At 37.2% G+C, this 576,716-nt stretch overlaps 10 protein-coding genes and 3 long non-coding RNA genes across 34 annotated transcripts; 6 read left to right on the top strand and 7 right to left on the bottom strand.

Annotated features, from left to right (window-relative positions):
- Nucleotides 1-32,226: 32,226 nt before the first annotated feature.
- LOC137248168 (uncharacterized) lies at nucleotides 32,227-33,446 on the bottom strand. Its single transcript, XM_067779032.1, has 3 exons — nucleotides 33,289-33,446; nucleotides 32,897-33,040; nucleotides 32,227-32,783 (listed from the first exon to the last, which is right to left on the bottom strand). Exons 1-3 carry the CDS (start codon nucleotides 33,398-33,400, stop codon nucleotides 32,614-32,616), a joined length of 426 nt encoding a protein of 141 aa, XP_067635133.1. The 5' UTR covers nucleotides 33,401-33,446; the 3' UTR covers nucleotides 32,227-32,613.
- Nucleotides 33,447-63,462: 30,016 nt separating this feature from the next.
- LOC137248167 (26S proteasome non-ATPase regulatory subunit 5) lies at nucleotides 63,463-65,363 on the bottom strand. 2 transcript variants are annotated; one of them, XM_067779031.1, is made up of 4 exons: nucleotides 64,837-65,363; nucleotides 64,237-64,731; nucleotides 63,967-64,150; nucleotides 63,463-63,902 (listed from the first exon to the last, which is right to left on the bottom strand). In XM_067779031.1, exons 1-4 carry the CDS (start codon nucleotides 65,195-65,197, stop codon nucleotides 63,542-63,544), a joined length of 1,401 nt encoding a protein of 466 aa, XP_067635132.1. In that variant the 5' UTR covers nucleotides 65,198-65,363; the 3' UTR covers nucleotides 63,463-63,541. The 2 variants fall into 2 exon arrangements, with proteins under 2 accessions (XP_067635132.1, XP_067635131.1); XM_067779030.1 differs by having other exon boundaries at nucleotides 64,237-65,362.
- A 17,579-nt stretch (nucleotides 65,364-82,942) lies between these two features.
- Nucleotides 82,943-85,024, top strand: Bap60 (Brahma-associated protein 60). Of its 3 annotated transcripts, XM_067782765.1 has the most exons (4): nucleotides 82,943-82,961; nucleotides 83,244-83,435; nucleotides 83,503-84,729; nucleotides 84,785-85,024. In XM_067782765.1, exons 2-4 carry the CDS (start codon nucleotides 83,313-83,315, stop codon nucleotides 84,938-84,940), a joined length of 1,506 nt encoding a protein of 501 aa, XP_067638866.1. In that variant the 5' UTR covers nucleotides 82,943-82,961; nucleotides 83,244-83,312; the 3' UTR covers nucleotides 84,941-85,024. The 3 variants fall into 3 exon arrangements, with proteins under 3 accessions (XP_067638866.1, XP_067638867.1, XP_067638864.1); XM_067782766.1 differs by lacking the exon at nucleotides 82,943-82,961 and having other exon boundaries at nucleotides 83,201-83,435; nucleotides 83,506-84,729; XM_067782763.1 differs by lacking the exon at nucleotides 82,943-82,961 and having other exon boundaries at nucleotides 83,202-83,435.
- Nucleotides 85,025-96,916: 11,892 nt separating this feature from the next.
- On the top strand, nucleotides 96,917-105,090 carry LOC137250265 (uncharacterized). Of its 7 annotated transcripts, none has more exons than XM_067782751.1 (10): nucleotides 96,917-97,871; nucleotides 97,928-98,368; nucleotides 98,437-98,814; nucleotides 98,885-99,053; nucleotides 99,240-99,352; nucleotides 100,084-100,487; nucleotides 100,557-101,272; nucleotides 101,334-101,433; nucleotides 103,899-104,249; nucleotides 104,309-105,090. In XM_067782751.1, exons 4-7 carry the CDS (start codon nucleotides 98,895-98,897, stop codon nucleotides 100,904-100,906), a joined length of 1,026 nt encoding a protein of 341 aa, XP_067638852.1. In that variant the 5' UTR covers nucleotides 96,917-97,871; nucleotides 97,928-98,368; nucleotides 98,437-98,814; nucleotides 98,885-98,894; the 3' UTR covers nucleotides 100,907-101,272; nucleotides 101,334-101,433; nucleotides 103,899-104,249; nucleotides 104,309-105,090. The 7 variants fall into 7 exon arrangements, with proteins under 7 accessions (XP_067638852.1, XP_067638853.1, XP_067638857.1 ...); XM_067782752.1 differs by having other exon boundaries at nucleotides 101,334-101,498; XM_067782756.1 differs by lacking the exon at nucleotides 101,334-101,433 and having other exon boundaries at nucleotides 100,557-100,759.
- Nucleotides 105,091-105,650: 560 nt separating this feature from the next.
- On the top strand, nucleotides 105,651-112,498 carry LOC137250266 (protein transport protein Sec24C-like). Of its 4 annotated transcripts, none has more exons than XM_067782762.1 (10): nucleotides 105,651-106,489; nucleotides 106,551-107,028; nucleotides 107,093-107,319; nucleotides 107,380-107,609; nucleotides 107,667-107,965; nucleotides 108,019-108,304; nucleotides 108,374-108,542; nucleotides 108,598-108,731; nucleotides 111,335-111,719; nucleotides 111,779-112,498. In XM_067782762.1, exons 3-4 carry the CDS (start codon nucleotides 107,174-107,176, stop codon nucleotides 107,549-107,551), a joined length of 318 nt encoding a protein of 105 aa, XP_067638863.1. In that variant the 5' UTR covers nucleotides 105,651-106,489; nucleotides 106,551-107,028; nucleotides 107,093-107,173; the 3' UTR covers nucleotides 107,552-107,609; nucleotides 107,667-107,965; nucleotides 108,019-108,304; nucleotides 108,374-108,542; nucleotides 108,598-108,731; nucleotides 111,335-111,719; nucleotides 111,779-112,498. The 4 variants fall into 4 exon arrangements, with proteins under 4 accessions (XP_067638863.1, XP_067638861.1, XP_067638860.1 ...); XM_067782760.1 differs by having other exon boundaries at nucleotides 108,364-108,542; nucleotides 111,399-111,719; XM_067782759.1 differs by having other exon boundaries at nucleotides 108,364-108,542.
- A 904-nt stretch (nucleotides 112,499-113,402) lies between these two features.
- LOC137250264 (protein transport protein Sec24C-like) lies at nucleotides 113,403-120,342 on the bottom strand. Of its 4 annotated transcripts, none has more exons than XM_067782747.1 (11): nucleotides 119,557-120,342; nucleotides 119,018-119,495; nucleotides 118,729-118,953; nucleotides 118,439-118,668; nucleotides 118,083-118,381; nucleotides 117,744-118,029; nucleotides 117,506-117,684; nucleotides 117,317-117,450; nucleotides 114,329-114,713; nucleotides 114,040-114,269; nucleotides 113,403-113,969 (listed from the first exon to the last, which is right to left on the bottom strand). In XM_067782747.1, exons 3-4 carry the CDS (start codon nucleotides 118,872-118,874, stop codon nucleotides 118,497-118,499), a joined length of 318 nt encoding a protein of 105 aa, XP_067638848.1. In that variant the 5' UTR covers nucleotides 118,875-118,953; nucleotides 119,018-119,495; nucleotides 119,557-120,342; the 3' UTR covers nucleotides 113,403-113,969; nucleotides 114,040-114,269; nucleotides 114,329-114,713; nucleotides 117,317-117,450; nucleotides 117,506-117,684; nucleotides 117,744-118,029; nucleotides 118,083-118,381; nucleotides 118,439-118,496. The 4 variants fall into 4 exon arrangements, with proteins under 4 accessions (XP_067638848.1, XP_067638849.1, XP_067638850.1 ...); XM_067782748.1 differs by having other exon boundaries at nucleotides 114,329-114,649; XM_067782749.1 differs by having other exon boundaries at nucleotides 114,329-114,480.
- A 65,269-nt stretch (nucleotides 120,343-185,611) lies between these two features.
- On the top strand, nucleotides 185,612-187,954 carry LOC137248166 (lipid scramblase CLPTM1L). 2 transcript variants are annotated; one of them, XM_067779029.1, is made up of 5 exons: nucleotides 185,612-185,941; nucleotides 186,064-186,157; nucleotides 186,395-186,529; nucleotides 186,587-187,051; nucleotides 187,120-187,954. In XM_067779029.1, the coding sequence occupies exons 2-5, from the start codon at nucleotides 186,083-186,085 to the stop codon at nucleotides 187,882-187,884; spliced, it is 1,440 nt and encodes a 479-aa protein (XP_067635130.1). In that variant the 5' UTR covers nucleotides 185,612-185,941; nucleotides 186,064-186,082; the 3' UTR covers nucleotides 187,885-187,954. The 2 variants fall into 2 exon arrangements, with proteins under 2 accessions (XP_067635130.1, XP_067635129.1); XM_067779028.1 differs by having other exon boundaries at nucleotides 185,612-186,157.
- Nucleotides 187,955-198,088: 10,134 nt separating this feature from the next.
- Nucleotides 198,089-198,891, bottom strand: LOC137248165 (uncharacterized). The gene is made up of 2 exons (XR_010952109.1): nucleotides 198,800-198,891; nucleotides 198,089-198,736 (listed from the first exon to the last, which is right to left on the bottom strand). It is a non-coding gene; the product is annotated as an uncharacterized lncRNA (long non-coding RNA).
- Nucleotides 198,892-215,070: 16,179 nt separating this feature from the next.
- LOC137250263 (uncharacterized) lies at nucleotides 215,071-382,580 on the top strand. Of its 2 annotated transcripts, none has more exons than XR_010952884.1 (3): nucleotides 215,071-215,682; nucleotides 381,012-381,169; nucleotides 381,233-382,579. It is a non-coding gene; the product is annotated as an uncharacterized lncRNA (long non-coding RNA). The 2 variants fall into 2 exon arrangements; XR_010952885.1 differs by lacking the exon at nucleotides 215,071-215,682 and adding an exon at nucleotides 352,905-354,965 and having other exon boundaries at nucleotides 381,233-382,580.
- On the bottom strand, nucleotides 221,246-347,854 carry LOC137250260 (nose resistant to fluoxetine protein 6-like). 3 transcript variants are annotated; one of them, XM_067782743.1, is made up of 7 exons: nucleotides 347,662-347,854; nucleotides 247,365-247,624; nucleotides 231,744-231,922; nucleotides 227,400-228,119; nucleotides 227,160-227,325; nucleotides 222,761-223,384; nucleotides 221,246-222,689 (listed from the first exon to the last, which is right to left on the bottom strand). In XM_067782743.1, coding segments are annotated over exons 1-7 (2,079 nt in total). In that variant the 5' UTR covers nucleotides 347,663-347,854; the 3' UTR covers nucleotides 221,246-222,560. The 3 variants fall into 3 exon arrangements, with proteins under 3 accessions (XP_067638844.1, XP_067638842.1, XP_067638843.1); XM_067782741.1 differs by lacking the exon at nucleotides 347,662-347,854 and adding an exon at nucleotides 325,415-326,988; XM_067782742.1 differs by lacking the exon at nucleotides 347,662-347,854 and adding an exon at nucleotides 252,610-252,743.
- Nucleotides 380,811-406,237, bottom strand: LOC137250262 (nose resistant to fluoxetine protein 6-like). 2 transcript variants are annotated; one of them, XM_067782744.1, is made up of 12 exons: nucleotides 405,828-406,237; nucleotides 402,736-402,792; nucleotides 402,449-402,669; nucleotides 402,201-402,382; nucleotides 399,107-399,318; nucleotides 398,757-399,039; nucleotides 394,556-394,663; nucleotides 390,664-390,826; nucleotides 381,968-382,158; nucleotides 381,738-381,889; nucleotides 381,219-381,547; nucleotides 380,811-381,151 (listed from the first exon to the last, which is right to left on the bottom strand). In XM_067782744.1, the coding sequence occupies exons 1-12, from the start codon at nucleotides 406,009-406,011 to the stop codon at nucleotides 381,041-381,043; spliced, it is 2,193 nt and encodes a 730-aa protein (XP_067638845.1). In that variant the 5' UTR covers nucleotides 406,012-406,237; the 3' UTR covers nucleotides 380,811-381,040. The 2 variants fall into 2 exon arrangements, with proteins under 2 accessions (XP_067638845.1, XP_067638846.1); XM_067782745.1 differs by lacking the exons at nucleotides 398,757-399,039; nucleotides 399,107-399,318.
- A 17,086-nt stretch (nucleotides 406,238-423,323) lies between these two features.
- Nucleotides 423,324-427,677, top strand: LOC137250259 (uncharacterized). The gene is made up of 2 exons (XR_010952883.1): nucleotides 423,324-423,530; nucleotides 423,617-427,677. It is a non-coding gene; the product is annotated as an uncharacterized lncRNA (long non-coding RNA).
- Nucleotides 427,678-430,910: 3,233 nt separating this feature from the next.
- Nucleotides 430,911-541,004, bottom strand: slgA (proline dehydrogenase slgA). 2 transcript variants are annotated; one of them, XM_067782739.1, is made up of 12 exons: nucleotides 540,872-541,004; nucleotides 505,575-506,319; nucleotides 471,615-471,736; nucleotides 468,033-468,119; nucleotides 467,773-467,954; nucleotides 439,231-439,295; nucleotides 438,976-439,154; nucleotides 436,394-436,568; nucleotides 436,141-436,302; nucleotides 435,891-436,082; nucleotides 435,627-435,804; nucleotides 430,911-433,741 (listed from the first exon to the last, which is right to left on the bottom strand). In XM_067782739.1, the coding sequence occupies exons 2-12, from the start codon at nucleotides 506,130-506,132 to the stop codon at nucleotides 433,536-433,538; spliced, it is 2,106 nt and encodes a 701-aa protein (XP_067638840.1). In that variant the 5' UTR covers nucleotides 506,133-506,319; nucleotides 540,872-541,004; the 3' UTR covers nucleotides 430,911-433,535. The 2 variants fall into 2 exon arrangements, with proteins under 2 accessions (XP_067638840.1, XP_067638841.1); XM_067782740.1 differs by lacking the exon at nucleotides 471,615-471,736 and adding an exon at nucleotides 471,290-471,411.
- Nucleotides 541,005-576,716: the final 35,712 nt, after the last annotated feature.

The following is a 576,716-nucleotide window of genomic DNA, read 5'->3' as shown; positions in this document are numbered from 1 at the left end:
GGGATTTATCACCCGAAAATGTATACATTATTACAAAGCGTTACAACTTGTTTGAAGAACGCTCCTCCGAAGTGTCGTTATGGGAGTCTCTTTTTACTACGATTTTAGAGTTCTCAGCATTTAGCGGTCTGGGATGTGCATAGGCATTTATATATATATATATTGATAGATGTTAGCTAAAATCATTAAATAGATATAAGCATATCTATTGCACAAACATTCATCCTTACGCCGTAGAAAGTACCCAGCAATAAGTGTTAACATTATATAAGGCTTATTTCATATGGTCAAAAGGCTTACGGCATCAGGGCTCACTTCTAAAAGAAATATTAGTTGTATGGCGTGTTCCTTATAATACTCCTTATTTTTCTGTACGTTTGTCATCAGGCATAAGGTTTATCTGAAAGATAACGTTATGTATACGGCTTATAGCTCATATTAAAGGTAATTCTATAGAATTACCATATTAAATAAGGCTTACATAAGGAATTATTATAAGGCACTAGGTAGAATATAATCTCCCTGTTATAAGCCTTATGGACCACATTACATAAGGCTTACATAAGGCCCTATTATTAAGTACTACTTGCTGCATTAGACTTTTTTATATAAGATTTATAACCAACTCAAAATCAGGCATATACAAGGAAATCCAGTCTCCTTTACAATATTTAGGTTTTATGTATCATAAATAAAGGATACGTTTCGGTTTAGGCAACATTTACTTTTAATTTTTATATAAGGATAAGGGTTATTTGTAGCGTAAATACGCCCAAAATAAGGCGTTATTATAAGGCTTATAGTGCACTATATTTACCTTATTCTAAGATTTATTAGACAATAGTAAAACCAGTGTTCGATGCCGAGATGGTAGGGCTAGTACCTTAATGGTGCTTACAACCGGAACTTACAGGATATCTATCCGGAAAAGGTCCATCGACATCGATAATACTCCCCAAAACTTCAGGGAGTGCCCTTATCGCTACAACTACAACAACAACCTGTCAGTTTTTGCTAGGGGGTATGTAAGAGCACTTGTCTATGTATATCTATAGCAAAGTATGTAGCAACTCGATCAAGTGGTGGTTGAGCACGCGCAGTCCAATATTAAATGTCCAGAAATGAAGTTGTCTTCTGACGAGCTTTACAAATTGCTGGCCTTTTAGCGCAACACTTGCATGCAGACAGACGACACCTTAAAGGCTGTATGTATGTACATTTGTAAAATCGTAAAGCGAGTATAAAAGATGGGCGCAACTTCACCATTTGTTTCAACTGTATTTTGGATTGCCTTAACTGGTTTTCAATAGCTGTAAGACCAATGTAAAAGGTAGCTTGTAGCATTAGTTAGTAAGCCTGTTCCTGTAAGCGGGAGGAATGTACTGCCGCGTGCAGTATCTCAATTCGCTCTTCAGTTCAATCAAGTGCTGCTCTGGTGTACGACGAACAGCGTAGCGACCGATTGACCGCCCGCCCGTTTGCTGAGCAGCATAAGATGGAATAACTACAACAATAACTATAACACTCTGACTCAGTCGCTGTAGGATCAGATAACTCAATTATCCGCGGCGTAAACAAATGCAGCGAGCTCCGAATGGGTTATTATCCTAGCATAAATGGATTGTAAACGTGATTTTTATAGTCATTTAGCATAATAATGCATTTTATGGATAGGTTGAGCCGATTGGATGGTATAGAAATGGATAGGCTGGCCACAACCGATGGCACTAAATAAAGCAATGCAATACAGATTCAAACAATAGTCATAACTGTGGCCGAGAGACAACGTGTCGTGCGTCTGGGACGTCTAAACCACAGAAGCCAATCTACGCCGTTTTTTCATTTAAACTTTTGGTACTTTCTTGGTTGTTCAGAGTTTGTGTCTTAGTTTGTTGGTCAGTCTGCCTACTGGTCTGCCAGTTCGCAACAAAGTGTTGTCATATACACCCATGGAGTTTTACTCATTGTAGGACTGCATGGCACATTAGCGATCGACTTCTTGCTTGTCCGACTGACTGTTACTGCTTTTATTAACGCTTCTCACCTGTAACGCGTCCAGGTCGTCAATAATTTGGACTGAAACAACTTGCTTTAGTGTCGGTCGATAGAAAAGAGGTTGCCGAAGCAGAGGAAAGTTGTCCGCAGTATAGTCAGTGGCAGACAACATGGTGTTAACTTATTCCCTTGTCTGACCTGGCACAACTTAATCTTCTGCCAAAAGTATGTGCGTGTGAGTATTTTGTTACGTTGTTATGCATGTTCGCATGTTCACTCTTCGTTATAGTCATATTAGCCATTTGGGCGTTTAACCGACCGACGACTATTCTGGTTATTTGACGTGCGTTGCATGTTGTCTTTGGTAGTGTTTTAACGGATCCGCTTTGAACTGGGCAATACACATACTTATGTATATACGTGGTGGCAATTTGCACGTCGGGCCTCCTCCAACTAAATACCTTAGCAATGCCTTGCCTTGGGTATTGGTCGTTTACAAAACTTTCGTACAAGCATGAAGGTGTCATAAACCCATTTATTTGTTCGTATAAATCTGTACATACATACATATGTATGTATGAACATTTTATTTTTGTATTTGTGTGCCTGTGCCTTCACATTCAACCCCAGTCCGACATCAAATCACAGCGAGGGGCGCTTGAGCCTTATTTTATTGTTTATCTTTTTATTGCATGTTAACCGTAATTGCTGCACAACAACAACAGCAACAGCGGGCGATAATTTTAGAGGTGCAAAAGTAATTTGTTGCATTCGTATTAAAATCAATAATCGAATTTTAGAGCTTTTATATGAGCAGGTAAGAATGTACATTTGTAGCATGAACATGCATATGTATGTATGTACGTACATGGATGTATGAATCTATCTTATTATTAAAAAAAAAAAAACAAGTAAGGACGGAACTGGTTCGGCTGTGCCGAAGACCTCATACTTTTCAGGAATGCAGTTTAACAATGATCTGATAAAATTTTAAAAATTCATAAAATCTGAACAATCAGCTTTATGAAAACCTTTTATATGGCCAATACGACTGCTAAGTGGAATATTACACAATCTCGGTTGCCGTTTCGAAAACGCACTATCTCAGAAAACTTTTGAAAACGCCCAATTTCAGAATATATTTCAAAAATGCCCTATCTGAGCGCAAATTGAAAACATTTTGGCATTCGTTTTTGAAAGAAATTCTGAAATAGGGCGTTATTCAACCTTTCTCTGAGATAGAGTGATATTCCACAGGGCAGTCGAATGTTTCACCTATTAATGCCCGATTTTGACAACAATACAATTTTTTCTCTTGGCACTTTTCCTAATTTTTTTAGAAATGGTTTCCTCATTTTACATATGTACGTTTCTTTTTCTCATTTTCATCCTGGTGCGGATTCGAAACTGGTAAATCTACTATCGACCATATTTTACGACACCCAGCGAGTTAGGGGCTTGGAATATACCCACGGCAGGTATGCCTGTCGTAAGAGGCGACTAAGATACCAAATTGATTCAAGGCGTTGTATAGCGCAACGCTTTCACGTGGTTGCCAGCGCAATATATATCTTCTCCAACCTAATTATCAACCTCACCCACCCATGGCGAATCCTTTTCTTTAACAGCCAAGGCTTTGGCGACCCCAAGTCCTTATGGATCTAGGGGGTGGGAGGGCGTGATGGCCTAGAAGGTTTCATGTGGTCGTACCAAAACGTTCCCGAGATGGTCGGGCTAGTACCTTAATGGTGCTTGTTACCGGAACGTAACGGATCTGCATCCGGCAAAGTACCATCAACAGCGATAACACTCCCCAAGGCCTTCGGGGAGTGTCCTTGTCGCTACAACAATAACAACAACCATATCTTACGATGAGTGAATCGACAATCATCATCTTCAAACCAGCCTTTGACAGCGTGGAAAGATGTTGATTGTATGCTGTTGAGTCTTATTTTATTTTCCCTTCAAAGTTAAATTTAGGAAAACCAAACCGTGATGGCCCAATATATTATTGTAGCATACAATTACTGGCGTATGATGACTTAACAAACGCGCCGTGAGGTCTGTTTCTCTGCATTAGCAAGAATGAATCGGTGCGTTCAGGCTTTTGTGGCCGCGTCATTGTTGACGAATAAATTCGAGACTATGGAATACTTCGCTTATCTAGAAATCAGCATTAACAGGGAAAACAATGCCAGCTTAGAAATGAAACGGAGAATAACCTTTGCCAACAGGAGTTACTTTTGACTGCGTGCACTCAGAAAAAACACCAAAAATGAGTAAAACATTCCGTACAAGTTTTTCCTTAAATTGAGGAATATTTCAATGTAAAGAGTGAGAATTTCGCTATCGTTTCCTACGCCGATGATTGCACAATGGCTACAGGCCCAGGCCCATACATCGATGAGATTTGTAGTAAAATAAACAGATATCTCCCTGATCTCTCCAGTTTTATCGCCGCGCGAAACCTGACATTATCACCGACCAAATCATCGGCGACCTTAGTTACAATATGGACGTGCTAAATGTCGATGGTGAACATCCAAGTCGATGGCATAACGCTACCGTCTGTCTACACCCCAAAATCTTGGGTGTGACGGTCGATCAGGATCTAGGTTTTGGAGAGCATGCACACACAATTGTATCTAAAATCTATAGCCGTAATAAAATCCTTATATCTCTTGCCGGCAGCAATTATGGTAAAGATAAAGAAACGTCCATTATAACTTACAAAGCAATTGGCCGGACGATTGCATGCTTCGCGTCCCAGATATGGTTACCAAGCCTAAGAAAATTCAAGCCTGCCAAAACACTGCCCTCAGAACCGCTACGGGCGGCCTTCTTATGTCCCCAGAACACCAGCTACACAATGAGGCGAAATTACTCCCCATCAGGGAGAGAAATGAAAAACTGAACAAACAGTTTTTGTTGAAAACCAACAGGGTATCCCAACAGACATCTGATTAATGAGACCATACCTCCCAGGGGCTTTAGGGGTCATCTTCGTAAGCATAATGAGGAAATGCGGCACCTGAGAACACAGATGTATGAAGCAAAAAAGCACAAGTGATATCCAAGCGTCGGGCCTCTATGTCAGGAATTGCCCGGCGAATCAAGTTCTTAACGAAAAATACCCAGAACTCGCAGAAGAGGAACTCTTACCTATCCAGAATCTACCCCAACATACAAAATGTATATCCTGCTTGGAATCTGTCCCCACATTACACCAACCATCTCTTCAATTGTAGTGTGGAACCAACACCTCTAACACTCCTCTCACTATGGTCCACCCCTGTTGAAACTGCAGGGTTTACTTGGACTACCGTTAGAGGATATTGATGAAAATTTGTGATCGGTCGCGCCTATTGGAGGGGGCGAAGCACTGCTACAACAACAACAACAAAATCAGAACCAGTTAGGAAGACATTCTTAATGTCTGCAAAGGGGAGTAATTGCCATTTCGAGGAACATCACAGTGTTAAAAATATTATTTGAAAGCAATCCGAGGGGCTGAATTAAAGCTAGTACCGTCCCTTAAAGCTAAAGTTTTGCGCTTGTTCAGAACGAGTGCCAGGGTTGGTTTGTTTGTTGGAATTTCATCAGGAACCAATGGAAGTTTCTCACACACGCAGCTCATTCAAATCTTTGTGTGTTTGTTGTTATATTTTGATAGGAACATTAAAGTTTACTCAAGTGTATAATTGGTGTGGGAAACGCAACTTTGTTTGATGAGATGCCCTAATGTAACTTCAAAGGTAATGATTCTAGCTGAAAATGATCACGAGCATCACAAATCCTCTCCCGCGTACCGTCTAGCAGAATCGGTGAATAGGTATCGTTTTTCGGATGGCTAGTGCGTGTCACGGATTTAGTTTGTTTTACAAATTCAATGGGATTTTGGTGGTTGCTATGAGTAATATTTTATTATTCTTCAAAATTGTATACTACAAATGTGTAAAAGCTGCTCGCATAAAATTAGCCAATCCGTTACCTCTTGCAATGCAATTGTCAAGCCTAACTGATAAGTCCCACCAAAAGTACTTACAAACATATTTTAAAAGAACTTTGGTTACATAAATTTAACACGCTGTCTGGATTTGAAGATGCAAACGGCGCGATATTGGTGGAATGCAAAGTTCATGATTTTTATCAAATAACTGAGGGTGTGTGAAGCAATTTTTTCGGGTGCACAGTGTTTTATTTTAAGGTTGACCAGTACAGCAAAGCGCGTTATCCACTTCAATTACTTCCATAGGTGGATTCCGATAAGAATTCATCATTTTCATTGATTCACAACCCAACACGACTATTCTCAGCTGTCAAATCAAGTTGTCCCTAATTATAACCCAACTAATATGAATCCCAATCCCATTAATTAGCATTCTGAGCTCGATTTGCCTGCCACCACGCCCGAAAATTTCACCAAACAAATTCTGCGACATACGGAAGGTTTTAATTCTAATCCCGGGGCAAACTCTAGTAAAAACGTCCAGAGGGTGTTTGGATTATGGAGGGAGCACTTACATATATATTCTCCTTAATAGAGAGACCTAGGAAACGGCCGGATCGATCGCCCGCAATAGATGATATTGGAATAAATGTTCCCCCACTCGACTATGACGAAGTCCAGACCAGAATAAAAAAAACAGCAAGTCCGCGGCGCTGATGGATTGGCTGTGGAGTTATTTAAATGCGGCAGAGAGGAGTTGAAAAGTCGCATGTGTCGGAGTTAATAAGGAATTAATTTCACAAACAAAAAAATATTTTAGCGTACTTGTTTCCTCCCAGAAGATATTGAGGCGATTAATAGCTGTAATGTTTCTAATTTCTTTTTGTTTCAATAACACTGGTCAACAACATTTTTGTACATGGGTCGTGCGTATATTTTTTTTATTGCTTTTGTACCCAGAAATAAAAATATGAACATAAAAAAGTTTTTGATTTGGTTTTGTTCGAAAAAATGAGAAAAACGAAAAACGTGAAAATTCATCAAAATTTGACATAGATTTGATTTACTCTAGTATAGTAAAAATCAATTTAAAATTTATTCTTATAAATTCAGTTTTAGAATACAGTTTAAATGTTTAAAAATTCTTTTTCCTGCTTTTCCTGCCATATTCGGTAACATTTTCTCTTATTAACGTCCAAATATAGTCCCCCATCATGCTTTCCGTATACTGGCCTTGGTAGCGTTTCTCAAACTCCATTATATCTTGATGGAATCGCTCCCCGTGTTCTTCTGAATAAGCTCCCATATTATCTTTGAATTTATCCAGATGTGAATGTAACATGTGCATCTTTAACGACATTCTACATCCGATGGCGGAAAAATTCGTAATCATGCCAGTTATCAGCTCATCATAATTTTCATCCCTATGATTTCCAAGAAAGCCATGAACTACTGCCTTATCTGTTCGCTAGTTTCTCCTCATTGCTAAGTAGGTCCGGGCAAATATCGCAGTTCATAATTTTTTTATTTGAGGGCCAACAAAGACTCCAGCTTTAATTTTCGCCTCTGGCAGCTTTGTAAAAAAGTCTGCAAATATTTGAAAGCTTTAGACTCAATATTAAGAGCCTTCACAAATTGTTTAATAAGGCCCAATTTAATATGCAATGGCGGCATCAATATATTTTTAGGATCGACAATTGCTTCATGTTTAATATTCAATTTTCCCACTCCATACTCAGTACGTTCAGGCCAATGTTTTTGGCGATAGTGGGCGGGATAACAGGAGTGTTTGGTATATCCACCTTGCATTCCAGTAAAAAACCAAACCATCTTGAAGTCTCCAATAACTTCCCACTTGTATTCCGTATATTTGATTGCAGTTAATAGCATTTTAATACTGTCATAATTTGCTTTGAGATGTATGGAATGTGCCAGTGGAATACATGGAAATTTGTTCCCATTGTGTAGTAAAACTGCTTTTAGACTTTTTGTTGAGATGTCGATAAAGAGGTGCCATTCATTTGTATTACAAGGAATACCAATTGCTTCAAATAAACCTTTCACGTCATAGCAAAAACAGAGTCCATCTTCCTTACTGTAGAAACAAGAAAATTCTTCATGACGCTTTCTTTGCCGAGATATTCGAACATCAAAAGTAAGTATATTTCGTTGTTTAAGCAGCGATGCTAATAACTCTGCTTTGTCTCTTGATAGATTTAAGTCTCTTATTAAGTCATTGAGATCATCAGAGTTGATGAGATGTGGTATTCCTGGTTCAAATTGACGAACAAATTCGGAATGTACGGATGCAGATGAACTCGGTGTTTGAAAGCTGCCTTGAGGGAATAGTTGCTTTTCCAACACAGGTGGATCAGGTACAAGATTTTGTTCCGAATGTGGTACTGGAGCGGATGTCGATGGTAGTTCCGGATATATTGTTTTCCTTAAACGTTGCCCTTTCAGTGGTTTCACTACACAAAAATAGCAATCAGTGTCATGATTATCGGTTCCCTCCAAATCCTCGGCATTGCGAACTTCATGGCTCTTTTCTCACCCCTGGTACCAAACTATAATAAAACGTAAAGCATTTCATAAGAATTTCATTTATTATGCAATTATATACATGTAGATATATGTTTATAATATATGAAACAGTTAGTACAATAAAAAAGGGAAAATAAACTTACGCTCCATAATGCTTCTGCAAGAGTTACATGGAACATGTGGAGCACATTTTTTGTCCTGGTTTTTAATAGGTAGACCGAAGTAGGCTAGGTAGGTCTCGCAAATCCTTGTGTTTTTAGTTAAATCAAACTTTTTTTGTCTTCTTTCAATACATTCGCCACATATATAGCAAAACGAATTAGCCGCTCGTTTACAACTTCTCGAAGACATCATTCCTCTGTGATATGCAAAAACATAGTGTCGCCCACAACGAGTGACCCAAAAAACTACAGCTTCTTAAAAAAAATTTTACTTACAAAAACGCTATCAGGTAGCTGGCATGCTCTATTGCTAGGCCTGGCAATCCGTCAGTAAAAGTTTCGATGAGTTTCTTAATATGTACTTAACGAATTGCCAAATCTACCTAAAATCATGTGTATCTGGGATCTCTTATCTCCTTTTTACTGTTTCTCAGCCACATTTTTTTGGTTTTTTTTAAGATGAGTATGTTGTGCTTTAAGTAGATCTTTTTTCGATGCATCGCTGCATCAGGTAGCTACCCGCCGCCCTCTATCGACCGAAATAGCGCGAAAGGACCTACATTAGCCTGGTGCAAAAATGCAAAATTTTCAAATCGCTATAACTTCTACAAAACCAAATATTTTTGATTCGTAATTGCTTTTTTTTATAGAATTGAACATAGAATCCGAATATATAGGGCAAAACCCATGTACAAAAAAAAATTTTGTTTGTTGACCTGTGTAATTTAATGTTATTTCAATAAGCTTTTCATTAGCTGAACTTGAGATTTCCTTGTAAATATAAACAAACTGGAGCAAAAATCACTATTCTTCTGCACTCTATAATCCCGCAAGAGCATACTTTCGCACTGTAATTTATGGGAAATAATTCGCTTTAAGGGAACACTTGACTATCCTATGGCTCCTCCTGTTAATCCATATTCGGTAAGATGTTGGCGATGGTTTCACTATGTGGTGTTGTTGTGGTAGCAGTATCATTTCACTATCTACCTCACAAATGGCTTTCTTGGTTTCGGTCCACTTCTCTCGAAAGATTTCCTCACTTATGTATCTTCTTTGCCAATTTTAAGATTTTTAAAATATCCCATCGAAATGTAATGAAGTCTAGACTTAATTGTAATCTCATTGCTAACTTTATAAATATTCATTCATCGTGCCTAAAGTTAAGAACTATTTATTCATTGTACACTTTCATGCAACTAATTATGGTTTTAATGAGCCACTCACAAGACGCGTTCGCATATGTAATACTTATGCTAAATACTAATAGTTACTTTCTCGAATTAGCTACTTTCTCGAAAATATTATCTTCCTCGACACTTTTCGTCATAGCGATTTACTTATTTCGAGTCCTATAGAAATAGTTCCTAAATACTGAATCGCTTTCGTATCTAAATGACTTTCTTACCGAAAGCTGATATGAATTAAGAATAACGGCGATATCACCGCCGATCATTTCTTCAGAAATTTCGTATCGAATAAGTGCTGGCAGGGGAAGAGGGAACTATATTGTGGGAATGATTGAAGCCAACCGTGAATCGGCTGATTGGACATTGGCAATGCGGCATCGGACCTAGTAAATCTACCACCGACCAGATTTTCCCTATGCGCGAAGTTTCGGAAGAAACCCGCGGGAAAAATTGACACACATCGCCTTTTCGTCGATTTTAAAGGCGCCTTTGACAGCACGAAAATGAGCTGCCTATATGCCGCTATGTCTGAATTTGGTTTCCTCGCAAAACTTATACGGCTGTGCCAAATGACGTTGGGCAACACCATCAGCTCAGTCAGAATTGGGAAGGACCTCTCCGAGTAGTTCGCAACTAAACGAGGTATGTGAGGGATGATCCCTGATCATGAGATTTTTTTGATTTGATGCTGCGGAAAATTTTACTTGGTGCCGAACTTAATCGCTCTAGAATAATATTATATAAAAGCGTGGAATTACTGGCGTTTGCTGACGACATTGACATCATCGGCCTCAACACCCATGCCGCATTAACACCAACAACAACGTTAGTCTAGAAATCCAGCGAAACACGTCCTGCTATATGGTGCAGTTGCATGGACATTGACAATATCAGATGAGGTGGATTTGTGAGTGTTCGAGAGAAAAGTTCTGCGGCGACGGCTTTATGTAGACACTAACATATTCCAGCGAATTGAAACGCAGCGGTTATGCTGGCTAGATCATGTCATGCGCATGGCGGAACGATACAAGGTGGCAGCATGGTGACATACCTACATACATAAATAAGAATTCCATGTACTTTGTTTTTGTAAATTCGATGGGCAAATATCAAAATCGTACTATGCCGGAAGTTGATGTATCAAATCATATAAAAAAAGGTTATAATCAGCTGTTCGATGCGGCCACCTTATATCGTTCCGCCATGGTTATGCGAAAGGTCAAAAAAGTATTCTTACCGCAACCCGTTTATCAAAGCAGAGAAAGAGGGTGGCCACCATTCCGCTGAACGACCCCGTGGAACACTATTTAAATTCTCTTGGTGTTACCAATTGGCGTCAATTAGCCCAACGAAGAAGCGACTGGCGCGCCTGATTGGACGGCAATAATCGTTTAAACGGTTAAGCGCAAATTAAGTAAGTACGAGATGTCAATAATCCGATTTCGGACAGAAATAAGCATATCTAAAACTAATTTGACCAAAAAAAATTATTGCACTACTATAGTAAATTAAAAGAATGGAAAAGGATCATGGCATCAAACAATAAAATTAAAATGAAATTTTTTTACCGAAATGTTGAATTTTTTTGGAAAAAGTTTGGTCTGTTTGATTGCTTTCGTTTTTCACTGCATAACTAATTTGAATACATATCTATTCGTCCGTTTAATGTTCTCCACTACTTACATAAATAAATTGTATGCAGGTAGTCAAGTTGAAACACTGTAAAAGAGAAATATTCGAAGTGAGAGCGATTTCATTTTGCCAAATATACTCATTGGTGGCCAACGAAGCCCACAGCGAATAAACGGAATTAGATGCGCACTTTAATCAATCGAAACCGATTTGTCGGCTTAACATGTTTTACTCAACTATTTGCGGCATTATGATCCTCATTTATCAAAGCGGCGCGTGTATTGCTTTATTGAGGTTGCAGAGAGCTGTCACCCTACTGAGGCGGTAGATCTTTGATAAAAGCAATAAGCACAACAAACACAACAACTTAAGCCTTGTGGAAAAAGGCAATTCATTCATGTAACCACTGGTTTACATGGCTGTGGGGTTGAAACCACTGTGTAAGCAAAATTGACTTGTGTTGGGATTATTTTTGTAAAAGAATTATCATTGACATAAGAGGCAATTTTCAATCCCGCTTTCTACTTTGTGTAGAATCATGAAAGTGGTTGCGAATTTGCTGGTGTTGTTGTTATGATTGCCTTGTGTATCTTCCGGAAAACAAAATATTTAAGTATCACACCCTCAGTTACTGGGATGAAACATTCATATTTAGTTGCAGCAATCCCTTAGCGCGGACCATCGGCGTTACGACAAGGCGATTTGTTGTGGCGTTAATCCCGTTGAGTTACAAATGCATTTGCCAAAATAAAAGCTATTTATAAGATTTTGACGAGCTGATAACAGTAAGCATCTTAACCATTTTATATTTTCATAAATATATGTATGCTAGTAAGCCTATACAAACATACATACATAACATACAACCTTGTAGAAGTAGATGTGAACTTATTCAAGCGTTAATAAAGTTGGTGGAAATAATTTGAAAATTGTTATCAAATTTTATGAAGGTCGCGTGCGGTTTCATCTTTGATAATACGAAAAGAATATACAGAAATATTATTTTTGTCTAATTAAAATGAAATTATTTATGAACTGAGTGTTTGGTTTGTAGAGAGAACTGGACTACATAGATCAACTTTTTATACCTTTCATTAAAATAAACGGTACATTAAGTTTGGCACGAATCTCAGAATTATATGTCGTTAAAGGAAAAGAGATAGACGCACGGAAGTGATTAGGGTGACGATCTGAATTAATTTAACCATGTCCGTGTGTTCGTCTGTGCGTTTGAACGCAAACTAGTCACTAAATTTTTGAGATATCTTGGTGAAATTCGGCGAGTGGGTTTATTTTAGTGCCGATTAGATTTATGGATCGGACCATTATATCATATATCGCCCAAAACCGGGGTTGTTTTCAGGGCTCCCAAAATGTAAGCATTGATAGCTTTTTTTGAGGTGAGTTCCTTTTTGTGTGGCTTTACACCAAACAAGAACTCCATAGTATAAGATGGGGTTTACAATCGCCGTAAATAGCCAATGACACAGAGAGGGTGATAAACCTCACGTACACACCAGCATTATTTTACATGCATAAAGTGCTGTCGAGGCTTTCTTCACCCTCTGCCCCACGTTGAGCTTCCACAACAGCTTACTGTCTGGGATGATTCCTGGATATTTTGTGCAAAGTTTCTCCTGTAGGGCCACCCTTGCTAACCTGGTCCAATTTGGGACCTTGTACCTCTTTCAGGCAAATTGAACCGTGAATAGAATTTGGTCGAGTAGATCGGTCTCTGGTCTACTTCCCGGAAAGAAACTCATAGGAACGCTATCCTATCTTCCAAGTTAGATCAAACTGCATACGGTATGCAAATTTCATTGAAATCGGTTGAGTAGCTTGGGAGTCCATTACGGACAAACAATGTGACACGAAATTTTATATAATATATATATATATTATATTAAGTTTACAACTGGGAAACAATTATTTTGGTATTCTCAAAGCGTTTTGGTCCGTTTTCTGGTACGAAGACAAATGTGAACAGCAGCACTAGAATATACTCGCGGTAGGTATGCCTGTCGTAAGAGGCGACTAAAATACCAAGGGGTTGTGTAGTTCAACCCTCTCAAGGGGTTGCCAGCGCTACATATAGCTTCTCCAACCCAATTGTCAACCTCACCTACCCGTGGCGAATCATGTTTCATTAACAGCCGAGGATCTGGCGATCCCAAGTTCCTCTTAGAATAGGAGGTGTGGAGGGCGAGATAGCCTAGCAGGTTTAATGTGGTCATATAAATCGTTCCTGAGATAGTCGGGCTAGTACCTTAATGGTGATATGTTACCGGAACGTACCGGTTCTACTATATCCGGCAAAGGACCATCAACATCGATAATACTCCCCAAAGCCTTCGGGTAGTGTCTTTATCGTTAATACAACAACAACAACAAAAGCAGGAGCACTGGTTGCATATGAAAAATTTCAATTTATATCACTTCTCAGCATATACGAATGGGGTATAACAGCAGGTATAAAAACAGCCAAAGCAGCAGGAATTATAACAGTCAAATTAGTTCTATTAGCTAAAATATTAATAAGTTAATGATATTCAAAAGAAACCGAAAAAGAGGGTTTACTATCCTGGGTTAACCACGGGCAAACGTACCACCAGAAAAAAATTTTTTCCAAGATTTGGCTAACGAAAAAAGTGTAGGCAGTCCTGAGCTAAACATCCTTGACATCCTAACAAGGCTCACCGATGTGGATTCGACAACAGATTACCTCTAAAAAACACTGATTTTCGACAAAAATTACAAGGTGGAGATATCCTCTAGAACGGATTGGGCGGACGACAGAGTTGGCAGGGAGGAGGCCACCTCAATCTACACTGACGGGTCCAAAATGGACTGCGGCGTCGGTGCAGGTGTCTACTCCAACCAACTAAAAGTCGCAATCCCCATCCGTCTTCCAAATACAGCCAGCATCTTCCAAGCAGAGCTGCAAGGAATAGAGAGGGCCTGCATCTTCCTTTTGCAGAACCGGATAGACGGTGAGGTAGTTATATACCCCGACAACCAAGCGACACTCAAAGCGCTAGAATTACCGTACACATCCTCTAAAGCCGTCGATAACTGTAAGAGGGTGCTACGTGAAGCAGCAAATCAAGCAGCTGTCACTCTCAGCTGGGTACCCGGCCACAGGAACATTGACGACATCGAAAAATCGGATGAAATAGCAAAGGAAGGAGCATCGTTAAACATCACGGAAGCAGTTGCGGTGCATCGACCACTCACATCAGTTCAAAGAGACATTCTCACCTATCTAAGGAAAATAGCAATCCGCGATTGGTACTCTATAGACAACTGTAGAATTACCAAATTAATATGGCCAGACTACAACCAGAAAAGAACCGATGACCTACTAAATAGGTCTAGGAAGGAAATATACAGAATCACGGCCACTATTACAGGGCACTGGCCGTTTGGCACACACGCGAATAGAATGAGTATCCCCTACAATGAGAGGTGTAGGAGCTGTAGACAGGAGGGTTCCGAGGAATCGGTTACTCGCTTTATCTGCGAGTGGCCAGCCCTCGCGAATTTTCGGCGCCGAACCTCTAGGCCGTTATGTGTTTCCGGATTTAAGGGCGGTGTCAAACTGCCGAATCAAGGACATAAGTAGCTTTATTGATCTAACCAAGTGGTTTGAGTAAAACTATACGCAGGGTACATCAATCCAAAACGTAACTGGTTCCAGGAGGAAGTGCATCAAAATGGCGCCTAGAGCGCTACTTGGGCCCGGCTCCATAGCCGGGCAGCACAGCAACCATTAGAATACATGCAAAGAATATTTTGCCTAGTATAGTGCCAAGAAAATTTCAATGTAATGCGTAAGAATTATGTTTTTTTTTTTTTTGTGTAAAACTTTTCATTAATTTCAGTAAAAAGTCTTCTTAATATTTTTTCAATCATGAATACTTGATTCTCACACTATTTACAAGTACAAGATAGTTCAGTGGTTAAGCAGTCGACTGTGAAGTTGAGGACCCCGATTCGCAATCCACTGCCATGACAGTTACACATACAAATTTATCCATTCTTAAGAAAATTATTCCTATAAGCAAAGGAAACAAAAATCTTACTGTTTAAAAAAATTAGTTGTCTACATTGAGAGAAGGATTTCTATGGCTCAAAATCAATCCCATTTTTTCTTCGTTTTCAGGAATTTTTAGGCGTTTTGTTTGGATGTGTCATTAGCTTAACCTTGGGCAAAGGAACCTCATATTTGTTATTCAAAAATTCGCATCAGCACGTTGTACTTGGCCTGCCTTCTTTTACAAAAACAAGTCCGGCGTACTTCTATTTTCATTAAAAATGGTTTCTGTTATAGTTTTAAAAAATAAAATGATTTCTGACTAGGTTTAGTTTTTTAAAAAAAGACTAACATTAACCCATGAACAGGATTTTAAGAAAACTCATATAATTTTCCACTTACTCGAGATTTCTTTCTGATGCCCTGATTTCAACTGTGCCTTCATACCTCTCATGAAATTGCTAAAAAAAAATGCAAATATGCATAATATTTGTACATTTGCAAATGAACACAGATAAATTATAAAATGTTAGTCCCTGCTGCATTTGAATAGTTTAAACAGTAGCCAACATCTTCTGAGATTTCCGGTCATAATTAACTTCTTCGATTTGTCTTTTTATTTCAGACAAGCTACCGCGTATTTTGAATGATTTCAATAGCTGGGTAATTAACACTTTTTCATTACTCTGAGTTGGCCCATAGCAAAACAATCTGAATGCGTTTATCCACAGGTTGATCGATGTACATATGTATATGTATATACATACAGTAAGAATGCATACATACATATAGAAACGTGTATGCTCTGCTTTTGAGCAGGCTGGACATTAAATAATTCATGCACTCTTGCAAAACTTTGTAGGGAGCGTTTTCGCGACCAGTAGGCGTGAAAGCTAGGGGCACTTTAAATTTAATATAAAGCAGAATGCGCAATCAATATTAAAAGATTGTGAAAAAATGAGACAAATTATTCCGAATACATACTTAATTTGTTGTGCAACTGCTCAGATATAATGGAAAAACTTTAATAGGAGAAGCTTTCAAAAGTGTTGAACTTTTTTTTTTAATTTCGTACAGATCTGTTGAAGGGTTGTATTGTGAAATGTGTTGCTGTTTAATGATGGGAAAAATCGCTCCGTATGCAAGCGCTTCTTACCCGCGTCGACTGTACACAAATGTAAATAATAAAGTGGATGGATCTTTGCTCGCATAATTACAAATGTAATTAGGACAAATGCATCTTAGCAGAAATACACTGGTCGTGCCCCTATTGAGTAGGTTCTATCTAGAAATTACTTCGCCCTAAGATTTTTTCTGTAGTATTATTTCATTCGTACACGGTTAAAAGAGTCGGCTTAAAGTTCAAACTTTTTTGTACTTCATATGGCAGTTTCCACTAAATCAAGTCCCTCTGAGCTAAAAAACAAACTCCATCTTGCGTGATCAAAAAACGTTTACATACTGTATGTATGTACGTTCACCTAAGGCTACTCCATTATAATTTAACATTTTTTGGAAGTGGATATTGTGATGAAGTCGTAAGCTCAATGAAAAATTAATAACAAAATAATTTAAAAAATCTTTAAAATCTTTATCGTAGTTGCAAAAGTTTTTCATGAATTTGACCCATTTTCACAAACATCAAATTGAGCTGCTACGAATTCAACATCCTTGAAGGAAGTACGGTCGAATACTATGGTTAACATCGGCTCCCAAGTAACGCAATTAATGAGTCCTGCGCTGAAGATGGAAATGTCTGAAGAGCTATGAAAGCTTCCTTCCACACAAGTGAGGACTTCTGTTCACCGTGCAGATCGTCGTGTCGTCCGCTAATATTTCTCCCCTGCCTTCGATCGCAAGTGGGAATGTCACAGTGGGCGGCAGGCATTGTATCGCCCCGTTGTACTGCTGACGCCGGAAAGGGCAGTTTTCTATTGCACCAATATGGCAGGGTTAGTCGTAATGTATTGAAATAATTGGATAAGACAAGTATGATATCTTCGGCATAGACGTCACAATAACAAATAGAACCAAGCGCCTGATTTTTTAAGTAATTATCGAGGTTTCATCCTGTATATCTTTCCCATCAACCGTTGCAAATAGCCGACCGTATGAGTCGCCGTATTGAACATCCTGTCAAAACGCTGCCAAAACGCTAAAAACTATCCGTCTTGAACATCTTGTCAAGCAGTTGACGAATAAGATATAAAACTTGTGTTATTCACATTGAATAACACTTCAAAAGTTTCCTACTTCCGTCAAAAATTCCAAATGAATTTACTTTAAAATTCTCATACCATGTTTCTTACATTGTTAATATTCTGCGTGTGAATAATAAAAGCAAATGCTCAAATAAATTGCGAATTGAACCAATAACCCCACCCGAGACCAATACTCACGCCTAGACCTGTCCAAAGCTTTTAAAGTGGTCAAACACGGCACGTTAATGCAAGGTTTTGAAGGTTATACCCTCCCACTTTGTGTAAAAGATGGACCGCAAACTATTTGAATGGTCTGCAGACTTCGGTTCAGTTTAGGAACGCAACATCAAACCCCAGAAAAATTAAACAAGGTGTACCTTAGGATGATGTTCTATCCCCACTATTGTTTAACTCCTACATATTGAAACTTCCTTCCTCACCAGAAGAAGCCATCATTGTTTCCTACGCCGATGACTGCCGAACTTATCTTCCAATTTGCATCGTGCTCCTTTTTAATTTTTTCTTCGAACTGGCGGGATGGGAGCTACATGTTTTGCACCAACTTTGAACGGCATCTGGGCTTTCACTGAGAAGCTTGTCATGGCAGAAATACACTCGGACTGTTTTCCAAATCACTGCCGAGGGGCGAACCCGCTTAGAAAAAATGTTTTCTAATTGAGAAAACGTGTTTCTAAATTTTCGATGTTGCTTTGCTCGGGACGTGAACCCAGTATCTTCGGTATTGCGGCCGCCACCTCTCCAACTTAAGCCTAATAAAATTGTGGACCTTATATTTCCTAGTAAACAATTCATGTAGCCATACAGTGGTGGCTATCAACAAATTTACGCAATTTTTTCATAGGACGGAGCGTAGGAGATAATGTTTTTAAAACTTTTGGTTATGCAGATCATACCATAATGCTAGCGCACGATAAATCCACAGCCTTGGAAGGTTCAATATTTTTCATTACATACTTCATATCAACTCGTTCCAGAGAAGGTCGGCTAGAAATCCTTCGGAGGTGCCTTTATCGCTGCAAGAAAAGGAATAAGAACGGCTCTTTTCTTTTCATTTCTATTGGCTTCACATTTACAAAAAGCCAACTCACTAGATAGCGGCACGCTTTCATTTAGTGTCAAATATTCCATGTAAAATAAAAAGTACAAGTCGTGTTATACCTCCAATTTGCTTAGCACTCCTTTTTTATTTTTCCTAAAAATTGGCAGGTTATGCCGACTCCAAACGATGTTTTTTCGCTGAGAAGCTTTGGCAGAAAAATACTCGGAGTATTTGCAAACTATACGGAAGGGCGCCTCCGCTTAGAAAAATTATATCTGATAGTAAAAAGTTCTTTTCGAACGTTAGTCGGCCGCCGTACTCGCTTAGAATCACAGTTCTCAAAATGCGTGACATAATTGTCATCCAAAGCTTTTGCATGTGTTTTTTACGTGAAGATTACAGCATGCAACGAGGTTACGGAATCGCCGCTTGCTGCAACATATACAACGCTTCCTTTGGTTGAACAAATGCTGCAGACCTTAATGAGACGCCAAGCCAAGTATGCTGGTGTAACGTACCAGCAGCTGGGCTGCTAAGAAAGCTCAACTACACTGGCTTACAATGGCTATTCTAAAACCCAATTATCATTTTCTTAGATACAGTTGACACTTTCTAAAATCCATCTTGGAATGGTGCAGAAAGCAAACATCGTGAAGGAGCGAGGCCGCGCAACTAATGGCGTTTTCTTTTCTGAAAAGATTGTCCCCCTGTTGGTTTTTCTCAGCTCTCTCTTGAATTTTTGTGTTCCTTTCACAAAATGTTTTCCACTAAATGAGAAAGGATGTCCCATTGCCTAAAAAAAAGCCAATTTGCATAGCGCCAGGTGACTCAGTTCGAAAGATAGAATTTAAGAGTGCAATATGAGGGTAACACTTTTTTCAGGAAAGAAAAAGCCATGAGATTGAAAAATCTCGCGGTAGCCTGTTTGACTATCAGTGGGCAAAATTGTTTTCTCTACTACTTACACCCATATTTAATATTTCATATTTTTTTGTCTCCGATGGCGAAATCGGTTTCTAGCAAATTAAACAGCTCTTTGTTTAGTAAATATTTGTAGAAAAGGTCATTTGTCTTACTTCATTATTTGCATACAAATTGCTTTTATGGTGGATATTTTTCAAATTTTCCACATCAGCATTGGTAACTTCTTACCCGAGATGTGGGTTGTCGAATTATTACGAAGCCATTTGCACTTATTTATGGCATTCGAATACCTGTGTAATCTCATCTTATTTAAAGTATTACACCATATTTATTACACAAAGTACCGGTCACACATAAATACTTAAAAATAATTCCCTCGTGATGGGTACCCCAAATGATCCCGAAATGACCTCATCTCTGTCAAAAATATTTACTTAACGTTGGCACACACTGCTATATCGACTTTATGCCAGTTTTTAATATGTAATGAAAACATATTTGACACCAAATCGCCATGGTGAGAGTTATGTCAGTATTTGATGTCAGTGATTTTGACATAGTGAAAACAAAGCATTACATATACATATGTTTATTTCACAACCCGTTTCTCTTTCTTTCACGCGCTGTATCATTATTTATTGATGGGACGTCAGTTTACATACGGAAATAAATTGTGAACATGTTAGAAAATGAAATGTGAATGTCAAATTTGCCATGCCGTTCGGCAATTGTCGTTTTCACTTATTAGTCAGTTTTACTGTCACTTTACAGTCAAAAAAATGGCAAACACATGTGTCGCTAATGACAAGTCGTTTTCTTTGATATGGCCCAGCTTGTGGTCAAATTTTACCTAGTGAAAACGAAGCATAAGTAAGCTGAAGTCAACATAATTGTTGAGAGACAGTTTCGTATCAAAAATAACTCCTAGGTATTTTACAAGAACAGCATTATGAAGAAACGTATTAGAAATGTTCTAGGACGTATTACGAAAATTGAAAATTCTAGCAAACGTCATCTTGAAGCATTCGAGGCCCGGTTTTTCAGTGCGAGTTCAAACTTCGGTTACTACATTTTTCTTTCTTATCGCAGTTTAAGCGTTCAAATGGACAAGGTTGAATTCTAGTCAAATGTAACTCTAGTTTAAACTTGCACTGAAAACTCTGTGTTTAACAAGTAAGAAAATCTAAGTTCGGATGAAACCGAACAGTACATACTCAGCTGTGCACTTGAAACGCTGTTGTTGTTTGCTTTGTGTGGTTAATAGGGTTATAATACATATATGTCAAGAAGCAAAAAGAGTACCGCTAATTAGCGAGAGTTTAGACACCACCAATGAACTGCGTCGATATGGCGATGAAGTGTAACTTCATCAGACGCAACTTTTACTATGGCAGGTACTTCGTTTTGTCCACATTGGTGTTACATTTTACTTGCGTTAATGAGTGAATCGATTTTTGTGTGTTAGACACGAGTTTGGTGCAGAATTGTAATACTATGCGATCATTTGAAACTTGAAATCATTGATTTAAGAATGCTGTTTATTCATTAATTCATTCCTTGTTATGGAATTAGGCTTAAAAGTTAATCCATTCTTCATTCAGTATTGGAAGTAAAGACTGCACTTCTGAACTCATTAAAAGAAAGAATGAGGCAATTGAATGAAACACAAAACTTTTTCAACACAGAATAAGCATTCAAAAGAATGCAGCCTTTGCTGAGTGTGAACACACTTTTCTAGTACCAATCAATTATGAAAAATGTCGCACATGCACAAAACCCGCTCAAATATCGCACGGTTGCAGTTAATTAAAGCCACTTCAAAATATCAACACCAAAATTTAATTATTGACCGTTATGACCGCTTTTTCCCTCATTTAAATGGTAATAAAGTACAAGGAAGTTAACTGGAAAATATTTTTTTTTAATTGTCCTAAAAATTTAATAATAAGAAAAAGCAAATGAAAAATATTTTAATTAAAATTGTCCTAAAAATTTAATAATAAAAAAAGCAAATGAAAAATATTTCAACATCCCCGTTCCGAAAATTTTCATCGTTCTGAATAAGTGTGGCCAATGTGCCATATAAAAGTTTCATGCATGAGAAAGTACTAACCTACATTTGTACGTACTAAATTGGGGATTAAATAATTGAAGAAAAGGCAATTCATTGTAAAAGCAAAGAGGATAAATATTGTAAGGGATACTATCACCTCTAAGGTGATACTAAGCAGTCACTTGCATCTACATAAACAAATCAATCATTATGTCTGTACATATGTACATGCAGCAGCGGAGAGATACTCACAAAAGTATGCAATCATCAGCAAAGTAGTTCTCACACATGCACATGCATATTTCTGAGATACTCAAAAAAGTATGCAATCTTCAGCGAACTAGTAAATTCTAGAAGGAGAAACGCCTAGAAATATGCGAACGAGAAACCGAAGAGTATAAAAGCAGCATCAGCTGTGGCATGAGCAATCAGTTTGACTTAAGCACGCTATCAGTTGCGAAGAATAAGTGTTATTGTGAAGTATTTTCAAAGTAGTCTAATAAAGACCATTTTACATTTCACTAAATTCGTTACAATAGGTGTCATAAGAGAAATTGCTGAGTAAATTCCGAAGATTTCGAGTACAACAAGGACATGGCAAAGTGGAGTGAATTGAAGACCCAGCAATTGAAGAAGGAGTTGGAAAGCCGTGGATTGAATACAACCGGCAATAAACTCGAACTTCAGGCAAGACTACGAAAGGCAATGGAAGCAGAGGAATTAACGTGGAAGAGTATGTCTTTCATCTTGATGGCGACGAGACAACAACAAAAATCTAAGAGAAAAACGAAATATCGCAGACAGTTACGAGCACGGACTTGAACACGATTTTGGCTGCAATATCTGCACAAACATCGACAGTAACATCCAAGATTGAAGCCCAGGAAAAACAAATGTCATCCCAACTGGAATAGCAGGAGACACGCATAACATCGAAGATTGAAGCACAATTAGAGGAACAGAAGACATATATGGCATCTCAACTGGAAGCGCAAGAGGCACGTATATCTGAAATGTCGGCACAAATTTCGGAACAGGTATCATCGCAGCTCTTTGCGAAACTGGAAGAGCAGGATGCAAGAGTTTTACAACTCGAGGACAAAATTGATGCCGAAATAGAAGCGTTGAAAGGTCGTATGGAGCAGTTGCAACTAAATCGCCCAGCTGTTCTAGCATAATCCCAAGGTAAAAACACCATCCTTTGACGGTTCTGTTCCTTTCCAGGTATTTAAGATTCAGTTTGAGAAGACCGCAGCAGTGAACAACTGGAGTGCTGAAGATAAAGTTGCTGCACTATTCGTGGCATTGAAAGGATCTGCTGCTGAAATCCTACAGACTATTCCCGAGGGAGAGCGGAAGAACTACGAAACATTGATGAGCGCTCTAGAGAAGCGATACGGAAGCGAACACAGAAAGCAGATATACCAATTAGAGTTGCAAAGCCGCTACCAAAAAGCGAATGAAACTATACAGGAGTTTGCGTCGGATGTCGAAAGGCTGGCCCATCTAGGAAATGCGGACGCACCCGTGGAATATACCGAGAGGGTAATAATCCAGAGCTTCATAAATGGCATACGGGACGTGGAAACGAAGCGAGCTACATACGCAAACCCAAAGCTGACATTTGCTGAAACGGTATCCCATGCATTAACTCAGGAAACTGCCTCCCTATTGAGTAAACCAGCATACAAGGCTCATGTGTGGAAGTAGAAAGACCAGAGTGGGTAGACACAATTTTGGAAGCAATGAAGGGTACGCAGCAGAAGAATAATGATGCATTCAAATGATTTAAGTGTGGAAAGCCAGGTCACATTGCGCGGTATTGCAACACCAACCCTAACAGTTCCAACAATGTGGGTGGTCGTAAACGCAGAGCAGAAGGAGATGAGCAAATCTCCAAGACCACTCAATCGTTAAACTAAAGCGAGTCAGCCGCAAGGGGCGATAGCTGGCTCCCGCAATTGAAGGCCCCATAATCTCTATCTCGCAGATTGGAAGAAGGTCGAGCTATCTTACTGTCGGAGGACATGTGGATGGAAAGGAACGTTTACTGACTGTAGATACGGGTGCATCTCATTCCATCATTCGAGAGGATTTAGTCAACAAGAAGATAAGACCATTGCATGAAGCAAGATTGCGTACAGCCACTGGAGAAGACACCACGGTTCTAGGAGAAGTAGCATGTGAAGTCGCAATTGGGAACGTCACGGTAGTATACAATTTTATAGTGGCAGAGATTGTTTATGAAATGATAATTGGAGTGGACTTCGTAATAGACCAGGGCATGAAGATCGACATGCAAAGCAAGACGATGCGATATAAGAACATGGATGTACCACTTAATTTCGGCTACGAGAGAGGCTACAGCAGTAAATGAGTGCTGGTGGAAGAGAGTCAGCAAATACCACCAAAATCAGAAGCAGTCATCTGGGCAAAGGTTGATGGAGATAGTGGGGCAAACCAATTGTGGATTGTCGAAGCAGCAAACAAAACAGCATCGAACATACTTGTAGGAAAACCCCTGGCTATGACAAACCAAGATGGACGTATTCCGGTAAGAGTACGCAATGAGTTCAAGTCACCACTAAAACTGACCAAAGGAGCTATTTTGGGAAGATTCTAAGAGGCTGAAGTAGTTATTAACTGTGAACAGCTCCAAGAACACGTTTCATCTAGTAATACTGATCTTTCAAAGGACATCACGGCATGGACGGAGGGGCTAGAGGAAGCCTATCAGAGTAAGGCAAAACAACTGCTCCTAAAGTTCGCGAACATATTTGACCAGGATGGTTCCAAACCAGGCCCCACCAATGTTGTGAAACATCAAATTGACACTGGATACGCGAGGCCGATACGTCAAGCTCTTCGTAGTGTTCCACTGGCGAAGCGGGAAGTTGTGAGTCAAATCGTACAAGAAATGAGCGACAACGGCATCATCGAACCATCAGCTAATCCATGGAGCTCACCGGTGGTACTTGTGAAGAAGAAGGATGGAAAATTAGGTTTTGCGTGGACCACCGCAAGTTGAACGACGTCACGAAAAAGAATAGCTACCCATTGCCAAGAATTGACGACACTCTGGACTCGCTCTCTGGTACGAAATGGTTTTCCACACTGGACTTGAAAGTGGTTACTGGCAAGTGGCGCTGAAGGAGGAAGACAAAGAGAAAACAGCCTTCAGCGTCGGAGATGGTCTTTGGCAATTTACAGTAATGCCTTTTGGACTTTGTAATGCACCAGCTACTTTTGAGAGACTCATGTGTACTGGCGTACCTGGCAAAGTTACAATTCATCCATTTAATATAATTTTATATCTAAAATCATATCGGGTATGTGTTTGAGTACTTTTCACTTCCGGTGTATACATTCCAGTGCAAGAAAGTAACTCACCACACCACGATCAGAACACTTCCTTTTATATCATTTGATAACACTTCAAAAACAGCTGACTGCTAGTTGTCACAAAATATCCTAGCTAGACTTCTGGAAGGAAACATGTCTTTCTTTTTTCCTGAACGAGATATCGAGGAGGTAAGATCAGTGGAGATTTGGCGAATTTTTCCAGATACATATGCACACACAAGTGTGCTTCCTAATTAATTCTATCTGCCCGCGTACGCAAAGTTTATTTAAGACCGCTAGTAAAGGTAAAAAAGTATACCTACGCGTAATTTACCATCAGTTTCGCTACATAGAGTTATCTCCACTGATCCTACGCTAAAGCCGACACACCAATATCAAGAGACCCATCCAAGATGCATGCCACGAGGCCAGTTATCGCCGCTTGACCACCAGGAGCCGTATCCAAGCTGTGTGGTTTCGCCGATATTAAATTAAGTATAGATATCTATATATTTAAAGTATTTGGGCAGGATTTTTTTATATGGGTTGTAAACCTTGGCTCGCATATGTTCGGTTCCAATAACCCAACGAAATAATAAGGAAGTCTTTTTGATAGAGTATGTCTGAAAGTAATGTATATGCATATATATATATGAGGGCGGGTCGATTTAAAAATCGCTCATTGCTCTGTGAAAATCGTATTCTAGGGATCAAAATAAGAAACTTTGCCGAAGGAACCATACCTCTAAAACGAATTCTGATGCCCCCCCCCCCCCCCTTTGGGCGGCCACCGTGGTGTGATGGTAGCGTGCTCCGCCTACCACACCGTATGCCCTGGGTTCACACCCCGGGCAAGGCAACATCAAAATTTTAGAAATAAGGTTTTTCAATTAGAAGCAAATTTTCTAAGCGGGGTCGCCCCTCGGCAGTGTTTGGCAAGCGCTCCGGGTGTATTTCTGCCATGAAAAGCTCTCAGTGAAAACTCATCTGCCTTGCAGATGCCGTTCGGAGTCGGCATAATTGTAGGGAAAATCAAGAGGAGCACGACACAAATTGGAAGAGAAGCTCGGCCTTAGATCTCTTCGGAGGTTATCGCGCCTTACATTTTTTATTTATTATATATATGTATATATATATTATTGTAAATTCTAAACTTAAATTAAAAGTTAAACTTAGTGAAGCACCCTTTGTGCCAAAACATAGGAACTAATTAAGTTAGCGATATTAAAATCATGAAGAATTCTTCTTCTTTTTCAACTTTAATTCTTTTTGACTTCTTTTGGTATAAATGTACTCACTAGCCTCCCTCACACAATATCTCTATTGTTTTTGTTGGTTTTTTTGTCTCTTCTCTGGGTTGGCGGAATTCCGATAGGTTACATACCCATGTACATACATATTTATTATTAAAGTCTGAGAAATCGAAGTTTTTTTGCTTCTTTCTCATATACATAGATATTTCGGTTTTAAACTTTGATTTGTTTAGCGATTCGAGATTTTTTTCACTCACTCGCCGCTCACTCAAATAAGTATTAACAGTGGCGTAAATAAAAATAGCCACGAAACGATTCGAAGTTTCCCTAGGATAAATATTGTTTTTACACTCAGTTGAGCAGAGCTCACAGAGTATATTAACTTTGATTGGATAACGGTTGGTTGTACAGGTATAAAGGAATCGAGATAGATATAGACTTCCATATATCAAAATCATCAGTATCGAAAAAAAATTTGATTGAGCCATTTCCGTCCGTCCGTCCGTCCGTCCGTCTGTCCGTTAACACGATAACTTGAGTAAATTTTGAGGTATCTTGATGAAATTTGGTATGTAGATTCCTGGGCACTCATCTCAGATCGCTATTTAAAATGAACGATATCGGACTATAACCACCTCCACTTTTTCGATATCGAAAATTTCGAAAAACCGAAAAAATGCGATAATTCATTGCCAAAGGCGGTTAGAGCGATGAAACTTGGTAGATGGGTTGACGTTATGACGCAGAATAGAAAATTAGTAAGATTTTGGACAATGGGCGTGGCACCGCCCACTTTTACAAGAAGGCAATTTAAAAGTTTTGTAAGCTGTAATTTGGCAGTCGTTGAAGATATCATGATGAAATTTGGCAGGAAAGTTACTACTATTACTATATATGTGCTAAATAAAAATTTGCAAAATTGGATGAAGAACACGCCCACTTTTAAAAAAAAAATGTTTTTTAATTCAAATTTTAACAAAAAATTTAATATCTTTACTGTATATAAGTAAATTAAGTCAAAATTTAACTCCAGTAATGATATGATGCAACAAAATACAAAAATAAAAGAAAATTTCAAAATGGGCGTGGCTCCGCCCATTTTCATTTAGTTTGTCTAGAATACTTTTAATGCCATAAGTCGAACAAAAATTTACCAATCCTTCTTGGTAGGGGCATAGATTCTATGACAGTAACTGTTCTCTGTGAAAATGGGCGAAATCGGTGGAAGCCACGCCCAGTTTTTATACACAGCCCACCGTCTGTCCTTCCGCTCGGCCGTTAACACAATAACTTGAGCAAAAACCGATATATCTTTACTAAACTTAGCCCACGTACTTATCTGAACTCACTTTATCTTGGTAAAAAAATGGCCGAAATCCGACCATAACCACGCTCACTTTATCGATATCGAAAATTACGAAAAATGAAAAAAATGTCATAATTCTATACCAAATACGAAAAAAGGGATGAAACATGGTAACTGGATTGGTTTATTGACGCAAAATATAACTTTGGAAAAAACTTTGTAAAATGGGTGTGACGCCTTCGCTTTGATTTATGTACATATTTATGCATATATATAAGTGCGGTTATACACCTGACGATAGTGTGCCTAGCTTTGGTTATTTTATCTAATACATACTCTCATTTGACTGGAATGATTTGAGTAAGAACCTTATATGCATATGTACATATGGATGAGTTTTTTCTCTAGTTGCGATTGCCAAAGTTAGTGATCAGCAAGTGCGTTTTTTTCTCGTTTTCCACCCATTTTCTTTTGGGGACAAAGTCATCAATCCCAGCTACATACATATTAGATCCTTTTCTTCATGTTTTCGCTCTCCGCAAGCATATGTATGTGTACGAATATGTAACCTGTAGATATGATTTTCGTTCCTCTTGAAAAAGATAGTTCAATGACCATATAAAGATACAGATCAACTGTTGAGGTAGGTTAGGGATTTGCATTTAAGTACCCCAAACAAAAATTGTTAGAAGTTAAGTAATGTAATTTTTTTTTTCTAAATTTGGAATTCGTAGTTTGTACAACTTATAAGATAGTTTTTGGCTTCTTATCTTTACTTCAAATGTTAAGATTAATCCTGCTTTGAATTGTAATAAAAATATTGTTAACATGAGTACTTAAACCTATTAGTTTGGTCTGATCAAGGATAGTGAGAGTGGTTTATTGGGGCCTTTTTAACCAACTTAAAGGCCATGGCTGGGTGGGTCTAGAGCAGCAAAAACATCTACATGTGCTGCAAGGTGATGGGCGTCGAAGTTCTTGAGGAGTAAGTATGGATGTCAATGGGTAAGTCGATGGGTGGGTATGTCTGCTTAGGGCTAAGGATTACGGATAAGGTGTCTGGGTCCTGCAGCTGTTCAAATACCCTGCCCTAGACTGAAGCTCCGGGAACGAGCCAGTGCACACGCGGCAGTCGTAGGACAATACTTAACAGGCCTTTCTAGACGACCCTCAATCGTTTCATTTTTCCACCCTGTCCGATAGTTAATAACAAATGGATCAGGTATTGAAAGGACTACATTGGAAAACATGCTTGGTGTACCTGGACAACATCATCGTATTGGGTAAGAACTTTGATGAACATCTTAAAAACGTGGAGGAAGTTTTCCAGAGAATAGCTGACGCTGATTTGAGACTAAGTCCCAAAAAGTGTGCGCTGTTTAAAAAGGAAGTAAATTATTTGGGTCACAAGGTAACGACAGAGGGCATCTGCACTGCGAACGAAAAGATACAGGCTGTAAAGGATTGGCCAAGACCACAGAACCTATATGAATTGAGAAGTTTCCGTGGGATGTGCACATATTACCGCCGATTTGTACCAAATTTTGCCAGCGTAGCCCATAGCCTCCACGAGCTTACAAAGAAAACTTAAGCTTTTGAATGGAAGAAGGAGCAATAAGTGGCTTTCCAAACATTGAAGGAGCGTTTTTACACTGCCCCAATGTTAGAATATCCGATTCCAAGAGCTGCATTTATTCTAGATACAGATGCGAGTGGATATGCTATAGGAGGCGTTTTATCACAACTGGTCGATGGGCAGGTGAAGGTAGTTGCATATTTCAGCCGATCAATTGGAACCCCAGAGAGTAACTATTTCGTTACACGGAGGGAGCTGTTGGCATTGGTAGAGTGCACTAAACATTTTCACAAGTACCACGGTAAGCGATTCCGCGTCAGGATCTGTCGTTGAAATGGCTCTTGCAGTTCCGTAATCGAGAAGGACAATTGGCACGATGGATGGAGCGACTACAAAGCTATGACTTTTCCATTGAGCATCGAAAAAGTAGTACCCATGGAAATGCTGATGCAATGTCACGAAGACCATGCAGTTTGGAATGCAAGCACTGTTCAAAGGCCGAGGCTAAAGAGGACATTATAGATGTCCGGCTAATGACTATAACATGTACGGATGAATGGGACAAGGAACAGCTAAGGAAGTGTCAGCTAGAAGATACAGATCTGTCACATGTTATGCAAGGGCTCGAATGAAACGAAAGACCAAACAGAGAGTCCCATTTCGAAGTCATATTGGGCATAGTGGAACAGTTTAGAATTGATATCCGGTTGTTTGCATCGAGTATGGGAGAGTGAGGATGGTCAATGCAAGAAGAAACTGATATTTGTTAACAGAAAGAGGATTCCTGACGTGCTTAGCGAGCTGCATAATGGTCCAAGCGGAGGTCATCTTGGAATCACGAAAACGCTAGAGAAAATTAAGAAGAGATTCTATTAGGTTGGTTGCCGTCAATCGGTCACCGAGTGGATTGCCAACTGCGAGGTTTGCAGCAGTGCCAAAGGGCCCAAAATACGAAGTCATGGCCAAATGAAGCAGTATATTTCAGGTGCACCATTTCCTACCAGCAACCTCGGAAACAAATACGTACTGGTGGTTATGGATTATTTCAGTAAATGGCAAGAGGTATACCCAATCCCAAACCAAGAAGCGGAAAGAGTAGCAGAGGTGGTTACAAACGATTGGATTGCAAGGTATGGTGTACCAATGGAGTTACTTTCTGACCAAGGCAGGAATTTCGAATCAGCGGTGTTTCAAGAAATGTGTAAGAAGTTGGGCATTGGCAACACGGACAACTGCATTGCATCCTCAGTCCGATGGTATGGTGGAACGTTTCAATAGAACCTTGGAGGAACACTTAAGGAAAGTAGTCGACAAGTACTATAGAGAGTGGGATACACACATATCATTATTCTTGATGGTTACCGATCGGCAGTGCATGAGACAACGGGCCAAACTCCCGCAAAGGTAATTTTTGGCAATGACCTTCGACTGCCAGCTGATTTGATGTTTGGGATAGATGCCGATGTAGAGAGAAATACCAAGAAATCCACTAGTATCTTGGAAGAAGAGATGAGAGAAATACACGATGTTGTAAGGCAACGAACGAAGATTATGAGTGACAAGATGAAAGCCATATACGATAAAGCAATTAATTCGGAAGGTTTTCGGGAAGGAGATTTGGTGCTGTTATACAACCCACAACGGAAAAAAGGCTTGTCCCCGAAATTGCAGTGTAATTGGGAAGGGCCATACAAAGTTGTAATGCGGATCAATGATGTAGTTTACCGCATACAAACCATTGGTAAATCACAAACCAAAATGAAAGTGGTTCATCTGGAAAGGCTGGCGGCGTTTAAATCAGGAAATTTGTCTGATCGGAACGATCAAACTTAGGTGGAGGGCAGTGTAACGAATATTAGCAACACTAAGGGATACTATTATTACGAATATTATGATGTTTTCTTTTCTACACGAAAATTTCGCCTTCAACCCAACCCTTCAAAAAGTTGTGTTCTGTTGTAAAATCAGCTTAGCCTCAATAGAGGGCATCATTATCTTTTCTCAACAACCTACCCCCAAAAATGGTGAAAAATGCAACATTACTTGCCCTCACTGCCATTGATGGTGCAGAAAACAGCCCTGTCAATTAGCTGATAAATCACACGAAGCTGAATCGAATGCTATGGATCAAACGAAGCTGAAGCGAATGCTATATATGTATGTACATATGTGTCTCATCATGCCTCACTCAAAAGCAATTTGCGATCACAGTTGACACCGAACAAACACACGAACTGCATTTTTTTGTAAAAATGGTTACAATTTTTGTTCTTTTCAAGTCATGCAGGGTGGCACTGAATATTTTAAGTGGCTATAATTTCACAGGGCGAAGTGAGAATCTTAAAAATTTTTGCCGCTGAAAGTGGCGACATTTTGGTGTAGAAAAGAAATCACCATTAGCAAAACTAAGGGGTGCTGCTATCTCTAAGCCGATGCTAAACACACTGTTAACAATTTTGGACTAAAATTTTAACTTTCTTGGTATATATGACTCGACCGAAAAAATACTAAAGTTTAAACTTTGAAAAGTTCAAACAATTTTTAGCCTTTCTGGGTTTGGATTTTAATCAGGAGTCGTTCCATTTTTTAGACCTCGAGTGGTTTAATTTTAAGGCCTGTTTTTAGTTAAATATAGTAAATAATAATTCTAAATATTATAACTGAAAATATTGTATTCTAGACCTTACATGTATAAAAACAAAATCGATGAAGTTTAACGCTGATCCTGAGATTGGTGTAAAAACAGTATTTTACTTCGCTAAAATTAACACCAGCGAGGTTTACCATTCAGTCTAAACTTACCTCAAAATTAGACTTCGATTGGCTAAAATTTAAGCCAAAGAAGTTTACGTTTTAGTCCAATGTTGGTATAAAAACAGAAACTTGATTTTCATTCAAATTCATTTTTATTCAATTATTTATTAAAATTATTACAATTCTTCAGGTAACAGTAGAGGTATCATTACATATAACTTATCATTATGTTCATAAGCTTCATAAGGCCGATTAAATTTTAATGAATTAAATTTGAGCATACATGAATTTCCGGTAGAAAATATTTCATACGCACTTAAAAGGGGATTGAAAATTGTACACAAATAAATCAATAAATGGAAATGTATTTCAGCATTGACTACATATATTTTTTTTATAAGGCCAAATTTTTTTACATCAGTATTTTCTTTTCCCATATATACATAAAAGTTACATCTCTACACGATTTGTTGTATACATTTTGATATTGATTTATTGATCTTCACTAAAGTAGTTTTTAATTTCCGGTTCTAAAATTGAAGTTGCTTTTATTTTTAATTTTCCAAAAGAAGCTGTTTTTTCTGTCGTCATCTGCTCAAGAAAATAACTAAAGTTTTTTTGGTACCTAGAAGCTAACGTTTTACAAACATAGCTTTCTAATCACTGAGGGATAATGGGTTAGCATATGGTATTTTGGCAAAAGGCTTAAGTTATATTGTTCTACAATGCAAGATAAATGTGCCTCTAATGCAGCGCTGTAGATTTGAAATACTGTCGTTTTTTCCAAAGATTTGGAAATACTTTCTTCATCTAAAAACATGAAAATCAAAGTAGCCATAAATGTACATACCTGCATATATTAACAATGCAATATCATGAATTAAATAACAAATTCACAATTATTGCATAAAAAAATGTCTTACCGCCAGTTAAAACTTCAAGTAAAAAACAACTGCATTTGCCGTATTGCTGCACAATTTGGTGGAGGTGGTCGTTTTCGATATTTGCTCCATCTCGATCGTGAAATTTAAGCACCGCGTTCTCGTGAAAATCAAACGCCAATCCAACTGCAAGAAATGGTTCACGAAAAGAGAAAAGTACATACATACAGTGGGCCATTTAGTTTAGGTACCTACAAAGGTATTCCCCCCCAATGAAGCTCTACTATTGAATGTTTCAATTACAAGTGAAAAATTATTACTTTTTACTAATTTTAATGAAGAAAATAAAGCTCAATTCGGGGAAAGCCGTTGTACCTAAACTTAATTGACTCACTCTATGTATTTTTTTACTTTGTTGTACTATTTTAACTTACCCGAATATATTATATCATCAGTTGTAATTTCCTCCGTATTATCATCGATAACTTTTCTAATTTCTATAAATTTGATTATATTATCACTTTTTACTTTGACAAATAAAGCCATTTTATGATCTTCCGTACATATGTTGCGCGAGTGCTTCAGAAATATAACATTTCAATTACGAAGAAAAGAAAACAAAGCAGCTGACGGCTGTCGACATCAGAGACCAGCATGTGTACGTTATTTCGTGCAAGCCGAAAAGCGAGCGAACCCAATAAGGTGTGTGTAAATCATTCCAGTAGCGATGCCACTTTTATTAATTGAGTAACAAACTGGTACTTTGAAAATGTCTCGGTACATTGCCTTAGATTTTGGTATTTTTCTCTCAATTTCGGTATAATTTTACAAAAAAAAGTTGAATAATTTAAATAAAAGCGTCCAACGTAAAGGAAACGAAAGTAAAAATTTCTTAATTAAGTTCCATAAAAATTTGTAAGCGCGAAGCTAGCTCGAATAACGGAGTTTTTAAATATACTATTTTTTGCTTATCCTTGCGTCACGTTAGTGACAAAAAAACTATATAAATAGTTACTATGACTAAGAAAGCGTTGAAATAAAAAAATATTCCACTTCAAAACTATAATAAATCGTAGCCGAAAGTTTCGCTTTAATATTAGTCTTTGTTCTAAATTAACCGCGTCCGCAATATAAGTTCTATTTTAACCGAGAGATAAATTACGTTATCGGAAATATCTTGCATAAAAGGACTTGAAATGAAAATTTTTTTCCTCGGAGTTGTATAGTAGAATTTTTATAGCAGACCTTAAACCTCTAAAGTACTTAATATTTGTGTGTATATTAGTCCTTAACTTAGTACTTAAGCGTATCAAACAAAATGATCATATTGACCGCCGTCGCTAACCCGTGGCCAGTTGTGACCTACTCGCAAAGCGGGTTTTGTTCAATGCTAGAATGTACCCAAAATAAAGTACTAACTGCAGATCTCTGATTGGCACGATGAAAGACGCCAGCGTAGCAAAATATCAGAGCCTACTGCCTACGGCACAAACAAAGTAATTCAAATCCAACTGTCAGCAGCAACTAATTTAAAGAGCAGAATATCACTTTTAGACCAAGAAAGTCTAAGAACTAATACTTGAAAGAGTCAAATCTGATTTTTAATCCAAAATTATTTTAATTTTAAAACTTTAAAATGTTATACTTGCTAGTTAGATTGAAGTAGGTATAAAAAGTACACCTGTGAAGAATAAATTTCGATTTAGTACAAGGAAGGCTTAAAATTTGTACTGTAAAAATATACTTTTTGCAGTGAGCTTTATGAAATTTAATATTAAAACCTTAAATGTTTAAAATTTGCTTTAAACCGAAGCAGGGTTTAAAATATATTCCAATATTTTTAACTGTGCAGTGATATCATGCACATCCATAGATCAATCATTATGTATCTATATAAACGAAACAATAATTGCGTCTACACATATGTACCATGTACGTATACGAGCAGCGGAGAATCAATGCACAAACACATGCATATATCTGAGATACTCCTGAAAGTATGCAATGAGAGAAGCTATAAAATCGTGCAATTGTAGTTACAGCTGAGAAGTTTGAGAGCTGATGGCAACTAGTAGACTCTGGAAATGGAAGCGCCTAGAAGATGCGAACGTTGAAATCAGAGTGTATAAAAGGCAGCAAATGTAGAGGCGCTGGAATTCAGTTTGATTTGAGCTATCAAGCAGTTTCGATTAAGACGCTATCTAGCGAGCCAGAGCAGTATTATTTTGAAAGTCAGTTTCATTTAAGCTATCAGTTTGGTTATTAAGCCAGCTAGTTGCAAAGTATAAGTGTTATTGTGAAGTACTTTAATAAAAGCCATTTTCCATTATTCAATATTGGAGTTATTTATTCAACAGTTTAGTGATACGAACTTAGCAAAAGGGCAAATAAGAAGATTTGCAAGTAAATTCGTTACAATATCATCTCTAAGCCGATACTAAGCAGTCACTTGCATCTACATAAACAAATCAATCATTATGTCTACACATATGTACATACAGCAGCGGAGAGATACTCACAAAAGTATGCAATCATCAGCAAAGTAGTTCTCACACACACATGCATATTTCTGAGATACTCACAAAAGTATGCAATCTTCAGCGAACTAGAAAATTCTAGAAGGAGAAACGCCTACAAATATGCGATCGAGAAACCGAAGAGTATAAAAGCAGCAATCAGTTTGATTTAAGCACCCCATCAGTTGCGAAGTATAAGTGTTATTTTGAAGTATTTACAAAGTAGTCTAATAAAGACCATTTTACATTATTGAATATTGGAGTTATTTATTCAACAGTTATATAAGTATATAAAAATTAAATTCTATGTGTGTGTGTATGTGTTCCCTATGGAAACGTATTTCCCACACTTCGATAGGTTCCTTCGATCAAGACGAAGGTTTCTCATATTTCAGAAATAAGAATTTTAAATAAAAATTTTTTTATTTCAATTTCACGTGCGCCACTGGGTGTCAGCAAAAGTTACTCATACGCCATGTACGTATTTAACTACAGAACTTCTGTTTCTAAAAATGTGAGGCGTAGCTTAACTTATTAAGGTTCAGTTGGTCTTGCTTATGACTACCAATAGAAATTTTACGCGTCCCACGCTTTTATTGAATAGTCTGATCAACGCCCTAGATTGATGAGGAGTGTAATGACTAGTACCTAGGACCTGCCTAATTATTTTCTAGCTTTTAATACTATTATTACTTCATGAAAGTATTGTTTTCAAAAAAACGGTTAACTCAAATTTTTTTTTTTTTTTTCAAGCTTTTAGTCTTTATTTAACTGCATTTTATTTCTCATTCTATTTAGTTCATTTAGTGACCCATTATTACAAGGACTCTTTCCTGACAATTTGTTACAATTTAAGTCAGGGATCGCACCCCATAAGCGCTTTCACGCAGTTGTTTTTGTAAAACACTCAGGCAAGCGCACCACACTTCCCCGCGCGCACGCATTCTATCCTCTCCCCAGCATCCGAATGTATTCTGCTGTACCCATTAGGAACTACACTGCTATAATTTCATTCAAAATGACTTTTGAAGGAATATTTTTGGGTATATTTTTGTTTCACCTGTACGAAAACAATGAAGCTTTGTTTGATGTATTTAACAATTAAAATTTAAATTAAAATAAATTTGAATTGAACGCATCTAGAAGTATTTAATATTTAGTATTAAATGCATCACAATGCGATATGTGAATTTTGAAAGCTACCAAGTCCGACTGGGCTTGTGTACGTACCAGCGCCATTTCTGCTCGCTGAATGGTTGTAGCTATTTTTTTAGAAAATAAAATGAAGAATAGACGTGCGCACTGACAAAAATTTATTTCGTCTCACTTGAACTTAAAAATTGAATATGGAATATACATATTAGTGATAAGTTTGAAGTACATGCATGCTTTTTTTCACCATTATTAACCGGAGAAAATAATTTAAGATTATCCCTCATTTATCTATAATATAATATATATAATAAATAATACCAGTGTTTTTTTAAACGGGTTTATTTAGCTTGACTCTGTGTACAGAATTTTGTAATCGAAATTTAAGTAACTTCCCGATAAGCTACAAGCTTGAAACATTGAATATAGTTCAGAACCCGATGACAATGCAATAATAAGAAAAAAATTCCGATAGGTGGCGCATGGATTCAAATATTTCAAAAAATCGTATTTGAGGTACGATTTGGCTCATATTTGGAACACATATTACATACGGGAATAGAAATCGCTTTGTGAAAAAAACTCCTTAAATTATCAACCACAAACATCAAAATAGATATAGACAAATTAGTTGCGGACAATTTAAAGTAGGTTCATATCTCCAGTTTCCCGTTTTTTTTTTTACTTTATTATTATTAGTCTTTTTATTATTCTTCATCCTAACTTTAATCCTTCTTTCTTAAATACTATTAAATAAAAAAAATTTAAAAACAAAACAAAAAATATACAAAAAACAAGTAAGGAAGGTTAAGTTCGGGTGTAACCGAACATTACATACTCAGTTGAGAGCTATGGAGACAAAATAAGGAAAATCACCATGTAGGAAAATGAACCTAGGGTAACCCTGGAATGTGGTTGTATGACATGTGTATCAAATGGAAGGTATTAAAGAGTGTTTTAAGAGAGAGTAGGCCATAGTTCTATGGATGGACGCCATTTAGGGATATCGCCATAAAGGTGGACCAGGGCTGACTCTAGAATTTGTTTGTACGATATGGGTATCAAATGAAAGCTGTTAATGAGTATTTTGAAAAGGAGTGATCCTTAGTTCCATAGGTGGACGACGTTTCGAGATATCGCCATAAAGGTGGACCAGGGGTGTCTCTAGAATGTGTTTGTACGATATGGGAATCAAATGAAAGGTGTTACTGAGCATTTTAAGAGGGAGTGGGCATTAGGTCTATAGGTGGACGCCTTTTCGAGATATCGCCATTAGGGTGGGCCAGGGGTGACTCTAGAATGTGTTTGTAAGATATGGGTATCAAATGAAAGGTGGTAATGAGTATTTCAAAAGGGAATGGGCTTTAGTTCTATAGGTGAACGCCTTTTCGATAAATCGCCATAAAGGTGGACCAGGGGTGACTCTAGAATATGTTTGTACGATATGGGTATCAAATGAAAGCTGTTAATGAGTATTTTGAAAAGGAGTGATCCTTAGTTCCATAGGTGGACGACGTTTCGAGATATCGCCATAAAGGTGGACCAGGGGTGTCTCTAGAATGTGTTTGTACGATATGGGAATCAAATGAAAGGTGTTACTGAGCATTTTAAGAGGGAGTGGGCCTTAGGTCTATCGGTGGACGCCTTTTCGAGATATCGCCATTAAGGTGGACCAGGGGTGACTCTAGAATGTGTTTGTACGATATGGGTATCAAATGAAAGGTGGTAATGAGTATTTCAAAAGAGAATGGGCTTTAGTTCTATAGGTGAACGCCTTTTCGAGAAATCGCCATAAAGGTGGACCAGGGGTGACTCTAGAATATGTTTGTACGATATGGGTATCAAATGAAAGCTGTTAATGAGTATTTTGAAAAGGAGTGATCCTTAGTTCCATAGGTGGACGACGTTTCGAGATATCGCCATAAAGGTGGACCAGGGGTGTCTCTAGAATGTGTTTGTACGATATGGGAATCAAATGAAAGGTGTTACTGAGCATTTTAAGAGGGAGTGGGCCTTAGGTCTATCGGTGGACGCCCTTTCGAGATATCGCCATTAAGGTGGACCAGGGGTGACTCTAGAATGTGTTTGTACGATATGGGTATCAAATGAAAGGTGGTAATGAGTATTTCAAAAGGGAATGGGCTTTAGTTCTATAGGTGAACGCCTTTTCGAGAAATCGCCATAAAGGTGGACCAGGGGTGACTCTAGAATATGTTTGTACGATATGGGTATCAAATGAAAGCTGTTAATGAGTATTTTGAAAAGGAGTGATCCTTAGTTCCATAGGTGGACGACGTTTCGAGATATCGCCATAAAGGTGGACCAGGGGTGTCTCTAGAATGTGTTTGTACGATATGGGAATCAAATGAAAGGTGTTACTGCGCATTTTAAGAGGGAGTGGGCATTAGGTCTATAGGTGGACGCCTTTTCGAGATATCGCCATTAGGGTGGGCCAGGGGTGACTCTAGAATGTGTTTGTACGATATGGGTATCAAATGAAAGGTGGTAATGAGTATTTCAAAAGGGAATGGGCTTTAGTTCTATAGGTGAACGCCTTTCGAGAAATCGCCATAAAGGTGGACCAGGGGTGACTCTAGAATATGTTTGTACGATATGGGTATCAAATGAGAAAGCTGTTAATGAGTATTTTGAGAAGGAGTGATCCTTAGTTCCATAGATGGACGACGTTTCGAGATATCGCCATAAAGGTGGACCAGGGGTGTCTCTAGAATGTGTTTGTACGATATGGGAATCAAATGAAAGGTGTTACTGAGCATTTTAAGAGGGAGTGGGCATTAGGTCTATAGGTGGACGCCTTTTCGAGATATCTCCATTAGGGTGGGCCAGGGGTGACTCTAGAATGTTTGTACGATATGGGTATCAAACGAAAAGTGTTACTGGGCATTTTAAGAGGGAGTGGGCATTAGGTCTATAGGTGGACGCCTTTTCGAGATATCGCCATTAGGGTGGGCCAGGGGTGACACTAGAATGTTTGTACGATATGGGTATCAAACGAAAAGTGTTACTGAGCATTTTAAGAGGGAGTGGGCATTAGGTCTATAGGTGGACGCCTTTTCGAGATATCGCCATAAAGGTGGACTAAGGGTGACTCTAGAATGTTTGTACGATATGGGTATCAAACGAAAGGTGTTACTGAGCATTTTAAGAGGGAGTGGGCATGAGGTCTATAGGTGGACGCCTTTTCGAGATATCGTCATTAGGGTGGGCCAGGGGTGACTCTAGAATGTGTTTGTACGATATGGGTATCAAATGAAAGGTGTTACTGAGCATTTTAAGAGGGAGTGGGCATTAGGTCTATAGGTGGACGCCTTTTCGAGATATCGCCATTAGGGTGGGCCAGGGGTGACTCTAGAATGTTTGTACGATATGGGTATCAAACGAAAGGTGTTACTGAGCATTTTAAGAGGGAGTGGGCATTAGGTCTATAGGTGGACGCCTTTTCGAGATATCGCCATTAGGGTGGGCCAGGGGTGGCTCTAGAATGTGTTTGTACGATATGGGTATCAAATGAAAGGTGTTGCTGAGCATTTTAAGAGGGAGTGGGCATTAGGTCTATAGGTGGACGCCTTTTCGAGATATCGCCATAAAGGTGGACCAAGGGTGACTCTAGAATGTTTGTACGATATGGGTATCAAACGAAAGGTGTTACTGAGCATTTTAATAGGGAGTGGGCATGAGGTCTATAGGTGGACGCCTTTTCGAGATATCGTCATTAGGGTGGGCCAGGGGTGACTCAAGAATGTGTTTGTACGATATGGGTATCAAACGAATAGTGTTACTGAGCATTTTAAGAGGGAGTGGGCATTAGGTCTATAGGTGGACGCCTTTTCGAGATATCGCCATTAGGGTGGGCCAGGGGTGACTCTAGAATGTTTGTACGATATGGGTATCAAACGAAAGGTGTTACTGAGCATTTTAAGAGGGAGTGGGCATTAGGTCTATAGGTGGACGCCTTTTCGAGATATCGCCATTAGGGTGGGCCAGGGGTGACTCTAGAATGTGTTTGTACGATATGGGTATCAAATGAAAGGTGTTACTGAGCATTTTAAGAGGGAGTGGGCATTAGGTCTATAGGTGAACGCCTTTTCGAGAAATCGCCATAAAGGTGGACCAGGGGTGACTCTAGAATATGTTTGTACGATATGGGTATCAAATGAAAGCTGTTAATGAGTATTTTGAAAAGGAGTGATCCTTAGTTCCATAGGTGGACGAAGTTTCGAGATATCGCCATAAAGGTGGACTAGGGGTGACTCTAGAATGTGTTTGTACGATATGCATATCAAATTAAAGGTATTAATGAGGGTTTTAAAAGCGAGTGGCCCTTAGATGTATATGTGAAGGCGTTCTCGCGATATCGACCAGGTGATCCAGAAAATCATCTGTCGGGTACTGCTAATTTATTTATACCACTAACAGTATTCCTGCCAAGATTCCAAGGGCTGTTGATTTCGCCTTGTAGAACTTTTTCATTTTCTTCTACTTAATATGGTAGGTGTCACACCCATTTTACAAAGTTTTGCCAAAGTTATATTTTGCGTCAATAAACCAATCCAGTTACCATGTTTCATCCCTTTTTTCGTATTTGGTATAGAATTATGGCACTTTTTTCATTTTTCGTAATTTTCGATATCGAGTGGGCGTGGTTATAGTCGGATTTCGGCCATTTTTTATACCAAGATAAAGTGAGTTCAGATAAGTACGTGGGCTAAGTTTAGTAAAGATATATCGGTTTTTGCTCAAGTTATTGTGTTAACGGCCGAGCGGAAGGACAGACGGTGGGCTGTGTATAAAAACTGGGCGTGGCTTCCACCGATTTCGCCCATTTTCCGTCATAGAATCTATGCCCCTACCAAATTTGAGAAGGATTGGTAAATTTTTGTTCGACTTATGGCATTAAAAGTATTCTAGACAAACTAAATGGAAATGGGCGGAGCCACTCCCATTTTGAAATTTTCTTTTATTTTTGTATTTTGTTGCATCATATCATTACTGGAGTTAAATTTTGACTTAATTTACTTATATACAGTAAAGATATTAAATTTTTTGTTAAAATTTGAATTTATAAAAATTTTTTTTTAAAAAGTGGCCGTGTTCTTCATCCAATTTTGCTAATTTTTATTTAGCACATATATAGTAATAGTAGTAACGTTCCTGCCAAATTTCATCATGATATCTTCAACGACTGCCAAATTACAGCTTGCAAAACTTTTAAATTTCCTTCTTGTAAAAGTGGGCGGTGCCACGCCCATTGTCCAAAATCTTACTAATTTTCTATTCTGCGTCATAACGTCAACCCATCTACCAAGTTTCATCGCTTTAACCGCCTTTGGCAATGAATTATCGAATTTTTTCGGTTTTTCGAAATTTTCGATATCGAAAAAGTGGGCGTGGTTATAGTCCGATATCGTTTATTTTAAATAGCGATCTGAGATGAGTGCCCAGAAATCTACATACCAAATTTCATCAAGATACCTCAAAATTTACTCAAGTTATGGTGTTAACGGACAGACGGATGTACGGACGGACGGACATGGCTCAATCAAATTTTTTTCGATACTGATGATTTTGATATATGGAAGTCGATATCTATCTCGATTCCTTTATACCTGTACAACCAACCGTTATCCAATCAAAGTTAATATACTCTGTGAGCTCTGCTCAACTGAGTATAATAAAAACAAAAAAATATAAAAGATCAAATGAAATGAATGAATGAATTTTTATTTAATCAGAATTACAAAATATATTATTTTGTTTCTAAAAAACAAAACAAAAAAAAAATAATAAAAAGCCTAAAAATATAAAAAAAAAATTTAAATATAAACAAAAAAAAACTATAAACAATTAAATATAAAAAAAATCGAATGAATTTTTATTTTATCAGGATTATAAAATATATAATATTATTTCTAAATAAAATAATATCATTTTATGAATTTTCGAAGTTTTTACAGTGTACTGTTTGGATTTCAAAGTAGGTGTGGTCACGCTTCCATAAGAAGCTTTTGACTATCCCTGATCTAAGTCCTCAATACATACTCCTTCCAAAGACTTTACTCGACTCTGCGCCACGTATTCTTGTCCCTCCTCGAACGCCAAAATATTTTGATGTCACTTCTATCGGACTGTATGTAATATTTGTTCCAAATATGAGCCAAATCGGACATCGATCTTTGCGCACCTAGCGTTGATTTTTTTCACAGGCCGTTTTCTATTCATGTATGTATTATGTGCTGCAAATATGAGCCAAATCGGACCACAAATACAATATTTTAGAATATCTCGATCCTTGCGCAACCTAGCGGCGATTTTTTTCATGGGTCTCTTTCTATTCTTGTATGTATTATGTGTTCTAAATATGAGCCAAATCGGACCACAAATACGATTTTTTTGAATATTTCGATCCATGCGCCACCTATCGGAGTTTTTTCCATATTATTGCATTGTCATTGGGTTCCGAACTATATTCCAAGTTTCAAGCTGGTAGCTTATCGGGAAGTTACTTAAATTTCAATTACAAAATTCGTGCCGGCCAGCCAGCCAGTCTGTCAAGTCAGGCTAAATAAAACCGTTTAAAAATAGCAGTCTATATGAGATGATAGACAAAAATTGTCCAGCTAGAATATTTTGATGAGATTTTGAGTATAAATTGTGTGTGACATAATAAAATTTGAAAAATAAAGCAAAAAATGATAAATTCTTGGAATGAGGTATCTAAGAAAAAAGATGGAGAGAGATAGAGGGTGTAAAAAAAGAAGAGGGAGAGATAAGAAAGTTATAAAGGGCAAGAACGAGAAAAATTGGGATATACATTTTGAAGAAGATCAATAAAATCTTAGTACCTGAGCGACCGAGCTTTGCTCGGCAATCTTCGAGTATGTCGAATATGTTATACTTTGTTCTACATGTCATCATTAATCAAACTCTACTTTTTTATATGCACATATTGTGACGAATATTAGCAACACCAAGGGATACTATCCTCTCTAAGGCGATGATAAGCAGTGACTTGTATGCACATCAATAGATCAGTCATTATGTCAACACATATGTACGTACACGCAGCGGAGAAGAGACGCACAAACACATGCAGATATCTTATCTGAGATGCTCCCAAAAGTATGCAATTATAATTGTGGAAGTGACGCTCACAAATACACGCGCATATGAGAAACTATACACGTGCATCTGGGGCCCTATTCGCTAACTGTGAGTTTTAAAATCTACACGAGAAATTGTGTAAACTTTGAAATTCTGATTCTGTAAAGCAAAACTGTGAACAAAAAAACTCACTGATAAAAACTGCGTGAGTTTTCTTGGCAGCCAGTGTACACTATTCTGACATTCAAAATTCATACGCACTGTTGCAGAATGACTTCTACATTCAGCGCTCATTCAGCAAAACAATGCACACAATAATTTACAGAATCGCATGAAAATTTAAAGTGTACATTGTGTGTGCAAATGAGTTTTCAATGAGGGTATATTTCTCAGTTTTTCACAGTTACGGAATTGACCCCCAGTAGTTATAATTTTATAGCAGTAAATTCTGGAAGCGCCTAGAAGATGCAATGAGGAAATCACAGAGTATAAAAGGCAGCAACAGTAGAGGCGCGACAATCAGTTTGATGTAAAACGGTATCTGGCGAGCAATTGTAGTGTTATTTTGGAAGTACTTTAATAAAGGCCATTTTGCATTATTGAATAGTGGAGTTATTTATTCAACAGTTTAGTGATTCGAACGTTAGCAGAAGATTACAAATAAAGAGAATTGCAGTAAATTCGTTACAATTGGTGTCAGAAGAGGAATTGTTGAATAAATTCCAGAGTTGCAGAGCACAACAAGGACATGGCGAAGTTAAGTGAATTAAGGATCCAGCAACTGAAAAAGGAGTTGGAAGCCCGTGGATTGAATAAAACCGGGAATAAAATTGAACTTTAAGCACGGCTACGAGACGCTATGGAGTTGGAAGGAATTAATGTGGACGATGATGTCTTTCATCCTGAAGGGGACGAGACAACAACAAAAATAGAAGAGAAAAACCATCGCAGGCAGTTACCAGCACAGACTTGAACGTAATATTAGCTGCAATATCTGCACAAACGTCGACAGTAACATCCAAGATGGGAACTCAACTGGAAGAACAGAAAACATATATGGCATCTCAACTGGAATCACAGGAGTCACGTATAGCATCTCAACTGGAATCGCAGGAGAACCGTATAACACCGAAGATTGAAGCACAAGAGGCACGGATATCCGAAATGTCGGGACAAATTTCAGAGCAGATCTCTGCACAACTGTAAGAGCAAGAAGGACGTATTTCTTCGAAGTTGGAGGCACAGGACACAAAAATTTTGCAACTCGAGAACAAGATCGATGCCGAGATTGAAACATTGCGAGGTCATATACAGGAGTTGCAACTAAATCGCCCAGCTGTTTCAGCAAGCAATCCGAAGGTAAAAACTCCACTTTTTTTACGGATCTGTTCCTTTACAGGTCTTTAAGCTACAGTTTGAGAAGACCGCAGCAGTGAACAACAGGAATTTTGAAGATAAAGTTGTTGCACTGTTCATGGCGTTGAAAGGGCCTGCAGCTGAGATTTTACAAACCATTCCAGAGGGCGAACGGAACTGTTATGAAGCATTGATGGGCGCTCTAGAGAGACGATACGGAACTGAGCATAGGAGACAGATATACCAAATAGAGTTACTGAAAAACTTCCAGAAACATTTCAAGAGTTTGCGTCGGATGTTGAAAGGCTGGCACATTTAGCGAATGCGGACGCACTCGTGGAATACACTGAAAGGGTAAAGATTCAGGGCTTTATAAATGGCATACGGGACGTCGAAACAGAGCGAGCTACATACGCAAACCCAAAGCCAACATTCGCAGAGACGGTATCACATGCTCTGATTCAGGAAACAGAGTCGCTTCTGTGTAAGCCAGTTTTCAAAGCACGCCGTGGGGAAGTAGAAAGGCCAGAGTGGGTAGACGCAATTTTAGAAGCTTTACAAGGAACGCGACAGAAGAATAATGGTGCAATCAAATGTTTCAAGTGCGGTAACCCAGGTCATATTGCTCGTCATTGCAGCACCGGTCCTGGTAGTTCCAACTTGGATGGCCGTAAACGCAAAGCTGGAGGAGATGAGCAAGAGCGAGTCAGATGTAAAGATCGAAAACTTGCCCCAGCTTTTGAATGTCCTGTGATATCTGTGTCGCAAATTGGAAGAAAATCAAGCAGTCTTACCGTCAGAGGGAATGTGGATGGCAAAGAACGTGTACTGACTGTAGATACGGGCGCATTTCAATCCCTAATTCGATCTGACTTGGTCAACAGGAGAGTAAAACCGTTACCTGGAGCAAGGTTGCGTACGGTCACTGCCGAGTATAACCAAGTCCAAGGAGAAGTGATATGTGAAGTCTTAATTGGAAAGGTCACAGTTCTACACAAATTCGTTGTGGCGAAGATCGTTGATGAAGTCATATTGGGAATGGACTTCTTGGGTGACCATGACATCAGGATCGACATGCAGAGAAGGATTATGCGTTATAAGAACCAGGATGTGCCACTTAACTTCAGTTTGGAAAAAGGGTTGAGCAGTAATAGAGTACTGGTGGAGAAGAGTCGACAAAGACCACAAAAGTCAAAGGTAAAGGTTGATGGAACGAATTGGCCAAACAAAGCAAAATCAAAGATACCTGTGAGAGAAACACTGGCATTGACAAACCCTAATGGACGCACTAAAACGACTGAAAGAATTTTCCAGAAAGGATGCAATTGTGGTTTCGAGCCAGCGCGCACTACTGTTGTGAAACATCAAGACGATACTGATGATGCAAAGTCAATTCGTTAAGATCAAGCTCTGCGAAGTAGTTCTTCATTGATCAAACAACAGAGTGCGAGGGAACGATCCAGGATAATGAGTAGTAAGATGAAACGCAGGTACGATGAGAACAATAATTCGGAAGCTTTCTTGGAGGGAGATTTGGTACTGTTATACAACCCTCACCGGCGGAAATTCGGTGCAGTTGGGAAGGCCCGTACAAAGTTGTGAAGAAGATCAGTGATACAATTTACCGCATACAAACCATTGGGAAACCACGAAGTAGAAGAGTGGTACATTTGGAGATGCTAGCGGCGTTTAGATCGAGAGATTTGTCTGATCGGGACGATCAGACTTAAGTGGAGGGCAGTGTGACGAATATTAGCAACACTAAGGGATACTATCATATCTAAGGCGATGATAAGCAGTGACTTGTATGCACATCAATAGATCAATCATTATGTCTACACATATGTACGTACACGCAGTGGAGAAGAGACGCACAAACACATGCAGATATCTTATCTGAGTTGCTCCCAAAAGTATGCAATTATAATTGTGGAAATGTCTCTCACAAATACACGCGCATATGACAAGCCATACACGTGCATCTTTAGTTATAATTTTATAGCAGTAACTAAGTAAATTCCGGAAGCGCCTAGAAGATGCAATGAGGAAATCACAGAGTATAAAAGGCAGCAACAGTAGAGACGCGACAATCAGTTTTATGTAAGTAGAAGTACTTTAATAAAGGCCATTTTGCATTGTTGAATAGTGGAGTTATTTATTCAACAGTTTAGTGATTCGAACGTTATCAGAAGATTGCAAATAAGGGGAATTGCAGTAAATTCGTTACAATATCATTGCGGAACGGTACAAGGTGGCAGCATGGTGACATACCTAAAAGCATAAATAAAAATTTGATGTACTTTGTTTTTGTAAATTCGATGGACAAATCTCAAAATCGTACTGCACCGGATGTTGATGTATCAAATCAAATAAAAAAAGTTTATAATGCTGCCACCTTGTATCATTGCGCCATGGTACATATATTATATATTTTTACTTACCAATATTTGATTTCCTTATAAATATAGATTTCGAAAACATATCAAACACTAACGGCAAAATAAACTGGAATAAAAAATTTGTAATTGAGTATAAGGGATTGTTATGACAATTAATGGAATCGAATCGTAATAGTGAGAAATCCCTTGAGGTGCTTCTCGATACACATTTCCCATCGGGAGACGGTTTAGAAGAGCCAGCAGACATCACTCACACTTCGATCACGGAGCTAGTAGTGCCGGACTTGGCGACCGATACCAGGATCAGTGGGCAGTGAAGACGTTTTCTAAGTTTAAATCGCCGGGCCCATATGGTATATTCCCGGCCATGCTACAAGTTTCAAGTAGGGCGGTCGTGGAATGGCTTAATGGCTTAATATTCGATGGGTGCATAAGACTGAATCATGTACCGCACTCTTGGAGAACTGCTCGTGTAGCTTTTCTACCAAAGGCGGGGAAGATCGGTCACGTGTATCCCAAAGACTATAGACCCATTACCTTAACATCATTTCTGCCCAAAACCTTTGAGAGACTGATAGATGTGTACATAAAGTCCAACGTGGATGAAAAGCTGCTCTCCACAACACAGCATGCGTACACCAAAGGCAAGTCGGTAGACACCACATTGCATAGGGTGGTAATAAGCATAGAGAAATCCCCGGAATATAAAGAGTATTCTCTAGGAGTCTTCTTGGACATTACCGGGGCTTTCAATAATGTTGCAAAATGGGCGATTATGGATGGTCTTAATTACATTAAAGTACATCCTGCCTTAATCAGATGGATCGGCTGCATGTTAAATTGCAGAAAGATTACATCATAATGGGGATTGTACGAGGCCACGCAATCAGTGGACAGGGGCACGCTGCAGGGAGGGGTGCTATCACCTCTGCTGTGGACGCTGGTCATCAACCAACTGCTCTGGCAATTCGTTGAGGGACCCGTAAAACTTACGGTTTACGCAGATGACGTTGCAATTTCATAAGTGGAAAGTGCCTTCCAACGATTAAAGGTAATGAAATTGTCTTCAACACGGTAGTATTAAAACATTTTGTCAATAACACATTTTTTCGACTTATTATTCGATTTACGTAAGTTAGCAATCATTTTCCCATTAAAACATAATTTTATTATAGAAATTTCTTCTAAATATAGATGCTTTATATATCAAACAAAACCTTGTTTTATCACCTATCTAAAGACATTACAATTTTCAAGATTGACTCAATAGTTTAAAAGATATTTTGTTTTAAAAAAAATGTAAAATTTACCTTTTGACGTGGAATTACCCCTATAGTTATTATTTGCATCAAAAAAAATTATACGGTTGAACTCACCATAAACACCACTACCGATACTCATATAAATTTTTTTAATTTGACAAATGTATGTATTCTGCACTTAAGCCGAAATACCTTTCGTTTGATACCCATATCGGCATATCTCATGCATTTTTTTTTATTTCGAATAGGTGGCAACCTTGTGAAACATTCTGAGTGGCAAGCCCTAGGTAGAAAGTCTTAGAAGGTGATACATTAGCTGTGTTTTTTTTCTCATCTATATACGTTTACGCTTAAACTTTATATGGACTGCTAAGCGACAAACTTTAAATACACCTGTGAAATTGCTACGCATAAAATTAGTACTACTAAATTACAATACTAGTACTACAATTTTCAAGTAAGTAAGTAAGTAAATTTTAATACGCATTATACTCAGATGTAACTGAAATATGTGTCTTTGTTTCACCCTCTGCACTAATTCTATATATTCTATGCGCGTCCACTATTTATCACAACTGATTCAGCTATATGTTATACACAGAAATACAACAGAGGGTTGTGTCTCCGCTTTTCGGTACACCCTGTTGTTGTAGCTAGTTGTTTAACCACAGCCGCTAGATGGGTCTCCTAATCATTATCTAAGCGAGGATAGGCGTTTTTTTTTTTCACGCGCAAGCGAACGTATACGCGTGTAAAAAAAATACTGCTATTATATCCGTGCCAAATTTCATTTAAATCGGTTGAGCCGTTCCCGAGATCGTTCGGCTATACAAACAAACAAGAATTGCTCGTTTAAAGTTATAAGATATGTGACCTGGAATCATGAAACGACCCCATTGTGCGAAAACAAGTTTTCGAGAAAAACGCGTTTAAAGTTTTTGTTTAGCTTGACTCTGTGTAGCGGCTGGCCGTTGCGAACGAATTTTGTATTTAAAATTTAATTAACTTCCCGATAAGCTGCAAGCTTGAAACTTGGAATATAGTTCAGAACTTGATGACAATGCAATAATAAGAAAAAAAGCTCCGATAGGTGGCGCATAGATGGAAATATTTCAAAAAATCGCATTTAGGGTCCGATTTAGCTTTAAATGCACTAAGAAAGATAGAAAACTGCGGTTTGTTTCATTGGAAAGAGCGTTTTACTATAATAATCACTCAAAAAGAGAAGAACGGTATTTTCGCACAATAGGGTCGTTTCATGATTCCAGGTCACATATACTGATTGCTTTACTTTGAGTAACGGAAAGGAATGCGTTAAAATACACCTTCTTATTTAGATTAGTATCTGCCCAACCCGAGCAACGCCGGGTACCCTGCTAGTACTTTATATAATCAAGAGCCCTGAACTTTTATATAAGTAAGTTATGCCCGAGATATACCTAAAAACGAAACAAACAAACCCACAAGAGCCTCAAATTTTTTTATCTTACAAGATTAACGAAAGAAAAATCAACACAATTGCGAGGTGCTATTCCTTTTTTTTAGAAACCATGAAGGCAGTTTGAGACTCTCTGGTTTTATAATAAACTACATGAATAATTAGAAGGGTTGTTGCTGTTGTAGCGATAAGGACAATCCCCGAAGTCCTTGGGGAGTGTTATCAATGCTGATGGTCCTTTGCCGGATGCAGACCCGGTAACAAGCACCATTAAGGTACTAGCCGGACCATCTAGGGCACGATTTGGTACGACCACATGAAATTTTCTAGGCCATACCGCCCTCCCACCCAATAGATCCATAACGAACTTGGGTTCGCCAGGGCCTCGGCTGTTAATGAAATAGGTAGATGTGAGCTAAAGTAAATAATTACCCTGAAGAGGCAATTGTAAAGTATAAGTAAAGTTTCTGTAGAAGATCAAAAATCTCACTCTACATGTTCAACATACCTATCTTGACTGCTTGGAATAGGGCATCATATACTTATAACCTGATGTTGTTGTTTTTGTAGCAGTGCTTCGCCCCATCAAATAGGTGCGACCAATCACAAATTGTCATCAATGTCCTCTAACGGGAGTCCAAGGAAACTTGCCGTTTCAACAGGGGTGGATCTTAAGGAGAGGGGTTTTAGAGGCTTTGGTTCCACAATACAATTGAAGAGATGGTTATTGTCATGTGGAGACACATTGCAAGCAGGGCATACATTTTGAATATCGGAGTTGATTCTGGATAGGTAAGAGTTAAACATGTTACAGTACCCAGATCGAAGTTGAGCTAGAGTGACGCGCGTTTCCCTATGGAGGGTGCGTTCCTCCTCTGCTAGTTTTGGATATTATTCTTTAAGTACTAGATTCACCGGGAAATTCCTGACATAAAGGTCCGGCGCCTGTTTGTGTGGTGTTATGGAAACGCATTTACAGTGGAAGCAGTAAGGAAGGCGGTCGGCATGATGTTGTGGTGCACAGCGGCTAGTCATTGTCGGCTGTAGACCCTACGTGCCTTCTAAATAAATGGCGACGCCAGCATTCCCATTTTAAATACTAATTTATTTATAATTTATTTATATTAACGTATGTAAGCAAGAAAAAAAAATAAGATAATGCAGGTTTCTTAACCGGGGCTACAGCATTGTTGAAATACGAATAGCTAATTACGCTATGAAAATCTAGGTAAGTGTGTGTGGTGTATAAAGTGAGAGAAAAAAAATGATCCAACAGATCACACTTTATTGGGCCGAAATCGAAACGAAATCTAATATGAATACTTAAGTCTGACTAAGCTCGTTCTGTTGGGGGTTCTTTTCTTTTCTCTTACTTTTGCTCGTAATATTTTAAATTATACAATTATTCATGTCTCCTCTTTTTTTTTAATCGTTATAAACGCTATGTGTGAGAAAAATATGTAATTAAATGTACTTATGTATTGTAAATATACTACCTACAAAGTAAGAATTTGGTTGAATTTTTTTCTTTTTCATTCACATTCACAAAACATATTTTAGGACTATAAAGTTTGGATACAAATTTCGATATTTGGGGGCTCTCTTACAAAATTATTATGTGGTTGTGGTAGAACTTACTTTTGAGTGTCACAAAATATCAATTTGGTATAATGGCATAGTATAATGAGAATAATATGTAATATGTACTAAGAAAATGTGTTATAAAAGCAATAAAGATCAAATTGTGATAGTACTATGTATTATATGCACGTATATTATTTTCTTCTGGTTGTTCGAACGATATTGCTAGCAATATTGATTCATATGTATATATATATATATATATATATATATATATATATATATATATATCGTATTTGTATGATATAAGAAAAAAAGTTTAAATCTTTTAGCCAATTCGTGCATAATCGACCAATGGCTGCGGTCGCAAAGTTTTTTTTCTAACAATTTATGGTTGAGCTCCAAAAATGGATCGCTAAAACGTTTCACGTGATGAAGACGGCTTATTATGAATAAAATTTATAGAGCTAACTTCAATCATTTTAAAGCAACAAAATATATTATTAAAATGATATAAAAAATGTTTCAAGTATTCAATAATAAAATTTGACGGGAAAAATCGACCCTTGTTAAATGGTTCAACCGGACTGTATAAAACCCTCTAAGTACCACTTAGAAGTTTCTTTAACTACCCTGCAAAAACGCTCTCGTAATTCCACGTCATTTGACTAGCTATTATACAGTCATAGGTTATATTCCTAGTCACATTTGCATGGGTGTGGGTAAGTTTTATGACCAAAATTTTTTTGTAGGGTAATTATTTTGAAGTTCTGGCTGGTACTTACATGGCCGCCAGAGTACGTACCGTGGGCCTCTGCCGGCGTCGTTACTGGTGATGTTGATTTTGCTGGTGAAATTGACGCTGTTGTTGGTTGTGGTGCGCGGTCTTGGGCGCGCTGTGTTGGTACTGTTGGTTGTTGCGCTCTGGTCCGAGGTGATCGAGTAAACCTGGTGGCAATAAAACTTCGTGTTGGCTTTTACGACCTGTATGATTTGGTGCTAATTGGGCGTTCGTTGTATTACGCTGCAGCGTACTGCTGGCCCTGGAGGCGGAGATGGTGCCGGACCCTGTTCCAAAGGTGGTAGTGTACTTCGTAGACGTAGAGAAAGGGGTTTATTTGCGGATAACAAGGGTTCTCATCACAATTAGTTTAGTGCCGTCTGAATCCGAATCGGAATCACGAGTACTTTCCTCACTATGTGTGACTGAAACGCCGACCTACTTCAACTGGATACTCTATACGTTGAGTTTGTGCCAACACAACACAACCGTTGTAATGTTTATTACCACCCAAAATAGACGAGTAGAAAAGAGGTTTGTCGGAATGGACTTTGCGCTATCGACTCTTCCTAGTTTCTGGGCATTTACTTGAATACGTGCACAGCCGGCGAGGGTGTTTTGCGATTAGTTGAGTATAGTTGGGGATGCGCAGTTGATGTGAGACATAAAGTTACTGAAGCAGTATTGGTGCTGGACACCTTTGCTGTAGACGTTGTGCCAATAGATGTTACACGATCCTTTTGTATAATCGCAGGGCCGCCAAAAATTAGGCTTTTTGTTTTATAAAATTTTTCCGATTAACTGGGCAAAACTCTTGCTTTTTTTCCCGGCCGGAAAAACGTGGCTATCGTTTTTGCTGCTTTTTTTTCTAAATTTTTCCACGTCTTCGTTTTACTTGCGGCCGGAAACTCATGGCTTTTTTTCGCTAGTGATCGCCGAATTTTTCTTTTCTTTGTTTCGATACTTTTGTATCGCAACTTTCGCCCCATCACCAGTCACTAGGTGTGTTCGCACGAAAACGCTCCCAAGTGGACCGTAACCGTAGACCATAACAGCAGACCGTAACAGTGGATTTCACTGAGGACCTGCTTGTGCCTGTTAGCTTCATACGACTGTGTTCTCAGATGCCGTATTTCCTCATAATGCTTACGGAGATGACCTTTTAAGCCCCGCTTCCCAAGGCCGACGGTTCTATGTACCGGAGCGACTCGGGATTTTTCCCACCCAAGGACTGCCATTTCAATGTAACCCCATTTAATTTGTTGCGTCCCTCCCACAAATTGTCATCCTCACAGCAGCTCCTTGCAGCGCGACTGCTCCATATTCTCTTACTCCGGGAAGGTATCGAAGCCAATCCGAGTCCGTCTCCTGACCCCTGTCCTGAGAAATGGTTTTGCTGCATCTGCCGGAAAAGAATCTTTTTAGGACGGTCATACTCTTGTCAGTGTGTCTCGTGTAAGGGATGGTTGCATCGGACAGGTTGTTCTGGGCTAGACCGGGTACCCCAATGCTTACTCAAAAACGTCTAGTCCCAGGGCCACAACAGCAATCGCGTTCTGGCCTTCCACAACCCAGGCGTAGTCACCCGTCACTTACTCCCAGAGTGACGACGTCTCCCCCTATGCACTTCAGAAACGAAGTGAAGTTTCACGAAGCGATTTCTATTCCCGTATGAAATATGTGTTCCAAATATGAGCCAAATCGGACCCCAAATACGATTTTTTTGAATATCTCGATCTTTGCGCAACCTAGCGGCGTTTTTTCATAGGTCTCTTTCTATTCTTGTATGTATTATGTGTTCTAAATATGAGCCAAATCGGACCACAAATACGATTTTTTTTAATACTTCCATCCATGCGCCACCTACCGGAGTTTTTTTCTTATTATTGCGTTGTCATTGGGTTCTCAACTATATTCCAAGTTTCAAGCTTGTAGCCTGGGCCGCAGAGAGCCGAGCCAGGCCCCTGGGACGGAACGCGTTTACGGGCCCCCTAAAAAATAAACTCAATCCAGTAAAAAAAATAACAAACATACATAAATTTTTCAATTTACATTGCCAGTTTCATTTCATATAAAATAAGATTTACTGGAGCACTTACATAAATGAAATGTTAGATTTCATTGTTTGATTTGCTGACATTAACTTTTTCTAAATATGTACATTTTAAGAGTTTGAATCAGCCAAGGAACACCTTCCGTGCTATTTGGTCTGCGAATATGGAAATTACCGATTCAAAACTTATGCTGCGAGCAAGACTAAAAGAACGCTCTCCTTCAGCCACACTGACTGGAAGTGTGCAAAATATTCTTAATGTTATGCAGATGTTAGGAAATAATACTTCCATCTTCAAGTCATGAAATTTGTTCAGAAGTTGAAATGTGGCAGCGAAACACATCCCAAATTTGCTAAGTGGATGGCTTTGAGATGAATGATTATTGATCCTGTCAAATCTGCTTTGCATTGCCGGGCCCCCAAAAACCTTCCTGGCCCAGGTCAATTGTCCGCCCCCTCTCTCCACGGCCCTGCTTGTAGCTTATAGGGAAGTTACTTAAATTTCAATTACAAAATTCGTGCCGGCCAGCCAGCAAGCCTGTAAAGTCAGGATAAATAAAACCGTTAGCAGTCTGTATGAGATGATAGACAAAAATTGTGCAGCTAAAATATTTTGTTGAGATTTTCAGTATGAATTGTGTGTGACATAATAAAATTTGAAAAATAAAGCAAAGAATGATATATTAGAGGAATGAGGTATCAAAGAAAAAAGAAGGAGAGAGATAGAGGGTGTAAAAGAAGAAGAGGGAGAGATAAGAAAATTATAAAGGGTAAGAATGAGAAAGATTGGGAGATACATTTTGAAGAAGATCAATAAAATCTTAGTACCTGGGCGACCGAGCTTTGCTCGGAAATCTTCGAGTATGTCGCATATGTTATACTTTGTTCTACATGTCATCATTAATGAAACTCTTACTTTTTTATATGTACATATTTTTACTTACAAATATTTGATTTCCTTAAAAATAGATTTCAAAAACATATCAAACACTAACGGCAAAATGAACTGAATGAAAAATGTGTGAATGTATTGTGACGAATATGAGTGACACTAAGTGATACTCACATCCCTAGTCTGATGCTAAGTAAATGAAGTCACAACAACAATAAAGCAGATAGTCACTTGTATCTACATAAAATAATTAAAAGCTATATACGTGCATCTGTAGTTATAATTATATAGCGGCAACTAAGTAAATTCTGGAAGCGCCTAGAAGATGCCACGAGGAAATCACAGAGTATAAAAGCACCAGCGGTAGAGGCGCTATAATCATTTTTTGATTAAGACGCTATCTAGCGAGCAATAGCAGTATTATTTGAAAATAGTAGAGTTATTTATTGTGAAGTACTTTAATAAAGGCCATATTGCATTATTAAATATTGGAGTTATTTATTCAACAGTTTAGTGATTCGAACTTATCAGAAGGGCAAATAAGAGGATTTGCAGTAAATTCGTTACAGTATGTATGCATGGAAAGTATTTTCCCTTGTGAAAGCGTGAATGTCTATATAGATAGCTTGTAGGTGTCGGTGTTAATGGCTGTGTAGGCATGTATGTAACTGTGAATAAAGTTTAGGGGCAAGAAAGGAGAACATTAAAGTTAGAAATCTTCGTAAAAAACTCTTACACATGATTCGACTTAATTTTCTTAATTTCACACACGCTAATAAAATTGAAATGCAATATCAAGGCACCGTGGCAAATTCTAGCAAAATATATTTAAATGCATATTTTTGGCAAATATGAAATGAATAATTGCAATTTCTCACAGTTTACTATTAGAAAGATTTCTCACCATAGCAAAAAGATATCTCACCATGGTAATTTGATACCGTCGAACACTAGAGGCATATGTTCAATTTGAAACGACATCTAACCATTTAACTACTTACCAACAGATAGTGCTTAGGGAAGTAAGTTGACATTTAATTAAACTAACTGATAGTTGTCATTCGTGAAATTTACAATTTTTTGGAATGTAATAAAATTGTGAGACTTTCATAGTGTATAACTAAAAAAATGTTTGAAATTAATTATTCGGCGCATGAAGATACTGTTAAGGTACTGTCTCCTTTTGTGGTAAGGAACGGTGGCAAGCAGACATGCTTGCGAGCCCTGGCTAGCTCGTCGGTTGGGGGGGGGGGGGGGGGGGGGGTCTTTTTCACCGCCCTCGCCTACAGGTCCCGTAAACAAAAATAGAGGGATTCATTCCTGTGTTTTCATATAGAGATATGGTGAGAAATAGGCAAGGTGATAGGAAAGAGAAGGCCCGTCCAGGTCAGGTGGAGTCTACCCTCCCTCTTCTACATATAGAATGTAGCCTTGGGCTTCGCTATGACTCCTTATCCCGAGCGAAGCCCCCTTAGCCTGGCACTAGTCGGTCCGTCAATAGTCTAAGAAGTCCCTAGTTACCCTCACATTTGTCCATGTCAGTCGACATACCCACGTCCCCTCTTCCACACCTGCGCAACGCCAACACCAAACAAAAAGGGAATCCTTTCTATTCATAGTGGCTTTTCAACCCATTAACCCAAAAAAAATTCCGAAAAATAAAAAAAATTTTTTTTTCTTAAACGTTATAAACGTATTTCGTAATGTATATTTCCGTTAATAAACAAATCAAAAAAAGAAAAAACAAATTAATGGTTCTTACGCCTATGTGCCTTAACCTCTTAAAATTATATAATGAAAAATTCAACTCAAATTTCAAGTTTATGCTTAAAAATGGCTCAAAGGTATTTTTCTAATTTTACCTCAATTGTTACAAAAAAAAATCTATCTGAAAATGTGCCTTAATTCAAAGAAAAACTGCTACGTTAACATTAAATTTCAATATAGAAATATAAAAATGACCGCAAAAAAATGTGTAAATAGAATTATATAAAGGAATATTAATATTCGCGATTCCTATCGCCCGTTCATTTACGTGGTTCTATAGCCACGGCCGCTGCTGTAGGCTTCTCCCAATCCAACCTCATTCCTCTCCCTTTCCCAAACAGTTGCAGAACAAATAGCAAACAAATCAAAAGAATATACAAAGGCACGCAAAAAAAACTGCGTGTACTAAATTGGTAAACGTGGTGTATTATTGCCTTGCACTTACCGCTTTATCCCTCGATGAGGCGCCGCATCTCGGAGAGCCGTGCTGAAAAGTTACAATAAAACACCTATGTATTTACCTAACGATGGATAAGGACAGACAGTAAAGTGATCTGCCTTCCAATGCCTAGCGAGATATATTATAGAGAGGAGCTACTTTGGATGAGTTTACGCTTTTAGTCACGCGGTCATGGGCTGAAACGCCGTAGCCAAATTAATACGGGGACAAAAAACATGTATTTAACTTGGTTCCGGAACCATTTAAATAATAATTGTAAGTGATTAACGAAGTAAATAGTAGTGAAGTAGATCGTGATAACAAATTATAAATATTTGCCCAGTGGAATGAGCCTTCTGGCTTAAAAAAGTGCTTTACAAAATGCATATATATATATTAACTTATATATATATATATATATATCTATTTATGTATCGATATGTGTACATGTATATTTATATAAAACTGTGATTTAAAAGCTACTTTTAATTATGTTGTTGGTTTGTTCCTTAACGCTTATTTTATTTTTTTTTGAGCTGTGGTAAGCTACAAGGCCTAGAAGTTGGTGCAACTAAGAAGTAGAAATCTAAATTCAAAATTCCCCAAAAGTAAGGGAAAGGCTATCTCAAAACTCAAATTTATCGGGTTGAGTTCACAAACGATTTGTGTAAAAAAAATGTATGAAGAAAAAATCAAAAGAACAAACATGCACCAAAGTTTAGTGCAAAAATAAAATCAGACCCCAAACGTGGAATTACCCCCCACACTAAATTCTCCTCGCAAAAAACAATAAATTCGCTCGCGCATATAACAAAAATTATACACATATAAATAAAATATATAGAAGTTATTAAAAAAGCAAAGCGCTGCCAGTCTGCCCTCTCTGTGGATGTTGTGGTTTTCGCTGCCTTTGTGTTTTTCCTTTTTTGGCTTATTAGTGGTTGCTTTTCCATCCGACTGCTCAAAATAACATTGCGCTAGGTTTTTTTTTGTTTAATATCTACGATGTTTCCTCTATGCGGATTTGCCGTCGGCTTTAACGCAATTAAATCAACATCAAACTTCTTGGGTGGATGCGGTCCAGGGATAACACCGCCGGGTGGGGACCTGTGATAGAAATATAATAAGACCTTATTAAGAATTCTATTTATTTGTATTTGAATGTGTAAGTATGTATATGTGGCTACGTAAATGTGTGTCTTATTTACTCGCATTAATTATTTTATATTTTTATTATTTAATTAATTAATTTATTGATTTAATTTTTAGTATGACAGTTGTTTTAAATTTAATTTATTTAGAAAATGAACAATACTATTTTTTTTATTTTTTTAGTTTAATTTATTTTATAAAATAGTAGTATTTTTATAACGCTTGATTTACTTAGGGTTTTATTTGTCTAATGTTTTCTTTGGTTTTACATTTTATTTAATTTTAGGTTTTATTACATTTTATATTTTATTAAATTGTAGATTTTATTAAATTTTAGATTTTATTACATTTTAGGATAATTTAATTAGAGATTTTATTAAATTTTGGGTTTTATAAAATTTTAGGTTTAATTAAATTTTATATTCCATCGAATTTTTGGTTTTTATTAAATTTTTAATTTAATTTAATTTTAGGTTATATTAAATTTTAGGTTTAATTTAATTTTAGGATTTATTTATTTTAAGCTTTTATTAAATTTAGAATTTTATTAAATTTTTTGATTTTATTCAATGTTAGGTTTTACTTAATTTTAGCTTTTATAACATTTTCGCTTTTTACTGAATTTTGGGTTTTATTGAAATTTTAAGTTAAAGTAAATTTTAGATTTAATTTAATTTTATATTTTATTAAATTCAGGGTTTTATTAAGTTTTATGATTTTCATAAATTTTAGTTTTTAGAAAAAAGTTTAGGTTTAATTAATTTTTAGATTTTATTTAACTTTATAACTTTATTAAATTTTAGGGTAATTTAATTGTAGATTTTATTAACTTTTAGGTTTTATAAAATTTTAGGTATAATTAAATTTTATATTTTATCAAATTTTAGGTATAATTAAATTTTAGATTTTATACAATTTTTATATTTTATATTTTATTTTATTTAAACAAACTGTACTTTTCACTTACCTTAAAGCTTGTTGCAGGTCAGTTTTGAGTGTACCGGTGGCCAGTTCCGTAAACTTGCGGTCACTTGCAGTACGACTATTTTTACAAGTCCACTTTATAAAAAAAATTTTTAGTATTTTTTTTTTTCACGCACTAGTTATAAGTAAGACGTTCTTTTCGGTCTTGGACACTTCGATCATTAATTTATATTTTATTTCGGCTATTAAGCGCAGCCATCGCCAAAGTGGAACGGCAGGTTTCCCTCGCCCGTTTTTCACTCAACCCCCGAAGGAATTACCTTTAAAGCTTTAATAGAATATGAGTAAGTAGAGTACTATTTCATCTAACTACCCCAACTCTAAATGGCAACCCTACTCAAAAATGTCCCTATTGTAATGCGGGGTGAAATACCTTTCGTTTGATACCCATATCGGCTTATCTCATGCAATTTTTTTTTTATTTCGAATAGGTGGCAACCCTACTCAAAAATCTCCCTATTGTAATGCGGAGGGAAATACCTTTCGTTTGATACCCATATCGGCATATCTCATGAATTTTTTTTATTTCGAATAGGTGGCAACCTTGTGAAACATTCTGAGTGGCAACACCTAGGTAGGAAGTCTTAAAAGGTGATAGATACATTAGCTGTGTTTTTTTTTCTCATCTATATACGTTTACGCTTAAACTTTATATGGACTGCTAAGCGACAAACTTTAAATACACCTGGGAAATTGCTACGCATAAAATTAGTACTACTAAATTTCAATACGCATTATCTCAGATGTAACTGAAATATGTGTCTATGTTTCACCCTCTGCACTAATTCTATATATTCTATGCGCGTCCACTATTTATCACAACTGATTCAGCTATATGTTATACACAGAAATACAACAGAGGGTTGTGTCTCCGCTTTTCGGTACACCCTGTTGTTGTAGCTAGTTGTTTAACCACAGCCGCTAGATGGGTCTCCTAAGCATTATCTAAGCGAGGATAGGCGTTTTTTTGTTCACGCGCAAACGAACGTATACGCGTGTAAAAAAAATACTGCTATTATATCCGTGCCAAATTTCATTTAAATCGGTTGAGCCGTTCCCGAGATCTTTCGGCTATACAAACAAACAAGAATTGCTCGTTTAAAGTTATAAGATATGTGACCTGGAATCATGAAACGACCCCATTGTGCGAAAACAAGTTTTCGAGAAAAACGCGTTTAAAGTTTTTGTTTAGCTTGACTCTGTGTAGCGGCTGGCCGTTGCGAACGAATTTTGTATTTAAAATTTAATTAACTTCCCGATAAGCTGCAAGCTTGAAACTTGGAATATAGTTCAGAACTTGATGACAATGCAATAATAAGAAAAAAAGCTCCGATAGGTGGCGCATAGATGGAAATATTTCAAAAAATCGCGTTTAGGGTCCGATTTAGCTTTAAATGCACTAAGAAAGATAGAAAACTGCGGTTTGTTTCATTGGAAAGAGCGTTTTACTATAATAATCACTCAAAAAGTGAAGAACGGTATTTTCGCACAATAGGGTCGTTTCATGATTCCAGGTCACATATACTGATTGCTTTACTTTGAGTAACGGAAAGGAATGCGTTAAAATACACCTTCTTATTTAGATTAGTATCTGCCCAACCCGAGCAACGCCGGGTACCCTGCTAGTACTTTATATAATCAAGAGCCCTGAACTTTCATATAAGTAAGTTATGCCCGAGATATACCTAAAAACGAAACAAACAAACCCACAAGAGCCTCAAATTTTTTGATCTTACAAGATTAACGAAAGAAAAATCAACACAATTGCGAGGTGCTATTCCTTTTTTTTAGAAACCATGAAGGCAGTTTGAGACTCTCTGGTTTTATAATAAACTACATGAATAATTAGAAGGGTTGTTGCTGTTGTAGCGATAAGGACAATCCCCGAAGGCCTTGGGGAGTGTTATCAATGCTGATGGTCCTTTGCCGGATGCAGATCCGGTAACAAGCACCATTAAGGTACTAGCCGGACCATCTAGGGCACGATTTGGTACGACCACATGAAATTTTCTAGGCCATACCGCCCTCCCACCCAATAGATCCATAACGAACTTGGGTTCGCCAGGGCCTCGGCTGTTAATGAAATAGGTTTCGCCACGGGTAGGTGAAGTTCTCAATTGTGTTTTGGCACCTCTCCCAATATTTTTGGACGAGTTTTAGCAGATGTGAGCTAAAGTAAATAATTACCCTGAAGAGGCAATTGTAAAGTATAAGTAAAGTTTCTGTAGAAGATCAAAAATCTCACTCTAAATGTTCAACATACCTATCTTGACGGCTTGGAATAGGGCATCATATATTTATAACCTGATGTTGTTGTTTTTGTAGCAGTGCTTCGCCCCATCAAATAGGTGCGACCAATCACAAATTGTCATCAATGTCCTCTAACGGGAGTCCAAGGAAACTTGCCGTTTCAACAGGGGTGGACCATAATGAAAGGGGTGTTAGAGGCGTTGGTTCCACATTACAATTAAAGAGATAGTTGGTGTCATGTGGGGACACATTGCAAGCGGGGCATAACATTTTGTATGTCGGGGTTGATTCTGGATAGGTAAGAGTTAAACATGTTACAGTACCCAGATCGAAGTTGAACTAGAGTGACGCGCGTTTCCCTAGGGAGAGTGCGTTCCTCCTCTGCTAGCTTTGTATATTATTCTTTAAGTACTGGATTCACCGGGCAATTCCTGACATAAAGGTCCGACGCCTGTTTGTGGATTTCACTGAGGACCTGCTTGTGCCTTTTAGCTTCATACGACTGTGTTCCCAGACGCCGTATTTCCCCATAATGCTTACGGAAATGACCTCTTAAGACCCTAGGCGGGCGATGTAGTCTCATCTATCAGATGTCTGTTGGGATGCCCAGGTTTCTTGGTATTCAACAGAAACTGATTGGTTACCATTTGATTTCTCTCCCTAATGGAGAGTATTCTCGCCTCATTATATAGATGGTGTTCTGGGGACATGAGAAGACAGCCCGTAGCGATTATGAGGGCGGTATTTTGGCAGGACTGTATAGCCTTTAGGCTTGGCGATCATATCGGGGACGCGTAGCATGCAATACCCTGGCCAATTGCTTTGTAAGTGGTAATGAGCGTTTCTTTATCTTTACCCCAAGTACTGCCGGCAAGAGATTTGAGGATTTTTATACGGCTCTGGATTTTCGGTACAATTGCGGCTGCATGCTCTCCAAAACGTAGATCCTGATCGACCGTCACACCCAAGATTTATCGACGTCGACATTTGGCGCGTCCATGTTCTAAATAAGGTCGCTGATGATTTAATCGGTGACAATGTAAGGTTTCCTTAGGCGAAGAAACTGGAGAGATCAGGGAGACAGCTGTTTATTTTGTCATCGATCTGTGGGCCTGTGGTCAGACAGATAATTTGCGGTCCCCCTTTTAAACCTATGTAACCCTACATTTATAACCTGTTCAGCATCTTTAAAATTGTTTAAGTTTAAGGGCTTGCGTAGGTTATGAAACAATTATTCAGAAATAATGTTGGATTCAGCACCCAAATCCATCATTCGCTAACGCTTAAACTCCATCGCCAAAAATTTCTAAAACAGTATCAAGGCGCAGAAAAGTATGCAACAGTTAGTACCATATGGTTTCAAGGAATAACATCAGGTAAGGGGGCTTAGAATATACCCGCGGTAGGTATGTCTGTCGTAAGAGGCGACTAAAATACCAGTTGACGTATAAAACCCATTAAAAATTTTTTTTATCCGTTGGTATACATATAAAAGTTATACTCATGTATTTTATTTATTACAACTAAAAAATGCATAACTTGATTAACTGCCTTCTGTTGCTATGTCCAGTATACTTTGAACAAAGTATGGCCCTTCATTGACATATGTGCGCAATTGCAAGTTTGTTTGTACGTCAAAATCATCGCTATCTGCCAACAAACGTATAAGTTCAAATTTCTGGTATTTCGCTTCTTTATCAAACTCAATTTTTCGATCAAGTAGATACTCTACAAATCCGGCTGTGTTTCTTAGCGCCACTACGCCCCAACTATGCATACAAACTGACTTGATGAAACTCAGGCATGCAACTTTAATATCAGGAAAAGGGTTGCGGCAGAAATCCATTAAAAATTGCATGGTGTTGCCATCCGCTAAATATTTAAACCATTTGTGAAGTAACTCCCTGAAATTCATAGTGCAGCAGATGATAACTAATATATCAAATGATTTTCAATGTTGCTACATACTCTATTTTAGGTTGACTGATTTCTTCAGTCCTGAATATCAGTTCCAATGTATTAAAAGCACGGTTTTTCAAATCTGATGACAGGTTTTTCAAATATGAAGCAATTTCTTCAAATGTTGATTTAATCAGTTCTGGGTAGCCTTTTTCTAAAAGCAATTTTCCTTTATTGGTTTGTGCAAGGTTTGCTATAGAAATTTTTTTTGTTTAGGAATGGAGAAATTACATATTTTAATTATTTCTTATCTCTACTTAATTAAGATAAATTTATTACCAAACGTATCCAACGCTGCTGGTAATATTGATACATCTCCAGAAAGAATGCTCATAAAAAATGTATTTAACATAGCCGGATATCCAACAATTACTTTTTGAGGCTGAACAGAAGCCACTTTGCCGAAGAATCTCATAATGCCTGGTATAAGTAAGCGATCTAGAGGATTCTGATCTACGTACTCAACACGTCGACTTATTATTTCGAAAACTTGTCTATTTTCCAAGTACAATAATCCGTGGTTCTGTCCAGAAAGTGGGACAAGTATTTCCAAAATATTTACTTGAAAAAGCACATCATCATTATCGAGTTCTGAAAGTGCACAATCGAGCAGGAACTCAACTTGATGGAGCAAAGAAGGTGATTGCTTCGCAAGGTTTACTGCGAGTTCATATACCCGACATTTAATAGTTTCATTACTGGACAACATATTAAGCAATTTTAGTTTAATAGCTTCTTGACCGAGACGTTCCTTCAGAAGAATTGATAATATACCTATAGCAGGAACAGCGACTTCAGTACTCTCATTGCATAGGCCATTCAAAAAGTGATCTACAAGTTTATCTGATACGCCAGAATAATTTGAACTATTTTCCTCACTTTGAAGCTCCCTCAGTATAGCGTTGAATACCATTGCTTGTATATGCGAGCGCGGATGTGTTATTGCTCTTTCCAGAATTGCTGGCATGTCATTATTAATGCGTAGGTTTGACATGCAAATTGATAAAATATCTGTAGCAAGTTCGCATTGTTGTTTTGATTCACTATTACTATCATCCTCTACGCAACTATAAATTTCAGGACAGCTAAGCAAGTAGTTCATAATAAATAATTCTAATTCAGAATTGGTTGAGCCATTGATTTCATTCAATCGAACCCGAATTTCCGAAAGAGTTGTTAGACGATTCTCTTCAATTCTCAGATTTTCAATTTTTTCTCGTATCCAACTTTCACTCATCATTGGTCCTCACTTAACAAAACAGGCAATCATTCACAATGCAGACAATTTTTAGACAAGGTTAATATTAAACAAACGTAGACTACTTGTCCACTTCGTTGATTGTTTTTTTATTAAATATGAAAACTCATTCATTTTGACATCCGGTCAGCGTGCTCCCGGATGGTTCGACTCATTGTAAATCTTAAAGCTGGAGACATCGGCGCTTTATCGGTAACCGTATCGGTAACCTTATCGGTAACCTTTTAACAGCTGATTCGACCAACCTTATGAGAATCAATGGAATCGATTATTGGTGCCGCTAAAGCGCCAAATACACGACACGAACATTTCCGCGAACATTCCCGTTATGTCATGTTTCTGCGACCTTTTCTGTCGTGTATGGTGGTGTTTGCCAGTTCGCGCAAATGTTCGCCAAAAATCAAAATATTTTAATTTTTGGCGAACATTTGCGCGAACTGTTCGTGCGTGTATGGCGAAATAGCTCATAATCGTAGTAATTTCTGAACGGAACAGACGTGCGCGGAAAAGTAAAATGGACAATAAAAAATTTCTGAGTGAATTTATTGAATCTTCTCTTTTTTTTACGCTTAATTGCCACAGCTAGCAATATTGCTGCAGCACAATTGCTGTCCGTATTCCTCGCTGTCTGAAAGAGAACTAATGTTCGGCCACCATACGAACGGTGTATGGCCAAAGCTGCGAACAAGATTGCGGAATGTTCGCGGAAATGTTCGTGTCGTGTATTTGGCGCTTAAGGTCGTAACCGTATCGTAGCCAACCAATTGGGTTTTGGTTTACCGTCGTAACGATAAACAGCTGATTACGTTAGGGTTACGGATACAGCGATACGACATACGGCACCAATGACTCCGGCTTTGCCACTAACAGCTGATCTGTGAAAATTCGCACATTCACACGTACAGTAAAGGCCCCGGCACCATGATATTTTTCATATAGGTGCGTTTAGCATAAGCTTATGCTTTCCAATTAACCAAGATGTTGCGTTTGTAAATATGAAAGAACTTCAGACTTGGCAATTGAAGTTTATTACGCCTAGCCCATTCACATACAAAATTTCTCGAAGCACTATTATAAACATTCTCCCTATACAACAAAAATACTTGCTAACATATTTTGTGTCGTAATCGATTGCTATATTGCAGTTTTTAATTGCGAAAAATGTTAGAAAATTTACCAACCAGTGTGAAAAATAATTTCACTTGCAAAGCGTGCCAACACCCTTAGCCCAAGCAAATGTCAAATTCTTCTTCTTATGATTTGCTTGGAACAGAATTTGGGAGATGGCTAGTTTTCAATATCAGATGGCGCCAGTGTCGCTCATTCTACCGTTCTCCATAACAATTCGTGCAATCTATTAATAATGCATAAGCTTGTGTTAAGCTAATCTATATGAAAAACTGCTTATGTGTCGCAGCTATAAACAATGGTTCGACTACTGCCTACCCAACAAACGAATGACTTGTAGGCTTAGCACGACATGCATTGATTTGACGTTTGCGCAGCGCTTCCCAACGCCGTGGGTTCTATGTACCAGAGCGACTCGGGATTTCTCCCGACCGAGGACTGCCATTTCAGTGTAACCCCATTTAATTTGTTGCGTCCCTCCCACAAATTGTCATCCTCCCAGCAGCTTCTTGCATCGGGACTGCTCCATATTATCTTGCTCCGGGAAGGTATCGAACCCGGTCCTGAGAAATGGTTTTGCTGCATCTGCCGGAAAAGAATATTTTTAGGACGGTCATACTCTTCTCAGACCTCAAAACCAGACGTCCACGTATCTTCTATAAATCTTTTGTGGCTCCTTGCTGATCACGTCCTAGGACGTCCTGTAGTCTGCGCCTTAGCGCCCCCCCCCCCCCCCTCGTAACTGCGTCAACTGGCAGCCGATGGTAACATTGGCCTCCTACCACCTGCCTATACTTATTTCGCTCGAGCGTTCCGCCGACTTCATCGTCTCAGAAAAACGCACTTTCATTAACTTTAAAAAAGGAAAGTGAGACGAACACAAATCCTTTACAGACAATCGCTTTGCTGCCCTCCCTATCCCAACTGATGCCCGCCAAGGGGAGCGTGCTTTCCGCAAGGTCATTGAATCCGCCTCGGCTCGTTTCATTCCCGAAATTCGGCCCCACTTCCCGGCAAAGGCCGCAAGTTTAGCGAGAGAACGTGACCTTATAAGACAGCTCCCTGTCATCAGCATGCCTTTAGAAAACTCCATAGCACCACCACCGCGCTAAATGCCATTAGCACCCAGATAAATTGTGGTTTATATCAGAAGCTCCACCATAGAATAGTACTCGTAGCGCTAGACCTATCAAAAGCTTTTGATACGGTCAACCATGGCACGTTACTGCAAGACTTGGAAGGGTCTACACTTCCCCCATGTCTTAAAAGGTGGACCGCAAATTATCTGGGTGGTCGGCAGGCATCGGTGCAATTCAGAAACGAAATATCAAAGCCGAGAAGAATTAAACAAGGGGTGCCACAGGGTGGTGTCCTATCCCCACTTTTGTTAAATTTTTACATATCAAAACTACCTTCGCCACCGGAAGGAGTCACTATCGTTTCTTACGCCGATGCCTGCACAATAATGGCCACAGGCCCGGGTTCACAGATCGATGAGCTTTGCAACAGAATAAACGGCTACCTCCCTGATCTCTCCAGTTTTTTCGCTTCGCCAAACCTGGCATTATCACCGACTAAATCATCCGCGACCTTATTTACAACTTGGACGTCCCAAATGTCGACCATTTTGAACTTCGACGTAGATGACACTACGCTACCGACTGTCCTACATCCCAAAATCTTGGGTGCGACGTTTGATCAGGATCTACATTTTAGTGAGCACACAGCCGCAATTGTTCCGAAGTACCTGGGGAAAAGATAAAGAAACGCTCATTACTACATACAAAGCAATTGGCCAGCCGTTTACGTGCTACGCGTCACCCATATGGTCGCCAAGCCTAAAAATTACCCAATGGAAGAAGTTACAGGCCTGCCAAAATACTGTTCTCAGAATCGCCACGGGCTGTCTTCTTATGTCCCCAGAACAACATCTACATAATGAGGCGAGAATACTCCCCATCAGGGAGAGAAATGAGATGCTAACCAAACAGTTCCTGTTGAATACCCAGAAACCTGGGCATACCAACAGACATTTGATTGATGAGCCAACACCGACTAGGGACTTAAGGAGTCATCTCCGTAAGCATTTTGAGGAAACACGGCACCTGAGAACTCAGCTGTATGAAGCAAAAAAATACAAGCATGTCCTTGGTGAACTCCACAAACAGGCATCGGACCTTTATGCAGGGAATTGCCCGGTGAATCCAGTACTCAGGGAACAGTACCCAAAACTTGCGGAAGAGGAACGCATACTCCCCAGGGAAACGCGAGTCACTCTGGCTCAACTTCGTTCTGGATACTGTAACAGGTTAAACTCTTACATATCCAGAATCAACCCCGATATACAAAATGTATGCCCCGCTTGCAATGTGTCCCACATGACACCAACTATCTCTTTAATTGTAATGTGGAACCAACGCCTCTAACACCCCTTTCATTATGGTCCACCCTTGTCAAAACAGCAAGTTTCCTTGGACTCCCGTTAGTGGATATTGATGACAATCTGTGATCGGTCGCAGCTATTAGGTGGGGCGAAACATTGCTACAACAACAACGTTTGCGCAGCGTTGACATTGTTGTGAATGAAACTAAGTGTGATATCTTATTTGTCAACTGCCTGACAGGATGTTCAATATGGCTACTTTTTAGCGTTTTGACAGGGTGTTCAATATGGCGGCGCCTATCTTCAGCGGGTGATAGAAAGAGATACAGAATGAGACAGCGATAGTCAATTACAAATCAGGTGATCCAATTACTTTGGAATTTTGACGTATATGCAGAAGATATCACACTTACGGCTGAATTCTGTAATTCAGTCTCATCTCAAGTCTCTAAATTTGAGATTTTCCTTTAGAGACAATCTTTGTGACTTGAGATGATTTCGGTATTCAGTAAACGAAAGTCACAAAAACAATTCACCATATCGACGAAATTCACCAAAATGATAATTTACTCATACATTGAACAAATAATATAGCATTGCATTTTGTCAACGTAACGTTGGGTGGTATTGTGGGTGAGCTTGCTAAGCGCCGATCACAATTTTTATAGAAAATCCCAAAGTGTGTAGGTTCGAATCTCAGCGGCGCCACATAGAGTTCGATGTTTTTTTTAAATATTTTCTGTTTTTTAATTTTTTCTATGCTTATTTTAATTTTAGGAATAAAAAAAAATATATTTAAAGCGTTTTTCGCAAATAATTTTCATACTTTTTCTGAAATTTTCACGTTTGTGATCTGCCCCGGCCCAGCTCACAAATTAGTGATTGCTTTTGTGAGGCTGGAGACGCGAGACAGCTTACAGAATGGCAAATTGTCTCAAAAGTGATTTTCACCCCAATTAGTCTCTAATAGTGACTAGAGACGGCTTACTGAATTCAGCTGTTAGTTTCATTCACAATAGTTGACATAACGCAAGTATAAAAGTCCCGTCACATAAGCGGCTTTTCATATAGATGGGTTAAAGTCAGTCTAATCTTATGAGTAGATTGTACGTATTTTTATGGAGAGCGGCAGATTGAGCGACACTGGCGCCATCTGACATAGAAAAGTAGCCAACTTCCAGAAGAATTTTACATTTGCTTTAGCTAAGTGTGCTTTCACATTTTGCAAGTGAAATATTTTTCCCACTCGGTAACTCTTTTCACAGTTAAAAACTTCAATTTAACAGATGAATAGGACACAAAATATCTTAGTCAATTATTAAATCTGAAATCCTTCATATTAACAAACGCAACATATTGCATGATTGAGGCCATGTTACTGGAATGCATACGATTGCGTTGAACGCATATATATGAAAAACTTCATTGCGTCTCGGCCATAAGTTTGTTTGGATAGAATTTATACCAATATGACACTACTTTATTTTGTCCTGGGGCCCTATTCAGTAACTGTGAGTTTTAAAATGTACACTTTTTCTTCATATAATTTGTATGAAAGAAAAATGTACATTTCAAAACTCATAGTTACTGAAGAAGGCCTCTCGATTCCAAGCTAGAAAAACTGACGAAACTTTATCGGAACTTCAAAACACAAAAACAATTTCTACCATGAGAAAACAATACCCTATTCCCCCCAAAATTAGTGAGTTTGAAATGTTTTGTTTATGTTTTAAATTTTATTTTTTATTAACATTTCCGACAGTAAAAACAATGCAAATAACACGGAAAACGATTTCGGTCTCTGATGGTTCACTTTTTTCACAAGAAAGTTGAATTTAGTTGTGTTTTTATGCACAAAATTTTCTAACTAAAAACAAAATTTTCATTTGTCAGAAATAATAAAGGAAAAAGTGCCGAAGGTCAAAAAACCTATCGGAATAAAAACTGGCTCGTTTATTTTCAATAAACTAGGTTGTATTTTTCTTGTATTTCGTTATTTTTTTGAAATATAGCTTACATATTACACCAGTACTGAAAACGTAGTGTGAGGGAGGGCGACAAAAAATATAAGAGAATATGCAAGAAAAATACAGAGAAAATAAAGTAGTGTCATATAGCATATATGTATTACAACAGGAGTCGAGCGCTAGTACACGATTCCCACGGCAGCCGGTTCAATGTATCATTTCACTGTAACCCAATTTAATTTGTTGCGTCCGTCCCAATTGTCATCCTCCCAACAGATCCTTGCAGCGGTACTGCTCCATATTTTCCGGCACCGGGGAGATATTGAAGCCAATCCCGGTCCAGATAAATGGTTTTGCTGCGTGTGTCAAAAAATAATATTTTTAGGACGGTCACGCTCATGCCAACTTTCATAGACCCATTCATTTTTTTTTTTCAAAAATTGTGTGGCTTCTTCATGACAGCAACCATCTTTTCATTTGCAATGTGGAACTAACGCCTCTAGCACCCCTATCTCTCTGGACCGGTCCTATTGAATCAGCAAGTTTCCTCGGACTCCCGTTAGAGCACATTGATGACAATTATTGAGTGGCCGCACCTATTTGATGGATCAAATCACTGTTAAAACAACAGCAACAAGATTCATCTTCGCCGGGTATTAATGATTCGAAGGGGGAAATAAACAATTTTTATTCTATCGAAAGATATTCACAAAAACCCGAAAGATGACACTGGGCCGCTCCTAAACCGAGGGTGGAATCCCTTATATTTGTGTCCAAAACAACTTTCTACAATGGCGGCCTTTGTTCGCGCTTATTAAAAATTACAGCGGATAGGGGTCCAATGCCGGTTTGGAGCTCAAAATTATGTTGTCGCAAAACACCTTTTTAGACCTAGTTTACATACACGAGATTTCTTCATTTTCGTACTTAGCTCCTAATCCTAAATTATATAATTAGATTTTCCATAAAAATATTTCCCCTCGATACTCGATAGTTATGAAAAAAAAAATGTGTCAAATATAACCACATGAAAACTTTTAAATTTTCTTGGTAGAGTTCCGCCTTCGGATTATTAGAATCGAGTTCAAGATTCCTTTTTTGGCACCACTCCCGACATTCGTGGACGTGTTTTAGCAGTCGACCCCTATTTTAAATTTGCTTGCTACCATGAAAAAAATTAACGCTCAAAAAAAACTTAAAATTCTATACGATAGCATGCCATTCTTAATACACGTCCAGTGCAAAGAAGCAAAATTTAAAATTTTCGATTTCACATTAACGGTCTTGGGTCCAAAACGGGTCTTTGGACACCACTCCTGATTGTGAACGTATGTCAAGAATGTCATACTGTCGTATAGAAATACCAGAAAAGTAAACAATTTGATTTTTTGTCATGATAAAAAGCTTAAGATAACAAAATTAAATTAAATAAGTAGTGATTAATTAAATAAGTAGTGATTAAAATTGAAAAATATCATTGTGGGTAAGACAAGTGTGATGTCTTCGGCATAGACGTCGAAATTACAAATACAACCGATCACCTGATTTTTAAAGTTACTATCGTGGACTCATCCTGTATTTCTTTCTATCACCCGCTGAAGATAGCAGGCCGTATGCGCCACCACTTTGAATATCCGGTCAAAATGGGAAAAAGTTGTCAGCTTAAACACCTTTTCAGGAAGTTGACGGATAAGATATCACACTTGCTTTGTCCTCAATGAAAGTTATTTTATGGATTTCAAGAAATTGCAAGTATTGGCGCACAACCCCAGCAAGAAGTAAAAGCTGAGTAGAATGCACTTATTTCCAAGGACAGTTAAAAATAGCGTATCACCAGAGCGGAGACTCACGTAGGCCGTTGTGGCCCGTTGTGCTATCTGATATACTAAAGTAGCCAATTTTCAAAATACAAAGAAGATATTGACATTTGTTTTGGCTAAAGGGCCCATTACTGATACTTAGCATAGACTTGACTTGACTTGAGAACTGTCACTTTCAGTTCTGTTAAATGAACATTGCATGTTACTAATTAAGGCTCCATTACTGATACTTAGCATAGACTTGACTTGGCTTGCGAACTGTCACTTACAGTTCTGTTAAATGAACATTGCATGTTACTGATTACTCAAAACTTAACTTGACTTAGAAGTCTGTTGAATTTTGATTTTCTATGTAAGTTCTAAGTGACGTTTACATTTTGAGATGCCATTTGTTTGTTTCCATTTCATTTTGACATTTTGTCATACAAATTGACATTTATTTAAAAATAAATTTCAACGCTGATTATGATGCCAGATTTTATGCGCCAAGTGGAGTATAATCGTGGCTAAGGTGCCAAGTTTACGCCAAGTCAAGTCAAGTCTATGCTAAGTATCAGTAACGGGGGCTTAAGAGTGCTCTCAGCTTTGCGAGTTCAATTGCTTTTTCCTTTCCTTTACCTTTCCAACATTTTACACAATAAAAAATAAAAATGAATAGGAGACGAAATATGCTAGCAGGTACTTTTCTTGTGTATTGAAAATGTTTATAATCGTCAGGGCCGTAGAGAGAAAATCCGGGCCCGGGACTAAACAATTTACAGGCCCCCTATAAAAAATCTACTAATACATTTGATTAATTTGAATTAATGACGTCTCATTCATGAAACATTATTGATGGATTACATCAAAAAAAATGTTTGCCACATTAGCAAAATGATTTTTGGACTAAGAGCTGAAAATAAAATTAACACAGGTTATTTACTATTTACAGTGGATTTTTGTAATACCTATGTGGCACTACTTTATTTTTTCTGTATTTTTCTTGTATTTTCTCTTATTTCCCTCCTAATACAGTTTCAGTACTGGTGTAATTGTGTAAACTATATTTCAGAAAACTAACGAAATACAAGAAAAATGCAATCTAGTTCATTAAAAATAAACGAGCCAGTTTGTATTTTGATAGGTTTTTTTTTTTCATTTTCGGCCGCTTTTTCTTTATTTTTTATGACAAATGAAAATTTCGTTTTTAATTTGGAGATTTCGTGCACAACTAAAATCAACTTTTTATATGTTGATTGGACCAAATTCTTTATGAAAATGTTTGCTGGGTTGGAGCTGTTTTGGTCGATATGTATAAAGAAAAAAACCCAAGAGTTTTTACTTTTCTCTTCTATGCATTTCGACGCATCCGCGTCATCATCAGGAAGTCTATTTATTTTCAAACAAACAACATGAAAATACAAAAGTAATCATTATTTTCAATAAACATTACAAATTCAACATTAAAACAATAACTCACAATAATTTAATTAGTTGTACAAACACAATAATATCACAGGACAATCGACACATTCATTTTTCTTATTTTCTATTTTTGTTTTTATCATTTTTTATTATTGCTGTATAAGCGCTATTTGTATTGTCGATGTCTTCTTTAAAATTCATGACATTCGTCATATGTTGTTGGATGCGGAGACTTTCCAGTGTCATCCTCCTTTTGCATCTTCTCTCAACATCTAAAATTTTTGCGTTCCCAAAATCAGCTGTATGGTCATTGTCAGTCAGGTGTTGAGAAAGCGCGGTATTTGTTTTTCTGTTTTTTGCGTCCATTTCATGTTCGTGTATTCTCGTTCTCAATGCTCTTTTCGTTGTGCCAATGTAACATTTATTGCAGGCATTGTTGTTGTTACCGTTGCATTGAATTTTATACACTACATTGCATTGTTGTCCCTTGTCTATTTTGTCTTTTGTTTTTGTAAAGAAACGATTAAGTGTATTGTGTGGTTTGTGAGCAAATGTTATGTTGTCTTTTTTCATAATTCTCCTGAGCGATTGATTACTTGTTAGTCCGGGTATATAGGTAACTCCAATATAAGTTTTGTTTGTGTTTGCTTCTGTTTGTCCATTTGATGAATTAGGGTGGTCCATTTCTTGTGTCGTATTAATTATAAGCTTTTCTATTAGAGTATTCGGGTAGCTATTTTTGAAGAGAATATTTTTTATTTTCTTCTTGTTTTCTTCTATGAAATCACCGTCACTTAGAAGATGTAATTTCCTTATTAGACTTGTTGCTGTGTTAATTTTCTGCTTCCATGGATGATTGGAGTGATAATTGATAATTCTTCCTGATGCCATCGACTTTGCATACCAGTTGAACGTTAAGTTTTGGTTTTTTCGGTGTATTTCTACGTCTAGGAAGGCAATTTTGTTGTTCTGCTCTAATTCTTTAGTAAATTGTATCCTGGTATGCTGTGCATTAAATACTGTTAGTATGTCTTCCACGTCTTTAGCTTTAACAATTGCGAATATGTCATCTACATATTTGGTTATGTATTTGACATATATGTCTTTGCTTTTTAATTCAGCGAGGCTGTCGTCCAATATTTTGTCCAGAACGATATTTGCAATGGTTGGAGATAGCGGGTTGCCCATTGGCATTCCGTAGATTTGTTGGTATATGGTGTTGTTATATGAAAAATAATTGTTGTCACGTAAGCAGAAATCTAGTATCGTCTGGAACTGTTTTTTGTCTATTTGTGTATGTGTCTCCAATTTTTCCCATTTTCGCATAATAGTGCGTATTGCTAAATGTATGGGTATATTCGTAAAAAGAGATACGACGTCGAATGAAATGAGAATTTCGTCGTCTTGAATTGTGAAATTATTAATTTTTTCTTTAAGTTGAAGTGAACTTTTTATATTAAGATCATCGGATATAATATTTTCTAAAATGCTTCCAACAAATTTTGATAATTTGTAACATGGTACATTAATAGATGAGCAAATCGGTCTAAGTGGTGCGTGTGGTTTGTGAATTTTCGGAAGTCCGTAAAGTCTTGGAGCATTAGCAGACGCGGATGTCAGCTGAAATTTTTGTTTTGCATCGAGTCTCCTTTGTTTGTAAAGATTATTTATAATTGTGTTATTCTTCCTCATCAGTTTTTGTGTGGGATAATTCCTAATTGTTTTTTATGTGTTTTTGTCGTTTAGCAACTCTTTCATTTTTAGTTCGTATTCATTTTTGTACATCATAACTGTCTTGTTGCCTTTGTCTGCATTTGTTATTATGATCTCGTTTCTGTGTTGGTTAAGGAATCTTTTGGTGTCTGTCGATGTTTTCAGTATAAACTTGTCCTTAGTGCAACTTTCTTAAGAAAAAAGTGAACCATCAGAGGCCGAAATCATTTTCCCGTGTTATTTGCATTGTTTTTATACTCAGTTGAGCAGAGCTCACAGAGTATATTAAGTTTGATTGGATAACGGTTGGTTGTACATATATAAAGGAATCGAGATAGATATAGACTTCCATATATCAAAATTATCAGGATCGAAAAAAAATTTGATTGAGCCATGTCCGTCCGTTAACACGATAACTTGAGTAAATTTTGAGGTATCTTGATGAAATTTGGTATGTAGGTTTCTGAGCACTCATCTCAGATCGCTATTTAAAATGAACGATATCGGACTATAACCACGCCCACTTTTTCGATATCGAAAATTTCGAAAAACCGAAAAAGTGCGATAATTCATTACAAAAGACCGATAAAGCGACGAAACTTGGCAGATGAGTTGAACTTATGACGCAAAATAGAAAATTAGTAAAATTTTGGACAATGGGCGTGGCACCGCCCACTTTTAAAAGAAGGTAATTTAAAACTTTTGCAAGCTGTAATTTGGCAGTCGTTGAAGATATCATGATGAAATTTGGCAGGAACGTTACTCTTATTACTATATGTACGCTTAATAAAAATTAGCAAAATCAGAGAAGGACCACGCCCACTTTTAAAAAAAATTTTTTTTAAAAGTAAAATTTTAACAAAAAATTTAATATCTTTACAGTATATAAGTAAATTATGTCAAGATTCAACTCATTACTGAAGTTATGGTGCAACAAAATACAAAAATAAAAGAAAATTTAAAAATGGGCGTGGCTCCGCCCTTTTTCATTTAATTTGTCTAGGATACTTTTAACCAATCCTTTTGAAATTTGGTAGGGACATAGATTTTATGGCGATAACTGTTTTCTATGAAAATGGGCGAAATCGGTTGATGCCACGCCCAGTTTTTATACACAGTCGTCCGTCTGTCCTTCCGCATGGCCGTTAACACGATAACTTGAGCAAAAATCGATACATCTTTACTAAACTCAGTTCACGTACTTATCTGAACTCACTTTATCTTGGTATGAAAAATGAACGAAATCCGACTATGACCACGCCCACTTTTTCCATATCGAAAATTACGAAAAATGAAAAAAATGCCATAATTCTATACCAAATACGAAAAAAGGGATGAAATATGGTAAGGTAATTGGATTGTTTTATTGACGCGAAATATAACTTTAGAAAAAACTTTATAAAATGATTGTGACACCTACCATATTAAGTAGAAGAAAATGAAAATGTTCTGCAGGGCGAAATAAAAAACCCTTAAAATCTTGGCAGGTATTACATATATAAATAAATTAGCGGTATCCAACAGATGATGTTCTGGGTCACCCTGGTCCACATTTTGGTCGACATCTGGAAAACGCCTTCACATATACAACTACCACCACTCCCTTTTAAAACTCTCATTAATACCTTTAATTTGATACCCATATCGTACAAACTCATTCTAGAGTCACCCCTGGTCCACCTTTATGGCGATATTTCGAAAAGGCGAACACCTATGGAACGAAGGCCCACTCCCTTTTAAAAATACTCATTAACACTTTTCATTTGATACCCATATCGTACAAACAAAGTCTAGAGTCACCCCTGGTCCAGAAAGGCCCACTCCCTCTTAAAATACTCATTAACTCCTTTCGTTTGATACCCATATTGCACAAACGAATTCTAGGGTCACCCCTGGTCCACCTTTATGGCGATATCTCGAAACGGCGTCCACCTATGGAACTAAGGATTACTCCCTTTTAAAATACTCATTAACACCTTTCATTTGATACCCATATCGTACAAACGCATTCTAGAGTCACACCTGGTCCATCTTTATGGCGATATCTCGAAAAGGCGTCCACCTATAGAACTAAGGCCCACTCCCTCTTAAAATACTCATTAACTCCTTTCGTTTGATACCCATATTGCACAAACGAATTCTAGAGTCACCCCTGGTCCACCTTTATGGCGATATCTCGAAAAGGGGTCCACCTATAGAACTAAGCCCCACGCCCTTTTAAAATAATCATTAACACCTTTCATTTGATACCCATATCATACAAACAAATTCTAAAGTCACCCCTGGTCCACCTTTATGGCGATATCTCGAAAAGGCAAACACCTATAAAACGAAGGCCCACTCCCTTTTAAAAATACTCATTAACACCTTTCATTTGGATACCCATATCGTACAAACAAAGTCTAGAGTCACCCCTGGTCCACCTTTATTGCGATACCTCGAAAATGCGTCCACCTATAGAACTAAGGCCCACTCCCTCTTAAAATACTCATTAACTCCTTTCGTTTGATACCCATATTGCACAAACGAATTCTAGAGTCACCCCTGGCCCACCTTTATGGCGATATCTCGAAAAGGCGTCCACCTATAGAACTAAGGCCCACTCCCTTTTAAAATAATCATTAACACCTTTCGTTTGATGCCCAGATTGTGCAAACAAATTCTAGGGTCACCCCTGGTCCACCTTTAAGGCGATATCTCGAAACGGCGTCCACCTATGGAACTAAGGATTACTCCCTTTTAAAATGCTCATTAACACCTTTCATTTGATACCCATATCGTACAAACGCATTCTAGAGTTACCCCTGGTCCATCTTTACGGCGATATCTCGAAAAGGCGTCCATCTATAGTACTTAGGTCCACGCCCTTTTAAAATACTCATTAATACCTTTCATTTGATACCCATATCGTACAAACGCATTCTAGAGTCAACCCTGATCCACCTTTATGGCTATATCCCTAAATGGCGTCCACCTATAGAACTATGGCCCACTCCCTCATAAAATACTCTTTAATACCTTTCATTTGATACACATGTCATACAAACACATTCCAGGGTTTCCCTCGGTTCATTTTCCTACATGGTTATTTTCCCTTATGTTGTCACCATAGCTCTCAACTGAGTATGTAATGTTCGGTTACACCCGAACTTAACCTTCCTTACTTGTTATTTTTAAAAATGTTAATAAAAAATAAAATTAAAAACATAAACGAAAACATGCCAAACTCACTAATTTTGGGGGGAATAGTGGTCTCGTTTTCTCATGGTAGAAATTGTTTTTGTATTTTGAAGTTCCGTTAAAGGTTCGTCAGTTTTTCGTGTTTGGAATCCAGGACAAAATAAAGTAGTGCCATATAGGCATAACGTAGAAATAAATTCTCTTTTAACAGCCACATATTGTTTCAAATAATCTTTTCTAGTTATTTGGTAACTTTTTGGTACATTTCTGATAAATATAATGATGATTATAAATTTTAATTATTAAATATAGAAGTAAAGCAACACAAATGTTGGGGAATATTGTATACAGATTTTGAACATATGTAGATGGCATTTAGCTATTTCAATGGTGAAAGCCCTTTATAAAAATTTGCTTCGTAAATGTGTTTCATCCATGTCTTCAAATTACCACAAAAAGGAAAACGTCACGTTCAAATTTCTCATAGCTTCAAATCGTTCTGTAATGCCAGTGATTACCGAATCACGACAACCCAGAATTTATTGTTTTTAAAATCAGACTCTGGATCATCCGTAATCATCTCATTTCCATTATCTTCAAAACGTCTTTTGGGTTTTCTCTTTCGAATGTCCGGAAACTTTGGCGTTATGTTCGATTGAATAGAAAGTGTTTTGCATTCGTTTAAAATTGTATCCCATTGGCTCCTGATCATCTTCAAATCAGCTAATAAGGCATCTAGATGTCGGACCTCAACATCTATGGTGGCGTCTCTAGCTTGGAGCACGACGTATCTTTCATTAATGGTAGTCAGTATTTTAAACCAAATTGAGGACAGCAAGATACATTCGAACTTGTTGATGTACTTGAGAATGCCGATAACATCGCCGTATGCTTGCGCAGTAAAATTTGGCTTTTGACTGAAAGACTATGAAGAGAGCTCGGTGCATTTTTGTTGAGGATGTCCCATCGTTATGGAAATGCCAAAAACCATTCTTGAATTGTAAAATGTTGCCTTCGAATTGAAATGGAGTTAGCGCAAAAAGAACGTAGTCAACGTGACTATTATCAGGCATAGCATCAGCGATATTAGCAAAATACTTGGCTTTCTTGCCTTGATCTAATATAGTTTCCCTCACGTGCTTTGCACAAATTTTTATAAACTCATTCTGAATGTCTGGGGAAAGATAGTGAACTTGTAAACGTTTGTGCTGCTGTTGTGAAATCCTAACTTTCTCCAAATGATCTCTAAGTATCGGATCATATTGGCTTATGAGATCTTAGATGCCCAAAAAATTTCCATCGTTTCGTTCATCAATATATATACTTTTGCCTTTGAAAGCTAGGCCTCTTACACCCAAAAATTAAATAGTGTCCACAATTCTATATAAAATTTCTTTCCACTTTTGAGTTTCAGTGATTAGCTGTTTATTGATAAGTTTATCAATTGTAACCTCCTTTTGAATTAGATTTTGTAAAGATCGCCTTGAATATAACATTTAATGTGATCTTGAGTATTTTCGTGTGATGGCAGTCTATCGTATAGCTTCTTTCATACCTGGAATTTCGAATATCCGCCAGGACAACGTATTTTAGGTCGATTTAAAGTATTGGTGCTTAACAGACGACATGGTAGGCAATAAAAAGCATTGCTACTGGCACTCCACACTAACCAGTCACGCTCCACTTTCTCTCCATTTGGCAAGATACAACGAGATAGGAAATGCCTCGTCATGACAATCACGTGGAAAAATAACAGGGCATTTTAGATGGCCTCGATGAAATATTTCGTTGACTTCTTCAGATCGCAAAAACTCATTATTCACGGTACCGATATCGAACTCGTTTAAATAATCTGGACTTTGATACAGAGTTGGTGGTATTGTTGGAAGACTTTTTGAAGATGAACATTCATTAGTATCATCACGAAAACTTTACGATTTCGGATTCATGTAAACATATATTTTTGTTTGATGTTTTTATTTTCTCCTCTGGCCCAGGCAAAAAATTTTTATCAATATTAGTTGCTTTTGAAATTCTGTTTAAAATTTGCAAATGGAACAACTAAAGACTCCTAAATTAAAAAAAAATGCCTTAGTACCTCTAAATCGCGGGCCCCTGAGAAACACATTTTTGTTTGACGTTTTTATTGTCTCATCAGGCCCAGGCAAAAAAATATTATCAATATTCGTTGCTTTTGAAATTTACTGAGAAACACATTTTTGTTTGATGTTTTTATTGTCTCCTCAGGCCCAGGCAAAAAATTATTATCAATATTCGTTGCTTTTGAAATTCGGCTTAAAATTTGCACATGGAACAACTAAAGACTCTCCTGAATTTAAAAAAAATGTCTTAGTACCTCTAGATCGTGTGCCCCCCGAGAAACATATTTTTGTTTGATGTTTTTATTGTCTCATCAGGCCCAGGCAAAAAATCATTATCAATATTCGTTGCTTTTTAAATTGGGCTTAAAATTCGCACATGGAAGAACTAAAGACTCTCCTGAACTAAAATAAATGTCTTAGTACCTCTAAATTGCGGGCCCCCTGAGAAATCCCAGGCCCGGGGCAATCCCCCATCCCGCCCCCTCTCGCCGGGCCTGACAATATTGCTCCATGTAAAACATGTATGAAAACATCAAACCGAAGTGTCACGCAGTACAAAAAATAGAAATCGAGTTAGCTTTTTACGCAATAAATTCAATTTCGAATGCTTCATATAATTTGTATGTGCATGAAACATTTTTGACAGAAAACTGTCGCAATGCATTTTGACTGTAAAGGCTCCATTTCCGATACTTAGCATAGACTTGACTTGGCTTGCGAACTGTCACTTACAGTTCTGTTAAATAAACATTGCATGTTACTGATTACTCAAAACTTAACTTGACTTAGAAGTCTGTTGAATTTTGATTTTCTATGTAAGTTCTAAGTGACGTTTACATTTTGAGATGCCATTTGTTTGTTTCCATTTCATTTTGACATTTTGTCATACAAATTGACATTTATTTAAAAATAAATTTGAACGCTGATTATGATGCCAGATTTTATGCGCCAAGTGGAGTATAATCGTGGCTAAGTTGCCAAGTTTACGCCAAGTCAAGTCAAGTCTATGCTAAGTATCAGTAATGGGGGCTTAAGCCTTGGTACTATGATAGCACAATGGGACGCATTGTCCTCACTTGGTGGACTATGAAGAAAATGGCAGCAGAGTTGGCTGTATTTATTTGATTGGTAAGCGCCAAATAAGCAATTAAACAATGCGATTAGTTGAAAGGCTATTATTACTGTGATCATGAAATCTACAATTTTTTTGCTAAATAAAAGCATTTACGCCAGTCGTTATATATCTCACTTTAGTCAATTCACGTGCTGTCAGTGGAAAATGGCTCACGGCGATGTATTGATCTGTTTAAAGCCGTAGTTACCCACGAACGTACGTAGAATAAACGTGTCAGCTGACACGACCTAACTTATGAGTGTGCAATGTAAACGAAAACTCATCGACGTTCAACGCACGTACGTACGTAGCCCGGAACGTAGAAACCAAAACAATTTTGATTTTTTCCGTAAGAACGTGTCAGCTGATCGCACTCTCACTAGACAGAGTTGCCTAGTAAACGTTTGTGCGCTAATTTTTGACCGTTTGCAGTTATTATACAAAAAGGCCTAAAGATTGTATAAAATTTTGTTGAAATATCCTAAAATTATTATATAAAATTGTAGGTTACAAATAAATGAACTAGAAATTCGTATTCAGTATTTGTTTCTGCCATTTGCACCATGAAAATTTGTAATTCCAAAATTTGATGTTTCCATAAGCATGCATGCAAAATGGTCAATGGCAACTGTGCTTTGCTGTAAACAAGACGCACACAAATATGTTATGTACATGTACACAGACGCACACATTGATTCCTACGGGCTTGAGGGTTCGGTCAAACGTGTTTCGTACGACAAACGTCCGTACGTACGACACACGTTGGTGGGTAACTACCGCATAAGCCGTTTCTTCGCTATGAAGCAAGAAAGCATTTATGTATGTAAATACGCCTTTTCAGTCAAAACAAACTGATATGGTAGCATTGTTTTGCAATGGTGAGTAATGTTGTCAGTTGAGTTGAGACTGAAACGCCATTTTTAATCAACTTTTGCATAGTGTACAAGTACAAGTGTGTTGACTTATCTGTCAAGCATTCTGACAGGCACTCGCTGGATTCGGAATGACAGCGAATTCAAAATGGATACCATTACCGAATGCTCCGAATGATTGAAAAATTGAAAAAGTCCATACGATTGGTAGTCAAAAATGTTGTCGTTGAGACTAAAAATGCGACTCTAGACCTGAGATTTCCATCAGGTGAGCGAGGCTGTTTGTAGTTTTGACGTTTATCGCTTAGTGAACACACTTGGTATAGGTACACTATGAACTTTTGCTTTTTGTGATCTTTGGCTTTGTGCAGAAAAATAGAGTTTTGAAGTTGTTTTGATTGAAATTTGTGTTAAATGTCTCAAAGGTTTGCGCCAGGCCAACCTGGGCCATCTGCAGTGCCTGGGCAGCCGCGGTACCAGCCACCGCCTCCACAAGCGGCAGGTATGCGTCCGTTCGCAAGCGGGGGCAGTTTTCCGGTGAGTAAAAAGTTTATTAAATGTATTAGCATTATATTCAGAAAGTTAAAAAATACTACTTTTTTAGCAGCGTGGGTTTCCTCTGCACCAGAATTCAGCACAACCAGGACAAACTAATGCGAATCCACCGACTGGACCACCATTACACCAGCGAGCTTCCCAACCAGGCTTCCAGAGTGGTTTAAGGGGAAGTGGTTCTGGGGGTGGTAACAAGCGTTCTGCTGAAGCTCGTAATATAAGCAACAACCAAAATAAGGGAGACTTTGTAGCAGCAAAGAAAAAGAAAAAACTTGCTGATAAAATTCTGCCTCAAAAGGTTAGAGATTTGGTACCGGAATCTCAAGCATACATGGATTTGCTCACATTCGAAAGAAAACTTGATGCAACAATTATGCGTAAGCGCCTAGATATTCAAGAAGCTTTAAAAAGGCCTATGAAACAAAAACGGAAACTTCGTATTTTCATTTCAAACACGTTTTATCCAAGTAAAGAGCCTAGCAATGAAAGCGACGAAGGTTCCGTTGCATCCTGGGAGCTTCGAGTGGAAGGACGTTTACTAGAGGATGGGAAAGGTGACCCCACTACCAAGATAAAGAGGAAATTCTCTTCATTTTTCAAGTCGTTAGTTATTGAGCTAGACAAAGAGTTATATGGCCCAGATAATCATTTAGTAGAGTGGCACCGTACTCATACTACTCAAGAAACAGACGGATTCCAAGTAAAACGTCCAGGTGATAGGAACGTTCGCTGTACCATTTTACTCCTATTAGATTATCAGCCGCTACAATTTAAATTGGATCCCAGGCTTGCACGTCTTCTTGGTGTCCATACCCAAACACGCCCGGTTATAATTTCAGCATTATGGCAGTATATTAAAACACACAAATTGCAAGACGCACATGAACGCGAGTATATAAATTGTGACAAATATTTGGAGCAGATATTTGGTTGTCAGCGTATGAAGTTTGCTGAGATTCCTCAACGTCTCAATCCTCTACTTCATCCACCAGATCCTATTGTCATCAATCATTTCATTGAAAGTGGTGCTGAGAATAAACAAACGGCATGCTATGACATTGACGTTGAAGTTGATGATACGCTCAAAAATCAGATGAATAATTTTTTGATGAGCACAGCTAGCCAACAGGAAATCCAGGGTTTAGATACAAAAATACATGAGACGGTCGATACTATAAATCAGATGAAAACTAATCGTGAATTCTTCTTGAGTTTTGCTAAGGATCCTCAGAAATTTATACATCGCTGGATAGTTAGCCAAACTCGCGATTTAAAGGTTAGTATACCAGCTGTTCTTCCAAATAGAGTCTAACGTTTGTAAATTTTAATAGGCAATGACCGATGTTGTTGGTAACCCTGAAGAAGAACGCCGTGCCGAATTCTATTACCAACCTTGGACACATGAAGCAGTGTCACGTTATTTCTTTACTAAAGTAAATCAGAAGCGTGCTGAATTAGAGCAAGCTTTGGGTATCCGTAATGCTTAACTTATATTTTGTATGCTCAATACTTATACTATATCCATTTAACTTCGGTTCAATAAATACCTATTCATGAAAATATCGCGTAAATATATATTTTTAAATCGTAGGCATGTTAGATCTAATCTCGAAATATGAGAAAAGCTGGAAAATTATATGTACCTATATTTTGGACTTTGTTTACTACTGTAGTATATTACATTTACTTACTTATTTTAAAATGTTTGCTTGACTGTCTTTCACTGTTAACTAGATTTTTTTTACGAATATTAATTAGTAATTAGCTTTTCTGTAGCATTGTGGATAAGGATAAGTGCATTGATATAAGTGCATTACTATACAGTTTGGCAGCTTAAATTGAGGTTATGTGACGAATAGAGTGGAAGAACGGCAGGAAGTGCAGAGTTCAATTGCATCAATATACCTTCAATCTTTCTATTAATATTAAAGATAAAAGTAAAAAAATTAACTAAATACAAAAATATAAGCAAATATTTTCTCTTAATTGCTACAAATAAGATGTCCTAAATGCTAAATATTCCAAAACTATCACAGATTATATCTGTTTAAAAATTTAACTTGAATTTCATTCAGCCTTCAAGATTTTCGTAATATGGCCATTAGTGATGTCGGTGTGTGCCAATTTTTGGCGATCAGCTGTTAGTTGCGCTACTTGTTATGGTTTACAGCCGGAGTCATTGGTGCCGTATGTCGTATCGCTGTATCCGTATCCCTAACGTAATCAGCTGTTTATCGTTACGACGATAACCAAAACCTAATTGGTTGGCTACGATACGGTTACGACCTTAGCGGCACCAATAATCGATTGCATTAATTCTCATAAGATTGGTCGAATCAGCTGTTATAAGGTTACCGATGCGGTTACCGATAAAGCACCAATGTCTCCAGCAGGCATGCTTAACCAACGAAACGATATCATTTCGTTACGATAATCAACGTTAATAAACGAAACGAAGTCATTTCGTTTCGTTTATTAACGTTAAGATCGTCAAATTAACGAAATGATTTCGTTTCGTTTTCTGCCATATCAAAACGAAATCAAATCGTTTATGTTGATTATTAATTTCAAACTATGCTGGCAAAGCTGATTGATGGCGGAGTCATTAAAGGTGAAAGCATTATCCAAGCTGATTGCAACTTTTCTCATGAATTTTGACAGTACGAACATTTCTCAGAGTATTTTTGACATTACCACCAACGAATTACACAAACAAATTACATAGAGTTTGTGTGTGTATGTGCGCTCGTTGTTGCCACCTTACGGCTTCACCATGGCTATAGCATTGCCAGCACAATTCAAACATAAAGTATCACGTTTTCGTTAACGTTTTTAACGTTAACGAAAGCTTTTCGTTTCGGTTAAAAACGAGATACAATTTATCTTGATAATTTCTTTATCGATAATATTTCGAAGTGTTTCAACGGAAACGGTGGAAATTTTTTGATAAACGATTAGCTTAACGTTAAGGTGCATCCCTGGTCTCCAGCTTACAACATAGTGTACCTATACAAGTGTGTCAGCTAATCGATAAACGTCAAAACTACAAACAGCCTCGCTCACCTGATGCAAATCTCAGGTCTAGAGTTGCATTTTTGGTACGCACGAGTACTTCAAGCTGAGTTGCATTTGATAGTTTAATAAACCCTATTATTATTTACAGATGAAATAGTTGCATATATTTCCGCGGAGATAAGAATACTAGAAGATTTGTAGCCTGCAACAATGCGGAAACATACGGAAAACAAAATTTATATAAATTAGAGTCAAAATATAAAGCGCCACACGTGCAACATGGAAAAATTTCACTTCTAAGGCTTTTTACACAAATGCATAATGGCAAAATTATATAAACACTTTGGTCGCTTCAAAGCAAAGATAACGTACGGCGTTCCATTGTTTTTCGTCTGGCGCTGTCAAATCGTAGGCACGCATCCAAAGGATTTATGTAAATTTTTCGATACTTCGCCGGACAGATGCATTAATGAATGCAACACAACCAAAGCGTCTCTGTAAATCCGCCTTAAAGCCGGAGTCATTGTTGCCGTATGTCGTATCGCTGTATCCGTATCCCTAACGTATCAGCTGTTTATCGTTACGACGGTAAACCAAAACCCAATTGGTTGGCTACGATACGATTACGACCTTAGCGGCACCAATAATCGATTGCATTGATTCTCATACGGTTGGTCGAATCAGCTGTTAAAAGCCCTACAAGAAACGCTGATAGTTTTACTAATACACTCACACTTGTAATTGACAATGCTGATCCTGCGATGACGTAAACATTGATACTTAAATTTATGTATGTTCCTTTGATCGCTCACGCATGTCCGCATGTTCCCAACAACAGCCTATAATCATGAAAAAGGACTCAAACTGGGAAAGCTTCGGACACCTGGTACAGAACAAAAGAACATACAGCAGATATCATTATGCATGTGAGACAGATACATAATTCTCAACGGAATTTTATGTATGCGAGAACAGTTTATCCGATTTAATCATGTTGTCACTACTGACTGTCATATGACAATCAAATGATTATCACGGTTGTTTTGTTATTTTTTAAATTCCGCCATTTTCAACCGACGAAAACCATATAAAAATAAGTTTAAAAAATAAAAAAGAGAGCATTTCAAAGCTCCATGCTAAAAGAAAAAAAATCGAAAATAATATTAGAAAATACCAAAAGCTGTCGGAATGTATGGGGCTCACTCAAAAAATTGATACGCGAAAAATAATAGTGGTTAGTGGTGATTCATTTTTAAATGTGTTTCCGCTTAAGGAAAGCGCTATTCTGTTGTTTTGTTATTTTCTAAATTTAAATTGAACATTCTGAAGTCGAATTCTTATAAAACTATTTATTTTAAACAAATAAGAAACGCGTATGCCTTTATCACGTACAAAATTAAAAACGTAATGAAATAAAGTAAATAAAAAGCAAAAAGCATTGTTTCATTTTTGGCGGAATATAACAATTGTCATTTATGATAGTATAACAGTCAAACCTGATATCTACAGTAAACTATCATTTATGGCACTTTTTGATAGTTAGAGTGTCAGCACTGATCGAGGAAAAGGAATGAGAGTGAGCAGTACGGCTATATACTTAATCAGTAGGCCATGTTGGTGTATAAGAAAGAGACAAAAACTCACACGTACACAGTTGTTTACATCACATTTGCGCAAGTCCCCTTAAGTTTGTGATAGAAAGTTTGTATGAGGCGCTGAACGTTAGGTTGACATTGCTGACAATCAGATGATAGTCATATGATAGTCAGTATTCTTGTAGGGAGGTTACCGATACGGTTACCGATAAAGCACCAATGTCTCCAGCTTAAAATTTGTAGCTGTAAAAGTCTCCTGCAAAAAAATGGTGCTGTAAGTGTGTTATGTCCTATAAAGGAATAAATGCACGCGCTTGATTTTAGGTTATACTATATAATAGAAACTTCAATTTATTTGTATGAGGAATGTTACATCATAGCCCCTACAAGAAACGCTGATAGTTTTACTAATACACTCACACTTGTAATTGACAATGCTGATCCTGCGATGACGTAAACATTGATACTCAAATTTATGTATGTTCATTTGTTCGCTCACGCATGTCCACATGTACCCAACGACAGCCTATAATCATGAAAAAGGACTCAAACAGGGAAAGCTTCGGACACCTAGTACAGAACAAAAGAACATACAGCAGATACCATTATGCATGTGAGACAGATACATAATTCTCAACGGAATTTTATGTATGCGAGAACAGTTTATCCGATTTAATCATGTTTTCACTACTGACTGTGATATGACAATCAAATGATTATCACGGTTGTTTTGTTATTTTTTAAATACCGCCATTTTCAACCGACGAAAACCATATAAAAAATAAGTTTAAAAAATGAAAAAGAGAAAAGAAAAAATCGAAAATAATATTAAAAAATACCAAAAGCTGTCGGAATGTGTGGGGCGCACTCACAAAATTTATACGCGAAAAATAATAGTGGTTAGTGGTGATTCATTTTTAAATGTGTTTCCGCATGAGGAAAGCGCTCTTCTATTGTTTTGTTATTTTCTGAATTTAAATTGAACATTCTGAACTCGAATTCTTATAAAACTATTTATTTTAAACAAATAAGAAACGCGTATGCCTTTATCACGTACAAAATTAAAAACGTAATGAAATAAAGTAAATAAAAAGCAAAAAGCATTGTTTCATTTTTGGCGGAATATAACAATTGTCATTTATGATAGTATAACAGTCAAACCTGATATCTACAGTAAACTATCATTTATGGCACTTTTTGATAGTTATAGTGTCAGCACTGATCCAGGAAAAGTAATGAGAGTGAGCAGTACGGCTATATACTTAATCAGTAGGCCATGTTGGTGTATAAGAAGGAGACAAAAACTCACACGTACACAGTTGTTTACATCACATTTGCGCAAGTCCCCTTAAGTTTGTGATAGAAAGTTTGTATGAGGCGCTGATCGTTAGGTTGACATTGCTGGCAATCAGATGATAGTCAGTATTCTTGTAGGGGCTATCCCTGCAAAAATCGAGTGACCAAAAACGCACACAGCCACACGAATTTTTGACAGGGGTGACGATTTGGAATGAAAAATTGTGCAAATGAAATAGCATGCTGATAAATTTTGCTTTCCCACAATGTATCGTGCTCTCTCGCACCTATTATTTTCAAAGGGATAGCAAAATACGTCATTTTTGCGTGCGAAAAATCCGCCATTTCTAATTCTGCAGAAAAGTGGAAAATTTTTTCAATTTGTGTGATTTACATTTTGCAGAAATTAATATACGCATTCATTCGGACTTTAATCGTGGAGTAAAGTGGATCGTCCCGCGTTTTTCTTTAAGTGTTGCGTGTTAGTGACTGACAAGTTTTGTGTGTGACAAATATATTTAGAACTGTTCTCAAGTTGAATTTATTGTGTACGATACATATATTAAATTGGTGAGTATTTTGGTTGTGTGACAAAAAATATATAGTATACTTTTGGATAAATTAATAACAAAAAAAAAGAAAGAAGCAATTTATTACAGTGCCCAAAGAAAAAAAGGCAAAGGTGTCTTACAAGGCACCTAGAAATCTTAAAGACACTATGACGTCGCCGACCCGACGGTCGGTGACGTCCACGGATGCAAAGGATGTACCTAGTGCAACCGGAGCTAACAAAAAACCTAAAATAGAAAAAAATGAAAATGTAACTGGTTTCTTTGAGCTTAGTAGTGAGGGTTTGGTGAAATATAAAGGTGAGGATTCCATGTGCAAGGCAATGTCCAAAATCAATGAAAAATCGAGTGTTGCATCCATCAAAGCAAATGAAAATTCTAATGTTAATTTCAACATGGCTCAAGCCATGGATATAGAATTGAAGTTTGGGGATGATGAAAGCAAAAAAGGCGCCAAAAACGCCAAAAATGGCGGGAAAGAAGAAAGCAACAATAGTAGTGTGACATTAGGCAATGCTAGTGGTAGTGTAGAAATGGAAGGAAATGAAACAGACACAGCTAAGGGCACGAACCCAAACATAAGTACAGTTACAACCACAAATATAGGTAATGCACAAAACAGTGCAAGACAAAAATATGAGGACAGACCATTAATACAATACCCTCAAAATTTCCAAGGTGAAATTTTTGTGCTAGTAGACTCTTCGTCACATGCCACATTGAAAAATGAAAAAAATGACAAATGGTCTCACACTATTCAGTCAAATAAGAGACTTGCGTATAAAAGACATTGACCACATCCAAGCCATTGGAAGAACGTTATATAAAATTATCTTCAAAAGTACATATCATGCTAATAACTTTGTTATAGACCAACGTGTCATCCAAAGAGACTTGAAACCATTCATTCCAAGAACTGCCTTGGAAATATACGGAATTGTAAAAGGAGTCCCACTCTGCTTCTCAGATGATGATGTTGCCAAAGAAGCAATCACGACTATACCTATAGTGTCGGTGAAACGCTTTACACGAAAAGACCCCAACACTGACAAGTATATTGCGACTATGACTTTAAAAATTGGGTTTTCAGGAAATAACATTCCTACCCACATTATATACAACTACACAAAGCTAAATGTTGAGTTTTTCATCCCTCCCCTCAGACAATGTGAAAATTGTGGCGGAATTGGTCACACAAAGATGTCGTGTAAAACGAAGACACGTTGCTTAACATGTGGTAAAGCTGAATGTCAAAATCCAAAATGTGTATCTAACACCTGCATTCTATGCAACAATCAGGGCCACTCTGCCAGAGATAGGAATATATGCCCACAGTGGGAAAAAGAAGCAAAGATTGCCCGTGTCAGGGCTGTCAAGAAGCTAACAAGAAAGGAGGCACTGGATTTGTACTACCCTCGTGGTGGTAACAGATTTGAAATTCTTGAAGTTGAGGAAACAGACTTCCCTGCGTTGGAAAATGAATATTCAAATATTGTTGATAAAGACACTGAAATAAATAGAAATTTCACCAAAAAACAATATAGCCATGTGGCCAAAAAGGGCAATGAAAGATACAAAACCCCACCTCCCAGAGAATCTCCTCCCAAAATAGTTAGACAAAAAAATCCAATTAATCCTGTATTCAACTCTCCTGAATACCAAAAAGGATTAGTATCCCAATTTGAAAAGTTCATAAATCAATTAATTAAAATCTCCCAAAAAATATCTCTAGAACATAACAATTCCAACGCTCTTGAAGAAATTCAAGGCCTCAAAGGCCAATTTGAAGCAATAATTGCTCAAAAAGATACCCTCCATATTCAACAATCAAATCCCTTCAAAAATCATGAAAATAATGCAATATAATTGTCAATCATTAAAAGCTAATATAAACACAATAGAATTTTACCTAAACAAATACAATTTTGACTTCGCTTGCTTAAGCGAAGTATTTTTATCCAGAAACACATCTCATAGAAAAATACTCAATTTTAATTTATGTAAAAAACATAGGAATGATGGCTATGGTGGCGTAGCCATAGCTGTCAAAAGAGAAATCAAATTCCGCAAAATTAATTTCAATAGTGAATATGATGTTTTAATTATACAAACAAAAAACTTAAGTCCAAACATAATAATTTGCAGCGTATACTTCCCTCCAAATATAAATACCAGTAACTTCACTGGTGAAATTTCCAGAATTTTAAATTTTTTAGAACGATACAACAATGTTTTTTTAATTGGTGATTTTAATGCAAGATCCACTGCTTGGGGTGACACATGTGAGTCAAATAAGGGAAAGCACTTAAATCATCTCATACAACAATCCAACTTTACCAATATAAATGATGGCACCTACAGATTTAAAAGTGACATCCGTACAAACAACGGATCAGTACTCGACTTATGTTTCGTCAATAACAATTTCATATACAAATTTTCTGTAGATCAAACCAGAATTGGAGGAAGCCATCACTTTCCTATTACAATAGAAACTAACAACATTAGTACATACATCACTAAATTCATTTCCAAAAAAAAACTTATCAAGTCACTAAGTGAACTCGAATGCGACTCGTCTCTAGGTGTTTTTGAAGAAAAAATCAAAGATGAAATCAAAGATGCTACATATGTTGTTAAGAATAACAGAATCCCCAAATCTTGGTGGAATGAGGAAATAAACAAGTCATACAGACTTCTTATTGTGGCATTCAAGAAGGCCAAACTCATCCCCAATCCCGAAAATTTTGAAAATTTAATCACAACCAAAAAACAATGGAAAAAAGATGTGAAAAGGGCAAAAAAAAACAATTTCAATAATAAAATTGAAGAATTAGATCTGAGTAAAGGCAAAGGTGCGTGGAAATTTGTAAAGGCCCTTAGAGGTGACTTCAGTCAAAATATCTCTCAAACATGGTGTGATAACTACAATAAAGATTTCTTGAATATGTTAAATGACCAAGTACCAAGTAACTCTGTAAGACTTGCAATAAACACCGAAGTGGAACCAAACCTTGACTTAGCTTTCACATTTGAAGAAATCCAACTAGTTTTGGCCAATAAAAAAAAGGACTCTGCTGCGGGTATTGACGGCATCTCATACAATATGATCAAAGCGTTACCAGAGCTGACACTAAACAATTTAAAAACAATACTAAATGACCTTTTCTTATCAAATCAAATTCCTGACCATTGGAGAGCAATTAAAGTAGTTCCGATTCCAAAAAAAGATGCTGATCTCAGTCAATATCAAAATTTCAGACCGATTTCCTTAATACCTGTACTCTTAAAAATTATTAATTCATGTATAAAAAACAGATTATACAACTTTCTAGAAACCAACAATTGCCTTCCCAAAAATTCCTTTGCTTACAGGAAAAACAAATCATGCTCTGTATGTCTAAATTACATCCTACACAATATCAGTGTATCAAAAAATGATAAAAAAACATTTAATTCTCTGCTCCACCGACATATCCAACGCATACAACTGCGTCAACATAAGCGCTCTTAAAGATATGCTTTCTGAACTACAAATTGATCAGCTATACATTGAATGGATAACAAACTTCCTAGCCCTCAGAACTCTTAACATAGGCAAGGAGGTCATTAATATTTACAATGGAATTCCCCAAGGTAGCTGTCTATCTCCCATACTGTTCAACATTTATACATCCAAACTTCATGATACTACTAATACCAACACTCAAATATATCAATTCGCAGACGATTTTTTCTTTGTTGCTTCTGGTGAAACCATAGATGCCGCCAAGATAAATCTACAATATACCTTAAACCGGTTTGCAGACAAGTGCTCTGAACTGAACCTAAGCTTCAATTCAAGTAAAACAAAAATTATGCACCTAAATAGAGGCCCGATAAAAGATATTCAAATTAGTGTTCACAACCAAACACTCCCACAAGTTCAAAACTTAAAAATATTGGGAAGAATCATAAACAGTTCCCTCACAATCAAAGATCATTACGGTTCTGTAATTAAAAAAACAGACAACAACATTAACTTTTTCAAATATCTCACCAATATTAAATCAGGGCTACATCCACAAAAAGCTTTAAATATTTATAAAACGTTAATTAGATCAAAAATAGAATACTGTGGTACCACGGCATCCAATAGCCCTAACTCAAGTACCAAGAAAATAATTACTTTGCAAAATAAATTTCTAAGAAGGTGTTTAGGAGTCACCCCTTCCACACCCATTCCCTTGCTTTATGCAATTGCAAATGAACTTCCTGCCTCTGAACGTGCAACGTGGCTGACTGCTAAAGAGTTGGTAAAAATTTTTGCATATGAGGATCCTATAAAGGATTCCATTTGCAATAATGCTAGTCTCAATTCTAGCTACTCCAAAACCTACAATCATTTCTCTGCGATTCTTGACAGCCTTGACGTGGTGAATCCCCATGTACTGTGTCCTATTTCTGACCTGGTGGTACTAGATAAATTGTTTTCTGGAAAGAAAGCAAATATGACAAGTGAAAGTGTTCAGGCCAATTTCTCAAGCATTCTAAACGACTACAAAGCCAATCTTTTTCACATAATGTTCACCGATACATCTCTTTCACACAACACGACTGGATGTGGCATATATAACTATTCCTCGAATCTAGAACATAGCTTTAATGTTAATTTTAAATCCTCATCTATTTTTGGCGAATTGATGGCTATACAAGAAGCCATCAACATAGCCATAAATAACAAATGTGATAAACTGGTGATATTTACGGACAGTTTGGGTTCGTGCCAAGCACTCCTAAACCCAAAAGCAACCAATAGCATTGTATATAATATTCATCAAGACATCATGAATTATAGTTTTAGACAGATCCACATTGTCTGGATACCTAGCCATAAAGGTATCCCAGGCAACGAAAAAGCTGATGAAATAGCCAAAAAAGCAACGATTAATAGTCCGAATAAAAATTTTAAACTTACAATTGACGAAGCTCTCAAGCTAATAAAGACTAATATTCATGATGACTGGTATGAAGAATTTTTAAATTATGCGAGTGATAAACTCAACTTATTCGCAACAACATACCCCATTAGAAAAAAACAAAACTTGGTTCAAAAACATAGATATACCTACTACAGAAATTAAAACAATAAATAGAATCCTCACCGGTCATACCTATGACAAGCAATACTTACAAAAAATAAAGGCAATCAACTCGACACGGTGTAGCTGTGGTCAAACAGACAGCTACTATCACCAAACCTTCCTATGCAGAAACCTAAATGATATAAGATCTGAATTCAATTTATTTAACAACAACTTCAGTTTTGAAGATATTTTTAGTGGTAACAACACAACCAAAATTACTCAACTTGCCTCATTTTTAAAAAAGGCACAAGTTAAATTCTAAAATCTGTGATCAAAAATTACAAGAGCAATATACACTTTTGTATACTTTTCTCATTTTTAATTATATTATTGTAATATAAAACTTCAAGATACCAATATCGATAATTATATGTATATGTACATACAAAACTTTCATTTAAACGAACATGCCAAAATGGGCATTCATACGTATCCACTGATCTCATTCGCGATACAGTATAAATTCAAAGCACTTAAAAGTCAACATATGTGATTTCGCTTTAAGACAAAAACCAAATCAATAAAACAGATATAAAAAATGCAACCCTACTTAGTACATGAAAGCCATCGTTCAACACAGGCATGCATAACCAACGAACCGATAACATTTCGTTACGATAATTAACGTTAATAAACGAAACAAAGTCATTACGTTTCGTTTATTAAAGTTAAGGACGTCAAATTAACGATATGATTTTGTTTCGTTTTCTGCCATATCAAAACGAAATCAAATCGTTTATGTTGATTATTAATTTCAAACTATGCTGGCAAGGCTGATTGATGGCGGAGTCATTAAAGGTGAAAGCATTAGCCAAGCTGATTGCAACTTTTCTCATAAATTTTGACAGTACGAACAATTATCAAAGTATTTTTGACATTACCAATTACCAAAGAGTATATATTTGTTAAGAGGCGTCACTCGATACTTTTGCTGTTGCCAAAGCAAATTACTCGATGTTTTCTCAAGGTAGTCGTTGGTTTTTTTTGTCAGATGTATTTATAAAAACGACTTCTACACATCTTCGTGGGTATTAGTGTTTATTTTAATGATTGTATTAAATTAATTAATTAATTCTCTTTCCAAAAATCGTAATTATGCAAAGTCACTTTACCGCATAAATATATAGGATTCAGTTAAAAAAACTGAACAAAACTTCCTTGAGAATCACATTCGACATGACAGGGTTGCTTTGGCAACAACAAAGTATGGAGTGACGCCTCTTAACAAATATATGCCGTTTTTCAGTGAGCTTAACAGCTCCGGCTCACGCTCAATTCTCACGGGAATGCTCTGGATCATTGAGAGACTTGAGAAGCAGATGTCGTGAAATTTTCGCACACGTGAAATGTGATAGGCAGATGTCGCCGCTGTTTTTGATTTAACTCATACGGCGAAAGGCTAAGCAGCGACATCTACTTTTGAAAAAGTAGGTACATATATTAAAGGCCGCGTTGCCAACATAAAAAGAAGTAATTAACAAATTATCTGGCTCACAAATTGAACCAGACTTCTATCTGGATTTATCTGGCTCAAATCGTTGTTGTTGTATTTACATGCAAACTTATTTATCTGGCTCAGGATTTTGCCACCGGATGATAGCTATATACTCTCTGCAATTACACAAACAAATTACATGGAGTTTGTGTGTGTATGTCCGCTCGCTGTTACCACCACGGCTATAGCATTGCCAGCACAATTCAAACATAAAGTATCACGTTTTTGTCAACGTTTTTAACGTTAACGAAAGCGCTTCGTTTCGGTTAAAAACGAGGTACAATTCATCTTGATAATTTCTTTATCGATAATATTTCGAAGTGTTTCAACGGAAACGGGGGAAATTTTTTGATAAACTATTACCTTAACGTTAAGGTGCATCCCTGGTTCAACATACAATCTTTGTAATTTCGTTACAAAGGCAAAGCAATCATTGTAAAGATTCATCCTGGCAAAACTAAACCAACCTCTACAAAGAAAACAACAAACGGAAAACAGGAACAATCTGAAGACAACAACAAGCTGAAGAAAAAACAATCTGATATATAACCTGGCGTTATGGACTAACGTCCGTGCCATTCAACCAAACCCCAAAAAAAAAAAAAAAAATATACGCATTCTTTAATATTTTTTGGTCTACTAAAGTGTGTTTTAGCAAAAAAAACTCATATCAATGTGTGCATGTTTATAAAGAAAGAAAGTGAAATATGTAATAGCATAGTATAAATAATCGTGAGCAATTCTAATGCAGAATAGTAAATTTTGATTTCCACATACATACAAGAAAAAAATTCTTGTTACCATTAAGATTTATTATCCCAAAATTGAAAAAAAAAAAAGATTAGAAAATTCGGTGTAAAAAAACGGCTATGTGTGCAATAAAATCGCCTCTCTTGTTGAGATACCCCTCCATGGTCTCCATTAATTATTGTGACGGAGGTGTGTTTGCAGCAGCAAAGTGAATCCAAACAGTGTAGGTCGTGGTGGTTGTTGTTCGTGGTCCGCATCAACTGGACCAGGTGTGGCAATGAAGCCACATCCAGTTATACCAAGGTATATACCACAACAGCAACCGGGTAATGCAAGGCCACGATAGCAGCAGCAACAACCTCCCAAGGCTGGCTATCATCGTTGATTTATAAAAAAACAGTGTTGTGCATCTTTAATGCTTAAATATTTCCTCTGTTGAAACAGTTTCCACGATTCACTGTTCAACGAAAGCAGCAGACAGCGTATGCCACCACCGAACAGCTGATAACAAAAACTTGGATGCACAGTAGTTTAAAGCCAAAATGGAAGTTGAGGAAATATCTGAAAATAAGGTAAATATATGTTTCGCGTTATTAACAAAATCGCCCTAAATTTTATGAATTAACAGATCGCTACGAACGACAAAGCACCCGAACGTGTGATCAAAGAAAGCACTACAGAAATTATTGCCGGCGGGGCCGTATTCTACAATCCAGTACAAGAATTTAATCGTGATTTAAGTATTTAAGTACTTAATGTATACTCAAAGCGGTTGATAAGAGAGCGGGAAGCGGCGGCGCATAAAAATCCGCAAAATACAAAGGAAAGAAAGCAATGCTAATGACAAGAAACCATACACGGCTGGTGGTGTAAAATACGATGATGGACTGCGAATATTGGAAGCGCTTGCTGCAACAGGTTTACGTAGCATAAGTTATGCAAAAGAAGTAGCAGGCGTGCGTGAAATTGTTGCAAATGATCTATCTAAGGTGGCAGTAGATTCCATTAGCGTAAATATGCGACACAATGGAGTGGAACATTTAATTGTGCCAAGCGAAGGGGATGCAATGTAGGTTTGATATACGAATCAATAGCTAGTGATTTAACTGTAATAATCAATAATAAAATTCGCAATAGGACTCTCATGTACCTTTCAACTTCATATGAGAAGCGTTTCGATGTTATAGACCTAGATCCTTAATGTTGTCCGAATCGCTTTCTGGATGGCGCTATACAATCACTGACGAGTGGGGGTTCATTACTTGTAACTGCGAATGATATGGCTGTGCTGGCAGGCAATACGCCTGAAGCCTGCAATGCCAAATATAGTTCTGTGCCTTTGCGTATGAAATGCTGCCATGAGATGGGATTGCGTATACTATTGCATTGTATTGAAACGCACTCTAATCGTTATGGAAAATATATTGAGCCACTTTTGAGCATTTCTGCCAATTTTTATATACGCGTATTTGTGCGTATGCATAGTAGTCAAGCGAAGTGTAAATATAGCATGAGGTTGGTATACAGCATTTTGGCCTTTTACCACAATCCAATTACTTACCATATCTTTATATTATGAACACAGCAAACAATGAATGGTATTTCAATGCACTGGTTGTGATACCTATACGCTACAGCCTATGGGTATTGTAAAAAGCAAGATCTCAGATAAAGGCAATGCGGATGAAAAATTCGGTATACCAACTGGACCAAATGTTAATACAAATTGTGCGCATTGCGGTGATAAACATCATGTAAGTTTCAGTTATCCCACTTAAGTATTTAAACTCGAATAAATCAAATTTTTTCGTTCTTACTTAATTGGTGCTTAACCGTTTAAACGGTTATGTCCGTTCAAAAAGGCGCGTCAGTCGCTTTTTCAGAGGGTTAACTGGCACCAATTGTTCACACCAAATTGTTTCTTATATTCCCAAATATAGATGGGCGGTCCACTTTGGTCGCATCCCATACATGATCCAACGTTTGTTGAAGAATTGCTACAAATCATAGAAGAAAAACCGCTAAGTGATTTGGACACAACGTCGTTTAAAAGGTGTGTTATCGGCGGTATGCCTGAACTTGTATTGGGTACATGAGTTTTTATGTAAAAAATATTCATCATATCCAACATCAATACCTCGCATTCAATTGTGGACGCTGTACGCACTACATTGGGTTCACGTAATATGGACAAGCATATTGTTGATTCCAGTGGTAAGGCCACAATTTCAAATGATGGGGCAACCATTAAGAAACTATTGGATAAAATAATAACACAACGTAGCGTGCTCAAGTGGTATAAGCTTATCTGGAAAAGATATTTCGTAACGAAAACCCTGGAAGATTACCGCGCCTTGTCTGATGTGGTTCAACAAAATATAACTTGGATGTTTGTTGCTCTTTTTCAATTTTCCTGAATACAAATGTCTGGATTGGAAAAATTTCAAGCAAATAAAGCTTGGCGTGCAAAAGTCAAGAAATTACTTGTCATGCAACTGTAAATGCTTATAAATATATCATTAAAATTGCATGCTTGTTTATGATGAGCCATTCGAGTGAGCATGGAGATGGATGTTTTAAATACTGTAGAGTAAATTGGCTTACTATATAAGAATTCGAAATTTTTCCAAATCTTTGACTAAAAAGTAGCTACTAGCTTGTATAACTTTATTACTTTACTTTTAAAAAGATAAATCACTTTAGCATGGTAATATATACCTATTATTAAAAATTAATACAAACAATATCTTCAACATTTTTTTCTCGATTCACGAACACATTTAGAAAGGCTACAACGCCTGCTAAAGAGCCGGTATCTTGCCAACGCTTTAGCTTGGATGTAGAGGATGTGGATCAACACGAAAGTAACGTTGCTGTTAGCGGAAATGCAATGAACAAACTATTTGAAATGGAGGATGAAAATAAATCCAACAATGCAAACACTATAAAGAGGATTCCTTATAATTTTTCAACTAAGGCATCTTGTGACGAAACTATATTTGAATGCCAACAGCAACGTACGTCTGATGAAAGTTTTATGGCTTTGGAAAAAATGTATGATAAAACAGCATCCGATCCTAACAGCACACTATTTAAGTACATACATAGCGAGAACAAGGATATGGTTAAAGAAGTTGCTAAAAAGCGCAGCGCCGATGGAAACTATTTTAAAATCCCTTGTAAACAAGGTAAGTGAATATACAACATATTGAAAGTTGATAAGATTGCGTGGTATAAATTTAATAATATAATCTTAGAACTACAAGAAATAGATGAAGAAGCACAATCACTGCAACGTCTATTGCATGACTTATGCGTACAGGAGCAGCATCAATTGGATAATGAAACTCCTTTAAAAAGTATTGATGTAACACTACTAGAAGATATTGAAGCGCCATCTAAAATGTGGGACTCCACAATAGTGGGCGATACCACTTTACAAACTTCACCTTTGAAAATGGTGAAACTTCTCAGACCATCTACTATACTAGAGGAAAATTGCGAAGATCAGTCTAATAGTTCTTTGGGTGGTGATGATGCATCATCACACATAAGCTTTCAGAGCGCTCAAAAAGGCAGTGAAACTTCAGCGACAACAAGCTTTTAAAAAAAAAGGCTTTACCTACACTCTAAATCTACGCCGTCATATACGTACTCATACCGGTGGAAAACCATACAAATGCGAATACTGCGAATGCACCTTTGCTGTAAGCGATCCAGTGCTGTCGCATTTACTTACGTACACATCTGGGCAAAAATATTCATAGATGTGAGTTTTGCCCATCAACTTTTCCTCACTTTACGAAGTTACGTACGCATTTAACTACGCACAAAGACGAAGATCCAGAAACGCGGGAGCGAAATATGACAGCCTTAAAGGAGGAGGAGGCTAAATTAAAGCAAAATTTGGCCACTAAAATTCAGCAGCCGCCAAAACCCAAACGAAAATATACGTGCAATTTCTGCAACAAGGGTAAAGGTTTATAAGACTGTGATTGTAAATGATATTCATTTTACTGATCGTTAATTCACAGATTTTACAACTTCATCTAAGCTAAAGCGACATATACGTATGCATACCGGCGAGCGACCATACTCGTGCTCAGAGTGTGCGAAATCATTCTCATTGAAATCGTAAGAATATACAATAGGGTTCAGAGTTTGAACGGGCGGCAGTTAAAAATGGATTTATTTTAAAAGTTAATAAAAAAACTTATATCTAAACATATCCGTAAAACGAAAGGCACAAAAACAAAAGCTCAGTAAAAATGGGACAACTAAATGAAAGCTTATATCCATATCGCCTGCTGATTGGATTATCACCCGGTTGTTGTTGTAGCAGTTAGGTGGGGCGAAACACTGCTCAACAATATCACCCGGTCTCGGGTGCCGTTTCGAAAAGCACCTTTCTCAGAAAATATTTGAATAACCCCGTATATTAGAAAAGCCCTATCACAGAATTCGGTTGAAGAATGCCCTAACTCAGATTTGGCTTCAAAAATGACCGATCTGAGCTCAAATACAACACATTTTGACAATAGCTAGAGTGTTTATGAAACAAATTCTAAGATAGGGCGTTCTTCAAACGAATTCTGAGAAAGGAAGTTTTTGGAACGGCAGCCGAGATTTGGTGATATTCCACTCAGCAGCCGATATGAATATATGGTAAGTCTCATTTTTACCGACCTTTCCTTTCCTTTTTAAAAATGTGCTTAACAAAACTTTTTTCTTTTAATGCACTCTTAAAATGAATCCATAAGCACTGTAACGTTAACAACTTTTTCATACTTGTTTTTTGATTTTTATTGAGAGTGGCGATTTTAATATTAGAACGGCTAATTTAGACAATTAAAATAACAAAAATTACTACAAATCCAAATTTTAGTGAGGACCTCTAGTTTACCATAAAAATATTAAAATTAAAAGTCCCCATCTATCCTATTCGAGCTAAAAAAAATTACTCGAGGTCAAAGGTCATTGCCTTAATAGCACCGCAGAAAAATTTCTCCAATTCTTTTCTCCTAGAGAGAACAATAATTGGGGAATAGGAATTTCGAATCTTCGAAGTCAGCTGATTTGCCAATTGAAATTTTGTTGCGCATTTCTATTTTTGTTAACAAATTAAAAGTTTAGTTATTGTTGCGAATTTGTTTAAAATTGAGAAAAAAAATATAAGCAAAGCAACAGGGAGCAACAAACGAATGATGCAACCATCTTTCACACGTTGTTATTGTAGCAGTGCTTCGCCCCATCCAATAGGTGCGACCGATCAGAAATTATCATCAATATCCTCTAACAGGAGTCCAAGGAAACTTACTGTTTCGACAGGGGGGACCATAATGAAAGGGGTGTTAGAGGCGTTGGTTCCACATTACAATTAAAGAGATGGTTGGTGCCATGTGGGGACACATTGCAAGCGGGCATACATTTTGTATGCCGGGGTTGATTCTGGATAGGTAAGAGTTTAACCTGTTACAGTATCCAGAACGAAGTTGAGCTAGAGTGACTCGCTTTTCTCTGGGGAGTATGCGTTCCTCTACCGCGAGGTTTGCATACTTTTCTTTGAGTACTGGATTCACCGGGCAATTCCTAGCATAAAGGTCCGACGCTTGTTTATGGAGTTCACCAAGGACCTGCTTGTGTTTTTTCGCTTCATACGGCTGGGTTCTCAGGAGCCGTATTTCCTCAAAATGCTTACGGAGATAACTCCTTAGGCCCCTAGGCGGTGCGGGTTGACCAATCAGATGTCTGTTGGGATGCTCAGGTTTCTGGGTATTCAACAGGAACTGTTTGGTCAGCATCTCATTTCTCTCCCTGATGGGGAGTATTCTCGCCTCATTATGCAGATGGTGTTCTGGGGACATAAGAAGACAGCCCGTGGCAATTCTGAGAGCAGTATTTTGGCAGGCCTGTAGCTTCTTCCAGTGGGTAATTTTTAGGCTTGGCGACCATATGGGTGACGCATATCACTTAATCGGCTGGCTAATTGCTTTGTGTGTAGTCATGAGCGTTTCTTTATCCTTTCCCCAGGTACTGCCAGCGAGGGATGTGAGGATTTTGGTACGGCTCTGAATTCTCGGAACAATTGCGGCTGCGTGCTCACCAAAATGTAGATCCTGATGAAAGTCACACCCAAAATTTTAAGGTGTAAGACAGTCGGTAGGGTAATGTCATATGGTCGACATTTGGCGCGGCCATGTTTTAAATAAGATCACCGATGATTGGTTGGTTACAATATCAGGTTTCGCAAGGCGACAAAACTGGAGAGATAGCTGTTTATTTTATTACAAAGCTCATCGGTGTAGGAAACAATAGCATAGGTGTAGAAGCAATAGTGACTCCTTCTGGTGGTAAAGATAGCTATTGATATGTAGAAGTAAAACAGAAATTTGATGAATATGAGTTTTTTTTAAGTTATTGCAAAAAAGCGTTGAGGATTTTTAATATCTTACGAGGTACCTTCGTACATGTTTCTAAGAATGAAGAATGAGACCTATTCAAACTTCGCTATACTTTAAAATACGATACTTTACCCCATTTTAACACAACTAACATTTATTGATTTTATTAAATTTTATAAACTGTTTCTTCCTCCACAGTTCCATTTCCGTATTGGATGGTAAATATGGCTTTCGCATTTTCTCCATCAATAACTGACAAGGTGGAAAAAATCTATGCGTGTAAATCGCAACATATCTTGGTCGAGCGTTTCTTCAATAGCTCTCTAGTGGTGATGGTGACAGCAGAGAAACCCAATTGTTTACAAATTTTACAATATATCAATTGCGTCTACGGCTCAAATACCCACAGTATATGAATGAATCGAACGCACCTAACGGATAGTATACATATTCATCAATTCGAAAATATTGCATCAAACGAACTGGGTCTGAATACTGAAACAGTACACATATTCAAAATCGATGAGGAGGCTGTGATGATAGTATAGGGTGAGTTGTTGAATAACATACGAGAACCACTTTAACCCATCTATATATTTGCATTACAGCTAAAGCTTTACAAACAGCAAAAATTGCTGGCGCCAGGCAATTGGAAAAGGCAGTGAAGCATTCATCACACTGTACGGATGGTGTAAAGTTAGAAACTGCTGTTGTAACAGCTGCCACCGACACAACGGTCATATCTACTTCGCCGAGTAACGGCTCGTCCGACTATCTATCGAAGACAGTATAATCATATCTTTTGCCAACGCAGGTTAGCGATGTGCTTGCACAGGAAAAGATTTCAATTGGAAAACAAAAACCAATTAAGAGAGTTTATTTATTATTAAAGTATTTACTTTTCTTTATATCAACAGTATTAATTTAAGTTGCAATATCACGTACATATATAATAAGGGATGTGATACGATTGCTGTCGGAATTAGATTTGAAACCAATCAATACTCCTGCTAAGGGTTGTAGAATTATTGCATGAATAATTAGATTTAGAACAATAATAAGTCTGACTTAATTACAAGTCGTACATTTTTAAATTCATCAATTACGACAGCAATCGGATTCTACGACACCTTTGAATATTCTTGATCTGAAAAAAGAGTAAACCTAATCTGAATTTCTACTAAGCTTTCAGTTGTAGATTATTCAAATAATTGGAGTTTTTTCTAAAGCTTAAAATTATTTTCTGCTCGCTTAGAAAAGATTTCAATTGGAAAACAAAAACCAATTAAGAGAGTTTATGTTATTATTAAAGTACTTACTTTTCTTTATATGAACTGTATTAATTTAAGTTACAATTTCATGTGCATATATAATAAAGTATGTCGTGGTACGATTGCTGTTGGAATTAGATTTGAAACCAATCAATACTCCTGCTATGGGTTGCAGAATTATTGCTTGAATGATTAGATTTAGAACAATAATAAGTCTGACTCAATTACTAGTCGTACATTTTTAAGTTCATCAATTACGACAGCAATCGGATCCACGACACCTTTGAATATTCTTGATCTGAATTTCTACTAAGCTTTAAGTTGTAGATTATTCAAATAATTGGAGTTTTGTCTAAAGCTTAATATTATTTTTTTGCTCGCTTAGAAGAGATTGGAAAACAAAAACCAATTAAGCGAGTTTATTTATTATTAAAGTTCTTCTGTTTTATATGAACTGGATTAATATAAGTTCCCATTTCATGTACATATATAATAATATTGAAAATAATAAATATTGAAAATTCAATTTTTTGGTTCATATTTTATTCATATGGCTCCCTGCAAAAATCGTGTGACCAAAAACGCACACAAACACACGAATTTTTGACAGGGGTGACGATTTGGAATGAAAAATTCTTCAAATAAAATAGCATGTTGACAAATTTAGCTTTCCCACAATGTATCGTGCTCTCTCGCACCTAATATTTTTATAGGGATAGCAAAATACGTAATTTTTGCGTGCAAAAAAATTCGCCATTTCTAATTCAGCAGAGACAGCAAAACATTTGGTGGTCGAAAATTTTTTCAATTTTGAGAGTTTTAAATGGAATATCTCCGGAAATATTTAAAATTAACAGGGAGTTCTTCAGATCACATATATATATATTTTAAAGCTCGCAAACTTATAATTTAAAAGTAATTAGGTGTTAAAGTTTGCAAATTTCTATACAAATTTTATATGTGTATACGTATATATATGTGGCAGCACAGCTTTGTAATGTCATCAATAAAATATATCTATATATACATATATATATGTGCATGTTGCTACAAAAGCGCGATTGATTTAATAAAAACATTTATAATAAGTGAAAACAATGCAAAAATGAAATGTGAAATATACTAAAATGCAAATTAAGTTTATCGTTGCCAATTTATATAGATATGTATGTGGATTAAGGTTTTGAAAGATGTGTAAATTGTAATTTAAAGTTCTATAGAAATTTGTTAAATTTGCAAACTTTAACAACAAATAACTTTTAAATTATAAGTTTGCGCACTTTAAAATATATATATTTGTGATCGGGAGAACTCCCTCTTTCATTTGATACCAAGTTTTACCCCGAACTCGGGGGTGTTATTCTAAAATTTTCCCAAAGTCTTTAATATACAATGATTTTTGCTGTTTATTTCGACAAAAATTTTTGATTTGATTTTTGTGCTCATCGAAAGAATTCACAATTATATAGCACCATGCCGCGAATAATGATAAAAGGTGGTGTGTGGAGAAACACTGAGGTAAGCATTTGACGCGACTGGTTACTCTTGGCCGTTTATTAACTAAATTGATAACTTTCAGGATGAAATCCTCAAAGTAGCTGTAATGAAATATGGCAAAAACCAGTGGTCACGTATTGTATCACTGCTGCACCGCAAATCTGCCAAGCAATGTAAGGCACGCTGGTACGAATGGCTTGATCCTAGCTTAAAGAAGACAGAATGGTCACGCGAGGAGGATGAAAAGTTTTTGCATTTTGCCTAATTAATGCCAACACAATGGCGTACAATTGCGCCGATTATTTCAGAGGGTTAACTGGCACCAATTGTTCACACCAAATTGTTAGGTACAGGATTCGCCACGGGTAGGTGAGGTTGGCAATCACAACCCCTTGAATCATTTTGGTCGGCAGGTATGCCGCGGATATATTCTTGGCACTTGTTATTGATGGCTTTTATGATGCCACCAACACAACCTGGACAGACGCCAATGCTCAGTCAACCACCCAAGCCGTGTCAACCCCCAATACCCGGACACGTCCGGACGTCCTGGTTATAATGTATGCTAATACAACTAATAATTTACAAATTTGCTGATGATTATTTTTGTGTTATTTTCTTTAGCAACCACCTGCACCTGTTACTGGTAAATATCAACAGCCGGAACAGTATGATCAAGCCCAACGCCGTTTAGATCCCGATCAGATGCCAAATCCGATAAGCGTTATCATTGAAAATCAAAATAGCGCTGGTGGTGCTTTTATTACTAATGAACAGGGTTTATTACCACCATTGGTGACCACAAAATATGTGGTAGAAGATCAGGGTAACACCTCGCCACGTTACGTTAGGTATCGATAATCGAAATTAATGTTTTGTTTGGCAATTACATTGATCTTTCTTCTTTGCAGGTCGTCTTTGTATTGCATACCTGCAACAGCTGATTTATTAAAAACAACAGATTTGTCCATTACACTTACCGCCTCACCAATGGCACGAACGGATGAGGGTGAATATGAGCCACCCATTGTAAATTTTGGTGAATTGGGTGCAATTAGATCTAATCGTTGCAAGGCTCAATAGCAACTTTTAGATGCTGGTCGTCGTTTCCAATGTCTAATGTGTAAAGTAACAAGAGATGGTAAAAAAATTCTTTCACTTTTACTTGTGTTCATTGATCCATATTTTTTGTCAACAGTGCCAACTGCATATTTCCAACATTTGGGCCATACCGGACAGCGTGTCGATAAATATGAACGTCCATGAGTATTTGTGTAAAAAATGCTTGGGTACCGATAGCTCTCATGGTAAACCTCAACGCATATCCACATCAATGCCTCGCATTCAATTGGGTTCACGTAGTATGGACAAGCATATTGTTGATTCCAGTGGTAAGGCCACAATTTCAAATGATGGGGCAACCATTATGAAACTATTGGATATTGTGAATCCAGCCATATAACTCTAGTAGATATCGCCAAATTTCAAAATGCTGAGGTAAGTTTTTTGTTATATTAGAATGTGTAGAATAAAAATGTTTCTCTTATCAGGTCGGCGATGGCACCTCTTCAGTAGTACTTTAAGCAGGTGAAATCTTAAAACAAGTTAAACCATATGTTGAGGAAGGTGTGCATGCACGTATTATCATTAAAGCTATACGTAAAGCATTATAATTATGCATGACCAAAATATGAAATGTGGACATGTGGAAGCGCCAATCAAAGGAACAACGAAGTGCTTTATTGGAAAAATGCTCTGCCACAGCAATGGTCTCCAATGTCCAAGAGTATCAGAAAATTGTTAATGCTGAATGGCGTCTCCTGTACAATAAAATAGGTAAGTAAGGCGCCAATGTTGTGTTTTCTAAACTACCAATTGGTGATGTTGGTACACAGTATTTTGCAGATCGTGAAATGTTCTGTTAGTGTACCAGAAGAAGATTTGAAACGTACAATGAAAGCTTGTGGTGGAGCTGTTATGACTACAGCTAATGATATTAATTCAAGTGTTTTGGGTCAATGTGATTACTTTGAAGAACGTCAAGTTGGTGGTGAACATTTCAACATTTTCCAAGGTTTGATAGTGGGTTTGACATTAACTTGATTTTTATAGTTTATAATTATTTAAAGGTTGCGTTAATGCTAGAACATATACATTGATTTTACGTGGCGGTGCCGAACAATTTTTGAAAGAAACTGAGCTTCGTTACATGATGCTATAATGATTGTGCGGCGTACAATTAAACATGATTCTGTTGTTGCTGGTAAGTCAAAATACAAATTGAAAAAAATTTCTAATCTTAAATTGTTAAGTAAAATTATGAAAAGATTGTGTCCAACTCCGGAAGAAAAAACTATAAAATTTGTGTCAGTGAAATGATAATTATTGCTCTTGGTTGTTAGTTTTGAGGCATCGTCATCGAGTTCCTTCTGATCGTATATGCCGGTTCTTTTGCATTCTTTTACATGCATAAAGTGCCGTTTAAGCCTTCCTCACCCTCTCCTCCACGTTGAGCTTCCATGACAGCTTACTGTCTAGGATCATTCCTAGATATTTTGTGCAAGGTTTCCCCGTAGGGTCGCCCCTCCTAACTTAGGCCTGGTCCAATTAGGGACCTTGTACCTCTTTGTAAACAAGACCATATGCAACGTCATCTGCGTAAACCGTAAGTTTTTCTGGTCCCTCGTAGAATCCCCTAAGCAGTTGGTTTATGACCAGCGTCCACAGCAGAGGTGATAGCACCCGGAGTGCCCCTGTCCACTAATTTCGTGGCCGCGTACAATCCCCATTGCGATGTAATCTTACTGCAGTTTAACATGCAGTCGATCCATCTGGGTAAGGCTGGATGTACTTTAACGTAATTAAGACCATCAATAATCGCCCATTTAGAAAGCCCCGGCAATGCTTAAGAAGACTTCTAGAGCATATTCCTTATATTCCAGGGCTTTTTCTATGCTTATTACCACCCTATGCAATGCGGTGTCTACTGACTTGCCTTTGGTGTACGCCTGTTGTGTTGTGGAGAGCAGCTTTTCATCCACGTTGGACTTTATGTACACATCTATCAGCCTCTCAAAGGTTTTGAGCAGAAATTATGGGTCTATAATCTTTGGGATACACGTGACCGATCTTCCCCGCCTTTGGTAGGAAAGCTACACGAGCAGTTCTCCAAGAGTGCGGTACATGATTCAGTTTATGCACCCATCGAATATTATTTTAAGCCATCCCACGACCGCCCTACTTGAAACTTGTAGCATGGCCGGACATGTACCATCTGAGCCCGGCGATTTCACCACCACTACGAGGTCCTCAGTAGTGTAATTAGGTAGCATATATGAATGCAGCTGTTTCCTTACCATTACTACAGCTCGCACCCGTCCTTCCGTTTGCGCATAGTAAACGCCAAATCCGCGCGCGCTAAGTCCAGAAACCTTTCCTCCCGATGGAAGCCACGACTCCTGGATCAGCGCGTTAGGAGGAGGAGTTCGCTCGACGCCACTTTACTGTGTTGGAGGTTTATCTGTATGACTCGCAGTACCAATGGGCTGATTGTCCCCCTCCAGCACCTTCATCGTGACGTCGTCGTCCTCCTCTAGCCCTTTTGGTTTAGAGTGTTCGAAGCCCCCTTCAGCCTCTTGTACCTGTTGTGCCGGGTGTTCCTCTGTGCGACTCACAGCACCATCTGGCTGTTGGTCCCCTTCTAACACATTCGGGGTGACGTGGGCTACCTCCACCTGTCTTTTTTCCCTTAGGCTTTTGAGGTCCTTTTCGACGTCCACCGTGTTAGGACTTTAATACCCGCGACTTCTTTTCCTGAGTCGCATATACATTTTGCCTGTACCTAAGGACATTTTTCCAAGCTGCGCGTACAATATATCCTCCGCCTGCTTGTTTATTTGGAAGATGTATAACTAACCTTCGCCCGTAGGCCGAGATACAGTAAGGACCTTCGAATCCTGTGTCGATATGTTCGGATTCTGATTCTGCAAAAGTCGCAGTGTATCCTCCGACTTCATCACGCATGGTATCCATACCTTAACTTTTGTTACCTTGGGGATTTGCGCTTTATCCACCATCTCAAAACGAGCGTTCGTGCCCTGCATTTGGAGGTTTGGAACCCCTTCCTCCAGCCATCGCAAGCTCGCGATGTTGTCGCACGCTATCATCTTCATACCATTATACCATCCCCCGAATCAAAGGTTGGAAGGAGCTTACTTGGTTATTCCCGCATCATCTTAAGCATTAAGCTAATAAGCTCCTTTTCTACAGATCTGGAGATCGGCTAAGACCTCACACCAACGACGATTTTCGTTACAATTGCTAGTGCATGCTCTCCAAGATGTAGATCCTGATCGAAAGTCACACCCAACATTTTAGGGTGTAAGACAGTCGGTAGGGTAATGCCATATGGTCGGCATTTGGCGCGGTCATGTTTTAAATAAGGTCACCGATGATTTGGTTGGTGACAATATCAGGTTTCGCGAGGCGACAAAACTGGAGAGATTGGGGAGATAGCTGTTTATTTTATTACAAAGCCCATCGATGTAGGAAACAATAGCATAGGCGTAGAAGCAATAGTGACTCCTGGTGGTAAAGGTAGCTATTGATATGTAGAAGTTAAGCAGAAGTTTGAATATGAGTTTTTTAAGTTATAGCAAAAAAAGCGTTGAGGATTTTTAATATCTTACCAGGTACCTTCGTACATGTTTCTAAGAATGAAGAATAAAACCTATTCAAACTCAATTTTCAGCAGGACAAAGCCGCTGAGACTTCGCTATACTTTAACATACAATACGTTACCCCATTTTAGCACAACTATCATTTTTTGATTTTATTAAATTTTATAAAATGTTTCTTCCTCTACAGTTCTATTTCGGTATTGGATGGTGAATATGGCTTTCGCATTTTCTCCATCAATAACTGTGATAAGGTGGAAGAAATCTATGCGTGTAAATCTCACATATTATCTTGGTCGAGCGTTTCTTCAATAGCTCTCTAGTGGTGATGGTGACAGCAGAGAAACCCAACTGTTCACAAATGTTACACTTCAAAAAGAATCAAAATATCTGCCATTGCGTCTACGGCTCAAATACCCACAGTATATGAATGAATCGATTGCACCTAATTGTCTGCCTAACGGATAGTATACATATTCATCAAATCGAAAATATTGCACCAAACGAACTGGGTCTGAATACTGAAACAGTACACATATTCAAAATCGATGAGGAGGCTGTGATGATGGTATAGGGTGAGTTGTTGAATAACATACGAAAACCACTTTAACCCATCTATATATTTGCATTACAGCTAAAGCTTTCATCACACCGTACGGATGGTGTAAAGTTAGAAACTGCTGTTGTAACAGCTGCCACCGACACAACGGTCATCTCTACTTCGCCGAGTAGTGGCTCGTCCGACTATCTATCGAAGACAGTATAATCATATCTTTTGCCAACACAGGTTAGCGATGTCCATGCACAGGAAATGATTTCAATTGGAAAACAAAAATCAATTAAGAGAGTTGATTTATTATTAAAGTATTTACTTTTCTTTATATCAACAGTATTAATTTAAGTTGCAATATCACGTACATATATAATAAGGGATGTGATACGATTGCTGTCGGAATTAGATTTGAAACCAATCAATACTCCTGCTAAGGGTTGCAGAATTATTGCTTGAATGATTAGATTTAGAACAATAATAAGTCTGACTCAATTAATAGTCGTACATTTTTAAGTTCTTCAATTACGAGAGCAATCGGATTCCACGACACCTTTGAATATTTTTGATCTGAATTTATACTAAGCTTTAAGTTGTAGATCATTCAAATAATTGGAGTTTTTTCTAAAGCTTAATATTATTTTTTTGCTCGCTTAGAAGAGATTTCAATTGGAAAACAAAAACCAATTAAGCGAGTTTATTTATTATTAAAGTTCTTCTGTTTTATATGAACTGGATTAATATAAGTTCCAATTTCATGTACATATATAATAATATTGAAAATAATAAATATTGAAAATTCAATTTTTTTGGTTCATATTTTATTCATATGGCTGCTCCAGGTAGAGTAAATCTGCAGGTAAAATTCACGTTATATGGCGGTTATATAAATGGTAAAACCGCAGTAAAATTGATTGTCAAATGACTCGAAAATGTAGAGTGAAATGACGGAAAAATGACCGCCATTTGACGAGCATTGTGACGTGTGTGAGCAGCACAGTACTATGCTCACATCCTATAGGTGGGAGCGGAATGCACTATCACATTAATAGGAACGAAACGGAAAATTTGGTCACAAAACCTAATCCGCCCATGCAAAAATTACTATGAATATAACCGCTGCAGAAAGTCACAATGACCGTAAAATGACTAGTAAAATGACGTGGAGCGTTTTTGCAGGGCTGCTCCAGGTAAAGTAAATCTGCAAGTAAAATTCACGTTATATGGCGGTTATATAAATGGTAAAACCGCAGTAAAATTGATTGTCAAATGGCTCGAAAATGTAGAGTGAAATGACGGAAAAATGACCGCCAATTGACGAGCATTGTGACGTGTGTGAGCAGCACAGTGCTATGCTCACATCCTATAAGTGGGAGCGGAATGCACGATCACATTAATAGGAACGAAACGGAAAATTTGGTCACAAAAGTTCATTTGTGACCAAATTTTCCGTTTCGTTCCTATTAATGTGATAGTGCATTCCGCTCCCACCTATAGGATGTGAGCATAGTACTGTGCTGCTCACACACGTCACAATGCTCGTCAAATGGCGGTCATTTTTCCGTCATTTCACTCTACATTTTCGAGTCATTTGACAATCAATTTTACTGCGGTTTTACCATTTATATAACCGCCATATAACGTGAATTTTACCTGCAGATTTACTCTACCTGGAGCAGCCATATGAATAAAATATGAACCAAAAAAATTGAATTTTCAATATTTATTATTTTCAATATTATTATATATGTACATGAAATTGGAACTTATATTAATCCAGTTCATATAAAACAGAAGAACTTTAATAATAAATAAACTCGCTTAATTGGTTTTTGTTTTCCAATTGAAATCTCTTCTAAGCGAGCAAAAAAATAATATTAAGCTTTAGAAAAAACTCCAATTATTTGAATGATCTACAACTTAAAGCTTAGTATAAATTCAGATCAAAAATATTCAAAGGTGTCGTGGAATCCGATTGCTCTCGTAATTGAAGAACTTAAAAATGTACGACTATTAATTGAGTCAGACTTATTATTGTTCTAAATCTAATCATTCAAGCAATAATTCTGCAACCCTTAGCAGGAGTATTGATTGGTTTCAAATCTAATTCTGACAGCAATCGTATCACATCCCTTATTATATATGTACGTGATATTGCAACTTAAATTAATACTGTTGATATAAAGAAAAGTAAATACTTTAATAATAAATCAACTCTCTTAATTGATTTTTGTTTTCCAATTGAAATCATTTCCTGTGCATGGACATCGCTAACCTGTGTTGGCAAAAGATATGATTATACTGTATATATTATTAATACTGTTGATATAAAGAAAAGTAAATACTTTAATAATAAATCAACTCTCTTAATTGATTTTTGTTTTCCAATTGAAATCATTTCCTGTGCATGCACATCGCTAACCTGTGTTGGCAAAAGATATGATTATACTGTCTTCGATAGATAGTCGGACGAGCCGCTACTCGGCGAAGTAGAGATGACCGTTGTGTCGGTGGCAGCTTTTACAACAGCAGTTTCTAACTTTACACCATCCGTACGGTGTGATGAAAGCTTTAGCTGTAATGCAAATATATAGATGGGTTAAAGTGGTTTTCGTATGTTATTCAACAACTCACCCTATACCATCATCACAGCCTCCTCATCGATTTTGAATATGTGTACTGTTTCAGTATTCAGACCCAGTTCGTTTGGTGCAATATTTTCGATTTGATGAATATGTATACTATCCGTTAGGCAGACAATTAGGTGCAATCGATTCATTCATATACTGTGGGTATTTGAGCCGTAGACGCAATGGCAGATATTTTGATTCTTTTTGAAGTGTAACATTTGTGAACAGTTGGGTTTTTCTGCTGTCACCATCACCACTAGAGAGCTATTGAAGAAACGCTCGACCAAGATAATATGTGAGATTTACACGCATAGATTTCTTCCACCTTTTCACAGTTATTGATGGAGAAAATGCGAAAGCCATATTCACCATCCAATACCGAAATAGAACTGTAGAGGAAGAAACATTTTATAAAATTTAATAAAATCAAAAAATGATAGTTGTGCTAAAATGGGGTAACGTATTGTATGTTAAAGTATAGCGAAGTCTCAGCGGCTTTGTCCTGCTGAAAATTGAGTTTGAATAGGTTTTATTCTTCATTCTTAGAAACATGTACGAAGGTACCTGGTAAGATATTAAAAATCCTCAACGCTTTTTTTGCTATAACTTAAAAAACTCATATTCAAACTTCTGCTTAACTTCTACATATCAATAGCTACCTTTACCACCAGGAGTCACTATTGCTTCTACGCCTATGCTATTGTTTCCTACATCGATGGGCTTTGTAATAAAATAAACAGCTATCTCCCCAATCTCTCCAGTTTTGTCGCCCTGCGAAACCTGATATTGTCACCAACCAAATCATCGGTGACCTTATTTAAAACATGACCGCGCCAAATGCCGACCATATGGCATTACCCTACCGACTGTCTTACACCCTAAAATGTTGGGTGTGACTTTCGATCAGGATCTACATCTTGGAGAGCATGCACTAGCAATTGTAACGAAAATCGTCGTTGGTGTGAGGTCTTAGCCGATCTCCAGATCTGTAGAAAAGGAGCTTATTAGCTTAATGCTTAAGATGATGCGGGAATAACCAAGTAAGCTCCTTCCAACCTTTGATTCGGGGGATGGTATAATGGTATGAAGATGATAGCGTGCGACAACATCGCGAGCTTGCGATGGCTGGAGGAAGGGGTTCCAAACCTCCAAATGCAGGGCACGAACGCTCGTTTTGAGATGGTGGATAAAGCGCAAATCCCCAAGGTAACAAAAGTTAAGGTATGGATACCATGCGTGATGAAGTCGGAGGATACACTGCGACTTTTGCAGAATCAGAATCCGAACATATCGACACAGGATTCGAAGGTCCTTACTGTATCTCGGCCTACGGGCGAAGGTTAGTTATACATCTTCCAAATAAACAAGCAGGCGGAGGATATATTGTACGCGCAGCTTGGAAAAATGTCCTTAGGTACAGGCAAAATGTATATGCGACTCAGGAAAAGAAGTCGCGGGTATTAAAGTCCTAACACGGTGGACGTCGAAAAGGACCTCAAAAGCCTAAGGGAAAAAAGACAGGTGGAGGTAGCCCACGTCACCCCGAATGTGTTAGAAGGGGACCAACAGCCAGATGGTGCTGTGAGTCGCACAGAGGAACACCCGGCACAACAGGTACAAGAGGCTGAAGGGGGCTTCGAACACTATAAACCAAAAGGGCTAGAGGAGGACGACGACGTCACGATGAAGGTGCTGGAGGGGGACAATCAGCCCATTGGTACTGCGAGTCATACAGATAAACCTCCAACACAGTAAAGTGGCGTCGAGCGAACTCCTCCTCCTAACGCGCTGATCCAGGAGCCGTGGCTTCCATCGGGAGGAAAGGTTTCTGGACTTAGCGCGCGCGGATTTGGCGTTTACTATGCGCAAACGGAAGGACGGGTGCGAGCTGTAGTAATGGTAAGGAAACAGCTGCATTCATATATGCTACCTAATTACACTACTGAGGACCTCGTAGTGGTGGTGAAATCGCCGGGCTCAGATGGTACATGTCCGGCCATGCTACAAGTTTCAAGTAGGGCGGTCGTGGGATGGCTTAAAATAATATTCGATGGGTGCATAAACTGAATCATGTACCGCACTCTTGGAGAACTGCTCGTGTAGCTTTCCTACCAAAGGCGGGGAAGATCGGTCACGTGTATCCCAAAGATTATAGACCCATAATTTCTGCTCAAAACCTTTGAGAGGCTGATAGATGTGTACATAAAGTCCAACGTGGATGAAAAGCTGCTCTCCACAACACAACAGGCGTACACCAAAGGCAAGTCAGTAGACACCGCATTGCATAGGGTGGTAATAAGCATAGAAAAAGCCCTGGAATATAAGGAATATGCTCTAGAAGTCTTCTTAAGCATTGCCGGGGCTTTCTAAATGGGCGATTATTGATGGTCTTAATTACGTTAAAGTACATCCAGCCTTACCCAGATGGATCGACTGCATGTTAAACTGCAGTAAGATTACATCGCAATGGGGATTGTACGCGGCCACGAAATTAGTGGACAGGGGCACTCCGGGTGCTATCACCTCTGCTGTGGACGCTGGTCATTAACCAACTGCTTAGGGGATTCTACGAGGGACCAGAAAAACTTACGGTTTACGCAGATGACGTTGCATATGGTCTTGTTTACAAAGAGGTACAAGGTCCCTAATTGGACCAGGCCTAAGTTAGGAGGGGCGACCCTACGGGGAAACCTTGCACAAAATATCTAGGAATGATCCTAGACAGTAAGCTGTCATGGAAGCTCAACGTGGAGGAGAGGGTGAGGAAGGCTTAAACGGCACTTTATGCATGTAAAAGAATGCAAAAGAACCGGCATATACGATCAGAAGGAACTCGATGACGATGCCTCAAAACTAACAACCAAGAGCAATAATTATCATTTCACTGACACAAATTTTATAGTTTTTTCTTCCGGAGTTGGACACAATCTTTTCATAATTTTACTTAACAATTTAAGATTAGAAATTTTTTTCAATTTGTATTTTGACTTACCAGCAACAACAGAATCATGTTTAATTGTACGCCGCACAATCATTATAGCATCATGTAACGAAGCTCAGTTTCTTTCAAAAATTGTTCGGCACCGCCACGTAAAATCAATGTATATGTTCTAGCATTAACGCAACCTTTAAATAATTATAAACTATAAAAATTAAGTTAATGTCAAACCCACTATCAAACCTTGGAAAATGTTGAAATGTTCACCACCAACTTGACGTTCTTCAAAGTAATCACATTGACCCAAAACACTTGAATTAATATCATTAGCTGTAGTCATAACAGCTCCACCACAAGCTTTCATTGTACGTTTCAAATCTTCTTCTGGTACACTAACAGAACATTTCACGATCTGCAAAATACTGTGTACCAACATCACCAATTGGTAGTTTAGAAAACACAACATTGGCGCCTTACTTACCTATTTTATTGTACAGGAGACGCCATTCAGCATTAACAATTTTCTGATACTCTTGGACATTGGAGACCATTGCTGTGGCAGAGCATTTTTCCAATAAAGCACTTCGTTGTTCCTTTGATTGGCGCTTCCACATGTCCACATTTCATATTTTGGTCATGCATAATTATAATGCTTTACGTATAGCTTTAATGATGATACGTGCATGCACACCTTCCTCAACATATGGTTTAACTTGTTTTAAGATTTCACCTGCTTAAAGTACTACTGAAGAGGTGCCATCGCCGACCTGATAAGAGAAACATTTTTATTCTACACATTCTAATATAACAAAAAACTTACCTCAGCATTTTGAAATTTGGCGATATCTACTAGAGTTATATGGCTGGATTCACAATATCCAATAGTTTCATAATGGTTGCCCCATCATTTGAAATTGTGGCCTTACCACTGGAATCAACAATATGCTTGTCCATACTACGTGAACCCAATTGAATGCGAGGCATTGATGTGGATATGCGTTGAGGTTTACCATGAGAGCTATCGGTACCCAAGCATTTTTTACACAAATACTCATGGACGTTCATATTTATCGACACGCTGTCCGGTATGGCCCAAATGTTGGAAATATGCAGTTGGCACTGTTGACAAAAAATATGGATCAATGAACACAAGTAAAAGTGAAAGAATTTTTTTACCATCTCTTGTTACTTTACACATTAGACATTGGAAACGACGACCAGCATCTAAAAGTTGCTATTGAGCCTTGCAACGATTAGATCTAATTGCACCCAATTCACCAAAATTTACAATGGGTGGCTCATATTCACCCTCATCCGTTCGTGCCATTGGTGAGGCGGTAAGTGTAATGGACAAATCTGTTGTTTTTAATAAATCAGCTGTTGCAGGTATGCAATACAAAGACGACCTGCAAAGAAGAAAGATCAATGTAATTGCCAAACAAAACATTAATTTCGATTATCGATACCTAACGTAACGTGGCGAGGAGTTACCCTGATCTTCTACCACATATTTTGTGGTCACCAATGGTGGTAATAAACCCTGTTCATTAGTAATAAAAGCACCACCAGCGCTATTTTGATTTTCAATGATAACGCTTATCGGATTTGGCATCTGATCGGGATCTAAACGGCGTTGGGCTTGATCACTGTTCCGGCTGTTGATATTTACCAGTAACAGGTGCAGGTGGTTGCTAAAGAAAATAACACAAAAATAATCATCAGCAAATTTGTAAATTATTAGTTGTATTAGCATACATTATAACCAGGACGTCCGGACGTGTCCGGGTATTGGGGGTTGACACGGCTTGGGTGGTTGACTGAGCATTGGCGTCTGTCCAGGTTGTGTTGGTGGCATCATAAAAGCCATCAATAACAAGTGCCAAGAATATATCCGCGGCATACCTGCCGACCAAAATGATTCAAGGGGTTGTGATTGCCAACCTCACCTACCCGTGGCGAATCCTGTACCTAACAATTTGGTGTGAACAATTGGTGCCAGTTAACCCTCTGAAATAATCGGCGCAATTGTACGCCATTGTGTTGGCATTAATTAGGCAAAATGCAAAAACTTTTCATCCTCCTCGCGTGACCATTCTGTCTTCTTTAAGCTAGGATCAAGCCATTCGTACCAGCGTGCCTTACATTGCTTGGCAGATTTGCGGTGCAGCAGTGATACAATACGTGACCACTGGTTTTTGCCATATTTCATTACAGCTACTTTGAGGATTTCATCCTGAAAGTTATCAATTTAGTTAATAAACGGCCAAGAGTAACCAGTCGCGTCAAATGCTTACCTCAGTGTTTCTCCACACACCACCTTTTATCATTATTCGCGGCATGGTGCTATATAATTGTGAATTCTTTCGATGAGCACAAAAATCAAATCAAAAATTTTTGTCGAAATAAACAGCAAAAATCATTGTATATTAAAGACTTTGGGAAAATTTTAGAATAACACCCCCGAGTTCGGGGTAAAACTTGGTATCAAATGAAAGAGGGAGTTCTCCCGATCACAAATATATATATTTTAAAGTGCGCAAACTTATAATTTAAAAGTTATTTGTTGTTAAAGTTTGCAAATTTAACAAATTTCTATAGAACTTTAAATTACAATTTACACATCTTTCAAAACCTTAATCCACATACATATCTATATAAATTGGCAACGATAAACTTAATTTGCATTTTAGTATATTTCACATTTCATTTTTGCATTGTTTTCACTTATTATAAATGTTTTTATTAAATCAATCGCGCTTTTGTAGCAACATGCACATATATATATGTATATATAGATATATTTTATTGATGACATTACAAAGCTGTGCTGCCACATATATATACGTATACACATATAAAATTTGTATAGAAATTTGCAAACTTTAACACCTAATTACTTTTAAATTATAAGTTTGCGAGCTTTAAAATATATATATATGTGATCTGAAGAACTCCCTGTTAATTTTAAATATTTCCGGAGATATTCCATTTAAAACTCTCAAAATTGAAAAAATTTTCGACCACCAAATGTTTTGCTGTCTCTGCTGAATTAGAAATGGCGAATTTTTTTGCACGCAAAAATTACGTATTTTGCTATCCCTATAAAAATATTAGGTGCGAAAGAGCACGATACATTGTGGGAAAGCTAAATTTGTCAACATGCTATTTCATTTGAAGAATTTTTCATTCCAAATCGTCACCCCTGTCAAAAATTCGTGTGTTTGTGTGCGTTTTTGGTCACACGATTTTTGCAGGGTAATAATAATGACAGTAGGAAAAAGAGGGCTGCCAACTTTTGGTAAATACATAACAGTCTCCCACGCTTAATAGAGAACATGGTCATCTAAGCGTGCAGGAGGTCTTCGGACCCTACTCGATCTTCTTACAGTTTCGTCAGGAGTTGATACTGGATTGGGTTGTACCATTGGTATTTGTTGTGTAGTCAGAGTGGTAACGGTACGCTCAATGTAGATTTCCTCCTTTTTTGAATTTTCTTGCACGGGAGGTTCAGCAAACGTTACATGCTTTTTAGGTTGATCAATACCAGACTTGTACAATTGGTTTATATGTCGTTTCAACTCATAACCGTCATCCAGCTTAACTTGATAGTGGAGATGTCCGAATTTGCGTTTCACAACACCAAATTTCCAGCTAGGTTTATTCCTGTGAAACCACCGCACTTGAACTCTATCGCCTACACTTAGATGACGCACTTTTGGATTATGTGTTGCTGATTTCAATTGTTCGACTGGTCGCATAGCATCCAATTTAATTCTTAATTCACGTCCTAAATACATTTGGGCTGGGGTTTGACCATTTACCAAAGGCGTTGCCCTGAATCGAAACAGGATTTCTCGTAGTTTGGTATTCAATGGTAATTTTTCATCATCCATCGCTGTTAGCTTCCTTTTCAGAATTTTGACGTATCTTTCAGCCAATCAGTTTGTTGCTGGGTGTCCAGGGGCTATAAACTTCTGAATAATTCCATTTTCGCAACAAAATTCTCTAAACATTGCACTTTGGAATGTCGTTGCATTTTCTGATACAATGGCTTGTGGTAATCCGTGTGTCGCACAAATATCTTGTATTAAATCTATAGTCTTTTCAGAGGTTGGGGCATCCCTTATTATTCGAATTTCCGGCCATTTCGATTTCGCATCTACTAGTATGAAAAAATAGTGATTTCGAAATGGTCCTGCGTAATCAATGTGCACTCTTTGAAAATTTTCGGTTGGTTGTTCCCAATGCTGCGTTACAATTTTTGGAGGACTTTTTTCACATCCGCACAACTAGGACACGATTTTACCAGTCGCTCTATATCCGCGTCGATGCCCTTCCAAAAACAGTACTTCCTAGCGAGCTGTTTCATTTTTACTATGCCCACATGTGTGTAATGTAGCTCTTTTAAAATTTCTGCACGTAATCTTGCTGGTATAACAACACGGTCACCTTTAAATATGACGCCATCTTGCAACGAATAATTGGGATCACAATTCTTGCCATCCAGTAAGTCCTTCTTTAATTTTGCTAGTTCCACATCACGCTCTGTTTCGTTTGAAATAGTAGTGGCGTTGATTGAAAATGTCGATATTTGATTGATCGTCCCGTCCTGAATATTCCGTACTTCTTCATCCAAAAAATGTTTAAACGTCGATATTTCGTTGTTAGGTGCTCTCGATAAACAATCTGCGTTCACATTATCTTCAGCTTTACGATGTTGTATTTTGTAGTTGAATCCCTGCAAGATTGAAGCATAACGAAGTAGTCTTGCTGAGGTCATGGCTGGTGTTTTTGCACTCTGATGAAATATTCTTGTTAGAGGACGATTATCTGACAGTAATGTAAATTCTCTTCCATATAAATACATAAAAAACTTATCAACGGCAAAAATAATTGCTAACGCTTCTCTGTCAAGATGGCTGTAATTTTGTTCTGCTTTTGTTAATGCTCTTGAAATAAATGCGACGGGGCGTTCCTTTCCTTCAACAATATGAGATAGTACTGGGTCATTCTTAAAAAACATGACCAATTGGTGTCCCCAGACTTTACTATTTTATATTTTGTTTCTCCAAAAAGAAAATAGAAAAATATCTGCATTTTTATAAATTATTATCGATTCTAAGTAACTATATTATAAAAAAAAATAATTAATTATCTGAAAATAACTTAAAAAATATTTTCAATGTCAAAGGTTTAGCAAAAACCTGTGTCCCGAGCCAATTTATAAAAATTTAATAGTTATTTTCAGTTGAAATAAAATTGAAAAAAAAAAATAATATTTACAATTTTTGTTATTCAGTTTATGTATATTAATACCATATATAGAAAAGATTTACGAAAAATAATTTTTTTTGTATAATTTTTATGAAGAAAATTTTTGTCCCCAGGTTTTGGTCCCCTCTGTTACGTCCACTCATTTTATTGAAAAATTTTTGTTAAACGTTATGACGCGTATATTTCTCTTATGCTTCTCCATCACAACTTAGCTAAAATCAACAAAATGTGTTTTGAACTGTTCAGTCTTGTTTAGTGCGTTGTTGAGTAAGGAACCCAATTGTATGCCGGGTACGTACCCTTATTCAGTGTCAACTCTGTTACTGTTGAAAAACGGTGAGTAAAGTGATTTTTTTTTTATTTTATAATTTTTTTATAAATATTTTATGTACATTAATTAAGTGGACAAATGAATTGTCCAAAATTCGAATAAAAAGCTAAAATATGGTATTTTTGAGTTAATTTGTCCCCTCTGTTACCGGTCCACTCTGTGACTTAATAAAAGGTAACAGAAGGGACTCAAAAGTAACAGAGTGTACAATTATGCTATAATTTGCTATTTGTTTCTCAGAAAATGGGCAAAAATAAACCATTATCTGCAGCGGAAAAACAACGCCGATATAGGGAAAAAGGAAGCTTAATAAGGAGAAAGTTGAAGAAAATAAGAAGAAAGATTTGGAAAGGTATCATAATAAAAAAAGACTTATAAGTGATATGAAAATTAGAGAGGCTAGGTTAGCAAGAAGAAAATGGCGCACAAATAAAAAAAACTATCGTGAACGTGTAAAAAAATTGAAAGCCGTCATCGATATTACACGACCATCGTCGCCTTCTACAGAGCAGGTTCGAAATGTCGTCTGTGGCCGTAAAAAAATGCGTATGGAAAAAGCAAAAGTACATAGGAAGAATATCAAATTGCAAGTCGAAGTTAATAAGTTAAAAAAAAAGTTGAGAAATTGAAGAAGCAGAGACAGCGATCCAAAAAAGTTAATATTATCAGTTCAGCGTTAAGCCCACTTTCAAAAACCAACGAGCTAATGTTTGCCAAATGTACGAGGTGCTGGAGTTGAAACTGTTAAAAAAATTTTACTGAAATACGCCACACTAACTGAAGGGTTAAAAAATATGTGTGCGGAATTGCGAACAAAGAGCCAAAAAGAAGGATTTAAATCAATTTTGAGCAATAAACTTATTCGGAAGCTAAAAATGCAATTTCATCGCGATGTGTTCAATTTAACAAGAGTACGTAAGAGTTTTTCAAAAACAAAACCAAACGACGACATCTTAAGTCTGCAACGTTTTTACGAAAGAGATGACATAAGTCGTGCCACTGCTGGCAAGAAAGAAACTAGGTCGGTATTCTTATTCATATTTTGCTGCTCATCGTCCATTTTGTGTGGTTTCACCAACAGTTGCATCAAGAGATACATGTGCATGCAAACTCCATGTAAACTTTGAATTCAAATTATCCGCTTTGAAACAAATTAATGCAATTCATGTCAGCAATTTAAATGAATTATTAATGTCTGTAGTTTGCGATATGAACAGCAAAAGATGCATGTACAATGAATGCACCTCATGCAAAAATAAAACTTGCACTTTCAGTATTCAAAATGAATCTGAAGTAGCCTGGAAAGAATGGATTCGAAAAGAAAATGATACGACTAGAGCATACCACAACAACATCGTTATTAGCAGAGAAATTTAGTTCTCAATTACAAGTTTTTAAAAAACATATATTTAATATTCGCACTCAACATAAAGCATATCGCAGCTGTATCGATCAATTGAAAACCAATGAGGCTGTATTACACGTCGACTTCAGTGAGAACTATAGTTGTAAAATGGGTCAGGAAATCCAAAGCCATCATTTTGGATCTTCGCGTAACCAGATCACACTACATACAGGGGTATTATATTTCTCAGGTAAGGTGAACTTACCCCATTCTTTTTGTACACCTATCAACATTATATTATATTTTTCAGGTGAAAATAATCCTTTTTCTTTTTGTACCATATCGGCCTGTAACGAACACAGCCCCAGCGCAATATGGGCTCATTTGCAGCCAATATTTGATTTGATAAGAAATTCAAAAAAGGATGTTAACACAATTCATATTTTCTCAGACGGGCCCTGCACTCAGTATAGACAAAAACAAAATTTTTACCTTTTCGGAACAAAACTTTTTGAAAATGGATTTCAGCTAGCAACGTGGAATTTTTTTGAAGCAGCTCATGGTAAAGGAGCAGCCGATGGGATTGGTGGAGTGCTAAAAAGAGTTGCTGATAGAATGGTCGCACACGGAGCAGACATCATGAACAGCCAGCAGTTTTTTGAACAGGTACAAAAAGAAACAACAATAAAATTATTTCTAATTGATAAAGCGGCAATTGATTGCATCAGGAAACACTTCCGTCCAATATACCATTACTGAAAGGTACCATGCGTCTCCACCAACTTATGACTAAAATTCAGGGTACTGTTTTATATCGTGATGTTATTTGCTTTTGTAGCAACATTCCACGAGGATTTTGTAGCTGTTTTGAAAGCAAAGTATATAAAACTAATTTAATCAGAATAGAAGAAGGAAAAACTACTCAAAAAAAAATTATTTTATAAAGAAGTCTATGCTCCGTCGTCGTCAGAAGATGAAAGTGAAAAAGAAAATACGGATATTGAAAATAAGAATGGAATTATGAATGGGACATTTTTACTAATTCAAGTGTTAGGAAAAAGTATAACTTATAGATACGTTTGTATAGCACAAACGTGTATTGATGAAGATGGTTATATCAAGGTAATTTTTCTACGTTCGAATGACAGCACAAATGCAAAATTCAGGATTCAAGAAAATGACATTTCGTATATAAAAAAAGAAGCAGTAATTAAAATCCTGGAAAATGCGAACATAAAATTGAAAAGTGGTCGAATTTACTACAATTTCAACCATCCAATAGATATATTAGAAGCACAAAATTAATAATCTACTTTGTAAAAAAAGTGATGGTAATAGCGGATACTTAAATAGTACAGTGCCTCAGTAACAGTGTCTCCTCTGTTACGTTACGTCTCCTCTGTTCTTTAATTAAGAAATAAGGCTAAGTCATTAGATTTATTATATGAGTGTAATTTAATAAGGTACACTGGCCTAAATTCATTTAAAATAATTAACCAGTATTAAATTTAATATTTTATTTATCATTAACTTAGTTCACCAAAATGAAATTTGAATTAATATGGGTGACATTATGTGTTACTTTTTGTTATTTTTATATTACTTTTAAAATCTTTTATATAATAAATTAAAATGAATTATCTTTCCTGGGGAAAAACAATAAAAAGAATTTAATTTTCAATTGTTGATGTGTTTTTATTTCGTATTTAATTTAGGTAACAGAGTGGACGAAAGTGCATTGGTTTCTTCATGTTTTTATCTGTAAAAACTCCAAAAATTAAAAAAAATACTGCTGGTTATGGATTCCTATTGTTGATACCATCCGTAACCACATGAGGCCAATTATAAACATATTTGGCCAACTTAATTTTTAAAAATTACAAAATTCAGAATGGTTATGTTTTTTAAGAACGACCCTACTGCAGCTATGCCCGTTGGGCTTGCGTCGCACGCTAATGTTATCGGCAAAGCTTCGTTGAATGGTACTAAAACCCTGTCTCTAAGAATTTCCTCTTTAAGCTTTTTAAATGATTCTTCGCATTGTGTTGGCCAATTAAACTTTTTATTTTTTTCTAAAAGCTTGCGTAAAGGGAATGTAATTGTCGAAATATCCGGTAGAAATTTTGAATAATATGTAATCATTCCAAGGAATCTTCTTAATTGCTCTACATTTTGAGGTTTTGGCATGTCTATAATCGCCTTTACTTTATCTGGACATTTTGCTATTTTGTTATGACTTACTATATATCCAAGGTATTTAATTTTTTCTTTAAAATATTCACATTTTCTTTTGTTGACGTGCAGTTGATATTTATTCAATCTTTCAAAGCATTTGATCAGATGTTCTTCACATTCTTTCAAAGTTGCACCATGTATAATTATATCGTCAAAATAAGAGACTGTACCTTCGAGGCCTTGTAATATTTGATCTAAAATACGGTTAAACTCACTCGGAGCAGTTTTAATTCCAAAAGATAATCGATTCATTTGGTACGTACCTCGGTGCGTTGAAATAGTTTGCACTTCTTTGCTATCATCATCAACTCGTACATGCAGATATGCTTTGTATAAGTCTAACTTGCAAAAATATTTAGAATTCTTTAAACTGTTAAAAATTTCATCAACTCTTTTGATTGGATAATGAGCGGTTTCCAACTGAGGGTTAACAGCTATTTTATAGTCGACGCATAGTCGTACATTACCATCAGATTTTGGAATTACCATCAAAGGTGAACCCCAATTGCTAGTATTAATTTTTGTAATTATGCCGTCTCGTTCTAAATTATCCAGTTCACGTTCTACTTTTTCGCGTATGGCAAAAGGCACTGGCCTTTCTGTTAAGAACACTGGCTTTGCACCCTGGCGTAGTTTTAAACTACAAACCAAATCTGGAATGCATCCAACACGTTCTTAGAAAATTTCTGAAAATTGCTGTTCAATTTATGATATAGAATTTACGTTGTTGTGGCTAATGTCGTTTTTAGAACTGTCTTCGTCAATTTCATGTAGATTAATTTTCAAATGGCGTATCCATACACGTCCCAGTAATGCGATACGTTTCGAAGATACAATGTACAAATCTTCTTTTGATTTCCTATTTTTGTACTTTACGTCCACAGTAACGACTCCTATTGGCACAAAAACATCATCTGTATAAACGCGGAAGGCAATATTTGTTTTGCTTAGCGGTGTTTTGATATTTAATTTCATAAATTGATTTTCCGGCAGTAACGTGTAGCCGCCACCTGAGTCGACTTCGAAGTTTTGTTTTCTTCCATTAATTAACACATATGTATAAAATTTTTCTGCGTCCATACGTGATATTTTTGCAGTGCTGTTGTGAACGATTCAATAGCATTTGATGTAGTGGTGTTATTGGTTGCAATTTTCGATTTCTTTTGCTTTATTCTATCTTGAATGCAGACCTTTTTGACATGACCAGTTTTGCCACATGAATTACATTTTAACTTGCCTCTCTCTACATTTCATTCTTTTGATAAATGATATTCTATGCCTAATTCGCTGTAATTAACTCTTGTCGATGACTTTGAATTTCTATTTCTAGAGAAACTTCCATTACGATTTCTACTACGACGATAGTTATGATTACTAACATGTTGACGGATTTGCTGAACATCGCTTGTTGAACCGGTTGCCTTGTTTGCGATCACGTTATTATTTATTTTAGCAGCTTCCAAAGTTGTTGCTTTTTCAACTATTTGCTTGAATGTTGCTTTCGGATTCTGTAGCAGCTGTTCTCGAATATGCCCATCGCGTATACCTCTGATTAGTTGGGCTCTTAGAAAAATATCTGAGATAGACTTCCCACATTCACATATAAATCCACACTCCATTGCTCTTTTCTGTAGGGCAATTAAAAATTCTGCCAACGACTGTTCGCTATTTTGGATTTCACAAAGAAATTTGTGTTGCTCTACTAAAATGTTCTTTTCGGGACAAAAGTGTTTTTCCAGTAATGCCACTATTTCATCATATTTCAGTAAATTTATATTTTTGGGTGTTGGCTTCACGGGAATAACGGGAATAACCAATGGTCCGATGTATTGTAATAGTAGTTTTGTACACATCTCTTTGTCCTCAACAACTTTCTGAATATGGAAATGATTATCCAGACGCTCTTTATATGTTTTAAATGATTCTATTTTTGGATCGAATGCTTCGAAACTTGACATGATGTTTACGTAGGTACTGCTCGTTTGATGATTTGCCGCAATTTGCCGTTGCTGCTGCTGCATCGTTGTCGTCATGGCGGTTATTGCCTGTAGCAATTGTTGAATTTGAGCATCCATTTTATTTTGAGGTTATGTTGGTGCACGTTTAGTAAAATTTTTGGATCGTCTATCTAAATAATTATTTTCCGATTTTACTACTCGTCGCCATTTCTATTGTTATGTCCTCTAAAGGAATATGTAGAAAAATAATAATTTCCAATGCGACTCTGTATTGATAAAAATCAATTTTTCTTATATTGATACTTTGCGGATATGAATACTTGGAATTTACTCATGTATCCCTACAAGAATACTGACTATCATATGACTATCATCTGATTGTCAGCAATGTCAACCTAACGTTCAGCGCCTCATACAAACTTTCTATCACAAACTTAAGGGGACTTGCGCAAATGTGATGTAAACAACTGTGTACGTGTGAGTTTTTGTCTCTTTCTTATACACCAACATGGCCTACTGATTAAGTATATAGCCGTACTGCTCACTCTCATTCATTTTCCTGGATCAGTGCTGACACTCTAACTATCAAAAAGTGTCATAAATGATAGTTTACTGTAGATATCAGGTTTGACTGTTATACTATCATAAATGACCATTATTATATTCCGCCAAAAATGAAACAATGCTTTTTGCTTTTTATTTACTTTATTTCATTACGTTTTTAATTTTGTACGTGATAAAAGCATACGTGTTTCTTATTTGTTTAAAATAAATAGTTTTATAAGAATTCGAGTTCAGAATGTTCAATTTAAATTCAGAAAATAACAAAACAACAGAAGAGCGCTTTCCTCAAGCGGAAACACATTTAAAAATGAATCACCACTAACCACTATTATTTTTCGCGTATCAATTTTTTGAGTGCGCCCCACACATTCCGACAGCTTTTGGTATTTTTTAATATTATTTTCGATTTTTTTTTTCTTTTAGCATGGAGCTTTGAAATGATCTCTTTTTAATTTTTTAAACTTATTTTTTATATGGTTTTCGTCGGTTGAAAATGGCGGAATTTAAAAAATAACAACACAACCGTGATAATCATTTGATGGTCATATGACAGTCAGTAGTGACAACATGATTAAATCGGATAAACTGTTCTCGCATACGTAAAATTCCGTTGAGAATTATGTATCTGTCTCACATGCATAATGGTATCTGCTGTATGTTCTTTTGTTCTGTACCAGGTGTCCGAAGCTTTCCCAGTTTGAGTCCTTTTTCATGATTATAGGCTGTCGTTGGGTACATGCGGACATGCGTGAGCGAACAAAGGAACATACATAAATTTGAGTATCAATGTTTACGTCATCGCAGGATCAGCATTGTCAATTACAACTGTGAGTGTATTAGTAAAACTATCAGCGTTTCTTGTAGGGTATATTAATACTATGCAGATATCAATACTGGGAATTTAAAATTCTAGGAAATATTAATATTCAAATTATTTTTATGTTTGATGTTGTCAAGTATGTATTGTAAGAGTTAGTTGAAATAAAGAAATCAATTCAATAGGTTATGGGCCCAGGCACGGAGGCTCTGCAGTTTTAAAGTATTATTTATCGTTCACGAGTAACACATACATTTGCATACAGTCGTATCAGATAGATAAATTGGATGAAGGTAATTATGATACCTGGAGCATCCAAATGCGTAGTGTGCTGGTGCATGAAGAAACATGGAAGGTAATGGAGGAACAACGGCCAGAAACAGAACCAGCTTCTTGGGATGCAATGGATAAAAAAGCTTTAGCAATGATTACGCTGAGCGTGAAGCCGTCACAACTATGCTATTTGAAGAATTCCACGAATGCAGCGGATGCTTGGCGGAAGCTGAAAGATGTACATCAACCCAGCGGACCAGTAAGGAAGGTATCCCTATATAAGCAGTTGCTCGGTTTGCGAACGATAGATAGTGTCGGTATGTGTGAATATATAAATAAATTTTGTTCAGTCATAGATAAGCTCTCGGAGGTCGACATTAAGCTTGGCGAGGAGCTGGCAGTAATCATATTGCTTTCTAGTCTGTCGAAGCAATATGAAAATTTCGTCATAGCTATGGAAACACGCGATAGTTTGCCTTCCCTAGAAGTCTTAAAAATTAAATTACTAGAAGAAGGGGAGCGCAGGGGGGCGGAACCTAAACCAATACAATGCAGCGAGCAACAGGCGTTTCATGCGAATACCAAGCCTTTACAGAAAAAGCGTCGAGAGAAGAAAGACATCGAATGTTATAAGTGCGGTCAGCGTGGGCATTACAAAAATCAATGTAAAAATTCAGCCAAGGCGGAATCGATCAGTACGCAGAAGCAACCAAATCGTTCATTTACAGTTTCGGCAGCAACGGAAACGGGTAATATAGATGTTTCGACCTGGTGTGTGGACAGTGGAGCAACAGCGCACATGTGCTGCGTTCGCAATTTGTTTACGAATTACTGCTCTCAGGAGGAAGACGTAGTGTTGGCTGATAATAAGGTAATACCTGCAGTAGGCAGAGGTGATGTCGTACTTCAAACCGATTCATGTGAACTTAAGTTAGAGAACGTTCTGCATGACCCGCAAATGAGGGGGAATTTTATTTCGGTAAGTCGAGCAGTTGAGCGTGGTTGTACAGTGAGTTTCAACAACAAATACGCTATTATAAGCCATCAAGGCGAAAAAATTTTGAGTGCTAAAAAAATAGGAAAGTTATTTATCTTTGAAAGCAAAAATAATGTATGCTATGGTTTAACGCATGGCAGTGGAGTAGTATGGCATAACAGGTATGGCCATTTGAATTATGGTAGTTTGAAAAATCTCATAAAAAATAAGATGGTGCTCGGCATAGAAACTGCTGATTTTCCTGACAGTTCGCAGTGCAGAACGTGTATGAAGTGTAAGATACATACACAGCCATTTCCAGCTGCGTCAGAAAATCGCTCAAAGGTATTGCTCGAGTTAATACATACTGATGTATGTGGCCCTTTTGAGAAGCGTTCCCTTGGTGGGTCAGCTTATTTTTTAACTTTCATTGATGACATGTCTAGGCGCATATTTGCATATTTTCTGAAGTCAAAGGATGAGGTTTTCGAAAAATTTATAGAATTTAAGAATATGGCAGAGCGTCAGACTAGGCGAAAAATCAAAGCAATCCGTAGTGATAACGGACGACAGTACATCAATAAACGTTTCGATGATTTCCTAAAACAGCATGGTATAGTGCGGCAATTGTCTGTTCCATATAGTCCACAGCAGAAAGGTGTTGCAGAAAGGGCGAACCGCACTCTCGTTGAAATGGCAAGAAGTTTACTTGTACATTCGAATATGCCAGAGTTTCTCTGGGCGGAGGCAGTACAGACAGCGTGTTATATACGGAACAGATCGCCAACATCAGCGCTAACTGGTATGACTCCATTTGAGGCGTGGAGCGGAAGAAAACCCAATGTAAAAAATATGCGTACATTTGGGTCCGTAGCTGTAGGTTTAGATAAGACACGTCATAGCAAATTTCAGCCGAAAGGGAAGGAGTATCGCCTGGTAGGATACTCATTAGTGTCAAAAGCATACAGACTTTACGATAAGGAAAAACATCAAATTGTGGAAAAATGTGATGTTTTGTTTGATGAACCTTCACATTTTGATCGGAGTGATGACCAAATATTGTTTAATCTACCAATAAAAAGTTCGCCAGATAACGTGTCAAGTCATGATTCAGTCAAGCAGTCTCCATGTAAAGTTGACGCCATCCAGCTTCAAGAAATGAGCAGTGGAGACGATATGGAAAGTGACGATTTCGCGAGTGCAGAGGAACCAGATTTTGAACATACACAAGATTTAAAAATCGGGCCAGGCAGGCCGAGACTGATTCGTACAGGCATCAGAGGACGTCCGAAGAAGAGTTATAATATCATAAATTCAGTACAAGCCGAGGATATTCCGCTGTCACTTACATTTAAGGAAGCAACTACCAGTAAGCACTCATCTTTTTGGAAGGCAGCCATGGACAAGGAATATGAGGCACTGATTGCGAAGGGTACGTGGACGCTGACAGACTTACCCAAGGGTCAGCAAGTAATTGGATGCAGGTGGGTATATACAACAAAAAAAGATGAAAATGGTGTAATGGTGCGTTATAAAGCTCGTTTGGTAGCCAAAGGGTGCTCACAAAAGTTTGGCGTTAACTACTGTGAGACGTTTTCACCAGTGTGCCGGTATGAAACGATACGTTTATTGCTTGCTTTGTCTGTTGAGCTGAAGCTATACTTACACCAAATGGACGTTTGTACCGCCTATCTCAATAGCGAGTTGAATGATGTTGTCTATATGAGGCAGCCAGAGGGGTATGAAGACAGTAGCGAAAAAGTTTTGAGGCTCAACAAAGCTATTTATGGTTTAAAACAAGCGGGGATAGAGTGGAACTTAAAATTAAACGCAGCGCTATGTGAAATGGGATTTACTCAGTGCAAGAATGAGCCATGCTTGTATAACAGGATATAAAAGGTAGTCTTTGTTTAGTATTAATCTATGTAGATGATTTACTAATAGCATGCCAGAGCAAAACAAATTTGATGAAAATAAAATCGATGATTTCGACCAAGTTTGAAAGCGTTGATAAAGGTCAATTGAAGATGTTTTTGGGTATACAGATTCAACGGGACGGTGAACTAGGTGACATATCGATGAATCAGTCACTTTATATCAATAATATGTTACAAACTCACAGTATGCAACAGTGTAGAGTTGCAGCTACGCCATTAGATACAGGTTTTCAAGTAGCGTGTGATAACGAAGAATGCGTAATTGAAGATTTAACGACATATCAGTCAACAATTGGTGAGCTAATGTGGCTAGCTTTGACTTCGAGACCAGATATCTATCATTCGGTTGTAAAATTGGCACATTGTGAACATGTCACAGGCGTAAAACATGTAATACGCTACCTACCTGCAGATATCAATACTGGGAATTTAAAATTCTAGGAAATATTAATATTCAAACTATTTTTATGTTTGATGTTGTCAAGTATGTATTGTAAGAGTTAGTTGAAATAAAGAAATCAATTCAATAGAATAAATGCACGCGCTTGATTTTAGGTTATACTATATAATAAAAACTTCAATTTATTTGTATGAGGAATGTTACATCATAGCTATAGCAGTAGTAATTATATCAGTATATGAAAAAACGAAAGAGTATATATATATATATATAATAATAATGACAGTAGGAAAAAGAGGGCTGCCAACTGTTGGTAAATACATAACAAAGTGCAAACAAATCAAACTCCTATATGACACTACTTTATTTTCTATGTATTTTTCTTGTATTTTCTCTTATATTTTTTGTTGAGGGAGCCAATAAGTTAAACAAGCAAGTTTGTATTTCGATAGGGTTTTTTGACATTAGGCTGTTTTTATTTATCTTTTCTGACAAATAAAAATTTTGTTTTTAGTTTCAAAATTTTGTGCATTAAAATATAACTAAATTCAAAGTGTAAATTGTGTGTGCAAAAGAGTTTTCAATAAGTGTAGATTTTTCAGTTTTTCATAGTTAAGGAATTTACCTCCAGATTCTTGTGTTACACAAATATAGTGAACTTGGGTACAGAAATTCAAATTAAAAAGTTTTTCACAATAATTTGAAAAACTACGTTTTCTCTGCTTTTTACACTTAGAGGAGTAAACCTCCATAATAAACTAAACTTTTAATTAAAATCAATAACTCTGAACTGAACACTTTTCGCCATGATATAAAATTAAAATGCTGTGGAACAGGAGCAACTCTTTTGTGACTACACAAACCCTGTTTCAATCTTTTACGTCCCTGCACAGAACCCTAATTGACCGTTTTCAACCGAAACAACAATGGCAACCCAGATTTTCCCGTTATGATCACTTATGCGGCAGTTACCCACCGACGTGTGCCGTACGTACAAACGTTTGTCGTACGAAGCACGTTTGACCGAACTCTCAAGCCCGTAAAAATCAATTTGTGCGTCTGTGTACATGTAAGTTAACACGAGCTTTGTTAATTTTCACCCAACAATAGCTGACTTGACACTTGTACCGATTTTTGACTAAAGTCAATAATCGCCACATCAACAATAGCTAAAACTAATAAACAGGAAATCGCGTTCCAATTAGTTAACACGAGCTTTATTAATTTTTACGCAATAATTGCTGATTTAACACATGCACCGATTTTGACCAAAGTCAATAATCGTCGCATCAACAGTAATAGCCAAAACCTGGTAAACAGGAAATGATTGCAAAGCACTTTAACTATTGCGTCTGCTACATGAAATAAAAAAACATTCTTAAATGAACAATTTAATATTAAGTATTTTTGTTGAGTGAGCAATTTATAACTATAAAAACCAATTACTTGTAATCACTAGTTTTAAGTTTATACTGGACTTCAATAAATGCAGACATGCTGTCCCACTAAAAATATATTTTTTTTGTTCCCTTAATCCGAAGGAACGTAACTGGCGCCCGAGCCAAAAATCGTGAAAAAAAATCCTGAAAACGAACAAGTAAGGATTCGCGTCGAAAAAAAGGAAAAAAGTCCCATAAAAATAAGGACTCGCGGTAGTGATACTCGCGATTATAGTGACGGCCCCCCAGTAGTGCAACACGAACCGGTGGTACCACGTACCAGCCCGAGCTATATAAAAATAAAAAAAAAAACAAAATATTAAAAAGTGTCAGTGATAGTGATCGATTTAGTAAAGAAATAATAAATACCTCCCTAAAACAAGGGAAGCAAAAGCTGTGGAATATTCACGATAGCACCGCTAGTGAACGGCCAAACGCAAAGTAACATACCCAGAGCGGCATAAAAGAAGTTCATACCTTACGATAGCACCGCTAGTGAACGGCCAAACGCAAAGTAACATACCCAGAGCGGCATTAAAGAAGTTCATACCTTACGATAGCACCGCTAGTGAACGGCCAACCGCAAAGCAACATATCCAGAGCGGCATAGGAGACGTGGAATAAAATCCGTGCGCAGGACAGCAACACATTTGGGATTGCTAAAATTATTCGCAACAACCACAACATCTTAATAACCTCATCAGTTTCGGCATTTGCAACATTTACGAGCAAAGGTGAGCAAGGAACATTTGAGATTGCTAAAATTATTCGCAACAACAACAACATCTTAATAACCTCATCGGTTTCGACATCTGCAACACTTACGAGCAAAGGTGAGCAAGGAACATTTGAGATTGCTAAAATTATTCGCAACAACAACAACATCTTCATACCCTCATCAGTTTCGACATTTGCAACATTTACGAGCAAAGGTGAGCAAGGAAAGCATACTTTTTTTTTAGATTAAGCTTATACAGCCAGTTTTATATAATAATAGGGAAGAAAAGCATATTTAAGTAGAAAGAAAGATTAATAAATAAAAAGTAGTGGTAATCATTAATATCGAAATGGCAAACCCTAATAACTTAATCCGTCCTCAAGTCCTTTCCCAAAATCCTACCGCCCCTCAGGCATCAAATGATAGACAACAATTAAGCATAGAAGACCTAAGGGTCCTAATAACTAATATTGCAACAGATGTTTTGCAACAACAAGGACCAAGTGTAGTACAGGCCACTCTCAATCCCAACGCATTTCTCAGTTCGGCAATAGACCGAACAATTGAAGATAGGCATCGGGGTAACTTAGGAGATTTAGATAAAATTCCGGACGTGGTTAAGTGCCTAAAAGATTTTTCCGGTCGTCCTGGTGAGTTCAATTCATGGAAAAAAAGTGTAGATCGGATATTAAGTATTTACGAACCACTAAAGGGAAACCCGAAGTATTACGGAATCCTTAGCGTGATTAGGAATAAAATAACGGGAAATGCTGATACGGCACTGGAATCGTATAATACGCCATTGGATTGGTCGGCAATTACAAAATGCCTAACAATGCATTACGCAGACAAGAGAGATATCTCCACTTTGGAATATCAATTAACCACTCTAGTGCAGGGTAACAGGAGCATTGCCGACTTCTACCAACAGGTTTACAAATACCTTTCGTTAATTCTCAATAAATTAGGATGTATGGAAATGAGTGGCGAATCTCTGCGCATGATGACGCAATCATATAGGGATAAGGCACTCGACACTTTCATTAGGGGTCTAAACGGGGACTTACCACGGTTACTGGGCATCCGAGAACCCGCTGACCTTCCACAGGCCCTTCACCTATGTATGAAATTAGACAATCAAAACTACAGAACAAATCATGCAGAAAATGTTAAAAAAGGATATCCAAATTCGGGAAAGTATCCCACCCAACAGCAGTCTTTCTATCCACAATTAGCTCACGAGCCACAAACCAATCAACCAAGATGGAAGGACAAACCACAGTTCTCCAACCAAATTCAGGCTACGAGTACTCCTCCAAGGCCACCGAAACCTCAACCAAAACCGGAGCCAATGGAAGTAGACCAGAGCATACATTCACGGCGCATTAATTATATGAACAAACCACCTCAGAATCAGTTTCAGGGTAAAAGACCTCCACAATCGGTCAACAACCAGCCACCCACCAAAAACCAAAGGACGTTTCATATAGATACGGCAAGTGAAAATAGCCAATACAAAGACGAGGTCGAAGATGAAGACGCTGAATACAATAATGTCCATTTTTTAGGATAATTAGCTCTTCGCTTCCATACATTGAAGTAAAGACGGAGAGCGGAAGTATCCTAAAATTCCTGCTGGACACAGGCTCCAGCAAAAATTACGTAAAACCAAATTTAGCAAAGAAGCGAATTCAAAACAAAAAACCTTTCCATGCAAAATCAATTGCAGGAGATGTTAAGATAACGGAACACACTTATGTGAACCTCTTTAACACAGAGGAAAAAATTAAATTCTACCTATTGCCCTTATTAAAATCATTCGATGCCATTTTGGGAAACGACACACTTAGGGCACTAGGAGCAGTAATATATACCGCAGAAAACAAAATGGTTTTAAAAAATGGCCGTATGGTCAGACTTAAGCAGCAGGCTTCGCACAACGTCAACGCAATAAATATAAAAGAGGAGGGCTTATCTCCCAAACAAATAAATAGTATGAAGGATATTGTGAATACGTATCCCAATCTTTTCTCCGAACCGGACGAAAAGCTTACTTACACTACGAAGGTTATGGGACAGATCAGAACACAAACTGACTCCCCTGTATATTCAAAATTCTATCCGTACCCAGCATCGCTAAAAGGCGAGATAGAATCACAAGTAAAGAAATTACTGAATGATGGTATCATAAGGCCATCCCGATCCCCGTATAATTCACCCGTATGGATCGTACCAAAAAAACCAGACTCAGAAGGTAATAAACAGTATCGCATGGTCATAGACTATAGAAAATTGAATTCAGTTACAATGGCTGATAAATACCCTATACCCGAAATATCGGAAGTAATTTCAAACCTTGGAGAAAGTAAATTTTTCTCCGTTTTAGACTTGAAAAGCGGATTTCACCAGATTCCTCTAAAGGAATCTGACATCGAAAAAACCGCATTCTCAATAAAAGGTGGCAAATACGAATTTACTCGTTTGCCGTTCGGGCTTAAAAACGCTCCCGCTATTTTCCAACGAGCCTTAGACGACATACTTCGCGAGCATATAGCAAAGTACTGCTACGTCTATATCGATGACATAATCATTTTCAGTAAAACTGAGGATGAACACCTCAATCACATTAGGAAAATATTTGCAACCCTAGAAGAGGCCAATATGAAAGTCCAGTTGGACAAGTGTAATTTTTTTAAGAAAGAAGTTGAGTTCCTGGGATATGTTATATCTCCAAACGGTATTAGAACAAATCCCGCGAAGGTCGAGGCAATTGCAAATTTTCCGCAACCCACAACTTTAAAAGAGCTTCGAAGTTTCCTTGGCATGTCAGGATATTATCGTAGATTCATAAAAGACTACGCAAAGTTAGCAAAACCCCTAACATCTCTTCTAAGAGGGGAAGAAGGCAGAATATCCAAAAATAAATCTTCGAAAGTAAATATAAGTTTGAATGAAGATGCCATAAGAGCCTTCAACAATATAAAACTCTCGCTTACCTCCGAGGATATCGTACTTGCATATCCCGATTACAATAAAAGCTTTCAGCTAGTAACAGACGCCTCCAAATTTGCTCTTGGAGCCGTTCTATCCCAAGATTCTAAGCCATTGGCTTTCATTTCAAGAACCTTAAGTAAGGCGGAGGAACATTACGCAGCTAACGAGAAAGAAATGTTAGCCATAATCTGGGCCTTAAACTCATTTAGAAATTTTTTGTATGGATCGGCCAAGGTGGAAATTTTTACCGACCACCAGCCGCTCACATATACACTTAGCAATAAAAATAACAACTCAAAAATGAAAAGGTGGAAGGCAGCTCTCGAGGAATACTCTTACGAGCTATTTTATAAGCCAGGCAAACAAAATGTAGTGGCCGACGCCCTATCAAGAATACCCCATAACGAAACACAGGTTAACACTTTGTCTATGGCAACAAATTCAGATGACAGTTCATCTCATAATCTGATATATAGTGTCGAAGTACCTATTAACGCTTTCAAAAATCAAATATTTCTTAAAAACGACGAAGTTTCCTCTTACCAATTTAAAATAATATTCCCAACATACCATCAGCATATAATTAAAGAACCAGAATTCTCCCATCAAACGCTTATCTCAATCCTCAAGAGATACCTCAACCCATCAGTAATAAACTGCATTAAAACGGAGGAACCCATAATGGGAAAAATACAGGAATTATACCCAGTTCATTTCAGCAAATATCGCATCAGGTTTACACAGGTAGAGGTTCAGAACGTAACAGATGAAAAAGAGCAGGAGGAAATTATTATTAGAACACATAATAGAGCCCACAGGAATAGTAAAGAAAATAAAACACAAATTCTGGAAAGGTATTACTTTCCTGGAATGACAAATAAAATTAAAAAAATTATCAAATCGTGCGTTACATGCAAAGAAAATAAATACGAGCGTAATCCACCAAGAACTCAAATACAAGCTACACCTATTCCACAATTTCCAGGCCAAATAGTCCATATGGACATACTAATAATGGGTAAACAACTAATTCTAACAGCTGTGGATAAATTTTCCAAATATGCAGTAGCAAAGGTTATTCGATCCAAAGCAGCCGAAGACATAAGGCACCCAATAAGGGATATCCTCTTTGCCTTAGTACCAGAAACAATAGTAATGGACAATGAGAGATCCTTCAACTCAGAGTCTATAAACTTCATGATTAACAACGAATTCGGTACAGAAATATATCGAACACCTCCATATACTAGTTGCTCGAACGGGCAAGTCGAACGCTTTCACTCCACCCTACAGGAAATAATGCGCTGTCTACAAGTGGAGAAAAGCCACCGATCCTTCAGTGAATTATTAGAAAAATCCGTTAAAGAGTATAATTACTCGGTGCATTCTACGACAGGAAAAAAACCAATTGAAATATTTTTTGGGAGAAGAATTAGTAGCGACCCCGACCTCCTAGAGAAAGATAGGCAGGAAATCAAAGAGAAACTACAGAAAAAACAACAGCAGGATCTTTGCTATCACAATAAAGATAAACAAACCCCGAAAACCTTTTCAGAAGGAGACGTTATATTCGTAAAAATAAATAGGAGATTAGGAAATAAGTTATCAGCTAGGTATAAGAAAGAAATTGTAGCAGAGAACCATAACACAACCATTAAAACAAAGTCAGGCAGGATAGTTCACAAGAAAAACATTAGACAATGCTAAACCAATTACCCTAACTTCCACAGAAAAATGCTACTAACGACAGTCTTCCTCTGGACACTCGTGCTTGGTGTCAAAAGCCAACAAATTAGTGTGCAGGACTTAACGAACAACAACGGATATGTACCAATCAAGACAGGAGAACTAAAGACGATTAACCCTTACGACAAGGTACTACATTTTATCAACTTAACCACATACGAGGACACGATGTTACGTATCACGGACAACATAAAAATTCTAAAGACAACTTCCTTTGAAGACACGCAAGTTTTGGAGTCCATCAACGAAAATTTTCTCCTACTAAGAGCAAAAATAGATAGGTTGCGCCCACACATAAAAACCAAGCGAGGACTAATTAACGTACTGGGTAAAGGCTTGAAATTCATAGCAGGTTCTATGGACAGTGACGACGAACGAGAGATCAAAAACGCGCTAGATCAGGTACACAATAATGAACGGACAATCACGGACAATGCAATCAATCTAACGCGGTTTAACAGTTTCTTGACACAACAGATAGACAATATTACAACCCATTAAATAGGCAACAAGCTCTTATAAGCGACTACATAGGTACATTTCTGCATTCCACGTTAAACAAAATACAAACATTAGAAGACGAAGTTCAGTTCATCGAACATACGTACAGGATTAACAATGACATAACACTCTTAAGAAATCACATAAACGATATAGAACAGATCATATTTTCTAGTAAACTAGGTATAGTCCCTACCGACATAGTGACTCAAACCGAACTAGACCTAATCAAGGACTACGACAGTTATAGGAATATCAAGGTCGCTGTCATCTTTCAAGAGAATATTATTATACTCACCCTACTCATCCCGCAATTTTCCACAAACATCCTATCCAAAATAAGATTCGAACCCCTTCCCAACGCCTCAAACAAGTCAATTGTACTAAATGAGTATGAAGTACTCGTGGATGATAAAAATTACATATACAGTTCAGATGTAAAAAATAACTTTGAGAAAAATTTGACCAAAAAAAATGACGAATGTCTTATTAACATTTTAGAATTCAGGGAAGCTCAATGTAAATTGAAATATTTAACGAAACCCGCAGTTGTAGAAATTGAACCAGGAATACTAATACTAAAACACTTTAATGGAAATATATCTCACGATTGCAATAAACTAAAATTCATGCAAAAAGGCACATTCCTAATAAAATTTGAAAACTGTAAAATTGTAATATACAACATAACCTACAGCAATCTAAACCTAAGAAGTTACGATACATTTGTTCTACCGAACTTAATAACCAATATCAAAGATAGTAACGAAACAAATCTAAATCTAAAACTTGAGACTTTATATGTAAGCCATCTAGAGCATAAAAGCGATATTCAGTTGCTAGTAAAAGATAATATAACAAAACATGTAATTAGCATAAGTACCAACATAATAATTATTACCATTATCGTTATGGCCACTCTAATTTTCTACAATAAAAATAAAAAAAAGTACCACGTAACTACGGAACGTGTAGCAGACGTACCTAAAAACACATATTTGCAAGTTACTATATGATTTTTATTTTATTTTTTTTTCTCTTTGTAAAATTTGTGCCGATTGAGGGCAATCGACTTAAGAGGGGAAGAGTTAACACGAGCTTTGTTAATTTTCACCCAACAATAGCTGACTTGACACTTGTACCGATTTTTGACTAAAGTCAATAATCGCCGCATCAACAATAGCTAAAACTAATAAACAGGAAATCGCGTTCCAATTAGTTAACACGAGCTTTATTAATTTTTACGCAATAATTGCTGATTTAACACATGCACCGATTTTGACCAAAGTCAATAATCGTCGCATCAACAGTAATAGCCAAAACCTGGTAAACAGGAAATGATTGCAAAGCACTTTAACTATTGCGTCTGCTACATGAAATAAAAAACATTCTTAAATGAACAATTTAATATTAAGTATTTTTGTTGAGTGAGCAATTTATAACTATAAAAACCAATTACTTGTAATCACTAGTTTTAAGTTTATACTGGACTTCAATAAATGCGGACATGCTGTCCCACTAAAAATATATTTTTTTTGTTCCCTTAATCCGAAGGAACGTAACTTGTACATAATATATTTGTGTGTGTATTGTTTACAGATAAGCATTGTTGCCATTGACTATTTTGCATGTATGCTTATGGAAACATCAACTTTTTCCAATTTAATTTTTGATATTGTAAAAGGCCGGAATACATATTAAATAAGTATAAATAGATTACATATTTATAATCAGCACTTTTACATAATTATTTCGAATTATTTTCACAATTTTTCAAACTTTAATTAGGTGTTTTTGCATAAAACTGCAAACGGTCAAAAATTAGCGCACAAAAGTTTTGTTGTTTTGATTTCACGTTCCGGGCTACGTACGTACGGGCGTTGCACGTCGGTGAGTTTTCGTTTACATTGCACACTCATAAGATAGGTCGTGTCAGCTGACACGTTTTTGGTACGTACGTTCGTGAGTAACTGCCGCATTAAAAGAGTGCCTGTCAGAAAGAACTCAACACACTTGTACTTGTACACTATGGTTTACAATGGATAAGTGCATGAACCAATATACAGATCTCGCATTAAGAAATGAGAGCAAAAAATCATAGTTGGCTGTGAAATAAATTTTCTCGGCGTGACGACACGTTTTTGACAACTTGTTTCGTTGCTGACGCAGTGTTCAGACTTCATTCCAATCGGAGTATTTTGTTCCACTCTTAATTCCTACTACATTTTTTTATCTCAAAGGTTTATTTGGGTCAGGGATGCACCTTAACGTTAAGCTAATCGTTTATCAAAAAATTTCCACCGTTTCCGTTGAAACACTTCGAAATATTATCGATAAAGAAATTATCAAGATCGTTAATTTGACGATCTTAACGTTAATAAACGAAACGAAATGACTTCGTTTCGTTTATTAACGTTGATTATCGTAACGAAATGATATCGTTTCGTTGGTTAAGCATGCCTGATTTGGGTCGAGTTGAAAACTATTACTACCTAATATCTTTTGGTTGAAGTTTTTATTGTATACGTATGAAAAGCTGATTGTATACGAGTGACGATTGGATGAAATGACGTGAATTCATTGTTTGTGTCTTAAGTCATGTTTGTTCACATTTTACTCACAGTTTTTGTACTTTTTTTCGTACGGAGTAAAATGTAAGCAAAAAATTTGTCCGGGTGCGATCTGTAAATCCTGCCAAAATTCAACATAAGCACTTCTTAAATCTATATATATATAAAAAGTAGTGTACATTTTGATTGTCACTCCATAACTCGAGAACGGCTCGACAGATTGCCATGAAATTTTTAGGAAAGATACAGGAAGGAGAGATGATGGTTAGTTGATTTTGAAATCCCAAATCGGTTTAGCCTTATATATAAGTTACACGCATAGGTACCATAATACGGCACACCCTACGATCACGTTGCTAAGCATGTGACTTATTTAGTTCAATAAGATAAAGTCGCTGACGCGGCACACGCGCAACCATCGATCAGGGGACCTATTCAGTAACTGTGAGTTTTAAAATGTACACTTTTTCTTCATATAATTTGTATGAAAGAAAAATGTACATTTCAAAACTCATAGTTACTGAATAGGGCCTCAGGTCACCTTACATTAGTTATGGGAATCGCACGCTAAGCAATTCATGTCTACACGCGCGAGCAGTTCTGGGTATAGCATGGGAACTGCAATGTAAGCATTTTAGTTAAGCTAAGAAGTTATTTAAGTAAGTTGCAACGTATATTTAGGGCAGTAGTTAATTAGCGTGCAAGTGGCACGAATAAAGAAGTTGTGACATTAATCTGAAATCGTTCCTTGTTCCATTTCACAAGTATCGGAGGACAGTGAGTTCCTCCGCACCTTTAATTTTTTTACATCTCCCACGAGACGGGAGATAACTGGCGCCCGAGATTCGGAGTACAGGGTTCGCGTCGCGTGTGTTAAGTGAAAAGTGCACGAAAAGAGAGAAAATTGAAAATTCTCCAATCTAACAGTGAAAAGTGCAAGAAAGATAGAGAAAATTGAAAATTCCCTGATCTAACAGGGAAAAGTGAAAGAGAAAGAGAAAAAATTGAAGATTCTCCAATCTAAACGCGAAAAGAATCCTCAAATGAGACATTGGATTGTGTAGGTCACACGTATATTTTCTTACAGTTCTTATCTTTTCAGCGTACCTAATCATGAACGCCGACGAAATGAAGAAGTCGCTGACTGAAATGAATGGCGCCGTGAACGCCATCCTCGCTCAGCTGAGGAAATTCGAGGAACGCCTCAAAAGCGTAGAATCGACACACGCTGACGAGTCCATACAAGACTTAGCCAAACCCTAGAGAGACTAGAAAGTAGGGTAGAAGAGGTTCGTCGGCAATCTGTCGATAGCGAGGCAACACCAGTAGAAGAGCCTCTTGTGACTCCTCAGGCGGAGGAGGATCTCAAAGAAATAGCAAGGTTACCAGATTGCGTGAAAGAACTTCAAGTGTTTGATGGATCTCGGGAGCACTATACCTCCTGGCTCCATAGTGTAGAACAAGTTTTAAGTGATTATAAGCCCGTTCGGCAAAACCCAATATATAGGGCAATTTTAAGGCACATAAGATGCAAGATTAGGGGAGCGGCAGATGCCGCCTTGGTGTCTCCAATATTCTATATTCGGATTGGAAGAAAATCAAGGAGGGTTTCTCCTTGCATTATGCGGACGTTAGGGATATCGAAACCCTTGATCAGCAACATGACCCAGGGGCGGCAAAAGTTGTCCGAATTCTATGCCCAAATAAACGAGCAATTGTCACTCATGATAAATACGATAAGTACTGATAAATATGTGCACACAGAAACGGTGAAGGCATTGGCCGAGGCACATAGACGAAGAGCCTTGGATGTCTTCATCAGGTGGCTAAACGGCGGCTTGCCGACCTTGCTTCTTATGCAGAAGCCAAAATCCTTACTTGAGGCATATTCGTCATGCCTCACGTTCATGAACGTGGATCGGCGAAACGATATTTGCCGCCCCCCCCCCCCCCCCCCCCCCCCCACAGGCATTAAACAGAAGTGGGCGAATGTTCGGCGATTCGTTCCAAACTCCATTACAGCGATATTTCCCCCGCGGTAGCACAGACTACTCTGGCAAACCGCAGAATCCAGCCCGAACTATTCAAGGTACAATAATGCAACCCACTCCAATGGGAGCTTTGTAGACCGACATCAAAATCAGAGGGGATTCAGCTCCCCATACGCCATGTCAGGGCAAACCAGGAATAGCCACCAATCTGCGCAAAGCTGGTGAAACGACAGTGACCCCCCACGGCTTTAAGACCAACTAAATTTTACAATAGGAGCCTCGTGTCCGGCGTACCATATTTAGAGTACGTCACTCAGGGTCAAGGTGTATTAGAGTTCTTAGTTGACACCAGCGCAAACAAGAATTACATTAGCGAGCGCGTAGCTTTAAACACTACCCAGTGTAAAAACCATTCCGGGTAATCTCGGCGGGGGGGAAGAATCAAAATCGACAAGAAAGTCTGCGGAAACTTTTTTCAGTTTGTTGGTAGGGATCTGCCGACTACATTCTTGGTCCTTCCCGGTCTAGAATCATTTGACGGGATAATAGGGGATGATACTCTCTCAGAAATTAAAGCGGTGTTAGATAGGGAGCTCAACACCCTAATCCTTAAACCAGACATCCTTCTGCCTCTTAAGCGAAAGACTGCGCAACAGGTTAACTCCATTAATATAGACATCCCCCTTGACAACTATGTCACCGAACGTACGAAAAGCAAGCTATATGGGATACTAGAAAAGTACGAAACCTTATTCGGTCCAGTCGACCAATCCACGGAAATTCAAACCAACCTCCAGGCTGAGATAAAAACAGTAACCGAAAACCCCATTTACACCAAAAGCTATCCCTACCCTGTCAATATGCGTGGAGAGGCCGAAAGACAAATTCAGGAACTGCTTTCACAAGGCATCATCCGCCCGTCAAAGTGTCCCTAAAACTCACCCCTATGGATTGTTCCAAAGAAATCTGGCTCGGATGATATAACCCTAGATTTAAAAGGGTTAAACGCCGTAACGATTCCCGATACATATCCCATCCCGGACATCAACGGGACTATTGCCAGCCTTGGAGAAGCCAAATATTTTACCACACTGGACTTAACGTCAGGATTCCATCAAATCCCAATGAAAAAGTGTGACATCCCTAAAACGGCATTTTCCACCATGAATGGAAAATATGAATTCCTGCGACTTCCTTTCGGGCTAAAGAATGCGCCCTCTATCTTCCAAAGAATGATAGACGATGTCCTCAAAGAATTTATAGGTTGAATTTGTTTTGTATATATCGACGAAATAATTATCTTCAGCAAGGACGAGGCCACCCATTTGGAGGACATCGAAACAATTCTTTTTAGACTACTAGACGCGAGACTCAAAGTTAACCTCAAAAAACACAGTTTTTAAAAAGAAGCGTTGAATTTCTGGGTTATATTATAACCTCCGAAGGAATCCTGTCAGATCCTAAGAAAATAAATTCGATAAGAAATCTGTTGCCACCCTCAAATCTAAAAGAGCTCAAAAGTTTTTTAGGTTTAACTTCTTACTATAGGAAATTTATTCGGGACTACGCCAAAATTGCGAAACCGCTCACCAGCCTCACAAGGAGCGAACACGCACAAGTTAAGGCTACGCAGTCCAAAAAAGTGCCAATATCACTAAATCGGGATGCCCTTAGGGCATTTGATGATCTCAAGGAAATGTTGACAACCTCAGAAGTCTTAACACTTCCCAACTTCGAAAAACCTTTAACTTAACAACAGACGCCTCAGACTACGCTATTGGCGCGGTATTGTCGTAGGACTATGATGGTAAAGACAAGCCAATTGCGTTTTTATCAAGAAGCTTAACAACCACAGAGGAAGGGTACGCTACAAACGAAAAAGATATGTTCGCCATCGTTTGGGCGTTAGACAATATGCGAAATTACTTGTATGGTGCCAAGAAAATACGTATATTCACCGACCACCAACCACTAACTTTCCCCCTCAGCAATCGCAACTACAATGCTAAGCTGAAGCGATGGAAAGCCCGGATCGAAGAGTACAATTATGAACTCATCTACAAACCCGGAAAATCTAACGTCGTGGCTGATGCCCTTTCTCGTCTAAAACCCCAAGTAAACCAACTGACGGATTCAATGCCGCCCACATCCGAGGTCGGTAGTCAAATTGCAACCATGGGATCAGATCCCGATACAGTCCATAGCGCAGAACAGGATAACACAGACCTGATCCCCTTCGTGGAAGTACCACTAAATGTTTTCAGAAACCAAATTGTGTTCGGGGATAGACTTCAAATCTACGAAGAACCGCACCCTGGACACTCACGCCACTACGTAGGGATAGAAAACATTAGTGAAAACGAACTAATTAGCATTTTGAAAGAAAAACTGAACCCAAATGTCATCAATGGTATCAAAATACCAGTTAGGCCTACTACAGAGAGTTTATTTACACCATTTTACCAACTATAAGGTACGAATAGCGCAAACCCTTGTGGAGGACTTAAGAAATCCAGATAGTGTGTGTGAGGCATTAACAAAGCAGCACAGGAGGGCTGACCGTATGCCACGGAGAATAGGAAACAACTTCTTGAGCGTTGCTATTTTCCCAAGATGAGCAGTCAAATTAGGAAATATGTACTGGCTTGTGAGACGTGTAAACTCAGTAAGTACGACAGGCACTCCCATAGGGCAGAATTATAGGCTACACCAATCCCATCGCGACCATGCGAGATCCTTCACTTAGATATATTCGAAATTCAGGGGGAAAAATTTTTGAGTTGCATCGGTAAATTTTCTAAATTCGCAAAGCTGTTTCACATCAGAAACAAAGGAACCCTGCACCTTAGGCAAAAAATAGTGAAACTTCTGTACTGTTTTACCACCCCTAGAATTTTAGTCACTGATAACGAACGCGGATTGATTAGCCCTGTTATACAAAGCTTGTTAGAATCTCTAGGAATTCAGTTTTACCGCAACCCAACTCAGAGGAGTGAGGTGAACGGCCAAATCGAGAGATTTCACTCTACGTTACTTGGAATTTTTAGATGCCTAAAGGCGGAGAATGAAGCCCTCAGGAGCAAGGAACTTGTTATCATAGCTGTAGATCGCTATAATAATTCAGTCCACTCGGTAACGAACAAAAGACCAACAGACATTTTTTTAATCGCTCACAAGCCTCCAACTTCCAAGAACTCCTTGACCAGAGCAGAAAAATTAATATCCAAATTAAAGCATTATTGAGGGAAAAACAAATGGCTCAGATAAAAAGACACAATAAAAAAAGGATGCTACGTTATGAAAATGACGTCATATACGTGAAGGATAAGCAAATAAAGGGCAAGCAGAAACCTCTATACAAGAAATAAATCGTTTCAAAAGACAATAAAGTTTCAGTCACCACACTTAGTGGGAAAAAAATTAATAAACTCCACATTAAAAATATAAAAAGAAGGGGACAAACTACCCCCACACAATAAAACAAACAAACATACAAAATACATGACAAGAAATTATAAAAGATCTGGCACCAAGAGGGAGTTTATCTAACAAGAGCGGGCTTGTAAGTGGGACAAATCGTGCCTTAGTAGGCTTGTAGTACCATCGAATTTGACAAATGGTACACTACTTCCAAACGGGATTCTGTCGATCTCCCCATAACTGGTTCGAGAAATGTTAACACCTCTGGTCCAGGAGAAAAAAGGAAAATTTGAGCTTATGCGCCTAGTCCGCTAAGCAAATATTTATTTAATTCTCTGCGCCTAATCCGTAGATGAAAAAGAAAAAAAAAGAAAAATTTGAGCTTATGCGCCTAATCCGCTAAGCAAATATTTATTTAATTCTCTGCGCCTAATCCGTAGATGAAAAAGAAAAAAAAGAAAAATTCGAGCTTATGCGCCTAATTCGCTAAGCAAATATTTATTTAATTCTCTGCGCCTAATCCGTAGATGAAAAAGAAAAAAAAAATAAAAACTTGAGCTTATGCGCCTAATCCGCTAAGCAAATGCATATTGAACTCTCTGCGCCTAATCCGTAGATGAAAGAAAAAAAAAAAAAGAAAAACAAACTTAAACTTATGCGCCTAATCCGCTAAGCAAAAATAAAACAAACATTTTTTTTAACAAAAACAAATAAACAAATAAAAATTAAAATATTAATCCAAAGAAAAGAAGAAAAACGAAAAAATTGTTAACAATGAAAAAGAAAAAAAAAGAAAACCAAAAATTTTCACCTTTTTAATTTTCCTAATTTTTTGTTCCTTTTTTATTTTTGAAACCCTTTGTAATAACAGTATAAAGTAAAATTTTTAAATTTTATTTTAATCTTCCCACTAATCATAATTTGTAAACCACTGACATATTAACAAATTAACATCGCTAGAAAGGCGAAAATCCTAAACTAAATCAGTAACGCTAGTTTAATGATAACCAATCTAATTTTAAGAATTCCGCTTACTAATAATACCTTCCTACTATCAATAATATTTTTCCTCTTTATTAAATAGATAACCGTAACTTACTTAGAACATAACAACTACTAACTACATTAAATTAGAATTACCATCTTGCGTTGCAGATTCCCACTGCTGGCATCAGCCATCAGCGCACTACACATATTTAACTACAAGGCCCCAATAATAACCATCCAGAGCGGAGATGGGTGGATCATAGGGGGCTCATTCAAACTCATACACGTCATCAACCTACAAAAATATACCAAGATGGTGACTCAAATGGATAAATTAGCAAGTCATCTAATCAAACGAACCGACGAGCAGCTCTTAGCACAGCACTACATCAACCAAACACTCGAATGACTCGGAGAGTTGATGGGAAGCACAAGCAAGACTAGAGTCACCCGATCCATTGACTGGATTGGGTCGGCATGGAAATGGCTGGCAGGATCGCCTGACGCAACAGATTGGAACAACATCCTCAACAGCCAAAACCAGATAATAGCGCACAACAACCATCAATATAAGGTCAATAGAAAGCTATTCACAACCACCGAAGAAGTATTGAAATGAATTGAAGAAGTGGTGAACCGCACCAACTACGTAGTAAAGGAAACAGAAGGAATCGAATTCGAGCAAAGCGCACTTCGCAACATCGTCCTCGTTCGCGAAGAGGTCAATCAATTTGTGCGAGCATGTCATTGGCAAAGCGAGGAATTGTTAATACCAACTTGTTAGACATAGACGAGGTGAACCAAATCCTATCCGAAAAAGAAACCCTCCCACACCAGAATGTAATTGAGGCAATCGAATATGGCCAACCATCGGTCCTCACAAACGGGACACTTCTACTCTACGTCCTATCGATGCCGAAAGTGACGGCTAGTAAATACAATTTCTGATTACCCGCGCTGGAATCTACGCTGGTAAACAAGTGGACCTACCGTTCGACAGAATGCTGGTCAATCAAGAGGAGACATACGGGTTGACGAAGGATTGCATGGTTATCGGCTCATCCACAGTATGCAGCTCCGAGTCCTTGATTGCGCTGGAAGAAAACAGCTGCCTGCCACGACTTTTAAAAGGTGGGGCTGCTAGTTGTCAATTTATTAGACGAAACGGATCCCATATAGAGCTGGTAAACGAAAACACCATTTCCATTTCAAACTACCAGTGAATAATAAGGAGCAACAATGCCACAAATACTATTAATGGCATATACGTAATTCAATTCAACAACGAGACAATCAAGATTGGCGATCAGGAATTTTCCAGCAATGAAGCTGTTACCGCACAAGATTCGTTGCTTACGTCGCGGCGGGACTTTTTAAAAAGGAATATATAAACCAAAGGCAGAATGCGCTTAAGAAAATCAACACGACTGACTAGGGTGTAACTCTGAATCAAACTGAACTTTCACTTTATTACCATCAATAATGAAACTTACAATTTGCTGATAATAATATTAATACTTATTGCTAACTGAATGATATTATTGCTTACTAAGTAGAATTAACTAGCTGTGTACTTAATACTTTGTTAAATAGCAGAATTCCCAGAATTGCCAGTTTGCAACTTTAATTTAGACCGGATATTAATACTTTTGTTTATTTGTGATTTTTAAAATGAATTGGTCAATATCGTCTGTTGCTGACTCTGCACTTATATAACTTGGCGAGCTATTGACCTTATTTGGTAGAGTAGCGGAATTATACGTAACTACCCTCCCTTTTAGATTGGAATTCTCCTGAATTCCACTATTTAATTTTATAATTACTTTATTATGTTTAAAAATTGAAAATATTACAACCATTATTATTATAATAATTATGCTTACGATGCATACATATGAAACTTTGCTATGGTTATACAAGCTTGCAATACTCTGTAAATTTATTTTATTAAGTTTAATGACATCCGTTAAAGTTATTTTTTCTGTAAAATTGCGTATCATTTCATTTTGAATGTATATCGTTTTTTCTTCAATATTTTCTTTTGAATTTGAAAAATAATAATCATTTATTTTTAGTGAACAGTTCGTATATTGTAACAAATTATTTTCTACTAGAATAACCTTGTTTTCTGTACAAGTTTGATTTATTAATAAGTTTCGGGCATTCTTAATAAGAATTGTATCTATATCAATTTCTATTATTTCTAGCTCTTTGTTTTTAGTAAATTGGCAATTTGAGTTTAAAATACAATGTGTGCTTGGTTTTAATTTTCCTAGCTGTTTATTTTCTTCAATTTTATACGTTTTGTTGTTGTATTCAAAAATTTCTTCGATTTCGTAGTCAATCTCATGATAGGAATCGTTTGGTATTGGTATAATGTATCTAACTTGAACATTTACAAAAGTTACAGGTATTTTTATACTAAGTATTAGAAATGTATTATTAAAAAATGCTGTTCCAGATTGTAGGTATTTTAGCTTATCGTAGTCAATATCATACTTCATTATTTCATTACTTGTTAAGATATTAGGGTGTATTATCTTGTACTTGGCTGCCACTACGCTATCAAGTATCTGTTCTATTCTAGTTTTCAGCAGTTGAATTTTTGTTAATTGCTCTAAATATAAACTTCTTTCATATTCCTCATCAAGTGATTTTTGTATAAGGTTGAGTCCTTTTTCTATTTTAATTTTATCGTTATTTATAATCTCGTTAATCTGTTCTAGGGTGCTGCTAAAATAATCGTTTATAAGGATCTGTTTATTAATTTTTTCTCCTGTTTGTAAGAGGTGATTTTTTATATCCTGTCTATCCTCGTCGTCCATCGTACCAAATATTCATTTTGATAAGGTACCGCCTACATTTATCAGCCCTCGTTTGTGTCGTTTGTTTTTCGGTCTTAGCGTTAGTAATTTGCTCCTTGTGTCTGCTATTTCGAGTAATAAGAGGTCTTTGTATTTTGCTTTCGTTAATACTACGTTGTCCGTCATTTTGTTTAAAATGTCTTCTATCCTGGTTATGTTAATCATATGTAAGATAATTTCAGTGTCTTTCACGATTTCTTGCGTCTTAAATTGAATGTCTGTAAATCCTGACTGATCCTTAATTTTAGTCACGACGATCTCACAATAGGATTTAGACGCCCATTGTGTCATTAATATTATCATCATTATTATCTGTAAATTTAAGAGGTTTTTTAATATTACATGGATGAATACCCTTGAGACTTTTCTTCTTATATTTTGGTTGTTCCTTGTGCCTTAATGCTTTATAATTTTTTATAAAGCCTCTTCTCCTAGTTTCTACGTAGCTTTCTCGTTTCTTGTTAAGTTTATGTATAAATTTTCCCTTAGATAACTCCATATTTTGTCTAACTTTTTCTTTACTAATCTTGCCATTTTGTACTTCTACTGGGATACCTTTTATTGTTGAATGATATCTTTCATTATAAGTTCTTATTGCTTTTTGCATAATTTGATTGATTGGTAATTTCTTGTTCAAATAATATATTATCCTAAATATCTCAGCCACAGAGTTGTGCATTCTTTCAATATCTGCATTTCCTGTGTGGCTATTAGGTTTCGTCAGGTGTAGTTCGATTCCTTCTTGATCTAAAAATTCCTTCAAACGTACTGTTTTGAATTAATTATCCGCGATTATTTTCTCTGGTTTGCCTATTTTCGCAAAATGATTTTCTAACTGTTCAATTATTGTAATGTGATTTCTATCTGTTAAGGCATATACTGCTCCAAATTTGGAGAATTTGTCTATTATTGTTAGAAAATGAAACCGCTTTATAACGTAAGTGTCTATATGTATTACTTGATTTATATCCGATGGTGTTTCAGTGTAAAAAAATTTAGGTTTGATGGGATTTCGATCATACTTAACTTCTTTACAAATGTCACATTGGTTAATGACTATTTGTACCAATTCCATTAACTTTGGAAAATAAATTTTTTCTTTAATTTTATTATATGTCTCCTGGATGCCTGAATGCATACTCTCTTTTACATGGTACAGTGATATCTGTTTCACTGCCTCTACCTCCGTTTCAATGTCCCTCGCCCTCATTGTACATTTATAGAATTTTAATTGATTGTCATCTGAAAACATTTCCCTTAACTTCTGTTGGACAGTGTTATATTTCGTATCGGTAAGCTCTGAGTATATTCCAACTGATCCTTTGGTGATATACTTTCTAAAGATTTCTCCCATTGTATTAAAATCGCTTTCCGCTATAAAAATTATTCTTTTTCCATGTAACTGTTTCATTTCTTCGATCTTGTTATTAGTTAAAATAATTTGTGTTTTATATTTGTTTACAATTTCTTCTTTGATAACAAAATGATCTTGAAGATTTTCTTCGGCTGAATGCATTGTAGCCATCGTCTCATCTTCTAGGTTATTTATCGTTTCCGAATCAATTTTCATATCCTTGACTATTGGTAAATCCCTACATTTATCAATTTCTTTCACACTTTCCATTTTATCAACTTCATTATCTATTCTACTCAAAAAGTCTGCTACTTGATTTTCCTTCCCTTTTAAGTATTCTATGTTGAACTGATACTCTCCTAATTTTAGAAGCCATCGTTGATGTCTAGGTGACATGTCCTTTCCTTTATATTTAGCATGCAGGTATTTTATTGGCTGATGGTCTGTAAAAATTGTAAACTTTCTTCCGTAAAGGTATGGTCGTAAATAATTAACACTCCATAAAATCGCTAGAAATTCTTTATCTGTAGCAGAGTAATTTTTTTCGTGATCATTTAGTGTTCTGAAAATATAGCATATCGGATGCCCTTCTTGGGACAAAACAGCACCGATTGCATAGTTCGACGCATCAGTAGTTAGAGTAAATGGTTTATCAAAATTAGGATATCTCAAAATTGGGTGAGAACTAATCAGTATTTTCAATTTTTCGAATGCTTCTATATAAGTTGGATCCTTAGTATTGATCTTTACGTTTTTCTTTAAGTATTTTGTTATAGGATGTGCTACTCGTGCGTAGTCTTTTATAAATTTCCGGTAGTAACCTATCACTCCTAGGAAACTTTTTATTTGTTTCTCCGTTTTAGGTAACTGTAACGCTTCTATTACCCTTATTTTATCCGGATTTGGTTTTAAGCCATTTTCTGTTAAAATGTGCCCCAAAAATTCAGTTTCTTTTTTCATGAAATTACATTTGTCCATTTGAACCTTTAAATTTGCTTTTCTAGCACCTTAAAAATTTCTGTTATTGTCCTTACATGCTCCTGAAGGGATATACTAAATATCAAAATGTCATCTAAGTACACCACACATGTTTTATTGATGAAGTCTCTTAGAGTTTCATTCATTAGACGTTGAAATGTTGCCGGGGCATTTTTCAATCCAAATGGCATTCTAATAAATTCATACAACCCGTGAGGTGTTGCAAACGCCGTTTTCTCTCTATCTTGTTCCCTTATTAAGATTTGGTGATAACCTTTGGCTAGATCTAATGTTGTAAAGTATTGTGCTTTACCCAGTTTGTCCAAAATTGAATTAATATTAGGAAGAGGAAATTTGTCATCTATTGTTACTTCGTTCAGTTTTCTGTAATCTATCACAATTCTATATTTCCTTTCTCCCGACTTGTCGATTTTTTTTGGTACTACAATTAAAGGACTGGAATATCGGGAGCGACTTTTCCTAATAATCCCTTGGTCTTCCATTTCCTTTATTTGCCTTCGTACTTCTACTTCATGTTGCGGAGGGTATCTATATAACTTACTGTTTATTTGCTCATTTGTCGTTTTCCTGATTTCGTGTACTACCTTCGTAGTGCTGGTTAATTGATCTCCTTCTTTAAAAAATAAATTTTTAAATCTTTTTACGATTTTTACTACTTCTTCTTTTTCTTCCTTGTTAAGATGATTCATATTAATTCTACCCCAATCGAATTCTTTTGCTTCTAATGCATGAATTTCTAAATTGGTATACGGATTACTCTCAAAATAGGTGGTTCTTTTATTTAGCATTATACAACCATCCACCAAATTTATTGTTGTGTTGAAACAGTTAAGTAAGTCAATGCCTATAATGAAACTATACTTTCGACCTCTTAGCTGAGTCATTTCCATCTTATTTCTGCATAATGTGGAAGATTGAATTCTTTAGGTGCATCTGCAAGCACCTCATATTTAATAACATCGCTTTTAGTTATTGTGCTAAATGTAATAGCTTTTTTTAATAAAATTCTTTTGAAATCATTTATACTACTGTCAATTAAGCTTATGCTTGCTCCAGTATCTATGAGAGCTTTAAATTTTTTCTTTTTAAACGTTAAAGTTATGGTGGGAAGACAGTCCGAGCTGGTCCCTCGAAAAAATTTTGCTCTTCATCATTAACTAGGCTTTTATTTTCCTGATTTCTGCAACATTCGCATGAATTTAATTCAACAAAATCTTCTTGTTTTTCTTTATTTATATTGTCAACTTCCATCGGTTCCTCTCGGTCTTGCCTAGGTTGATTCCAGCGATTTTGGCCGGAATTTGGCCTAGGGTTTCCTACCTTTGGGAACCTGTGAAGTTGTCCTGAATTTCCCGAGATTTGGGGATTATTTGAAGGTCCCTGCCTTCTTTCGTAAGACATATTGTCTTTATTTTGGTTTGAATATTGGTGGGGTGGCCTGTTTTGCCCTGAGCTAGCTTGCCTGTGATAAGTATTTTGATTAAAATTCTGTCTTACTTGTCCTGAAGTTTTGTCGTGATATCCTGTATTTTTATCAGTAGTATATTGAGGTTTTTGGTAGTCGTATCGGTCTGTATTTAGATTCTTCCTTGTCCATTCCCTGTAGCTTGACCTTTCATCTCTTCTATTTATTTTCCTGTATTCTGGTCTTATGCATGTATCCTCAAATCTTCTATGGTTCATAATTTTTATTATCTCCCCTAATTGTGTACACTCGTATATTTTATCTAACAAGGTACCCTGTGTCATCTCTTTTGACGTATTTACTAACAAACTTTCGATATTGGTGAGGTCGATACCTTGTCCTCCTCTATAATACACAATCAATTCATCTGCCTTATATTTTATATTTTGTAATTCTACCGCTAGTTCACTCACCGTATTTACCCGCAGGTTAGTTACTTTCCGGTATATTTCATGCGGCTCCGTGTCAGGTTTGAATCTCATTTTTAATGTGTCCTTTATCATCCCCCAGTTGTCCGGTTGAGGTATGTTAATGATGACATTTTTTGCTTCGCCTTGAACAGTTTTATAAAAAATTGTCCTTACTGCCTCCTTCTTCAGTTCTTCATCGTTGATTGTTGATAGTAAATATTCCGTAATGCAGAAGAATGAATTCACTGTTACATCGCCTTGGCCGGTGAATATAGGAAGTTCGTTGATGCTTTTAAATAGTCTATCAATTCGGTGTTGGTCCGCTGTCTGTCTTTGAGGTTGCCGTTGTTGTTGGTGTTGTTGTTGCAACTCGATATAGGCATTTCTAAGCTGCTCTATTTGCTGTTCTCGCCTGGCCAGCTCTTCCACCAGGTTTACATCTATTAGTTGAGCTGGATCCTGAGCCATTACCCTTCTAAGTCGTATTCTCGTTGCCTTGCTGTGCCTATTTTTTTTTTTTTTATTGCACTATCACTTTTTATTTATGTCCGCTATTTGTGGGTGGTGCACTGTAATCCTGTTGCGTTCACTTCACTGCCACTTATTTCAATATTTTGTGGGTGGTGTTCTACAAGTTTATTGCGATCACTGCACTGCCACTTATTTCAATCTTTTGTGGGTGGTGTTCTACAAGTTTATTGTGATCACTGCACTGCCACTTATTTCAATCTTTTGTGGGTGGTGTTCTACAAGTTTATTGTGATCACTGCACTACCACTTTTTGTTGCTGATAGCAAGTTTTATTTTGTTTTTATTTATTTTATATCCTAGAGGGTCCGGCCAACTCCTGAGTTGACTACGGAATCGCAGGATTGTATACGGGTGTTAATTAGTATTATATATTTTAAGGGGAACGTTTTCCGTAACCGATCCTTTTTATTTTAAAAGGACTTTCGACTGCGCCAGATTCGTTGCTTACGTCGCGGCGGGACTTTTTAAAAAGGAATATATAAACCAAAGGCAGAATACGTTTAAGAAAATCAACACGACTGACTAGGGTGTAACTCTGAATCAAACTGAACTTTCACTTTATTACCATCAATAATGAAACTTACAATTTGCTGATAATAATATTAATACTTATTGCTAACTGAATGATATTATTGCTTACTAAGTAGAATTAACTAGCTGTGTACTTAATACTTTGTTAAATAGCAGAATTCCCAGAATTGCCAGTTTGCAACTTTAATTTAGACCGGATATTAATACTTTTGTTTATTTGTGATTTTTAAAATGAATTGGTCAATATCGTCTGTTGCTGACTCTGCACTTATATAACTTGGCGAGCTATTGACCTTATTTGGTAGAGTAGCGGAATTACACGTAACTCACACGCCCTCCCAGCCGTACTTTCTAACATAAAAAACCATACCATGAAAATTAAGTTGGAGTACATCCACGACATCACAATGGAGAATGTTAAGTATCTAGGCTATGTCAATGAAAAAATCAATTTTTCTATCGTTACAGAGGCTATCTCGATTTGCGCAATAGCCCTTATTGCCGGAATGCTGTGGAGATGTTACACAAAGAAACTAGACCTTCCACCGGTTCAAATTCCTACGCATTGGACGGGAAACATTAGCATAAATAGGATCCCCAAAGGCAAATCTGCACCTGGATTTTATCGCTCAGATCCTAGCCTGCCAGTCACAAGCGTCAGTACTAAATCATCACCAATTAAAATTAGGAATTGTAATACCGATTTTCAAAAAAGGTAATAAAAAAGATATAGCTAACTATAGGCCGATTTCACTTTTGTCATCAATTACTAAAATTTTTGAAAAAATTGTAAAAGCAAGGATGTTATGCTACTTTAAAAAAATAAATTTTCTTAGTCCTTTGCAATTTGGTTTCAGGGATGGTCTTTCTACGGAAGATGCTGATTTGGACTTCTGCTCAACCATATACAAGGGTACGGATTCAAAAAAGATTGTGCTGGGCTTTCTGTGGACATTACAAAAGCATTCGATATGGTTGATCATGGCCGTCTTTTAAATAAGCTTTATAATTTGGGAATTCGTGGCTTGTTATACAATTGCTTTGTTTCTTATTTAGGAAATCGAACCCAAAGAGTGAAAATAGGCAACACTCTTAGTGAGACCAAAGTCATAAACTCTGGTGTACCACATAGATCGGTTCTTGGTAATTTGCGTGCAAGTGGCACGAATAAAGAAGTTGTGACGTTAATCTGAAATCGTTCCTTGTTTCATTTCACAAGTATCGGAGGACAGTGAGTTCCTCCGCACCTTTAATTTTCTTACATCTCCCACGAGACGGGAGATAACTTATATAAAAATCAAATTCTGTGTGTGTGTGTTCGCTATGGGAACGTATTTCCCACACATCAATCATCACCAAATTTTCGTTATGGGTTCCTTCGATCAACGGGAAGGTTTTAGGCTAAAAATAATTTCGATATATAAAAGGGGCGTGGCACCTCCCATACAAATGGAATCTTTGGCACTGCATACCTTTGAAGGTATACACGCCAGAACATTGAAATTCAATGAGGAGTTATATGAGGTCAATCCCTAATACCACCAAGAAAATGCGGAATTTGAAGAAAGTGGGCGTGGCACCTCCCATACAAATGGAATCTTTAGTAATGCATAACTTTGAAGGTATACATGCCAGAACATTGAAATTCAGTTAGGAGTTATATGATCAATCCCTAACACCACCAAGAAAAGGCGGAATTGGGAAAAAGGGGGCGTGGAACCTCCCATTCAAATGGAATCTTTGGTACTGCATAACTTTGAAGGTATACATGCCAGAACATTGAAATTCAGTAAGGAGTTATTTGAGGTCAATCCTTAACACCACCAAGAAAATATGGAATTAGGAAAAAGGGGGCGTGGCACCTTCCATTCAAATGGAATATATTATACTGCATATATCTGAATGTCGTAATGGTAGGATAATTAAAATTGGTATGGAGATATGTGACGTTAAGTCCTAAAACCTCCAGTAAAATGTGGAATGGTGAAAAACTATGGCTGCCGTACAAACTTAAGTTATTTTAACACCTAAAGTTTGACTGCATTGTTGAGTTTAGCTGTTATGCCTTTTGGACGTTTAGTAATCTGCCGCTGTTAAAAAAATTGTTTAGCTTCAGTCTATCTACATCTTCTATAAAAATCAAATTCTGTGTGTGTGTTCTCTATGAAAACGAGTTTGCTATACTTCGATCATCACCAAATTTTGGCTCGAGGTTCCTTCGATCAAGACGAAAGTTTTTCATATTTTAGAATTAAGAATTTTAAATTTAAATGTTTTTATTTTTTGGCTATGCGAAAGAACTATCTTAGCTCCCAAAAATGATCATGTTAACAAAATCAATGATCGCTTTCAAAATTAATTTCCTGGTGAAGTGACGAAATATAAATCGATCGACACAGTTACAGATGAAGATAAAATTGTGAATTATCCAAATGAATTTCTATACTCCTTAGAACCAGAAGGAATGCCTTCGCATATTTCAACTTTGAAAATTTGCTCACCAGTCATGCTTCTTCGGAATGTAATCAAAGCAACAATCATCAGCGGTAAAAGCAATACAATAATATAAAATAAGATACACGAATAAAATGTTTTAACAGAAAATTTCACGAAATATGCGTACAAAATTCAATTCAATTTACAGAAAAATAAATTAAATTATCAACAAACAAAACAGAAAAAATAACGCAACATCCATTCGATCTCGGGCGTTACAACGTGCGCATGGTAAAGCTAGTTTTTATATAAAAATTAAGTACGTTGAGTCAGTGAGGTCAGCTAACCCTGTTTTGCGATAACTGTCGCCAATTGGGGGTACCAAGCGAGGTCAAATCTTCCTCCAACGGTCTCTCCCAACTCAGTGAAAGTTTTCTCTTTCCTCTGTTTACAAACTGCCGGAGCGCATTCGTTCAGCCGCATAACATGCCCTAGCTAGCGAAGCCTTTGGATTTTCAATCGCTGCACTATCGTCATGTCTGCGTAAAGTTCATATAGCTCATCATTATACCTCCTTCTATACTCGCCGTCGACATCACGGATAGGACACCTTCCATGATTCCGAGCCATACATCAGGACAGGTATGATGAGTGACTTGTAGAGCGAGAATTTTGTTCGTCCTTATAGGACTTTACTTTTCAATTGCCTAAAGAAGCACTTAGTGGCAAGAGTTATTCTCCGTTTGATTTCTAGGCCGACATTGTATTTACTTTTAATGCTGCTTGCCAAATGAACGAAATCCTTCACAGTCTCGAATTTATATCCGTCAACAGTGACGTGGCTAAAAAGGCCACGATGACAGCAAGTATTTCGTCTTGTCCAAATTTACTGCAAGACCCACTTTTTTTTACTTCTTGATCTTATATAAACGAGCATTGAGTGTCGTGAGGTGAGCACGTATTTTTCTTTGCTCCGTATTAAAATAAAAAATAATTTAAATATGAAGTGCTCGGTTTGTGTACAAAAAATCGATAGAAACAATCTTTCAAAGGTAACTTGTGCTGATTGCGCTAGCTCTTTTCATTATTCTTGTGCGAATGTTAAAAAGACGACATTGAAGATATGAATGCTGAAAACAAAATTCAGATGCGACAAGTGCAATGCTCTTCGGCGCAAATCATTTCAAAATCAGCCTTTGCCATTGCCAACAGCAAAAGATGCGCAGCAGCAGCAGAATGCAGAACTTTGCTTACGAAACCAAATGCAGCAAAAACAAATGCAACAACAACAGCATGTAACAAAACCACAACAACAAAAAGAACAACAAAGCAATGAAGAGCCGAACGAAGCGACTGCAAGCAAAGCACAATTTTGCCCCAAAACAATTACACTTCAGCTCATTTATGAAGAAATAATTGCTTTAAAAAAAATAAACACCGATTACCTGTCAACCATAAATGAAATGAAAGAAGAAAATGCAAAGCTAAAAATTAAAGTAAACAATCTGGAAAGTAGACTCAACTGGAGAGAGCAAAAACAACTGGAGAACGACATTGAGTTAAGGCTCCATTACTGATACTTAGCATAGACTTGACTTGACTTGGCGTAAACTTGGCAACTTAGCCACGATTATACTCCACTTGGCGCATAAAATCTGGCATCATAATCAGCGTTGAAATTTATTTTTAAATAAATGTCAATTTGTATGACAAAATGTCAAAATGAAATGGAAACAAACAAATGGCATCTCAAAATGTAAACGTCACTTAGAACTTACATAGAAAATCAAAATTCAACAGATTTCTAAGTCAAGTTAAGTCTTGAGTAATCAGAAACATGCAATGTTAATTTAACAGAACTGTAAGTGACAGTTCGCAAGCCAAGTCAAGTCTATGCTAAGTATCAGTAATGGAGCCTTTAGTTGGTGTACCTAACGTGGATAATGCAAATGTAGGAGAGTGTGTGCAAAGAATATTTAGAGAAGCTCTTACAAGCCAACTTAATAAAACCGCCTTGCGTTTTTTTAGCGCACGCAAACAACCGGCGTTTTTGCCCTAACCCAAATAAGCATGCGTTGCGACAATGTAAAGCATGTGTGCAAACGTCAAATCTAAATGTCACGCAGAACAAAAATTGGAAATCGAGTTAGGTTTTCACGCAGCAAATTCAATTTGAGTTTCTCTCATACAAGTTGTATGTGCATGAGACATTTTTGACAGAAAATGACTTGCGTGCGTTTATATTAGGTTGGCTTGTTAATCTCACTGTCTCAGCAGAAGATATTAGTAAGTGTTATGTAAAGCGCATTAAAAAGTCAAACACTGTTGACAATATTATTTGTGCCAAACTCTTTTCGTTTGATGTTAAGAAGAAGATCATGCAGAGTAAAAAAACATGTAAAGGGAAGTTAAATGCGTCTGTTTCTGGTGGCGATAAAAACAAAACATCTACATAAATGATCGCCTTACAAAATATACTAGGGATTTGTTTATGTCAGCAAAAAAAGTAAAAACAGAGAAAAGATTCAAGTACCTATGGTTTCGAAATTCCACTATACTTCTAAAAAATGTTGATAATGGTGATGTCTGTGTTATAAGGTCTTTTGAGGATCTCAACAAAATAAAAAAACTAAATATAATAGTTGCCTATTAGCCTTATGTTTACTAACTTAAATAATAATAATATATTGATCTTATAGCTGAAGAGCCCCCCATAACAACCATTAGAAGTATTTCTGATTTGAATACTCATTCGAATTCTTATCAATTTAAATCTGTTTATGCTGTACATCAAAATATACGTAGTTTGTGTCGTAATTTCGATCTATTGGCAACAAATCTTGATGCTTTCCTGAACCTACCTAGCCTTATTTTTGTATCAGAAATCTGGATATATTCTTTTGAGATTGATGAATATAATTTACCTAATTATAAATTCTATGCAAGTGCTAATGATTCGTATCCAGCTGGCGGTGTAGGGGTTTTTGTTCATGATTCGTTTGACTGTAGCAAAATTAAACGACTTAGTCTCACTAGTGCTGACGCTATAAAGGTTTCGTGCTGCATTTGCAAATTAAACTTTGTATTTGTCTGTATTTATAGACTTCACTCGCAACCTGCTCAATTATTTATCGATGAGTTCAATTCACAATTAAGTAGTGTATCAACGACTAATCTTGTCATTTTGGGCGATTTTAATTTGGATCTATTAAGTACAAGCCATGTACTTAATAATTATAACATGGTATTATCAGATCATGGATTATATTCCCTTATAAACGAAGCTACTAGACCAGTGGCAGGTACGTGTCTTGATCACGTACTGTGCCGCTTCTTTGGTTCTTCTTGGTCTGCCTGTTCCGCTATTAACTCGGACCTGGGTAGAAAGACGTTAGAAAAAGAAATAGGCATGTTGTGGAAAAAATTAATTTTGATCAACTAAATATTGAACTTCGCTTAAATATTTGGAGCCATATATACGCCGAAGAAAATGTATCAAGGGCATACGGCTTGTTTTTAGATAATTTAATGCAATGCATTAACTCCTCAACATTCTGCGTTAATAAAAAAGCATCAGAAATCAGACTCAAACCGTGGATAAATAAATGCCTTTTGAATAGAATTAGGTTGAAAAATAAATTAGGGAAAAAGTGCAACAAACATCCATATGACACCAATTTGAATACTCGTTTTCAGCAAATATGCAAACGAATCAATGGAGAAATTCGCAAATGTCGGGTCGATTATTATAATAACTTAGTCAATAAATCCAAAGGTAATCCAAAAGAAGAGTGGAATGTAATAAATAGCATTATTGATAAAAACACAAAAAGTCAAAATTCTCATTTTGTTTTACAAAAAGAAGGCGTTGATATTTCTGTTCCCTTAGAAATAGCTAATGATTTTAATGAATACTTTACTTCAATTGTGAAGTCATCCTTTCCGCCAAATGTGACACCCCCTTGCGATTGTTGCTCTGATTTTGGAGTAGCTAAATATTCTTTCAGAAGCAACAGCTTCTTTTTTGAGCCAATCTCAGAATCGGAAATTTTAATTGCAATCAAATCTTTGAAAATTAGTAATTCTTCCGGTCATGATGGAATCCCTAACGTTATGTTAAAGAAAATCTCATACAATATTGTTGATGTTTTAAAACATATCTTTAACTTGAGTGTTAAAACTGGGGTTTTCCCAGAACAATTAAAATTAGGAATTGTAATACCGATTTTCAAAAAAGGTAATAAAAAAGATATAGCTAACTATAGGCCGATTTCACTTTTGTCATCAATTACTAAAATTTTTGAAAAAATTGTAAAAGCAAGGATGTTATGCTACTTTAAAAAAATAAATTTTCTTAGTCCTCTGCAATTTGGTTTCAGGGATGGTCTTTCTACGGAAGATGCTGTTTTGGACTTCTGCTCAACTATATACAAGGGTACGGATTCAAAAAAAGATTGTGCTGGGCTTTCTGTGGACATTACAAAAGCATTCGATATGGTTGATCATGGCCGTCTTTTAAATAAGCTTTATAATTTGGGAATTCGTGGCTTGTTATACAATTGCTTTGTTTCTTATTTAGGAAATCGAACCCAAAGAGTGAAAATAGGCAACACTCTTAGTGAGACCAAAGTCATAAACTCTGGTGTACCACAAGGATCGGTTCTTGGTCCCATATTATTCCTTATCTATGTGAACTCACTATTTATTCAACCTTTTAAGAGCAAAGTCGAAGCATTTGCGGATGACCTAGGAATTGCATATAACTCAACGGATCCTTTAAATTTGATAGCGGATCTTAACCACGATATACACATACTTCGGTCATGGTTTACGGAACATAAACTGGTTGTCAGCAATAAAACCAAATTAATGTGCTTTAGTCCAAAACTTCAAGAAGCACAAGATCTTAATATAACTTTTCACAGTGCAATATGCAAACGTAATATCCTAATAACCATCGTTATGAGTGTTCTTTTCATAATAATACAGTATGTGACTCTAACTGCTTTGAAATTGAAAAAATGAATAGTTTCAAATACCTAGGAGTCACAATTGACTGTAATCTAAACTGGAATGAGCAAATCGCATCTCTAAGAAAATACTTACTTTCAACCAATCGTATACTTTACCATCTCAGAAAATACGTTCCAAACCATACGCTGAAAACAGTATATTATGGTATATTTCATTCAAAATTAGAATATGGAATAAGTTGCTGGGGTGGTGCTCACTCCAATAAAATAAATCAATTAACTGTATTGCAAAAATGTGCGGTAAGAAAAATTTTTAATTGTCCACGTCGGACTCACTCCTTTGACTTATTTAGAAGATCAAATATATTCCCAGTTCGGCATTTGTTCTATTACAAAGTTTTAAAAATTTTTTACATGACAGGTGGCTATTTGCAAAATCCACCACGAGGTATGTACAGCCTGCGTAGTAACCATAGCGCAGTTGTTTCTTTGCCAGTTTTTCGAACAACATTTTTTAGAAATTCCTATACTGTCTTATCCTGCAAACTTTTTAATTCCCTTCCAGAAAACATACGAGACATTAGATCCAGATCTGTGTTTTAAAAAAAATAAAAATTCGGCTTCCTGAGTTTGATACTAACCAGATAGAAATGTTGATGCACTACGTTGTATAATATAGTCTTTACTTTTATATAAGCATTGTATAGTTTTGAATTTTCTTTTTTCTGTTTTATTATGAGGAATTATGAAAACTTAGCTTTTATCTTCTTTCTTCAAATTGTTTCATGACTTAATTTGGTCAATTTATTTTTGAAATATTTTATTCTCATTTAAAAAATTTTTTTTTATATATATCTTGTATTTTTTTTGTTCACCCCACTACTACTATTTATACAATTGAATTTGTTAAAACATGATGTGACATACAACACTATTTTTATTATATAAAATAAAGATGTCACTAACTATTCTCTAAGTAATGATAAATGATTATACCAACTCTTTGCCTACATGTTTGAACAGCCCGGCGCGTATCCCGTCATTACTTGGCACCTTGTGATTTTTTAGCCATGATATTGGATGCCGGGGAGTGCTTTTCATCATCGGCGATCGGAAGACGTTATCGTTCCTACAGGAATCTGCACCGGTGTTTAAACCTACTGTCATTAAAAGAGCATGAAATATGTATGGTAAACCGAAAATAACAATAATAATATTTTTTCGCGTTAAATATCCGGGGAGATAGAATGTGGTGTGTTAATGGGAGCATTACACGTTTTAGGCCGACTCCATGTGCATCTGACAAGGCAGATAACTTTTTTGCTGAGAAACATTTCATGGCAAAAACACAATCGAAAGGTTTGCCAACCCACCAAATCATTTTGATGTTAGTTGTTCGTCCACTTTCAAAAAGGGAGCAAAAATTTACAAGGAAATTTAATTATTACTCCGGCGTAGTCGTTTACTCAGTAACAGTTTTAAATACTCCGAACACTTGTAGTGAAACATGAGAAAAATGTAATAAATCGAAAAATTTCAAAAGCGCTACGTCATCAAACTTTTTTTTCAAATTCGATTACAAATACAACAATTCCGGAATGCGGGATCTTGGCTCATTCGATTATGGGACAAGTGCATTGTAAAACTTAAAAAGTGGCGCAACTCACAGCTTCTCGCTCAAAATTTCCCTGCAGGAATTGAGTGATAGGTACTAAAGCAGCAGTTTCCCACCGACGTGTGTAACGTACGTATACGTATGCCGTACGTACACACATTTGAGCGAAATTTATGCCCGTAGTGGCAACGAAAAAATTGTTGCCAATGACCTATTTGAATTCATGCTTATGGAAACATCAACTTTTTCTATTTTAATTTTTGATGTTGTAAAAGGCTGGGGTTTAGTATGAAATAAGTATAAATAGATAACATATTTATAATCTGCACTTTCACAATTTTTTAAACTTTAATTAGGTGTTTTTGCATAAAACTGCAAACGATCAAAAACTAGCGCACAAGAGTTTACTAGGCAACAGTGTCTAGTGAGAGAGCGATCAGCTGACACCTTCTTACGGGAAAAATCAAAATTGTTTTGATTTCTACGTTCCGGGCTACGTACGTACGTGCGTTCAACGTCGGTGAGTTTTCATTTACGTTGCACATTCATAAGATGGGTCGAATCAGCCGACACGTTTTTTGTACGTACGTTCGTAGGTAATTGCAACTTAATACACTAACATTTTTCTTACTAAAGCTGCAGTTACCCACGAACGTACGTACAAACAACGCGTCAGCTGACAAGATCTATCTTATGAATGTGCAACGTAAATGAAAACTCACCGACGTTGAACGCACGTACGTACGTAGCCCGAAACGAAGAAATCAAAACAATTTAGATTTTTCCCATAAGAACTTGTCAGCTGATCGCTCTCTCACTAGACAGAGTTGCCTAGTAAACTTTTGTGCGCTAATTTTTGATCGTTTGCAGTTTTATGCAAAAACACCTAATTAAAGTTTGAAAAATTGTAAAAATAAATCGAAATAATTATGTAAAAGTGCTGATCGGAGGGTGGAGCCGTGTGTAGGAGTCCACCAAAGTGGGGAAAGCTTCTGACCGCCATTCAGCTGGGCATGGCCAGAGCGATTCTTTTGCATGCGGTTCAAGCAGCTCACTACTGCCGGTCGCTTGCGGCCAAGTATCCTCTGGGTAGCCGCTTAACATCCGTTTAGCGGTGAGCTAATGTGAGGTGGCGACAACCTGACTAGGCCACTCTGACATAATCGGTTTAAGGGCTAGCCGGGGGATGTCTCATCGGCAGCGTCTGTACACCTCTAGGTGCGGCTGCAAGCGGGCGTCTGTCTTGGAGCAAGCGGCTCGCTATATAAACGTGCAAGTAATATTTTCACCCCCGCTGAGCAGGTTGTGCGCTGGGTTTGGGACCCGCTACATAAAACCATACTCCAAAGAAATATAACAACAAACCTCGGATAAATACACTCTCTATAGATGACGACCATTGAGGGCATGCACCTGGAACGTCCGCTCCCTGAATGGGATTGGTGCAGATGCCCGGCTGGTTGATGTCCTCGTCAAAGCAAAATCTGACATCACCGCCATCCAAGAAATGCGTTGGACGAAGCAAGGAAGAAAGAAGATCAAAAATTGTGACATATATTGGAGTGGTCATACGAATAAGCGCAGTTTCGGCGTCGGATTCGTGGTGGGAGAGAGACTTTGTCGCCAAGTTCTGGCGTTCACGCCTGTGAACGAGCGTCTCGCCGCTATCCGAATAAAAGCAAAATTTTTTAATATATCATTAATCTGCGCCCATGCGCCGACAGAGGAGAAAGACGATGAGGGGAAAGACACTTTTTATGAACAATTAGAACGCACATACAAGCGCCGCCCCCGTCATGATATAAAAGTCGTGATTGGCGATTTTAACGCCAGGGTGGGCAAAGAAGGTGTTTTTGGCCTTACAGTCGGAAAGTTCAGCCTACACAATGAAATTTCTCCTAACGGACTGAGGCTGATTGACTTTGCCGGTGCTCGAAACATGGTCAAATCAAGCACGAGGTTCATGCATAAAATGATACATCAAGCTACATGGCTGTCTCCTTATCGAAATACTCGCAATCAGATCGGTCACGTTGTGATAGACGGACGGCACGCCTCCAGTGTTTTAGATGTGCGCACGATCCGAGGACCTAACATCGACTCGGACCATTATCTCATTGCAGCCAAAATACGCCTGGCGAATTTGATGTGAAGTTTCGTAGTTCAAACCCAGCACCACGGTGAATGTCTCTTACCCTTCGTGACACGGAAATGGCTTCTTCTACGTTGCCGAAGCTGTCGACAAAGTCGTCTATGTAATGGTACTCCAGGATTGCCTTCACAGCTCGAGCGGAATTGTTGGAGTGCTCCAGAGCGTTCAGCGTTTTGATGTACTGTGCAGCGCAAGGCGAACATGCTGCTCCAAATGTCATCGCTTTCATCTCATAGACGTCTGGATTTCTTGAGGCATCGCCATCGCGCCATAAAAACCTTTGGGCGCATCTGTCCTCCTCTCGATTCATAATGTGATGGAACATTTCCTTGATGTCCCCACACAATGCTAAGGCTCCTTCACGGAAATGAAATAGAACGGTTGGTAGCGCTTGATAACATTGAGGCCCCTTCAGAAGCTGCGAGTTAAGGGACATGCCTTGTATTTCTGCGGCGGCGTCGAAGACGAGACGAAGTTTAGCTGGTCTATTTGGATTGACCACTCCAAAGTGTGGCAAGTACCACGTCTTATTATTTGTTCTTGTGGCTTCGTCGGACGTCAACTTTCGCGCGTAATCTTTCGCAACAAGGCAATAATATTTTTGTATGCGTCGGCGAAAGTTTCATCACGCTGCATTTTTTTTCTACGCTCATCAATCGTTTGTTGGCCAAATCGTAGATATCCGGCATTTTAATGAGGTCTTGCTTCCAAAACAAACCCGTTTCAAACCGCCCATTCACTCGGCGCGTTGTTGCATCTAGAATAGTTCTAGCGCACAAGTCAGCTGCACTTTCAATTACTGGTGCTGCCTTCACTCCAAAGTTCTCTGTTTCAAAGTATTCTGCAATCATGTCGCCGTTTGATCTGATATAGGTGTCGTAAGTAAACATATCTGCGCTCTCGCAGTAATCTCCACGCTTGGTCCAAAGACTGTCCAACCAAGTTCAGTATTAGCGGCATACGGCCCAGTGCAATTTACTTTTATTATTTCGGAAGGTAAACCCAAGTGGCAGTGGTCAAGTCCTATCAAGAGCTTTGGCACTGCTCCATTATATGGTTCCAGTGGTAATTTCCTCGTACCACTAGCAGATTACAATAAGTCGGCCTCCTTCAGAGTTTGCGCAGGAAGGTTTAAATTTAACACGCTGTAAACCTTAGACAATTTGTGTTTCTTTTTCTTACCAATTCCACTGACGAAAAGGTCTACCACTACACTTGGCTCCTGAGCCATCTTCCCACCGAACCATTGTACGTTTAGGTTGTGCTTCTCACCTTGCAAACCTAGTTCCTTACAGAGGTCGTTATCAATTAGCGTGACGGCTGATCCTTCATCCAACAATGCGAAGGTATCGATGGACTTTCTTTGACCATGCAATGTTACGGGTAATGTGCGAAACAATAGCTTTCGTTCACCTTTAGTGTCCGAACAGCTCAAAATAGGTTTGTTTTGAGTAACCGCTTGCTCCCCGGTTTGTACAGTGGAGGGGTTCTTCGGTGACGTTTGAGTTTGATCGTTGTCGTGCAGCATTCTATGGTGCATCCTTTGGCATCCATCAATATGACATGGTTTACGTCGATGACACTTCCGAGTTGTGTGCCCTTGACTAAGGCACGAGAAACACAGCCGACAACGCTTGACTTCTTTCCATCTATCGGTCGTAGTTGACTCACGAAGACGTTGACATTCCGCTGTTTTATGCGCATTATAGCATACAGCGCATTTCAGTTGTAGCGATTGTGACTCATCCGGTACATGAGCCTGCTGCTGCTCGTTAAAGCTTTCGTTTTGCTTTCCTGAAACATGTAAGACTGGTCGACGTTTTGATGGCTCATATTTTTCATAGTCCTGCACTGCACGGATCAAGTTCGCTACCATTCACTAAAGTGTACCACGGGTGCATACGGTTGGATTGCTAGTGAATATTTGGCCCACTCAATCTTTTTTATCATTGGCAACTTGCCAACCAGTTCCTCTATCAGTGTCGGATTGGAAAGGTGAAGTTGCCCGTTCGCTGACTGCAAAAATGCCACGAGGTTCTTAACTTTTGTAGCGAATGGCACCAGCTTTACAATACTGATTTCTGATATAGGTGGTATTTCTCTAATTTGGTAGAGCTGACTTCGAATCAGTTGCTCGGGGCGTCCAAATTGAAAACGCAGCTGTTCGATAATCGCTACAACATTATCTGGGTGTATTAATAGTGATTTGACGGATTCTCGAGCTTCTCCCTTTAAAGATTTTTGCAATCGCTGGTTGTTCTCGAGGTTACAGTAGCCATATGCTGCGGTCGTTTGTTGAAATGCTGCGAAAAACACTGGCCAGCCCTCCGCGTGACTACTAAACTCAGGTAGGTCTTGTAACTTACGTAGAACCATTAATCCCCCTATCTGGTGGCCATAGGGGTTTGCATGTGAAGGGCTGACTGCACCCAAAGGATTGTGAACTGACGAATATGCTAGTGGTGTTGCTGCTACGTTCGCTGGTGGTACTTCAGGAATTCCCATGGACGACTGAGGACCATTAATTCCTTGACCAGTTGAGACGTTCGTAGGATAACCTGGTGACTGTGTGAGGACGGCACTCATAGAAACGGCGGCATTATGGCTGGCTCCACCATTATACACTGTATAAGTTGTAGCAGCGGTTGATTTATTATTTTGATGCCCAAATGTGGCATACTGGCATGAGGTGTTAGGTGAGGCGCCGGCAAAGCTAGAATGGGTTATGGCAGTAATAGGAGCAGGCGATACTATGACAGGGCCAGTTGTAGGCTGGAGGGCTGTGAACGGATGACGAACGGCTTTAGGCGAGATAGCCGGTGGCATGTAACTCATCCCGACTGGCGTTTGGGTGAGATATGCATCAGGTGCAATGCCTGTACTAGTGGGATCTAAGCCAACGGCTGATGTGTTGGTATAAATTACGGCAGAACTTGAATGCATATCCGTAGTAACAGCAGGGGCGGCAGATGCCGTCACTATATTTCTTGCGGCTGAGGCGTACTGAAGCGCTACTTTGAGTGCTTCTTGTTGAAATTCGATTTCGATATATCTTAGCTGAACATTTTCGAGTTTATTCTCCAATGCAATAATTTGTTCCTGGAAGGCTTTAATTGTACGCTCTTCGTCATTATCTGTGTCTACGATGCAAGCTGAACTTGCTGTGCCGGCGCTAGCTGCGCCGTTCACTGCAACATTTTCTTGGTATTTTTCTGCTTCAGCGCTGGCTGCGCTGTTAGAATTTGAGGTATCGTGGAAATTTCCAGAATTCATCTGTAAATCATAACACGAATATAAATGGCTGATGCGATATTATGTTGCATACAAATGGACGCGAAATAAAATTGTTGATTCCCTGGAGACTACGAATTATAACTGCTACAATGTATTTGTATTTTGATTGTATCGACGTTTATTTCTATGAAATGAATACATTGTACATTTTAAATGAGAATTAAATTAAATTTCACGAATTTTATTTACAGCGGTTCCGTCTCCATCGGCTTTGAATCAACGAATGCCGATGGAAAGAGAACCGAGGTTTATGGAGTTGCCACTCTAAGAAGTGTGTACAATATTTGAAACTCAACCGTCGAAATATGATTGACGCCGTGCTGTATTTAAGAGTAATTCCCCGACAGACACACATCACCTCTTCGTCGACTTTAAAGCCGCCTTCGACAGCACGAAAAGGAGCTGCGCCTATATGCCGCTATGTCTGAATATGATTTCCCCGCAAAACTTATACGGCTGTGCAAAATGACGTTGAGCAACACCATCAGCTCAGTCAGAATTGTGAAGGACCTCTCCGAGGCGTTCGAAACTGAACGAGGTTTCAGACAGGGTGACCCGCTATCGTGCGATTTCTTTAATTTGATGCTGGAGAAAATTATACTAGCTGCAGAACTTAACCGCACTGGAACAATATACTATAAAAGCGTGCAATTACTGGCATATGCTGATGACATTGATATCATCGGCCTAAACACCCGCGCAGTTAGTTCTGCTTACTCCAAACTGGAAAAAGAAGCGGTAAAAATGGGTTTGATGGTGAATGAGGAACTGTTGGTACCCATAATTTCGAAATAGTAAAAGACTTCGTTTATTTGGGAACCAGCATCAACACTAGCAACAACATCAGCACTGAAATCCAGCGAAGAATCAATCTTGCCAATAAATCCTACTTTGGACTAGGTAGGCAATTGAAAAGTAAAGACATCTCTAAGCGAACGAAAATCATACTCTACAAGTCACTTATCTTAGGTTAGGTTAGGTTGGGTGGTAGCTTCCCTGATAGAGGAAGCTCACTTGGACAACATGACGGTCCGTTGTGATACCACATATAATAAACTAAAATAACGGTGACGTAGATATAACTACTTAGAGAATCGTTGGGTAGCAACGATAAAGGTCCGAATGATCCCGATCTCAACCTTGGATAGCTCCTCGGGAGATCCAAGTGAGTCACGACCGAAATACTTTCGCCTAGTTCTGGCAAAAGCTGGGCAGTCAAGCATAAAGTGATTTGGTGATTCCACCTCATCATCCTCCATACAGCTGCAGCAGGATGGAGTTTCCAATATATTGAGACGTACCGCATGGATACCCATGGGACAGTGCCCTGTCAAAACCCCAATGACCATTGATAGGTGAGCCTTAGTGAACCCAATTATTTCAGCAGACCTCCTGCCATCCACTTTCGGCCAGAAAGATCTTGATATCCTACAAGACGTAGTGTCCGCCCAACGTTTGCTGAGCTGACTCGAGGCCCAGCTATGGAAGAGCAATCCACAGGTGGCTAGCGGAATCCCGAAATCCCTACAGCCATCTTCATCCGGTTCAGTTGTACCGATTCGGGCTAAGAGATCCGCTTGACAGTTACCCGGAATATCACTATGGCCCGGGACCCAGATAATCTTAATTGTAAAATAATTCGATGCAATCGCAAGTGTGGTCAGGCACTCCCAGACCACCCTCGATCGCACTGTAGTTGAGCTCAAGGCCTTTATAGCCGCTTGGCTATCAGAGTAGATGTTAAATTCCCTAACCGTAGTAGCGCTGGATAGCATTTCATCCACCGCATCCTTAATCGCAGCAACTTCCGCTTGGAATACACTGCAGTGATCAGCGAACTTAAACTTGCGGCTTACATTTAGCTCTTGACAAGAGACCCCCCCGCCAACCTTTCCGTCCAACTTCGACCCATCCGTGAACAAGTTAGCCGGTCCCATGCCCCAGATAATTCCTCTTCTCCACTCCTCCCTCGGGGGAATGACTGGGGTGAAGGTTGTATAGGGAGCGGCCACCGGCATGCAATAGTCCGTCCTGTCCGGGATAAAGACGAAACTAGTAAGAAGGCTAGAGTGTCCGAAATCAGAAAGCATATAACCCATATCACGAAGCCTGACCATCGACCGGGCCGCGGCTGCCTTTCCCGCAATATCTACTGGATGTATATTCAGCATGACATTCAGTGCCAAGGTAGGTGTTGTTCTCATAGCGCCACTGATACCGATAAGCGCCGTCCGTTGCACTGACACTAGCATTTTGGAGGTGCTCGCCGTGTCCAGTGCTTTCCACCAGACCAGCACCCCATATAGCAGAATCGGTTTGACCACCATCTCATAAAGCCAGTGTACTACTGCTGGCGAGAGCCCCCATCTCTTTCCGATAGCCCCCCTGCAGCAGTACAAGGGAACCGCGGCGTTCCTGGCCCTATCTTCCACATTGGGCCTCCAGGACAGCTTCTTGTCCAGAACAATTCCCAAATATTTAACCCTGTCAGTAAGTACCAACGGTACCCCTCCAATCGAAGGAGTTCTGAAGTCGGGTATCTTATATCTCCTTGTAAAAAGAACCAATTCTGTTTTCCCGGGTTGACCGCCACTCCACATGATTCAGCCCACCTAGCCACAGTATCCAGGTATCCCTGCAGAACATCGCGCAGGGTGCCCAGAAATTTGCCCCTGACTAGGATAGCGAGGTCATCTGCATAGGCAACCACCCGACAGCCATTGGCTTCCAGCTCCACAAGAAGCTCGTTGACTACCACAACCCAGAGCAGAGGAGATAGGACACCTCCCTGTGGCGTGCCCCTGCACACCTTCCTCCTTATTATGGCTCCTCCCCACTCCGCTGCGACAATTCTGCCGCATAGAAGTTTGCTAATAAATTCAACCAGAGCCGCTTCGACTCCTAAACCCACCAGAGCTCTTTCGATTGCCCCCGGTAGAACATTGTTAAAAGCCCCCTCGATGTCTAGAAAGGCACCCAGAGCATACTCTTTATGTTCTAGAGACCCCTCTATTTGCTTTACAATCGAATGGAGAGCCGTTTCCGTCGATCTGCCTTTGCAGTACGCATGCTGTGAAGCCGACAGTAACCCCCCAGGTATCCTTTCTCGTAGGTACAGGTCAATCAGCCGCTCAAACGTCTTAAGAAGAAACGACGAGAGACTGATTGGCCTGAAATCCTTAGGTGACACATGAGAGCCCCTGCCGGCCTTCGGAATGAAGATGACCCTAACCGTGTGCCACGACTTAGGGATATAGTTAAGTCTGAGGCAGTTAGTGTAGATGATGGCCAACCAGCGGCAGGAAATCCCTAAAGACCTTTGAAGTTGCGCAGGAATGATGCCATCCGGACCGGGTGACTTATAGGGCTTATCTTACTTGTCCTGCTATATGGGGCAGAAGCATGGATCATGACAACAACAGACGAAGCGGCTTTGGGAGTGTTCGAGAGAAAAGTTCTTCGAAAGATTTATGGACATCTACGCGTTGGCGATGGCGAGTACCGAAGAAGATTTAATGATGAGCTGTACGAGCTATACGCAGACATCAACCTAGTCCAGCGAACTAAAACGCTGCGGCTGCGCTGGCTAGACCATGTTATGCGAATGAAAGATGATAATCTGGCCAAGAAAGTGTTTCTATCGGAACCCGCCTATGGAAGCAGAGGTAGAGGGTGGTCCCCACTCCGTTGGAGGGACCAGGTGGAAAACGATTCAAACTCTCTTGGTGTGACCAATTGGCGCCGGTTGGCGGAGCGAAGGAGCAACTGGCGCGCCTTCTTGGACGGCCATAACCGTTTAGACGGTTAAGCGCCAATTAAGTAAGTAACTTGTAATAATAAATTCCCAATTTAAAAAAAATTGCGTAATAAATTGTTTCAAACTGCAAATGCAACCTTGTTAAATGTGTTTATTGAGTAGATTTAAACGTCAGCTACGCATGGCTCAACTATATGGTTGGCTCATCTCATCAGCTGATATTATTTTTTTTCATTTCACTGGAGTAGGGATTGTCAAAAGAGGATGGCAAACTCAAAATTAAACCAAAACATTGAACACATTTTCTTACAACACACAAAACTTTCACATTTTGTAAACCTCATACTAGTTTTGTAGATATTTGGATTTAAAAAAAAAAACTCTTTGACCTTTTGTCGTGTAATAACCCCCAAAATTTGTATTTGCATTAAGCAAAACTATATACCGTTCGAATCAGCACAAAATTTTTTATAGCCCCTTGGTCGGTCGCGGCCATTGTGAACTAAAACAAGTTGGAAAGAACGTTCAAAAGGGCCCCTATTATGAGACAAATTCGATCTTCGACTGTGGTCGAAAGAGCTGATCGAACGAATTATCATTCGGTACATTGTGGATAAGTACAAGTGTGTTTACTTCTTTCTGACAGGCACTCGCTTCAGTTAGCATAACGGGAAAATCTGGGTTGCCATTGTTGCTTAGGTTAAAAACGGTCAATGAGGGTTCTGTGCAGGGACGTAAAAGATTGAAACAGGGTTTATGCAGTCACAAAAGGGTTGCTCCTGTTACACAGCATTTTAATTTTATATCATGGCGAAAACTGTTCAGTTCAGAGTTATTCATTAAAAATTTAGTTTATTACATGAAGTTACTCTTCTAGGTGTAAAAAGCATAGAAAATATATAGTTTTTAAAATTATTGGGAAAAACTTTTAAAACACAACAACAAAGTATGTCGGTAAAATATTTTCTAGGATTTCTGAATTTCAGTACCCAAGTTCATTATATTTGTGTAATACAAGAATCTGGTAACAATATTTTTAAATGAAAAAAACAGCAATGTTACACGTATGGCGCTTTATATTTTGTTAAGTTTCTCTAAACTTTTTTGACTTTAATTTAAATAAATTTTTATTTCCGTATATTTCCGCATTGTTGGAGGCTACAAGTCATTGTGAATGAAACTAAGTGATATCTTCTGCATAGACGTCAAAATTCCAAAGTGGTTGGATCACCTGATTTGTAATTTACTATCGCTGTCTCATTCTGCATCTTTTTCTATCACCCGCTGAAGATTGGCGCCGCCATATTGAACACCCTGTCAAAACGCTAAAAAGTAGCCATATTGAACATCCTGTCAGGCAGTTTGCAGATAAGATATCACACTTAGTTTCATTCACAATTCTACAAGTCTTCTATTATTTATATTTCCGTGAAAATATATGCAACTATTTCATCTGCAAATACTACAAAGTTTTATTAAACTATCAAATGCAACTGAGTTTAAAGTACTCTTAAGTACCAAAAATGCAACTCTAGACCTGAGATTTGCGTCAGGTGAGCGAGGTTGTTTGTAATTTTGACATTTATAAGTCTATTCCAACAATTTTGAAATTGGCAACAATTCTCAGACTTTGCTCTAGGGATTGTCTCAACTGAGCAAGAATGCGCTCGGAATTTGTTTCCACTGATCCTTTGTGCTTTTGTTTTAAACGGATTTTTCAAACCAGTCTTGCAAGCTGTTGTTTTGTATTTACGATGTTGGACCTATATAAGATTAATACAAATAGTTTGAAATTACTATTAGGTAGCAAAAAGTAGAAGATAAACACAAACACCTTAGGTTTCAAACAATTTTCTTCTAATTCGATACAGCGTCGATATAAAATTTCTATTCGCTTCAAAAGTAGATAGACAACGAAAATTTCGACAGTTTGAAATTACTATTAGGTAGCAAAAAAGTAGAAGATAAACACGAACAACTTACGTTTCAAACAATTTTCTTCTAATTCGATACAGCGTCGAAATAAAATTTTTATTCGCTTCAAAATTAAGGCGGTGACACAATGACATTTTTCATGTAGATGCGTTTAACACAAGCTTATGCATTCCAATAACATCGACCACAATCAACCAAGATGTTGCGTTTGTAAATATGAAGGAACTTCAGACTTGACAATTGAAGTTTATTACGCCTTGCCCGTTCACAAACAAAATTTCGCGAAGCACTGTTATAAACATTCTCCCTATACAACAAAAATACTTGCTAACATATTTTGTGTCGTTTTCGGTTGTTATATTGCAGTTTTTAATTGTGAAAAATGTTAGAAAATTTACCAACCAGTGGGAAAAATAATTTCACTTGCAAAGTGTGCCAACACCCTTAGCCAAAGCAAATGTCAAATTCTTCTTCTTATGATTTGCTTGGGACAAAATTGGGGAGTTGGCTACTTTTCAATATCAGATAGCGCCAGTGTCGCTCATTCTACCATTCTCCATAAAAATACATGCAATCTACTCATAATGCATAAGCATGTGAAAAACTGCTTATGTGTCGGAGCTGTTAGATAGACAACGAAAATTTCGACAGAGATTAGATGTCATAACAAAGAGGATAAATACAATAAGAGCCGTCACTCGTTATTTTGTGGCGAGTATCTCGCTGGAAATTGAAAAAATTGATGCCGAATGTTTTCTGAGAGGGACATTTTTAATTGTCTCGCATTTATCCATGCCGTGTAGGCCCCTTGTGCAACTGTGATTTTTGGAAAAAGAATTAAATAAATTAATTAAATACAGTCGGAAAATTAACACAAATACCCCACGAAAATGTATAGAAGACATTTATAAACATCTCGCCCAAAAAAAAGTAGCGACTACCTCTCAGTATACATCGAGTAAATGCCAAAAAAATTACGAGTGACGGCTCTTAATGTATTTATCCTCTTTGGTCATAACAAAGAGGATGAATACAATAAGAGCCGTCACTCGTTATTTTGTGGCGAGTATCTCGCTGGAAATTGAAAAAGATGATGCCGAATATTTTCTGAGAGGGACATTTTTAATTGTCTCGCATTTATCCATGCCGTGTAGGCCCCTTGTGCAACTGTGATTTTTGGAAAGAGAATTAAATAAATTAATTAAATACAGTTGAAAAATAAACACAAATACCCCACGAAAATGTATAGAAGACATTTATAAACATCTCGCCCAAAAAAAAAGTAGCGACTACCTCTCAGTATACATCGAGTAAATGCCAAAAATATAACGAGTGACGCCTCTTATTGTATTTATCCTCTTTGGTCAAAGAGTATATATTTGTCAAGAGGCGTCACTCGATACTTTTGTTGTTGCCAATTTGTGAAGTACTATTACCAAAGAGTATATATTTGTTAAGAGGCGTCACTAGATACTTTGTTGTTGCCAAAGCAACCCTGTCATGTCGAATGTGATTCTCAAGGAAGTTTTGTTTAGTTTTTTTAAATTTAATCCTATATAGTTATGCGGTAAAGTGACTTTGCATAATTACGATTTTTGGAAAGAGAATTAATTAATTAATTTAATACAATCAATAAAATAAACACAAATTTTTTTAAATTTTATAAATACATCTGATAATAAAAACCAACGACTACCTTGAGAAAACATCGAGTAATTTGCTTTGGCAACAACAAAAGTATCGAGTGACGCCTCCTGACAAATATATACTATTTGCTATTACAGTAGAGTTGTAAATAAAGAACATTTGGCTATACTGAATATTTGAACGTTCCCATAATTCGTTACAGTATTAAATCATTTGCTCAATAGTGTATTTCAAACATTTATTTAAAAGATTGGTATATATAACCTATGTACTTTGAAATGTTTTTCAAACGAATATTAATATGTACTCTGATTTTCTATGACGCATTAAAAAGAAAAAGTTGGTTTAAAACACAATTGGGTAAGACTGTTTTCACATACACGGCTTATTGAATAATAAAGGCAGTTTTCTACATTAAGACGCTTATTGAGCTCAATCTTCCCTACAAAATTCGAATCTATAATTATTTCATTAGTAGCTAATCGAATGCCTAATGAAGTCAAAAGCACAATGCAACTCTGTTGGGAGCGTTCAGTTTCTTAGTTTTTGGTGTGTTCAGTGCTTAAAAATGTCATTTGTCAAAGTAAATGTCATTGTCTGCATGGCGGAACGATACAAGGTGGCCGCATCGAACAGCTGATTATAACCTTTTTTTATTTGATTTGATACATCAACTTCCGACGCAGTACGATTTTGACATTTGTCCATCGAATTTACAAAAACAAAGTACATGGAATTCTTATTTATGTATGTAGGTATGTCACCATGCTGTAACCTTGTATCGTTCCGCCATGATTGTCTGTCATATAGCATTGTCATTTTATTCGCTTGACATTTCATCCTTCATACTAATCGAGCAGTTACTTCTGTGTGAAAGCAATAAATTTACGATTTCATTAGAAGGTGAAATGAGATCATTAAGTTTCTGTGTGAAAACAGTATAACTCATGGAAATTCATTAATATACCGCAAAATTTTTTTCTTTTCTGCCATTGCCATTGTGAATTCATACAAGTGGCGATTGTTTGATAAAAACGTTCACAATAGTAAACAGCATCGATCACCTGTTCAATCGCTGTCCGATTACTTAAATTATGTGCTCAATAGTGTTTTCAAAAATTTTTATAGACAACTGTTTTATTGCATTATTTACATATTTTAAAATGTTTGCTTAATTGGCTGCTCAGATTTCATCTATTAACTAGATCTTAGAAATGAATATAAATATGTAGTCTGATTTTTAGTATACACATTTAAAAGAAAATCTGATTTGATACACAATGGGCAATTCATGGTAGTTCAATTTAGTAACGGCGAACAAAAAACAAACTTATCTTTCATTCTCTGGCCATTCGCGGCAGCCATTCTCCCTGCCAGCTTTTCTTTTACAGGTACATAGGTATCGAAAAAGCACTGGAGGACCCCAAGAGAGAAACAAAATCATCAAGGAATGACCCCAAGACGACCACGAATGTCCCTATGTGACCCTGAAAGAGTCCCTAAAGTCATTCCGAAAAGACCCGAGAGCAACACAATAGAATCCCAAAAATCATCACGAAATGACCCCCGAGTGACTGCGAAGGGATCCCCAAATGACCCCATTAGGACCCCAAGATAGTTGCCGAAATAACCCCAAACGGTTCTACTATGTTCAAATCTGTATTATGGACAATTTGTTGACTCTTATCAAAAAAAAAAAAAAAAAAACATTGATTAACCTAGTATATTTGCTTAACCTTTGGGGCGATCGATTGACATCTATACAATTTTCTTAGACAAACGTTTACTATTTCTGCTTTTGGCTGATTTCACATCAAAAATTGAGTAACGTAGTAAATTTGATTAACCTTTATCACCGTCTACATTAGCCAAATATTTGTATCAATATTTTGTGTCGTAGAGGCAAAAGTTTATTTTTTTGCTCTTTTCTGACACTCCTTCGGAAACACCAATATATGTACACATTTAGCATCATGCGGCACGCGTCGCCACGCCAGAAATCGGGTTTACAAGTGGCTTTAAATATTTCACATCAATAAACCAGTAATGGCGCTGCAGAATGAACTTTTTCATACATACGCATGACAGTAACATCGCCACAATTCCACAACATGTTGCGTTTTTAAATACAAAGGAACTTCAGATTTAGCAGCTGAAACTTACTTCGCCTTGTTCATTCACATAAAATATCTCGCGACGCACTGTTATAAACATTCTCAGTATACAAAAAAAATACTTACTAACATATTTTGTCTTCTATACTTATATTAAAATGCAGTTCTTAATTGTGAAAATCGTTGGAAAAGTACCAAAGAGTGGGAAAAATAACTTCACTTGCAAAGTGTGGAAACAGTGATAGCCAAACCAAGTGTCAGATGAGGAATAAGTTAATCAGTTTTGATTGGTTGTGAAGTATAATTGTGAAGTACTGCTCCCAAACTAATCTAAATAAAGTTCAGTTTGTAATACTGAATATTGGAGTTATTTATTCGACAGTTTAGCGAATCGAACGTTAGCAGAAGGTACAAAATAATCGGAAGTCCCTAGAATTCGTTACATTATTATGATTTACTGATAGCAAAAGTTAAAGATCGCCAACTTTTGTATGTCAGATGGCACTTGTGTCGCTCTATCTGTTGTTCACCATAAAAATAAATGCTTACTTCCAAATGAGCAATTTGAAAGCCTTTCTATTGGACTCATGCACATTTCGCTTAACCTTCCTTGCAAGACCCCGCTGCGAGGACGCTAATCTATGGCAATAAAATGCACTGACGTAATTGATTAAATAATAGTAGCATAAACAAAAAAAAAAATATCACGAATACAATGCAGTGTCTGGTAGAATTGTATGTTTGGAATTTAAATACTAGTGAAAACAGCCGTTCCAACTCTAGAAGAGCACAAAGATACGGCTTTTAACTATTCATGTTCTCGCCAGGTTTCTTTTAGTAAGAAAATGCGTGTGTTGGATACCCAATTTGTATAAGGAAATGCGCCGCATCAAAGAGAGTAGATTAATTTTTCAAATCTTTGCTCTCTTTGCATTAAGTGGCTGTGTAAAGCTGGAGTCATTGGTGCCGTATGTCGTAGCGCTGTATCCGTATCCCTAACGTAATCAGCTGTTTATCGTTACGACGGTAAACCAAAACCCAATTGGTTGGCTACGATACGGTTACGACCTTAGCGGCACCAATAATCGATTGCATTGATTCTCATAAGATTGGTCGAATCAGCTGTTATAAGGTTACCGATACGGTTACCGATAAAGCACCAATGTCTCCAGCTTAAATATCCTATCAGATGCCCTACAAGAAACGCTGATAGTTTTACTAATACACTCACACTTGTAATTGACAATGCTGATCCTGCGTTGACGTAAACATTGATACTCAAATTTGTGTATGTTCCTTTGTTCGCACACGCATATCCGCGTGTACCCAACGACAGCCTATAATCATGAAAAAGGACTCAAACTGGGAAAGATTCGGACAGCTGGTACAGAACAAAAGAACATACAGCAGATACCATTATGCATGTGAGACAGATACATAATTCTCAACGGAATTTTATGTATGCGAGAACAGTTTATCCGATTTAATCATATTGTCACTACTGACTGTCGCATGACAATCAAATGATTATCACGGTTGTTTTGTTATTTTTTAAATTGCGCAATTTTCAACCGACGAATACCAAATAAAAAATAAGTTAAAAAAATTAAAAAGAGAGCATTTCAAAGATCCATGCTAAAAGAAAGAAAAACAATCGAAAATAATATTAAAAAATACAAAAAGCTGTCGGAATGTGTGGGGCGCACTCAAAAAATTGATGCGGGAAAAATAATAGTGGTTAGTGGTGATTCATTTTTAAATGTGTTTCCGCATGAGGAAAGCGCTATTCTGTTGTTTTGGTATTTTCTGAATTTAAATTGAACATTCTGAACTCGAATTCTTATAAAACTATTTATTTTAAACAAATAAGAAACACGTATGCTTTTATCACGTACAAAATTAAAAACGTAATGAAATAAAGTAAATAAAAAGCAAAAAGCATTGTTTCATTTTTGGCGGAATATAACAATGGTCATTTATGATAGTATAATAATCTGGAAATAAGAGCGAGGTAGCAAACTACAGGCCAATCTCTAAACTATCAACCTGTTCAAAACTGTTTGAGAAAGTAGTAAAGGAGAAGTTGGCTTTTGCTATTAAAGGAATAATCGATCCATGTCAGCATGGGTTTGTTGCGTGTCGTTCAACAGTGACAAACTTAGCTGTTTTTTCGCAATACTGTGTTTCTGCTTTTAAGGATGGGTATCAAGTTGATACTATATATACAGATTTCTCTAAGGCGTTTGATTCAGTGTCCCACAAGATACTTCTTCAGAAACTTGAGTACATTGGTTTCCATCTGAGACTTAACAGTAGCAAATGTTGGCATATAACGTTTTCTAGAACTACAAGTGCGCTTACGTCAACATACTATATCGCTAATACATATCTTGCCTCGGTCAAAGAATTTCGTGATCTTGGTGTCATTTTCGACTCTTCGTTCACTTTCGTTAACCATGTTAACTATCTTATACCAAAAGCGTATGCTAATTTAGCGTTTTTACGGCGTTATGCGAAGGATTTTAAGGACCCATACACTAGGAGTATATTGTATAATTCATTAGTGCGATCTAAATTAGAGTACGCCTCTATCATATGGAATCCCATTTACAGCACTTACTCTGCTAGAATTGAAAGGGTTCAACGTAAATTCATTCGATTCGCCCTCCTACCCCTTCATTTTGTTAATCCCCTACCACCTTATATAAACAGGTGCATGCTTATAAATGTTATGCCACTGCATGTCAGACGCTCAGTACAACATTTAATGTTTATTTACGATATTATCTCTGGTACTATTGATTGGTCAGCTCTGTTGGAGCAGTTAAATTTTCTAGTTCCTAGTAGATCTCTACGCTCTTATAATATATTCTACGGTGAAGTTCTGAGAACCAATTACCTTAGCTTTGCCCCTCTCACAAGAGGTCTCGAAGAGTGTAATAAAATTTCCAGAATGCTAAATCTTGACTTTGCAATGCCCAGGCCTTTGTTTAAGTTGCGGATTGAGTTTTACTATCGAGAAAATTTATCTCATCCTTGAATTAATTAATTTTAGTTGCTTAGTTTTAATTTAATTTGCAAACTTGTAAATCTAGTCAGTAAGGTTTCTGCCATTGACTCAATAAATATGAATATGAATATGAATATGAATAGTCAAACCTGATATCTACAGTAAACTATCATTTATGACACTTTTTGATAGTTAGAGTGTCAGCACTGATCCAGGAAAAGGAATGAGAGTGAGCAGTACGGCTATATACTTAATCAGTAGGCCATGTTGGTGTATAAGAAGGAGACAAAAACTCACACGTACACAGTTGTTTACATCACATTTGCGCAAGCCCCCTTAAGTTTGTGATAGAAAGTTTGTATGAGGCGCTGATCGTTAGGTTGACATTGCTGATCAGATGATAGTCATATGATAGTCAGTGTTCTTGTAGGGTAAGTGGCTGTGTAAATCTCCAACAGATGGCGTTGTACGCATCTACATGAAAATTTTGATTGTGGCGTGGCTATTAGTGCGCCAGCGCCACCGAGGAAATGCGCAGTGTTACACAGTCTAGAAAGTGAGGTGAATTTTCTCTGGTTACACTTGACCGATTGATTTGGATAGTGCATGGCGGAACGACACAAGGTGGCAGCATGGGACAGCTGATTATAAACTTTTTTTATTTGATTTGATACATCAACTTCCGTCGAAGTACTATTTTGACATTTGTCCATCGAATTTACAAAAACAAAGTACATGGGATTTTTATTTATGTTTGTAGGTATGTCACCATGCTGTCACCTTGTATTATTCTGCCATGGGATAGTGGGTTTTTAAAAATACAAAACAATTTGGTAGTAGTGCAGTTTATGGTACCCACCGAAATTTGGGCCAAAATTTTCGAGTGACGCGTATTAATCTCGAGAACAATAATCCGAAGGCGGAAAAGAAAAATTTTATCTCTAAAAAACCAAGTTATTATTTAGATTTTATATATGTATACATAATACGAATTTTAATACAAATGCTGTAATATTGAACAAAATGTACATTCCATCTATCTCAACTATTCTGGGTGTTGCCTTTATGGCTTACATTGGTCATTCCATGTGGGTGATGGCACAATTGTTTACCACTGTACGTTGTTCTGGTCGGCCCTGCTTTTCATCATTCCTTAGTGAAACGCCACGCATGCAATTGGCATTGTTCACTTCGGCAAATCCTAATCCATTAACCACTGAAGTGTCTAATATTTACAGCTCGAGTAACTTTGACTACATGACCTCATTTCAAAAAGAGTTTCAAATCGATGTGCCACTGAGGACGCGGCGAAATGGGAGCCTTTATCTGCAGGTAAGATACAATTAGCTATAATGTCTGACGAACTCCGTATTTCAAAGTTTAATTTGCTGTTGATTATGCCGAATGATTATCAAGATCTAAATATCTGCGCCACAGCCAGTTACAAGTACCGGAATGGCACGGATATTACCGAGGCTAAAATTATTACTTTCTTATGACCCTGATGTTCTGCTTCAACAACAATCTAATCATAAGCTTCATATTAGTATATAATACAACTTATTATAGGTCGTATTGGCGTTAAAAGGTGAACCTTTAGAATGGAAAACATTACGACGTGACGGGCCCACAGTAATTCACACAACGAGGTTAACAGAGTATATTGAACCACGAATTGAAGCATTCAACTTACTTGGCGATAAGGTAATTGTATTCACAAACTCAAGCTCATTAGGATTTGCTCCAATTTACTACTTTTAGAAAGAAACAAATGCCAACGTAAATAATAATAAAGGACAATTCAAATCGTCTGCTAAAATTAATGTAAAGTCAGTTAGACCAGTTACACATATTTTGTCTCAAGTGCACGTGAACCTGCTTACAGATAACATTTCCTTATCACAATCAGATGTTCCTCCAGAGATGGCTAGACTTATACAGATCAATCGCAATCATCAAATAATGCCTATTCTTAAGACTGATTTTTTTAATACACGTCAGAGAAATCTTGTACAAGTAACGAAAAATACCACCGAATTCAATATAACATTTAATTATAAACCAATAGGTATTGGAAAATTGCGTTTAATGCTAATGGTTGAACATGCAATGGAAATGATGCAAACTATAGGATTTTCTAAGAAAGATATAGATGAAGTAAAGGGCATGTTTTCGGATACAAATGTTTACCTCCTATGTGGAACTATATTTGCTGTTAGTGTACATGTAAGTGATAAACTGCCCATTAAAATTTTCTTATCATTTAACCATCTATTTTTGTTGTTTATTTATAGCTACTATTCGATTTCCTTTCGTTTAAAAACGACGTTTCGTTTTGGCGTCGAAAGAAATCCTATGCGGGACTATCTACACGTACGACTCTGTGGCGCGCATTTTCGCAAATAGTGATATTTCTTTATTTAATGGATGAAAACACTTCCATGTTGGTTTTAGTACCAGCTGGCTTAGGCGTGTTTATAGAATTATGGAAGTGCAAAAAAATATTAAAACTTGAATTAGGATTCAGAGGCTTACAAAAAAAAGAACAATCAAAAGAAAATGGAAGCTATGAAAATGCGGAAAAGAAAACCGAAGAATTTGACAAACAAGGAATGAAATATCTAAGTTATTTGTTATATCCATTGTGCTTGGCGGGAGCGGTTTATTCTCTTTTATATCAACCACACAAAAGCTGGTATTCCTGGACTCTGAACTCACTTGTAAATGGCGTTTATGCTTTTGGTTTCTTATTTATGCTGCCACAGCTGTTTGTAAATTATAAAATGAAATCGGTTGCAGCATTACCATGGAGAGCTTTTATGTACAAAGCTTTTAATACCTTTATAGATGATTTCTTTGCTTTCATTATAACGATGCCCACAGCACACAGAGTTGCTTGTTTACGTGATGATGTGGTCTTCCTAATATACTTATATCAACGTTGGCTTTATCCAGTCGATAAAAATAGGTTGGATACAGGACTTGCAATCGAGGAATATACTGAGACTGATGTGAACAAAATGACCTCACGAAACTCGTTTGATAAGAAGAAAAACTAGATTAAGCTAATTTTTTGTACAATAACGTAAAAATAAAATATGTAGCATTCCTGGATGTTGATCGAGTCAACGAGTTGTACTTTTGTAAGCAATTGCATGCATCTAGAAAACTAAATGCATAGATCACTAAAAAAAGTGCGGTTTGAAAGATAAGTGCGTATGGATGAAAATGATAGCAAGAATAATTTGAACAAGTTATTTTGTTTATTTATACCTCTTTTTCGTTTTAACGCAAATGCATTTCTATATATATATATGTATTTGAAATGAAACAAGTAAGGAAGGCTAAGCTCGGGTCTAACCGAACATTACATGCTCGGCTGAGAGCTTTAGAGACAAAATAAGGGAAAATCACCATTTAGGAAAATGAACCTAGGGTAACCCTGGAATGTGTTTGTATGACATGCGTATAAAATGGAAGGTATTAAAGAGTATTTTAATAGGGAGTGGGCCATAGTTCTATAGGTGGACGCCATTTCGGGATATCGCCATAAAAGTGGACCAAAGGTGACTAGAATGCGTTTGTACGATACGGGTATCAAATGAAAGGTGTTAATGAGTATTTTAAAAGGGAGTGGGCCTTAGTTCTCTAGGTGGACGCCATAAAGGTGGATCAGGGGTGATTATAGAATGCGTTTGTACGATATAGGTATCAAATGAGGGGTGTTAATGAGTATTTTAAAAGGGAGTGGGCCTTAGTTCTATAGGTGGACGCCTTTTCGGTATATCGCATAAAGATGGGCCAGGGGTGACTCTAGAATGTGTTTGTACGATATGGGTATCAAATGAAAGGTGTTAATGAGTATTTTAAAAGGGGGTGGGACATAGTTCTATAGGTGGACGCCATTTCGAGATAACGCCATAAAGGTGGACCTGTGGTGGCTCTAGAATGAGTTTGTACGATATGGGTATCAAATGAAAGGTGTTAATGAGTATTTTAAAAGGGAGTGGACCATAGTTCCTTAGGTGGAAGCCATTTCGGGATATCGCCATAAAATTGGACCAGGGGTGACCCTAGAATGTGTTTGTACGATATGGGTATCAAATTAGAGGTATTAATGAGGGTTTTAAAAGGGAGTAGCCCTTAGTTGTATATGCGAAGACCTTTTCGAGATATCGACCTAAATGTGGACCAGGGTGACCCAGAACATCATCTGTTGGGTACAGCTAATTTATTTATATATGTAATACCAAGAACAGTATTCGTGCCATGATTCCATGGGCTTTTGATTTCGCCCTGCATAACTTTTTCATTTTCTTCTACTTAATATGATAGGTGTCACACCCATTTTACAAAGTTTTTTCTAAAGTTATATTTTGCGTCAATAAACCAATCCAATTACCATGTTTCACCCCTTTTTTCATATTTGATATAGAATTATGGCATTTTTTCATTTTTCTTAATTTACGATATCGAAAAAGTGGGCGTGGTCATAGTCCGATTTCGGCAATTTTTTACACCAAGATCAAGTGAGTTCAGATAAGTTCGTGAACTAAGTTTAGTAAATATATATCGATTTTTTATCAAGTTATCATGTTAACGGCCAAGCGGAAGGACAGGCGGGCGACTGTGTATAAAAACTGGGCGTGGCTTCAACCGATTTCGCCAATTTTCACCGAAAACAGTTATCATCATAGAATCTATGCCCCTACAAGGATTGGTAAATTTTTGTTCGACTTATGGCATTAAAAGTATTCTAGACGAATTAAATGAAAAAGGTTGCAGCCACGCCCATTTTGAAATTTTCTTTTATTTTTGTGTTTTGTTGCACCATGTCATTACTGGAGTTGAATGTTGGCATAATTTACTTATATACGGTAAAGATATCCATTTTTTTTTTAAATTTGACTTAAAAAATTTTGTTTTTTAAAAGTGGGCGTGTTCGTCATCCGATTTTGCTAATATTTATTTGGCAGCAAATAGTAATACGAGTAACGTTTCTGCAAATTTCATCATGATACCTTCAACGACTGCCAAATAACAGCTTGCAAAACTTTTAAATTACCTTGTTTTAAAAGTGGGTGGTGCCACGCCCATTGTCCAAAATTTTACTAATTTTCTATTCTGCGTCATAAGGTCAACCCACCCATCAAGTTTAATCGCTTTATCCATCTTTGGTAATGAATTATCGCACTTTTTCTGATTTTCGAAATTTTCGATATCGAAAAAGTGGGTGTAGTTATAGTCCGATTTTGTTCATTTTAAATAGGGATTTGAGAAGAGCGCTCAGGAACCCACATACCAAATTTCATCAAGATACCTCAAAATTTACTCAAGTTATCGTGTTTACGGACGGACGGACGGACATGGCTAAATGAATTTCTTTTTTCGCCCAGATCATATTGATATATAGAAGTCTATATCTATCTCGATTAGTTTATGCCGTTACGGATTGCCGTTATGCGAACAAAGTTAATATACTCTGTGAGCTCTGCTCAGCTGAGTATAAAAAAACTTAAATTATTTTATCGGAACTACAAAATGTATTTTACTTTAATACCTATGCCAATGTTTAAAAAAATGTTCGTGTGTACAGAACATCTTCATACCATGTTTTTTGATAAACAAATCTTTTGATTTTAATAAAATTTGTATCAAATTAATTGTTTGCTTAACGGCATAGACCCTCTTCGATGATTTGATGGAGTACTTCCGATACCATGATTCAATTACTAGAGGTTTGTTCTCCAATGATGACAGAGCTTTGACACTCCCAAATCTTTCGCTTCCCAAGGCAGGCGGTCGTATGTACTCGAGCGATTCGGGATTTTTCCCGACCAAAGGTTGTCATTTAATTTGTTGTGTCCTACATATTCACCCCTATTTGCATTTCGATTACGTTCCCGTTCTACGCTCCGCTTCTTTTTTTTTTTGCGTTTTGATGCTGTCGCACATACAGCTAAAATGGTGAGAGTTATATCTGTTCCTCTATACACCAGGTTGATAATGTAATGGTTTTTATTTATATGACTTTCTTTGACAATTTTTGGCGATGTGGAAATGTGAACCTCAGATGACAGCTGTGCGTTCTGTCATTTGCTCCCATGTTCACAGAGTTGTACTAATTATCTCAATTTTATATTGTTTTTACTTTTTACTTCAAAAAAAAAAAAAAAGGTGGTAGGCTTACAAATTTATTACATTTTGATAAGTTGTGTACATATTAGCATATAATAAGTATCTCATCCCTTTATCCTACTTATTATAATTTTAATAACAAGTTAAGTATACATTGATTGATATATATATTTTTTTAAAAGTTCATTACTACTGTTTAACATTTCTTACTTAAAATTAAGATTTGTACATATCTATATGTATATATACATATAGATTTACTCCTTTTTGTCTTTTTAATACAAAAGTTTTTATTTATATTAGGGCAAATATTCTACTACCTAGGAATCTTACATCTAATGTTTATTATTATTGTTTTTTTTTTAAGCTTTAAAGTGAATTAGCAAGACCAGCATTATGCAGAAAATTAATTAATTCTTCATAATACGAAAAATTTTTTGTCATAAAGAGATCTTTTAAATTATTGAATTTTTTAAAAATGGTACTGGTTCTGAAGGCACTGTATTTGTTGCATTCAAATATCATGTGCTGCGTCGTTTCTGCCACATAGCATACTTGGCAGTGGTCAGAGATGTTTGCTTTAAATTTTTTTAAGTATATCTTTCCATACGTATATCCTAAAATCAGTCTATTCAATAACTTCGTGTCATATGCATTTAATGTGTTTTTTTTGTTTTTAAACCAAGGTTTCTTTTCCTTTAATGCTATTAGTTCTATAATATCTGCATCCAGTTCTGGACACTTGTCTTTTATTTCTCCTAACGTTCTGTCCCATAGTTCCCTGCCAATTCTCAGAAGGGCTTCTCTGGGTGTTAAATCTGGATTTAGATGTTGTCCTACTTCAGTTGCTTTTTTTGCCGCTTCATCAGCTTTTTCATTGAATTTTATACCCATATGACTGGGTACCCAAATTATTTGGATTGTCTCAATTTTTGATGCCTGCAATTGATTATGAATTTCCGCTACTAAAAAATTTGTTGTGCTATCACAATCAAGATTACTTATTGCTCCTAGGCTGTCCGTAAAAATAGCTAATTTGTTTCGTTTAAACCTTATTGCTAGCTTCACCGCTTCATATATTGCCACCAATTCTCCAAAAGTTGAAGTAAAAACCTGGTCTATTTTGAAAAGATAGGATACCTTACTTTCAATGTCATATACAGCAAATCCCGTACTATCTCCTTCAACTGAGGCATCTGTGGCCAGTGTATAGAATTCCTCATTTACAAGCTCGTCCAATTTGGCATAGTACAAGGCTTTTAAATTTTCTCTTGAATATTCCCTTTTGGATTTACTTAATTTCGAATATGTAAATTTTATATTATTATATTTTTGAAAGCTTGTCTTTGTATTTATCTTATCCAAAACATGTCTAAACTGATTATATGCATAGCTGTAACTCGATCTAGCTGTGCTATTTTTTTGTATACTGTTCTTCATTTCCGGGTTCAATAGCCATTGTTTCGTCAATTCTTTGGAAGTTAACCAAAGCGCTCTGGAGAGTGGAGGAAGTTCACAGGCCAGAGCATATCTTGCATACGTTGGTGTGTTTGGTGGGACACCCAGGCATCTTCTCAGAGTTTCATTTACATCGTGTTTGCATATTCCGCTTTCGATCTAACATAAGTTTTGAATAAATTTACAGCATTTTTGGGAGCCAGACCTGCCCTAATTGTTGTCAATTTACTTATGAGGTTTTTTGCATTTATGATGGAGTTTTTAATTCCCTGCACATGTTCTTTGGAAGTCAAATTGGCACTGACTATTCTGCCTAGCCATTTTACTTTTTCTACTTGTTGTATGCTATCTCCATTTAGTTGTAAATTAAACCTTCTTTTTGTAGTGCTTATGTACATGAAACACGTTTTTCCTGTATTGAATTCTAAGTTAATTTCCTCACAAAGCTGTTTAAAATTTGATATATTAGTTTTTAATCTCAACAGTGCCTCCTCGTCTGTTTTGCCATGGCAAATTATTGCCACATCATCCGCATATTGAAATATTTGTGTATTTTCGTCATTAACCTCATGCAATCTTCCAGTGTACACATTGAACAGTATGGGCGAAAGACAACTACCCTGCGGTATACCATTTTTAATTTGTATTGTGTGTTTCCCTAAAGTCAACTTTCTGTATGAAAATAAGTTAAATATCCACTTAGCAATGTTTGGATGAACTTCTTTCTGTATTAGAATATTGTAGAGAATTTTTAAATCAACACAGTTGTATGCATTTGAAATATCTAGGATGCATATGAAAACCTTGTTTTTTTTGCTTTTTACCTCTGCAATGTAGTGCAAGGCTTCATTTAGACACATCGTGGCAGATCGATTTTCCCTATATGCAAAGCTTCTGTTAGGAATTACTTTCTTATTTTCTATAAATTCAGTTAATTTATCTTTTATCATCATATTGAGACTTTTTACGACTACAGATAACAGTGATATGGGTCTATAGTTTCTGAAATCATCCAAGTCTTTCCCAGCCTTAGGGATAGGGATAATTTTTATTTCCCTCCATTCTGCCTTTACTGTATTGTTCTTAAAGTGTTCTACTAGCGCATAAAACAGACCCTCTTTTGTCTTAATTGAAAGGTCTTTTAGCATATCAAACGTGATCCTATCCAAACCCCCCGCAGTAGATTTTTTCTTGTTTAATAACTCAAGGAACTTTTCAAAACTAAAACATATTTCCTCCCTTAATTGTTGCCCACTTACCATATCCTACTCAGATATGTTTGTGCTACTTTGTTTTACTTGCTGTTCAAGTTCTTTAAGATAGTTCGCATTATCTTCCTCTGCCCATAAATTTTTTTCGCCGTGATTCATGTTGTGAACATTGTTCACAAACCGCCACGCCTCCTTAGCATTTGGGTTCATGTTTATTTCTTCAATTTTTTCCAAATAATTTTTCCTTTTCGCTTCCTTAACTGCTTTCTTCCATCTTTCCGATTCAATTACTGCCGCTTCAAGGTCCACTACATTGCCTGTTTGCCGAGCTTTTTTCCTTTTGGCTGTCAGGACTCTATAATGTTTTTCCAGTTCTTTATCCCACCACGCTTTTGGTGTGTATCCCGTATTGTTCAAATCAATAGTTGCTTTTTTCCTCGCATGTCTTAATTTTCTTTCAAAGTCTTCCAAATCTATGAAATCTACCGTATTTAAATTATCTTGGAGCTTTTTTTCTAGCTACCAAAAAGGTTTGGTTCATCATTTCTATGACTATCGGCTTGTGATGGCTGCCACCCAGGTACCCATCATGACATTTGAAAACTGGTAGTCTTCCCATGTTGGTAAAGGCTAAATCTAAAACCGAGTTCGTATTATAATTAGCACAGTGATATATCGCCGACCCATCATTCAGACATATCTAATTAATATTGCTTACAGCATTATGTAAAAATTTACCTTTTGCAGTATCCACTACATCGCCCCAGGTGCACATCCGTGCATTAAAGTCCCCAAGGAATAGAACGTTTTCAAATTTTTCCAGATGAGCTAAAATTCTACTTACTTCCAATTCAAACATTTGTGTACCTAGGTTTGGCGGAAAGTATGCCGTGCAAATAGTTAAATTCGTTTTTAAATTAGTTGTTTTTGCTATTAAAATATCCTGATCAGTATGAAATTTGATTTTTGTAAATTTTATTTGTTTTCTAAAACCAATGGCTACTCCTCCATACCCATCGGTCCTAGTTTTTTTTAATAAATTAAATCCAATTAATTTGTGATTACATTTTTTTATGTCATGAGAAAATATCTCCTGAAGGCACACTATATCAATTTTATTTTTTTGATTAAAAAAATCTATATGACTTTTGTTTGATTTTAAGCTTTGCACATTATATTGTAGTATTTTTATTGTGTCCATATTCATTATTTCGACTTTGTTTAACTGTTAGCCTCTCACTAACCTGATTCTGACATAAGTTTTCTATGAGCTGCACTATTGCATCATTGGTGTCTATATTAAATTTTTTCACTAGTAAAGTTAGCAATCTTTCTATTTCTCCTACTTTCGTCCAGTTCTGCTTTTGATAGCAGGGTTCTTCCAACTTGTTTTCTTTCCTAGTATAACTTTTCTCTGGTTTGGCTGTTCGCACGTTCCTTGCTACATCACTATATCTATTTCTTGTAAGACGTTTGTTTATCACTTTGTCATTGTTAATGCATTCCGCATTTGTTTTATTCAATATCGGAAAACTTTCATCCATTTCTTCTAAAAGACTAAGTCTGTTGTTGTAATTAATGGCGCTATGATACGTTTCAAACGCCTCAACTTTTGAAACTTTCTTAACCGTCATTATTTCTATTACCTGTTTTTCCTTTTCCCATTTAGGGCAGTTGTTTCTATTCAGAGCAAAATGCTCACCACTACCACAAAGAACACACCGATTTGGTTCTTTACAATTTTTTTTTTCGCAGCCTTCATCTTTTCCACACATAATACATCTGGGCTTAGCTCTACACCCCAGTCGCGTGTGTCCTAGCCGACCACAGTTATAGCATTGCCTAATTCTTGGAATGTAATGTGTCACCTTGAATTTGACCCAGTAAATATCTATAGCCTCAGGTATCTCATGCCCTTCAAAACCTATTTTTACCGTGTAGGTCGGAACGAATTTTTCTTTTTCTTCCGGATCCCTTTTGGTTATCCTAGTGACAGATGTTACTTTTAAATCCGTGTTTATATTACTCAATATTTCATCATCAGTGAATTCTAAAGGAATATTCCTTACTACTCCTACAGTTTCTACAAATTTTTGGGTATGAAAGGTCTGAGCCCTAGTTCTTTCACCTTTTCATTGTTTACACATTCGTTTGCATACTTATGACTTAAAAAATTTATTTTGAATAATGTTCTTCCAATTAATTTTATGTTTTTAATGCCTGTTACATTTAACTTCCTGATTTTTTCCCATAAAAAAAGCCCATTACTAATTTTTACATTTTTAAATAACTCACTTTTGGAGGAGTCCACCAACACACTGAATTCACCACGGTGTCTTTCCGTGTATTCCTCACTTTTTCTTTCCTCTCTCCTATCTTTATTCTCCTCTGTCACCATATTAATTTCTGCCTCTTGTTGTTTATTATAATGTACACTCTTTATACCTGCTTCACTTCCACTTGCCTGTACTTCACTACATTTAATATTGTCTTGTTCTTTCTTACCAACATCTTTGTTTTCTTCTTCTTTACCTTTACTTTGAACACTCGTGTTATTTGCCTTCTTTCCTTCTGTCCCTATGTCCATACCCTCATTTGTCACATTTTGCGTTTTTCTTGTTGCTCCTGTCACCATTTTTTCAGTCATTTTGTTTGCGTTCTGCTACCAATTTGGTCCACGCGCTTCTTGGAATCAGCATTCCTTGTAACGGAATCTGAATGCCGTTATTTTTTTCCGTTTTTAGATTTTTAGCTTTTAACTCCCTACCTAAATCAAACTTTCTTTTTTCTTCGATTTCTAACTGCTTTCGTTCTTTTTTTGTATTTCGCCTATAGCTAGACTGCCGATTTCGATTCCTATATTCCAAAAAACCCGTGTCTAAGTCATCGTCCACGTCCGTCTCCATGCCATCCGCACCAGCGTCATCCCTGACCACTGCCTCCGACGCCCCGGCGTCGGCCATTTTTGTATTTATCCCCAGTAATACAGCGTCTTCAGATACACTTACCAGAATTTATGTTTCTAATTAAATGCTGAAAATGTTTTTGAATTTCACTTTTTTTCCACTTTTTACTATTTTCAAAATACTTTTAATAACAATTTATACAGATCACACTTTTTCCACTGCTATTTAGACAACTTTTACAATCACCTCTATTCTGCATTTCGATTACGTTCCCGTTCTCCGCTCCGCTTTAATCGAAGTTTGGTATTCTGCATTACGACGGAATCGTAAAGAGAAGAGGAAGAGCAAATGATTTTTCGAAATCATCTGTTGGTACGGAATGTGTGAACATTGGAACAAAATAAATTAAAGCAAATTTGTAAAAAACACTGAAAAACGTTTATATTTTATTATCCACGCCATTTTGTACAAAAAAAAGCAATAGAATATATTGCCGCAGTGTTATATTTTTTTGAGTGAAGTGCTTTTATAATTGTAAGTGTGTTTTTGTCGTTCTTTTGGCCAATTCCCTGCCGTGGCCACCAAGTTTTGTTAAAACGGATTCCTGCACGTATATAGTTGACATTTTCTGAATTTTAAGGATGCTAATTTCATTGCACTGGCCTAAAATACTTTATAAAGGTTTATTTATTCCTTCCGCAAGGATTGTTTACGTTTTCGCTTCACCTTCCTCTACGCCGGCAGCTTGCTTTGGCATATAACTGGACCCAACGAACAGACACAAATTATAACTGTCTATTATAATAGAATCAATAGCCGCGGGCATATTTGTGGAGTTGGAAAGCAATGCATACGAAAATGGCCAGACGAGAATGGAAAGGCAAATATTGCGACATTTGTGTAATCCATTTGAGATGAGTGACGAATTGTAAGAAATTGAACTTAAAAGTGGTAAAAAAAACTCTCGACTTAACAAGGATGCTTTCAAGTATGTGTTAGATACTTTTGCGGGGCAAATACGTCCAAGGACTTCGACATCGACATGTTGTTTTTCACCTGGAAACATATAAAAAACAATCATCATCAAGCCTTCTACGTTTCTTAACAAGTTTTACTTACATTTTTGTTAAAATTCTGTTATAAATTAATAAAAAAATAAAAATAAAATATTTTTCCGCCAACTAATTTGCAACTTAGAAAAACGGAACTACGATCGAAATGCAGAATACAAAAAATCGAACGATTCGAAGTTGGATCGAAAGAGATTGGAACACAGAATACCAAAATTGCCAAATCGAAAAAATTCCAATCCAAGTCGAAATGCAGAATAGGGCTGAATATAAGTTAAATTCTTCTTTATATCAAAAAGCCTACCACCTTCACAGTTAAAGAGTATAACGCCGAATGAACGCTCCGCTTCAATCGAAGTTTGGTATTCTGCATTACGACGGAATCGTAAAAAGAAGAGGAAGAGCAAATGATTTTTCGAAATCAGCTGTTGGTACGGAATGTGTGAACATTGGAACAAAATAAATTAAAGAAAATTTGTAAAAAAACACCGAAAAACGTTTATATTTTATTATCCACGCCATTTTGTACAAAAAAAAAAGCAATAGAATATATTGCCGCAGTGTTATATTTTTTTGAGTGAAGTGCTTTCATAACTGTAAGGGTGTTTTTGTCGTTCTTTTGGCCAATTCCCTGCCGTGGCCACCAAGTTTTGTTAAAACGGATTCCTGCACGAATATAGTTGACATTTTCTGAATTTTAAGGATGCTAATTTCATTGCACTGGCCTAAAATACTTTATGAAGATTTATTTATTCTTTCCGCAAGGATTGTTTACGTTTTCGCTTCACCTTCCTCTACTCCGGCAGCTTGCTTTGGCATATAACTGCACCCAACGAACAGATACAAATTGTAGCTGTCTATTATAATGGAATCAATAGCCGCGGCATTATTTGTGGAGTTGGAAAGCAACGCATACGAGAGGCGAGAATGGAAAGCAAATATTGCGAAATTTGTGTAATCCATTGAGATGAATTGTAAGAAATTGAACTTATAAGTGGTAAAGTTTATTATTTAGGTTCAAAAAAAACTTTCGACTTCGACTTTTCGAAGATGCTTTCAAGTATGTGTTAGATACTTTTGCGGGGCAAATACGTCCAAGGACTTCGATATCGACATGTTGTTTTTGACCTGGAAACATATAAAAAACAATCATCATCAAGCCTTCTACGTTTCTTAACAAATTTTACTTACATTTTTGTTAAAATTCTGTTATAAATTAATAAAAAATAAAAAGAAAATATTTTTCCGCCCACTAATTTGCAACTTAGAAAAACGGAACTACGATCGAAATGCAGAATACAAAAAATCGAACGATTCGAAGTTGGATCGAAAGAGATTGGAACACAGAATACCAAAATTGCCAAATCGAAAAAATTCCAATCCAAGTCGAAATGCAGAATAGGGTTGATTGTCATCCTCTCAGCAGATCCTTGCAGCGGGACTGCGCCATATTCTTCTGCTCCGGAAAGGTATCAAATAAATCCGGGAGCTGTACCTGAACCCTGTCCAGAGAAATGGTTTTTCTGCGTTTGCCGGAAAAGAATCTTTTTAGGACGGTCATACTCTTGTCAGTGTGTCAAGTTTAAAGTATGGGCCCACCGGAGGGGATGTTCTGGGCTAGACCCCAAAACCCGACGTCCTCGTAACTTTTACAAATCTTTAGGGCTCCTTGTCGTGAAACGAGGGCAGTGAAACATTACATGTTCTGCGCTTTCCAATTCGGAGGGACAGTGTGGACAGAAAGGATCATCCTCTAACCCACGATTATGTAGATATTCCTTGAAGCCGCCGTGCCCCTCAATATCTGTGTGAGCTGGAAATTTAGTTCGCCGTGTTTTCGCTCGTACCATTCCGCTATATTCCGAACTAGCATGAAGGTCCAGCGCCCTTTTCTCGATTCTTTCCCACCTTTCTTGCCACCTAACTATTGTTTGTGACCTTGCGCTTTTCTTAACATTTTCAGATGGTCGGCTGATTCCAATGCCATACAGATCGGCCATATCACCTGAGAGTAGATCTACTGGGATACTCCTGGATAAAACATGGATCGCGTCGTCGAACACTGTCCGATACGCACCTTTTATTCGTACAGCAGTAATACGATAGGCTGCTAGTATATATTTTTGTGAACCATTTTGGATCCGTGCCATACTGGTGCTGCATATAATATTATCGAGCTGGTTACGTTAGATAATAGCTGACGTGTAGCTTCGCCTGGGCCGCCCGCCGATGTTGGGCATTATTCGCGTTAGGGCTCCTTAAAATTTAGTTTTGAGTCAAAGTTTACTCCTAGATATTTTAAGAAAGGCTTTGAATTTATTTGATAATCTCCTATGGTTAGGACCAACTCATCCACAGTCCGCTTTGAGTTCACCAAAACCACTTCTGTCTTATTGCTAGCCATCTCCAGCCCCATTTTCGTCAGCCATTCCTTTATTATTCCCACGGCGTCATTACATAATGCTTGGAGCAGATCAAGTTTCTTGGCCACGGCTACTACGACAATTTCATCTGCATAGCCGACAATTTCCGTGCCTCCGGGAAGGTCGATTTGTAGCACACCGTCATACTTCGCATTCCATAGCGTTGAACCTAGAACAGATCCCTGAGGGACACCGCCCGTGATGTTGTTCTTTCTTGGTCCCTCATCTGAGCATCAGCTGCCCCTTTCTTCTTCTCCCCCTCTTTCCGACACTAGCAATCGAGTAGGTCAGGGAAACATACTCTTAGTCCCTACCACCTTTTGCACCGCGGTCTCGCGTTTATCACCCACCACTCAGTGCAATTTAATCTATTTGATTCCGACATCGGTCGCAGGGACAGTGTTCTGGAACGTCAAGGCATAACTGTTCGATCAGGCGATGTAAATTTAGAAATCATCAACATGCACATCCCTCCTGTCACCTGTTGCCCCAGTGGATACTGCCCTGACATCAGCGCACTACGTACTGGCGATAATCCCATTATCTTAGGCATTTTTTCAATGCCCACCACGATCTATGGCATTCTAACCTACAGGCGAACAGCAGGGGCGAGATGTTGGTGGACCAAATAGTAGAAACGGCGTTCTGCACGACGCTTCCCAAGGCAGTTGGGACTATGTGCCAGAGCGACTAGGGATTTTTCCCGACCAAGGACTGTCATTTCAGTGTAACCCTATTTAATTCGGTATGTCCTTCCCACAAATTGTCATCCCTCCATCAGCTCCTCGCAGCGGGACTGCTCCATACTCTCCTGCTCCGGGCAGGTATCGAACCCAATCCGGGTCCGTCTCCTGACCCCGGACCTGAGAAATGGTTGTGATGCGTTTGCAGGAAAAGAATCTTTTTAGGACGGTCATACCTTTGTCAGTGTGTCTCGTGCAAGGGATGGTTGCATCGGACAGGTTGTTCAGGGCTAGACCCTAAAACCAGACGTCCCCGTAATTTCTATAAATCTTTTGTGGCTCCCTGCTGTTCACGCCCAAGGGTCCGTAGTCCGCGCCTTGGCGCCGATTTCATGAAGCGGCACAACATCCGCATTGCTGCGATTCAAGAGACTAAACTCACAGCAAGATCTGCTCTGCAGACCTGCTCTGGGTACAATGTCCACAGAAAAGATCGCGAGAGCGGGAATACAGGCGGTCTCGCGTTTATCATACACCACTCAGTGCAATATCATATATTTGATCCCGACATCGGCCGCAGGGACAATGTCCTGGAACGTCATGGCTTATCTGTCCGGTCAGGCGATGTAAACCTAGAAATCATCAACATCTACATCCCTCCTGCCACCTGCTGCCCCTGTGGATACCACCCTAATATTAGTGCGTTACTCACTGGCGATTTCAATGCCCATCACGACCTATGGCATTCAAATTTACAGGCGGACAGCAGAGGTGAGATGTTGGCGGATCAAACAGAAGAAACGACGTTCTGCACAATAAACGGAGGCGCCCCCACTCGTATGGTAGGAAGCTGTCACAGTTCGCCAGATATATCAATCGCGAGCGCAGGACTCGTAAACTGCGTCAACTGGCAACCGATGGTAACATTAGCATCCGACCACCTGCCAATACTCATCTCGATCGAGCGTACCGCCGACTTCATCGTCTCTGAAAAACGCTCTTTCATAAACTTTAAAAAAGGAAAGTGGGAAGAATATAAATCCTTTACAGACGGCCGCTTTGCTGCCCTCCCTATCCCGACTGATGCTCGCCAAGGGGAGTGTGCTTTCCGCAAGGTCATAGAATCCGCCGCGGCTCGCTTTATTCCCGCCGGAAGAATTCTCGAAATTCGGCCTCACTTTCCGGCGGAGGCCGCAAATTTAGAGATAGAACATGACCTCATAAGAAACCTCGATCCCGGCGACCCCCAAATAAGGGACATAAACCAACACATCCGATTGCTTGTGGATGAACACAAGCGGGAGAAATGGGAGGAGCATCTAAGAAGATGTAACCTCTCTGCCGGTGTGGGTAAGCTTTGGTTCACTGTAAAGTCCCTATCGAATCCGTCCAAGCACAACAACAAAATTTCCATCGCCTTTGGCGATAAAGTGCTGTCGGATGCGAAAAAATGCGTGAGCGTTTTCTGCCGACAGTATATAATGCATTCTACGGTCGACAAAGATAGACGGAGGGACAACAGACACGCACATAAACATAAATTCAGCGCGTCACCAATTACCATCACCGCCAAAGAGGTTGAGGATGGATGGCATTGGTCATGCTAAACCATCCAAAGCAGTGGGCCCACACGGCACAGCCATGCCGATGCTTAAAAGCCTAGGGAAAGAGGGTTTCAAATATATAGCATGTATCCAACCTGTCTCTTTCCACCTTTGTCATTCCCGAAAAATGGAAAATGGCCAAGGTGGTCCCGATACTAAAGCCTGGGAAACCAGCTAACATAGGAGAGTCATATCGCCCGATATCTCTCCTATCGCCAGTAGTCAAGACGCTTGAAGCCATTTTACTGCCCCATTTCAAGGCAAATTTGCCACTAGCCTCTCATCAGCATGGCTTTAGAAAACTATACAGCACTATCACCGCACTAAATGACATTAGCACCCAGATAAATTGCGGTTTAAATCAAAACCCCCACCATAGAACAGTACTCGTTGCGCTAGACCTATCAAAAGCGTTTGATACGGTCAACCATAACTCGCTACTGCAAGACCTGGAAGGGCCTACCCTTCCTCCAAGCCTTAAAAGGTGGACCGCAAATTATCTGGGTGGACCGCAGGCATCGGTGCAATTTCGAAACGAAGCATCTAAACCATGGAGAGTTAAACAAGGGGTGCCACAGGGTGGTGTCCTATCCCCACTTTTGTTTAACTTCTACATATCAAAGCTACCTTCGCCACCAGAAGGAGTTACTATCGTTTCCTACGCCGATGAGCTATGCAACAAAATAAACGGCTACCTCCCTCATCTCTCCAGTTTCTTCACCTCGCGAAACCTGAAATTATCACCGACTAAATCATCGGCGACCTTATTTACAACATGGACGTCCCAAATGTCCACTTCAATGGCACTACGCTACCGACTATCTTAAACCTCAAAATCTTGGGTGTGACGTTCGATCATGATCTACATTTTGGTGAGCATGCAGCCGCAATTGTACCAAAAATCCAGAGCCGTAATAAAATCCTCAAATCTCTTCCTGGCAGTACTTGGGGAAAAGATAAAGAAACGTTCATTACCCCTTACAAAGCAATTGGCCAGCCGATTGATGCTACGCGACCCCCATATGGTCACCAAGCCTAAAGATTACTCACTGGAAGAAGCTACAGACCTGCCAAAATACTGCCCTCAGAACCGCCACGGGTTGTCTCCTTATGTCCCCAGAACACCATCTACATAATGAGGCGAGAATACTCCCAATAAGGGAAAGAAATGAAATGCTAACCAAACAGTTTCTGTTTAATACCCAGAAACCTGGGCATCCCAACAGACATCTGATTGATGAGACAACACCGCCCAGGGTTAAGGAGTCACCTCCGTAAGCACTATGAGGAAATACGGTCCCTGAGAACACAGCCGTATGAAGCCAAAAAACATAAGCAGGTCCTTGGTGAACTCCATAAACAGGCGGCGGACCTCTATGTCAGGAATTGCCGGTGAATCCAGTATTCAAAGAACAATACCCTAAACTTGAGGGAGAGGAACGCACACTCCCTAGGGAAACGCAAGTCACTCTAGCCCAACTTCGATCAGGATACTGTAACAGGTTAAACTCGTACCTATCCAGAATCAACCCCGATATACAAAATGTATGCCCTGCTTGCATTGTGTCCCCACATGACCCTCTAACACCTCTCTCATTATGGTCCACCCCTGTTGAAACAGCAGCTTCCTCGGACTCCCGTTAGAGGAAATTGATGACAATTTGTGATTGGTCAGACCTATTGGATAGGGCGAAGCACTGCTACAACAACAACAACAACGTTCTGAACGATGAACAGAGACGCCCCCACTCGTATGGTAGGAAGCTGTCATAGTTCGCAAGATTTATCAATCGTGAGCGCTGGAATAGTAAACTGCGTCAACTGGCAACCGATGGTAACATTGGCCTCCGACCGCCTACCCAAACTCCTCTCGCTGGAGCGATCTGCCGACATCATAACCACTGAAAAACGCACTTTCTTCAATTTAAGAAGGGAAGATTGGATTATTACAAAACTTATACTGATAATTGTTTTGCTGCCCTCCCTATCCCGACTGATGCCCCGTAAGGGGAGCGTACTTATCGCAAGGTCATTGAATCCCCTTCGGCTCGTTTTATTCCCGCCGGAAGAATCCCGGAAATCAGGCCACATTTTCCGGCGGAGGCCGCAACTCTAGCGAGAGAACGTGACCTTATAAGCTAGCACGACCCCGGCGACACCCAAATAAGGAATATAAACCAACGCATCAGATTGTGGATGGACACAAGCGGCCGAATGACTTGTAACTTCACTACCGGGGTAGGTAAGCTTTGCTCCACCGTGAAGTCCCTATTGAACCCGACTAAACACAATGACAAAATCTCCATCGCCTTTGGCGATAAAGTGCTGTCGGATGCGAAAAAATGCGCGAGCGCTTTTTGTCGACAATAATTAATGCATTCTACGGTTGACAAAGTCAGACGGCGGGCCAACAGACGCGCACACAAGCATAAATACAGCGCGTCCCCAATTACTAAAGAGAGTGAAGATGCCATCGTTTATGCTAAACCATCCTACGCAGTATGCCCAGACGGCATAGCTATGCCGATGCATAAAAAACTAGGCAAAGAGGGATTTAATTATCTAGGTCTTCAACCTGTCCCTGTCCACCTTCTTCATCCTCGAAAACTGGAAAATGGGCGGGGTGGTTCCGCTATTAAAGCCTGGGAAATCAGCTAACATAGGAGATTCTTATCGTCCGATATCTGTCCTATCGCCTGTAGATAAGACACTTGCGGCCATTCTGCTTCCCTATTTCACTGCAAATTTGCGCCTTGCCAATCATCAGTATGGCTTTCGAAAACTACATAGCACTAAACTACTCCGCGCTAAACGCCATTAACACACAGATAAACTGCGGTTTAAATCAAAACCCCCACCATAGAACAGTAATCATTGCGTTAGACCTGTCAAAAGCTTTTAATACGGTCAACCGCGGTACGTTACTGTAAGACCTGGAAGGGGCCTCCCTTCCCCCAAATCTCAAAAGGTGGACCGCAAATTGTTTGTCTGGTCGGCAGGCATCGGTACACTTCAGGAACATAACATCTAAGCCAAGAAGAATTAAACTACTACAGGGTGGTATTCCGTCCCCACATCTGTTTAACTTCTACATATCGAAGCTACCTTCACCGCCAGAAGGAGTCACTATCGTTTCCTATTCCGATGACTGCACAATAATGGCCACAGACCCAGGCTCAGGCCCAAACATCGATGAGCTTTTTAATAAAATATACAGATATCTCCCTGATCTCTCCAGTTTCTACGCCTTACGAAACCTGATATTGGCACCGATCAAATCATCGGCGACCTTATTTACAACATGGACGCGCCCAATGTCGACCATATTGAACGTCCACATTGATGGTATTACGCTACCGACTGTCTTGGGTGTGACGTTCAATCAGAATCTACATTTTGGAGAGCATGCAACCGCAATTGTTCCTAAAATCCAGAGCCATAATAAAATCCTGAAATCTTTTGCCGGCAGCACTTGGGGTAAATATAAAGAAACGCTCATTACCACTTACAAAGCAATTGGCCTTCCGATTGCATTCTACGCGTCCCCCATATGGTCGCCAAGCCTAAAGGTTACTCACTGGAGAAAATACAGGCCTGCCAAAATATTGCCCTCAGAACCGATACCCAGAACACCACCTACAAAATGAGGCGAGAGTACTCCCCATTAGGGAGAGAAATGCAATGTTGAACAAACAGTTTTTGTTGAACACCCAGAAACCCGGGCATCCCAACAGACATCTAATGATGAGGCTGCACCTCACAGGGGTTTAAGGGGTCATCTCCGTAAATACGGCCCCTGAGAACACAGCCATATGAAGCAAAAAAGTACAAGCAGGTCCTATGTGATATCCGCAAACAGGTGTCGGACCTCTATGTCAGGAATTGCCCTGCGAATCCAGTTCTTAAAGAAAAATACCCAGAACTCGTAGAAGAGGAACGCACTCTCCCTAGGGAAACGCGCGTCACTCTAGCTCAATTTCGATCTGAGTACTGTAACAGGTTGAACTCTTACCTATCCAGAATCAACCTCGACATACAAAATGTATGTCCTGTTTACAATGTGTCCCCACATAACACCAACCATCTCTTCAATTGTAATGTGGAACCAACGCCTCTAACACCCCTCTCACTATCGTCCATCCCTGTTCAAACAGCAAGTTTCCTTGGACTGCCGTTAGAGGACACTGATGACAATTTGTAATCGGTCACACCTATTGGATGGGGCGAAGCACTGCTACAACAACAACAAAAACTCCCAAATTAAAAAAATTTGGACGGGATGCTTTTTCGAAGTAAGGAAACGGGGAATAATTCAATCCCCTTCAGCGAAAATTTTAGTAGAAAATTACCTTTAGTAGTATATTATAATTGATACTAAATTTGTAAATACCCACAGGTTTTGGGGGAAATAATTATTTTCCACTAAATATTTCGCGAATTGATAAAGAGTTATATTGGTTTGGTCATTCATTCAAAATTTGTTTGAAGAATGCTGTACGTTAGAATTTTATTCAAAAATACACTATTTTTTTCAAAAACTCCCTATCTGAGCATAAGTTCAATGCATTTTGACATAAGAGGGAGTTAATGAAAAGCATTCTGAGATAAGACGTTCAATCTAATTATAACATACGGCGTTTTTGTGACAAATCCTGAAATGGGAAATTTTTAAAAAATAAATTGTGATAGACGATTTTGACAATGAACTGACAAAACAAAATAAAAGAAAATGGCTTTTTGTTTTGGAACTTTATATTCCGGACTTGACTTTGACAGAGGAGTTAAGCTTTTGTGCGGTCCTGCTACACAGGGAGTATTCACCTTTTTATTCTGAAATTTCGGAAAGCTCTTTTCTGTTTAGTATTCACGGAAGTGTTCCGGATAAACCGTTAATTTAGAATATTCGGAACACATTCGTTTTATACTACCTCACGAGGTCCGAATATATCAAACAAGTACATACATTATATTCCAAATATAAACCGATTCCACAAATTTATAAATGGGGATGAATGTTGAGAACATACGGAATAAATAAGTTAACATGCTCAATGACAACATTTCGTTATGGCATCTCCATTATTTACTAATGACATTTTTACGTGAATCGTTTTACTTGTCGAGTTTGTTACGTTTGAATGTTGAAATGTTCTAAGGAATTATGCAGTTCAGTACTTAGCGGGTATTTGTAAACTCATTGCTTCCTATTTCTACTACTAATATTTTTCGAAAAATCGCAAATAAACAACACAGCTAACGGATTTCAATTCGATGGCTGCAATTGTAAAAAAGTTTGTCAGCCGAGCAAACCAGAACCATAGCATAAAAATGTGATACCATAGAGCGTAGCAAAAAGCAGATAAAAAACTGTGAACGATATGCCATTTGTATTGCTATATGATCTGTTGGGCGTTCGTGATAATTTCGGAATCATATACAACAAAAATACTTGCCAACTTATTTTGTGTCATATTCATTTGTTATATTGCAGTTTTTAATTGCGAAAAATGTTAGAAAAGTTACCAACCAGTGGGGAAAATAATTTCACCCTTAGCCAAAGCGAATGTCAAATTCTTCTTATGATTTGCTTGTAACAAAATTTGGCAGTTGGCTACTTTTCCATATCAGATGGCTCCAGTGTCGCTTAATCTACCGTTCTCCATAAAAATACGACAATCTACTCATAATGCATAAGATTGAGTTAAACGCATCTATATGAAAAAGTGCTTATGTGACGGAGCTTTTAGCCAAAGCAAATGTCAAATTCTTCTTCTTGTGCTTTGCTTGCAACAAAATTTGGGAGTTGGCTTTCGTCACAATCACCCTTAAGCGGGAGTCATTGGTGCCGTATGTCGTATCGCCGTAGTCGTATCCCTAACGTAATCAGCTGTTTATCTTTACGACGGAAACCAAAAACCAATTGGTTGGCTACGATACGGTTACGACTTTAGCGGCACCAATAATCGATTGCATTGATTCCCATAAGGTTGGTCGAATCAGCTGTTATAAGGTTACCGATAAAGCACCAATGTCTCCAGCTTTATCGCGAGTTTTATTTTCACCCAAAAATATTCACAGTTTTTGTTCACCCTATCGCAGAGGGTGGCGAAACAATTTTTGGTGTTTCGTGTTCGAAAAAGATTTCACCTTATCGGCAACTCTTTGTTCGGGCGAAATGAACAGCGGGGAAACGCAAATTTGTTTTCTTACATTTTAAAGGCGAACGAGAGGAAAACAAAATGTTAGTAATTTTTATACTCAGTTGAGCAGAGCTCACAGAGTATATTAAGTTTGATTGGATAACGGTTGGTTGTACATATATAAAGGAATCGAGATAGATATAGACTTCCATATATCAAAATAATCAGGATCGAAAAAAAATTTGATTGAGCCATGTCCGTCCGTCCGTCCGTCCGTCCGTCCGTTAACACGATAACTTGAGTAACTTTTGAGGTATCTTGATGAAATTTGGTATGTAGGTTCCTGAGCGCTCATCTCAGATCGCTATTTAAAATGAACGATATCGGACTATAACCACGCCCACTTTTTCGATATCGAAAATTTCGAAAAACCGAAAAAGTGCGATAATTCATTACAAAAGACAGATAAAGCGACGAAACTTGGTAGATGGGTTGACGTTATGACGCAGAAGAGAAAATTAGTAAGATTTTGGACAATGGGCGTGGCACCGCCCACTTTTACAAGAAGGTAATTTAAAAGTTTTGCAAGCTGTAATTTGGCAGTCGTTGAAGATATCATGATGAAATTTGGCAGGAACGTTACTACTATTACTCTATATGTGCTAAATAAAAACTAGCAAAATTGGATGAAGAACACGCCCACTTTTTAAAAAAAAAAATTTTAAAATTCAAATTTTAACAAAAAATTTAATATCTTTACTGTATATAAGTAAATTAAGTCAAAATTAAACTCCAGTAATAATATGATGCAACAAAATACAAAAATAAAAGAAAATTTCAAAATGGGCGTGGCTCCGCCCATTTTCATTTAGTTTGTCTAGAATACTTTTATTGCCATAAGTCGAACAAAAATTGACCAATCCTTCTCAAATTTGGTAGGAGCATAGATTCTATGACGGTAACTGTTCTCTGTGAAAATGGGCGAAATCGGTGGAAGCCATGCCCAGTTTTTATACACAGTCCACCGTCTGTCCTTCCGCTCGGCCGTTAACACAATAACTTGAGCAAAATCCGATATATCTTTACTAAACTTAGCCCACGTACTTACCTGAACTCACTTTTTCTTGGCATAAAAAATGGGCGAAATCTGACCATAACCACGCCCACTTTATCGATATCGAACATTACGAAAAATGAAAAAATGCCATAATTCTATACCAAATACGAAAAAAGGGATGAAACATGGTAACTGGATTGGTTTATTGACGCAAAATATAACTTTGGAAAAAACTTTGTAAAATGGGTGTGACACCTACCATATTAAGTAGAAGAAAATGAAAAAGTTCTACAAGGCGAAATCAACAGCCCTTGGAATCTTGGCAGGAATACTGTTAGTGGTATTACATATATAAATAAATTAGCAGTACCCGACAGATGATTTTCTGGATCACCTGGTCCACATTTTGGTCGATATCGCGAGAACGCCTTCACATATACATCTAAGGGCCACTCGCTTTTAAAACCCTCAGTAATACCTTTAATTTGATATCCATATCGTACAAAAACATACCAGAGTCACCCCTGTCCCACCCTAATGGCGATATCTCGAAAAGGCGTCCACCTATAGACCTAATGCCCACTCCCTCTTAAAATGCTCAGTAACACCTTTCGTGTGATACCCATATCGTACAAACATTCTAGAGTCACCCCTGGCCCACCCTAATGGCGATATCTCGAAAAGGCGTCCACCTATAGACCTAGTGTCCACTCCCTCTTAAAATGCTCAGTAACACCTTTCGTTTGATACCCATATCGTACAAACATTCTAGAGTCACCCCTGGCCCACCCTTATGGCGATATCTCGAAAAGGCGTCCACCTATAGACCTAATGCCCACTCCCTCTTAAAATGCTCAGTAACACCTTTCGTTTGATACCCATATCGTACAAACATTTTAGAGTCACACCTGGCCCACCCTAATGGCGATATTTCGAAAAGGCGTCCACCTATAGAACTAAGGATTACTCCCTTTTAAAATACTCATTACCACCTTTCATTTGATACCCATATCGTACAAACACATTCTAGAGTCACCCTGGCCCACCCTAATGGCGATATCTCGAAAAGGCGTCCATCTATAGACCTAATGTCCACTCCCTCTTAAAATGCTCAGTAACACCTTTCGTTTGATACCCATATCGTACAAACATTCTAGAGTCACCCCTGGCCCACCCTAATGGCGATATCTCGAAAAGGCGTCCACCTATAGACCTAATGTCCACTCCCTCTTAAAATGCTCAGTAACACCTTTCGTTTGATACCCATATCGTACAAACATTCTAGAGTCACCCCTGTCCCACCCTAATGGCGATATCTCGAAAAGGCGTCCACCTATAGACCTAATGCCCACTCCCTCTTAAAATGCTCAGTAACTAAGGATTACTCCCTTTTAAAATACTCATTACCACCTTTCATTTGATACCCATATCGAACAAACACATTCTAGAGTCACCCTGGCCCACCCTAATGGCGATATCTCGAAAAGGCGTCCACCTATAGACCTAATGCCCACTCCCTCTTAAAATGCTCAGTAACACCTTTCGTTTGATACCCATATCGTACAAACATTCTAGAGTCACCCTTGGTCCACCTTTATGGCGATATCTCGAAAAGGCGTCCACCTATTGAACTAAGGATTACTCCCTTTTAAAATACTCATTACCACCTTTCATTTGATACCCATATCGTACAAACACATTCTAGAGTCACCCTGGCCCACCCTAATGGCGATATCTCGAAAAGGCGTCCACATATAGACCTAATGCCCACTCCCTCTTAAAATGCTCAGTAACACCTTTCGTTTGATACCCATATCGTACAAACATTCTAGAGTCACCCTTGGTCCACCTTTATGGCGATATCTCGAAAAGGCGCCCACCTATAGAACTAAGGATTACTCCATTTTAAAATACTCCTTACCACCTTTCATTTGATACCCATATCGTACAAACACATTCTAGAGTCACCCCTGGCCCACCCTAATGGCGATATCTCGAAAAGGCGTCCACCTATAGACCTAATGCCCACTCCCTCTTAAAATGCTCAGTAACACCTTTCGTTTGATACCCATATCGTACAAACATTCTAGAGTCACCCCTGGCCCACCCTAATGGCGATATCTCGAAAGGGCGTCCACCTATAGACCTAATGCCCACTCCCTCTTAAAATGCTCAGTAACACCTTTCGTTTGATACCCATACCGTACAAACATTCTAGAGTCACCCCTGGCCCACCCTAATGGCGATATCTCGAAAAGGCGTCCACCTATAGACCTAATGCCCACTCCCTCTTAAAATGCTCAGTAACACCTTTCATTTGATTCCCATATCGTACAAACACATTCTAGAGACACCCCTGGTCCACCTTTATGGCGATATCTCGAAACGGCGTCCACCTATGGAACTAAGGATCACTCCTTTTCAAAATACTCATTAACAGCTTTCATTTGATACCCATATCGTACAAACATATTCTAGAGTCACCCCTGGTCCACCTTTATGGCGATTTCTCGAAAAGGCGTTCGCCTATAGAACTAAAGCCCATTCCCTTTTAAAATACTCATTACCACCTTTCATTTGATACCCATATCGTACAAACACATTATAGAATCACCCCTGGTCCACCTTAATGGGGACATCTCGAAAAGGCGTCCACCGATAGACCTAAGGCCCACTCCCTCTTAAAATGCTCAGTAACACCTTTCATTTGATACCCATATCGTACAAACAAATTCTAGAGTCAGCCCTGGTCCACCTTTATGGCGATATCCCTAAATGGCGTTCATCCATAGAACTATGGCCTACTCTCTCTTAAAATACTCTTTAATACCTTTCATTTGATACACATGTTATACAACCACATTCCAGGGTTACCCCAGATTGATTTTCCTTATTTTGTCTCCATAGCTCTCAACTGAGTATGTTATGTTCGGTTACACCCGAACTTAGCCTTCCTTACTTGTTGGTTTTGAAATTTCATACTCTTTTAATTATATGTACTTTTATTATTAGAAATAAATCAATAAGTAATGCACAATCGGAAGCTGAGTGGAAAAAGGTGAAATTCCTGTATTGCTAAGTTACTTAGCCTATGTAAATTCTATTTTTTATGACAACGTATCAGTCGGCCAAGTTATCCATTGTGGACAAAGCAACGGTTCCAAAATGTTGAGCACCTCACTGAAACAAGATCGGCTTCATGGTCCTTTGCAACGCCTTTTCTCTATGCGAAAAAACGGAGCCATGTACTCAACTTTACAATTGGTGGAACTCCAAATTTTTGCTTCAATGGTGGCAAGGAGTTGGTAAGAATATCTAGCAAATATTAGAATGCCGGCTTGTTTAGCCTGTAGTATTGGCGAAAGCTAATGAAAAAAAAAATTAACTTGTTATTCAAAAGCAGGCATGCTTAACCAACGAACCGATATCATTTCGTTACGATAATTAACGTTAATAAACGAAACAAAGCCATTTCGTTTCGTTTCTTAACGTTAAGAACGTCAAATTAACGAAATGATTTTGTTTCGTTTTCTGCCATATCAAAACGAAATCAAATCGTTTATGTTGATTATTAATTTCAAACTATGCTGGCAAAGCTGATTGATGGCGGAGTGTTTAAAGGTGAAAGCATTAGCCAAGCTGATTGCAACTTTTCTCATGAATTTTGACAGTACGAACATTTCTCAGAGTATTTCTGACATTACCACCAACGAACTACACCAACAAATTACATGGAGTTTGTGTGTGTATGTCCGCTCGATGTTACCACCTTACGGCTTCACCATGGCTATAGCATTGCCAGCACAATTCAAACATAAAGGATCACGTTTTTGTTAACGTTTTTAACGTTAACGAAGGCTTTTCGTTTCGGTTAAAAACAAGATACAATTTATCTTGATAATTTCTTTATCGATAATATTTCGAAGTGTTTCAACGGAAACGGTGGAAATTTTTTGATAAACGATTAGCTTAACGTTAAGGTGCATCCCTGTTCAAAAGTGCTGAAATAGTAATTTTTAGCTTACAGTGAATCATTTAGCTCCAAATGGTTAGAACTGTCCCTTAATTGCCTCCGGATCTCTTTCACATTTATATTCTCGTGCTCAATCAATACCAATCTAAGTGCAATACTAAACATTATGATTTATTTGTATTTTTGTTGTATTTTAAGGAAATATATGCTTGGTTACACAATTTACACAATTGTAAGTAAATTATTTGTTCACTGCTAATTCACAATAGAGCATCAGCTGTTTCGAAGTGAAATTTTGTTCGCCCGAAATTGCCGATAGGCCATGGTTCAACTATATATAGGTTGGCTCATCTGTAATGCAACAAAATATGTCTGTTCAAATCAGGGATGCACCTTAACGTTAAGCTAATCGTTTATCAAAAAATTTCCACCGTTTCCGTTGAAACACTTCGAAATATTATCGATAAAGAAATTATCAAGATAAATTGTATCTCGTTTTTAACCGAAACGAAAAGCTTTCGTTAACGTTAAAAACGTTAACAAAAACGTGATACTTTATGTTTGAATTGTGCTGGCAATGCTATAGCTATGGTGAAGCCGTAAGGAGGTAACAACGAGCGCACATACACACACAAACACTATGTAATTTGTTTGTGTAATTCGTTGGTGGTAATGTCAAAAATACTGTGAGAAATGTTCGTACTGTCAAAATTCATGAGAAAAGTTGCAATCAGCTTGGCTAATGCTTTCACCTTTAATGACTCCGCCATCAATCAGCTTTGCCAGCATAGTTTGAAATTAATAATCAACATAAACGATTTGATTTCGTTTTGATATGGCAGAAAACGAAACGAAATCATTTCGTTAATTTGACGATCTTAACGTTAATAAACGAAACGAAATGACTTCGTTTCGTTTATTAACGTTGATTATCGTAACGAAATGATATCGTTTCGTTGGTTAAGCATGCCTGGTTCAAATTGTCAAAATCTGTGTATTGGTGTTGGTGCGAATGGTATGGAATGGAAACATAAAACTTAGCAGTTTTTGTATGTGTAAGTAAAATGTTGCCAATGTATTGGTTTCATTTTGAGTTTGCCGTCTCCTTTTGACAATCCCTTCCACCATGCAATGGCATAAATAAAATCAGCTGATGAGATGAGCCAACCTGTACATAATTGAACCATGCGATAGGCGTGGTTATGAATGGGTCGTTTTTTGCAAAAAATCTTTCTCGCCGGCAAACAAGGTTGTGCTCTTTTTTCATCTATTAGTGACAATGTATTAATGAAATAACAACTGATTTTTAGCTTAAATTCATTTATTTTGTGCATTCTAGAAAAATTTATATTTCTTATATATATAAAATAATTTTAAAATAAAAAACTTAAATTGTTTTTACTTAACCCATTTGCGCTCTCTGTACTATATAAACGACACCAATACAAGCCATGCCTAAAACTTTGCTACGACTTTTATAACAAAAATATTTAGATGTGAATCCACCTTGTAATATTATCTTCGTCTTGCCAAAGATTACAGATAAATTGGTATAACAGATGACTCCAGATTTTGACATTTGCACATGCAGTTTTCACATCGGAGTTAGAAGAAAAATTAGCGATTTTTCATTAAAATATTGGAATTACCATTTAAATATTCTAATTTTAAAGTGTAAAAAGACAAAGCTAATCTTATTTAGTGCAGTGCGTGTAAATGTTTGTGATTTGCAGGATTTAGGAAATCACTTTTTCAACTGTCGCCGTAATGCGAATTTCGATGACGATTCTGAAAGGAACGATAGTGGTGACGAACCCTTGTGTAGCAAAAGAAGACGTTTAAATCCGTCTGACTCACGGCCAAAATGGAAAAATGCACGCCGTCTTACTCCTCCCAGTTTATGAATAATGATTGCTCATCGCGAAAAGTCGAAGTTATTGAACAGCTACCTAACCTTTCGTCGGTAGAGATTTTTGAAAAAAATATTTGATGACGAGGTACTCCATTTGATCAAGCAGAACACTAACCTGTATGCTGCCTAAAATAATAGGCATGACTTCGTACTGGACGATGATGACCTACGGACCTATGATTCAAAAGTTTTGTCAGAACGGGATATTTCATGAGAACATTTCGATCGTCGAATCAATGATAAAATATTATGGCCACCATCCCTCTTAGCAATTCATTCGAGGTAAGTCAATTAGAATCCGTTACAAAAACTGGGTAGCAGCCAGTTCTGATGGTTACTCCTATGTTTTTGATGTATATTACGGAAAAACATCTGTCACCTCAAAAGGTCATAGAGTTGTAACATACAATTTATTTTGACAATTTTTTTAATAATTGTGATTTACTGCGAGACTTGTCAGCAACTGGATATAAAGTAACTGGAACAATGCGTGAAAATCGCATTGGTATTCGTGGTAAAAATGGTGGTGGGTTATCTTCACATACATGCTTGATATGAGCATATCTAACACTTGGCGTCTACATACTTTATCTAGCGAAAATAGGTTCGACCAATTGGCTTTCAGAAGGCACATTGCTCGGAGCTACCTTAAGAACCGTAACGTCAACAAAGCTCGTCCATCCGGCTGTATCGTAGCAGGTCCAAACAGTAAAAACGGAAATAACGCTGGAAAGCTTCCCAAACAGCTACGATATGTTTTGTGTCATACGCGAATAAAATGGCAATGTACAGGATGCCAAAAAACGTTATACATTGACAAAGAATGTTTTAAAATATATCACTCATAAGTGCCCGCTGTACTAAATAAAGTACACCCTCAAAAGTCAACTTTTATCACTTTTTCGTAAATTTGTAATACTAAACTTAATTAATGTGATTTGTAAGATGACAAAACTGCAAATAAATATAAAAAAATACTAACGGTCTTTGTTTGGGCGTAAATGGGTTAAATGTGTGCTCGTGTTGAAGTTCAAAATTTTTCTGAATGTTTTAGACTTGCGCTAATCTAAGTGTTTTCAGTTAGATGAGTGAATTTTCAAATTAAACAATACAAATTTTGTTATTAAATACTAAAAGTAACTAGAAAGTAAAAAAAAAAACCATGCATTTCACAATGTCAGTCCATTTCACTAACTTTGGAATAAATACAATTATTTTAGCTTATGACACCTAAGATAGATACTAATATTCGTAATTAATAACGAAGAAATATGTATACAAAAATATTTATTTAGCATAAGAACTTTCAAAGTACATAAGTATAACTGAAAAGTAGAAGGTAGAGTTTTAAATTAATATACATACATAAATGCATATACATATGTACGGTGGGCTTTAACTGTCGCACTAGTTTAAGGTGCAAGTAAGCTTCCTATTTTATCTCAGAACAGTCTCAGCCCGTTGGATGATATGGAAGTTAGCAAATTTTAAAACCATAGAAAGCATTAATATAAGCGTAAACTCAAAAAAATACGGGGCGAAATTTTAGAAAAAGTTGTGCCCGCCTCCCGTACGAGCTTCCAATACCATTAAAACAAATGCACACTGCTCTTTAACGAACAATGAATTGCTAAAAAATGCAATTTCAAATTCCAATTCGTTTGGCAATTTTTCCAAATATTAGGTTAGGTTAGGTTGAACTGGCCGGTCCGTAAGGACTTCACATAGTGTGAATGTGTCCATAGCATTACCAGAAGTTTGCTCAAAGAATAAACTGAAAACCCCCATCAAAAACCAGGACCTTTGGCCGCCGTGGTATGGTGGTAGCATACTCCGCCTATCACACCGAAGATCCTGGGTTCACGCCCCAGGCAAAGCAACATCGAAAATTTCGAAAAACACTTTTGTTTAAGCGGGATCGCCCCTCGGCAGTGATTTGGCAAACACTCCGAATGTATTTCTGCCATGAAAAGCTTCTCACTGAAACTAATCTGCCTTGAAGATGCCGTTCGGAGTCCGTATTGAACATGTAGGTCTTGTTCCGCCAATTTGTAGGAAAAATTAATAGGAGGACGATGCAAGTTGAAAGAGAAGCTCAGCTTCAAATCTCTTCGGAGGTTATCACGCCTTACATTTATTTTTTATTTTATTTTTTATGTTAAAAATAACTCCGTGCTCTTGGAAAAATACTAGACATTTCCTAAGACTTTTCCTAATTTTAGCTTATCGATCTGATCTATTGGCTGGAGTCAAAAAAGCATGTAACGCCCAGAAAGAAGTATTCAGCTAGAACACCCATCATGAGCACACGTGACCTATTTTTAGTAATAAGTGTAAGTTTTTTAATATAATGTCGAAAGATATGCACGTGATTTTCCACATTTTGCAGACCCTCGCTTGGTGCTTGGGACTATCGTAATTTTTTATCCGGGTAAAGCTCCAAACAAAGTTGCTTATTCAGTTTCCGGTGTAAGTTTTTAGCAACCCATCCATCGTTCGTTCAAGGGCAGTGTGAAAGAAAGTCTTATGATGAGCGCAGGGCAAAAAAGACTAGCCAACAATGAAGGCAATAACTTCCAGTCTTTCTTAGGACTTAAAATCTTCCTTGCGAAGTAGAAATAAAAAATGCACTGGATTGATCATCGGCTCATAATTTTATATTAAACTGCATGCATCAGGAAAGACATGCCTGTGGTTTGTAATTAATGCCTTCGTTGGAACTAGTGTACGCGCCATCCTAGACTAAATGCCCAGGAAACGTAATAAAGTTATTATAGAAGAGATCGGTTTCGGCAGCGGTTTCGCAAAAACCTCGAGTGTATTTTTACAATGAAAGGCTTCTAATCAAAAATCCCTCTGTGCCAAAGTCGTTTGGAAATTTAATAGAAATTCGGCCTAAATTTCTTCAAAGGTATGCCGTTATATACCTTATTTACTAAGTTACAATTATTATTTAAGTTATTGAGAGCACCAGAATGCGAAAAACAAATAAGTGTCCGATCTTATAAAATTGATAGCTGTTATCCTGCCCATAACATGGTACGATTGTATGCATATATGTATGTATATTTATGCTTTTATATAAAAGAATTTTCTTTGGAAGTGTAATCGCGAATAACGTTTTAAGCACCAATTTTAACGAAAACCCTATTTGTTCCACAACCAAAAATGTTTGCATTACTACATATGTACATATGCATATTAGAATCCTACATAGCTCAAATACTAAGCATTCCAAAATATGCTCTAAAAAAACAGTGAGTGGAAAAGTATTTTAAGTGATTCCCGAAATATGTCTGACTAGCGAGCCATCTGTGTACGTGCTGACTCCCCATCAAAATCAAGCTCATTTTGATTTTCACGAATCAGCCAAAGTCATGTCTTTGTGACTAATACTAAAACATTTTCACAAAACCATCGATACTGACTCTGACTCATTGTGTGTAGACCCAAAACAACGTGTTTTGGTTAAACTCAAAGCAAATCAAAAGAGGTAGAATTGACAAATGTAATATTATATTTTTGTAGGAATACTTACTTCACTTACTTACTGTCTGAATCATTGTGTACAAAACAAGAAAGAGATACAGGATGAGATCACGATAGCCACTTTGAAAATCAGGTGATCCATTCTATTTGCAATTTTGACGTTTATGCAGAAAATATACCACTTGTCTTATCCACAATGGACTGGGTCGTAGAAAAAGTTTTTGTTAAGGCTGCAAAAGATATTAATATAGATTCTCTGGGCTTCTTATGGTTGAGAACCAGAGTTTCAGCGAGAATAATTTCAGCAAGACTTGTAATGTAGAACTACTCTTGCCATCTACTACAACTGTGGACTGATAAGAAATTAAGTAATATCCTTATTCATCAAAACAGATAGATCTATGAGCTTGAAATATTAGAGCTCGTTTGAAAGATTTTTTTCCTATCCCATCAGAGGTTTTCCTAACACAACTGTGCTTAAGGGCTAACGGATAAGATAGACGACTTGATGATCCCCAGCATGGTGGTTGTATCGGGCTCATTAACATCACAACACTGTCCATATACGTAAAGATCCCCTAAATCGTCCAGGCATTTTCTTGCAGTTACAGCAATTCGAAATTATTTGAGCTGACTATTGATTCTACCACCAGAATAATGGACAACAGAAATAACATCCGGTCACTAGCACTGAAAGGTAAAGTCACGGCGACTCGCCAAATGCCATCGGACGGACGGACGGACGGACGGACGGACATGGCTCAATCAAATTTTTTTTCGATACTGATGATTTTGATATATGGAAGTCTATATCTATCTCGATTCCTTTATACCTGTACAACCAACCGTTATCCAATGCCATAGGCACTTGCCTTTCTACTTGATGAGCCCAATGCATGCGCTAAAAATTAATGTACCTATTATTTTTAAAATTTCCAAAAAAAAAAAAATAAAAATTATTCAACGGGTTAAATTTTTTTTTTTAATTTGATGCGAAAACTTCATATATTTTGCTCTCTTCAAAAATTTCGATTTTGTCACTTAAAACGTTATTCGCGATTACCATTCATATATAGAAGCAATCTTCAGCATTTATTTGTAAAAAAAGAGTCAATCCCTTTGATACACATCATGGAAACTGACAACCTTTTCCATAATCTAGATTTGGTTTCAAATATGATTCCATTGGTTATAAATTTCATTACAATAATTACGTTTCTTAATTGAAATAAATTTTATCTACCTAATCTAATAGAAAGGTCGCGACAAGGACGTATTTCAGACATTCTGTTAAAAAGGTCGTATCTCAGCGAAATCATTTATAAAGTCGTAACTCAGGAGGGTGGTTAGAAAAGTTGTATTTAAATAAAATAATTTTTTTTTACAGAACATTTTTATATGAGATTAATCTTATTCAATTTCTTTTCGCAATTCGTAAATGACTTAAGGCCATATATGTAATACTGAGTGCCGATATATTGCTGTTTAAATGTTTTTATTTTTGTATTCAATAATCGAATGTACCTAAATTTAAATTTCTTCTTGTCACAATCACAAAAATTTTATAGGCTGTCTTGTTTTGATTTCGAATTCAAAACACATTGCGAGCATTTTCTATTAGCAATATAGGAATATTACATATATGCTTAAGGCGGTAAAATATATTGCCGAATTGTAAAATGGAAGTCAAATAATTTAACCTTATATCTCTTTTATCAAAAAATGACTTTTTCAGTTGCAACTAGGTCATCAAATCCAGAAGAACCTTTTGCAATCCCGGGATTTCGGAAATTGAAATTATGATATCCAGTTACGTTTGAATTTTGGTTCAAAAATAATTATACAACATACCATGGCACAACGATACAAGGTGGCAGCATGGGACAGCTGATTTTAAGCTTTTTTTATTTGATTTGATACATCAAATTACGGCGCAGTACGATTTTGACATTTGTCCATCGAATTTACAAAAACAAAGTACATGAAATTTTTATTTATGTTTGTAGGTATATCACCATGCTGCCACCTTGTATCGTTCCGCCATGGTATGTTGCATGGTATGTTGCATAGCGGAACGATACAAGGTGGCAGCATGGTGACATACTTAAAAACATAAATAAAAATTCCATGTACTTTGTTTTTGTAAATTCGATGAACAAATGTAAAAAGTTGATGCATGGCGGAACGATACAAGGTGACAGCATGGGACAGCTGATCATACCCTTTTTTTATTTGATTTGATACATCAACTTTCGGCGCAGTACGATTTTGACATTTGTCCATCGAATTTACAAAAACAAAATACATTGAATTTTTATTTATGTTTGTAGGTATGTCACCATGCTGCCACCTTGTATCGTTCCGTCATGAGTTGATGTATCAAATCAAATAAAAAAGTATATAATCAGCTGTCCCATGCTGCCACCTTGTATCGTTCCGCCATGCAACATACAAATATGATTTAAAACGAATTAAATACAAATTTTTTAAACAACTAAAATATTAGCTTCGTTTTACACAAAAATAAATAACTTGTGTTCTAGACTTTAACACATATGTATGTACATATGAAAGTTCAATTGATTCAAAATACTTGTTACTAAACTTAAAAATACTATACTTAGATCTTCTAAAGCAGGAGTCTGCATCCCATAGCACAATTGTGCGCTAACTGCTGATGTCAAAGGGCAATCACTTTCATTTTTTGGAGACCCATGATCGAAAGTACCATGTGCAAGGTAAGATCTTAACTTGTAACCGGCAGTGGAACATTTTCAGAAACCACACGAACAGGGCAAATTGTAATAAGACTCCATTTCTAAATGTACACGCCGAGATCTATCGGATGGAATAATGTCAGGTTCCTTTGATATGAGATCATTGAAATTTGTAACGTCTAAAAAGGTTGTTCTTTATGAGGAAAGGGAGATTTCCTGTGGTTTGAAATTGAAACCAACAAAAAAAAAAAAAAAACAATTTAAGATATTTTAGTTTGCAATATGAGATCCCGAAGGAGTCTCGAAATTTTTATTAAGTGTAATCCCGGGATTTTGGGATGGCAAAATGGCTAGGGCGTTCCGGGATTCGGGATCGGGATTCCCGGGACTCGATGCCTTAGTTACAACCGTTTTAACTGACTTCCTGAGATACGACTTTGTTGATGGGTTCGCTGAGACACCGACGTTTTCGGCAGAATGTCTTCGATACATCCTCGTTAACAAAACTTTCAAGCTACAACCTTTATATTAGGATAGTCCGATGATGTTATTCAATTCTTTCGAAGGAGTTTAAAATTGAAATTATTTTCCATTGAGTTGGAAAGCTAAAGACTACATACATTATAGTAAGTTCATTTCAAATAAAATGCAATTATTATTATGTAATTTATAAAAAGTAAACTATATTTGAAACTACCCCTGGGTTCTTCAAAAAGTAATTAATTACTTTTCTGTATTTTCAAATTCATCCAAAAACTTTGATTGTAGTGAGTCTACATATAATAAGCTTATGTAATGTATATAAGTATGTATGTACATTGGTTTAGTTTTCAAATTAAATTAGTAACAAATAACTATAATGAAATAAGGACTTAAGTGAATGCATATGTACAACTATTCGTTAAGTATCGTAACGAATATGTAAGTATGTATGTAAGTATATATCACTGCAAACTAAGCAATGCGCTTTTTTCGACTAGGAGAAAGGATTTTTAGCATTGTGACGACAGGCGCTTCAAATGACATCGATACCACAAAGGCCAATAAGTACGACGCTACTACGAGACCGAAGAATAATATGACCTAAAAAGAATTTGTTCTATTACAATTTGTTTCTTAACAAAAATAACAATTTTTGAAGTATATTAACATACCATAGTATCACCTCCTAAATGAAGCGGTGCATCCGTATTCAGCGCCATAGAACGTATCACAATTGGATGTACCAAATAAGCGCAGTAAGTAACACGAGAAAATGGATATAGGCAAGGTGCTGAGAGCAATGAATTGATATAACCACCATATCCTGTAGAACATGCAATCGTAATCCATGCAAGAGATAATGCCCAGGAAGAGTGACTGAGTGAACTATATGCAGCTGCAGTAAATTGTGATAAATCGGCGCGATATAAACCGAACACAAGGACAAATAAATTGAGCAAGGCTAATATCCAAAGAGTGGCTATTGTAAGACGTGGCAAACGAATTTTACAGTTAGTGCGAAATAATATCCAACCAACACCCATACCGATGAGGTATGGACCTAAACGTGTCCAAGGTTTATCATATATTTTGTCGAATAAAGCCAAGGGGTCGTCGGTGTCAGGTCGATGATTGTTAGTAAAAGCTATAATGGCTGTAGTTATCCACGACGTCACTATGAAGAATATTGTGGTACACGCAGCGAGTTTGAAATGTCGTACAGCCGTGATCAGTATGATGGCACCAATAATATAAAATTGTGTGTCATTAGCCAGATACCAACTCCAGAGCATACACTAAAAGAAATAAGAAAACGGTAGGTATGTTAAGCAAGTGAGAAAGACGAAGTTGGGAGCAGGTTTTATAATAATTGTTATTTAAAAAGAGATACATTATTATCAACAAATAAACTTTCTTTGCAAGAGCAGGCCACTTATAAAAAAAAGTAAAAATTAAAAACATCCTTTAAATAGAGAAAAAAATATGCTTCGGGAAAGGCAGATATTGTCTCTTATATAGCATTTTTAGGTCAAATGAAACTTTTCAAGTCAAATGAAACTTTTTTCATTTCAAATGAACCTTTTTTCATTTTAAATGAAACTTTTTTCATTTTAAATGAAAATGTTTTCATTTTAAATGAAACTTTTTTCATTTTAAATGAAACTTTTTTCATTTCAAATAAAACTTTTTTCAAGTCAAATGAAACAATACTACTAAGTTAATTGTCAATATATTTATATCGTACTTTATAACGCTAAGTATTTATCAAATTTTTCTTTAAGACAACTATTTCTAATTAGCCACATTGAAGGCAAAATTTTTGCTTAAATTTTCTTTGTGAATTTAAGCTGCAGTTAAGGTCGGCTTAGTTTAGCCTTGCCTTTTGATCGTTTCAATTTTTAATAGATAAAGTAGCAGGGTTAAACGCTAGGCAATTTATATACTACAGCTTAACCACCCACTGAAAATAAGCACCTATATTTTTTACTTGTATCTACTCCTCTTATATTTAAAGCACATTCTTCTTCTACTTATACTTCGTTAATAACGTAGGAATAAAGCAACGTAGAGAACAAATAGAAGGAACCAAAGAGCATGATGTGGGCGTATTTCCTATTCACTGTCTGACACCAACTAACACATCGGTTGAATCCTCTGTATTATGCTTTTCTTTTTGACCAACGTCTTACCAAACAACATAGAACGATAGCAAGGTATTGAGAGAAACATTACTTTTACCAACTATATAGTAGAGCATGTGGACTGTGGAGAGATCTTTTTTAACTATGCTGAAAAACATAACGGTACAAAGTGATATTTTCTACTCTATGGCGTAGTTACATTGCACTTCACTCGTTTTGGCCTTTGAAAACATTTATATTTGTTTTTATTCCATTATTTTTCATTATATATTGTATTTAAATATAATACTTCGAATATATATATTAGAATGGGTCGATTTATTAACCGATATCGCGCCGTCGATTTTTCGATAGGATTTGGGGTCACGAAAAAAAGTTTCACTACGCATACCCAAAAAAATAATTTTCGAGCCTGCGAAATTTCATTTTTTTTTTACTTTTTTTGACTTTGATTTTTAAGGGTTTTTTCATGACCTACTAAAAAAATTTTCGGAGATTAAGTTTCCCTTAAACTATTCTGATCTATTTCGCTGTAGTGTAGTTTATTCCACCTTACGGCCCAACGTATCGCCAAATTTCCTTGGCATCATCAGGGGCGTAATATTTTTAGATGTGGCGGTTGACAAAATTACAAATAAAAACTAAATAAAATTTACAAAAGTTACACCATTAATTACATAGAAAATCGGTACCATCGATTTGTGGTACACTTTGTCACATTAAAAACTATGAACACTATAAAATTTTCATTTGATTGTATAATTTTCATGTATACCGACGTTTTTAGCGGACGCTTTTGTGTCGGACGTATGAAATTTTTTTTAGTAGGTCATGAAAAAACCCTTAAAAATCAAAGTCAAAAAAAGTAAAAAAAAAATGAAATTTCGCAGGCTCGAAAATTATTTTTTTGGGTATGCGCAGTGAAACTTTTTTTCGTGACCCCAAATCCTATCGAAAAATCGATGGCGCGATATCGGTTAATAAATCGACCCATTCTAATATATATATTCTGAGTATTATATTTAAATACAATATATAATGAAAAATAATGGAATAAAAACAAATATAAATGTTTTCAAAGGCCAAAACGAGTGAAGTGCAATGTAACTACGCCATAGAGTAGAAAATATCACTTTGTACCGTTATGTTTTTCAGCATAGTTAAAAAAGATCTCTCCACAGTCCACATGCTCTACTATATAGTTGGTAAAAGTAATGTTTCTCTCAACACCTTTCTATCGTTCTATGTTGTTTGGTAAGACGTTGGTCAAAGAGAAAAGCATAATACAGAGGATTCAACCGATGTGTTAGTTGGTGTCAGACAGTGAATAGGAAATACGCTCACATCATGCTCTTTGGTTCCTTCTATTTGTTCCCTACGTTGCTTTATTCCTACGTTATTAACGAAGTATAAGTAGAAGAAGAATGTGCTTTAAATATAAGAGGAGTAGATACAAGTAAAAAATATATGTAGGTGCTTATTTCCAGTGTGTGGTTAAGCTGTAGTATATAAATTGCCTAGCGTTTAACCCTGCTTATTATTTTTAAACAATTGAGATGATCAAAAGGCAAGGTTAAACCAAGCCGACCTTAACTGCAGCTTAAATTCACGAAGAAAATTTAAGCAAAAATGTTGCCTTCAATCTGGCTAATTAGAAATAGTTGTCTTAAAGAAAATTTTGATAAATAGCGTTATAAAGTACGATATAAATATATCTTGACAATTACGTTAGTAGTATGGTTTCATTTGAATTGAAAAAAGTTTCATTTGAAATGAAAAAAGTTTCATTTAAAATGAAAAAAGTTTAATTTAAAATGAAAAAAGTTTCATTTAAAATAAAAAAGGTTCATTTGAAATGAAAAAAGTTTCATTTGACTTGAAAAAAGTTTCATTTGACCTGAAAATGCTATATTCGTTATCGGAACAAAAGCTCGACTTAAAATCTCTTCTATGCTATCGCGCCTTGCATTTATTTATTTATAATGAAATGCTGAACGGCAGTTTTTGCTGAATTGTTACAAATCCCAGCAGATAAGAAGACATATTCGTTAATACTACAATGTGATCCGGGCAGCAGTTTGATCTTGAAAAACACGAGAAGGCCCTAAGCCCAATCTAAACAGAGTCGGTGAATACCGTTATCAATATACGTTAACAGAAAAGGAAGTCAGTGGGAGACACGACCCACTCTAGCTTAGCTTCTTCTAATTATGACCGTGGTAAATGCTCGGTGAGCCAAGGCCGGTGGAACGCCCATTTTTAACACGCTTATATTAGCTCCAATTGTTTGTATGTACATATGTATGTATGTTTGTATGTATGTATGCTTGTTTGTAACTCTCTAGGCTAGGCACGCAAAGGAGAGTTACAAACAAGTATTGTTTAAAAAACTAAAACACGTTTTTGAATAATAGCGAACTAAAAAGTTAAAAATCATTTTCCAAATACATAAGCTTAAAACAAAAATGAACGAAAAATACTAGTACTATTATGAAAAAATATTATACAAAGCGTGTTTTTTAGTTTTTTTAAAACATGTATATTTTTGAAAATACATTGTCTATTACATTCATATATAATAGATGTATATTGGAACGATTTTCCGTCATCCCTTGTCAAATTTGGTTTCGAGACAAACCGGTTTCGACGTTGTGGTATCATCAGTGTCGAAAGAACAAAAATTGACACTGATGATGGCACAACGCCGAAACCGGTTAGTCTCGAAACCAAATTTGATAAGGGATGACGGAAAATCGTTCCAATATACTCATTTATCTACCCTGTCGGAAAATAAACAAAACCAAATAAGTCATATATAATCCTTATAAAAAATCATTTATATAAAAGTGGGCATAGATTTAAACCTATTTCATCCCCTTTACTCATACGAACAGATGTTCTGATTAATGAAACTAAGGTTTGGTCTTACCATCTGATCCACAGGAAATAGTGTGTTGATGTATAGCAAGTTACGCCACCAATATTTCGGACAAGTTTCATGGTCCATTGTAGGAGGATCAAATACAGAATAGGCTGCCAAATATTTCATAACCACTTGCACAACTCCAAGCACAAACATGTATGGTGCAGTCAATCTGAAAATTAATGAAAAAATTTCAATGTCATGGATCCCAACACTTTATACTTTTGTATATCATCAAATACAAACCTCATAAAACGATAGGCGACCAAACCCAGGAAATGTGCTGTACCAGCTGTTAGTTCATTGGTTCCTTTTGTAAGCTTGTTCAACTTTCCTTTGGCGTTCGTGCGAAAATATAAATAAGAAACCAAACAACCACTAATGAAGAAGAATGTGTCGACGCTAAATGGTCCATTGGTGATTGCCTGAAAGAGAAAGTTTTTCTCTACTTCCTTTCGCAACTCCATGTTGTCTGAGTATTTGAATACAACAATGCAAGTATGTCCGAGTATGACCCATGCCATTGAAAAAGCGCGTAATCCGTGTATAGAAGGAATGGTATCGGCCCCAACATTTCGATCGCAGATGGCATTGAAATTTGTAATGGCCGAAAATGAGAGCAACAGCTCTGAGTAAACGCTTAGTTTTTCTGGCTCATGCAGATGTCCTTCAAGATGCTCGTCCGAAGAACTGTTATTATTAGTTGGCCCACTGGTAACTTCATGCGGTATATTCAACACTATATTTAGCTCATTAAGAGACTCTTTAATCGATTCTTTTTTGAGCGTTTCTTGTGCTATAGAATCGCTATAATCAGATGCGGCACAACCAATGCCCGAAGAAGTTTCGCTGTTATCCAGCATCTCTTTATCTTGACGTCGAAGTGCAGCTTTTAAACGTCGTTCCAAGTAAATTTCGTATAATGTGCCTGCAGCTATTAATATGAGGACCACTGTTGAAACGACACTAGTAAGATAAGATAAAAAATGAAACATAAGTTTTAAATTAGATCTGACTCAATCGCAAAATGCAAAACGGATATTTTAATGGAAGCAGTTACCACTCCATGGCGACCACCGTGGTGTGATGGTAGCGTGCTCCGCCTATCACACCGTATGCCCTGGGTTCAACTCCCGGGCAAAGCAACATCAAAATTTTAGAAATAAGATTTTTCAATTAGAAGAAATTTTTCTAAGCGGGGTCGCCCCTCGGCAGTGTCTGGCAAGCGCTCCGATTGTATTTCTGCCATGAAAAGCTCTCAGTGAAAACTCATCTGCCTTGCAGATGCCGTTCGGAGTCGGCATAAAACATGTAGGTCCCGTCCGGCCAATTTGTAGGGAAAAATCAAGAGGAGCACGACGCAAATTGGAAGAGAAGCTCGGCCTTAGATCTCTTCGGAGGTTATCGCGCCTTACATTTATTTTTTATTTAGTTACCACTCCTGGACACTGTCGGTTGAGATGATTTTTTAGCTAATTCGAGTCAAAGTAATGAGGTAAATACATATTTCATCCTTTCCGTGATGCCAACGGTAAGTAACCACCGAGATTTAGTGATGCGCTGCAGTAGGTTTAAGCAGATTTGAATCTAGTGCAGCAATAAAAAAGCCTAGCCGCATCCATTGCTATGTTATGTTCTCCTTATCGACGAAAATGCTCTACCTCAGAAGGAAGTAATGATAATATTATGGCTGGGACTTTGGTGCGAAACGCCCAAAAATGTAAAGCGCCAATTATTGAGAAAAAAGAATGAATTGCAGGAGCTATGAAGCAATTTGCAGGCAAACCTTCATTTAGCGAATTTAATGCTTTAAAAATGAACTTTCAAATATGAAATTCAAGATCGACTTCTATGTAGCCACGAAAGCATTTCCCGAAGATTGTGAGGGTATTTGGACAGTCCTTCGCTGGATATGAACCCGGTTGGATCCAATACTTCGAACCTTTGACCCGTTTGCCTCGGGAATGCTTTCATTGGTCGATCACACTTTGGGCCGATACGCCTTGCTTGTCATTTTTGCAGGCGATTGATACTGGGTGATGAAAGGTCTCATATATATCGGCCATAAATTTGCACGAAACTGCTCTTTAAAGTACCGGCCATCTGCTATTTTCATCGAAGCTTTAAACTAGAGATGCAACGGAAGTGAGATCCGGAGCCAGAATGGGGACTTATTAATTTCCTTTATCAGGAATCGGAAGTATAAATAGGGTATAAAAAACACATATCCAGCTTGAAAAAGATGATCAATAACAAAAAAAAAAAATAATAATAACAAATATTCATAAATGTGATATAGTTTATTGTGGGCCAGTCGATAACTTCTCACTCAGCGGGAAAACTTTGTGAAAAATAGTTAAAATATTTTGAATTTTGCTGAACCAAATGTAAGAAAACATTTTAACAGGCAACTATTGTAGCGTCTTCTTTCTGGTAAAAGTGTTACGCTTTTTGTACGCTGCGCAAGGGTTGTATATATTTTGTTCTATTCTAAAAAATATGCAAATCCTTTGCGGGGTATTTCTTTTTTGTGTGAACATTTTTACCTGCTCGCAACGCAAAAGCGTTACACCTTTACCCTGCATAAAATGACGATGTGGCAGTGTCAACCTGCCAAATCAGCTGATCGTGAGAATTTATTTTCGTAATTTCACAAATTTGTAGCGAGGAAAATTGAAATTAAGCCAATAGCTGCTAATTAATTTTTATTATTATTGACAACACGCTTGTGCGATCAGCTGATACATGGGGTAGCCATTTATGTTCTTTTCATGCACTATAAAAGTTGACACTTTTCAAGGGTAGGAGTAACTCTATTAAAGTTTTACCATTTAACAATTTTTGTTGTTATATCGGCCTACTGATTTGTAGAATCGCGGGTTCGAATAGAGCTCAAGGCCTAACAAAAATTAGAACGGAGAAAAAGTGTCAATAAATATGACACTATGGCATCATTGCCATGAAACAAGTCCAATTTTCACATCGATTCTGCAACAGATGTCGCAGCGCTGTGTAAATCAATTGGCAAGAAACAGGATAGACGTAGAAATAAAGGCCGTAACACAATGACATTTTAAATAAAGATGCGCTTAACACAAGCTTATGCATTCCAATAACATCGCTACAATCAACCAAGATGTTGCGTTTGTAAATATGAAAGAACTTCAGACTTGGCTATTGAAGTTTATTTCGCCTTGCCCATTCACATAAAAAATTTCGCAAAGCACTGGTATAAACATTATCCCTATAAAACAAAGATACTTGCTATCATATTTTGTGTCGTATTCATTTGTTATATTACAGTTTTTACCTCCGAAAAATGTTAGAAAATTTACCAACCAGTGGGAAAAATAATTTCACTTGCAGAGTGTGTCAACACCCTTAACCAAAACAAATGTCACATTCTCCTTCTTATGCTTTGCTTGTAACAAGCTTTGGGAGATGGCTACTTTTCAATATCAGATGGCGCCAGTGTCGCTCATTCTACCGTTCTCCATAAATATGCGTGCAATCTACTCATAATGCATAAGCTTGTGTTATACTCATCTATATGAAAAAGTGCTTATGTGTCGGGGCTTTAATAAAGACAAAGAAAAAACCGCTGTGATAGCTGGATGGTTATAGCAGCAGTGCCTAAACGTTGCCGATGAAGGAATTTAGCAGTTGCCCAAATGGATATATACAACTAGCTTTGGCAGTTGTCTAAATTTTTTATTTCATCTATTCTAATTTAAAATTTTTTTTCAATTAATGCAAAATGTGTAATAACAATAATAATGATAAAATAATTATTGTTAGGCCTTTAGCTCGGTTCGAAACCGCAGTTCTACCATTTATTTAGGCAACAATTTTCTCCAGAAAAGAAAACGCTATAAACAAACCAATCGCGTAAGATCTATCTATTCCGTTCCACTAAACCTTTCGACTGATCAACTTTCGTTATTCAGCCGGTTCTACACAATCGAAATGATGGATAAAAATTCACAGAAATATCGGTTGAATTGAACCGCAATTCGATTGATTTTATCAGTTTTTTCTTTCAATGCACCGATAAGCACACAAGTATATCTGCTAGCACGATGCATGACTAAAGGTCCATCTATCTATCATTCCCCAGGCTATTACGAGTTAAAGTAATGAACAAGGAAATTGACGCGTTTTTATACACTTGTGTTCGCTGAAAGCGCCCATTGTTTACTTGAGACCAACAGTTTTGCTTCTGTCAAAATATTTATACAAAATTGTCCTCCTGACAAAAAAACTCCCTTGATTTTACCACAATACTATCAATTTTACTGAATAACTGTTAATTCAAGAATAAAAATCATGATTTGTTGATTGTACTTGCTTATTTCTTTCGGTGTATATACAAAGTGGGTGCACATAAAAAAACCACAACTACTGACGAAAGAATAACTAGTCTGTATCACGCTTTTATAATAAAAATTTTTTTTTCTGTACCAAAATTCTACATAGAAACGGCCATGTTACCAAACAAAAAGAGCGGTACATCCTTTAGTATCGACTTGTTTATTAAATTCGTACGAGATCTTGCACTTCCTTATGATTAATATAGAAGGCGAAACTCACATTAACACCCAAAACGTTCGATCATCATATATGCTGAAGTTTTTGTTGCTAGGTGTGCGCACTTCCAACAATTTAACTGTCCGCGTGGACGATGAATGCTTCGCCAATTCGACCAAAGTGTTAACTTCATTTGTAGAACAGCTGGAAGGTAAACAAACTCCAACGTAGATAGTTCTAATCTAAAATATAAATAAAAATGTAATAATAATGACACAACATAACAAAATTTATAAGATGCGAGTTACTTGCAGTGTGCCTATAATAAATGATTATACTTATATTATAACTTAGGAGAGAAAGAGAGGGGGGGAGGGAAAGCGGAGGGAAGAATAGAGTAGGAGTAGAAACCTATTGAAATCATCAGCGATATAGAACGACAGAGGAGGAGAGAGAGCTATGAAGATAGAGTTGGGGGAAAAAAGAGTAAAGAAGTGTGGGCGAATAAAATTGTCCAATAAAGGTTTGTGTACTGCATTCTTCATTCAATTATTCATGGACTGTTCTTTCAAAATTATTATCTTTTTATAAAAATGCTCAGAACGATTTATATATGCTAAGTAAAGAGATACATATGCATACCGCAGACCTAGATCAGAAATCGATCAACTCAGAAAATCGCAAAGTTCATAAACGCGAAAAACTTACCGCCATCTGCGCCTATGGCCAATTTTGTACAAGGTCTTCGAAGGTTATTGTATACTAGCTTTACCTGGCGTACGTTGTAACGCCCGAGATCGAATGAATGTTGCGTTATTTTTATACTCAGTTGAGCAGAGCTCACAGAGTATATTAACTTTGATTGGATAACGGTTGGTTGTACGGGTATAAAAGAATCAAGATAGATATAGACTTCCATATATAAAAATCATCAGTACCGAAAAAAAATTTGATTAAGCCATGTCCGTCCATCCGTCCGTCCATTAACACGATAACTTGAGTAAATTTTGAGGTATCTTCATGAAATTTGGTATGTAGGTTCCTGGGTACTCATCTCAGATCGCTATTTAAAATGAACGATATCGGACTATAACCACGCCCACTTTTTCGATATCGAAAATTTCGAAAAATCGAAAAATCGAAAAGTGCGATAATTCATTACCAAAGACGGATAAAGCGATGAAACTTGGTAGGTGGGTTGAACTTATGACGCAGAAAAGAAAATAAATAAAATTTAGGACAATGGGCGTGGCACCGCCCACTTTTACAAGAAGGTAATTTAGAAGTTTTGCAAGCTGTAATTTGGCAGTCGTTGAAGATATCATGATGAAATTTGGCAGGAACGTTACTCCTATTACTGTATGTATTCCTAATAAAAATTAGCAAAATCGGAGAACGACCACGCCCATTTTAAAAAATTTTTTTTTAAAGTCATATTAAAAAAAAAAGTTAATATCTTTACAGTATATAAGTAAATTTTGTCAACATTCAACTCCAGTAATGAAATGGTGCCACAAAATACAAAAATAAAATAAAATTTCAAAATGGGCGTGGCTATAGATTCTAGGACGATAACTGTTTTCTGTGAAAAGGGCGAAATTGGTTGGAGCCACGCCCAGTTTTTATACACAGTCGACTGTCTGTCCTTCCGCTCGGCCGTTAACACGATAACTTGAGAAAAAATCGATGTATCTTTACTAAACTCAGTACGTAATTATCTGAACTCACTTTGTATTGGTATAAAAAATGGCCGAAGTCCGACCATGACCACGCCCACTTTTTCGATATCGAAAATTACGAAAAATGAAAAAAATGCCATAATTCTATACCAAATACGAAAAGGGGATGAAACATGGTAATTGGATTGGTTTATTGACGCAAAATATAACTTTACAAAAAAACCTTTTAAAATGGGTGTGACACCTACCATACTAAGTAGAAGGAAATGAAAAAGTTCTGCAGGGCGAAATCAAAAGGTCTTGGAATCTTGGCAGAAACAATATCGTGGTATTACATATATAAATAAATTAGCGGTACCCGACAGATGTTGGTCTGGGTCACCCTGGTCCATATTTTGGTCGAAATCTCGAAAACGCCTCCACATATACAACTACCACCACTCCCTTTTAAAACCCTCTTTTACACCTTTCATTTGATACCCATATCGTACAAACACATTATAGAGTCACCCCTGGTCCACCTTTATGGCGATATCCCTAAATGGGGTCCACCTATAGAACTATGGCCCACTCCCTCTTTAATACCTTCCATTTGATACACATGTCATACAAACACATTTCAGGGTTACCCTAGGTTCATTTTCCTACATGGTGATTTTCCCTTATTTTGTCTCCATAGCTCTCAACTGAGTATGTAATGTTTGGTTACACCAGAACTTAGCCTTCCTTACTTGTTTCTGTTTTGTTTGTTGATAATTTAGTTTATTGTTCTGTAAATTGAATTGAATTTTGTACGCATATTTAATGAAATTTTCGTTTAAAACATAGCTGGCCGTGGGAAAAGCACATATTCCTCTGCAACAGTAAGCGATTGTCCTTGTGCTTTGTTGATTGTAATTGCAAAATCAAGGCACACAGGAAACTCTAATCGCTTAAAATGAATGGCAAATCTGTAGGAGTCATTGGGATCCGTGGTATGAGCACATCTTCACCTTTGCTTTTACCGCTGATGATTGTTGCTTCGGAATTAATTTCTAAACGCAAAGTCTGGTTCCATTGCACAATTTTGGTGGGTCTAAATTCCGAAGAAGCATGATTGGTGAGCCAATTTTCAAAGTTAATATATGCGCAGGCATTCCAGATGGTTCTAAACAGTTTAGAAATTCAATTGGATAATTCACAATTTGATATTCATCTGCAACTGTGTCGATCTATTTATATTTCGTCACTTCAACTGGAATTTTTTTTTGAATGCGATCATTGATTTTGTTAACATGTTCATTTTTGGGAGCAAAGAATGCTCGTTTGCATAGCCAAAAAAAATTTTAATTAAAAATTCTTAATTCTGAAATATGAAAAACCTTCGTCTTGATCGAAGGAACATATAGCCAAAATTTGATGATTGAAGTGTGGGAAATACGTTTCCGTAGGGAACACACACACAGAATTAGATTTTTATAAAAGATGTAGATGGACTGAGCTAATAAAATATCTTAACGGCGGCAGATTAGTAAACGTCCAAAAAGAATAACAGCCAAACTCATCAATGTAGTCATACTTTAGGTGTTAAAATCCCATTTGTAGGGAAGGTTCCACGTCCCTTTGCACCAATTCAGCAATTTACTGGAGGTGTTAGGACTTAACGTCATATAGCTCCTTACCAATTTTCATTAACTTACCATTACTACATCCAGAGATATGCAGTATGATATATTCAATTTGTATGGGAGGTGCCACGCCCCCTTTTAGAGTGTTAGGAATTGACCTCATATAACTCCTTACTGAAGTTCAATGTTCTGGCATGTATACCTTCATAGTTATGCAGTACCAAAGATTCTATTTGTATGGGAGGTGCCACGTCCCTTTTATATATCGAAATTATTTTTAGCCTAAAACCTTCGTGGTGATCGAAGGATCTAGCCAAAATTTGGTGATGATTGAAGTGTGGGAAATACGTTTCCATAACGAACACACACATAGCATTTGATTTTTATATATGTGACCCGGTCTATGAAAAGGTGGCTTATGACTCAAAAACAATTTTCCCACTTTTTTTCTGGTTTCGATAGTTTTTGAGACGCTCTTTCACGTGGTGAAAACTAGAAAGTCCTAACTTGCTTAGAAGTGTACTAAAAATGTAGAGAAAGAAGAGCACAAATAAAAGACAATGAAGCCTTTGGTTCCTTCGATGCCACTTTGGTGGCTGGTGAAGCATCCTTAGATTTTTTTGATAGCATTTTTTTCGATGGCAATGGAGCCAAAATATCGGTCAGAAACTGGTTTGTGCTTTGCCTTTTGTCCATGACTGTTCATAATGCAAAAGAAAGACTACGAAGAAAGTGAAGAAATGCATTGTTTATCTTTAACAGCTGTTTCTCGCAATTTCTTTTTTGAGTCATACATATATCGATAGAACATACTAAGTGGAGTATACAATTCAGTAGAAATATTAGACTATTGATTTATCTTCCTATTGATCTAGGTGTACATTATGCTTATACAATGTTAAATCTAGTAACATAAGGGTATTAAATGCAAATTGTACAATTACTGTAGAACACTGCCACTCCAGTGCAGGGCGGGCAAACTTCCGAATCACCAAGAGCATTGCATACATCCAGAGTACTCTACGCTGGCAATAGGAGGCCTTCCCACGTATACAAAAAGTAGCCGAGGCTCATACTGTAACGCATCACTCAACCAAATGAGTGTATCGCAGGTCAGGTGTTGCCTTCGCACTTTAAATACTGTAACGAATTTAGGGAAATTCCGCTTATTCCAAATCTTCTGCTAACGTTCGAATCACTAAACTGTTGAATAAACAACTCCAATATTGAATAATGCAGAAATGGTCTTTATTAGACTACTTTAAAGTACTTCACAATAACACTTATACTTCGCAACTGATAGCTTGCTTAAATCAAACTGATTGCCATGCCTCAGCTGGCGCTGCTTTTATACTATTCGGTTTCCTCGTTTGCACATTTCTAGGCGTTTCTATAATTTACTATTGGTTTACCAGCTATAAACTGACCAGCTATAACTCAGATGCACGTTATAGCTTGTCATATGCGCGTGTATATGTGAGTGATGCTTCCACATATGATTGCCTACTTTTGGGAGTATCTCAGATATATGCATGTGTTTGTGCTCTCCGCTGCTTGTATGTACATATGTATATGTAGACATAATGATTGACTTGTTGATGTGCATACAAGTCACTGCTTAGTATTGGCTTAGAGATGATAGTATCCTTTCGCGTTGCTAATATTCGTCACAATACGTTAACAGCGTCATTTACAACTGGTAAAATCATTGCATTGGTGTCATTCTTCTGCTACCCATCTCTCATTGCACTTGGGCAGTCAATAGATGCATATAAATAACTTTAGTTAGAATATATTGTAAAGAATTTACTTGCAATTCCTCTTATTTCAAATTCTCTGCTAACGTTCGTATCGCTAAATTGTTGAATAAATAACTTCAATGTTTAATAATGCAAAATGGTCTTTATTAGACTACTTTCAAAATAACACTTCTATTGCTCGACAGATAGCGTGCTTAATCAAAACTGACTCTCGCGCCTCTACTCTTGCTGCTTTTATACTGTGTGATTTCCTCGTTGCATCTTCCAGGCGCTTCCAGATATTACTTAGTTACTGGTATATAATTATAACTACAGATGCACGTGTGTAGCTCTCATATGCGCGTGTATTTGTGAGCGACACTTCCCCAATTACAATTGCATACTTTTGGGAGCATCTCAGATAAGATATCTGCATGTGTTTGTGCGTTGCTTCTCCGCTGCGTGTACGTACATATGTGTAGAGGTAATGATTGATTCGTTTATGTAGATACATAATGATTGATTTATGGATGTGCATACAAGTCACTCTTAGCATCGGCTTAGAGATGATAGTACCCCTTAGTGTTGCTAATATTCGTAACACTGCCCTCCACCTAAGTCTGATCGTCCCGATAAGACAAATCTCTCGATCTAAACGCTGTCAGCCTTTCCAAATGAACCACTTTCATTTTGGTTCGCGGTTTGCCAATGGTTTGTATGCGGTACACTACATCGTTGTTCCGTTTTATAACTTTGTATGGGCCTTCCCAATTACACTGCAATTTCGGGGACAAACCTTTTCTTCGTTGTGGGTTTTATAACAGCACCAAATCTCCTTCTTGAAAACCTTCCAAATTAATTGCTTTATCATATCTGGCTCTCATGTTGTCACTCATAATCTTTGCTCGTTGCCTTACAAGACCGTGTATCTCTCTCAGCTCTTCTTCCAAGACACCAGTGAATTTCTTGACATTTCTCTCCGCATCGGCATCTATCCCAAACTTCAAATCAGCTGGCAGTCGAAGGTCATTGCTAAAAATTACTTTTGCAGGGGTTTGGCCCGTTGTCTCATGCACTGCTGATCGGTAAGCCATTAAGAATAATGGTACGCGGGTATCCCACTCCTTATGGTACTTGTCTACTACTTTCCTTAAATGCTCCTCCAAGGTTCTATTGAAACGTTCCACCATACCATCGGACTGAGGATGCAATGCAGTTGTCCGTGTTTTTCGAATGCCCAATGATTTACACATTTCCTGGAACACAGCTGATTCGAAATTCCTGCCTTGGTCAGAATGTAACTCCATTGGTACCCCATACCTTGCAACCCAATTGTATATGAACACTTCTGCTACTGTTTCCGCTTCTTGATTTGGGATTGGGTATACCTCTGGCCATTTGCTGAAATAATCCATAACCACCAGTACATATTTGTTTCCGCAGTTGCTAGTAGGAAATGGACCTGCGACATCCATAGCGATCCTTTCAAATGGCGCACCTGAGTTATATTGCTTCATGACATCGGGTTTTGGGCCCTTTCGCTCTGCTGCAAACCTCGCAGGTCGAAATCCACTCATTTACCGACTGACGGCAACCAACCCAATAGAATCTCGGTTTAATCTTCTCGAGCGTCTTTGTGATTCCAAGATGACCTTCGCTTGGACCATTATGCAGCTCGCTGAGCACGTCATGAATCCTCTTTCTGGGAACAACTATCAGTTTCTTCTTGCATTGACCATCCTCACTCTCCCATACTCGATGCAAGCAACCAGATATCAATTCTAAACTGTTCCACTGTGCCCAATATGACTTCGCAATGGGACTCTCTGCTGACATCTCTTCTCTGTTTGGTCTTTCGTTTCGTTCGAGCCCTTGCATAACATGTGACAGATCTGTATCTTCTAGCTGACACTTTCTTAGTTGTTCCTTGTCCCATTCATCCGTACACGTTATAGCCATTAGCCGGACATCTATAGTGTCTTCTTTAGCCTCGGCCTTTGAACAGTGCTTGCATTCCAAACTAAATGGTCTTCGTGACATTACATCGGCATTCCCATGGGTACTACCTTTCTGATGCTCAATGGAAAAGTCACAGCTTTTTAGCCGCTCGATCCACCGTGCCAATTGTCCTTCTGGATTACGGAACTGCAGAAGCCATTTCAACGCTGCGTGATCTGTCCTGACACGGAATCGCTGGCCGTAGTGGTATTTGTGAAAATGTTTAATGCTCTCTACCAATGCCAACAGCTCACTCCGTGTAACGTAATAGTTCCTCTCTGGTTTTCCAATCGAACGGCTGTAATATGCAACTACCTTCTCCTGTCCATCGACCAGTTGTGATAAAACGCCTCCCATAGCATATCCACTCGCATCTGTATCTAGAATAAATGTAGCTCCTGGAATCGGATATGCTAACATTGGGTCAGTGCACAAACGCTCCTTCAATATTTGGAAAGCCACCTCTTGCTCCTTCTTCTATTGAAAAGCTTTATTTTTTCTTGTAAGCTCATGGAGGCTATGGGCTACGCTGGAAAAGTTTGGTACAAATCGGCAGTAATATGTGCACAGACCAAGGAAACTTCTCAATTCATGAAGATTCTGTGGTCTTGGCCAATCCTTCACTGCTTCTATCTTTTCATTCGCGGTGCAGATGCCCTCCGTCGTTACTTTATGACCCAAGTAACTAACTTGCTTCTTGAATAGCACCAGCTATTCTTTGGAGAACCTCCTTCAAGTTCTTCAGATGTTCTTCGAAGTTCTTTCCCAATACGATGATGTCGTCTAGGTACATTAAGCATGTTTTCCAATGTAGACTTTTCAGTACCTGGTCCATGAGTCTATCAAAAGTAGCTGGTGCATTACAAAGTCCAAAAGGCATCATTGTAAATTGCCAAAGACCATCACCGACATTGAGGGCTGTTTTCTCTTTATCTTCCTCCTTCACCTCAACTTGCCAGTAGCCGCTTTTCAAGTCCAGTGTGGAAAACCATTTCGTACCAGATAGCGAGTCCAGAGTGTCGTCAATTCTTGGCAATGGGTAGCTATCCTTTTTCGTTACGTCATTCAACTTCCGGTAGTCCACACAAAACCTCATTTTTCCATCCTTCTTCTTAATTCTTAACAAGTACTACCGGTGAGCTCCATGGACTAGCTGATGGTTCGATGACGCCACTGTTGCTCATTTCTTGTACGATTTGATTCACAACTTCCCGTTTCGCCAGTGGAATACTACGAGGAGCTTGACGTATCGGCCTCGCATTTCCAGTGTCAATTTGATGTTTCACAACATTGGTGCGGCCTGGTTTGGAACCATCCTGGTCAAATATGTTCGCGTACTTTAGGAGCAGTTGTTTTGCCTTACTCTGATAGGCTTCCTCTAGCCCCTACGTCCATGCCGTGATGTCATTTGAAAGATCAGTATTACTAGATGAACGTGTTCCTGGAGCTGTTCACAGTTAATAACTACTTCAGCCTCTTGGGATCTTCCCAAAATGGCTCCTTTGGTCAGTTTGAGTGGTGACTTGAACTCATTGAGTACTCTTACCGGAATACGTCCATCTTGTTTTGTCATAGCCAGGGTTTTTCCTACAAGTATATTCAGTGCTGATGTGTTTGCTGCTTCTACAACCCACAATTTGTTTGTCCCACAAATTGTTTGTCCCACAATCTCCATCAACCTTTGCCCAGATGACTGCTTCGGATTTTGGTGGTATTTGCTGACTCTCTTCGACTAGCACTCGTTTACTGCTGTAGCCTCTCTCGTAGCCGAAATTAAGTGGCACATCCATGTTCTTATATCGCATCGTCTTGCTTTGCATATCGATCTTGATGCCTTGCTCGATTAAGAAGTCCACTCCAATTATGATTTCATCAACAATCTCTGCCACTATAAAATTGTGTAGTACCGTGATGTTTCCAATTGCTACTTCACATGCTACTTCTCCAATTACCTGGGTGTCCTCTCCCGTGGCTGTACGTAATCTTGCTTCAAGCAATGGTCTTATCTTCTTGTTGACTAAATCTGATCGAATGATGGAATGGGATGCACCCGTATCTACAGTCAGTAAACGTTCCTTTCAATCTACATGCCATCCGACAGTAAGATTGCTTGACCTTCTTCCAATTAGCGAGATAGAGATTATAGGGCATTCAATTGAGGGAGCCAGCTGTCGCCCCTTGCGGCTGACTCTCTTTAATTTAACGATTGAGTGGACTTGGAGATTTGCTCACCTCTTCAACTCTGCGTTTACGACCACCCACATTGTTGGAACTGTTAGGGTTGGTGTTGCAATAACGCGCAATGTGCCTTGGTTTTCCACACTTAAAACATTTGACTGCATCATTATTCTTCTGCTGCGTACCCTTCAATGCTTCCAAAATTGTGTCTACCCACTCTGGTCTTTCTACTTCCACACGATGAGCCTTATATGCTGGTTTACTCAATAGAAGCAAACTCTTGCAAAGTCTCATTAGTTTTTTGGTAAAGGTTTTGCAATTCTATTTGATATATCTGTTTCCTGTGTTCGCTTCCGTATCGCCGTTCTACAGCAGCCATCAATGCGTCATAACTGTTCCGTTCGTAATGTGGAATAGTCTGTAAGACTTCGGCAGCTGGTCCTTTCAATGCTACGAAGAGTGCAGCAACTTCATCTTCAATACTCCAGATGTTCACTGTTGCGGTCTTCTCAAATTGTAGCTTAAAGACCTTGAAAGGAACAGCACCGTCAAATGATGGTGTTTTTACCTTTGGATTACTAGTGGAAACTGCTGGGCGATTTAGTTGCAACTCCTGTATACGACCTCTCAAAGCATCCACCTCGGCTTCGATTTTTTTCTCAAACTGCGTTATTTTCTCGTCCATAAGCGCTTCGAGTTTTGATGATATACGCGCCTCCTGCGCTTCGAGTTGAACTGTTATGCGTGCATCTTATTCTTTCAGTTGTGTTTCCATCTTTGATATGATCTGTGTCGACATTTTTGAAATACGCGTTTATTGTGCTTCAATATTCTATGTTATTTCTGACGACATTTCTGCAATACATGTCTTCTATTCTTCCATCTTGGATGTTATACGGTTCTCCTGCGGTTCCATATATGTCTTCTGTTCTGCCAGTTGAGATGACACTGTCGATGTTTGAGCAGATATTGCAGCTAAAATCATGTTCAAGTCTGTGCTCGTAACTGTCTGCGCTGTTTCATTCTTCTCTTCAATTTTTGTTGTCTCCTCGCCATCAAGAGGAAAGACATACTCTTCCACGTTAATTTCTTCTGCTTCCATTGCCTCTCGTGATCGTGCTTGAAGTTCGATTTTAAGGCCGCTTGTATTTAATCCACGGCTTTCCAACTCCTTCTTCAGCTGCTGGATCTTCAATTCACTCAACTTTGCCATGTACAAGTTGTATTCGAAGTCTTCGGCATTTATTTAACAATTCCTCTTCTGACACCAATTGTAACGAATTTACTTGCAATTTCTCTTATTTAAAATTCTCTGCTAACGTTCGTATCGCTATATTGTTGAATAAATAACTCCAATATTTCATAATGCAAAATGGTCTTTATTACACTACTTTCAAAATAACACTTCTATTGCTCGACAGATAGCGTGCTTAATCAAAACTGACTCTCGCGCCTCTACTGTTGCTGCTTTTATACTGTGTGATTTCTTCGTTGCATCTTCTAGGCCTTCCAGAATTTACTTAGTTACTGGTATATAATTATAACTACAGATGCACGTGTGTAGCTCTCATATGCGCGTGTATTTGTGAGCGACACTTCCGCAATTACAATTGCATACTTTTGGGAGCATCTCAGATAAGATATCTGCATGTGTTTGTGCGTTGCTTCTCCGCTGCGTGCATATGTGTAGACATAATGATTGATTCCTTTATGTAGATACTTAATGATTGATTTACGGATGTGCATACAAGTCACTTTTAGCATCGGCTTAGAGATTATACTACCCCTTAGTGTTGCTAGTATTCGTAACAATATATTAATTACTATATATATAGGTATAAGCTAGGCTTAGTATAAGCTGTAAGAAATAAATAAATAAATAAATAAATAAATAAATAAATAAATAACAGCATACGTTTAAATTAAACGAAAGGCAATATTTTTACCAACAAATGGATAAGGCCAGCAAAAATCTGGAGAAATAATTTCAAACACTAACGGGATACCGTTGCTCGTTCTTCTTTGAGAATACCCCTCAAATGCTTTGTCAGAGTAAATTCAGTAATGCATCACGAACTTATTTACTTACTTAGTTGGTGTTTAACAGTTTAAAGGGTTTTGGCCTTCCATTAAGTGCTAGTCGCATTTTTGCTGGGATGAAATTTAAATGGTTTTCAATTTGGTCCTACCAGCGCAATGAGGGCCAGCCTCTTCTTCTGCCTCCGTAGGCGGATTCCGATAAGAATACCTTCTTTGTGGGTCATCGTCTTTCAATCGCATAACATGGCCTAGCCAGCGTATCCACTGTGTTTTATTTCGTTGGAACTTGTTGATGTCTGCATAAAGCTCGTATACGTAATCATTAAATATCCTTCGGTACTGTTGTTGTTGTTGTAGCAGTGCTTCGCCCGACCTAACAGCCGCGACCGATCACAGATTGTCATCAATATCCTCTAACGGGAGTCCAAGGAAACTTGCTGTTTCAACAGGGGTGGACCATAAGGAAAGGGGTGTTAGAGGCGTTGGTTCCACATTACAATTAAAGAGATGGTTGGTGTCATGTGGGGACACATTGCAAGCGGGGCATACATTTTGTATGTCGGGGTTGATTCTGGATAGGTAAGAGTTTAACCTGTTACAGTATCCAGAACGAAGTTGAGCCAGAGTGATACGCGTTTCCCTGGGGAGAATGCGTTCCTCTTCCGCGAGTTTTGGATACTTTTCTTTGAGTACTGGATTCACCGGGCAATTCCCGGCATAAAGGTCCGACGCCTGTTTGTGGAGTTCACCAAGGACCTGCTTGTGTTTTTTCGCTTCATACGGCTGGGTTCTCAGGTGCCGTATTTCCTCAAAATGCTTACGGAGATGACTCCTTAAGCCCCTAGGCGGTGCTGGTTCATCAATCAGATGTCTGTTGGGATGCCCAGGTTTCTGGGTATTTAACAGGAACTGTTTGGTCAGCATCTCGTTTCTCTCCCTGATGGGGAGTATTCTCGCCTCATTATGCAGATGGTGTTGTGGGGACATAAGAAGACAGCCCGTGGCAATTCTGAGAGCAGTATTTTGGCAGGCCTGTAGCTTCTTCCAGTGGGTAATTTTTAGGCTTGGCGACCATATGGGTGACGCGTAGCACGTAATCGGCTGGCTTATTGCTTTGTATGTAGTCATGAGCGTTTCTTTACCTTTTCGGTAGCGTAGAGCCATCGACGTGGATGTTAAAAATGGTCGACATTTGGGACGTCCATGTTGTAAATAAGGTCGCGGAAGATTTAGTCGGTGATAATGCTCGGTACTCGACGTCGTCAATGCGGACAGCTCCGTAAATTTTTCAAAGCGTCCATGGTTCTGCGCCATATAGCAGGACGATGAATGTCCAAGATTTTCGTTTGTCTAGTGGGGATCTTACTTTTAATTCACTTCTTACTTAGTCCGATGTAGCAGTTATTGACAAGAGTGATTGTTTACCGGGTTTTTTGTAAACAAACTTTTTAAGCGCATCACATCCAATTAGTGTCCAATAATTCCAAGAAAAGTTATTTTATTAAAAATCGTATAACGTAACATGACGCAACCCTCTGACAAAACACTTTTGTGCATTTTAGGCCTTAAGGTTCACGAAGATTAAAAGTATCTCAGTTGATTTTTGAAAAGTGTAGTGGAAATAGAGAAAATACAAAGTGAAAAAGAAGTTTCTAAACACTAAAGTTCTATTGGCTGCCATAGCCATAGCCATAGTATCGGTTCGTGTACCCATTTGGGGTACCCAGTAGAAATTGAGCTCAATATGATAAAAGTTCATTACAGGTACCTTAAACGCCGTGAAAATTTTCGTAGTGAAAACTCATCGGCCTAGCATCTGCCGTTCGGAGTCGGCAGAATTTGTTGGCCCCGTCCCAATAGAAAGAAAAGCTCCGCCTAGATCTGCTCGGAGGTAAATCGCGTCAAGTATTCATTCATTCAATTCCAAAAAGTTATGAAAAGCTGTTAACGCTATCAAGTCTTAACACATTTTAAAATTTACGTCACTAAACAGTTTTAGTTCAAGTGAATTTTTTCGCTCTACTGTATTTGTAGGTAGCAGCTTTTACCGCGTCGCAGTAGATGCTCTGAATGTCTTCTTAAATTAATTTTCTTAAATTAACACCTCATCGCTATAAAATATTATCTGTATAGGTAAAATTGTTTCGTGTGTTTCAAGCTTGGAGCTACTCCTATTTACTGAAAAAGTTCAAAATAATGAAATTTAGCAGTTTATAAATAGGTAGAGAAATCATAAATAACTAACTTAACATGGTCCCAACTTTTACTGTTTATATACAGACACCAAAGTTATATAATTTTGAAACAACCTAATTGTAGAATTTCCTTTGCAAATCGCATTGAGTTTAGTTTAGTTTGAACCGGCCGATGAATAAAGGCATCACAAAGATTGAATGTGTTCATAGTGTTATCAGAATTTATTTGACGACCAAACCAAACAACCCCAATTAGGTACCAGGACTTATGTTATGGCAAACCTCTGTCATCTTGACAAATGCTAAAATTTTTCTAGGAGCTAGCTTAATTGCTGCCTCGAGTTCTGACAACTAAGGCGCTGCTACTAGACTCTCCCAAACAGATTGGGATGTTTACCGTCGATTCACCGAGAGTTGCACCCTCTTTTGCCAACTTGTCGACCTTTTCATTATCTAATATCCCTTTATGACCGGGAACCCAGCCTAGATGTAAGCTATCGTCCTAATAAAGAATGTGGGTATCTATATTTTTTTCGAAAATAGATAAATATTTACATAGGCGAACTCGTCTTTAAAAGTTGAAAGTAGATACAAGTTATGGAGATTTGAAATTCAGGTTCAAAAATAAGTAGTTAACGTGCTTAGAAATTGGATATCGCACCAATATTTTGAAAGTTTTCAAGACCTGCATCGCCAATGAGATAAAAGAAACTGAATGATACAAGAAGTTGTGACAACAAATACCAGAGCCCGAGAAAACACATTTTTCAAATTCGACTCTGGTACTGATTCTGATTCCGATAATTTAAAGACAGACGATATAATCAATGTACCAATGACTAAAGCCGAACATATAACGCTGTATTTTTTGCTGGATAAAGCGTTGGCTTGAAGCTCCTTAACAGCTATCCAGAGTTAAAAAACGTTTTTATAAAATATAATACACCTCTACCATCATCGGCTGCAGTGGAACCCCACAAACTATCCGACAGTATGTTCGAAAAGAGGAAAGTTTTAAAATGCAACTTAAAATATTATATGACAGTTTTATCGTTACAACAACATGTATAGCCTAAAAGGTCTGGTGTGGTCATACCACTTCGTACCTAAGATGATCGGGATAGTGCCCTAAGGTTCCGAATCTATATCCGAAAAAGGCTTACATAGTTCTGTTTCAAGTAAAAAAAATTGAAATTAAAGAGTGCCACATATAAAAATAATAATTTGGGGGTAATCTTGTGATCTTTTTTTAAATTTGTAAGGTTAGCAAGATTTACATTATATTAGGTGCAACGTGCCAATTCGTAGGGACCTCGCATAGACTGAAATAGTCTATAGTGTTATCAGAAATCAGGCCCTATGTTATAAAATAACTTCGTACTATTGCAAAATACTAGAAGTTTCCTACGACTTGATCTTTTTGGATGTGATAGCTGTCCTACTCCTAAAGTCTGGAATTTGGCACAAAATGTCCTCGATTGTTTCCTCCTCCAACCTGCACTTCCTACGCTATCATTGACGAAGCCTATTATAAAAACATGCAACGCCAGAAGCCAGTGTTTACTTAGAATATCATGAGCTTACAGTCTTCTATTTTGAGTATAGAGAAACTTGGCTACTTTGCAGCCCTGCAGTTCAATGTACACCTTTCCTACTTGGTCCATAATGTGCAACTCTCGTATTTTCTAAACCTCTCTCAATCTGATTGATGTATACGGCACAAGATTCCATTTTTATCTAGGTTATCCGCATTTTAATTTAGCCAGTTTGACTTCTGGAAATTTTTTAGCGATTTTGGACAATAAACACGGACTTTTATTTTGTCAGTTTGTGCAGAAATCATCTACCTTTCCATTAGCATCACAATATGTTTTACATGAAAAGTGCAGCTAGCAGCTTTTACGGCGACGTAGACGATAAGCTCGGCCTTAATTTGTTAGGAGGTCTTAGTATTTGCATTTATATCGAATAACACTGACTTCTTGCAGAATACCGTTAATATTGTTCTCCTGCATTGTCCGATAAGGAAATTCGGCAACACCACATTTTTTGTTATATATCATAGGTTCAGATAAGATCTTTTTCTTAATGAAGACTTATCTTTGGTTAACTGACAAATTGTGGCTATCTTTTTTAACGTTTTTCACAACAAGAATTCATTTATTTATTTGTTTGTCTATCTTTGTATTATGTGGATTTAATACTTTTAATAATAGTTAATTCTAAAAGTAACGGTGTATCCACTTACCAAAGTTATTGGAAATGTTTCATTTAGGAACAGCTTTATGACATAGAATCCCGGTACGAATGGAGGATTCTCGTTGTATACCGTTGTATAGACTTGCGTATGTGCTTTAGCGAACGGTAAACCCGAGCTCTTTGAAGTTTTTGTGTTTAAGTTGCCTTCATTTCCCACACGATAAATTGATTCGCATAACGACAGCGAACCTAACCAATAATTATTTCCATAGAAGAATCCGGATGTATACTGACCGGAGGCATCATCCACTGAAAAAAAAATTTATATTTGTTAACCTTTTGAATTACCCTCTGGGGTAAGGGATACATTTAAAGAAATTTAACGTGTAAATAAACCCAGTAAAAACACAAACTCAGCATATAAAAATTGTTTAAGTAAATATTCTACAATTGTGGCCGTATAGAGTAAGGCAGTTCAGAGTTTTGTGCAGTTGGTATTGGAAACATTGCAATACCAAATATAAGCTATGGATCGTGAACAACTTTTTTAATTTTAAACTCCTTCATTGCCAAGCTAGTTTGCATTGACGGTTGCTCATTTGCTATTCTATGTTGAAAAAAAAAAATGCTACAATTTTTGATTTTGCAAGTGTGTTCTGCAAATTAGTTTCCGTTGATATTTGCGAATTTTCCATTTTGAAATTTGTCGGCATGTTTTGCAAATCGTACCGTTGTTATGTTTCCGAATATGGAAAATATTTTTTTATTTGTCTTGGAGAACGGAATCGTTTAAGTATTCCTATGTTGATTCCGACTGCTAAAACATCAGTCAATAAAATGCAATTAATTAAGAAAAAAATATCTTATTTAACTTTAAATGTAGAAAGTTCTTAGTCTGTTTAAGATATTCTTCCCCGTGGAGTGTGTAAAATTAAGTTTGTATATTTCAGGGACGTGGACTGGATGAAAATTGTGCTCTGTTCGGTTTAGCGGTTTTTGCACTTTTTCTACGGTTCGGAAATAAGTAAAAATGTGCTTGTGCATACTTATGGGCATACTGACTAGACACTGCCTCCTGGCGTCACATGCTTATAAGTTAGGCCTCGTCAGTAACAGCAAGTGCAGGAAGTGTGGGCTGCAAAGAGACACGGTTGAGCACGTTCTGTGTTAGTGTCCTGCGCTCGCCAGGTCAAGGCTCCAGCTTTTAGGGGCAGCAATTAAGCTGAATTCTAGAAAACTGCTAGTATTTGCCAAGAGAACGGAGTTATTCTATAACGTATGTCCTAGCACCTGATTGGAGATCTTCCGTTTGGTCGTCTAACAACTTCTGGTAACACTGTGGACACATTCAGTCTATGTGAGGTCATTATTGACCGACCAGTTCAACCTACTTATGTTTCACTTTTATTCAGTAATAATCACAAAATTGGCCACGTGTCACGGACTTCAGCAGCTTGCTCTTCCTACTGAGCTATAAAATCTGTGTTAGAAAACATTTCATAAAACCTCATACGAAAAGCAAAATTTTTCAAAAATTAATCTGTGACTTGCAGCACTTTTCACAAATAAAATTTTTTATTTTAAAATTTCTTTTTTTATATTTTTGAAACTTTTTGGCTTAGTTTAAAACCCAGAAGTGGCTACAAGTTTTAATATTTGTTTTTTTTTAAATTTTTTTGGTTTTGTTTCAAAAAGTGCTTAAACCGCTGAAAGGTTTAAAATTTAGACTTGGGGTTTTAACCGTGTACTTATCCATATACATATATCATCTTCCAAAAGAGGTTATAAAATAGCTGCTGTCCTAAACACAATGTCTTGTGTTCGATCTTGGGCATTCAATTTGTTGTGGAGAGCAGGTAGGGTTCTTAAAAATATTCGAATAATTCGATTAATAGACTATTCCTATTCGTATTAGCTAATCGAATTCTGGAAATCGAATATGACAGCATTCGAATAATTCGAATATTCGATTAACCGAATATCAAGAGCTCTAAGAGCAGGGCCCCGAGCTTTAACATTTTTTTTTGGTACTTTTTGTACTTTGCCGTACTATAATGTACACAGTTAGAAATCTGAGCCTGAACTTCAAGCTCTTCATCGGTTTACGCACTCGTTTTAACTGTGTAGTATATTTCCACTTTTATATAAGTAAAAGTTCGTGGCATTTCTTTGAAATGTATCCTTAATATCCATACATATACATATGTATGTGAGAGCACACATCTAGGTATATAATGATCGGTTGCGCTGGAACTTAGACTTCCTTATTCATTATATTGTATAAATTAGATTTGGAAACATGCTTATTACAAATATATATTTAACTAAATACGTCGACGTCAATAGCGAAATTGATACAGCAGCCAAGGCATTTCCCTCAGTGTACGATGAAGACATCACCAACAGAAGCAATTTCCTATTAGCTGTGCTTTTAACTTTATAATGATCATTAAAAATAAATGCAATGTATATTTTTGTATGTATGTATGTATATACTTTTATATGTAAAACAATTGTACCGTGAAAATGCATGGCGTGCAATTGACTAAAGCATGTTTGCTTTATAACTTTTTATGTTCAAACGATTATATAATATAAAAATACGATTTTCTCATTACATCTTTTTCATTTTCATGCATATACTATGTTCATATATATTTTTCTTTTATAGTATGATTTTATTTTGACTCCTTTTCACTTTTTTCCATTCGCTGATTTTTTGAGGTCACCATAGCTTGTAATACCAGTTTCAAAGTTAACTGCTTCCAGCTGTGTAACCGTGTTATGTTGGCAGTTTTTTCCTTTTTGTATTTTTTAATTTTTGCCTTTTACGGACAATTCGAAAAGTCTATGGCTTAGTTTTTCGCAATAGTTTATTTGAAAAATCACTTCCAAGTCGTGTGGTGTCATGGTTTACAAGTTTTCCGGACCGGATTGGACTGTCTTTTTTCGTATTTCATACTTCGATCGCCGTTAAGTAACGATGTACATTAATTTCCTTGTTCAGACCTTGGCCAAGGAATTGAGCTACTAGCAGACCACGGTCGGAAAATTAATCGAGGCAATATATTGCATTTTGAATTTGTTAAAAATATTATATGTAAATCTGTATGTATATATACGCATGCAATGGCGAATCAAAAGTTTCCGGTTAACGTTGCATGGTTTTTTTTCGAGTTTTTCGATTTCTCAATAACATGGAAGCTGTCGACTAAGAGCCATGACCATGAACTAATGCTGTGGTTACAGCATTGAGGTGAGGCTGACTGCAAATATACATATGTACGACAGTTGCATGCAATAGAATTTCTGATGTAATTAAGTGAAGTTTATTATGAATGCATTGTTCAACGCATTGTTCGTTGCTAAGAATGTAAGTTTAGAAAAGTTCTTAAAATGTATATTGGCTAAATACAACGAAAGCGAAAAGATAGCAAGTTCGGTGCTTAATTGAGCTCTTTCAAATGAATTATGTGGAATAACAAGTTCGTTGCTTTATTGAAGTCTTTCGATTGCAAAATGCGGATTTAAGCAACAATAATAATAATCCATGTTGCATGATGACATTTAAATATTTCTGACCAAATACGAAGCATTTGATTGCAATATTTACGTTTTTATGGCTAATCAAGAGGAGATGGTCGCTCTGATAAATGATGAATCGGTTAATGACACATGGGAGCCATAGTCGTAAGCAATAATGTTAATGGAATTAAAGTCAATTAAAATTAATTCGCAAGCCGATAGGTAATTAATGTCAATTGAATTTAAACTGTTTTGGGACCCCGCTAAGCACTTAAAACGTGGTTGTTGGTAGAATATCAGTCAAATGTAGTTAAATACCATTGAGTTACTACAAACTTTGTTAAGGTTAGACTTTTTGATTCTTATTATCTTCACTCAGCCTATATAATTTGGCAAAGATAGTGTATCTGCCAAATTTCAATGTAATATCTTTAACAGCTTTTGATTTAGAGCTTGTTGAACTTCCAAATTTTCTTTTTCTGGGTGGAGCCACGCCCATATTCCAACATGTTTTGGAATTTATGTTTTGCGTTATAAAAACAATCCACCTAGAAAATTTCATTAGATTAATGGTATTCGCTTTTAAATTATCTAATTTTTTTCATTTTTCTAAGTTCTGGATATCGAAAAAGTGGGCGTGGTATCGTCCGATTTCGCTCATTTTCAACACCAATGTATTCTAGGTCTGGATAAGCCCGTAATACCGAATTTAGTGAAGATATCTCAATATTTATTCAAGTTATCGTGTAAACGGACGAACGGACGGACATGTCGTAATCAAATGATTTCTCGATACTGATGATTTCGATATATGGAAGTGTATATCTATCTCGATTCCCTTATAGCTGTACAACCAACCGTTATCCAATCAAAGTTGTAATACCTTGTGTACAAGTACATAGGGCCAGAAATGTGTTTTGATTTGTTCAATTCTCTTTTTATCCATATATGCAATACTTCTTTGCATTTTGCTAGTAAAATATGCTAGCAAAAAAAGATAGCCTAACAAATTTTTGTGCTTAAAAAACTCGAGTTAGTAAACAAATACACACGAAGTGCTTGCTGTCACCCAAGAAAGAATTGGCGTACTCGCGCCTTGGCAGCCACGTCACTGGTGATAAATACAAACTCGAGTTCGTTTATTTGGGAACATGCCTTAACAGCAGCCTGCTTTGAAATCAAACGGAGACTTATTCTTGCCAACAAGTGCTACTTTGTGTTGTGCAGGCAAACAAATTAAGATGGTCTTGGAGTGTTCGAGAGAGATGCCGACGAGTATTGAAAGAGGTACAATGATGGACTGTATGAGTTTTACGCTTCGTTGGCTAGGACATATTATGCGAATGGACCAAGACGGGGTCGTCAGAGGATGGGAGAGACCTCCACTGAGCTGGGATAGCCATTTTTGAATTTATGCCCTTATTTTGGAATATCTCTAAATATGGATGGTGTATTGGCAAATCTAACTAAAAAGTGGGATTTATTCATTAAATAATTGGCGCTTAACCGCCTAAGCGACTTTGGCCGTTGATTAACAAGTCAAATTATCCCTGTTTTGCGGTATCTAATGCCAATTGGAAGCACCAATGGAGGTGAAAACTTCCTCCATCTACCTCTCCTAACTTAGTGGGAATCCTCCCTTCTAAAATTCTATCTTCACTGGAGCCTCTACGTCCGTTTGCAAACATAACCTTACCAGCTAAGTCTTTGGGCCTTTATTTTCTGCATATCTGGTTAAAGCTCATACAGCTCATCATTACACCTCTTACCAGCGAGTATGGTCGGCATTATGGACAGTATCATAAATCTTCTGGAGAACTTCTCTCGGCACTTCAATTGTCTAATCAATCCAAAGTAGCACTTGTTGGCAAAAGTTACTCTAAATTCTCAAAACTCCGGTACCCAAATAGACCTTCATAGTCTCGACGTGGTTACCAAGGCGCGAATGCATGACAGAAAGTCGGGATCAGCACCTGGAAATATATATAAGTACATGGGTCTAGTTAAATGGATACACCAATTTTTTTGTGCCACGGTGTAATTGGGTGTTTTATCGGACAATTAATTAGGAAGACCGGTTTGAAATATACAAAGGAATTTTTTGTCGGCACGGTCCTTACTTTTATATATTCTTGAATATTTATATCTACTCTCAATTATATTTAGTAGTATAGCTCGAGGTCGAAAAATCTAGCAATCCAATAAGATTTCTAGATATAGGACATATACATTTATCTTTATCGGTTTAACATATAGATGGACTCTATAGGCTACTTTTAAGAACACTGATCTAAGAATTTGAACTTACATCAGGCACACCCTGGGCCACAGCTCTGCCACTGACCTAAGTTAAATTAAACAATCAATAACTTAAGTATATAAGTACGTAAGCGAAACTGTTAAGCTTATCCAAACTTCTAATATCAACAAATGCAGGTCAGGTTTATTTGCACTTGACCTTTAAAAGCGCAAAAGCGTCTGCCCACTCAAACGCTTGACACATAACAGCAGTTCAAGAGAAATTTAACAATAAAACTTAAATATCAAAACAGAAACAAAAATTACATAAATGTATTTACTTTTATTACATACATGAATATGCATAAGAATACGGGAATGTACATACATATGTACATATGTATGTGCTTGTTAGTGGCAGCTCGAGTAAAGGCTTTTGGCGGTTATGGAAAGTTGGCGCAACGGCTGTTCAATGTTGGTCTTCAACGTACATCAAATATACATACTTACATTTGTTGAAACATGATTGCATACGTTGGTATGTATGTATGTATGTTTTTTCAACACTCCAAAGTATGAGAAATATTAGCCGTTTATTTTGAAAGTGGCATAAGTCATTTCCAACTCATGGTCTTAAATGCATTGTTATTTTTGAACGAATTAATATATAGATGGTTCTACAATTATAAAATAATAATAAGAATTGCATCTTTTGGATATTGGACTCTAAAAAACTGGAGGCGAGGAGAGATACAAACAAATTACCACTGAAACTAAACGACATGAAATGACTTATGCCACTTTCAAAATAAACGGCTCATATAATCGTGTATAGCGCTGTGATCACTGGACGAGATTCGGCACAAGGTCGACTGGGCAAACCAATTTGAAATGGTATTAGTGTTATGATCATTACACGCGTAAATAACTTTGTTTTTGTTGTTATTGTCACAGTGTTATTTGCAGTTGCCAAAGCATGTTTAAACGTCAATTCAAACGCACCAAATTTTTGTTTGAGTTCAATTGCGAGACGCTTTTGCTGCATTTGATGCTGTCGGTGATGATTACCTACCACTTCAGCGGTTGTAATTAAATTAATGGTTACGTATTTATGTTTAAACATACATACATACATACTACGTCGATATCTGCGTGTGCATTTTTACAAATTCTTTTTCATGTACTAGTAAAGCTATCTAAGACTTAAATGTTAACAAGTTTTATTAATCAAAAGTGGGTTGGGTTTTTTTTATAATATCACAAATTTATGCATATACAAATTTACAAACAGCTGATAGCATGAGTAACATTGATTAAGCAAGCCTCCCATATCAGCTATCCAATCAATCAACAAGGTTAACTATTCGTATTTCGTGCCAAAAACGTATCGGAGGCTCTGAAGTTCAAATTATGACTAAGCTATCCAGTTTTAAAATCGTTATGCAAATTAATAAGGAGTTGGGGGAAATATATGGTATCATAATTAAAGATGTATTTTACTAAAACGAAAAAATAGAACGAGAAATTGAAGCATAAAAAAGAAAAATTTAAGGAAGTTGAGTGACGATGGTGCTGTTTATGAAAACTATAAGACGAAGGAGATAGAGGGCATGAATCCAAAAGAATTAGAACGAAATAGAAGCATGGAAGGACCCGTAAAACTCAAGGGGTATGCGGATAACGTTTCAGTCATTATAAGCCTGCCAAGCAGTGAAGAAAGCCTTAACTTAACTTAACTGAACGCATGTGAAAGAACGCTGCGATGTACATGGGTCTTACCGCACTTCCTCGCTCACTGGGTATTTACAGCAATTGTTAAGCCTATTCTGCAATAGGAAGTCTTTGCGACTCAAAAGAACGGATAGTAAGAAAAAAAGGCGTGAATGAAGAATATCAGGAATCGGTATAACGAGAGCATTGCAAACAACCCCGACATCAACTACACTGTATGCACATTCCATCTGTATACCTCGAGCTCAAGCGTTAACAAATGAAACTAGGCTTATTGCTTCAGTGAAGCTTAAATCACATGAATACTGGCATAGTTATATAGTTCCAACTAACACTGGGCGTATACATTACCTGATTCCGGGCATTTCAAATCGATGGGGATCTTAGAGTAGCAATAGAGGTGGAAGGATAGCGCAAATGTGCGTCAATGGTGGAAGGTAAGATACACGTTTGTACGCATGGCTTTAAACTGATAGAAGGGGTGAATTTGCAAAATCATTGTTGCGCCCAAGTGGTACCTGTTACCCAAGCAACAGAGATACTGGAAGGGAACTGCCAAAACTGTAGCCGCGTCAACTTTGGATGGTGCTGTGAGCTCATAACGGGCGCTATTACAAGGCACCGCCCTTTGGCGCACACCAATTATTTTTATTTCGATGACGTTTTGTACCTTCGTCGCGCAGGCAATTAGAATAAATGTAATTGTAAAATTATTTGGAAGAGAGTTACTGGAAAATTAAGAGACTACTATCTCACGATTTTGTGAATATTTTAAAGGATTTTCGGCAATAGTTTTAGGTCTTCTTAGATATTCGTTGATTATATTTTCAAAATGTTGACTGCGACTTTAAGGGATCTGTAAGGGATATATTCAGAATCATTTGTTACTGTTTGATATTAGTTTAGAACCTGTTTTGAACGACTTTGCTACCATTTCCTTATGATGTAGGCACTACTTCGGGTTCAGCTCTGATATCTGATAGGTCATCTCATATTTGAGACTTCTCTGAACCAATTCGGTATGGTTTTTGGACAATTTCGGTTACAGCTGATATTAAGGAGTTATCGGTTGGCTATCGGCTTTCTATCGAAGTGTTATCGGTTCGAAAACAGCTCTTAGTAACGAGGTATCGGCCTATTATTGAAAGGATATCGATTTGTTATCGATGAGTTTCTAGGGTGGTATCGTAGTATTAACGGTTAGTTATCGATAATAACCGCTATACGTTTATTATGCATGTGCTATTGATTTATTATCGATGAGTTTTTGGCTTGTAATAGATTTGTTTCTATGTCAAATTATATTTCATGGCTGAACCAGGTATGCGGGCCTGTGTTTGTCTGTTTTTGCTTATGAAACACTTGAAATGCGTTAACCAATTTTTGTTTTTGGATACTTTGTCCATTCCCAAATAGATAAGCAATATGTATGTTTATTAGGGTGTGCCAAAAACAATTGCGATATCGATGAAGAATTTTTTTTGTTAAAATTAATATCAGGATCGTTGTCTGCATCACGTTCTGAAGAAAAAACGTATCTAGCCAAATTTTCATCGCCGATATTGAAGTTTCTACGGATGTTCAGATAAGAGCAAAAATGGTAATTTGTGAGTCTGCAACATTGTTGTTTGTGATGACACGAAACATGTACAGACATATGTACAAATACATGTACGTGACTTATCTGTGAGCCGTCAGACCAACTATAAAATTGCTATTTCACTTTTTATAATTAATCTTTTTGCTTACCCTAACGTATATGTTTTACGACTTTTGCCCTAGCGAGATATTTAAGGTCGTTTAATCAAATTTTCTGAAGAAATCACTGATGCTTTTATTTTTGTGTCAGTTTATACGTACATAAGTATGTCTATTCCGATGGAATAGAATCGAAATTTAAGTTTACCTTTGAAACCTCATACCCATTGATTGTACGAGCACTGATAGCTTCGGATATCTTACCGAAAAAGAACATGGCGATTAAATAACGTTCATGCATTTGTTTAATCACAAAATATGTCTCCCTTTAAGAGATACTTTTTCTTTCGATGAAAAATAAAAACACTTGTGTCATGAAAGATGAAGTAACTGTTATTTACGGCTTTATACATACATACATATTTATACTATATCGAATTAATGCTGCACACACGTGTATGTACATATTAGGGCTGCAACAGAGCGTCGATGCCGGTCCGATATGTTGGAACTTCTGACTGATTTAGACTTCCGATTTCGGTTGCGATTGATTGGAATCGGACTAACAACCGAAGTCGAACGATAAAACCGTTAAGGAAAAAGATATATGTAGCTCCTGGTTGGCGTTGTCTTTGGTGTGTCAGTAAGAAGAAATTTTGTTTTCATTTCACTTAGTAAATATGAGAACGTCTTCAGCTTATTATACTCAGCTGAGCAGAGCTCACAGAGTATATTAACTTTGTTCGCATAACGGTTATCCGTAACGGCATAAACTAATTGAGATGGATATAGACTTCTATATATCAAAATGATCTGGGCGAAAAAAGAAATTCATTTAGCCATGTCCGTATGTCTGTACGTAAACACGATAACTTGAGTAAATTTTGAGGTATCTTGATGAAATTTGGTATGTGGGTTCCTGGGCGCTCATCTCAGATCGCTATTTAAAATGAACGAAATCGGACCACAACCACGCCCACTTTTCCGATATCGAAAATTTCGAAAAAGTGCGATAATTCATTACCAAAGGCGGATAAAGCGATGAAACTTTGTAGACGCATTGACCTTATGACGCAAAATAGAAAATTAGTAAAATTTTGGACCATGAGCGTGGCACCGCCCACTTTTAAAAGAAGGTAATTTAAAATTTTTGCAAGCTGTATTTTCGCAGTCGTTGAAGATATCATGATGAAATTTGGCAGGCACGTTACTCCTATTACTATATGTGTGCTAAATAAAAATAGCAAAATTGGATGACGAACACGCCCACTTAAAAAAAAAAATTTTTTTAAGTCAAATTTAAACAAAAAATTTAATATCTTTACAGTATATAAGTAAATTATGTCAACATTCAACTCCAGTAATTATATGGTGCAACGAATACAAAAATAAAAAAAAATTTCAAAATGGGCGTGGCTCCGCCCTTTTTCATTTAATTCGTCTAGAATACTTTTAAGGCCATAATTCGAACAAAAATATAACAATCCTTGTGAAATTCGGTAAGGGCATAGACTCTATGACGATAACTGTTTTCTGCGAAAATGGGCGAAATCGGTTGAAGTCACGCCCAGTGTTTATACACAGTCGACCGTCTGTCCTTCCGCTCGGCCGTTAACACGATAACTTGAACAAAAATCGATATATCTTTACTAAACTTAGTTCACGTACTTATAAAAAATGGCCGAAATCCGACTATGACCACGCCCACTTTTTCGATATCGAAAATTACGAAAAATGAAAAAAATGCCATAATTCTATACCAAATATGAAAAAAGAGATTAAACATGGTAATTGTACTGGTTTGTTGACGCAAAATATAACTTTAGAAAAAACTTTGTAAAATGGGTGTGACACCTACCATATTGAGTAGAAGAAAATGAAAAAGTCCTGCAGGGCGAAATCAAAAGCCCTTGGAATCTTGGCAGGAATACTGTTCGTGGTATGACATATAAATAAATTAGCGGTACTCGAAAGATGATGTTCTAGGTAACCCTGGTCCACATTTTGGTCTATATCTCGAAAACGCCTTCACATATACAACTTGTTGCGGTCTGCTGTTATGGTCTACGGTTACGGTCCACTTGGGAGCGTTTTCGTGCGAACACACCTAGTGACTAGTGATGGGACCAAAAAGTTGCGATGCAAAAGTATCGAAACAAGAAAGAAAAGATCTGCGATCACTAGCAGGAAGATAACCACGTTTTGCCGGCCGAGAAAGGAGAAGAACAAAAAGGAAATTAAAACGAGAAGAGAAAAATTTTTTCGCCGAGATTATAACTGCGCGGCGATTTTGAGCAGAAAAAGGAAGAAAGGAAAGAAAAAAAAGAAAAAAGGAATTAAGGGGACGGCACGCGTGGTCAAAAGGCGGTTTTTTTTCGATTCGGCTGCCGTAGGAGTTGGATGTCACACTGAAAGGTAAAAAGGTGATTGTGAACAAAGTGAAAGTGGTGTGGGGGAAAAAAAAGTCCATGGTTAATGCGCTGTGGCTGCTATTTGAGGAAAAGTACATTTATACGTCACCCAGATGTACTTATGGTATGTAACCACAGTCCAAAAAGTGATAATTCGTGGGGGCTGATGGGGCAGTGTTAGATCTGTACATATAAGATCTCGATACCGATTTTGTACCACCGACGATGGGATTTGGCGTATCCCCACAAATAGATATCTGATGTTCGTCACGGAACCGTTGCACTTCTTCGGCTGAACGATTTGCAACAATTGGGGGTTCTTGGTAAAAATTTTTCTCAACAGGCTCAACAGTTGAAAAATCAACAGAGTTAAGCGTTATGTCTTGCGTGCCACCATTACGAGGAGCACCGCCACCATACCCGCCTGCATTTCCACCGCTGTAGCTATTGCCACCTCCACCATAGCTATCTCCACCTCCATAGCCACCACAACCGCAATCCCATCGGCAGCGCGAACCGAGCGCGTAGTGTCCACCAGGCCGCTTCATATAGGCCCACCGACCTAAGCCAGGCATAACAAACGCCGGCCACCACAACCGCAATCCCATCGGCAGCGCCAACCAAGCGCGTAACATCCACCAGGCCGCTTCATATAGGCCCACCGACCTAAGCCAGGCATAACAAACGGCGGCCACCACAACCGCAATCCCATCGGCAGCGCCAACCAAGCGCGTATCATCCACTAGGCCGCTTCATATAGGCCCACCGACCTAAGCCCGGCATAACAAACGCCGGCCACCAACCACCAACCACCGGCAAGAATAGCCACTACGGCACAGCGGGGAGTCTGTTCCAATTATACTTAAAGACATTTTTGAAAAACGAGAAAATTTGGTGATAAAAGATAAAGCAAATTTCATACATACATTTACGCTTGCATATGCCATAAGCATAACGTTTTAAAATACTTTAATTTCGGTTCACTAGCATTATGAATGCGCTGCTTTAGACGTTTAAATTATAGAAAGTAGTATACTCACAAGATTAAAGCAAATTCCACACATACAATTACCTTTGCATATCCCATAAGCATAAACATTTAAATAAATACTGTAACGAATGTTAGCAGGACTGAGCGATGCTATCGTCTCTAAGCCGATGCTAAGCAGTGACGTGAATGCACATCAATAATTCAATCATTATGTATCTACATAAACGAAACAATAACTGCGTCTACATATATGTACCATGTACGTATACGAGCAGCGGAGAGTCAATGCACAAAGGCATGCATATATCTGAGATATTCCTATAAGTATGCAATGAGAAAAACTATAAAATTGTTCAATTGTAGTTACAGCTGAGAAGTTTGAGAGCTACTGGACTAGTAGATTCTGGAAGCGCCTAGAAGATGCGAAGGTCGAAATCAAAGAGTATAAAAGGCGACAATTATAGAGGCGCTGGAATTCAGTTTGATTTGAGTTGTCAAGCAGTTTCGATATCTAGCGAGCAATAGCAGCATTATTTTGAAAGAGTTTTATTTGAGCTATTCGTTGCAAAGTATAAGTGTATTGTGAAGTACTTCTATAAAGGCCATTTTTCCATTATTCAATATTGGAGTTATTTATTCAACAGTTTAGTGATACGAACTTAGCAAAAGGGCAAATAAGAGGATTTGAAGTAAAATTCGTTACAATACATTAAATTCAGTTCACTAGCATTATGAATGCGCTGCTTTAAACGAAGCGCCTTGAGACTGCCCTACGCCCATTGATTTGTGTATTGATTAATTGAACGATATGAATACATAGTATAGAATGCTAAGTTTATAAATGATTTGACATATATTTACCTTATTTTGACTATTCTATTCCGGTGATTCAAATGTCACTCAGGAACGTAGCAGGACGAATCTTGCGTACCACGTTCAATGAGTCCCAGGTGAACGTATAAGACTATAAAAAAAAAAATTAACTTAAATTGATCCATAAATGCCAAAAGCATGGATAAGTACGCTCTCTTGTTTAATTGGGGTTAGAAGTATAACCAAGAAATTGAAGAAAACGAGAAAAAGGGAGGAACATTTTTCGAAATTTTCCTTCACTTCTTAAAGTCCGGGTCTTTTGGATATACGCTCACTTAGAACTCACAAATACATATAACGACACGCTCGTAACGAGAAAGCGTCCTTTACGTTGTATAAGGAAATGAGTCACCTTCGACTCATGAACTCATTCCAATACAATATTATGAGTCACATATGATTCACCGAACGGGGAAGTTGGAATAAACTTCCATGAATACTTTTTTTTGACTTCTAGTTTTCCTTCAACTAACCCGAAGTAAACTAAATTAAGATAAAATAAAATAAGTTGAGATAAACTAAAATAATTAACACGAAAATAAAACCGGGGAAAAAATATATCAAATTTGTTCAATGCCAAGTAACTTTGAATTTCAAAACATTCCAAAACGTGTGAAATATATTAAAAGGATTCCGCACGGATACTAAATTTCCGAATGGGTTTAATGATAAAATTTTTAAGTTTATTGTATGCACCTATAAGTTGAAAAATAGATAGAGAGAGATAATTTTAGTTCTGCAGTTCATCAAAAAAACGTGGAAGTACCAGCAAAAATTGTTAACAAATTTTAAAAGTTATTTAATTTCTTCTATTTACCTATATAAATTCTAAATTATTACATAAGGAAAGCTATGTAAAAGAAAATGTCCACAACGATTTCGAAAAAAAATTGAAAACTTGAGAACTGCTTTAGAAACTTGAACATTTTGGAATTTTCAATAGATTTCTGTCTATACCGTTTTACACGGATAAATAAAGCCCAATAACGTTACGGGGAATTAGAAGCAAAATTTTGGAATTTCTTTCGAAGTTATTTTTTTAAAGTTATTTTTAAAAGCTTTCAGTATACCGTTAATTAAACTAGTTGTTAAAATTAGCGAAATAAGAAAAAAAAGGAAAAGTTCGTTGGTCTTAACCTCAGAGGTTTATCTAGTATGTATTAAATATAAATATAGTCTAAGTTTCACAGGAATGAATTGTCAATAAAATTGTAATTAGAATGGGAATGCTGGCGTCCACATTTATTTAGAAGGCACTAGGTAGGGTTTCCAGGGAAGGGGCCACCGAAATACAGGTGCAACGGTGGCCATGGTATATGAGGGTGGGACAATGCACCGGGCGTCGCAACAAAACCCTCGGCGCCCCCAAGATATATTCGGCCCTTTTATTTATATTTTTATTTTTCAGCCGTTTTTTTTTTTTGAGTTTCATTTTCAGCGTTAGGAACCGGCCGTGTCCGGTTCGGTAATTTTTTTTGCGGTTATTTTTTTGAATTTAGATTTTGAATGTTTACGGTCTGTCCGTGACATCCGGTTCGGCCGGATGTTGTTTTAGTTTGCATTTATAAGCGTTTTGAGGCGGTCTCTGCGCTTCTGTCGGTTTTTTTTTGAATTTGACAGCTGCTAGTTTGATAGGCATGATATGACTTTTTTTCTGTTTATGGCGCAGGAACAGTAAGGTTGGCAAGGACCCGCCCCAGCCGACAATGACTAGCCACTGTGCACCACCACATCATGCCGACCGCCTTCCTTACTGCTTCCACCGAATATGCGAAACCATAACAAACTAAGGGCTACTCCCTTTTAAAACCCTCATTAATGCTTTTAATTTGATACCCATATCGTACAACACACATTCTAGAGTCACCCCTGGCCCACTTTTATGGCGATATCCTGAAATTGCGTCCACCTATAGAACTATGGCGCACTCCCTGTTAAAATACTGTTTAGTACCTTCCATTTAAAACCCATTTCATACAAACACATTCCAGGGTTACCCTAGGTTCATTTTGCTAAATGGTGATTTATCCTTATTTTGTATCGAAAGCTCTCAGCTGAGTATGTAATGTTCGGTTACACCCGAATTTAGCCTTCATTACTTGTTTTTTACTACTTTTTTCCACTAAAAGGAAAGAAGCATCAATTGAAGCTAGGACTAAAATATAAAAGAAATCATATCGTATTTATAAATATGCTACCCACAGTCCCTTCTAAACTGGTCAGCTGAATTTACCAACTGGTAAAGTCTTGATAAATTAGCACGTTGTAATTTTTCTTTTTTTGGTTTGCTAGGAATTGAATACCACTTTCGAACTAATCAAACAACATAAAAACTTACCTCTACACAAAAACACACATTATCATTAAGTGTGTAAACTAAAACCAAAACTGGAAAAATATGTAAATAGTTTCAGATTGTCAATAGTAATATGGTGGCATATAAAAGCGTGCTCACATATTAGATTTGATAATCTGATAAATTTTTATTTTGTTATTATTAGAAGCGAACTGTGAGTACCCTAATTTTATTTGTGTTATTTTATTCATCCTCCTCTTTAAACTAAATATGCGTACCTTCTACCCTGCTAACACATCCGAATCCGGTTCCGACATAACAAATTTTTAATTTCCGATTCCGGTTCGGGTAAACTCACTTCCATTACAGCCCTAATATACGTGACTCAAAGATGTTGCCATTTTGATAAATCAATTTGACCTCTTTTAAATTTGGCTTATTGTTGTATTTATTTGTATAGTACATATTTTGATTTGTACGTGCTGTTATATGAAAATACCAACAAATAAAAGAAGACTTATAAATATAATCGAATCAAGGTAACATTTCATCACATTTAGCGTAAAGATTTTAAACATTTTTATTACTTCTGGTAATTATTTAATTTTTACACCGTCTTAGCATCAAGCAGGTCATATCTTAAATCATATACTCCCAAGTTCGTTTCGAGGTTTATATCTTGTATCCAGTGGTATAGTCGAGGGGAGGCGGCGACGCCTTGGGGATTAAACCTCCACCGGCTTTAAGGTTTTTTCAATAACTACAGATAAAAAATACAAGGCACGGCATACCTCCGAGAAGATTTAGGCTAAGCTTCTTTTCCAATTTGCTTAGTCCATCGTCAGGAGGCGACCCCGCTTAGAATTTTTAATTTTTTTGTAATTTTTGCAGAGGTCTCAAAATAAAATTAAGTAACCAACTGAAGTATTCTTATTTTCTCCAGTATCATACGATATTTGTTTATATTGTTTATTTTCTATTTCCTTGCTTCAGATTTTAAAATAAATTGTGTAAAGCCGCTCCTCGTTTCTCCCCGGCTAACACTGTTTTAGCGGGGACAAGGGGGGCATATTGCACCGGGCGCTACTCACAGGGGTGTGCCAAATGGTCCGCAAAGCAGAACTTCCTGGATAATTTGTATTTTTATTATAACTGATTTCTGAAAAATATTGATTTCTAGAAAAAAATTTCTATACAAAAAAATTATTGCATATATCCGGAACACAGGTAGTGGAATAATTGAAAGTATATATCTTTTGTCCTCACATTCAACGTTATGATGAGAATTATTAAAAAATGCTTTAACAAAAACTGTCAAACGTGAATTTGAAACACCATGGAGCGCCAAAATACAAGCAGTTAGCGTTTTCGTCGATGGGCTAAAGAATGTATCAGAACACTTAGAACAATTAGCAGAGGACACCAGAAGCGAAGCTACAGTTCTGTTGCAAAATATACTAAACTTTAGTTTAATAACATTAATTCATTTCTGGTATGAAATCTTAAGGAGGATTGATCGTGTGTAGCTCAGATTACAAGATCCGGGGATGAGTTTTAGAGACGCGTATCATGATCTTAAACTGAACTATCCGAAATTCGAAATACTCTCTGCGAAGAAGCAATAGAAAAAGCGAAGTCTCTTTGTGAAAAATGGGATATTGATATAGTAAAACGTGTAAGAAGGTGCCGCAAAATGCCCGGAAAATACGATAGAGATGTTGGTCTTTCCGCAGAATGTGAAATTTCTGGCGTTATGAAAAGCGTTCTCGATCGTCTCCAACAAGAAATACGTACAAGATTTACAAGACTAAATGACTTTAATATTAAATTTAGATTTCTCTTAGACGTTGGAAATTTGTTAAACAAGGATTATAACGACTTAAAAAGAAATTGTAAGAACTTGGGTGAATGTTGTACTACAGATTTCGATGGAACAGAACTTTTTATCGAAATATGTGACTGCAAAATATTATTTCGCAGTAGAAAAGAAATTGAATCTAAAACTCCGTCAGAACTTACTTACTTTTATAATCTCGTATGGAGAAGATGTTTTTCCAAACTTGACTAGTATCAATTGCTAGCTGCGAACGTTCATTCAGAAAATTAAAACTGATCTTGAAATATTTACGATCAACGATGGGGCCAGGTCGTCTAAGTGGGAATGGGGCGCCAAAAAGTATTTTCCCCGGGCGCAAGAAAACCTCACTACGCCACTGGTTTAGAAAGTGCTTTGCTTTACGCCTCAGCCCCCTGTGCCATTTATGGTTACCCACCTAATTGTATATACTTACATAAAGTTACGCATTTATAACTACTTGTATGACTGAGTAAATGACGTGTTATTTGCAGGGCTTTTCAAGCCAATAATAAAAACTTTTCTAAAAATTTGCCAATCACTTTTTTACAGTTTTATGATTTTGTGCTTTTAAAAATGTTTGTTCCAACAAACACTCAGCAACATTACTAAAAGGATTTCTTGCCATTTTAGTTATTAAGATCTTTTTATTTTGCATTTTACAAGGTTCTGCGAAATTTGCTAAAACTAGAAAAACTTAAGCCAAAATGTAAAAGCATTTACTTACTAAGCATGCAGTTTTATAGTTCATTAAATATTTTCATACAGATCGGGAGATGAGGAAAGGTGGAAAGCTAAAGCTTGCAATTGATGACTGCGGGTTCTGCCAGAAGGTTTTCTGTTAAGTTTATTTGTATAAGGGGTAATAATATGATTATAAGGTTGAACTGGCCGATCAATAAAGATCTCACATAGACTGAATATGTCGTCCAGGACACTCTTCGAAGGATACTGGTTAAGATTATTGCTTTTATCTCCGCCTGATTGTCGATATATATATTGACACTATTGTAATTTAAGCATGCTTCCTCCATAATTTCTTCACGGCTAGAATGTACACTGAAAGGAACTGCAGTAATATGGCAGATTGTATGATCTACATATTTCTGGACCGACACAGTAAACAGCAGACCGACGCCTTCCATTAATTTGGTACCATCGGTCGCCAACCCTCCGGCTTTATTGTGGCCCCGAAATCTCTTACGAAGCTCAGACGCAGGACCATGTAGGTCGTTCGACCTTTATTTTATGGCGCTAAACTGCTGTGGCGGCAGCAGTGGTGTGGTAGTACCTTGCTCCGCTGACTATACCGAAGATACTGGGTTCAAGTCTCGGGCAAAGCAACATCAAAAATTTAGAAACAAGTTTTTCTAAGCGCGGTCACCCCTCGGCAGAGATTTAGCAAACACTCCGAGAGTATTTCTGTCATGATAAACTTTCCAGTAAAAACTTATCTGCCTTGCAGATGCCTTTCGGTGTCGGCGTAAAGCATGAAGGCCATAAGGCATGCACTCACGCTGCCTTGAGGCCTTGTTGCAGTTGCTACCGCTATATTTTTGGCTATTAGGTCTGCATGTGCGATGTGCAGAATGACTAGTTTTCAGGGCTCCCCTTATATTAATCATTGATTATCTGCATTGCCACTCAAGTTTTTTGATAAACGTCCTTTTGTATGAGACTGTTCACCAAACTAGGACCCCATACTAAATTATGGGCTTGAAAATTGCCGTGGGAGTTTTCAAACAGGCCTCACGTGCAACCTCGCATCGTCTTGCCACCCTATCTTAGCTTGGATTCAATACATTCGGAAGTGTGATAGGGTTTACAGAAACCCGAACTTTGAGTTAGGTCCTGAGATAGGGTGTTAGTGAACCGTTGTTCCTTTTATAATAACCGTCCTTTAGAAAAAATAATTTCCCGCTTTATAATTTTTTATTCCGAAAGAATAAAATCTGGACTTTTATTTTTTAAGGACGGAATAAAAGTCCGGCCCTGTAACTATGGAATGGCTCATCCAAATGAAAAAAATCCATAACAAAATCTTCCAGTCCTTCGCTGCTATCTCTTGGGGCAAAGACAAACCAAACGCTCATAGCTACTGTTATCAGCGGAGGAAGCTATCAAACATCGCGAAGGCGGGAAGACATACAAAAATGAGAGAAATAGAATGCTGAACAAACAATTCCCATTAAGTGCTCAAAAACCTGGGCATTTTACAAACGAGCTATTGATGAGGCTCCGCCTCCAAAGTATATACGGGGACATTTTCTCAAGTACTAACAACAGACCCGAGACACAAGAATTTAGAGGCCTTCAGCCTCAGCCAAATTCAAAGTCAAAAAGTTTACATTCATTTTAATAAATTCATCACTTCACCGAACGCGAATTGGCCAGAGCTGTTAGATGAATTTGCTACAGTGTATACTTAAATTCCGGCGAACATGTGTAAATTCTAAAACCTTCTAAACATCCAGTTAAGCTACCGGCGTTTAATAGCCATTTTCAATCATCACACCATCGACATTGACGTTTGCCATCCATTTATAGCAAGAAGTTACTTCTCACTGTAAATTCAAAATTGTCAATTATGGGCCTCTCATATCGTCTATTATAAATTATTTATATTTTAAGCACATTTGTTTATTTACCTGAGATTGGTTTGATGTTTACGAAGAATCGAAATTTCTAAATTAAAATCATTATAAGGTGCGAGAAAATAGTTAACTCACAGTATGCACATTAAGCTGGGTCGATTTATTAACCTATATCGCGCCATCGATTTTTCGATAGGTTTTGGGCTCAGGAAAAAAAGTTCCACTAAGCATACCCAAAAAAATAATTTTCGAGCCTGTAAAATTTGAGTTTTTTGACTTTTTTCTTTGATTTTTAAGGTTTTTTTCATGACCTACTTAAAAAATTTTCATTTGATTTTAAAATTTTCATGTATACCCTGTCCGACTGAAAATTGTCCGCTAAAATCTTTGGCGATAACAGTTTTTTGAAAAAAAAAAAATAAAAATATTTTTTGGGTTTTGAGGAGTGTTTTGGTGAAAAAATTTATTTTTTCGCCATTTTTTTTTTAAGGGTTTCTTCAGAAACGTGCAAAAGTGTTGCCGATGAAAACGATTTTGTCTCATAGTTCCTATCCCACTTAAAATTATGCGATAAAAACGTTGGCATTAACAGTTTTAAAAATATTTTTTTTTTTTTGGTTTTTGGGACTTGTTTTGGTCGAAATCGATTTTTTTCATTTTCAAGGCTCCAAATGAATTTTTATGTATATGTTTCCGTTAGACCCACCAATAAGTATACCAAAATGATCAGGGGACGAGCTAAGTTGATTTAGCCGTGTCCGTCTGTCCGTCTGTCCGTTTGTTTGAACGCAAACTAGTCCCTTAATTTTTGAGATATCTTGATGAAATTTTGTAAGCAGGCATATTTTGATGAGGGATTTTGTATCATGGAATTAGAAGGTTCGGATATAATTGAGTGGCTTGCTTTTTTCGCTGCAAAATTTTTTTATAATAACATCAAAATTTAACTGTCTTGCCAAAACGGATTCAACACAAAGCGTGGCAAGTCATGAAACTCGCTCTGGAGATGAACGCGATCTATGAAAGTTTTTGATTCTTGCAAGGACGCTGAAAAAACGTTCTGCTACAGTGACAAGTAAAGTGCAAAAGATACATAAAGCAACACAAATGTTGGGGAAAATTGTATAGAGATTTTGAACATAGATGGCATTTAGCAATTCCAATGGTGACAGACCTTTATCAAAATTTGCTTCGTAAATGTGTTTCAAGTGAATTATTTCGCATTCTAAGATTTGAGAAACGTCGGACTTGTGTTTTTCGGCAAAAATTGCTGCGCTTTCCCGAACCGTAGTTTCATCCATGTCTGTAAATTGCGAAAAAAAGGAAAACGTCTCGTTCAAATTTCTCATAGCTGCAAATCGTTCAGTAATGCCAGTGATTACCGAATCAACGATCACCAAGAATGTATTGTTTTTGAAATACGACTCTGGATAATCGGCAATCATCTCATTTCCATTATCTTCAAAACGTCTTTTGGGTTTTATCTTTCGAATGTCCGGAAACTTTTGCGAGATGTTTAATTGAACAGCAACTATTTTGCATTCGTTTAAAATTGTTTCCCATTGGTTCCTGATCAACTTCAAATCAGCTAATAAGGCATCTATATGTCGACCTGAACATCTATGGTGGCGTCTCTAGGTTGGAGTACGACGTTTATTTCATTAATGGTAGTCAGTATTTTGAACCAAATTGAGGACAGCAAGATAGATTCGAACTTGTTTATGTACTTGAGAATGCCGGTAACATCTCCGTATGATTGTGCAGTCAAATTTAGCTTAAGTAAACCGTTTACTGCTTTTGTTAATCCTGGAACATGGTTTGTGAATGGTCTGATGGCCCAATTCTAGCCGATCACCTAGTGTCTGAAAGACTGTGAAGAGAGCTCGGTACATTTTTTTTGAGGATGTCCCATCGTTGTGGACTGCTGCTGAAAATAGTAAAACATTTTTGTACAACTCGGAAGAAATTATTTGCAGCCGTACAACATTCTGCAGCATCAACACCACATAAATTGAGACTGTGGGTTGCACAAGGCGAGTAATCAGCATTCGAGTTTTTGTCGAGAAAGTGACGTTGTGCTCCGTTGTAAGGTCCTCTCATATTGGCGCCGTTCTCGTATCCTTGTGTACGACAATCTTTTATTGGGATTTCATGTTTACCTAGAGTATGGCAAATTAAATAAGCGATTTCCTGACCAGTTTTTTGGTTACATTTAGAGCTTACGATTTCTTGAACTTGTTCGAAAAGAGATTTTTCGCGAGTCTTGCCTTGTTCTGGGGCACAAGCGAAAATGTCCACAAAACTACAAGTAAAAAGCACCGAAATGTATAGAATACTGCCAATGCAGCGACTTAATTGAAAGTCGAAAAGCTCGCGAGTATTAAGAGTGTTTCGAGATTCGAGAATCTCGCGAGAAGCCGTGTTCTCGATGTCTCGCTAAAAAAATAAAATATTGTGAACAAAATTATATGTATAATAAATATGTTTTGAGATAAGTGTCATTGGAGAGCACTAAAATCAAGTAGGAAGTCACAAGAAAAAAAAAACCAAGTGTATAAATAATGTCCATACAGCGATTAAGTTTATGTCTGGAAACTCGCGAGATTTATGAGAACTTCGATACACGAGAATACCGCGAGAAGTCGAGTTCACGATTTCCCGGGTCTCGAAAATCTCGCTTGTGTTCGAGAAGAAATCGTAAGTTCTATTTAAAATCCACGAAAGCCAAAAACCGTTCTGGAATTGTAAAATTTGTTGCTCTCGAATTGAAATGGAGGTAGCGCAAAATGAACGTAGTCTGTTAAACGTGACTAGCATCAGGCGTATCATCAAATACTTGGCTTTCTTGCGTTGATCTAATATAGTTTCCCCCAGGTGTTTTGCACTTTATAAAGCGTTTTGGGTCAGCTGCCCAATCAAATATTTATTCTCAAATTTTAAGGAAAAGGACTTTTCAAAATGTTTTCACACTTCACTATAATATTAAAACGAAATGCAAATATTCGTTGCTTTTGAAATTCGGCTTAAAAATTGCACATGGAACAACTAAAGACTCTCTTAATTTAAAAAATATGTCTTAGTACCTCTAAATCGCGGGCCCCTCAGAAACTCCGGGCCCTGGGGGAATCCCCCCCATTCCCCTCCTTCTCCCCGGGCCTGCATATATCCTTCTTTATATGTAAAGAGATAGATTAAATCTCCTTAGTGCACAAATATTAGCATATAAGTACATACAAACATACCAAAAAATAGAACGTTTGTTTAAGAACTTTAACGAAATGTTTGAAATTTTCAACAAAAGAGTATATTTCGAGCTGTCATGAAAGGAAAATACATACGCACATCCAAACATACCTATAAATGTACTCCCGAAGTTAACTAACGCTAGTGAATACTATTCGATATAATTCAACATGTATGTATGTATGTGACGCACAACGTGATGTGAATGTCCGATTCAAAGCAAGTTTGTTCGTACAGATAAAAGCGAACAAACGCACGCCCTGCATTTTTTTTTTTGTAAAAATGTTACTTTGGTTTTAACAATTTTGCTCCCCTTAGAAAGGAATCAATTTTTTTTTATACAGAACGAAGGTAAATATTTTTCAAAGTTTTTCTGTAAAGAAGAAATGTTAAAATCGATCTATCGTTAATGAGTTATAGCTCTGGAAACAAAAATTTTATGATTTTTTACTACATTTTGGCAATTGGCCACGCCCCTATAACATATCGTCGGTCCAATGCCAAAGTCGCGAATGTGCATATTTGATGTTTTGTAAAAAACGCGTTTCAAACATTGAAGAAATTGTTAAAAATAGAGATTTAATTAATAGAGATTTAATTTTGTATATTTCAGCCACTATTGGGAGGTTTACTTTTGTAAACCACTAAGTAATGCTAATTGAAAAATGTATATTTTTTATTTTTCTTTCAAAAAAATGCACATTCGTTTTGGTTTTTCAAAATTTGACATATATAATATTTCGTTTAAACAAAAATGTCAAATTCGTGACTTGGCATTGTACCGACGATATACCTTCAAATAATATTAAACGTGGAGTTGGAGTCTAGTTTGATAAATTTACATATTTTTCACCACAGTCGAATATGGTTTACCTAATCCCCAGCGGGTTAGAACCCGCGGTAGGTATGCCTGTAGTAAGAGTCGACTAAATTACCAGATTCAAGGGGTTGTGCAGCGCAATCTTTTCAGGTTGCCAGCGTAATATATAGCTTTTAAAACCCCAATTGTCAACCTTACCTACCTGTGGCGAATCCTGTTTCATTTACAGCCGAGGCTCTGGAGACCCCTAACTTCTGATGGATCTAGGGGGTGGGAGGGCGGTACAGCCTATAATGTTGCATGTGGTCATAATAAATCGTTCCCGAGATGGTCGGGCTAGTACCTTTATGGTGCTTGTTACAGGAACGTACCGGATCTGTATCCGGCAAAGGACCATCAACATCGATAACACTCCCAACAACAACGTGGTTTACCTAATTTAAGAAAGCGGTGTCAGTCTACTTTGGAAGTAAAGTAGCACTGATATGAAATTATCTGTCGCAAAGATGCAGTTGCGGATATATGTATAGCGAAATTCGATATTTTTCATAAAAAGGAGTGGTACTGCCAACTTTTCTAAAAATGCATACAAGTTTATTATTAGACAACTATAATCAAAGATTTTTAAGCTAACCCTGAAAAAAATTAAAATTTTACTTTTGTTTGTATGTACTTATTTATATATGTAAAGGATTCTCCTTTAATTTGTACCCCTATTACCCTGCATTTCGAAGAAACTGATAAAAAAAAAATAGTTTTGTATAAAGAATGTGGTTTTTCCAAAAACTGTACTTAATGAGTTTTACCTGTCAGCTTACGGTCTACATATTCAACATTATAAAGCTTAAAACAGATTTACTTTACTTATTTTATTTATTTTCTTTAATTAAATTACTCTTAATACTTATGGATGCATACAACCATATACATTTTTTTATTTATCTCTATATTATCATACAATTATCATACATACATACATTCCCAGCAAAAAGTTGCATAGGCAGTTGTAAAGAATATGGAGTACTTCGTCAGCGTTTTCTAGGGACTCAAGGTCTTGGTTCAACGGAAAACGTAGCTAAAACTTAATTTCAAAGATTAACAACGGTAACGCGGTTCAGTGCCTCGGAGCAGCTTCAGAAAAGACCATACGGCATATAGCATTGCGTCATCAATCACAGGACCAACAGACTACCTGATTCCCTATCTGCGCTTCGAGAGTGCTCTTAAAGCAATAATAGAGGTGGATGGTTGGCGCAAGGGTGCTCAAATGGCGGACGAGGCGATACATGTGTACACAGATGGTTCACAAATAGTAGAAGGAGTAGTACTGTGCTGACCCGGAAATAAACAGATCATACAAGCTGCCAGATCACTGTAGCGTTTTTCAAACGGAAGTATTAGCCGTAAAACAGAACATGGAAGAGAAAAGCTTTAACTGCAGAAGTGTTAACTTTTATATTGACATCCAAGCAGCAATTAATGGATAGCACAGCATCTAAAAGTGTGTAAGCAATCCCTGCAAAGAATCGGGACAGGGAAAAGCATACAGCTATATTGTGTCTCAGGGCATATGGGAATAGATGGAAATGAAAAAGCGGATGAACTAGCTGAAAAGAGCGCATGCCTTGAAGCTTGCTTTGCAGACGTCCCATGATATACCAGACGGGAAATGCATGTAGGTCTTACAGCATTAGACTAACAAAGTTGATTCTTTCATTAAAAAGAGAGGACTGTAGACTCATGATGGGTATTCTGAATGGACACTGCCTTCTGGCGTCACATGCCTTCAAATTAGGCTTGGTCAGTGACAGCAGATATAGGAAGCCTGCGATTGCCAGCCTAAGACTACAGCTATTAGGAGTGATAAAGCTGATAGATCTAGAAGCAGCAAGTGGCATAGGTCCTAAAAAGCTTCTAGTATTTGCCAAGAGTTTTTCAGTTTGCTCGTTAAATAAACTTCTGGCAACACTACGGACTCATTCAGTTTATGTGAGGTCCTCATGGCCAGTTCAACCTAACATAACCTTCAAAGACTGTTGCCCTTAGCGGTACCTGCTAATTTGTCTTTAAAAAAAAAAACAAAAAAAAAAGTTTTTTAAAAGATGGTCACTGCTTCCGAAAAACTCAATCGTTTTACCATAAAACCATTGTCGAAACGAATATACCTCAAGAATAGCAATTTAATGCAATTATTATTTTTTTTTTGTTTGAATCAATCCAATGATTAATGAATTGATAACCTAGTTTTTATTCCATCCATAATTTCTTTATTTTTTTATTTTATCTACTAGATTGATCAAATCTTACAAACTACCGAATGTACATCTACATTTATATTTAGAGATATTTAGTAAACAGATTCTATTAGTGAAAATACAAACATCACAGAATCAGTAAATTAAGTTTTAAGACTATACACAATGCATATATATTCCGAATCCTTCTGTTGATGATGTCGAGATGTACGAGATCCTGAGCTCCATATTAGAAGTTTCATGATATGATCGAAATAGTTAGTTTGCAAGTTATCGTCCCTCTCTTTTTATTGGAAACTTTCAACTTAATCTTAACTTAAATTTTATAATCGCTATTGAATGTAAATTGAATACGTAGATTAATGTATATGTTGTTGGAATGGACGAGATTCCGAGCAACACTGTTGTAATGGACGCTTCCCAAGACAGTCGGTTCTATGTACCGGAGCGACTCGGGATTTTTCCCGACCAAGAACTGTCATTTCAGTGTAACCCCATTTAATTTGTTGCGTCCCCCCACAAATTGTCATCCGACCGGACTCCCGTTAGAGGATATTGATAAAAAATTGTGATCGGTCGCACCTATTAGGTGGGGCGAAGCACTGCTACAACAACAACATGTTGTAATGGACGTGATTACAGCAGTTAATAAACAGTTATCACCCAATAATTAGGGTTGCACTGCGTGGAAGATTGGAAATGACATGTTTCCAAGCCATTCGCCCGATTTATTGTTTTTAAACACACAAATAATGGAAAGCTTCGTGTTTTTATAAATTTGATTTCCCGATACTTAAGAAAAGTAATTGAAAGTGTTGAGACGAACTGAAAGGGACGATGGACATACTCTCACTGAGCAAAACATCCCAGTTCGCGATAACTGACGCCAATTGGGAGCACCTGCCTCTCCCTACTCAGTGGAGTTCTCCCCCTCCCTCTGCTTCTAAACTGCGGTGTCGACTGAAATTCTGTCTTAGCCGGAGCGTCTTGGTCCATTCGCATAACATGACCTACCAAGAAAAGCCCTTCGATTTTTATTTGCTGCACTATCATCATCATCATACCTGCGTAAAGCTCATTCAACTTATCATTGTACTTCCTTCCATATTTGCAATTAGATCACTGACAGGACCATAAATCTTCCGGCGAACTTTTCACTCCAAGAGCCTTCTCGTCAAAATCCTTCAAAGTTTAAAATTTATATCCGCCATCATGATTACCAAGGCTCGAATGCGCCGATTCTTTTTTGGATGACAGCAAATACTTCGTTCTTGTTGTTGTAGCAGTGCTTCGTCCCACCTAATAGGTGCGACCGATCACAAATTGTCATCAATATCCTCTAAGGAGTCCAAGGAAACTTGCTGTTTCAACAGGGGTGGACCATAATGAAAGGGATGTTAGAGGCGTTGGTTCCACACTACAATTAAAGAGATGGTTGGTGTCATGTGTGGACACATTGCAAGCGGGCATACATTTTGTATGTCGGGGTTAATTCTGGATAGGTAAGAGTTTAGCCTGTTACAGTATCCAGAACGGAGTTGAGCTAGAGTGACTCGCGTTTCCCTGGGGAGTATGCTTTCCTCTTCCGCAAGTTTTGGGTACTGTTCTTTGAGTACTGGATTCACCGGACAATTCCTGGCATAAAGGTCCGACGCCCCTGTTTGTGGAGTTCACTGAGGACCTGCTTTGATTCATACGGCTGAGTTCTCAGGTGCCGCATTTCCTCATAATGCTTACGGAGATGACTCCTTAAGCCCCTAGGTGGTGTTGGCCATCAATCAGATGTCTGTTGGGATGCCCAGGTTTCTGGGTATTCAACAGGAGCTCTTTGGTTAGCATCTCATTTCTCTCCCTGAGTATTCTCGCCTCATTATGTAGATGGTGTTCTGGGGACATAAGAAGACAGCCCGTGGCGGTTCTGAGAGCAGTATTTTGGCAGGCCTGTGGCTGCTTCCAGTGAGTAGTTTTAAGGCTTGGCGACCATATAGGTGACGCGTAGCATGCAATCGGCTGGCCAATTGCTTTGTATGTGGTAATGAGCGTTTCTTTGTCTTTTCCCCAAGTACTGCCAGCAAGGGATTTGAGGATTTTATTACGGCTATGGATTTTCGGTACAATTGCGGCTGAATGCTCACCAAACTGTAGATCCTGATCAAACGTCATACCCAAGATTTTGGGGTGTAGGACAGTCGGTAGCGTAGTGCCATCGACGTGGATGTTCAAAATGGTCGACATTTGAGACGTCCATGTTGTAAATAAGGTCGCGGAGGATTTAGTCGGTAATAATACCAGGTTTCGCGAGGCGAAAAACTGGAGAGATCAGGGAGGTAGCCGTTGCGATGCCTGCCGACCCCCCAGATAATTTGCGGTCCAACTTTTAAGACACAGGGGAAGGGTAGACCCTTCCAGGTCTTGCAGTAGCGTGCTATGGTTGACCGTATCAAAAGCTTTTGATAGGTCTAGCGCAACGAGTACTGTTCTATAGTGGGGGTTTTGATTTAAACCGCAATTTATCTGGGTGCTAATGGCATTTAGCGCCGTGGTGGTGCTATCGAGTTTTCTAAAGCCATGCTGATGGCAGGCTAGCTGCAAATTTCCTTTGAAGTAGGGAGCAAAATGGTTTCAAGCGTCTTGGCTACTGGCGATAGGAGAGATATCAGGCAATATGACTCTCGTATGTTAGCTGGTTTCCCAGGATTTAGTATCGGGACCATCTTGGTCATTTTCCATTTTTCGGGAATGACAAAGGTGGAAAGAGACAAGTTGGATACATGCGCTAAATATTTGAAACCCTCTTTCCCTAGGCTTTTAAGCATCGGCATGGCTGTGCCGTCTGGGCCCACTGCTTTGGATGGTTTAGCATGACCAATGCCATCCATCCTCAACCTCTTTGGCAGTGATGGTAATTGGTGACGCGCTGAATTTATGTTTATGTGCGTGTCTGTTGTCCCTCCGTCTATCTTTGTCGACCGTAGAATGCATTATATATTGTCGGCAGAAAGCACTCACTCATTTTTTCGCATCCGACAGCACTTTAGCGCCAAAGGCGATGGAAACTTTGTCATTGTGCCTAGACGGATTCGATAGGGACTTTACGTTGGACCAAAGTTTACCTACACCGGCAGAGAGGTTACAACCGCTTAGGTACTCCTCCAATTTCGCCCGCTTGTGTTCATCCACAAGCAATCTGATGCGTTTGTTTATATCCCTTATTTGGGGGTCGCCGGGATCGAGCTGTCTTATAAGGTCACGTTATCTCGCTAAATTTGCGGCCTTCGACGGAAAGTGGGGCCGAATTTCGGGAATTCTACCAGAGGGAATGAAGCGAGCCGAGGCGGATTCAATGACCTTGCGGAAGGCACGCTCCCCTTGGCTGGTATCAGTCGAGATAAGGAGGGCAGCAAAGCGGTTGTCTGTAAAGGATTTGTATTCGTCCCACTTTCCTTTTTTAAAGTTTATGAAAGTGCGTTTTTCTGTGACGAAGAAGTCGGCGGTACGCTCGAGCGAAATAAGTATAGGCAGATGTTCGGATGCCAATGTTACCATCGGCTGCCAGTTGACGCAGTTTACGAGTTCTGCGCTCATGATTGATATATCCGGCGAACTGTGACGGCTTCCTACCATACGTGTGGGGCGTCTCCGTTTATTGTGCAAAACGTCGTTTCTTCTATTTTATCCGCCAACATCTCACCGCTACTGTCCGCCCGCAAGTTTGAATTCCATAGATCGTGATGGGCATTGAAATTGCCGAAGATAATGCGATTGTTGCCAGTGAGTAAGGCGCTGATATTAGGGCGGTGTCCACTGGTGCAAGAGGTGGCAGGAGGGATGTAGATGTTGATGATTTCTAGGTTTGCATCGCCTGACCGGACAGATAAGCTTTGACGCTCTAAGACACTGTACCTGCGGTCGATGTCAGGATCAATTGTATGATATTGCACAGAGTGGTGCATGATACATGCGAGGCCTCCTCCATTGCCGCTCTCGCGATCTTTTCTGTGGACATTGTACCCAGAACAGGTCTGCAGAGCAGATCTTGCTGTGAGTTTAGTCTCTTGAATCGCGGAAATGCAGATGTTGTGCCGCTTCATGAAATCGACCATCTTCGTGATGTTCTCAGTTAATCCATTACAGTTTAACTGCAGAATTCTGAAGTGCAAGGGGGGAGACGTCGTCACTCTGGGAGTAAGTGTCGGGTGACTATGCCTGGGTTGTGGAAGGCTAGGACGCAACTGCTGTTGTGGCCCTGGGACTGGACGTCCTTGGGTAAGCATTGGGGGATCCGGTGTATTTGGGTATGCGGCCTGGCAACATGGCGCCATGAAACCCGTCGGAGGGTTGCCGTTGCGGAGACCAGAACATCTAGGAAAGTGGCACTGTCCATGGCAGGAGCTGCATTGGGTGGATGTCGCAAACATATATATTCTGTGCTGGCAAACGGTGAAAAGGGAGGTAAGGACTAAGAGTCTGTTTCCTTGACCTACACGATTGCTGCCGGAAAAGAGGGGGAGAAGACGGGGACAGGGGCTGATGCTCGGCATTGCTCCCGACTCTACTACGGAGATTGTAGGTATGAGTGGGAGCAGTCGTATGAGTTGGTGGCGCCGTGGGGCGCGAGCAGCAGCGGGTACTTGTTGTGGTTTGATGAGCAGCGGGGCTACTGGAAGGTAGTGGGGCGCTAAGGCGTAGACTACGGGACGGCGTAGGGCGTGAACAGCAAGAAGACACAAAGGATTTATAGAAGTTACGTGGACGTCTGGTTTTGGGATCTAGCCCATAACAACCTGTCCGATGCAACCATCCCTTACACGAGACACACTGACAAGAGTATGACCGTCCTAAAAATATTCTTTTCCGGCAGATGCAGCAAAACCATTTCTCAGGACCGGGTTCGATATCTTCCCGGAGCAAGAGAATATGGAGCAGTCCCGCTGCAAGGAGCTGCTGGGAGGATGACAATTTGTGTGATGGGCGCAACAAATTAGATGGGATTACACTGAAATGATAGTCCTTGGTCGGGAAAAATCCCGAGTCGCTCCGGTACATAGAACCGTCTGCCTTGGGAAGCGAAGTACTTCGTCTTGTCCTTATTTACCGCGAGATCCACTTTTTTTGCTTCTTTATGTAATCTCGATAAGCGCGTTTGTTCAGGCCAATAATATCAAAAGAATCATCTTCTCCATCATTATGTAAAAGAAATCGCACGTAAAGGAGTCGCTTTATCTTAAGCCTCCTTTGATTTCGCATGGCTCGAAGAAGTGCATCCAAATCCCTACGGAGCTGCTGGTGTTGCTCAACGTCGTTTGGCCGAGCTTTTAACTTTGCAGGGAGCTTAAATTCAGACATAGCAGTATACAAGCAGCTTTTTTCACGATGTCAAACGCAGCTTGAAGTCGACGAAAAGATAGTGAGTGTCGATTCTCTTATCGTGAGTCTTCTCCAGGATCTGGCGCATAGTGAAGATTTCATCTATAGTAGATTTACCATGTCTGAAGCCGCACTGATAAGGTCCAATCAGTTTGTTGACTATGGTTTTCAGTCTTTCGCACAGTACGCTAGATAGAACCTTATATGCGATATTAAGCAGGCTATTTGTGCGGTAATGTGGTTTGCGAGGTTGACTTTCTTGCGGGAAAAGTGTACTTATGTTCCAACCTGGAGGCATGCGCTCATCCGACCATATTTTTCTAGTTGTTGATGATTTCGTGATTTTTGATTTTGTTGTGATTTTTAGCTGGGATATTACCATTCTCACTACGTCATGGTCGGGTGTCGGAACGTGTTTTTCATCGTTGGCAATTGGGGCACCGGGCTCGTCTTCTCCCTTGCTGGCTAGCAATGAGGAGAATTTTTCCCTACACAACTTAAGCACACTCTGTACGTCGGTTACCAGGCCATTATCATTCGTGCAGGAATCTGCCCCGATCTTGTAACCTTCCGCAATCCACCGGATTTTTTGGTAGAATTTTTGGGCATTATTCCCATCAGGCAACATTTGGAGCTGCTCGCACTCACGCCGTTCTGCTTCAAGTTTTTTTCCTTTGACCCAATACTCTCAAATATCAGCTTTTGCTTTCTTTCTTTTAAATAAGAAGGTATGCAATTTAAAAAGATAAGTGGGGATCCAATGTAGTTAAGCTTTAAGAACAGAATTGAGTGAGAAACTTTGTTGAAAGCGGTGCTAGAGTCTTTGTATATGACATCGGGTTATTTCTGAAACTTGTAGAAACACATGTGGTAAGCTCTAGCAAGTTAGAGACAGTTGATTTATCCCTGCAGAAGCCATGCTGAGATGGGTCAATTTATGTTGAAACTGAATTGTTCTTATTTCGATTTGTTGTATTATATATTTGAGCCATAAGTCTAAACCATAAGTACTGAAAAAAGAGTTTAATAGGGATTATTCTATACACCTAAAAGTCCTTAGATGTAAAGGGCCGGATGCTATAAGCCTTTAGAATAAATTAAATAAGCCTTATATAAGTTATATTAGTTGTCCTTTTAATAATACGATAGTAATAAATACTATGATTTGGATTACAATAAATGGTATACTTTATTCCGACATAAATATGGCGATATGACTCGCTTGTTATATGTCAACTTGATAACTTAACTATTAAATTCTTCAACCACTTTTACTTGCACCAGACTTTAAAACTGCAGTCTTTATGATGTTCTTGGTAGATAGAATTATGCGAATGGAGTTACGGTATTATTATTATGGAATTTTTGTAACAAAGCAAAGTAGCAACAGAGCATATGGGTATACTGTTTTTTAGTGCTATACTCTTGCTGACTCTCATCTTCTGTGCGACGATGATAATGATGCTCATGATGATCTGAAGTGTTGAACTAAATTAGTGCAAGATTAACCCAGCATAAAAATTAGGTTGAGCTGCATGTCTTATAAGAATGTCGCTGCATATTACGCTAACTTATACACTGAGGGAAATGATTTGGCTTCAGTGTAATTTTCTATATACACTATCTGTTTAGAATGAGCATGTTATCAAATTTTATTGTATCTTTTACATCGTCAATTCGCTGATTATTAATCTTATTTTAAAAGCCATGTTTATATATCAATATTAGTTGAAAATTTATATATTGATAGTGCCTTATATATATAAGAAAAAAAACCTATGGATGTAGTAATAATATTGTACTTGATAAATATTATAAAATTTTATATATTATTGAAATTGTCCCAAAATTTCAATGTATGCTTTAGCCGAGTGGTGGAGCACAGAATCAGTAATCACAAATCGCTTCAATCCATGAAAATAATGCCGTATATATCCACAGCGAATGTATTTTTTACGACTATTTTATATAGATATCACTTTAATATTGGATTATCATTAGGATATGGATAATTATCAAGTTTTATTTAATTTCACTTAGTGTAAGATTTAAATTTTTTGGTGGGTATGTAAAATAATGTTCACATATTGATATTAAAGAGTTTTAGCCCGAGGTATTGTTAAGTAAATTTAACTATTTATGTATTTGGGCGATATTTGGCATTGCAAACAAATCTAAAGTGCAATCATATTTGGGTTAAGGTTAATTGGCATATATTGAAATATTGTCTGAGATTACCTCTCACAACTTACCTAATTTATAGTTGGTACATTCATACATATGCATACAAATGTACTTATGCACATATTATATGATTTTTTTTTTCATAAAGTTTAATGAGTTTTGGCAGCAATTATGTATGTTTTGTTTTGTAACAAAAGGGTGGTTACTTTAATACGAAAGATAGTGAATAAATTGGGAAATAATAGAGAGAGCTGTAACAACGCGTTAAACAACAGACGAAGTACAACAAAGTTGCATTTTTTTAAACGAAATAAATTCAAAATAATTTTTACAATGTAGCCACTTACACATAGTTACATTTAAGTATATATGTATGTATGTATGTCTTTATGCAATGAAAAAGAAATTATGTACATTGCGTGACTTCTTAACTTTCAGGATGTTGCATGTGCCACATTTTACCATAATTGCATAGTTTTCGTTGTTATGTATTCATATATAAGTATGGACATTTATGTAATAAATATGTTGCACGCACAAATGCTTGACGGTTTTCATGCATAAACGTTATTATTTTTGCGAAATATTTAGTGCTGAAACCAAAATGATGTAATTATGAATTTAGTGCCTCATTTACTGAAAAGATTGAAGTTATAATACACTGTAGATAATTTTTCCACCATCGGCTTAAAGGCAATGACCAAAAATAGAGTTCAACCGAAATGCTTTTTTCAAAAAAACATTAAGAAAATTGTAGAAAAGCTGAGCCTAATAACAAAATTGTCCTAAAATCAAAAACTTCTGCGACAGTAGACGTTTTTATTTGAAAAATTGATATAACCCAATTTCCCACAGAAACTTAATGGAATCACAATTTTGTTTAATGAAATAATTAAATAATTGTTCACGCAGTGCCAGTTGCTTCATAAGCCAATATCTGTCAGCAGCCCCAAACAGTTTTACGTTTTTTATAAAAATAGTTAAAATGGATTGCAGCCGTTACATCCTTAATTTTTAAAACAGCCAAAATGCATGCGCACTATTCAAAGATGTTGAAAAAATAAAATTTGGCGTTTTCTTTGGGTTTTTATTATTTGCGTAAAAATTGAATATTGTTACGAATATTAGCAAAACTAAGGGGTGCTGCTATCTCTAAGCCGATGCTAAACAGTGATATCATGCACATCCATAGATCAATCATTATGTATCTACATAAACGAAACAATAATTGCGTCTACACATATGTACCATGTACGTATACGAGCAGCGGAGAATCAATGCACAAACACATGCATATAACTGAGATACTCCTGAAAGTATGCAATGAGAGAAGCTATAAAATCGTGCAATTGTAGTTACAGCTGAGAAATTTGAGAGCTGATGGACTTGGGTTGACCATGACATCAAGATCGATATGCAGAGAAGGGTGATGCGTTATGAGAACCAGGATATACCACTTAACTTCAAGTTGGAGAAAGGGTTCAGTGGTAATCGAGTAATAGTGGAGAAGACTCGACAAAGGTCACGAAAGTAAAAAAAAAAATGTTGATGGATCGAATGGGCCAAATAAAGCGAAATTAAAAGTACCTGCGAGAAAAAGACCGGCATCGAAAAACCCTAATGGACGCACTAAAACGACTGAAAGAATTTTTCAGAAAGAATGCAAGGGTGGTTTCAAGCCATCGCGCACTACTCTTGTGAATCGTCCAGACAACAGAGTGCGAGGAAACGATCAAGAATAATGAGTAGTAAGATGAAACGCAGGTACAATGAGAACAAAAATTCGGAAGGTTTCTTGGAGGGAGATTTGGTACTGTTATACAACCCTCACCGGCGGAAAGGTGTTCCGTCCAAATTTTGGTGCAGTTGGGAAGGCCCGTACAAAGTTCAGAAGAAGATCAGTGATACCATCTACATCATACAAACCACTGGGAAACCACGGATTAGAAGAGTGATACATTTGGAGATGCAAGCGGCGTTTAGATCGGGAGATTTGTCTAATCGGGTCGATCAGACTTAGGTGGAGGGTAACGTTACGAATACTAGCAAAACTAAGGGGTGCTGCTATCTCTAAGCCGATGCTAAACAGTGATATCATGCACATCCATATATCAATCATTATGTATCTACATAAACGAAACAATAATTGCGTCCACACATATGTACCATGTACGTATACGAGCAGCGGAGAATCAATGCACAAACACATGCATATATCTGAGATACTCCTGAAAGTGTGCAATGAGAGAAGCTATAAAATCGTGCAATTGTAGTTACAGCTGAGAAATTTGAGAGCTGATGGCAACTAGTAGATTCTGGAAATGGAAGCGCCTAGAAGATGCGAACGTTGAAATCAGAGAGTATAAAAGGCAGCAAATGTAGAGGCGCTGGAATTCAGTTTGATTTGAGCTATCAAGCAGTTATTGATTAGGCACGCAATCTGTCGGGCAATAGTAGAATTTCTTTTGAGCTATCAATCAGTTTGGTTGTTAAGCAAGCTTGTTGCAAAGTATAAGTGTTATTGTGAAGTACTTTAATAAAGGCCATTTTTCCATTATTCAATATTGGAGTTATTTATTCAACAGTTTATGGATTCGAAGGGCAAATAAGGGGATTTGCAAGTAAATTCGTTACAATATCATTTATTCTTATTGTCATTTGCTACATTGACAATAAAATCGGAAACACCAAGTAAATTTGGCTATATTTGTCACTCCAATGGACATTAAATAAAGCAATAATGAATTTGACACTTTTCTCATACTGAATTGGATTATTATGTCAAAAAGAAAAAAGTAAGGAAAGCTAAGTTTGGGTGTAATCGAGCATTACATACTCAGCTGCCAAATTACAGTTTGCAAAACTTTTAAATTACCTTCTTTTAAGAGTGGGTGGTGCCACGCCCATTGTCCAAAATTTAACTAATTTTCTATTCTGCGTCATAAGGCCAACCCACCTACCAAGTTTCATCGCTTTATATTTTTTCGATATCGAAAAATTGGGCGTGGTTATAGTCCGATTTCATTTTAAACAGCGATCTGAGGTGGGTGCCCAGGAACTTACATACCAAATTTCATTAAGATACCTCAAAGTTTACTCAAGTTATCGTGTTTACGAACAGACGGACGGATGGACGAACGGACATGGCTAAATGAATTTCTTTTTTCGCCCAGATCATTTTGATATATAGAAGTCTATATCTATCTCGATTATTTTATGCCTTTACGGGGTACCGTTATGCGATCAAAATTAATATACTCTGTGAGCTCTGCTCAGCTGAGTATAAATAAGTAAGGAAGTCTAAGTTCGGGTGTAACCGAACATTACATACTCAGTTGAGAGCTATGGAGACAAAGTAAGGGAAAATCACCGTGTAGGAAAATGAACCTAGGGTAACCCTGGAATGTGTTTGTATGACATGTGTATCAAATGGAAGGTATTAAAGAGTATTTTAAGAGGGCCATAGTTCTATAGGTGGACGCCATTTAGGGATATCGTCATAAAGGTGGACCAGGGGTGACTCTAGAATTTGTTTCTACGATATGGGTATCAAAGGAAAGGTGTTAATGAGTATTTTAAAAGGGAGTGGGCCTTAGTTCCATAGGTCCTTTTCGGTATATCGTTATAAACGTGGACCAGGGGTGACTCTATAATGTGCTTTTACAATATGGGAAATTAAAGGTATTAATGAGGGTTTTAAAAGGGAGTGGTGGTAGTTGTATATGTGAAGGCGTTTTCGAGATATCGAGATATTGACCAAAATGTGGACCAGGGTGACCCAGACCATCATCTGTCGGATACCGCTAATTTATTTATATATGTAATACCACGAACAGTATTCCTGCCAAAATTCCAAGGCTTTTGATTTCGCCCTGCAGAACTTTTTCATTTTCTTCTACTTAATATGATAGGTGGGTGTCACACCCATTTTACAAAGTTTTTTTCTAAAGTTATATTTTGCGTCAATAAACCAATCCAATTACCTGTTTCATCGCTTTTTTCGTATTTGGTATAGAATTATGGCATTTTTTTAATTTTTCGTAATTTGCGATATCGAAAAAGTGGGCGTGGTCATAGTCGGATTTCGGCCATTTTTTATACCAATACAAAGTGAGTTCAGATAATTATGTGAACTGAAAAGATATATCGATTTTTGCTCAAGTTATCGTGTTAACGGCCGAGTGGAAGGACAGACGGTCGACTGTGTATAAAAACTGGGCGTGGCTTCAACCGATTTCGCCCATTTTTACAGAAAACAGTTATCGTCATAGAATCTATGCCCCTACCAAATTTCACAAGGATTGGTAAATTTTTGTTCGACTTATGGCATTAAAAGTATTCTAGATGAAAAAGGGCGAAGCCACGCCCATTTTGAAATTTTATTTTTGTATTTTGTTGCACCATATCATTACTGGTGTCAACATAATTAACTTATATACTGTAAAGATATTAACTTTTTTTTTAAATTTGATTTAAAAAAATTTTTTTTTTAAAGTGGGCGTGGTCGTTCTCCGATTTTGCTAATTTTTATTAAGCATACATGCAGTAATAGGAGTAACGTTCCTGCCAAATTTCAGATTGCAAAACTTCTAAATTACCTTCATTTAAAAGTGGGAGGTGCCACGCCCATTGTCCAAAATTTTACTAATTTTCTATTTTTATACTCAGTTGAGCAGAGCTCACAGAGTATATTAAGTTTGATTGGATAACGGTTGGTTGTACATATATAAAGGAATCGAGATAGATATAGACTTCCATATATCAAAATAATCAGGATCCAAAAAAAATTTGATTGAGCCATGTCCGTCCGTCCGTCCGTCCGTTAACACGATAACTTGAGTAAATTTTGAGGTATCTTGATGAAATTTGGTATGTAGGTTCCTGAGCACTCATCTCAGATCGCTATTTAAAATGAACGATATCGGACTATAAACACGCCCACTTTTTCGATATCGAAAATTTCGAAAAACCGACAAAATGCGATAATTCATTGCCAAAGGCGGTTAAAGCGATGAAACTTGGTAGATGGGTTGACGTTATGACGCAGAATAGAAAATTAGTAAGATTTTGGACAATGCGCGTGGCACCGCCCACTTTTACCAGAAGATAATTTAAAAGTTTTGCAAGCTGTAATTTGGCATTCGTTGAAGATATCATGATGAAATTTGGCAGGAACGTTACTACTATTACTCTATGTGTGCTGAATAAAAATTAGCAAAATTGGATGAAGAACACGCCCACTTTTTAAAAAAAAAAATTTTTTAATTCAAATTTTAACAAAAAATTTAATATCTTTACTGTATATAAGTAAATTAAGTCAAAATTCAACTCCAGTAATGATATGATGCAACAAAATACAAAAATAAAAGAAAATTTCAAAATGGGCGTGGCTCCGCCCATTTTCATTTAGTTTGTCTAGAATACTTTTAATGCCATAAGTCGAACAAAAATTTACCAATCCTTCTCAAATTCGGTAGGAGCATAGATTCTATGACGGTAACTGTTCTCTGTGAAAATGGGCGAAATCGGTGGAAGACGCGCCCAGTTTTTATACACAGTGCACCGTCTGTCCTTCCGCTCGGCCGTTAACACAATAACTTGAGCAAAAACCGATATATCTTTACTAAACTTAGCCCACGTACTTATCTGAACTCACTTTATCTTGGTATAAAAATGGCCGAAATCCGGCCATAAACACGCCCACTTTATCGATATCGAAAATTACGAAAAATGAAAAAAATGCCATAATTTTATACCAAATACGAAAAAAGGGATGAAACATGGTAACTGGATTGGTTTATTGACGCAAATATAACTTTGGAAACAACTTTGTAAAATGGGTGTGACACCTACCATATTAAGTAGAAGAAAATGAAAAAGTTCTACAAGGCGAAATCAACAGCCCTTGGAATCTTGCCAGGAATACTGTTAGTGGTATTGCATATATAAATAAATTAGCAGTACCCGACAGATGATTTTCTGGATCACCTGGTCCACATTTTGGTCGATATCGCGAGAACGCCTTCACATATACATCTAAGGGCCACTCGCTTTTAAAACCCTCATTAATACCTTTAATTCGATATCCATATCGTACAAACACATTCTAGAGTCACCCCTGGCCCACCCTAATGGCGATATCTCGAAAAGGCGTCCACCTATAGACCTAATGCCCACTCCCTCTTAAAATGCTCAGTAACACCTTTCGTTTGATACCCATATCGTAAAAACATTCTAGAGTCACCCCTGGGCCACCCTAATGGCGATATCTCGAAAAGGCGTCCACCTATAGACCTAATGTCCACTCCCTCTTAAAATGCTCAGTAACACCTTTCGTTTGATACCCATATCGTACAAACATTCTAGAGTCACCCCTGGCCCACCCTAATGGCGATATCTCGAAAAGGCGTCCACCTAAAGACCTAATGCCCACTCCCTCTTAAAATGCTCAGTAACACCTTTCGTTTGATACCCATATCGTACAAACATTCTAGAGTCACCCCTGGCCCACACTAATGGCGATATCTCGAAACGGCGTCCACCTAGGGAACTAAGGATCACTCAAAATACTCATTAACACCTTTCATTTGATACCCATATCGTACAAACACATTCTAGAGACACCCTGGCCACCCTAATGGCGATATCTCGAAAAGGCGTCCACCTATAGACCTAATGCCCACTCCCTCTTAAAATGCTCAGTAACACCTTTCGTTTGATACCCATATCGTACAAACATTCTAGAGTCACCCCTGGCCCACCCTAATGGCGATATCTCGAAAAGGCGTCCACCTATAGACCTAATGCCCACTCCCTCTTAAAATGCTCAGTAACACCTTTCGTTTGATACCCATATCGTACAAACATTCTAGAGTCACCCTTGGTCCACCTTTATGGCGATATCTCGAAAAGGCGTCCACCTATAGAACTAAGTATTACTCCCTTTTAAAATACTCATTACCACCTTTCATTTGATACCCATATCGTACAAACACATTCTAGAGTCACCCCTGGCCCACCCTAATGGCGATATCTCGAAAAGGCGTCCACCTATAGACGTAATGCCCACTCCCTCTTAAAATGCTCAGTAACACCTTTCGTTTGATACCCATATCGTACAAACATTCTAGAGTCACCCCTGGCCCACCCTAATGGCGATATCTCGAAAAGGCGTCCACCTATAGACCTAATGCCCACTCCCTCTTAAAATGCTCAGTAACACCATTCGTTTGATACCCATATCGTACAAACACATTCTAGAGTCACCCCTGGCCCACCCTAATGACGATATCTCGAAAAGGCGTCCACCTATAGACCTCATGCCCACTCCCTCTTAAAATGCACAGTAACACCTTTCGTTTTATACCCATATCGTACAAACATTCTAGAGTCAACCTTGGTCCACCTTTATGGCGATATCTCGAAAAGGCGTCCACCTATAGAACTAAGGATTACTCCCTTTTAAAATACTCATTACCATCTTTCATTTGATACCCATATCATACAAACACATTCTAGAGTCACCCCTGGCCCACCCTAATGGCGACATTTCGAAAAGCGCCCACCTATAGACCTAATGCCCACTCCCTCTTAAAATGCTCAGTAACACCTTTCATTTGATTCCCATATCGTACAACTAGAGACACCCCTGGTCCACATTTATGGCGATATCTCGAAACGGCGTCCACCTAGGGAACTAAGGATCACTCCTTTTCAAAATACTCATTAACAGCTTTCATTTGATACACATATCGTACAAACATATTCTAGAGTCACCCCTGGTCCACCTTTATGGCGATTTTTCGAAAAGGCGTTCACCTATAGAACTAAAGCCCATTCCCTTTTAAAATACTCGTTATCACCTTTCATTTGATACCCATATCGTACAAACACATTCTAGAGTCAGCCCTGGTCCACCTTTATGGCGATATCCCTAAATGGCGTCCATCCATAGAACTATGGCCTACTCTCTCTTAAAATACTCTTTAATACCTTCCATTTGATACACATGTCATACAACCACATTCCAGGGTTACCCAAGTTCATTTTCCTACATGGTGATTTTCCTTATTTTGTCTCCATAGCTCTCAACCGAGTATGTAATGTTCGGTTACACCCGAACTTAGCCTTCCTTACTTGTTCGTCATAATTTCAACTCACCTACCAAGTTTCATCGCTTTATCTGTCTTTGGTAATGAATTATCGCACTTTTTGAATTTTTTGAAATTTTCGATATCGAAAAAGTGGGCGTGGTTATAGTCCGATATCGTTCATTTTAAATAGCGATCTGAGATGAGTGCTAAGGAACCTACATACCAAATTTCAGTAACATACCTCAAAATTTACTCAAGTTACCGTGTTAAAGGACGGACGGACGGACATGGCTCAATCAAATTTTTTTTCGATACTAATGATTTTGATATATGGAAGTCTATATCTATCTCGATTCCTTTATACCTGCACAACCAACCGTTATCCAATCAAAGTTAATATACTCTGTGAGCTCTGCTCAACTGAGTATAAAAAGTCTTAACTCATTTGAGAAATTTTTTTTTAATTTTAAAGTTTAGATCATAGATGGTAAAAGTATGAAAATGAGTAGGACTTATGAACGTTGGGCTGTTCGCAACAGCAGCGATGACAGTAAAATATTCCGCTTTTTTCAAAATGCCAACTTGCTAATGAAGACGGAAGCGATGGGAAGAGAGTTGTATGATTTTACGAGCGAACTAATCCCGAGTTTGAGAAAAACAAATTTTAAGGAAACTGATTATATCAGCTGTCCATCAGATATGAATGTTTTCAATGCTGTTTGTTGTAGCGTTAAAGGCACTCCCCTCCGTTTTGGGATGTGTTATCGATGCTGATGGTCCTTTGCTAGATACAGATGCGGTACGTTCCATTGAAAAGCAGCATTAAGATATAAATCTGACCATCTCGAGAACAATTTAATATGAACACATTGGCTTTCCTAGTTCTATTTGACAATTGGGTTGCTGTAAACTTATTTGGTCTTGTGATGCAGGAGCAGTTCCCATTCCAATTGAACCAAGTCCTTCAAGCGTGAGCACAGTTAAGCAAAAAGACATACATATATGCATCTTTAAAATTCAGAAACTCAATAAAAAAGCTCTTTCGAAATCAGCTTCGAACCGAAATATTCATGTTACATGAGAAAGCATGGAAGCAAGGCTCGAAGACGACAGGTAAAAAAAAACTTAGGAAACCTTCCGGAAGAGGGCTTTTAATCAATGTAGAAAAGCATAAATCGGGCAATTAAATACAAAATTTTGTGAGCATATGTGTTTTATTTCTATAAAAGATATTATACATATATGTATAAGATAGACAACTATACCTTTTGTGAAGGTTTTACGGTTGTCTTTTGATGCTCTCATTTTCTTTTCTATGTAGTCATAGATAATGCTGTCATACGAGGCAAAATTCAAACAAGAACATAGGTGATAAAATGATACATGCACCACATAGGTTTAATGCATCTGCTTACATTCGTTTGACATAATACGCACTCGTGCACTTTTCATATGAAACATTTTTAACAATTTCCTGAATTATAATAAGCGAGTTCAGGATTTTGTGCAAATGGCTAGGCTTCATTGCATTTGCAAACTGGTGTATTATTTTTACAAAAAACGCCAAAAAATTATACGGCTATACATTTGGTACATCATGGCAAATACGCAACATCAAAAAGCGTAATTTATTTTTTCAATATTAAATAGCAAATTAAAAACTGCCATAAGAAAACAAAATATGCAAGGAAAAAATTTAAAACGAAAAAAAGTTGCTCACGGTCTGTAGCTTTCATTTGCTATAGCAACGTTTCCAACACCAAATATACAAAACTCTGAACGCCCTTAATGAATTTTTGTTTTTCTCTCGAATGATATGCCATAAAACGTAAAAGATAAATTAAGAATTTTCATTCTGTCGTTATTAAAAATAAATCTTCAATGAGCAAAATTGTAAAGTAAAAATTGTATGTATGTACACACATATGTTAAATGACTTGAAACGGCTTAATTAGAAATAAATTATTATCATTCCTTTTACGCGTTTTAATAACTTCTGACTTTTTTGTTGATAATGTAATATACATGTTTTTTAAGCTTTACTTTAATGCCATAGAGATGTTCGCCTTACGGAAACCAAATCATTGCATTAGTCAAATATGACAAACCTTTCGGTAATGAAACATTGATACGGGTAAATGAATTAATGTTTGGCGAGGTGGTATAGTTATTAGATACCTATATATGTACTTATGTTTATTTGCACGTTTGTATACCTAAAAAAATACACACTGAGTGCTTTTTACCGAGCTACTTTTCCAAGATATTAAGACCGAGCTTCTCTTTCAGTTAGCGTCGTGCTCATTTTAAAATTTTCCCCACAAATTGGCGGGACGGGACCAATGTATGTATATAAATTTTGCCAACTCCGAATGGTATATTTTTCTAAATTTTTGATGTTGCGGGGCTTGAACCTAGCGTGCTCCGCCTACCCTTCGGTTTGGTACCACCGCACCATGACGGACATCAAACGTTCCATAAATTACACTGGTGTCCAAAATAGGACTTTTTGTCTGTTGCAGGAAGTTTTTCCTTAATTTCTCACTAATTTGGGGTCGCTGATTTCAAATCTGCCCTCAAATTTCTTCTGGCAGCTCAAGTTTTGTCTGGACACTATGCCCTTTTTTGCAAAGCAACTTATGAATAGTCCTGAATAAAAACACACAGGGTTGCTGTATACCTCTTATGTATGCTCACAAAGTTTCAATTAAATCGAGTTTATAGCTTGAGATTAACGAGTGATTTTAGGGGCTGAGTCCGAAGAGTACTTTTGTTATACCGATTTGGCTAGAAAATAAAGTGGGATCGCCCACTTGTGAAATTCCTGGAGCAACTTCTTAAGATAAGAACTATCGTAGCAGTCCAGAAGTACTTCTCAATGAGGTGTGGATAAAGTACTGGTTTCCAAATTTTCGATAAAGCCGATGACATAACAGCAAACATAGCTAAGATTCAAGTTAATTCTGATATAGTTCCAAGTAAAAAGACTGATATAGTTCCAGGCAAAACCCCAGATTATGATGATATCTCCACTTCATAATCACAATCCGCAGCAGTCTTCGGTTATGGCTCCAAACTTAAAAGCAATGTGGCCAGTGGTATCTACTCAAAATATATTTCGATGGCTACCACTAAGAGTTTATTCCGAGAAAAAAAAAAAATAATGAATACTTGGCGCGAAGAACTGCTCTTCCAATTTGCGTCGTGCTCCAATTAATTTTCCATACGAATTGGCGGGATGAGACCTACATAATTTATGCCGACTCCGAACATCATCAGCAATACACAATTTTTGTCGCTGAGAAGCTTTTAATGTCAGAAATACACTTGTTTGCCAAATCACTTGCAAGGGGCGACCCCGTATAAAAAACTTTTTTTCTAATTGCATCAACATTTTTGATGTTACTCCACCCGGACCTTTGGTGTGGTAGGCGGAGCACGCTACCACTACACCACCCTGCCGCCATACTTCCTCAAATATAGCCTCTTGTTGTACCACTGTGGTGATGTGAGTGTTAGGCTGTATTAGTAAACCTGGTAACCATGTTGTTGACGATATATCGAGAAAACTACTAACCAGACCGAGTTGCTTATGCTAAGGCATGTCGCTCCTCCTCTTGCCGCATGCATACACTTCCGCTTGTTTGTATTTACCAAGGAAGTCAATGCCACATGGCACTGGAACCCACATGTTAGATGTCTCGACAAACTTGATCTCGCATTAATGAGAGCCGAACTGGGTGAGGAGTACACGAGCCAAATGGCTTAATTGGAACAGGCATACGTTACGAGGGGTAAACATGCAGGATGAACAGAGTACAAAATATCTATGACCCATTATATACAGCACTTAGGAGCGAAGAATGACTTCATTGTGATCTCCTACGAAATGACAGACCTTTGGAACGCGCTGTTAGCTGGTTCAGTCGTAGGTTGTTCTGAAACAGTCGAAGCCTTTGATTAATTATTTTAAATACATACGTCTTAGACTTAAGCGCTGTTGGCACAAGTGTCGCTGCTAACTGTACCGCTCTGCATCTACAATTAGCACCAATTCGGTGGTAGTCATTAAGCCTGCAGTGCGAAACTGTCACTTTGCGTGACTGTCTACCATTTTTTCTGCAGGGAAATGACAAAGCTTTTGAGCAGCAGGTTAAACTACCTTTGATAGTAATAAGGAATAACTTATATATATATGTATGTATGTGCACTACGCCGTAATAAACATTTTATTGAGAAACAGTGGCGCAGCGAGGGACACGGAGCCTACCATCCACCTACCATTGCTGGAAAATTTGAATTTTTAATACAATTGTTTTCTTGTCAATATATTTTAATTCAAGTGCTAGTGCAATATCAGAAATCGACTTCTACGAAATCGAACATCACCGTATCGTGGCTGCCAGTTCAGAATATATGTATTACAAAAACGCACCTCTCAGCAATTGTTTCAAAAAAAGAATTCGGTTGAAGAACACCCTATACCATAATTTTTCTCATAACCTCTCTATCTCACGTCAAAACGTGTGAAATTAATTCTGAGATAGGGCGTTCTTGAAAAATATTCTGAAATTTGGTGTTTCTCAAACATTTTTTGAAATAGGACGTTTTTTGTCACTGGAGATAGAGTTATGTATGTATATTTAATTCAGCAGTCGAATTATTATATAACACTAGCAATTAATTTGATATATATTTACCAGATATCAATTATAATAGAAATTCCAATTTCCCAGCAAAATCTAGAAAGATATAGCGCCCCGGGTGTAAGATAAGTTGACAACGCCACTGTTGAGGAACTTTTAAAAGCTTCTTCACCCTGCCTTACACCAATATGCTTGGCAAAATTTTCTCACAACATCAGTTTATTTTCAATCTATTAGCAAAAGCCATTTCGAACATTTAAGACAATAATAATAATAACATTGTACAACAAAGATTTCACAACAAAGTTACCATAATATTTTTCTGAAAAGCGGCATCGCGTTGATACATTTTTGCGAAAAAACATATAGTCCAGCGCGTTAAATTAGCATTTATAGGTTAGTCTGGCCACACAGTGGTTTTTGACCAAGAGCACAGAATCCTAACGAGCTTCATCTTTAGTCCCTAAGGAGATTTGGTCCTTGAATAACATTTCATACTAATATTTGAAAATCCCACCATTTCTCCTTCCACCAAATTTTCACATTTAGGACGAATTCGTTCCCCGAAGTATCTGGGACACGCTCCGTGTTCATGCAGTATATTGCTAAACATTTAAACTCTTGGAGTAAAAATAACTATAGATGGGCTAATGGTGAAGTGCTAGTCTGCCGTCCTAGAAAAGGATGTGGGCATCTACATTCTTACTGAAACTGACATATTGAACTTAATTTGTTTGTAACTGTCTAAGCTTTGGTGATTCGGCGGACGAATAGGTTTTTTTATACTTAGATTATTTGTTATTTAAGTGGACCGTATATTATTTTATTTAGAGAGAGGTCGCTATGCGCCTGTTACACCTTGTATGTATTCATTGGGGGCGAGCACTGGGGGCTCCAAGGTATTGGCTGCGGGTTGAGCCACCTTGTTTTGCTTTGAAAAACCCCGCTTTCGGATACAAAATTTAAACCATGTTTTATAATATTTCACTAACCAGTTGAGAATTAAAAGCACACTCAATGGCTAATGAAACAAACGAAAGAAAAATGTTCATAGTTTAAGTCACTTAAACAGCAACTTTCCAACATATGCTGTTCTTTTGTTGAAAATAAATATTGTCACGGATATTACCACCCCTAAGTTATCCCATCACTAAGGCGATGCTAAGGCCATGCCAAGCAGTATTTACGTTAATAATCAAATCAAGTATACACATATATAAGGCAGCCCAGAGAGATGTCACACACAGATGCATTTACTTATACGGCTATCTGCGCGCGAGAGACTGTAAACTACAAACATTCACATCAATAATTCAATCTTTATGTGTTTACATAAACGAATAAATAATTGCGTCTACACATATGTACGTATACGAGCAGCGGAGCGGTAATGCACAAACACATGCATATATCTTATCTCAGTGATCACAAGAGAGGGCAATAATTTGTGCACGTAGTTGTGGCTGGCGATTTTGTAGCCGAAACAACTAGTAACTTCTGGAAATCGAAGAGCCTAGAAGTATGCAGCGTAAACTATAAAAGCGGTGCAGGCGAGTAAGAAGTAATTCAGTTTGATTTGAGTTGTCAAGCAGTTTGATTAACACGATATCTAGCGAGCAATAGCAGTATTATTTTGAATAGTGGAGTTTCATTTGAGCTATCAGTTTGGTTATTAAGCTATTCGTTGCACAGTTTGAGTGGTATTGTGAAGTATTTTAATAAAGGCCATTTTTCCATTATTCAATATTGGAGTTATTTATTCAACAGTTTAGCGATACGAACCTAGCAAAAGGGCAAATAAGAGGATTTGCAGCAAATTCGTTACAATTTGTTGGACTAATTTGGATGTGAACCTTCTATTTAAACAAAAAAATGTTAAAATTTTGGGTTCTTGACAGATTTCGTAAAACTTGACAGAGGGCCCTTTAATATTTAATTCTCTAAATGGAAATAAACTAATCCGTAATAAGTCTGTTTTTTGAAAATTTCCTTGGTTACTCTTTTACAAGAAAAATGTCTAATTTTGTTGTATTGTGTAAATTGGAGCGATTCATATTTCCGGGGACATTAATATCGATTTATTTTCTGCCGAATGACGACGAAGTTTAGACGAACTTTTCTTCAGAATGTTTGATGTTACGTGAAACTTGAACCTTCGCTATGGTAGGTCACAGCTGCCACCAGAAAATACGACTATGTTTATTGAATTAAGTATGTACGAATAACTCATTAACTAAAGTAAACAAAAAGTTAATGGAATTTGGTAAAGTATGTATGTAACTTAAAACAAATGTAGTTATGTATGTATTAGGTAATAAAATAGTTAAGTGTTTTTTCAGCATGAGGAAGCTTATTTTGTGATGAAGGTAAATATACGACTATGTAAAAATATTAAGTACACACATAAAGTTATGTATTACTGAGTTGGCGGTTGATATAGAAATGTTAGTAGAAAGGTATAGATACAATTATTTTGTGGGCTTTGTTGACGGTGGTCGCCGAGATGTGGTGGTAGCGTGCTCGCCTGGGTCCATGAACCGGGCAAAGCAGCAACAACATCTTAAAAAAAAAATTAGATACTTTTTTTGAAGGTGTGGCTGCCCCTCGGCAGTGGTTGGGCACACACCGTGTGCATATATGTCATGGAAAGCTTCTTAGTTTGTAGACGCCGACCGGGCTCGGCAAAGAAGACGTCAGTAACAAGTACTCGTGAAGTTCGATGTTTAAAAATACAGGTGTACGTCTAGGAAAATAAAGTTTTCAAGTTAACCAGAGCTTACCAAAGGGTTTAAGTAAAGCCATATGAGAGGCAACACCAGCTGAAAGAGCAGTAGTAATTATTACACGCATATACCGGGAAGACAGAAGTGGATATGAGATACAGGAATGAGAAATAAACAAGCAACTATTCGAGAAGGCTGTTCGAGGAAAATCTAGGCCCAAAGAGAAATAGGCAACTGAGAGTATAAAAGTAAGACAAGCTGTGGAATAATGGGTCAGTTTGATATTAGCACGCTTCAAGTGAAGTACGCTAGTATTTTAATTGTGAACAACAACAAATTTGAATAACCATTGACGAAAAAATAAAAAATAAATTTTCATTCATTATTCAAGAAAACTTGAGTGATGAATAACATGGTATTTTTTATTCAAGCATTTCTTGAATAATGAATAACATTTTCTCGTTATTCAAAATATTCTAATTGATGATAACCGCCCATTCTTAAATAACAATAAAATTTTAGTTTTTATTCAGTTATTCAAAAATAAAAAAATAAACCATCGAGATGCCCTGAAAATATACCCATATGCGTAACCAGTTCGCGTGTAGTTCTGAAGGTTCTTAGGGTAATATTTAGATGATTTTGGGGAGTATTCGCGGGGCTTTTTGGGAGCCGTTTGGGGGTAATTTCTAGGACACCCTGGGGATCCTCTCGGGGTCTATTGGGGTCCATTCCAGGGGCTCCCTCGCGATCCTCCTAGGGTTTTGGGGTCATTTCGGGATGGCTTTTGCGACTCCTTCGAGGTCTTTTGGAGGTCATTTTGGCATGGTTTAGGGGAGTACCTCGGAGTCCTCCCGGGGTCATTCCGTGACCTTTTTGGCACTCCCTCGTGGTCATATGGGGGTCATTCTGGGATGATTTTGGGGACTCTCTCGGGGTCCTCCCGGGGTCATTCGTGGGTCATTTCGGGATCTTTTTGGGGACTCCCTCGGGGTAATTTCGGGATCTTTTTTGTGACTCCCTCGGGGTCCTCCTGGGGTCATTCGTGGGTCATTCCGGGATATTTTTGGGGACTCCCTCGGGGTCATTTGGGGGTCAATTCGGGATGGTTTTGGGGACTTCATCGGGGTAATTTGGGAGTCATTTAGGGATGGTTTTGGGAATTCCCTCGGGGTCCTCCCGGAGTCATTCGTGGGTCATTTCGGGATCTTTTTGGGACTCCCTCGGGGTCATTTCGGGATATTTTTGGGCACTCCCTCGGGGTCATTTTGGCATGGTTTAGGGGATTACCTTGGGCTCCTCCCGGGGTCATTCCGTGACCCTTTTGGCACTCTCTAGGGGTCATTTCGGGATGATTTTGGGACTCTCTCGGGGTCCTCCCGGAGTCATTCGTGGGTCATTTCAGGATCTTTTTGGGGACTCCCTCGGGGTCATTTGGGGTCATTTCGGGATGGTTTTGGGGACTCCCTCGGGGTCCTCCTGGGGTCATTCCGGGATGATTTTGGGGATATTTTTATAAATCCATAACAACAATGTCTTTCGACTGTTGTTTTTACTAAACATCAATGCAAAGCACCTTTAAAATATTTACGTACTTTTGATGGGCGTATCTGGGTTAATGGCTATGTTGGCTGCCAAATAACGACTGCCATACAATGTTTTCATTTCGGTTTGAAATTCATCAAAAAAAGTTTTCAGTTAGTTTTTTTGCCGGCCATCGTATTGCCTCAATCTATCGTAATTAACAGGATGATCAATCAAGCAAAGTCCTTTCGACGTCCCCATAGTTTGTTTTTCTCCCAGAGAAAAATAGAGAAATATACCAAGGTCGTGCCTACTTGCTAAAAAATACCAAGATTTACCAAAAAGGACCATCGGCCAAACGGGGTTGGAAAGGACCATTTTTGGTCCAAATGGACCAAATTGGCAACCGTTATGCATAGGTTTACCCAACCGTTCAATAACTCCTGAGAGAGCGCTAAATACCCAGAACGAAACTTGGAAAACGGTGTCTCCAAGTCATAAATTTGTGGATTACTTTTGGCGACATTTTTAACTGAGCACACATCCAAATTACTCCATATAACAATTTCAGGTCAAAAGAAACTTTTTTCAAATCAAATTAAACTTTTTTCAAATCAAATAAAATTTTGTTTTGACCTATGAGATGTACAGGTTTTGAACCTTGATTATACACTCAAAAACTACATATTTCAATATTAAAAGTGTGCTACTAAAGTGTATTAAACTACATATATCGAAGTCCGAATGGAAGATCACCCAATCTCGGTTGCCGATTCGAATGCGCCACATCCCAGAAAACTCTTAAAACAAGGGACTTTTTTCGAAGAATGTCGTACCTCAGCAATTCGTACCTCATCACGAAATTAACCCCAAATGACCCCTTGGGAGTCCCCAAAACCATCCCGAAATGACCCCGGGAGGACCCCGAGGTAGTCCACAAAAATATTCCGGAATGACCCCCAAATGACCCCAGGAGGGCACCGAGGGAGTTCCCAAAACCATCCCGAAATGACCACGAGGGAGTCCCCAAAAAGATCCCGAAATGGAAATATACTTTTAGAAACGAAAACAAATTTGAGGTGTCAGGGTAGAAGAAAAGCTAGAAAACTTTTCCAAACGCAATGTTATGTTTACAGTAAAACATGGAGCGGCTACGGCCTCAACACATTCGACTTTTACCTTCTTTTGGCGCTGGTGCCGCTTTAAAATAACGCACGCTGGAAGTTTGTTTGCCACTCAGTGCTGCTCAAAATTTTTCATATGGAAGTGTGAATCACAATACATGTACAAAATTGTATGTGCACTGAAATTTTTTTGTATTTAAAAAAATGTATTTAAAAATTTGTAATTGTTTGAGGTCGGAAGAAGTTGAATATTTGGTTTCATGTTACAAAATATTTGCTTAAAATATTACGTCAATATCACCAGCATACAAAAGCCAATAAATTGAATTCTGAAAGTAGCGAAAAATTACATTGAACTCTAGCCTCCAGTTTTGTGGGAATATATTCTATATACATATATCGTCGAAATTTGGGTTTCAATAATCATACTAAAAGTGAATGTAGAGGTTTCCGCGAATCTTGCATTGGAAATTGAATTTGAAAACTTTTGAAATGCTCAAATTTACATACATATATTAGCAACAGAGATTACTGAGGTGCTGAAATACCATTTGAATTTAATAAAATGTTCAACAAGTAAATGATAGGCATCGTTACTTACGTTTCGCCCCACTTCCAGTCAAAAATGTCTCATAACCAAGAAAAATAATATGCCGAATTGAAACAAAAAGTCACAGAAACTACCTACGGGGTATCTAGTTCAAAATGAGTGTATTTCTACTGCATTCTGAACCACTAATAGTTCGCCATCTATCTCTTGTACATGTTTTCAACTTGCGAATTTAACATGGCGATGTCCTAGGCGGTGGAAATTGTCCCCGCTGCTTTAATTTTTCACTACTTCCTAACTATATACAAATTTTTTTGGTACTTTTTCGATAGTTACGTACTAGTGGAATAGTGTTAAGAAAGAAGCATACTCATATGTAGAAGCTCGTCAAAGCTGGTAGCAGTTTTTTGTCGATTTTATAACTGAAAATCTAGCTATTAACGAACTAATACTTATTTGGCGGCCACCATGGTGTGATGATAGCGTGCTCCGCCTACCACACCGTATGCCCTGGGTTCACATCCTGGACAAAGCAACATCAAAATTTTAGAAACAAGGTGTTGAAAGGTGAAAAGCTCTCAGTGAAAACTCATCTGCCTTGCAGATGCCGTTCGGAGTCGGCATAAAACATGTAGGTCCCGTCCGGCCAATTTGTAGGGAAAATCAAGAGGAGCACGACGCAAATTGGAAGAGAAGCTCGGCCTTAGATCTCTTCGGAGGTTATCACGCCCTACATTTATTTATTTATTTACTTATTTGGCACTCTAGGTCTAGTTCTGAACCAGAATTTTGTATCACTAGTTACTGACTTCCTTTGAGGGTAATCAACTAATATCATATAAAGTTAGAATAGGCTCCCCTTGTTTTGGTACAGTTTTGCTTACATTCTTTGGTCATATACCCTATATTATTTCAGTTCTGTGGTCAGTTACCTATTCTAATTTTTATTTATGAATCAATTTTGATTACAAATTTTTTTCAGTGCTGTAATGTTTTTGAATAATTTTAGTTGTCAAATTGTTAGTGTAAATTTTTTTATCATAGATAAGTGCCTGAGCTTCATACGGGAGTGCTTCGCTTCCCAAGGCAGTCGGTTCTATGTACCGGAGCGACTCGGGATTTTTCCCGACCAAGGACTGTCATTTCAGTGTAACCCATTTAATTTGTTGCGTCCCTCCCATAAATTGTCATCCTCCCAGCAGCTCCTTGCAGCGGGACTGCTCCATATTCTCTTGCTCCGGGAAGGTATCGAATCCAATCCGGGTCCGTATCCTGACCCCGGTCCTGAGAAATGGTTTTGCTGCATCTGCCGGAAAAGAATCTTTTTAGGACGGCCATACTGTGTTCAGTGTGTCTCGCGTAAGGGATGGTTGCATCGGACAGGTTGTTCTGGGCTAGACCCTAAAACCCGACGTCCACGTAACTTTTATAAATCTTTTGTGGCTCCTTGCTGTTCACGCCCAAGGGCGTCCCGTAGTCTACGCCTAAGCGTAGATGTTCTGGTCTCCGCGACGGCAACCCCCCGACGGGTTTCATCGCGCCATGTTGCCAGGTCGCAAACCCAAATTATCCGGGTACCCCAATGCTTTCCCAAGGACGCCCAGTCCCAGGGCCACAACAGAAATTGCGTCCTAGCCTTCCTCAACCCAGGCGTAGTCACCCGTCACTTACCCGCCCACTTCATCGTCACCGAAAACGCACTTTCATAAACTTCAAAAAAGGAAAGTGGGACGAAAATAAATCTTTTACAGGCAACCTCTTTGCTGCCCTCCCTATCCCGACTGATGCCCGCCAAGGGGAGCGTGCCTTCTGCAAGGTCATTGAATCCGCCTCGGCACGTTTCATTCCCGCCGTGCGAATTCCCGAAATTCGGCCCCACTTCCCGGCGGAGGCCGCAAATTTAGCGAGAGAACGTTACCTTATAAGACAGCTTGATCCAGGCAATCCCCAAATAAGGGATATAAAACAATGCATCACATTGCTTGTGGATGAACACAAGCGGGCGAAATGGGAGGACCACCTAAGAGGTTGTAACCTGTCTACCGGTGTCGGTAAACTTTGGTCCACCGTAAAGTGCCTATCGAATCCGTCTAAGCACAAAGACAAAGTTTCCATCGCCTTTGGCGATAAAGTGCTGTAGGATGCGAAAAAATGCGCGAGCGCTTTCTGCCGACAATATATAATGCATTCTACGGTCGACAAAGATAGACGGAGGGCCAACAGACACGCACATAAACACAAATTCAGCGCGTCACCAATCACCATCACCGATAAAGAGGTTGAGGACGCCATTGGTCACGCTAAACCATCCAAAGCAGTGGGACCAGAGCCATGCCGATGCTTAAAAGCCTAGGGAAAGAGGGTTTCAAATATTTAGCGCATGTTTTCAACCTGTCTTTTTCCACCTTTGTCATACCCGAAAAATGGAAAATGGCCAAGGTGGTCCCGCTACTAAAGCCTGGGAAACCAGCTAACATTGGAGGGGCGTATCGTCCGATTTCTCTCCTATCGTCAGTAGCAAAGACGCTTGAAGACATTTTGCTCCCCTACTTCCAAGCAAATTTGCAGCTAGCCTGTCATCAGCATGGCTTCAGAAAACTCCATAGCACCACCAACGCGCTAAATGCCATCATCACCCAGATAAATTGCGGTTTAAATCAAAACCCCCACCACAGAACAGTACTCGTAGCGCTAGACCTATCAAAAGCTTTTGATACGGTCAACCATGGCTCGTTACTGCAAGACCTGGAACGGTCTACCCCTCCCCCATGTCTTAAAAGGTGGACCGCAAATTATCTGGGTGGTCGGCAGGCATCGGTGCAATTTAGAAACGAAACATCAAAACCAAGAAGAATTAGTCAAGGGGTGCCACAGGGTGGTGTCCTGTCCCCACTTTTGTTTAATTACTACATATCTAAGCTACCTTCACCACCGGAAGGAGTCACAATCGTTTACTACGCCGATGACCGCACAATAATGGCCACAGGCCCAGGCCCACAGATCGATGAGCTATGCAATAGAATAAACGGCTACCTCCCTGATCTCTCCAGTTTTTTTGCCTCGTGAAACCTGCTATTATCACCGACTAAATCTTCCGCGACCTTATTTACAACATGAAGGGCCCAAATGTCGACCATTTTGAACACCCACGTCGATGGCACTACGCTACCGACTGTCCTACACCCCAAAATCTTGGGTGTGATGTTTGATCAGTATCTACATTTTGGTGAGCACGCAGCCGCAATTGTTCCGAGAATTCAGAGCCGTAACAAAATCCTCAAATCCCTCGCTGGCAGTACTTGGGGAAAAGATAAAGAAACGCTCATGACTACATACAAAGCAATTAGCCAGACGATTACGTGCTACGCGTCACCCATATGGACGCCGAGCCTAAAAATTACGCACTGGAAGAAGGTACAGGCCTGCCAAAATACTGCTCTCAGAATCGCCACGGGATGTCTTCTTATGTCCCCAGAACACCATCTGCATAATGAGGCGAGAATACTCCCCATCAGGGAGAGAACAGTTCCTGTTGAATACCCAGAAACCTGAGCATCCCAACAGACATCTGATTGATGAGCTAGCACCGCCTGGGGCTTAAGGAGTCATCTCCGTAAGCATTTTGAGGAAATACGGCACCTGAGAACCCAGCCGTATGAAGCGAAAAAACACAAGAAGGTCCTTGGTAAACTCCACAAACAGGCGTCGGACTTTTATGCCGGGAATTGCCCGGTGAATCCAGTACTCAAAGAAAAGTATCCAAAACTCGCGGAAGAGGAACGCATACTCCCCAGGGAAACGCGTGTCACTCTTGCTCAACTTCGTTCTGGATACTGTAACAGGTTAAACTCTTACCTATCCAGAATCAACCCGACATACAAAATGTATGCCCCGCTTGCAATATGTCCCCACATGACACCAACCATCTCTTTAATTGTAATGTGGAACCAACGCCTCTAACACCCCTTTCCTTATGGTCCACCCCTGTTGAAACAGCAAGTTCCCTTGGACTCCCGTTAGAGGATATTGATGACAATTTGTGATCGGTCGCGGCGGTTAGGTGGGGCGAAGCACTGCTACAACAACAACAACAACGGGAGTGCTTTTTCTTGGCACTTTCATAAGAAATTCAAACATTTTCATCAAGGCGAATTCAGTACCAAGTGTTGTTATCCCAACAGCTGATTGCTTCTTCTTGATTATTTTCCATACAACGCCTGGTACTACAATATGTCAGTTAATCGAAATCAATGAAAATTTTCTTTTGACTTGACATTCTTCTGAACGGCGAATTGGTTGAATTCGCTTTGCCACCACCTGGTATGAACTCGCCTTGCATTTTCATATGATTCGAAATTATATGTGAGGGCATATGGGAGTGCTATGAAAATTGTTTGTTTGAAGTTTTATTTGCTTACGTATGAAAAGCTGATTGTTTACAAACGGTGCACGGTGGGGTATTTGATCAATCTAGCTGGCCAAAAGTCGATTTTTCAAAATATTCCAATTTTTTTTTTTAAATATACTCCCTGGCGTTCCCAGATGTCCACTAAATAGTATACATACCCCAAAACCCACCTGCAACGTCAACGGAGCTAACCGCGCACAAAAGGCAGATAACTTTTTGCTGAGAAACATTTCATGGCAAAAACACAATAGCCAATGTTTGTTGTTCGCCCCCTTTCGAAAAAGGAAGAAAATGTAACTCTAAGTCCGGCGTAGTCGTTTACTCAATTTGAATTACTCCGAATGGTAGCGAAATATGTGGGAAATGTAAGAAAACGAAAAATTTCAAGAGCGCTACGTCATCAAACTTTTTTGTTGCTGAGCCTACCATAAAAAAAAGAAATAAGCTGTTGCAACGAAAGTATGACCTTACATGGATTAACTGGTAGAGCTATTAGTCAGATCTACTTGGGTTTTAAACCCTGTCTGGTTTAAAGCACAACTTCCCAAAGCTCTCACACACAATGCACATATAGAAATTGTGCCCTGCCTATCGTATATATGTACATAAATGAGTACGTCATTGTATAGAAAAGTTCGAGCTGTCTTCGTGGCCTACATTTTAATAACCCAATATTGTCTTGAGCTTTTACGATTAAAATACACTCTTGCTGGTTCTCCAAATGTACCCCCATCATGCAGTATTGACGAATTTTCTTGTTGGATATGAAAGCTAAGTAATACAGCATTTCACGCGCCCAACGCTTTTATTTAATTGTCTGATCAACGCCCTAGATTGATGGGGAGTGTGATAACTAGGACCTACCTAATTATTTTTAGTTTTAGTATTATTATCACTTCATGTAAGTATTGTTTTCAATAAAACCGTTTAACTTAAAATTTTGTTTAATTATTTTATTTACAAGTTTTTAGTCTTTATTTAATTGCCTATTATTTCTCCCTATATTTAGTTCATTAATGACTCATTATTACAAGGACTCTTTACTGACAATTTGTTACACTCTAAGTCCTTAATATATAATCCTTCCAAAGACTTTACTCGACTCAGCGCGACGGCTGCTTGTCCCTCGTCGAACTCCAAATTATTTTGATTGTTCCAAATATTAGCCAAATCGGACCAGAGATACGAGTATTTTTAATATCTCGATCGTTGCCTCATTTTTTTATAAAGCGATTTCTATTTTTGTATGTGGAGAATGTTGCCATCACTAGGCTAGTTAATAATCACGCAACAACAAAAACATGAAGCAGCCACTCTTATGTACATGTACACATTAAAGCTAGCCACACTTAGGTACAAGGCAACGAAGAGATACCTCACACACACAGATGTAGTCATCAGCCGAAGTTGTTACTCACACATACACACGCATATATCTAGCTCAATTACCAAGCAGGAGAAACAGCAGTTCTAGAAGGCGAAACGTCTAGGCTTAAGTAGAAATATGCGAATGAAGCAAGGGAGAGTATAAAAGCAGCGCAGGCTGAGTAGTCAGGAAAAAGTTTGATTTAAACACGCTATCAGTTGCGAAGTGAAGTATAATTGTGAAGTATAGTTGTACTACTCCCAAAGTAGTCTAATAAAGCCCATTTTGCAATACATAATATTGGAGTGATTTATTCAACAGTTTAGCGATTCGAACGTTAGCAGAAGGTTTCAAATAAGCGAAATTTCCCTAAATTCGATAAAGTATGTCTTATTTGTTCCAAATATGAGCCAAATCGTATAACAAATACGACTTTTTGAAATATTTCGATCCATGCGCCACATATCGCAATTTTATCAGGAAGTTACTTAAATTTTAATTACAAAACTCGTAAACAACGGCCGACGGCCACACAGAGTCAAGCTAAATAAAGCCGCTTAAAACAACATTTGACCTTCTTTAGATGAGCGGTAAAAAGATAACACTGGTCAACATGAAAATTGCCTTTTACTTGAAACTGCATTACATTTTAAGTATTTGGGCCCCTTAATCTAAATATAGAACTTAAAATTAAAAGTTAGCTAGGGTAACTTGGTAGATGTCACTTTGTATTATGATATTTCAACTAATTCAGTGACGGTACATGCGTAAAAGCTGCCACCCCAAAAATTTTAGGGTTACAATCTCGTAAGGACGACCCAAAATACCAATTTGCAAATTTTGAAAAAAGTGTGAACCAACGCCTACTTAGGCGAGACGAACTTATCGAAAGAATGAACATTACATATTCAAACGACGGTTAGAGAGGTAGAAGAAATTTAATTTTAACTTGATAGGACAATAGGAGATCCACGAGCTTGTAAGCAATCTTCTACAAAAGTATCAGCACATGGGGTGCAATATGTCCTTAAGGATTCACTCCCTTCATTCTTATTTCGATTTTTTCCTGCTAACTTCGGTGATATGGGTGATGAACTGAATGAATTTACCAAGACGTATCGGCAATGGAAAAGATATACAACGGCCGATGGAATGCGTCAATGCTAGAATATACTCAGTTTCGTGTAAAAAGTAATGAACATATTTTTTTTTTCAATAAATGATTTATATTCTATAAAATTTTACTCTTAAGTCATATATTTCGATAACTGTAATATCTCTAAATTAAGAGCTAACCCAATTAATAAAATAATAAGCATTTATATTAAAGGCAAACAAAAGGTAAAATTTTTGTAGACCAGTGTAATGAAAACGGTGTGGAATTTTTCAAAACATCTAAAAAGTGTAACAAAACGTAATTTACCTTCGCCGACTCGTCAAAACGTGTTATCTCTTCTACTTCCTTATGTACACACACATACATATTTTGCATTTCCAAGATTACGATGATGCCCAAACGTAACTTCGATATGAAAAATTAATTCTTTTTTTAAGTGAACAGTTTTATAATTTATCAAGTAGTTCTTGGGGGAAAAACCAGCGATTCCAACGAAGAGAACCTATAAAATGCTGATTTATAATATATACTCAACTATATGGTTGGCTCATCTCTACAGCAACAACATACCTTTGTTCAGATTGTCAAAAGTTGCGTGAAAATATAAAACTTTGCAACTCTTGTGTGTTGTGGGAAAATAATGCGCTACATTAGATCCGTTTACTGAAAAAATAACTGAAAGTGATGTGAAAATATTTTTTTACAAAAAATTTACCACACGGCAGTAAATTATTGTCAATTTGCTGCTTACATTTTGAGTTTGCCATCTCCTTTTGACAATTCCTATGCCAGTGAAATGAAAAAAATAAAATCAGCTGATGAGATGAGCCATATAATTGAGCCATGCCAAAAAATAAACAAAGTAAAATATTCAAATTGGTTTTTGTATGCGAAAAAAGTAGACATGTTTTTGTGCAGTTGAGAAATTTGAAACTTTTTTTACTGCGGAAAACGTCAGTAATAAATTAAATACCTTTAAGGTGTTGTCATCATACCACCTAGAAGAGTTTCATATATACTATTTCCGTAAAAGTTTTAATTTTTTAAATATTTTTTTTTTTGTGGAAGATTTAGTGGTGTTTCGAGTAAAAATCATAGTTTAATACTTGCGTTGATTGGTTGGTTGCTGTGCCGCTATCGGAGCACATGTCATTCCCGGGCAGTGTTGCCAGAAAAAAATTTCTTTGGGGTTAGAAACTAGAAAAAAGGGCTAGAAAGAGCTAAATTTCTTTAAGAAAATCCAAACTCTATTGCAAAAAGAGCTAAAAGTATGTGTATATTTTTCAATGTAAGTTTTCACATTTATTTCAAATCAAACTTGAACAAAGTTAAAAAAATGCACAGTAAACTAACAAAAATATATAAAAAAAAAAATAAGGTACCAGAGAGGTACATAAATAATACTGTTTTTGTAGTTCATTTTATATTTTTAATAACAAAAATACTTTTTTATCGTTTGTTTTGCCATTTGGCGGTAAGGTATCGTTAAAAATTAAGAAGTATTTTTCACGCTACTACAATGACGGTACGGATATAGGTTCGCCAAAAATACGACTTGCCAAAATGTTGGCCGATGAAATTTTTTCCAATTTTTTTATTCAATTTTTAACGTCCTACGGGTGTAGGAATCACCATTAAAATACACGTGTGTGATATTCAAGTTTATGTTGGGACGAGATATATTTGAAGGGCCTTAGACTTCAAAATCTTTTAATTTCGTCCTCAGAAGATGAATTATTATTGTTCATTTCATGACATCATTTATTCAGCTGTTTAAGACCACTTCTTATTGTCAGAAGCGAATTCAACATAACTAAACTCATTTTGTTCCTGTTTCTGCTTTTAATCAAACTCATGTTTGAAAACGTTCTTGCAACTTCAGCATTACTTAGTGGCGGCACAAAATCGACAAGCTTTTGGAATTATACTGTTTAACATCAAACCAAAAACACACATTTTTCCAATTTTGGAGATATATATTTATCCACTGCTTTTGCAACCAAGCTGGAAAAAGAAGCGGTAAAGATGGGTTTGATGGTGAATGAGGACAAAACGAAGTACCTGCTGTCATCGAGCAAAGAGTCAGCGCATATGCGCCTTGGCAACCACGCTACTGTTGGCAGCCATAATTTCGAAATAGTAAAAGACTTCGTTTATTTGGGAACCAGCATCAACATTAGCAACAACATCAGCACTGAAATCCAGCGAAGAATCAATCTTGCCAATAAATGCTACTTTGGACTAGGTAGGCAATTGAAAAGTAAAGTCCTCTCTCGGCGAACGAAAATCATACTCTACAAGTCACTTATCGTACCCGTCCTGCTATATGGGGCAGAAGCATGGACCATGACAACAGCAGATGAAGCGGCTTTGGGAGTGTTCGAGAGAAAAGTTCTTCGAAAGATTTATGGACCTCTACGCGTTGGCGATGGCGAGTACCGAAGAAGATTTAATGATGAGCTGTACGAGCTATACGCAGACATCAACATAGTCCAGCGAATTAAAACGCAGCGGCTGCGCTGGCTAGGCCATGTTATGCGAATGAAAGATGATGCTCCGGCCAAGAAAGTGTTTCTATCGGAACCCGCCTATGGAAGCAGAGGTAGAGGGCGGCCCCCACTCCGTTGGAAGGACCAGGTGGAAAACGATTTAAACTCCCTTGGTGTGACCAATTGGCGCCGGTTGGCGGAGCGAAGGAGCGACTGGCGCGCCTTGTTGGACGGCCATAACCGTTTAGACGGTTAAGCGCCAATTAAGTAAGTAAGTAAGTTTTGCAATCTCGTTATTTCATCAGTGCTTTACTTGTTTTTCTTTTCATTTCTGAAATATGAAAACCTTTGATGTTTTACAATTCTCAATGTGTGCTTCAACCGAAAAGAAATCTATTTTGCTAAGCGTTTCTATATTGTGCGGGAAGTGTTGCCTTAATTGCTGTATTAATTTAATTATGAAGTCGCGACATATATTACGTATCTTTCTTTCAATGAATTCGTCTATACATTTACTTTATTCTTTAATTCGTATATATTCTTCAAAGGTATAAACAAAATAAGGTACGGGAGACAAACATTTATTATAATCTGAAGTTAAAGGGTTGAAACTCTTAGAAGGTGACTCTATGCTGTTACACAAGCTGGAAAGCAAATATACGTACAACCTCATGACAAAGTTTATCGATTAAAGTTTTTGTTATCAGTTGAGTACCGAGTTGCCACATCATACATAACGAAACAAAATAAAACTTCGACACCTATAAAACACATTACAAATTTCACAATACTGTGACGAATATTATCATCACTAATTGATACTCACATCCCTAAGGCTAATAAATAAAGGCACAACAACATTAAAGCAAGCTACATAAACACATTAATCATCATTTACAAATGTACATATAAGGCAGCAGAGAGATACTCCCCATCAGCCGAAGTAGTACTCACATATACACACGCATATGGCTATGCGAGATACTATAAACTACAAATATACATGTACATATATGGCTGGTAACCAAGCATGAAGTTCGCGAAGTTACTAGACCTTAGAAGAAATGGGTGGACCAGGAAACAGAGAGTATAAAAGCAGCGAAAGCTGAGTAGTAAGCAATCAGTTTGATTTAATCACGCTATTGGTTGTGAAGTATAAGTTTTATTGTGAAGTATTTTCAAAGTAGTTGTTACGGTCTGCTGCTACGGTCTACGGCTACGATCCACTTGGGAGCGTGTTCACGCGAACAGACCTAGCGATGTGGCGAAAGTTGCGATAAAAAATATCGAAAAACAAGGAAAAGACAGACCGGCCATCACTAGCGAAAAAGATGAGATTGAGTTTCCGGCAAGATAAGTGTGCGGAGGTACGTAAAAATTTTAAGAATCGACTGTGCACTTACCCAAGGAACTGTCTAAAAACGAGGAAAGAGTCAATAGCGCAAAGCACCGAAACAGTTCTTTGCGATAAATCTCGCTTTACGCGGCTATTTTGGGTGATAATAAACGCTGTACAGGTTATGTTGTATGGACACAAGGTCCAGTTGAAGTAGGTCGGCGTTCGCAGTCATACTTAGCGAGATAAACCTCTTCCTCTACGTTTACTAAGAACACTACCACCTGCGGAAAAGCGTTCGACACCACCAACGGCGCCTACTATTATCACGGGCGTCACCATCAGTAGTATCTCCCCCAACCCATCCATTAGCGCCAACCACGAGCGCATAACCACCAGACGTACCGCCACCGCCAGCTGCAACGCACACAGCGGAGCCGCGAGCATAGGCCTGTGGCCACTAATGTAACACCTACAACAGGCGGTACCACCGACAGCAATACTAGCCGCACCTTCATCATCTACGTTCATATCGGCTATAATAATACTAGCGCAATCCTATCAGCTACGACTATAACGGCTATAATAATACTAGCGCAATCCTATCAGCTACGACTGTAACGGCTACAACAATATAGCCGAATCTTTATCAGCTACGACCATACGGGCTACAATATATCGGCTACCGTGACAACCACCGGGCAGCGAACCTAAGCCTGCGGCCAGGCCAACTGCGACAGTGAATATCAGCGGGTAAAGCGGTGAGTCCGTTCCTTTATATTTTGCCTACGTTTGAGTGAATTTATGAATAGCTCTACAAGTTTTTTTTACGAAACCAAGAAGGTTTGCCACCGGCACCAGGTCGATGAGGAATAACCAAAGCATACACACCACCCTATATGAAATGGTCATATAGCTAAAGCAAGCAAAACTATGTACAACATTTAGATAATTCGCTTGTAAATGTTTTGATTTTGTATTCGACATATTTTACCGAGTTAAAAGGTTAGATAAATTGTTTTGATCCGTGGGTTATGTAAAGGCTCGTAGAATGTAGGATGTCGTACATACACCTGCGAGCAATAAAATTGCAGCAAAAATGATACGCAATTTTTATCATTTTCAAAGCAAAATTCTCATTGTGGTATGGAACGAAATTATATATATGATAGTTAATCATTAACCTTGGAAATCTCGTAAATTTGATGGGTTTTAAGGTATGTTTACGAGCTTTATACGGTTAACTAGATTTGGGACTTTTCATTAGCTATTTTACGATTATTATCTCTATATATTTAGGTCTAAAATAAATTTTAAGAATAACGCAAAAAGAGCACTAGCCGCTATGGCTATCAGCTCGGCATTATTATATTAAAGTAATATACCAGTTGGATAAAAAGTTTTGACTGTTGTAAAGAATAAAAAAAAAGTGTAGCTTCGGTGATCACTACTATAAATTTGAATGTACAGAACAAGAGTGCTAGTTTAGTGAGCATCACTGTAAATTTTAACATCTAATTTTGTATTAATAATAAGTCTTGCACATATCCTTAAATGAAACAAAAGTTAACAATGATCTTACTAGTTTAGTTGTCGAACGAAATTTTTTTTCTGCCTCCATTACGAAATTTTATTAAGGAGGGAATTTAAAAATAAAAACAATGATATTGTACATATGCCCACAACGAAGTGAGCAAGTATAAGGAAGCTTCCATTTATATACATGCATACATTTAAATTGTGATGGTCTAATCATTCTTGAATTTAGTACAAAGTAAATATTACCTTCATTTAAAACCAGTTTTACGCCAAAAGAAAGAAATATAAATATAGGTGTTTATGTTACTAATCACTCTTGGTGAATCTCCTTTTTTTGTACGGCATCATTTCATTCACTTTTAACCAGGCATGCTTAACCAACGAAACGATATCATTTCGTTACGATAATCAACGTTAATAAACGAAACGAAGTCATTTCGTTTCGTTTATTAACGTTAAGATCGTCAAATTAACGAAATGATTTCGTTTCGTTTTCTGCCATATCAAAACGAAATCAAATCGTTTATGTTGATTATTAATTTCAAACTATTCTGGCAAAGCTGATTGATGGCGGAGTCATTAAAGGTGAAAGCATTAGCCAAGCTGATTGCAACTTTTCTCATGAATTTTGACAGTACAAACATTTCTCAGAGTATTTTTGACATTACCACCAACGAATTACACAAACAAATTACATAGAGTTTGTGTGTGTATGTGCGCTCGTTGTTGCCACCTTACGGCTTCACCATGGCTATAGCATTGCCAGCACAATTCAAACATAAAGTATCACGTTTTTGTTAACGTTTTTAACGTTAACGAAAGCTTTTCGTTTCGGTTAAAAACGAGATACAATTTATCTTGATAATTTCTTTATCGATAATATTTCGAAGTGTTTCAACGGAAACGGTGGAAATTTTTTGATAAACGATTAGCTTAACGTTAAGGTGCATCCCTGCTTTTAACGTACCTACCTTTAAACTTATATAAATTTAATCATAATCATAAGGAATAAGCAGTAATTGCCATGAATTATAAATAAATTGTATTTAAAATGGGAATGCTGACTTCGTTATTTGTTTAGAAGGCACTTAGGGCATACAGGTAAGGGGCCACCGAAAATTAGGTGCGTCGGTGGCCATGGTTTTTGAGGGTGGGCTAAGCACCGGGCGTCGCAACAACACTCGCGGCGCCCCTCTGTATATTCGGCCCATTTCATTTTCATTTTAATTTTCAGCTTTTTTTTTGCAATTTTATTTTTCAGCAGTTTTTTTTTGAATTTGATTTTCAGCGTTAGTAACCGGCCATGTCCGGTTCGGTAGTTTTTTTTGCGTCAGTTTTTTTTGAATTTAAATTTTTGAATGTTAACGGTCTGTCCGTGACATCCGGTTCGGCCGGATGTTGTTTTATTTTGTATTGATAAGCGTTTTGAGTCGGTCTCTGCGCTTCTGTCAGGGTTTTTGATTTTGACAGCTTTCAGTTTTGATAGGCATGATAGGAACTTTTTTTCTGCTTATGGCGCAGGAACAGTAAGGTTGGCAAGGACCCGCCCCAGCCGACAATGACTAGCCACTGTGCACCAACACATCATGCCGACCGCCTTCCTTACTGCTTCCATCGTAGATGCGTATCCATAACATAGTCTAATAAAGACCATTTTGCATTACTGAATATTGCAGTTATTTATTTGTTTTTAGCGATTCGAACGCTAGCAGAAGGTTTGGAATAAGCGGAATTTCACCAACTTAGTTACAATACGTACTGCCGAAATAAATTTGGAGCCAAAAAGGGGCAAACATTTTAAAGAGGACCAAAATAGAGCTATGGGCTAAACCGGAATTTTTGTAGTTAAACGTAAAAAAAGGGCTAGATCTGGCGCCAAAAGCACCAAAATGGCAACACTGTTCACGGGGCGCCATTTTGATGCACATTTCTTTTGGAACCAATTGCTGCTGGTTTCGTATGGCTAGGCAGTGCTCGGTTCGAACCATTTGGAGCGGACGATTAACCTGCTGATAATTTTTGGGAATCTTTTAACTTTTTTTTTTTTTCTTATATAGAATTTGGGTTTTTTTTACAAAGTAGTAGGATAACAAAAAGCAGCAAAGCAGTTGCAAAAACTTTTCCTCCTTGTTATCTTGAAATTCATGACAGGTGCACGCACTAATAACTTCAGATACCTTTTTGGTAAATCTTGGGTGGTGTAGTGAACCGACTTGCCAAACGTTGTGTACGCCCATGTGCACAAGTATTATCATTAACAGTTTAATAAAAATAACGCGATATGACCGTTGATTAAAATAATTCATGGACCTTGAAACAAATTGAATTAACTGGACAATCTGGTAAATCGGTTTATAAAGTGCATATATGTATATAGGTTCTTCAAAATTACCAACATAAACATATATATATGTAAATAAGTATATATGAGTGCAATTAACTATTTTATACCTTGCTGCTGTTGTACGTACTTTAGAAAAAGTTGACATGTTCCACCAGTTAGTCTGGACCTAGGAGCAAATCTTATTCTATGATGTGACAAAATCAAATTAAATTTCATACAAAAGTATGTTGAAATGTGTGAATAGTCATATTTGCTTTTCAGTTTATCGCTCATAAAACTAGAACTACCACCGGAAACAGATCGTCAAAATCGAACAATAACCACGCTCACTCTTTCGGTATCTAAAGCATACATGATCAAAATCGATTTATATATATGTAAGCAAATTGTAACGAATTTAGGGAAATTCCACTTATTTGCAATCTTCTGCTTACGTTCGTATCGCTAAACTGTTGAATAAAACACTCCAATATTCTGTATTACAAAATTGTATTTATTAGACTACTTTGAAAGTACTTCGCAATTAAACTTCACTTCGCAACTGATAGCGTGCTTAAATCAAACTGCTTAGTCATGCCTCAGCTTTTGCTGCTTTTATACCCTTCGGTTTCCTCGTTCACCCATTTCTACTAAGGTCTAGTAATTTCGTGAACTTGATGCTTGTGTACCAGCTATACACATGTATATTTGTAATTTGTATGCATGTGCGTGTATATATGGGAGTACTACTTTGGCTGATTGCGTTTGTGAGTATCTCTCTGTTTCCTTGTATGTATCTGTGTACATAATGATTGATTTGTTTATTGTTCTGTTCTTGTGCCTTTATTTAATAACCATAGGGATGTGAGACAATTAGTGATACTAATATTCGTCACAATATACATATTTATTTATTGGCGGGTTGCAGCCGCCGCATTGCAACCTTGTTTTCGCGGACCAAAAAACATCCCTTTTTGGAAACGCCACCCCGTAACCGCTGCCGCATTTATTCAGTATTTCAGTTGTGCCTGCGTCCTGGTTTCGCTTATTTGCTCTGAGTGGAAACTCTACAAAGTTGCAGATTTGTTGCCGCTCTTCGAGGCCACTCAACGTTTTTGCTGTAACATTCTCCGACCGACTCTTTATCGCGGCCGTTGCTGTTATTGTAGCGATGAAAACACTTCCCGAAGGCTTGGGGAGTGATATCGATGTAGATGGTCCTTTTGCGGATATAGATCCGGAACCTTCTAGGCCATTCCGCCCACCCCTTACTTCCATGATGAACTTAGGGTTACAAGAGCCTCGGCTGCTAAAGAAATAAGATTCGTCACGAGTATGTGAGGTTGCTAATTGTGCTGGAGAAACTATAAATTGCGCTACACGCTACACCTTGAATCACTTGGATACTTTAGACGCCTCCTACGACAGACGTATTTGCCTCGGGTATATTCTGACCCCCTAACCCACCTGGGTGTGTTCAGCATCGTCCACGCCTGCTTCGCTTTAAGCGCACTTAGGCTCTACGCCCTTTTTTCATACAATTATTATTTTAAGGACCTATGTGCATAACACTGAATCATGTACCCAACTCTTGGTGAACCGCTCGTGTCGTTTTCCTACCAAAGGCGAGGAAGATCAGACATATGCATGCCAAAGAATACAGGTCAGTTATTTTAACATTATTTCTGTCTTTGTAAGGCTGATAGATTTGTATATAAAGTCCAACATGGATGTAAAACTTCTCTCCACAACACAATATGCCTACACCAAAGGCAAATCGGTAGACAGAACCCTGGGTGGTTGTAAACACAGAGAAATCCTTGGAATATAGAGAGTACACCTTCGGTTCTTCTTATATGTTGCCGGAGCCTTCAACAATGTCTTTAAACAGGCGATCATGGAGATTATTGGTTACATTGAAGTACAACCAGCCCTGGCCAGATATCTGCAGTAAGGTTACTTGGCAGTTGTGGCTGTATGAGGCCACAAAATAGGTGCACAGGGCACGCCACAGGGCGGGTTATGTGGTTATCAACCATGTGGATGCTGGTTATTAACCAACTGCTAAGGCTGTTCAATGAGGGATTCGTCTAACTTTCGGTGTACGCAGATAACGTTAGGTTAAAGTGGCTGCCTCCGCTGCACAAGCGGAGACTCACGTAGGCTATAGTGGCCCGTGGTGATACCACGAGGAGCCCGAGATTCCGTCTGTAGAATGTGTTTTATACACCCATAAAGCTAAATCAGTGTGTTTTCCTAATGTAGCACAGAACTTCGTTTACATTTGCGGATTCTAGCTTCGTAATGCACCCAAAGAAGTGTCTGTGGAGACATCGGTACTTGTTCTTCGACCGGGTTGGACAATGTCATGGATAATGCTCCACGCTTTCTATTTCTTCCTCGTTCCTGCAGCCTACGAATGGGCTAATAGAGGGCGATTCAGAAATGTGACCGATTGCGATCCATGTTGGGCCAGATTTTCCTGGAAACCCTACATGTTGGTTCCATGGCCCATCTCGCGTTAACTTGTTCCGTGAACTGAGATCGCAGGCAGTGCTTGCAGGTATTCAGAGGAGGATTCACCCAGCCAACAGAGGTGATTGTTTGTAAGCTGGTGCCTTTCCTTGCTACCTCATCAGCAGCGCAATTTACAGAGATGTAACTGTGGTCTGGGACCCACATTATGCCCAGGTTGCGCTTATCAGCTAGCTTGTTTAGAGCTCCATTGCACTTTAACGATACTAGTGACGCTGCATACCGGAGCATGTAATGTCGGTTGAGCGCCAACGCGGAGAAGGCGAATATGTTCTTGTTTTCTTGGAGGTATAAAGTCAAGAGTTGGACTTGGTCTGCAGGAGAAACCTTGTACAAAATATCTATAAATCATTCTAGGCAGTAATTTATCGTGAAACTTCAACGTGGAGTAGAGGGTGGAGAAGCCTCGACGGTACTTTATGCATGTAAAAGAATGCTGGGCGGTATGTGGAGCCTATCGTCTTCTCTCACTAGATTTACCGCTTTGGTAGTATATCAGCTTAAAATATTGGTCAAGGAAACTACCTATTTTCTTATCTTCTCTCCAAGCAAATAGCACAGGTCCTAGGACCTTCTTCTATATTGCCATGGACCTTCTTCTATATTGGCACTGTAAGCTTCTGCAGCACTGTACGCTCGCCTTTTGGGCGGGGCTCCGCTGTTATGGCAGTGCATTTCTACTGCTTTTGGGGGTCATTGTGTTTGTCCCGCTCGCCCTTGGGAGCGGTGTTGCGGTGCTTGTTTGCGGCGTCAATGCCGTTTATAGCCGCGTTATCGCCTGTCTTATTTAGCTTTATCTTCTACTTTCTCGTCTTCTTTTATCAGTTTAATTTTTCCGTTCTAAGGTGGTTAAATGATACCTCCATCAGCCCTGTTCTATTCTTTTTGGAGTTTCCAGTATTCTATTATCCGCACCTTACTGGTCACCGTCCTAATCGGTGACTGAGAAAAAGAATGTTGTACGAATCTATTTTTATCGCATTAAATTACACAGTTGTATGTGTTTTTTTTTTAATTTTAATTTTAGAAAATAGTTCTCTATTCGGAAAACAGAAACCGAAGTTATTACTTTAGATCATGGTGGTATTTAAGGAACCTTTTTTTCAACTTATTAGCTTTGCTTCAACCTATTGTCATACTCCACTTCAGGACGGAATATTTGGAAAACTTCAGAAAAAAACGCATCTAAAATATACATACATACATTACAAAAATAAATAAGCTGTGGCGTTTTTTCTTTGTAAATCTGCAGCTAGTTATATAAGTTCTGTTCAACCTGAACTAAAATTTCCTACTTGGCGGTTATATTTTTATAAATAACGAAGTTTGGGCGAATATTGACATATCTTTGCATGTATTTCTATACACATTGTCTCTTGTACCGTCCGTCTGATACAGTTTCATTGAGAAACCTGATATTACAGCATTTCAAAGGTGCTTAAAGTTATTGTTCGATTCAACGTCTTTTCTATAGGTCTTCCTATGTTCAAGCACACGCTGCATATTAGCGCATTTGAAGACTCGTATGAATATTTTTTGTTGGTAATTGGAATGGCAAGTCAGCGCACACAATTTACTCGTAATATTTGATCTTGTCATTGGCTTAATAAATTTAAAATTGTCTAAGTTCAGAAAGTGGTCGGCTCAACCCCGTGAGCATACACACACAAATTATTCAGCTATGACGTTACAATTAACGGCGGGACAAATATGTAATCAAAACAAAGCAAAAACAAACAAAAAACAAGTAAGGAAGGCTAAGTTCGGGTGTAACCGAACATTACATACTCAGCTGAGATATTTGGAAACAAAATAAGGGAAAATCACCATTTAGCAAAATGAACCTAGGGTAACCCTGGAATGTGTTTGTACGATATGGGTATCAAATGAGAGGTGTTAATGATTATTTAAAACGTAGTGGGCCTTAGTTTTATAGGTGGACGCCTTTTCGAAATATCGCCATAAGGGTGGACCAGGGGTGACTCTAGAATGTGTTTGTACGATATGGTTATCAAATTAAAGGTATGAGGGTTTTAAAAGGGAGTGGCCCTTAGTTATATATGTGAAGGCGTTTTCGAATTATTGCTGAAAATGTGGACTAGGGTGACCCAGAACATCTTCTGTCGGGTACCGCTAATATATTTATATATGTAATACCGCGAACAGTATTCCGGCCAAGATTCCAAGGGCTTTTGATTTCGCCCTGCAGAACTTTTTCATTTTCTTCTACTTAATATGGTAGGTGTCACACCCATTTTACAAATTTTTTTTCTAAAGTTATATTTTGCGTCAATAAACCAACCGAATTACTATGTTTCATCCCTTTTTTCGTATTTGGTATAGAATTATGGCATTTTTTTCATTTTTCGTAATTTTCGATATCGAAAAAGTGGGCGTGGTCATAGTCGGATTTCGGCCATTTTTTATACAAAATAAAGTGAGTTCAGATAAGTACGTGAACTAAGTTTAGTAAAGATATATCGATTTTTGCTCAAGTTGTGTTAACGGCCGAGCGGAAGGACAGAAGGTCGACTGTGTATAAAAACTGGGCGTGGCTTCAACCGATTTCGCCCATTTTCACAGAAAACAGTTATCGTCATAGAGTCTATGCCCTTACCGAATTTCACAAGCATTGGTATATTTTTGTTCGAATTATGGCCTTAAAAGTATTCTAGACGAATTAAATGAAAAAGGGCGGAGGCACGCCTATTTTGAAATTTTCTTTTATTTTTGTATTTTTTTGCACCTTATCATTACTGGAGTTGAATGTTGACACAGTTTAATTATATTCTGTGAAGATATTAAATTTTTTGTTAAAATTTTACAAAAAATTTTTTTTTTTTTTTAAGTTTGCGGGTTCGTCATCTGATTTTTCCAATTTTTCTTCAGAACATATATAGTAATAAGAGTAACGTGTCTACCAAATTTCATCATGATATCTTCAACGACTGCCAAATTACAGCTTGCAAAACTTTTAAATTACCTTCTTTTAAAAGTGGGCGGTGCCACGCCCATTGTCCAAAATTTTACTAATTTTCTATTTTGTGTCATAAGGTCAACGCGCCTACCAAGTTTCATCGCTTCATCCATCTTTAGTAATGAATTATCACACTTTTTCGGTTTTTCGAAATTTTCGATATCGAAAAAGTGGGCGTGGTTGTAGTCGGATTTCGTTCATTTTAAACAGCAATCTGAGATGAGCGCCCAGGAACCTACATGCCAAATTTCATCAAGATACCTCAAAATTTACTCAAGTTATCGTGTTTACGGACGGACGTACGGACATGGCTAAAATAATTTCTTTTGGTATATAGAAGTCTATATCTATCTCGATTAATTTATGCCGTTACAGGGTACCGTTATGCGAACAAAATTAATATACTCTGTGAGCTGTGCTCAGCTAAGTATAAAAATAGCAAAATCTGTAATAAGACAAAGCAAATCAAAACTCGTATCTTTTGACACACTTTTAGCGGCGATCAACAATTAAGAGTGCAATAAACTAAATACCCAAACTTGAAAACTTGCTCTCAGTACATATATATACAGGTACATACATACATATTTATGCATGCAGGTACCAGTTAGTATGTAGGTATGTGGATTTTTGTACGAATGGATACAGAGCGGGCGACCAACAACACTCAAGAAATGGCAAAATGTAAAAGCCAAATTGCAAAGCAATGCAATATAGCAAAATGTTTGTTGTTCTTGTAATGACTAACATGCATTCAAGTCTATGTCTCTATGTACATAATTATGTCACATTAAAAGAGCATAATAACAAACAAAATTGGATTGTTAAGTATGTAGCAACTACAAATTCATATGTCGGTCTGTCTGTCTGCATGTTGCCCAGAGCTGCAATAATCATATTGTACCTATTTTGGACGCAGTGCTCTGAATGGACAGACAAACCCTAATTGATTGCATAAGAAGAGACTGGCAGTTACTTTCAGATATCTGTTGGTGGTATAAAAATATGCGTGTGTGTGTATATTCGTATTATATTTTATTACAGTTCAACTCTAACTTTACGATGTGGTAAGATAGGTATAAGAAATAATAGAGCCATCAACATTTACATATTCAGAAACTATAATTAAATAAAAATACAACAAGTAAAAGTGAATTGATCATATAACATTGAAGAGACCTTGTGGGGAGAATAAAAGAAATGAAGGTAAAAGAACCATTGCCTCGAATGCTTTTCGTAGAAAACTAAGCTCTTTAGATGAACAAAATTCAAAATTCCAATTCCAACTTGTGATATTAATATTAGGGTGAGTCAGATAAAAAGCTGATATAGTGAAAATATTGATCGCCTAAAAACACCAAATTAATTTTTTGCTCCATATTAGCGATGAAGGAATGAATAAACAAAGAATGAGCAAATGAGTTAGTAACGAAATCAGCTGTTTTTGGCAGATCATTCTTTTAAAATTGCGATTCTGCAGCACTTGTCATTGCTTAAAATCTCCTATTTTACTAAAAATATCAGGCTAATATTTAAGTAACTTTTCTTTCCGGAAAGTGGAACAGGAACCGACCTATTCTAAAAAAGTTTAGAGGAAAAATAATAGGAAAGAAAGGGGTGAGGAAGAGGGCGTAGTTAGAGAGGGAAATCGATCAGTAGAGGAAGATAGAGAGGAAAAGGGGGATTTTTGTAATTTCCCAAAGACTGTTGAATTCCTAGCAGCGTTGCCATAGCGTTACTGTTTAAAGCAAAGTTATGGTGTTTCAGGATAGGAATTTCTTTCAGGATGAAAACACATCGATTATCTGATACAATAACTATATGCCTAAAGCATTTTATGTCGCACATATCTGATGAGAATAAGAACAAATATGTAACTTGAAAAAAATTTATAAAATAATGGCACCTCGAACCATAGAAGTCTGTATCATTTATGCCGTTACGACGTATCGTTAGGCAATAAAATTAATATCCCCAAACCCCTTAAATAAAAATTTAAAAGCGCACTTATTGCAAATTTTTTGCCTAGTATAATATATATTTCCATCATTTTTGAGATAAAATATATTTTCCAAAAGTATTCAATTCTTAAAAATGATCGTGTTATGGAGATACATAATGAAACACCGATAGTCAATAAAAAATCAGGTGATCCTTTCTATTTGTAATTTTGACGTTTATACAGGAGTTATCACACTTGTCTTATCCACAATGCCATGTACCTCCATTTTTGTCTCATGTACGGGAGTGCTATGAAAATTTGTTTTATATTTGAAGATTAATTTTTATCTGTGCCTATGAATCAGGGAAAAACAAAATAAAAGTGCTAGAGGTTTATAGGGGTTGAGCAGTTCTGGTTATAATGGTTAGCATCCCCTTCCTCTTTAACTTTAAAAATAATCAAAATAAAATGCATTTGCAACTATTCATAGATGTTGCATCTAACCAAATATGTGCATATTTTTGAAAAAGCCATATTATCATTTGCCGCAAATGCAGCGAAAACAAAATTTATAATTTATTAGGTGTTTTTTTATTTTTTGTAAGTTACGCAAATAATTTATTTTTGATTGTTACATTGACAATAAATACGAAAAGCCAAGCAAAAACGACCACGTCATTAGGCCAGTAGCGGATCGTCAGCTTGGCTGTGGGGGGAAATGGTATCAAAAAGTTTCATAAATTTTGTTTTATTTTTATAAAAGCGATATTCGTGTATAAATTGCTGTCCATCGTGAAATGCCAAAATTAAGTATAGAACATTTGAATATTTGTTTTCTTTGGATATTTCATTTTTGTTCTGTAAAGTATTTGAAAATGTCCCCTATTTCCTAATTTTTAATAATTAATATTTAAATTGTCAATATTAATATGTATGATCAAAGGAACTTAATAATACTATCTAAAACGTATTAAAAGCCACTTTAACATTGCAGCATATTGTTTTTATTATGTGCCCAAAAAGTAGCATGGACTTTTCCTTTTGCATTCACTGTTGATTTTAGTGAGTGACAAGTGAAAGCAAATGATCGTGATCACACATCGTTAGTGTCGGTGTGAAAATACGAACTCAAATTGCACAATGTGCAACTTTTGGCCGGCTTTGTTGTAGACATAATGATTGAGTTATTGATGTGAATTCACGTCACTGCTTAGCATCGGCCTAGATATGGCAGTACCCCTTAGTGCCGCCAACATTCGTAACAATATCATACTAGAAGCAACATGTAGAATTTCGCTCCAGTTTTGGTCGGCCAACGAAATATTACCAAGAAAGATCTATATATCAGCTGTAAAATTTTACACTAGTTCGTAACTATCAAAAAAGTGCCAATAACTAGTTCTAAAGTGGAAATGTGTCTATAGTTGCGGGGATAATTTCCACCGCCTAGAACATCGCAATGTTAAATTGGCTAGTTGAAAGCATGTAAAAGAGATAGATAGCGAACTATTAGTGGTACAGAATGCAGTAGAAGTGCACTAGATTTGAACTAAAGATTATCTTTCGGGGTAGTTTCTGTGATTTTGTATTTTATTTTGGCATATTATTTTTCGTGGATATAAGATATTTTTTGACTGAAAGTGGGGGAACCATTAAGCAACCATGCCTATCATTTACTTATTAAATATTTTATTAAATTCAGGTGCTGTTGCAGCATCTCAGCAATCTCTGTTGCTTATATATGTAAATTTTAAAGCAAACCGCACGGAACCCTTTAATTAAGCATTTCGAAAGTTATCAAACTCAATTTCCAATGCAACAATCGCGGAACTCTCCATATTCACTTTTAGTATGATTATTGAAAACCAAATTCCGACAATATATATAAAATATGTTCCTACAAAAACTGAGGCTATAGGTTAATGTAGTTTTTTGTAACATTCAGAACTAAATTTATTGACTCTTGTATACTGATGATATATGTACTATATACGTAATATTTTAATACCTATATGACACTACTTTATTTTCGTGTATTTTTTCTTTCGTGTATTGTTTTTGTGTTTTGAAGTTCCGATAAAGTGTCGTCAGTTTTTTTTAGCTTGGAATCCAAGCAAAAATAAAGTAGTGTCATATATGCTTAAGCAAACATTTTATAACTTGAAACCAAATCTTTAACTTTTCCCGACCTCAAACAATACATTTTTTTTTATTATTATTTTTTTTTAAATATATACACAAAAAAAAATTCAGCGCACATACCATTTTGTACATGTATTGTGATTTGCACTTCCATTTAAAAAATTTTGAGCAGCACGAAAAATAAAAACTAACTTATCACTACATTAAATATATAAGTTAAATTGAATATGTGTGATCCCCTGTTGTCTCTTAGATGCTTAATCAAATTTGAAAAAAATTGTTCAATAAACTTATTTTTTGTATTAATGCTTAACTGTATGCATCGGTATAATGTGATGCAACTGTTATAATTAACTCTATGTAATTTTGTAATTACATATATGTGTTTTTGTAATTAAATAATTTTGTTGTATTTTGTTTTGTTATTTTAATTCTTATTGTTATTTTGAATTTTTATCTATCTGTAAGAACTGTTATGTTCTGTAGATAAATAGTGCTGTTGAGGTTATAACCACTTTATTCCTCGCACAACAATTTGTCAGAAATGCACAGAATGACCTTCGATTTCCAATTCATTTTTCAATTGCTGGAAAAAGTATTGCTGATGTTTGCAATATTTCTTTTTGTACATTTTTAATAAATTTGTAACACATTTATATGAAAATGTTCATCACTTGGCTCAGTTAGTATTGCAAACCTTTCAAATGCTGTGAATATTGCTATTTTTTATTATATCTAATTGCATATCTTTCTACACACTGTACGAAGATTGATGTAACTATTGTGATGAAATGAGTCGACGACGGCTTCTTATTGTAATTTCCTTGGTTTGTATTACCACACACGTCATATAGTTTCTTAAGTGTGAAACATCCTAAAGTAATACAAGCGGCAAATTAATGTATATATGGATGTACGCATTTGTATCCATTCGGGCACATGTATGTTTGTATAAAATAATTTATTAATTTTTTTTGGGTTTTCTCAAAACAAGTCTTGCAATTTTCAGCAAATGTTTATATGTCAATATGTCAGTGGATGTCTACGTCTAACGTCAATGCATTCGAATATTTATTGAGAAAGACAAGAATTTGCAATAGCAAAATTTCACATATTTTAAGTTAATGAGGCCTAAATTAAAAATTTTCACATTTAGTTTTTGTTTTTTTTTTTAATTTACTCACTTTTCATAGCCCACAAACTGGCTGCATTCAAACCGCGCATATACAATTCCAAATCTTGGGAGCAATTGGCTTCAATCGTTTGTTGAATTGTATTCCAATTTTCTTCTACATGTTTTATATCGAATATGTTCAAGACGTCCTTCAGGCGAACTGCATTCCGAAAGTTCCAAAGTGGATTTGTTTCGCGACTTTCATTTATTACTTGCATTTGCTGTTCAGGTAGATGGAGATTGATCGCGGTGAGGCTGGTTGTTACAGCAGTTGAAGTTGTGTTGGGATTTTTTGATAGATCACCATTACTTATAGCCGCCTCATACCCAGCTATATTAATTATAGTGAAGAATATTGTAAAATAAAAGCCAATATGTGACTTAACTGATGTTCGCACTAAATTTCCCATTTTAATTTGTTGTCGTTCTTTATTCGATGTAAAAAATTTCGGCAAACACTTTCGTTCGGTTGGTAATTTGTGCTTGATATTCTAAACTTTTAGTTTTATTTCGTTATGTATCACATCCATTAACTTAGTTTAAGTTCGTAAATATAAGGTATAAACTGATATTAGCACTTCTAGTTTTAGTTGCCATATTTCTTCACTTTAACATATTTACAAACAACTTTTTTTTTTATAAACATATCTGTATTTACCAATTACATATATACTCAATTATATATTTATATTGTACTCATGTACGGTTGTATTTAGTATAAATAGGTCAATTACCCCCATTAACAACACAGGATGTAATAAATAACAGATGCTAGATTCACATCTCGCGAAATAAATTTGACTATTTGATTAACACTTAAATTAATTATCTTTGTTATCGTTCCAACTTAAATTTCGAATTTGAATGCTTTGTGTAACGAAATTTATTTTATATTACCAACTACTGTTGCGTAATTGTGGCCTAACGTTAATTCAACGTCGCAACCAACAACTGAGGAAAGCACTTTTATTTTCCTTATTTATTTATGTGCACTGCATATTGTTATTGTTGTTATATAGCGATTATAAGTTTAAATTCATTCATGCTATATCCGCGTTTTATTTTTTAGCGAGTAAGCGGGTGAGTATTTAACTTGCGCGAACGTTGACGACCGAATTCGAATTGCGGCTGCGCGGCTCAGTTTATTGTAAAAGTACTTAAGTAAATTTGGTCGATGTTGGCCGATATGCAGTTCGGCTCTGATTTTGGCTTTTTGAATTATTTTGGCACATACACTCACAAAAACAATCTTTACAACAAGCAAAGAGTTTTTCATATATTGAACGTACTGGGGGTGTACTTTAAGTGATCATACTCCCGCTCTCTTGCTATGCCCAACTGTTTTATTAAAAATGTCATTTGCCTACTTAAGGATGTGTATAGTGGAACACGACTTGACTGATGGACCAACGAAAGTGAACTGAAAATTTATTTTTCTTTATTCTTACTAAGCTGCAGAGTTTAGGCAATTTTTGTAGGTTGGCTTCAGTTTTAGTCGTACAACGTACTACCGCATCGCTGCAAGCTCGCATGGGCTGTACTTGTCCATTCGATCTTCCCAAACAACGTTTATTGCTCGTCTCAATAAAATCACTTCCCGACTTTTAGTAAAGTCTCATAATGCAATCGGCGATGATGATACAAAATGCATTTACATGTAAATATCTACGTTAAGTGTTTGTGTTTGTTAAGTTGTAATTTGGGTTTATATGCATATTTCACGTAAACGCGTACCATACATACATGCAAACACGTCTGCTGCTATTGCAATGCGATGGAAAAGCATATTGGCCAAAAAAACACGTAACTTGGTTTTATTTGCTTATTTTGTAATCGATGGCACGTTGCAGACGATTTTTTATGACGGGTTTGGAGCATCCATTGTCTCGACTTGTTTCCAGTTACCAATATGAATTGGCACTTTCATGCATACATACATAGCTACATATGTACCTACGAGCACATTTAGGTGCGTACGCGTTATATCTTACACAAGTCAACAAAGAAATACATTTTTTTAGCAAAGTTTATTTATTAATACATATATTAGTCTAAGAGCCCGTAACTGTCAGACCTTTGTCATTTTATAAAAGTTGAAATTTCTTCAGTGCATACTTCCAACTGAAGCAGGATCGTTGGTCTATTATAAAACTTGAGTCATGGTGGCTTTAACAGATGTCGTGCAAACATTTTGCAGAAAAATAGACCTCTCTTTCGTCATTTTATAAAGACAGATTTTCATATATGAAAAAACATCTTTAAATCTACTGTCAAAGTTTGTTATAAGATTATTTATTTCTTCCATGAATTTATCTAATTTTTCGGGGACTTGGAATTTTGAATATATTTCGGAAACTTTTGGAAAGTTAACAAAGTTTTGGCAAACCATTTCGTTCTTGAAACTAATTAGCTTTGTGGAAAACTAAATTACTGCTTGAAGCAAGACGCATATGCTTTTATTTCTTCCCTGCAAAACTAGATTTAAATTATTTATTTGCAACGTAATATCTGTAAGAAAAGCTAGCTGTAATAAAAATTCGTGACATCTAATGGTATTAATTATTTGAGCATCCTTTGGAAGAGCCAGGGACTCCAAAACACGAGCTATTTCTTCTCTAAGACAAAATAAACGATCTAAACTTTTTCCCCGACTGAGCCACCTGACTTCTGTAAATTGTAACACATCCTTGTATTCTGAATCTATTTCCTTCAAAAACGCTACCAGCTTCCTATGTGTAAGAGCGTTGTGTACACCATTCAAACGATTGATTATTTGCACAGCAGTTTTCATTACTTCGACAAGGCCAATTGATTTTGCAAATAGAGCTTGTTGGTGTATAATGCAATGAAACGTGGGAAAATTTTTTTTCGGCTTTAATTAATTGCCCTACAAAACCCCGCTTACGGCCAACCAAAACAGATGCTCCGTCTGTGCATATAGCTGAAAGCTTCTCCTTGCCTACTATTGATAAAGCATTGCGCTCGAAAGATTCGTAAATTTTTTCCCCAGTAATATTGCCATACATTGACTGCAGATTTAAAATCTCTTCAGATGCATTAAGAAAGTTGTCAACTGATGTTATGCATACAATCATCTGGCTAGTGTCGCAAATATCGAGGCTTTCATCAAAGCAAACCGATACATATTTAGCATTTTCTATACGTTCTTTGATCTCCGCTTGTAGGAAATTCCCAATAATTTCACTTCTTCGAGTCATAGTTCTGGCTGACAACTGAAGACCATTTACGATTGCAGTCATTTGCTTCCCTACGCTTCCGAAAAACGGAAATATTTCAAGGCATATTTCTTAAAAAAAAAACCCCATCCTCAAAAGGCCTTTGCTAACGCTAAAGCTATTGCATATGTTGCCTTCAGTTGACTGTCTTCCAAAGCATTATAGTCAGCATGCTCTGTATTCAATAATTTACTATATTTTATCCTAAAACAGTCTTTAATTTAGCAATCAACTGATCTCTCTCTACTCCTCTTGCTAACTGGAGATCAGGATGACGAGCGTTATAATGGCGCTTAAGGTGAAATTCGTCTTTGCATTTTAAAACTTGGTTGCATACAAGACACTCAGCATCATTAAAAATATTTAGACAAAACAAAAAATCATTTTCAAACTCCATCTTCCTGATCAATAAAATATAGTTTGCATTTATGCTCAGTGTACCATTAAATTTAAATTTAATGATTAAATGATCAAGCAATGCGGTATCAACCTGCTTCATTTAATGCTTGCATGAAACTGAATAAAATTTAATTTTTTTGTGCTCTGCTTGTTGACGCTCGTGTTGTGTGCGTGTAATTACGAATTGTGTACGTGAGACGGTCGAACATACTTCGGCTCCCAAGAAAATATTTGCCTGCCTTTGGTGTAGACACAATGATTGAATTGTTGATGTGCATACAGTCACTGCTTAGCATCGGCTTAGAGATGGCAGTACCCCTTAGTGTTGCTAATATTCGTAACACTGCCCTCCACCTAAGTCTGATCGTCCCGATCAGACAAATCTCTCGATCTAAACGCTGCAAGCCTCTCCAAATGAACCACTTTCATTTTGGCTCGTGGTTTGCCAACGCTTTGTATGCGGTACACTACATCGTTGATCCGTTTTACAACTTTGTATGGGCCTTCGCAATTACACTGCAATTTCGGAGACAAACCTCTTTTTCGTTGTGGGTTGTATAACAGCACCAAATCTCCTTCCTGACACCCTTTCGAATTAATTGCTTTATCGTACCTCGTTTCATCTTGTCACTCATAACCTTTGCTCGTTGCCTTACCAGATCGTGTATCTCTCTCAGCTCTTCTTCCAAAACACTAGTGGATTTCTTAACATTTCTCTCCGCGTCGGCATCTATACCATACTTCAAATCAGCTGGCAGTCGAAGGTCATTGCCAAAAATTACCTTTGCGGGAGTTTGGCCCGTTGTCTTATGTACTGCCGATCGGTAGGTCATCAAGAATAATGATATGTGTGTATCCCAGTCCTTATTGTACTTTTCTACTACTTTCCTTAAATGCTCCTCCAATGTTCTATTGAACCGTTCCATCATACCATCGGACTGAGGATGGAATGCAGTTGTCCGTGTTTTTCGAATGCCCAACTTCTTGAACATTCTTTGGAACACAGCTGATTCGAAATTCCTGCCTTGGTCAGAATGTAACTCCATTGGTACACCATACCTTGCAACCCAATTGTTTATAAACACTTCTGCTACTGTTTCCGCTTCTTGATTTGGGATTGGGTATACCTCTGGCCATTTGCTGAAATAATCTATAACTACCAGTACATATTTGTTTCCACAATTGCTAGTAGGAAATAGACCTGTGACATCCATAGCGATCCTTTCAAATGGCGCACCTGAATTATATTGCTTCATCTGGCCATGACTTCGGGTTTTAAGCCCTTTCGCTCTGCTGCAAACCTCGCAGTTCGCAATCCACTCAGTGACCGACTGACGGAAACCAACCCAATAGAATCTCTGTTTAATCTTCTCGAGCGTCTTCGTGATTCCAAGATGACCTTCGCTTGGACCATTATGCAGCTCGCTGAGCACGTCAGCAATCCTCTTTCTGGGAACAACTATCAGTTTCTTCTTGCATTGACCATCCTCACTCTCCCATACGCGATGCAAGCAACCGGGTATCAATTCTAAACTGTTCCACTGTGCCCAATATGACTTCGCAATGGGACTCTCTGTTGACATATCTTCTCTGTTTGGTCTTTCGTTTCGTTCGAGCCCTTGCATAACATGTGACAGATCTGTATCTTCTAACTGACACTTTCTTAGTTGTTCCTTGTCCCATTCATCCGTACACGTTATAGCCATTAGCCGGACATCTATAATGTCTTCTTTAGCCTCGGCCTTTGAACAGTGCTTGAATTCCAAACTACATGCTCTTCGTGGCATTGCATCGGCATTCCCATGGGTACTACCTTTCCGATGCTCAATGGAAAAGTCATAGCTTTGTAGCCGCTCGATCCACCGAGCCAATTGTCCTTTTGGATTACGGAACTGCAGAAGCCATTTCAACAGTACGTGATCTGTCCTGACGCGGAATCGCTGGCCGTAGAGGTATTTGTGAAAATGTTTAATGCACTCTACCAATGCCAACAGCTCTCTCCGTGTAGCGCAATAGTTCCTCTCTGGTTTTCCAATCGAACGGCTGTAGTATGCAATTACCTTCTCCTGTCCATCGACCAGTTGTGATAAAACGCCTTCTATAGTATATCAACTCGCATCTGTATCTAGAATAAAGGTTGCTCCTGGAACCGGATATGCCAACATTGGGGCACAAACGTTCTTTCAATGTTTGGAAAGCCACTTCTTGCTCCTTCTTCCATTCAAAAGCTTTATTTTTATACTCAGTTGAGCAGAGCTCACAGAGTATATTAACTTTGATTGGAAAACGGTTGGTTGTACAGGTATAAAGGAATCGAGATAGATATAGACTTCCATATATCAAAATCATCAGTATCGAAAAAAAATTCGATTTAGCGATGTCCGTACGTCCGTCCGTCCGTCCGTCTGTCCGTTAACACGATAACTTGAGTAAATTTCGAGGTATCTTGATGAAATTTTGCATGTAGGTTCCTGGGCACTCATCTCAGATCGCTATTTAATCGGACAATAACCACGCCCACTTTTTCGATATCGAAAATTTCGAAACATCGAAAAAGTGCGATAATTCATTACCAAATACGGATTAAGCGATGAAACTTGGTAGGTGAGTTGAACCTATGACGCAGAATAGAAAAATAGTAAAATTTTGGACAACGGGCGTGGCACCGCCCACTTTTAAAAGAAGGTAATTTAGAAGTTTTGCAAGCTGTAATTTGGCAGTCGTTAAAGATATCATGATGAAATTTGGCAGGAACGTTACTCTTGTTACTATATGTCTGCCTAATAAAAATTAGCAAATTCGGAGAACGAGCACGTCCACTTTTTAAAAAAAAATTTTTTAATTCAAATTTTAAAAGAAAAGTTAATATCTTTACAGTATATAAGTAAATTATGTCAACATTCAACTCCAGTAATGATATGTTACAACAAAATAACAAAAATTAAAGAAAATTTCAAAATGGGCGTGGCTCCGCCCTTTTTCATTTAATTTGTCTAGGATAATTTTAATGCCATAAGTCGAACAAAATTTTACCAATCCTTGTGAAATTTGGTAAGGGCTTAGATTCTAGGACGATAACGGTTTTCTGTGAAAAGGGCGGAATCGGTTGAAGCCACGCCCAGTTTTTATACACAGTCGACCGTCTGTCCTTCCGCTCGGCCGTTAACACAATAACTTGAGCAAAAATCGATATATCTTTACTAAACTCAGTTAACATACTTATCTGAACTCACTTTGTATTGGTGTAAAAAATGGCTGAAATCCGACTATGAACACGCCCACTTTTTCGATATCGAAAATTACGAAAAATGAAAAAAATGCCATAATTATATACCAAATACGAAAAAAGGGATGAAACATGGTAATTGTATTGGTATATTGACGCAAAATATAACTTTAGAAAAAGTTTTGCAGGGCGAAATCAAAAGCCCTTGGAATCTTGGAAGGAGTACTGTTCGTGGTATTACATATATAAATAAATTAGCGGTACCCGACAGATGATGTTCTGGATCACCCTGGTCCACATTTTGGTCGATATCTCGAAAACGCCTTCACATATACAACTAAGGGCCACTCCCTTTTAAAACCCACATTAATACCTTTAATTTGATACCCATATCGTACAAAAAAATTCTAGAGTCACCCCTGGCCCACCTTTATGGCGATATCTCGAAAAGGCATCCACCTATAGAACTAAGGCCCACTCCCTTTTAAAATACTCATTAACACCTTTCATTTGATACCCATATTGTACAAACGCATTCTAGAGTCAACCCTGGTCCGCTTTTATAACGATATTCCGAAAAGGCGTCCACCTATACAACTAAGGCCCACTTCCTTTTAAAATACTCATTAACACCTTTCATTTGATACCCATATAGTACAAACAAATTCTATAGTCACCCCTGGTCCACCTTTATGTCGATATCTCGAAAAGACGTCCACATATAGAACTGAGGCCCACGCCTTAAAATACTCATTAACACCTTTCATTTGATACTCATATCGTACAAAATAAATTCTAGAGTCACCCCTGGTCCACCTTTATGGCCATATCTCGAAAAGGCGTCCACTTATAGAACTTAGGCCCACTCCCTTTTAAAATTATCATTAACCCATTTCATTTGATACCCATATCGTTCAAACAAATGCTAGAGTCAGGCCTGGTCCACCTTTATGGCGATATTCCTAAATGGCGTCCACCTATAGAACTATGGCCCACTTCCTTTAAAATACTCTTTAATACCTTCCATTTGATACACATGTTATACAAACACATTCCAGGGTTACCCTAGGTTCTTTTTACAACATTGTGATTTTCCCTTACTTTGTCTTCACAGCTCTCAACTGAGTATGTAATGTTCGGTTACACCCGAACTTAGCCTTCCTTACTTGTTTCTTGTAAGCTCATGGAGGCTATGGGCAACGCTGGAAAAGTTTGGTAAAAATCGCCGGTAATATGTGCACAGCCCAAGGAAACTTCTTAATTCATGCAAGTTCTGTTTTCTTGGCCAATCCTTTACTGCCTCTATCTTTTCATTCGCTGTACGGATACCTTCTGCCGTTACCTTGTGACCCAAATTATTTACTTCCTTTTTAAACAGCGCACACTTTTTGGGACTTAGTTTCAGACCAGCGCCAGCTATTCTCTGGAAAACTTCCTACAAGTTTTTAAGATGTTCATCGAAGTTCTTGCCCAATACGATGATGTCGTCCAGGTATACCAAGCATGTTTTCCCATGCAGTCCTTTCAATACCTGATCCATGAGTCTCTCAAAAGTAGCTCGTGCATTACAAAGTCCAAAAGGCATTACTGTAAATTGCCAAAGACCATCTCCGACGCTGAAGGCTGTTTTTTCTTTGTCTTCCTCCTTCACCTCCACTTTTCAGTAGCCACTTTTCAAGTCCAGTGTGGAAAACTATTTCGTACCAGAGAGCGAGTCCAGAGTGTCGTCAATTCTTCAATTCTTGGCAATGGGTAGCTATCCTTTTTGGTGACGTCGTTCAACTCCACGCAAAACCTCATTTTCCCATCCTTCTTCTTCACAAGTACCATAGGTGAGCTCCATGGACTAGCTGATGGTTCGATGACGCCGCTGTCGCTCATTTCTTGTACGATTTGACTCACAACTTCCCGTTTTGCCAGTGGAAAACTACGAGGAGCTTGAAGTATCGGCCTCGCGTCTCCAGTGTCAATTTGATGTTTCACAACATTTGGGCGGCCTGGTTTGGAACCATCCTGGTCAAATATGTTTGCGTACTTTAAGAGCAGTTGCATTGCCTTACTCTGATAATCTTCCTCTAGACCCTCCGTCCATGCCGTGATGTCATTTGAAAGATCAGTATTACTAGATGAAACGTGTTCCTGGAGCTGTTCACAGTTAATAACTACTTCAGCCTCTTGGCATCTTCCCAAAATAGCTCCTTTGGTCAGTTTGAGTGGTGACTTGAACTCACTGAGTACTCTTACCGGAATACGTCCATCTTGTTTTGTCATAGCCAGGGTTTTTCCTACAGGTATGTTCGGTGCTGATTTGTTTGCTGCTTCGACAACCCACAATTTGTTTGTCCCACAATCTCCATCAACCTTTGCCCAGATGACTGCTTCTGATTTTGGTGGTATTTGCTGACTCTCTTCCACCAGCACTCGTTTACTGCTGTAGCCTCTCTCGTAGCCGAAATTAAGTGGTACATCCATGTTCTTATATCGAATCGTCTTGCCCTGCATGTCGATCTTGACAGTAAGATTGTTTGATCTTCCTCCAATTTGCGAGATAGAGCTTATGGGGCATTCAATTGCGGGAGCCAGCTTTCGCCCCTTGCGGCTGACTCGCTTTAGTTTAACGTTTGGGTGGACTTGGAGATTTGCTCATCTCCTTCAGATCTGCGTTTACGGCCACCCACATTGTTGGAACTATTAGGGTTGGTACTGCAATAACGTGCAATGTACCCTGGCTTACCACACTTAAAGCATTTGACTGCATCATTATTCTTCTGTTGCGTTCCCTTTAAAGCTTCCAAAACTGCTTCTACCTACTCTGATCTTTCTACTTCCGCTCGATGAGCTTTGTATGCTGGTTTACTCAAGAGTGACGCTGTTTCCTGAGTCAATGCATGTGATACCGTTTCTGCAAATGTTGGCTTTGAGTTTGCGTATGTAGCTCGCTTTGTTTCGACGTCCTGTATGCCATTTATAAAGCTCTGAATCTTTACCCTTTCAGTGTATTCCACGGGTGTGTCCGCACTTGCCTAATGAGCCAACCTTTCAACATCCGAAGCAAACTCCTGCAATGTCTCATTTGCTTTTTGGTAACAGTTTTGCAACTCAATTTGGTATATCTGTTTTCTATGCTCGCTTCCATAATGTCTCTTGACAGCGGACATCAATGCTTCATAGCTGTTCCGTTCGTACTCTGGAATCGTCTGTAAGATTTCCGCTGCAGGTCCTTTCAATGCCACGAACAGTGCAGCAACTTTATCTTCCGCATTCCAGTTGTTCACCGTTGCTGTCTTCTCAAACTGTAACTTAAAGACCTGGAAAGGAACAGAACCGTCAAAAGATGTAGTTTTTACCTTCGTATTACTCGCTGAAGCAGCTGGGCGATTAAGTTGCAATTCCTGTATACGACCTCTCAAAGCATCCATCTTTGCCTCAAATTTTTCTTCAAACTGCACTTTTTTTCGTCCATGCGCGCTTCGAGTTTTGATGATATACGCGCCTCTTGTGCTTCTATTTGTACTGTTATGCGTGTCTCTTGTTCTTTCAGTTGAGTTGCCATATATGTCTTTTGTTCCTCCAGCTGTGATGAAATTTGTGTTTCCTGTGCTTCAATCTTGGCTGTTATCTGTGTCGACATTTCTGAAATACGCGTTTCTTGTGCTTCGATGTTTGATGTCATTCGTGTCTCTTGGGATTCCATCTTGGTTGTTATACGGTTCTCCTGCGATTCCATTTGGAATGCCACTGTTGATGTTTGTGCATATATTGCAGCCAAAATCGTGTTCAAGTCTGTGCTCGTAACTGTTTGCGATGTTTCGTTTTTCTCTTAAATATTTGTTGTTGTCTCGTCGGCATCAAGATGAAAGACATACTCTTCCACGTTAATTCCTTCTGCTTCCATTGCCTCCCGTAGTCGTGCCTGAAGTTCGAGCTTAATGCCGGTTGTATTCAATCCACGGCTCTCCAACTCCTTCTTCAGTTGCTGGATCTTCTATTCACTCCACCTTGCCATGTCCTTGTTGCACTCGGAATTTATTCAACAATTCCTCTTCTGACACCAATTGTAACGAATTTACTGCAAATCCTCTTATTTGCAACCTTATGCTAAGTTCGAATCAATAAACTGTTGAAAAAATAACTCCAATATTGAATAATGCAATAATGGTCTTTATTAGACTACTTGAAAATAACACTTATAACTCGCAGCTGATAGCTTGCTTAAACGAAACTGATTTTCAAAATAATACTGCTATTGCTGGCTAGATAGCGTCTTAAATCCAACTGATTCCCGCGCCTCTACTGTTGCTGCCTTAGTGTTGCTAATATTCGTAACAATATTAACTTTGATTGGATAACGGTTGGTTGTACAGGTATAAAGGAATCGAAATATATATAAAGAAATCGAGATCCATATATCAAAATCATCAGTATCGAAAACAAATTTGATTAAGCCATGTCCGTCCGTCCGTCCGTCCGTCTGCCCGTTAACACGATAACTTGAGTAAATTTTGAGGCATCTTGGCGAAATTAAATTAAAATTAACGATACCGGACTATAACCACGCCCACTTTTTCGATATTGAAAATTTCGAAAAAACGAAAAAGTACGATAATTCATTACGAAAGACTAATAAAGCTGCTTACAATGGTGGCCAAGTCGCTAAGATTAATATTACCTTCGGAATCAGTTTCCATCTCCCCATTTTCAAGCTTCAGTAAATCGGATGCAAATTTATCCGACAACTGATCTTTAAGTAAATGCGTTCTCATATTTGTACGGAGCTTGAATTGTGTTGTGCTTTGCCATAAATGTGACGACTTTAAACATGCCTTTATTTCATCCGCTCGTGTGCTCTGGGAATTATAGGTAAGGTTTGCCTAAAGTCAACAGCAAAACTATCGTTTTTCCACCCATTATTTTTGAGTTGCCGCAGATATCTTGCAATGTTCTATCCAAAGCTTCTAACGCTGCTTTGGGAGCTATGGTACATTCATACCAAACGATTAGTTGGCATTGCTTTAATACTTCTGATTGTCCACTGCCTTTGCTAATATTACATAAAGGACTTTCATGTACAGATAACTTTAATGGCAGCTTGAATGTTGCGTGCGCAGTTCTGCCCCCAGGCAGAAGTGTAGCTGCAATCCCAATGTTTTGCCTGTACCACCTGGTGCATCAAGGAAAAAGAGTTTGCCCTGTTGGTTTTCAATGCTAACCACTACGGCATCAAATGCTGCTCTTTGATCCGGAAGCAATTTGGGTGTGTTCGCCTCTATTTCTGAATTTAAATTTTCTATGTTGTAAGAAAGCTCTCTTGTTACTTCACGACATAGATTTTGTAGATTATTTCTTTCAACTGCCGGAAGAGCATAACTCGAAAGCTTTCTTCCTCCTAGAGATAGTATATATGTTGTTTGATATTTTGTTAATTTGGATAATTTCATATTTAATCTCGTATAACGCCTAAATTTCAGTGGTTACTTTAATACCTCAGGAGATATGAAAAATTCCATTCATATTGGAGGTGCCACTTCCCCTTCTTCGTTATCCCCAGTTTTTCTCGAGGGGGTTGGGATTAGTCTAATATACCTCCTTACCAAATTTCATTTGTGTAGCCCAAATACTTCTAGATATATTTACTACGAAAAATTCCAGTTGAATGGGAGGTGTCACGCCTCCTTTTTCACTATCCCCAGTTTTTCTGGAGGGGGTAGGGATTCGTCTTATATACCACTTTAACAAATTTCAGTCATCTAGACCAAATACTTCTAGATATATTGACCTTGACAAATTCCATTTGAATGGGAGATGCCACGCCCCTTTTTCGCTATCCCCAAATTTTCCCGAAGGGGTAGGGATTCGTCTTATATACCACTTTACCAAATTTCAGTCATCTAAACCAAATACTTCTAGAGATATTGACCTTGAAAAATTCCATTTGTATGGGAGATGCCACACCCCTTTTTCGCTATCCCCAATTTTTTCCGAGGGGGTAGGGATTAGTCTTATATACCTCCTCACCTAATTTCAGTCGTCTATCTTTAATACTTTCAGATATATTGACAACGAAAAATTCCATTTGTATGGGAGGTGCCACGCCCCTCTTTTCGTTATACCCAGTTTTTCTGGAGAGGGTAGGGATTGGTCTCATATAACCACTCACCTAATTTCAGTCGTCTAGCATTAATACTTTCAGATATATTAACTACGAAAAATTCCAGTTTTATGGGAGGTGCCACCCCCTTGTCGAAAAATTTTTTTATATAGCCTACCATAGATTGACGCACTCAGGGTATGTCATGGCAAAATTTCGTTCGATTCCATTCAGCGGTTTAGGCTGCAAGTCCAAACATACATACAGACATACTTTCGCAAATATATAGTAGATACTACATACCAATTTTTTCGCTCCACTACCATCATGTCTGTTCATACAGCTCATCATTATACCTTATAACTATCATTATACATACCTCGTTCAATACTCCCCGTCGGCATCTTTGATAGGACCATCAATTTTCAGCAGAAATATTCTCTCGAAAACTTCAAAGGACAACCTTTTTCTCTCTACACCGTCCATTGTTCCGAACCATCAGGACATGTATGATAAACATGTAGAGCCAACAAGTTACTTCGAAGACACTCAATGAATGTCTCTCTACTGTTTGCAGTTGGTTAGTTCAATTACTTTATTCTGTTAAAAACTTGTTCATTATATAAACAATGAGTAACCACGCTGGCCATTTTACATATACTTGTCACCATGTGTGGAACAATGATAGAATAAAATCCGACACCTCATTAGGACACAATTTTATTCACTATTTTGTTATCGAAATCATGTGGACAACACGTTACATCTCAATCCCTTAGGGATTCGTTTGACCACAGCAGATCATAATGCCTCTGTTAGAGCCTCTAAAGCTCTTGCTAAACGTACTGCAACTTCTTCAGAAACTTGTTTGTAACCAATAATATCATTAAATCATCTTTTTCCCTTTTGGCTTTAATTGTCATCTAATGAGATGGTTCGATTTTATATATGTTTACGCAATTTGACGCAATTCAGCACTTCATTCGATACTGAATAAGGAAAGGCAGAGTGAACTAAGGATGAGAGGCTTCGTGGGGACATACATAATATTAGACTGTGCTTGTCGAAAAACGGATGATGCTTAATTCAGCTGTGTTAATTAATTACTAAAATTAGGTTATCACTTCCCCTTCAATAAGTTTATGGTACAGCCAATGGTCCGAAGAAAATTGTCACTGACGATGACACAACGCCGAAACCGGTTTGTCTGGAAACCAAATTTGACAAGAGATGACAGATAATAGTTGCAATATACACCAATGGTCATGGAATTAAAATATATCAAATTGAAGCTATAACAACAAATCCGTGTACAGCTGCCGGTGGATAGGAGTATATACGGGAGGGAAAACTCCCAGGAACGCGTGAAGAACGCAACGGTGACACTGTACAGCTGTAGGAGAGCTGTTGCGAAAAGGTGGGGACTATCACCGGACATTAGCCTGTGGCTCTACACTGCTGTGATTAGGCCAATCGCTTTATAAGGGTGTAGTCTCCGTACTTCCCCTGCGGAAGCGCTGGACACTATTTTTAATGTCTTACCAATAGACCTAATGGCCAAACAATGCACGCCCTCCTCTGCTCTGCGGCTACGAGAGCTATCCGGTTTTAAGGACAATGTGGATGGCCACGCAGAAATTCTTAAGAACCTGGATTCCCCTTTCTTGGACTACTATTGTGCTGCCACTGTCTTTTTCGATATGAAGTACGATGTCTTCATCCCGGTTAGGGATTTTGAAGGAACCGCCGGACTTGGGGAATGGGCTTCACATATATACTGACGGCTCCAAACTGGAGAATAAGGTGGGAAGCGTTGTATTGGCAGCTCAACTGGGGTTTAATCTATCCTTTAGCCTACCCGATCATTGCAGTGGATTTTAGGCGGAGGTCGCTGCAATAAATGAGGCCGATGATCACCTGAGAAAGGCGGTCACGACTATAGCAAATTAATATTTATTCTGGCAGCCAAGCTGCACTAAAGGCGCTTGGATTGGTCACCTGTAGGTCCAGGCCAATATAGAAGTGCCAAAAATTTACCTTGCCCTTAGTCTAGTATGGGTGCCTGGACACTTAGATATACCGGGCAATGAGATGGCTTGCGAGAGGGGGCACATCCGTTTCGCTTTCCTCGTCCTGGAAGGGATTGAGTATGCCGCTCGCTACCTTATTATGAAAGGGATTTTCCTTAAGAAGACGGCTGTGAGATGGAGGAATCTTGAATTTTGCTATCACACAAGCTCGCGCGACACGAATGGGACGCGAAACGCACGAGAAGTCTGCCTTTTCTTGGAAGGGGGCATATCTCTGGCGATCGGACTTATAACCGGCCACATAGCAATCGGGAGGCGTGCACAACAGCTGGGTGCTCTCTATAATGGCTACTGCAGGCGCTGTAGAAACAGTTAAGCACTTCCTGTGCTATGGTCCTTCGCTTTGGAACAAGAGGAAGACATTTCTGGGATTTCGCTTCTTTGATGCTCTTTGTGATCTGGCTAATTTGGAACCTAAGAAATTCCTGAGATTTCACAATCGACATGTTGGTTTGAGTAAGGAAGAGATCCACGTGGTACCACGACGTGGGCCTGAGTGCCTGAGTACACCGGTAGCCACACTAACCTAACCTAACCTTTATAGACAGATATTCTTCTAGGATTATGTGAAGAGTGTGATTGTTTCTTTTTCATTACAAGGCACTCGGTTACTCATACGCCCCATATATATTTAATTTAATCATTTAAATACTAATAGGTTATTATAATTTTGCTATGCATGCAAGCTTCCGAGATGTGGTGAAAACCTGTGGCTACAAAGGGGCGGATCGATTAACTTTTTTAATCGCTGTTAGATAGTCCAAATCCCTCACTAGGGAAGCACCTAGTCGTTGATGTGAAGGTTTAGCTGAACTCCATAACGCTAGACTATGAGGTGGAGTGGTTTAGGACTGTCATCTAGGCCGCTTCGCCTCATAGGAGGGCGCCGGGATGTCGGTGACCAAGAACTGACAACCCCCTAATCCAAGCTGTTATGCAGACCGTGCCTATTGGACGATTTGCAGCCAGGGAACATATTCTCCTTCGAAAGGAGCCTTCCCGATACCGGATCACCTCGGGAAGTATTGATGGCCTTACTAAAGTAAGGGGCGCTGCTGTGGCGGTGGGTTCTTTCCCGGTATACATATCGTACGACCAAGATGACCGACTCAATATCTAATTTTAATAAAGATGATGATAAGGGGGGACTGAGTCGCGAGCCAAGGACGACAAAAACGCATTAAATGATGCGTCGGACTCGGGAAGCGAGTGTAGGGCTGGTTCAATGAACTCTGTGTTGGAAAAGCATTCAAATGAAAAGGTAGTAGTAGAGTGGAGAAGGGTACGGAGCAGAGGAAGTAAGTACAGTGCAGCACTAAGAATTGTCCAACATCTGGAAGCAGTGGTCGACCCAACAGAAGTGAAGATCGAGCGCTTGGAATGGGCTCATGAGGCGGTAGAAGTAGGTCGATGGTATTTAAAAAGGGGGTATGCAGGCTATCAATGCATTACGGGATCCCTGAAAACAACCCCCACGACTTCACGGTATGCAATTTTGCACATTCCACCTGTAGATCTGGTAGCAAAGAACATAGCGTTAACAACTGCAACGAGGCGCAGTACCTCGTGGCAGCCTGAGCGCAGACCATACGGCCATAGTAGTATAGCTTCATCAATTACAGGACGAACATACTGCTTGATTCCCTATCTGCGCTTCGAGGGGCTCTTAAAGTCGCAATAGAGGGGTGATGGTTGGCGTAAGGGTGCTCAAATGGCGGACGAAGCGATACATGTGTACACAGATTATTCCAAAGTAGTGGAAGGAGTAGGGTCACAGCCACGCAGCAATTAAGGCAATAATCTCGCATATCACAGCATCTAAAGGTGTGTTACACTATAAGAAATCCCTGGAAAGAATCGGGAAGACGGGGAAAATCATACATCTTTCGATGAACTAGCTAAAAAGGGCGAATCTCTCGAAGCTTGCTCCGCAGACGTCACTATTAGATTGGACGAGATTAAGAGAAGGCTAGAGGTGCGCATGATCGACCAAGCGCGAAAGGCGTGAACCCAAGCGCATGGCTGCAAAGTGACGGCGATCATGTGGTGGCCTCACAACCTCAGACTAACAAAGATGCTTATACCATTAAAAAGAGAGGACTGTAGACTCATGACGGGTATTCTGACTGGACACTGCCTTCTGGCGTCACATGCCTATAATTAGGCTTAGTCAGTGAAAGCAGATGTAGGAAATGCGGGTTGGAGGAGGAACCGATAGAGCACGTTTTGTACGCCAGGCTAAGACTCCAGCTATTAGGAGACATACAGCTGTCAGGTGTAGAAGCAGCAAGTGGCATAAGTCCTAGAAAGCTTCTAGTATTTGCCAAGCGGACGGAGTCATTTTATAACATAGGTCCTGGTTGTTTGGTCGTTAAATAAACTTCTGGTAACACTACGGACTCATTCAGTCTATGTGAGGTCGTCATGGACCGGCCAGTTCAAGCTAACCTAATCTAGATAGTCCAAAAGCAAAATTTGAACGTATTCTCTCCGTTTATCCCTAATCTAGGTCGATGTAAAATTTCATTGACTGCTCGCGCTTTCCGCACTGTTATTCAGAAATGGTTAAACTTTAACTTCGTACTGAGCGCAAAACGCGAGCAAGCCATAAAGCCGCGTCACATAAGATTTTGATGTAGCATCCTACGCTGGCAGCTGTGTAGATTGATTGCATTGGCATGGATAGCGACAAATAGCGCATCACCAGTGCTACCTGACATGAAAAACTAGCCAACTTTTAACATTTGGTCAAAGCAAAGCATAAAAAGCAGAATTGGTTTGGCTATGAGTGCTTTTAGACTTTGGAAGTGAAATTATTTTTCCCACTCGGTATTTTTCTAACATTTTTCACAATTGCAAACTGCCATTTATCAAAATTGAATAGGACACAAAATATGTACCTAAGCAAGGATTTTTCTTGTGTAGTGAGAATGTTGATAACAGTGCTTTGCGAAATAGTCTATGTAAATGGGCAAGGCGAAATAGTTCTTGATTGCGATTGAGACGAAGTTTGCTTTTGCATTAAAACTCATGAACATGAGAAATTTCATTGTGCCAATACCGAGCAAGCATAAGCGATATATTTGCGAGAACTACCCTGCAAGAAGTCATTACCTACAGATAACAATTCCTGGTTCAAGTACTAAATCAGAGATGGTTCAATTGGAGCTAGATTTTCTCTAGCTTAAAAAATTACTGTTTGGACTTTTATAATTTATATTTAACATATTGTTGATAAAGTTGTGATAGTCTAAACACGAAATAAATTCGTACCAGAATCAACATGTGTAATACCAGAATCAGATCTAAACTGTATATTTATACTCAGTTGAGCAGAGCTCACAGAGTATATTAAGTTTGATTGGATAACGGTTGGTTGTACATATATAAAGGAATCGAGATAGATATAGACTTCCATATATCAAAATAATCAGGATCGAAAAAAAATTTGATTGAGCCATGTCCGTCCGTCCGTCCGTCCGTCCGTCCGTCCGTTAACACGATAACTTGAGTAAATTTTGAGGTATCTTGATGAAATTTGGTACGTAGGTTCCTGAGCACTCATCTCAGATCGCTATTTAAAATGAACGATATCGGACTATAACCACGCCCACTTTTTCGATATCGAAAATTTCGAAAAACCGGAAAAGTGCGATAATTCATTACAAAAGACCGATAAAGCGACGAAACTTGGTAGATGAGTTGAACTTATGACGCAGAATAGAAAATTAGTAAAATTTTGGACAATGGGCGTGGCACCGCCCACTTTTAAAAGAAGGTAATTTAAAATTTTTGCAAGCTGTAATTTGGCAGTCGTTGAAGATATCATGATGAAATTTGGCAGGAACGTTACTCTTATTACTATATGTACGCTTAACAAAAATTAGCAAAATCGGAGAAGGACCACGCCCACTTTTAAAAAAAAATTTTTTTTAAAGTAAAATTTTAACAAAAAATTTAATATCTTTACAGTATATAAGTAAATTATGTCAAGATTCAACTCCAGTAATGATATGGTGCAACAAAATACAAAAATAAAAGAAAATTTAAAAATGGGCGTGGCTCCGCCCTTTTTCATTTAATTTGTCTAGGATACTTTTAACGCCATAAGTCGAACAAAAATTAACCAATCCTTTTGAAATTTGGTAGGGGCATAGATTTTATGGCGTTAACTGTTTTCTGTGAAAATGGGCGAAATCGGTTGATGTCACGCCCAGTTTTTATACACAGTCGTCCGTCTGTCCTTCCGCATGGCCGTTAACACGATAACTTGAGCAAAAATCGATATATCTTTACTAAACTCAGTTCACGTACTTATCTGAACTCACTTTATCTTGGTATGAAAAATGAACGAAATCCGACTATGACCACGCCCACTTTTTCGATATCGAAAATTACGAAAAATGAAAAAAATGCCATAATTCTATACCAAATACGAAAAAAGGGATGAAATATGGTAAGGTAATTGGATTGTTTTATTGACGCGAAATATAACTTTAGAAAAAACATTATAAAATGGTTGTGACACCTACCATATTAAGTAGAAGAAAATGAAAAAGTTCTGCAGGACGAAATAAAAAACCCTTAAAATCTTGGCAGGTATTACATATGTAAATAAAGTAGCGGTATCCAACGGATGATGTTCTGGGTCACCCTGGTCCACATTTTGGTCGATATCTGGAAAACGCCTTCACATATACAACTACCACCACTCCCTTTTAAAACTCTCATTAATACCTTTAATTTGATACCCATATCGTACAAACTCATTCTAGAGTCACCCCTGGTCCACCTTTATGGCAATATTTCGAAAAGGCGAACACCTATAGAACGAAGGCCCACTCCATTTTAAAAATACTCATTAACACCTTTCATTTGATACCTATATCGTACAAACAAAGTCTAGAGTCACCCCTGGTCCAGAAAGGCCCACTCCCTCTTAAAATATTCATTAACTCCTTTCGTTTGATACCCATATTGCACAAACGAATTCTAGAGTCACCCCTGGTCCACCTTTATGGCGATATCTCGAAAAGGGGTCCACCTATAGAACTAAGCCCCACGCCCTTTTAAAATAATCATTAACACCTTTCATTTGATACCCATATCGTACAAGCGCATTCTAGAGTCACACCTGGTCCATCTTTATGGCGATATCTCGAAAAGGCGTCCACCTATAGAACTAAGGCCCACTCCCTCTTAAAATACTCATTAACTCCTTTCGTTTGATACCCATATTGCACAAACGAATTCTAGAGTCACCCCTGGTCCACCTTTATGGCAATATTTCGAAAAGGCGAACACCTATAGAACGAAGGCCCACTCCATTTTAAAAATACTCATTAACACCTTTCATTTGATACCTATATCGTACAAACAAAGTCTAGAGTCACCCCTGGTCCAGAAAGGCCCACTCCCTTTTAAAATATTCATTAACTCCTTTCGTTTGATACCCATATTGCACAAACGAATTCTAGAGTCACCCCTGGCCCACCTTTATGGCGATATCTCGAAACGGCGTCCACCTATGGAACTAAGGATCACTCCCTTTTAAAATACTCATTAACACCTTTCATTTGATACCCATATCGTACAAGCGCATTCTAGAGTCACACCTGGTCCATCTTTATGGCGATATCTCGAAAAGGCGTCCACCTATAGAACTAAGGCCCACTCCCTCTTAAAATACTCATTAACTCCTTTCGTTTGATACCCATATTGCACAAACGAATTCTAGAGTCACCCCTGGTCCACCTTTATGGCGATATCTCGAAAAGGGGTCCACCTATAGAACTAAGCCCCACGCCCTTTTAAAATAATCATTAAGACCTTTCATTTGATACCCATATCATACAAACAAATTCTAAAGTCACCCCTGGTCCACCTTTATGGCGATATCTCGAAAAGGCGAACACCTATAAAACGAAGGCCCACTCCCCTTTAAAAATACTCATTAACACCTTTGATTTGATACCCATATCGTACAAACAAAGTCTAGAGTCACCCCTGGTCCACCTTTATTGCGATACCTCGAAAATGCGTCCACCTATAGAACTAAGGCCCACTCCCTCTTAAAATACTCATTAACTCCTTTCCTTTGATACCCATATTGCACAAACGAATTCTAGAGTCACCCCTGGCCCACCTTTATGGCGATATCTCGAAACGGCGTCCACCTATAGAACTAAGGCCCACTCCCTTTTAAAATACTCATTAACACCTTTCGTTTGATGCCCGTATTGTGCAAACAAATTCTAGGGTCACCCCTGGTCCACCTTTATGGCGATATCTCGAAACGGCGTCCACCTATGGAACTAAGGATTACTCCCTTTTAAAATGCTTATTAACACCTTTCATTTGATACCCATATCGTACAAACGCATTCTAGAGTCACCCCTGATCCACCTTTATGGCTATATCCCTAAATGGCGTCCACCTATAGAACTATGGCCCACTCCCTCATAAAATACTCTTTAATGCCTTTCATTTGATACACATGTCATACAAACACATTCCAGGGTTTCCCTCGGTTCATTTTCCTACATGGTTATTTTCCCTTATGTTGTCACCATAGCTCTCAACTGAGTATGTAATGTTCGGTTACACCCGAACTTAACCTTCCTTACTTGTTTTCATTAGATTGGAACTATCACCAAAGGGCCACCGACTTTCATTTTGTTCGGAACTATAGGAAGGTAATGCAGCGGGGGACTACTGGCATCGCCTAGGACATCGCCATGTTAAATTCGCCAGTTAGAAGAATACATAATAGATTGAGGGTGAACTAGAAGTGAACGAGTTCATAAATAGAAGTTGTTTCTACAGGGTAAATATTGCGACCTTTGCCCACATATTACTCTTAATGCCATTAACAGAATGTCAAAACAAAGACGTATGCAATTTTATAGCTTATTGTCCCAAATTCAGAGGAGAGCTTATTGGTCAACCCACCTCCCAAGGTACTGTTTGACGGTAGTGCCAGGGGGAGTGGTACTAGGTTAAGTCATCCAAAGGAGGCGATTTTATCATAAACCTACTGTAAGAAATTATGTATTTACCACAAATAGTTTTAAATACTTCTTTTAATTTTCTCTACAAATTGGCGGGACATGTTTTATGCCGATTCCGAACGGCATCTCTAAGGCAGAAGAGTTTTCACTGAGTAGCTTTTTATGGCAGAAATACACTCGGAGTGTTTGCCAAGCTTAATATACATACTTACATAATTATCTGCACATACAATATGGCCGAAATAGCAAAGTATGCCAAGCTTATTAACGGAGTTTATTTCTCCTTAAAATTTTTCACGTTTCGTATATCTTTCGAATGTATTTTATTCCTATTTGTTTACAAATCACATTCTCACAGCCAGAGTGAGCTCATAAAATGAGTGCTGGTAAAGATGGAGTTAACTGCGTTGATGCAATTGAGTAAACCATAATAGGCGCTTTCAGCGAACACTATTTATGCTGAAACGTTGCAAACATGTTGCCGTCAGTTGAGTGATAGAAAATTTGTTCTCTGAACGGCTTATTGAGCCAACTGCCCAAATGAAATAATTATCCTTAAATTTTAAAGAAAAGTTATTCTTAAATTACTTTTCAGATTTCACTATAATATTAAGAGGAGAAATTGTATTCATAATCAACACTATGAATTGTCAAAGTACTGCCAGATAGCGAAAAAAATGTATGCTCAGAAGTTTGACGTGAAACCCCAACCGTTGAGTGAATCAAAAATATCAGAGATTGGTCAACACTTGTTTTACGCTAAAAGAGGCCAAATGTATTTCTAGTGGCTAGTGGAAATGTGTTTTTATATTTGTGTGTAGCCACAAACGCATTTGCACCGACCTTATATCATTGAGAGGGCCAAAGAAATCCTAGCAACTAAATTAAAAAATCAAAAATTTTCATAAATGCATACATCATTGTGGATAAAACAAGTGTGATATTTTATCCGTCAACTGCCTGACAGGATGTTCAATATGGCTCCTTTTAAGCGTTATGGCAGCGTTTTGACAGGGTGTTCAATATGGCGGCGCATAGGGCCGGCTATCTTCAGCGGGTGATAGAAGGAGATACAGAATGAGACTGCGATAGTCAATAAAAATCAGGTGATCCATTATATTTGTAATTTTCGACGCCTATGCAGTGGTTATCATACTTGTCTTATCCACAATGACATACATAGTTACTCATTCATAAAAAGAAATTGAAAAACGGCTGAGGAGACTGTTTCGGGCAATTTATCAAAACAACCGGCAGAGGTAGAGGAAGTCTGAGATGAGACTAATAAAAAAGTCATATCTGCATACAAAGGTCACCCAATGATATTACATAACCTTTTATTTATTATTTGGGCCTCGCTTTTTAAATTGACGGTGTCGACAACTTGCACAGCCCGCACCTTGTCGCACCTGGCAGCGCAAGCTTAAAATTCAGCCTTAGTTGAGCAGGCGCTTGTATGAGTTTATTAGTATGGTTTGTCTTAAAGCTACGATAGTTTGCTGCTGATGCTGTGGTAATGATGGCAAGCCATCCGATAGATACGCCAAGCAATTCGTCGTTGTTGCTCACTTTCAGTTTTACCTGCTTGTGCACACGAGCGTTAGGCACAAACAATACATTGACTGAGATTGCATGTATGGATGTAGATTTATGTGTGGTTATATGTTTGGCTGTGAACCATTTAGCGGTATATTTATTTTCTTTTAGCATTTTGGCAGTTTATCTTGCGTTAACATACCTAAATACATAGATACGTTTTTATTTGCTTTTTCATTTGGAAGTTAGCTAATTTTTTTAAATTACCTTATTTGCATTTTTTTAATGCTCATGGTTATGTAATAGCGCAGATGAGGAAAGAAATAATAGGCCCAACGACCAAAATGCTAGGTTATTATGTAAGTAATTTTTAAGTTTGAGTTTTGAAGTGCACCGATTTTATATTTTTTAATTTAGCGATTGCCAGAATCGATATTGAGTGATAGTTCATTTAGAAATTTGTATGATTCAATTTTATTATAAATATTAAATTTTTGCTGTAAATTGGTATAAATGGAAGAATAAAATCGTTGCTGTAACAATTGTTTCATTTGATTTTCGTTGATCCATTGACCACCTGCTAATTAAAGTGTGAGGTTGGGAATCACATGATCGCACGTGTAATATAGCCCTAAGTGAATTTTTCATGGTTTAATATTATCCCTAATGCATTTTTTTGAATATTCAACAAAATTAAAGAAATTAATACAAAACACAACTGAGTGACTTGCATTAAGAACTTTAAGTTACGTCATTAATATTGTAAAATCATAAAGTGGTAAAAACGATCGATGCTTTTACGTTTGTAAAAATTTGTATGGCTTATCATTTTATAACGTACATTGCGCGCCTCTGAATCCACGGTTTTTTTAGTAATAACTCTCATAAGTACTTACCTGAAAAAAAAATTCTGAGTTGAGGTATGTAGCAGTGATCCCAGATAAACTCTGTGAAACTACCCACAAAAGTTTAAAAAAGATCCCTAATTCCCTTCATCTTAAGTAAAACAAGTAAGGAAGTCGAAGTTCGGATGTAACCGAACATTACATACTCAGCTGAGAGCTTTGGAGACAAATAAGGGAAAATCACCATGTAGGAAAATGAGCCTAGGGTAACCCTGGAATGTCTTTGTATGGCATAGGTATCAAATGAAAGGTGGTAATGAGTATTTTAAAAGGGAGTGATCCTTAGTTCTATAGGTGGACGCCTTTTCGAGACATCGCCATAAAGGTGGACCAGGGGTGACTCTAGAATGCGTTTGTACGATATGGGTATCAAATGAAAGGTGGTAATGAGTATTTTAAAAGCGAGTGATCCTTAGTTCTACAGGTGGACGCCTTTTCGAGATATCGCCATAAAGGTGGACCAGGGGTGACTCCAGAATGTGTTTGTACGATATGGGTATCAAATGAAAGGTGGTAATGAGTATTTTAAAAGCGAGTGATCCTTAGTTCCATAGGTGGACGCCTTTTCGAGATATCGCCATAAAGATGGACCAGAGGTGACTCTAGAATGCGTTTGTACGATATGGGTAATCAAATCAAAGCGTTAATGAGTATTTTAAAAGGGAGTGATCCTTAGTTCTATAGGCGGACGCCTTTTCGAGATATCGCCATAAAGGTGGACCAGGGGTGACTCCAGAATGTGTTTGTACGATATGGGTATGAAATCAATGGTGTTAAGTACAGTGTACTCTCTCCTAACGTACACCTCTCTTAAGCGAACACCTATCATAAACGGACAATTTTTTCAGTACCAAAAACATCCTTAAGTATTTTTTAAGTTTTTCCCTTTTGAGCGGACAACCCTCCCATAACAGGACGCGAGCACTTGCTTTTTACCCCAAAGGGCTTTTTAATTTCCCATAACCGGACAGTTTACAACACTTTTTTTCATTTACTCTTTACCATATTCGTACAGCTGCTGCCAATGATGACATGATATGAAACTTCTCGCTCTCTGAGAGCGCGTGAAAATGTGCATTTTTTATAACATTGACCATAGATGCCATCATCCTCATAATCAAATTTGGGCATTTCGGAATAACTTTGGGGCATTTTACATGGTAAAGGTTTAATTTATGATTTTCACCGAAAACTTACTCAAGATTGTCAAATGGGATATCAAAAAACTCGAATTTTTTCAGGATCACAAATACAAAAAAAAACTTATTTTACCCGTTAAAAATTTTTCCGTGACAACACGTGAAATTTAATTTTTTGATAGCTAAGATAAAATGTACTTATCTCTTTTCGTGCGTTAATATAACAGCTCATTTAATTTTGTTATTTCTTGTACCTTTTTTACAAATTTTTGATCCGCTTATGTAGTTGAATACACTTGAAATGAAAAATAATGAAAACGCACCGATTTTCTTCGATTTTTTTTTGCGCGGTTTACGCAACTCTGATCTTCAAGACCCATTCTTGGAAACGAATGAAGTTTGTTTACAATCGAATGAACCAATGTTTACAATTGAATGAACTTTAAGACCCATTCCTGGAAACGAATTGAGAGAGAATGAATGTTTCGTATCATGTCATCATTGGCTGCTGCTTATTCACTAATGCGTGCATGGATGTAGGGGAATCCACTAAATACGAAGAACCTATTTTCAATACAGTAAAAAACATAAAAATGTATGTACCTATTGCATACTCGTAGTTAGTATCTTCTTGTGTGTGTACGTACGTGAATTGCAATGCCTAAAGTAGTGTTGAGTATTAAAGACAAAGTTAATATCATTGAAATTCATAAGAAAGAAAAACTAAGTGTACCAGAGTTGGCAAAGAAATATAAGATTAGCAAAACGTAAGCTGCTAGCATTATCAAAAACAAAGATCAAATTTTAAGTTTGTGGGACACTGCCGTCAACCCGGAGAGAAAAAGGAGTTTGCTGAAGCCCAAAAGCCTTAATATTGATAAATTGTGCTACAAATGGTTTGTGAAGGCTCGAAATAAGAGCATTCCTCTGTCAGGTACACTTATAAGGAGCAAAGCTAAAGAAATTGCAGTGAGACTCAATTACGGCGATTTTAGTGCATCATCCGGCTGGCTGGAAATGTTCAAAAAACGTCACAATATAACTTTCCGTACAATTTCTGGAGAAGCCGGTAGAGTAAACCAAGATGACGTCAAAAGTTTTTGCGCAAAAGTACCATATTTGATTGAAGGATATGATTCACGTAATATTTATAATGCATATGAGACTGGCTTATTCTTCCGAGCAATAACCGATAAAACATTTGCATTAAAAGGTGAAAAATGCACGGGTGGAAAACTGGCTAAAGATAGACTCATGCACCAATATGGCTGGAGAAAAATAACGCCTATTTGTTATTGGAAAATCTGCAAGGCCTAGAGTGTTTCGCAAGATTAATTTGAACAATTTACCCCTTACATGGCGGCCAAACAAAAAGGCTTGGATGACATCTGATTTGATAACAGATTTTCTCGTGCAGTTCGATAGAAAAATGCAACTTCGGGAACGCAACGTCGCACAGTGGCGCCTCTGCCGTTAAAGCATGGCAAAAATCAAAAAAATCATGAAAGCGTTCGCTAAATCTAATACATGTGTCTAATAGAGAATTTTCCAGGGATCAAGAATATGCAACTGTTTTTTCACAGAAAATTATAGTTTACCAGGTATAGCCGCTCAAAGTTGACCAATTTTCAACATTGGGAAAAATTTTAAATTTTTCTTCTTTTTCGTTGTATTTAAAATGGTTTTGTGAGTAAATAAGGCGGCCGGTTGTCGTTTTCTTGTATAGCAATTAAAGATAATTTAATTTAGCATTGAAACAAAAAAACAATTTTTTTTGTTTCAAGTTGGCGGATATACCTGTTTTTCGAAATGCCTATTTTTAGGCCCTTTTTAAAACTTTAATGGGGGAAAAAAAATTGTTAAAATATGTGCTCCGTCAAATTAACAGTAATTATTTGTGAAATATTCCGTTACCTAAATTCATAAAGTCTACCTGCGTCCAGCTGCAACTTCACATTTTACATCAAATAAAGTTAAACAACCTTGGGCATAAATACGCGCCTGAGCAGGTATATATAATTCAGTACGGCCATAAGGTCGTTTTTGTTATTGGAACTTGTTAACAACATACATTTTTTTAGTTACGAATTGTATACCTTTAATTCATTTTAATAATTTGAGTAGGTATACAAAGCCATCCATCATACAATGCACAGTATCATTCGTCTTTTGGAGATTAAGGAACTAAGTATTCTGTTTACTTAAATAAAGTGAATAGTATTTTTAAATATAATTCACAGTGTAATATTTAGTCAGATACACTCGAAGCCAATTCTAATATGTACCTAGAAAACTCGAAACTATTTACGGTGTTTAAACCTACAAAGTAAAGACGGGACTTCGTTGAGGCTAATATGAGAGACTTAGCGAGTGAAACGAGCATTAAAGAAAAGGAAGGCCTGGAAGAAAAAAATTGGTTTACAATACATTATGAAAGAAAGAAAATGGAAGGACGTCTATCGTAAGAATTCAAAATTCAAAAAATCAATCCAACTAGAGGGAGACCAACAAAACCCATAGAAGAGTGTTCTACTTACACAAGGAAAAGGAAGCTGTCTGATACCACAGAAGAACTGGCTATTAAATATAAAAAAGACGTAGAAAACGTGGAGTCTCATATAACAGAAGCAGTTGCGGTAGCAAGTCCAGTGCGACTGATGAGGATCAAAAACAGCATTCCCACACCACCAAATGCGCTACCTAGGAAATACACTCCCGAAGAAGCTTTGGCGCTGTTTATAGATGTCGGTTTAATGAAGATACAAAAAAATTACTCAAGCCAAGAAAGAAGCAGTTCCTCTAAGTCCCAAAATAATCGAAGTATCAGCTGAAATTGAGCTACAAAACCTAATGGATCATACGTCTACACGACTCTTTCAAAGTTTTACTGAAGAAAAGTTGAAATCACTTTTAAAGGAGCTAGCATTGATAACTAAGTGGGGTTGTGATGGATCATCAGGACAAAGCGCATATAAACAAAGAATAAATGTAGACGATGAAACAAAAACAGATAGTAATATGTTTATGGCTTCTATTGTTCCATTACGACTAAAAGATGAAACATCAGAATATTGGTAAAATCCACGTCCGTCATCAACTAATTGCCAAATTAGAACCAACAATAATAGAAATTGAAGAGGGGAATGTCATTACAATAAAGCATAATTTTCTTCTAACAATGGTCGATGGAAAATTTTTCAACTTAATAACAAATACGACATCTACAATGAAATGTCCAATTTGTAAGAAGAGCCAAAAGGACTTTGAAAATCTTGATGATTCAATAACTGACGAACTAAATTATGAGTATTAAATATCTCCTTTGCAAGCTAGGATAAGATGTATGGAATTTGTTTTGAAGCTGGCTTATACACTACCACAACAAGGAGAAGTTTTCGACGACAATACAACATGTAAGGAGAAACAAAACAGGAGAAAAAAATAATTCAGGATGCATTCTATAAAGAGATTGGCCTTAGAGTTGACTGTCCAAAGTATGGATATGGAAATACAAATAATGGTAACTCCTCAAGAAGATTTTTGAAAACGATGAAGTGACTGCTCACATAACAGGAGTTGATAGAGATATTGTGAAAAGATTGGGAGTAATTTTAAATATTTTAAACTGCGATGAGTTAATGGACCCAAATTTGGAGAATATGCATCTAAAACTACAGAGTTGCTGCATCAAAAGTATTCTGAGAAGAAACTTACACCAACGGTACATAAAATTTTAGCACATGGAAAAGATTTAATAGAGTACCAGTGCTTACCATTAGGAGAATTGTCTGAAGAAGCTCAAGAATCTAAGAACAAGGACTACAAAAGATATAGATGTATGAACATCTGCACAGTATCACGAGTTAGACAAAAAAAAAAGACCTTTTCAACATGTTAGCTATCTCTTCTGATCCAGTCATATCATCTATCAGGTATGTAAGAACACAAAAAGATCTTACAGATGTGTATAGCTCAGAAATGGTTGCTTTGTTAGATATATGTTCCAGTGACGATGACTATGTTAAGTTAAGATAAAATAAGTTTGTCACTTCTTATCACAACAATGAAAAAGAGATTTACTAATCAATTTTGTTACTTTATTGAAAAATAAGATATCTATGTACAATTTAATTCTTTATTTCAAATAAAAGAATTAATTAATTTAGTAATTTATAAATATATACTTTTCGCTGTTGCATTTCTCTAAAGTTTATCAAATTTATTTTAAAGCTTAGGCATTTCGCCTTCAAACGAGTATTAAATTTTTATAGAAATCAATACGTCTATCGAGTTTGGTACAAATTGGTAAAGCGGTTACTAAGATCAAACTCTTTAGCATAAATGGGCAGTGCCACTCCCCTTTTCCGAAATTCGTTGGCTGTTTAATCTTTAGCTCAAATAAAATTTCATTGAACCACTTTCAATAACTTTTAGTTATTAATAAAATACATATTTGGCTTGTAAATTAAAAAAAAACATGTAAAATTTTACGATGAACTTTGAAGCACCTTGTTATTGTGGCACCAAAAACGGACATTTGAGTTTTATAAGAGTATTGCCATTTAAAAGAAACAATACGCCTATCGATTTTGGTAGTTATTGATTACGTGACTACTTAGATAAAACTGTTTATCATATGTGGGCAGTGCCACGCTATCTTATCAAAATCATTAGTTTATCTTATTTAATGCTTAAATACGTCATTACAAGACAAATCTCATTTCATTTTTTTTATTTTTTACTAAAAACATTTTGTTTTTGCATTTTTCTAAAAATTTTCGAATTTGACGAATTTTTTTGAAGCACCCTGTATCTGTGACATTCTGAGCTTTCACACAATAAAAATTAAAATATCTTCATTGGTTTAAAAGTTATGATTTTTGCAAAGAAAAAACCTCAAAAGGCGCCACTGTGCCTCGTGTTATTTCTAGATAATGCAGCTTCCCATCCTCGTGATCTAAAACTGAAGAATGTTAAGGTAATTTTTCTCCCAGCAAATACAACAGGATTTTGTCAGCCGCTTGATCAAGGTGTTATAAAAAACTTTAAATTTATGTACAAATCGTTATTTTTAAAATATATTTTGGTACGGATGGAAGATTGAAATTCTGCTATGGAATTATCAAAATCAATAAATTTGTTAGATGATGTTTATTTTATGCACAAGGCGTGGGAACAAGTGAGTCCACAGACAATACAAAATTGTTTTATTAAAGCTGGGTTTGTGAAAACCGATTTGCCCAATGGTGAAAGCGGGTGGACTGCAGAAGATGAGCTTCCTTTATCAGCACATGCCCAGTTCTCTAGAGTTATTAATCGAGTTCAGAGCGAAATCCAAATTGATGTGGAGGACTATATTAATTTAGATAATGAAATCTCTATTAACGATGAAGACGTGGAAAATATCAATACTGAAATGTTACCTGTTTTCCAAAAATCGCTGGCCATCTCGTCTGAAGATGAAATATAAAATAATATTGCTGACAAGATTACTTCTTATAAAGAGGCTTACTTAGCTATAAAAAAACTAAAGGATTTTTCTTTAAATCACAGCGACCTTAGGGGTGTTGAACTGCTAACTGATATTCAACTACATCTTCCAGAAATTGAAATTAAAGGGAAAACTCGCCAAGCGAAAATTTCTGACTTTTTTAAATTATTTTGAATACACAAAACTTTATCCTTTAATTTATGAACAAATCTTTATGAACCTCCTAACTCAGTCTTATTTGTATGTATTAATATTCTTGTTTTGGAAATAAAACTGTTTAAACATTCATCAATAATACTTTTCTCATAAGTGGACACCTCTCATAATCGGACAAATTTGGCAGTCTCTTAGGTGTCCGTTTAAGAGAGAGTACACTCTAATTAGTATTTTAAAAAGGAGTGGGCCTTATTTCTATAGGTGGACGCCTTTTCCAGATATCGCTATAAAGGTGGACCAGGGGTGAATAGAATTTGCTTCTACGATATGGGTATCAAATTAAATTAAATTAAACCCTTAGTTGTATATGTGAAGGCGTTTTCAAGATATCGACCAAAATGTGGACCAGGGCGACCCAGAAAATTATCTGTCGGGTTCCGCTAATTTATTAATATATGTAATACTACGAACAGTATTCCTGCCAAGATCCCAAGGGCTTTTGATTTCGCCCTACAGAACTGTTTCTTCTACTTAATATGGTATGTATCACACCCATTTTACAAAGATTTTTCCAAAGTTATATTTTGCGTTAATAAACCAATCCAATTACAATGCTTCGTCGCTTTTTTCGTATTTGGTATAGAATTATGGCATTTTTTCATTTTTCGTAATATTCGATATCGAAAAAGTGGGCGTGATCACAGTCGGATTTCGGCCATTTTTTATACCAAGATAAAGTAAGTTCAGATAAGTACGTGAACTAAGTTTAGTAAAGATATATCGATTATTGCTCAAGTTATCTTTGGTAATAAATTATGGCATTTTTCGGTTTTTCGAAATTTTCGATATCGAAGAAGTGGGCGTGGTTATAGTCCGATATCGTTCATTTAAAATAGCGATCTGAGATGAGTACCCAGGAACCTACATACCAAATTTCATCAAGATATCTCAAAATTTACTCAAGTTACGTGTTAACGGACAGACGGACGGGCGGGCGGGCGGACATGGCTTTTTTTCGATACTGATGATTTTTATATATGGAAGTCTATATCTATCTCGTTTCCTTTATACCTGTACAAGCAACCGTTATCCAATCAAAGTTAATATACTCTGTGTGCAAAGCATGCTGAGTATAAAAATCCCATGAAACAGGGTTTTAAAGTGTGGTATAAAGTGTTTAAAGTGAAAGAAAGGTGAAAGACACTTTTTATGAAAAATTAGAACGCACATACGAGCGCTGCCCCCGTCATGATATAAAAGTCGTGCTTGGCGACTTTAACGCTAGGGTGGGCAAAGAAGGTGTTTTTGGCCCTACAGTCGGAAAGTTCAGCCTACACAATGAAATTTCTCCTAACGGACTGAGGCTGATTGACTTTGCCGGTGCTCGAAACATGGTCATATCAAGCACGAGGTCCATGCATAAAAAGATACATCAAGCTACATGGCTGTCTCCTGATCGAAATACTCGCAATCAGATCGATCACGTTGTGATAGACGGACGGCATGCCTCCAGTGTTTTAGATGTGCGAACGATCCGAGGACCTAACATCGATTCGGACCATTATCTCGTTGCAGCCAAAATACGCACCCGCCTCAACGCGGCTAAAAACAAGGAACAAAAAACACAAGGAAAGCTAGACGTCGAAAAGCTTCAATCACAACAGACTGCCAATGATTTCGCAACTCGACTCTCACACCTGCTCTCTGAGGGCACAACTCATCCTGAAGGAATACAGGAGCAGTGGGAGCATATCTCCAAAGCACTTCATACTGCCGCCGAGGAAAAAATTGGTTACCGGCGGCCACGAAAAAACAACTGGTATGATGAAGAATGCTGCGTTGCAACCGAAAGAAAAGACGCTGCCTACAGGGCTACGTTAAAAGCGAGCGCGACAAGAGGAGTGTGTGAACGCTATCGTGAGTTGAAAAGGGAAGCGAGACGCCTTTTCAGGAAGAAAAAAGCAGAAGCAGAAAGGCGTGAGTGCGAGGAGCTTGAGCTGCTAGCCACCAGGAATAACGCCCGAAAATTCTACCAAAAAATACGGCGACAGACGGAAGGTTTTAAGACCGGGGCAAACTCCTGTAGGAATGAAAACGGCGACCTTGTAACTGATGTCCAGAGAGTGCTTAGATTATGGAGGGAACACTTCTCTGCTCTCCTAAATGGAGGCAGCAATTCACCGCGCAGAGAGGAAGAACCCGATCCCGCAATCGATGATGATGGAATATATGTCCCCCCGCCCGATTATGACGAAGTTAGAATAGCAATAACCAGATTGAAAAACAACAAGGCCGTGGGCGCTGATGGATTGCCTGCGGAGCTATTCAAGTTCGGCGGCGAGGAGTTGGTAAGGCGCATGCAGCAGCTTCTTAGCAAAATATGGGCGGACGAAAGCATGCCCGACGGTTGGAATCTAAGTGTTCTTTGCCCAGTCCACTAGAAGGGGGATACTGCAAAATGCACCAACTATCGTGGAATCAGCCTTCTTAATATCGCATATAAGGTCCTTTCAAGTGTATTGTGCGAAAGATTGAAGCCCACCGTGAACCGGCTGATTGGACCTTATCAGTGCGGCTTCAGACCTGGTAAATCTACCATCGACCAGATTTTCACAATGCGCCAAATCTTGGAAAAAACCCGTGAAAAGAGAATCGACACACATCACCTCTTCGTCGACTTTAAAGCCGCCTTCGACAGCACGAAAAGGAGCTGCCTATATGCCGCTATGTCTGAATTTGGTTTCCCCGCAAAACTTATACGGCTGTGCAAAATGACGTTAAGCAACACCATCAGCTCAGTCAGAATTGGGAAGGACCTCTCCGAGCCGTTCGAAACTAAACGAGGTTTCAGACAGGGTGACCCCCTATCGTGCGATTTCTTTAATTTGATGCTGGAGAAAATTATACTAGCTGCAGAACTTAACCGCACTGGAACAATATACTATAAAAGCGTGCAATTACTGGCATATGCTGATGACATTGATATCATAGGCCTAAACACCCGCGCTGTTAGTTCTGCTTTTTCCAAGCTGGAAAAAGAAGCGGTAAAGATGGGTTTGATGGTGAATGAGGACAAAACGAAGTACCTGCTGTCATCGAGCAAAGAGTCAGCGCATATGCGCCTTGGCAACCACGATACTGTTGGCAGCCATAATTTCGAAATAGTAAAAGACTTCGTTTATTTGGGAACCAGCATCAACATTAGCAACAACATCAGCACTGAAATCCAGCGAAGAATCAATCTTGCCAATAAATGCTACTTTGGACTAGGTAGGCAATTGAAAAGTAAAGTCCTCTCTCGGCGAACGAAAATCATACTCTACAAGTCACTTATCGTACCCGTCCTGCTATATGGGGCAGAAGCATGGACCATGACAACAGCAGATGAAGCGGCTTTGGGAGTGTTCGAGAGAAAAGTTCTTCGAAAGATTTATGGACCTCTACGCGTTGGCGATGGCGAGTACCGAAGAAGATTTAATGATGAGCTGTACGAGCTATACGCAGACATCAACATAGTCCAGCGAATTAAAACGCAGCGGCTGCGCTGGCTAGGCCATGTTATGCGAATGAAAGATGATGCTCCGGCCAAGAAAGTGTTTCTATCGGAACCCGCCTATGGAAGCAGAGGTAGAGGGCGGCCCCCACTCCGTTGGAAGGACCAGGTGGAAAACGATTTAAACTCCCTTGGTGTGACCAATTGGCGCCGGTTGGCGGAGCGAAGGAGCGGCTGGCGCGCCTTGTTGGACGGCCATAACCGTTTAGACGGTTAAGCGCCAATTAAGTAAGTAAGTATAAAGTGTTTAATTCTTTTCTTGGTCGTTGAGGCAGTGCACTGCCCTGACTAATCTTGATAACTTTTTTTTTTTTTGCCGAGTTGTTGATGTCAAGCGTCGAGATAAAGAGCTGCTCAGTTACAGAAGCGATATCATTAGCTATGTATAATACTTGAACTAATAAAATATACACATACATATACTATTTTGAATATTAAGCAAGGTAAGAACAGTCGTTTTATATAAAAAAGTGAATCCTAGCCATCAAATGTGTTTGAGTACAAAAAAGGCACTGATTCTAACCAGCCACTGTACTCTTTCTCCTCCTGAACACTTCTTTGGGAACGCTTTTGCAGAAATACAAACATATTGTCTAATGAAATTGTGCCAGGGTACAGTATTGTTAAGAGTGCTGATTATTATACCTTTCATGAAAATGAAATGGTATTTTAATTTCGTCACGAAACCGAAAATTGTAAGTCCTTAAAGGAAAATAGATAGACCCACCATTAAGTATACCGAAATAATCAGGTTGAAGAGCTGAGTTGATTTAGCCATGTCCGTCTGTCCGTCTGTCTGTTTGTATGCAAACTAGTCCCTCAATTTTTGAGATATCTTGATAAAATTTGGTGAGCGGGTGTATTTGGGTGTCCGATTAGACATTTGTCGGAACCGACCGGATCGGACCACTATAGCATATATCCTCCATACAACCGATTTTTCAGAAAAAGAGGATTTTTGTAATATCTTACCCAATTTAACAGATTGAAGCTTCAAACTTCACCATATACTTTCGTATATTGCACATATTGTTGTCTGAAAAAATTTATGAGATCGGTCGTATATATAGTATATATCCCCCACAACCGATTGTTCAGATAAGGAACTTTTCGTAATTACTGCCCTATTTTAAGAGCTAGAGGCTTCAAATTTCAACAAATGCTTACGTATATAGCATATATTGTTGTCTAAAAAAATCATAAAGATCGGTGGTATATATAGTATATATATGGTGGTATATATAGTATATATATATAGTATATATATATATTTTTTCGCAAATTTTAGCCCCATTTTAACAGCTAGAAGCTTCAAATTTTACCGAATACTTACGTATATAGCCTATATTGTTGTCTGAAAAAATCATAGAGATCGGTTGTATATATAGTATATATCTCATACAACCGATTGTTCAGATAATAAACTTTTCGCAATTTCTACCCCATTTTAACAGCTATAAGCTTCAAATTTCACTGATTGCTTACGTATATAGCATATATTGTTGTCTGAAAAAATCATAGAGATCGGTTGTATATATAGTATATATCTCATACAACCGATTGTTCAGATAAGAAACTTTTCGCAATTTCTACCCCATTTTAACAGCTATAAGCTTCAAATTTCACCGATTGCTTACGTATATAGTATGTATTGTTGTGTCAAAAAATCATAGAGATCGGTGATATATATAATATATATATGATGGTTTATATAGTATATATATATAGTATATATATATTTTTTTACGATTTCGGCCCCATTTTAACAGCTAGAAGCTTCACATTTCACCAAATGCTTACGTGTATAGCATATATTGATGTCTGAAAACATCATTGAGATCGGTGGTATACATAGTATATATCTCATACAACCGATTGTTCAGATAAGAAACTTTGCGCAATTTCTGCCCCGTTTTAACAGCTAGAAGCTTCAAATTTCACAAAATGCTTACGTATATAGCATATATTGTTGTCTGAAAAAATCATAGAGATCGGTGGTATATATATTATATACTTCATATAAACTGTCATTTTGACCCCTTTTTTACGGCTAGAAGCTTCAAAATTCATCAAATTTCATCAAATAGTTACGTTTACGTCATATAGAAGCTTTGCATCCTCACACAGATTACCTACCTATTTTTTATTTTATATTTATCTTAAAAATCGTTTAGATATGTTCAAATTTCATGCAGGCAACATGAAATTTGTTAGTATCATGCAAAATTGGTTGTTGTGTAACATCGACAGTGCGGTGTCGCCGCCACACCGAAGGCCTTGAGCATTGTGGATAAGACAAGTGTAACTTCTGCATAGACGTAAAAATTACAAATAGAATTGATCACCTGATTTTTAATTGACTATCGCAGTCTCATTCTGTATCTCTTTCTATCACCCTCTGAAGATAGCCGGCCCTATGCGCCATATTGAATACCCTGTCTAAACGCTGCCAAAATGCTAAAAAGTAACCATATGAGCATACTGTCAGGTATTTGACGAATAAGATATCACACTTGTCTTGAGTTCACGCCCCGGGAAGGTTTTTAAGCGCAGCTCGGTACTGGTTTGACAAACAGCGTGGACTCAATTGCTTTGCGGATGCCGAACCGAGATATAACCAGTAAGATTCGTACCGCCGATTTGTACGAAAACTAAAAAAGTACATGGGCTTTATGCCTTACCCTTGAAAATTTTGAGGACTCCGTTAAACCACTTCAAGGCCTTATCAACTCAACTGAATCGAGGTTGGTAGCAGTTTTTAGGTTCGCACCACATCATTCTGACAATAAGCAGCTTGTATTCATCAGATCTCCAAGCTTCGTTTTACATTTACCAGTAGGAATTACCGCGATCTATCAGCGCCACAATCTGGGAGTACTTCATCTCTTGGGAGCCACCAGAGTTGCAGCGTTTGCTCCCTTTAGAATCTCTGAGTAAACCGAGGCATCTTCGTCATTTTATTAATGCTATTTTTTCCAAAGTGTAATTTTACGTGTCGGAAGCAGTTACTCGAATAAGAATTCACCTATTATGAAATAATTCGGTAACCATATTTCCAATATAACGAAATAGCAATACCAGTTAATAACTCTTCCCACTTTCAATAATATTTAGTGCCAAAGGACTGAAACTAGATGAACTGTACGATAAAGCTCACTTACTTACAGTTATGGCCGTCCAACAAAACGCGCCAGTCGCTTCTTCGCTGTGCTGATTGGCGCCACTTGGTAGCACCAAGAGCATTTAAATCGTTTTCCATCTGGCCCTTCCAGCGGAGTGAATACCGCCTCTTCCTTATCTTTCATAAAAACGTTCCAATAAAATGCTTTCTTAGCAGGAGCATTATCCTTCGAAGAACTTTTCTATCGAACACTCCCAGAGTCGTCTCATCTGATGTCATGGTCTACGCTTCTGTACCATTATTATTATTAGTCCTCGATGCACTGCGACCTTTATTCAAATATACAAGCCGGACCCGTGCGCATATTGCGCCACAAATAGAAAAGTTGCATATCAAATATCAACAGAAATCAGCTGTTCTATCAATCAAACTTCTATAAACTTACATGCGCTTGCGTTGCCATCTGGCGAATGTTAGCAACTGTCGGTAATGCAGGTTTAGTTCAAGTCAAATAATCACAATAGTGCCATAGTACAAATAGTTTTTTTTGTGTGCCCACAATCGTTTACTTTTATCAATTATTTTAATAAAATATAGCTAAACAAAAACACTACGACTAATAATGCCCAAAGGTCGCTGATGGCACGATCCCCATCTTTACAACCAAAACTTTATTTATAGATTTGGATTCCAAACATGAGCGAAAACGGGACCTGTACATAAAAACAGCAATTAGAAATAATATATATGATTGTGCTTGACCTTTCAGCCTATTTATGTATGTGGAGGCTTTTTACTCCATATCACGAAGGGATGAAGAGTCACGCCACCTAGATGAGAAAGTCTCTGCCTTGGCAAATTGAACCATTCGCAGAGAATGTGAAACGGCGTTTTATACTTCAACTAACAAAAGCGACAGATTTGTGGGTTGGATAAATTTCACTTACTTGGGGATATCGTAGACTAAAGAGTCCCGTATAGTACCCAGTAAGTGTTCGTAGATCCTTCTACACCATATAACTAGACGGATTCGAATTGTAGAGCATGATTTTCGATTTCCGAGGACTTTGCCTAGTCCAAAGCAGCTTTTATTTGCAAGGGTGTTGTTTTTGTTTTTGTTGTTATTTCTGGTTCCAAAATAAACGAAGTCTTTTAATATTCCGAAATTATGGCTGCCAATAGTTGCATGGTTGTTAAAGCGCAAATGCGCTGACTCTTTGCTTTTGACAGCAGGTACTTCGTTTTGTCCTGACTCACCATCAAGCCTATATTATTCCAGAGCGGTCAAATTCTCCAGCTTGTATTATTTTCCTTAGCATCAAATTAAAGAAATCGCACGATAAGGGGTCACCCTGTCCGAAACCTCGTTTATTTGGAAAGGCTTGGAGGGGTCCTTCCCAATTCTGACTGAGCTGATGGGGATCCCTTCATTTTCTCACTACGTTCTAGACTTCGGTTATAAGTTCGCTGTTTTCGTTCTTACAGGAGTTTCATTCGAATTTAGACTCCCTAACTTGTTTTCATTTGTTCATTGTGTGGGGCTTTGAGTTGAAATTGCCACCTGTAAACGTTGCTGAGCGGCCACCGTGGTGTGATGGTAATGTGCTTCGCCCACCACACTGAAGACTCTGGGTTAAAGTCCCCGCCAAAATCACACAAAAAAATTATGAAAAATGTTGTTTCAATTAGAAACAAGTTTTTCAAAGCGGGATCGCTCTTATACAGTGATTTGGCAAATGCTTCGAGTGCATTTGCCATGAAAAGCTTTTCAGCTCGGAGTTGGCGTAAAACATGTAGGTTTCGTCCCACCAATTTCTAGTAAAAGTTAAGAAAGGCACGACGCAAATTGGAGGAAAAGCAAGGCCTAAATTACTACAAAAGTATATCGCGCCTTGTATTTATTTATTTGAACGTTGCTTTTTATGCCAAAGGTAATTTTTTTACTGGTATCAAACCGAAACCTTATGTGCATACGTGCATATGTGTATTGCACAACTAAAAGGTGTGATTATGACTGGAAGTGAAAGTGTCAAAATGATGTTTACATACTTACTTTTACACCCTAAGAAATTTATTTTATTACAAATACATAATACCACATTATGAAAGCCTTGCAACTCATTCTCGTCAAACCACGTATAAATGCTAAATCAGCAAGATTATCGTTTTTTCATCGAGGACAGCAAGGACCGGTTATTAAACCTAGGAAAGTTGTTATTAAGCGTGCCCGAATTACAGATTTCGGCCAAATGTATCGCTTACCATGAAATTACGACCGACTCTGTCACGCCGTTACCTTAATTTTCGAAATTTTAGGTTTACAGTAGCGTTAAACAAATTATAATTCCTTATTCAATATTTCTTAACCGGGCGGAATGAAGTAGGGATCCTTTCCACTATCCACCAAAAGAGGGTATCTTCTACAAATTTTCAAATAAATAATATTCTAACGAATTTTTGGAAATTCGGATTACTTTGCAACTTTCGCTATCGCTCGAATCGCTGAACTGTCGAATAAATAACTCAAATATTCAGTATAGCAATACCTCCTTTATTTACAACTCTACTGTAGTAGTACCCAGTGCTTCGCAATTACAATACTCGCATACTTCACTAAGAAGTGCGAAATTTACGCGACGGTATTTTCCGACGGTGGACGGTTGGCGCAAGGGTGCTCAAATGGCGGAAGAGGCGATACATGTGTACACAGATGGTTCCAAAGTAGTGGAAGGAGTAGCGTCTGTGGTATACTGTGCTGATCCGGAAATAAACAGATCCTACAGGCTGCCGGATTACTGTAGCGTTTTCCAAGCGGAAATAGTAGCCGTAACCAAAGCAGTAGAAACCCTGGAAGAAAATAGTCCAAGCTGCAATCGTGTTAGCTTTTATATTATCTTACAACCTTAGACTAACAAAGTTGCTTCTATCATTAAAAAGAGAGGACTGTAGACTCATGATGGGTATTCTGACTGTACACTGCCTTCTGGCGTCACATGCCTTTAAATTAGGCTTGGTCAGTGATAGCAGATGTAGGAAGTGCGGGCTGGAGGAGGAAACGATCTAGCACGTTCTGTGCTCTTGCTCTGCGCTTGCCAGGCTAAGACTCCAGCTATTAGGAGTGATGCAGCTGTCAGATCTAGAAGCAACAAGTGGCTTAAATCCTAGGAAGCTTCTAGTATTTGCCAAGAGGACGGAGTTATTTTATATCATAGGTCCTGGTTTATGATAGGGTTTTTCAGTTTCGTTGTTAAAACAAACTTCTGGTAACACTACGGACTTACTCAGTCTATGTGATGTCTCATGGACCGACCAGTTCAACCTAACCTAACCTTTGCAACGATATATTTATTTCTATCGTTCATTTTACTGCCAAAACACGTTTAAAAAAATTGAGAGGGATATCGAAAGAAGTTTTTCGGTATCATTATTAATAAACGGCCAACTATTGATTAATATTACTACAGACTAAAAGATAATTGCACGAACATTTGCTAAATATTAGTTTTTTCAATCAATGTTTTCAACTAGCCGGCGTTCGTGCGCTGTCAAAAATTTAAGCGCATGCAAGCTTATGGAAACGTACGTAACGTGCGCCGTACATATGCAAACTGTATTTTTTAAATTAAAGGGTTATAATATTAATGATCGACCTCTGGATTAAGGTTCCTGAGAACCAAACGTGTCTTTTGATACAGCTCGTAACATTTTAGGCGTGTTTTAGCAGCCAAGTGCTAAAACAAACAATTGAAATAACAATTTCTGCCACAACGAGTTTGTGTAGAACCGGGACCTTGCCGATTACAACCTCAAATGTCACTTTTCCCTGTACTTGGTTGTACCTGCTCGCCAGTGACCGTACGCAATCTTGCTCCATAGCTTTACTCTTCGGTTGAGCAAATCAGATCGGATTAAGGATTGAGATGCGCCCGCTCGATTTTCTTCCGATTTGTGAATCAGGGATAAGGGGACATTCAACAGCTGGAGCTGGATCTCGATCTTTACATCTGACTCGCTCTTGCTCATTTCGTCCAGCCTTGTACTTAAGACCAACCATGCTGTCGGAACGACTAGGATCAAGACCTCCACACGGCGTGCTTTGAAATCTGGCTTACACAAAAGCGATGCTGTTTCCTGAATCACTGCATGCGATACCGTTTCTGCGAATGAAAGTTTTGGGTTTGGGTATGTAGCTCGCTTCGTTTCGACATTCCGTATGCCATTTATAAAGCTCTGAATCTTTACCCTCTCGGTGTATTCCACGGGTGCGTCCGCATTGCCCAGATGGGCAAATCATTCAATGTCCGAGGCAAACTCCTGCAAAGTCTTGTTAGCTTTTTAATAGCGGTTTTGCAATTCTATTTGGTAGATCTGTTTCCTGTGATCGCTTCGGTAACGTCGTTCTACAGCAGCCATCAACTCTTCATAGTTGTTCCGCTCTCCTTCGGGAATCGTCTGTAGGCTTTCAGCTGCTGGCATTTTCAATGTTACGAATAGAGCAACAACTTTATTTTCAGCATTCCAGTGGTTCCCTGCTGCGGTCTTCTCAAAATGTAGCTTAATGACCTGGAAAGGAAAAGAACCGTCAAAGGATGGTGTTTTCACCTTTGGATTACTCGCTGAAACTGCTGGGAGATTTAGCTGCAACTCCTGCATTCGTCCTTTTAATGCTTATATCTCGGTATACATTTTTTCAAGTTGTAAAAATTGTGTATCCTATGCCTCCAGCTTCCATGATACCCTTATTTCCTGTATTTCCATCTGCGAGGATATGAGGGCCCTTGTACTTTCAACTGCTCAGCCAACTGAGATGTCATATATGTTTTCTGTACTTCCAGTTGTGTTTCCATCTTAGGTGTTATACGTGTCTCCTGCGATCTCAGTTGAGATGCCATATATGTACATATCTCTTCTGCGATTCCAGTTGGGTTACCTTGTTTGTGGATAGTTGCGAGGTTTTGTTATACATGTTTCCTGTGTTTTCTTTTTGTCTCCCGTTTGCGACTGCATTCGGACTTTTGTTCTTCTCTTCCATTTTTGTTAAGGTCTCAGGATGAAAGACATACTCCTCCACATTAATTCCTTCCGACTCAGTAACCTCTCGTAGTCCTGCTTGAAGTTCGAATTTATTACCGGTTGTAGGCAAAACACGGTTCTCCAAATCCTTATTATGTTGCTGCGTCTTTAATTCGCTTAACTTTGCGATGTCCATGTTGTATTCGAAATCTCCGGAATTTATTCAACAATCCCCTTCTGACACCAATTGTAACGAATTTTGTGAAATTCTGATTATTTGGCACCTTCTGCTATCGTAATAACTTCCCTCTTCCCTCTTAAGGGAACATATGTGTATGTCAAATATTATCTTTGCTGTTAGTTTCGCTGTTTACATGTATGTGTGGCTACTTGATTTACTGTTGTGCATTTATTTAGTACCAGCATAGTGATGAACCGAATTGCTAATATTCGCCACAATATATAATATATTAAGCATAAAATAAGCTGTGCAAAATTTCACACGAATTGCAGAACTGCCACGTTGCATTTAATGCAAAATAACTGATAACCATTAGTTTGTTAATCATTTATTTCGTAAAAAACTCACAGAACTAGATAATGAAGGTAAAAATAAGAAAAACCGTATTGGGTCTAGATTTGGCGCAGTTATCGACTTTGAAAAACATGAAAACACCTTTTTGTACTACTCAACATATCCAGGTTTTTTATATGGAACTGCGAAAACGATTTTCACCCCAATAAAGATCTTCTTTCGCCCTAAATTCCGGTCGCATAATTATTTGCAATTAGACAAAGATCTTATTTCACATTCGTGCATTGATGCGAGAAATTGAGCACAATTCATAATCGTATACTGATATATTGCAAATACATAAATAAAGAAAAATCATTTGGTTTTTGTTCGGGTAGGTGCAAAGCTCAATCATTTTCCCATCAAATTGATGTGAACCATTTTCAAATCGACCCAGATATAACAAATTTCAGCAAACTTAGTAAAATTATATATCTTAATTTGATATACCCAAACTATACAGCATATGAGGAGTTCCAAACCAAAACGCAATAAGTAACTCATAAAAAGTTCCTAGATAAATGAGAAAAAATGATCAGTCTTAAATGGAGACACATTTTCAAGTGTATTAGTGTGTACTATTTATGATAGTCTAGTACAGAGCCGGGGATCGCCCCTCGGCAGTGTTTGGCAACCGCTCCGAGTGTATATCTGCAATGAACAGCTCTCAGTGAAAACTCATCTGCCTTGCAGATGCCGTTCGGAACCGTCATAAAACATGTAGGTCCCGTCCGGCCAATTTGTAGGGAAAATTAAGAGGAGCACGACGCAAATTGGAAGAGAAGCTCGCCTTACATTTTTATATATATATCAATGAAAATATGCCCAAACAGGTAAGGAAGTCTAAATTCGTTTGAAACCGAACATAACATACCCAGCTGTAAACTTGAAATGCTGTTATGTAATGAAAGAACACACATACAGGCCAAAATTCACATTTATGGGATTAGATTTGAAGTAAAGCCAGATAATTATTTGTAATTATTGCGCTTTTGTCTGAAAAAATTTATTTAGTACGTTTTGGTTTGGAAGTTATTGGATTTTGAGCACTTTGATGTGAACTTTGCTTGTGAGTTCTCATCCGCAGTACTCGGAAGGAGTACAACAAGCTGAAGTAGATGATACTGGCCTGGCATTAAAAATAGTTAAAATTTATATATCGCTCATTTACTTCAATACTGTCATATTTCAAAAAACTTAATTTTCCAGGAGAGCCATTCAAAGATTTCAACTGCCATATGTTGCGCATATAAAGGCATTTTTTCACTTTTATAGCACTTGGCAAATTTTTAACTGATCACAAAGATTTTTTTTATACAACATAGATCATGATATTGGGTACGTTTATATGTTATTAACTCAAAAGTCATGTTTTTTGAGTTATGACACTATTGAAGTAAATGAGCGATATATCGAAAGCACTATTGTGAATACTTGCAATGTATTTATTACCGGCAGTTGCTCTCATACGTCAGATGGCAGCGCAAGTTGTAAGTTTTAATTGATTGATAGAACAGCTGATTTCTGTTGATATTTGATAAGAGACTTTTAGATTGGTTACGCAAAATGCGCACGGGTACGGCTCGTATTTCTTATTATTATTATCTGAGATTAAATTGTAATGTTCAATAATATATCTTTGTTGTAATATAACATTTTTTGAAATTTCGATATATGTATTTAAATTTTAACTTTTGAGTTTTATATGGGGTATTCCATCCCATTTCGACCAATTTTGAACCCGAACCCTTTAGAATTGGCTGAAAGTTTTTCTTCTTTTTCTAGCTTACGAAAGACGTTTTTCAGAATTTTTTCAAATTTTTTCATCCAACTCAAAAAAATTTATGAATTTTTAAAAAAACACCGTTTTTGTTTTCAAAATGCTATAACTTTTTCAAAAATTGACCGTTTGGGATCTTTTTTTTTTTAAATTTGTTTTTAAATGTACTTTTCGGAAAAAATACAAAAAAATGTTTAAAGTTTTTTTTTGTAATTTTTCAGTTTTTCAAGATTTTTCGAATTTCGCCATTTTTTTTTTTCATACAAAACTTCAATCAATTCTGCAATCATCCCCACTAATCCCGGATTGGGCCGATAATTTTGTTTTTTTTTTTATTTAATTGAAAAAAAAACTTTAAAATTTTTTTTGTATTTTTTCCGAAAAGTACATTTAAAAACAAATTTAAAAAAAAAAGATCCCAAACGGTCAATTTTGGAAAAAGTTATAGCATTTTGAAAACAATTTTTTCCGAAAAGTATATTTAAAAACAAATTAAAAAAAGAAGATCCCAAACGATCAATTTTTGAAAAAGTTATAGCATTTTGAAAACAAAAACACCGTTTTTTTCTTTTAATTCATAACTTTTTTTGAGTTGGATGAAAAAATTTGGAAAAATTCTGAAAAACGTCTTTCGTAAGCTAGAAAAAGAAGAAAAACTTTCAGCCAATTCTAAAGGGCTCGGGTTCAAAATTGGTCGAAATGGGATGGAATACCCCATATATATCTTTTATATTATGTAGTCGACCATTTCAAGTTTGTCGTCGACTTTAAAGAAATGAAATAAATAAATAAATAATAAAAAAGTGGGCATGTTCGTAGTCCATTTTGCCCATTTTTAATACCAAAATAAAGTGAGTCCAGATAAGTCCGTGATCTAAGTTTAGTAAAGATATATCGATTTTTGCTCAAGTTATCGTGTTAACGGCCGAGCGGAAGGACAGACGGTCAGCAGTGTATAAAAACTGGGCGTGGCTTCAACCAATTTCGCCCATTTTCACAGAAAACAGTTACCGTCATAGAATCTAAGCCTCTACCAAATTTCACAAGGATTGGTAAATTTTTGTTCGACTTATGGCATTAAAAGTATTCTAGACAAATTAAATGAAAAAGGGCGAAGCCACGCCCATTTTGAAATTTTCTTTTATTTTTATATTTTGTTGCACCATATCATTACTGGAGTTGAATGTTGACATAATTTACTTATATACTGTAAAGATATTAAATTTTTTGTTAAAATTTGACTTTAAAAAACTTTTTTTTAAAAAAGTGTGCGTGTTCGTCATCCGATTTTGCTAATTTTTATTCAGAACACATATAGTAATAGGAGTAACGTTCCTGCCAAATTTCATCATGATATCTTCAACGGCTGGGAAATTATAACTTGAAAAACTTTTAAATTACCTTCTTTTAAAAGTGAGCGGTGCCACGCCCATTGTTCAAAATTTTACTAATTTTGTATTTTGCGTCATAAGGTCAACCCCCCTACCAAGTTTCATCGCTTTATCCGTCTTTGGTAACGAATTATCGCACTTTTTCGGTATTTCGAAATTGTCGATATCGAAAAAGTGGGCGTGGTTATAATTCGATTTTGTTCATTTTAAATAGCGATCTGAGATGAGTGCCCAGCAAGTTACGGACAGACGGACGGACGGACGGACATGGCTAAATGAATTTCTTTTTTCGCCCAGATCACTTTGATATATAGAAGTCTATATCTATCTCGATTTGTTTATGCCGTTACGGGGTACCGTTATGCGAACAAAATTAATATACCCTGTGAACTCTGCTCAGCTGAGTATAATAAAAAATAAACAAGTAAGGAAGTCTAAGCTCGGTAGAAGCCGAGTATTATATACCCTGTAAGTTGCTTCACAAATATGGGTTATAACAAAATAATATTAAAGTTGAAATGTGGGTGTCGACTCTATAACTCAATAGTTATAAAATTAAAAACAAAAAAAAAACCTAATCCAGATCCTTTGAACTTGCTGATTTATATTAAAATTTCGAAGGGCGGACTTAAAAAATGCAACCAAGAATTCATTACATGGATCTGAAACCATCAGCTACTACTATTTCTCACTAGTTTCAAGCAATAGTCAAGATTTCCACTATTTTTTAACGGAGGTAGTAATCACCGGACTACTAATGTCCTAAATAAAAATAAATGTAAGGCGCGATAACCTCCGAAGAGATTTTACGCCGAGTTTCTCTTCCAATTTGCGTCGTGCTCGTTTGGCGGGACGGGACCTACTTGTTTTATGCCGACTCCGAACGGAATCTGCGAGGCGGATGAGTTTTCACTGAGAGCTTTTCATGGCAGAAATACACTCATACACATGCTTGCCAAACACTGCCGAGGGGCGACCCTGCTTAGAAAAATTTTGTTCTAATTGAAAAACCTAAAATTTTCTAAAATTTTGATGCTGCTATGCCTGGGGTGTGAACCCAGGGCATTCGGTGTGGTAGGCGGAGCACGTTACCATCACAGCACGTTGGCCGCCTAATCTAACGCCTAATATTCGTAAATCAACCAAGGAATTGCATGTCACCGCCCTTTGCGGGAGCCGCGTCGCGGGTCTCACCTTTTTAACCTCGCTTTTATTAGCTTAGGTTGTATGTATGTATGTAGGTACATATTGTAACGATTTTTGGGGAGTTTCTGATAATTATCATCTTCTGCTAACGTTCGAATCGCTGAACTGTCGAATAAATAACTCCAATATTCTTACTTACTTACTTACTTAATTGGCGCTTAACCGTCTAAACGGTTATGGCCGTCCAACAAGGCGCGCCAGTCGCTCCTTCGCTCCGCCAACCGGCGCCAATTGGTCACACCAAGGGAGTTTAAATCGTTTTCCACCTGGTCCTTCCAACGGAGTGGGGGCCGCCCTCTACCTCTGCTTCCATAGGCGGGTTCCGATAGAAACACTTTCTTGGCCGGAGCATCATCTTTCATTCGCATAACATGGCCTAGCCAGCGCAGCCGCTGCGTTTTAATTCGCTGGACTATGTTGATGTCTGCGTATAGCTCGTACAGCTCATCATTAAATCTTCTTCGGTACTCGCCATCGCCAACGCGTAGAGGTCCATAAATCTTTCGAAGAACTTTTCTCTCGAACACTCCCAAAGCCGCTTCATCTGCTGTTGTCATGGTCCATGCTTCTGCCCCATATAGCAGGACGGGTACGATAAGTGACTTGTAGAGTATGATTTTCGTTCGCCGAGAGAGGACTTTACTTTTCAATTGCCTACCTAGTCCAAAGTAGCATTTATTGGCAAGATTGATTCTTCGCTGGATTTCAGTGCTGATGTTGTTGCTAATGTTGATGCTGGTTCCCAAATAAACGAAGTCTTTTACTATTTCGAAATTATGGCTGCCAACAGTAGCGTGGTTGCCAAGGCGCATATGCGCTGACTCTTTGCTCGATGACAGCAGGTACTTCGTTTTGTCCTCATTCACCATCAAACCCATCTTTACCGCTTCTTTTTCCAGCTTGGAGTAAGCAGAACTAACAGCGCGGGTGTTTAGGCCGATGATATTCTCCAATATTCAGTATTGCAAAATGGTTTTTATTTAGACTACTTTGGGAGTAGTACTTCACAACTAATAGTGCGTTTAAATTAAAGTGATTACTGATTCCTCAGCTTGCGCCGCTTTTATACTCTCGGTTACCTCGTTCGCCCATTTCCCCTTAGGTCTAGACATTTCACGCACATGCCTTCTAGAACAGTTGTATCTCATGCTTGGTTATTTAGCTATATATATGTATATCTGTAGTTTATGCTTTTCTTCTAGCCATATGCTTGTGTATGTGTGAGTAACAGCTTTGCTCTTACCTACCGGCTACATATATGACTTACGGAACTACAATAGGTGGCAGCATGGTGACATACCTACAAACATAAATAAAAGCTCCATGTAATTTGTTTTTGTAAATTCGATGTGCCAATGTCAAAATCGTACTGCGCCTGAAGTTGATGTATCAAATCAAATAAAAAAGTACACAATCAGCTGTCCCGTGCTGCCACCTTGTGTAGTTCCGCCATGCATATATGTACGTGAAATAATCTCTCTGCATCAAGCTGCTGGTTATGTGCCTTGTTCATAAGTGTGACTGCTTGCTGTTTTTACACTCAGTTGAGCAGAGCTCACAGAGTATAATAACTTTGATTGGATAACGGTTGGTTGTACAGGTATAAAGGAATCGAGATAGATATAGACTTCCATATATCAAAATCATCAGTATCCAAAAAAAATTTGATTGAGCCATGTCCGTCCGTCCGTCCGTCCGTCCGTTAACACGATAACTTGAGTAAATTTTGAGGTATCTTGATGGAATTTGGTATGTAGATTCCTGGGCACACATCTCAGATCGCTATTTAAAATGAACGAAATCGTACTATAACCACGCCGACTTTTTCAATATCAAAATTTTCGAAAAACACAAAAAGTGCGATAATTCATTACCAAAGACCACGCCGACTTTTTCGATTTCGAAAATTACGAAAAATTAAAAAAATGCCATAATTCTATACCAAATACGAAAAAAGGGATGAAACATGGTAATTGGATTGGTTTATTGACGCAAAATATAACTTTAGAGAAAAACTTTGTAAAATGGGTGTGACACCTACCATATGAAGTAGAAGAAAATGAAAAAGTTCTGCAGGGCGAAATTAAAAGCTCCTGAAATCATGGCAGGAATACTGTTCGTGGTATTACATATATAACTAAATTAGCGGTACCCGAAAGATGATGTTCTGTGTCACCCTGGTCCACATTTTGGTCGATATATCGAAAACACTTTCACATATACAACTACCACCACTCCCTTTTAAAACCCTCATTAATACCTTTAATTTGATACCCATATCGTACAAACACATTATAGAGGTACCCCTGGTCTACCTTTATGGCTATATCTCGAAAAGGCGTCTACCCTAGAAGTAAGGCCCACTCCCTTTTAAAATACTCATTAACACCTTTCGTTTGATACCCATATCGTACAAACAAATTCTAGAGTCACTTCTGGTCCACCTTTATGGCGATATCTCGAAAAGGCGTCCACCTATTGAACTAAGGCCGCTTTTAAAATACTCATTAACAACTTTCATTTCATACCCATATCGTACAAACAAATTCTAGAGTCACCCCTGGCCCACCTTTATGGCGATATCTCGAAAAGTCGTCCACATATAGAACTAAGGCCCACTCCCTTTTAAAATACTCGTTTACACCTTTCATTTGATACCCATATCGCACAAACAAATTCTAGAGTCACTTCTGGTCCACCTTTATGGCGATATCTCGAAAAAGCGTCCACCTATAGAACTAAGGCCCACGCGCTTTCAAAATACTCATTAACAACTTTCATTTGATACCCATATCGTACAAACAAATTCTAGAGTCACCCTCGTCCACCTTTATGACGATATCTCGAAAAGGCGTCCACCTATAGTACTAAGGCCCACTCTTTTTTAAAATACTCATTAAAACTTTCATTTGAAACCCATATCGTACAAACAAATTCTAGAGTCATCCCTGGCTCACCTTTATGGCGATATCTCGAAAAGGCGTCCACCTATAGAACTAAGGCCCACGCGCTTTTAAAATACTCATTAACAACTTTCATTTGATACCCATATCGTACAAACAAATTCTAGAGTCACCCTCGTCCACCTTTATGACGATATCTCGAAAAGGCGTCTACCTATAGTACTAAGGCCCACTCCCTTTTAAAATACTCATTAACACCTATTCATTTGATACCCATGTCGTACAAACAAATTCTAGAGGCACCCTCGTCCACCTTTATGACGATATCTCGAAAAGGCGTCCACCTATAGAACTAAGGCCCACGCGCTTTCAAAATACTCATTAACAACTTTCATTTGATACCCATATCGCACAAACAAATTCTAGAGTCACTTCTGGTCCACCTTTATGGCGATATCTCGAAAAGGCGTCCACCTATAGAACTAAGGCCCACGCGCTTTTAAAATACTCATTAACAACTTTCATTTTATACCCATATCGTACAAACAAATTCTAGAGTCACCCCTGGCCCACCTTTATGGCCATATCTCGAAAAGTCGTCCACATATAGAACTAAGGCCCACTCCCTTTTAAAATACTCGTTTACACCTTTCATTTGATACCCATATCGCACAAACAAATTCTAGAGTCACTTCTGGTCCACCTTTATGGCGATATCTCGAAAAAGCGTTCACCTATAGAACTAAGGCCCACTCCTTTTTAAAATACTCATTAAAACTTTCATTTGAAACCCATATCGTACAAACAAATTCTAGAGTCACCCCTGGCTCACCTTTATGGCGATATCTCGAAAAGGCGTCCACCTATAGAACTAAGGTCCACGCGCTTTTAAAATACTCATTAACAACTTTCATTTGATACCCATATCGTACAAACAAATTCTAGAGTCACCCTCGTCCACCTTTATGACGATATCTCGAAAAGGCGTCCACCTATAGAACTAAGGCCCACGCGCTTTTAAAATACTCATTAACAACTTTCATTTGATACCCATATCGTACAAACAAATTCTAGAGTCACCCTCGTCCACCTTTATGACGATATCTCGAAAAGGCGTCCACCTATAGTACTAAGGCCCACTCCCTTTTAAAATACTCATTAACACCTATTCATTTGATACCCATGTCGTACAAACAAATTCTAGAGTCACCCCTGGTCCACCTTTATAACGATATCTCGAAAAGGCATCCACCCATAGAAATAAGGCCCACTCCCTTTTAAAATACGCATTAAAACCTTTCGTTTGATACCCATATCGCACAAACAAATTCTAGAGTCACTTCTGGTCCACCTTTATGGCGATATCTCGAAAAGGCGTCCACCTATAGAACTAAGGCCCACGCGCTTTTAAAATACTCATTAACAACTTTCATTTGATACCCATATCGTACAAACAAATTCTAGAGTCACCCTCGTCCACCTTTATGACGATATCTCGAAAAGGCGTCCACCTATAGTACTAAGGCCCACTCCCTTTTAAAATACTCATTAACAACTTTCATTTGAAACCCATATCGTACAAACAAATTCTAGAGTCACCCCTGGCTCACCTTTATGGCGATATCTCGAAAAGGCGTCCATCTATAGAACCACTCGCTTTTAAAATATTCTTTAACACCTTTCATTTGATAGCCATATCGTACAAAAAAATTCTAGAGTCAGCCCTGGTCCACCTTTTTGGCGATATCCCTAAATGGCGTCCACCTAAAGAACTATGGCGAACTCCCTCTTAAAATACTCTTTAATACCTTCCATTTGAACACATGTCATACAAACACATTCCAGGGTTACCTTAGGTTAATTTTCCTACATGGTGGTTTGCCCTTATTTTGTCTCCATAGCTCTCAGCTGAGTATGTAATGTTCGGTTATACCTGAACTTAGCCTTGTTGTTGTTGTGATTATTTACTAACAGCATAGTGATGATAATATATACATATATAACGGAGTTTTGAGCATAATTTTCACCAACTTTCAGAAGCTTTTATAATTGGATACTTTGCACACGTTTCAAGGACCGATGATAATCCAATAATTTGATGTTAGGGTGACATTAGCGCGGCACGATGGGTGAAGGTATTAAAAAATCGAGTATACAGTTCGGTTGGTATTGAATTGGGAAGTCCGAACATACTCATAGCTTCAAACCTTCAGACTTTTGAGTTAGCTCCCTATTGATTCACGTGTGCGATATGTTAAATGTTTTTTATACGCACATGCTGAATAGCATGTAATAAGAGTGAAGTTGATTGAAACAAAAAAAAAGTAAATGCAAGGTGCGATAACCTCCGAAGAGCTTTTAGGCATGTTGTTGTTGTTGTTGTTGTTGTAGCAGTGCTTCGCCCCACCTAACAGCCGCGACCGATCACAAATTGTCATCAATATCCTCTAACGGGAGTCCAAGGAAACTTGCTGTTTCAGCAGGGGTGGACCATAATGAAAGGGGTGTCAGAGGCGTTGGTTCCACATTACAATTGAAGAGATGGTTGGTGTTATGTGGGGACACATTGTAAGCGGACATACATTTTGTATGTCGGGGTTGATTCTGGATAGGTAAGAGTTTAACCTGTTACAGTATCCAGAAAGAAGTTAAGCAAGAGTGACACGCGTTTCCCTGGGGAGTATGCGTTCCTCTTCCGCGAGTTTTGGATACTTTTCTTTGAGTACTGGATTCACCGGGCAATTCCCGGCATAAAGGTCCGACGCCAGTTTGTGGAGTTCACCAAGGACCTGCTTGTGTTTTTTCGCTTCATACGGCTGGGTTCTCAGGTGCCGTATTTTCTCAAAAGGCTTACGGAGATGACTCCTTAAGCCTCTAGGCGGTGTTGGCTCATCAATCAGATGTCTGTTTGGATGCCCAGGTTTCTGGGTATTCAACAGTAACTATTTGGCTAGCATCTCATTTCTCTCCCTGGGGAGTATTCTCGCCTCATTATGTAGATGGTGTTCTGAGGACATAAGAAGACAGCCGGTGGCGATTTTAAGAGCAGTATTTTGGCAGGCCTGTAGCTTCTTCCAGTGGGTAATTTTTAGGTTTGGCGACCATATGGGTGACGCGTAGCACGTAAACGGCTGGCCAATTGCTTTGTATGTAGTAATGAGCGTTTCTTTATCTTTTCCCCAGGTACTGCCAGCAAGGGATTTGAGGATTTTATTACGGCTCTGGATTTTCGGAACAATTGCGGCTGCGTGCTCACCAAAATGTAGATCCTGATCAAACGTCACACCCAAGATTTTGGGGTGTAGGACAGTCGGTAGCGTAGTGCCATCGACGTGGATGTTCAAAATGGTCGACATTTGGGACGTCCATGTTGTAAATAAGGTCGCGGAAGATTTAGTCGGTGATAATTCCAGGTTTCACGAGGCGAAAAAACTGGAGAGATCAGAGAGGTAGCCGTTTATTCTGTTGCAGAGCTCATCGATCTGTGGGCCTGGGCCTGTGGCCATTATTGTGCAGTCATCGGCGCATGAAACGATAGTGACTCCTTCTGGTGGTGAAGGTAGCTTAGATATGTAAACAAAAGTGGTGATAGAAAACCACCCTGTGGCACCTCCCGTTTAATTCTTCTTGGTTTTGATACCTCGTTTCTAAATTACGCCGATGCCTGCCGACCACCCAGATAATTTGCGGTCTACCTTTTAAGACATGGGGGAAGGGTAGATCATTCCAGGTCTTGCAGTAACGTGCCATGGTTGACCGTATCAAAAGCTGTTGATAGGTCTAGCGCTACGGATACTGTTCTATGGTGGGGGGTTTTGATTTAAACCGCAATTTATCTGGGTGCTGATTGCATTTAGCGCGTTGGTGGTGCTATGAAGTTTTCTGAAGCCATGCTGATGACAGGCTAGCTGCAAATTTGCTTGGAATTAGGGGAGCAAAATGGCTTCAAGCGTCTTTTCTACTGGCGATAGGAGATATATCGGACGATACGACTCTCCTATGTTAGCTGGTTTCCCAGGCTTTAGTAGCGGGACCACCTTGGCCATTTTCCATTTTTCGGGTATGACAAAGGTGGAAAGCGACAGGTTGAAGACATGTGCTAAGTATTTGAAACCCTCTTTCCCTAGGCTTTTAAGCATCGGCATGGCTATGCCGTCTGGACCCACTGCTTTGGATGGTTTAGCGTGACCAATGGCATCTGCAACCTCTCTGGCGGTGATGATAATTGGTGGCGCGCTGAATTTATGTTTATGTGCGTGTCTGTTGGCCCTCCGTCTATCTTTGCTTTTAGGCATCGTTTTGCGCGTTACCACCACATCACGGCGGTCAGGTTGATAAGTAGTAATAAACAATATTAAAAGTGATACAGCTTCTTTGTTTATTAAATGAGAGAAATGTTTCAAAAGCAACAATGTCAAGAATTTGGAAGTAACTGCATTCGTCTGTAAAACAAAAAGGATAGTTTAGGGGCGATAGAACCAAATTTGCTGACCTAATCATTAGAAAAGGACTTCATAGCTCGAAATGGCATTAGAAGAAAATATACATATATGATGGCAATAACCAAGATAAAAAAAATTTCGGCGGTATTTCGAAGGATGAGAAAAAAAATTACCGAAACCCTCTTAAAATTATCTTAAAATTTAGGGGCGGACTTAGACAAGTTTTTTTTTGTATGGGAATCAGTCTAGTTCCAGCTAAGAACCATACAAAGCATAAACAAATGTGCAACACATATCCGTTTAGTCTCTTTAATGTTATTGACATTAAATGATTTTTTTTTTTTTCAGTTACGTAAGTAAGTTTGTGGCTTGATATCCTAATTTAGCACAGCTTCTTGAAGAATAGCACAAAGAGGTCCATCAAATAAAACATGAAGCAAGAACGCACAGAGGTATGAGGCTATCAAACAACCGACAAAAATCGAAAGCTAGAAATACAAAAAACAGTGAGTAGTACAAAATATAAAAAAAAATTCAGATAATGTAATTACTTACTGTTTGTCCTGCAGAGCTGTAAATAGCTGTCTCCCCTGAAAACACAAGTAATCGAATTACAATTGGAGCTACAAGCAAACAAGCTGGTGACAGACGCTCCAAAACATGTAAATACCTCCCAGTGAGCAAAATACTCAGTGGTGTCCAAGTCTGATATGTTTCAGCAGTGAGTGTAATCCAGAAGAGCATCAAAGACCACATTGAATGTGAAATTGTGAAGAGTATTGCTTGACACCATCGTCCAGCTGATATATTTGGCAGCAACCTTTCATAACCATATTTGTAACCAAAAAGAAATAGGCCGAACATGAGTAGAAAAGCAAGCCAACCTGTTGAAAAAACATTCCCAAGCGCATATTAATTGAGAAAATAAAATATTATTGCACGGTATAACACTTTATGTTTAAGTAAATTATGTTTGCAGGAAAACAAGAGAAAGCTGACAAATACAACTTAAGTTCCATGTTTGAAACTGGACATAGATACATACATATGTAAAAATTCAATAATTTTAATTACCACAAATTAAAACAGCCATGTTAATTTTGATGTTGGAATGTGTGCGTTGTAAAATGTATCCAGCACATACGCCCAAAATATATGGAGAAATGCGTAAGCAGATATTGTCGAAAACTAAGTGGAACTCTGTTAATTCATATATCATGTTGGTCCTGTTTTGAGAGCAGAATAATATTTGGTATTAAAAGTTCAAAGTGCAGCTACTTAGACTAGTTAGTATTTGCACCTACGATATCGAAAACTCCTCCATATTGGTGGTTGGGTCTGATTCCCACACTATAGATGCTAATATTGATATAAGAAATGTGACCGTTGCAATTATAATGGCATATGTTGAGTAAATTTCGGCAAGAAGCAAAACGAGACAAGTCACAATGAAGAATTGCATTTCGAGTGAAACAAACCACGTCCACGGCATGCACTTGAAAATAATAACAATTTTACAGTTTGTTATATCCAAAAGCAGTAATTTAAAAAAATGTAATGAAGTCTTGAGAAGCCGAATACCTACATATACATACGTAATTATTTAATTTAATAATTTAGGAAATATTGAAACAACGGACCATCAGGAAGGACGAAGCGACAGCTGTTTCGTTTATACCTTGTAAATCTCTTCTAAGCCTTTTCTCCCGACAATTGCCTCTATGCAAATGGAAAAAGTTGCACAACAACACATGGCTGAAGGTGGTTGTAACAGTTAAACCATTGCGGGAGGTATAATCGATACAGCTGTCGCCTTGTCTGCCATGATATCACGTGGTTTTAATTTTTCCTAAATCTATACATTTTAGCCGTGTTTTTTTTACATGTATATACATTTGCGACTAAAAAAAATGCTTATCGACAATTGCTCTCAACCCAATAAAACATTTGGCGGCACTGCCCCGCAAATGTCAAAATAATACTTACATTACCTACTTACATTTACATACAAAACATTATTTACATTTCCTCTGTTGACATTTCGGTTTTTATTAGGGACTAAATAATGAAACTTGGAAGGACTGATTAAATAAACACCTATTTCATAGGTGTGGATAAAGTTATGCACTTAGCAACTTAGCAGATCATACAAAGTTTAAGGGCAAATGTAGACATTTGCACGTAATAAAAAACACAGCCATTATAAATCTAAGACTAAAATTTTGGAAATAGGTAATCTCGGAAACTATTGAACGTATTGGGCTGCAACTTCCCTAAAAAAAACTTACATCTGGCTACTTAAAATAAAAATTAGCACATAACTTTCTGAAATGTTAAAGAATTAAGTTTTTTACATTTTTTACACTACACAGCATTCCGAACGAACGCAAATTCAGTATTATAGCAGAAGCCCTTGGGTGTCGCCGTGGTGGAATTGTTTAAAGTTTCTTTCTTTAAACCCAATTGGAGAAATCAATAAAGAAAATTCAGCTGCAATTTCACATGAATTAGGCTTTATACTTATTTTCGTGTTTTTTCGCGCATATGTTTATGTTTGCGCTTGAATGTTGTATGGAGAGATAAATGCGGATAGTGTTGTGCGAATATCTCTTCATACAAAATGTAAGCGCGAACAAAGGTGCCTAAACAAAAAACACGGCCATTCTCAAATATAAATACTTTGTGCTGAGTGCTGATTATTCCTTGAAATGAAAATGAGTGTAAGTACAACAAAAAAGTTGTTTTACCCCAGTGGTCGGCAAAAATGTAAATGTAAGCGTATTAGTGGGAGCGAGAGTATGACCATTGGGGTGGAGTGAATTTATTTTTTTTCGAAATCGCTTTTGGCCGACCTCCAGAAAGTTGCCTTTCTATACCAGAAATAAGATTGAAAATTTTTATTTCACTCATCATATGTTTAGAGGTGCCCCAACGCAACTAAACTTTGAAAAATATGGTAGGTACAAAATTTTTTTTTTGTTGTTTTTTTTTGTCATTGATTTACTTTTGCTTGTTGTTATTATGCTCATTAATTTCAAAGCCTAGTGATTTTTATGGCCTAGTATGTGCCAGTAAACTTTTACTTATACACTTGATTAGAAACATACTATTATCACCAAAAACTGTAAAACACCATTTAAAATTTGCCGTTTTTAGTTATAATATGTAATTTTACTAAAGTTATGTATATTAAAAAAGAACTAAAATAAATATGTAAATAATGAACTTTGTAAAATCGCCATTATTTTGCTCAACTTCTTAGGGCTGGGGGCACCTCAAAACGCCATCCTACGAAAATAATATTTAGTTTTGGTTAACTCTTATATAGCCAACTTTTCATTGCTAGGCCATTACACAAAAAAAAAAAAAACAAAAAAACAAATTCCATAGGGCATCACTCCACCCTAATGACCATCTCTGTAGGAAGTTAAAGGTAAAATTGCAACATGCAGATGGTGTATTATCTAAAAACAGTTCCATAAAATATTTTGGAAAAGTTTAATGTTTGATTCAGAAATAGTTTTAAATATTTCCGATTTCCTTTAATCTTCAAGTTGTACTTACTCACTTCAAAGTGTAACCAATATTTTTACATGTTAATGCACATGAAACTTGTCAAAGTGACAACACTAGGGACTCCTTCAATTGTTATGAGGCCCTTACGGACCGACCAGGTCAAGCTAATTTAACCTAACTACAGATTGTAATTTTATATTAATGTAAACAAATTTCAAGATTTAGCTTAGCGACAACTCACACCCATTGAAATAAAAGAAGGTCGAGTCACTCTCGAACAGATCTGTAAAATATAACAAAATACCTCAAATATTGCAATCATATGAGATTTTAATCATGTGTGATTGTGTTTCTACAACAAATTTCTCCCCTATGTTTTCCGCTTCGGATATATGTCAAAAATTCTTCCTAAAAGCCCTGAAGTAGTATATTAAAAGACTAAAAATTAGCAGTATATGACGCCAATAAGGCTCAAATATCACATCGAAAGGAGGCTTTATGTTAGAGGCAAAATATGAGCATATATCATTCGCTTCAGGCTCCTAAATGAGTTCATACCGAGTGCAAACGATCCAAAGTGTGGACCCCTTTCAGACTAATTGTTAACTTCGAGTGTTTGCTGGGCTGTTTGTTTAAAATCAAAACGAAATTTTTTTAATTTCAAATGACGAATAAATTTAATTGCTGAATTGTAGTTCCAAGCAGCCTCGGTACAAATTTAGGTACATTCGATTATTGAATACAATAACAAAAACGTTTAAACAGCAATATATCGGCACTCTGATGTTTATGAGTGTACCTAGTCTATAGTAATATTAGTTAGGGAAAGGGGTAAATACCCAAATGGTAAATACCCGGTAAATTGGTTATATATGGTAAAAATGGGTAAATAGCCAAATATTTACCCAAAATAAGGGTAGAAATAATGTATATTGGAACGATTTTCCGTCATCCCTTGTCAAATTTGGTTTTGAGACAAACCGGTTTCGGCGTTGTGCCATCATCAGTGTCGATTTTCGTTCTGATCTGTTGTTGTCGTTTGTCCTGTATTTATAGTTCGTAGGTATATGAGCAGGTATTGTCAAATTGATGCTTGTGTATATTTAGTTATGTGTATGTGCTGTGTGTTCATTCAGAACCGAGGGTGGTTTACTAATCGATTTGTGTGGCTGACTGGTGAACCGGTTTGTCTCAAAACCAAATTTGACAAGGGATGACGGAAAATCGTTCCAATATACATCATTTATCCACCCTGTCGGAAAATCAACCAAACAAGATAAGGTAGAAATAATCTTTTGGAAAATATAGGAAACAAAGACACAAATTCAATCCAAAATGTACCCAATTTGTCCTATATTGGTGGCTAGTTATCCATTAGTTTTAATCTGTAATCCAGCGTTTTTCAAAAATATTTAGCCAATAATGCATGCCGTTGCAAAAATTTAAGTTTACCCAGAAACATTTTAAGTCAAAAAAGAGTCGGAAAAATATCTAAATTGGAGCGTTTACAGTCGGTATGTGATCATTTGGGATGCCGAAACCAATGTATTTCGTTCTTGCAAAGGTCGTCTTATATGAGCATATTAACGTATATCATTTGAGCCTAAATAAGAGTCCGACATAAGTCTTAAAAGGCGTTTAAACAGCTCATATTATACTTTACTGGAACTCTCCGTCATTTTTAACTCTAATAAACTCTGATTATCTGACACCTATATGACACGTCAGCGCTTATTGGGGTCATATATAGTTCGACACACCTGAACAGAGCGTGGCAGCTTTGCGGTCACATTAAAAATGTCGAGAAGCGTCCATGAGCGGAAAAACGTCGATGCTAATACAAAAAAAAAAAAAAAAAAAAAAAACCTTACAAGTGAACAATAATGTACAAATGTAATTAATTTTGTATTAAAATGAAAAATTGTCGTAACAAAGATTCAAAATTTGTTCCAAACTCGACGAGCGCACCCTTGCGCTAACCGTCCACCTCTATTGTGGCCTTAAGATCTCCCTCGAAGCACAGATAGGGAATCAGGTAGTCTGTTCGCTTGTGATTGATGACGCTATACTACTATGGCCATATGGTCGGCGCTCAAGCTGCCCCGAGGCACTGAGCCTGGTTGCAGTTGTTAACGCTATGTTGTTTTTGCTACCAGGTCTACAGGTGGAGTGTGCAGAATGGCATACAGTGCAGCCTTCGGGGTTGTTTTCAGGGCTCCCGTAATGCTAAGCATCGATAGTTTGCATACCCCCTCTAATTTTTTGAGGTATGTTGTTTTTTGTGTGGCTTTCCGCCAAACAAGAACTCCATAGTATAGAATAAGGCTTACAATCGCTGTAAAAACCCAATGAGAAAGAGAGGGCGATAAGCCCCACGTACACCCCAGCATTCTTTTATATATATGTATAGAGTGCTGTTGAGGCCTTCTTCACCATCTCCTCCACGTTAAGCTTCCATGACAGCTTACTGTCTAGGATGATTCCTAGATATTTTGTGCAAGGTTTCTCCTGTAAGGTCACCCCTCCTAACTTAGGCCTGGCCCAATTTGGGACCTTGTACCTCTTTGTAAACATGACCATATCCGTCTTCTCTGCATTGACTTTCAACCCGACATTAGATCCCCAGGTATGAATATCCCGAAGCGCCCGATCCATTAAAGAACTAATCGTTGGAAAGCACTTTCCGCTTATGACAATTGCAACGTCATCTGCGTAAGCCGTAAGTTTTACGGGTCCCTCATCGAAAAGCTTGAGCAGTTGGTTGATGACCAGTGTACACAGCAGAGAGGATAGCATCCCTCCCTGCGGCGTGCCCCTGTCCACTAATTTCGTGGCCTCGTACAATCCCCATTGTAATGTAATCTTCCTGCAATTTAACATGCAGCCGATCCATCTGATTAAGGCGGGATGTACTTTAATGTAATTAAGACCATCTATAATCGCCCATTTAGAAACATTATTGAAAGTCCGGCAATGTTCAAGAAGACTCCTATATTCTAGGGATTTCTCTATGCTAATTATCACTCTATGCAATGCGGTGTCTACCGACTTGCCTTTGGTGTACGCATTCTGTGTTGCGGAGAGCAGCTTTTCATCCACGTTGGACTTTATGTACACATCTATCAGACTCTCAAAGGTTTTGAGCAGAAATGATGTTAAGCTGATGGGTCTATAGTCTTTGGGATACACGTGACCGATCTTCCCCGCCTTTGGTAGGAAAGCTACACGAGCAGTTCTCCAAGAGTGCAGTACATGATTCAGCCTTATGCACCCATCGAATATTATTTTAAGCCATTCCACGGCCGCCATACTTGAAACTTGTAGCATGGCCGGGAATATACCGTCTGGGCCCGGCGATTTAAACTTAGAAAACGTTTATGCTCGACGAGCATAAATAGTTGGTAAGTGATAATTTTTGCCTGCTAGGTTAGGAGCTTTTAGGCCGTTAACTAAAAGGCAAAAATTAAATTTTCTTTTACCCTCCTACGCTTTTCGACGCTTTTCTGATTCCAACATTGCCCACTTATTTTGGACCCGTTTCGGATTCTTCTAGCTTTGTTTGCGTAAATATGTGTACCCTATAAACATTCCGTTACAGTTCTGAAGTTCAATATGGGTCCGAAAAATATCAGCTTCAAAAATGCTACCACCTTAGAGCCTTTTATGACTCCAATTTGATGAAATTATGAAGAAACAAAATATTAAAATCACTAAACTAGACAGCTCCGGAATAAAAACTCAGACAATTTTCTGCGACAATTTATTCTAAATAAATAATTAATTCAACTAACACTTATTTCATTTCTATCTTATCCTTATGGGAGTTTTATCACAAAAATTTTCTCCCCTATGTTTTCCGCTTCGGATATATGTCAAAAATTCTTCCTAAAAGCCTTGAAGTAGTATATTAAAAGGCTCAAAATTAGCAGTATATGACGCCAATAAGACTCATATATCATATCGAAAGGAGGCCTGTATAAGAGCATATAGCATTCGTTTCAGGCTCCTAAATGAGTTCATACCGAATGCAAACGATCCAAAGTTTGGACTCCTTTCAGACCAATTGTTGACTTCGAGTGTTTGCTGGGTTGTTTGTTTAAAATCAAAAAAAAAATTTTTAATTTCAAATGACAAATAAATTTAATTACTGAATTGTAATTCCAAGCAGCCTCGATTCAAATGATTTTTAAATACCCCAAAAAAGATACAAAAAAGGAATATTCCGGGTATTTTCCTGGTATTTACCCATAAAAATGGTAAATACCCGGTAGAATCCCAACTCTAGTAATAGTATAAAATAAGGATATAAGGAGTATTACATACATATATGCGTTTCACCAACAATCATTGGTCATACAATCACTGATTTAAAAAAAATCACAAATAATTTTTATGTATGTGATTGCAATCACTTTTCAGCTACAATCATTGATTGAACCATGTCTTGGCTACAACCATGGATTGTAGAAAAAATATGTACTCAATCCTTAAAATCGATCATTTTCGTTTCTTGGTAAATTGATTTTAATGACTATGTCAGCAGAATGGCATTTAGCGCACCGTGTTGCTGGGGTACAATAAATCCCACTTTCTTTTAAACAGCTATTGACTTTCAGTAATAAAAATTCTACAAGTATAAAATCAGATAGCGAACTAAAAATAAAAGATAAATACAAGGCGTGATAACCTCCGAAGAGTTTAGGCCCACATTATCTTCCAAATTGCGTCGAAGTCCTTTTAATTTTTCCTAAAAATTGGCAGGATGGAACTTACATGTTTTACGCAGACTCCGAACGGCATCCGCAAAGCAAATGAGTTCACTGAGAAGCTTTTCATGGCAGAAATACACTCGGAGTGTTTGCCACATCACTGCCACTTAGAAACTGTCTTCTAATTGAAAAAAAAAAACTTGTTTCTAAATTTCTGATGTTTCTATGCCCGGGAATTGAGCCCAGGATCTTCGGCGTGGTAGGCGGAGCACGCTACCCTTACACCACGGCGGCCGACAAATTCGGTAAACCAGCAAACAGACGCTCTACAGAAACAGCTATGACAATGGAATACTTCGGGAATATTTGTACAACATGAAAAAAAAATGTTTTGGAGTCTGACACATAGGTAAAAAGTCCTGTCTTACTCCAAATCTGAATAATTCTGATGATGTGTCTTCAAAAAATTCAACATTCATATGTAGAGTTCCAGAACAAATCTGAAAGTACTCCAGCCTAATAAGTACAAAAACGTTTCAGTGATGACACTAACTTATTCCAAGTATTTTAATGTAGCTTGTATCTTATCATTGGTAAAAGTGGAAGTCTGGATCAGACTGCGGCTTATGTTTCAAGGGTAATTTGTCGAACATGATGACATTTTTAATGGAAACTTGTTTGATTTTCGATGCTTCCTAGGATGTGAGATCGATTTGCTGAGGCCTTCCTGTCTATATGTCTTTCAATGCTGGCCCTCCAGGCCACAATAGGCATCAACATACATGGTTTTTAGGCTAGCCCTATTAAGCGAATGAAAGAAGATACTTCGGCACAGAATGTGTTCTTAACGCCGCGCACCCATGTACGCAAAGAAGGAGGATGGTGCCTCAACCTCGCTAGAAGGATCACGAGGAAAATTTTATGATGTCCTTTGGTATTTCCAATATGCTTGGTTTAATTAAATCGGTTTATTGAGAAGCAATTTTTATGGATTGTCATTTGCATAATCTCAATTTCAGCTCAAGCCTTCATATTGTAACGATTTTACTTGCAAATCCTCTTATTTGCAATCCTCTGCTAAGTTCGAATCACTAAACTGTTGAATAAATAACTCCAATTTGTAATAATGCAAAATGGCCTTTATTAAAGTACTTCACAAAAACACTCAAACTGTGCAACGAATAGCTTGCTTAATAACCAAACTGATTGATAGCTCAAATGAAACTCTACTATTCATAATAATACTGCTATTGCTCGCTAGATAGCGTCTCAATCGAAAACTCAAATCAAACTGAATTCCAGCGCCTCTACAATTGCCGCCTTTTATACTCTTTGATTTCAACCTTCGCATCTTCTAGGCGCTTCCAGAATCTACTAGTCCAGTAGCTCTCAAACTTCTCAGCTGTATCTACAATTGCACAATTTTATAGTTTTTCTCATTGCATACTTATAGGAGTATCTCAGATATATGCATGTATTTGTGCATTGACTCTCCGCTGCTCGTATACGTACATGGTACATATATGTTGACGCAGTTATTGTTTCGTTTGTGTAGATACATGATGATTGAATTATTGATGTGCATTCACGTAACTGCTTAGCATCGGCTTAGAGCTGGCAGCACTCCTTAGTTTTGCTAATATTCGTAACAATATTTATTTCGTAGCACCACATAAAGCAGTATGCTTATATGACTAGGTATGTACATGTACTTCTAATATCCGTTTAAGGGTAGATACATATATCTAAATAAGGAAGTTTTAGGTTCTGCTTACCCGTTGCTCCAATGGATAAAAAGTATCCACGTACAAAATGTTGGTCAACTTTTTATTGCATGTTTTGTAGTCGAGAGATGGAATCTCCAAAGCGACATTATGATGAAAGTGTTTGTCCAAAAGATGTTCAGCGAACGTACAAAACGCAAAAGATGGACTAAAGCTGAAAGAAGTTGTTTAAAAATCGTATAAAGTGGCATGAACTATGGAGGAATTGTTTGTAAAAACAGAATGCTCTTAAAAAATTTAAGGCGGAGATCTAGGCAGGCAGATCCGGTCTTCCCGAAGATGAGTGCGTAGAACTGGGTTTCAATTTTAAATAAGAGAATTTTACATTTGCAGGTATAAAAAATTTTAGAATGACCTGGTTTCGAACCGACGTGCCCCTGATGGCAGCAGCTTACTCTACCAACAAAACTATCACATTTGTGTGTAACAAAGCATATCGTGAAAAATGTCTCTAAAATAATCTATGACTTCCAGCATTTTCCACAGATAAAATTTTTAATTAACTGGTTTCCTATATTTTTTAATTTCGTTTTGTTTTATTCATTAGATTGTCATTTATTTATTAAATAATGTGTAAATTCATTGGCGGTTGTTGGCCAGGTATGGCAAATCCAGATAATTAAAATTTACGATACGCATTTAACTTCTCAAAGCCATCAACCATAACATAACAGCGCGACATCTGCCGACAATTATCTTATTTGAATTGGCCACGTTTCCCCAAATGCACGTTAACTTAACATGTCGCAAGATATACATTAACATTAAACCAAAGAAATCATACCGAAATTCCACAAAGAAAACATCTTAAGAGAAAATCAAAGAGAGTAGATTAATAAGAGGGAGCATTGTAGAGTCGTTCATTCTCCACAAAGTGGGACGGCTACACCAGGAATACACCATACGTTATGCCCCTGTTTCGTTTTCACCATCGGGATTAAAAGTCATGAGCCTGGGTATTGGCGCAATTTTAGTGATGTAAATTGCATGGCGCCAGCGCCAATGCGGTGCCAGCTCAATGTTAGCTCATTTACGCAATAACCCCAAGCGAATTTTTGACGCTACTTAGTAGTGAGTGCGTAGTACATTTCACTTGCGCTATTGAGTGAAACGATTTTTGTGTGTCAGGCACGAGTTTGGTGTTATTGGCGCTACTGGAAATGATGACACTGAGCTGATGACGCTAGCGCTGATAGTTCAGCTTTTGAATCAGAGAAAGTACTGATGACCCGTGTAAATTATTCTGGCTTTGCCTATTATTGGCTGTGACTTTGAACTAAATAAATGATGCGGACATAACAACCAGAATCATTTTTTAGTTTTATATTTTATAATTAATGCACAATTAATATGGGTGTGTTTGAGCAGCCAAATAATAACAGTAGTATTGCAAAAGTGCTGCTGAGTTGATGGAATGCCGCTAATTTCCTAGCGATGATCAATAGATTGTAAACATTTCGTTCAACGAACGCGCGAAATTGCCACATCTGCTCAAATGTTGCTGAAGAACCTTATCCGCTGTCATAAAAAGTAACACTGCTGCAGCTCGAACACACCCTATATCGAGAAAGTAACAAATAGACAACTTAGCTTTTTTTTTACAAATCGCTTGGCTGAGATTTTCATTTGTTGTTTTAACTTAAGCTGTTATGCCAATATTTTTCAGCCAGCTTATTTTCAAATAGGTAATTTTTCCAAAGGCAAAATAAATTACAGAGTTATACAGCCTTAAAAAGTCAGCTATGTTGAGGCGGACAGCATAGCAAAAGGTATGGAGAATTCCTCGTACAGCTGTCCCACAATTTCCACAAAGCTTTAGAACTCTACAATGAACCATTTTATATTTAGAAGTCTTTGAGAAAATCAAAAAATTGAAACCAAAGAGCGTAGATTAATAAGAGGGAGCATTGTAGAGTCGTTCATTTTCCACAAAGTGGAACGGCTACACCAGGAATACACCATACGTTTTGCCCCTGTTTCGTTTTCACCATCGTGATTAAAAAAGTCATGAGCCTGGGTATTCGCGCAATTTTATTGATGTAAATTGCATGGCGCCAGCGCCAATGCGGTGCCAGCTCAATGGTAGCTCATTTACGCAATGACTCCAAGCTAATTTTTGACGCTACTTAGTAGTGAGTGCGTAGTACATTTCACTTGCACTATTGAGTGAAACGATTTTTGTGTGCCAGGCACGAGTTTGGTGTTATTGGCGCTACTTGCAATGATGACACTGAGCTGATGACGGTAGCGCTGATAGTTCAGCTTTTGAATCAGAGAAAGAATTGATGACCCGTGTAAATTATTATGGCTTTGGCTATTATTGGTTGTGTATTTGAACCAAATAAATGCTGCGGACATAACAACCGGAGCCATTTTTGAGTTGTATATTTTATATTTAATGCACAATTAATATGGGTGTGTTTGAGCAGCCAAATAATAACAGTAGTATTGCTGCTTAGTTGATGGAATGTCGCTAATTTCCTAGAGATGATCAATAGATTGTCAACATTTCGTTCGCGAAATTGCCACATCTGCTTAAATTTTCAAAGATTTTCCATTGTTGATCTAACTTAAGCTGTTATGCCAATATTTTTCATCCAGCTTATTTCAAATAGGTCATTTTTCCAAAAGCAAAATAAATTACAGCAAAGATTACAGAGTTAAACAGCCTTATAAAATCAGCTATGTTGAGGCGGACAGCATAGCAAAAAGTATGGTGAATTCCTGGTACAGCCGTCCCACAGTTTCCACAAAGCTTTAGTACTCTACAATGTCCCATCTTGTATTTATAGAGTCTTTGTTGAAACATTGAAATTGGAAGGTGTGTGGTGTGTGGTGAATCGCAAGACGAACAAGTTGGGTAAAAATTCTCTGATATTTCGCATTTACATACATATATTTACGATATTCGTAGCCCATCAGTGTTCGAACTTTAAAAACTGTGTACGATTAATGTTATCTTCACACGCCCACATGATGTTAATTCGGTAAGGCTTGCGATTCACCATGTTTCCCCAAATTAATTAATTCGGTACGGTACGTATTTGTACGGCGAATTGGTTGAATTCTCTTTCGCACCACCCAAGGCGAATTCATTATAGGTGGTGTTATCCCATAAGCTGATTGCTTCTTCTTGATAATTTTCCATACAAAGCCTTTATACAACAAAATGTCAGTTAATCGAAATCTATGAAAATTTGCTTTTGACTTGACATTCATCTGCACGGCGAATTGATTGAATTCGCTTTGCCACCACCTGGTATAGATTCGCCTTGGCACCACCTGATATGAATTCGCCTTGGCTATGAATTCTTTGGCAAGTTCAATGTGAATTCAAAAACTTTCTATTCCTCCATTACCATACCTACCAGAAATGAAGCGTGTCATGATGAAGGACCTTACAAAGGGCACAAAAAATAAAAAAATAAATTTTCAGCACCCTGTAAAAACAGTGAAATTAGGCTTTTCTCAACGCCACCAATGCAATGGGGTAAATACTAAAAATGTAGTATTTTATTTGCTCAGATAATGGAATGCAGGTGATCTATTCTGATCTTAATTTTCCTGCTATATGGCTCGAATAAAGGGAGCCGCTTTGAGGAAAACATTCATAAAAGCTGAAAATGGCCAGATAGGTAAATAGTCCTTCGGACGAATTGTGCCCAGAGTGAATACCTTAACAACAATAGCCGTGTTTTTTTTTACAGGGACATATATAAATCTACGTTTGCGGGTAAAAAAAAACGCTTATCCTCACTTAATAATGTAATAACTAGCTACAGAAGGGGTTGTACCGAAATGCGGAGACGCACACCTCTGTTGGCCAGCCATAGGTGAATAATTTTATATATAAAATACATATAAATATAATTTTAATACTTACGAAAGAGCTTTCTTCAGAGTTAGCTTTATCACGAACAGCACTTGTTTGCAAACTTGAAATTTTTTGCTTGGGAAATTTTGTAGAAAATCTGAAGCCAACTTTGAGCCACTGTTCGGAAGAATAAAAATAGTTATGAGTTTCTTTAAGCACTTGTTGCAATTAGAGGGGAATCAATGAAATGGTCCAAAACTTGACCGACCTATCATACTGATTGTGTCAGGCTCAAAAACCGGAAAAACTAATAACAAAAGTACTTTAGAAAATTTGTCTAACAGGGGTCGGTCACTCGGCTGCGGTGTGGACATAGAGAAATGAAGGTTTTGGCATAAGCATAGAAAATATAGGTATACATATATAGGTATATAGGTCATAAAAAACGTATCAGTGTAAACATTTAATACTTCTAATAAAAGACTAAAATTAATTTGTACTCCAATTTAATAGAAAATAATTAAAATAATGTGACGAATATGAGTGACACTAAGTGATACTCACATCACTAGTCTGATGCTAAGTAAATGAATTCACAACAACAATAAAGCGGACAGTCACTTGTATCTACATAAACGAATAAAACATTATGTCTACACATATGTACGTACACGCAGCAGAGAAGAGATGCACAAACACATGCAGATATCTTATCTGAGATGCTCCCAAAAGTATGCAAATGTAATTGTTGAAGTGTCGCTCACAAATACACGCATATGAGAAGCTATATACGTGCAATTGTAGTTATAATTATACGGCGGTAACTAAATAAATTCTGGAAGCGCGTACAAGATGCCACGAGGAAATCACAGAGTATAAAAGCACCAGCGGTACGCTACAATCAGTTTTTGATTAAGCACGCAATCTGTCGGGCAATAGTAGAGTTCCATTTAAGCTATCAGTCAGTTTGGTTATTAAGCAAGCTAGTTGCAAAGTATAAGTGTTATTGTGAAGTACTTTAATAAAGGCCATTTTTCCATTATTCAATATTGGAGTTATTTATTCAACAGTTTAGTGATTCGAACTAAGTAGAAGATTGCAAATAAGGGAAATTGCAAGTAATTTCGTTAAAATAATTTACAGATACAATCTGTGTTTTGTAGAAATTGTTTAACGTGACGCATTTCACACTCTTCTCCTATTCGAAATTTTTATAAATTTTGAAAATTTCAACAGTTTTGGAGTCCCTAAAAAGGATAAAAATGATCTGAAAAATGTGATGATTGGGCGTAATGTTGAAGAACTCTTCCTCTTTTTCGGGGTTCCCCCATAAATTCAGAAACACATTTTTCCAGAAAACATTAGTCAGAACCCTTTTTTCAGAAAGCCAAAATTCAGAAGTCAAAGTTCAGAAACAAAGATTCAGAAATAAAAATTCAGAAATCAAATTTTTGAAGTCAATTTCAAACAGATTTCACAAGACAATTTTCAGAAGTCAAACTTCAGAAGTGAAAATTCAGAAAGTAATCAGACAGCAAAAAAACATTAAAATTTGCCCAACATTTTATTTCTTTTTTCTGTCTGATTACTTTCTGAATTTTAAGTTCTGAATTTTTTTCAGCCTGTAACACAGCAACGTCGAAAGAAGCTGTTATATCCAATATTTATTCTAATTATAGAATATGTATAATATTACCAAATTGGGTGAAGTCCGTACAAATAATTATATCGAAAGGTGACACAATGTCATTCGAAGGTGCGTTTGGGACACACCCTAACATATTTAATTTCATAAATAAAATATTTCATTTCAGATAAATTACTTTTCTACATAACACGCGGCACCCCCGTTTAAAAAAATGTCTACCTATTTCCTCTTACAATAAAACTTGATAAGTAAAATATCATTGATTCAAAACAATTTTTTGCTAAGTTATAGCTTATTATTGTAGTCTACGATCCTTTTAAACTTGTTTTATATCTAAGTTGTCATGGTCTTTAACCGATCCCGTCCATGTTTACTAAAAATATGTGTACCCAATTTTGTTACGATATGTAAATTTATCTTCGACTTATGGCTCCCGAAACATTGAAAGTTGCTTAGACAAAAAGGGGCGGTGCCACACCCATTTTCAAAAATTTTAGTGTTTTCGAATTTAATGTTATAATTCAATTTAGAAATTAAATTCTATTGATACAAAGCTCTTTTTCGCTAAGATATAGCTTATTATTTTCGTCTACGACCCTTTTAAAAATCTTTTATATAAAGGTGGGCGTGGTCTTTAACCGATCTCGTCCATTTTTTCTAGAAATATTTCCTGCTATAGGGAAAATTTGTGTACCCAATTTTATTACGATCCCTTAATTTTTCTTCGACTTATGGCTCCCGAAACATAGAAAATTGCTTTGTCATAAAAGGGGCGGTGCCACGCCCATTTTTTTAAATTTTAAGTTTTTCCTTTTTACTGTTATAAATCCACTTGGCAAATGAAATGCCATTGATGAAAAGCTCTTTTTGCAAAGATATAGGTTATTTTATTCGTCCACGACCCTTTTAAAAATCTTTTATATAAAAGTTGGTGTTGTACTTAACCGATTTCGTTAATTTTTCTTCACAGAATTCCTTATAGTAAAGGCAACCTCTCTGCCGAATTTTGTTACGATAGGTTTAACGATTTTTGATTTATGAATAATAATATTTGTAAAATTGATTTTATCACAAGTGGGCGGTGCCACGCCCATTTTAAAATTTTGTTTCAAATTTTTATCAAGTCTCAATATCAGTCCACACGTCAAATTTCAACATTCTAGGTGTATTATTTACTAAATAATCAGGTTTTTTGTGTTTTCCAAAATGTTATATATATAAAGAGTGGGCGTAGTTATCATCCGATTTCGCTCATTTTCAATACCAATCTATTCTGGGTCCAGATAAGCTCGTGTACCAAATTTGGTGAAGATATCTTTATATTTACTCAAGTCATCGTGTTAACGGATAGACGGACGGATGGACATGGCTCAATCAAATTTTTTTCGATACTGATGATTTTGATATATGGAAGTCTATACCTATTTCGATTCCTTTATACCTGTACAACCAACCGTTATCCAATAAAAGTTAATATACTCTGTGTGCAAAGCACGCTGAGTATAAAAACGAACAGGCAATAACAGAAACAAAACTGCAGCAATTTTCAGCTGGAGGCGAGTCATATAGGAAACGCAAGATAAAATATAAAGACTTCGTTTTTTAATATTGTACATAATTGTATTTGAAAAAGAAAAACGCGAAAAGATTTAATTAATTACATGCTTTCTATTGCACATAATTTAAAATTTTAGATTGTACTACTTTTTCTTTATCCATAATTCCTGCCAAATAAATGAACTTTTCTGAATTTTGAGAAAAATTTAATGTTTTTCTGTCGTCTGATTTTTTTCTTAATTTTGAATTCTGAATTTTGCCTTCTGAAATTTGGTTTCTGAATTTTCACTTCTGAAATTATGAGAAATGCAGTTAAAAAATCAATACCTGGGAGAAGCTACAAAACTGGCAGATGATGCTTTGAATGATTCAATGAAAAGCTGCAAAACGCTGACTCGTGCTTTCATTTTATCTTTCAGAAGGTTGTTGAAAGGTGTTCCAAGTTCGACATTGTAATCAGACAGCGGCATTGGACCTCAAGCATTGAGGATTACTATAGAATCACATTTTATGTGCAATTTCTAGACACAATCAATTTTCCAAAGCTTTGGCCATTCATTTCTAAACCAAGAATTCGATAGAGAGAAATGCACAGAACTCTAAAACTTTTATGAAGAGTTACTGGATTGCTTGGAAAGTAATTCCGTCTCTGAAGTCAAAATGTGGAGGCAACGAATTTACGATCGATGCGTTCAAAATGCGCTGAATGCAACAAGAGCATCTCAATGGTCTAGCTTCTTTAAATATCCATAACCGGATTGATTTGACTGAAGACGAAATCCTGAAAGTTTTCCAAAAGCCTTGAGTATTTAAAAAGTATTAAGTATGGGATGAATGGTTTATAAACACAATTTAAATTGTTGGTCGGACCGAGAGATACAAATTTTAAAACTTTGACCGGCAACGCTAAAAAAAAGAAAATAAACTAACTGTATTTGGCAAAATCTCTTCGGAGCTATGTATATCAACCCAAAAATTTAATAATGTAGCTACATGCTGCTTAATATGTTCGACTGTTCTGGATCATTTCCTCGCATTACATTGCAAACAAATATTTCACCCAACTTTACAAAAAAATATATGTCAATCAGAAAACTTGCGGAGTGTAAAGCGGGAACTTTCAGCAAGGCATGTCTGTCCTTGGGTTCAATGTTGCTAGCGATGGCTTTAATTTGTGTTTCCAAATAATTGTAAATCAGAAATATTGTAAATAGGACATATATAAAGGACTGCGATGTTGTATCGCCAACAAATACATCATATAGCACATTGTTCAAGGAAACGGCATTCAAGACATCGTCCAATCTGTGTGAGCGGGGTTTAGTTAAATTTTTCGGCATGTTGACGGCTAAGCAAATTACAAGCAATTAGAAACTGAATATAGAATTTAATGCTATTTATTACCTTCTACTTACTTTGAAATTTTACGTCAACAGTGCCTGTATCAGCTTTAGTTATTCGTGCGAAGCGTTTCATATTTTTCAACAAGGAGTTTTTATAATCCACAACGAATCCAAAGTTATTTCGAATTGATTCGGGGCTGGAATCGGTTGAGTTGATGAATGAATTATAGCTGCGCATAACAAAAAACAATGCATAGACGAAAAATGAGCTGCAGGCGAATGTTCTGGAAATATAATGCGCATACAGCAATATTGAAAATGGTGTTGCATTGACCAAAAAAGTATCAACTCCTTAAAAAAAAAAACAGTTTTCCAAAATGCAGTCAAGATAAATATGTACATAAGTATATATGTACTTACGAGTATAACCAACGCAAACCATCCCTTACCAAGCAGAAGATACAAAAATTCTAGAAGGTGAAACGTCTAGACCTTTGGAGAAATATGCGGATGAGGCAACAGGGAGTATAAAAGCAGCGCAAGCTGAGGAATGACTAATCAGTTTTGATTTAAACACGCTATTGGTTGTGAAGTATAATTGTGAAGTACTACTCCCAAAATAATCTAAATAAAGTCAGTTTGCAATATTGAATATTGGAATGATTTATTCAACAGTTTAGCGATTCGAACGTTAGCAGAAGGTTTCAAATAAGCGGAATTTCTCTAAATTCGTTACAATATTTTGTACTTATCTATGGCTTAAGCCGCCGGCAAACGGGATTTATATTAAGAGTGAATAAAGGCCAAACTTATAAATATATGCGTAAAAGGGCAGTCAAGGTAAAAGAGGGCAGTAAAAACGGGACTTATAGTTTTTCCATTCAAACGATGACACATCGATCCATACAATAAAACAGGGACTCGTCGTTTTTTCCATGAGAAGGCGTTGTGTGGTGGCACCGTTCTCCGGCTACCACACCGAAGATCCTGGGTTCAAGTCACCGACAAAGATATATCAAAAATTAAGAAATACGTTTTTTTTTCAATTAGTCTGTCTAAGCGTAGTCGCCCCTTGGCAATAGTTTGGCAAACACATGAAAGATGAAAATTCATCTGCCTTGCAGCAGCGGATCGCAGTCATCATAAAACTTAAAGGTCTCTTCCCACCAATTTGTAGGAAACAATTTAAAAGAGCGCGAGCAAATTGGAAGACAAACTCGGCCTAATTCTCCCCGGAAGTAAATCACGCCAAGTTTTTTTTTTCAAGAGCATACTAAATAAAATCAACTTATAAGAAGCTGGCGGGATTCGATACAATTTTGGAGAAGTTGCAACTTTATCGTATATTTTGGACGCTGTTTTGCTAACAAAAATACATATTTCGGCTGTTCTAACCAAAATTGTCTACAAAATGACTTGCCCGATTTCGAAACTAGGTTGAGTTACATAATATTTTTTTATTGTTTGGCAAACATTCCGAGATTATTCCTGCTACACTCAATAAAAAATGGGATTGATTTTGCGTCATAGAAACGCTTCCCTTAATCTAGACAAGTAATTTTCTCAAAAGCTAAGATGTTTTTTCCTTGGTTATAGGAATAATTTTCTCAAATCTGGAGAAATTTATTAAAAAAATTTAATTGTGTAACTGTCACGGCCGTGGATTTCTAGTGTGGGTCCGCAAGTATACAGTGACTGAGCTAACTTGTACGTGTAATAATTGTAAGGCATATTCAATTAAGTATAAAGAACAGTGGTGTGATGGTAGCGTGTTCCGCCTACCACACCGAATGCCCTGGGTTCACACCCCGGGAAAGCAACATCAAATTTTTAGAAATAAGGTTTTTCAATTAGAAGAAAATTTTTCTAAGCGGGGTCGCCCCTCGGCAGTGTTTGGCAATCACTCCGAGTGTATTTCTGTCATGAAAGGTCTCAGTGAAAACTCATCTGCATCGCAGATACCGTTCGGAGTCGGCATAAAACAAGTAGATCCCGTCCCGCCAATTTGTAGGAAAAGTTAAAAAGGAGCACGGCGCATATTGGAAGAGAAGCTCGGTCTGAAATCTTTTCGGAGGTTATCGCGCCTTACATTTATTTTTATTTTTTTAAAGAAAGAATTTTCCTCAAATTAATGAAAAGTCTTAAACAAAAATTATAAACTTTTACTTATTATCAGAGTTCGTTTGTTTTGCGTTTTGTGTTTGGTCCGGGTTTCAAGTTCCGAGCAGAATAACATTGTAAGTTTAGAAACAAGTTTTTCTAAGCGGATTCGCGCCTCGGTAGTAGTTTGTCAAACACTCCGATTGTACTTCTGCCATGAAAAGCTTCTCAGTGAAAATTCATCTGGCTTGCCGCAGCGTTGAAGTCGGCATAAAAAAATTAAAAAGAAGCTCAGCGAAAATTGGAAAAGAAAGTCTAGGCCTAAATCTTCACGGAGGTAAATCGCGTTAAGTATTTGTTTTATATTTGCCATGAAGACTAGCAAGCATATTCCGCTGGTTACGCCGCACAACAGTATTTAACGGATACAAAGGAAATTTGTAAGTCTTCAACGCAAAGACATTTCATTTTTGCTTAAATTCATGCCAAACACACCTCGTAGCAAGACATTGCAGTTTTCTGTTCAAAGGAACTTTTCATACCTTACCAACTCGCTTCCGAAGGAGAGCAGGAAATACACTCAGTGGAGCTCTGTGCAGATGTAAATGCTCTGCTTAGAAGAAAGCGCTTGATAACTTAACACAGTTAGCAACGTAATGTTCCCACTAACACAAAATTTACTGCGAAAAGAAGGGACCGAAATGTGAACTGCTCTCTTTCTTCCTGGAGACTTGATTAATTCGTAAATACTTACAAAAAGCATTCTAGATGATTCTTGTAGTATATAAATATGAAATAATTTTATAAACTGTTAAAAATTTCCAGAACGAGTAAGGAAAAAATTGTAGTATTCCTCCAAAAACTTTTTTAGTAGACATTTCTTTGGCTTAATGGTTGTAGAAAATAGTCGCACGGAAAATATGGCGAAATTTCACAGTTTTTTTAAATTAATGTACGATACAATAACATAATTTCCACTAATTTCTTGGATATTGGAGAAATCAATTTTTTTCAAGTGGATAACTTGATATGAAAAACTCCAATGTATATTTATTTCCATACTCACATCAAAATATACCAATCAGTATCATTCCGAACGCTGTACACGTCACTTAGCGCCCGGTGTCTCAGATATGTGCTGTTCCTTACCACATGGTTGCTTTGAAACAAGTAAACCTCAAGGATTTGCTGCAGGTCTCCGTTATTACAAGATGATGGAAAGCAAATTAGCTGATGTATTTGTTCAGACTACGTCAATAAAAAATTGTTTTTTAAATAAATTTGCAAGTTCTGTTGAATTTCAAAACCCCTAACCTTGAAACCACCATCGTATATCATTTCCAACAAATAATGAGCCATAACGATTTGTACAGCAAATGGAACAATAGTTTCATTGGCAAGAAAGCTCCACGAAGCAAGTTGCACTTGTTCCTTGTATTGATGCAATAGAGAACGGCAAATATTTGGATTCTGTATTCGCACACTTGATGCACCTCCCAAAGCACCACCGGCATAGTAAGCCGTTGCATCATATACTTTGAAAATACATCACACTAACAATGGTAATAATATTAAGATCTCAAGGTTTATTAAAAACTTACATTTTACAGCCCACAACGAGCCTCGCCGTAGTCCTTCCAAGAAGTTATACATATCACCAGAGAATTTAAACACAATGAGAAGGCGTTATTTTGGCATCCACTGCTTACGATCCATTTGCATGTGACACGTCTTGCACTTCACCACTATTCCCCAAATTCATGTTAACTTAACAGGGTGCAAGACGTAACAGAAAATTCTCTTAACGATTTTCTCTGTTCGTCTGTTACCAAAAAATTCTCTGATCAGAGCAAGTATATTGCAAATTTAATTCTGTTTTATTGTAAATAAATTATGATGGTTGGAAGGTTGAAGTCTTCGGCACAGCCGAAGACAGTCCTGTCCTTACTTGTTTTTTTTTTATATTCAAAGTGTGAATTTGAATCTGTGCCTATGATTCAGGGCAAAACAAGAACAAAAGTGCTACAAGTGTATAGGGGTTGAGCAGTTCCGATGTAAAGAAATATTTTGACAAGTATAAAATACATTATTCAGTCAACAAATATAGTCAAAAAAGATTCAGAAAGATGAATTAAAAATTATTATAAATTTTTGATCTCCTAAAGTAAACACATTTGATTCAAATATGATTCCAAAATGTGGTTGAAAAAATATATTCAGTGTTTGATAATCTAAAGTATTCATATTTGATTATTTCTTTTGTTCAATTGTATGGTAACTCATTATTTTGTCAGAAAGAGTAATCAAATTATATTGATATGTAGGGAAATTGAAAATTTAATCACCTAAATGGTGAGTGGGTATAAACAAACCTAGATTGGTATATATGTACACACATATATTCCTAAAATAAAGATCAGCCTGCACCCCCATTTCCCACCCACTTCATTGATACCAATATATCCATGCATAAGCTAACAAATGTTTGTACATTCACATGTTCAAATAAAAGACAAACTGTTTCAATCAACCACTTCCAACAAAAATTATTCTTACGCACAAGCATATGTACAAATCTATGTTCATATGTAAGCTAAGAAATATTTTTATATTCGCATGTTGACAAAGAAAACAAAATTCACTTCAACCATCCAACCATACGCACAAGCACACATACATATTTACATATGTATGCTCATGTTTTGTATGTAAATCACAAAATCCTGAAAACTAGCTTCCTCTTGATTTTTCATTCATAAATTCTTCTTCTTAAGTTGTCCAAATTGATGGCAACATGGCATTTGATAAAATCGTCAAAAGACAAATTTTTGCGTTTTTATAAATTCCAACTTCGATGCATATTGGGGGTATTCATTATGACGAGCATAACTACTTTCATAACCCCGAACTTTTCCTTTGAAATAATACCAAACTATTTATAATCCTGTATGAAAGTACTAATATGGTAGTAAAAAATGCAAATAAACATGCACAGATATTGCCTAGTAAATGTCCACTAACATATTAGCAATATAATCTAAAAATTTCCATCCATTATTCATATAAATTATTGCAAATAATTTTCTCATATCCTAAATTGCCGAGTTGTCACAGCTTATGGACATTTTTATTTGCTATTTGAAACCCCCTATCATATTCTGCCGAAAAATTGTTCGCGCAGTCACGCAGCCAAATTTGCAGCAACTGTGTTGCAGTTGCTACATAAGAGTGGTGTTTTACCCGTTTCTGGCCCGAATTCGCACTGTGACGTCATACTGTATATGCTGACTTGTTTATCACATGTCAGTACAAAGTAAGAATTTTACATTATTTTCATAGATAAAAATTAATATATGGGAGCGGCGAAATAAATTAAAGTAATTTTGCGAAGAAATATAACATTATTTCGCAAAAGAGCAATAAATTCGTTTATTTTAATTTTATAATAAATTCCCCTTTTAGCTGTGAGTTATTAAAGGTAGAAACGGCAACACTTTTAACCACCGACGACACATAATTTGGCTCGTGCCTATTGTATTTCGTCGGCTAATTGCTACGAGCATTGATATTTACATATCCATGGCCGTAAACGCGGATTGCCATAATTGATTTGGTCGCTTCATAACGCGGAATGCGACAAGTTGTTTTATTAATAACTTAAGCCACTGCCACAGCATCAAAGCGACCCAGCTTTTTATACATGTCTGCCTTTAATTGGAGTATTATTGAATATGTATATATGTATGTACATTTGTACTTTTTTGCTTTGGTTTGTATTTTCATACATATATATTCAATGATACAATGCTCAACATCTGATCAACAGGCACATGTCTTTTGTATATTGTTGGTCTTATTTACAAGGGTTGATTTGAGGCAGGTCAAATGTATTTAAGTTTGACTTGGCTTATCAAACCTGCCTTTGAAAATATTCAAGTACATAGGTACTTACATCATTGTACTGAATAACACATATAAAATGCTTTAGGAAATTTCTTTATAGGTACCTCCCCTCCCACCCATAGTCCAAATAATAACTAAATATTTTTTTATTTATTCAATTGTTATCAAATATTTTATTTATTTCAATTTTCCAATTTATTAATAATTCATACTTCATGGTTAATATGCATACATTTTATGCAAATTAACGTTTTATAAATATGCAATGGATTTCGTGTGCACAGAAATTCCAAGTCGGCAAAACACTATTTGCATGCATATTTCAATTTGCATACATTTTCCTAACATTTTAATTTATTAACAAAAAGGGATGGGATAATTCATAAATGTATGATTAATTTACATACATTTCATGAAAGGGCATATTTTGGGTATATGAATAGATTTTTGTTTGTAAAAAAATAAGCAAAATTTCTGCAATTTGCATCAACATAAAACAAGCAAATATATTGCTATTATTATATTAATTAAGTTCAAATTCATATTAAATCATAAAACAAGCAAATATATTGCTACAAGTAATAAAATTTAAATTGAATTAATCCTACTAAATACCTATATTCCCACAAAGAAATCATATTAAGAGAAAATCCAGAGAATTTATACACCAGCTGAAACTGTTGACAGAGAATTGGATTGTGTGTGGTGAAGTGCAAGACGTGTTCACATGCAAAAAAGTTGGAATCTAGCAAAAACGCCTTCTCATTGTGTTTAAATTCTCTGATATCACGTATACAATTCTCACTTATATTCCAACCTTTATCATTGAACTCGAAAAAGCGTAAAGTTGCGTACGGGCTAAAACCTTCGAATATGTAATTTACACTGGTGACAACTGTCGCACTGACACATAGCGAATTCGGCCATAGCAATAAGGGACCAACGCAAATTATGATCCAACATGACCGATACATTTTAGGTACGATATTTTTAACAGAATTAAAAAAATTAACTTCTTATGCGTTTTGCAATCTACTTAACTTGACGAATAAAGGTAAATAAGCACTTGGTTAACGTGCGTGAAGTCATCAGCAGAAATGCTTTATCTACATACGGGTGCTATGAATGACTAACGGCTAACGGCAATCAAATAATAAAGAAATTAGAAATCCACAAATCCACTACATATTGCTATTCCACAGCGTTTCAAATTTGTGTATGAAGAGAAGATGCACTAATTTAAGTTTGTATGTAAATATTGATGCATGTGCTGAGTACGTTAACATCGAACTGAACTCTGGGTGAAACTAAAAGTTTAAAATCATATTTCTTTTCTTTTATTATTTGCAACCAGTTCATTACACTGCTGCAATTTGAAACAGGCCTACAGACTTGATATGAAAGTAAATCCGTCTATAAAATTCAAATTATGTATATATGTATGTTAGGTAAAGATCAGGTTGCGTCGTAAACCGATTGACCGATCGCCACCAAACTAAACACACCCACTGGATATTTTCCAAGGATGAGCATGGGCTAAAAATAAAAATCGGTATAAAAAGGGAATCTCTTATACAAAAATATCTCGTACTACATACCTATTCATATTAGAGCACTAAAGTTTTTAAAAATTGGTAGAGTTGTAAAACAAACTCAATTTGGTTTAATTTCACTCAATTTGGTTTCATTTCATTTCATTTCTATATTTATATAAAAAACCTGTGGTGAAATCCATGGATATAAGCTAATAGTTCATATTAGCGATGTAACGGGGCTTCTATTACGACACCGATATGTCGTAACTTTAGATTGATTTACACTCCTGATTCCGGTTTCGGTTCTGCCTGTTTGGAATCGGATGTATAACAGAAGTCGATTAATAGAAATATTTAGTGAAGAAACATAGATCCTGTGAAAATTGTTGCAAGGCAAATCTTCATAGAAAAGTAGTTCCACCCCTGAGGCTCCGAGAATTCAGAGCCGTAACAAAATCCTCAAATCCCTCGCTGGCAGTACTTGGGGAAAAGATAAAGAAACGCTCATGACTACATACAAAGCAATTAGCCAGCCGATTACGTGCTACGCGTCACCCATATGGTCGCCAAGCATAAAAATCACCCACTGGAAGAAACTACAGGCCTGCCAAAATACTGCTCTCAGAATCGCCACGGGCTGTCTTCTTATGTCCCCAGAACACCATCTGCATAATGAGGCGAGAATACTCCCCATAAGGGAGAGAAATGAGATGCTGACCAAACAGTTCCTGTTGAATACCCAGAAACCTGGGCATCCCAACAGACATCTGATTGATGAACCAGCACCGCCTAGGGGCCTAAGGAGTCATCTCCGTAAGCATTTTGAGGAAATACGGCACCTGAGAAACCAGCCGTATGAAGTGAAAAAACACAAGCAGGTCCTTGGTGAACTCCATAAACAGGCGTCGGACCTTTATGCCGGGAATTGCCCGGTGAATCCAGTACTTAACGAAAATTATCCAAAACTTGCGGAAGAGGGGCGCATTCTCCCCAGGGAAACGCGTGTCACTCTTGCTCAACTTCGTTCTGGATACTGTAACAGGTTAAACTCTTACCTATCCAGAATCAACCCTGACATACAAAATGTATGCCCCGCTTGCAATGTGTCCCCACATGACACCAACCATCTCTTCAATTGTAATGTGGAACCAACGCCTCTAACACCCCTTTCCTTATGGTCCACCCCTGTTGAAACGGCAGGTTTCCTTGGACTCCCGTTAGAGGATATTGATGACAATTTGTGATCGGTCGCGGCTATTAGGTGGGGCGAGCATTGCTACAACAACAACAACAGTGGAATATGACGCAATCTCGTCTGCCGTTTTAAAACGCTCTAATTCAGAAAACTTTTGAAAAATTTCTAATCGCAGAATTTGTTTTAAAATCGCCCAATCTAACGTTAAAATGTACTGAGCTTATGCTCAGATAGGGCGTTTTCAAAAAAAGTTCTTGAGGAGGGCGTTCGTCAACCGAATTCTGAAATAGGGCGTTGTTCAAAAGTTTTCTGAAATAGGGCATTTTTGAAATGACAGCTGAGGTGGGTTCTTATCCCACTCCGCAGTCGATTTACAATATTTGTCTTTTAATAATTCTTATTTTTGTAGTGTCTCCCTTAAGGAAAGTAAACTGCCATAATCACCACAAAGATATCCAGTGATCCCTATATCGTGTACTTTGTGTTTTATCGCATCCAATAGCTACGATCTCTCACAAGTTTTCATATATATCCTTCACCGAAAGTTCAAGGAAACTGGCTATAGCAAAGTTAAAACGCATGAACCAAGTATCAGATCTCGCATTAAAGACAACAACAAAAAGTAAAACTTCTGATGTGACGTCACGCCTTTGAAACATGTTTCAAATGAAGTAAAATGTATAAGAGGGAAAGACAAAAACAAAGAAAATTTTTTGAATTGAACTTCATCTATCTATCAGATCTCGCATTAAAGACAACAACAAAAAGTAAAACTTCTGATGTGACGTCACGCCTTTGAAACATGTTTCAAATGAAATAAAATGTATAAGAGGTAAAGACAAAAACAAAGAAAATTTTTTGAATTGAACTTTTATTGATTATTTTTGAAATTTCTATAGGAAAAACTAAATTCAAATTATTGATTTATGAGAAAACTTAAATAAAAACAACACAAAACATCATTTTAAACATTATCCAAGGATTTTAGGAAAAAAAATAAATAAATGTAAGGCGCGATAATCTCCCAAGAGATCTAAGGCCGAGCTTCTCTTCCAATTTGCATCGTGCTCCTCTTGATTTTCCCTACAAATTGGCCGGACGGGACCTACATGTTTTATGGCGACTCCGAACGGCATCTGCAAGGCAGATGAGTTTTCACTGAGAGCTTTTCATGGCAGAAATACAACCGGAGCGCTTGCCAAACACTGCCGAGGGGCGACCCCGCTTAGAAAAATTTTCTTCTAATTTAAAAACCTTATTTCTAAAATGTTTGATGTTGCTTTGTCCGGGGTGCGAACCCAGGGCATACGGTGTGGTAGGCGGAGCACGCTACCATCACAGCCGGTGGATTTTAGAAACCCCTCCGAAAAATTGTCAGTGGTTAGTGTTCTTTCCTCCACATTTCTGAGGCGCAATAAAATCCTTAAGTTACTTGCTGCCAGCGCTTGGGGGAATGATAAAGAAGCATTGTTTTCAAGGGAACTGGTCAGCCGCCTGACTTAAATGAAAATCAACGGAGGAGCTTGCAGGCCTGTTAGAAGACTGCGCTCATACCTGCGGAGGATTGTCTCCTTATGTCATTCCAGCAAATAACACACAATGATTTACGCAATTCTACACAGTGTCCTTTGTTATTCACCCACTGTGAGCTCCATAATTCAAACAGCTTCAAAATATATTTTTCATATCGTGACAAAAGGGGGCAGATGCGGGGATATCCCGATGTCTGATATCAAGATAGAACGCCATAAATGTCGTGTATTTCCGTTTGGTTGTTATTGTAGCAGTGCTTTGCCCATCCAATGGGTGCGAGAACTCAGAAATTGCTAGATCATCTAACAGAATCTTTTGTACCAAAGAAAGTTAAAGGCGTTGGTTCCACATTGGAACTGTCGTACATACAGGACATACATTATGTATATAGGGGTTGATTCTGGATAGATAAGAGTGTTATCTATATGGTATTCAGCTGGAAGTTGTGCCAGAGTGATTCCCTGACGATTTGGCTTTTTCAACTGTGAGCTTCGGATATTGTACCCTGAGAACGGGGTTCGCCTGGCATTTATCGGCTACAACATTTCCGACGCGTTTTTGGTCCACGTGGTGAATATGGTCGCTGAAGAATTGACCGGTGATAATGCCAAATTTCATAAGGCGAAAAAACACCAAAGACTAGGAAGATAGTTGTTAATTTTACAGCAAAGTGCATAGATGAAAGGGCAGGACCTGTTGCAAGTATCGTGTAATCATTGGCGTAGAAAACAATGGTAAGTTCTTCGGGCGGGAAAGGCAGCTTCGATATGTAAAAATTACATAATAGTGGGGATGGAACACGCCCCGCGGCATCCCTTAATTATTTCTTCTTGGTTTTGATGTTAGGTTCCTGAACTGGACCGAATATTATGCATCACCACAAACGTTTAAAGGTCCCCTGGATTTGAATTTGATTGAAAATAATAAACAATCGCAAGGAAAAAACCAACTTTTACGAAATTAAAATTTTTGCTCGTTAAGGAAAATCGTCAATGACAATTCAATGAAAAATAATAATTGAAGAAACGTAAAAACTTCAAAAGCGTTACGTCATTTGACAGTAACTATTTTCCTAAATTAAATTACAAATACACGGTTGTGGCATTACGGGATCTTTAGTCATTGGTTCATGGTTAAAACGTTTCTTTGCACTTTTGTTTTGTTTTGACAGTTGATGATTTGCTATTCAATATTTAAAAAATAAACTGCGGTTTTTGATGTTGCGTTTTTGATGTTGGGTTTTTGATGTTGCGTTTTTGCGACGTAGCAAATGCATAGCTGTGTATTTTGTGAACGTACTGTAAAAAAAGGCTAAGGAAGTTTGCAGTGCAATGATGCCAGATCATTTGCACACAATCCTTAACTCCCTTAATAAGGGATTAATATATTGCTATATGTACTGTAGGGAATAATAAAGAATGAGAGCGTAAGTGTTCTCAGAACACTGTAGCGTAGTATGGGAGCAAGGTACGTGGTAGAGTTTATATGAGTTGCATTACGCAGCAACTTAAGGCAAACATGGCACCTACATATAACGTAAAACTTCTGAGTATATACACAATTTTTGCATGCAAGTAGTCGAACAGATGTATACACTGCTGCTTTGTTGGAAATGAAGAGCCGGAGAAAACATGAACAAATGCGTGATTTTTTATTATGAAAAGTATTTACAAAAACAAAGCGCATGGTTAGATATTCGGGTTGAAGTTGAAATAAGTTTCTTTTTGGGGATTTGTTGGTTGTGACGCCTTTGTAAATTGTTGGGTTTAAAGAAATAAAGTGCAAATATAGAAAGAAAGAAGGTAGTTAAAATAAAATCAAATTTAAGAGATAAAATAAAATCAAATAATGTAAACTTAAATAAAATAAGATAAAAGTGTTTGTCTGAAAAATTTCAGACTCCATGAGAAAGTGAACCTGGTGCAAAGATAAGTTTTCTTATAAAATATTGTAAAATGATTGAAGAATCAACCTAAGGATATTAAATTTAATGTTCAAATGCATTTTAATACCTTTTCTGTCCCTTAAAATAAAAAGCTGATTTAATTATTATAGTTAGGTCGAAATATATTGTTTTGTGTCAAAGAATTTGTAATTTACCAATCGAGTTATTGATAAGAAAAATAACTACCGCAACTCGTTTTTAATTAACTAAGCTGGTTTAAGTCAAAATTAAACAGGCCCTTTATTATTTTTACAAAATGCATTGAACTGTATTGGCTCTGTCCCAACCGTGACAAAAATAGTCGAAAGTTGATATTAAAAATATTACAAGTCGTTTTTTTTTATTTCATATTGAAACTCGTTTTAAATATATCCAACAATTCAGTTTTGACGATTTGAATTTGAGCCAAAGCCTTTGTGAGGAAAATTCATGTAATTTAAATTTTAAATTATAGCCATATATGTAGTATTCCTATATTGCTAATAGAAAATGCTCGCAATGTGTTTTGATTTCGAAATCAAAACAAGGCAGCCTATAAAATGTATGTGATGGTAAAGAAAAAATTTAAATTTAGGTACATTCGATTATTGAATACAAAAACAAAAACGTTTAAACAGCAATATATCGGCACTCTGATGTTTGGGAATGTACCTAGCCTTTTGTTGCAATTGGCAAAGTACCTAGCCTTTTGTAGCAATATAGGAGTATTACGTATAAGGTATCTTATATATTTTTTCTAATTGCTGTTTTTATGTACAGGTCCCTTTTTGCTCTTATTTGGAATCCAAATCTATAAATAAAGGTTTGATTCTAAAGATGGGGATTCATGCTATTAGCGAGCTTTGCGCATTATTAGTCGTAGTGCTTTTGTTTAGTTATATTTTATTAAAATAATTTGTAAAAATAAACGATTGTGAGCACACAAAAAACTTATTTGTACAATGGCACTATTGTGAATATTTGATTAGAACTAACACTGCATTACCGGCAGTTGCTAACATTCACCAGATGGCAGGGCAAGCGCATGTAATATATAGATGTTTGATTGATAGAACAGCTGATTTCTGTTGATATTTGATATGAGACTTTTATATTTGTTGCGCAAGATGCGCACGGGTCCGGCTCGTATCTAAAAATATATAAACTCCATTAATGGATAGCATATATTTTTTGTTCCACTCGTGGCAATAATAAAACTTATAATAATTTGCATAACATAATTACATAACATCAGGCCCGGTGAGGGGGGGGGGGGGGGGGAATGGGGGAGATTCTTCCAGGCCCGGATTTTCTGAGGGGGCCCGCGATTTAGAGGTACTCAGACATTTTTTTTTAATTCAGCAGTCTTTAGTTGTTCCATGTGCAATTTTTAAGCCGATTTTCAAAAGCAACGAATATCTGCATTTCGTTTTAATATTATAGTGAAGTGTGAAAAATAATTAGAAAAGTCCTTTTCCTTAAAATTTAAGAATAAATATTTCATTGGGCAGCTAACTTAAAACCATTCAGGTTCCGCATCCGATTCGACTAATTATAATGATTTTTTACCTGGGCCTTCGAACAGTGAGGAGACAATAAAAACATCAAACAAAAATGTATGTTTACATGAGTCCGAAATCGTGAAGTTTCGTGGTGACACTGATGAAGGTTCATCTTCAAAAAGTCTTCCAACAATACCACCAACTCTGTATCAAAGTCCAGATTATTTAAACGACTTCGACATCGGTACGGTTAATAATTAGTTTTTGCGATCTGAAGAAGTCAACGAAATAATTCGTCGAGGTCATCAAAGGTGTCCTGTTATTTTTCCACGTGATCGTTATGACGAGCATTTCCTACCTCATTGTTAAACAGAATCTGGCCAAATGGAGAGAAAGTGAAGCATGACTGGTTGGTGTGGAATGCCAATAGCAATGCTTTTTATTGCCTACCATGTCGTCTATTAAGCACCAATACTTTAAATCGACCTAAAATTTTTTGTCCTGGCGGATATTCGAAATTGCAGGTGGGAAGAAGCTCTACGATAAACTGCCATCACGCGAAAATACTCAAGATCACATTAAATGTTATATTCAATGGCGATCTTTACAAAATGTAATTCAAAAGGAGGCTACAATTGATACACTTATCAATGAACAACTAATCACTGAAACTGAAAAGTGGAAAGAAATTTTATATAGAATTTTGGACGCTATTTTATTTTTGGGTGAAAGAAGCCTAGCTTTCAGAGGAGAATGTATATACATTAAGCTGGGTTGATTTGCATGGACGAAAGTTAACCCATATTGCGCCATCGATTTTTCGATAGGTTTTGGGATCAGGAAAAAAAGTTCCACTAAGCATACCCAAAAAAATAATTTTCGAGCAAAATTGTCCGCTAAAAACTTTGACGATAACAGTTTTTTTGAAAAAAAAAAAAACAAATATATATATATATATATTTTATGGATTTTGAGGATTTATTTATTTATTTTTTCGCCATTTTTTTTAAGGGTTTCTTCAGAAACGTGCAAAAGTGTTGCCGATGAAAACGAATTTGTCTCATAGTTCCTATCCCACTTAAAATTATGCGATAAAAACGTTGGCATTAACAGTTAAAAAAAAAAATTTTTTTTGGTTTTTTGGGACTTGTTTTGGTCCAAATCGACTTTTTTCATTTTCAAGGCTCCAAATCATTTTTTATGCATATGTTTCCGTTAGACGCACCAATAAGTATACCAAAATGATCAGGGGACGAGCTGACTTGATTTAACCATGTCCGTCCGTCTGTCCGTCTGTCCGTTTGTTGAACGCAAACTAGTCCGTCAGTTTTTGAGATATCTTGATGAAATTTGGTAAGCAGGCATATTTTGAAGTTAGCAGCTTTTACAGCATCGTCGACGATATATTGGTATTGAAAACGGTCGAAATCAGATTATATCCACACCCACTTTCATAGATGGAAAAAAGAGACTATGCATTAACAAATTGATATTTCATATTTCTTTATTAAGCCTATGATTTGCAAAAAATATCATACAGTAGAATCTATACATAATCACATAGATAGTATAGAACAACATTATCTTAAGACAGTAAGTAACATATTTTTATAGCAGAGCGGAGATAAAAAAAATCGATACATTGATCGAGTTGATAGCAGTTAGAGCGCACCACAAATCACCTACCCAGATTGCGCAATTAACATTAGATCAGCTGTTTTTTATGACGTATGAATTAACTCTTTTACTTTAGCTCTTTTTTTTATTTGCTCAAGAGTCAACTATGACGCAGTTGCGCAGAACGAAGCAATTTTGAACTCGTGAATGCGCAATCTGGGTAGGTGATTTGTGATTAGAGCACGTATTGCTTGAGACGCAACGTCGGGCGACGACGATATGATATACGCCGCGTCGGCGATGACATTTCAAATTACGCCCAGACATTTCGTCCTACTTAAAACACAATGCCGGGCGAAATTGACGCTGTTTGTTCAGAGTGGCCATTATTTAGAAAGAAAGATGAAAACTATTAATTTAACATTTTTGTATTTTGTTGTTTGTAACAGATTTAACAAATAAACACATATCCCTGATGATGCTAAAAAGTTATTAGCGAAACGTTGGGTTAGAAAAGTGGAATCATTTAATTTTATTTCGCACTTAAAAACAAAAACTTAGACCGGAAAAGCCTAATAATATACCTTCAGATTCAATAAGAACTGGTCGGAAATACATAATATTTAAACTCGGAAGCCTGCCGAATAATCTGTTTATTTTTTCTGCTACGAACAACATTTACAAAGCCAACCTAAATGAAGCATTTTTACAAGCATATAAGCTATAATCATGGAAATTTAGCATGCATATCCCTCAAACACTACAGCAAACAAATACAGAAACTATCTAAGCATAAAGAAGATCTAAAATTTCTCTTAGAATGCAAACGATACGGACTTATCCCTTATCACCTAACAAATTCAATCAGACACGTTGAAATTAACACCACTTCTGAAAAGATAAGACAACAGATTGATAAGTCAAAACAAAGTTTTCTAATGAAAATATTAAATTTAGAAATTACGCAAACCAACATTAACATCAAGCTTACAAAAGATCTATTAAATCAGGCTCAACAGCAATTAAAATATACTTTAAATGAGGTAGAATTTAACACATTTGTCAATAAGCAAAGTTTCCTCAGTCACAGGATCGCAGAAAGAAAGAGAATTATACTTACGTCGAAAATAAATAAACTTAAGAACGAAAAAATGAAGAAGCTTAACATAACAACAAACGATAACTGGTTCGTAAATAAAACAACGATTGATTTCCCTAACGAAGTTAAATGGATATTGTCACTTGGTAAAAAATTCACAGTACCAACAACAAAATCAAATTTTTCACCTATACACATCATAGCTGAAATTGAACAAATTATACAATCATTAGAAAACGAAACGGATAAGGAAATTGCGCGTAACAAAGTGAGCAATAGAATTCTTCAATTTAAGCTTAACATTAAGCATAATGAAGCCCAAAAATTTATATTAGCGGCATTTTATAAGGCGAAAGCGTTCGTCGGCAAATACAAGAACGAAATTGTTTTAACAGAGGCTGACAAGGGAAAGAAAACAGTAGCAATGTATAAAACTGAGTATATAGAGAAAATAAGTAAGCTAATCGAAGACAAAAGCTTTTATAAAGCAACAAGAACTGACCCTACAAATACCTTACAAAAGAAAAACAACAGAATAGTGGACGAGCTTTACAAAAACAAACATATCAATTATAGAGAGAAACAACAACTCACTTGCTCTGCGGCTTTGGCACCTAGAATATATGGATTGCCAAAAATACATAAGCCTGAAATGCCTTTACGTCCTATTGTTTCTTCAGTTATGGTCCCCTGCTACAAATTGTCAAATTACGTTGGAGATATTCTACAAGCTTTAATATCGGAAAAATACAATGTTAAGAATTCGTTCAACCTAAAAGATAGATTAGCCAATATAAGGTTATGTGATGATGAAGTTCTAGTGTCCTTTGATGTCGTTTCATTGTTCACAAACATACCAACAATGTTAGCCTCGAAAATAATTCTAGGAAAATGGAACCAAATAAAAGAAAAAACCAATATTCCAAAGCCGAAATTCCAGGAGATACTAGATTTCTGCCTTAAATATAATAATTATTTTATGTTTGATAATAAGCTTTATACGCAAACGTTTGGAATGCCTATGGGCAATCCAATTTCACCTACAATAGCTGACATTGTTATGGATGACTTACTTGACAATGCTATTTTGGAACTTAAGAAACGATTTGATATAGACATAAAATTTATATGTAAATATGTAGACGATCTCTTGGCGATAATTAAACGTAACGACGCGAACATTATTCTAGATATTCTGAATAAATATCACAAAAAACTGCAATTTACAATGGAAATAGAAGCCAACTCCAAAATACCTTTTCTTGATGTCTGCATCCATAGGGAGAAACACAACCTTTTTCTTGACTGGTATTCAAAACCTACCTCTTCAGGACGCCTAATAAACTACCTTTCCTCGCAGCCGACCAAATATAAGATTAATACAGCAAAAAATTTCATACATAAAATTTTGACCTTAAGCCACAAAACTTTTCATAATGCCAATATACAAAAAAATTTATAATATTTTACGCAGCAACAATTATCCTAATAATTTAATACGAGAGCTAATAAACCAAGAAATCATGAAATCCAGCAACCAACCTAACATAAGAACAAATTTAGAAACAAAAGCAGCGAAAAAGTTTTACAGCGTCACATACATACCCAAGCTTACCGAAAATATTGATCACAGCATAATAAAAACAACTAACACAACACTTGCCTATAAGTCAAACCGCACTTTGTCAACGATATTTACAAGAACAAAGTGTCCTGTAGATCTCCATCAACAAAACAACGTTATTTACGAAATTACTTGTAAAGGAAAACCAAACGAAGAATGCGGCAAAATATATATTGGCACAACAAAGCGTCCCTTAGGTGTTAGACTGGGCGAACATGAAGCGGATATAAGAAAACAAAAGAACAGTACAGCGTTATCACAACACATAATATCAAGTGGACACTCAGCTGACTTTACTAATGCGAAGATTATTGACAGGGAACGGAAAGAAACAACAAGATACACTTTAGAAAGCCTGAGAATCATGGAAAGAAGAGAAAAGACGATTAACAAGAAAGAAGATACAGACAATATAGCATCTGCTTACATTACGTGTTTAGGAAAATAGTTTTTAGTATTGACGAGATTACCATAGCGTTAAGTTGGTATTGATTTACTGTCCATAAATGTTCAATGTTTTTATGTTTTTCAAAAGTGTTGTATGTTCAAAGACAATAGTTTTAAATAATTTCAAAAGAGGAAAACCCCTCGGCAAGGTGCAATATTGTAAGTTGGTTTTTCATGTATTATTATCTGTTTTTAGTTGATTTTTCATACGGATTTATCAAACTCAGTAGAATTGTATGTAATTTAACATTTTTGTATTTTGTTGTTTGTAACAGATTTAACAAATAAACACATACCCCTGATGATGCTAAAAAGTTATTAGCGAAACGTTGGGTTAGAAAAGTGGAATCATTTAATTTTATTTCGCACTTAAAAACAAAAACTTAGACCGGAAAAGCCTAATAATATACCTTCAGATTCAATAAGAACTGGTCGGAAATACATAATATTAAAACTTTTTTAATTCTTTGCTTTAGCATTTGACTGCTAAAACACTCCAAAAATGTTAAGAGCTGTGTAAATCCTCAGATTGCGCTGCTTTTATGCTCTCGTTTTTTTCGATCACCCATTTCTCCTAAGGTCTAGTCATTTCGCGAACAGTTCGAGAACAATTATATCTCATACTTGGTTACCAGCTATATACATGTATATTTGTAGTTTATGCTTTTCTTACAGCCATATGCGTGTTCATGTGTTAGTTACTCTTCTGCTGATGACTACATGTATGTGTGAGTTATCTCTTCGTTGCCTTGTACATAAGTGTTGCCGCTTCCTGTGTTTTGTTGTTGCGATTATTTATTAACTGCATAGTGATGCTAATATTTGCCACCTAAGCCTGATCGTTCCGATCAAACAAATTTTGCGATCTAATCGCTGCCAGCCTTTCCAAATGAACCACTTTGATTTTGTTTCGTAGTTTGCCAATGGTTTGTATGCGGTAAACTACATCGTTGATCCGTTTTACAACTTTGTGTGGGCCTTCCCAGGTACACTGAAACTTCGGGGACAAACCTCTCTCTCGTTGTGAGTTGTATAACAGCACCAAATCTCCTTCCCGGAAACCTTCAAAATTAATTGCTTTATCGTATCTGGCTTTCATCTTGTCAGTCATAATCTGGGTTCGTTTTCTTACAAGATCGTGTATTTCCCTCATTTCCTCCTCCAAGACACCAATGGATTTCTTGGCATTTCTCTCCGAATCGGCATTTATCCCAAACTTCAAATTAGCTGGCAGTCATTGCCAAAAATTACCTTTGCGGGAGTTTGGCCGATCGGTAAGCCATCAAAAGTAATGATATGCATGTATCCCACTCTTTATGGAACTTGTCTACTAATTTTCTTAAGTGCGAGGTTCTATTGAATCGTCCTACCATTCCGTCGGACTGAGGATGCAATGCAGTTGTTCGTGTTTTTCGAATGCCGAATTTCTTACACATTTCTTGGAACACAGCTGATTCAAAATTCCTGCCTTGGTCAGAATGTAACACTTCTGCTACTGTTTCCGCTTCTTGATTTGGGATTGGGTATACTTCTGGCCACTTGCTGAAACAATCCATAACCACCAGTAAATATTTGTTTCCGCGGTTGCCAGCAGGAAATGGACCTGCGACATCAATAGCGATCCATTCAAATGGTGCGCCTGAGTTATATTGCTTGATCTGGTCATGGCTTCGGGTTTGGGCCCTTTCGCTCTGCTGTATACCTCGCAGTTGGCAATTCACTCAGTGACTGACTGACGGCAATCAACCCAATAGAATCTCTGCTTAATTTTCTCGAGCGTCTTCGTAATTCCAAGATGACCTCCACTTGTACCGTTATGTAGCTCACCGAGAACATCAGAAATCCTTTTCCTTGGAACAACTATCAGTTTCCTCTTACATTGACCATCCTCACTCTCCCGTATTAGATGCAGGCAAGCAGATATCAATTGTAAACTGTTCCACTGGGCCCAATATGATTTCGCAATAACACTCTCTGCGGACATCTTCTCTTTACTTGGTCTTTCGTTTCGTTCGAGCCCTTACATAACATGTGACAGATCTGTATCTTCTAGCTGACACTTCCTTAGTTATTCCATGTCCCATTCATCCTTAGCCTCAGCTTTCGAACAGTGCTTGCATTCCAAATTACATGCTCTTCGTGACTTTGCATTCCCTTGAGTACTACCTTTCGATGCTCAATGGGAAAGTCATAGCTTTCTAGTCACTCAATCCACCGTGCCAATTGAGCTTCTGGATTACGGAACTGCAGGAGCGCTTTCAACGCTGGTGATCTGTTCTGACGCGGAAGCGCTGCCCTTACAGGTACTTGTGAATGTTTAATATACTCTACAAATGCCAAAAACTCTCTTCGTGTAGTGCAATAGTTCCTCTCTGGCTTTCCAATTGATCGGCTGTAATATGCAACTACCTTCTCCTGTCCATCGACCAGTTGGGGTAAAACGCCTCCTATAGCATATCCACTCGCATCTGTATCTAGAATACACGTTGCTCCTGGAATCGGATATGCCAACATTGTGGCAGTGCACAAACGCTCTTTCAATGTTTTGAAAGCCACTTCCTGCTCCTTCTTCCATTCAAAATCTTTATTTTTTCTTGTTAGCTCGTGGAGGCTATGGGCTACGCTGGCAAAATTTGGTACAAATCGGCGGTAATAGGTGCACAGCCCAAGGAAACTTCGCAATTCTGTGGTCACGGTTAATCCTTTACAGCTTCTATCTTTTCATTCGCAGTGCAGATGCCCTCTGTCGTTACTTTGTGTCCCAACAAATTACTTCCTTTTTAAACAGCGCACACTTTTTGGGACTTAGTTTCATACCAGCGCCAGCAATTCTCTGGAAAACTTCCTCCAAGTTATTAAGATGTTCATCAAAGTTCTTGCCCAATACCATGATGTCGTCCAGGTACGCTAAGCATGTTTTCCAATGCAGTCTTTTCAGTACCTGATCCATGAGTCTTTCAAAAGTAGCTGGTGCATTACAAAGTCCAAAAGGCATTACTATAAATTGCCAAATACCATCTCCGAAGCTGAAGGCTCTTTTCTCTTTGTCTTCCTCCTTCACCTCCACTTGCCAGTAGCTACTTTTCCAGTCCAACGTGGAAAACCATTTCATACCAGATAGCGAGTACAGAGTGTCATCAATTCTTGGCAACGGGTAGCTATCCTTTTTCGTAACGTCGTTCAACCTCATTTTCCATCCTTCTTCTTCATAAGTACCATCGGTGAGCTCCATGGACTAACTGATGGTTAGATGACGCCACTGTCGCTAATTTCTTGTATGATTTGACTCACAACTTCCCGTTTCGCCAGTGAAACACTACGAGGAGCTTGACGGATCGGCCTCGTATCTCCAGTGGCAATTTGATGTTTCACAACGTTGGTGCAGGCTGGTTTGGAACCATCCTGGTAAAATATGTTTGCGTACTTTAGAAGCAGTGTTTTGCCTTACTCTCGTAGTCTTCCTCTAGTCCCTCCGTCCATGCCATAATGTCATCTGAAAGATCAATCTTGCTATTTAAAACGTTTTACTGGAGCTGTTCACAATTGATTACTACTTCAGCCTCTTGACATCTTCCCAATATAGTTCATCTGGTCAGTTTGAGTGGTGACTTGAACTCATTGAGTACTATTACCGGGATATGTCCATCTTGTTTTGTCATAGCCAGAGTTTTTCCTACAAGTACATTCGGTGTTGATTTCTTGCTGCCTCGATAATCCACAATTTGTTTGTACCACCTTCTCCTCCATCAACCTTTGCCCAGATTTGGTGGTGTTCTTATATCGCATTTGCATGTCCATCTTGATACCTTGGTCCACTTTATTATGATTTCATCAACAATCTCTGCCACTATAAAAGTCATAAGGCGGTATGGACTTCTTACCTTGGTACGACACCAATACAGGAGTTGCTGAAGATGAATGAAGCTCCAAAACGACTTTGGGTTCGATTTAACTTTACTTTCAAAATTATGAAAATATTGATTATAAAAAAATGTGTCTAGGGTCTAGGCAATTAAACTCTTTGACGTACTTCAGGTACTGTTGCTTAAGTTGAGGCCAACCAGTATACATTTTTTACAATTTTGTGAAATAGGCATGACACCGCCCACATTAAGCAGAAGAAAATCTAAAAGTTTTGCAAGCCGTTGATATCAATTTGCGATTTGGCAAAAATATGATCCTTATATATAGATCTGAGCAAATTTGGATAAGGACCACGCCTAAGTAATAAAAAATGTGGTCAAAGTTTTAATCTTAACAAAATTTGCAATATAAACATGAAACGTAATAACACTTCCAGTAGAGATATGGTAGTGCAAAGTACGAAAGTTTAAAGGAAATTCGTTCTGATTCCTTTTTATTCAGTAAATCTCGTCACAAAACGTTTAATGACATAAAAAAATACTCGACCCGATTTACCGCAGAGGAGATTTAGGCCAAGCTCCTTTTCCAATTTGCGTCGTGCTATTTTTCAATTGCCTCGCGAATTGGCGGGACGAGTCCTACATATTGTAACGAATTTAGTGCAATTCCGCTTATTTGCAACCTTCTACTAACGTTCGAATCACTAAACTGTTGAATAAATAACTCCACTATTCAATAATGCAAAATGGCCTTTATTAAAGTACTTCACAATAACACTTCTACTGCTCAACAGATAGCGTGCGTAAATCAAACTGATTCGTTGCGCCTCAGCTGCTGCTTTTATACTTTTTGGTTTCCTCGTTGACATATTTCTAGGCGTTTCTATTTCTAGAATTTTCTACCAGCTATAAAATTACCAGCTATAACATAACTGCAGATGCACGTTATAGCTTCTCATATGCGCGTGTATATGTGAGTGATACTTCCACAGATAATTGCCTACCTTTGGAAGCATCTCAGATTAGATATATGCATGTGTTTGCGCGTCTCTCTCCGCTGCGTGTACGTATGTACATTTGTGTAGACATAATGATGGATACGTTTATGTAGATACAAGTGACTGCCTGCTTTATTGTTGTTGTGGCTTCATTTACTTACCCTGCAAAAATTGCGAGTACTCCATGCATGCATGTATGGAGTACTCGCAATGGACCAACCGAGTGCTCCAAAATTAACCACAATTCATACAAAAAATATGGTCCAATTAACATTGCGATGTCCTAGGACTAGACCATATACTCCAGCTCCGCATTACATCAGAGTAATCCATGGAGTACCCACAGTCCAATAAACATCGTGTAGTGATTACAATCGTTTAAAACGGGCAATGATCGGCTTACAATATGTTCGTCTAGAAACATGAGTTGGTCCATTGCTGCATTACAGTGGAGTATAATGGTAAGTACTCCAGTGGACCACATGATCCAACGATTTTTGCAGGGTAGCATCAGACTAGTGATGTGAGTATCACTTAGTGTCACTAATATTCGTCACCATATTTTATGTCGACTCCGTACGGCAGCTTCAAGGTAGATGAATTTTTAACGAGAAGTTTTCATGGCAGAAATACACATATTTGAATATATATAACTAGTAACTTTTAAATCGTTTAATCTTCATGACGTTTCTCTTTAAAAGTATCCTTAAAATATATGTAAGAGAACACAACTGGGTATATAATGCTCGGTTTTGTTCAAACTTAAACTTTCTTACGAATTCGTTTTAGAAAAGTTTCTTCACTTTTGGTAAAAATTTCGAAGTACTCATTTGGATCGAGTATACTCGATACCTTTAACTGAATATGAGTAGTAGCATCGATACTTTTTCTAAAAGTTCATCACTACAACGTTCATTCTGTATTGCGAACGATAGCTCATACGAACGAAACGTCTCTTAGCAAAGGTATTCTTGATCATTTTCGTTCGACCCCTACTATTCTTACGTTTTGTCATAAAAGAAGGCCATATTTCTCCGTTGATTAACATAATGAAAAGACAAGGTCTCTGATGGGAAAGGACTGTTGGTTTCGCAATAGCGATTTAGGCCCTGAACTTTTTCGCTTACGTTTTTCGAGCCACTTGTATGGCATGTTGGTATGTACATGCAGAATATATATTGCGTATGTCAGGATTTATTGTGAATACGTAAGAGTTTAACCCAAGTATATTACAATATTCAGATCGAAGTTGTGCCACAGTGACACGCGTCTCCCTGCGAAGTTGGCTTTCCCCTGCTGAGATTTTCGGCTACTGGACACTGAAAACTGAGTTCTCTGGGCATAAATCTTTACAGACCGTGTGTGGATGAGGGTCAGAGCCTTGTTATGCTCTTTTAGTTCAAACGGCCAAATTCTTGCCTGGCGGATCTGTTCGTAGTATTTACGGATATGCCCTCATATACTCCTGGGAAGCGGGACCGTTTATGAAGTTGCACTGAAACATGGTCGGGAAGAAATTATAAGAGCGTACAATTGCTGGCGTATGCTGATGATATTGGGTGCCAGAATTAACAGCGAAAACAATATCAGTTTAGAAATCAAACGAAAATAAGTCGCTAACAAGTTCTCCTTTGGGCTGAGTCAGCATTTGAAAAGTAAAGACCTCTCTCGTAAAAAGTTCTGGCTCTACAAATTGATATAGAAGTGCTTCGCTCCAACCTATAGGTGGATCACTTACAAATTGTCATCAACATCCTCGGACGGGAGTTCGAGAAATCTTGCAGTTTCGACAGGGTTGAAGAGATATGGGTGTTAGAGGCGATGGTTCCACATTGAAATTGAAAAGATGGTTGGTGTCATGCATATGTCGGAGTTCATTTTCGATAAGTAAGAGTTTAACCTACTACAGTATCCAGATTGAAGTTGTACCAGAATGTTGCGCTTCTACCAAGGTAGTTTGCTTTCCACTACTGCGAGTTTTGGGTGTTTGTCACTGAGAACGGGGTTTTGTAGTTCTCTGAGAGCTTTTTTATGCTTCTTTTGTTCGAACGGCAGAATTCTTTCATGCCGGATTTCTTCATAGTACTTAAGGAGGGTGTCTCAAGTTCCTGGGGGCAGGGCCCTCCAGAATCAGACGTCTGTTAGCATTCCCAGGTTTCTGAGTATGCAACTGAAACTGTTTCTTCATCATTTCATTTCACCCACCCCCCTATCTATCGCGACAAGTTCTGTTCTATGTTGGCGTTCTTTGTTCAGTCCACAAGTTATTTTTGTATTGATGGAGTTTAGCGCGGTGGGGGTGCTATATAATTTTCCAAACCCATGCTGATAATTGGCAAGTTTCAGGTTTGCGGTGAAATAAGGGAGCAGAACAGATTCAAGTGTCTTGGTTACTGGCGTTAGCTGGTTTCCCAGGCATTAGTAGTGATACCGTCCTCGCCAGTTTCAATTTTTTAGGGATTAAGAAAGAAAGATAGGTTGAAAAAGAGCGCTAGTTCCCTCAAAGCCAATACTTTTAAGCATCGAAATGGCAATCACGTCGGGCCCACCGCTTTAGATGGTTTATCAAATTCGCTGACGTCTTTAACATCTGTGGCGGTGATGATATTGGGAGCTGTATGTATAATGATTATCTGAGTGAGCTTTACGCAGATAGAAGATGGTACAGCAAATATAAGCCCAATAGCTTGGCTGGCTAGGTTATGTTATGCAAATGAAAGAAGACGCTTCGGCCAAGAAAGTATTTCATCCGCGGCTTGGAAGCAGTTGAGGAGAAGACCCCCACCACCCTTGAAGCTCCCAATTGGCGTCGGCAATCGCGAAAAAGGGATAGTTGGCGTGACTGGCAAAAATCGCTTATGGTGTTAGGCGCCAATTAATATCATCATCATCGAGAAAAAAACCCTGATAGCCTGACCGGCTACAGTGGGATTGGTACTCCGGTAAATTGAACCGGCGAGGCGAAGCTCTACGGGGCGGCTAGCAAGAAGTCATTCCATTATTTTTTCAAAGCGTTGCAAATACAATTACAACAATGCACATACATAAGTCCTGAAAATTAAAACTAAAAAAACAAAAAAAAAGGGCAATGAAAACACAAATCAAATTGCACTTTATTTAATTTTTTATTCAACACTGAATAGGGAAATTTGTTTGTATAATGGAATTTAAATAAATAAATACATATACATACGAACAGTTCTTCATTTAACACTTAATTTGCTAACAGTAATTAAATTCCCTTATCTGGACACCAGGCTTATTTGAGCGCTCTAAGCTCTGGGCTCCAGTCTCAAATATTCGAGCAGTTCTGTTTAGCATTCATCCTACAGCGTTTTATTCGTTTCACTAATTGAAGCTGACTAGAACTAAACCCAAAAAAATATATTAACTTTATGTATAATTATATACATATAACATACTTCATAGCTTTACGAGTATATGTATGTATATATGTATGTATTTTGTAATTCATGAGTTTTTTTTTGTCGGATAACAATAATATTTGTTTATTAAATATTTGGGTGCAACATCTGCAATACATGCATATGTGGGTATTTTAATTTAAAATTTAATTCCGATTTGGTTGCTTCGAAAATTTGATATTTATTAAGTAAACATACACATAAAAGAAATTGTTTTACAGAGTTGTATAATGTACATATATATTTTTGTAAATGTGTGTTTTATCGTTTCTTAGTCCACTTCAACAGTTTATTATTGTCATTTATTAAAAAGTCCACGTGCATACATTTTGTTCGACGGTGTTTTTTGACCAGCTAATGAAAGGCAAAAAATAAGTAAAAAAAGTTAAAACGAAAATTTTTAAAGCTAATGAAATGCGTTTCTAAACTCTGAATTATGCAATCCGCTAAATTTTGCATCCAAGCGCAAATCATATTTAAATATGTATCGAAACCCCTAAATGTGCAAAGGTGCTAAGTCAAATTTGTAAATTGTTTAGTAGCGACGAGAACCTTACTTTTTTCATTAGTTTTGTTGCAAGAAGTTACAGTTTTAGATGGAGATGAACTAAATTTAACTCGAAAAACCTAGAAATATGTTGTAAAATCTCAAAATTGGTTTGTATTCTTTTGTCAAACTGTTAGAGTAGATATGTATATGTATGAAGTAAATTACACGAGAAATTTTAGGTGGATCCTTTTAGCTCGTAATCGGTATCATTTAAGGGTAATTTAAATACCTTTTTAGTGCAATACCATTTAATGATCGATACAAATATTCACCGCTTAATTTCACTTAGGGCGCTCTGAAAAATTCAAAAATCAAATCCAATTTGTGGTGTGCTGCTTTCCCTACAAATTTCTGACAGCTACTGCTTCCGAAGGAAACATTGCACACTAAGATCTCAACAGCGACCAATTTAAATAAACAGAGTATTCAAAGAACAAGAAGACTTATTAGCTCGCGCATAAAGCCGTTTTCCAAGAGTCCGATACCCAAAACTAGAACTTGGAAAAAGCAGGCTTCCTAGTAAGTTCAACCATATGTCACCTCTACAGACCATTTATTAGAGGGATTGTACAGTCTTTCCGAGTTAGGTTCAACCCTCCCTTAGCAAATGCCATTCACTGGCTCTGCAGAAGTTGAGAACATTAGAGACTATATTCTTTGGAAAAATTTAGGTTAGGTTAAGAAAAACTTAGGTTTGGTTAAGTAATACGGGGAGTTTTGTTGTATTACAACTCGGTTGGGAAAGATTATAGCTATTCGACTGGGAGTTTGTTGAATGCATAACTTACGAACATACTATGTTAAATATATTGGCCTATCAACTCACCATACTCGCTGCATCAAATGCCACATTTACAGGCCAATTATGGCCGCGTCAGAATGACCTTTTTCATATTCATGCGTTCATCACAATCTTATGCATGACAGGAACGTCGGCACCATCACGAATGATGTTGCGTTTGTAAATATAAAGGAACTTCAGACTTGAAGTTGGCTACATTTTCATGTCAAATGGCGCTGGTGTCGCTCGATCTGTCTTCTCCATAGCAAGTTTTCTTTTAAACCAGTGAAAAAACTATAAGATTTCTTCAAGTAACTAGTCGCTTACAAACACGCCACAAACAGCAATCAAGGTGGACGAAACGAGCATTCGAGGGTAACAAAAAATGTCTCTTACAGTAGTATTAGAAGGTTGTAGCAGCGGTTAGTTCTCGAACTGTACAACTATCGATGGCACTATCGATAGTATTGATAACTTTATTTTTGCAAGAGCATCGATTATTTTTTGTGCTGTCGATAGTTTCGATGGTGTGTTTTACACAGGCATGCTTAACGAACGAAACGATATCATTTCGTTACGATAATCAACGTTAATAAACGAAACGAAGTCATTTCGTTTCGTTTATTAACGTTAAGAACGTCAAATTAACGTTAACGAAATGACTTCGTTTCGTTTATTAACGTTGATTATCGTAACGAAATGATATCGTTTCGTTCGTTAAGCATGCCTGGTTTTACACGAAAAAGTCTTTAAGTTTACATTCAACTTCTGGCATTTGCCGAAATTTATTTTTCTGCTATCTTTTTATTGGATTGGCTGATCCGTACCGAATTTGGCAGCACTTATGTAAAGGAAGGTGTTAATTTAAAAACGCAGTCTTACGCTTTCAAACTTCATTACTAAAGTTCCGGAATAAAATTAGTGTATGGCATTATCCTCTGTAAAATTATCAATTTTGAGTTTTAGATATGAAAAATATTATTTTTAATTTTTCTCTATGTTAATGGGAGACATCCTTACACCGTCTCCAACCGGACCCAAAATATATATGTGATATTGTTGACCCAAGTTTAAGCATACGAAGTGGTAAGACTAAAGAAATTAGTTTATTCGAATCATAAGAACTACCCTAATGTATATACCAAACAAATTTTATTCGGAGTTGAGTTTACAATACTCTCTTATACGATACTACCGACAATTATCGATAGTTTGATTGTTTTGCAGCTCTAGTTAGTCTTTAAATTACATTCGCTTGTTTTTTTGAGCAAGTTTTTATATTGCATAAACCGCCTATTCGAATAGCTGTCAGAAGAGGTGAATTTTTCCCACTCCTGAAATGCCGAACACATTTGTAGAATAGTTTTGGATGTAAAAAATGTATTCTGCAAGTATTGAAAGCTCTTTTCACGTCCCTCTACGCACCTTGCGGCATAGGTAGGTTGAGCTGGCCGGTCCGCAGGGACCTCAAATAGAGTGAATGTGTCCATAGTATTTACGCCACAGATAACAACTGGGTTAAAAATTTAAGCCTACATTTGAAACCATTCATTGGTTTAAGTAATTTTTCAAACTTATTTATACTAGAAGTGTGCGATTATTCGAAATTTCGAATTATTCGAATAGTTCCAATTATTTGAAATGGAAACCAAATTCCGCGCACTAATTTTCACGAAAAGCGGTAAAGTTTGAACTTTAAACTTTTGATTTATTCATAAATGTAGGACACAGAAGTTTCAGATTTAGGCTGAAACTTTTAATCGTGTACATATCGTTCATTTAGTTCAGTGGTGTCATAACTCAAAAATAACGAGTTTCGACGTAACAATGGAAAAAATGTTTAACATAATTATCGAAGTTGAGCGCTTGGAATAAAAATGAAGCCACCTTCATATACCCAATAAATGGTGGTTGAAATCTTTAAATCGGTCTCCTGAAAAGTTAAGTTTTTGGAGTTATGACACTAAGTAAATAAGTGATGTTTTCAGACATTAAGACTGTGTAACTCTGTGCGGTGTTGAGTTCTTGAGCTGACACCGAGGGTGGAATTACTGGCAAACTATTTCGTGACACCGTGGCGCAATATGGCGCCAGTAACATCAGACTAGTACAAACTCTTTATGAGCTTGAGCTAGCAACTCTTCAACTCACTTCCCCCAAGACTGCTAAAGGCTTTAGGAGCGACATCTCTTAACAGATGTTATGTTAACAGCCATTGAATCTGTTACTCATAACAAAAGCCCCGTCACATTATGAGTAGATTGCAGGTATTTGTATGGAGAACGGCAGATTGAGCGACACTGGCACCATCCCACATAGCATACGGAAGATTGATTAAAGTATAAATCACCACAATGAGACATTTTCGACTCCTTTTGACTACTAAAAACTGTTTAATCAATTCTGCGATCAAAAGAAGACTCGAAATCGACTCCCTCTTATGAGTGAAATATGATTTATTGAAAAAGCAACAACAAAATGTAAAGCGATCACAAAAAATGATTAAAATAAGATTCCAAATAGACTCTTAAATGTCTCGAGAAAGAATCGCAAAAGCTTTAAAACACACTTAAAAATTATTCCCACAAGACTCATAAATGATGGTAAATATGACTCGAAAAAGACTAAATACTGATCAGAAATATAGGTTAAAAGAGGCTCACCCAGTGTAGTCGCGCGTAGGGTACCATTTTCTCCCGACGAGGACGTCTTTTCTGATCAGAAAATGAGCGCATATATGCTTATTTTGATCATGCTGGAGACTCGAAAAAGACTTTAATATGATTAATAATTTCAAAAAATGCTGGGTGGGATGTGACGTGGAAAAGTAGCGAACTTCCAACTTTTGTTGCAAGCAAACCATAAGAAGAAGAATTTGGTATTTGCATTGGCTCAGGGTGCTTTCACACTTTGTAAGTGAAATTATTTTTCCCACTCGTTGGCACTTTCCTAACATTTTTCACAGTTTAAACCTGCAATTTAACAAATGAATAGGAAACAAAATATGTTAGCAAGTATTTTTCTTGTATAGTGAGAATGTTTATAACAGTGCTTCGCAAAATTTTGTATGTGAATGGGTAAAGCGAAATAAGCTTCAATTGCCAAGTCTGAAGTTCATTTATATTATTGTGGCTCGGCCATAACTCTGCCTGTTATGAACTTATCTGTTTCAAAAGCTTATCTACCAGCAATGCAATATAAGGAGCGTCTGGCAACAAGATAGAAAAGTGCTGTGCAATAGTTTTATTACAACCAATAACGTAGACCTCAGGTGATTATTGCTTTCTCATGCTCGCATGCTGGATTACCATCACTGCCGTCATCACCTCATGTTCGTGCCTGACATACAAACATCTTTCGACTCAATGGCGCATGTAACGCCACCGCAGCGTCAGAAGTTCGGTTTGGTGTATAGCGCTAGCTCACTGAGTTGACACCGGCCTTGACGTTGGTGTCATGGTAATAACACCACAAAAATGCGTCAACACCCAGGCTTATTAGAAATATTTGCGATTTGAGACAACTATGAATACGGGCGTATGAGTAACATTTGCATTTTTAATAACATTTTATATAAGCTAAGGGAGTATGGAAGGAAAAGTTCAGCCAGTACTTCTCTTTTGAAATATTTAGGTCTATAGGAACAATGAAATTTGCCGGACGGTATTATATGATAATATGTAGTCTTTAACTACGAATGAATAAATAATGCTATTCAAATAGTCCTATAATAAACATAATTATGAATGTATGTAAATAATAAATTAAAAAACATAATGGTTTTCAGCGACATTCCTCTTTAATTGATTTGATGTACATACATATTCTCATAGGATAACATAAATGTATGCATTTGCATTATTATAATCTTTTTCGCAGAAAATATTAAATCGAAATGTAAACATTAGCATTTACATTAAATAAAATACATTCCAACTAACTAGATAATCGTAAGTATGTATGTATGTTTGTATAGAAGAATTTTAAATTTCAAATAAATACAATAAAATAATTACATTCGGCGGAGAGATTCTTAGATTTATCGCAATTTCAAAATGAAAAAATAATAAAACTAATACGAATAGTCACTTAAAGCGCTAAGAGGTATACATATTTTTTATACGTTACCATATGTTCTTAATTGTAAAATAGGCCAAGGACAAAGCAAAAAACAAGTCTTATATAAATACACAAATTAATTATGTAGTTACATATGTATGTATATTCAAGTAAATCAGCTTAAATACAAAATGTAAAAGTAGTGACGAGATTACAACAAACAATATTATCTGAAATAATTCTGTTATATGCGTTTTTTTAATGCTTTTGCATAACTTTTAAAATAATAAGTAAACATTAGATTCAGTTTGGCATAAAGCGTTTCCAATTGATAAATAAAGAAAATTTGCACTCTAAAGCTAATTAAAATAAAATATTTAAATATTGCTTAGGTATATTACCAGGGATCATTCTGTGACGGTTGGTTGTGCAACTTTTTGCAAGATATATATGTACATATGTGTGTATGTATAAGTGTGAACAACTGATGCTGAGAGCACAAACTGCTGCAAGTATAGAACCGTGTTAGCATACATACATTCATACATTTTTAGCTAAAGCTAAAGATTTTTACGCAAAGAAAACTTAATTCCGCCAAGAATGACTTCCGTTCAGCGCTGCCACACATTTGTACACATGTACATTAGGATGGCCCTTATTTTTCGAAGTGTTCCGGTTCTCAATCTCACTGTAGTAATAATGAATAATTTGATATTAGAATATATATATACATATATGTATATTTCGATATTTATTTATTCTTTTCTCAAGAACCAAATTTTATAGAAAGAAAATTTTTGATAATCAAGAATTCAAAATCGAAAAATAAATATTTGTGTACATATTGAAAATTATAAAACTCAAAGTAATATAATTGCAAAGTTAAATTAAATTAGAGGAATAAACTGAATCCATTACCAGTACACTAAACTCTCCCCCATAAACATTGAAATAACCTTGAAATTTTTATGTGCAAGTTTTTAGGCCAATCAAAAAAATTTAGAGGTTGCGCCAGAAGTTGGAAATCGTAAAAAGGGCGAATTGTTACATTTAATTTATTTTGGGCCTAATTGTCTCTCCTTTGTTATCAATAACCTCTAGAGATTTTGGTTTCAAATGCATTTAAAATCAGAAAAATTGGCCAAATAATAAAAAAGTTATAAAAACAAACTTTCAACTTTTTATAATAAATTTTTAGAAATTTTCCAAATACATAGGTTTGTAGCTCAATCAATTTGACTTTAATTTAAATAATTTTTTTGACGGGTGTTGATAATTTTCTTTAATATAATAAATGAAGAAAACTGTTTGCATTTATACTATATATTTTAGCCTACAGCTCTGTTATTAATGGACCGATTTCTACGATTGTAGTCATTCATAATTTTCCAGGACCTCTAATTCCTTGCGCAACCTCTAAATCTTTATAGATTAGCATAATACTTTGTATATATTAGTTTTTGCTCCATTTGTATTTTTGTAGGGGGTGGAATCGAGAATCCAAACACTAATCCAAACTAAATTTTTCATATAGATGCGTTTAACACAAGGTTATATGAAGGAACTTCAGACCTGGCAATTTAAATTTATTTCGCTTTGCCCATTCACATACAAAATTTCGCGAAGCACAATAATTTCACTTGCAAAGTGTGCCAGCGCCCTTAGCCAAAGCAAATGTGAAATTCTTCTTCTTATGCTTTGCTTGTTGGCTACTTTTTCATATCAGATGGCGCCAGTGTCGCTCAGTGGACCGTTCTCCATAAAAATCCGTGCAATCTACTTATAATGCATAAGATTGAATAAAACGCATCTATACTCGTATGAAAAACTGCTATGTGACGGTGCTTTAAGGTATATATGTAAACATATGTATGCGTGTATGAAATCGCAAATCATTTTTGGTTAAGAATTTTCAAAGTTGTATATGTATTGTTGATCTCGAAAATAACAGTTTAAAGTTTTAGGTAAGCCTTAAAACTGGTTGTAGTATATATCAGTTTCTTACATTTATTATTATTAATATAATATCTGTAAACATTTCATTAATATCATTTATGTTTCATAATTTATTTTTTGTAATTAAAAATCTATTTGTATAAATAAAAATTTAACACGTTGCCGGATTTTTGTAATATTTTTCGTTTCATTGTTGCTGCCATGATATATAATATTTTTTAGTTCGACAATTTAATGAATTTCAGATTTTAGGTATTTTGCAATAGAATTCACTTAACAATTATTACAATGCTTTCTTTTATATGAGTATGTACTATGTTAATGAACTCTTATGCATATGAATTTAATTTATCATTTGTGTAATGAACTTTTTGTTTAAGGACTCATTCTTTATATGGGCACATAATTGCCTTTCGGCTTATAAAGTATTTTACCAGTCATAAATCTACGACGGATTTCAGAAAGTAGTAAACGTTTTTCTTTTTTGATTTTCTGTAAGACACCTTTGTTCTCCTGTGCTCGTCGCGACAAATACGGCAAGACTTCATTAACTGGACCGTAAGGGATGTATTTGTATGCAGAGTAGCCAGCTTGCCCTGAAAAATAAATATAAATGCGATTATGAAAAATTTATAATTGTCCTTGCTAAAATGTGATGAACGCCGTGGGGTGATGGTAGCGTTCTCCGCCTACCACACCGAAGATCATGGGTTCACGTCTCGAGCAAAGCAACATCAAAATTTTAGAAACAAGTTTTTTTCAAATTGGAAAATAATTTGTCTAAGCAGAGTCAACCCTTGACAGTGTTTGCTAAGCACTTCGAGTGTATTTCTGCCATGAAAAGTTAGTCAGTGAAAACTCATCTGCCTTGCAGATACCGTTCGAAATCGGCATAAAACAAGTAGGTATCGTTCCGGCAATTGGTAGGAAAAATTAAAAGGAGCACGACGCAAATTGGAAGAAAAGGTAAAATGAGATGAGAACGATTGAACTTTATATCCGTGGTCTTATGCAGCCGTAAGGTCCAATGTGGTAATATTAAATCCTTCCCGGAATTGTCGAACTTATACCTTAATGGTGCTTGTTACCGGAACATTACACTTAAAGGATCATCAACATCGAAAAAACTCCCCAAAAACCTTCGGGGAATGTCTTTATCGCTACAATAACAACAAGGATTGAAGTTTTGAAAACATTTTCGATATCAACTCGATGTATCGAATTAAAACGGTAGATCCTCAAAACCAACAATACGATCCCTAAACAAAAAATTCACATGACTAAGAAAAACATAATCCTTAAAGACATAAACTCAGGAAAGACTTATTATATGCCTCCTTTTTTTCTATGAGTTGATCGGGATGTGCAGTTTTTGTTGCAAAAGAAACTAACGTGTTCTAAAGAGTTTTTGCCTCCAGGAGATGATTTCAAAATTTTAAAACTTGTTCATGCAGGAAGGTGTACTGCATGGAACCACTGTGAATCAAATGGCAGGCATTTATATCGTTTAGAATTTGTAGGTTTTGCATTGGTGGATTTTGTTTTTGGTCATTTTAATCTCAACCTTTCTTTTGTATCAAGTCGCTTTAATTTTTCTCTGAGAATTTCAATATTAAATCGAGAAATCTTACTATAGTTTTTTGAGTAACTTTCCGTGGAGCTAGAGTCGTGAAACTTGGGACATACTTCAGAATCCGATGAGAATGCAACATGAAAGGAAAAAGCCAGGGACCCAACAAGTTATGACTTTAATGATAAAAGTGCCAAAAAAATAGGTTCATGTTTAACCAAACACATTTTTTTAGCAAAGTTTCATTCAATACTTGACTTATATTTTTTGAGGCTGATAGTATCAGTAAAATTACTCAATTTTTTTTAAGCAAAAATAGAAGGCATTTTGAAATTAAAAATTAACCGTTAGACCAATATACATACATACATAAATTTGATACCAATCGATTGCTCTTTCTATCCTCAACACAAGAATATCAGGGGCCTGTTTCTTGATTATACAAGTCTTGTAGTACAAGTGACATTGTTCTGACAAATTTTTCTTCTTAGAAGAAATTACTGGTATTACAAGACTTTTTTGGCGAAACGTGCACCAGGTGTTTCGTTTTAAACGTATAATCCCCCTATTGCGAGTGTCGATTGGAGTAGAATCGACTATTTATTGATTCTAGCTTTTCCATTATAACCACGATTACGATTACAGTAATCGTAATTTTAACTTTTCTACGATTATGGTTACAGTAATAGTAATCATTCGAACCACGATTATGATTACAGCAATCGTAATTTTAACATTTTTGCGATTATGATTACAGTAATCTCAATCATTGTAACCACAATTACGATTACTCTAATCTAATCTAATTTAAAAAAAGTTGAAATTACGATTAATGTAATCGTTATCGTAAGTGTAATCAATTACACATGTAATCTTTATCGCCCAGCTCTGATTTATGGATGTGTACATACCTAGCGGGAATGTGATATAATCACACATTCCTAATAATTGACCAAAGCAAATAACTTTATCCTCAGGTGATATACCAATTTCTTTCATGCTTTCAATGGCAAACCGAACAGTGTCCTCATTATGCGAAGCAACCATAATACCAATCTTTCTGGCATCCTCGCCACTATCTTTTAGTACCTGCAAAGATAAATGTGCAATTAACTGAGGCAATTTGTAATTATGTATGTATGTATATATTATGTATACTTTACGACTTAGCTTACCTTTATTCGCCGCAAGCACTCTGTCAAGGTTTTATGGTAGCTTTCAGTGGTTGCTTCAAAGTTTGGACAGATCGGATCTGGATAATTCATGCTAGCAGCACGTTCTCTCTCTTGTTCCATGTAGGCGCCCCGCACCAATTTAGCACCAAAATAGAAATTTTGCCGTTTAGCTTGCTCCAAATCAGTAACAACCTAAATGAGTTCGGTTATACTATAAGAGGAAAAAAAATCAATTTCAAGCAATTTTTACCTCGGCGAATGTTTCGCGCAAGTAGCACTGATAAGTATTGAAAACGATTGCCTTTTCTTTGTTGTATTTACGCATCATCTCGAGAGTAATACGCGTGATGGCGGGTTGGAAATATGTTTGTTCAGCGTCAATCATTATACGGACGTCCAGCTCAGCTGCAGCCTAATTGAATATAATGGTACATTTTAATTATCAGCGCAAATTATGTTTTTTTCGTCTAGAAAAAATTACCCGTATATACATATATATATACCTTAACAATTGTATTGACACGGCGTATCATATTTCTGAACATTTCTTCTTCCTTGGGCGGAATTTGTGAGATCAAACGACGCATTTGTCCTGTTTGTGGATCCGGCACACGGAACGTATCGCTTAGTTGAGAATCTTCATCCACAATACCGGACCAGGGGAATAAGTGAAGTATTCTATAATATAAAATTCAAATTTATTTTTTATTTGTGATCGTATATAAAGGTGGTCACATTTTTAGGAATTTTAATGTTCGATTAAAAATATGAAAATATTGCCTCTTATATCGTCACCAGCCAGAAGCATGATTTTGTGTTAGAAGCTTCGTTGATTTACCCTTTAGATTCTTTAGGTTCTACTTAAATCTACAGCTTCCTACCTTACATGGAAACTCCAATAATTTGCAATGCCGTTTTCATGAATGTATAATTCAATCACATGAAGTTGGACCAGAAAAATGAATGTGGCACATTCATGTTTCTGGCTGGCAACAAAGTAATGCTGTTCCTGTTTATATGACATATTCGTTAAAATGGCTCAACAAGTTAAAAAAAGAAACATTTACTGGCATATTGCGATGGAACCATTTCGAAAACCGCCAACGTAATCATCAGGCAATTTTGTAATGTTATCAAAGGTTTCACCGGGATTCGAACCGTGAATCACATGGTGAAACTGCATGGTTCGAATCCCGGTGAAACCTTTGATAACATTACAAAATTGACTGATGTTGATTACGTTGGCGGTTTTCGAAATGGTTCCATCGCAATATGCCAGTAAATGTTTCTTTCTTTTCAGTTTCTCTTAGAAAAGATAATAATTGAAATTCAATTATTATAAGCCGGTGTTAAGCTCATGAATTTTTAAATATAAGTATAAACTGAACACACCATTAAACAAACATACACAAATTAAAAAAAAAATGTAAGAATAGCACACATTCGTACTCATATTTACTAATAATTTTATAATTACTGTGCTATAACAACTCTATCCGAAAAAAAAATCCTCGTTGTTTAATTGAAGGCAAACCGGTTTATTCGAAGCCGTTGCCTATCGCCGGGCCAAAACTAAAAGACTTGAGAAAAATGTGCGAAAAACTGGTTATACTAAAAGAATATCATTATAAAAACCTAAAGGGCAACATTGAGGTTCGTGACGCTTTACCCGAACCCAACATTTCAGAAGATTCTGATTCCGAAAATGAGAACTACTTCTAAGTTTGCAATATCTTAGATAAAAACACATTAGTGTATACGAAGTTTAATTTAATGTGTAACTTTTTTCATTTACATACTTTCTACTAGCCTCAGCCACGGACGTTTTTCCAAGTATTGTGATACTCTGAACCCCAATCCGCCAACGCAATTGGCCTGCAGGCATTTTGTTTACGTCTTTTGAAGTTAAGGCCATACCATGACCAGTTGGGCCAATTCTAATAGCGTATTCGGACTCAGCGCATAAAAAGGTACAGAAAACATGAGCCGCATTACGTGATCCGACTACTTTGAATTTTTTTGTATAGCTGTCTTAACAAAAAATTAGATCAGTTTTTAAAACCTTTGTTGTGCCAGAAAAATTAATGTGCTAAATCTCGGAGAATAAAGGGGATGCGAGCAAAATAGTTATCTCAGTTGAAAGAGCAAATTGTGAGTATAATTTATTGATATATTTTTTCATTAAAAACTAATACTTCTAACTAATACTGTTTTCACACAGACGGCTTATTGAAAATTAAAGGCAGTTTTCTACATTAAGACGCTTATTGAGCTCAATCTTCCCTGCAAAATTCGAATCTATAATTATTTCACTAGTAGCTAATCGAATGCCTAATGAAGTCAAAAGCACAATGCAACTCTGTTGGCAGCGTTCCGCTTCTTAGTTTTTGGTGTGTTCAGTGCTTAAAAATGTCATTTGTCAAAGTAAATGTCATTTTCTGCATGGCGGAACGATACAAGGTGGCCGCATCGAACAGCTGATTATAACCTTTTTTTATTTGATTTGATACATCAACTTCCGGCGCGGAACGATTTTGACATTTGTCCATCGAATTTACAAAAACAAAGAACATGGAATATTTATTTATGTATGTAGGTATGTCACCATGCTGCCACCTTGTATCGTTCCGCCATGATTGTCTGTCATATAGCATTGTCATTTTATTCGTTTGACATTTCATCCTTCATACTAATCGAGCAGTTACTTCTGTGTGAAAGCAAAAAGTTTACGATTTCATTAGAAGGTGAAATGATATCATTAGGTTTCTGTGTGAAAACAGTATAAGGGAGCAATAAAGTTGAAACTCGATTTACCAACATTTTCATTTTGGCACATTCATGCATCTGGCAAGCGGCCGACGATATGGGGTGATACATATCGAAACTGCGTATGTAAGTCCACAGATGACATTTTCCAATATTTCATTATTGTATACTAGTCGACTTAACCAATAGAATTTTTTTGTTAACTTTAAAACCATAGGGTCTAATATGGGTTGTACACTATCTTTAAACCATGACGTGATCACGTATCTTTGTACATTGATTTTTTTCTTATGTGACCACTACCGTTTATTGAACATACCCTTCCTTGTCTGAGGTTACATTCTTCAAGAAGTCTTTTACATTTTTATTGTCGCCCAAACTAGAATAATATTTCTCTAAATCGTTGATGGTCTTGTGATGGGTCAGAACATTGCCTTGTCCACCGACTAGATCTTCCATATACTTGCGAGTCCTCATGATCACTTCCGACACTTGTAACTATGAAGAAGTACACGAATTTTGAAAAATGTTACTATAAATAATCTTGACCTTAGAAGCTTGTCTCGCCACTCACCAACAATTGCGGTCGACCGAGAGCCGTTAGCTTGATTGCTGTTATTCCTGTGCCAAAGGTGGCGCCTAAAGTATTTAAATAGAATTAGTGAAATGAATTAGTTTGCTATTCAAATATAAAGGTCCGAACATATAAGAATAACCTATTTGACGATCCCCATACAAACACATGCAGTCAACTCATCTGTCAGCGCACGATGCTGCAGTTGACTGGATGTGTTTGTATGGGGATCGTCAAATAGGTGTTCGGGCCTTAACAACATGAAAATGTTTGAATTTTTTCCAAATTACAACTAATTCTATTCTATACGTCCATACTACATACATTTGAATCTTATGTACAACCAATATGAAGAAATCAGCGTTTATCCGTTGGCTTATATACCTACTTGCATATGTGTACAAACATTTATTTTTATGTACAAACTAATGGCATTTGTTGCAAACTTAATAAATTCGAGTTAAGCTTACCCAGAGCAACGCGACGAGGGACGGTTTTATGATCGTCATCTTTGTTAGTAAGTTAATTGAATTTTGATTTTTATATATTGATTGATGCGTTTGCATTTTGATAATTCAAATTTTGTGTGAATTCATTAGCAGGAATAAAAAAATAATATAAAGTATAAAAACGGACAAAATATATTTTCAAATACATAATATTAGTAAAATAAATCAATAACAAAACCAAAAATGAAGCAAAATGTGTCTTATATGATCAGTAATTATCAGAACAGGGGCGTGATCGGCAGGGCCGCAGAGAGAAAGTGTATGAAATGAATTCTCTAATAACCAGGGTTCAACTATGTATATGCTTGGCTCATCTCTACAGCAACAACATACCTAGTTTGCGCCAAATTAGATTCATTTAATAATAAAATCACTAAAAGTAATTTGAAACTATTTTATAAACCAAGGCAGTATATACAGTAAGTATCCCTACGCCAGTAGGGAAAAAATAAAATCAACTGATGAGATAAGCCAACCATATACATAATTGAGCCATGTTCATAGCACTGTGCTAGAAAAGCGACCTAAATAAAAATACCTGGGAAGTCATTCCATTTTTCTAGGGGATCTACAAGATCTAAGAACGACTGCATATATAAATTTCCCCGGACACTCCCAAAATTGTGAGTTAAGGGTTAGCTATAACCCGACTTTCAGATCTTCGGATCGTATAAGAAGAGATTTGCTTAGACCTTTCCAATGATGTATATATGCATGTATCAACTAACATAACACAACTGTAAAAACTTTTATAATGATAACATTTTTTTTTTCACTTTTTAGGGCTTTAATTAAGGTATACTGGAATAACGATTTGGATATGTTTACTAGAGGTGGGCTAGTGTGCTACTCGGGAATCTCATTAGACGGTTTGACATCCTGTTAAAATGACTTTCCAGCTAATGTCACATTCGGCTCCGTCCCGCTAAAACCTTGGCAAGCCTTGGGGTACGATTTAAGTCCTTCATCATTAAGTTGATGGTGAAAGTTCGGTTGAGATCCTCTTGATTAATGCTGAGCTGGCTTTGAACGCCGTCTTCATGAGGAACTGCGTCAACCATCACCTGTCCTACCTGCCTTCTCATATACGACCACCGGATCATTCAAGATTACTATATTCGGGATAAGATAGTGGCGCCTAGGGGACACCCAATCATGTAAATTAGTAATAAAAATAAAAACAAAGAACAAGATGAGGACGCTACCTTCAACCCATTTATAGGGCGAAAGATATCTGGGACCTGGTCCATAGGCCGTAGATCAAAATGTCTCTTCGCAAACGGGGACAAAATCAAAAGCGGCGGAAGTCAACGGCATGCAAGGAACGTCTCCGGCTGTTACTCCAGGGGCAAGACAGAAGAAGGTTAAAACAGACACTTTTGCATTCAGCGACCTGATTATATAAGCAGCGGAAATTTTTCAAAATTGTCATGTCGGAGACGAAATTAGGGGGATCTACTGATGATCTGATTGAGTTCCTTGAAGGGCGTAATAATATACACGCGGAGGCATTGTACATCGAATCGGCGCTAGAGGCAAAGGAATTAAGGAAGAAAATAATTTCCAATCACACGGCTAAGAATAGAAAGAGGAAAGAGACCGAGACCGACAAAGGGAAATTAAGTAATCAAGCCCACTATCTCATCCAAGGACGTTACGCTAGGGAATGATGATCAAAGAGATTTGTGATTAGAACCATCAGCAATGCAGCATTCAACTGCCATAAAAAGTATACGTACAGGGTACAAACGGTAAAAAAAAACTGCACTTGTAACTCTTAAGCGAACGATGCCATAGTTGTTTTAGCAAAGAATTCGACTAGGATGGATATCGTGTATCCTGAATCCTTGAAACGATATAAGGGATTTTTTGTGAGGAATAATTACTGTTGTTCCCATACGAGTAACGAGTATATCTCGTACAAGTACTTTAATAGGAGTCAATTACTCATGTCAAAGACTCAGCATAGATGGAAATTTTCGCCAAATAAGATTTTTAGATTTCCTACATTTTGAAGGCTGCATGGCTATTCTAACGAATTACTCCGGGTAATAAAAACAAAAGTATTCTGCTCATTTGACTACAGTCATATCATAACCACTTATATTTAGAGAAGTGAGAAAAGGTTATTCTACAGTTCATTGGGAGCACATTTAATTTGGTACTGCTATACAACCCTCACCGGCGGAAAGGTGCTCCATCCAAATTTTGGGGCAGTTGGGAAGGCTCGTGCAGAGTTGTGAAGAGGATCAGTGGTGTCATCTACCGCACACAAACAATTGGGAAACCACGAAATAGAAGGGTGATTCATTTGGAGAGGCAAGCAGCAGCTAGATCTAGAGATTTGTCTGATCGGGACGATCAGACTTAGGTGGAGGGCAGTGTGACGAATACTAGCAACACGAAAGGGTACTATTCATTTTTAAAATATAGTTAATAAAGAAAATTTGAGCAGCCAACAACAATAAAGCAGCCAGTCACTTGTATCTACATAAACGAATCAATCATTATGTCTACACATATGTTCGTACACGCAGCGGAGAAGAGACGCACAAACACATGCATATATCTTATCTGACATGCACCCAAAAGTAGGCAATTATAATTGTGGAAGTGTCACTCACATATACACGCGCATATGAGAAGCTATACACGTGCATCTGTAGTTATAGCAGTAACAAAGTAAATTCTGGAAGCGTCTAGAAGTATGCGAACGAGAAATCACAGAGTATAAAAGGCAGCACCAGTAGAGGAACGACAATGAGTTTGATTTAAGCAAGCTATCAGTTGCGAAGTAGTGTTATTGTGAATTAATTTAATAAAGGCCATTTTGCATTATTGAATAGTGGAGTTATTTATTCAACAGTTTAGTGATTCGAACGTTAGTAGAAGGTTGCAAATAAGCGGAGTTGCACTAAATTCATTACAATATATTTTTTTTACTTAAAGATTTTCAAAATAAGTTAAATCGTTTTTATAATAAACAAGTAAGGAAGGCTAAGTTCGGGTGTAACCGAACATTACATACTCAGTTGAGAGCTATGGAGACAAAATAAGGGAAAATCACCATGTAGGAAAATGAACCTAGGGTAACCCTGGAATGTGTTGTTTGTACGATATGGGTATCAAATGAAACGTGTTAATGAATATTTTAAAAGGGCGTGGGCCTTAGTTCTGTAGGTGGACGCCTTTCGAGATATTGCCATAAAGGTGGACCAGGGGTGACTCTAGAATTTGTTTGTACGATATGGGTATCAAAAGAAAGGTGTTAATGATTTTTTTAAAAGGGCGTTGGCCTCAGTTCTATAGGTGGACGGCTTTTCGAGATATCGCCATAAAGGTGGACCAGGGGTGACTCTAGAATTTGTTTGTACGATATGGGTATCAAATGAAAGGTGTTAATGAGTATTTTAAAAGGGAGTGGGCCTTAGTTCTATAAGTGGACGCCTTTTCGAGATATCGCCATAAAGGTGGAGCAGGGGTCACTCTAAAATTTGTTTGTACGATATGGGTATCAAATGAAAGGTGTTAATGAGTATTTTAAAAGGGAGTGGGCCTTAGTTCTATAGGCGGTCGGCTTTTCGAGATATCGCCATAAAGGTGGACCAGGGGTGACTCTAGAATTTGTTTGTACGATATGGACATCAAATGATAGATGTTAATGAGTATTTTAAAATGGAGTGGGCCTTAGTTCTATAGGCGGACGGCTTTTCGAGATATCGCCATAAAGGTGGACCAGGGGTGACTCTAGAATTTGTTTGTACGATATGGGTATCAAATGAAAGGTGTTAATGCGTATTTTAAAAGGGAGTGGGCCATAGTTCTATAGGTGGACGCCTTTTCAAGATATCTCCATAAAGGTGGACCAGGGGTCACTCTAGAATTTGTTTGTACGATTTGGGTATCAAATGAAAAGTGTTAATGAGTATTTTAAAAGGGAGTGAGCCTTAGTTCTATAGGTGGACGCCTTTTCGAGATATCGCCATAAAGGTGGAACAGGGGTCACTCTAGAATTTGTTTGTACAATATGGGTATCAAATGAAAGGTGTTAATGAGTATTTTAAAAGGGAGTGGGCCTTAGTGCTATAAGCGGACGGATTTTCGAGATATCGCCATAAAGGTGTATCAGGGGTGACTCTAGAATTTGTTTGTACGATATGGGTATCAAATGATAGGTGTTAATGAGTATTTTAAAAGGGAGTGGGTCTTAGTTTTATAGGTGGACGCCTTTTCGAGATATCGCCATAAAGGTGGACCAGGGTTCACTCTAGAATTTGTTTGCACGATATCGGTATCAATGAAAGGTGTTAATGAGTATTTTAAAAGGGAGTGGGCCCTAGTTCTATAGGCGGACGGCTTTTCGATATATCGCCATAAAGGTGGACCAGGGGTGACTCTAGAATTGTTTGTACGATATGGGTATCAAATGAAAGGTGTTAATGAGTATTTTAAAAGGGAGTGGGCCTTAGTTCTATAGGTGGACGCCTTTTCGAGATATCGCCATAAAGGTGGACCAGGGGTCAATCTAGAATTTGTTTGTACGATATGGGTATCAAATGAAAGGTGTTAATGAGTATTTTAAAAGGGAGTGGGCCCTAGTTCTATAGGCGGACGGCTTTTCGAGATATCGCCATAAAGGTGGCTCTAGAATTTGTTTGTAGGATATAGGTATCAAATGAAAGGTGTTAATGAGTATTTTAAAAGGGAGTGGCCTTAGTTCTATAGGTGGACACCTTTTCGAGATATCGCCATAAAGGTGGACCAGGGGTCACTCTAGAATTTGTTTGTACGATATGGGTATCAAATGAAATGAGTATTTTAAAAGGGAGTGGGCCCTAGTTCTATAGGCGGACGGCTTTTCGATATATCGCCATAAAGGTGGACCAGGGGTGACTCTAGAATTTGTTTGTACGATATGGGTATCAAATGATAGGTGTTAATGAGTATTTTAAAAGGGAGTGGGCCTTAGTTCTATAGGTGGACGGCTTTTCGAGATATCGCCATAAAGGTGGACCAGGGATGACTCAAATTTGATGGTACGATATGGGTATCAAATGATAGGTGTTAATGAGTATTTTAAAAGGGAGTGGGCCTTAGTTCTATAGGTGGACGCATTTTCGCGATATCGCCATAAAGGTGGACCAGGGGTCACTCTAGAATTTGTTTGTACGATATGGGTATCAAATGAAAGGTGTTAATGATTATTTTAAACGGGAGTGGGCCTTAGCTCTATAGGTGGGCGCCTTTTCTGGATATCGTTATAAAGGTGGACCAGGGGTGACTCTAGAATGCGTTTGTACGATATGGGTGTCAAACGAAAGGTGTTAATGAGTGTTTTAAAAGGGAGTGGGCCTTAGTCCTATAGGTGGACGCCTTTTCGAGATATTGCCATAAAGGTGGACCAGGGGTGACTCTAGAATTTGTTTGTACGATATGGGTATCAAATGAAAGGTGTTAATGAGTATTTTAAAAGGGAGCGGGCCTAAGTTCTATGGGTGGACGCCTTTTCGAGATATCGACATAAAGGTGGACCAGGGGTGACTCCGGAATTTGTTTGTACGATATGGGTATCAAATGAAAGGTGTTAATGAGTATTCTAAAAGGGAGTGGGCCTTAGTTTTATAGGTGGACGCCTTTTCGAGATATCGCCATAAAGGTGGACCAGGGATGACTCTAGAATGCGTTTATACAATATGGGTATCAAATGAAAATGTTAATGAGTATTTTAAAAGGGAGTGGGCCTTAGTTCTATGGGTGGACGCCTTTTCGAAATATCGATATATAGGTGGACCAGGGGTGACTCTAGAATTTGTTTGTACGATATTGGTATCAAATGAAAGGTGTTAATGAGTATTTTAAAAGGGAGTGGGCCTTAGTTCTATAGGTGGTCGCCTTTTCGAGATATCGCCATAAAGGTGGACCAGGTGTGACTCTATAATGTGTTTGTACAATATGGGTGTCAAATTAAAGGTATTAATAAGAATTATAAAAGGGAGTGGTGGTAGTTGTATATAAGAAGACCTTTTCGAAATTTCTACCAAAATGTGGACCAGGGTGACCCAGAACATCATCTGTCGGGTACCGCTAATTTATTTATATATGTAATAACACGAACAGTATTCCTGCTATAATTCCAGGGCTTTTGATTTCGCCCTGCAGAAATTTTTCATTTTCTTCTACTTAATATGGTAGGTGTCACACCCATTTTACAAAGTTTTTTTCTAAAATTATATTTTGCGTCAATAAACCAATCCAATTACCATGTTTCATCCCTGTTTTCGTATTTGGTATAGAATTATGGCATTTTTTTCATTTTTCGTAATTTTCGATATCGAAAAAGTGGGCGTGGTCATAGTCGGATTTCGGGCATTTTGTATACCAATATAAAGTGGGTTGAGATAATTATGTGAACTAAGTTTAGTAAAGATATATCGATTTTTGCTCAAGTTATCGTGTTAACGGCCGAGCGGAAGGAGAGACGATCGACTGTGTATAAAAACTGGGCGTGGCTTCACCGATTTCGCCCTTTTTCACAGAAAACAGTTACAGCGCCTACCAAATTTCACAAGGATTGATAAATTTTTGTTCGACTTATGGCATTAAATGTATCCTAGACAAATCAAATGAAAAAGGCCGGAGCCACGCCCATTTTGAAATTTTCTTTTGTTTTTGTATTTTGTTGCACCATATCATTACTGCAGTTGAATGTTGACATAATTTACTTATATACTGTAAAAATATTAAATTTTTTGTAAAAATTTCACTTAAAAAAATTTTTTTTTTAAAGTGGGCGTGGTCGTTCTCCGATTTTGCTAATTTTAATTAAGCATACATATAGTAATAGAAGTAACGTTCCTGCCAAATTTCATCATGATAACTTCAACGACTGCCAAATTACAGCTTGCAAAACTTCTAAATTACCTTCTTTTAAAAGTGGGCGGTGCCCATTGTCAAAAATTTTACATATTTTCTATTCTGCGTCATAAGTTCAACCCACCTACCAAGTTTCATCGCTTTATCCTAGTTTGGTAATGAATTATCGCACTTTCTCGATTTTTCGAATTTTTCGATATCGAAAAAGTGGGCGTGGTTATAGTCCTATATCGTTCATTTTAAATAGCAATCTGAGATGAGTACCCAGGAACCTACGTTCCAAATTTCGTCAAGATACCTCAAAATTTACTCAAGTTATCGTGTTAACGGACGGACGAAAGGACGGACATGGCTCAATCAAATTTTTTTTCGATACTATGATTTTGATATATGGAAGTCTATATCTATCTCGATTCCTTTATACCTGTACAACCATCCTTTATCCAATCAAAGTTAATATACTCTGTGAGCTCTGCTCAACTGAGTATAAAAAACGTGTTAAGTAATTAGCTGTCTTAATAAAATAAATACATTTGTTGTAACTTTTGCTTTCACCGTTCCCATTAGCCAGACTTAAATTCATTATTTGTCATCAGGGTCCAGAATACCATATTTAACTTTTTTTTTTTAATTATCACTTAAAAAGTGATCAAACAGCCATCTCAAATAATTAGCTTGTGATGTATGTATATTGAAACAAATTTCCGTCATGTCATCTCTTGGCAAATTTTGGTTGGCGGTGTGTAATCTTCTTGACTCTAAAAATACCTGTTATATTTAATTTTTTTAGCCAAAAGTATAAATTTGAGCATGCGTACTTGTTACCATAAATATCTAGTCATACAATTTGCGAATTTTACTTTTGTTTTAATAGAGAACTAGCCATTACCCGGCGTGTTGATGTTGCTGCCGCAGACTAATCAGTCTCTATTTCAAAAATATATTTTATTTAGTTATAACTCTAATACCATCCTTACTCCCATTTCCTCCCCCTTTTTCACCGTTTTCACCCCCTCCACCTCTTTTTTACTTTCCTTGCTTTATTTTTATACGTCTCAATTGCCCTCCACCTCTCTCCTCTTCTTCCTTTGAACTTCTCTTTCCCTATCCAAATCCCATTAAAAAGGGCCAAATTGCCCCACTTCGTAAAAGAGTATTCCAAAGATCAACTTAGCAAAAGAGCTAGTTATTTTTAAAATTTCAAGCATACGGCATCATTAATAATATGGTGGTACGCTTCCCTCAAGAAAAAGTAGTTCGAATATTAACAAAGACAAAACGCCACCGATTTATTTATTTTTAACAATTGCACTATAAAAAAAGTGTCCCAAATAGTAACCTATTTAAAACAAATCGCAATATAAATAAAGCTCTTTAGAATAGGTCGGTACCTGTTCTCCTTCATGAAAATAGAAGTATTCCCAATATTTACCCATTAGAAAGGCTACCAAAATAATTAGTTTGAAACAAATCCAGGAATAAATAAGATTTTTTACAATAGTTCAGAATCTAGTGGCGGCCACCGTGGTGTAATGGTGGCGTGCTCCGCCTACCACACCGTATGCCCTGGCTTCGCACCCCGGGCAAAGCAACATCAAAATTTTAGAAATAAGGTTTTTATAATAGAAGATAATTCTCCTAAGCGGGGTCGCCCCTCGGCAGTGTTTGGCAAGCGCTCCGGGTATATTTCTGCCATGAAAAGCTCTCAGTGAAAACTCGTCTGCCTTGCAGATGCCGTTCGGAGTCGGCATAAAACATATAGGTCCCGTCCGGCCAATTTGTAGGGATAATCAAGAGGAGCACGACGCGCTTTACATTTATTTATTTTTTTTTCAGAACCTAGAGTTCACATTACAGAAATATAGGTTTCTCCATGGACGTTGCAACCAGGGGAAAGCGGGGAGGCTGCCCTGGCATAAATTCCGACAGGGGCAATATATGATCATTTTATATGAATTTAACTATATTGGCCCATCAACTGTTTTCATAAATTACAACAGATCAATTCAGAGTCGATAATCGGATGGTGTCGATTGTTTATACACATATCGACGATATTCATGAATGTGAGAAAAATACTACACTGAATGTAAACAATTCGTTCATTCGCTCATACAATTCGATTACAAAATTGTTGTATAACACATAACTTGAATGAGGTGGTAATTCATATTTATTTATATATCGTGCTTATCTCATTTTACATGGAAGAAGAAATCGATCAGAAGTACGTAAGTTAGTTCACAGATGAATTATTATTCCACTCTACTGCGTTCAAATATCTCAAGTCACAACGGAGTGTAAGACTTATGTGACCAGTGTCGCTTGATTTGAGGTTATATACAGTGTGAGTATTTTATTGATTTGTTTTAAACGTCTTAAAGTTAAGCTCAAGTATAGCAAAAAGTTTAACTTTTGTTCTACTATTGTTTAATTTTCTGACGCACGTATTATTGTTATATTTTTTTTGTTATCATACCCATACCTTTTCAGATTTCGATTGCTAAAATGCCGCTAAAAAAAATAGAGCAATTCTGAGAACCTGGTGCACAAAAAATCTAGCAACTCAGAGCAGCTAAAATGGTCTTGGAAAATTTATTGTATAATCGAAATAAATATGAATGTACCTATATGTAAAAAATATTGAATGAAAAATCTATATATATATAAATGAATGCCATTTTTCGTTGTGATTTTATAACTCAAGAACGGGCTCACCTATCCAAACCAAATTTTTAGGCTTTGTTTTGACTATTCAGTAGATGATTTGTGTTTTGAAATTTTAAGAATCGGATACCAGGGTCTCGAGATATAGGCCAAAACGTGGACCCGGATAACCCTAGGATGTGTTTGAACCACATGAGTATCCATTGTAAGTTGTTGATAAATGCTAAAGAAAAGAGGGTTTTTCTTTTCGCTGGGTAACTAAGCACTTGAGATATAGACCAATTGGGAACTCGCCTTCAGGTTAAGAGATTGCATTCTTATGTACTACAACCAGTTAAAATGGTATATTCAATAACATAACAATATAATCTTTTTACCTGAAGGCGCTGAAAAGCGCTCAATGTATGGTGAAATTCTTTTGAATAACACACCAAATCCCATTTGTTTGGTCAGATTCATCCCACTTAGCCAGCGGATTATACGTTTTCATATTAACATACATACATCAATAATAGTTTAATCATTTACTAAACGATTTGTTACCTACTTAGCTACGCTCTTTCGCTCTCAAAATTTATGTACTTTCGTCTTAACTAGCTTACTTATTATTCTAACCTAAACACTTATTTGCATTATATTTATATACACATGTATGTATGTATGTAGCAGGCAGATCGACAAACAAAGTAGGCTTTGAAAAGACATCGAAAAATATTACGGTGCATTTTTTTTGCATAGAGAAATACATGAATATTTTGTATATATAGGTATATAGAGCTTTGGCTCTTAAAAAAATAAATGTAAGGCGCGATAACCTCCGAAGAGATCTAAGGCCGAGCTTCTCTTCCAATTTGCGTCGTGCTCCTCTTGATTTTCCCTACAAATTGGCCGGACGGGACCTACATGTTTTATGCCGACTCCGACCGGTGTCGGCAGATGAGTTTTCACTGAGAGATTTTCATGGCAGAAATACACCCGGAGCGCTTGCCAAACACTGCCGAGGGGCGACCCCGCTTAGAAAAATTTTCTTCTAATTGAAAAACCTTATTTCTAAAATTTTGATGTTGCTTTGCCCGGGGTGCGAACCCAGGGCATACGGTGTGATAGGCGGAGCACGCTACCATCACACCACGGTGGCCGCTTTGGCTCTTAGCATTAAGAAAATTAAAATTAGGAGAATAAATGACATTAGAATGTAAACATCGCTGGAGCGTTTCTTTCGCCTCAACACCATTCGTTAGCAGAATAAAAGAAGCAGCCCAATACGTTCAGTAGTGTCCGAAATTACCGCGGTGCAAATTATTACATAAAAATGCAAATAGTGTTTTTGTTTATTAAGTATTGAAGTTTGTGTGAATTTGTGAAAAGAAGAAATATAGCGCAAAGCGAATTTCCGAGCAAAAAACGGTAAGTTTTGGACTGTTGAAGTGAATTACACGAATGCATGTGTGTTTCCTTATTTGAAAAAATATATGGTGTACCACTATAAATGTAGACATTTTTTTAAATTTAATTTATTCTTTTTTAATTGAAAGAAAAATGCCACGACCCACACCAGGAAATATAGGACGCCGAACGCGTCATGCACATGCTGCGGCATTACAAAGGCGATCACAGACTCCAGATGAACGAGCACAAGCTAATGCATCGCAGCGTGAACGTAATGCACGAAATAGATTTGTTGTACCTGAAATTATGCGTGCTGCTTTTAATTACAAAAGTCAGATTGATTACAGTATGTACGGATATATTGGAATAATGGGCGCAATATGTCCACATTGTGATGCGGCTAAATTTCCAGCTGAAACGCCCGGCATGTGTTGTGCTAATGGCAAAGTGAGATTGCCAGCAGTAGAAACTCCACCCGAACCATTGTCTTCATTAATTTTGGGATTTCTGAAAATTCGAAGCACTTTTTGAGTCATATTCAACAATAAAATTCGGCATTTCAAATGACTTCTTTTGGTGCTACTAACATTATTAGCGATAATTGTATGCCGACGTTTAAGGTAAATACTTAAACAAGATTGTCCCAATCAATCTGAATCATAAAAGTATTCTATAGTTTTAAAAATTATTATGCAACATATACCTAAAATTGCATACATGTTGCAGATTCAGGGCCAAATTTATCATCAAGCTGGTTCGCTGTTGCCATACCCCGACGCTGATTATAAATTTTTGCAGATTTATTTTATTGGTGATGAAAATCGTGAATTGGATCAAGACGAGAATACAAGACGAGAAATTATTTGTGAGTTACAAAAGTTTTTCCATCAGAATAACGCATTAGTTCAATTGTTCAAAATTGCTCTCGATCGTATGCCATCTGATAATCACAAAATCGTAATCGGAGAGCATGAAAGGCGATTCAATGCACCGACAATTGATGAGGTTGCAATTGTAATTCTTGGTGATCAGTTTCAATCCCGTGATATTATACTTCATCGCAGAAATGAGCAATTGCAACGTGTTTCGGAACTTCATCGTAGTTACGACGCATTACAATACCCAATATTGCATTGGGAAGGTGACGATGGCTACCATATCAATATAACAATGATTGATCCACGAACAGGTAAATAATATTTTCAGTGTGTTGACATTTCATCATTTCTATAAATTTCTTAAGTCACATTTTGCACTTATTTTCAGGTCTACATATACAGAAAAAAGTTAGTGCCATGAATTTTTATTCGTATCGATGGATGGTTCGTCCACAAGAACAAAATTATATCTTGAGATGGGGTAAACTATATCATTAGTACATCGTTGATATGTATGCCAAAATAGAAACAGAACGTCTTAATTTTATTCGTTTCAACCAAGCAAAGTTAAGATCTGAACAATATATTCATTTGCAAGATGCGATAGCGAATGATGCTAACATTAATAACATCGGACATTTAACTATATTGCTATCTTCGTATATTGGTAGCCCACGGAATATGAACGAATATGCACAAGACGCAATGTGTTATGTATAAAAATACGGTCGACCGGATCTGTTCATTACATTTACATGTAATCCGCAGTGGGATGACATCAAAAACAATTTATTTGCAGGACAGTCGACAACCGATCGTCATGACATTACTGCGCGTGTTTTCGGCAAAAATGTAAAGCACTTATGGATTTAATTGTGAAATTATATGTATTTGGGGAGGTGCGTTGCCATATGTACTCCATTGAATGACAGAAAAGGGGATTGCCGCACGCACATATACTAATTTGGCTGGTACATAAAATAACTCCAGATCAAATTGATAACCTTATATCAGCTGAAATTCCTGATCACACTGCTGATCCTGAGTTATTTCAAGTTGTCGTTAAAACATGATACATGGACCGTGCGGTGAACTAAATGTGAAATCACCATGTATGATTGATGAAAAGTGTTCGAAACCATACACAAGGCAATTTACTTCAGACACAATAACGGGCAATGACGGATATCCGTTGTATCGACGTAGATCACCTAATGATAATGGCAAAACGGCAACCATTAGGATGCATAACCAGGAAGTTGAAGTTGATAATCGTTGGGTGGTTCCGTATTGTCCATTATTATCGAAAATATTCAATGCTCATATAAATGTGGAATATTGTAATTCTGTCAAATCCATTAAATATATTTGCCAGAATGTAAATAAAGGGAGCGATATGGCAATTTTCAGTGTTGCTGGTGATAATACAAATGATGAAATTACTCAGTATCATATGGGGCGCTATATTAGTAGGAATGAAGCTGTCTGGAGGATTATGTCGTTTCCAATGCACGAAAGTAATCCTGCGGTTGTTCACTTGGCTGTACATCTTGAGAATGGCCAACGTGTTTATTTTAATGTAGCAAATGTATTGGAAAGAGCAGCACAACCACCAGCAACTACGTTAACAGCTTTTTTCAAATTATGCGAAACTGATACATTTGCGATAACTTTGTTATATTCTGAAGTGCCTCAGTATTACACATGGAATGTGTCTTCGAAAAAATTTCAAAGGCGTAAACAAGGAACAGCAGTTCATGGGCATCATGGCATTTTCCAAACAGATACAATTGGGAGAAATATACAGTACATCAAAACAATGTTGAGTGTTTTTATTTGAGATTGTTATTAGTTAACGTGAATGGCCTAAAATCATTTGAGAACAGTCAACGGTCATTTGTGTCAAACATACCGTGAAGCATGCCAACTTTTGCATTTGTTGGAGGATGATGCATATTGGGATTCAACACTTCATGATGCATCTATTTCGGCTCATCCTCAACAAATACGATTGCTATTTGCCATTATATTATCAACATGTATGCCATCAAATCCACTTGAATTATGGAACAAATATAAACATTATATTGAAGAAGATATTTTAATTCGTATGCGTCATCATGCAAGAAATCCTGATTTGTTGATAACTTTGGAAATGTACAACGAACCTTTGATAATAATTGAAGATATGTGTCTAACGATTGGAAATAAAACATTAGTACAATTGGGTATGATCGCACCAAATCGTGAGATGCATGATCTGTTTGATCGTGAATTGCAACGTGAGCAGGAATTCAATTCTAATCATTTGCGTTTATTTGTACAATCCAATATAACCAAAATGAATATACAGCAAAAACATGTATATGACACAATCATGCAAGCCATTTCCAATAATGCAGGTGGATTATATTTCTTGGATGCACCTGGTGGTACAGGCAAAACGTTCGTTATATTACTGATTTTAGCGACTATTCGATCGGAACAGAAAATTGCATTGGCACTTGCATCTTCGGGAATTGCTGCTACATTATTAGAAGTTGGTCGGACAGCACACTCTGCATTAAAATTGCCATTGAATGTACAGGTGATTGAAATTCAATTCAGGAAATTCTGCTATGGCAAAATTTCTGCGATTAACGTCAATTATTTTATGGGATGAGTGTACAATGGCGAATAAAAAATTACTAGAAGCACTTAATCGAACAATGCAAGATTTACGTGATAATGAACAGCTTTTTGGTGGTGCTTTGATATTACTGTCAAGGGATTTTCGACAAACATTGCCTGTCATTCCTCGATCAACTCCTGCTGATGAAATAAATGCCTGTTTGAAGTCATCAGTTCTTTGGAGATATGTACAAAAATTGGCACGGGCAGAATTATTGAATTTCAATTTAAAGAAGCAAAATGCCCAGAATAAACTACAGACTGAGCCAGGTAAGAATCACGATAAAAGGGTATTTTGTAAAATCGACTAAAAAATTTTTAAGCGCTTTATTACACTGAAGATTAATATGCGTATTCACCTACAAAATGATACAGTTGCCCATTAGTTTTCAAAACAATTGTTAGAAATTGGTGATGCCAAAATACAAATCGACAGAACCAACGGATTGATCACTGTACCGAACAATTTTTGTACAATTACGAAATCGATAGATGAATTGATTGAATGTGTTTTTCCAAATATTCTTCAAAATTACAGAAATCATGATTGGTTGAGAGAGCGCGCCACTTTAGCACCGAAAAACATTCATATCAATGCCATTAATTTTCAAATTCAAGCAAAACTCCCAGGTTTAGTCACGACATATAAATCAATTGACAGTGCTATGAATCAAGATGAGGCAATGAATTATCCAATTGAATTTTTAAATTCATTAGAACCGGCTGGTATGCCACCGCATTGTTTGAATCTGAAAGTGGGTTCTTTGATTATATTATTGCGAAATATTAATCCACCAAAACTGTGTAATGGCACCAGATTGGCAGTGAAAAATTTATTGCCAAATTGGATTGAAGCTACGATCTTAACTGGAAAATTAAAAGGAGAAATTTGTTTAATAATTTGAATTCAAACGATTACAATATCCTCTGCGTTTATCATTTGCGATGTCCATCAACAAAGCCCAAAAGCAAACACTTAACGTTTCTGTTCTGGTGTGAATTTGGAGGAATCATGTTTTTCACATGGCCAACTTTATGTTGCCTGTTCCAGAGTTGGTACGCCCAGCCATTTGTTTATTCATGCTCAAAATGAAAAAACAAAAATATTGTTTATCCATATGTTTTGGATTAAGTTTTAAAATAGCTAGCAAATAATAAAAAACCTTTTTGTTTAATAAATGAGTTTGATTTAATATTTCACTTTATACGTAGCGAAGCACGTACCGGGCCGCTAGTACATATATAAGTATATAATAACTGTTTTAATATTTGGGTTTGCCCCCAGTCCAGTCACTTGGGAGGAGTTCAGTGACTATAAACCCACACAAGAAATTCTCGTTTCATAGTTTTTGTGGTTGAACTCCTTCGAAATGGCTCAACCGATTCTCGTGAAGTTTTTTGAGCATGTTGACTAGGTTTGACAATCGGACCTTATCTATTTTTCACACCCCAAAATGGTAAGGGTGGTCCACACCTCAGCTTTTATTTTTTAGACAACATTTTTTGTTTATTTTTTTATAAAACAGAATTCAAAAATACATATGTACATGCCTCTGGGCTTGTACTGAGACTGGAAATAAGGGATGGGGAAAAATAAAATAAAAAACTAGAGAGAAAAAAAACTAGTAAAGGAGAAAGAGGCTGAGAAAGAGATAGAGTTAGACGAAGATAGAGAGATTGGAATGATGGAGCGGGGAGAGAGAAGGAGAGGTAGCTAGAGGGAAAAAAGGGATGGAAAAGACGGAGAAGGAGACAGAGGTGCAGAGAGAAGAGTGATTAAAGGATAAAGAAAAGGAGAAAGAGGGGAAGGGAGAGTAAGAGGTAAAAACTTCTTAAAAGTTATGCAGATAGAGCAAAGTTAGGGCAGAATTATTGAATTTCAAATTAAAGAACCAAAATACACACAATAAACTACAGACTGCGCCAGGTAAGAATCACGATAAAATGGTATTTTGTAAAATCGATTAAAAAATTTTTAAGCGCTTTATTACAAAAAGCTTTTATGCGATTATGGGTTCACATCCCGGGCAAAGCAACATCAAAATTTTAGAAATAAGGTTTTTCAATTAGAAGAAAATTTTTCTAAGCGGGGTCGCACCTCGGCGGTGTTGGCAAGCGCTCCGGGTGTATTTCTGCCATGAAAAAGCTCTCAGTGAAAACTCATCTGCCTTGCAGATGCCGTTCGGAGTCGGCATAAAACATGTAGGTCCCGTCCAGCCAATTTGTAGGGAAAATCAAGAGGAGCAAGACGCAAATTGGAAGAGAAGCTCGGCCTTAGATCTCTTCGGAGGTTATCGCGTCTTACATTTATTTATTTTTTTTATTTTATGCGATTACTTTTTTTAAAAGTCAAAGCCGTTATGGTCCCTGCTTGTCATAGCGAAAACCAATATAACCCAATACGTAAATCATTTATTCGCGTCATGACATAAATACTGCATACATATGCAAATATAGACAAACAATATACCAGCAGTGGCATGTACATACATAACGCACACCAAAATCAAAACAGCGATCAAAGCAAAAAATTCGCTATGTTCAAAAAAACGCGGAAAACTGACCGCCTCTCCCCTATGCGCCAATGCAATTGAAAATTTTCACACAGCCTTTTCTTGGTACTTAGTGGAGGTATTAATAAATCGAGTACACAGTTGGGTAGGTTTTAAATTCGAAAGTCCGGCGATACTTGTATTGATCTAGGTGTATCTAGGTATGTCTGTCAGTTCGGGCAAACATTGGAATAAGTATTTTATTTTTAGCAAAAACAGATTTTATTTAAGAATAAAAAAAAAAATGTTTTAAAGGAAAGAATGTGTTGAGTCATATTTGAAACATTGTACATATACGACTTTCCGGCAAATCTCAAAAATTCGATTTTTTCTGGAAATTGCGTTAGTGCGTGATTCGATATCTGTAAATGTTTATCTTTCCATAAAATATCACTGTCATATCCAACACTCAGTTCATAATATCGACATATCTCAACCAAAAAATTGCACGATCAAGTGTACTTCAAAATCTTTAAGACAGGTTTTCTCGAAAACAGTTATAAGTCGCCTTATTTGCTCTGTTAATTGTACCACCAGATAAATTTCAGACAGATTTCCAAGAAGTAAATTGTTTGCTATTGCTTTGCTCGCAACTCATAAAAACCAGTTTTGCGTGAAACTGTCTACATTTGACGTAGTTTAAAATTAAAAGTAGGAAACCTCAAATACTGAATTCCACACAAAAATACACATTGAGCTATTGAACAAAGAATATACTGAGGTTTTAATATTGTTACATTCAGTTGAGCGTAGCTCAGAGTAACTATATTTTATTGGCCGAATGATACCTTTTAACGGCATAGATGAATCGAAATAAATATAGACGTCCATATATAAATATTTTCAGGGTTAAAACAGGAACTGATTGCGTCCGTTCGTCTGTAAACACGATATATTGAGAAATTTGGTTTTCGCACTCATGTTCCATAGCCTTTTAAAACCATCAAAATCGAATGATAATCACGCCACTTTTTATGCGTTTTTGAAACAAAATCTGATAGGGCATGTATTTTTGAAACTAATTCTGAATAGGGCGTTATTTAAACATTTTCTGAGAAAGGGAGTTTACGAAACGGTAGCCTAATAGTGAGATATTCCACTCAGCATTCGATATGTGTTCGATATGTAATTGAATGGTTGACTCCTAATTGAATCGCCCACTTCCGTCTTACAAACCAATTTCACGACGCATATCTCGAAAAAAAGTTTACTTATTTCAAATTATTTCGGTAATCTTATTTGCTCAGAGACGAGAAAAATTGCTAACTAAAGTGAGAAAAATCAACAATAAACACGCTATATGAACTGTACCACGAAAGCTCTCAGCTGAGTATATTGCATTCCGTTCCACTTGAACTAAGAGTAAATAAAATAAAAAAAAATAAAAAAATGTAAGGCGCGATAACCTCCGAAGAGATCTAAGGCCGGGCTTCTCTTCCAATTTGCGTCGTGCTCCTCTTGATTTTCCCTACAAATTGGCCGGACGGGACCTACATGTTTTATGCCGACTCCGAACGGCATCTGGAAGGCAGATGAGTTTCCACTGAGAGCTTTTCATGGCAGAAATACACTCGGAGCGCTTGCCAAACACTGCCGAGGGGCGACCCTGCTTAGAAAAATGTTTTTCTAATTGAAAGACCTTATTTCTAAAATTTTGATGTTGCTTTGTCCGGGGTATGAACCCAGGGCATACGGTGTGGTAGGCGGAGCACGCTACCATCACACCACGGTGGCCGCCAAACTAAGAGTGCCTTCCTTGTTTTTCTTTTAAAAATTTTGTAAATTTTTGAACTTAATTTGAAAATTCTGAACCTCAGTTGGAACTTTCTGAACTAAAAATAACGTTTATGCTCCTGTTTTGATCTGTTTGATATTTTATCCATTACTTTTATCCTAAAGCTTGCAGAAAATATACTTGACGCTGTCAGTAACTTGCCAATGGAGAAGATTTGTTCACTGTAAGGAACAAAAACACCTACTTCCAAATTCATATAACTTAACAGTCATTGTGAATTCATACAAGTGGCGAATGTTTGAAAATAACGTTCACAATAGCTAACAGCTGGGATCACCTGTTCTATTACTTGAACCATTTGCTCAATGATTTTTCTCAAGCATTGTTGTGCATGTTTACAAATTTTAAAATGTTTGCTTAATCGGCTGCTCAAATTTTTTCTTTTACCTAGATTTTAGAAATGAATATTAATTTGTAGTCTGATTTTCTGTAGACAAATTTAAAAGAAAAATTGGTTTGAAACACAAATGGGCAATTCATGGCACTTCAATTTATTAACCGCGAGCAAAAAAGCAAACCGTTCTTCCTTTCTCTGGCAATTCGCGACAGCCGTTCTCCTCGTCACCTATTATGTGACAGGCAGGTATGGCAATGGAGGACTTTTCCATTTCACTTATAGGAATTCACAATGGTAACAGTCATTGTTTAAATCTTAGTAACTTTTAAAAAGTGTACCCCACAACATTTTTGTAAGAATAAAATATATCAATTAAAGTAGTTACTTTTAAAATAATTTATCATTCCTTTTATAACGCTTTTACCGTACCTTCTTTTTGACAAGATTTTAGGTGCTATAAATCTTTTCCATGCTTATCTCAAACCGTTTTGGGTTACCAAAAGGCATTCGAAGTTAAAAAAGTGGCAAAAAGGGGAAATTTTGCTTCAGCATTTTTTATGTTCTAAGTTTTCTATCTCCAATTGGGTTCCGACTACGACCATGGTCATGAGCTTACAAAAAATATACAGAATAATCAAAATAAATATATATCTCGTTTTTGTTGATGCTCCAACAGGGTGAATAAGTGATGCATATTGAAACGATTTTCCGTCATCCATTATCAAATTTTGTTTGGGTGCTAAATGTTGCCGGCGTTGTGTTTTACTTTTAGATATAATTTATTTCCTCAGATGATGAAGCCAGAAGAGTGTTGCAAATATTATCATTGTAACTGAAAGGATTTGGGTGCCATATTGGCGACGATATTTTAGGAGTAGAAGCGTAACTTCTGATGCTTGAAAAAATCGGAAAACTGTTCTACAAATGTACTTAAACTTTATATGGACTACTATGTGTTGCGCATAAAATTAGTACTAACAAGTGTATGTCTCTACTATCCTTCACTTTCAATTTTGATATGTATACACTATGACCAAAAAAGTGCGTATCCAGTATTTCTTCATACCCTACTTCTATGTGTAATTGCCGATGAGCGTTTTTTTAGTCGCAAACGCAGATGTATATGCCAGTAAAAAAAATTGCGGCCAATATTTCTATATGGCTATCAAGCGAAAAATATTTAAAATCACCCATCCAAGAGTTTTACCTTCATTGCCAGCCTTGCTTTCTTAACTATACTTCGAAGGCGTATGAGTAATAAATAAATTGAACTTTCTTATTAGTGCAAATGATGTACCAAGAAAAATTTAAAACAGGGACTTAAAAACAAACCCTAGAGATGTCGTTTGGAGCTGATGTCTGTCTAGTCTGTTTGTACTTAAAAATGGTCTTGGCGGAGGGCACGGTTTGGCGGTAGCTTGCTCCAGGTTCATATAGTAGATCGAATTGAATCAGTCCAAAAACAGTTCTTCCTTTCCGCGTTATGGGAATTTCATCCATAGACTTCTTAATCTTCCTACACTTGCTAGTCGTAGGGAAACGCTTGGAATTATTTTTGTTTGTTTTCAAACCCATTTCTCCAGAGCGAAGTGAACTTTAACGTTCCCTCCGGACCATCAAGCTATTTCAAGCCTCTTTTCTGAAGCAGGGTTGAACTTATTTTGAATTAAATGAGCCTCTCCGCTCTTTGTGCTCTCACTACGCCACATTTGACATTCATCCGTAAGAAAAATGTTCTTTCCCCTTTTAAATAGTAGCTTTTCCTAGTCAAAGACATAACTATGTTCCTGTTCATGTTTATCTATTAAAGCTTACATGTATATTATACTTAGTTTTTCTCTGTAGCTGAGCAGCTTTATATCTCGCCGCTAAGCAAGCCCCTGCCTTCAACCACTCGGTACAGCAAAATAACAAATCCGTGCGTTATGCGGATGCTCCCCGCTTGTTGGTTGGGCGGGCTTTGGTGGGTAATCCGTTGGGTTAATTACTAAGGCTTATCGGTAATCGAAGAAAGCATCGTTGCATGCCTAATTCATGCGTTTCTTATAATCTTCTACAGCATTTTTGTTGGGTATCATACAAATTAATATGGTTCTGAATATTTAACGATTCCTGCAAGCATGTTTGCAGTTACTATATAAGACCATTTCATAGAAAAAATCGATTCTAATTCTACCAAGTTGCTAGCTTAGCTTCTAAAAGTTTATGCAGTTGTGCCCCTCTTCAGTTTAGGATTGTCAGAAAATTTTTATGATTTATTTACACTAAAAATAAGATTCACAAGTGCATGTTGAGGAAAAAGTTAAGAGAGATTACTTCACTGCATTCCTCTGCAAAAGCTCAAAAATCACAAACGGACGTGATTACTTATGTAGGAAGAGAAAGCGTGTGCAGTTTGAAAGTGTCTATGTGTAAACATTAGCTGCTTAAAGTTCGGCCATTACTTTTAAAAAGTTCTAGACCGAGAAGCACCCCACAACCTTTCCTGAAATCTATTCGTAACTTGGCAAAAAATCCGCTTGGCCATATATGTACATATGAGCCATTTATTTTGAAAGTGGCATAAGTCATTTCATGTCGTTTAGGTTCAGTGATAATTTGTTTGTATCTCTCCTCGCCTCCAGTTTGTTAGAGTCAAATATCCAAAAGATACAATTCTTATTATTATTTTATAATTGTAGAACCATCTATATATGCATTCGTTCAAAAATAACAATGCATTTAAGACCATGAGTTGGAAATGACTTATGACACTTTCAAAATAAACGGCTCATATGTACATATGCAGCTTCAATGATTCAGATAAACAAAACCTTCAAGAAATTTACTACAGCATGTAGTTCGTCCGATATGCGGTTCTGCCCGTAATCTCTATAAGTTAAGAAAATAAATTGTATTGTGTTTGCTCAAATTTTCTTCAGTTGTCTGTTGAGGTTCACGAGGACCGAAGACATATGAATCGTGAGTTTTGATTGTACTTTTACCCTTTGTTTGTTTTCGCTTTTACTATGGCTTTGTGTACTCTTAGTTAATCATGTCGACGACACGTGACGTCAATGCATTTTGTCAGTACACTGCCAAATTTTTTCGGTACATAGTATCTTTGTACATGTTGCACAGTGGGCTGGAGTCAATAGAAAATTGACAAAAATCATGTTTTGAAACTTGTTTGCCAAGCTACTACCGAGGGGAGGCGCAGTTTTAGAAAAAGAGAGAAACATTATATATTGTTCCATGACGGTAAATAACTTTTTTACTCCCAGCCTCAGGGTTGAAAAATGGAATGAGTATTATTTTCCCTTTTTTCATAGCATATTTTGCCTTTTGATAACATCCACTTAGATTAAATAAGAATCTGCGTCAAATGTCTCAAATTTCTGTGCTTGAAAGTATAGATCTAGGAATGTTTCCTGTCAAATAAAGTAGTGGTCAAGTTTATGATCCTATGATTGGTGACATAACTGTATCCATTTAAAACAGCTAGTTAAATTAACCTTATGCAAATCAGTGCAATCGATTACACCGGTATACAATAAAAGAAATAAAAAAAACAGTGGTCTGTACATTGGACTTGTCTCATGTGCATACACGTATTTCGAGGCACTGATCCCGATATACCCTCAAGATCGTGGGACAATTTGAAGGATATTGTCAAATCTGACTAAAAGTTCCCTATCAGCGCCCCGAAATTCATGTAGGTACATGCCGCCCTAATAAAGAATGCGCGTATCTACAGTCAAACTGAAACTGATATATTAAAATTTACGTGTTTGTATCTCTCTAAAGTATGTTGTTTATTTGTTAAAAATAAGCCCACTCAGCATTTAGGTGATTCAATTTTGAATTCCCCTACATATCAATACAATTTGATTACTCTTTCTGACTAAATTATGGGTTATCATACAATTGAACAAAAGAAATATTCAAATATGAATGCTTTTGATGATCAAAAACTTAAAGGTATTTTTCGATCACTTTTCGGAATCATTTTTTTTAATGACTAGATTTTAATATTTCATAAAAACCAAAAAAAAATAATCAAATATGCTTACCTTTGATGGTAAAAACTGAATATAGTTTTTCAATCACATTTTGGAATCATATTTGATTCAAATGTGTTTACCTTAGGTGATCAAAAATTTATAATCATTTTTCATTCAGCTTTCTGAATCTTTTATGAATATATTTGTTGACTGAATAATGAATTTTATTAATTGTTGAAATTTTACTTTTCATTAAACATTTAAACATTTTTTTCACATACACATATTTTTTCAATCATGAAGCTACGAAAAAATATATAAAAATTGTATTATTTATGCAAAAGATATTCTTCAAGACAAAAATAATGTAATGCTGCTCGTGAACGAAGATTTCCCCAACCATTTCTCTCCTTCAGCTTCCCATAAAATACATAATGATTGGTCAATACATAGGTTGTGAGCTATTTGAACCCCAGGTAAGTGAAACTATCTTGACATACCTGGATACGGCTTCAATATCCCGTAACGTATCCGTATTTTAAGATGCAGACGATAATGCTGATGTTGGATGTTGTAGTCGCAGGTGTATATCGGTCAAGTTTGTTTGCGAGTTAGCAGTGGTTCGAATAGCTCACTTTCGCATGCTTTCTTCCCCTCATGAAATAAAAGTATTACGTAGTATCTTATTTTGATTGAGATATGAATAATAAATGCATCACAATCGCGTTCAAAAATGATTCAAAAATCTCAACCAAAACGATTGAAATAGTTCACGAATATGATCAGAAAATGACTGTGAAAAGCAGTCAAATATTACTCTAAAACTATTAAAGCTCAATTTTACAATGATATCAAATATGAATAAAAAGCGTTTCGAAATAAGAATCATAAATGATTATTCAAGAATAATCACATTTATGGTACATTTTTCTCCCGACGATACGTTAATTTTCGAACAGAAAATGTTTTTAAATTGGAACGTTTTTAATCATCTTGGGGTATGATATTTAAATATTTTTTGTTCAAAGTTTTCAAAAATGCTGGCTGGGAAGTATTTTGGCCTCATTTGGATTTCATATTTCTATTTAAGCAAACAAAATTTCAAATTTTAATTCTGCATATACCCAGACGTCAGCACATACCCAGACGTCAGCACATACCCTGCAGGAAACAAGCAAACTCCGAGTTAGCTATAAGTTGGGTGGAAATAAGCCAAGTAAGCTATCGTGCATTATTACTTCATTATTTTCTTTGATAAGAACTTTATTTTTTTCTTTGACGATGACCGAAAAAATCAAAACAGGTTTCTCCTGCATGACATGAAAACCAAAAGTAGTAAGCACTGTTTCCAACAACCAGTTAGCTTATTTTTAGCAATTGCCAGTTATTTTCTGTAGGGTAAGTCTAGTCTAATTTACATACCACTTTTTTCTTTTTTGTGCCAGTGTTAATAGTGCCATACCATAGCGCTACTGTCATATAGCAAACCAATTAGTTTTCGGGTTTCTAGCATATCCATAAAATATAAATTTTCGAGTTTTTTGGTGAGTGTATCATCTTTTTTGAATTTTGGCCCTACAGAAAAAAGCTATCAACTGCTAAAAAAACCTAACGAACAGTTGACTATTTTACGGGATTCCGGAAACTATTTCACTGCAGAATAAGTTTAAAAAAATGAGTTTTAGTCGGTTATAAAGTTATGCAGCGTTATCATAGCAACTACCGTATCTGTGAAATTGAGAAAAAAAACCCCACCGAAAAAATTTAAAACATTGTAAATTCCTACATGTGAAGAATCTTTCCATTTCTCCATTGCCATACCTACCTCTCAAATAAGCTGGCAGGGAGAATGACTGTCACGAACGGCCAAAGAATGGAAGAAAGCTTAGTTTGTTTATATTTGTATTTCCAACAAAACTTTGTTTTAAACGTGTCTATAGAAAATCAAACTACACATTAATATTCATTTTTAAAACTTAGTTAATAATGAAAATTTGAGCAGCCAGTTAAGTAAGCATTTTAAAATATGTAGTTAATTCAATATACCAGTCGCCTAAAAAATGTTTGAAAAACACAATTAAGAATCGATCAGGTGATCCAAGCTGTTTACTATTGTGAACGTTTTTTTTTTCAAACATTCGCCACTTGTATGAGTTCACAATGTACCAATGGTTTGTAACAATCTTAGCCTTAATTTTATCAATAAACGAAAAAAAATAACGTTAAAACGAAATGGAATTTTGTCGCTAATCAACAAAACGAATTATTTTTGTTTGTAATTTTTTTTTTGATAATTAACGAAATTGGATACATATTTTCTTTTATATCGTGATGCAGGACTGGTTTGGAAAATTTAGCAGGAGATCATTGTGAAAATTTTTCCAATATTCGCCACTTGTATGAATTCTCAATGTCAGGAAATAATTTGTTAAAAAAAATTTTAATACATAAAAATTTGGTCTTTTCGTATCGACTTTCACATAATTTAGTTGCATTTTAAAGTTTCTAAAAAAACTTGCAAAATAATATGCAAATAAGTTTAACGTCTCCAATCCATAGATCTCATTTAGATAGGAACAGTTTTTATTATTACAGTTCGGTAAGCGCCTAACATATTTTTCGGCATAAATTAGGTGACTAGTAGTTAGCTGAAATGTAATGCAGAAATAACCCTTCACCTTGGGCATTGTCATACAAAAGTAGTTAGGTTTTTTCAAAGAAAATAAACAGTTAATATTGCACATTAGATTATTCATAACCAACTTCTAGTCAGCTCATACTTGGCTTCTTTTACTTCTGGATATTTTTCCTTTTTGATATGCTTTCACTTGGTGAGCTTATATGTATATACATACATTAACCTGGGTCGATTTGCATGGACGAAAGTTAACCGATATCGCGCCATCGATTTTTCGATAGGATTTGCACTGAAAGAAATGGTGCTAGTAAAATCAACAAATCGGTTCTGTTATTCTTGACTTAACGGAGATTCGGTGAAATTGATCGAATTATGGTTAATTTGACCGAGTTCTTTGTCAAACGAACAAATTAGTTTAGTCATTTCAACAGAAGAGAAATTGTCGCTCTTAAGTTAACAAAATTCTGTAAAATTGACAGATTCCTGGTCAATCTAACTGATTTTTCTGTTAACACAACTGATTTTACAGGTCATTTCGACAGCAATCAACTCTCAATACATGAGCAAATTTCAAAGACAATTTTACGCTCACTGCGCTCTCTACTTTGTACTTATGACGATGGAGCCACTCGTTAAAAAAAATACCAAAATAAGAACACCATCAAATCGAAAAACACACAAAATGGGAAAACAACAAAAACTAGTTTTTCAGTTATCAATACAAAACGAAAAAAAAAACAAAAGAGAAGTTCAAAACTATAAATGAAATAAATTATAAAATATAAAATTCGGTGAAAGTGCGTTTAATAAAACAAAATAATAAAGTGTATAATGTTTAATGTCTGCCAGCATATTTGATGTAGCCCAATTGACGTTCGGTTAGTAAGTGCCACCGTGGTGTGATGGTAGCGTGCTCCGCCCGCCACACCGTATGCTCTTGGGTTCGCACCTCGGGCAAAGCAACATCAAAATTTTAGAAATAAGGTTTTTCAATTAGAAGCAAATTTGTCTAAGCGAGGTCGCCCCTCGGCAGTGTTTGGCAAGCGCTCCGAGTGTACTTCTGCTATGAAAAGCCCTCAGTGAAAACTCATCTGCCTTGCATATGCCGTTCGGAGTTGGCATAAAACATGTAGGTCCCGTCCGGCCAATTTGTAGGGAAATCAAGAGGAGCACGACGCAAATTGGAAGAGAAGCTCGGCCTTAGATCTTTCGAAGGTTATCGCGCCTTACATTTATTATTATTTTTTTTTTGTCGCAACAACTTTGTTTGTTCATTTGACTACTAAAACGGTCAATTACGAATCAGCGATTTGTGCGCAGTTAATTCCAAATCTTGTTGCGATGAATAAAAATTAACAGAAATTTCGGTGGAATTGACCCGTATTTCGGTTGATTTTACCAGTCTTTTTCTTTCAGTGTGGGCTCGAGCCTGTGGAATTTTTTTTTTGATTTTTAAGGTTTTTTTCATGACCTACTAAAAAAATTTTCATATGTATACCCTGTCCGACCCAAAAATGCCAGCTAAAACGTTGGCGACAACAGTTTTTTGAGAAAAAAAATATTTTTCATCGCCAACCTTTTTAGCGGACGTTTTTGGGTCGCATAGGGTACCTATACATGAAAATTTTACAATGAAATGAAAATTTGTTTAGTAGGTCATGAAAAAAACCTTAAAAATAAAAAAAAAAATAAAAAAATTTCGCAGGCTTTTGGGTATGCGTGGTGGAACTTTTTTTCCTGGGCCCAAATCCTATTGAAAAATCGATAGCGCGATATCGTTTAATAAATCGACCCAGTCTAATATACATATTTGTAGGTTGTTAGCATTTTTATTTTATTTTGTTCTTTTCATGAAATTATCACATTTTAAGGTCGGGTTTGATTGCGAACTAACTAAACAAAAGCCTTCAGTAAGCATGAATAAATATGGAGCTAAAAAACTTGTGGAGCGTATAGATCCTTAAACTATGCAAGAAGACTCTACATTGTAGAGTATATCCTAATACTGTATTCAAATTTGCGTAGTTTTGGCCTCAATATTATTTTTGCTCAAACAACCTTACAAAACTTGCAAAGTGTGCAACTCTTTAATCGGAATTAATACAAGATTTAAATAAGATTGAGGTTGACATTACGCAAATGTGAATGCAGTTTAAGATCGGATTTATATAGTATTTATTTTAATGAATTATATTCAAAAAGGTGCTTTAATTCACATGTGATATATTATTCTCCCGTAATATTTCTTTACCTGAGACGGCTTCCAAACATTTGATGAAAATTTCCATGTTTCGCTCGCAAGTGGCTTCATTTAAGTAGAAATAAGTTCTGGCACTGCTAACTTTATAACGACGATCGGCAAACGACTTTTCCACATGATATTTTGGTATCGCACCATCGTCCTTCATATCACCAGCGCTAGAAACTGAAGACCTGTCACACAAAAGGGGTAGGAAGTTTTTGGTTTGAAAAATAATACGCATACGTATCCCATCAAAGTTAAAAACTCACTCAACTTCACGTTTCTCAGCTTCTTCTTGCGAGAGATCCTCCTCTACGGAGTAATCAAGAATTGGTTTAACGCCAAAAGAACGTAGTCTGGAATAATTATTTTTAAAATATAATATTTAGAAGTATATAATATAAGTGTTTATGAACATACACATATACACTATGTAAAATGTGGGTTCTAAATTAATTAGTTGGTGTGTGAATTGGTAATGGATTGTCATTAAATCATATTTCCGTGTAAAATATTAAGTTTTAGTGCACATGAATGGGTTAAATGCAGGTAAACCGACATGACGTCCATTAAAAAAGGCACGAATGCATTGTTGGATTGTCAATTGAATTGTGGCGTTAGAAAGGAAACAATGACAACGGAAATGATATCTGCTTAGCAAAGAATCGTCTGGTAGAGATATGAATTAGGTGATTCAAAAAATGTAAATATTGCTAATTGGCTGTTATTTTAAATGCACGCCACTTAGCTGAATTGTTCACAACACATTTGAATATATATGGGCATTTCCGAAAAATCGTAAACCACCACGGAAATCTAAAAAGTTAGTAAGTTTAACATTTGCTTGAACATAGTAAAGCAAAAATTCTCCAATTTCAATACAAAAAAATCGTGTAAAGCTAATTTAATACAAAAAATTCTTAAATTTTAGTAAATTTTTGCTTTTACCAGTTTGCTAAGTTAATTTAATGAAAGATATGGCCTGGAACCTGAAAATTACAAACTTGTTATTTTTCTTACTGTTAAAAGCATATTCCCCTTAATTAATTTTAAATGCACAACTAATGTTATTAAGTTCATATGAATGGGTACGGTAAAATTTTATTTTGATACTTGCCTATGTTTTTTTTTTGTACGTTCGCGACTAAAACCATGTTTCTTCATAACTTTGCATTAAGTGCAAACTAATTCCTAAAATCACACAATTATATTGACTAAAGGACCATAATAAGAAGAAAGAAAACTAAGTACGCAATGTGTAAAAGGCTTACCAAACGTTTTATATCAAGTTTCAAACGAAATTCGTTGTTTTTTTTTTTTTTATAAATTATCTATTTGTGCCTTTATATCAATGCATCATATACCGTTGTAAATGTGTTCATTCAGGTCACAATTTGTTCGAAGCAGTCATCAACTTATCTCTTTATGTTCAGTTCCTATCGATACTTTCCTAAAACCGGCACACTTTATTCGAGTCAAAAAAAAAATTTATGTAAGAATATATTCAGATATCATTCGTGTATCACTATCTGTGTAGATACATTACTACTATTTTAGTAATTGCCCCAGTGCAAATCAAAAATAAGACAGAGAAAAGTCCAGTATCGTTGTTTTAACTGTAAAGTGTTCAAGCCTGAGGGACATATTTCTAGCTATTTTTCTTCATAAGTACATAATGATATGCTTTAATATACACACTTTTATATTAATACGAGGGTAAAAATATATCAAAAATATCATATGTATTGCGACGAATATTAGTGACACTAAATGATACTCCCATCACTAATCTGATACTAAGTAAATAAAGCCACAACAACAAAAAAGCAAGCTGCTACACTTGTATGTACGTAAACAAATTAATCATTATGTCTGGACACATACGTGCGGGGCAACAGAGATACTAACAAGCGCACGTCATCGTCCGCCGCTCACATATACACACGCATATGGATACAAAATTCAAATATACGTATATATAGCTGGTAAACAAGCATCAGGCTCACGAAATTACTAGACCTTAGGAGAAATGATTGAACGTGGAAACCGAAGAGTATAAAAGCGGCACAGGCTGAGGCATCACGAATCAGTTTGTTTTAAACACGCTATCAGTTGCAAAGTGAAGTTTATTGTGCAGTTCCTTCAAAGCAGTCTAATAAAGACCATTTTGTAATACAGAATATTGGAGTGTCTTATTCAACAGTTTAGCGATACGAACGTTTGTAGAAGGTTGCAAATAAGCGAAATTTCAGTAAATTCGTTACAGTATTTTGGATCTGGTCCTTGAAATGAAGAACCAAATATTCCAGTGTAATTAAGTAATTCGATTTGAAAAAATAAAAAATGTATGTTATTTAGAAATAACTCGAACTATCTATTTAAAATTTAAAAAAGCGTCATTTCGAAGAAACATAAATGTGGAATTTTTATCTATTTTGAGTTAATGGGTTCTCTAAGTAAACCAGGCATGCTTAACGAACGAAACGATATCATTTCGTTACGATAATCAACGTTAACAAACGAAACGTTATTAACGTTAATTTGGCGTTCTTAACGTTAATAAACGAAACGAAATGACTTCGTTTCGTTTATTAACGTTGATTATCGTAACGAAATGATATCGTTTCGTTCGTTAAGCATGCCTGAAGTAAACCATTGAATAATATCGCTAATTTACTTCAATAGTGTCATAACTCAAAAAACACAATTTTCCAGGAGAGCCATTCAAAAATTTTAACTGGCATATGTTGCGCATATAAAGGTATATTTTCATTTGTATAGCACGTGGTAAATTTTTAATGGATAACAAAGATTTTTTTTTACAACTTAGATCATGTTATTGGATACGTTTATATGTTATTAACTCAAAAGTCATGTTTTTGGAGTTATCACACTATTGAAGTAAATGAGCGATATATTTAAGTCCTTAGCGCCTAGCATAAAAGAAAATTGCACTTTTTTTAATGTAAAAAGAAGGTGAAAGGCAAAAATATATGTTTTTTCAAACTGAGTAAACCTATTATACTATATCCTTTAAATAAACGGAATACTGAATAAATGTTTTTTGGAAAACACAAACAATTGATAAAATGCTTGTCCACAATAGCCAAACTACATTCGTATATTGGTGACCCGTACCTACGTTTGTGACTCACTTAAAAGCCCATAACTAAAAAACGGATGAAGGGTTTTCAATATCTAATAATGTTTCATATCTTTTTTTAATATCTGATGAATTTTCTTAGGACACTCATCCATATTTCATTCAATAAAATAATAATAATAAAATAAAAATATTTGTCCTTTGTTTTTTCAGTTTCAAACGCAACTTTGGAAATACCCATATACATATATACAAAATTAATTTAGTCACATATTTTTTCAATTAAAAGGGTTATGTGTTTTTGTTTAATTTTATAATTTTGTTCTTTAATGCATTTTGTTACGATGGTTTAGACCATGCCACATGCGTTACTGGGTACTTTCTTGTTAGGTACACCATGTGCTATTCACTTTGCATAGGAACCTTTTTAGAGTCGGTACAGTAGAATATCGATTTTCACCGCCAACAAAATGTCCATAAAATGTAGATTTCATCAGTGCCACAAAGAGAGTGTCACCTAATAGAGCACGTGTGGCTTTCATTATCTATGGCAGGAAAAACGGCAGTTGGAAGGCATGATGGATGTATGTAGTATAATAAATGTAAGCAAAGCATTTTGTACAGGATTGCATTTAACGAAAGCGCGCCATAAAATCGTTGTGTCATGAATTGTGGTTTTTTGCAAATATGTAATAAAAGAATCAAAAAGAAAAATATTTTGTTAGTTTTTTCTGTTTAAAATAATTACCTTTCAAGAGTTGGGATGATTTTGACTTGATCTTCACCAGCGACGAAATGTCCATAGAATGTAGCTTTCATTAGCATTGTAAACAATTTGTCGCCAAGCACTGTATTGAAGAACTTCATGATCTGCATTTTTTTGTTCAATAAATTGTTAAATAAATAAAAGTTAATAACATACCCTTTGGTAAATTATGTACATATGTTTTATTTATAAAAACCGATTAAATAAAAAAAACCGACTGACTCCCCATTCAATTTTTATTTATTTTTTACTTCCTTTACTTTAATTGCTACAACAACAAGGAGCTCTTCGATAACACAGAGACTTTTGGGCTCTATGAGTTGTAATATTTAGGATAAAAGAGTTTTCTACAGAGAGATATTTAGAAAATCCATTTACAACATGTGAAATCTTGCGACCGCTATTGAATTAACTTCCCGGAGAGTTAGATTCTTGAAAATAAGAAGATACTTCCAACATCCATGATAATATTTTCGCTAGCTGGTCCAGGGATCGTTGAGCTTGGAAATTGTTTTTCAATTTTTAGGGAACTTCCTGATAACCTAGAGACCTGAAACTTTGAACGGAGCTTTGGGCTTTATTAGGTTGTAATATTAAGGATAATAGAGTTTTCTTGGTGGGATAGGGATCGAGATAATTAGAGGTATTAAAAAATCCATTTAGAATAGTGCAATATTGCGATCGAGTTTGAAGTAACTACTCATTGAGCTAAAAGCGTGAAACCTCGCACATATGTAGTTCATGTCACCTTGACAATGCAAAAAAAGGAGAAAAAAAAAATGAAGACAAAAAGTGGCTGAGTACTTTCTTTGTTTGTCTAGAATGAACGCCATAGCCATCTTCTGTGATCTAAACTTTTGACCTACGTAACTAGTTAAATGGATTACGATACTTATATTAATCAACTTTGAAATAATTCCTTTTTCGTGGCTTACCACTAAGCTAAGTTAAAATTTAAATTTTACAATTCAACTCATTTTTTTCTTCGTTGTAATTTATAAAAAATGGGCACACTGATTTACACATGTGTCGCTGCATGACCTGTTGAAACTAAATTTGCTGCAAAAAATCAGTGTTGGGTAACAAAAAACTCAAACAATGCTGCCAGGTAAATATAACTGCATATTTGTGTAGAAATGAATCAAGCAGCAGCCCGAGTGCCACTCCAGTCCTGGTAAATATACTATTGACCAGATCTACACCATACGCTAGAACCTGAAGAAATGGTTGGGTTAGGTTGAACTGACCGTCCAATAAAGACCTTAAATAAACCGAATGTGTCCATAGTGTTACCAGAATTTGTTTGACGAACAAACGGAAGACTCAGGACACGAACGCTGGACACGAACACAGAACGTGCTCAACCGTTCCACCTGCATCACGATAAAATAACTGACTTTGCAGCAGGATTTCGTTTATTTGGGAACCAGTAACAGCACCGAAAACAATATCAGCATAGAAATCAGACGGGGAGTATCTCCTTTGATTGAGAATGCAATTGAAAAGTAAAGTCCTACCTCGACGCAAAACGCATGCTCTACAAGTGGCTCACCGTGAGGTATTGATGTATGGTTCGGAATCATACTGGTGTCGAAAGAAAATGTGATGCCTTTGGAGTTTTCGAGAGAAAAGCTCTCCGGAATATTTATGGTTCTGCCCGGATGACGGACGGACGACTATAATGATGAGCTGTTTTGAAGGCATTACCATTGAAACCTGTATTTGGAAGGCAAGAAATAGGGAAACCTCCACTGAGTTGGGAGAGGCAGATAAAGAAAAACTTGATCTCTTTTGGCGCTCCCTATTGACATCAGTTATCGCGAAACATGGATAGCTGGCGTGTACTGTTACGAAAGGCCAAAATCGTCGAGGCGGTTAAGCTCCAATTATTGATGATGATGATATTTTTCTTTGCGTTCTAAAAAGAAGTTGTATATGATCAACATTTCCTTGGATAAGTTACAGATTTTAGGAACGGAACTTTTCAACACAACTGCAAAAACTAGGTGGGATTCTGTGGCCTGTTTTCACAACAATCTCCCCATGATGTCACCAAATATTCTTCTTTGAAAATTAGCTTTTGTGATTTTGGTGTTTTAAACATGTGAGGTTATCTAACATTTTTAGTACCTTTTTGCGTATAACATAGAAGCAAGGGTGGTCTGTTAATAAAATTTTTGCATGACTCCTTCTCATGTTAAGAAGGGCAAATATAAAATTTCAACGAAATCAGGGGACGTTAGCATATGTAGCTTATATGGGGACGCACACTGTACACTCAGAGAAAAACGCCGTTCTAAAATCTAGCACCACCGAACTCAATTCAAGATTTTCATGTTCTTACTTTTTTGTTCTTGAAACACGACCGACCTGTTATCAAAACAACAACCTTGTTCTTGAACTGACAACCATTTTCTTGAAAATATAACGGCTGGTCTTAAAATATGAACAAATGTTCTATTAATGAGAACAATGTTCTTAAATTAAGAACAATGTTCTTAAATTAAGTTCAAGTTAAAAGAAACGGTAAAATTCGTGTGTACTACAATGTTAAATACAACATTTGGCACAAACTATTAAGCAGTCGTAGTGGCCCAGCGGTTATGATGTTGTGCTTGCGATCGCTTGGCGCGAGTTCGATCACCGTCAAACTATAACACATTTTAAAGCAATTTTTTAACTTTTATTTTTCGTTCAATTATTTTTCCATTCACTTATGCACAGATAATTCTCAAACTTTTTATGAAATGTTTTAAGTATATATGCAGATTACATCTTTAAATAAGAATAATTTCTCAATAAGAGAAACTTAAGAAAAAATGCATATTATGCATACTCTACAAGTCACTTATCGTACCCGTCCTGCTATATGGGGCAGAAGCATGGACCATGACAACAGCAGATGAAGCGGCTTTGGGAGTGTTCGAGAGAAAAGTTCTTCGAAAGATTTATGGACCTCTACGCGTTGGCGATGGCGAGTACCGAAGAAGATTTAATGATGAGCTGTACGAGCTATACGCAGACATCAACATAGTCCAGCGAATTAAAACGCAGCGGCTGCGCTGGCTTGGCCATGTTATGTGAATGAATGATGATGCTCCGGCCAAGAAAGTGTTTCTATCGGAACCCGCCTATGGAAGCAGATTGAAGGACCAGGTGGAAAACGATTTAAACTCCTTTGGTGTGACCAATTGGCGCCGGTTGGCGGAGCGAAGGAGCAACTGGCGCGCCTTGTTGGACGGCCATAACCATTTAGACGGTTAAGCGCCAATTAAGTAAGCAAGTAAGTAAGTAGGTAAGTAATTGAACAAAAAACTTTGAATTGAAATTAGCATTTGTTCGAGAAATAACGGAATTTAAATATAATTAAATAACGGATCTACTGTGAATAACGGAGAAGAAAGTGAAATGAAACGATAATTTAGGAAGAAAATTTCGATTTTGTACATGGCACTATGGTCATAGAACCCTGCCATTAATCCCAAATCCCAAAAAAAGAAAGCTAAGATTGAATTTGTTTGGTGCTTCTACGCTTTGTTTGTCATTCATTGTCTTTCATTGATCACATGATTGCGTTCGACTTGAGTGGAAAAGACAAATTCTCAGCTCAATAATTTTGCATTATTGCAGTCACAGTTGGGCACTGTGCAGATGTTATACCTTAACTATTCCCCTTGTTGAATTTGGGACGTCCTCGTTTCAACAAAGCGTTGGTTTACTATTGAAAACCGATGTGACAGTATAGTTGGCAATATTTTTTTGTTGTCATTGTAGTTTCTTAAATCTAAGCTTACAAAGATATATATATTAAAGAAATAAACGGTAATAATTCAAAATCAAGAAGAGTGGACAATTTTTATTAAATTATGAAATGATCTCTTTAACAGCGCTTTGGGAAAGGGCAAAAACTATCTTAGATTACTTTTATGAACTCTTTTTCCATCAATAATTACTGTGGTACCAAGGTCCCTTTGGACAACTTTTTCAATAAATATTTTATCAAATTTGTTACCCAGTCTTTTGTTTCCTCTTAAATAAACTTTCTCAACAGCATTTTTTTACCAACATTATTCATGTTAATTGTTTTATCTTGAGCATCTACTAGCATTTTCCTAACGGCATTTAGTAAAATTAATTAATGCAACGCGCTATTTCTAGCAAGGTAGAATGGAACCTTTCAACTTGGCCATTACTTTCGCTGTGAAGTGTTGGTACGAAGAACTGATCCATGGAAAATTGTCTCTTAGAAGGGTTTTTATTGAGTTTGAGTAAAACGCTTTTTCGTTGTCTGAAACTATAGTTTTAGTGTTGTTAAATATTATTAAGATTTCTAGAAGAGTATCTTTAATGTCTATGGTACACCTTGATGCGATAGGTTTCAATATTGCAAATTTAGAAAATTTGTCCACGCACGTCAAAAAATGTTGCTTGCTGGTAATGAAGATGTCAAGGTGAAGAATTTCGCCTGGGGATTAGGTATAGGTAGGCTTGCGCTGGTATTTGTTTTCTAAACAAATTTTGCAATTTGAAATTATATTTTTAATAATTTTTTTTAAGCACGGAAAATAGTATTCTCTAGATATTTGATTAAAATTTTCGGATAAGCAACGGTGTGCTCGGTTATGCTCTGTAGTGACGGTTTCTAGTTGATCATCCTTATTAGTCAAATCTATTACCAATAACTCAGTATGAACGAATTTTACGCCTGGAAATTTTCCCAATATATGAGTTTGTATTTCGGCTATCATCATTTGAGAAATCTGATCGATTTTCCCCTTTCTCCAATACCAATCGTTTCTAGACAAATTAAAAACCAAATATTGTCAGAATACTTATTTTTTTAATAAAGCAATCATACAAATGGATAGACATTCCTTAATCGATTTATTTCTTGATGTTAATAAAGTGACAAACACCTTGAGATAAAAACCTTGTGTGATTTACAAAATTCTGTATAGAGAGTGTTATAGAACTCAAGTGTTAATCGTGATGACACTCATCTAAAGAGCATAGTTTTTTTCTTTCAGGATTACAATCAGCTCCACATTCATTCATATGTAAGTGAACATCTACATACCTAACTATATGTAAGTGCATTTACTTGAGGGTATACCTTATTTCAAAATGTTTGATTTTCTGATTTGGGTAGTATTTATAAATAAAATTGGCACGAGCTGAGTATTTCCACACTTCTCTTGAAGTGTATCAGAGCATTTTTATTTCCCGGACCTTATTTGCGGTAAAACCAAACTCAATATTATCAATCAACTTATTATACATATATACCATCAGTAACAATCCTTAATTAGCACAAACCTACAAGTTCGACCTTATGCCAGTTATTTATTTATTAAGCCTACAGATTAATAAAGTCTTACAGTTAATTGTACACAAATATTTAAAGATAAGCGGAATACAGATGTTTATTTCTTTATATCAATTTTTAGGGTGCCTTTGATGGAGGTTTTGCGCCTTGCACTCACCGTCGTCTCCCCAAATCGTCGACTCGTAGGTGTTTTTTGCACCCTCCCTCTCTCATTGAGGGGCGGAGCCTCCTCGTGGTGGCACCTGGTAACACTTCGGCGGCGAATTCGAGCGGCGGCTATTTAAGCCTTACCCGGACATCGTGGACCTTTCCCCTTCTCCGCTACTCGTGGGTTTTTAGTATGGAGAGTAAAATTTTTGATGGGAAAAATAATAATGAGGGCGGCTCTCCTAGTAAGAAGTCGACAGGAGCTTGCTGCGAAAAGGTTACGGCTCAGCCGGGCCTCACGTCAGCTGCGAGAACTCCGCAGAGGTTCGCTGCCGCAGCGGCAGCCAGGCAGAAAAGGGAAGAGAGATTATCCGGTCCGAGTATTCCGAGGGCCAGTACCTCTCATGTAGGGGGTACTGACAGGGAGGCCATCAGTGCCGCTACCGCCCCTCCCTTGGCCCCACCAGCAGGCCTTCCACCCAGCGACAAGCGTCTGGAGGGTCGATTGCTAAGGGTCATAGGGAAGTGGGTGGGGTGGGCTATAGGGCAGGGTAGGGCTGGGAGAGAATCCAGCCCGGGGAGTCCGAAGCCCGGTGCCTCTCGGGGAGGGGCCGTCGGGAGGCCTTTGGGGCGGCTGCCGCCCATCCCGTAGCCCCCACCAGCATGGCTGCCACTCAGCGCCAAGCGTCTGGTGGGTTGGCTGCTGGGGGCACCAGGCTTTCCGGCTCTAGGGCCAAAGCACTAAAAAAGCCCAGTCACCAAGGCAAGCGCTGGGCTGCCCGGATCCTGCGCAGGAATGCCTTCTCGCCGATTAGGGAGGGGGAAGTGTCTGCGGAGGACTGGGCGAAGGCGCATCGTGATCTTGCTTGGGCGAGACAAATGTTGCCGGACTTCAGGCTGGACTGGGTAGAGAGTGATGAAACCTCGAAACGCCAGCGGTCCATGGATGAATGCAACCCCACGGCACCGAAAAGGGCCAAGACGCAGGGAGGCTGGATGCGGTCTTTCGCCGAAATTGCCAAGGGTCGGCAGATCATTGGTATTATAGACGAGAGTAGCGAAGATGGCAGGATCCCGAAACAACAGTGGAAGTGGATTGAGGCCGCGCTCGCTACGGTGGCCGTTAAGGTTAAAAAAGACAACCTTGGTCCACCACCATCTTACACCAATGCAGGGTGATTCCAGGGCAATGTCAAGCTAATTGCCTGTGACGACGCCAGATCTGTAAACCTCTATAGAGCCGCCGTCACGCTGAAGGGGAGGTATAGCCTAAAGGTAGTGGAGCCGCGTGATATCCCCTTACGACCAAGGGTTATAGCCTGGGTTCCAGTGACGCCAACGGACCCAGCTGACATTCTGGAGCTGCTCCAGGAGTACAACCCGGGTCTACCGACGAAGAACTGGAAGGTGGTCAACGTGGAGAAATCTGAACGGGCCGCGATGCAGATAGTATTGTTGCTCCTCAGCGCTAGCGTCGAAGTGCTGAAAAAGCAGGATTAAAAGTAAGCTACGGCTTCAAAAATATAAGCATTAAGGTTTATAAGGCTGATGTCGAAGCCTTGGTCAACCTTCAATCTCTCACGGAGGTGGTTGAACTCCCCCCAGTGAAGACGAGATCGAGGTAGACGAGGACGAGGAAGGTAGTGGATAGGCTTCGTCAGACTCGGCTGGAAGCTTGGCTCTCAGGGGGTTGTACTCTGAGGGTCAGCTTCTGGGGAGTGACGACTCGGATGATCAGGGTCCTCCAAATTAACCTGCATCATTGTAAAGCAGCATCAGCTGCACTCCTACTGCACCTGTCATCAGGTGCGGTAGACATCGTACTAGTCCCGGAGCCGTGGATCACTGGCAATAGGATCTGTGGCCTGCGGACGCCAGCGTATAAGCTCTATAGCGCTCAGGAAAAGGCTAAGCCTCGCACATGTATATTGGCTAAGTCTACTCTTAATGTTTTTCTTCTACCCAATTTTAGCGACGGAGATCCGACAGCGGTTAGCGTCGAGGTGCTGGGGAGGAGCTTTAAAATTGCTTCCTTCTACCTAGCGCACGATCACCAAGGCTCACTACCATCGGATAATTTCAGGGAGTTCGTCAGAGCAGCAAATCCACGAAATGACTTCATCCTACTAGGAGGCGATGCCAATGCTCATCATGCCCAGTAGGGCAGCAGTGATACAAATGACCGAGGTGAGTATTTATTTAACTATCTTTTAGGCACTAATCTAAGTATATATAATAGGGGAAATGACCCCACCTTCATTACGAGGAACCGCGAAGAGGTCCTTGACATAACCCTGGTTACAGACTCTTTCAGTGACCTGGTCGTTTCATGGAGAGCTCTAAAGGAACACTCCTTTTCTGACCATAGATATATAAGCTTTTCTATATCGCAGGCGCACACAAGTCCTAAGTATATACAAAATATTAGAAGAAAACACTAGGGCTACTATAAGAAGCTAATAGGTAAAAAGCTATCTGAAGAGCCCCATAGAGCGAGGAGGAGCTGGACGTGCTTGTAAATACTTTCAGTAAAAATGTGGGAATGCTTTAGATAGGGCTTGCCCCACCAAAAAGGTTATGGAAACTCACAAACCACCATGGTGGTCGTCCGATTTTGATAAGCTTAGGAAGTCATGTAGGGCAGCCTTTAATAAAGCAAAACATGACGGACATGAATCCTCATGGGCTGCTTATAAAACGAAAATAAATATATATAAAAAATCAATCCGAAATGAAAAGCGATCCTCCTGGGGGTATTTCTGCGGCAGGATTGATTCCACAACCGCGGCCTACCGCTTAAGGAAGGTGCTATCGAAATCTCCAACTCAGTTAAGTTACGTCCAAAAGCCGGATGGACACTGGACGGACTCCAGCGCTGAAACCATAAACTTGCTTATGGATACACACTTCCCAGCAAGCGCGGGCGTGTCTTCAAATATGGTTAGCGGAGGGTCACCTAATGATCAGCTAATAAGCGAAATCACAGATGATAAAAGGATTGATTGGGCTTTACAGACCTTCAAGCCCTATAAATCGCGGGGCCGGATGGAATTTTTCCGGCTCAGCTACAGTATACTGCCGATCTTATAAGGCCCTGGATAAAACTCTAAACCAAATAATTAAGTCTATAAGCTTATCTTCTTTTCTGCTTAAAGCACTCGAAAGACTCCTAGAGGACCGCATCAGGAGGAGGATTGAGCCATCGCTTCTTTCGCGAGCTCAACATGCCTATACTAAGGGCAGGTCAACTGACACGGCCTTGCACTCACTGGTATCCGTTATCGAAAGGTCACTTGACCTCAAGCAATACACACTGGTGGCATTTCTAGATATAGCGGGTGCCTTCAACAACGTTCTCCCGGAGGCCATCACCTTGGAGCTGACTGATCTGGGGGTTGACGCGTGCCTGGTGAAGTTTATATACAATCTGCTTACGCGTAGCAGATTAAAACTGAGCTAGGTGGATGCGTAATCCGCAGACCGGTCGGCAGAGGCACTCCGCAGGGCGGCGTTCTCTCTTCGCTACTTTTTACTGGCATTAAGGAACTGTTACTGTCAACCAACTACTACGCCTCATGAATGCAGAAGGTCACCAAGTGATCGCGTATGCAGATGACATCTGGGTCACCATGCGGGGGAAATTTCCGCAAACTCTTTGCAACCTAATGGAAGGGGCACTACCCAAAATTTCGCACTGGGCCACAGCCAGAGATTTGGAAGTCAACCCGGATAAAACCGAGCTTGTCCCCTTCACGAGGAGGTACAAAGTACCAAATCAAAGACCGCCAAGAATTGGGGTACGTTTTTAGCGTTTAGCGATCAAGTCAAGTATTTGGGAGTCATTCTGGATAGGAAGCTATTATGGAGTGCCCATATAGTGGAGCGATCCGAGAAGACAGCAGCAGCGCTGTTCACCTGCAAGAGGGCAATTAGCACCTCCTGGGGATTCTCCCCTAAGGTGGCCTACTGGATTTACACATCCATTGTGCGCCCGATTCTTCTTTATGGTGCCTTGGTCTGGTGGCCTGCACTAGCTAAAAGTACCTATCTAAAAAGCTTCAAAAGGTGCGACGGAGTCCGGAGCTCTGCATTACCGGGGCTCTCGGCTCCACTCCGCCTGAAGCACTCAACATAATGCTATACCTTCCACCTCTTGACCTGGTGGCGAAGGAAATAGCGGTCATCGCCGCTCTACGCATAAGGGAAACAGGTCTCTGGTCAAATGGATCTAGTGGACATGCAACAATCCTGGGCACGAACGACCCAGTCCAAATACCGGTACGCACTGACTACTGCACGCCAAAGAACGTCTTCGTTAAAAACTATGATATATATGTATATACCATCGCGACAAGACTGGAATATCAGACAACATATTGTACCGGGTGCCATCAATATATTCACGGATGGTTCTAAGCTTGGCGGGAAGGTGGGAGCAGGCCTCTTTTCACCGGATCTGGGTCTATAGGTCTCTTTTCGCCTACCAGATCACTGCAGTGTTTACCAAGCGGAAATGCTGGCAATACACAGGGCTTTGAATCATCTCGGGTCTATGCCTAAGGATGGTAAATGGGTGTTTATTTTCTCACGGCAGCCAGGCCGGATTAAAGGCCCTGGACTCATTCGTCGACAACGCAAAGTCGGTCACTGAATGCCGCAGATCTTTTAACGAGATGGCTCAGCACTTCAGTACCAGCCTTATATGGGTACCTGGGTACAGGGATATTGAAGGCAACTGAAGAGCAGACGAGCTGGACAGAAGAGGCACCACCGACCATATCCTTCCGGGAAATGATTCGGTAGGTATACCCATGGCCATTTTCAGGCTTCGTGTGAACACAAGCACTATAAGAATTGCAAATGGACTATGGTCAGCCATATCATCGTGTGAGACATCCAGGCTAACCTGGCCCTCATATGACAAGGGGCGCACCGAGCGCTTCTGATTTTAAACAAATCAGTTCTATCGTCCCTGATAAGGGTTCTAACAGGGCATTCTTTAATAGGCACGCATGGTGCTAGAATGGGGGTAACGACCTTCGACTATTGTCGCAGCTGCAGATGTGCAGAAGAGGAGGAGAGTGTCCAGCACCTTCTCTGTCATTGTCCAGCGCTTAGTAGGCGTAGGTTGGCCATCCTTGGTAAACATTTTCTACATGACCTTGCTGAGGTTTCTAGCTATGAAGTGAAGGCTCTAGTAAAATATATAAATTCCACGAGGTGGTTTGACCCGCTTTAGGCAGGGGAGGGGTCCTCTTTGATACCGTATAGGGTATTACAATGGGCCCATTGGTGGCCTAGGTAGTGAGCTGTTACCATAGTGTCCAGCTCAGCCCTCGCAACCTAACCTAACCTATATCAATTTTAAGTAAATATAAAAACGATTGTTGAGTAGGCGTTTATAACATGCCATTAAAACCTGAATTCATGTTTAAAAATATGAATTTGGGGTCCTTATAAGTGTCTAAATGTTCTTTTATATTTCGAATGTCCAGGGAGGACCAGCCTATCAGCCTATTGGATATCGATAAAACTTTTGCAAATCCGGGACTGATAGTTGTGAAAAAAGCACGGATAAAAATTAAATATGCCCTGAGTGGTTTCCTCTTCAAGAACGCGAAATATTCTTGAGAAAGCATTTCTGCATCGCTTAATCTCTTGTATTGGTGATTTGCACTGCTCAGCCAGATTACGCAATTTTTATTTCAAAACAAGCCTCGGACCCTTGAAGTCTTTAAGGTGATTACTCTTCATGGTTAAGAGAACTTGTCACCGAAAGTTCTGATAGGAGTGGTGGAATCACTATAAAATGGGTCATCATATCTGACGTCGACCTCTTGGCTGATGTAATATTCTCGCCTTGATATAATAAATTATAATGTATTAAATGAAAATATTTCACTGCAAAAATAAACAAGAAATTTAATTTTTTTGCCAAGCGTCCTTAAAAGTAAGTATCAATGGCAATATATGAAGGAAAATACATTTATTGAAAAAATATGCGAAATTATGCCACACAAAGTATACAACAAACTTCATATCTTTTTGTGAAATATATACATATTTGATTGGTTTAATGTTTACGTGTCATAAAAGAAATATGCTTTTGCCTACATTGGGTTGCCCTAATAATCACCTACGAATATGAAAAGCGAAATTAAAAGTCTTCGTATTCTGTTTGCAAAATTTCGATAGGAAAACCGATACAAAAAAATGGTAGTAACGTTTTACTATAACGAAAACTTTCAAGTGTTTAACAAAAATTTTCGGGCCACATTGATGTTCGAGCATTAACAAAATACGCAAATAAAAATTTCTTTGGTATTTTCATTTTATGTAACAGTTAGAATATGGGCGGCATGGTTCATGTACTGGAATTCGGCAGCACTTTTCAATTTTCCTGGTGGGATATCTGCGCATATAAACTTATGTCAAGAGTAATCATCACAAAATCAAGGTTGTTGTCTTTCATAAAAAAAACACAGTCTACATAAATGGGCAAAGCTGAGTTCAAGTTGGTAATTTCAAAAGATCTTATATTTATATTTCGTGTACGGCATATGAGCCTTAATTTAAAACTATTCATCAGTTTAACGAATTGTTTAAACTTTTTGTGTTTGTAAGATAGCGCATAGTAGGGACAGTGATGAACTCACCTAATATAGTTCGAGTTCTTGGAAAGATCAAATTAAATATTTTATTCGACAATTTTTATAACGCTTGGACATCAATAGTTTTAAGCTTAAAACCAATCAAAATTATTTGGAAAATTATTACAAATAATAATACAAAATAATAATTCATACTGTTAACGTTATAAACAATACTCTTAGCACAGCACAGGTTCAAATACATATCGCTCATTTACTTCAATAGTGTCATAACTCAAAAAACACAATTTTCCAGGAGAGCCATTCAAAGATTTTAACTGCCATACGTTGCGCATATAAAGGCATATTTTCATTTGTATAGCATGTGGTAAATTTTTAACGGACCACAAAGATTTTTTTATACAACATAGATCATGTTATTGGGTACGTTTATATGATATTAACTCAAAAGTCATGTTTTTTGAGTTATGACACTATTGAAGTAAATGAGCGATATGCAATGTTTCTATTTTTATACTCAGTTGAGCAGAGCTCACAGAGTATATTAAGTTTGATTGGATAACGGTTGGTTGTACAGGTATAAAGGAATCGAGATAGATATAGACTTCTAAATATCAAAATCATCAGGACCGAAAAAAAATTTGATTGAGCAATGTCCGTCCATCCGTCCGCCCGTTAACACGATAACTTGAGTAAATTTTGACGTATCTTGATGAAATTTGGTATGTAGGTTCCTGAGCACTCATCTCAGATCGCTATTTAAAATGAACGATATCGGACTATAACCACGCCCACTTTTTCGATATCGAAAATTTCGAAAAACCGAAAAAGTGCGATAATTCATTACCAAAGACAGATAAAGCGATGAAACTTGGTAGGTGGGTTGAACTTATGACGCAGAATAGAAAATTAGTAAAATTTTGGACAATGGGCGTGGCATCGCCCACTTTTGAAAGAAGGTAATTTAAAGGTTTTGCAAGCTGTAAATTGGCAGTCGTTGAAGATATCATGATGAAATTTGGCAGGAAGGTTACTCCTATCACTATATGTACGCTTGATAAAAATTAGCAAAATCGGAGAAGGACCACGCCCACTTTAAAAAAAAAAATTTTTTTTAAGTAAAATTTTAACAAAAAATTTAATATCTTTACAGTATATAAGTAAATTATGTCAACATTCACCTCCAGTAATGATATGGTGCAACAAAATACAAAAATAAAAGAAAATTTAAAAATGGGCGTGGCTCCGCCTTTTTTCATTTAATTTTTCCAGGATACTTTTAACGCCATAAGTCGAACAAAAATTTACCAATCCTTTTGAAATTTGGTAGAGGCATAGATTTTATGACGTTAACTGTTTTTTGTGAAAATGGGCGAAATCGGTTGAAGCCACGCCCAGTTTTTATACACAGTCGTCCGTCTGTCCTTCCGCATGGCCGTTAACACGATAACTTGAGCAAAAATCGACATATCTTTACTGAACTTAGTTCACGTACTTACCTGAACTCCCTTTATCTTGGTGTAAAAAATGAACGAAATCCCACTATGACCACGTCCACTTTTTCGATATCGAAAATTACGAAAAATGGAAAAAAATGCCATAATTCTTTACCAAATAGGAAACAAGGTATGAAACATGGTAATTGGATTGGTTTATTGACGCGAAATATAACTTTAGAAAATACTTTCTAAATTGGTTGTGACACCTACCATATTAAGTAGAAGAAAAAGTTCTTCAGGGCGAAATAAAAAACCCTTGAAATCTTGGCAAGTATTACATATACAAATAAATTAGCGGTATCCAACAGATGATGTTCTGGGGCACCCTGGTCCACATTTTGGTCGATATCTGGAAACCGCCTTCACATATACAACTACCACCACTCCCTTTTAAAACTCTCATTAATACCTTTAATTTGATACCAATATCGTACAAACACATTCTAGAGTCACCCCTGGTCCACCTTTATGGCGATATCTCGAAAAGGCGTCCACCTATAGAACGAAGGCCCACTCCCTTTTAAAAATACTCATTATCACCTTTCATTTGATACCCATATCGTACAAACAAAGTCTAGAGTGACCCCTGGTCCACCTTTATTGCGATACCTCGAAAAGGCGTCCAACTATAGAACTAAGGCCCACTCCCTTTTAAAACTCTCATTAATACCTTTAATTTGATACCAATATCGTACAAACACATTCTAGGGTCACCCCTGGTCCACCTTTATGGCGATATCTCGAAACCGCGTCCACCTATGGTACTAAGGATTACTCCCTTTTAAAGTACTCATTAACACCTTTCATTTGATACCCATATCGCACAAACACATTCTAGGGTCACTCCTGGTCCACCTTTATGGCGATATTTCGAAACGGCGTCCACCTATAGAACTAAGGCCCACTCCCTTTTAAAATACTCATTAACACCTTTCGTTTGATACCCATATTGTACAAACGCATTCTAGAGTCACCCCTGGTCCACCTTTATGGCGATATCTCGAAAAGGCGACCACCTATACAACTACCACCACTTCCTTTTAAAACCCTCATTAATACCTTTAATTTGATACCCATATCGTACAAACAAATTCTAGGGTCACCCCTGGTCCACCTTTATGGCGATATCTCGAAACCGCGTCCACCTATGGTACTAAGGATTACTCCCTTTTAAAGTACTCATTAACACCTTTCATTTGATACCCATATCGTACAAACAAATTCTAGAGTCAACCCTGATCCACCTTTATGGCTATATCCCTAAATGGCGTCCTCCTATAGAACTATGGCCCACTCCCTCATAAAATACTCTTTAAATTCATTTGATACACTTGTCATACAAACACATTCCAGGGTTTCCCTCGGTTCATTTTCCTACATGGTCATTTTCCCTTATGTTGTCACCATAGCTCTCAACTGAGTATTTAATGTTCGGTTACACCCGAACTTAACCTTCCTTACTTGTTTAAATTAAATAATCTATCTGATCACAAATTTATTAAATTGCTGTTATTAGATTTGTTTATATTGTTCATAGGCAATTAAGTGCTTATTGTATTATTTACATTCAGTTATAAATTCTGCTTTCAGAAAAAATTTTAAAATAGTTTATAGCAATGTTGCTACTGCGACTTAAGATGTGACTCGCGAATCATTGACGGACCAATGTAGTCAATTTTCAAAAAAACTTTAAGGAATTGCTTAACGAAAACTATGCAAACCAATTTCAAAAACTTTTTCAAAAAATTCGAAAATTTGTGAACATTTTACTTAAAATTTTCAAAAACATTCTGAGTTTGGGAAAAAAACTTCAGAAGAGGGTAAAGATATTCTAACCAATTTTGTTTTGAATAAATCGTAAAGCTGTGGCGGCCACCGTGGTGTGATGGTAGCGTGCTCCACCTACCACACCGTATGCCCTGAGTTCACACCCCGGGCAAAGAAACATCAAAATTTTAGAAATAAGGTTTTTCAATTAGAAGAAAATTTTTCTAAGCGGGGTCGCCCCTCGGCAGAGTTTGGCAAGCGCTCCGAGTGTATTTCTGCCATGAAAAGCTCTCACTGAAAACTCATCTGCCTTGCAGATGCCGTTCGGGGTCGGCATAAAACATGTAGGTCCCGTCCAGCCAATTTGTAGGGAAAATCAAGAGGAGCACGACGCAAATTGGAAGAGAAGCTCGGCCTAAAATCTCTTCGGAGGTTATCGCGCCTTAAATTTTTTTTATTTTGAATCGTAAAGCTCTATATTTCCCAAATAGTGCTCATTTCATGCAAAAATCGTTTTTACATTGATTTAGAAATTTGAAACCTCTTATATTTGGCCAAAAAGTTGCCTTAATTCCTTTACTGTTAATATTTTCTGAATCTAAAAATGCATTTTTCTTCTTCAATTTGTCTGGTTTATATATAATTGATATTGATCGGCATGTTTTAAAAGAAAGTCATTGCAAAGTTATGGGCACTTTTGGGACTCGGCAGTGTTTCTTAATTTAATACGGTTTTTTTTTTAACGTGGACTTATCGCATATTCTATAAGGCATTTTTTAATTCATTTTTATACCTAGCGTATACTCGTAGACATGGGTATTTTTACATTGACTAGATAAAGGTTGTACGTGCTGGTATAAAGGAATCGAGATATATATAGACTTCTTTATATAAAAAAAAAAAAAAAAAAAACATTTTAATTGAGACATATCGGCCCGTCCGTCTGTTAACACGATGACCTGAGCAAAAATTTCGCTCGCAGGGTGTCTTTGCTACTTACATATGTACTTTGTGAAAACTAACAGAATGGGTAGGTGACCACGTCCATTTAGAAGAGTCGATATGGAAATTCCGAAAAATAGAAACAATGCGATAGTTCATTACCAAAGACCGATGAAGTGATCAACAGGGCAACCCAAAGTATGCAACAGAATATTTTTTTATATGACTCTTAAGGATTTTCAAAAGGATCTTTGCGAATAATATCCTTATATCAATGCAATTTCATTTCCAAAGTGCCATTACTACAGAAAATTGAAAATTAAAAAATGAAAGCTAATCTTATTTTTATACTCAGCTGAGCAGAGCTCACAGAGTATATTAACTTTGTTCGCATAACGGTAATCCGTAACGTCATAAACTAATCGAGATAGATATATACTTCCATATATCAAAATAATCTGGGCGAAAAAAGAAATTCATTTAGCCATGTCCGTCCGTTCGTCCGTAAATACGATAACTTGAGTAAATTTTGAGGTATCTTGATGAAATTTGGTACATAGGTTCCTGGGCACTCATCTCAGATCTTTATTTAAAATGAACGAAACGGACTACAACCACGCCGACTTTTTCGATATCGAAATTTTCGAAAAACCGAAAAAGTGCGATAATTCACTATCAAAAACGAATAAAGCGATGAAACTTGGTAGGTGCGTTGACTTTATGACGCAAAATGGAAAACTAGTAAAATTTTGGACAACGGGTGTGGCACCGACCACTTTTAAAAGAAGGTAATTTAAAACTTTTGCAAGCTGTAATTTGGCGGTCGTTGAAGATATCGTGATGAAATTTGGCAGGAACGTTACTCCTATTACTATATGTGTGCTAAGTAAAAATTAGCAAAATCGGATGACGAACACGCCCACTTTAAAACAAATTTTTTTTTAAGTCAAATTTTAACAAAAAATTTAATATCTTTACAGTATATAAGTAAATTATGTCAACATTCAACTCCAGTAATGATACGGTGCAACAAAATACAAAAAAAAAGAAAATTTCAAAATGGGCGTGGCTCCGCCCTTTTTCGTCTAGAATACTTTTAATACCATAAGTCGAACAAAAATTTACCAATCCTTGTGAAATTTGGTAGGGGCATAGATTCTATGATGATAACTGTTTTCTGTGAAAATATGCGAAATCGGTTGAAGCCATGCCTAGTTTTTATACACAGTCGACCGTCTGTCCTTCCGCTCGGCCGTTAAAACGATAACTTGAGCAAAAATCGATATATCTTTACTAAACTTAGTTCACGTAGTTATCTGAACTCACTTTATCTTGGTATAAAAAATGGCCGAAATCCGACCATGAGCAAGCTCACTTTTTCGATATCAAAAATTACGAAAAATAAAAAAAAATGCCATAATTCTATACCAAATACGAAAAAAGAGATAAAACATGGTAATTGAATTGGTTTATTGACACAAATTATAACTTTAGAAAAACAATTTGTAAAATGGGTGTGACACCTACCATATTAAGTAGAAGAAAATGAAAAAGTTCTGCAGGGCGAAATCAAAAGCTTGGAATCTTGGCAGGAATACTGTTCGTGGTATTACATACATAAATAAATTAGCGGTACCCGACAGATGATGTTCTGTGTCACCCTGGTCCACATTTTGGTCGATATCTCGAAATGGCGTCCACCTATAGAACTATGGCCCACTCCCTTTTAAAATACTCTTTAATACCTTCCATTTGATACCCGTGTCATACAAACACATTCCAGGGTTTCCCTAGGTTCATTTTGCTAAATGGTGATTTTCCCTTATTTTGTCTCCATAGCTCTCAGCTGAGTACGTAATGTTCGGTTACACCCGAACTTAGCCTTCCTTACTTGTTAAGTATAAATTTAGATTTAAAAGACATTTATAAGCGCCTAAAATCAGTTTTTTTATCCATATTTTGGGTTGCCCTAGTGATGAAACTTTATATGTGTGTTGACCTTATGACGAAAAATATAAATTTGGGAAAGTTTAGGAAAATAGACGCAGCACCGCTTACATTTATAAGTATTTTAAAGTAAAATTAAAAGCCATTGAAGATAACATATTGAAATTTTGCAAAGCAAATGTTGCTGTTCTCGAAAAAGTGTTTAAAAGTTATTAAAAAATGGTAAACAAAATTTTGCGCGAACGAAGAGATTTGCGTTTTCGCTTCCTTTCTTTAAGGATCAACTAGTTTTAATATGCGAGTTCCCATTATAATAAAAGTCTCTTTCAACTTTCAATAAAGTACAAAATCGTCGAATTACAAGCAAAATATCGTGTGGACTTTCTTTTCGGAGCAGTCCTTAAGTAGGTATTATAAATAAGTAGCTACCTTTTGCGAAAAAAGTTCTTATCTATAAGTGCTCAAATAACAAAATTTTTGCAAAGCTGTGTTTAACAAGGATAACAATAGGGGGACTCATGTAACCGTATAAATGCCTTATAAAGTGTATAAACGTATAAATTTATCTAGTGCATAAACGAGCTGTCAAATTTTGTATGAAAAATCATTTACACAATTTGTATGAATTTACGCGCACATTTTATTGTGTAAACGCGGTAAACTCAAAGGAATGCAACCTTGCAGACATTACAGCAGGCATTTTCATCAGAAATCTCCCACATCAGCAAGTAAAGGCGTTTTAGTTTTGATTTTTCACTTAATCTTGGCATTTTTTAATTTGTATAACAATCAAAAAAAATTTTTTGGCAATAATACAGCTGATAAACAATCAAGTTTATCAAGAGTATTACTAGGTGCGTTCACACAACCGCGTGGGTAAATGGATATAATTTTACACCTTTATATGCTTTCATGAGTCCCCCTAATTTCACTAAAATACAAAAAAACTAAACTAAAGTACCTGTTGTCATGGAGCAAAGACTTCGTTTATTTCGGAACCAGCATTAACACAAACTATCCCATTGGCTCTGAAATCCAGTGAAGAATCACACTTGCCAATAAAATCATGCTCTACAAGTCACTTATCGTACCCGTCCTGCTATATGGTGCAGTAGCATAGACCATGATAACATTAGATAAAGCGACTATGGTAGTGTTCGAGAGAAAAGTTCCTCGAAATTTTAACGGACCTCTATGCGTTGAAAACGACGAGTACCAAAGAAGATTTAATGATGAGCTGTACGAGCTTTACGCAGACATCAACACAGTCCAGCCAATCAAAACGCAACGGCTGTGCTGGCTAGGCCATGTTATGCGAATGACAGAAAAAAAGAAACTAAGAAAGTAATTTTATCTGAACCCGCCTATGGAAGCGGGAGATGAGAGCGGCTCCTTCTCCGCTGGAAGGACCAGGTGGAAAACGATTTAAACTCAATTGGTGTGATCAATTGGCGTCAGAGCAAAGAAGAAACTGACGCGCCTTGTTGGACGGCTATAACCGTTTAACCGGTTAAGCGCCAATTAACTAAGTAATGCTTGCATGTTAGGATGGCCCTAATTTTCCATAGTATTCCGATTCTCAATATCGCCCCCTAGAAAAATGAGAATAGCCTAAGACCTTGTATATAAAAAGTTTAAGGTCAATGAAAAAATATTTGGAGGTTGCGCAAGAAGCCTTAAATCTTGAAAAAGAAATGATTTTTTACATTTTCAAATTTAGGTCTACCCTACTTTATTCGCTATGGGCGAAACGTAATTTAATTTGCTATTTATAGGCTCTACATATATTTGGTTTTAAAATAAATCTAAAACTACAAAATTTGGTCAAATAATAATCAAGTTATAAAATAAGTCATATCTCAAACACGGTGTCATAGCTTCAAGAATGTATGAGTTTGTTTCTGGTTATGTGTTTCTTATTATAAACTTTTTAGAAAATACCTTATTAAAACATACATATCTTGTGAAATTATAACTTAAAAGTATAATAATTGTTTTCGTTTTATCGGCCTATTGATAAAGGATCAAGCTTCGATTCGAGCACAAGGCCAGAACAATAAAACAAAAACAATTGTTAATAATTATTATTAAGAATTTCTGAGCTTAACGCCGGCTTATAATAATTGAATATTCAATTATTATGTTTTTCTAAGACAAACTGAAAAGAAAGGAAGAAACATTTAATGGCATATAGTGATGGTACCATTTCGAAAATCGCCACAAATTCATCGTCAGGCAATTTCGTAATGTTATGAAAGGTTTCACCGAGATTCGAACCGAGAATCGCCCGGTGAAACTGCAGTTGCCTTAACCACTAGGCTATCCTGCTTGTATTTGTGTCCTTCCTTAATTCAGTTTATCTTATTTCTACACTAACAACACAACTGAGACATTCTGCCTCTATTAATTTTGTGTGTATGTAGATTTGTTTTTGTAGTTTCTTTTTCGTTGCGAATGAGAAGCTTTGTAAACTCGGGCTCAGTTTTACATATTTATGTTTGTTTGTTTTAATGGTGTGTTCGCGGTTCGAATCTCGGTGAAACCTTTCATAACATTACGAAATTGCCTGACGATAAATTTGTGGCAATTTTCGAAATGGTACCATCACAATATGCCATTAAATGTTTTTTTCTATCTTTTCAGTTTCTCTTAGAAAACCATAATAATTGAATATTCATTATTGTTAAGCTCATGAATTCTTAATAATAAGTATAAATTGAACACACCATTAAAACAAACAAACACAATTGCTAATAAGCCAAGAGCACTTGGGAATGCCAAAAAAAGAAATTGGCAATAAACAAATCCAGCATTATCAGTGATTTGCAACAGTTGGCGCAACGCTGATCAAAGAGGAATAGAAGTAGCAATTTATTAGTCAAAGAAACCACCGCTGTATAGCTAAATGGTAAGCGCAGCGTGCCTAAAGCGTACTGATGATGAAGGGTTAGCACCCTTCAAAATGGATCTATCTGCGCAGCTATAGCAGGTTGTCTGAAAAATTTTCTACTTACTATTCCAAAAACAAAATACAATTTTTCAATTATAGAAAAAACAACAATAATTATCATTAAAAAATTATTGTTCTGGCCTTGAGCTCGAATCGGACCTTTAATCTTTAAAAATACTGTAACGAATTTAGTGAAACTTCGCTTATTTTACACCTTCTACTAACGTTCGTATCGCTAAACTGTTGAATAAATAACTCTAATATTCAATAGTGCAAAATGTCCTTTATTAAAGTACTTCACAATAACACTGATACTTCACAACCAATAGCTTGCTTAAATCAAACTGACTGCTCATGCCTCAGCTGGTGCTGCTTTTATACTCTTCGGTTTCCTCGTTCACATATTTCTAGGCGTTTCTCCTTTCAGAATTTACTAGTTCGCTGAAGATTGCATACTTTTGTGAGTATCTCAGATATATGCATGTGTTTGCGCATATCTCTCCGCTTCTTGTATGTACATATGTGTAGACATAATGATTGATTTGTTTATGTAGATACAAGTGACTGCTTAGTATCGGCTTAGAGATGATAGTACGCCTTAATGTTGCTAATATTCGTCACAATATATTAAAATAAATAAATAAAAGGCGCGATAAATTCCGAAGAGATTTTTGGCCGAGCTTTTCTTCTAATTTGCGCCGTGCTTTATTTAATTTTTCCTACAAATTAGCGGGATGCGACTTACATGTTTTATGCCGACTCCGAACGGCACCTTATACGTATAGAATATGATATTATTTGTTAGGATCTAATATAAGATTTCCTATGTGATTCAAATTGTTATTTATAATCAGTTACAACTTGTAAGAAATATGACTTTTCTTATTCGTCATTTGTTAGTATTCTATTACATTCTTCCATAAATTTTACTCCGCGTTCTGCTTTATCGTTAATCACTTTTATATTTATCCTATCCTTAGCTTTTTTTATGGGTTTCTGTATCCCCCCAATACAAATAGTGGATCGCAATTGGTCAATTACAAGTATTTTGTAATTAACAAATTTAATTATCATGTACCATTACTTTTAACTGGTACTTAGTAATGAATACATATTTGTTCTATTCCCGATATTTTATTTCAAATACTTTCAATTATTTGCTAATATCTAGTAAACTAAAAGGACAAAGGACTTCTGGTAGCAGAATTCTGATGATTTTGAGATGCAGAAATCAGAAAATAATATTTCCGTTGGACCTAATGTTGACCTCTAAAATGGTTTTCAAATTTACATATTCCACTATATATTATTAGTTCAAAATAAAGTTTTTTATTGAATCATAACCCGATTTTTTGCCGCCTCACAGATACACACTAAAAAATTATAGAATTAGACATCCTGATTACTCGGACATTTATTTTTTATAATCCAAGAAGTCGCATACAAATTGTTTAAAGCTTTCCAAAAGCTGCAGCACCGAGGGGCGTTAAATCAACCTTCTGATTCTATTATTAAAATGCAACTTCACTTGCATGAAAGACACTTTAAAAATGTGTTTCACAATTTTTATGCGACTCTTTTATTATTAAGAGGTGATCACCACGATTTTCACGCTTTTTCATAGTCATCATCGAATTTTCGCAAAATATTATATTTCTTAGAACTGTGCCCATTATCAGCTTTAAGAAGATAAATTTCACGAAATCGCTAAATTTGGCAACCTCGCGATCGCCCCAACGCGCCCTATAGTAATACCTAGAGTATCTGCATGCACTCTCTATTATAGAAATGCAACCTTAGTTTTTTATACAAACTTTTTCACATTTTTCATATAGCCTCTTGACCTTTTAAGGTGCTGTCCGCGAATGTCCGTGAATGTGCCTTACTCAGCGGCCTGGCCATAAAATTCTTGCTTTCTATTATATTTCTTCTGTCCGTCCCAATGTTCAGCATCTCTGAAACACTTAAAATTTTCCTCTAATTTATTTATTCTGAAAAATAACATGGCTGGTATTTAACAAAAAAATATCTCAGTTTGTAAAATGGTGTATTGTTCTTGCTATTTAGCGATGAAAAATTTCAAATAATTGAAAGTAATTGAAAATGGGGTATTGAATATCAAATACCAATAAAATGTACTTATACTTGTTAACTGGTGGTTTCAATTACTTAGTATTTGTAATGGTAATGGTAATTGTACTTAATTCTTCCAGCTCTGGTTCCAAGTTAATTTTTGTCCTAAAATTATATTTACTCAAAATTACAACATTTTGTAAAACAAATGGTCACGCTTTCTCTGTACTCACTTTTGCGACAACGTTAGCACATTGATTTCAAGCAATGCACGTGCAATACATTTGTAAAGACCTAAGGCCCCGGCACAATGACATTTTTATGCTCAGTTGAGCAGAGCTCAGAGAGTATATTAACTTTGATTGGATAACGGTTGGTTGTACAGGTATAAAGGAATCGAGATAGATATAGACTTCCATATATCGAAATCATCAGTATCGAAAAAAAATTTGATTGAGCGATGTCCGCCCGTCCGTCCGTCCGTCCGTCCGGCCGTCTGTCCGTTAACACGATAACTTGAATAAATTTCGAGGTATCTTGATGAAATTTGGTATGTAAGTTCCTGGGCTATTTAAAATGAACGATATCGGACTATAACCACGCCCACTTTTTCGATATCGAAAATTTCGAAAAACCGAAAAAATGCGATAATTCATTGCCAAAGACAGATAAGGCGATGAAACTTGGTAGGTGGGTTGACCTTATGACGCAGAATAGAAAATTAGTAAGATTTTGGACAATGGGCGTGGCACCGCCCACTTTTAAAAGAAGGTAATTTAAAAGTTTTGCAAGCTGTAATTTGGCAGTCGTTGAAGATATCATGATGAAATTTGGCAGAAACGTTACTGCTATTACTATATGTATGCTTAATAAAAATTAGCAAAATCGAAGAACGACCACGCCCACTTTAAAAACAAATTATTTAAAGTAAAATTTTAACAAAAAATTCAATATCTTTACAGTATATAAGTAAGTTATGTCAACTTTCGACTCCAGTATTGATATTGTGCAATAAAATACCAAAATAAAAGAAAATTTAAAATAGGCGTGGCTCCGCCCTTTTTCATTTAATTTGTCTAGGATACTTTTAATGCCATAAGTCGAACAAAAATTTACCAATCCTTGTGAAATTTGGTAGGGGCTTAGATTCTAGGACGATAACTGTTTTCTGTGAAAAAGGGCGAAATCGGTTGAAGCCACGCCCAGTTTTTATACACAGTCGACCGTCTGTCCTTCCGCTCGGCCGTTAATAAGATAACTTGAGCAAAAATCGATATATCTTTACTAAACTCAGTTCACGTACTTATCTGAACTCACTTTGTATTAGCGTAAAAAATGGCCGAAATCCGACTATGACCACGCCCAATTTTTCGATGTCGAAATTTACGAAAAATGAAAAAAATGCCATATTTCTATACCAAATACGAAAAAAGGGTTGAAACATGGTAATTGGATTGGTTTATTGACGCAAAATATAACTTTAGAAAAAACTTTGCAAAATGGGTGTGACACCTACCATATTAAGTGGAAGAAAATGAAAAAGTTCTGCAGGGCGAAATCAAAAGGCGTTGGAATCTTGGCAGGAATACTGTTTGTGGTATTACATATATAAATAAATTAGCGTTACCCGACAGATGATATTCTGGGTCACCCTGGTCCACATTTTGGTCAATATCTCGAAAACGCCTTCACATATACAACTACCACCACTCCCTTTTAAAATATTCATTAACACCTTTCGTTTGATACCCATATCGTACAAACCAATTCTAGAGTCGCCTCTGGTCCACCTTTGTGGCGATATCTCTACAAGGCGTCCCACCTATAGAACTAAGGCCCACGCCCTTAAATACTCATTAACACTTTTCATTTGATACCCATATCGTATAGAGTCACCCCTGGTCCACCTTTATGGCGATACCTCGAAACGGCGTCCACTTATTGAACTAAGTCCACGCTATTTTAAAATACTCATTAACACCCTTCATTTGATACCCATATCGTACAAACAAATTCTAGAGTCGCCCCTGGTCCACATTTATGGCGATATCTTGAAAAGGCGTCCACCTATAGAACTAAGGCCCACTGCCTTTTAAAATATTCATTAAACTTTTCATTTGATACCCATATCGTACAAACCAATTCTAGAGTCGCCCCTGGTCCACCTTTGTGGCGATATCTCTACAAGGCGTCCCCACCTATAGAACTAAGGCCCACGCCCTTAAATACTCATTAACACCTTTCATTTGATACCCATATCGTACAAACAAATTCTAGAGTCACCCCTGGTCCACCTTTATGGCGATATCTCGAAAAGTCGTCCAACTATAGAACTAAGGCCCACGCCCTTTTAAATTACTCATTAACACCTTTCATCTGATACCCATATCGTATAAACGGATTCTAGAGTCATCCCTGGTCCATCTTTATGGCGATGTCTCGACAAGGCGTCCACTTATAGAACTAATGACCACGCCCTTTTAAAATACTCATTAACCCCTTTCATTTGATACCCATATCTTATAAACAAATTCTAGAGTCACCCCTGGTCCACATTTATGGCGATATCTTGAAAAGGCGTCCACCTATATAACTAAGGCCCACGCCCTTTTAAAATACTCATTAACACCTTTCATTTGATACCCATATCTTATAAACAAATTCTAGAGTCACCCCTGGTCCACATTTATGGCGATATCTTGAAAAGGCGTCCACCTATAGAACTAAGGCCCAAGCCGTTTTAAAATACTCATTAACACCTTTCATTTGATACCCTTATCGTACAAACAAATTATAGAGTCATCCCTGGTCCACCTTTATGGCGATACCTCGAAAAGGCGTCCACTTATTGAACTAAGTCCACGCTATTTTAAAATACTCATTAACACCTTTCATTTGATACCCATATCGTACAAACAAATTCTAGAGTCGCCCTGGTCCACCTTTATGGCGATATCTCGAAAAGGCGTCCACCTATAGAACTAAGGCCCACTCCCTTTTAAATTACTCATTAACACCTTTCATTTGATACCCATATCGTATAAACGGATTCTAGAGTCACCCCTGGTCCACCTTTATGCCGATATCTCGACAAGGCGTCCACCTATAGAACTAAGGCCCACGCCCTTTTAAAATACTCATTAACCCCTTTCATTTGATACCCATATCTTATAAACAAATTCTAGAGTCACCCCTGGTCCACATTTATGGCGATATCTTGAAAAGGCGTCCACCTATAGAACTAAGGCCCACGCCCTTTTAAGATACTCATTAACACCTTTCGTTTGATACCCATATCGTACAAACAAATTCTAGAGTCATCACTGGTCCACCTTTATGGCGATACCTCGAAAAGGCGTCCACTTATTGAACTAAGTCCACGCTCTTTTAAAATACTCATTAACACCTTTCATTTGATACCCATATCTTATAAACAAATTCTAGAGTCACCCCTGGTCCACATTTATGGCGATATCTTGAAAAGGCGTCCACCTATAGAACTAAGGCTCACGCCCTTTTAAAATACTCATTTACACCTTTCATTTGATACCCATATCGTACACACAAATTCTAGTTTCCGCCCTGGTCCGTCTTTTTGGCGATATCCCTAAATGGCGTCCATCCATAGAACTATGGCCTACTCCCTCTTAAAATACTCTTTAATACCTTCCATTTGATACACATGTCATACAAACACATTCCAGGGTTACCCTAGGTTCATTTCCTTACATGGTGATTTTCACTTATTTTGTCTCCATAGCTCTCAGCTGAGTATGTGATGTTCGATTACACCCGAACTTAGCCTTCCTTACTTGTTCATATAGATGCGTTTAACACAAGCTTATGCATTCCAATAACATCGCCACAATCAACCAAAATATTGCGTTTATAAATATGAAGGAACTTCAGGCTTGGCAATTGAAGTTTATTACGCCCTGCCCATTCACATACAAAATTTCGCGAATCACTTTTAGAAACATTCTCCCTATAAAACAAAAAGATTTGCTAACATATTTGGGTCGTATTAATTTGTTATATTGCAGTTTTTAATTGCGAAAAATGTTAGAAAAGTTACCAACGAGGAGGAAAAATAATTTCACTTGCAAAGTGTGCCAGCGCCCTTAGCCAAAGCAAATGTCAAATTCTTCTTCTTATGCTTTGCTTGGAACAAAATTGGGGAGTTGGCTACTTTTCAATATCAGATGGCGCCAGTGTCGCTCATTCTACCATTCTCCATAAAAATACGTGCAATATATTCATAATGCATAAGCATGTGTTAAACTCATCTATATGAAAAACTGCTTATGTGTCGGAGCTATTAATTTACTTTTCATATGTGTTTGTCCAAAGCTGTTTATATTTTGCTCTGTAACTCTGTTATCAACCTACCGATTTTTAATATTGTGGTCATTTTGGAAAAGTAAGAAAATAAAGATCTCATTATGGCATGGAAAAGCAGTAAAGGGTTGCACAGTGGTCGGTTCCATAGGCCAAAAATAAAAAAAAATCAAAGTGAAAAGTTTGTCACCAAATGTATCGTTAGTATATCTTACTAGAACAGCCGTAGGAAAGGTATATTTTTTTTTGTTGTATTCGAACTGTACTCTTTAAGAATAGCTTCAAAAGTGAGGTTATGGTATCAGTTGCTTTTTGCAGTGTGAGCAAGTTAAAAATAAAGTGCAAGTCTAAGATATTTAAAAATACATAAATTATCATTGTATTGAAATAAATAAATATGAGTATTGAAGTCAAACGTATTTAATTCATTTTGAAATAATTTTAGTGTGTTTAGCTTTTTGTGCGTTTTTTGTTTTTTAAAATTTCACCAGTGCTTTTATTAGTGTTTATTTGCACAAATATTTCAATTTCAGCTAAAGTTTTGGTTGGGTTCCTCACCGATCCTCACGTTGGGACCTATATCTTATTATTAGTTAGAGGTAGAGTTTTTTGATAGCGTCACCCTGATAAATTATTGTCGTATGTTATATGTGCTCATATGTAACATACGACATTATTTTATCCAGTCGACGATATGCAAATGTAAACTTTGGTGTATGTTTGTTGTTTTGTTATTGTTATGTATGCAAGATCTTTTAATAACTTTAATTTCTTTATTTAATCCTAGTAAACATTGTATTTGCGATAGACACATCTTACCACTTTTCACCCAACATCTACCTACTTACTTTTTGTATGCATGCGGTGAAAGTGGGTGGTTGTGGGTCAGAATGAAGGTATCGCCCGCACCAATTTTATGAAAAAATAATTCTCACATATTTGTAAAGCTGTGACCAAAGTTTCACGTTGATATCTCTACTGAAAGTATTTTTGGCCACCAACTCCATATAAGACCGACCAGTGTGGGTTTAGAAATATGGAAACCCAAGACATGAAATGGTAAAAAATCGTAATTTTTCAGGATTTCAAGCTCCTAGCGCAACCTCTAAATCTTTTTTGAGGTACGAAAGACTATGTACATATGCGTTTTTGGGATAATCGCATATATGTAGGGGGTGAGGTCGAGGATCCAAAAACTTGTTTCCTCCGTACAACTAAGGGCCACGCTAATGTGAATGGCTAGAGATATTGAATACAAAAGTAAAAGGAAATTTAGTTACTTTTTGGTGTACGTAAATAATTTCTTCACGTGACTTCTTGCTCATCTGTTATTTTCGTAAATGTGATACATTTTTGTATTAAAAATACAAATAAATCATTCATGTACGTATTACACATACATACTTCATTTATTTATCATATTAAAACAGAATCGTATTATGTACGTTATGCCAACTAGGCTATTCCTCCTACAATATTATAGAGTAGATAGTACATGCTATGCTCATATACATATAGGTATGTATGCGTGTATGTATGTAATATCTCTTTCTGTGTGCCAAGAAAATTTAGATTTTTAAAATACGTACATTAACCTGACCCGATTTGTATGGACGAAAGTTAACCGATATCGCGCCATCGATTTTTCGATAGGATTTGGGCTCAGGAAATCGAAAAATCGATGGTGCTAAATCGACCCAGTCTAGCGTACATACATATGTAAGTATGTAATAACTGCATTTGTAATTTGTCGCGCTGGTTTTACCAAACCTCTAGAGATTCACGAGACTGCAATGACGGTTTCAATCGTGGGCGATAGTGGGCTGCATTTTGTTGTTAATTCATCCAGCATGAATATGTTATATAAATGCAGAGTTACATTTGTATGTACATATGTATGTGCATATTTATATACGTGGTTGTGAGTATATGCACGTGTATCATTTCGTTAAGTATTCGTATTCTTTCGTCTAAGTCATTTGAGTTGTGCCTCACAGTTGGCTAGTTTTTAGGGGGCTTGTCGTTTGATGGCGTCACCATGAACAAACCTCTGCAGCTGGTGCCGGTGCTGACGTTAACGGTTTTCATACAAAAATATGTATAAGGAACTCGTTTGTAAGTCAAATTAATATAAGTATATAAATATAAAAAATACATATATGCATGAGTGTAAGCTTTTGCATGTATGTATTTACAAGTTTACATACTCACATTACACGACAGCCATAAGAAACTTGCGAACCGTCATGAAAGTGCAACAAATATTCTTACGTTTTGCCTGCCAAACGGCGCGTTATCTGGCTTTTACTGCTACTTATGACTGATTCATAGCGAAGTAAATAAATACTTGTGGTGCAGATATGCGTATATGTTTGTGTTTTGTGCAATCCCGTGATTTAGGGATGTGGAAATAACAATCCCGGGGCGTACATATGTATATCAATTATGCCGTGGTGTGATGGTAACGTACTCCGCTTACCATATCGAAGATTCTGAGTCAAATTCCCGTACAAAGCAACACCACAAAATTTAGAAACAAGTTTTTTCAAATAGAAAAAAGATTTTCAAAGCGGGGTCGCCCTTTGACAGTGATTTGGGAAACACTCCAAGTGCTCTTCTGCCAAGAAAAGCTTCTCAAAACTCATGTACCTTGCTGATGCCGTTCGGACTCGGCGTAAAACATGCAGGTTCCGTCCCGCCAATTTGTAGGAAAAATTAAAGGACCACGACGCAAATTGGTGGCGCACGGATCGAAATATTTAGATGAGAATTAAACCGGCTTTTAGGTAACTTCCCGATGAGCTAGAGACTTGAAATTTCAAACTTAATTCAGAGGCCGATGACAATATAAAAAACTTTTATGTTTTTATTTCTCATAAATATTTTTCAGCAAGAATAAGTGTTTGTATAAGGACACATTTTTTGCTGATTTTTGTCCATTTGCATATATAACGGAAATGCTTAAAATTTTTTATTTTCTTTTTATTTCTAATGATTTGACGCATCAACTTCCAGCGTAGTACGATTTTTAAATTAGCCCACTTCAAAGGGCATGGAACTTTTATTTGTTTGTGTGTGTGTCGCCTTGCCGGCACCTTTCGTGGTTTCACTACAACAAGATTAGCAGTTGCATAAATTTACTTATTGGGAAGAACTTTTTCGAGTCGTTCGACACTAAACGAGGTTTCAGACAGGGTGATGCTGGAGAGAAGCTGCAGAACTTAACCGCTCTGGGCCAAATTCTATTAGGGCGTACAATTACTGGCGTATGCTGATGACATTGACATCATCGGCCTGAACACCCGCGCCGTAAGTTCTGCTTACTCCAAACTGCAGAAAGAAGCAGAAAAGATGGGTTTGATGGTGAATGGGGAGAACACGAAGTACTGGCTGTCATCAAGCAAAGAGTCAGCGCGTTTGAGTCTTGGCAATCACTGCTGGCAGCCATAATTTCGAAATAGTAAAGGACTTCGTTTATTTGAAAAGCAGCATCAGCACAAACAACAACGTACGCTTTAAAATCCAGAGAAGAATTACTCTTGCCAACAAATGCTACTCTAGACTAAGTAGGCAGTTAAAAAGTAAATTCCTCGCTCGGCAAACGAATATCATGCAAGTCACTTATTGCCCTCAGGCTAATATTTGGGTCAGAAGTATGGACCATGACAACAACAGATGAGGAAATGTTCGAGAGAATGATGTATGGGTTTGTACGCGTTGCCCACGGGAAGTACCGAAGAAAATTTAGGGCCAAATTATTTATAACATCGTGTCACTTTGCGTCACATTCACGGTCAACACTACATAATACCAAAAATTTCATAACGGCATTCAGGTCTGCTGTCACTACTGAAGTGAATAAATGCCTTTATATGATAGGATTTATATGATAGCGTTATACATAATTTGCACCTTAATGATGAGCTGTACGAGCTTCCCGAATACACCAACATAGTCTAGCAGAGTAAAACACAGCGGCTACCCTGGCTAGGTTATCTTAAGCGATGAAAGATGATTGTCCGGCAAAAAAAATATTCTCATCGGAGCCCCTCTATGGAACCGGAGGAAGAAGGCGGCTCCACTCCGCTGGTAGGACCAAGTGGAAAACGATTTAAATTCTCTTGGTGTAACCAATTGAAGCCCAATGAAGAAACGACTCATCAGATGGATGGCCATATCCGTTTAAATGGTTAGCCGCCAATTAAGTAAGTAAGTAGGGTTGCGGTTGTATTTAAAAACTACATACAACTCATTGTAGAGTTCACAAGGGGCTTATTTAAAAAAATACTCCATAAGACAATAGAAGACCTTGTGAATGCCCAATTATTTTTTTACTGTGAATTTACAGCACTTTTGAAATCAATACTCTGTAGCTTGTTTTCTAAGCAATATCAATCGACATCATCTAAATGAGAACTTTCTGTAATTTAAATTTTGAGGTTACAAAAATAAAAAAAACAAGGACGCAATACATCGACTAAAGATTTTTAAATTTACAATATGAGATCTCGGGATTTTCATAAATGCCTTGGTAGGCATTGAGCACTTACCTTGTCGGAGAACTGGGGCATTTCGATGTGTCGCTCTCAAATTCTAGACTTTCAAGTGTTTTCTTTATTACTTTTTAGACCACACGAGTGATGAATTAACAGGATGATAGCACACCCAGCGGACGGTGTCCAGGTCAAACATAGTTTTACAAAAGTTAAAAAGATATATTGAAATTTCAAAAACAATTAGCTCTCTCCTTTCCCTTCTCTTTCCTTTTCCCTCCCCACTACAAGTCCAGCTTGTATACTGCCGCCTTAATAAGGAATGAACGTATTCACATTCTAACTAAAACTGATATAACCCCCGGTTTTAGGCAAGCACGTTACTGACACACCAGGGCGCCCGCGCAACGTTATAAATTTGATTAATTGTACGGAACACATTTCCATATAATACTAGGTAAAATTTTCCCACTAAAAACGCTGAAACCGTCTTTTAAAATTTGGCGCGATATACCTCCGAGGAGATTTAGGCCAAGTCAATTCTCCAATTTCACCGTGGCCCCCTTTTTATTTTTCTCACCATTTTTTTTCCTGTCGCTCCACTACAAACCGTTTAGAGTTTTTATTCTGCCATTTGCTCAGCTCTAAAACACCACGTAGCTCGTTGTTGTTGTTTTGAGGAGTGTTATCGGTGTTGATGGTCCTTTGCCGAATATAGATCTGGTACGTACCGGTAACAAGCACCATTAAGGTACAAGCCAGACCATCTCGGGAACGATTTAATGTGACCACGTTGAAACTTCTCGCACCCCCTTGGGGTCGCCAGAGCCTCGGCTAGCCTGCACGTAGCAGAGAGAAAGAAAAGCTTTCACTTTTTTATGCTACGGCTCTGCTCTAGCAGAGCATCCCTGCAAAAATCTTTGGATCATGTGGTCCACTGGAGTACTAACCATTATACTCCACTGTAATGCAGCAATGGACAAACTCATGTTTCTACACGAAAATATTGTAAGCCGATCATTGCTCGTTTTTAATGATTGTAATCACTACACGATGTTTATTGGACTGTGGGTACTCAATGGATTACTCTGATGTAATGCTGAGCTGGAGTATATGGTCCAGTCCTAGGACATAGCAATGTTAATTGGACCATATTTTTTGTATGAATTGTGATTAATTTTGGAACACTCGGTTGGTCCATAGCGAGTACTCCATACATGCGTGCATGCGTGCATGGAGTACTCGCGATTTTTGCAGGGATATTTACAGTTGCTAACTGCTGCTCTTGAGTAGCAAATGAAAACGCTGAAATTTACAGCTAACCTGTAATGTTAAAAGCATGACAGTGAACGTTTTGCTGACAGTGACACCAAAAATTCATCACAATAGTCGACAAGGGAGGTGTCTTGAAAACACTCGACCTCACACTTCCCGCCGAGGAGAGGGTGTAATAACGAAAAGTACTACTACCCTCTCATGGCTACCACTTATTCGGTAAGGCTTTGGAAAACTTTCACAGAATTTGTTTCAAAAACGTCCCATCTCAACAAAAATTTAATATCTTCATGCTTCTTACTTCGCATTATTGATCAATAGCGTTTTCTTTTCTGGAAAAAATTTCACCCTCATGTTGCACTCTTAAATTCAAACTTTTGAACTAGGTCACCTGGAACTCCGAAAAAAGCCGAATTTGTAGGTAATGCTACTCCTTTTCGTATTCAGTGGGAAATAGTTTATCAAAGGAGCCTGCAAACTTACGAAAGAGCTGTGAAGAACCAACCAGGCGACATTGTTTGCAGAAAAGAAAGCGCCATACATATAATAATGATGAAATTTTTTTAACACTCACCTTAAGATTATTCTCTACTACAGGTTCGATGGAGCAAACAGTATAAACCAAATACGCGCGTATCAACTCCCATGTTGTTTTGCTCTTGAATGCCGCGACTGGATCATTGAAACTGACATCCAATGGATCGCGTTGAGGATTAACTGGGACATTTGGTTGATGTTGGGGTGGTTTATGAGGATGTGCCCGTTTTGTTTGAGACACCTCTTCTTGTTGGGCCGCTACTACAGAGCGATTGAAAGGACTCTTTGTACTTATTGTACGCTCTGAAGTATAAATGGGCGCAAAAAGTATGCTGCTAAGTAATTGATGTTGGTACTGTCGTTGTTGCCAACGGTTTAACTGACACTTTGGTGTTTTTGATAATTTTGGATCCTGTTGATCTCGCTCAATTGCATGACATAATTCTTTTTCATTCGTTTTATTTGTCGATGCAGCTTTTGTTGCTTTGCCTTTAACACCCCACACAGAGGAGTTTGTACTCCTATTGTTTTTATTGCGACTATATACTAAATTTGATGTAGCACGTTGAGCACAAATGGTACGCAAAAACGCCATTACATACACGCTCCCTGTTATAAAGTTTATACGTTGTACGATGTATTTGGGAGAATCAATTAACTGATTGACTAATGCAAATTCGAAGACCACTTAATTAATTTCCGTATTCAACTTCGGTATACACTTGTGTAAATATCCAATATATTGTGTGTAATTGTTCAACAATATCTCCTCACTTTCGTGGCTAAAATAAGATTTGGGAGTAATTTAGTTTAGTCACCTCGCAACAACAACCAAGAATTTACTAAATAAAGAAATGTCAAGCAAGATATTTGTGTTCAGTTAAGTGCGAATTGGTCCTCTCTTTTGTCGTATTATATAATTTTTAAGTTCACTATACGTGTCTTTCTCTATCCTACGGAGGATTTTATCAGTTCAATATATGCATGCGTGTCTAAGGTCGCTTATTTGAATTCGGCTAGCATTTTACTCCCACAGACTCAATAGATACAATATTTCTCACAAGCTTGGAGTAATTATATATGTAAACACATATCTATATAAACTTATTAACTCAACTTAACATTGGCTACGAAAAACTCTTTTTATAATTGGCAAATTTGCTTATTTTTTGTTTTAATTTAATTGAATTTGTTTCTCCCGTTTTAATTTTGAGTGTCACAAATTTTTTATATTTTTTTTTTTTTTTGAAGTTTTGTAATTTTTTTCTCTTTCACTTAATATTTACGTCAAGAAAAATTAACTTTTAACTGTTGTTATGGAATGATTTCTGTTGGAATTTAGAATAATTTTCGGTAGTGTTTCCGTTATTTCAGCAAATTATAGTACTGGGTGTTTCATTTTGATAGGGCTTTTCGGAAAAGTATAGGAACCAATTATTCGACGATATTGTCAACGAAGCCAAACGCTAAAACCATAGACTGGAGCCATGGTGGAATAACCAGGCGAAGTAAGCCGTCAATTTTCTCGCTCTAAATTCTTCTTTGTTCTGTCATTCGGCTATCTGAAAAATTTTCACCAATGTTGTCCCCGAAAAAGTATTGCTTTTTGCATTTTTCAGGAGTAAAATATGCCACTTTTAGTACTTTTTTGACATAAACTATGAGGTGAATGTCGATGGACCTTTATTGGATTTAATTACAGAAATTCATCAGTTAGGGTATCTTTGGTGTTCTCTTCCAAAAGTAAGGCCGTGATAAACTAATACTTCCATATTTTTAATATTATCATTATAATTGATATTAGAAAAAATTGTAAGTTTTACAAACGGCGATGGTTACTAGGACATGTTTCTGAATTTCACTTCTTCATCAGCTAGCTTTTCGGGAGCTGAGCGTTGAACTCGAATCTCCAACATTCATATCAGTGCAAAGGCTGGTGCCTTTAGCTGCTGAGCCATATGAATGTCCCGTTGTTCGCTGTACAATTGGTCTCTAAGAGTTGCCTCTAATATCAATTACAAAAACCATTGTATAAAGCAATTTGAGCAATGCTGGCTAATTAAATATATATGATCATATTGATATAATAGTAACAGCGGAAGTATTAAAAACAAATACTGTAAAAATCCGAACAAACGTTACTAAGCTTTCAAAAAGCGCGCCTAAAAATCATATCCACACCATTAGGAATAAACTACATACAGTGTATGTGCCTACATGGTGATCAAAAGGAATATAAACAAAAACAAATAAGAAAGGTTAAGTTCGGGTGTAACCGAACATTACATACTCAGTTGAGAGGTATGGTGACAACATAAGGGAAAATGACCATGTAGGAAAATGAACCGAGGGAAACCCTGGAATGTGTTTGTATGACATGTGTATCAAATGAATTTAAAGAGTATTTTATGAGGGAGTGGGCCATAGTTCTATAGGTGGACGCCATTTAGGGATATAGCCATAAAGGTGGATCAGGGTTGACTCTAGAATTTGTTTGTACGATATGGGTATCAAATGAAAGGTGTTAATGAGTACTTTAAAAGGGAGTAATCCTTAGTTCCATAGGTGGACGCGGCTTCGAGATATCGCCATAAAGGTGGACCAGGGGTGACACTAGAATTTGTTTGTACGATATGGGTATCAAATTAAAGGTATTAATGAGGGTTTTAAAAGGAAGTGGTGGTAGTTGTATAGGTGGTCGCCTTTTCGAGATATCGCCATAAAGGTGGACCAGGGGTGACTCTAGAATGCGTTTGTACAATATGGGTATCAAACGAAAGGTGTTAATGAGTATCTTAAAATGGAGTGGGCCTTAGTTCTATAGGTGGACGCCGTTTCGAAATATCGTCATAAAGGTGGACCAGGGGTGGCTCTAGAATGTGTTTGTGCGATATGGGTATCAAATTAAAGGTATTAACGAGGCATTTAAAAGGGAGTGGTGGTAGTTGTATAGGTGGTCGCCTTTTCGAGATATCGCCATAAAGGTGGACCAGGGGTGACTCTAGAATACGTTTGTGCAATATGGGTATCAAACGAAAGGTGTTAATGAGTATTTTAAAAGGGAGTGGGCCTTAGTTCTATAGTTGGACGCCTTTTCGAGGTATCGCAATAAAGGTGGACCAGGGGTCACTCTAGACTTTGTTTGTACGATATGGGTATCAAATGAAAGGTGATAATGAGTATTTTTAAAACGGAGTGGGCCTTCGTTCTATAGGTGGACGCCTTTTCGAGATATCGCCATAAAGGTTGACCAGGGGTGACTCTAGAATGTGCTTGTACGATATTGGTATCAAATTAAAGGTATTAATGAGAGTTTTAAAAGGGAGTGGTGGTAGTTGTATATGTGAAGGCGGTTTCCAGATATCGACCAAAATGTGGACCAGGGTGACCCAGAACATCATCTGTTGGATACCGCTAATTTATTTGTATATGTAATACTTGCCAAGATTTCAAGGGTTTTTTATTTCGCCCTGCAGAACTTTTTCTTCTACTTAATATGGTAGGTGTCACAACCAATTTAGAAAGTATTTTCTAAAGTTATATTTCGCGTCAATAAACCAATCCAATTACCATGTTTCATCCCTTTTTTCCTATTTGGTAAAGAATTATGGCATTTTTTTTCATTTTTCGTAATTTTCGATATCGAAAAAGTGGACGTGGTCATAGCCGGATTTCGTTCATTTTTTACACCAAGATAGAGGGAGTTCAGTGAACTAAGTTCAGTAAAGATATGACGATTTTTGCTCAAGTTATCGTGTTAAAGGCCGAGCGGAAGGACAGACGGACGACTGTGTATAAAAACTGGGCGTGGCTTCAACCGATTTCGCCCATTTTCACAGAAAACAGTTAACGTCATAAAATCTATGCCTCTACCAAATGTCAAAAGAATTGGTAAATTTTTGTTCGACTTATGGCAATAAAAGTATCCTGGAAAAATTAAATGAAAAAGGGGTGGAGCCACGCCTATTTTTAAATTTTCTTTTACTTTTGTATTTTGTTGCACCATATCATTACTGGAGGTGAATGTTGACATAATTTACTTATATACTGTAAAGATATTAAATTTTTTGTTAAAATTTTACTTTAAAAAAAAATTTTTTTTAAAAGTGGGCGTGGTCCTTCTCCGATTTTGCTAATTTTGACTAAGCGTACATATAGTGATAGGAGTAACCTTCCTGCCAATTTCATCATGATATCTTCAACGACTGCCAAATTACAGCTTGCAAAACCTTTAAATTACCTTCTTTCAAAAGTGGGCGGTGCCACGCCCATTGTCCAAAATTTTACTAATTTTCTATTCTGCGTCATAAGTTCAACCCACCTACCAAGTTTCATCGCTTTATCTGTCTTTGGTAATGAATTATCGCACTTTTTCGGTTTTTCGAAATTTTCGATATCGAAAAAGTGGGCGTGGTTATAGTCCGATATCGTCCATTTTAAATAACGATCTGAGATGAGTGCTCAGGAACTTACATACCAAATTTCATCAAGATACGTCAAAATTTACTCAAGTTATCGTGTTAACGGACGGACGGACATGGCTCAATCAAATTTTTTTTCGATCCTGATGATTTTGATATATGGAAGTCTATATCTATCTCGATTCCTTTATACCTGTACAACCAACCGTTATCCAATCAAACTTAATATACTCTGTGAGCTCTGCTCAACTGAGTATAAAAAGGCAACTCTTAGAGACCAATTGTACAGCGAACAACGGGACATTCATATGGCTCAGCAGCTAAAGGCATCAGCCTTTGCACTGATATGAATGTTGGAGATTCGAGTTCAACGCTCAGCTCCCGAAAAGCTAGCTGATGAAGAAGTGAAATTCAGAAACATGTCCTAGTAACCATCGCCGTTTGTAAAACTTACAATTTTTCTCTAATATCAATTACAAAAACCATTGTATAAAGCAATATGAGCAATGCTCGCTAATTAAATACATATTATCATTATATGCATATGTTTAATTTATTCCCAAAAAAATTGAAAAAGGACAATCTATTTGCATTCACGTCGTATTCAACCAAGTATTTCCCCCTATACAGTACTAGTGAAGACTTTCGATGAATGTTTTTCTTATTACTACAAGAACCCAAAAATTGTCGTATTATACCTTACTTTGAAAAAACTTGGGCTAAACAGTGGTATGCTAAATATACAAAAAATTGTAACCCACTGTTGCTAAGATGGGAGGAATGTTACACTTAAGGATTGTTATTTAGAATATATGAATCCGGCTAGCTTCGGATCAGCATCTTCTGGTTCTACGCCGACTACCGCTGGGCTAGTCTTTCCCCTGACATACCTATTTTGGTAAATAATAACTTGGTAACATTAGTAATACATCATGAATTCAACTGTCAAGAATTTTTGGGGGATCTTCTGATTCAGTTTGTTGTTATATATTAGAAGAGCATATTTTTTAATCCCGACTCTCAACGAGAAATCAATAAAGCAAATGAACATGTCAATGAATTTTAAGGGAGAAAACACATTTAAGACTATCACGATCACTTTCAAGTGTGACTGTAAAACTTTTAATCGAACCCGAAACCCATTTAATTTCCGCCAAATGCAGAAAAGTACAACTAAATAACTGACGTACATATGTATGTACTTTATATGAATAACACATGTTTCTTTTATGTCCGGTTTTTCAATGAAAGTTTCAACTACAGTTGAAATTGAGGTCAGTTAAAGTGGCCAAATTGAATTTTTTATTTTTATTCGATCCTAAAAGAAATGTTAACTCGCACTGGCCCTTTGTATTCAATTTTGCATTGGCGTCAGGTGACACTGATATGCTGAAAACAGCAATTTCTGTAATGGATTTCGTAGCAAGGTATTTATTTTTCTACGCCTATTTCTTCAAAGCGGGTAAAAATTTTACCCTCTTCCGACCGTTGAAAATCATCACTATCGTTTCAGATAGCGTACATCTTCCGTCTTTTTTTATTTACATCACCTGGTGATTCCACCATGGACTGGAGCAATAAGGCATTCTCCCTCTAGAAGTCATATTTATAAAACGTAAAAAGTTTTCCGTATGTTAAAAGTCTTATATTCGCAATAATAAAATACATTTGCGAACATTTTTGCGGTTTTTGTATTTTCTATACCAAACCCATGAATATTTCAAAAGCAAATTTATAAGTCTGACAAGACTGTTGAAAAATTAATTCTTAATTAATAAACCAAAAAGTGGCGCTGAAGATGGAAGAACGCCGAAAATCTAAGCTGGCAAGGGATTAAAACGATATGCATTCCAACAGGATCATTGAAGTGTACATATTCCATTAAACATAAACTTTTTCATGGAGAGCATATAACGAAAACCAAACCAAAAAAAAAATTGATTATTTATACATATCTCGTTATTCCAATTGCTGAAACCGTCTTCCCAATATTATCAAACAAGATGGAAAATTGAATATTGTAACGAATGTTAGCAGCACTAAGCGATGCTATCGTCTCTAAGCCGATGCTAAGCAGTGACGTGAATTCACATCCATAGATCGATCATTATGTATCTACATAACCGAAGCAATAATTGCGTCTACACATATGTACCATGTACGTATACGAGCAGCGGAGAGTCAATGCACAAACACATGCATATATCTGAGATACTCCTATAAGTATGCAATGAGAAAAACTACAAAATTGTGCAAATTTAGTTACAGCTGAGAAGTTTGAGAGCTGCTGGACTAGTAGATTCTGGAAGCGCCTAGAAGATGCGAAGGTTGAAATCAAAGAGTATAAAAGGCGGCAATTGTAGAGGCGCTGGAATTCAGTTTGATTTGAGATTTGGATTAAGACGCTATCTAGCGTGCAAGAGCAGTATTATTTTGAATAGTAGAGTTTCATTTGAGCTATCAATCAGTTTGGTTATTAAGCAAGCTATTCGTTGCACAGTTTGAGTGTTATTGTGGAGTACTTTAATAAAGGCCATTTTGCATTATTACATATTGGAGTTATTTATTCAACAAATTAGCGATTCGAACGTTAGCAGAGGATTGCAAATAAGAGGATTTGCAAGTAAATTCGTTACAATATAATATATTGAATTAGCGTTGATTTTAAATGAGTAAAACAACTGATATGACGGAACAGCTGATTGCTTCTTCTTGATTATTTTCCATACAACGCTTTGTACAACAATATATCAATTAATCGAAATCTATTAAAATTTTCTTTTTACTTGACATTCTTCTGCACGGCGAATTGGTTGAATTCGCTTTGCCACCACCTGGTATAGATTCGCCTTGGTTAATCGAGATCAACAAAAATTTTCTTTTGACTTGACATTTACACTTCGTTTTGTAACGTCGTCGCGTCAAGTTCGTTTTCCCCACAACTATACCGCGTGCTATAAAAGGACGCTGTTCATGCGGTAGAGAACAAAATGGCGGATAGTACGGGAATCGAAATGACAAAAAATTAAATTTAAATCATTTGAAAAACTAAAAATATTATCTTACTTGGAGTAAACCATGAAATCAGAATATATCTAAATATATAATAACCTCAATTACACAGAAACCTACGCACATGGTTCTGGCCTTAGTGCATTATCTATGTGTTGGTGGAGAATTTGGAAAAAGATGGCGGCAAGCCATAGATTGAAATAATATACATACGATTTAATGAATACTTTTGGAATATAACCTGGTATATGTGGATCTCAGAATCCCTACCATTGAAATCAAATTTCAAAAAAAAAAAAAGACGACGTTTTCCTGCACGGCGAATTGTTTGAATTCGCTTTGCCACCACCTGGTATGGATTCGCCTTGTACAACAATATGTCCGTTATTCGAGATCAATGAAAATTTTCTATTGACTTTACATTCTTTTGCACGGCGAGTTGGTTAAATACGCTTTACCATCACCTTGTATGTACTCGCCTTGAATTTCAACGCGTGAATTCAAGGCGAATTGAGTACCAGGTGTTGTTGTCCCAACAGTTGATTGCTTCTTCTTGATAATTTTCTATACAACAACTTGTACAACAATATATCAGTTAATCGAAATCTATGAAAATTTTCTTTTTACTTGACATTCTTCTGCACGGCGAACTGGTTGAATTCGCTTTGCCACCACCTGGTACAGATTCGCCTTGGTTAATCGAGATCAACAAAAATTTTCTTTTGACTTAAAATTTTCCTGCACGGCGAATTGGTTGAATTCGCTTTGCCATCACCTTGACGTTTTTCCTTATCTTGACATGTTCGGCATACATATTTTAGAGAGTAGTCTATCATAATAACTAGGTATATAAGTCACAACAGAGTAAAATATTATTATTATTTAAACTTAGGGTCCTGTTATCATTTGCACATATCTTATAAAAGTAAGTGGCTTACAAAAATTAGCATTACATTTCTATAACACTTAACAAGGAACTTAAAAATGAATAGAATTTTTAATCCGACTCGTCAACCAAATCGCCAATATTAAATGACATCGCGAAGGACAATAGGGGCCTTTTCTACAGAAAAATTTAGAGAAATGTAAAAATTGGCATGTTTTCTTTCTCAATTTCTTAGCCATTGTCCATTTGATCTATTGCAATGATTCATATGATGAAAATGATACACGACATAGGGAACCAGACACCAATAGAGATGGAAAAGGTTATTGTAGGACAGAAATTGAATCAATGGCACTTTAACCAAACGTTAGTTTTGGAACAAAATACACAAATAAAATAATAATACTAAAGGCTAGAAAATAATTAGGTAGGTCCTAAGTACTAGTCATCACACTCCTCATCAATCTAGATCGTTGATCAAATAAATAAATAAAAACCTTGGACGAGTGATACTTCTAAAAACGTGAGGCGTAGCATAACTTGATTAAGGTTCAGTTGGTCTTACATATATGCAAATATCATTTTTAAAGATATGAGCGTTTGAATATCAATAGAAATTTATATTAAATCATACTTAGAAAAAGGACAAATGCTATATCAGACACGCTTCAGAATTTGAACTTCATAAAATATGCGCTAAGATATTCCGAAATAGATACAAATATATCTGTAGTTGTTATCAAAAAAATAAGTAATCATTTATGGTATATTAACAAACAATCGGTGGCACTATCATTCCTTGATCCGAATGTGTCTTGATTCAGAGAAATCAGTAGTCAAGTTAAAAAATGGGCGTAACTATTCAAACTTATCCGCGTTTAATAATTATACTTAGAGAGACTTTGTATCAAAAAGAACGAAAGAATTTTTTGGATAATTTGGTTTATCTACGAATCTTTTTCATCTTGACCGTTCGATTTTGAAGAAGGCTGGAGATTCTGTCGCGATATTTTTATTGTGAACGATGCCGCTCAAAGAGGGATTAAATTTGTTCAAGATTATAATAGCTTACTTACAAACCATTTGGTAGTGCTGCAGTTAGTCGGCGAGTATAGAAAACAATATTCTTCTTTCAAAAATTAGCATTGTGCCACTATGTTGATATGTATACAACTAGGTGTAGTTTTATAAATGTTGTTAATAAAAATATAAGATAAAAATTGTTTAGTGAAGTTTACTGAATCCTACGTTAAAATTACACAAAATTTTGGCATTTCGATTATTAAATTAATTCTGTTATAAATTAAAACTAAATAAAGTGTCACATATTGCATGCATTTGAATATAAAGACTTCCAATATTTTCCGGGTCCATTAAATGTTATCGGATCGCCACTAAGCTTCGTATGTTAGTTTTTCAAACCAATAGGAAAAATAAGCCGGCCGGCACTCATCAGAAAAACAGATCTAATATTTTTCGAACAAATAAAAACACCTCTAAGGTATTACCAAGAACCCCGGTGTATTTGAAATGGTAGTGAATAATCGGCTTCGGATTTGGTAAATGGACGATTGCGAAATGAAAATAAACGCCCGGTCTGACACTTAATGCGTCCCTTGCTTTCTTATTCGGCTCAATATTCTGTAGTTTTAAAATTCTATTTTCTGTACGTATATGCACATAACTCTTTGTTTAAAATTGTAAATACATACATTTCGTTGACTTACTTCACAAAATGTGCTAAAAGTCGCTATTTGTACACAAATATTTTTGTTGCTAGTATTCTTTACTTGATGTAGAGGGGGTGATGAGCAAAGCGGACGGGCACCAAGACGAATCCATACCGGGTGGTGGCAAAGCGAATTCAACCAATTCGCCGTGTAGAAGAATGTCAGGTCAAAAGAAAAGTTAAATTGATTTCGATTAACTGACATATTAAAGTACAAGGCGCCGTATGGAAAATAATCAAGAAGAAGCAATCAGCTGTTTGGATAACAACACCTGGTACTGAATTCGCCTTGGACAAGCACCGAGTTTTTTTGGTCGGCAAATTGCTTTGTACTATCTTTCGTCTCGCCGCCAAATTCTGATTTTTGTAAATTGTTTTTTGATTGAGGCACTTATAATTTTGAATACAAATTTTTATAAGTTTACTAGCAGACCCGACAGACATTGCTCTGCCACAGCTTTGGTCTATCTGCTAACTTTTAAGCAGTTTTTACATCTTACTCTCCCTTTCCCTCTCTCCCCTTTTCATTATCTTTTAATTCACTTTTCCCTCTGCCTTTTTCTCTTTCTGCGTCGCTACCTATATGCCCAGTTTCAAAGTTTCGTAAATAGTAATCTAGTCAAAGGGATACATATACCAAATTTCAGCCAATCAAACCGTGAATAGAATTTATTCAAATAGATCGGTCCCTGGTCAACTTCCCGGAAAGAAACTTCACATGAACGATATCCTATATTTCAAGTTCGATCAAACTGCACACGATGTGCAAAATTTATTGACATAGGAAAAATTTAAATTTATATAACCTGTTAGCATATACGAAATGGAGAAATGTTGCATATACGAAAGGGGTGTAACACCAGGTATAAACACAGCCAAAGTAGCAGGAATAATAACAGCCAAATTAGTTCTATTAGCCAAAATATTTATAAATTGAGGATTTTCAAAATCCGTTTTTGAGTATTAGCTGAAATATTTTTCAATTGAGGCTTAAAAAAAACAACGTTTGTCGTGATTGATCCCTGAACCAGATCGAAAATAACGTAAACAAAATGTTTAAATCGGTATAGCCGTTTTTCTGCTTTGAACTTACTAAGGCACATTCATTTTTATATATGTATGTATATAGATTTGATATTTCCAATATTTCATAATCATTTTTCAAATTTTGAATAAACAAAAAAATGTTTAGAAGGAATAAAAATAAAATGCCAAATTTTTGCATCAAAAGATTTGCCGTGTGTTAATCTCGAAACACCGTTATATTAACATACTTACATCCTCAATAAAAATTTTAGAATGTTCAAACCAATAACAACGGACTTATGCCACTTTTAAAAAGCCATATCCCCATGTATAGTATGCGAAAACAAAATAATTTTTGCATCTCCTGTAAAATTTTAAATTCATTGGCTCAGGTTTTGTGAATTAACCTAACGATATGTGTGTATATACGTACTAGTTGAATACTATTTGAGTAAAAAATTTACACGTGTAGACAAGTAGGTCGCACTAAATAGAATTGCACGAATATTGTACCTACATTAGACTGTTTCAGGAAAATTATGGTTTTTTCCCTTTCAAGAAGCGCTAAAGTTTCGTTTTGGTACAAAGGGTGAGTTTAAAACATCACAACCTTTAATAAATAATAAAAAATGTCCATACATTTTTACTTTTTATGGAAAAAATTGTATTTTTAAAACGCTTATTTCGTTTATATTATTGTGACGAATACTAGCAACACTAAGGGGTACTATAATCTCTAAGCCGATACTGAGCAGTGACTTGTATGCACATAACCAAATTAATCATTATGTCTACACATATGTACGTACACGCAGCGGAGAAGCATCGCACAACCACATGCATATATCTGAGATACTCCTGAAAGTATGCAATAATTGTGCAAGTATTACTCACATATACACGCGCATGGACTATGAGAGAAGCTAAAAACCCGTGCATCTGTAGTTATAGCTGAGAAATTTATAGCTGATAACTAACTAGTAAATTCTGGAATAGAAGCGACTAGAAATATGTCGGCGAGAAATCACAGAGTATAAAAGGCAGCAACTGTAGAGGCACGACAATCAGTTTGATTTAAGCAAGCTATTGGTTGTGAAGTATCAGTGTATTGTGAAGTACTTTAATAAAGGCCATTTTGCATTATTGTATATTGGAGTTATTTATTCAACAGTTGAGCGATACGAACGTAAACAGAAGGTTGCAGATAAGAGGAATTGCAGTAAATTTAAATAAAATGTCAAATTGGTGAAATGTGATAAGCAATTCCAAAAGAAAAGTTGCCGATAATTAACAACGAAAATTTTTGTGTGTAAACGGCGAATAAATAATGAATTATATATTCGATTTTCGACATCAAAACCTTGTTTGTTATTTTTGTAAAATGTATATGTTACAAGTGATTTTATCTCTGGGCAATTCACAAGAGTGTAGTATTCAGGTAAAATTGTATTGTTTGAGTTGTTTCCATGGTTGCCAATATAAAATTTGATTAAAGCATACCACAATGGCGAAAAGGACACCTTGCAAACTGTCTAATAAAATTATTATACGTAGAAAATGAGTAAATAAGAAAAATTTCAAAGTGCATTGATGGCTTTACCCGCTAAACGTCAAACCTTCAATGTGTGGATCGCTTATGATAAACCATCATGGGGTTTGAAATAGTCGGCCATACGGTCTATGAGCTTTGTGCTTTTCTCATCTACTCATTTTCTATATATAATAATTTAATATAAAATAAGAAATCCGGTCTTGAAGACGAAAAATTAATATAATAATTCCATGAGTATCTTTTTGGAATGAGTTTGTTATTAAATATTATTTATTTGCTATAAAAGTCAGTTGGCACATCATCAATTTCAATTTGATAATCTTTATTTATGCATGTAGTTAGCTCAACAATTTTTATTGATGGCGTATTATTTGCGCAAGAGACATAAGTTCGAGTGTAAGCGAACATTAAGCCGGAGTCAGCTGTTTATCGTTACGACGGTAAACCAAAACCCAATTGGTTGGCTACGATACGGTTACGACCTTAGCGGCACCAATAATCGATTGCATTGATTCTCATAAGGTTGGTCGAATCAGCTGTTATAAGGTTACCGATACGGTTACCGATAAAGCACCAATGTCTCCAGCTTTACATACTCAGCTGCGAAATTACAGCTTGCAAAACTTTTAAATTACCTTCCATTGCCCAAAATTTCAATAATTTTCTATTCCGCATCATAAGGTCAACCCACCTACCAAGTTTCATCGCTTTATACGTCTTTGGTAATTAATTATCGCACTTCTTCGGTTTTTCGATATCGAAAAAGTGGTCGTGGTCATAGTCCGATTTCTTTCGTTTTAAATAGCGATCGGAGATGAGTGCCCAGGAACTTACATACCAAACTACATTAAGTTACCTCAAAATGTACTCAAGTCATCGTGTTTACGGACGGATGGACGGACATGGCTAAATGAATTTCTTTTTCCGCCCAGATCATTTTGATATATAGAAGTCTAAATGATATATAGAAGTCTATCTCAATTTGTTTATGCCGTTACGGGGTACCGTTATGCGAAAAAAATTAATATACTCTGTGACCTCCGCTCAGCTAAGTATAAAAAGACTTTCCCCGGTGTAAACCATATCAACATCGCAATAAGTTTCTACTTATATCTAGGCAATTTACAAGGTTTTCTATTCAACTCATCGTGTTTACGGACGGATGGACGGACATGGCTAAATGAATTTCTTTTTCCGCCCAGATCATTTTGATATATAGAAGTCTATATGATATATAGAAGTCTCTCTCAATTTGTTTATGCCGTTACGGGGTACCGTTATGCGAAAAAAATTAATATACTTTGTGACCTCCGCTCAGCTAAGTATAAAAAGACTTTCCCCGGTGTAAACCATATCAACATCGCATTAAGTTTCTACTTATATCTAGGCAATTCACAAGGTTTTCTATTCAACGTATGTTATGATTTAATAAAAATTTATATTGGAAACCATGGAAACAACTCAAATCTTAAAATTTTACATCAATGCAACACTCCCGTGAATTGTCCAATATTTTAAAAGTTTTAGTTTGACGGCAGAGTAGAAGCGAGGAGGGTGCTCTAATACGAAGATAGAAAACTATGAAAATTGTAAAGGTGGTCAGAGTGCCAGTAACGTTTCAAGCTTATAAAATGTATGAAAATAAAAATTGCTTCTCGCCTAGCTTAGCTTATTGCGAGCACTCTGCAGTCAGCCTTATGAAAATATTTGAATTCAAAAAGATAGTCCAGAAATAGTTTGTAAATTCCTAATATTCTCTTCATTAGCATTTATTTACGTTATCATTCCTATTAATGCTATGCCGTTCCAGTATAAGCATTTTATAACAAATCATCAATATAATCTTATGCATTTAAGTTACATCCTACATAGTATATTGGTATAGTAAATTGGATTGGGAAACGCTATGCTAAATGTAGACATCAAGTGAAACTCCAATAATAGAATTATTTTTAAATATTTATATTATCTGAGAAATAAAAATTCTTAGTTAATCTTTAGCGCATGTTAAAAAAAAAAAAATAAATGTAAGGCGCGATAACCTCCGAAGAGATCTAAGGCCGAGCTTCTCTTCCAATTTGCGTCGTGCTCCTCTTGATTTTTCCCTACAAATTGGCCGGACGGGACCTATATGTTTTATGCCGACTCCGAACGGCATCTGCAAGGCAGATGAGTTTTCACTGAGAGCTTTTCATGGCAGAAATACAATCGGAGCGCTTGCCAGACACTGCCGAGGGGCGACCCCGCTTAGAAAAATTTTCTTCTAATTGAAAAATCTTATTTCTAAAATTTTGATGTTGCTTTGCCCGGGAGTTGAATCCAGGGCATACGGTGTGATAGGCGGAGCACGCTACCATCACACCACGGTGGCCGCCATTAACGCATGTTACATTACGTCTTTATGATGCCTTTGGGAAATCATCAACAAGTGGCTTATGGAGCATGAAATGTTGCTTATTGTAAAACAATCCATATCTTCTTCAGCGCTAAAGCTAAAACTAGAGGTCCAGGCACACATGATCCAAAAACACCCGGCGACCTGCTTTATATTTAAATGATAAATTAGATGTTAAAAATAAATAGGACGTGGTGGACTATAAGCTTGTTCAGAAAAAATTATTGGTTTGGTGCCGTTCTTTATAAATATACATTGGTTACTCTGAAATTACAATCTAATACGAAAGGACGGATTTACAAGTGGATTTAATTTAAGAGTAAATAAAAGAAAAACTTATAAACTTGTTTGCAATAAGGTTTCAATGAGCTGTCTTATTTTTACTGACCTTTTTATTTACTTCGTTTCACAGATATGATTAGAAGTTATTCCTTTGTTGATTCTTAAAATAAATCCAGTTTTTATTTCCTATCATTTCATATATGAATTTATAAGAAATGTTTCACTTTAATCTACATTTCCTGTTGTTCTAGCAGTGACAAGATACCCAATTGGACAAGCACTTTCTCGTTGCCCTATTATCCGAGCACATTATCAAGCCTCCTCGATTGATATTTCTCAACGCATTTCGTTTACAATGTGGGCTATGTGGAGAAAAGGTATGGGGCAAAGTCTGCAAGGTTTCATGTGATTAGTCACATTGTTTTTGGTTGGTTAGTGTATTGTTAAAATATTTATTTACACTAGCAGGGCTGTGCAAATACCCATCAAAATCGCAGTTTTTATTGTATTAAACTTGATTATTGCCGAAGTTCACGGGGTTTGTGTATGGCGTGCAAAGGTTTTATTGTTGCAAAAATAATTTGAATTTCGCACGCTATTGAAATTTTAGCTAAATTATGTTTATGTGGTGACCACACTAATTTTTTTTTTTTGAACGAAAATTCATTTTGTCAGTGGAACAAAATTGCATACATAAATATACAAATGATCAAAAGGCTGCAAAAATATTCTAATGTGAAGTTCTTAATTTTGCTTGGGTCGAGTTTTAACGTAAAGCTCCATTATAATTATCGTTATTAGCTGATATTTTAAGTCAATGTTCCAATTTCAATTTAATCTGTTGGAATGATAATATGTTCTTATTATCATTCCTTTGCATTTCTGGATGGATCCAGTTTCAATAATAATTTGTCTAGCTCCTTAATAAGTTATTTGCGTTCCACAGTTGGTACGGGACAAATCCGACGCCTTTTTTCAGTTTTTCATTTTAACCAAAAACAAACTATTTAGTGCCTTAATCTTGTGTGGTACATGTTTAGTTTAATTTATTAATAAATTTGAACAAGTGAGACTATTTTCTTTTAACGTACGTCAACATTCGAATCTTATACAATATTTCAAATTTCTAAATTTATTTTTAATATATATTATGTTAAATAAGTAGTTTATTAAAACTAATGGCAGAGTTAAATCTTGACACTATCAACTATTCTATGATATGAATGCACAAGAATAAAACAAAATAAAAGAATGAATCTGATTCAGAAAAATTAAAAAAGATATTATGCATGTATATTTTGCAGAAATTCTGATAAAGCCAATTTAAAGCGCCTGTTATTGCGTTCATTTTTAATGTTATTTGGTTGTGAGTTCCATAATTTGATAGCACTGACAAAGAATGTTCTGGAAGATGTAAGATACTTATAGCGTGGAACAATAAGGTTGCCTGTTCTGTCGGATTTTGAAAAACGTAAATTTCTAAAGAGGTATTCCGGTTGCCTTTTATGGATTAAATCGTGCGGGACCCGAAATTGCGATAATTCAGAAAGCTAACGAGAAGCTCTGATATATGATCAAATTTCCACCTAGAAAATATATATCGAGCGCAGCTGTTTAAAGCTAGCTGCATCTTTTTGAAGGACTCACTGTCAATATTGCCGAAAACGATTCCCCCAAAGGATATCAGTGTAACTATAAGAGTTCTCACCAATTTAAATTTACACATTAATTGGAATTAGATCTGCTGATTGCCACAACTTTCTTAGGACGTAGTATATTTATTTAAAGTATATTTTATATGGTCCTTGCATCCAAGGTATGAGTTCAACTTAAATCCAAGGCTCGCAACCACAGACCCATAATTAATATCAAGGACTTGCAAGGATAAAGTAGGCAATGTCGTAACCAGCTGCGGGGAATACGCCAAACAAATAGCCTTGGCCTTTGAAGCATTTATATTTAATTTATTGTCATTTGCCCATGAAGATATGTGGTGAAGGTCTTCATTCATTCTGCACACCAGATCATCTGATAGGCCAATCGGACGAGAAAGATATACTTGAGCGTCACCAGCATGCAGATGTATCGATACGCTCTTGGAAATATATGTTTGTCATATCATTAATAAAAATATAAAATAATATTGGACCGAGAATGGGTCCCTGTGGCACCCCCGAATCAAGGCGTTTCATCTCCGAGCAGCTAGTTCCAACCACTACTTTCTGTAAGCGACCTCTAAGATAACTTTCAAGCAATCTTACGGAGCTATCAGAGAATCCGTAGTATATACTTAATTTTATAACATGCCGTTTTGCAAGTGGGCATTAGTCGATAGAGCTTGAAGAAAAGTGAATAGTTACCTTAGTAAAAATAAGTAATTTTATATTATATTAAAAATTTGGGAAAATTCGGAATAACGTCACATCAGGACGAACAAGGCGACAACTGTTTCGATTATACCTTTAAAAGTGGGGAAGAGGAATTATCTGGGATATGGGACCGGTTAACTTGTTCACGGATGGGTCGAAGCTGGCTGGAAAGGTTGGTGGGGGAGTCTTTTGTCAAGTGCTAAATTTAAGCCGCAAGTTTAAGTTGGCTGATCACTGCAGTGTATTCCAAGCGGAAGTTGCTGCGATTAAGGATGCGGTGGATGGCTATCCAGTGCTACTACGGTTAGGGAATTTAACATCTACTCTGATAGCCAAGCGGCTATCAAGGCCTTGAGCTCAACTACAGTGCGATCAGGGTGGTCTGGGAGTGCCTGACCTCGCTTGCGATTGCATCGAATTATTTTACAATTAAGATTATCTGGGTCCCGGGCCATAGTGATATCCCGGGTAACTGTCAAGCGGATCTCTTAGCCCGCATCGGTACAACTGAACCGGATGAAGATGGCTGTAGGGATTTCGGGATCCCGCTGGCCACCTGTGGATTGCTCCTCCATAGCTGGGCCTCGAATCAGCTCAGCAAACGTTGGGCGGACACCACGTCCTGCAGGGTAGCAAGATCTTTCTGGCCGAAAGTGGATGGCAAGAGGTCTGCTGAAATAATTGGGTTCACTAAGGCTCACATAGAAATGGTCATTGGGGTTTTGACAGGGCACTGTCCCATGGGTATCTATGCGGTACGTCAATATACTGGAAACTCCATCCTGCTGCAGCTGTATGGATGATGATGAGGTGGAATCACCAAATCACTTTATGCTTGATTGCCCAGCTTTTGCCAGAACTAGGCGATAGTACTTCGGTCGCGACTGACTTGGATCTCCCGAGGATTTATCCAAAGTTGAGATCGGTATCATTCGGAGCTTTATCCAACGATTCTCTAAGTAGCTAGATCTAAGTCACCGTTATTTTTTGTGTATGTGGTATCACAACGGACATTCGTGTTGTCCAAGTGCGCTATCCTGATCAGAGCAGCTACCAACCAACCTATCCTATACCTTTAAATCTCTTCAAAACCTTTTCTCCCGGAAGAAATATCACGTTGTTTCAATTTCTACCAAGTTATTAAATAAATTAAAAGATTGCTTCAAATTAATGTTTTCATACATTCAAGAGTATAAATAACTCTGTTTAAAAGCCGTTTAAATTGTAGAAGATCAAGTGGTAAATCGTGAATTTTTAACATATTTTGAAAGGCTTGTAAGCGTAAGATTTATTTAACGGAAAAAACGTGTTTCGAGAATAAAAACGCCAAGGAAGATAGGGACCTTAATGTTAATAAATGAACCAATATCAGTGCAAAATTTAGCAAAATATCTGGAATCACTGGCACAATGATAAAATTAGCTAATAAATAACATCATTTGAAATCCTTTAGAAAGCAGTAAGGAAAAGCGGGTGCTATTAGGAATACAAGGGGCGCCAAAGCTATGTATGAACGTTCGATGGGAGAAAAAGTTTAGTGAATTGGACGCTACATAACAATAAATGAGGAAATGTTTTCTAGTTCCAATTTTGCATTAAACGAACATAACTGTACATTGTACACCTTCCAGTGTTACCAAATTCAATAACTAAGTTTGGTAAAAAATTACTTTTGTGGTAAGCTATTTATAATAGAAGCTTAAGGACCAACTTTAATTGTCACATAAGGGCACTATCGGCAGTAAATTTAGAGAAAATTTTAAGGAAATAGAGTGCAAACTTGTCATAGGTATTACACGCAAAATAAAATGTGCACTTTCTTTTCGAAACATTCCTTACCAATATTAAAAAAAACAAGTAAGGAAGGTTAAGTTCGGGTGTAACCGAACATTACATTCTCAGTTGAGAGCTATGGTGACAACATAAGGGAAAATAACCATGTAGGAAAATGAACCGAGGGAAACCCTGGACTGTGTATCAAATGAAAGGCGTTAAAGAGTATTTTATGAGGGAGTGGGCCATAGTTCTATAGGTGGATGCCATTTAGGGATATAGCCATAAAGGTGGATCAGGGTTGACTCTAGAATGCGTTTGTACGATATGGGTATCAAAAGGAAGGTGTTTATGAGTATTTTAAAAGGGAGTAATCCTTAGTTCCATATGTGGACGCGGTTTCGATATATCGCCATAAAGGTGGACCAGTGGTAACCCTAGAATTTGTTTGTACAATATGGGTATCAAAAGAAGGGTGTTTATGAGTATTTTAAAAGGGAGTAATCCTTAGTTCCATATGTGGACGCCGTTTCGAGATATCGCCATAAAGGTGGAGCAGGGGTGACCCTAGAATTTGTTTGTGCAATATGGGTATCAAAAGAAAGGTGTTAATGAGTATTTTAAAAGGGAGTGGGCCTTTGTTCTATAGGTGTTCGCCTTTTCGAGATATCGCCATAAAGGTGGACCAGGGGTGACTTTAGAATATGTTTTTACGATATGGGTATCAAATGAAAGGTGTTAATAAGTATTTTAAAAGGGCGTGGGGCTTAGTTCTATAGGTGGACGCCTTTTCGAGATATCGCCATAAAGGTGGACCAGGGGTGACTCTAGAATGAGTTTGTACGATATGGGTATCAAATTAAAGGTATTAATGAGAGTTTTAAAAGGGAGTGGTGTGAAGGCGTTTTCCAGATATAGACCAAAATGTGGACCAGGGTGACCCAGAACATCATCTGTTGGATACAGCTAATTTATTTATATATGTAATACCTGCCAAGATTTTAAGGGTTTTTTATTTCGCCCTGTAGAACTTTTTCATTTTCTTCTACTTAATATGGTAGGTGTCACAACCATTTTATAAAGTTTTTTCTAAAGTTATATTTCGCGTCAATAAAACAATCCAATTACCTTACCATGTTTCATGCTTTTTTTCGTATTTGGTATAGAATTATGGGATTTTTTCATTTTTCGTAATTTTCGATATCGAAAAAGTGGGCGTGGTCATAGTCGGATTTCGTTCATTTTTCATACCAAGATAAAGTGAGTTCAAGTAAGCACGTGAACTAAGTTCATTAAAGATATGTCGATTTTTGCCCAAGTTATCGTGTTAACGGCCATGCGGAAGGACAGACGGACGCCTGTGTATAAAAACTGGGCGTGGCATCAACCGATTTCGCCCATTTTCACAGAAAACAGTTAATGTCATAAAATCTATGCCCCTACCAAATTTCAAAAGGATTGGTTAATTTTTGTTCGACTCATGGCGTTAAAAGTATCCTAGACAAATTAAATGAAAAAGGGCGTAGCCACGCCCATTTTGAAATTTTCTTTTATTTTTGTATTTTGTTGCACCATATCATTACTAGAGTTGAATGTTGACATAATTTACTTATATACTGTAAAGATATTAAATTTTTTGTTAAAATTTTACTTAAAAAAAATTTTTTTTTTAAAAGTGGGCGTGGTCCTTCTCCGATTTTGCTAATTTTTATTAGGCGTATATATAGTAATAGAAGTAACGTTCCTGCCAAATTTCATCAAGATATCTTCAACGACTGCCAAATTACAGCTTGCAAAACTTTTAAATTACCTTCTTTTAAAAGTGGGCGGTGCCACGCCCATTGTCCAAAATTTTACTAATTTTCTATTCTGCGTCATAAATTCAACTCATCTACCAAGTTTCGTCGCTTTAGCTGTCTTTTGTAATGAATTATCGCACTTTTTCGGTTTTTCGAAATTTTCGATATCGAAAAAGTGGGCGTGGTTATAGTCCGATATCGTTCATTTTAAATAGCGATCTGAGATGTGTACTCAGGAACCTGCATACCAAATTTCATCAAGATACCTCAAAATTTACTCAAGTTATCGTGTTAACGGACGGACGGACGGACGGACGGACATGGCTCAATCAAATTTTTTTTCGATCCTGATTATTTTGATATATGGAAGTCTATATCTATCTCGATTCCTTTATATATGTACAACCAACCGGTTTCCAATCAAACTTAATATACTCTGTGAGCTCTGCTCAACTGAGTATAAAAATTAATTTGTTAAAATATCGAAAAGATTCAATTAATTTTATTCGCAAAAAATTATGGTGTAGAAATTAAATAGATTTTATGGGACATTCGTATTTGTACGGGACACGTACGAAATTCAGATTTCAAATTTAGATTTTCCCATATCCTATATAGAAAATTCGAAAACCGGCGGAAATTTTCGATTTTCGATAAACACTTTAGCTCGCTCCAAATAAGAATATAACCGGCCGAGAAGATGTTCGAATTGTTTACATGTAAGGGCCATGTATTCACTTACAAAAGTACTAATAAAAAATTTGATGAACGAGAGATGAGAGAGATATCTAACAAAAACATTTTATATCGGAAAACATTGTCTAGATCTTGTACTTCAAGAGTGTTGGAAACGAAGTTATGGGAGTGCACCCTAAGTTCAAAGGGTATGGTGAAATTATACCAATTTTGGGGTTTCGACCCTGTTTTATAGAAAAGGGGATGTCATGGAAAATGTTTGATCAGATATTCGTGCTCAGCGTAACAAATCCCTAAGAAAACACTACTCGGTCTCTCATTATTTGAATAAAGTTTACAGGGCAGGCTTATTAGTGCCTAAAATGTCATTAAATAGTGCAATTTAGTTATACATTAGAAAAAAAATCTATTTTTGGATATATCGAGCGACATTAAGATGCACTTGGGGGGAAAATGCATTTGAAAAAAAGTTTCCACTGTTTTATGAATTAAAGAAATAGTTTTTGGGAATCATTCCCCAATCATGTGCAAAAAAGAAAATCAGAGGAGCAAGCTCGCCACGTTAAAGTTGATTCAGGACCATATATATAAATATATACTTATTTTCAAAAAATATTTTTATACCCAGCTGTACTTGTACACAGGGTATTATAACTTTGATTGGATAACGGTTGGTTGTACAGGTATAAAGGAATCGAGATAGGTAGATATAGACTTCCATATATCAAAATCATCAGTAATCGAAACAAAATTTTGTTGAGCCATGTCCGTCCGTCCCTCCGTCTGTCCGTTAACACGATAACTTGAGTAAATATTGAGATATCTTCACCAAATTTGGTACACGAGCTTATCTGGACCCAAAATAGATTGAAAATGAGAGAAATCGGATGATAACCACGCCCGCTTTTTATATATATAACATTTTCGAAAACACAAAAACCTGATTATTTAGTAAATAATACATCTAGAGTGTTGAAATTTGACTTGTTGACTGATAATGAGACTCTTGATAAAAATTTGAAAAACAATTTTAAAATGGGCGTGGCACCGCCTACTTGTCATAAAATCAATTGTACAAATATTATTAATCATAAACCAAAAATCGTTAAACCTATTGTAACAAAATTCGGCAGAGAGGTTGCCTTTACTATAAGGAATGCCTTGAAGATAAATTAACGAAATCGGTTAAGGACCACGCCCACTTTTATATAAAAGATGTATAAAAGGGTCGTGGACTAATAAAATAAGCTATATCTTTGCAAAAAAGAGCTTTAAATCAATGGTATTTCATTTCCCAAGTGGATTTATAGCAACAAATAGGAAAAACTTCAAATTTAAAAGAAGTAAGGACGGGTCTGTCTTCGGCTATGCCGAAGACTTCATACCTTTCATGAATGGGGCTAAACAATAATCTTATCCCGTTCGTAATCTCCAAATAATCGGATGTATAAGATAAGAAATATATAGTGAACAGATGTACATACCTAAACGATTTTTAAAATAAATATAAAATAAAAATAGGTAGGTACTTTGTGTGAGGATGCAAAGTTTCACGTTTTTTGTGGTCCGCATGTAAAAACTATGACTAAGAATCACGTATTTCAACAATATATGACGTAAACGTAACTATTTGATGAAATTTGATGACTTTTGAAGCTTCTAGCCGTAAAAGAGGGGCAAAAATGACAGTTTATATGGGGTATATAATATATATACCACCGATCTCTATGATTTTTTCAGACAACAATATATACTATATACGTAAGCAATCGGTGAAATTTAAAGCTTATAGCTGTAAAAATGGGGTAGAAATTGCGAAAAGTTTCTTATCTGAACAATCGATTGTATGAGATATATACTATATATACCACCGATCTTTATAATTTTCTCAGACAACAATATATGTTATATACGTAAGCATTCGTTGAAATTTGAAGCCTCTAGCTGTTAAAATAGGGCAGTAATTACGAAAAGTTTCTTATCTGAACAATCGGTTGTGGGGATATATACTATATATACGACCCATCTCATCAATTTTTTTAGACAACAATATGTGCAATATACGAAAGTATATGGTGAAGTTTGAAGCGTCAATCTGATAAATTGAGGAAGATATGACAAAAATCCTCTTTTTCTGAAAAATCGGTTGTATGGAGGATATATGCTATAGTGTTCCGATCCGACCGGTTCCGACAAATGTCTAATCGGACACCCAAATACACCCGCTCACCAAATTTTATCAAGATATCTCAAAAATTGAGGGACAAGTTTGCATACAAACAGACAGACGGACATGACTAAATCAACTCAGCTCTTCATCCTGATTATTTCGGTATACTTAATGGTGGGTCTATCTATTTTCCTTTAAGGACTTACACTTTTGGGATTAGTGACGAAATTAATATACCATTTCATTTTCATGAAAGGTACACAACATGAAAGGTCAAAACACAGCAACGTGACTCCGACAGACTTAGAGCTTAGTGCTCAACTTACCTACCGACGGAATACTTGAGGGTAGTACCGGGGGGTAAATGGTACTCAGACGGTAGGAGGTTTAGTGCGGTTAAAGTCCCACACTGACTATGAGCCTTTCGATGCTTCCTCTCGCCTGCAACCGTATGTATTCTGCTGTGCCCATTAGGAACTTAACTGCTATAATTTCGTGTAAAATTACTTTTGAAGTAATATTTTTGGGTATATTTTTGGTTCACCTGTACAAAAACAACGAATCTTTGTTTGATTTATTTAATAATTAAATTTTAAATTAAATTTAATTTTAATTGAACGCATGTAGAAGTATTTTCAAATGCATTCAAGAAAACAATGCGATATGTGAATTTGGAAAGCTACCAAGTCCGACTGGATTTGTGTACGTGCCAGCGCCATTTCTGCTCGCTGATTGGTTTTCGCTTTTTTTTTAAAAAACAAAATGAAGAATAGACATGCACTGACAAAAATTTATTTCATCTCAATTGAACTTAATAACTAAATATGGAACATACGTATTAGTGAAAAGTTTGAAGTAAGAAGATAATTGAAGAATATCACTCATTTAACTAATAGAATATAATAAATAATACTTAGCCGTGTTTTTTTAAACGGTTTTATTTAGCTTGAATCAGTGTAGCGAACATAATTTTGTAATTGAAATTTAAGTAACTTCCTGATAAGCTACAAGCCCCCGATAGGTGCCGCATATATCCAAATATTAAAAAAAAATGGTGTTTGTGGTCCGATTTGGTTCATATTGGGAACATATAATACATAAATAAATAGAAAGCGGCCTATGAAAAAAAATCGCCGCTAGGTGGCGCAAGGATCGAGATATTCAAAAAGATCGTATTTGTAGTCCGAGTTGGCTCATATTTGGAACACGTAATACATACATGAATAGAAAGCGACCTATGAAAAAAATCGCCGCTAGGTGGCGCAAGAATCAAGATATTTAAAAAAATCTTATTTTATGAATTTTCTAAGTTATTACAGTGTACTTTTTAGTAGCACCTCGCCATTTTTTTATTTTTGGATTTCAAAGTAGGTGTGGTCACACTTCCATAAGAAGCTTTTGGCGATCCCTGGTTTTCTGTTTCCCACTATTCGTTCTGTTGGCGGTTCTCTATTTTTATACGTTCTCTTATATGCATGCGTTTTTACTGTCGACCATAGTGTACAAGTACAAGTGTGTTGACTTCTTTCTGACAGGCACTCGCTTAAGTGGGCATAACGGGAAAATCTGGGTTGCCATTGTTGTTTCGGTTGAAAAAGGTCAATTAGGGTTCTGTGCAGAGACGTAAAAGATTGAAACAGGGTTTATGTAGTCACAAAAGTGTTGCTCCTGTTCCACAGCATTTTAATTTTATATCATGGCGAAAAGTGTTCAGTTCAGAGTTATTGATTTTCATTAAAAGTTTAATTTATTACGGAGGGTTGCTCCTTTAATTGTAAAAAGCAGAGAAAACGTAGAGTTTTTCAAATTATTGTGAAAAACTTTTTAATTTGAATTTCTGTACCCAAGTTCACTATGAAAAACTGAAAAATGTACACTTATTGAAAACTCATTTGCACACACAATTTACACTTTGAATGTAATTGTGTTTTTATGCACAAAATTTTGAAACTAAAAACAAAATTTTCATTTGTCAGAAAAAATAAAGAAAAAACTGCCTAATGTCAAAAAACCCTATCGAAATACAAACTGGCTTGTTTGTTTTTAATGAACTACGTTGAATTTTTCTTGTATTTCGTTAGTTTTTTCAAATATAGTTCACATACTTTCACCAGTATTGAAACCTTATTGGCTCCCTCGACAAAAAATATAAGAGAAAATACAGGAAAAATACATAGAAAATAAAGTAGCGTCATATAGGAGTTTGATTTGTTTGCAATTACAGCACCATTATATTTGCAGGAGGCTTTAACAGCTACAAAAATTAAGGCGGATTTAAACAGACGCTTTGGTTGTGTTGCATTCATTAATTCATCTGTCGGGCGAAGTATCGAAAAATTTACATAAATGCTTTGGTTGCGTGCCTACGCTAAACTATATTTCAAAAAACTAACGAAATACAAGAAAAATACAACCTTTCATTAAAAACAAACGAGCCAGTTTGTTTTTCGATAGGTTTTTTTGATATTCGACCGTTTTTTCTTTATTTTTTTCAGACAAATGAAAGTTTTTTTTTAGTTTGAAAATTTGGTGCATAAAAACACAATTAGAATCAAGTTTCTTGTGAAAAAAGTTAACCATTAGAGAAAGAAATAATTTGCATTGTTTTATTGTTAAAAATGTTAATGTAAAAATAAAATGTAAAACATAAAAAAAAACATGACAAACTCGCTAATTATGGGGGAATAGTGGCCTCGCTTTTTCATGATAGAAAATTTTTTTGTGTTTTGAAGTTCCGATAAAGTTTCGTTAGTTTTTTTAGCTTGAAATCCAAGCAAAAATAAAGTAGTGTCATATATGCTTTTGAAGTGACCAAAGCGTTTTATATAATTTTGCCCTTATGCATTTGTGTAAACAGCCTTAGAAGTGAAATTTTTCCATGTTACACGTGTGGCGCTTTATATTTTGACTCTAATTTAAATAAATTTTGCTTTCCGTATGTTTCGGCATTGTTGCAGGCTACAAATCTAGTATTCTTATTTCCGCGGAAATATATGCAACTATTACATCTGTAAATAGTACAAAGTTTTATTTAACTATTAAATGCAACTCAGCTTGAAGTACTCTTACGTACCAAAAATGCAACTCTAGACCTGAGATTTGCATCAGGTGAGCGAGGCTGTTTGTAGTTTTGACGTTTATCGCTTAGTTGACACACTTGGTATAGATACACTATGCTGTCGACCTTCCATATACTGCAGTCAAATTCGTCCAAAGAATTGAAAGGTAGGTATGAAAATTGGACACAACGCTGAGCATTAGTCCAAATAATAATATGAATATATGTAGTTAAAAACTAAAAAACACGCAAATATGATGCCGTTTTAGTATCTACAATCCACTGAGATATTTGGTGTTGATAGCACCGTGTCTCCGTTATTAAGCACAACTCGTTTTGTAGTGAATTATTTTACCACTTCAATTTTTGCCGCTAGATGGGTCTTACTAGAGCTGGATTTCAATTCGATTCTTAATCGAATTAATCGATCTTTTTTTTAGAAATGTAGAATCGAGTTAAAAAAAAAAATCACTCTATTCTTTAGGCATCGAAGTTTTCATCACTATCTGCTTTACGGACGCTTGGGAAAATACAATCATATTCTGTAATTTTTGCTTTTATAAATTTAGTGGTTTGGTGGCTTCGAGAGAAAGATGTCGCTAACACGCCTCCTGGCCCTCATACAACATGCCAGCACAGAAGCTATAGGACTGCGACTTTGAAGTCATACCGTGAACGTCACTAGAAGCTCTATGTATAGCTCCGAAGACTTTCTAACGAATTTTTTTTGTCGCGATATACTGCCGACCACTACCAGAGAAACACCTTGAAACGTTATGGAGTAACTATTCGGCCAAGGATGCCGCCCTCGAAATCATAAGCAGTCCAAGGGGATATTATTGCGTAACTCATGGGAGAAAATAGTATAATCCTACATAATTTAAATTTTACAAGGACCCTGGTTCCTTTTTTTTTTTTACATGTAGACCAAAATTTGCAGACTTTTGTGTTAGAAACATTGATTTCAATAGTCTTCGCTAAACCAAAACGATATTTTAGAATCGACCGATTTTAAGATATTAAGGTTATACGCTCAGTTCAAAAAGTTCAAAACTTTTGCTTCATCACTTTTAGTGTTCTTGCGAAGGACAAAGCCTCACCTGGTAAATATATGTGCCAACGTATTCACATATGTAACAGGAGCCGAAACGTGTAGGTGATATTTAAACTTGGTTGATAGGCTAGTTCACTGTGATTCACTCCAAGGGACTAGTTGGGATAGGGCCGCAAACTTTAGGAAATGTCAGCCTACTAAAGGATTTTGCATAACTGACTTCGCTTATTATTTACGCCAATACGAATATACAATTTTTGAAAAAATCAGCATTTTTTCGGGTAACTTGCTTGTTTAACAACTTAAGGACAATTTGAAAACAAGTTCGACTTGGGTCATTTTATTTGAATTCATTGTTCCTTCTTAATTTTTTTTAAAAATTATGCAAAGTGAGCATTTAAATTTTTTATATAATTTTTCTTTTAGTGTTTTGAATTCTTATAAAACTGGCAGTGATTCGCATCCGTTGATACCCCATTCGACCATATCCGTCCAATTTTGGACATGAACAATAAATGGCCTAGACAGACTTAAATGAGTAGCAAATTTGGTACCGCACCGGACGCCGCCGCGCCGATATTTTTGACATTCGGGGTGCGGCGTGCAAAAAACGACGAAAATCGGCGGCGCCGGCGGCGTATATCTCTAGTTCAGATCATTCATACGATGTTTGGATCCTCGGTACGTTTTGCCTTCACGAGTAACATTAAGTCACACACTTTTAACAAATATGTACCCAAGTATGAGAATAAAACTACAAAGCATACTTAATAGCATCAAATACTGTGCAGTAACGACGGACGGTTGGACGTCACGCTAAACATATGTCGTTTCTAATGCCATAAACGAAGCGAGAACATTATATTGTAGTAGTAAGTATTAAGGAAGAAAATGTATTGGCTAATGTTCCCAAGGTTGGTTTCCCTACATTTGGAAATAAAAGATTCAAAAAAGCGCAAAAAGTATGACATTTCGGTATATACTATACTAATTATCTCACTCCCATGAAAGGATCAAGTGAAAACCCATGAGGCATTCGGGAAAAATCGAGTAAATGGTTAAGTACGTAAGCCAGTATATTGTTACAAAGAATAAGCAAAATTTAAATGAACTTTGTTCCTTTCGATTAAATCGATTTTTTTCTAGAATCGAGTCGAAAAAATCGATTCTTAAAAAAATCTAATCGAATCCAGCTCTAGGTCTTACTCTCCTTTGCGCGCCTAGTATAGACAGTTACAAACATTGTAAACTTTACCAAGTAGCGCAACTAACAGCTGATCGCTCAAAATTTGCACACACACACAAACATCACTAATGGCCATATTACGGAAATCTTATGGAAATTGAAGTTAAATTTTTAAACAGACATAAAATGTTATAATTTTAGAATATATAGCATCTAGGACACCTTAATTGCAGTAATTGAAAGAAAATCTTTGCTTATACTCAAGTATTTAATTATTTTTTCGAAATTTATCTTTAATATTGATACAATGATTGATCCAATGCAACTCTGGTCTTCCTACTGTTCTTCATTCCACTCCATTCGAGTGCCTATTTTCACGGCCTGCGAGTGCCTTCCACTCTATTCGCAACATAACCTCGAATTAAGCTGCCAAACTATATAGTAAACAATGGTTACAAACAAGCTACATACAAGTGCAGCTAATATAAACGTGTTAAAAATAAATCTTAAACTGAGGAAATTACTATTACAATGTTAGGCACACACATTTCATGTGTCTGGTTTTTTCGCGAACAATTTCACCACACACATCCAACAAATCATTTTTCACCTGTCGCGAAGAGGAAGCATGTTTATGAGATTCTGCTTTTCTTTTTTGCACGTTATTTTTTTATGCACTGGTCTGGTAATTTCACCATAAGGTATTTTTTTTTTTGCCTGAAAATATGATTGCTATTTTAGAAAAAATTCATTAGCTTTGGCATATATTTTATTTGTTAGTAACGAAATTTAGTTGTTAATTTGATCTATGAGGTCCGCCTTAATGTAAATTTATATGTACATGTATGATGTATGTTACATCACAAAATGTATTTTCATACATGCTACTTATTTATGTATGATTTATCGAATGTCTCAGATGTGACATAACTGGTAAGCTCTCAAAAACATTCTGATGTAACCGTCACCTGCACAACTCAATTTTGATCCTTTGGCAACGTACCATTAATTAAAAATTTTATGAATTTTCAACAAATTAAAGTAATAGTAACGTATTTAGTACGAACAGTACATTTCCGTAATTGCTTTGCCACCATATAATTGTACAAAGAAACCCAGCAGGAAAAATTGAACTAGCTTGAGGTCGCTGTCGCCAAGCAGCCACATATGCGGTCATGCTTAATTGCGACTTGGGCCACGTAAGAATATAGAGAGCTTTATTTAGCTTTAAATTCGGCCTGATATATAAAGGTGTTAGTTCCAGAACATACGCGAAATCGCAAATTACTATCATTTTGCTGATGTGAAAACTACAGCAAAGGCCATGAAATATATTCCGCAATAGGCAGTTCAACGTAACGGGGTGACTTTGTTCCCTCCCCAAGGTCGACTTCGAGATTATTTCTAAACTAATACGAGCAATTTGAGGATCTCTTCCGGATTATTTTAGGATCATTTCAAGACTTTTCCGAAATCATTTTAGAATTATTACAGGATCACTTCGGGACTAATTTCGGGACCAATTGTTCCGAAAAAATTTCGGACTTATTCTGAACTTTTTCCAAAATTATGTCTTATGGTGTTTTCTTTTCTACACGAAAATGTCGCCTTCACGCCAACCCTTCAAAAAGTTGTGTTCTGTTTTAAAATCAGTTTAGCCTCAATAGAGGGCATCATTATCTTTTCTCAACAACCTACCCCTAAAAATGGCCAAAAATACAACATTACTTGCCCTCGCTGCCATTGACGGTGCAGAAAACATCCCTGTCAATTAGCTGATGAATCACACGAAGCTGAAGCGAATGCTATATATGTACAAATATTATCGAAAATAAAGATGTTGCAGGGACGAAAAATCGTGTGAAGCAAGCTTCACAAATTTCTAGTAGGTCACGTTCACCACTTACCACAGCAGAATTTGTTAACTACCACTGTCTGTATTTGTTATTTAACAATTATTTGTACACTTTTTATTCAGCTAATGTGTTCAGAATTTTAACTTTTACTTTCTAAAACTCCAATCAGTGTATTTGTGCACTTAAATTATGTTAAAAATTGTGTTAAAGTTTTTGGTGTGGTGAAAGTGACCTACTAGAATTTTGTGAAGCTCCGCTGCTTTCCACCGAAGTTTGCGCCTGCAACATCTTTGTTTTCGATAATCTTTGATATGTACGTATGTGTCGCATCATGCCACACTCAAAAGCAATTTGCGATCACAGTTGACCGCGAACAACCATACCAACTGCATTTTTTTGTAAAAATGGTTACAATTTTTGTTCTTTTCAAGTCATGCAGGATGGCACTGAACATTTTCAGTGGACACAATTTCACAAGTCGTAGTGAGAATCTTAAAAATGTTTGCCCCTGAAAGTGGCGACAATTTCGTGTAGAAAAGAAATCACCATTAAATAAATCCGAAGTTACACTGTAACAGTGATTGCCCTTCGCATACGCAATGGGAGCACAATTGTGCTTTAGAATGCTGATTACTGCCTCAAAAGGTTTCGAAATATTCTTCAAATGTTCCAATAATAGTCCAGAAGTGATCCTGAAATATTCCCAAAATTGCTTCGAAATATACCTTTAACTAATCCCGAAATATTCCTGAACTGAGTCCGAAATATTTACAAAGCGGTCTGGAAGCAGTCCCAAAAGGGTGCAGAATAAAACTCCATTCCATTCCCCTTCAAATTTGATCAAAATCCGTCAATTTGTTACACATGGTTAAAAGTGGCATTGATATGCATGCGCATACCCTCCGTTTTTACTGTCGACCTTTTATATACTGCAGTCAAATTAGTCTAATGCATTGCACGGAAGGTATGAAAATTGGGATACAACGCTTAGCGTTAGTTCAATAAAGCCAACCAAGACTGCTAGGCGAAATAACGGAGCTCTCTTTCGCTAATAAAGTGAGTTAAGCAAGGTCATTGAATCGGCTTCGGTTTCGTTTATGCCTTCAGCCTAATATCCAAGCCGAAGCCGCAGCATTACCGAGAGAATGAGATCTTTTGCAAATACAAACGAGCCAAATGGGATTATCATTTTGAGGACTATCATCTTCAGCTGTTGTTGGTAAACTGCAGCCAGCGGCGAAATCCCTGTCAAAGTCGATAATATGTGTATCGCATTAGATAAAATTCAGTCATACTCGAGGAAATACGAGCGCGCTTTACGTCAGCAAAATGTGTTGCATCCTTCGATTGACTGGTCAGTCATTACCATCGCAACAACAGAGGTTAAAGGAGCCAATAAATCGGCTTAAGCGTGCAAAGCAGTAGACGCAGACAGAATAGCCGTTACTCATGTTTTCAATTTGTCACTATCTCTGTTATTCGTCAAACAAGAAGCGAGGTGATAGTTTGTGAAAAAATATTAATTTTGTGGTTTTACGTTTTCTGAATACAAAACGAAAGTTTTTGAGTTAGCAAATTTTGATTTTTGGCGACCTTTAAATTTAACAATTATAGGTTGACCTAGAGCCAGTTTGAAGAAATAATTGTTTTTGAGTTAGTTTTCTTCGATTTCCAAACACTTTCTCAATTGCAGATATGTGGTAAACCAACAAACAGGACGATATAAAACTTTTGGGTGCCATATCGAAACTCCATTCCCCATACATACTCCACAGTTTGAAATCCCTACTTATTTACTTAACTCTCAACTCCAGGCCGTGTTATTTACTGAATTACGTGAATTTTACTGAAGTTATAATCACGTAATTAAGAAATACGCCAAGAGCCAAATAATTATTTCGAGGCAGTCGGGAAAGTACCAAAAGGTGTTAGTACTAAAGCACACCGGGTTCGTATCCGGTATACGTGGAAATGAATGAAAGTTATGGATATAATGTGTACTCGTATCCACTATTTCACATATTTCCTTAATGCGATTCACAGCTATTGCGATTTAAAAATAGCACGGAGCACGGATCGTATAACACAATACAGGCCCAGAGTGTTGTGCATTTTATATAGGGAACTTTGCTATAGCAAATATAAGCTGCAGATCGCGAACAACTTTTTTTTATTTCGAATCTTCCCTTTTCACATATTGTTTTGTACTGACAGTTGATTTGCTATTCAATGTTGAAAAAATTACTAGGGTTTTTGATGTTGCTTATTTACAATGACATAGCAAATGCATAGTCGTATATTTTGTAAATGTATTGTGCAAATATACGTCACCAATTTGCAAGGGCTATGAGGATAGACCGTTTGCAAAAAATCCTGGCCCGTATTACGTTTTACGATCAGTGACTGAGTTTCGATCACGGATCGTAAAAGGTAATACAGGCCCTGAACTCCCTTATTGTTTTTCGATATCAAGCAAGGCGAAACCATTCAAGGTAATGGCAAAGCGAATTCAACCAATTTTCCGTGCAGAAGAATTTCAAGTCAAAAGAAAGTTTTCATTGATTTCGATTAACTGGCATATTGTTGTACAAGGCGTTGTATGGAAAATAATCAAGAAGAAGCAATCATCTTTAGGGGTAGCAACACCTTGATACTGAATTCGCCTTGATATCAACAAAACGAAACTTTTTCGGCCCCTCCCTACATATGTATACCAACTAAGCTTCAATAACGAATTTCTGACCTCCGCTGTGTTAACCTCGATATCCGCAGATCACGTTTTTCTTGTAAGCGAATGTGGATGGTTAAAAAATCTGGCGGAATATAATTAATTTTCGATACGAATGTGATGAACGAACACAACACCAACTGTCGTAATATGTGCATAGTTATACATCACCCGATCCTGTTTTTAACTACCATTAAAACCTTGTCACAGCCATGCCACTTTATATGTACAATATAGATATGTACATATGCATCTACAACGCGTCATGTTGCAAAAATTTTCGTCGTTGTAAAGTACATAGAACCTTCCCTTTTATTGAGAGTATTCCCAGCAGGGTTCTTTTTGTGTTATTGTTGTATGTGCCCCCAAATGTCTAAGATTACAGATGTGCACATTCATGTTTGCTTGTAGTGCTTCAAAAAATCGTTTACTTAACCCTGTATTGTCGCTGATGTTGCTGGCAGCGAATGGAACAGAATATATTTTGTGTATACAAACGTAGTCAATGGGTAATTTTGGCATATCTTTGACTCGACTCGCCCCAGCGACTCAGCGTAAAGCTGGAGTCATTGGTGCCGTATGTCGTATCGCTGTATCCGTATCCCCAACGTAATCAGCTGTTTATCGTTACGACGGTAAACCAAAACCCAATTGGTTGGCTACGATACGGTTACGACCTTAGCGGCACCAATAATCGATTGCATTGATTCTCATAAGGTTGGTCGAATCAGCTGTTAAAAGGTTACCGATACGGTCACCGATAAAGCACCAATGTCTCCAGCTTAACACAAACAATTTGACGTACAAGTAAAATGTCGAACTTTAATTGGGGCCTACGCCACTTGCTCCAAGTTATATAATATTTTATTGCATGTCCTTTTAATTTTCTCTTCCACTCAATTCGTTTATATAAAAAGATTCACGCAATTCTCTTTTCAATCATATATGTATGAATGTATTATTATTTTCTTATATTAAAAAATTTGTTTTTCAAATTCAAAATGCACGAAAACTTATAATGAAACGCAAAAACAATAAATTGCATAGACTCTACTAATTTGGAATATTTCGCTAAATCATCAACTTTTTTTGCCGACGATTTTTGTTGCTGTTTTTTCTTTTGTGCTAGTTTTGAATAAATCAATATAAAATTTTCATTTTTTGCACTCTTCACTAACTGAACACAATTCTATTGCGGGGTTTCAAATATTTTGCGAATAAAATGTGTTTAAATTCATTGTGATTGTTGAACGTTTTTCACATATTAATTAAAAATTTTAGTTTGCAGAAAAATTTGCGAATGAAAAAATCTGTATGCGGATATACACAACTTGGTATGTACCTATGTATATCCATATAAACACATGAGAAAAGCACTCCGAGCAGAAGTTTCTAATAGGTAGCGAATACCTTTATTTAGGGCTTTGGTCTACCGACCAGCAAAAACACAAGTCCCGAGCTGAACGGTGTACGACTTACTGACTGACTGAGGCCAAAATCTGTTGAGGTGAATCGTACCAAATTGGCACACACTTGTGATGACGACGACACCACGTTGTAGTCGGCCTGACTGCGAATTCCGCTCAGTGAGCGTACGATTAATGCATATCGTCTGTATATCTTAATACCGGTTCTTATTTTCACCCTAAAATACATAGGATTACTTGTTCGTACTATGCCAGCGTGAGGCGGGTTGGCCGGCCGTAATTTAAGAATTGAGACACATTGGCGAGATTGTGGCAGTGATGATTATATCCAAATGAGTTATTCTCAGCATGTGATTTCATGTCTTTCATATGTACCTATGTATGCATGTGCATTAGGGTGAAAAGCGAAAAAAATTACCAAGGTTTCCAGTTCATAAAAATATTATCAACCTATCTTTATATTAAAATAGTTATGGATTGGCGTTCCATTAGAGAACCAACTTATATATCAGTTATTAATAAAGACTGCTTTTTCTTTTACTTAGAATACTGGAGAGGAGGTTTAACATTAAAAACTAACATACTACCGTTGATAATTGCACATTTTTTTGTTATATTTATGTTGCTAAAGTTCAAAATAAACGTGCAGCAACTCCTGGCAGTATGTTACTGAGCTTTAATTATTTTCTGGCTAAAGCCCGAGTTAACGCTGACATAGTCATAACGCCATAGTCATAACCATATTTATACTTATCCATATCAATTGGCATCAGTTATTGGTGCCTTAACCTAAAAATCGTGAAAATTTCATAAAAATGAAGAAAACGCAAAAAATTACAAACATATACCACAAAAAATAAGTCTATTACCTCGTGTTCCAATGGTAAATAGTTCAGATGATCCATATGGTTCACATTGTTGTTGCATTTGCATGTTAAATCTCTATCCGTATCTGGTTCATGTACTATTGGAACACGAGGTTAGTCAAAACCTATCCGAAACAATAAATAAAATCTACAAAAAGTTAATAAATTCTCCAACTCAACTATTTTTAGGTTATGGATATGGTAAAAGACCAAAAACCAATTGGTTGGCTATGGTATGGTTATGGCTTTAGCGTTATGGTATGGTACCATTAATCGCTTACATTGATTTCCATAAGGTTGGTTCGATCAGCTGTTTTATTTGGTTATGGTCCTTAAGGCCCTTAAGGTCGAACCGCGACATATTTGCGATATTGATATTGATTGATTTTACAAACTTTTTCAAACTTGCATACAGACTTTGAAAGCTTGTCTTGAGTACTGAATTGTTCTGGAATAAAACATAAAACATTGTTTGCGTTAAAGAACTAAAAAAAAGGAGATAAAAAAATATTACACACTTACGTATGTGTAAAAAACTAAAAAATCAAAAAAGGACGTTGCTTTAAATGGTTTCACACAAGACTAACGTTCACTGGTTAATTATTGTTCTTTTAAAAATAGCACAATGCAATAACCTGTTCACAAAAGAGCTTCCCACAAACAAAAATAGCTTTGGCTTGGATTTATTCAAATCTATGCGAAGAAGGCGATTGCACAACAACAAAGCCTTGATGTTAGTTGAGATTGTTTTCCAACAGATCTATCATCGCAGGAGTACGGGTTCGAGTCTCAATTTTGAGAAGAAAAGTTTTGAAGAGACTTACAAGATACAAGCGAAACAGCTGTCGCATATAATAACGGCGACCGCCGTGGTGTGGTAGTAGTGTGCTCCGCTTACCACACCGGAGCTCCTGGGTTCAAGTCCCTGACAAAGAAACATCTAAAACATATAAAAGAGAAGCTCGACATAAAGTCTCTTCGGAGGTTAACCTATATATTTTTTTATAATCACAGATGCTTCAAATAAGGAATGCACAGTAGATTTTACCACAAATGCGATTAGACATCAGAGTTCTGAGGGTTCATTTCCAAGAAAAATACAGCCAAATGGCAAATATACGCAGTTGCCTCAGGACGTGACAGCTTTCGTAATATGTATGTAAAACTATAGCCATAGCCCGTTAATGATGGTAGTTTTCCAGTTTTTCCTTGAATAACAAAAAATAATAAATTAATATCAACTACATTGGCTCAAACACTCTAAAATATCGAGCAAGTTGAAATATCCTCGCCGTGCTAAAAGCTGCCAAAACCACTTTTTACTCAAAAATATCTTGTGGTACTGATTGATTGTGTTAACACGTATAACGTGAAACAGGAATCGCTAAAAATTACAAAAAAATAAAGTTGGTAAGTGGAGCGAACGTATGGAGGAAAACAAGTTGAAAATGTTCCCCACGGAACTAAACAATTATCTTGAGAAATTTTTAAAATGGGGACACATTTTTTCCAAATATTTTGTGTATACTGCAAAGTCCAAAAAGACCATGAAAAGCTGCCACCTCCTAATCTACATTTTCTTTTATGATCTAAAGAAATTTTGTAACTCGCAATAGCTCTAGAATAATGAATCGGATTAAGGTAATAATTAACTAGTGGCTACGAGTCCTCATTAAATCAATATTGCGAATAGTTTGAATGAACTTGTTTTTCGATACAAGACTGTAGAACAAGATACGGCCTAGTTTGTTTATTTTAAGGTTGGGTTTATATTTCATTAAATTCAGTTTTTATTTTACTAAAAAAATTGTTGAACGGAGGTACCAGTTTTAACTACTGTGATGACGGTACAAGGAGTTAATATTGATATTTTTTACTTATTCGAAGAAATCGCTTTTTACTTATGATTAAATGCTTTAAAAGAAAATGGCTGTTGTCGAAAACCTTGTAGAGTGCCGTTCAAGTTCCGCGAATTCTGACTCAAACGTGAACAATGGGTTGGTTTGAAGAGTGTTCCAAGAATAAAGCTTAATTGGAATTTTTGACGTAATTTTATTTGAACTTATGTGCTATTGCGAAATGTGTATATATAGGTTTTATGCTACTAATTTTGTCAAAAATTAATTAGAGCAGTTGCTTTGTGGTAGAGTAAATACAACATGTATAACGTTAGAAACCAACTCATTTTTTTAATTTCTATTCGTATGTTTTGTTCTTATTATCAGAGACCATGACGGTAAAAGCTGATGTCTACATTGAATATAATTCCTCAGCAGAACAAAAACACTTAATCTATGTAATTAAAACTACACTCCTTTTATAATTAAAGAACATATCGATTGCTAAGTAGAGTATCACCCTATCTCGGCTGCCAAATCCAAAACGAGCTATAGCAGTAAACTTTCGAAAAATGCCCTTTTTCAGAACTCGGAAAGAAATGAAAGAAACGAAAAATGGGCGAGGAAAAAGGGAAGAATAATAGGATCAAAAAAAAAAAAGAAAGCACAAAGAAAGGTAAGCAGGGGACCCCGGATTCGAAACTGGAACAAAAACCGAAAACGAAACGGACCCCAACTCGGTAGCGAAGCCGGGCCAGGGGCTGATTAGGCTGTAATAGAAGTTTAATAAAATTGATTTCTCAGTGGAACACGAAATAAAAATCGTGAACTAAGATTGTTAATCAAAATTGAATTTAAAGCCGAAAATTCCTAACAGGATTTAGCAAATTAAGTAAAAAGAGCTGAGCAAAGCTTACAAGATATGGAAATAACAAAGGGCCATCAACAATTATATCCTAATAACAAGCCCTAAAACCTGAAATAATTCAGCAAGGTCTGCCTAGACTTTTTTTTCGAGATATGTATATGTTGAAATTCGCCTTACGGACGCGTCGGGAGCACCATTTGTTGTCAAACACTGTGGGAGCCATTGTTAATTTAAAAACGTAACTTTTCTACAGCTATTTCAGTTTTAGCTTACAGCGTTGCAATTGAAGCTCAGAATTTTCAATTGAACTTTAATTATAAAAAAATAATTAAAAGTAAATTTCTAAGTTAAATTGTTTTATTGAAAACAAAACTTACATGAAGTAATAATAACGCGTCCAACGCTTTTATTTAATTGTCTGATCAACGCCCTAGATTGATGAGGAGTATGATGACTAATACCTAGGACCTACCTAATTATTTTCTACCTTTTAGTATTATTATTACTTCATGTAAGTATTGTTTTCAATAAAATCGTTTAACTGAAATTTTTTTTGTTTCAAGTTTTTAGTCCTTATTTAATTGCCTATTATTTCTCATTCTATTTAGTTCATTTAGTGACTCATTATAACAAGGACTATTTCCTGACAATTGTAACAAATTAGACTTTACTCGACTGTGCGCCACGTATGCCTGCTCGAACTCCAAAATATTTTCATGTCACTTCTACCCGACTGCATGTAATATTTGTTCCAAATATGACCCAAATCGGGTATCATGGGTCGCTTTCTATTCATGTATGTATTATGTGTTCCAAATATGGACCCAATCGGGACACAAATACGATTTTTTTAAATATCTCGATCCTTGCGCCACCTATCGGAGTTTTTTTCTTATTGTTGCATTGTCATCGGGTTCTGAACTATATTCCAAGTTTTAAGCTTGTAGTTTATCGGGAAGTTACTTAAATTTTAATTACAAAATTCGTTCACAACGGCCGTGCGGCCGGCCGGCCGGCCTGTCAAGTCAAGCTCAATAAAACCGTTCAAAAAGGTGTAGACGTACACTCATATGTTTGTATGTTTACACATCAAACTTCACGAGCACTTGATATTCACGGCTTTTTCTTGTTTTAAACAAACAGTTGAGCAGCTGAGCTGTGAACAATAGTTAATTGAGTACTCAAATGCTCGATATACAGATAGCCGAATTTCAAGTTTTTATTGCCTTACATAAATTTAAAAAAAAACGAATGTTTGTATTACTTTTTTTAATATTTTTACACACTCAATACGATACTAAAACAATAATAAATTAATTAAATAAACTATCAATAATAATAATAAAGTCAGAGATTTTTTAAATACTCTTCACACTTAAATATGTTTAAATTTTTTTGCGAGTCACCTTAATACAATGTATTATTTAAATATTTACCACAGCTGAATAAATAGCTAAAGATACATGCGACATACATACATACATAGCTACTGATGGCTACAGCACAAAACTAAAGGCAACGAAATGAGAAACGCGCATGCTAAATACGTCACGTCCAACGAGAGCTAGAAAATGAAAATGCACAAGAATGGAAAGTTTCCACCTCAAAACTTTTCCGTCATTCTACATCCGTTTTATCACAAATTATATCTATTATGGTGGAATAACATACAGATGGTACCATTTTTTATTCACCAAATAATAGCTGATTTTTTATGTTCATGATTTTTGCATGAATTTGCCATATTTTTACAACTACCTACAAAATGAAAAGAGGTGCATTAACACTGTTATACGCCTTAATATAGGCAACAAAAATGACAAACAGCCTTGTTGTGAAATTCCGCGAAAGTGATTAATGTGAAAAAACAGCGTTAACTGACTAAAGGGTTTGGCAAAGTCGACGTAGTCATAACGCCATAGTCATAACCATATTTTTACTTATCCATATCACTTGGCCTCAGTTATTGGTGCCTTAACCTAAAAATCGTGAAATTTTCATAAAAATGAAGAAAACGTAAAAAATTACTGCCATATACCACAAAAAATAAGTCTCTTAGTCAAAACGTATCCAAAACAATAAATAAAATATACAAAAAGTTAATAAATTCTCTAACTCAAATATTTTTAGGGTATGGATATGGCGAAAACCAAAAACCAATTGGTTGGCTGATATGGTTATGGCTAGGGCACCATTGACCAATAAAATTGATTTCCATAAGGTTGGTTGGATCGGCTGTTTTATATGGATATGGATCGTCAGGTTTAAACGGCCCTTAACACATCATGGGCCCGCTACAAAAACTTTTTCTACATTTCAACTCTACGCGAAGATTTAGATTTTGGCTTGAGTGTTGTTTACAAATATAATGGAGGTGTAAAATTTGGTTGCAGTAAAAATGAAAAAAAAAAAAATCAACTTCTTCATTAGAACAATTTTTCACTACCATTAGTTAGATTGCGTTACCATTTAATACATATGTCTGTAAAGGGCAGAGCAGAAAATGGCATACTTTTCGATTTATCGCGAAAAGCTATTTAAAAAATCATTTTGGAAAACTTGCAAAAAACGTTATGAAATTAATGTTCCAAATGCAGTTTGATACTTTCAAAAAAGTTTAAGGTTGTTTCTTTATTGTGAACTGAAAACTTTGAGATTTGTTTATAAGTGTTTAAAAGTGTGGTACATATTGCTTAGATAGTTTCATTTTAAGAATCAAGTAAATAAAGATAGGATATTCACAGTCTCTTCTAAATTGGTCTGGTGATTTTACCAACTGGCAAAGCCTTGACAGATTAGCACGTTGTCAGTTTTTTGTTTCTGCTTTGCTTGTATTAGATACATAAACATACATGCCAACCTTCGGCGTATGTTTAAGTTGATGGTAAATATCCAAAAAAACATAAAAACTCACTTCTACAAAGAAACATTCATTGATTTTTGAAAAATGTACGCACTGATAGGATAAATAAACGTCAAAATTTAAAACAAAACTGGAAAAATATGTAAATAAGTTCAATTAGTCAAAAATAAGAAAATGTTGAATTAAAAGGGATGCTCACAGTTACGATTCAAAAATGTGGTAAATTTTGTATATGTTAATATTGAAAGAGGACTTTGATTTCCTTAATTGTATATCAAATAATTGACTGCTGCTATTGTTCTAATGGCTGAAGAGCCTGAACAAATGGAAAGACGAATATGGAGAATAAGATTTCCCGACCATATCAATGTAATGGAACTATGTACCTGATACTGGGCCGGGTGAATAAAAATTAGAAAGCGTTTGTTTTTTGCAGCTTTAACTTAAATTTTGAAGTTTCTTTATAAAAATTTATGTCAGAAATCTTTAAGAAAAAACGTTTGCTTCGTTTTTGTTCACAGACGCACTGAGTAAGTTCACTTTAATTTAGAAATAATGTTATGCGTGTAAGGTTCAGTTTTTCAGTGCGTTTTTGAACTCCAGTCAAATTTCACTAGTGTTTAACCCTGCCACTTCGGGCGCTTAAGCTGAGATCAGCAACAACATTTTATGTTACCGCACAAAGTGGCAAGGTTAATAAACTCTAGTCAACTTTAACTGGAGTTTAAACTAGCACTGAAAAACTGGGCCTAAGAAGTATTCCTTATTTAGATTCGCAGCGAATTTCAAAACAAACAAGGAAAATCTAACTCCGTATACATTTTCACTAAATCATATTGACAGAATTTTTAATAAAAAGAACATAAAAATGCAACAGAATTCACAACCTTATTTGCCTCTCCTAGTCATGAATTCGAGTTACAAAATGGTTTCAAGTCCCGTCACATAAACAGTTTTTCATATAGATGTGTTTAACACCATTTCATGCATTATATATAACATATTTTGGATTTGCTAACAGTGCTTTGATGGTAATGGAGAGTTACTTAACAGGAAGATCAAAACTTGTTAATACTGGTTGCGAAATATCGGGGATCAAACACCTACCCCGAGGTGTTCCGCAGGGTTCCATTCTTGGGCCTTTGTTATTCAGTATTTTCGTAAACGATATCTTTTCGGTTTGTCAGCACGTGAAAATGCACGCATATGCAGATGACATACAATTATATTTGTCTGGTAATTTCACGTGGCCAACCTCTGTCTTAAAGTAAATAATGATTTATTGTCAGTACAGAGATGGGCCAATAATAATGGTCTCTGCCTTAATGCAACTAAATCGTTCATCTTGTCCATTTCGAAGAATAGGTCCGTTGATGCCCTTGCCTCACCAATATGCATTGGTAACACGGTTTTACAAATTGTTTCTAGAATTAAACATTTTGGTTTCGTTATCAGCTCTAATCTAACTTGTGAAGACCATATCAATACAGTCATGGGTAAAGTGCGCGATCTTAGGCAATCTGCACCTTTCACACCTCCGCATATTAGAAGAAAACTGGCCCTACAGCTTCTTTTGCCAATAATAAACTATTCAGAGCTCGTTTATAACAAGTTGGACTCATGTTCTGCTTACAAAGTTGAGGTCGCCTTTAATCATGTAACTCGTTACGTTTTCGGGTTACGAAAGTTCGATCATATTTCGGCTTGGAGGTCCAAACTATTAGGATGTAACATATTTGACTTCCAAAAAGCTAGAAATGTGATTTTTTTGTATGGCTTGATTGTCACAAAATCACCAGCATATCTTTTCGAGAAATTGACATTCACTACGTCTCCCAGGACGAGTAATCTAGTTGTGCCTAACTTTAACTTCGTTGCCTCGAAAAGGCTGTTTTTCGTCAACACCGTACGTATTGGGAACTCTATCCCAGCTGCAATTAGGAATAATGTAAACCAAAGCAACTACAAACATATTATTTTCAGTTATTTTTCTAGTCAACAAACTTAAACTGGGCATTTATTTTATTTTTATTTTATCTTAATCTAATTCAACCAAAATTTAAAATTTAAAAAATTAAAAATTTGAAGTTTTGTAGTATTGCTTTAATATGCTTGCTATCTAGCATCTTTTACTTATTTATTTATATACAAACATATTGTTACGAATATTAGCAAAACTAAGGAGTGCTGCCATCTCTAAGCCGATGCTAAGCAGTGACGTGAATTCACATCCATAGATCAATCATTATGTATCTACATAAACGAAACAATAATTGCGTCTACACATATGTACCATGTACGTATACGAGCAGCGGAGAGTCAATGCACAAACACATGCATATATCTGAGATACTCCTATAAGTATGAAATGAGAAAAACTATAAAATTGTTACAGTTGGAAGTTTGAGAGCTGCTGGACTAGTAGATTCTGGAAGCGCCTAGAAGATGTATAAAATTGTGCAATTTTAGTTACAGCTGAGAAGTTTGAGAGCTGCTGGACTAGTAGATCTGGAACCGCCTAGAAGATGCGAAGGTTGAAATCAAAGAGTATAAAAGGCGACAATTGTAGAGGCGCTGGAATTCAGTTTGCTTTGAGTTGTCAAGCAGTTTCGACTAAGACGCTAGCTAGCGAGCAAGAGCAGTATTATTTTGAATAGTAGAGTTTCATTTGAGCTATCAATCAGTTTGGTGATTAAGCAAGCTATTCGTTGCACAGTTTGAGTGTTATTGTGAAGTACTTTAATAAAGGCCATTTTGCATTATTACAAATTGGAGTTATTTATTCAACAGTTTAGTGATTCGAACTTAGCAGAGGATTGCAAATAAGAGGATTTGCAAGTAAATTCGTTACAATTGGTGTCAGAAGAGGAATTGTTGAATAAATTCCAGAGGACAACAAGGACATGGCAAAGTTCAGTGAATTGAATATCCAGCAACTAAAGAAGGAGTTGGAGAGCCGTGGATTGAATACAAGCGGCGTTAAACTCGAACTTCAGGCACGTCTACGAGAGGCAATGAAGCAGAAGGAATTGATGTGGACGAGTATGTCTTTTATCCTGATGGGGACGAGACAACAGCAAAAATTGAAGAGAAAAATGAAACACCGCAGACAATGGCGAACACAGACCTGAACATGATATTGGCTGCAATATCGGCACAAATGTCCGAAATGTCATCACAAATATCTACCAACATGTCGTCACAATTGGCATCCCAACTGGAATCGCAAAAGACAGAAATAACATCTCAACTGGCATCTCAACTGGAATCCCAAGAGACACGTATAACATCAAATATTGAAGCACAAGAAACGCGTATTTCGGAAATGTCAGCACAAATTTCAGCACAGATATCATCTCAGATCTCCACACAACTAGAAGAGCAGGAAGTCCGTATATCATCTAAACTGGAAGCGCATATGGAAGAAAAACTAACCAAGTTTCATGAAGGCTTCAGTGGTCGACAGGATAAAATCGAGGCCGAGGTGGATGCTTTGAGAGGATGTATTGAGCAGTTACAACTAAATCGTCCAGCAGTTTCAGCGAGTAATCCAAAGGTAAAAGCACCATCCTTTGACGGTTCTGTTCCTTTCCAGGTCTTTAAGCTACAATTTGAGAAGACCGCAACAGTGAACAACTGGAATGCTGAAGATAAAGTTGCTGCACTCTTCGTAGCATTGAAAGGACCAGCTGCCGAAATCTTACAGACGATTCCAGAGTACGAACGGAACAGTTATGAAGCATTGATGGCTGCTGTAGAACGACGTTATGGAAGCGAGCACAGAAAACAGATATTCCAAATTGAGTTGCAAAACCGATACCAAAAAGCAAATGAGACATTGCAGGAGTTTGCTTCAGATATTGAAAGGTTGGCTCATCTCGCAAATGCGGACGCACCCGTGGAATACACTGAAAGGGTAAAGATTCAGAGCTTTATAAATGGCATACGGGATGTGGAAACGAAGCGTGCTACATATACAAATCCAAAACTAACATTTGCTGAAACGGTATCCTATGCAGTGACTTAAGAAACAGCGTCGCTTCTATGTAAACCAGTTTTCAAAGCACGCCGTGTGGAAGTAGAAAGGCCAGAGTGGGTAGACACAATTTTGGAAGCACTGAAGGGATCTCAACAGAAGAATGCCGGAGTTATTAAATGTTTCAATTGCGGCAACCCAGGTCACAATGCACGTCATTGCGATCTTGGTCCTAATAGTTCCAACAATGTGGGTGGCCGTAAACGCAAAGCTGGCGGAAATGAGCAAGAGCGTGTCGAATGTAAAGAACGAAAACTTGCCCCGGCTTTTGAATGTCCTGTGATATCTGTGTCGCAAATGTAGCGGCAGCCTGTGGGTTAATGCGATGGTAAGGATGTTCAAACATTTACGCATGTATCTGTGTGCATATACCAGCATCGCTACGTTTACATGAGTTAGTAAGTAACTGGTAGGAAGCAAACACATGGATAGATGTTCGAACATGTATCTGTTAGTATGCGTGAAGTTAGTTCGTGAAAGTTTATATCTGTCGTTTCTCGCCAAAATAGGATTGTATGTATTGGTGTCTTTCGTTCTTGAGTGAAAGTGGTGAGAAAGAAAGGCTTTTGATTTATGGGGTACGACCGCCAAACGATTGCAGAGAATGTCTCAAAAGAAAATTTGACTTAAGTGAGTGCGGAAGCAAGTTTTAATTGTATATAGTTTTTTGCGAAAAAAAAAAAAAAAGTTCGCGATCTTTTTTCATAAAACCGTGCTAACGGGTAATTTAGCGGAATCCCAAGGAGGATCCGGGATTCCATACCCTGCTTGACAACAGCCCCAGGTGAGTCCAGTGAAACCCCTTTCCCCAGTCCAAGGTGCATGTGGACTAATAGTGAAAATAAATTTAAAAAAAAATGTTAAAAGTGCAAATTAACTTAAATAAAATTACATACATACAATCAATAAAATTCAGTGAAATAAATGAAATTATATACAAAGATAAAATTAAGTAAAAAAATAAAATAAAATAATGAAAACTAAAAATAAAATAAAATTAAAATAAATTATATAAAATTATAAAATAAAATAAAATATAAAACTAATTAAAATAACTAAAATTACATACATAAATAAATAAAGCCAGATATTTAATAAAAATCTGTTGGATAAGATCAAGTAAAATAATTAAAACAAAATGAATAAATAAAATGACATAAATAGGTAAAATTAAATAAGTAGATAAAAGTCAATAGATATAATCAGCCCAATTTTAAACGAAAATTCCGTGCGAGTTTTTTCCCTTCTCCCATTCCTCGTATTCTAAATAAAAATTCCTTGAGAGTTTTTTCACTTCTCCCTTTCCTCCTATTCTGAACAATGTTCGAAAAAGAGCAAACCGGTTATGGGAGAAAAGTAGGTATTATGAATGTGAGGGAGAGGGAGATTTCTTTGCCATTTCATAGGAGTTTTTTCACTAGTTAAATTGAAGGGAATGCATCAAAATAGTTAAAGGAAATTGGTTCTTTTAAGAAAGAACACTTATTTGTACAAATTTGCGCTAAAATATGTATTTACATTCTACCACAATATTCTCACTGTTAATACAACAACAACAGCAACCACAATATTCTTTATTTTAAGTCGAAAAGTATATCATAAGCAACGGAAGAGCTCTTTGTATATTTGATGCAGCCATCCAGAAATTGCGCAAGGATTTTTTAAGAAGGCTTAATTAGATTTTGGCATATGGTGAAAGGCGAACTCAACTCGACGTGGCCGCCAGAAAATTGCTTTGCAGAATGAAAGCAGGTAACTCCGGCGGATTTGTGTTAATCCGCCGTCTTCTTCTTATGATCCTCTGTTGATGTTGCTGTGGCACCAATTCATTACTCATTTCAGTGTATACCACATGAAATGCATTAATGTGCATTGTTTATACCTTATTTCTTAATTTCAAACAAATTCGCAACAATAATTAAACTTTTCAATTTTTTAAACAAAATAAGAAATGCGCAACGAAATTTCAATTGACAAAACAGCTGACTTCGAAAATTCGAAATTCCTATTCCCCAATTTTTCTTCTCCCTAGGAGAAAAGAATTGGAGGAATTTTTCCGCGGGAATAAAAAAATCCGCGAGAACAAAATTCCGCCATGACCCCAGTCCCTAATATTCTTCCTCTCTACACATCTAGATTGCTGTGCAAAATTTAAGCTGTCCACCATCACAAGCCACAAACGCAAAAATAAAGCGGGGTAGTATTTATCATCAAGAAGCCTGCCACATCTGCACCACCATCAAGAGTTATAAACGCTCAAAAAAAGAGGGGTAGTATCTAGTATCAAGGAAGGGGAAGCATACAGACGGTGCCAGGCTATACGTCAAAGGAGTAGAGGGTCTTGACGCTCCTGTCCTGGCACCGCGATCATAAACTTGAGCATAGATTGGAGGAGGAAAGCAAACCCGAGGCCAAGAAGGGAGCAGAATAATCCGTGCGCCGCGGCCGGAATTCATATTATTTTAATTTGAATTTTTTTAGCTCATTAAAGAGTTTTTTTTGGCTAATTTTTAATCAGAATATTTAGTTGTCGCACTGTTGAATTTTGCATTTTTTTTATTTTTTATTATTTAATATTTTTTTATTTTATAATTTTATATGTTTTTTTATTAGGCGATTTGGTTTTTTTTGGGTTCACCGCATTGAAATTAATTTTTAATTTGTTCATTTGTTATTCAAGTTGATCCTAAGAATTTTTTTTGTAAATAATTTTTGTATCACCATAAGGTCGATAGGTAGCTTCTAGCTTGTTCGCCACATCACCTTTTTTTGTTTTTTTCATATGCCAAACCTATGTACATATACATATACGTACACCTAGCCCTAAGCCCGATTGGCCCGCATTTTTTTCTTTTTGCGTTTCTTTAGTTTGCGAAAATCACCGCACTGAAATTTTCTTTCTGTATATTTTTTTTCTCTTCGTTCGCCTTTCGCAGTCACTTATAGATTTTTTTGTTCTCCTTTGCTTTTTCGTTTAGGTTTCTTACTAGGCGAATGAAATTTTCTTTTGCTGCGCAATCGCCAACTCTTTTATTCAGTTTTTTTTTTCATTTGGTTCTTTCCATTTAAATATTTTGTTTATTAATTATTTTTTTTATAAGATATCACAAATAGCGTTATTTTTTCGTTTTCTCAGCCTTAATAACTAATAACTAAATAATAAGTTAAAAGAAAAAAAACTAAATAGGGAGGAAGCTTTTTTACTGTGATTCGGACCGCGACCGCGCGTCCTGGAGGGGCAATTCCTAAACGGATTGGGCCAGCAGCGAACGCGGGTGTTGCGGTGTCAGAACCTCGAAGTAGCGGAGCCAGCACGACAGCTGCCAACATCGAACACCTTAACCATATGATGCAAATGATGGCACAACAGAATAAGCTCATGTCGCTATACATGAACGAGGTCCGCCACATTCGAGACAACGTTTCGAACCTCAGCACACGCGTCGCTGACGTGGAGACATCGGCACAAGCGTTAGGACACCGGTCAGAGCGGGCATCTACTCCTGAGCCTAGAAATGGTAGGAATGAATCAGCCAACCAGCGTGTCAATTTGGATGCAGCAGGGGGGGGGGGGGTTTCAGGTAGCAATAGGAATGTCCAGGACCCACCGAGATGGAAGAAGTTGGACCTGGATAAGTGGCATGTTAAATTTGACGGTACAAGTAAGGGGATAAGGGTGGAGAGATTCTTTTTTAGAATTGAGAAGTTGCGGCAACAGCACAACATATCGCACTTCCAGCTCTTCACCGATTTCCATTGTCTCGTAACGGGCTCTGCCTTGAAGTGGTACTGGCAAGTTCTAGAAGATCATGCCGATGAACCCGACTTTGGGTATTTAGAGCTGAAAACAGAACTTCTAGCCCACTTCAAGACAGCGGAGTCCGATTACGAGATAATTCGAGAAATTATGGAGCGTAAACAACAGCCACAGGAAGGGTTTGACGACTTCTACGGTGAGGTCCATAACCTTACTTTCCGCCTGCGGAAAAAGATACAGGAGAAGGAATTAGTAGGAATTTAACCTTCGCATCTAAAATTGAAACGCTGGCTGAGCTAAAGGCGGAATGTAGGCGGGCGGAACGGCTAATTAAAGAAAACCGTAGCAGAGCTAAGCCGGTCAATGAACTCGAATATCCCGAAGTGACACCTGGGGATGAGGGGATTAACCGGAAACCCGTAGACGCGATCACTAATCATGTGAAACCGAAGGCAGCATTCCAACAACAAACACAGTCAATGCCCGGAAGTGCGTCTCAAATAAAGCCTTTTTGTAACCCCAAGCCCACCACCAATTCCTTTTGTGCGTCCCCTTCCCATCTCATGTTATGTTTTTCGTGTGGTATGCCTGTCGACTTTTTTGTTAAAAATCCGTCCGAGTTGAAGAAAGAGAATCATTGTAAGTCGTCCTTCCATAACATGGTATGTTTTTCGTGTGGCGGTGATATGTCTTTTTGTGTATTCAAGGCGGGTAAGGGAAACTCCCAGCTGGCGGAGATTGCCGGGAGCTCTCGCCAGGGCGCAGACTGCCCGGAGACCAACCCAGCTACCAAATTTTAAAAAAGGTTGATAGTAATTTGTCGAATGAAAAGGCGGCGGTATCGAAAGTCGAGCCAAAAAGTCTACATCAAAGAAAGTTGGATTATGAGGCCGCTAGACACCGAATTTTTTGTGAGGAAATGTTAGCAAGGAAAACAAGCAGGAATTACAATAAAATAAAGAAAATGAGAGAAAAAAGAAAGATCATGAAAAGAATTTTTAATAAAATAGTTTCAACAATTGTCACGTTGAAGGGCGACAACCGTTTCTTCGCTCAAACGAAGATCGGTGATAGGGATGTCTTAGCCTTGCTGGATTCAGGTGCTGGCGCGAGTTGCCTAGGGAAAAATTATGAAAAGGTTATAGAAGGCAGAGAGGGTAGCATCATCCCATTAAATAATCACAATATACGTACAGCGAATGGCGGCGAAACGCCGGTGGTTGGTGCTATCACTCTGTCTGTCTTTTGGGATGGAGTGTATAAGGACCTTGAGTTCCTTATCGTGCCAGGCCTCCAGCAAGAGGTTTATTTAGGGGTAGACTTTTGGTAGACTTTCGATCTAAATGTTGTTAGTCGGGGGGTTAGCACGCGTTCAACCCACACTACCGTGGCAGAACCTGTACCCGCCGAGGGTGATTTATCTTTTGATGCCGTGCAGCATGTCCTCAAGAGAGAGCAAACTGTGGCTTTAGAAGGGATCAAGGCGCAGTTCCCATCATTTGCTGTTTTGGGTTTAGGGAAAACCAACGTAGAAGAACATGTAATCGAAGTTTTGGATGAGAATCTCCCAGTCAAACAGAGGCACTATCCAATATCACCAGCGATTCAAAAACTTGTAGTAGCTGGAGCTCTCCCGTATCGCTGGTGATAAAAGGTGAAAAGAAGCGTCTTTGCCTCGACGCGAGGAAGATCAATGTGCGGACTATAAAGGACGCTTATCCACTTCCGAACATTGACGGGATTCTCAGCCGGCTTCAAAACACTAGGTTTATTTCGGCCATCGACCTAAAGGATGCCTTTTGGCAAATACCTCTCGAAAAGAAATCTAGGGAAAAGACAGCTTTTCCAGTGCCAGGGCGTCCCCTATACCAATACACAGTCATGCCGTTTGGACTGTGTAACGCAGCGCAAAGAATGTGTAGACTTATGGACAAGGTTATACCCGCTTCTTTACGTGATTCCGTGTTTGTGTATTTAGATGATTTGTTGGTATGTTCCGTAGATTTTGCCTCCCATTTATGTTTGTTGGAAAAGGTCGCGAAATGTTTACGTGAAGCTAACCTTACCATTAATGTGGAAAAAAGTAAATTTTGTTTCAAAGAAGTTAGATACCTAGGCTATGTAGTGGGCAATGGATGCATCCGAACCGATGCGAGCAAGGTTGCTGCTGTGAGGGATTTCCCCGAACCGAAAACACCAAAGCAGCTCCGACGGTTTCTAGGGATGTCAGGCTGGTACCGTCGTTTTATCCAAGACTACGCGACCATTGCAGCGCCGCTGCACGACTGTCTCACTAAAGATAAAATAAAGAAATTTACGATGACAGACGAAGCGAGGAAGCCGTTCGAGCGGCTAAAGCAGAGCCTTATTTCTGCTCCCGTACTGGTACATCCCGATTTTGACAGACGTTTTTTCATCCAGTGCGATGCTTCTACAGACGGAGTGGGCGGGGTACTCTTTCAGTTAGACGACGAGAACAACGAACGACCGATAGCTTACATTTCCGCCAAACTAAATAAAGCCCAGCGAAATTATAGCATTACCGAGCTGGAGTGTTACGCGGCGGTGATAAGCGTAAAAAGATTTAGGCCGCACGTTGAAGGTTTGCCGTTCACAATTATAACTGACCACGCGAGTCTGAAATGGTTGATGAACCAGAAAGATCTGTCTGGAAGACTCGCTCGGTGGAGTTTAAAATTGCAGGCCTTCGACTTCCAAATTGAACACCGGAAAGGAGCACTTAACGTTGTCCCAGATACGCTGTCGCGGGCTCACCTGGAGGAAATTACGCTATCAGGCAGACTAATAGACATTGACTTAGACTCACCCTACTTTAAAACTGAAGAGTATGACGAACTTACTAAGACCGTAACACAGAACCAAGACAAACTTCCGGACTTATGCGTGTCGTACGGATATGTCTATAGACGGACACAGTTCGACAGGGGGGACCATCTTCAACAGGACCAGACCTGGAAGCTCTGGGTACCATCGGAGCTGCGTGCAGGATTGGTGGATGCTTCTCACGGCTCACCTTCAGCGGGGCACGGAGGCACCCATAAGACGTTAGCCCGTATACGTGAGAAATATTACTGGCCTGGTATGGTAATCGATGTGCAAAGATATGTTAGAGATTGTGAAGTCTGTAAAGGAAATAAGACCCAAAATTCTTTCCACCGACCACCCATGGGCAAGCAGCACGTAACTGAACGACCTTTCCAACGATTGTTTATTGACTTTATGGGTCCATACCCACGTACGTGTGATGGAAATGTTTATGTATTTGTGTGTCTTGATCATTTTTCTAAGTTCGTCTTTTTGAAACCTATGCGTAACGCCACGTCTGTAGAAGTAGTTAAGTTTTTAGAAAAAGAGGTTTTTCACATATTTGGAGTTCCGGAATACGTTCATTCTGATAATGGCAAACAATTTGTCTCTGATATTTTTGCGAAATTTTTAGAGAAGTATGGAACAACTCACATCCCAACGGCTTTCTACTCTCCACAAGGGAATGCAGCGGAGAGAGTAAATCGCTCAGTGCTATAAATCGTGAGGTCATTTATTAAAGAGAACCAAAAGAATTGGGATAAGTGCATCAGTGATGCAGCTTTTGCCCTGCGCAGTGCGGTACACACTTCCATAGGTTGTGCACCATACTATGCCACGTTTGGCATGCCAATGATGCAACATGGGGCATCCTATGAAGTGTGTCGCAAATTAGGATCCGTTCAAGATTCGGATATAGAGATATATACGCGAGCAGATAAATTACAAGCAATAAGAGATACTATTATGAGGGAATTGAAGCTAGCACATGAGCGAAGCCAAAAGGCTTACAATACTCGGAGCAAAGATGTGAAATTCCAAATCGGACAAGTGGTATATCGCCGAAATTTCAAACAGAGTTCACAAATAAATAACTATAATGCTAAGCTTGCCCCAAAGCAAGTTAAGTGTGTCGTGCTGAAAGCGATCGGCAACTCGATGTATGAACTCGGCGATACCAGTGGCAAGAAAGTCGGCGTATACCACGCTAAGGATATGTTTGTTGCTTAATTATATGTTGAATGTTAGTTTTGGTGACCTATGTTAAATGTAGATGTGTGCAACGTTTTCTTGCATAAGTTTTAGCTTGACCATTAGAGTAATTATTTATGCAATTATTTATTTCTTTGACCATGTTTATAGCTGACCTTATTTATTCATATATTTATTGTTTTTTATTATTTATTTATTTTTTTTTTTTTACTTTTTTATTTTATAGATTCTGTTATTTTATAGATTTGTTATTTTATAGCCCGGCTTTAGGTCGTGGGTCGAGGCCACACGTTAGGCGTTTGAAGGTAGCTTTAGGACAGACTGCGCTTTGAATTTTTTTTTACGCCCACGCTCCATGTGGCATGCAACATCGGCGGTTGCGAGCCTGTAGCGGCAGCCTGTGGGTTAATGCGATGGTAAGGATGTTCAAACATTTACGCATGTATCTGTGTGCATATACCAGCATCGCTACGTTTACATGAGTTAGTAACTGGTAGGAAGCAAACACTTGGATAGATGTTCGAACATGTATCTGTTAGTATGCGTGAAGTTAGTTCGTGAAAGTTTATATCTGTCGTTTCCCGCCAAAATAGGATTGTATGTATTGGTGTCTTTCGTTCTTGAGTGAAAGTGGTGAGAAAGAAAGGCTTTTGATTTAAGGGGTACGACCGCCAAACGGTTGCAGAGAATGTCTCAAAAGAAGAGTTGACTTAAGTGAGTGCGGAAGCAAGTTTTAATTGTATATACTTTTTTGCGAAAAAAAAAGTTCGCGATCTTTTTTCATAAAACCGTGCTAAAGGGTAATTTAGCGGAATCCCAAGGAGGAACCGGGATTCCATACCCTGCTTGACAACAGCCCCAGGTGAGTCCAGTGAAACCCCTTTCCCCAGTCCATGGTGCATGTGGACTAATAGTGAAAATAAATTTAAAAAAATTGTTAAAAGTGCAAATTAACTTAAATAAAATTACATACATATAATCAATAAAATTCAGTGAAATAAATGAAATTATATACAAAGATAAAATTATGTAAAAAAATAAAATAATGAAAGTTAAAAATAAAATTAAATTAAAATAAAATAAATGTAAGGCGCGATAACCTCCGAAGAGATCTAAGGCCGAGCTTCTCTTCCAATTTGCGTCGTGCTCCTCTTGATTTTTCCCTACAAATTGGCCGGACGGGACCTACATGTTTTATGCCGACTCCGAACGGCATCTGCAAGGCAGATGAGTTTTCACTAAGAGCTTTTCATGGCAGAAATACAATCGGAGCGCTTGCCAGACACTGCCGAGGGGCGACCCCGCTTAGAAAAATTTTCTTCTAATTGAAAAATCGTATTTCTAAAATTTTGATGTTGCTTTGCCCGGGAGTTGAACCCAGGGCATACGGTGTGATAGGCGGAGCACGCTACCATCACACCATAAAATAAATTAAATAAAATTATAAAATAAAATAAAATAAAAAACTAATTAAAATAACTAAAATTACATACATAAATAAATAAAGCCAGATATTTAATAAAAATCTGTTGGATAAGATCAAGTAAAATAATTAAAACCAAATGAATAAATAAAATGACATTAATAGGTAAAATGAAATAAGTAGATAAAAGTCAATAGATATACTAAGTTCACATGCACCCTAATGTGTCTTTCTCTGCCGCCATGACCCCAGTCCCTAATATTCTTCCTCTTTACACATCTAGATTGCTGTGCAAAATTTAAGCTGTCCACCATCATAAGCCACAAACGCAAAAATAAAGCGGGGTAGTATTTATCACCAAGAAGCCTGCCACATCTGCACCACCATCAAGAGTTATAAACGCTCAAAAAAAAGAGGGGTAGTATCTAGTATCAAGGAAGGGGAAGCATACAGACGGTGCCAGGCTATACGTTAAAGGAGTAGAGGGACATCTTGACGCTCCTGTCCTGGCACCGCGATCATAAACTTGAGCATAGATTGGAGGAGGAAAGCAAACCCGAGGAGAGAGGCCAAGAAGGGAGCAGAATAATCCGTGCGCCGCGGCCGGAATTCATATTATTTTCATTTGAATTTTTTTAACTCATTAAAGAGTTTTTTTTGGCTAATTTTTAATCAGTATATTTAGTTGTCGCACTGTTGAATTTTGCATTTTTTTTATTTTTTATTATTTAATATTTTTTTATTTTATAATTTTATATGTTTTTTTTTAGGCGATTTGGTTTTTTTTGGGTTCACCGCATTGAAATTAATTTTTAATTTGTTCATTTGTTATTCAAGTTGATCCTAAGAATTTTTTTTGTAAATAATTTTTGTATCACCATAAGGTCGATAGGTAGCTTCTAGCTTGTTCGCCACATCACCTTTTTTTGTTTTTTTCATATGCCAAACCTATGTACCTCCAAAGCTTTCGATTCTGTAGACCACACTCTGCTCTGTAGGAAGCTGGAAAACCTATTTAACTTCTCTGGTCATGCAGTTGCCCTTATAAGATCATATCTTGGCGATAGGACTCAAGCAGTATGTATAGATGGTGAAAAGTCTGACTTCCTTCATGTCTTAAGAGGCGTCCCTCAAGGCTCTATCCTGGGTCCTCTGTTATTTGTTCTGTACATCAATGACTTACCCGATGTCCTTAAGTATTGTAATGTTCATATCTACGCTGATGATGTGCAGTTATTTACGTGTTGTCCTCGTGATCAAACTAGCTTGTGCATAAGTAACTTAAACCACGATTTGAATCAAATATTTTCATGGGCTGCTATGAATGGCTTATGTATAAACCCGAATAAGTCAAAATGTATTGTTATTCATAGAAGGTCTTTTCCCACTAATGATTTAGAGAATGTAGTGTTCGACAATTCCGTTATAGAATACGTAGATACGGCGAAAAACTTAGGTGTAATTTTTAACAAAACATTGACATGGAAAGACCATATTTTTAGAACGGTTGGGAAAGTGTATGGAATGCTTCGTACACTATGGTTAACACAGTATTTCACGCCTTTGCACATACGACTACTTCTGGCTAAAGCGTACTTAATACCTACGCTACTCCATGGTTGTGTGATTTACTCAAACTGTGACTATCTGTGCAAGAACAAACTAAATGTTGTTTACAACAACATTGCTATATATGTTTATGGGTTGAAAAGATTTGACCACGTATCTCAACATGCTGAAAGGTTGCTAAACATTTCTTTCGAAAATCTTTTAAAAGTCAAAACACTGTCCTTCCTCCATAAATTGATACACACGAAGGAACCTGACTATCTATATCGTAAGCTTATTTTTCTGCAATCATCAAGATCGGTGCTTCTTCTTAAGCACATCAGATACCGCTCGCTAACCTCTGAGCGCCAATTCTTTGTTACTGCAATACGTCTTTGGAACTCGCTACCTACTAGTCTTCGACTCTTAAGTAATGCTCTGCACTTCAGAAAAGAGCTAACATCATTTTTTAACGACTCTTAAACTGGATCTCAAATTGTTGTTGTTAAAATGTTCATTTCTAAGTCCTTTTCCTTTCTCTGTGTCTTCTTTCTTTGTTTGTTAAATACTATTCAATCTATAACCAGCCAAAGGTTATCATCACTACTGCTGTCTTTTAATATTTATTAACTACTTTTCTTTAGTTTTAAGATTTACATTTACATACATAAATATTTGACTATTGTCCGCTATATTTAATTTAATTTGATTAATCTAATTTATTATTATAAATGTTCAATTTTTATAGCTCATGCTATTCATGACTAGCACTGTTAAATAATTTGTCAAAATTGTTGTGCTAGGAACAAATTTTCAAATAAATACATACATACATACATACATGTACATATACATATACGTACATAGATACACATATGTATGGTACCTAGCCCTAAGCCCGATTGGCCCGCATTTTTTTCTTTTTGGGTTTCTTTAGTTTGCGAAAATCACCGCACTGAAATTTTCTTTCTGTATATTTTTTTTCTCTTCGTTCGCCTTTCGCAGTCACTTATAGATTTTTTTGTTTTCCTTTGCTTTTTCGTTTAGGTTTCTTACTAGGCGAATGAAAATTTCTTTTGCTGCGCAATCGCCAACTCTTTTATTCAGTTTTTTTTCATTTGGTTCTTTCCATTTAAATATTTTGTTTATTAATTATTTTTTTTATAAGATATCACAAATAGCGTTATTTTTTCGTTTTCACAGCCTTAATAACTAATAACTAAATAATAAGTTAAAAGAAAAAAAGTAAATAGGGAGGACCGCGACCGCGCGTCCGAATGACGATAAAAGTGCCAACAGCAGGTTGGAAAAAAAAAGGTTCCAATAGAGAATTCCCTTGCAGGTATCCGTTCCCTTATGTATGCACTCTTAAATTTTCAGCTACCTCTCTCTTCGACGCAGGCGCCTTCGTCGCTGGATTGATCGGTAAGTGCCTATACATATATGTATGTCACCTTTTTGTTACATTACGTACACATAAATACACGTATATCGAACAATTGAATTTTGCTTTGAAGTTAGTGAGAAACAATAAGAGTTAAAAAAAAAAAAAAAACAGTGGCGGGTCGATAATCCCTACCCTTAGATTTAAATTTGGATATCGTATGAATTTTAAACGTAACCCTTTTTTTATTTGTTGAGAAGTTGATTTAATTTCCCTGATCCACGGTATTTATGCCCATACATATACATATCTATTTGCATATATATAAATATATATATATTTTTTTTTGAATTCATAGTATCAGAATAGTTCGATATTTTTTTGCTTAGTCCCTTTTTTATGGCACACATAAGGTCATTTATTAAATGCCCTCTGTATTTAAAATTTTCTTTTGAAGTTTTCTGTCACTCTCAAGTTTAAGTAGTTTTAGTTTAATTTTGAATAAAAATTCTGTTAAACCTTCCGTGGAAAATTACCCACTTTTCTGTTCATCTGATTTTATGGGTTGAAATTATAACAACATGATAGGCTAGGTGAGAGTTAAATTGGTGTGGGTGTTGCACGAGGGCAATAAAGGGGACGTGGATGTGAGGCGACTATGACTGACCAGACTGGATAGGGACATGGGACAGTAACGTACAGACAAATGTCAGGCTAAGGGGGCGTTGCTAAAGTTCCGGAGTCAGTGCAACGCCCAAGGCTGCGTCAAGGTTTTACACAGAAGGGGAGGGATGACTCCACCTGACACGGACAGACCTTTTCTTCCAGCTTTCCTTTTCTTTTCATAGATTTCAGGCATGAACCCTTTTTTTTTTGTTTGTATAACTGTAGGTAAGGCGGGTGAGCAAAAACTCACCCCGCCCGACGAGCTAGCAGGGGCTTGCCAGCATGCCAAGTGCCACCTCCACCTTACCCCAACAGTCAGTTATGCAACACAAATTGGAAGGAAATCAAGCAGTCTTACCGTCATAGGGAATGTGGATGGTAAAGAACGTGTACTGACTGTAGATACGGGCGCATCTCATTCCTTGATCCGATCTGACTTGGTCAACAGGAGAATAAAACCGTTACCTGGAGCAAAGTTGCGTACGGTCACTGGTGAGTATAACCAAGTTCAGGGAGAAGTGATATGTGAAGTCTTGATTGGAAAGGTCACAGTTCTACACAAATTCGTTGTGGCGAAGATCGTTGAAGAAGTCATATTGGGAGTGAACTTCTTGGTTGACCATGACATCAAGATCGATATGCAGAGAAGGGTGATGCGTTATGAGAACCAGGATATACCACTTAACTTCAAGTTGGAGAAAGGGTTCAGAAGTAATCGAGTACTGGTGGAGAAGACTCGACAAAAACCGCGGAAGTCAAAGGCAAAGGTTAATAGGTCGAATGGGCCAAATAAAGCAAAACCAAAAGTACCTGCGAGAGAAACACTGGCATTGACAAAACCTAAAAGACGCAGGAAAACAAAGCAACGAATTTCCGAGAAAGAACGCGAGGGTATTTTCAAGCCGGAGCGCACTACTGTTGTGAAATGTGGGAACGATACTGATTATGCGAAGCCAATCCGTCAAGCGCAAGCTCTACGAAGTAGTTCATTGGCCAAGCAACAGAGTACGAGGGAACGATCCAGGATAATGAATAGTAAGATGAAACACAGGTACGACAAGGAAAATAATTTGGAAGGTTTGCAAGAGCAGTATTATTTTGAATAGTAGAGTTTCATTTGAGCTATCAATCAGTTTGGTTATTAAGCAAGCTATTCGTTGCACAGTTTGAGTGTTATTGTGAAGTACTTTAATAAAGGCCATTTTGCATTATTACAAATTGGAGTTATTTATTCAACAGTTTAGTGATTCGAACTTAGCAGAGGATTGCAAATAAGAGGATTTGCAAGTAAATTCGTTACAATATGTACATATTTATTTAATCATACATATTTTAATTCATATATTTATTTATTTTTTCCATATCGGTAACATGTACTTAAATATTCTGACTTACTTTACGTTATATTGAGTTTTTGTAATATGATTCCCTTTAGTCGTTATGAATTATGCTTGTTGTACTACAAAAGGCAATTTGTCTTACTGTACTAATGTATATTCTCTGAATAAATGAAATAAGTAGAATGCACTTATTATTATGGAGAACGGCATATTGACCGACACTGGCACCACCTGACATGAAAAAGTAGCCAACTTCCACCTTTTGTTGCAAGCAAAGCATAAGAATTCGACATTTGCTTTGGCTAAAGGGCCTTTTACACATTGCAAGTGAAATTATTTTTCCTACTCGTTGGTACCTTTATAGAGAGAATGTTTGTACGTGAATGGGCAAAGAAATATACAAACGCAACATTTTGCGTGATTGCGGCGATGTTATGGCCGAGACACAATTGCCGTCTTTCAGTGAGTTTTACAGCTCCGGCTCACGCGCAGTTCTCACGGGAATGCTCTGGATCATTGAGAGACTTGAGAAGCAGATGTCGTGAAATTTTCGCACACGTGAAATGTTATAGGCAGATGTCGCCGCTGTTTTTCATTTTATGCGGCAGTTACTGACGAACGGCGAAACGCTAAGCAGCGACATCTATTTTTGAAAAAGTAGGTATACTAAAGGCCGCGTTGCCAACATAAAAAGAAGTAATTAACAAATTATCTGGCTCACAAATTGAACCAGACTTCTATCTGGATTTATCTGGCTCAAATCGTTGTTGTTGCATTTACATGCAACATTATTTATCTGGCTCACGATTTTGCCACCAAATGATAGCTAATGCTGCTTTTCATATGGATGCGTTCAATGCAATCTTATGCATTCCAGTAACATCGCCACAATCAACCAAGATGTTGCGATTGTGAATATAAAGATTCTTCAGACTTGGCAATTGAAGTTTATTCCACCTTGCCCATTCACATACAAAATTTCGCGAAGCACTATTATAAACATTCTCGCTATACAAGAAAAATACTTGCTAACATATTTTGCGGTCTATTCATTTGTTAAATTGCAGTTTTTAACTGTGAAAATTTTTAGAAAAGTACCAATAAGTGGGACAAATTATTTCACTTGCAAAGTGTGAAAGCACCCTTAGCCAAATCTTATGTAAAATTCTTCTTCTTATGCTTTGCTTCGTGTCAGATGGCGCTAGTGTAGCCGATCTGCAGTTCTCCATAAAAATACGTGCAATCTACTTATAATGCATGCGATTGTGTAAAACGATTATGTGACGGCGGTTTTACTGGCATGCGTAAGATTGCTTTGAAGGCATCTATATGAAAAACTTTGTGGCTCTGCTGTTTTCATCTTACCAGACGAGTGTTTACTTATGCGGCAGTTACTGACGAACGTACGTACCAAAAACCTGTCAGCTGACACGACCTATCTTATGGGTGTGCAATGTAAACGAAAACTCACCGACGTGCAACGCCCGTACGTACGTAGCCCAGAACGTAGAAATCAAAACAATTTAGATTTTTTCCGTAAGAACGTGTCAGCTGATCGCTCTCTCACTAGACAAAGTTGCCTAGTAAACTTTTGTGCGCTAATTTTTGACCGTTTGCAGTTTTATGCAAAAACACCTAATTAAAGTTTGAAAAATTGTGAAAATAATTCGAAATAATTATGTAAAAGTGCAGATTATAAATATGTAACCTATTTATATTTATTTAATATTAATTCCAGTCTTTTACAACATCAAAAATTAAATTGGAAAAAGTTGATGTTTCCATAAGCATGAATGCTAACTGGTCAATGGCAACAGTGCTTATCTGTAAACAATACACACACAAATATGTTATGTACATGTACACAGCCGCACACATTGATTCGTACGGGCTTGAGGGTTCGGTCAAACGTGTTTCGTATGACCAACGTCCGTACGTACGGCACACGTCGGTGGGTAATTGCCGCTTTACACAACACAAATACACGATCGAATCGTCTATCAGATGAAACGGTCGTTCGCTGTGGGATACACAATCAGGATGATAGTCTGCGTTCTCCAAATGACGATTGAGATTTAAAATTACTTTACTTTTAACTGTAATCACCGTCTCTGCCATAAGTAAATAATCGTACGGACAAGGTCATCTTTATGCAATATTTTGTCATCGGTATGATATAAGACCAGTGTTTTCTTCAATAACTATGTATACTTCTCATGACTACCTACTTTTCTTCTATACTAGGAATGATATATGATTTAAATCTTGATGCCTTATGAATCAGCGTTTCCGGAATGATGCACAAATTTTGTACGACATCCAGTTCTAGCACTTAAGAAAGGCTTCTAAGTGGAATCTACGCCTTCAATGAAAAAAGTTATGACAAGTTTTTACCTCGTTTCCGGAATGACGAATTCATACTAGACAACCTTTAAATCATATCCTTTATTACGACGCTTAAAAAATTTTTTTACGTTATATATATGCTCTAATTTATAAAGAAATAAAATAAATGTAAGGCGCGATAACCTCCGAAGAGATCTAAGGCCGAGCTTCTCTTCCAATTTGCGTCGTGCTCCTCTTGATTTTCCCTACAAATTGGCCGGACGGGACCTACATGTTTTATGCCGACTCCGAACGGCATCAGCAAGGCAGATGAGTTTTCAGTGAGAGCTTTTCATGACAGAAATACACCCGGAGCGCTTGCCAAATACTGCCGAGGGGCGACCCCGCTTAGAAAAATTGTCTTCTAATTGAAAAACCTTATTTCTAAAATTTTGATGTTGCTTTGCCCGGGAGTTGAACCCAGGGCATACGGTGTGATAGGCGGAGCAAGCTACCATCACACCAAGTTGGCCGCTCTAATTTAATCTCTCAAATTTAATTTAAATTTGTCGTGGTTTTGCTCGGCTGACTTAATCACCCTTATCGCGAGTTTTATTTTCACCCGAAAATATTCACAGTTTTCGTTCACCCTATCGCATGAGTATTTTAAGAGGGCGTGGGCCTTAGTTCTATATGTGGACGCCTTTTCGAGATATCGCCATAAACGTGGACCAGGGGTGACTCTAGAATTTGTTTGTACTATACGGGTATCAAATGAAAGGTGTTAATGAGTATTTTAAAAGGGAGTGGGCCTTAGTTCTATAGGTGGACCCCTTTTCGGAATATCGTTATAAAAGTGGACCTGGGTTGACTCTAGAATGCGTTTGTACAATATGGGTGTGTAGGGTTATCTACTTTGTAAAATATACTTTAATTTTGTAAATTATTTTTTATGTTATAATACTTTTAATTTTATTTCAAAATGAAAATGTTCTAGTTAGATATTTTTAAAATTTGTAAAAAGTGAAAATAATAAATAATACATAGAATAAATTTATTTAAATATATAGTTTAACACTATATATTTATGGCGATCCTTCCATCGAACCAAAGGAATTTTATTAAAGCTATTTTTCGTGTTATTTATTAACAAATTTTCCTAAAAACCCATCCATCCGTGACGACAACATACGAGGAATTCATTTTATCAAAATAAAGATCGCGGTGATGTGCGCCTGAATTGGAATGTGTGGCCATCGAGTCGAATCGATGCGGGACGCTTGGTTGTGCCATTAACACCGCCTATACAATATTCGATGATGTAACACATATATGTATATGACTCGCTTGCGTTCAAATCAATTAATCAACTTTTTTGGAATACTTATTTGTTTCGCGTGTGCTTATTGTGCTTTATTGCTCACAACTACTGAAATCGCTAAAGAAAACCTTATCCTTTACTTTGTATTAATTATATTAGCTGTTACAATTTTATCTCCAAATGTATGGACAACGATATTATCACGTTATATTTGGATTTTACATTCAATCTCAATATCAATTTATGATTTTAACTCCAACATCTACCTGCCCTCAACATTTGGTGAGCTATTTTGTTCAAAATATTCTTTTTTAATAAATTTCGTTGTTAAATCTTTCGTTGAACCAATTTATAAACAAAATATTCAATATATATTTTAATACAAATTATTGATAAAATTGTTAAATATATACAAAAATGTAATTAATTTTTCTAAATTATAGTTTCGTTAAGTACATTTTAATTATGTACACTCCTTCTCCAGTTTATTTTCAAAAATATTTATATACAATCATTATCATTTTACAACAACGACATACAAACTCCACAATACAAATAGATTCATATCTAAATAATAACCTCATTTTCAATCGAAAATTACACAAAACACTACAAAACAAAGCAATAACTTTGATTTTTAAAATAAAATAAAAAAAAAATTTTACAATTTTAAAAAATCTCTAAAGATTTCTTAAAATAATTTTATCGACATATTTTGTATATATCAATTATTTCATATTGAAATTAAAATCATATAAAAACTCAATATTAAACTCATTAACATGACACGAATCATGGACAATTTCATATCACCCTCAAACGAATTAAGGAATCAACTTTTCATTCCTTATCAACAACTTGGACATACATTATGCAGAGTACAATTATATATTGAACATATATTCTGCATAATACAAGTTTTTAATTTTTGAGTAATTGTGCACAAAGAGTTGCCATCTACTATCATTCAACCTCATTCTAGGTTCTTCAAACATATTATAATTCACAATATTTAACAAACAGCTTTTAAATTATTTTTAACCTCAACAACATAGCAATAATACACCCAAACATTAATATACATAAAATATTAATACAATAAGTAAACAATAACAACAACTAAAAATAAACTATCAAGTACATCGAATCATCAACAGATTGAGTACTTATATCAATACCAACATAAACTTATAACACAATTAACACAAAAATACATTTCTCAAATTTCTGACAATTTAAAACAAAAAAATACCATATATCTACAACACAAAATTCAAACATTTTTCAAACTACAACACAAAACTCTTACAATAATCAATATAAACTGTAAATTAACATTAAAAAAATAAATATTTCGTTTCACTGGAGGTGGAGTATATGTAGGGTTATCTACTTTGTAAAATATACTTTAATTTTGTAAATTATTTTTTATGTTATAATACTTTTAATTTTATTTCAAAATGAAAATGTTCTAGTTAGATATTTTTAAAATTTGTAAAAAGTGAAAATAAATAATACATAGAATAAATTTATTTAAATATATAGTTTAACACTATAGGGTGTCAAATGAAAGGTGCTAATGAGTATTTTAAAAGGGTGTGGGCCTTAGTTCTATAGGTGGACGCCTTTTCCAGATATCGCCATAAAGGTGGACCAGGGGTGACTCTAGAATTTGTTTGTACGATATGGGTATCAAATGAAAGGTGTTAATGACTATTTTAAAAGGGCGTGGGTCTTAGTTCTATAGGTGGACGCCTTTTCGAGATATCTCCATAAAGGTAGACCGGGGGTGACTCTAGAATTTGTTTGTACGATATCGGTATCAAATGAAAGGTGTTAATGAGTATTTTAAAAGTGAGTGGGCCTTAGTTCTATAGGTGGATGCCTTTTCGATATATCGCCATAAAGGTGGGCCAGGGGTGACTCTAGAACTTTTGTGTACGATATGGGTATCAAATGAAAGGTGTTAATGAGTATTTTAAAAGGGTGTGGGCCTTAGTTCTATAGGTGGACGCCTTTTCGAGATATCGCCATAAAGGTGGACCAGGGGTGACTCTAGAATTTGTTTGTACGATATGGGTATCAAATGAAAGGTGTTAATGACTATTTTAAAAGGGCGTGGGTCTTAGTTCTATAGGTGAACGCCTTTTCGAGATATCTCCATAAAGGTAGACCAGGGGTGACTCTAGAATTTGTTTGTACGATATCGGTATCAAATGAAAGGTGTTAATGAGTATTTTAAAAGGGAGTGGGCCTTAGCCCACCATCGCCATAAAGGTGGGCCAGGGGTGACTCTAGAACTTTTGTGTACGATATGGGTATCAAATGAAAGGTGTTAATGAGTATTTTAAAAGGGTGTGGGCCTTAGTTCTATAGGTGGACGCCTTTTCGAGATATCGCCATAAAGGTGGACCAGGGGTGACTCTAGAATTTGTTTGTACGATATGGGTATCAAATGAAAGGTGTTAATGAATATTTTAAAAGGGCGTGGGCCTTAGTTCTATAGGTGGATGCCTTTTCGAGATATAGACATAAAGGTGGACCAGGGGTGACTCTAGAATTTGTTTATACGATATGGGTATCAAATGAAAGGTGTTAATGAGTATTTTAAAAGAGAGTGGGCCTTAGTTCTATAGGTGGATGCCTTTTCGAGATATCGCCATAAAGGTGGACCAGGGGTGACTCTAGAATTTGTTTGTACAATATGGGTATCAAATGAAAGGTGTTAATGTGCATTTTAAAAGGGCGTGGGCCTTAGTTCTATAGGTGGACGCCTTTTCGAGATATCGCCATAAGGTGGACCAGGTGTGACTCTAGAATTTGTTTGTACGATATGGGTATCAAATGAAAGGTGTTAATGAATATTTTAAAAGGGCGTGCGCCTTAGTTCTATAGGTGGATGCCTTTTCAAGATATCGCCATAAAGGTGGACCAGGGGTGACTCTAGAATTTGTTTGTACGATATGGGTATCAAATGAAAGGTGTTAATGAGTATTTTAAAAAGGAGTGGGCCTTAGTTCCATATGTGAACGCCTTTTCGAGATATCGCCATAAACGTGGACCAGGGGTGACTCTAGAATGTGTTTGTACGATATGGGTATCAAATTAAAGGTATTAATGAGGGTTTTAAAAGGGAGTGGCCCTTAGTTGTATATGTGAAGGCGTTTTCGAGATATCTACCAAAATGTGGACCAGGATGATCCAGAACATCATCTGTCGGGTACCGCTAGTTTATTTATGTATGTAATACCACGTACAGTATTCCTTCCAAGATTCCAAGGGCTTTTGATTTCGCCCTGCAAAACTTTTTCATTTTCTTCTACTTAATATGGTAGGTGTCACACCCATTTTACCAAGTTTTTTTCTAAAGTTATATTTTGCGTCAATAGACCAACACGTATTTGGTATATAATTATGGCATTTTTTTCATTTTTCGTAATTTTCGATATCGAAAAAGTGGGCGTGGTCATAGTCGGATTTCGGCCATTTTTTATACCAATACAAAGTGAGTTCAGATAAGTACGTGAACTGAGTTTAGTAAAGATATATCGATTTTTGCTCAAGTTATCGTGTTAAAGGCCGAGCGGAAGGACAGACGGTCGACTGTGTATAAAAACTGGGCGTGGCTTCAACCGATTTCGCCCTTTTTCACAGAAAGCAGTTATCATCCTAGAAGCTATGCCTCTGCCAAATTTCACAAGGATTGGTTAATTTTTGTTCGACTTATGGCACTACAAGCATCCTAGACAAATTAAATGCAAAAGGGCGAAGCCACGCCCATTTTGAAATTTTCTTTTATTTTTGATTTTTTTTCACCATATTATTACTGGAGTTGAATGTTGGCATAATTTACTTATATGCTGTAAAGATATTAACTTTTCTTTTAAAATTTGAATTTAAAAAAAAATTTTTTTTAAAAGTGGGCGTGGTCGTTCTCCGATTTTGCTAATTTTTATTAAGCAGGCATAAAGTAATAAGAGTAACGTTCCTGCCAAATTTCATCCTGATATCTTCAACGACTGCCAAATTACAGCTTGCAAAACTTTTAAATTACCTTCATTTAAAAGTGGGCGGTGCCACGCCCATTGTCCAAAATTTTACTAGTTTTCTATTCTGCGTCATAAGCTCAACTCACCTACCAAGTTTCATCGCTTAATGCGTATTTGGTAATGAATTATCGCACTTTTTCGATTTTTCGAAATTTTCGATATCGAAAAAGTGGGCGTGGTTATTGTCCGATATCGTTCATTTTAAACAGCGATCTGAGATGAGTGCCCAGGAACCTACGTACCAAATTTCATTAAGATACCTCAAAATTTACTCAAGTTATCGTGTTAACGGACAGACGGACGGACGGACGGACGGACGGACATGGCTCAATCGAATTTTTTTTCGATACTGATGATTTTGATATATGGAAGTCTATATCTATCTCGATACCTTTAAACCTGTACAACCAACCGTTATGCAATCAAAGTTAATATACTCTGTGAGCTCTGCTCAACTGAGTATAAAAATTAACTTGTTATTCAAAAGTGCTGAAAAAAGCAATTTTTAACTGAATCATTCAGCTCCAAAGGGTTAGAACTGCCCCTTAATTGCCTCCGAATCGGTTTCACATTTATATTCTCCCCGCGCTCAATCAATACCAACCTAATTTCAATACTAAACATTATTTTATAAATTTTTTATTTCTATTTTTGTTGTATTTTAAGGAAAAACTTATATGCTTGGTTAAAAAATTTACACAATTGTAAGTATTTGTAAGTTATTTGTTCACTGCCAATTCACAATAGAGCATCAGCTGTTTCGAAGTGAACTTTTGTTCGCCCGAAATTGCCGATAGGCGGAAAAAGTTCACCCGAACAAAAGAAGTGAAGGCGAACACTTTTCCGCGTGAACTTCGCGATAAGGGTGAATTTTTCTAGGTTTTGGACACGTTCCCGTAACGATTTTTCAAGCATTTTTCTTAAGATAAAATTTTAATAGAAATGAATTTTTAAATGTTTTGCTGCATACCAGTTCCGTTAATCGGAAATCAAGATCAAATGAAAAAAATGTCTGAAACATACTAAGTGAGAAAACCCTTTCCAACCCAAATTCTCCACCTCCATGATTTTGAACCATATATTCCACTCGCGGTGTGCCTGAACCAACTTTGAATACGAAGTCAAAGCACAAACAATTTTTTTTTTTGGTTTTTTGAATCAGTACATTTAAGACTTAAACTAAAATCGCCCGAGCACTTTTTAAAAAATGCAATTTTAAGAAAAAAAAAACTTTATTTTAGTTTTTGATTGTTTTTTTTTTTTTTTTGAATTTTTGTGAATGTAAAGAAAAATATCACACGAAGCAGCCATAAATTATATCAATATTAATAACTTTTTTATACATATATAAAGACGTATAAGAAAGCCTTATGCTCGTCTGCGTCATTCGAACTACCGTCATATTGTAGTGTGTTTCAAGCAGAAGTCCTCACGATTTGGCAAGCCTGTGGGTCATTAGGATTCCGGAACATAATTAAAATAAAAAAATAAATGTAAGGCGCGATAACGTCCGAAGAGATTTTAGGCCGAGCTTGTCTTTTACAACTTGCGTCGTGCTCCTTTTAATTTCTCCTACGGGACCGGACCTACTTGTTTTTATGCCGACTCCGAACGGCATCTGCAAGGCAGATAAGTTTTCACTGAGAAGCTTTTCATGGCAGAAATACATTCGAAGTGCCTGCCAAATACCACCGCGGGGCGACCCTGCTTAGACAAATTTTCTTCTAATTGAAAAAACTTGTTTCTAAAATGATAATGTTGCTTTGTCGGGCGTGAACCCAAGATCTTCGGTGTGGTAGACGGAGCACGCTACCATCACACCACGGCAGCCGCAAACATAACTGTTAAGGTCTTATTTGACAGGCAAGCAGCAATAATTGCGTTAGTTGCGCCGTAGACTAGCTCGAATCTAGCAGGCGCAAGCTGTGCTAAAGAAACTCTAGAAATATTCAGCCCAATTCTAAACACAAAACTCTTGCGAGTTTTCCCTTCTCCCATTCCTCTTATAAAATCCTTGGGAGTTTTTTTACTTCTCCTGTTCCTCTTGTTCTGAAGAATGTTCGAAAAAGGGAAAGCCGGTTAAGGGATAAAAGTAGGTATTATGAATGTGATTGATTTGCTTGCCCAATCGCGAGGACTTCGGCTTGAAAAACACTACACCGAGACAGTGGTTTGAATGACATAGAAACCGGACAAAAGACCTTCATCCACACCAAGGGAGATCTTCTGCCACCTGCCTCTCCCAGCTCAGTGGAGACATCCCCCTTCCATAAGTTCCAAATTGACACGTTTAATATTGTGATGTCTTACGAAATAGCAATTGCCTCATTTGCAGACCTTTTAAACGTATTAACTGTTTCAGGCGTAGGTGGTTCTGAAATGGTCACAGCCTGTGATTTATTAATTTAAATACTGTTATGAATATTAGCAAACCTAAGGGGTGCTGCTATCTCTAAGCCGATGCTAAGCAGTCACGCGAATTCACATCAATAATTCAATCATTATGTATCTACATAAACGAAACAATAATTGCGTCTACACATATGTACCATGTAGGTATACGGGCAGCGGAGTCAATGCACAAACACATACATATATCTGAGATACTCCTGAAAGTATGCAATGAGAAAAGCTATAAAATTGTGCAATTGTAGTTACAGCTGAGAAGTTTGAGAGCTGATGGACTAGTAGATTCTGGAAGCGCCTAGAAGATGCGAACGTATCAAAGAGTATAAAAGGCAAAAAGTGTAGAGGCGCTGGAATTTAGTTTGATTTGAGATTTCGATTAAGACGCTATCTAGCGAGCAAGAGCAGTATTATTTTGAATAGTAGAGTTTCATTTGAGCTATCAATCAGTTTGGTTATTAAGCAAGCTATTCGTTGCACAATTTGAGCGTTATTGTGAAGTACTTTAATAAAGGCCATTTTGCATTATTACATATTGGAGTTATTTATTCAACAGTTTAGTGATTCGAACTTAGCAGAAGGGCAAATAAGAGGATTTGCAAGCAAATTCGTTACAATACATATAGCTCAGACTTCAACACTGTTGGTACAAGTGTTGCTGCGAATTGTTGCACTCTGCATGCGGTTTGCTCGGAGGTAGTCATTAAACATGTAGTGCGAAACTGTCGCTTTTCGCAACTGTCTCTCATAATCACTGAATGATCGAATTCGTGATACACGGACAGGACAATAAATCTTCCAGAGAAATTTTCTCTCGAACACTCAGAGGTCCTCTCGTCTTCTCACGACGCCGTACATGGTTCCGAGCCAAACATCACGACAGGTAGGATGGGCGACATGTGGAGCGTGACATTTACCGAGCTTTTTTATCCAGCCAAGAGAAGGCAGAACTTACGGCGCGATTGCTAAGGCCTGTGATATCAGCATCATCAGATTTAAATCTGCTCATAGAATAATTTTCTCCAGACTTCG

Source organism: Eurosta solidaginis, chromosome 4 (genome assembly GCF_040869045.1).
Source record: "Eurosta solidaginis isolate ZX-2024a chromosome 4, ASM4086904v1, whole genome shotgun sequence".
Classification (NCBI taxonomy): Eukaryota; Metazoa; Arthropoda; class Insecta; order Diptera; family Tephritidae; genus Eurosta; species Eurosta solidaginis.
Note: the sequence above shows the minus strand (reverse complement) of the source record. Positions and strands in the feature narration are given on the sequence as shown.

What these genes read in the sequence shown, in the direction of transcription:
- LOC137248168 (XM_067779032.1), bottom strand. Translation starts at nt 33,400, where the DNA reads ATGGCTTTATTTGTCAAAGTAAAAAGTGATAATATAATCAAATTTATA. An exon ending in TGATGATATAATATATTCGG is followed by an intron (nt 33,041 to 33,288) that starts GTAAGTTAAAAT and finishes CATTTCTTGCAG; the next exon opens with TTGGATTGGCGTTTGATTTT. An exon ending in ACTTGAAGTTTTAACTGGCG is followed by an intron (nt 32,784 to 32,896) that starts GTAAGACATTTT and finishes TCATGTTTTTAG; the next exon opens with ATGAAGAAAGTATTTCCAAA.
- LOC137248167 (XM_067779030.1), bottom strand. Translation starts at nt 65,197, where the DNA reads ATGATGAGTGAAAGTTGGATACGAGAAAAAATTGAAAATCTGAGAATT. An exon ending in AGCAGCGTTGGATACGTTTG is followed by an intron (nt 64,151 to 64,236) that starts GTAATAAATTTA and finishes AAATTTCTATAG; the next exon opens with CAAACCTTGCACAAACCAAT. An exon ending in ATCAGTCAACCTAAAATAGA is followed by an intron (nt 63,903 to 63,966) that starts GTATGTAGCAAC and finishes TATGAATTTCAG; the next exon opens with GGAGTTACTTCACAAATGGT.
- Bap60 (XM_067782765.1), top strand. Translation starts at nt 83,313, where the DNA reads ATGTCTCAAAGGTTTGCGCCAGGCCAACCTGGGCCATCTGCAGTGCCT. An exon ending in CAAGCGGGGGCAGTTTTCCG is followed by an intron (nt 83,436 to 83,502) that starts GTGAGTAAAAAG and finishes CTACTTTTTTAG; the next exon opens with CAGCGTGGGTTTCCTCTGCA. An exon ending in GCCAAACTCGCGATTTAAAG is followed by an intron (nt 84,730 to 84,784) that starts GTTAGTATACCA and finishes AAATTTTAATAG; the next exon opens with GCAATGACCGATGTTGTTGG.
- LOC137250265 (XM_067782753.1), top strand. Translation starts at nt 98,895, where the DNA reads ATGGTATTTCAATGCACTGGTTGTGATACCTATACGCTACAGCCTATG. An exon ending in ATTGCGGTGATAAACATCAT is followed by an intron (nt 99,054 to 99,239) that starts GTAAGTTTCAGT and finishes TCCCAAATATAG; the next exon opens with ATGGGCGGTCCACTTTGGTC. An exon ending in GACACAACGTCGTTTAAAAG is followed by an intron (nt 99,353 to 100,083) that starts GTGTGTTATCGG and finishes GAACACATTTAG; the next exon opens with AAAGGCTACAACGCCTGCTA.
- LOC137250266 (XM_067782762.1), top strand. Translation starts at nt 107,174, where the DNA reads ATGCCAAATCCGATAAGCGTTATCATTGAAAATCAAAATAGCGCTGGT. An exon ending in ACCTCGCCACGTTACGTTAG is followed by an intron (nt 107,320 to 107,379) that starts GTATCGATAATC and finishes TCTTCTTTGCAG; the next exon opens with GTCGTCTTTGTATTGCATAC.
- LOC137250264 (XM_067782747.1), bottom strand. Translation starts at nt 118,874, where the DNA reads ATGCCAAATCCGATAAGCGTTATCATTGAAAATCAAAATAGCGCTGGT. An exon ending in TCCTCGCCACGTTACGTTAG is followed by an intron (nt 118,669 to 118,728) that starts GTATCGATAATC and finishes TCTTCTTTGCAG; the next exon opens with GTCGTCTTTGTATTGCATAC.
- LOC137248166 (XM_067779028.1), top strand. Translation starts at nt 185,849, where the DNA reads ATGTACATTCCATCTATCTCAACTATTCTGGGTGTTGCCTTTATGGCT. An exon ending in ATGGGAGCCTTTATCTGCAG is followed by an intron (nt 186,158 to 186,394) that starts GTAAGATACAAT and finishes AACTTATTATAG; the next exon opens with GTCGTATTGGCGTTAAAAGG. An exon ending in TCAACTTACTTGGCGATAAG is followed by an intron (nt 186,530 to 186,586) that starts GTAATTGTATTC and finishes TACTACTTTTAG; the next exon opens with AAAGAAACAAATGCCAACGT.
- LOC137250260 (XM_067782741.1), bottom strand. Translation starts at nt 325,814, where the DNA reads ATGGGAAATTTAGTGCGAACATCAGTTAAGTCACATATTGGCTTTTAT. An exon ending in CAGTTTGTGGGCTATGAAAA is followed by an intron (nt 247,625 to 325,414) that starts GTGAGTAAATTA and finishes TTTTTTTTTCAG; the next exon opens with TGGATGATGCCTCCGGTCAG. An exon ending in ATTTAGGAGGTGATACTATG is followed by an intron (nt 222,690 to 222,760) that starts GTATGTTAATAT and finishes AATTCTTTTTAG; the next exon opens with GTCATATTATTCTTCGGTCT.
- LOC137250262 (XM_067782744.1), bottom strand. Translation starts at nt 406,011, where the DNA reads ATGTATCGGTCATGTTGGATCATAATTTGCGTTGGTCCCTTATTGCTA. An exon ending in TATACGATGGTGGTTTCAAG is followed by an intron (nt 402,383 to 402,448) that starts GTTAGGGGTTTT and finishes TTATTGACGTAG; the next exon opens with TCTGAACAAATACATCAGCT. An exon ending in ATGGAGGAGTTTTCGATATC is followed by an intron (nt 381,890 to 381,967) that starts GTAGGTGCAAAT and finishes CTCTCAAAACAG; the next exon opens with GACCAACATGATATATGAAT.
- slgA (XM_067782739.1), bottom strand. Translation starts at nt 506,132, where the DNA reads ATGGCGTTTTTGCGTACCATTTGTGCTCAACGTGCTACATCAAATTTA. An exon ending in ATCATCCCAACTCTTGAAAG is followed by an intron (nt 468,120 to 471,614) that starts GTAATTATTTTA and finishes TAATTATTCCAG; the next exon opens with ACTACGTTCTTTTGGCGTTA. An exon ending in TGCGCGAAACATTCGCCGAG is followed by an intron (nt 436,083 to 436,140) that starts GTAAAAATTGCT and finishes GAACTCATTTAG; the next exon opens with GTTGTTACTGATTTGGAGCA.